The sequence below is a fragment of the Haemaphysalis longicornis genome, unplaced genomic scaffold (genome assembly GCF_048455015.1).
Source record: "Haemaphysalis longicornis isolate Haplotype H1 unplaced genomic scaffold, Haemaphysalis longicornis Haplotype H1 scaffold_2, whole genome shotgun sequence".
NCBI classification, from domain to species: Eukaryota; Metazoa; Arthropoda; class Arachnida; order Ixodida; family Ixodidae; genus Haemaphysalis; species Haemaphysalis longicornis.
The window spans coordinates 88,569,741-89,129,862 of NW_027526295.1; the positions used below are offsets into that span (position 1 = coordinate 88,569,741).

Sequence of the window (560,122 nt, forward strand, 5' to 3'; positions counted from 1 at the left end):
TCCGAGGCCGCAATCACATCTAAAATCGAGTTTGATTGTCCCGGCCGCGAGCTTCCACAGATCGGCAGCACTAGCGAAATCGCTTTCGGCGTGACGAAACATCGGCCGGCGAGTCTGGCCGGTTCAGGGTGACGTCATATAGTCATTTTTGGAACCGGAAACGATATCCTGCGCAGCTGTTGTCGGTGGTATTCGTTTGGGCAGGAGACGTGGGTGTAGCTGTGTGAGCAATGCTTGTAAACTTTGCGCACTTTGCGTGTTCGACGTCTTTGCTCTTCAGTTCGTGGCCGGCGCATGGTGTTGCCGAAAACTGCGCGGTGCCGGCACCGCGCGGTGCACGATGTCGACGCGCACCGCGGCGACGCGGCGGTGCGCGTCGCCGAGCTCGCCCAAGTTGTGCTATGGCAAGCTCGCGGAATGCGAAGTACTGCTCGTGGATTCCTCTCCGAGCAAATCGACGACGACGACAAGATGCATTATTTTCCGGTGAAGAGGTTTATTTGTCCATCGAAGCAGATACATAACATGCCTCGATGGAACTACGCATCGGGTAACAAATATACATTACAAAAAGGAAACACACAGATAAACAACCATCCAGAAGTGGCTGCCGCTGGCCTACACACAAGTTGTAACATTTTGTACCACGCAGGGTACAACATACACAGAGTAGAAAGTCGAGTTGTTGGCAAACGCGAACACTAGTTTCAGGGTCGAAACACCACGAATGTGGGTAGAAGTGCTACAGTCTTACATAGTTACAGATACACACATGGTAAAGTGAACACTGCAGATAACTATGTATCGTATTTAGTCTGGTTACAAGGCTAATATTCTAACTTGTTTTAGTATGGTTACAGGGCTAATATTCAACTATTCTTATTTCCAAACGTGCGTTGTTGACCTTGATGAAGCGGCACGGCCAACGCAGGAGGAACGCCCCTTCCCCCAGCGTGGCGAGCTCCGCTTCCAGGTGTTCGAACAGACGCGTGCGCATGCACAGCAACATGGGGAACATAGCTTTGTGAGGCCGGGACCGGAGTGCAGCGACACCACGACGCCTCCACACAACCAGGGCCCCCACACATAACAGAAAAGTTACTTGGGCATCGCGAGATTTTGTGCGCTCCCCTAGACGTACTTTAAACATCCTAGACATCAGCGTCCAAAACGTCCTCGCTACAGAACACTGAAAGATTGCGTGTCGCAAAGTTTCATTTTGTCCGCATTGAGGGCACCGCGCTGACGGAGTTACGCCCCACGCTGTCAAGCGGTCTCTAGTGGGCAGAACGCCCCAACCACGCTCCCACCCGAAATCTTTGACGTCCGCTGGGAGGACCGAAGAAGGCAGTTGCCTCCAGCGCGCCTTTTTAGAGCGCGCTTTCTGCTCCGCAGTGAGTTCCGCCACAGCAAGTTGCTCGCAAAGTTCGCTTGGGGCAATGTCTGAAATTTCCAAGTCGGGGATGTGTACTAACAGTTCTCGAAATGTTTTCGTGACATAGGTGTAGAACGACGGCGGTTCCTCTGCCAAATGGCCGATGTGAGGGTCACTGTAAAACACACCTCGTGATGTGCCCAGGAAGTAGTTTAGAAAGCTGCTTCCTATGTAGTCTGGGTTTCGCGTCAAATCTACAAACCTACGCAACGCCAGGACGCTGCACATTGTCGACATGCATGGAAGGCTGTATCCCCCCATGCTGGTTGGGGGCCGCATGAAAGCCCGAGCTACCCTCTCCGTCTTTCCTCCCCAAAAGAAAGAGAAGAACTTGCTCTCCAGTTTCCGCACTACATTTCGGGGTGGACGAGCTATGCGCGCAACGTAATAAAGAGCGGAAGAAACGCATGCTTTAATTACGAAGCTGCGCTCCGTAAAGGACAGTTTAAATTGCGCAGCCGCCGATAGGCGCTTTTTGTCCTTCTTCACAATTCCCGTCCATGTCTCACGCGCCACCTCCCCCGAGGCGTGGTACGTTACACCAAGGACTTTGACGGCGGCGATCCACTCCACTTCTCCCCAAAGGTCTGACGTGAATGCTCCGAATCGCAGTGCCTTACTCTTACCCCTGTTTATTTGCACGCCAGACAGCTCGCTGTAGATGGAATAGAGGCGCGAGAACGCGGTAAAGCTGCTGTCGTCCCGCAAAAACAGGGACACGTCATCTGCGTACGCTGACACTTTTACCTGGGCCGGTCCGGGAAGGGGAAAGCCGCGTATGCCAGGAGAGTTCGCCACGCGTCTAAGTAGAGGGTCGATTGCCAGGACAAAAAGTAGGGGGTAGAGTGGGCACCCCTGCCTGATCCCTTGCTCAACTGGGAAAGGGGCGCTAAGTTGTCCGTTTACGAGGAATCGGGAAGTGAGGCCACGGTACAAAAGGTTTAACCTCGTAATACGTTCCATTGGAAAGCCGAAGCTGCGAAGAACGGCCATCAAATAACGATGTTCCACTCGATCAAAGGCTTTGGCTTGATCCAGCGATACAAAGCAGCCTGGAATGGCTGTTCGAGTGGCGAATGCGAACAAGTCCCTGGTGAGAGACAGGGCCGAAAAAATCGAGCGCCCCGACACGCTACATGTCTGGGCAGGGCTCATTACGTGCGGCAACACTTTGGAGAGGCGCCTTGAAATTATGGTGGCTACGATCTTATAGTCAGTATTCAGCAAAGTAATAGGCCTATATGCTCGCGGGTCTGACGACTCCCCTCCAAGTTTCGTTATAAGCAATGTTGCCCTCTTTAAAAGAAAGTGGCCGCACACCATGGGTGAAAAAGGCGTTCACCATCTCTAACAACGGGTCCTTGAGGCACGAAAAGAAGGCTTTGTAAAAGCTCAATGGGATTCCGTCTGGCCCCGGGGCTGAGGACTGGTTCATGCTTCCGACTGCATCCCACAGCTTCTCGTAAGAGACAGGAGCGGTCAAAGTGTCAACTAAGGAACTGGGAACTTGTGGAAGCTCACCGCAAAAGTTGCGAACATTCTCCTCACATTCCGGGGCAGATTCGCGCTCTCCTGACGCCTTAAAAAATTCCCTGAAGTGGTGAGTGAACACTTCACTTATGTCGACTGGACGCGAACTGGCGGCGCCGTTCGGCAACACAACGTGGGGCACGTGCGCTCGACCGACGTCATCTACCGAACCTGCCCTAATATACCTTAGTGCCGACGGGTCTGACAAAGGCCTGCCTTGCACGAATGCGCGACCCGCTGCGCTAGAGAGAGAGAGAGAGAGAGAAAATACTTTATTGAACGAAACCGGCGTGCAGGGTTACACCGGCCACGCAGGGCTCGGTTTCACCCCTGTCGTAGACTTAGGTAAGAGTCCTAATGTCTTGGACGTAGACCTCGGAGGCTTGGGCCCGGCTTAGCTCCGGCTACTTGGGTTCCTCCGTCCTTCCCACCGTCCCTGGCATCGCTGCCGGGAGGGGTAGGCGGATTGGAGATCCCCTTTCGCCTTTGCTTCGCCAGGGCGTCTTCGAGCCGCTGGATCGCCCGTCGCTGTTCTTGGAGTTCCGTGGTACACACGCACACGCGCACTTCCGGAGGGTATGTGTCCGTCGGGCACAGCACATTGTCCCCCCCATCACGCACAGCACTGTTGCATCCCCACATTATATGGGCGAGCGTCGCTGTCTCCAGTTCACAGACGCTACACGTAGCACTCTCATAGAGTTCCGGGCACACGTGACGCGCAAGCGCCGGCGTGAGCACGGTCTCCGTTTGCAGTTGCCGGAACTTCGGTGCCTCGGCCCGGGATAATTCCCTATGCGGAGGTGGGAAAGTTCTTTGGTCGCGGTGCCAGCGGAGCACCCCGCCGTAGTCGACGAGGGGCTTCGCTTCTTCTTCTTTGTCTTCCTCACCGTCGTCGACGAGGTGTGGCGGACGATCGGCCGCGGCCCGGCACGTGGCGAGACCACGAGCCGCAGCGTCCGCCTCCTCGTTGCGGTTGCAGATGTTGGGTGCCAGCTCCCTACCCGCGTGGGCCGGGAACCACTTGATGACGATACTCTTGGCGCGGTCCTGTCGCGCAGCCCGCGAAGCCTCCAGGGACTCCGCCAGTCGCGCCGTACCGCTCCACACCACGACGCGCGCGAAGTTGCGCACCGCCGTCTTGGAATCGCTCAGCACCGTGCGGGTGCCCGGTATAGGCCCGCGGCCGCGGCGATCGCCATCTCCTCCGCCTGGCCGGCCGTCCGAGCTCGCACGCTGCTCGCCGTGATCAGCTCCCCGGTGCTCGCCCGAATCGCCACCGTCACGTACGCGTCGCGTCTTCCCCGGCACCTCGCGGCGTCCACGAAGACTGCGCCGTCGTCGTTCTCGTACTGCCGGGCGAGCGCGAGAGCGCGTGCCGCCCTTCTTCCGCCGTCCCGCTCCGGGTACGTGTTCTTGGGGAGCGGGTAGACCACTAGTCGTCTGACGAGGTCGTCCCGCAGGGGAACGAGCTCGTCCGTCGTCGATGTTGTCGTCGGCTCTTCGCCCGGAGGCAATAGGCCGGCTCTCGCCAGCAAGCGTCGGCCCACGGCAGTACTGCCCAGGCGCGCCAGCTGTGACGCTGCGCTAGACGACTGACGCAAAAGCCTCTCGTAGCGCGCCCTCAACAGACCCTCATAGTCGCGCATGGCAAATGTCATTTGCCCGCTCTTTATGATGCGCAACCTCCTCAAAGCCTCACCCAGTTCTCGTGAGATGCGCGCTTTACGTTTGCGTCCCGACTCCTTGCGCAAACGTGACTTTAAGTCTTCCCACTCGTTCCTCTGCGGCCCGGGTTTCAGCTGGTCCTTAAGAGAAGCAACGCTATCAGGATCCGCTAGCAGGCAGATGTCCATACGCCACATGTCATGGCTGGAGATGGTTCTGCGTTGCACCAGCTTTACGGAGACGGGAGAATGGTCAGAAATACGAGGTGTGCCAGACGGAAACACCAGCACCTCGCAGCTTTCAAGGCATCGACTGAGTTCTGGGGCAGATAGAATTTGTCCAGCCGACTGGCGGACGCTCTTCTCGCCCAAATTGCAGTGAAGGTGCCGCCGTGGGTCTGCACCCAAGTGTCACTCAGTCTAAATTGATCAACCAAGTTACCAAGAGCGCACGCGCCACGCCGCGGTCTTCCCTGACCCGGCCCCCGAAGGTCTCGAACAGGGTCTAAAACGCAGTTAAAATCACCCACTAAAAATGTGGGGTAACTGTCGAGTAAGTAAACATCCAGCGATGCAAAGAAATTTGTAGAAAGGTGACGCTGTGCCGGCGCGTACACGTTTACAGCACGTACTCGGCGAGAAAAAAATGTAAAAATCGACCGCGATCGTTCGGCCGTCAAACCCAAAGGTGACATGCGCTTTTTGGCGCAAACTGGGTCGCAAAAATATTACGCCAACTCCTGAGGCAGGTGAGTTCGACAATGTAAAAAAAAATCACGCCATATCCACGGAATGAATGATGATAAGTGGGGCGAAGCTCGAGAGGGGGAGATCATCGGTAACCGTAACTCTCCCGTGAAAGTTCGTCCATTACATCATTAAGAAAGACGTAAACTGTGTGCGTACATTGTACAAATCAACTTTTATTTTGTTCTTTTATTTTGTTCTTGTTCATTTGTTGTTTCGTTTCTTCGTTTGTTCTTTTCATTTCGTCGTTGTCATGACTGGATTGCGAGGGCCCTTCATTACGACGGCTTTATGATCTGTGAAATGAAGCGAGAGAGGTTCTTGTACTGGCTGCAATGGGAAGTTTGCAAACACTAAGTCTATTTAGGGCGAACTTGTGCCCGAACAAGACGAGCGGAAACGAGCAAAGGTCCTTGCGTCTCGTTCGATCTCCGAGAACGACTGCCTGCGTTCGTGGCGTGATCTCTTGCGTGATCTCCCCCTCGCAGTGCACGTGCGCTCGCGCCTCCGTTGGCGAACACGGACAAGCTCGCGCTCCCGGTGCCGAGTTTGCGCTGCCGGTTGCAGCCGGTTCTTGCGCGTGCAACGCGGCCCACTTTGCGACATCTCCGAAAGCATGCGGCGGTCACGTACCACGAGACACAAGGGATGGACAGACCCATGGCTTTAGGAGCTTCGCCCCTAAAAAGCGTCAACACAGAAGCGCTCTTTAAATAGGGAAACCTCTCGAGGCGTGCGAAAATTGCACTCCTGCAAGAAAAGAACATCAACGTTTCGCGCTCGAGCAAAGTGCATAACCTCCCTCTGCTTATCCTGGTTTCGAAAGCCTTGGGCGTTCAAGGAAAGAAAGTGCACTAGCATAAAAGGTTAAGGCGCTACTTAACGTTGATGCTCCTTTCTTTCTCCACTGAGCTCAGTGATCGAATCGCACGTCGAACATACCACGAGCTCCTTGGGCCTGGCGTAGCGAACGCACCTCGTGAGGCGCAAAATAGATCAAAACAAATGGCACGTGACATAAGCGGCACGCGAGCACGGAGCAACTATATAGGTGGTTCGATAGGGGCCGTGTGCGACGTGGAACGATGTCATGCGACCCCGGAACGGAGCAACAACCAGAAGGGACCCAATGATAGCCGCTGGGGCCAACAAAAAACAAAATAAGGAACGATGCTATGAAAGAGGCATCAATGAAATTTCGCGAAGGCTGTATACGCAATTTGTGTTCCCCTGCTCGCCAGCGAGAATCCATCGCCCTTGGGCACGAATAGCAAGGGCGCCGGTAGAAAAAGAAAAGAAAGAAAAAAGAAAGAAAAGAAAAAAAAAGAAAAAGAAAGTTAATAAAGGCTGCGAAACCCATTGATGCCCCTTCAATTACAAGTCTGGACTGGCGTTAGAAATAGGCAGACACAGCTTCTTATGTCTGCCGTGTGATCCGAGTAGGTTGCCGATGAAAGTTCGCGTTTGCTGTCCACACGAGAGCTGTCCAATAGGTCCGCAACCTGGCTAATCGGGTTAATCAGGCGCGGGTCCTTGTACTGTGTTGAGAGAGCCTGCTTGGTCAAGACAAGTGGGTCATCCGCAGGCAGCGAGGCGTCGTCCTGGTGTCGTGCGAGGCCAGCAGGGAGACTTGCCGCCGTCGCATCACGGTGGTAGGGCTTGGATGCTTCTCGGCGGGCGGGCTTGGCGTCGTCCTTGGTGAAGGGAACACGGAGTCCTCGGTTGCGGGCACCTCGGGCCTTGGCCGCTGGAACGTGTGTTTGATCCACAGGCTTGGACAACGATGGCTGCTTACGCTGATCCGCTGAGCTGCCTTCTTCTGTGTCGACTTCCGAAGAGCTGGCCGGGGAGAAGGAATCATCGGTGGATGAGCTGCCCGCTGTCGCTGCAGTGGGTTGGCTAGCAAGCTCGTTGGTTGATGACGTGTCCCTGTCAAGTGCGGGCAATGATTCAACGTCATCCATCGGCGTTTCTTCAACGCTTGTCGTGGTTTTCGAGGCGTCGTCATCGCTCGAAGGCACAGAACTGCAAGGAATGTCCTCGGGTGGGGTCTGTCGCGGGGAAGAAGTCGCCTGCGAAGCCTCGTTGGCGCCGCGAGAAAGCTCGGGAAATTCACTCGCTGCGTCTGCGTAAGACCGCGGCCGCAGGCAGTCCGCCGTGGCGTGGTCTCCCCGGCAGCGGTGACACGCGGCCGAGCATGAGTCGAACTCGTGTCCGAAGGCCTCGCACCGAGGACACTACGGCGTCTTGCAGTCGGAGCGGTTGTGGCCCTCGCGTTCACACCGAGAGCACACTCTCTTTACGCCCCAGTACTCGCACTGTACCTTGTATCCTCGCACAGACAGGAAATTTGGAATGGGTGACTTCATCTCAATACGAACGAGACGAACACCGTTCTCAATGCGCGGCCGACCATTGAAGTTCGGGTAGTGCACGCCGAGCACCCTGCCGTAGGGCGACAGGGCTGCTCCCAGATCTTGGTCGTTCATGTATACCATTGGAAACGGGAGATGGTGACGTACACGATCTGAGGACCAATAGATGTAACGGGGCACGAAGTGCAATTCACGACGATGGCACCACGCTCGTTGAGGGTCTTAGCTGCAGCAGCGGACGAAACCGCGGCACAAAACTTCATGCGTCCTTGGTGCTGGCGGCCCTTGAGGCCGTGGAGACCCACGACGTCTTCGATGGCATCAATGATGTCGTCAACGGAAGCATCCTTGGGGGCATCAAGCTTGAAGCATTGCGCCTTGGGGACTGGTGGCCGGTATTTCACGACAGCGGGTTGCATAGAGGTCATCTTGGACGGCCAGACGAAGGAGACGGGCAGCAAGGTGGCGGAGAGCGTCCAGAAGCACAGGGGGGGCTACCCTATGCAAAACGTAGGGTCGCCCCGCAGAAAACGAAAGAGAGCGCCAAGAACACGAACTGACGTGGCGTTCCCACGCGACGACATGCAGCGCTAAACGTGGACTGAGTTCGTGCGCGGCGGCGGTCGCAACAACTGTCGCCCAAGGCGGCTCGGCGTTGCTCGGTTCAGATTCGGTGTCGGGAACTTTAGGCTTAGTATCGTGGCGAATATTAGATGCAGAGCATCTGATTCACTCGCCTTGTCCCTCCAGCGTCGTCGTCGTCGTCGTCGGCGTTGTCCACTCCTCCCCCATTCTCCTCACCGCGCCAGCTGCGCTCTTCGCCGCTTACCCCCTCTTCTCTCCGATAGCGAACACTCTCTCGCGAGGGGCATTGGATTGGATTGGCTTGGATTGGCATGGCTTGGCTTGGATTGGATTTGGATTGGATTGGATTAAAGTGGATTGTGTTGCGTCATAGCCGCGGCAGACGCGCTGGGGCCGGCGCATGTGCAGTACTCTCTCTTCCGCGGTTTCCTCTCCTTCGGGCGCGCTGCGCATATAACCGGTGTGCCGTTCTCCGGCGAAGCAACATCCGCGGTTGGCTCAAACACCTAGAGTCCACGCCGCTTTACAAGTACGCCTTCGTCGTCATCGACTGGGGCCGGCTTACGCAGTCCCCTCAACGTTATGCGCGCTATAAAACGCGGTCCCTTCGCCGCTCAGCCTATGCGTCGCATCTACACAGGGGTTCCCGCGAGGGGAGGTGGGAGTTTTTTTGATCGCCGGTAGGTGTACAACTGCGAATGGCCATCCCTTACACAGCTTTTCAATCCACTATCATCCCCTTTTTCGCATATAGAGCTTTATTTTGGCGATAATTCCTGTTTCAGCGATCGGTGATCAAGACATCTGCCGTGGCCTATTTTGATTCTGGCGCGCAGGTGGCGGCATCTTTCGGCCGCTTGCCGCACCGCGGTGCCGGCAGTGCTGGGTCAGAGCGCCGAAACTCCGCTGCCGGTCAGTGTAGGCTTACCATCGCGGCATATATCTGAACGCCGCTTTTAAATTCAGCGCTGATAACAACCCCTAGCACAATTTTTCACCACACTAACATCTACTTTCTCGCACGTGGAACTTCTTTTTCGCGATCAGATTGATTATAAGAGTGGCGACAAGCTGTTGCTATCACGGTCTGCGCCGGTTCGAGCCGCAGTGATATTACAAAACGGACGACGGCGAAGACATCGCCGGCCTAATCGCCTAGCCAAATAAAGTTGTGCTGTTTGTCGGGTGGCAGCGACTCATCCGAGTCTGACGATTCAGATGACATGTCGACTGCGTGGGTGAGTGCGGACCATGTGCAATCGTAGCAGACGATGCGACGAACGTCTCTGACGTCACGGGTGAGACCGTGACGTAAGGCTGGCCCGCTTGTGTATTCCCAAACCATATCCCGTAGGGGCCCAGGCCGACCACACCCCCTAAGCAGGGGCGCAGCCAAAGAGGTTAAAAAAATTGCAATTTTTTAACCTCCTTGGACGCAGCACCGTGGCGACTCTACCTATAGCCCCGTGTACATGGACGCGACGGGGGCGGGGTGAGTTGAGTGGCGGGTTCAGCTTACCTCGACACGTCCGAGTTTTTATGAACCCCGTCCAAAGAATCGAGGTGAGGGGAGCGGCGGGGTTCACGGAAAAAGGGCTACCGTATTTTCACGATTCTAACGCGCACCCTCTTTTGCTAAAAAGTAGCCCAGTAATTGTGTGCGCGTTACAATCGGGCTCAAAACCGAAATAGGCTTTAAAGCGGCTAGCAGCATTGCCATGCGCAACGGACACGAAGTACCCGCAAAATCCAATTCAGTCCAATAAAAACAATCCGACAACACCACGTGAGTGAATTTAGGCGCACTGATTCCTCAATGGCATGCCGCATACCCTGGTCAGCTGTTGCACATTTTTTTGTGCTTCTGCTTAGCCCCTAACGCTTAGAATTATGAAGATCAAGGCACTTGAAATCGCAAGCAACTTCAGTGTTCCCCGCAATAACTTTATTTCCAGCAGCAGCTGGATAAGCAACCTTGTGAAGCACAATTCGTTTTTGGCTTCCAGAGCTGCATGCCAAAAAAAATCTCCCTCTTCCAGGTACGTGGTGTCATGTCTTTTCCATCTGCGCAGTACCATCAGCGTCACATTTTTTTTCGAATTTTCCTGCGTGAAGTTACCCGCGCGTTACGATTGGGGGCGCGTTAGAACCGCGCAAATACGGTATTCTGCTCCCCGCGGCCCGCCGACTCAGCCCGACGAGCGAGCTAACCCACCCCCTGCCTCCGAGTTGACTGGACTCGCCGCGACGGCTCTCTGACCCACCCCGTCCGCTTATACATGGGGGTGTCGAGTCCAAAAAACCTGTTTATTTCGACTCTACGCGCCCTCGTCGGGTCAATGTAAACGGGGCTTGTGCGCGACTTCATGCGAGGTGGATTTTTTCTTTTTTCCCCCTCCCCTCGTTTCGGCTGCTTGGTAAGCGGCCGATGGTTTCTCTCCGTGGGCGGGCTGGCCTGCGGCGCTGGGGAAACTGACGCACATGTGGTAGAAGCTAACCTTTTGTACCTGAGCCCCTGATCTCTCCGCGCTCTTCTTGCGCACCTGCAAGTTGACGCTGACCTCTGATTGTGTTCCTAGATAAGCGCTCGACTCGGTGCTCGAAGTGCGCGCGCGCGCATGGACGCTTTCACGCGCATGTGGCAATTATACACGTTCCGGAAAGCAAACACCCTCATTGAAAGCTCATTCTACAGCACACAGAAGGGTATACAATTGAGTTGGGTGCTCTTTCACTATATACACACCTCAGAACACGTTTCGGTGCTGCAGGTAAGGATTACAAGAAAGGCAGCCAATTACCCATGACTGCATTTACAAACTGTCCTACTCTTGCGAAATATTACAGCTGCATGAGCTGCTACATTTTGGCACTTTCATAAGCACTATTACATTGAATTTGGTCAACATTAACTTCATTGCATTATTCTTTATCTGGAACACTGCCACTAAGGAAAATATTGACATTTTGTTAACAGCACTGGAAGGTGTGAATCGTTCTTGAAAGGGTGATACATTGATAAGAAAGACACCAGCTCAAAGGTACACGTTTTACACTCGGTCATGAATTCTGCATAATTTTCACTGCTGGTCATAACAATTTAGGGAAACAATATCGAAAATATATACCAACCAAGGGCTAAGTAATAGTTGGATTGTACAGCAACTGAAGTACTCGAGGAGTTTGATATATGTCTTCTGTACAGGGCTATTGACCACAGTCTTTTCACTGAAGCCATCAGGCCGAGTTTGATATCAGTAATCATGCGTGCTACCACTCACACTGTTGCCAATGTCGATTAGTTATTTTTAATAATTTGTGCTTCATGCACACAGATATTTTGCTGCATAAGATACGTTATTTGTAAATAGACAGCTCCAGCAGCATCCGAATGGCGCTGATGCCCCCCCTGTAATCGGGAAGGCACACCAAATAGTTACCACTTAATCTGGCTCTGTCCATTATTCGACCGTAATCTCCACCAGCTTTTAACTCTAGGTCCCGCCCCTGCGACTGAACAGGAACATGTTAGTCGGGTCCGTGACGATCCCATCGCACAAGAAACAATTACCGAGTACGCCCTTGAAAACAGACTCTACAAATTGGTGTAGCAGCCTGGCCGACTTCCCCGTTCGGTATACAATGTGAACTGTCTGCAGCGTGCACTGTTTTCAGTGTGAACCGCATTGTCCACACTGTGAACTGTACATTTAAGTGTGAACTGTGCGTTTTGCTGCCACTGACTGACTTTAATGCGTTCATTTAGCGATTAGGACCCGAAGACTGCAACTGTGTTCATTGTGCGAGTTGTGACCTTCCCCTTTTCTCCTCATCCTTGCTCCCAAAGGGCCCCATGGCCTCTCATTTAATACAGTGTTACACTCACTCAGATACGTATATTCTTTTCGCTGGGACTAATGAGTAGTTGCCCGTGAGCTTGAAGTCACGGTAGTCGCAGCAGAGATAAAACTAAGTAAAAAAGTTATCTCCTTGGCGCACTATTTTTGCGATAGTGATCTCGGAGTTCAAATAGCGGCAAAAAATTGTCACTTTCAGAGATCCACTGATGGTTATAGATGAGCAGTTTGTGTCTGTTTCCTGCAACGCATTTTTAGCTACCACATATATATATTTCTGTAGTGTCCGGCCTTTTAATTCGCCAGCATTGTGTCACAGCTCGCGCCTCAACTGTAAGCCACACACACGAAAAAAGTATACAAATGTATAAGCAAGAAATAGCAGGAATAAAAATATAAATAGTACAACACAAGTTGCCAAATGCCGCCTCGCGTACTACAACGTTTCGTATCGAAAAACATACCCTTCGCCCCGTTTCTGGACCTTTTGGACAATCCAGGTGGTGTTGGTGCACCCGCTCTACGTGTCCATGAAGGCGTTGACTGCTACTTCGTCAGACAGGTTCGCGCGGAACACAGACTCATGATTTGTTGACGCGAGGTCATCTCTGACGACCTCGAGCGGCTGCTCGTGCTTATTCATGAAGCAGAAGTTATAAGCGTCGCGACCATCGCGTGAATGCGCGGGGGGACGCGCGTGGCTCACACAATTATGAGAACGGACCCTGTGATGGGCAGTTCTGCGCGAGTGCGAGGCACAGACGAGTATGGCGAATAAAACGCTCGCTGATGTTCGCAGCAGACGAGCGACCGACGTACGCGTGTGCTTTCGACCAAATGAGAGCAAACGTTCTGCGCTTCGGTAGGGAGTCTAAAGTACCACCCAAGGACAAAAAAAAACATTTTTGCCTTCACTTTATTGGGAGTGCTTGCCTTCGCGAACGTAGACAATAACTACATATGTACGTGCAAAAGCATCCATCCGCGCGCTCACTTTGAGCAACGCGCCGAGCGCTAGCTTAACTAGGAACAGCATGGGAGACGAGTGACTGACGGCGCACAAGAGAGCGCGGAGAGCGAGCTTCATCTTCCCAGCGCGTACGCCAGGCTTGTGCTAGGAGCGAAACCATCGGCCGCCGCGAAGCAGCACGATCACAAAAGATCAAAACAAATTTTTCTCTTCATTTTTATAAGAGTGTTTGGTTTCTTTCCGGGATTTTTATAATTGCCACATGTACCTGAAAGCGTCCATCCGCGCGCGCGCACTTCGAGCACTGAGCCAAGCGCTTATCTAGGAACACGATCGGAGGTCAGCGTCAACTTGCAGGTGCGCAAGAAGAGCGCCGAGAGATCGGGGGTTCAGGTACAAAAGGTTAACTTCTATCACATGTGCGTCAGCTTCCCCAGCGCCGCAGGCCAGCCCCGCCCACGGAGCGAAACCATCGGCCACCCGCAAAGCAGCCGAAACGAGGGGAGGGGAAAAAAAGAATCCACCTCGCATGAAGTCGCGCACATATAGGTAGAGACGTCACGGTGCTGCGTCCAAGGTGGTTAAAAAATTGCAATTTTTTAACCTCATTGGCTGCGCCCCTGCTTAGGGGGTGTGGTCGGCCCGGGCCCCTACGGGATATGGTTTGGCAATACGCGGCCCGCTTGCAGACTGGCCTTCGAACGGCCATTTTCCCGCGCGGCGACGAATTTGAAACTGGTTGCAATAAACGTGCTATAATTAATTCTATGCTGGCGGCTGATGGCTTTCGCTTCGATTTTCGTAATTACTGGGCCAATAGGTATTCTTTACAGCATAAAACCTGAAAGCGATAAATTTCGTGTCAGTACTTCTTTAACCCTTGCTGCCCGTCAGTCATGTCGAAAAATGACACCGTGGCGCAAGCCGCTGGTCTCCGCTGTCATTTTTACTCAAAAACAATGCTGCCTGACACAGTGTCTTCCTTCGCCGTAGACTTTCCCCAGACGTTGTAGGCGCAGGCCTGGAAGCAACCATCGTGGCCAGCCTGCTTTCACGGCGGCAGCCCGCAGCAGGCTTATTCACGTCATCGCTCCGCTACACCACCCGTTCACACTATGCATAACGATTACAGCAATTTTGCAGGCTCAGCGGATGTCAGGCAAATACCGTTAGGCAAACACCTGTACCCACTTCTTCGAGAAGACACGTTGAGACAAATTACACTTAGATTAAATGGCTACAGCCTTCTTCCTAAATCCACTGTGCTCACACTCTCATTTCAGGACGCGACATTGCTGTTTTCAAGAAGGAAAACGTCAAACCCACTCGATCACTGGGTCCCGTAAACTCTGGTCCCGTCAGCTCTGAAGTTCAGCATTGTTGCAAAAATGGGTTACAGTTGAAATAAAAAATACTGTGGTGTAACCCGGTTAAACAAAGTTCGTCGACTGACTCATACACAATTCCATCATACATGCGTACACAACTGCAGGGCAAGACAAAACACAGGCACAGCATTGGGAAGTCGCTTGGCTAGTCGGGAACGCACAGAGAACATTGACAAAGCCAGCGCTTCCTTGCATCATTTTTGATGGCACGAACCTTTGCTTATGCCCCTTATTTCCCTCTATACACTATTACTCTTGAAACGAACGAATGATTGCACGAGACCCTGGCGTGACCTTGGCTGAGTTTAAAGTCATGTGGACGCTAAGAGCCGTTTTCTGAGTTGGTACCTAGAGTACTTGAACTTTCGCTATAAAATATTTCAGGTCATTTTTTTTATATGATTCTTACTTCGACGGTGCCAATTTAATAAATATGCTACATTTGGGTTTTAACATTTATTAAGGTGGTACCGTGCGAATTGCTAATACCCAAATGTAGCATATTTATTAGGTAATATTCTTTTATGAAATTTATTTCCGCACGTGCGAAATAATAAAAAAAGAAAAATCTGAGCCAGTCACATCTTAAAAATGCCGGAATGCGAGGCGCTTCCGTGTTTGCTTGTAATGTCCTATTGTGAACTAAGAAAAAAAACCATACTTCCTACAAAAGTAACCCTTAGGAATTGGTTTTTCACTTGAGACTGTATATAGGGAGGTCGCCAAAACTTTTACTAAAAAAAGAGTAAAAGAAATTCCAAATAAAATATAAGCTTTTACACCTTTTCCGCTTTACATGTGCTGCATAAGGCAGTTGACGTGTTCGTGACATACAGTAGCATCGTATGTAGTGGGAGCACTGGTCCTATACACTCGGCATTTTATGTTCGTAAGTTCACCGCGCAATAAAACCAAAACGCCTTATCCTTGGTCAGTAATAACGTAGTTTTCGTGAAACGCAAACCCTACCCGGTAGTGATCGGCGACGCAAACTTCAAGCAGCTTCGACTACTACAGTGGCCTGCCCGTGGAAGGACCATATAAAGAGACCTTATATAAGCTCGTAGTCAGTTTATTTGATTAGCGAACCAAGTCTCAATCACATCCCCTTGTCCGGTACCTCCCTTACACGCAGATGGGAATGAGGGGCTACCCTAACAGCGTTGTACGAAGCATGGTTTACAATTCGGGCCACAGAATGTTTAAAGCGAAGCTTTCTCTGTCTGACCTAGGGCGTTCGATGCCGCGCGAGAACGCACTGCAGTAAAACCAACTTTACACAATGGCTGTCAGAAAACTGTGATGATAATTAGTGAAGCCCATCATGCGCTCACGGAAAAAAATCGCTTCTCGTGGTCGGAATCTAACCTCGGTCCCTGGCGTTAGGCAATCAAGATCTATCCGATCGCTCCATTCTGATACGGTCGAACCAGATTTGATCAAGGAATTTTACTTGTGCTCAGGTTACATGGTAGAAAGCATTGCGGTTTGACCATCTTTCTTCTAGTAAAGGGATTTTGTTTTCTGAGTGTCCATGCGTTATATATATTCAGCATGAGGGCGCTTGTAGATCGCCGGCTGTAAAATTTGAATAGTGGGACACAAAAGCGCTCGAAATTCCTAACTAATAGCCCAGAACTCAGACGCCAGATACGACGCGTGAACGTCGCCACCGAAAAACGCTAGCACCTACTGGTGTGTTTCACCTCCAGTCGTTTTTGATCAGCTAGAAAATAAGGGTAAAGGTTTCGGTGGACTAAAAGCACCACTCTCCGTGCCCAGCAATTCGTTTAGGTGTGTCATACTCGACAAAAAAGCAGGAAACATTGAAGAACCGAACTACCGCAATGTTCGACGGACCGAAATATGGATTTTCTGTTCGTTATGGGAAGTGTGCACGCGCCATCGTTGTCGCTTGCGGCGCCTCTTTAGCCTCCAAACAGAGTACGGTCGCATTGCCCTATATTCTGTCATTGCTAAGTCCCGAATAACAAAGAATAAGCAGCCTGCAGCAAATGGAACAATCTTGCGCTGCTCGTCTAAGTAGCCAACAGCGAAGCGACGACATAAAACAAGTTTGTTAAGAGAGAGGACCTTCCCCAACGAAATGACTCAAGATTTCGGAATGCTTCACCTCCTCAGTTTGTTTGAAATGTCGCCACTAATACATTTTTTGTAATGCCGTACGGACACCTGCAATTCACGGCAGCCACGTATGTTTTGAACACCATATGAGCACCTGGATTGGGAGGCGAAACATTATGTTTCCATTCCAGCTACCGTGCATCTTACTTTCTCTTCACGTTACGTCGGCCTGGTGTAATATTAGCTGCTTGTCCCTTGAAGTCTTCAAGGTCATCTGCAGGGCAGAATCGCACGTTGCTCTACTGTCCTTTTCTGCTTAAGCAAAGCTCCTTAAATCATTTTTGGAAAAATTCTCCCGTTACAGTGACTTCCTTGCTTAGGGCAGATGAATTGTTACCGCTCCTTTGCTGAATATCTGATCCAAGATCAGCCGTTTGGGAGACAGCGCTTGGGAGATACGTTTCTTGGCACAAAGATGTTCTTGGCAACTCAGGAAGCCACTCTTGTCAGGTTCTTACTGTGAACGAGCAAGAAATGAATGTTCCGTTTGACACATACAAATGTTGCAATAACCGCCGGTTGCTGAATACCGTTGATTGGCTTATGAAGGAAAAGATACCCGCGAGGGAAACTTATCCTAAGGGAAATAAATTTTGTATGCTAGATTGACAGGCCTGGAAATTTTTGTGAAACACCACTGCTTTACCACGAATATCCTTTGATGGAGGGCTTTATATATAAAGCCCTAAATGATTCAATGATCATGCGGTGTAGTAATGATAGCGACAGTGATTCGTTGCTCTTGGACCGAAAAGTAGACCTTATCATAACACACCACAATGTCAATTGTCGGTCTCATTGTTTCTACTATGTCTACGGAGCATTTCCACCGAGAAGTCTGTCTTTTTTTGTGTGCCGAGGTACTTTTGTTAAGCCATCTTTGGCTAACACTTGGATGTCGTTTTTCCTGGTATCGCTGGCATTGCTGCCCTTCGTTGCGGTGAATTTAATGATTCTCCGTTCAATTTGCTGCTTTGCGCCAAACGAAAAGTTCAGCATTGGCGTTGCCACCATTTCCCTAGTAAGCGCGTACTTCTCAGGCTGTCTTCATCCAGGATTGACGTTGGGTCAAGCAAGATCGCCATTTTCACAAGGATCATTGGAATCAGTTTTCTCTTCAACTGAAATCAAACTGAAATTACGGCATCTCTTACTTTCCCTGCCCGCACTCCTACTGTTAAGAACAAAGAGCAGCTGCAGGAGTTGCTGTATGTTCCTATCGCCACGGCTTCGCATTATGCTCCGCCTTTCAATCGCAGTTTGCAATCTTTTTAAATGCAGAGCATTTCAGTAACTCACGATGTCACCCGCGTTGACGTCCGTAGTCCGCACCGTCGTTGTCCGCACCGCTCCCTACTATATAAAAAAAATACTATCCGGCGCCCGGTTTCGATCCCTCGACCCTGCGGGCGGAACGCAATGTACATGGTGCTCTACCCACTGCGCCACAAAGCCGACACAGAATGGGACGCTACGAACGCGCCTTATATCGTTGACTCATTCAAATTACTGCTGACGAGCGCTCTCTCGTCAGCAGTTGCCACAAGTGCAACAACATTAAAGTAACGCAAACTACTTAACGTCGTGTGCCCCCGGAAATGCTCTGCATTTGATCGTGCCCCTCGCGAGGGGGATGTTTCACTGCGTCTTCTCTCGGTCGCGGGACCCGTGGCGCCATCTGGCGGAGGCACGGCACAACTCGTAGCACTTTGAAAAGATGCGGCGCCAGCCAGCTGTGTGTGTGTGTGCCGCACTTGCACAAATGGCGAGTGCATTGGCTGTCCACAGAGCAAAGCATTCGTGCAAGTAAGCCGTTGCAGTCAGTCAGTCAGTTAGTCAGTTAGTCAGTCAGTCAGTCAGTCAGTCAGTCAGTTAGTTAGTTAGTTAGTTAGTTAACAACTCCGCAAGCATTTGCGTTTCTTTTTTCTTGAACCTCACGTGTCCACAGTAAGTTGAGTCCATTCTTAACACACTAAAAGTAACAGGCCTTGGCTTAGATGGTATTCATGACAAAAATGTTGTTATCATTCGTAAACTTATATCGCACGTACTGAGCCACATTTTTAACTGTGTATTTAAAACCGGAATTTTTCCACAGCGACTAAAAGGGGCTAAGGTTGTTCCTGTATTTAAAAAAGGTGATCCTACAAACCCGGACAACAATAGGCCAATTTCCATTCTTTCTTTTTTCGGCAAGATTCTAGAAAAAGTGATAGAGGTAAGGTTGTCTAGGTATTTCAAAAGGTTCATTATTCTCACTTCCAACCAATTTGGATTCCGAAAAGGTTTCTCAACTGACATTGCCATTGCTACTTTTACTGATAAGGTTAAATCTTACATCGATGAAGGTAACATCTCGGGAGCGGTCGTAATAGATTTTTCGAAAGCTTTTGACACCATTGATCATAGCATTTTGTTTAAAAAATTGGAATATTATGGCATAACTGGTCCAGGTCTAACAATTATAAAAAAGTTTTCTTCAAGATAGGTATCAAATTGTTTCGATCAACAGTCACAATTCCGCTAGGGTAATAACAAACACGGGTGTTCCACAAGGGTGTATTCTAGGCCCCCTGTTATTTTTAACCTACATTAATGATCTTCCTCTGTGCCTCTCCTATTCCACTTGTATACTTTATGCCGATGACACCACTATTTTATCACACCATCAGGATATCGATTCCCTTATTTCTAATTTACAATCAGACCTCTTCTCCCTCGAGCAGTGGTGTCATGCAAATAAACTTTCCATCAACGTCTCGAAAACCTGTTTCGTACCCTTCTATTCCCCTCAAAGAAAATTGCCTGCCATTTCATCCTTGAATATCAATTCTCAACCGATTCCGTTACATGAAAAGGCTTCTTTCCTGAGTATTATTATAGACACGCACCTAAAATTCCATTTTCATGTTGCCGCTACCTGCAAAAAAATTGCTTATGGAGTAAGGGCACTTCTAAGGGCAAGGCATTTCTTTAACGTTCGAACTCTCTCTTGTCCATATTTTGCATTCATCCACAGTCACTTAAACTATTGCATTTCATCGTGGGGAGGCGCATACAATGTTCACATTAGCCCGTTAGAAAAGGTGCAAAAACAGGTCATGCGTATCATTACTTGCTCGCCTTGTCTATCACCGTCGTCGCCTTTATTTTCTCAATTGAATATTCTTCCCCTTTCTAAATTATATGCATATAGTCTTGCCATCATGTTATTTCGTGCAATAAATAATGACCTTGTACTAGACATGTTCCCTTCTCATTTAATGTCTAACCGTAATAATACACGTTTTGCATTTCAAAATAATCGGTTATTACGCAAAGTACGAACAAACTATACAAAACAAACTATCGCATTTTCCACAATAAGCATTTGGAACACTTTAAGCATTGACCTTAAAAGCTCTAAATCCTTGTTCTTCTTTAAAAAGTATTTACGCATGCATTTAATGGAATAAAAGGAATTAGGCTATGCCACTACTACCGGTTTCGGTTGCTGAGAACACTTCTGGCATCTTGTTTTTTTTTGTTGTTGTTTGCATGTAACCATGTATAAATTATTTCGAACAAAAATGTATTGTACTTTATTTTTCATTTTTTTCATTTTCTTGAATGGTTTGCTCTCATTTGGTCTGTGCAGTATACACAGTTGACCCATATTCTAGGTATACTTTGCTATTGTGTGCTTTTGAGGTGTTTCTGTATCGCCCACTATTTTTATTACCGTTACGTGCTAATGGATTGCTGAATTCCAACTACGTCTTTTTATATGCTCGCTCTTTATGGTGTAGAAGCATAGCAGGTCCCGCCCACGGTTTCTTACCTTGGGACCTTCTCTTGTATACTTACATTATGGAATCGCACATTATTGCATTTTTTGAAATAAACTTTGAAACTTTGAAACTTTGAGGCATTAAACAACGCTAGAGATCGTGACGGTTCGATTTACCGATGGAATACCGAAGCAGCAAGGCACCGCGCGTGCAAGCGCGGGTGCAGTCTCCGAGCTCGCCCGGAAGCGTCTCCTTGTGGCGCGTTCCCCAGGTCCGGACCAGCGTGCCGAAATGTCCGCACGTTACCGCATCCCCAAGAAAAGAGCCTGTCCCTTCATCATGCTACATTCTACCAGAGCCCGCCGAACGGTGGCGATAGTGCCGAGGAAGAACTGGTTCTCGGGTAAGGCAGAGGGGAAAAGGGTCCCTTTTACCCCGACGACAACAAACCCTCCGGTTGTGGCGCGCTCCCGTCGCACGAGCGAGGCGCGCTGCGCAACGCTAACCGTGATGGGAAGCTAGCCAGAAAGGGGGGTTCCATGATAGTCGCGATCCCCACAAGTTCACGCACAACGCGCAGACAGCATTTTGGGATCTTCGCCTCGATAATGGTTGTATTGGTGTATGAAGAGACAAGGTTATTCGTACCTCCGCGTGTCCCTGGGAGGCTCCTACTTTCTTCGATTAAGGGTACACTGATTTGACAGCGTCTTAATCTAGCGTATTTCATGCCATGTTTGGTCGTTCAAAAAATGAACGTTCTTTCCTGTCTCCATGTTTTAGACGCGTAGAATCTGTTGGTTTATGCCCCCAAATCACTGTTCATTCCTAAAAAACATATTAGCAAATTCCTCATCTTTGAGGTCTATTTAGGTGGTTTGTGGTGCGCCACGTCACAAAGATGCCACAAAATCATTTCTCTAGAAATGTGCATATCTGGAAGGTAGCGGCGCGTTGTAGCAGGCGAACGAACGTCGGAAATGACGACGTGGACAGTTATAGGGACTTCTCTTAGCACAATTGGCACACAAAAAATGATGCGTGATCTCGACCATACGCAACTGGATACCCAGCCTTACGTTTTAAAAACAAGTAGAACTACTGATCGGTGTGCGCAATGCTTCATTCCTGTATAGAGTGCGGCCATAACAAGCAAAAATGCAGTAATTTACTGTTTTTTTTGATGTCAGCATTAAACTACTGGTCTGTCTCGAGCCCTTCCCTGCCCTGCGAAGTGCTTATGGATGCAGGTATTGATGTATGTTTTTGATTCGCAGGGTTGGTGTATACTATGCAGACCAGACTTCAGTCAGTAGTTGCACCAATACATCCGCACAGTCTGGTCTGTGGCATCACTCACTGGGTGGAGCACCACAAGTCATGTGCTAGGTGTTCTGTAGCCGTTATTTTTGTCGTAGAGTGCGAGTTTTAGGGCTCTCGCGAAACAAAAAGTTGCGAGAAAATTGATCGCCAATAGAAATCTCCTGTACGCACTGTTTTCGTAGTATTGAACTCAGTGAATATTGGGACTTGAACGGAATAAAAATATCTGGAGGCGGAAATTAACCGTAGGAGTTATAGAGATGCGTTCTACATTGTGCGCATGTATGTATCTATGCATGATTAGAAGGATGCACAAGAAGCGCCAAACTCCGGAGGCAAGGTACGGCTATCAGGGGTTTCCAGGTGCGTTATTTATGTCATGTAAGTCACCAGATGTCCAGCTGCGTGAAGTTGTCAGATCGTTAGAGCTCTGTCATGTCTCGGCGCCGTCTACTGACAAAGTGGGTAGAAGTCAAGGAAGGGGCCCGGCGAAACATGATGCCTAGAAAAGCTTATCGCTCTAGCGCTAGAGACGTGAGAACGTGAACCCATGGTACACGGGACATAGCGTATGTAGCACCGCCCGAAAATAGCGGTATGCAGCAATCTGAAAACTAAAGTTTGGCCTTAAGAAAATTTCGTATGGAAATGTTTCGAACATGTAACAGTAGCACTATAGGAGAGTTTGCAAACGCACACCGACACCAAAAACCCAGACCCACTACAGGCTAACAGCTTTTAAGTAAAAATGGTACCGAGATAACGGTTAAAAGGAATATTTGCAAAACCGAGACCAACTACAGCCTAACAGCTTTTAAGTAAAATTGGTACCGAGATAACGGTTACAACTAACACTAGCCAAACCTGTCGGGTTTGGCCAAAGTATGATCAAGAACAGATGTCGAACGGGTACCCTTCGTAATTGTTTCCCGTGCCTCTGCTTTTCCCACCTGTAATAACTGGTGTTGGTCATACTGGGGCAATGTCGTTGGTATTCTGCGTCTTCCAGAGTCCAACGACAAGAGGAAGGACCTCCACGTGGAAGGACGCCCGTCACCTCATCCCGTCATTGAACCTTCTTTAACCCACTCACGTCTCATATACGGAGATTTGGAGCCCAACCGGTTCGCAACGAAGCCAAAGATTTTATTCTTTTCCCTGATAGGGGAGACCATGGAAAATCGCCTCCATGAGTATGTGCCTTTTACGGCACTCATCGTCATCGCCACATTGTTTTCTGCAGGCTGTGCTTCGTCCGGTTCGCAGCTTGCTTCACCGCGACCGTTTTTCGATGCACTTTCAACGGAACCCGTTTCTACCGGGAGGGGAGATGAACCAGCCCCTTTCCCGCCCAAGACTGAATTATGCAACGTCCGGTCTCTCTAATCCAATACGACCGCAGTGTGCCGCGCACCCGTGGACTGATATGGCGAATGCCAAGCCTCGTCGTGCCAGATGGTTCGCGCAACGGCCTCCGCTTACAGCTTCGCAGTTCCAAGCTTCGAACTGGTCCCCGTCACTAGCCTGTCGGAACAATCCACCGGTGTCGAACGCACCACCAAGTATCAGAAAGAGGTTCCGACTTCACCGCAAACGACGGCGGAAGCCACACTCTCCGATTCCGCACTTGCCGACTGATGGAATAACGGTGCACGATGACGTAGGTGGGGTGGACTCGAGAAATCACTTGCTTCAGGCGAAAAGAAGATGCTTGGCAGCAGCCAAGTCGCAGAGAACTTCGGGCAGCAAAGATGAGGTGCCAGCCTTCAGATTGGGGTGCCAACCACTAAATAAGAGACGCCAGCCTCCAAGAAACGTGAGAAGTGCTAGCCCAAACTCGTTGGCCGAGGTCAGAGATTCCCGTATGCGCAATGTGAGTGCTGTGGCTCCACCAACAAACCCAAAGTTAGCAGCTAAAGCACTTAACGCTGACGAGGTGCCAAATTCATCGAGTTTCAGGAAAAGCGGCGCTGCCAGTGATATGACTGACAGAGTAGTACTTGAGATGCAGCGAAGGTCCAGGTCCAGCGCAACGAACTGCGATCCTGCCGCGGCAGATCTTTGCTCCTCATGCCTGCCCTTTCTCACATCTCCGGCAGCTACACCAAACCAGAGCGTGCGAATGGACGCACTTGCCCGCACAACTAATGACAGTCGGGAACATAGCCGTCCTGGTGCCTCCGGATCCGAACTCTGGGAGCACCCCGAGTTCTGTGGGCCCTCTCACACCTCTAAACGAAGCAGGTACAGCGACACCTTGTTATTGGAACCTCAAGGTGGGGTAAACGCCACTTCTGTGCCTGGAACGAGCAACGTTACTGTCATCAATGTGTCAAACGAGGCAGCTGGCTCAAATACAGTGACTCGGAAAAAGTGCTTCGCCCTGTGCCTCGGCGCCGCTGCCCTGCTGTCGTTCCTGCTATGTTGCGCCGCTGCAGACATGGTCTTTGGAGGTCTCATTTTTGGAATGAATTTACTTGACGAGGACCCCTTAACAGTTCGACCTGAAGAAAGTGAATTCACTCCGCCGAAAACCCACCGCACGTACGTGTATGGCCCATACCTCAAGAATCTGAATGTTTCATCCGAGTACGACCAATTGTCGCATTCAGAAACGACTGTGATTACAAACGTTAGTACAGAAACAGCGTCAAGCACCTAGCTGTGGCGCATGGTTATATAGTGATAATATAATTCTGAGGGTCTGATGTTAACTTTGATTTGCAAGAAATACAAATATGTTCAAGGATGAATTATGAGTTACATTTAAATTAGTTACGTTATACGCTTCATCCATAGAAGACGGCTGTAAGGTGATGTGTAAAATGACTGACTTCGTCCTCTCGTCCGCACAGGGAAGTACATTGCCCTTCCTCTCTGTGCATACTTAGTTTCCCGTCGAAAGCCCGAATAGGTGAGTCCTTTTTGGATCACGGATCCGGGACCCACAGTTCATAAGTTGGGGAGAACCTTGAACTTCCGTATTGCTCCGTAACGGTTGTGGGGCCATCACATTCTTCGCCGAATACTCCTCCGTTGGTGCGAAGGTAGAGCATGCGCCCCTGTGGAGGTTCTCAAGAAGGAAAGAATGGAGGGGCTCTTGACAAGAGGCGTCCCCGTGTCCCGGGTAGGTGGAGCACGCCCATCGTAATTTCCGCTTCAGGTCACGAGATCATGAGTGCCCTGATGAATTCTTTAGGAAGATGCAACAACCCCTATGTGGATGCTGTGCGTAAGCGTGAATGGAAGACGCATGCGGGCGTAACATGTTCATTTTCCCTGTGTTTATCATTTTTAGTTTAAGAGAAACGCTCAAGCCATGCAGGGGTGTTGAGAGGAGGTGCTTAAAAGACAAGAGCTGGTACAGTGCACTGAAGCGTACTCTCCAATGCATAACTACCCCACAGTCTCTGTATAACAGCGCAATAATAATTGTTAGGAAGCGACAACGCGATCTTGTATACGGTATCGAGAAGATTCTATAGCAAGGCGGAGAATTTCCTGCTTCCGGTGCAGCCTCTACTGCGATAGACTGTGAATGTCCCCTGAGCGGCCGCTGTGAAACTTGGTCGCCCGTGGGCGTAGGCTTGGGAAATCGATATGAGGAAAGACGAGCATTCTGAACAGCGTGTAGATGGTCAGACGCTCGCTTCAAGTAAAGAATCCACGCGCGTATGGCGCCGAAATCGTTAGGCCTCATTGTATGCGAGCCAGATATGTTTCTGTGATCCATATTAACGATTTGTCATCGCTTGATGAGCGGTGTGTATGCTATGCAAGATACTATATGAAAAACATCTACCTTGTAGTAATGCGTGCACATAGCGTGAAACAGAAAGAATGTCCCCCTGTCTGAACCATTGGATTTTACACGTGAAGGAATGGTAACTGGCTACCGTGGAAATGAGCAGAGAGCAATTCGAGTCCTAATGGAAAGAACGCAAGGAAGGGGCGGTTACAGCGTCGTCGCAACCATAGTTGACTTCAGCGCGTAAGCAAAAAAAAAATATCAGGCGGAGTTAAAAAATTCAAACTGCAAAGAATCGCAGTGAAAATATTTAGGAAGCCACGATGGTATTTGATATTACCGTTGATTTAAAAAGAAGACTTCTGTCGCGATCATCATGATTCTATATTCGTCAGTGCGTTCCTTTTTTTCTTGGACGCATGGGGAGGCCTGGGCGGGACGGGTGGTGACAGCAAAAACGAATACCACAAAGAACACACAAATATAAATGGACATTGGGCTTCGGCAGTGGGCGTGATGACCTGCTGTGCAGGTATAAAAAAAAAAAACAGCGCACCGCAGGGACACATACCGTATTTGCACTGTTCTAGAACACATCCTTTTTTGCTAAAAGTATCTTGCAAATTCGTGTACGCATTACAATCGGGCTCAAAACCAAAATCTGCTCCAAAAATGGCGAGCAGCATTTCCGTGCACATGAACACCTCCTAAAATGCAACGCAATTCAATTCAAAACAATCGGTCAGCATCACGTGAGTAGATTTGGAGAAACAATTCCTCAATGGGCATGCCTCAGCCGGCTGTTGCAGATATTCCTGCTGCTGCAATTACCACCTCGTTTCAGTCCTAAAGGCTCAAGCGGGGTACTACCATGAAACATCCATCAAGAGCAACGTAATTTTACTTGTCCACAGCGAGGGCAATCGAGCATCATCATGCGCATCTATGTAAACAAAGCAGTGTAAGGCTTTGCAAGTCTTCACCGGCCCTAAGCACGAACGTTTTTAGGAACGTGAAGACTCTCAACGAAAATTCATGAATTACCTTGGAATAAATTCACGGCCCTTCACTTCTAAAATATGAAAGTCAAGGCACTTGACATTGCAAACACTTCCAATGTTCCGCGGTCCAGTTTTAATGCCAGCAGGCGCTAGATACGCAGTTCTATCAAGCACAAGGGATCTGTGCTACTGCAGTTGCATACAAAAAACAAAATGTCTTCTGCCCGGAGCGTGTATGCGTGTAGTCATGTATTTGATATTTGCGGGGGAGAATTATATAGCGTCGAATTATTCTCTCAAATTTTCCTGCGTAAACCCACTTCGGCGTAGCAATAGCGCAAATAAAATAATTACTGCAGTCTGATAATGGGTTTTTCAACTATGTAGTTCTTGCATGCCCTGATCAGTTTGCTCTTCATTACGTTGCCCTTAGTAAATACATACCCATTGAAAAATAAATCGCAGTGTTTACACCAGTTAATAGATATCGGCCAGTGGTGTAGTGTTCGCTTTCTGGATATTAACTAGATATGGCTCAACTGTGCCTCCTGTGTTTAAAAAATCATGAAAAAGAATTTCATGTTTTTTTATTGGGTCTTTCTCGGGTACACGTGAAGCCCAGTCATAACCATTGAATTTCAAACACAAAAGACGGTTTATTCAAGTAGTAATCTGTATCTCTTTTTTGAACTTCGGGGCCACTGACGCGCCTCAACGCACTAAAGATCTCATTCAATTGGTTTCTTCTTCAGCTAGCATTCTAGTACGCTCCCGTGCTGGTCACGGTTGCATTTCCAAATAATCTAGTGCCATAATCCCACCCGCAGAGGGTGCATTCTCGGTGGGAAGCCATGGGCCATACTGGTAGCATGACGACTCTGGGACGAAGCCGGAATCCCTGTCCTCCTGACCACTAACCGTCACAGCCTCCCTCGTCATGTACTCTTGGTTGAAGGCCAAAGCACGCTTTGGAAAACCGCAAAGTGGGTAAAGTACCCACACTGAGAGCAGCGCCAATGAGACAACGCCTAAAGTGAAGCATTCGTGTTTGGCAGTCTTCAAAGCAGGCACTTCTGTGGACATCATGGTGCTCCCTCCGCTCTCGGTGGTGCTGCTGCCATTCCTATTGATTGCCAGCTATCAACTGCTGTCCCAGGTGCTGCAGCCATCGTTTGCGTGTAAGATATAGTTGCGGAGTATGCACACTGGCTGCGCAACACTTGGCATTGCTGCTCCTCCTGCCAATGTTAATTGGATTAAATCACCTAGGCCTGCAGGATTGCTGTATTCGTTGCGCACAGAGTGAACAGGCGATACAGCGGAGCGACGAGGTAAATAAGAATGTTTCGTGATGCCGCCGTGCAAACAGGCTGGCCACAACTGTTGTTCCCAAGCCCGGGCCTCCAGCGTTTGGCGGGAGTCGACGGGAAAAGAAGATGTTGGGTCTGCCGCCTTTGTCTTTCAGTAAAAATCCCAGGGGAGACCAGTGGTTTGGGCCAGGGTGTCATTCAACCACATGACTCACGGGCTGCGAGGTTGAAGTGACGGCCAGCGCTGCTCACATGAAGCAGGGCCTGGAGACAGTGGACGGGGAGGGTGGACCGTAGGTGGAGAGCCTAACGGTCGCGAAGGGCTGTTGGTAGTGTGCCGGTAGAGGGCGTCTGTTTGATTTCGAAGCGTATAAAGTCGTGGAGATGAATTCCCTGTTTTCTGTATTAAGTGAAGCCCCTTTACTAGTGACAGCTGATCCACCGAAGCCATATTGGTGCTCTCACTGCGATGCCCTCTTCCAACTCAGAACACGCTCAATTCAGTGAATTGCATGCATCATATATATGGTGGCACCCACTTTATAGAAGGATGTACAACGTCCAACCAAAATGCTGACAACGTTGCTTGATGTTGTTGTTTTGTTGTTGTTGTTGTCGTCGCCGTCGTCGTAACTTTTATTTCAGCCAACAAATATCTTGTAAGCACTGCCTTTCAGTCTTTCAGGATATCACTGCCTGCATTGGGCAACATCACCACAACCTGCACCAGCCACGAACATTCCTATTCCTTGCTTCGTCTTTATTCCCACATCGTCCACCATCTTTATCTCGGCCACGGGCGCGTGCGATCGTCGTCTCTGCTTTGGCCGGCCTCAGACCAAGGTCGGTCGCACCGTTTTCTTTACAACCACTGACACACCTCTCTCAACATCAACTAAAAAAAAATTTCATGGCATCTTTGTTCAAAAAGCCGCGGGAAAACTCAGCCTTTCCGCCCCGAGAGGTCAGGAGTTCTTAAGCCTTGTGCTGAGAGCTGTTTCATTATTTTTTATAACACAGGCAGGTTACATGGCGCTGCCCTACCTACTCTCACCCATAACTGAGCACAGCTGAAATTTTAGAATTTTCTCGCGTTGCGTGCATGCAAATGATTGGTATATTATAAGTCGACTGATTATGGATATATATTCTAAATGAGCAAATGTAGTGCCTTCAGGCAAGTAGCACCTCTGACATGATATCTATTTGCCTAAATACAAATTTCCTGAGAAATGGTAGGGGGATATGCTGGACACAGCTAGCACTTGATAGACGTGGCTGGAGATCTTCTTAGAGGACCTTGAGCTGCAGCAGCCACTACCACGCTGAAGATGGTGATGGTGATGATAATAAAATACGATTCCACCCCACGTATTCACTTTAGTCATTTTCACCACAGTATTCTTAGTTGCAACCAAATACTTAAAACCATTGTGTTGTAGCACGTGGTTATGTATCCCAACTGATTGATATGGGGCGGCGTTTAATGCACCGAAGCTATACTACGGCCCGCCTCTTACATGGGCTAAAAGGCGCGCCGTAGTGGGGAGCTCCGTATTAATTTTTAACCACCTGGGGATATTTACATGCGCCAAAACCTCCGCACGGGAGTTTTCGCTTTTCGCCTTTATCACAAAAGCTACCACCGCGGCCGGGATTGAACCCGCATCCTTGGGCTCACCAGCACAACGCCTCAGCCCCTGCTCCACCGTGGGGGGTGTTTGTTTCCCAATACGCCAATGGGCCCGACTCTTGGGATCATGGGTAATTTATGTCCTAAATAGGAAGCAGTAACTATGACTCTCTTGTCGCTTGTCCTATGGGCTGGGGGTTGGTCGCGTGTCCCTGTATCCAAGCGAGAACGGAGCCAGGACTTGCCATAAGTTTACCCAAAGGCCGGGGTCTGTAACGGGGCCCTGTAATCCAGCGTGGGAGGCGGTCGGGGTGTCAATGTACAGCATATATGGCACACTTTAGGGTTACCTGTTAATCCATTCACTGGGGAAGCTGGCGTGTCCCTGTAATCAAGCTACTATAAGGTGTGAGTGTCAATATGCAGGTGTCTGGACCTCGACGCGGTCCCGCTGCGGAAACGCTGACGCATCGCCAGGTCTGTTTTGAAGATGCGTCAGTAGGCTAACTCAGACAATCACGGCCACGGGCTGAGTCTCCGGCACGCCAGAGGGTTCGAGGCTGGAGCAAAACGGGGGCAGGGTAAACTCTGTCCCTATGACATGGCTGGCTCGGACAAACCATAAATTGTGCAGAAAACAATTGCCGAAGGGTCGTTGCACCGGCCCTTGGCAGGATCGTGCCGATGCTATACTACGGCCCGCCTCTTACATGGGCTAACACACGCGCTGTAGTGGGGATCTCCGTATTAATTTTTGACCACCTGGGGATCTTTACATGCGCCAAAACCTCCCCACGGGACTTTTCGCTTTTCGCCTTGATCACTAAAGCTGCCACCGAGACCGGGACTGAACCCGTGTCCTTGGGCTGACCAGTACAACGCCTTAGGCACTGGAACACCGCGACGGGTGTTTGTCTCCCAATACGCTAATGGGCCCGACCCTTGGGATCGTGGGTACTTCTTCTACTAAATAGGCCTGAGATTATGAAGGTCATGTTAAATGACTTATGACTGTTGTAGAGAGCAACAGTGACCCACCGGCGATGACACGACCTGTTGTGAAACGAAATAAGAGAGGCTAATACAATTTAGCCTTTTGAGACATATAAACGCACATCCGTAGGCCGAGGACTCGTGGCACGGGCACATTGATAATGGGGAAAATGGAGTAAAAGGTATTCGGAGCTTAAAATGGCTAACAAATATAGTTCCTAACAATTATTATTCCGCTGTTATACAGAGACTGCAGGGTAGTTATGCATTGGATAGTACGCTTTAGCCCACTCTACCAGTTCTTGCCTTTTAACTCTTTCGCTACCGCAGAAAATAGACCAATTTTTAGGGGTCCAAGAAAACATTTTTTTTTCCTGCTAAAAAATTATTTAGACACTAATTGCAGGAGCACAAAATGCAGATTATTTAACGGCCTTTCCAATAACACCAGTTTTTTAAAGTTTTTCATATATCATAGTTGTGAAAAAAAATATCAAAATCAAAAGTTTCGTCAAGTTGTCGAAAAAAATGATAAAAAAGGAGTTGTGTATATCAAACCACCGGTAGTAGAAAAAAATTAGAATATACATTTTGTAGGGAAACATTTCAAAAACACACCCTAAAAAATGTCGACTTGCGCGGAACAGTTTTTCAGATATAAAAAAAAAAAAATGTTAGCACGCATGGTGCTTGTGTCATGCGGTGAAGCCCAACCTCTAATTCAAAATGTGCAATTTCTGGTGGTTCCCGGAATAAATCTGGCGGTTTGACGTTATCAGAGGCACCAATTTGCCCCCAAATAACGTAAAAACGTCAATGGCTGACTTTGCATTTACAGCGAGCACAATATTTGGGGCAAGCACGCGATGCGGAAAAAAACATGCATGAAGTTGAAAACGGAACGCCGTGGCTGATGCTTGTTGTCGTTCACGGTCAGTTATCTCTCAAAACATAAAGCTGAGCTTTATTATCATCTTCTTACTCGCAATTGTAGCCTTGCTCGCAAAAAATGAGGTACGATGAGCTAGAATCGGGCCCTGCGATCTTTGGCCGAGTAGCAGGAGCGCGATAAAAAAGATCAGCACAACGAGCCTCCTCTATTGCAGCGCCACCTAACATTTTTGAAATGAAACAGTACAAAAACTTATCAGAGACTCCGTCTGAATAGACAGTTCAACTAAGCAGCAACATTACACACCCGGATATACCCTCGCATGGAAACGAAACTGGAAGGCGCACAGCTGGCAGTGTAAGGCCGGTTTGAAGCGCTGTCCTCGGCGGAACAGATATCTGGCCACAGGGTGTGACCTTTTGACTTGCATCTGAAGTTCTTATCGCAGAAATCAGGTTAGGGTGGGGGGAAATCAGGAGCAGCGTGCTTTGTTCGAGGATCAGTCGCGGACGCTTCAGGCGCCATGGCAGGTAGCCTTGAAGTTGGGTAACTGCGTAGTGGCGCTAAATATGAATTTCGCGATGCAGAAACGAAACCGAAACTGTTGTAAACTGTTTGCGAATGGTCCTGGGGTAAGTAGAACTACCACAGTACCTAGAACAACTTGCGCAAAGTCAATAAAACTGCCTAAAATCATAAAGTAGCTTTGCAACCAGGCACTGCTTGACATTTTCAGCCGATTTCTGGGATTATTACTGTCAGAACGCGAACCTGACGATTGAAAATCGTTTGCTAGTTCCGCATTCACGCCCTGATAGCAAAAAACAAGCGCTGGTGCAGAGTAATTACGATTTGCACGCATTCTTCGTTGGTAGCCGTGACGCGCGATGACCACGCCCCTTTTCCACACCCAGGTGATTCAAAAGCGTGTCAAAAATCCCGTTTCCGTAGCAAAAATGAAAACAAAACTGATTTTGAAAGGCCATTTTCTGATCTAACTCCGAACAGCTTTACTTGTTCAAGAAACGCCTGGAACGCTATGAAAAGGCGCTCCCAAAAGTATCGATCAAATTGATCGATTTTGATAGGCGCGGTAGCGAAAGAGTTTTAAGCAGCTCTTCTCAACACCCCTGCATTTGTTCTGTGTTTCTGTTAAACTAAAAACGATAAACACAGGGAAAATGAACACGTTACGCCCCCATGCTCCTTCCATTCACGCTTACGTACGACATCTACATATGAGTTGTTGCATTTTTCTATAGTTTCATCAGGGCGCTCAATGTCGTGCCCTGAAGCCTCAATCATCGGCATCGCCGATGTTGCGGAGGACCACGCGGAAATTACGATGGGCGTGCTCACCTACCTGGGACTCGGGGATGCCTCGTGTCAATACCGCGTCCATGTTTTCACTCATCTGAACCTCCACACGAGAGCATGCTCTACCCTCGCAACCACGGAGGAGTGTTCGGCGGCGAGCGTGATGATCCCACGACCGTTACGGCGCCCTAGGGAAGTTTGAGGTTCACCCCAAGTTATGAACTGTGGGTCTCGGAGGCGTGATCCAGAAGAAGTCGCCTATTCGGGATTTCGAGGGGAAAATAAGTATGCAGGGAGAGGAAGGGCGATATACTTCCCTATGCGGGCGAGAGAAATAAGTCAGTCGTCTTACACATGCATAGCTTCTTCGGATGCAGCGTGTAACGGCACCAATTAAAATGTAACTCATAATTCAGCCTTGAAAATATTTCTATTTCTTACAAATATAAGTTTATATCAGACCCTCAGAATCACATTATTCCTATATAACCATGCGCCACATCTAGGCGCTTGACGCTGTTTCTATACTAATGTTTGCGATCACAGTCGTTTCTGAATGCGATAATTGGTCGTACTCGGATGACACATTCAGATTCTTGAGGTATGGGCCATACACGTACGTGCGGTGGGTTTGCGGCAGAGTGAATTCAATTTCTTCAGGTCGAACTGGTTAGGGGTCCTCGTCCTGTAAATCCATTCCGAAAATGAGACTTCCGAAGGCCATGTCTGCAGCGGCGCAACACACCAGGAACGACAGCAGGGCAGCGGCACCGAGGCACAGGGTCAAGCACTTTTTACGACCCACGGCATTTGAGCCAGCTGCCTCGCTTGACACATTGATGACAGTAACGTTGCTCGTTCCAGGCACGGAAGGGGCGCTTGCTCCACCTTGAGGCTCCAATAATAAGGTGTCGCTGATCATTCTTCGTTTAAAGGTGCGAGGGGACCGACCGAACTCGGGGTGCTCCGAGAGGTGGGATCCAAATGCACCAGGACGTCTATGTTCATGGCTGGCATCAGTTGTGCGTGCAGGTGCGTCCACTCGCACCCTCTGGTTCGGCATAGGTGCTGGAGATGTGAGAAAGGGCAGGCATGAGGAGCAAAGATCTAACGAGACATCATTCATCAAGGATGTGGGTAACGATGAGTGCCATCGAAGTCCCTCGATGTGTTTCGCCGCATCGGCAGGATTGCAGTTTGATGCGGTGGACCAGGACCTTCACTGTATCTCAAGTAATACTTTGTCAGTCATGTCACTGGCATCGCTGCTTTCCCAGAAACTCAAGGAATTTGGCACTTCGTCACCTTTAAGTGCTTGTGATCCTACCATTGGATTTGTTGGTGAAGACACAGCACCCACATTGTGCATACGCGGATCTCTGACGTCGGCCAACGTGTGTGGGCTAGCACCCGCCACGTTTTTTTGAGGCTGGCATCTCTTATTTAGTGGTTGGCAAACCAATCTGAAGGCTGGCACCTCAACTTTGCAGCCCGCCGTTCTCCGTGACTTGGTGGCTGCCAAGCATCTTCTTTTCGCCTGAAGCAAGTGATTTCTCGAGTCCACCCCGCCTACGCCATCGTGCAGCGTTATTCCATCACTCGGCAAGTTCGGAATCGGCGAATGTGGCTTCCGCCGCCGTTTGCGGAGAAGTCGGAACCTCTTCCTGATAGTCGGTGGTGCGTTCGACACCAGTGGATTGTTCCACCAGGCTAGTGACGGGGACCAGTTCGAAGCTTGGAACTGCGATGCTGTAAGCGGAGGCCGTTGCACTAACCATTTGGCACGACGAGGGTTAGCATTCGCCATGGCACACCACGGTCGTATTGAATTAGAGAGAGCGGACGTTGCATAATTCACTCTTGGCGGGAAAAGGGCTAGTTCATCTCCCGTCCCGGTAGAAACGGGTTCCGTTGAAAGAGCATCGAAAAACGGTCGCGGTGAAGCAAGCTGCGAACCGGACGAAGCACAGCCTGCAGAAAACAATGTGGCGATGACGATGAGTGCCGTAAAAGGCAGATACTCATGAAGGCGATTTTCCATGGTCTCCCCATGAGGAAAAAGAATAAAATCTATGTCTTCGTTGCGAACCGATTGGGCTCCAAATCTCCGTAAATAGGACGTGAGGGGCGTTGAATAAGGTTCTCTCTCTCTCTCTCTCTCTCTTTCTGTCTAACATTCTTTTCTGAAGTGGCTTAAAGGAAGCTAAATGATGGGATGAGGTGACGGGCGTCCTTCCACCTGGAGGTCTTTGCTCCTGTCGTTGGACTTCTGGAAGACGCAGAATACCAACGACATTGCCCCAGTATGACCAACACCAGTTATTTGAGATGTGCAAAGCAGAGGCATGGGAAAAAATTACGAAGGGTACCTGTTCGACGTCGTTCTTGATCATAATATGGCCAATGCCGACAGGTTTGGCAAGTGTTCCTTCTAACCGTTACCTCGGTAGTAATTTTACTTAGAAGCTGTTAGGCTGTAGTTGGTCAGGGTTTTGCAAAAATTGCTTTAACCGTTATCTCAGTGCCATTTGGGTTTTTGGTGTCGGTGTGTGTTTGCAAACTGTCTCTTAGTGGTACTGTTACATGTCCGAAACATTTCCATACGAAATGTTTTTAAGGCCGAACTTTAGCTTTCAGATTGCTGCATAGTGCCATTTTCAAGCGGTATGTGCTACATACCCTTTGTCCCGTCTACCATGGGTTCACGTTCTCACGTCCCTGGCGCGAGAGCGATAAGCTTTCCTAGACATCATGTTTCGCCGCGCCCCTCTTCTTGACTCCTACCCGCTTTGTCAGTGGATGACGCAGAGACATGACAGAGCTCTAACGACGGGACAGCTTCACGCAGTTGGACGTCCAGTGAGGTACATGACATAAATAACACACCTGGAAACCCCTGATAGCCGTACCTTGCCTCCGGAGTTTGGTGCTTCGTGTGCATCCTTCTAATCATGAATGAATACATACATGCGGACAATGTAGAACACATTTCTATAACTTCTACGGCTAATTTCTGCCTCCAGATATTTTTATTGAGTTCAAGTAGCAATATGCACTGAGTTCAATGCTGAGAAAGCAGTCCGTACAGCAGATCTGTAGTGTCAATCGCTTTTGTCGCAATTTTTCAGTTCGTGAGAGCCGCAAAACTCGCACTCTACGACAAAAATAACGGCTACAGAACATCTAGCGCATGACTTGGTGGTGCTCCAGCCGATGAGTGATGCCGGAGACCAGACTGTGCGGATGTATTGGTGCAACTACTGACTGAAGTCTGGTGTGCACAGTCTACACCAACCCTGCGAAATGAAAACATACATCAATACCTGCATCCATAAGCACTTTGCATGGCAGGGAAGGTCTCGAGACACACGAGTAGTTATCGTTGGCTAGTTAAATGCTGACGTCACCAAAACGGCAAGAAACTGCTTTTTTGCTTGTTATGGCCGCACTCTATACAGGAATGAAGCATTGCGCACACCGATCAGCAGGTCTAGTTGTTTTTAAAACGTAAAGCTGGGTATTCAGTTGCGTAGGGTCCGGATCACGCATCAATTTTTTTTGTGCCATTGTGCTAAGAGGAGTCCCTATAACTGTCCACGTCGTCACTCCCGATGTTCCTTCGCCTGCTACAACGCGCCGCTACCTTCCAGATATACACATTTCTAGGAAATGAATTTTGTGGCATCTTTGTGACTTGGCGTGCCTCAAACCGCCGAAATAAACCTGAAAGATGAGGAATTTGCTAATATGTCTTCCAGGGATGGATAGTGATTTGGTGGCATAAAGCGACAGATTCTACGCGTCTAAAACATGGAGACAGGAAAGTAAGTTCATTTTTTGAACAACCAAACATGGCATGACACACACAAGATTATGACGCCGTCACATCAGTGTACCCTTACTTGAAGAATGTAGGAACCTCCCAGGGACACGCGGAGGTACGAATAGCCTTGTCTCTTCATGCACCAATAGAACCACTATCGAGGCGAAAATCCCAAAATGCTGATTACGCGTTATGCGTGTACTTGTGGGGATCGCGACTCTCATGAAACCCCCCTTTGTTGCTAGCTTTCCATCGTGAACGGCGTTGCAAAGCGCGCCTTGCTCGGGCGGAGGGAGCGCGCCACAACCGGAGGGTTTGTTGTCGCCGCGATAGAGGGGATCCTTTTCCCCTCTGTCTTACCCGAGAACCAGTTCTTCCTCGGCACTAGCGCCACCGTTTGGCGAGGTCTGGAGGAATGTAGCATGACGAGGGGACAGGCTCTTGTCTTGGGGATGCGGTAGCGTGCGGACGTCTCTGCGCGCTGGTCCGGACCAGGGAAACGCGCCACAAAGAGACGCTTCCGGGCTAGCTAGGAGACTGCACCCGCGCTTGCACGCGCGGCGCCTCGCTGCTACGGTATTCCATCGGTGAGTCGAACCATCTCGATCTCCAGCGTTGTTTAATGCCTCACTCCTAATGTTACCCTTATGGCCTAAGATTAGTTTGTATGCAGTATACTTGATTTGCACTTTGCAATAAATGCTGCCGTTTGTGTTTTGCCCTTGTCGCCCCTGTATTTGTCTGACTGCGCAAACAACGGACCCGCCCGCAGCCGGCGCTCGCAAGGCATGTTTGTTGAGCGCGATGGCTGCGGGGTGTGGAGTAACTAGTCTGTGAAATGAACAACCCCACAAACTGCACTCGTTTTTCGGGGGCCTCAAACGTGGACGTCTTGTTCAGCAACGACACATTCCTGAGCTGCCACTGTTATTGTTCAATTCCCTTATGTAGATGCGTGAGTTTGGGCGTGTGCATACTGATGTCGCAGTCAAACAGTAACATGGCGAATCAGCTGTGAGTTTCTGCGTTAATCCAGCGGATACCGCTTTTGGAGTAAATGGGATGAGAATCATGGGTCAGTATGTCGACGTCCCATCCATTAAGAATTTCAGGACAATGGTAGCCTCCCCGACGTCCTCACGAAGCTGACGCCAGATTTTCTCAGAACGGTTCACGTTGAGCTATCACCTTGCAAGAACCAGAAGGTTTTGGACAAAGCCTGAATCTTTTTAGCGAAAAGCCTTAGGTAAAGCCTCAACAGATGCTGTTGTAGTTCAGTACGCCCTGCAAGAAAGCCAACTTTCTATGACGATGATGATGTATGATCGCGGGTGAAGTAAAATAAAATAATTAACTATCGCTTTGTTATAACGATATAAAAATGAGTAGGTTTAGTTGTGGAGTTTTTCGTTTAATCGCCGCGTTTAATCACTACTGTGGCTGAACGTCAACCTTTGTCAATAGATTCGTAGGATGGCCAATTCTAAACAAATTGGTGCCTACCTACAGAATATCCTCCTCGTCGCCGCCAGCGCAAAGAGCTCGCAGAACAATTGGAATATATTGAAACATATCTTTGTGGTTTTCCCCGACAGCAGCTTGCATGCCGGTCTCATCTTGTTGATCGGTCTTATAAAGCGCCCAGCAACTATGCGTTTTCTGTACGGCTTTTAACACGGCTGGAGTCACTCCAATGGCGCGAAATAACAGGAGAAAGAATTTCTAGTACCATAAATTACCCACCTTTAGTGGTAACTAAAAATATTAGAACATCTTTGAAACAATTACGAGTGAGGAAGATCTGAAGACAAGCGACGCGTCTGTGCACACAGACAGGTTTGCAAAGTTCGAGGCGAGCATATCAAGCCTGTGACAACTATTGGCGCGCAGCCACCAGCGTCATCTTCGTCTTTCATGCTTGATGATAATATCAGAGCGGCACAGCCCGCATAGAGTCCTCTTTGAACTGGAAGCAATAAATGGGCCGTCGCGATATTAAGTGCGAATGCACTTTATAAGCGACCCCGAACCTTCCGCCGTCCGCATAGCAACAGCTGCGGGTGCGCGCGCTTTTCGTCTTCCTTAGCAACGGGGGGAGATGGGCGCGCGCTGCCTGGCCGCTGACATGGCACATACCCACGTGGGAGATTGGCCAGGAATAAAACTCCCAGGCATTTCCCCGAGGGTGAACATGGTTAAGTGCGAATGCACGGGGTGATGCTATGAGGGGGGTAAAGTTAAAATCCGTTGGCATTCGCCAGTGAGTTAACGTAAACTCCCCCGTGTGATCACATTGCGATTCCCAGGAACCATTAGACTGTAAGGCACCATACTGTGAATTAATAAATAATTTAAGTGCGATGCACTTTATAAGCGACCCTGAATCCGCCGTCCGCATTGCTCCTCCTCCTCTCCCCTAGCAACGGCGCGAGGAGCGGAGAGGAGCGTCTGTAGCAACGGCGCAGCGACGTCACACCCCACGTGACCCGCGCGCGCTCCGCCTCCCGCGCCGTGGCTGCGCGCGCCCGCGCCGGCTCCCGCACCGCTCCTCGCGCCGTGACGTCACACTCCCACGTGACCGCGCGCTGCCGCCTTTGCGTCTGCTCCCCCTCTCCTCGCGCCGTGACGTCACATGCTCTGCAGCTGGCGCGCCTCTCCCCCCGTTATGTTTGCACTCACCCTCGGCGCGCGCCTCTCCCCTCGCCTGACAGCTCCCCCTCGCTGGTACTGCGCCTCTCAAGGCGATGGCACAATTACTACGCCGTGTACTCTGGGCGCAAGAAATGCATTCGCACTTCTTCACGATTCCCTTCGGGGAGGTGGGGGCAATTTTTTCTAGTCTTTGTGGCACTGTATATGTGATATATGTGATAAAGGAGCTCTAAAATTATTGCCAGCGCGGATATGGCGCATCCGGCCGAGAAAGCGAGAAGATATTCCCTGAAATCAATGTCGAAGTGAACGGTCTCTTCTTCGGCGTATCCGAAGTACACCTGGGAGACGTTCAGCCACTGCATGCCAGACTCCATCATTGCCAAGAGCAGTCGCCGGCGCTGGTACCTGCGTGTCAGAAGCATGCACAAGAGCGGCGGAAAACTCATCAAGATAAGCGAGATACACCTTTGACTGCGATGTTTTGCAGGCATTACAATTTTATTAATCCTAAAATGTGTCACCGATGATGTGGTGGACCCTTAGACGCCACGTTAAATATCACAAGCTTCGGCTACGTGACCTGCGGCATTTCTTATACAACCGTAAGATTGCTTTTAAGAGTTGGGTGGAGATTTAATAGGCACTCCTTAATTTTTCTCATGACACTGACCATAGATAAAAAGCTAATAAAGCTCCAAAAGTACTAGCCCAACGCCCATTCCACTGTCGCCGGGTTGCAGTTGAGTAGCGCAGCTAAGCGTATCTCGTGAAGAACAGTTATTGGATGGCGTAACGCCTTAGGCTAGTGAAGCTGACTTCAACCTGGCGTCCATACAGGGTGGTGTTTTTTTTAGAAGAGGCTACAAGCTCCAACTGCCAGCAATATTAGTAGCCAATAGGGTACCTTGGAACGAAAACGTCTCAAAGAAGGTTATTTTGGTACAAAATGTATTACTGGCACAACTGCGCTGTTTTGTAACGTGCTGTCCTGATCACTACTCGCTCATTACATCAGTGAATATTTAAGACCGAAGAAAATTAGCGCTTATTAGATTAGCGCATAACATTCCTACAGAAGGGAAGAAGATGCTAATGAGGCCAAATCAAAACTCATTGTGGTAAAAAGATTAATATTTTAATTGCTTACCTGAGGGGGAATTTGCCGTGTGTTGCCGATGTTGCAAGGTAGATAAGAAAACGGTCCTCTCCGGGCACCGGACCTTGTTTTTTCCAATACGCCACCAGCCACTTCCTACAGGTTGTTACGTAGGCGTGACTGCCGCTTTTCAACCATTCCATGCCTCTTTCCAAAGCACCGCAGTTATACAACCTCTCGCGCAAGCGCTAACGGAACAGTGCAAGGACTACAAGTATGTGACGTTCGACGCAGCTTCCGCAATCAGTTTAGCCATTGCGGTTGTTACACAAGGCAAAATCTTGCCGGCATCAAGCAACTCTTGCAGCTGCTCTTCGTTCTTAACGGTAGGAGTGTGGGCAGGGAAAGTACGAGATGCCGTAATTTTAGTTTGAATGCCGTTCAAAAAGAAACAGCTTCCAATCGTCCACGTGAACATGGCGAGCTTGCTTGATGGACTTCCCAAAGACAATCCTGGATGAAGACAGTCTGAGAAGTACGCGCTTATTAGGGAAATGGTGGCAACGCCAATGATGAACTTTTCGTTTGGCACAAAGCAGCGAATTGAACGGAGAATCATTAAAATATCGAGGGATACCAGGAAAAACGACATCCAAGTGTTAGCTATAGATGGCTTAAAAAAAGTACCTCGGCGCACAAGAATAAACACACACTGCTCCATGGAAATGTCCCGTAAACAAAGAAAAAACAACAAGACCAGCAATTGACATTGTTGTGTGTTATTATAAGGTCTACTTTTATGTGCAAGAGCAACGAATCACTGCCGCCATCATTATTACAACGCATGATCATTGAATTATTTAGTGCCTTATAGCCCTCCATCTAAGGATATTCGTGGTAAACCACTGTCGTTTCACAAAAATTTCCAGGCCCGTCAATCTTAGACTAGAAAATTTGATTTCTCTTAGGATAAGTTCCCCTCGCGGGTAACTTTTCCTTCATAAGCCAATCAACGGTATTCAACAACCGGCGGTTATTGTAAGATTTGTATGTGTCAAACGGAACATTCATTTGTCGCTCCGTCACAGAAACCACCTGACAAGAGTGGCTGCATGAGTTTCCAAAAACATGTTCGTACTTTTTCACTGAAAATATCCATCGCACGTTTGAGTGATATTTTTGGAAACGTATCAAATCTGATTTAGAAGCAGTTGGTAGAACACTGCGGGGATGAACGAATACGAAGCGTTTTCTCCCGAACGGCTGATCTTCGGTCAGATATTCAACAAAGGAGCGGTAAAAATTCATCTGCCCTAATCAAGGCCAGAAAGTCACTGTAACGGGAGAATTCCCCAAAAATGGTGTAAGAACTTTGCATCAGCAGAAAAGGACAGCAGAGCAACGTGCCATTCTGCCCTGCCGTTGACCTTGAAGGCTTCAAGAGGCAAGCAGCATATATTACACCAAGCCGACGTAACGTGAAGAGAAAGTAAGATGCATGCCGGCTGGCATGGAAACATAATGTTTAGCCTCCCAATCCAGGTGCTCATACGGTGTTCGAAACATACGTGGCTGCCGCGAATACCAGGTGTGCGCACGACATTAAAAAAAATATGTAAGTGGCGACATTTCAAACACACAGAGGAGGTGAAACCTCTAGAAATTTTGAGTCATTTCGTTGGGGAAGGTCATCTCTCTTAACAGACTTTTATTATGTCGTCGCTTCGCTGGTGGCTACTTAGACGAGCAGCGCAAGATTTTTCCATTTGCTGCAGACTGCTTGTTCTTCGTTATTCGGGCCTTAACAATGACGGAATATAGGGCAATTTGACCGTACTCTGTTTCGAGGCAGAAGAGGCGCCGTAAGCGACAACGATGGAACGTGCACACTTCCCATTAAGAACAGAAAATCCATATTTCGGTCCGCCAAACCTTGCGGTAGTTCGCTTTTTCAAAGTTTTCCGCTTTTTTGTCGGGTATGACACACCCAAAAAAAATGCTGGGCACGGAGTGAGATGCTTTTAGTCCGCTGAAACCTTTACCTTCATTTTATAGCTGATCAAAAACGACTGGAGGCGAAACACACCAGTAGGTGGTAGCGTTTTTCGGTGGCGACGTTCACGCGTCGGATCTGGCGTCTGAGTTCTGGGGTATTAGTTTGGAATGTCGAGCGCTTTCGCGTCCCACTATTCAAATTTTACAGCCAGCTGTCTACATGCGCCCCCATGCTGAATATATATACAGCATGGACACTCAAAAAACAAAATCCCTTCACCAGGAGAAAGGCGGTTAAAACACAATGCTTTCTACCATGTAACCTGAGCACAAGTAAAATTCCTTAACCAAAACTGGTTCGGCCGTGTCAGAATGGCACACCCGGATAGGGATTGACCTAATAACGCCAGAGACCCAGGATCGATCCTGACCACGGGAAGCGATTTTTTTCTTCAGCGTATGATGTGCCTTCACTTATTATAATCATCATTGTTTTGCGAAACACATTGTGTAAAGTTGGCTTTACTGCAGAGCGTTATCACGCGGCATCGAACGCCCTAGTTCAAAGATAGAAAGCTTCGCTTTAAACATTCAGCGGCCGGTATGCTAAACCACGCTTCATGGTATGGTTGCCCCTCATTCGCCTTTGCGTATAAGGGAAGTACAGAAGCGACGGATGTGATTGCGACTTGGTTCGTTAATCAAATAAACTAACTACGAGCTTACATAAGCTCTCTTTATATGGTCCTTCCACGGGCAGGCCGCAGTAATAGTCGAAGCTATACTTGAAGTTTTTGTCGTCGACCACTACCCAGTATTGTTTGCGTTTCATGAAAACAGCGCTGTTCGCGACTAAGGATATTTCGTTTTGGATTTAGTACGCAGTGAACTTGCGAACATGAAACGCCGAGTGCATAGGACCAGTGCTCCTACTACATACGATACTACTGGATGTCACGAAAACGTCAACTGCCATATGCAGCACATGTAAAGCGGAAAAGGTGTAAAAGCTTATATATAATATTTGGAATTTCTTTTATTCTTTTTTTTTGGAAAAGTTGCCGCGACATCCCTATATACAGTCTCAAGTGAAAAACCAATTCACAAGGCTTACTTTTATATAAAGCACGGTTTTTTTTTCTGTTTTAGTTCACAATAGAACGTTACAAGCAAAAACGGGAGCGCCTCACATTCCGGCGTTTTTAAGACCTGTCTGACTCAGATTTTTCTTTTTTTTTGAATTTCGCACGTGCGGAAATAAATGCAATAAGAGAATATTATCTAATAAATATGCTACATTTGGGTATTAGTAATTCGCACTGTGCCAACTTGATAAATGTTAATACCCAAATGTGGCATATTTATTAAGTTGGCACCATCAAAGCAAGAGTCATATAATAAAAATGACCTGAAATATTTTATAGCGAAAGCTCAAGTACTCTAAATACCAACTCAGAAAACGGCTCTTAGCGTCCACATGACTTTGAGCTCTGCGAAGGTCACTCCAGGGTCTCGTGCAATCGTTCGTTCGTTTCAAGAGGAAGGGTGTATAGGGGGAAATAAGGGGCATAAGCAAAGGTTCGTGCCATCAAAAATGATGCAAGGAAGCGCTGGCGTTGTCAATGTTCTCTGTGCGTTCCTGGCTAGCCAAGCGACTTCCCAATGCTGTGCCTGTGTTTTGTCTTGCCCTGCAATTGTGTGCGCATGTAGGATGAAATTGTGTATGAGTCAGTCGACGAAATTTTGTTTAACCGGGTTATAACGCAGTATTTTTTTATTTCAACTGTAACCCGTTTTTGCTACCATGCCGAACTTCAGAGCTGACGGGACCAGAGTTAACGGGACCCAGTGATCGAGTGGGTTTGAGGTTTTCCTTTTGGAAAACAGCAATGTCGCGTCCTGAACTGAGAGTGTGAGCAGAGTGGAGTTAGGAAGAAGTCTGTAGCCATTTTAATCGAACTGTAATTTGTCTCAACATGTCTTATGCTAGCATCTCAAACATTTGTGAAAATTTCACGCTAACGACACTTTCAAGACGAAAATTTTGCATAGACACTGCGAGGGCTGGAAAAGTCAAAGTGGCGAAATTCATTTAAATGTACGAAACTTATAGCGCACATTCTGGCGTATGGCCTTTATAGGACAATCACGAACCTCTCATAAACGTCTATCAAACAGCCTGGCAAGGTTGGTTATTTAGAATTTCGTGAGTCCTCAGAAATCGTCTCCTGTAAAGTTAGCATCACAGGCAAAACCTTGCGTTTTGTGTTTCATAATTTTGTGAAGCGGTGGCTCGCGTCGGTCCCAAGTATATTCAAACCATATGGGTAATTAAAACGAAGATACAAATGATGACCTTATGAATATCGGCTGTGTATAAAGTGCCGTCCGACGGTGCTATAGGCACTTCACAAAAGTTTTACACTTCATACCGGTGTTGAACCGTCCACTATATAATTCTTGCAGTAGTAATAAACAGCGTATTGTAATTTTTTTCCAGATTCGAACTATGTGTAGATTAGATCGTTCTCGACGAAAGGAAAAGCTGAGTCCTCACCACTGAACTTATGGCCGTAGTGGCAATTCAAAACACTAAAGATACCACCCCGATGCTTTTGTTTTGGCATACTCCTAGAACGTCCCGGTTGTGTTTACGCCTGCGTTTTCGAATTTCTCTTGCACCAAAATCCTGGAGGCCGGATATTCATCTTTGTTCGGAAGCCACGGGCCCTGCTGGTGGCGTGACGACTCAGGAACGAACCCGGAATCCCTGTCTTCCTGACTCCGAACCGTCACAGGGCCTTTCGCCATGTACTCGATGTTGAAGACCCCCGCCGGCTTTGTGACACCGCCACGGGGGTAAAGCGCCCAAACTGAGAGTACCTGAACAAAAGCTACGCCTAAAGTGAACCACACGCGTTTGGAAGTTTTCAAAGCAGGCCCTTCTCTGGACATCCCGGTGGTACTACTGCCGTTTCCTTTAAACGCCCTGTAGGAACTGCTGTTCTGCGTGCTGCAGCCATCGCTTGCACGAAAGACATAGTGGCGAAGTATGCCCACTGGCATCGTAAATGTTGGCATTGCTGCTCCCCTTGGCTAGTTGTTGGGTCTGGCCAGCGAGGCCTTGAAAGACGAGCGCCAGCTGATCGACAGGGCCTGAGCCGGGGCACAAGCTTCTGGGGCCCTTGAAAAGAGGATTCCACGCAAGTTGCTTCCTTTAATCCCACAAGTTTTACTTAACTGACCGGAACTGGTGCTCCTCTTCGTAACGGTATTTGCCTGACATCCACTGTGCCTGCAAAATTGCTGCATTCGTTGTGCATATTCTGAGCCGGTGATTTAGCGAAGCGATGAGGTGATTAAGCCTGCTGCGGGCTACCGCCATGAAAGCAGGCTGGCCAGGATGGTTGCCCCCAGGCCTGCGCCTCCAACGTCTGAAGAAAGTCGACGGAGAAGGAAACATTGTGTCAGGCAGCATTCTTTTTGAGTAAAAATGGCAGCGGACACCAGCGGCTTGCGCCACGGTGTCATTTTTCCACATGAGGCATGGGCTGCAAGGGTTAAGGGACGCCGAGCGTTGCTCGACTGAAGCAGGGCCTCGCGATAGCGGAAGGCGAGGGTGCAACATGAGTGAAGAGCCTAACGGTCGCGAAGGGCTGTCGGCAGTCTACCGGGAGTGGGTGTCTGTTTGATTTCGAGGCGGTATAATGTCGCGGAGACAAATTTTGCGTTTTACGGCTTTCGAAGATGTAGCGGCAGAGGTTTTCGTTGTTCTCACTGGTGCCAGCTGACCCACTCAAGCCGTCATGGTGCTGTCATCGTGATGCCGTCTTCCGGCTCTGTGAGCGGTGAGTCAACGCGACGAGACCCCGCTGCCTGATTTGCGGGAAAGCCGCGACTTCCGCTTCGGGTGCACTTTCACCTCGGCCGGTACTCTCTTGGCCTTCTGGGTGAGCTGCGGATATGGGCTTTCCAAACATTTTAAGGGTCAAACGCTGCTTTACCGTGCTTCCGCTGTTTCCTGCCTGACTCGGAGTTCATCTTGTTGGAGTTGTGTAAATGCTCAGGAGCTGGAGAAGCGTGTGAGTAGTGCAGCATCATACTTAAAAAAGGCTTAGAACTTGCGAACCAAAGTTGTCAGTCGTGCAACTCGGTCCTCGAGGTATTAGGCCTTCACGACGGGCAGAACGGCTTCTTCTCCACCCCGTCTCTACCGTGGCTCATTTCTTCTAGGAGATGTTGGCCTTAGTGTTGAAGGCCAATATCAACCTCCAACCGCAATTCACCCAAATTCTGGCCGTCCTGTATTATTATCTTCTTTCCTCAACGAAACATTAAATAAAGAAATCGCTATATTTTAAACAATAATCCGCATTCCCGTGCCTTGCCTATACTGATCGTGTTATTGAAGAAGACAGTGAGTAATATTGCCGCACTAATCCTGGGAACCGAAAGATAATACAGCGAATTATTTTATTGCGAAAGTACTACTTGTCCACAAAATTGGATTATGCTCTGCATGTGCGCAGTGTCTTTTGAACAAAAAAAAAAAAAAAACGCAGCTAGTGGAGGCGCCGAACCTTTACTTCTAGAATATTATGCCGATGCCTCACGGGCCATGGTATATTTGCCGGATGTTCTCGGCGAGCAAGGCGTTGGACACCGTTCCTGCATAGCGTGACTGCTACTGCCGTCTCGCCTTGTGCACAACGAAGCGTCTGCGCCTATATGTGAACTAAATGAATAGATATTTAAATAAATAAGTAAATAAGAATCATCTTGAGAAATCTATATTGAAATCCATTATGCCTGATCAATGACGACACATAGAATACATGTACATGCGAAATTGAGCGAAAGAGGGTACCAACTTTGTTCGGTGCTGCTTACCGCACTTCTGATGTTGCGAAGCCTGAGTGTAGAAGGAGTTGTGTATGCGCTACCCCTTCACCCACGCAACAAGCTTTACCGCGGCCAACGAGCCGGTGCCTATATGAAAGGGTACGCGAACACAGCAACATTTCAAACTCTACTAGTTACCATTTGGGCCCACATTGCCTTCGTTGCGGCAATGCAAGGCGCGTTTTGAACAACGCACGGTTACAGGGCGACACTGATATCGGACCACCCGAGAAATTGCAGAAGCGGCATTACTTCTTAGGTTAAGTGATCAGAATACAGGTGTTCAAACGGTATCCTTATCAACAAAAGAACTGTGATATCTATCCGCTCCTGGCTAACTGAAGTGTATGGCTTGATGTTCCAAGAGATAATCTGTATTTCAAGTCTATCTTGTAAGGCTCCCTGGTATCAGTAGAGAGTTTTAGCATAGCTGAAAACCGGCCCCGGTACGGTACCCGGTAGGCCACCGGCACCACTCCGCGCGCTCCGAGGCGAAGAAACTCGTTGTGCGTGTGCGCAGGCGTACCGCGTACCGTACCGGCACCGGTTCTCCGCTCTGCTATAACTCTCCTGTTTTGCAGTGACCATGGTGGTGTATGTAAGCGGTGTTGTTTCGAAATAAACATTCAGTTGATAGTAGCGCTTCGCGTTGTCTCCGTTTTCTTTTTTTGTCCTTGCCGTTATCACTTCCTACCACCATAATATATTACCAACTCGTCCAAGGTTCTTCTCCTGCCGGTTAAGCATTTTCGTGCATTCCGTATAGACAAGCGAATTATTGATATACAGTGAGAGCAAATATTTCAGTTATAAATTCCGAGCTGGAATATTTTGCTGTGCCTACTTAAGGCAAAGAGTTCCGCCTACATGGAATATATTTGCCTAAACACAATTCCACGCCTCGTATTAACAGCATGCATCCTCAGTATGGTGTGTTAGTTGCAATCAAATATTAAAAAGAATGGCGCGGCTGGCACTAGTGGTGCAAGGATGGAGAAAGTGCGGGGCTGATGGCGCCTCTTCCTTCGTCGTAGAGCCGGCTGTGGCAGCTTACATTGATTCCCCAACTTGCCACTGAAAGTTGCATGTAGTCCTGCCTTCCGAGGGTGTTCAGGCAACGAACAGCCTTTGCCGAAACACTACCGCACAAAACGTTACAAGAGGGAACAGGGACTTTACGTAAGCAACATAACCAAAACAAAGCGGCACAGGAGATGCATTTGCTAAAGCGCTTCAGTTATCGGAGGCATACGGCACGGCAGGACGAACGGCTGCTGCTATTCCCGCTGGGGAATCCCCCCTCCCCCCCAGGCTGACACCGACGGATGCGTTTATTTAATGTTCACCGAAAATTCCACACTCTCCTCCATCACCCAGTATTTCTACCGTTCTTTAATAAATTGCTGGAGAAGTGGCACGAAGTAGTTTAAGCGGAGCAACGGGACAGTTTACAGGGGAGAAGCCGTACAAAGTTCTCTATGACTGGCAGGCCCGGATCATTTTATCCGCAGGTTTTTACATCTCTCCTTAAGTGGACCGCATTGACATTCGCTAGAACCGGCGGCAACCGGCTTCGCAACCTTCGCGTCTGTGATCCTTACTTCAGGCGCGAACGCACGTGAGCTGGCGAGGAGAACACCACACGATATATCACGCCACGAATTCTGGGCAGAATGTTCTCGACGGTCGAGCAGGCCGACGCCGGGCGCTCCTTGCGAGGCTTACGCTCACGCGCGCTCAGCTGGGCTTAGTTTTCTGGTAACGTTGGACGACGGGACTAGAAGCTTAAAAAGCTCTTCTATTATACCAAAGGTGCTTGAGCACATGTTAACGTTCCGAAATGCGTAATGGGAGCGCCTAGCGTCACTAAATAAAGGCTTTTACAGTATCGGCACTCTTTTTCTCTCATTGTTATGTGCCGCCAGGATTTTCATGAGTCGGTCGGCACCACGTGATATTTGTGTATATAGGGCGCAGCCATTTTGTTTCTGGGCACCTCTCCTCTCTTTCTCTCTCTATCTCTCTCTCTTCTGCGTGGACGCTAGAGGGGCCGGTCACACTCTGCCCCTCACAACCGGCGACGGTTCCGTTGGAAGACATGGCAACACTGCAATCAAGAAACAAAATGGCCCCCAGTCGCTTCCGGGTGCATGAAGTGGCGGTACTCGTAATCGTAGCTTATTTAGTGACGGTAGACGCGCCTACCCCAGCATCACGATTCATTCTTTCCCTAATCAAGCGTGAGATTGTGGAAGGCATGTTAACTAGTTTTAAGTTGATTTTAGAAGGAAACAGTGCCCCACCGTCGACGACACGGCCTTCTGCGAAGATAAAAAACACGGGCGTATAGATCTTAGCCCTCGGAGACACATAAGAGAGTTTAACTGTTTTTCTTTTTTCTCTTTTTTTAAAGTACACTCTGCTCCGATAACCAGCGGGGGCGCTATTGCGCATGCGTGACGCGCGTGACCGAGAGCAGCATGAATGGGGCTCCTCCGACTTTCCGGTTCGTTCCCGGGGTTCGCTGAGTGGACCGTCGCGGCAATTTTCGCTCCCGCACTGAATTCCATGATGGCTGCCCCCAACGGGGTGAGCGTTACTGAGAACTCCGTTTCTTCGGGTGAAGCATCATCGGCAGAACCGCGAAAACGTTTCCGAATAGGCAAAGGTATCACGCACACCTTAACGAGGTTTAGAAGGCAAGCGAAAAACGTCGCTTGAAGCGCGAGCCCCTTGTATGCGGTCTCTAGAAAGCCAGGCTCGCCTTGGCTATTCGAAAGTTGAAAAGCTCCTTTTAAATAAGTGGGGCATTACTTAGTTTTTGCGATACATTTTGTGAAAGAAATAAAAATAGCAAAAATTGCGGTATTTTGCCTCATTTAAATCAATAAATATTCAATGATACTTACCCAGAGGGCACGACCAGCTTTGGGGGTGCTTCTTTTTTGGCGCCATTTTGCCACAGAGCATACAATCATGAATAGACTATGTACGAGATCAGAGATAGGGTTATCGGTTAGGCAAAGGCCTTTCTGCTGCCGACGCTCCGGGAGTGCTGAGCAGGTCTATTGGAGAGAAGACAACCGCCAGAAACGCTTAGATAAAACACTACGCATAATCTCATATCCGTAGACCAGGAACTGTCATTGTAGCGTTTGCATTGCTGGGCTTCATTGAAGTCAAACTCCGCAGGCACATTGGTGATGGAGAGAAGGCAGAAGAAAGTGTTTAGCGCGGAAAGTGTACAACAAATTTTACTACTTGCAAACTATAATTATTACAATGTCATTTAGCGGCTGGACTGCTTGGTAGCTATACATTGGATAGTGAGCTGGAGCGCACTGGACCAGTCCCTGATTTCATGCTGCTTCTGCATCCCCCTGCCGGCATTTGTTTCCCTTAAATGAAGAGAGAGAATGCTTTTTAATGTGAACTGGTGAGGTCAGCCCTGGTAGGGACAAGGCTTGCTACACCAGATGTGGGGTGACTACGTTGATGAGTGGTGGACATAGACATTAGTGTTACAGCAGGAAGAAGACAATGAAACGTTAAAAAAAAGGCAAGAAAAACAAGAGAATGCTGCCACATAAAAATACGGACATAAAAATACGGAGTCCGGAGTCCGGACATAAAAATACAATTGAAAACAAAATGGCAATGGAAACGCTGAAACAAAATGAAAAGTAAATGTCGGGAAAAAATGAGTAACAACACCAACCCAAGAAAAATAAATAGATGAACGCCACAGGGCGAAAGAGTAGATATCGTGACACACTTGCTCTGTCTGTGATCTAGAGAGATTTGTCCAGTTCAGTCTCTCGTAGGAACTGGAGCAGAACTTTTGTACCTAAGGTAGTGTCAGCAGTATTTGCCCAGGGCCCAAGAAAATAAAATAGTTCGAGACTGCCTCCATGACGTATACGAGAGAGGGAGCTCGCTGCAGTTTTTCGCGCAGCAGCGAATCGAGAGCAGACGCACAGCAAGTGATTTACAGTCTCACGCACAGCGCAAGTCCGGCACAGGGAGGAATCTTCCCAACCTATCTTAAACTTAAAACTCCGAGTAAACGCCACATTCTGGCGCAGTCGGTGCAAAACTCCTTCACACCGCTTGTTGAGGCCGGAAGTCACAGTGCCGGTCAATAGCGTGCAGTGGTAGATACCTGCGGTCAGGGTCCTGCGACTCCGGCATTTGTGAAACCCATCCACTTGCGAGCATAAGGACGTTGCTGTCCTCTCGGGAGAAAGGAAGCTGGGTCGTGTTGCTCATAAAGTGGCCTGCGCTGGAGTCTGCGTCAGATCTAATATTGCCTTGTATGTCCGAGTGACCAGGCAGCCACTGAAGAATGATTTCATGACCTTCGCGCACTGCTATTGAGTTGTAGTCGGCAATTTCACATACAAGCTGACTGCGGTTGTTGTGAAGCTTTCGGAGCGCTTGTAATGCGTTGCGCGAGTCGAGGAATATTACCCATTGCTAGGCAGGATGCCCGCTGATGTAAAGTGCAGTGCAGCCCTTACAGCTGCCAGCTCGGTAGCAGTCGAGGATGTTATGTGGCTAAGTTTTATTTGGATAGCCCACCGGGCTTATGGGATCCCCACGCCGATGGCGGATGAGCCCGGGCGAACCGAGCCATCCGCATAAACATGTGTGTAGCCTTTGTAAGTGCTGGAGATACACTGGAGTGTTAACACCTTGAACGCGGCCACAGGCATGGCAGACGTTTTGCTAATTCCGGGTATCGTCATGCAGATTTTCCATGGCGCCAATACCCACGGTGCTGCTTAAGAGACCGGCGAATTTTCAAAGACCTCAAAAGTTCCTTAAATGAAAAGAGAGCTAAGCCGGGAGCTAACCTGCATACAACCCAGTGCGGGAAAGAGGGAAGGAAGGGATGAAAGACTAGGGAGAACCGCCACAAAGGAATATGCCCTATGTATATCCTCGCACCCATGGAGGCGTTAGTGGCGGTGACCGCTAAGGTGGCCTGGAAAACTTCGAGCCTCCCCCCAACTTGTCAACTGTGGGTCCCGGCTGCGTGCATCAGAAGTAGAGGCGTATTCGGTCCTTCAGAGCGTAGCTAAGTACGCTCGGCCGGAGGAAGGTGATATGCTTGTCTCTGAGGGCGCGAGAAAGGAGTCAGCCTTCTTACACATGTTTCCTTTCTTTGAATTAAGCGTTTAACGGCAATAATGGGAGCCTAACTCGTAATTCACCTTTTAAAACCTTCGAAAATCCTTTTTTATTCTTGGCCAATCTAAATTACCATCATACCCTCAGAAATATATTATCACTAAATAAACCGCGAGTCACAACTACGTGCTTGACGTGGTTTCTATACTGTTTGTAATCACAGTCGTTTCTGGCTGCGATGATTGGTCGTACTGCGATGAAACATTTAGCTTATTCAAGTATCGGTCGTACATGCACGTGCGGTGGGTGTCCGAGATAGTGAATTCAATTTCTTCAAGTGGAACTGTTAAGGGGTCACCTTCCCGTAAACCTATTTCGAATATGCCACCTCCGAACGCGTGGTAAGGACATATTAGTAGAAATTAAGAAGAAGAAATGGGTGTGGGCAGGACATGTAGTGCGAAGGCAAGATAATTGTTGGTCATTAAGGGTAACAGAGTGGATCCCTAGAGAAGGCTAGCGTCGCAGGGGGCGGCAGAAAGTTACATGGGCAGATGAGATCAAGAAGTTCGCGAAGATAAATTGATCTCAGTTAGCACAGGACCGGGATAATTGGAGATCCATGGGAAAGGCCTTCGCCCTGCAGTGGGCATAGATAGGCTGCTGCTGCTGATGATGATGACGATGTTGAAAGTACCTCAGCCAAAAAATACCGCTCTATGCCTTTCAGATAAGTTGGACACGTGCTCAAGAGATTTTCTGATGTAACCAGACATAAAATGGAACCCGAGAAATCATCTCTAGGCGTCGTTTTGGGTTTTTGTTTTCATCTTCTGAGCCATTGTTATGCCTATATACATACGCCATACTATCGCAAACGTCTTTACGACTACTGTTCCAGCATGATATACAAACTCCTTAGGCCGCAGTATGCGCCTTTGACACACAGGTCCAAGGCCACCACGCAATTGGTCGGCCCACTGTTAGTCAGCTACGCCTAAAGAGCAGCGATTGTGTACGTTACGTGGGCTGGCCTACTCCTCAGGATTAAGAGTCTCATAAAAACATCCTCCGTTCTACTTTTATTCGCCTTGCGCTCTTAGCCATTTCAGGCGTCCCCCTCCCTCCCCCCTCCCCCCGTAAAGACTGCTAACGCGCAACTCTAGGATGCTGTTTGCGGAAGGTCTGCGATATTTTATGCACGAAGGTCGTTGCACATTACCCGGTCCATGTGGAGTGCTTCGTCAGGTAACCTTCATTGTGCTGCTATTTGGCTCAGAACTAAGGGGCGATTTCTGTCCAAAAGTGCAGTGTTTGCATGAGCCTGTGTGGTGGACCAACATTTATGGGCCTCCTTTACTATTCGTACACCTCGCTTCAGGTTTTCTGATACGAATATTGTGAAGTATTTTCCCACAAACATGGCTCCATGCTCCTGTTTTCCCGAACCACGAATAAGTTACACTTTCATTTTTTGGCAAAAATGGCCGGTTTACATGAATAATTACACGAAGTTCTTTTTTTTTTGCCAGCTAGATTTTACATCACAAATAAGGAAGATACCTTTCGCGGTATACTTGGAGTAAAGATCGTTTCCCCCGAAGTCCGGTGTCGATCAGGAACCCAATCGCCCGGGCTCCTGTTGATTTGGCAGGAGGCTGGCAGGGCGATGGTGTTGAAGTTCTTGGAGGCGGCGGTCCAATTGACGAACTCAAGGCGTTGGGGTTGACTAAATGAGACGAATGGTTTATATGCAGCTATTTACAGTGGGAAAACTGGGTACATGAATAATAAAGGAAAAACTGCAAACTTCAGCTAGACGCTAGCTCCGAGTGCGCACAAATCGCTCGAGCTCCTCAACTTCGTCTAACTCTCCTACTCTCGGAGCGTACACAAACCGCTCGAGAAACCACGGCCGAGACTCTGTCTCGCCGCAAGATCCGTCTAGTTGCCCGGTGCGGCGCTGCACCCTTAACCTCCGACGCGATCTTAACCTCGACTAGGGGGCTCACAAATCCCAACCTAGCGTTAACGGTCGAGACTCCTTGTCTCGCCGGGAACTGCCAGCTCAGCGCTCAGACAAGAACCTTTTCCAACCGCCAAGTTCGGCCTTTTAAAACCTCGAGATCACCCTCTCTCGGGAACGCCCCTGTGGCGTTCGTACACGCGTATGGGAGTGCCCGAATTCACGTCGACAGCTGTCACTCAGCACGTCACGGAATATTCAATGAGGCGCCGCTATCTCAGGTCAACGGACCGCCCGCGGGCCAGAAAACGCGTACGACCCCGAGGGATGAGCGCGAAAGACGCGCATGTGCGTCATGCTGACCAGGGCGTGACAATAGAGACACACCGGTAATCCCAGCGGGTCCGGCAGGCGTTCCTGGAATCCGGCGGCGCAGTCTGCCCTCTCAATGGGGGATTATCCTTGAGGAATGCGGAGGGCCAGACAATCCGTCTCCCGCGCACGCCGCGACGAATTAGCGGTGGTTGCAGCGCAGTGTCGGCAGTGCTACGTCGCCAGACAGAGCGGCGCGTTCTCACGCGCAGCCCGGGCACCTGGCCGCTAATCTCATAAGTGGACCTTACACTTGGTATATTCAACGCAGTGTCGAGATTGCCGTCGGATTTCACTCTAGCTCGGCGCTACAGCCATGGCTAAAGTGCCGTCCGAAGACATTCGAATTTTTATTACTGGGCTGAGACAGGCCAGAGTGTCTGCCGTTGTGGTATAGAAGTCCCGTCTTAGCTTCGTGTCACTAAGGGAGGTGGTTCGAGTCCGCCTCTCGCCTCCTTTCATTCTTTCGCTCCTTAAGTTTTAATTATAATTTTTATGGCTTAGGTTAGTGTTGGGTGTTTGAAATGATTTTTTTTCTGTTCGTGAGGCTGTGTTTGGTTGAAGTAGTGCCAGACGCAGCACTTTTACATCAAAACGCCGGCGGACGCCGCTTTAGTGGAGGGCCCATAGTACAGTCGGACGGCACTCTATGCACAGCCTATTTTAATTAGGTTGCCAATTGTATCTTCCTTTTAATTACCCTTATGGTTTGAAATTACTTGGGAACAGCGCGAGATATTTCTCCAGAAAATTATCAAATGCGAAACGCTAGGTTTTGCCTGTAATTCTAACTTTACAGGACAACATTTCTTGGGACTCACGAAGTTCTAAATAACCAGCCTTTCCAGGCTGGTTGTTTAGAAGTGCGTGAGAAGTTCGCGAATGTCTATAAAGGCCATAGGCCAGCATATGAGCTAAACGGTTTGCACTCTCAAACGAATTCCGCCTGTCTTGCTTTTCCAACGCTTTCAGTATCTATGAAAAATTTTTGCCTTTGTACGTATGGTTAGCGTGAACTTTTTATAGATTTCTGAGATGTTAACCAACTTCTTGGAAAAGAATTGCTTGGAAAACACGTCAGTTGCAGCGGGTAAACACAGTGGTCCCCGCCTGTTCGAGTAGATAGGTTGAGACAGATTGTACTTCGAATATTAGGCTACAGCCTTCTTGCTAACTCGTTTGTGTTCAAACTCTGAGTTCAGAACGCGACATTTCTGTTTTCCAAAAGGCAAACCTCAAACCTACTCGATCACGTGCGTGAGCTGGGTCCCTTTAACTGTGGTCCCGTTAACTATGAAGATCCACATTTTTTCAAAGACGTGTTACTGCTGAAATAAAAAAAAAATACGGTGGTGTAACCACGTTAAACCAAGTTTATCGACTGGCTCATACACACCTTCATCATATAACGTGCACACACTGCAGGGCAAGACAAAACACAGACTCTGCTTTGGCCAGTGGCTAGTCTAGCCGGAAACGCACAGTCAACTCGTATGCAGCCAGTGCTTCATTGTTTCATTTTGTTAAGGCAGACACCTTTACTTTCCTCCCTAATTTGGCCCCCTGCACCTTTCCCCTTTTAACGAACTAACAATTGCACGAGACTTTGGCTTGACCTCGGCTGAGCTTGGGGTCATGTGGACGGTAAGAGCAGTTTTCCGAGTTTGTACATAGAGTATAAATCTTTCACTATGAAAGTTTTGAGGCAATTGTTAAGATATGACTCTTGTTTGATGATGCCAACTTGATAAAGTCGACTACCCAAAAGTAGCATTTTTTGCGAGAATATTCTTGTATGCTATTTATTTCCCCACGTGTGAAATTACAACGAAAACACACACAAAAAAACCAACAAAACTGAGTAAGTCAGATCCTAAAATGCGGGAGTGCGAGGAGTTGCCGTTTTTGAATGTAACGTCCTACTCTGCACCGAGACAGAAAAAAAAGTGTGTTAATTACTAGAGTAATGTCTAGGCGTCAGGTTTTCACTGGAGACTATAAAGGGAAGTCACCGAACCGCTTACCCAAAATAAAGAAAAAAATTCCAATAAAATAGGTGCTTTCACACCTCTTTCGCTTTACATGTGCTGCATCAGACAGTTGAAGTGTTCGGGACATCCAGTGGGATCTTCTGTAAGAGCACTGGTTGTATTGACTCGGCGTTTTATGTTCGTAAGTTCACCGCGCAATAAAACCAAAACGCCTTATCCTTGGTCAGTAATAACGTCGTTTTCGTGAACCGCAAACCCTACCCGGTAGTGATCGACGACGCAAACTTCGAGCAGCTTCGACTATTACGGTGCCCTGCCCGTGGGAACACCACATGTATAAAGAGACCTTATATAAGCTCGTAGTCAGTTTATTTGATTAAAGAACCAAGTCGCAATCACATCCGTCTGTTCTGTGCTTCCCTTACACGCAGAGGGGAATGTGCGGCTACCATAACGGCGTTGTACAAAGCTTGGTTTACCATACGGGCTGCTGAATTTTTAAAGCGAAGATTTCTATGTTTTACCTGGGGCGTTCGATGCCACTCCAGAACGCACTGCAGTAAAACCAACTTTACACAATGGCTGTCAGAAAACTGTGATGATAATTAGTGAAGCCCATCATGCGCTCACGGAAAAAAATCGCTTCTCGTGGTCGGAATCGAACCTCGGTCCCTGGTGTTAGGCAGTCAAGATCTATCCGATCGCTCCATTCTGATACGGTTGAACCAGATTTGATTAAGGAATTTTGCTTGGACTCAGGTTACATGGTAAAAGGCTGCCCGTTTAACCGTCTTTCTAATAATGAAGGTGCTTGGAGTATATAAATTCAGCATGAGGGCGCATATGAATCACTAGCTTTAGACTTTAAATAATACAACGCAAAACCTTGCCAAATTCTAAACGAATTCTCGAGACATCAGACACCAGATACGACCCATGAACATCGCCACGAATAACCACTACCACATTGTGGCTTAAATGGGTCCTGAAATACCTTCCGCCGATGCGTGGATGTACATGTAACCAAATAAAGCAATGTATTAGCAATTTCCTCCCGCAAGAATTTGGTTAAAGCGATGAGTATTAGCTGAGAAATCGTAAATCAAAAACCGGGCATTATCGTCGCGCCGCGTATCCTCCTCCTTTCAACTTACTCTCCGCTGTTGACAGCGAGCGAGCCTGCCCTCCCATGATGCTGCGCTCCTCGGCGGTGACGTACTTCCGCTATTGCGTTGCTCACACTGCCGTCTGCTACGGGCAAGGGGGGTGGTGGTGATTTATTAACAAAGGAGGGAAGAGAAAAGGCCTGGGGATATTGTTGAACTCAACGGGGAGTTCACCCTCATACGACCCAGTCCAGGGAAGGGGATTGGGGCTTCAAAGGATAGGAAGAGAGAAGGGGGAAGAGAAGAGCGGTAGGAGAGTGGGAGATAGTCTATATCGCGTTCGTTTAGTCCATGACTCGATGGCTACAAACGCAGCGCTAGTCCTGTTGTAACCAGGAAGTTGACTACGTGCTGGAAGACCTCCCGTCGGATGGCGTCCGGACCAGTGGGGAACAGGAAGTCTTCTAGCTTGTGGCTTGGGGCACCGAGTCGCTGGAGTTCGGCCCGGAGTTTTGCTCTTGCGGTGTCGTGCTGCGGGCAAGAGCACAGCAAGTGCTCTAGCGTCTCAGTCACTGGGCAGTCGGCGCAGGTGGGGGATGCTCGGCGGTCTTGGTGGTGCAAGCGCGCTCCCACGTTGCAGCAATTGAGCCGCAGGCGAAGAAGGAGCGACCGGGCGTCTCTGCTAATGCGTCCGGGCAAGACCCGTGGGGCCTGGCCACTGACTACTCGTTGACACCATGAATCCGGCACCCCGCTCAAGGCTGGAAAAGCGAACGAAAAATCTGGCCGCATGTGTGCGGCGGCCTGGCCTTGCCCTTTCGCGGTGTACTTTGCTGCAGAACTTTGCTATCGGCGGCACGTGACTTTTTATCGGCGGCGAACTCGCAGCCGCACGGGGAGGATTGTGCGCTCGCTCCCTTGGATGTACAGCGCACTGTTTATTCAAAAAAAAAAATTCCCCACGCATTTCCCCGAGGGGGAGCATGTGAAAGTGCGAATGCACGAGTTGATTACGCAGGGGCGGTAAACGAGTGGAGTGGAGAGGGTACGCGTGGAGTGGAGAGGGTACGCGTGGAGAGGGAGAGGAGACGCGCCCTCACGCGGCGCAACCCGTTACTACACCCGCGCAGCAGCGAGCGCCCGCGCCCAACCCGCCGGGAGCGCCGATGAACGCGCCCTCACGTGGCGCAACCCGTTACTACGCCCGCGCAGCCGCGCGCGCCCGCGCCCAACCCGCCGGAGGGGTGTGCCTATTCGCACGCCCCGTGGGAACAATTTTTATTTTTAGTTCGCACGCCGCGTGGGAACAATTTTTATTTTTAGTTCGCACGCCGCGTGCCAACAATTTTTATTTCTTGTTCGCACGCAACTGAAAGGGAGAGGAGGAATACACGTCCAGCCAGTTCACTGTTCACTCAGCCGTCCAGCTGACGACTCTGTGGAAATGTGGGAGGCCTCGTGTTTGTGCTGCTACAGGTGCTACAGAGAGGAAAAGAAGAATTATTTGTAGTTGGCCCTCAACGTGTAAGTATTAGTTAATTGTATCGGCGCCTTTGTGACTGTATTGCAACGCTACTTGTGATACATTCAAGCAGTGGTCACAGTCTCAGTTTGGCGGGTGAATTTGTGACGATGGCGAACGGTACCGATGTTTGTTGTCCCGCGAAGGTTTGCGTCATTTTCTCCGCGCATGTGCCAGCTTGACGCGGTGGGCACATCGGCTGCCTACGCAAGTTATGTCAACGCCTCCTAAAAATGCGTCATTGGCATTGGAGGCAAGGGAGACAGTAAAAAAAAAAGGAAGTAAAAAAAAAACTTAAAATGGCCACTTTCGAGCGTTTCGAGCATGCTGATGTCTGGCCTAACGTTATAAACGTTGGTCTGGCCTTCATCATCCTTGTTGCACGTTCAAAAGTGCCTTTTCGGCGCCAAGAAGTAACCAAGTGGTCCTGTTGCCTGGCCTGTTTCTTAACTAATGTGAAATGTGATCGCATCGTGGTTGTTGTTATCTGAAATGTTATTGTTTTTGTGTCGTGTTTTTTATCCGGCGATATGCACCATCTAGTCCAACAGCGTATATTACTGAAATGTGGCATTAGTGCAAAATTTGTAAGATAATGGGAGTGGTTTTACTGAAAGCTTTTTTTTTTTCATGTGTGGTGCACCCCTTTCATGTATGTTGCAGGGTGTTGCAACATATAAACTGTTCTCTGCAACACTCTGTATATTTCTCATTAGAGAGCAGTATTATAACTGTAGATCGTTGCGTGAAAACAGACTTTTTGATAGCTCTGCAGGATGGGACCCTAGACAAGCGCCCTTCCCCTCTCCTCTCAAAACTGTACCTGCGGTCTGATCCGCAAATATGCGCATGAGCTCAGCACTGAATGCTGTTTGTACTGATTAGCGTCCTCTATTGTCACTTCTTTTAATTTTTGCTGTATCTAAATGTACTCAGACATACCCGCAAAATTGCTCAGCGATACAGCGGACGTATTGGCAAAATTTTTTAAATTTGTGTTGGCACACTGGACTGCTCTCGACCTCTTCGATTATCAACCACTAATTGTTTGCCACCTTAGCGAGCTGATCCAGGAGCTTTAAGCCACTTGAGACACCGGCCTGGTCATGATTGTTCTAATGCCACGTGATCATCTTGTACAGTTCGATGCTTTCCATACAGTTCTGTCCAGACAGAATGCCAGCTGTCAGTAAAGTTCTGTCTAGGGGAAACGCAACTCATGGTGGGAGCAGTCTTTCTTAAGCCCTTTCGGTGCAGTGACAAGCCATAATCACTGGTAATTATTATTCAATACTAATAATTACAGTCGAACCTCATTATAACAAAGTAGTTTCGTGGCAGTAAATTAGTTTATTGTACCTGATAGGCGTTGTTATGGTAGAGGTAAAACTTGGCTCTAACGAATCGGTAATCTGGCTAGTGGAAAAACCCTAGCCACAAAAACGCAATATTCTAGGCTTTGAACTTACTGTAAACGAGTTAATCCTTAGCTGTCTCCTTGTGGCATTTCAAACTAAATGGACCCAAACATGAGAACGTGAAATTCCACAGGTCAAAGATCATTTGAGAGAACAGGCCTGCATTATTATTTATTTGAAGAAGGACGTGATATTTGTACAGTGGCTTTTCATAGCACCGAACAGAATAAAGGTTTCCGCAGTGACCACGCACAAAACGGCCTTTTCTACTTCTACAGTTTTGGGCGTTGGGAGGTTTTTCTTCATTACAGCCGATATCGCGTGCAGCTCTTGCAGTTCCACTTTCTGACACTGAAATGATGCGTGACCAATCAACGTTTGTATTTAGTTTGTTATAGCCGATAATTTGCTATATCATTGTTCATTATAATGAGGTTCAACTGTACAAATGATTGGACTAACTCTAGCTCAGTTCAAATGGAACTCCAAACCGCTACCCCATGCCCACTTCACAACATGTAGCAACAGCAGTTTTTCTTGATATTCACTCAAACTGCCAAAATGCATCTCCTCAATGACTAGCCAGAATCCCTGTTAATTATTAATCATTGTTATTACTGATGATTGGACTAACTCTGGCTTAATTCGGGTGGAACCCCAAGCTGCTACCCTAAGCCCATTTCACAATACAAAACAAGAGCTGTCTGCCATGATTTTACCCAACCGGCCAAACCGCTTCCACTCACTGACTAGCCTGAGCCTCTGTTAATAATAAAAACAAATGATTGGGCTTAACTCTTGCGACAGCTACGTCAGCCTTCAGTGAGCAATAGCGGTTTGGCCAGTTGTGTAAAAATCAAGACCGACTGCTCTCACTACGTGAATTGTAAAGCGGGCATTAAGTATAGCTATTACAAAACGGTATCCACGGGCATGCACACACTAAAGGAAAGCTTGTGAAGATTTGAATACATCCGAGTTCAACCTAGTGCTCCAAACTACCTTTAAAAAATTTTGCGTGTAGCTTTCCTGCTCATGGCAGTCCTTTCAACAGTGATTACTAGTCGCGCAAATTGCACGACTAGGTTCCTGAGCCATGGAAACTATCCCATAGAAATGCATGGGGAGTGCGATTTGACAGCGAATTACACAAAAAATATTCAGAATCCTGGAAAATTATCTTACTGTTTTCATCTTCACGTTGACTTTTTGCTTTATGCCAAATATCACTTTCTTGAAGTGGTTTAGCTAGGTTCCTGAGAGGTCGGAATTTTGAGCGAGAAAGCTGGGTATGTCCGACGTATCCTTAATAAGAACTTTTGTGGGCATGTCTGCTGTACCTTTAAAAAGTGTTTAATTTTCTGCCCCTTCCACCTACTGACACAACGATCAACTCGCAAGAGCTTTTCCACTAGTTGACCTGCTCATTTTCTTCAATTAAATGCTCTTATTGTTGCTCTGCATGCATGCACATTTTAGGTGAAAGATCGGTGTTTCTGACCCTGTTGCTTGGACAGCTTAAGTGGTTTAGCTGAACATTTTGCATATGGGTGCTCATATTTTTTTCCCTTTACATATTTTCGTTTTCTTGTGTAAGGCATATATATAAATTAATTGGGCTGCTGTTCTTTGCCATGGTTGTATTTTCTTCACATGCAGGCTGTCCCTGTCAACGTTTGCTTCAGCGAAGGCACGAGGGCCATCGTTGTGGCTGGTTTTATGAAAAACAGCTCATTCGGCACCCTCAATTAATTCATTCACAAGAAGCTACTGAGTGTTTTAAAAATATCTTTGAGTTGAGATTTTTCAGCAGAGGTGGAATTTCGTCCTTGGGGCATTCCTTCCTCTCAACCGTGCATGCTGAAAAAGTGTGGTGTGCGTTATAAACAACTGGAGGGACCGAACAGTTGCTCAGAACAGGCTTCAGTTTCTCATTGCAGCATGGTGACCATCACTTTAGCTGGGACTTTAGAGATAAAGGGCAGCTATATATTTCTAGGGGCAAAGATTAGACATACAGACAGGGTGATGTAAACTTTTATTTAAGCAATAGAGGAATGTGGTGTGGGAGAAGAAGCTATGGGCAATGAGTGACCATCTTAGTCCAATTGACTGTACGCTGCAGTTGCCCGAGTTCAGGGCCCTCTGATCTTTGAGCGGGTAATTGGAGAGATTTTTTCAATTGGTGCATTTATGTTAAGCAGCTATCTTCCTCTGACTGTGGCTGAACTGACACTAGATTCTCTAAAATAATCGTCGTCATTTTGAAGTGATGCGGTATTGGTGCACAAATGCATGTGTGCCTTGGTTGGAAGTCCCGCAGAGGAGTGGAAGATTGTAGAAATCGCACAGTACGTCTTGCTACTGTGCACGTCTACTCGACCTGAAAACGACAGGCAGAACAATGCACCCTGATTCTCCTGCTCCTCCACAGGATTCCCTAACCAAGGAAAACGTGCACATTAATGCCACATTGCATAAAAATTACAGCTATAATTTTAGAGAATTCAGGCCCTGATGTCTGGTGTTCCATTGCTGTGCGCCATAAATGTGAAAGCACTGCTTGACTCGGTAGGCTGAAATCCGGCATCGCAACAGAGAAACGGTGGGCAAAATGGATGACAGCCTGGTCACACACACAATGCACCCATGATCTTTCACAGATCTCCAGATACTATATTGTACATCGGCTCGTACCGTCAGGCTCAATTCGTTATAACCAATAATAAGAATAAGTGTAATTAATAAGCGGTTTATTTTACCATACAACATATAGCGAAGTTGATGGTGCCGTGACTTTATTATGTCCAATAATGTTATGAGTGGGTTGGACTGTATATACATATAATGTTTCTCTGGGTTGTTTTTATTGCTTCGAAATAATCTTTGGCTGCTACAACTCCCTCATTTTTTCTCTCCAAAACAGACTTATTGCTGCTCCCAAACAGTCCAAAATGACTGGGGCCAACCACATCACTTCCAGTGGGTTCCGTGGGTTCCAGTTGCTTTGAGGCCTCTGGACAGTTCGGAAGGTACCCCAGAGCTTGCGACATGTGGGTAAACCTCCCAGCCAATGCGCGATCTAGCTCATCCCTGCCTGCCAGCCAGTTGGCATGGCATCTGCAGCCAGCGTGGTGTGCTGGTAGGCCATCTATTCAGCAATGGGACTTGGAGCACTTTTCCCTACTTTCCCCACTGCCACCTTCAGCTTGACATTGGTGGCGTCTCACAGTGGACGAGATCCTGGAACAGCTCTACCCCCTTCACCAGCTCCACCATGGCAAGGCACTTGGAGAACTGGACCCCGTAGGCGACATGGTGCTGTGTGGAACGCAGGGCTGGCTTCCCGAGTGGTGTAATGTGCAGTGGTTAATAAAGTCCTCAGAAACGTGAAGTCTCAGAAGCAGAAACTGACGACACACTGTGGATGAATTCTCTGAGGCGCTGCTCTGTAACCAACATGGGCTGGGCCTCATGCAATTTGCCCACAGTGAGGCAGCACATGTGACCTAACCCTTGTTGTAGCTATCTTGCAGCTGTCACTAGAAGCAGTTATAAGGAATAACTTTTAAAGAAGTCATGAAAGTTAATCGCGAGCCTCACTCGTTGCGGCCAATGCTGTGCTTCTCGGCACCAAAGGTGATTTTACGGTCCATAATCTGTTCTAGTACCAAGGGCCCTTCAGAACTTTGGAAAAAAACCTGTTTGGCAAATGTAACAAAAATGGTGTCAAACATGAGGAATGATGGTGGTGGCATTGTCTGTACAAAAAAAAACAGCTTTTTTGCAATACTTCGGGCAGCAACGTCTGCTTAACACCTCGAATTTGTCTCCAGTGAGTCCGACTTTCTCTGTGACTGCACAATGGCTTCAGACAATGACAAGAACGACAATGATCGTGATGATGCACTGGCTTGTGAGTAACTATGTATAAGTAATGCAAACCTACTGCTCCCTTTTTGTTTGGTGACTGGCAGGCATTGAGGCAGAGCTGCCCTTCATAGCAGTTTTTTCGTCACAGTGTAAGTTAATTCCAAGCTTAAACCCATATTTTTAAATCATAATGCAAAAAAATTCCGATTAGAGAAAATTTTGAGAATTGAATGTTTTTTTTAGAAACAATGTGGAGGTGCAAGGTGCAAACTTGGGAATGGGGAATAGAAAAGTGATTGGGCTATATACCTAAAAGCATGTTACGATAGAAAGGTGAAGCCTTCTGAGATTTGGGTGCACCCGTTGTGAAGGAGAAGGTAAGGCTTGGAAGAGTTCGGGTGATGCAGTTGTCCCTAGTTGACAAGGTAGTGACAGTGCAGTACAGCTGGTCAACGTCGTCAAGGAAGAATCATGAATATGAAGTTTGAGCAAGGGCCAAATCTTCACTGGTTTGATAGACACGTGGTAGTTGGGTCAACCACTAATGACAGGTGTAGACATTGGGTAGGACACCGCAATGAGATCTGGCTGCTGGTACCCTATGCCCCTGCCCTTCCACGGTGTCACCAAGAAGACACATGGAAGGTTGTGCGACCGGCAGCATCAGGTACAACACTGGGGCCTAACGTCGTAACTACACTGGATTTGTTGCAGCACTTCCTGCCTCACCATCTCGTCACAAATGTGCATGTAGCACAAAAAAATGCAGTGTAGTGCAGTATTCCATCAAAATTCTGCGCCAGGCACTTGCAATACATGCAAATTAGGTAAGAACACTAGAGAAACCAAACTTAACTGTGTGCCTGCCCCTCTCAATTTCAAACATTTCAACAAAGATGGAAAGATAAAATGCACGTCGCGAACCTGTTTGCTCTCTGCTGCTAAAGACAATATACCATTTATTGTCGGTATAATTAATAATGGTTACACTAGAATGTGTGCGGGTCCGCTCTCCCTTGCTGGTTTACAAGTTCCCCTATTCCTTTGTAGATATCCACAAATCTAATGGTCCTGTGCATAAAGTATTAGCTGTGCATAAATACATTAGCTCCAGTTGGTTCTACCATACTGAACGCAATGAGGTGACAGCGGTGCTTCCTTGGCGAAAACAACCTGCCAAATTCTAACTTCTATTACCAAAAATATTTCCTATCAACACAATGCATATTTGGATTCAGCAAGCTGACACCAAAACTACAAAATTTTGATACATCTTTCACATTCCAAAGTTTCTTAACTGTGGCTTTAAAACGTTGAGAAGTTCATGTTCTGCAAAAATTTCCGATATGGTAAACAAAACACTACTCAGAGAATGTAAAATCAATATGTACCACTGCTTTTCCTCACCACAGTATCTTGCATGTGCCTGCTTTACTCACATAAAGTATCAAGTGCTCTATTTCTAGAAATATGCATATTTGAATGAGCAGCACAACCGCTAAACACGGATGGTTCTCCGAGAACTGCTCATCGGTCGCATATGGTAGAGCCCAGAAAAACTACAGGGGTAGAGATTTTCCCGGTGGAGCAACATCAGAATGCCTACCGGAATTACAAAATAACATAATTAAACGGCGGAGATAAGTCAGCTTCAACACTGAACTCACCGAAACACAATTCAAGCATTCAACCAAGAACAACTCAACGTGTGGCTCCGCGGATCCAACATGTTTACCAACGTGTTTATCAAATTTCTTGCTGCAACTAACAAACTATTGAGCTGCTTACTAACACAGATTAGCCAACAGCTACGCGGGCAGCTTGACAATGCTAAGCTTGAGGTATGCCAACAGAGACGAGGACAGCGCAAGCCGCGCTGGTCGCGAAGCGGGCGAAGCAGGCAAAGGCTCAAAGGCGTGCGAACAATTTTTATTTTTTGTTGGCACGCGGCGTGCGAACTAAAAATAAAAATTGTTCCCACGCGGCGTGCGAACTAAAAATAAAAATTGTTCCCACGGGGCGTGCGAATAGGGACACCCCCGCCGGAGCGCCGTCGATGCGCGCGCCCTCACGCGGCGCCGCTCCGTTGCTACGCGCGCTCCGTTGCTAGGGGAGAGGAGGAGGAGCGCGGAGAGATAACACCTGCTGGCGGAGCGGGCTGCGGACGGCGCGCCGGACGGATGACAAGGGTCGGTTAAGAAGTGCATTCGCACTTAAAAACGCCGTATCAGATGTGGCCCCACTGGTGCCGGGTCTTATTTTGTCGCGTTGGTAATTCCTGCCGGCGGCATGCGAAAAAGACATTTTAAACCGATACAGAACCCGTGCACAAAACGCCAGTTCAGCTTGGGGCGACGCGTGGTGGAGAGCGGCAACGTTGGCAAAACATGCTCCGCCGCGGCCCAGAGCTTTCTAGCGCTGGAGCGAGCACCATTTCTTTGACAATATCAAACATCGGTTGCCCTGGCAACGAGGCACAAACCACTCTAGAAGTCAGTTACGGTTGCGTGATCCCGGTTCAGCTTGGGGCCCCACCTCGCGGCATATGGGCACTGCAGGCATACTTCTCACTCTCATTTGGAAGTGCGAGATGCGTTTGGCATTACATGAGGCGATGGTGTGTTTGTTGTGGACGCCTTTGTTTCGCGATGAAATCCGACGTTGTGCTTCTGCGGGTGGATAGTGCTTCCCATGGTCTGGATTATCTTTCTCGAGCGGCGTACGACTCAACCTCGCATGGGGTATGTGCAGTGTGCGTGGCTAAAAGCCATCTCGGCTTGTGCGCCAGAGTTGTGACTTACTGTTCGTCCCCGCAAACCGCGCGCGAGGTGAGTGCCGAATTTACAAGGGGCAGGAGGAGGCAATCCATCGTCTGTCAATCGCGGTTCGGACTTGCAACGCATGTTGTGACGTTGTGTTCGTTCGAAACGCATCGCTGGATTGTTTGGAAGTTGAATAAAATGTATGCGTCAAACCCGGGCATTCGGCTCAGGGCGTTCTCTGCGATTGCACGAAGGAAGTGCCACGGGGCTTTAACGCTTTCTTTATGGAACGTACTCAAGTAAGAGAATATCCATGTCGTGTTATGGCCCTGTTCATTGAATACAAACGGTTAAGCGTTTTTTTACACTTGTTTCGTTTGTCGTAAAATGTCCAAGCACTCCGGCACTCCGCTGGCAGATCAGCCGGCGAGCCGACGCCGAGCAGACGACTCATCTCTTTGCCGGACGTGCGTGAAAAAGCCGCCCAATAGCAAGATGTCTAGCTCATGACGAACATCTGGGAATCGATGACGTAGACATGTGAAGATGGCGGCGTCCAAAAACACGAAGGGAAGAGTGAGAAAAAAGCGACAAACTATGCAACAAAAGTGTGAGCTTTGCACTGCGCGTAAAAGAGTAATACTTGGCACAGATGATGTTGACGACCCAATCTAACGATTGCGCTAGTCAATTTAGTGTGCTCAAAACGCCTTTCAGGGCCAGTTTAACTGGTTTATTTATTGGAGACGTTGGAAACGAATGTGCGCCCGGCTACTGAATTTTATTTATAGAGGGTCATAGACCGAGGCATGGAAATCAACTGTTCACAACAATTTTCGTCAGTTCTAATAGTATTTTATAAAATGTCCTCCTGTGTTGGTGTTCATGGATTCACCCGAAAAAAATATTACGCCGCCTAATACTTTGAAGCTATTCCTTTTTAGGTAAAAAGCACATTCAGGGAACGAACAACAATATTTTAAAGACCCGGTGTGTTTAGTCTCGAGTCGTTATTGATCAGCTAGAAAATGGAGGTAAAGGTTTGACTGACTAAAAGTACTTCTTTTGTATCTGTTTGTTTTATGGCGCAAGGGCAACGATGGCCAAAGAGCGCCAATGCAATGGTTGATCATTTTGAATGATGTTTTAATAAAATGGTGCTGTAAATGTGACGATTTTAAAAGAGGTTAGTGTGGGGGTGTATACAGCCCCTCATTTAAAACAACAATAAAATTGGGGAAATGGGAATGGCAGGGTAAGAATGTAAAAAATAAATAAATAGACACTCATAGCTTCCTCCCACTCAGAGGGGCCCCGACGTTACACGTGGTAGGATATGCGGTTTAAAAAGCCAATGTCTCCCAGGTAAGCAAAAAGGCGTTTACTTGGAATTAAGGGTTCATCAGCTAAAAACATCGAGGGATGAAGAGGAATCATGTGAGTGTAGAGTTCCCGGAAGTGCTTTTTCCTTGCCTTGTGGAAGTACCCACACTCAACTAAGACATGGCTACGGATAGGCGATGTCCGCACCTGTCGCATTGTGGCGGTGGTTTGCCCTGCAGAAGGTGCGAGTGAGTGGCGTATGTATGACCTATTCGTAATCTGCACATGTATACTTCCATTGTTCTGTTGTGTTTTTCTGTGTAGTAGCTGCCTAATTGGGGTTTTATAGTGTGGAGTTTGTTATCTGTCTGAGTGTCCCAGTGTTGCTGCCAGCGTTGTCGGATTGCCTTTCGAATGAATGGTTTCCAGTCAAGATAGGGAAGCTGCTGAACGTCGACGCTGCAGCGAAGCGCTGCCGCAGCGGCGCTCTGGTCTGCGAGTTCATTACCAGGAATGCCACTGTGTCCAGGCACCCAACACACGACTATGACCTGTTTTAAAGCGTAGGCTGCCATTATCTCTTTAAATAACCTGTTCAGCACAATGTTCCTACTTGGTTTTCCATAATGCAGTGCTGTCACAACACTCAATGAGTCTGTGTATATAATGGATTGTTGTGTCTTTGCTTATATTATGTGTTCTAGCGTGATTATATAGCATGTGCCTCAGCCGTAAATATACTTGTGTTTCTGTTTAGTGTCCTTGTGCTGGCAAAGTTGGGACCGTGTGCAGCACATGCCACAGCAGTGGCAGTTTTGGAGGCATCTGAGTAAAAGGCAGTGTATGGGAATTTGTTTTGCAAGTGCAGGAAGTGTTGTCGGATGAGTTCTGCGGGTGAATGTTTTTTGTAAATTTCCTTGAACGACATGTCACAGGTGACAGGGCGCAGTTGCAAGGCGGCATGAACTCAACGAAGTCAGCTTTGTAAGATTCTGATAAAACAACCCCAAGTTCCTCCGCATCCACCTTCACTCGGATAGAGAAAGGCAGAGGAAGCGACGGACGGCTCAAAAACAGCCTTTCGGACGCTTTGTTTTCAAGAATAGCATTTAGCGGATGACTATTTAAGGATGTTGCCCTTACGCAGTACAAAAGTGCCATGTATGTACGCTGGTGCTCTAAGCACCACTGATCCGTTTCTGCATAGAGGCTTTCAATAGGACTCGTCCGGAAAGCCCCGGACGCCAGGCGGAGCCCCAAGTGCAGCACTGCGTCCAGCATTTTTAGAGCTGTTTTTGAGGCAGACTTATACACTACACTTCCATAGTCTATACGGGACCTGACAAGACTGTTAAAAACACGTAAAAGGCATGTTGTATCTGCACCGTATGACTGGCGGGAAAGGACTTTTAAGATGTTCATAGTCTTTATGCATTTCATTTTAAGTTGTTTAATGTGTGGGATGAATGTAAGTTTATCATCTAAAACTACTCCAAGAAACTTTTGTTCTCTTTTTACGGGTATGTCAACTCCCTTAAGTTGTATGGTTGGTTGCAGATGGATCCCACGCTTCCTGGAAAAGAGAACACAAGTGCTTTTCTGCGGATTTAGAATAAAACCATTTTTGTCTGCCCACTTGGCTAGTCTGTTCACAGCAACTTGGATCTGCCGTTCACAGATAGAGGAGTTGCATGTCCTGAAGCTGATGTGAACATCGTCTACATAGATTGAATAAAAAATGGTGGGTGGCAGTGCTCTCCCTAACGCATTCATTTTTACAATGAAAAGTGTGCAGCTAAGTACTCCACCCTGGGGAACGCCATTTTCTTGTGTATACATCCTGGATAATGCTGCACCAACTCGTACCCGGAATGTTCTATCTGATAAGTAGCTTTCCAGTGTGTTTAACATGTTTCCACAAATGCCTAAAGATTTAAGGTCATGCAGGATGCCATACCGCCAAGTGGTGTCATAGGCCTTTTCGATGTCAAAAAATACAGATATACAGTGTTGCTTATGGGCAAAAGCTTCTTTAACATAAGATTCAACAGCTATAAGATTGTCAGTTGTTGACCTGCCCAAGCGAAAGCCTGCCTGGCAGCTATCAAGGACACCATGATATTCCAAGAAATAGATAAGCCGTCTATTGATCATCTTTTCAAAGAGCTTGCTCAAGCAGCTTGTCAAAGCAATCGGGCGATAGCTTGTCACAGAAGAGGCATCTTTCCCCTCTTTCAATATAGCCAACACAATTGCCTCTTTCCAAGCATGAGGAAAGTACCCAGCACACCATATCTTGTTGTACAAGAAGAGAAGAGTATTGAGGCTATCTATGTGCAGGTGCTGAATCATTGTGTATGTTATTTTATCAGCTCCTGGCGCCGAAGCACGGCATGTGTTGAGGGCTACCATAAGTTCGTGCAGCGAAAAAGGAGAGTTATACCCATCATTAGATTTCTTGTGGTCACGAATAGGCTTTCTTTCAATAGGTTCTTTGTATCGCAGGAATGTCTCAGTGTAGTGGGAGGAACTGGAAATATGTTCAAAGTGCTGTCCCAGGGTGTTTGCTTGGTCTTCAAGTGTATCGCCAGTGGTGCTGGCAAGAGGTGTGACATATGTTTTCTGCCCCTGCACTTTCCGTATCCTGTTCCAAACTTTGCGCGCATCTGTATAGGAATTTATTGATGATAGAAAAGACCTCCAACTATCTGTTTTTGCCTGACGTCGGATTCGCCGTCCCATGGCTTTTGCGCGCTTGAAGGAAATTAGGTTTTCTGTAGTAGGATACCTGCGGAGGACCCCCCAGGCCTTATTCTGAGCATTTCTGGCCTTCTTGCAATCGTCATTCCACCAGGGCCTCTGAAGATTACGTGTGGTACCGGAGGTCTGGGGAATAGAAACGCTAGCAGCATCAAGTATATGTGCTGTGATGAAGAAGCACGCTTCATCAATACCTAAGTGTGTTATTGATGTGTAAGTAAGTTTCGACATCTCTTTAAACGTTGCCCAGTCCGCACCAGCTTCTTTAAACTTTTCATGTGAAGTGTAACTGTAGGGGCATTTTTCTAAATATCTGAGGGTGGCTGGGAAGTGGTCGCTCCCGTAGGGATTCGTACCCACTTCCCATTCGATGGATGGAAAAAGAACGGGGGAGCCTATAGCAAGATCAATGTGTGAATATGTGTGGTGTGCTATATTGTAGTATGTCGGCTGCTTTTTGTTAAAGAGACAAGCTCCGGATGACAAGAGAAAGTTTTCTATCAACCGGCCCCGCGAATCTGTGCGTTCCGATCCCCATAGTGGGCTGTGCGCATTAAGGTCACCAACTAGTAAAAACGGTTCTGGCAGTTGATCTATAAGGGACTCAAATTCGCAACTGGACAGACGATATTCAGGGGGAATCTACAGTGAGCAAATTGTTGTTAACTTATTTAAGATAATTGCCCGAACAGCAACCGCTTCTAGGCCGGTGCGCAAACGGATAGATTGACAAGGGACAGCTTTTTGTATAACTATTGCCACGCCACCAGATCAGTGCGAGCAGCTGTCTCTGTCTTTTCTAAATACTGAGTATTGGTTTAGGAAGTTGGTATGCTTAGAGTTCAAGTGAGTCTCTTGTAAACACAGGACAGTTGTTTGAGTTTTGTGTAGGATTACATATATATCATCTAGGTTTTTAATTAATGCTCTACAGTTCCACTGCGTAACTATTTGTGCTACCATAAATGTTTAAAGAAGATTTTGGCTGGTGAAGACTAGGGATGGATGTATCACCTACCACACTCAGGTATGATCTGGGCCAGTGACACGGGGGGCTGCTGGCTTTTTTCCCCGCCCCGCCATGGAGCGCTGTTCTTTCACCGCCTTTGGTGCTGGCCGAGACGGTGTCACGTCCATGTTCTCGTCTGAGTGCTGGGACAGCGACGAGATGGAGTCCTTGCGGCCTCCGACACGGAATATGTTCGAAGTGGTGGAAGGATTCCCTCCCACCATCGTTTGTTGCGTGTTGGACGCAGAGGCGGTCGAAGGACCCGCCACATCTACATCCATGGCCACCTGAGGTCTGGTAGCCGGAAGAAGGGGACCAACGGCAGAGCCGTCACTCCTGGCGTTCGTGGCCGACGCAACACTTGCGGGTGCCACAGGTGTTGTGTCAACTGGTTGGGCTGCCTTAGGCAGCACCTTGGGGGGCTGGGGCGGCACCAAGTCTGCTTCGCAGTACTGGGTGGCCGCAGTGACAAGACGCCGCTCCGCCCCCCGGCGAGCTGCGTCGGCATACTTCGCAGAAGCAAAGGCGCTGAGCCTTTTACGCGCTTCTAGGTAAGAGATGTACTCGCTGTCTTTAAGATTGAGTATTTTCTTCTCAAGTTTGAATGTTTCACACGTCCTTGAGTACGCTGTGTGCGGGCCACTGCAGTTCGGACACTTAATCAAAGTGCTGTTGCAATTCTCTTTGGGGTGGTCGTGCTCTGAGCACTTTGCACACGTCAAACGCCCACGGCAGTTGTTAGTACTGTGCCCATAACGTTGGCACTTAAAGCACCGACGCGGGTTGGGGATATATGGTCGGACGGTACATCGAAGAAAGCCTGCATTCACAAATTCGGGTAAGGTACTGCGGTCAAAGGTGAGGACAACATGTTTGGTTTTGATTTCCTGATTTTCTCGACGCATAGTGATCCTCCTTACTGCAATGACGCCCTGGTCGCGCAGGCCCTCGAGGATGTCAGAGTCAGTTTCATTGCAGAGATCAGATTCGGATATCACACCTTGGGATGTATTTAGCGTTCGGTGGGGAGTGACTTTGACTTTCAGGTCGCCAATGAGGGTTTGTTCAAGAAGCTTTTTTGATTGTACCGGGTTGTTTACTTCTACAAGAATCTCTCCAGAGGTCAGTTTCTTGGCTTTGTAGTGTTTTCCCACAACACGTTCAATGCACTTAGCTATTAAGAAAACGGATGTAGATGTCACTGGCTTTGTATTGTCTTCGGATGCAATGATCAAGAACCGGGGAAAGTTGTCAGGTATTTGTAACGATAGGGCAGGCAATGGGGGAAAGTTCGCTTCGGTGCGGCCCCTTTTGGGGGGCCGGGGTTTAGAAAATTTTGAAAGAACCATGCAGCATGGAAAAAAAGCAGGGAACGGGGGTACTTCCTTCGCTCGGTTTACCCTGATGCCGAAAGAGGTCCCGAAGCTCCCTGCCTGATAAACAGACAGGGAGCCCATCCGCCGGAGCTTGACCACGGCTCCGACAGCCACCGTTTGTGGTTTCTACCCTTCACCTTAAAACTCCTAGCCACGGTAGGATACAGCGTGAGTAGGGGGGCTCGGGGTCCGCGGTATCGCCAGTACCGTCACCAAGATTGCTCAAGGTGCCCCGTGCGGGGTAAAAGTACTTCACTGTGTGCCGAGCAGTTGCGGTAGGTACGTCATACTCGACAAAATAGGAGGAAACCTTGAAAAGACGAAGTGCTGCAAGGTTCGACAGACCAAAATATGGATTTTCTGTTCTTAATGGGAAGTGTGCACGCCACATCGTTGTCGCTTACGGCGCCCCTTTAGCCTCGAAACAGAGTACGGTCGCATTGCCCTATATTCCTTCTTTGCTAAGCCCCGAATAAAATGAAGAAAAAGCAGTCTGCAGCAAATGGAAGAATCTTGCGCTGCTCGTCTAAGTAGCCAACGGCAAAGCGACAACATAATGCAAGTTCTGAAGGCTTCACTTCCCGTTTCTTTGAAGTGTCGCCACTGAGAGTTTTTTTTTAATGCCGTACAGACGCCTGCCATTCACGGCAGCCACGTATGTTTCGAACACCACATGGGCACCGGGATTGGAAGACGAAACATGATGTTTCCATTCCAGACAACGTGCATGTTACTTTCTCTTCACGTTACGTCGGCCTGGTGTAATATGAGCTGCTTTCCTCTTGAAGTCTTCAAGCTCATCGGCAGAGCAGAATCGCACGTTGCGCTGCTCTCCTTTCCTGCTGATGCAAAGTTCCTTGCACCATTTTTGCGGAATTCTCCCGTTACAGTGACTTTCTGGCCTTGCTTAGGGCAGATGAATTTTTACCCCTCCTTTCTTGAATATTTGACCCAAGATCAGCCATTTGGGAGACAACGCTTCGTATTCGTTCATCTCCACAGGGTTCGGCCAGCTGCTTTTCAATCAGATTTGATACGTTTCCAAAAATATCACTCAAACGTGCAATGGATATTTTCAGTGAAAAAGCACGAAGATGTTCTTGGAAACTTAGGAAGCCACTCTTGTCAGGTTGTTACTGTGAACGAGCGAGAAATGAATGTTCCGTTTGACACATACAAATCTTGCAATAACCGCCGGTTGCTGAATACCGTTGATTGGCTTATGGAGGAACAGATACCCGCCAGGGGAACTTATCCCAAGGGAAATCAAATTTTGTACGCTATGATTGACAGGCCTGGAAATTTTTGTGAAACGCCACTGCTTTTCCACGAATATCCCTTGATGGAGGGCTATAAGGCACTAAATAATTCAATGATCATGCGGTGTAATAATGATGGCGACAGTGATTCGTTCCTCTTGGACCGAAAAGTAGACCTTATCATAACACACCGCAATGTCAATTGCCGGTCTCCTTGTTTTTACTACGCCTACGCGACATTTCCCCCGAGCAGTCTGTGTTTCTTTGTGCGCCGAGGTACCTTTGTTAAGCCATCTTTAGATAACACTTGGATGTCGTTTTTCATGGTATCACTCGCATTGCTGCCCTTCGCTGCTGTGATTTTAATGATTCCCCGTTCAGTTTGCTGCTTTGCGCCAAACGAAAAGTTCAGCATTCGCATTGCCTCCATTTCACTAATAAGCGCGTACTTCTCGGGCTCTCTTCATCCAGGATTGTCGTTGGGAAGTCCATCAAGCAAGCTCGCCATGTTCACGTGGATGATCGGAAGCTGTTTCCTCTTGAACTACATCCGAACTGAAATTACGGCATCTCGTACTTTCCCTGCCCACACTCCTACCGTTAAGAACAAAGAGCAGCTGCAAGAGTTGCTTGATGCCGGCAAGATTTTGCCATGCATAACGACTACAATGGCTAAATTGATTGAGCAAGCTGCTTCCAACGTCACATACTTGGAGTCCTTGCACCGTTCTGTTAGCGCTTGCGCGAGAGGTTGTATAACTGCGGTGCCTTGGAAGGACTGCACGGCACCGATGAAAAGGGGCAGTCACGCCTACGTAACAGCCTGTAGGAGGTGGCTGGTGGCTCATTTGAAAAAAGAAGGTCTGGTGCCCGGAGAAGACCGTTTTCTTATCTTCCTTGCAATATCGGCAACACACGGCAAATTCCCTCTCAGGTAAGTAATTCAAATGGGAATCTTTTAGATGCGGAGCATCTCCTTCTCGGGGCTGTGTCCCTCCCTCTCTTGTCGTTGTTGTCCGCCGTCAGCACACCCACTGCGCATGCCTGGCCAGGCACCGCTGATGATGATTGTGGCAGGATGCCCCTAGGGATTGGCCAACCAAAGAATCCATTACGAAATAGCTTCGCGTTCAACCACCGTCGTCACCTTCCCGTAGGGCAACCCTGAATATCACATCCCCACTTCGCATGCCTGGCCAGGCGCCGCTGATGATGATTGTGGCAGGATGCCCCTAGGGATTGGCCAACCAAAGAATCCACCACGAGATAGCTTCGCGTTCAACCACCGTAGTCATCTTCCCTTAGGGGAACCCTGCGTAGTATGCGAGGCATTCCTCCTCTCCTCTCCGACACTCCTCTCCTCTCCGAAGCTCCTCTCCTCTCCGGGATTGCGCAATGAATGGAAACACCTGCGGCTCTTTGCGCGTTAATGCGAAGCAGCTTAGGTTTAGAGACGGCACGGTAGCCACTGCATACTCCGCTGGGGGCGCCACTGTAGCTCCGCGTTATAAATGACGCGCGCGCGCGCTCCGCTCCCCACCTTCTCCACCCACAACGCCGCGATAGAGCTGAAAACTAATGGGAACTTGAGTCGGCCCCATGGCTGCTTCGCATACTACTCAGGGTTCCCCTATAGAAGATGGTGAAATTTTTCCCTACAATGAGTTTTGATTTTGCCTTATTGTCATGTTTTTCTCTTCTGTACGAATGTTATGCGCTAAAACATTAAGCGCTAATTTTTTTCGGTCTTAAATATTCACTCATGTAATTAGCGAGTACTGATCGCGACAGCACGTTACAAAACACCCCAGTTGTGACAGTAATAATTTTTGTACCAAAATAACCTTTTTTGAAACGTTCTTATTCCAAGGTACATTATTGGCTACTAATATTGCTGGCAGTTGGAGCTTCCCAGGCGGCACAGAAAGCGTGTCCCAAGACCGGCCCGTCTATGGCCGCTTTCTGGCATGTCCGGCCAGCATCCTGGTTTTGGCAGCCACTGGTCGTACGATGAGCCGCCAACATACGGCAACTCTCCGACCGCCCGTGTCCAGACGCACAACGGCAGCTACCCGGCTGCCAGATATTCAGTATACTTTCGGCTGCCGATGTTGAGAAAGAGAACGGCCGAAGTACGGCTTTAGGGCATCCGTTTTTCCTTCGGGAAGCGTTGTTCTGCCGAAGCACGGCAAGTGACCGGCCACCGAATATCCGTATTCTTGAGGCAGTTGGTGTACGAAAGGAGATCGGCCGGAGCGCGGCTGCCTCGCATTCGCTCTTTCAACGGTGAACCGCGCGTCCTGCGGCAGAATATTCGTTTTCTTCGGGCAATCGGTGCTATATAGGAGAACGGCCGACGCGCGGCCCCAGAATGTACATTTTTTATTCGGTGAGCGGTCCTCGGCCGCATTACGGAGAGCGAACGGCCGCAAAATTTTTGGTAACCGGTGTTCAAGAGGAGAGCAGCCCACGCAAGGTCTCAGGTTATACGTCATTCCTTCGGTAAGCGGCGTACAGCCGAACAACGGCACGGGTCTGGGCACTGAGAATTCATGCACAGAGGTGTTCGGAAGGAGACCCGCCGGTGTAGGACTAGTTTTTCCCTGAGTCAAGAAGGAGCCGTTAGGGTGCCGAATGGCGGAGACGCGTTTTTTATCCGCTCGGTGTTTCAACGTTTTAATTGAAGGAACTTCGTTTGTCAAACAGTAATGAGTGTTCTAGGTGAACGGGTAGGGTGCAAGAACTCACTGGACATTACGAGGGAACCTTTTAGGCCATAAGAATGCCATTTATTGCCACAAGTACACTGCGCCACACCGACGGGTGAGCTAAGCCTCGCCAGTCATAGCCACTACCACGCCTCGCCCGCCGGCTTTGTCGACGCATCAGCTCGAGGCCATTCGCCCCCTCAAGAAATGGAGACCATTGGAGACATCGACCCTGCAGAGTTGTTCGACACCTTTAAGGCCACAAAATAAGTGGCCTTAAAGGTGTCGAGCAAGCGGCCGCAACGAGCCAGGAGCTCAATCGGCGCCATGTCAAGGACTCTCCACCGAAGAAAGGCAAGGGCGTGCAAAAGCGCAAGTTTGCGGCCATTCTTCTTACAATAATACTACTAAAAACAATGTTGCACTATTTTGTTGGTGATAAATGTAGAAGAGGCTAAGCTTGTCCATTGGAAGGCTCAACTTCGTGCCCTGCTTCATGGGATTTTATGACTGTCTATTTAGAAACGCGTGTTATTTTAAATTTGCCATAACAACAGAGCCTTGTGAATGACGAAGCCTGGATTTTATTTTAATTGCGGTGTTTGAAGGTGAGCTTAGCTACACTTCGGAAATGACTCATTTGTTTAAACATAATTGCCAGCATCCTAGCAAACGCGAATTTCGTCGGGTTTTTCTTGCTCAACGCAGCTTGTTGAGTTCACGCACGATTCGGCTCTAGCAATAGATCAGCTTAAAGTAGTTGACTGTATTTTCTTGTACTGCAAAAAAAGGCATTTGGAGGTGTTCCATATCAGCTTCTTGTTAGTACATTGCGGGCTATAAACTGAATGAATCGGTTTTTGCATGGATAGCCGAGTATATCTCTCTAATACAGCAGTCGGTCGCTCTCAATGATTGTTCGTCCGGATATGTTCCCGAGACCTCAGGAATTCCCCAAGGGTCAGTTTCGGGCCCTCTTTTCTTTCTGTTATATATAAACGTTATTACTATTGGCCTAAATGTTTTGTTCAAAACGTTCGCAAATGTCTCTGTAGTTTACAGGACTATAGCGAATGAACGTGATTCCGAATACCTACAGCCTGATTCTGATTTAATAACATCCTGGTGTGCTGATTAGGAAAAGTCATTGAATGATAAAAAGTGTGTTAACGTCACCTTTAAAAGAAAACCTTCATTCCAATTGAATACGGATACCGTAAATTACACTGCTTTAAGAACGACCGGGGAATATCAATAACCAAGAGTGTATTTAACGAGAGGTTAGAGGTTAAATAGGCACGTTCACAACACAATAGTTACGGCTGCACGTGTTTTTGGCTTTCTGAGATAAAATTTTAGCGAACCTCCATCTACCTTAAAAGAACAACCGTATTTTACTCATGTGCGCTCAATGTTGTAGTACACATGCGTTTTCTGGGATCCCTACACCAAAGAGCTGGTTGATACGCTCGAAAACATGCAAAATAGGGCGGTGCGATTCGTATTAGGTAATTGGAACTGTCAACTTAGCATGAGGGAAAGGAAAAGTAAACTTGAATGGTAAGACGGGAAAGATCAGAGACGAAACCTCAGGTTGAAATTTTTTCGTACTATCTATCAATCGAAAACTGGAATAGAAGGGAACAAGTATATCCAAGCGCCATTCTACATATCCCAAAGTGGGATCGCTAGCTTGAAGCAAATTATTAACTTTCCTTCAAAGGTGACGTCTTGCACGATTCATTTTATCTTGGATCAATATGAGATCGTAATTATCTTCCACGTATGATTGTACCAACTGTTTATAATGACGATTTTCACCGCGCTTTGTGGAAATATTTTGTTATTTTTTGTTTGATGCTTAGTGTTATGTATCTCCCTGCTGTAATGCATGCAAAGGCACGCAGGCATCAAATAAATAAATAAATAAATAAATAAATAAATAAATAAATAAATAAATAAATAAATAAATAAATAAATAAGAAAATAAATAAATAAATAAATAAATAAATAAATAAATAAATAAATAAATAAATAAATAAATAAATAAATAAATAAACTTGCGGAGCCGCAAGTTCACCTCCGATGGGTTGAGAACCTTACGCATTCAAACTTGACCAATGAAATATTTATTGTTGTATTAGTTGCAGTATGCAAGGTTTGCTGTATGAATGTTATTGGTTTTAACAAATTATGAAACTCTAGTCTTACGCCTTTCTTTGCTTGAACACAGAGGGATACAACTGCAGCCACCTGAAACAAGGCGTCATTCGCAACGCGTCTAGAATTTTTTCACCGTAGTACGACATTAGAGGAAAATTAAGTTCTTTTGGGCTATTAAGTGGTGTGCACGTAACTCACGAAAACAACATAAAAAATAGATTGAAAATGAAAGCACTTGTTCGATCTCTTCTAGGATCAGCCTTGTGAAAGATCATCAGAAAAGTTGATCGAGTAGAAATTTTTTTTGCCACAAAAATGGGTAACTGGACATACTTTTTGTGTGAAGGAAATTATATTGAATGCCCCTCAGTTCTTGTGGAGCACAAAAAAGCTCCGTAAAGGCATTCCCGCCGGTTTTATATACAACAAAACTGGTCAAGCAACTGTTGTAAAAATAGTTGATTTAGTCAGAGCATGAAAGTGCTTAGGAAGACTGCCCTGAATGAAATTTTCTAGAAGCGGCACTTTCAGCTTTATGAAATTTAACAGCCTCCCCCCCTTCCCCGTTTATTGCAGGTAAGCCGCCCCACAGAAGATATCAGGACATGGACAATACATCTATTCTAGCTCTTCAAAGAACTGAATATTTTCTGTATTCGGCAGTAAAAGAGGCACAGCAATTAAAGGAACGACAATTTCTGATCACTGTTTAATAAATGAATTTTGGTGTCAACTGACGCTGATAATTCAGCAAGGCTGCGCTGAAGTCTGGACGGTTGGTGGTTGCGCGCGGGCTCATTTTGATGTGGCTGCATTGGATCCAAAATGCTGGGTTTGTGCTGCTGCACAGCGCGACTGAGTCATATGATTGCGTGACATGCAGGGACCGGCCTCAGTATAGTTAACGTACTGTGGCTGAACTCCAATGCCCGTAGCATAGCCGAACTTCCGGCAGCTTTAGTCGGCTGGAGACCGACGACCGCATCTCGGCTGTCCTCCAGTAGCCGTACTTCGGCCGTACAGGGGTGGCTTTGGAATAGCCGGAGCGCTACGGCTGGAATCTGGCCGTATGAACGTAAGCCGGTCGACTGGCCGACGGACACGGGCTGTTGAACAGCCATGGGAGTACGACCGTATACGGCCAAAAGGCCCACATTTGGACACGGGCCGAACGTGGCTGCCGGAAAAAGGCCGGACACAAAATCACCGGCCAAAGCACACCGGCTTGATTGAGGCCGAACAGTCCTGTGCTGCCTGGGTTGTTGCCTGTTCTAAAGGAAAACACCACCTTGTATGGGCGCCAGGTTGAAAGTCTGCTTCACTAGCCTAAGGCGTTACGCCATCCAATAACTGTTCTTCGCCAGATCTGCTTAGCTACCCTACCCAGCTACAACCCGACGACAGTGGAATGGGCGTTGGGTTTGTACTGTTGGACCTTAATTAGCCTTTTATGTATGCTCAGTGACATGAGAAAAATTAAGGAGTGCCCCTTACATCCAACCCAACGCCTAATATTTAATCTTTGGGTTGTATAAAAAAGACCGAAGGTCACGTAGTCGAAGCTTGCGATATTTAACGTCTCGTGTAAGGGTTCACCAAATCGTCGGTGACACATTTTACGAGTAATAAAATTGTAATGCCTGAAAAACATCGCAGTTGAAGGTGTATCTCGCCTATTTTGATGAGTTTTCCGACGCTCTTGTGCGTGCTTCTGACTCGCAGGTACCAGCACCGGCGATTGCTCTTGGCAATGATGGAGTCTGGCATCCAGTGGCTGAACGTCTCCCGGGAGTCCTTCGGATACGCCGAAGAAGAAACCGTGCGCTTTGACATTGACTTCAGCGAATATCTTCTTGCTTTCTCGGCAGGATGTGCCATCTCCGTTCTTGCAAATATTTTAGAGCTCCTTTATCACATGTACACCGCGCCACGAAGACTAAAATATTGCGGCGGTCCATTTATTGATTCCGGTGCAAACAGGACGTCATGCGGGCTGTGGCAGGCTGATATGATCATAAAGCATTAAAAAGGAAGGTGATGCTGTTGGCTGCGCGCCAATAGTTTAGTCACTTGCTTGATATGCTCGCCCCAAACTTTGCAAACGTGTCTGTGTTCACAGACGCGTCACTTGTCTACTTGCACTAGCCATAACGCAGGCCCAAGCCACGACCATCATTACGGACTCACAAGCGGCGTGTCGAACGTACACGGCTGGACGAATTTCTAAGGTAGCCGCACGAATTATAACCCAGAACCCCCCCAAGAGAACAGTCAAGATTATCTGGACACCTGCTCACTCGTCTCTTTGCGGTAATCAAGCGGCGCACGCTTACGCCCGAGAACTTGCTCGCCGGGCACCGCAAGAGGATGATGAGAGGACCCGTCACTCACTCATCACATACAGCGACATCACCCAACACTACATGCTCACACGACGCACCTTCCCGCCGCCGGCCGACCAGCTAACAAAGGAACAACAAGTCACCCTTCGACGGCTTCAAACCAACACATTTCCACACCCCACGCGGCTACACACCATCCACCCCACGTTATACTACCCCCTGTGCAAATACTGCGGCAGCCAAGCTACGCTATACCATATGGTTTGGGCCTGCCAGTCAAACCCAGACCTTGATCCAATCCCTGATGCAACTCGCGAGCAGTGGGAGAGTGAGCTTGCCAGCTCAGACCTGAGTAAGCAGCTTTGGCTCGCTGAAAGGGCGAAGACGGCAGGCCGCACCAACGGAGTCCTGGAATGAGGACCCCGACCACGATACCGCTCGACTTCACTGTTAATAAAGTTTGTTCCTCCTCCTCCTCCTCTCCAGGTGTGCCTCGCTTGTAATTGTTGCAGATATGTTCTATTATTTTTAGTTACCAATACAGGCGTGTAGTTTATGACCCTAAAATTTCTGGCTCCTATTATTTCGCGCCATTTAAGTGCCTCCAACAGTGTTAAAAGCCGTACAGAAAACACATCCTTGCTGGGCTCTTTAGAAGAACGATGAAGAAGATGAGAGCGGCATGGAAGCTGCTGGCAGGGAAAATCACAAAGATAAGTTTCAAAAACTATTCCAATTGTTCTCCCAGATCTTGCAGGTGGAGACGACGTGGAGGAGATTATAGAGGCACGCACCAATTTGGTAAAGATTGGGCCACCAACAAATCTAACACGACAAAGGTTCGCGTTCAGACACAGCAGCGATTAAACGCGACGATCAAACGACCAGCTCCACAACTAAACCTTCGCATTTTCATGTCGTTGTCATTAAGCAGAGGGGTAGTTGATTTTTTTTTTCTTTTACTTCACCCACGATCATTCACCATCATCGTCAGAGAAAGTTGGCTTTCATGCAGGGCGTATTGGAGTACAACGGCATCCCTGGAGGCAAGAAATCTTGTGTTTCTATAGCACCTATTTCGTGGTTACTTGCTGCAACCTGCGCACAAATATTTCTAGTGTGCCTACCCAAAAGAAACGTGCTTGTTTGCAAGCATCTTTTTTCTTATGATCTTTCGCGTTTCTATTTGTTACATATCCAGGGATTTCCTGCTTTACTCCCTTTTTCTGTTTGCTCTGTTTGCTTTACTTTGTTCCTGATCCAATTCAATTACAGGCTTTTCGGTTATCAGGCTTTCAGGCTTTGTCCAAAACCTTCTGGTTCTTGTAAGGCGATAGCTCTAAGTTAACCGTTCTGAGAAAATATGGAGTCAGCTTCGTGAGGACGGCGGGGAGGCTACGATTGTCCTTGAAATCTTAATGGTAGGGAGGTCGACATACTCACCCGCGATTCTCACCCCATTTACTCCAAATGCAGCACCCGCTGCATTAACGCAGAAACTCACAGCTGATTCGCCATGTTACTGTTTGACTGCGACATCAGTACGCCCACACAGAAACTCACACATCTACACAAGGGAATTGAACAATGACAGTGGCAGCTCATGAATGTGCCATTGCTGAACAAGACCTCCACGTTTGAGGCACAGCGAAAAACGAGTGCAGTTCGCGCATAACGCGCAGAGAGAATTTTGGGATTTTCGCCTCGATAATGGTTGTATAGGTGCATGAACAGACAAGGCTTTTCGTACATCTGCGTGTCCCTGGGAGGTTCCTACTTTCTTCAATTAAGGGTACACTGATCTGACGGCGTTCTAATCTTGTGTGTGTCATCCCATGTTCGGTTGCTGAAAAAACGAACGTTTTTTCCTGCCTCCATTTTTAGACGCGTGAAATCTGTCGCTTTATGCCACCAAATACGTATCCATGCCTGGATAACATACTAGCACATTCTTCATCTTTCAGCTATATTTCGGCGGGTTGAGGCGTGCCACTTCATAAAGAAGCCGCAAAATTCATTTCTCTAGGAAGGTGTATTTCTGGAAGGTGGCGGCGCGTTGTAGCAGGCGAATGAACTTCGTGACTGACGACGTGTGCAGTTATAGAGACTCCTTTTCGCACAATTGACCCAAAAAATTAATGCGTGATCCCGACCCTGCGCTACTGGATACCCAGCGAAACGTTTGGAAAACAACTAGACCTGCTGATGGCTGTGCGCAATGCTTCATTCCTGTGGAGTGCGGCCATAACAGGACAAAAAAAAACAGTGTTTTGTCGATTTTTGTGACGTCAGCATTAGACTAGCCAACAGTAACAACTGCCGTGTCTCGAGCCCTTCCCAGCCATGCGAAGTGCTTATGGATGCAGGTGTTGATGTATGTTTTTGATTTGGCAGGGTTGGTGTAAACTGCGTAGACCAGACTTCCATTAGTAGTTGCACCAATACATCCGCACAGTCCGTGGCATCACTCACCTCCTGGAACACCACCAAGTCATGCGCTAGGTGTTCTGCAGGTGTTATGTTTGTCACAGAATACGAGTTTTGGGGTGCTCTCAAAACAAGAAATCGCGAGAAAGGCCATCGGCAATACAGATCTCCTGTACGCACTGTTTCCTCAGTATTGAACTCAGTGGATGTTGGGACTTGAACTGAATGAAAACATCTGGAGGCGGAAATTAGCTCTAGGAGTTAAAGAGATATGTTCTACATCGTGTGTATGTGTCCATGCATGATTAGAAGGGCGCACACGAAGCGCCAAACTCCAGGGGCAAGCTACGGCTATCACAGGTTTCCAGGTGTGTCATTTGTGTCATGTAAGTGGCCGGACGTTCAGGTGTGTGAAGCTGTTGCGTCGTTAGAGCTCTTCAGTCTCTCTGTGCCGTTTACTGGCAAAGCGGGTCGGAGTAAAGACGAGGGGCGCGGAGAAACATGATGTCTAGAACAAGCTTTTCGCCCTCGCGCCAGGGACGTGAGCACGTGAACCCGTGGTAGACGGAACATAGCGCATTTAGCACCGCCCGAAAACGGCAGTATGCAGAATTCTGAAAGCTTAAAGTCCGACCTTAAGAAAATTTCGTGTGGAAATGTTCCGAACATGTAACAGTAACACTATGGGACATTTTGCAAACACACACATACACACCAAAAGCCCAGACCAACTACAGGATAACACCTTTTAAGTAAAAATGGCACCGAGATAACGGCGAAAAGAAATATTTGCAAAACCCAGACCAACTACAGCCTCACAGCTTTTAAGTAAAATTAGTAACGAGATAACGGTTAAGACTAATATTTGACAAACCTGTCAGGTTTGGCGAAAGTGAGATCAATAACAGACGTCGAACAGGTACCCTTCGTAATTTTTTCCCGTGCCTCTGCTTTTTACACCTGAAATAGCTGGTGTTAGTCATACTGGGGCAATGTTTTTGGTAGTCTGCGTCTTCCAGAAGTCCAACGACAACAGGAAGGACCTCCACGTGGAAGGACACCCGTCACCTCATCCCATCATTTAACCTCCTTTAACTCACTTCTGCAAAGAATGTTAGAGAGAGAGAGAGAGAGAGAGAGAGAGAGAGAGAAAGAGAGAGAGAGAGAGAGAGAGAGAGAGAGAGAGAGAGAGAGAGAGAGAGAGAGAGAGAGAGAGAGAGAGAGAGAGAGAGAGAGAGATAACCTTATTCAACGCCACTCACGTCCTATTTACGCAGATTTTGAGCCGAGCCGGTTCGCAACGAAAACAAAGATTTTATTCTTTTCCCTGATAGGGGAGACGGAGATCATGGACAATCACCTGCATGAGTATGCGCCTTTTACGGCACTGATCGTTATCGCCACATTGTTTTCTGCAGGCTGTGCTTCGTCCGGTTCCCAGCTTGCTTCATCGCAACCGTTTCCGATGCACTTTCAATGGAACCCGTTTCTACCGGGAGGGGAGATGAACCAGCCCTTTTCCCGCCCAAGACTGAATTATGCAACGTCCGGTCTCTCTAATCCAATACGGCCGCAGTGTGCCGCGCACCCGTGTACTGATATGGCGAATGCCAAGCCTCGTCGTGCAAGATGGTTCGCGCAACGGCCTCCGCTTAGAGCATCGCAGTTCCAAGCTTCGAACTGGTGGTCCCCGTCACTAGCCTGGCGGAACAATCCACCGGGGTCGAACGCACCACCAAGTATCAGGAAGAGGTTCCGACTTCACCGCAAACGACGGCGGAAGCCACAGTCTCCGATTCCGCACTTGCCGACTGATGGAATAACGCTGTACGATGGCGTAGGCGGGGTGGACTCGAGAAATCGCTTGCTTCAGGCGAAACGAAGATGCTTGGCAGCCGCCAAGTCACAGAGAACTGCGGGCAGCAAAGGTGAGGTGCCAGCTTTCAGATTGGGGTGCCAACCACTAAATAAGACACGCCAGCCTCCAAGAAACCTGAGAAGTGCTAGCCCAAACACTTTGGCAGAGGTCAGAGATTCCCGTATGCGCAATGTGAGTTTTGTGGCTCCACCAACAAACCCAAAGTTAGTAGCTCAAGCACTTAACGCTGACGAGGTGCCAAAATCATCGAGTTTCAGGGAAAGCGGCGCTGCCAGTGATATGAATGACAAAGTATTACTTGAGATGCAGCGAAGGTCTTGGTCCAGCCCAACGAACTGCGATCCTGCTGCGGCAGATCTTTGCTCCTCATGCCTGCCCTTTCTCACATCTCCAGCAGCTACACCAAACCAGAGCGTGCGAATGGACGCACTTGCCCGCACAACTAATGACAGTCGTGAACATAGCCGTCCTGGTGCCTTCGGATCCGAACTCTGGGAGCACCCCGAGTTCTGTCGGCCCTCTCACACCTCTAAACGAAGCAGGTACAGCGACAACTTCTTATTGGAACCTCAAGGAGGGGTAAACGCCACTTCCGTGCCTGGAACAAGCAACGTTACTGTCGTCAACGTGTCAAACCAGGCAGCTGGCTCAAATGCCGTGGGTCGTAAAAAGTGCTTGACCCTGTGCCTCGGTGCCGCTGCCCTGCTGTCGTTCCTGGTGTGTTGCGCCGCAGCAGACATGACCTTCGGAGGTCTCATTTTCGGAATGGATTTACAGGACGAGGACCCCTTAACAGTTCGACCTGAAGAAATTGAATTCACTCCGCCGCAAACCCATCGCCCGTACGTGTATGGCCCATACCTCAAGAATCTGAATGTTTCATCCGAGTACGACAAATCATCGCATTCAGAAACGACTGTGATTGCAAACATTAGTATAGAAACAGCGTCAAGCACCTAGATGTGGCGCACGGTTACATAGTAATCATATGAATCTGAGGGTCTGATGTTAAATTAAATTTGTAAGAAATACAAAGACTTTCAAGGCTAAATAACGAGTTACATTTAAATCATTGCCGTTACACGCTGCATCCAACGAAGCTGTACATGTGTAAGACGACTGACTTATTTCTGTCGCCCGCATAGGGAATCATATCTTCCTTCGTCTCCGTGCATACTTAGTTTCCCCTCGAAAGCCCCAATAGGCGAGTCCTTCTGAATCACGCCTCCGAGACCCACAGTTCATAACTTGAGGTGAACCTCAAACTTCCCTAGTGCGTACCGGTCGTGGGACCATCACATTCTTTGCCGAATACTCCTCCGTAGTTGGGAAGGTAGAGCATGCTCCCCTGTGGAGGTTTTCACGAGGGAAACAATGGAGGGGTTCTTGACAAGAGGCGTCTCCGATTCATGGGTAGGTGGAGCACGCCCATCGCAATTTCCGCGTGTTCCTCCGCAATGTCGGTGATGCCGATGATTCAGGCTTCAGGGCACGACATTCAGCGCCGTGACGAATTGTATGCGAAGATGTAATAACCCCTATGTGAATGCTTTACTGAAAGTGTGAGTGGAAGAAACACGCGGGCGTAACATGTTCGTTTCCCTGTATTTATCATTTTTTTGTTTAAGAGAAACTTGTAACCCATGCAGAGGTGTTCAGAGGAGCTGCTTAGAAGACAAGAACTGTTCCTGGTCACCGAAGCGCACTATCCAGTGCATAACTACACCGCAGTCTCTCTATAACAGGGGAATAATAATAGTTAAAAACTAGAAAATATCTGTTGAACATTTTGATCTCCAAAATACCTTTTACTCTCTTTTCTCTATTATCAATGTGCCTGTGCCACGAGTACCTGGCCTACGGATATGAGTTTGTGCCTCAATAGGCTAAATTCTATTAGCATGTCTTGTTTGGATTCACAAAAGGTCGTGCAATCGCCGGTGGGTCACTGTTGCCCTCTGCAACTAGCTTAAATCATTTAACATGCCTTCAATACGCTCACGCCTATTTAGAAAAAAAAATACCCATGATTCCAAGATTCGGGTTCATTAGCATATTGGGAAAGAAGCACCCGTCGCAGTGGCGCAGTGGCTAAGGCATTGTGCTGGTGAGCCCGAGGATGCTGGTTCTATCCCGGCCGCAGTGGCAGCTTTTGTGATCAAGCCGAAAAGCGAAATTTCGCGTGTGATGGTATCGGCGCATGTTAAAGATCCCCTAGTGGTCAAAAAGCAATACGGAGCTCTCCACGCCACGCCGTAGTACAGCTTCGCCGCATTAAACACCGGACTATATCAATCAGTCGGGAGACATACCCACGTGCTACAACACAATTGTTTTAAATATTTGGTGGCAACTAAAAATACTGCAGTGAAAAAGACTGATGGAACAGTATTTTATTATCAGGAACAGACAATGGAAAACTATTTTATTATCATCACCATCACCATCATCAGCCCGGTTGTGACTACTGCAGGACAAGGTCCTCTTCTGAAGATCTCTAGCCACGCCTACTACGTGTTAGCGGAGTCCAAGATATCCCCCGGCCATTTCTCTGCAAATTTGTGTTTAGGCAAATAGATTGCATGTCAGCGGCGCTACTTGCATAAAGGCACCACAGAATTTGTTTTTAGAATATATATCCAAAATGAGTGGCCTATAATTTACCAATCATTTGCATGTACACAACGCGAAGAAATTCTAAAATTTCAGCTGTGCTCTGTTATGGACAAGAGTAGGTAGCGCTGAGTCATGTAGACAAGTAACCTGCCTGCGTTATGAAAAATAACGGAAGCAGCTCTTAGCACAATACTTAGGAACTCCTGATCTCTCGGGGCGGAAAGGCTGAGTTTTCTCTTGGATTCTCGAATAAATAAGATGCCACCTATTTTTTTATTTCAATTTATATTGAGAGACGTGTACCAGGGGTTGTATTGAGGCGTTTATTTAAGGGAAATGGTACGACCGACCTTGGTGTGAGGCCAGCCAATGCGGAGACGACGATCGCACGTGGTCGTAGCCGAGAGCAAGATGGTGGGCGATGTGGGAATAAAGACGAAAGAAGGAATGGGAATGTTCGTGGCTCGTGGAGATTGTGGTGATATTGCCCAGTGCAGGAATTGATATCCGGAAAGACTGAAAGGCAGTGCTCACAAGATATTTGTTGTTTGGACGTTATACACCCTTCTGTATACGGTGGGAGACCCAATATGTATTACACATGCAATTCACTGAATTGAACGTGTTCAGAGCCGAGGCCGTACTTGTTGCCTGATATTCGATCTATTATAAGCTGCGAATGGACGCTTTATTCTTTAGTACAGGAAAATGGGTCCTACCAACGTTTCACATTTTCTAAATCGAGATGCATGCGCTGTCATTTGTTAATCAAGATGGCGGCCTTGAATGCAGACTAAATGTATGGTCGATGGTCAATGGCCGATGTTTACAAGCTGACAGTTCTTGTTTGGGCTCTCGTTTAGAAAACGAAGAACTCATACAGGGAGGCCAGTGTGTGCGCGAATTTCGCTTGAAGGCCAATTTTGGTATTCAACACTCAGACCAATATCTCCCAGAAGAAATGTGCAACCCTGGAGATGGGCTGGAGAAGAAGAAGCCGTGCTGCCCCAACTGAATCTCTATAGCTGCGTCGGCCCCAAATACGCGACGAGCAACATTGCTTTATAACGTCTAAGCCCCTCTTGAAGAGTGGCGCCGCATCACTCGGGTGTTTCGCAATCTCCTGTGTATTTCCCGACCGACAACCAGATGAAGACCGAGTCAGCCGAGAAAAAAAAAAAAAAACGGAGCAACGGCGAAGGAACGCTGATTCCAGAAGTGTATCTTCAGAAGCTAAAATTCTTTGAAGGCACTTTTGCGCAGCCCACCCAGCCCATAAAGACAGTACCGGCAGAGGGGAATGTGCACCCGTAGTGGAAGTCGCAGCTTTTTCGCTAATCAGGCCGAAGGGTCTCATCGCGTCGACTCCGAGCTCACAAGGTTGGAAGAGGGCATCACAGTGCGAGCACCATGACGGCTTCGGTGGGTAAGCTAGCGCCAGTGAAGGAGGATGAAAACTTCATTTGCGGCTTTACCCGATGCGGAAAACAGGAAATTCACCTCCACGACTTTACACCGCCTCGCAATGAAGCAGACGCCCTCTCCCGGCCCACTACCAGCAGCCCTTCGCGATCGTTAGGCTCTGCACCTACGGTCGACCCTCCCCGTCTACTGTCGCCATGCCCTGCTTCAGGCGAGAAATTGTGGCCGTCACTTAACCCTTGCAGCCCGTGCGTCATGTGGAAAAATGACACCCTGGCTCCGCTCGGATTTTTGTGTAACGACAATGGCGGCAGACCCAACATATTCTTTCCCCGTCCACTCTCACCAAATGCTGGAGGCCCGAGCTTGGGAACAACAGTCGTGGCTAGGCTGCTTGCACGGCGGCATCATGAAATATTCTTATTTATCTCGTCGCTCCACTGTATCAACTATTCACTTTGTGCGCAACGAATACAGCAATCCTGCAGGCATAGGTGATTTAATCCAATTACCATTGGCAAGAGGAGCAGCAATTCCAAGTGTTGCGAATCCAGTGGGCATACTCCGCCACTACATCTTACACGCAAACGATGGCTGCAGCACCTAGGTCAGCAGTTCATAGGTGGAAATCAATGGGAACGGCAGCAGCACCACCGAGACCACAGGGAGCACCATGATGTCCACAGAAGTGCCTGCTTTGAAGACTGCCAGGCGCGAATGCTTCACTTTAGGCATTGTCGCAATCGCCCAGCTCTCTCTGGGGCGTTTCAGAAATTTGGTGGTTTCCCAGAGCGAGCGGAGGCCTTCAGCCGTGAATGCAGGGCGACGGAACCTGTAACGGCTCTGGGTAGACAGGGTAGGAACTCCTCCGGCTTGGCCCCTGAGTCGTCACGCTTTCAGCTCAATCTGTGGTTTCCCACCGAGAATGCACCTCCTGTGACCGGGTTTATTGCGCTAGATAATTTCTAAAATGCAATTATCACCGACACGGGAGCGTTCTGGAATGCTTCCACTAAAGAAGCACTAGCTAAAGAAGAAACCAATTGAATGATATCTTTAGTTCGTTGAGTCGCATCAATGGCCCCTAGGTGCAAAAAAATGATACAGACTACCACTTGAATAAACCGTCTTCTATGTTTGAAATTCACTGATTATTACTTGGCTTCATATATACCCAAGGAAGACCCAATAAAAAGCAACAAATGCTTTTTCATGATTTGTGAAACATCTGAGGCACAGTTTAACCCTATATAGTTATTATCCAGGAAGCGAACACACCACTGACCGATATCTATCAACTGGTGTAAATACTACTATTTATTTTTAATGTGTATGTATTTACTAAGGGCAACGTATTGAAGAGCAAAGTGATCAGGCCAAGCAAGAACAAAACAGTTGAAAAACCCATATTCAGCCAGCGGCACTTCTTTTATTTGCGCTATTGCTACGCGGAAGTGGGTTTACGCAGGAAAATTTGAGAAAAAATAATTTGACGCTAACACCACCGCAAACATCAAATACATGACTACACGCATACACGCACCGGGCAGAAGGCAAACAAAATGTTTTATGTACGCAACTGCAGCAGCACAGATCCCTTGTGCTTGACAGACCTGCTTATCTAGGTCCTGCTGGCATAAAAACTGGAGCGGGGAACATTGAAAGTGATTGCAATTACAAGAGCCTTGGCTTTCAACGTGACGGGCCGTTGATTCATTCGAGGCGAATTCATTAATTCCACTTGGGAGTCTTCACTTTCCTGAAAACGTCCCTTCTCAGGGCCGGTAAAGCCTTGCAAGGCCTTGCTCTGCTTTGTTTACGTACGTGTGCATGATGCTGCTCGATTCCCCTCGCTGTGGACCTTGCGCTTGATGTACCTTTCATAGTAGTACCCCACCGAAGACGTTAGGACTGAAATGAGGTGCTTATTGCAGCAGCAGTAGTACGTGCAACAGCCGGCTGAGGTATGCCCATTAAGGAAGGGTTTCATCAAAATGTACCCACGTGATGCTGACCGATTGTTTTGAATTGAATAGGGTTAGATTTTGGGTGGCGTTCATGTGCATGGCAATGGTGCTGGCGGCTTTGCAGCGGATTTTGGTGTTTATCCCCATCGTAATCCACACACGAATTTGGAGGATACTTCTGGCAAAAAAAGGTGTGTCCTAGAAGAGTGCACATACGGTATGTATCCCTGCAGTGCGCTGTTTTTTATACCTGCAGAGCAGGTCACCACGCCCGTTGCCTAAGCCCAATGTATGTTTGCTATATATTTGCGCGTTCTTTGGGGTATTCGTTTATGCTCTCTCCACCCGTCCCGTACAGGCCTCGCCATGCGTCCCAGAAGAAAGGAACGCACTGAAGAATAGAGGAGGATGATGATCGTGACCGAAATCGTCGTTTGAATCAGCAATAATATCAAATACCATGTGGGTTGCCTAAATAATTTCACTGCGGTTGTTTATAGTTTGCGTTTTTCAACTCTGGATGATGTTTTTTTGCTTACGCGCTGAAGACAACATGGTTGCGACGACGCTTTAACCACTCCTTCCTTACGTCCTTGCTATTAAGGCTCCCATCTACCCTTCCCTCACGTGTAAAAGCCAGTGATTCAAAGAGGGGGCATTCTTTCCACTTCAGGCTATGTGCAAGCATTACTATGAGGTAGATGGTTTTCGTACAGTGTCTCGTCCAGCATGCACAGAACTCATCAAGTGACGAGAAATGGCTAATATAGATCACAGAAACATGTCTGGCTCGCATACAATCAGGCATAACGATTTCAGTGCCACACTCGCGTGGATTCTTTACTTGAAGCGAGTGTGTGGCCATTTACACGCTGTTCGCCATGTTTACCTTCCCTTATATCTATATTTTTCCCCAGCCGACGTCCACTGGCGACCAATGTTTACAGCTGCCGCTCAGGTGACATTCACAGTCCATAGCAGTAGAGGCAGCAACGGCAGCACGAGATTCTCCGCCTTTGTCTATAGAGTCTTCTCGTTACCGCATTCATGATCGCTTTAGGTGCATTCTTTCCGTGTTCCTTCAGTTACCACGAATAAGAAGCTTGGCCAATCACCCTTGTTAACAAAACGTAGAAGCTTTTGCCAGAAACATGTTTTGCTACCTTTGTAATTAACGCGATTAAATTAATTTTGCATGACCCTGTTGGTGCGATGGTTTTTACATTCTCATGATCTTCTTTCCCTCTGCGTTGTTTTCTCAACTCCTGTTTTCCTCTTCTGGGCCACTGTTAGCCCCACAATAACGCTTCTATCGTAAACGTCGTTTATTAGAAGGATCTAAAAATTCCGTAGGCCGCCTTTTTTTATTTAGAAGTCCAAGGTCAGAACGCATTTAGTCGGCCGCCTCTTAGCTAGACATAAAAATTAGGTATCGTGTAAGTGACGCCGGTTGACCTGGTAATCGATAGACACCAGGATAAAATCCCAGAAACCGATTCTCTGAATTTAGTTTATTATTATTCCCCTAGCGCGGTTAGCCATTTTTGTAACCATTGTTCCGTAACAACGACGCCGGATGCTTTTCAGGTCTTTTGCTTTCTTTTGCAGTAAAAGTTTAAATTAAACTGACCCCAGGTAATTGTGTTGCCTACGCGAAACGTGTGCAATACGGTCTAGTAATGACGGCACATTCGGCATTATTCACTCCCATAACCTGGTTTATCCAGTGTCATGCCGCCTGCTAATATAATCAAATTCTGCTTTCAGCCTCGGAAAATACTACGTGCTTGCAATCATGAAATTCTAACATGATCTAGCATTGACGACGTCTACGGAAGGGCAACATCCATTTCATCGAAGCGATTTCAAATAGCGCGCTCATAAGCAAGTCTGAAAGGCGTCCCAGCCACCGCGGCATTCAGATAAACGCGAGACATGCAGCCATCACAAAGCACTTTTTGCATACGAAACATAAATCCTGATTTCGGTTCCAGAGATATCATGGGGTTGACTGGCACTCAAAGCCAGTCTCTTTCCATTCGAGTCAATAAGGTGGTAGGCGCGTTGTTATGTGTACATCGCCCACTGTAGCGTACACAGAAGCCAACGATTTGCAGATATCCCCTAGCCAAGGCGTCTAGTTTCCCTAACCACGTGTAGTTATTCGTCGAGATTTCAAACTAGATTCCCGTCCCGAAGTGTGCAATTCTGTGTACTCAGGCAAGCAGGGCGTCCACTGCAACGCTCCACGTGAAAACATAACCACAAACTCTCTTTTCAAAAAACCGTGCACCGGGCATTCTCTTTTAGGTCTTACATTGTGACAGAAGTAAACATACAAGCTGCCCAAGGTCGATAGGTTAGGTCACCAAGAACACGAATATACCACTCCTACACGGAGCCTTTTTTAAAAAAAGTAGGGCAGAAAACAGGGAAAACGTGGAGACAGGTGCTGCCGACAATGGCTATACCGCGAAACGTGCACCTAAAGTGGTTACAATGTCTGGCGTGCGCAACGTCTCTCCTGGCTGCCGCTAAATGATTCTACTCGTCCGTGCTTGGAGCGGCGGTAGTACTTTTCGAGTAAGGGTGGGAGGTCCGCACGAGCGGTTGGTTCGACTCCAACATTCGCGGAACCTCAAAAAGACTGTTTTAACAGCAGGACTCCTTAGGACCACACAAATACGTCCAATGCACCAAAAAACCTCAAGACCTAAGGGAAAACAAATTTGTTTAGGTGCCGGGAATTGAACCCGGGACCTTAACGTCGTGAATCCGGCAACCTAACCACTGAGGTATCCCAAAGGCCCAAGGGGTAGGCGGGGTTAGCAGCGGCGCAGAACAATAACATGTTCAGCAATTGGAAAAGCGCTTCCTGTAATTGGAATTGAACCAGGGTCCCTCGGTTTATGACACGGGCGCCTATCCGATTGAGCTATCACCTCATTGCGGGCGCAAAATCATATCCTAAGTGTTCTTAGCGCGGGAATTGGATTTGGACTAGGCCGCGGGGTCTGGCGCGTGCTAACGCAGTCGACTTTGCGAGAGATGTCAAAGCCTGTGTACGAAACGAGCTGGGAATGCTAGTCATGGAGAACTTTCAGCGACAAGTAAGAAAATGAATGTGACGTGATGGCATATGGAGCGGAAACTTTGCGCCTTACTAAGCAGCTTGGAAGCAAACTTAGGTCGGCTCAACGGGACGTGGAACGAATAATGATCGGAGTAACACTTAGAGACAGGAACCATCTTCCTGCATCTGAGAACAAACTAGAGTAGGAGATATCATAGTCCAAATTAAGAAAAAGAAACTGACTTAGGCGGGACATGCAGTGAGCCGAAATGACAATCGGGGGACCACGAGGGCAACAGAGTAGATACATGAGATACGGGTTTGCGCCTCGAGCGCTGCCTTTAGGGGCGCCACTGAAATGCCTCTTGCGCCCCGTTTCGGAAGCAACCGCGGGGTGCTCCGGAGCGCTCCCCACTGTCGCCGCTGCTCTTGCAGCATGTTCACGACTTAGATTTACCCTTTGTATGTGTTGTAAATACATAATTATGTTCAGCAGTTCCTCTGTTCACATGTGTGGCGCATTTACGAGAGTGTAAATGTTTCTGACGCGATCTTAGTGTAGTAGATCCGGTCTGTGTAAGCGCCAGGTGTGTGTCACTGGCTGGAGTCGCGACACCTGATTATGCATGGAGCTTATTGTAATTCCACTGCTTTGAAATTTACTAATAGTGTCTCCATAAGTAGTGTTTTTTCAGACGGTAATGATACGGCTATATACTATGATGTCAATCGGTTTCGTGGGCTTACATAATATAGCGGAGGACTCATACCTGACAGCACTTCAGTTATGCTTGCCGACATCAAACCTGAGGTATTGATAACTACCCGGGATAAGCCAATGTGGCATAAATTTCACGAACATTCTACGAAAGAAGTGCTATGGGGGATGCAGCACACGACCAAAAATATAATGCTGGGTCGTCTCGTCGTGAGGTGAGTGCTCGCAAACCGTCATATATCCTCCGCGAGCAGCACCGAAGTGCGCTTATAGAGTAATCCCCATCTGCGACTAAACGCTCCTTCGAAAATCAAGTGACACAGGGAGCCTGCAGAATCTAGCACCAACTGAAATCTGATGTTCTTTTTAAATACCACATTCATCCAACGAAACTTTTTATCGCTTAGAACTGCCTACCCTGTATACGCCAAGAAATGCGCCCGCCTAGTGATCAGCGGCTCTTTGAAGTCGAAAAACAGAAGAAAAGTGAACGCGCAGCTTGTGCGCGTATTACTAAAACGTTCATTTCAAGATTATGGCGCGCATTTGTACACAAGGATAGTCGGCGTCCACCTTTCTCTCGCATGTCTTGCGAAGTAGAAGTGCATTTCGCATCTAGTTGTTCTGTAGAGCCTTACCAGGCGAACGAATTGACTATTTCTGTGGCTGCACTGGGTTTTTTCAGTTTCCTATGAGCTATTCTGTTTCTTCTGGGCTTGCAGAACATTTATTTTTGTATGGTTTCATAACTTTCTTTGATTCTGGCTATAAGGCGTGAGTGGGCACATATGTAACGACGCGCAGCCTTGGAATACACTTAACATTTTTGCGTGGCTTATATTCTCATAATAGGCCCAAGTTATTGTCAGGTATTGGGAAATTACATCCCCGGATCATATTTTTCTTCGACGTATATATTTGAAACAAAGCAGCATTCTTTGTCCGCGCTGGAAAACGAAACCAACTTCTCACTGTGCCGGTATCAGGTCTTAACGGAGCGACAACAGAATTCACTTGTGCTTGGTTAGTCAAAGCTGAAAATGGTGATATTTACCTGCCGTCGCCGACGTCCGTAAAAACGGCCAAGAAGCGTGCAGGACTATATCCCTGATATCTCTTGTTGGCGTTCAAACACTTTAACAAGACGCAGCTGTTTCCTTTTTGAAGTGTCATTAACGTACTATTTGCTTACAGGAGTCTCCATGAAAAGTTGTTGAGGGCGCCGAAAGGCATGAAGAAGCGAAAGAGAACCAAAGCATTGCATGAGTCCCTATCAGCCACGCACCGATTATCCCCTAAACGCCGCGGAGAAGCGGCGGCAGGTGGCGCAGCGATCACGAAGCTCGAGGCGCATATGAAAGGGAAGGCCATCAACTCAATCGTAGGACGAAGTAATAAATTTCGGAGGCAAAGATTGAATTCGGGAGCCTTAGGAAAGGAGGGGTTGAAGGTCAATGGGTGAGGCCTTCGCGCTGGAATGGACTTAAATTGGCTGCTGCTGCTGATGATGCTAGTGGTACCTCCCGCATGAAATGTTTCCAAGGATGTTATTCACTGTGGTTTGTTTGAAATAAAAAAAAACATAACATTGGAGCTTTCATGACTTTGAAGCAGTTGCGAAAACACAAAATACTTATAGAACACTATAAACAGGGTTTTTGTTCGTTTTCGGGGTTTATATATTTTTAAAATCGGGGAGTAAAAATCGGGTGCTATTCGTCGAACTGATAATCGGGGAGAAATCGGGGTGTGTTGTTTTGTGAAACCATTCCGAAACTCGGGTATGTTAGTGTAAATCTACAGATGTACCAAATAATGCCCTCAGTTTATTTTATGGGTATCACAAGCTTTTTAACTCCAACGCGTAAAATTGGCGTTTATTTCAATCTGGTAATCGGGGGGACACCAAGTTCTCGAGATTGGGCTCTCTGAAATTTCGCATTTGTTTTGAAATGAAACAGTAACGATTACAGTAAATAGCCTTGATGGCCTCCAAGAAATAAAACATTTTATTCACGAAATGCTAACCTCCGATTTGTCCCCCTTACTTGTTTGCATACATTATGATCTTCTTGCGCAACATGTCGGTCTTCATTCGAGACCTGTATGATCGCGTAATGTATCTCAACTGGGAAAAAGTTCCCTCGACAAAGCAGCTTCCATCAGCTAGGCAGAACCATGTCAATGCACCATTTGCCACCTGAGGTTGCGAGCGATAGAATCGTGGCAACACTCAATGAATTCAAAGCTGTGTTATAGGGCTTGCTTACACCAAGTACTGGTTAACAACGGCGGACCGTAAGCGCACGACTGTGCAGATCGCTACTTTGAAAAGGTCCATTCGGGGGTAAATCGAGTTTCACCCGAAAACGACCAAAGCTAACTACAGTACAGATGCATTCCAATAATTTTAGTGGCTCTCTTTGTTTAGAAGCTGAAAAACGCAGTGTCTAGAGTGCCGTCCGGCGGCACTCTAGCTGATCGCTCTAGGCACGGCTAGTGTGCCGTCCGACGACATCCAAATATTTAAGACTAAGCTAGCACTAGCTGCGAAAGAAAAAAAAAGTCGTTGTAGTATAGAGGATCCGTCTTAGCTTCCGGATCCCACGGACGGTGGTTTCGACGCCGGCTCTTGCCTCGTTTTTTTTTCATATTTAAATTGAAATATAATTCTTATGGCTCAGATTAGTTTTGGTGTTTTAGGTGATTTGTTTTTGTGTGTTAGGTCATGTTGTGTCATGTTTAGGTTAGGTTGCCTACCTTTACGTTATCTATGGCGATGTAGTGCCACACGCGGCAATTTTGACTCAAATCGCCGGTGGACGTCGATATAAAGGAATGCTTATAATACCCTCAGACGGCACTCTAAACAGGGCCGCTGAAAAACGTCCATTTAGGAGATTTAAACCATGATATGAAGCCCTCATACAAAGCCGTCACACAAGCCGTCACAAAGGGTGACGATTGGACACCGAGAGACGAGTCTAGAAAAATGAAAAGGCGGATTACTCGATGGAGGGACGAAATAAGCAAATTTGGAGGCAAGGAATGGACTCGAGCGGTGCGGTACAGGAGCGGCTAGAAGTCGATGGGAGAGGCGTTCGTCCCACAGTGGGCCTAGCGGGTTGTTGATGATGGTGGTTGGAAGTGTTGGATGTTTCCACCAACGTCGTGAGTGTTGCATGCCCAGGCGGACAACGGGGTAGCGGCTTCGCAGGCGTGGATGGCACCTCTTGCGTAGCGTGTTTGGGCGCTCAGTGCAACATGAAGGCAACCACGGGAGGCGTGCATCTCAGGTGGTGCGGGAGCTTCCAGGTGGATGACGCGCTTTTGTTGCGCGAAGTTGCACGCAGCGGCCGCAACGGGCGGGTGTGTCGAATGAAGCGCTAGACTGGAATGACGTGTGTGTTGCGCTTGTTTGCACGTAGGGGCCGCGACAGACAGGTTTGTGGGTGGCGCAGTTGGAACGAGCGCGGCCTCCTCGTCCAATTACGAGGTTTCTTCCATTGGAAGCTTGCCACGTTCGGGCAGTCTGTGTTGGGTCGTGGCTTGTCTCTGATGGGGTGCCACGGGCAAATAGCGACCAACGGGCTCACAGTATGTTCTTCATAAACACACCTAAAAAGTGTAAATACAGAAACTTTTATTTCAATCCAACGGGTCGTAGTCATCATCACAGATAGAGTGCTGCCCCAAAACGCGTCCCAGGGCAAGCAGGAACTCCAAGGAAAATCACCATCCACCGCGAAAGGAGGCGAACAGTAGAACAACGAATCATTACTATGGTGATGCAACGGCCGGGTCTCCGACGAAGGTAGAGATGATCCCGCCATTGCTGCTGTTTTTCCAGCAGAGATGGCGGAGCTTGCGCGCGTTCACTGCGCGCTTTTGGGGCAAAAATCGAGCTATCTGAAGAGAAATTCTGTTTAACCGCGTTGAACCACTGCGAAAGTTTATAAGCGAACCTTTCTTGCTTTGTTGATGGAATTCGATGTACACGCCAAAACACACTGTAAGTTATTGTCCTTGCTACACCCCCAGGGGGCAAACCGACGCTTCTTTTTCTGTTGGCTACAAGCCAAGCTCGGGTGCCATTCGCTCAACCCAATATTACTGTATCCCATACCTTTTTTCACTGCGTTTCACCAGCCCCTTCATTATCGGGGAAACTAACGCTCGCAAATATCTTTGGTGCTACTCCTCCACAAACCGTCGAGGCCGCCTTTTAGAGCAAACTCTGTAGTAGAGCCCCATGAAACTAAGAAACGAACATGGCATCCCTACCCGCATTGTCGTTAATTACGCACGAAGAGATACTACAACGGACCTTACTCTAGCTACTCTGGGGGTGGTGAATAGCTGACACAGGTTAAACAGCACCTGGAGTAGTCACCATTACCCCATTCTGCTTCAAATTAACAGCAAGGAATTCCGCGCTACACGTACTCATCGTTAGATAAGCAGGACGTAATATCGCTCGCAATTCACAATCTCTTCTCAACCTACGTCCGAGGAATTTATCGCCTTCACAGTACAAGCACAGTCGCTCCCAGATAAATAAGTCACCAGTACGGCAGATGTGGACTGTCTTGATTCCCACATGTTCCAACTTGTCCAGAAGGTAGAACGGCTAACCAAGCGATATCGCACACAAGGAACACGCCATCATCACCTGATGCAGGTGAAACGTCATTATCCTATTATAGGCGATCACGGATATATCGAACACGGATACATCGAATTGTTGTCTATATCGAACAGTCTCAACATCCCCTTGGAAATACCATACAGAAGAATAGAAGTGCCCCAGCAAGTGCGCTTCTCCTGGCGACACGAATGCGATGATGATGATGGCTTCTCGCGGGCGCTGCCGCGATCGATGAGCAGGAGGCGGTGTCGCGTCGCTTCGCTGGCCTTCAACACCTCTTACTCGCAAGCTAACATGGGGTGCAGCTGCATGGCAGGGAGAACGCGGGGAGTGTTTGGTTGCGGAAGTCAATAAAGGAGAAGGGGAAGCCTACCGGAAGCGCTGAATGTCTGGTATTTTTAAAGAAGATAGTTTTCCTTGGGCTACCTAAACACAGAAATTTTGTTCTGTCTGTCTGTCTGTCTGTCTGTCTGTCTGTCTGTCTGTGACTTGATTCAGCCTTCCCGACCAAGTGAAGCGAAGTCTGCGCAATAGTCTTATACTATACTCACTGCAAAATCTAAACGTCAAAGTCCGGTTGGTAGGTTCATACTTGTCAATATCGTTGAACAAGAACAAGACATTACACAAATGTGAGACAGAAAATTAATATACAAGAAATAATTAGTGTTCGTGCTGTCGCCCGGGCCCCACTGCAAACGCAAACTAGCCGGAAATGGAGTTTTAATCAAGTAATGTGCCCTGAAAAGTACTTATAGCAAAAAATGTACTCCCTAGGCATGGTCTAAAAAAGTGGACGAACCTTCATGGTAGTACCGTTGCCCATCCGTGTAGCAAAAGGGAGGATTTAGAACGACTGAACACCATTTGTGAGATGGCGTTCGGTTCCTTGTATACTACCACGTCCACAATAAACGCCCCGTCTGGGATAATCATCTGTCTTCTGTTGTTTCCATGTATCAGCACTTCAACCGTGGCCTAATGCTAATTACAACGAGTAAGCAGGACGCGACGGTTGCATGCAGCTACAAACCCGATACCGTACGTATACCCGTATAGATGCTTCAGCCAGCGCGATCACAGGCAGACAGCGCGGCCGTGTTGTTTTAATCTGTTTATTTTGGCGATAGGTGTTGTCAAACTCTGCTGATAACAAAGAGACAGTTCTCGCCGTTGCAAACAATTGCAATGCTCATCTGCTTCGCTTGCTTGCCCATATATAGACGATTGAAATTCTCGTGCCAGCGCGCCAACGCACCCGACTGCAGCGACTCAACTTGCCCTGGCGGCACGACTTGCTGCCCCTCGGCCTGCTGCCTTGGGCCATCGTTTTTTCTTATTTGAGAAGGACTAGTAGTGCCATTTGGTGGAAAGATTTTTATGTGCCCCTGTCACACGAGGAACGGCCGCTAACAGCATTTGGATACGGCGACAGCTGTGGACAGCTCGCTGGTAAGTGGTCTGTCATCAGTCGATGCGTTTGTCAAACGTTTGGATAGGGTTAAATGCGAAGTACCCGTGCCGCACACAGCACGTACACGCACGGGCAAAGAAAAAAGCGCACACTCGTTTTATTGTACTTGTTTGTGGCTTTTAGGGTATGCATTCGCATTCTTTTGTAGGCCGGTTTGTAACAGGGCATTCGAGATGAAATCGTTTGTCGCGCGCGGCGTCGTTTCAAAGCAACGTGACGGTTACTCAGGTAGCCGAATCGCCTCCGACAGCGGTGCATCGTCGGGCCCGGTCGGTGAATATTGTGGGACTCTGTCTCTCATATGCATCGAACTGCTCGTGTTATTTGTAGTTAACTGCTCTACTTTGTAATATCTATTTGTTAACGCTCCTGATTGCTTGCCTGTCCAAATATAAGTCTTTGTGTTGTTTTCGTTCAAGGCTCTGACTCATTCTTAGCGCTCTGGTCGGCGAAAGCCGCAGATCAGACGGCCACCCCTTTCGAAAACTGTGCCCTGTAGATTCGGTGGGGTTGTTTGCTCGCTTGAGTCGACTCTTCACATTTAACAGCGCACCCTATTAAGGAAACGGTGACATGCGTAAAAGATGCTATGAGCCTATCGAACGATTAACTGCATATAGTGTGGACCACGACGGCGACGTGGTTCGAAACCGAAATGTTTTTATTCCCTTTCGGATGATAATGTGGGGTCTGTATACAATCGGGGCCCGTCAGTCGCCAGCTAAGGCCACGCAATTAAAAACACAAATTCATGCCCTTATGGAAGAGAACCGAGTTTGCCGTAGCATGACACAAGTCTGCCGGGCATAAAAAAGGATATCATTTTTAGAAGAACAATGCACACACTCTTTTGTTGGTAATAACTTTGTCATAATCAATAGCAAGACCATACACAAAAATTACTCGATTCATCTGACACTCGATTTTGACACGGAGCTTGCAGCTCCAAAAAGTGCACTGTGGTTTTGCGTGACGGAAACTTCTACAATCACGGTAAATTAACTAAGGCAGGTGTGTGTGGCATGCAGCGTTGGTAAGTTTGCGAGAATAGCGTTTCCATTTCAGCTGTTTTTTGTTGTTGCCATGCAATCACAGGTAATTTGGTGCCATGAACGAGGTTTACGTTAGCTAACAAGGCTGTAGTAACGGTTGCGGCTACAAATGACCTTATGCACCAATCATGCTTGTCAGCTCGGTGACACAGAATATTAAGGTGTCAGAATACGGATGACTGAGTTGCCTAGTTTATCACTACTGTAAAAAAAGAAAGTGTTTTCTGACCCAGTGAAGGACTTTCCTGTATGACTAGCTGTGTTATGACAGATGAACGTACTTGATGAGACAAGCCGTAACAAATTAGCTTTGGATGTAACACCAGGAGGGGAATAGGTGGAGGTATCTGCAAGTATAACTGAAACAGTGGGTGCCTGTCCGGCATGAATTCACTATTTGCTGACGCGATTTTCTTCTGCAGATCTTGATAGATGATCGAGTTGAATGACTTCATAGATCTTAAGGCAGGATAGGCTGTGCTGTACAAGGCAAGGCTCCATTCGGAAACCAAGTTGGCCTCTTCAGCAGAAGTGAGTATTGCCACTGCTTGCAACAGCCGTCCAGCTCGCAAAAGCTGCACTTTTTCTATGAAAGTGAGCCACCATGGTAGGGGAGAGGCAGTGTAAGGGTTTGCATCTTTAACTGTGCGCCCACTCACTTGAATAGATGCAAGCTGGCATCTTAAAGCAAGAAACAGCAGTTAACAAAATCATGCATACCAAAGTGTTTTCAGTCAAAAACAAAAACTAATCTATCAACCTACAGAGACTTGCATTTTATCTTCACTGTCATTTAAAGTTGTGCTCGAGTATATTGTGCGGAAGTAATATCTTTTTTATTGCTGCAAAAGCCACGACGGTTAATGTACTGGCACTTGGTTTTATGAAGCCTTTGCATTCCTAATTTAGCTACTGGAATTCGGAGGGAACCTGGCCTTACAATTTTATTACTGTACCGAATTATTAAGTTCATTTAACCATAGTGTCTGTTTTGAATTTTACGTGTGGGGCATTTTTTTTCTTTTTTGCTTTTTCAGGCAGATGTTCCTCTGACTCCCTGCCTGCATTCCGTGAACGGGGAAGTTAGCCTCCACATCGATGGCCAGCGTGTCTTGACTGCATCATCTTTACTGGGAGGACTGTGTGGTCTGTTTGCATCGTTCTGGGTTTTCAACATTTAATATCCCAAGAAGGCACACAGAGCTCTAACGTTTGTGGAACATGTACCTTTTTGGACCTTGCCAGCACCAAACAACGTGTGAAGGATTTAGAACTAAGTAACTTTTATCGCATTAATATGGCTCACTAATATTTGTTTTCAATCCTGTAATCATTGGATAGTAGTCAAAAAGAATTCCGTATTATATTTCTGACTTTTTCTTTTTTCTTTTTTTAATGAAAAGGGGATATTTGATGGGTCGTTCTGTATGCTGATAATACAGCTATCTTTCAGTGAAGCAATAATATTAACAAACTAATTTAACTTGAAACAATTATCTAAATATTATTGGCAACTGGTGCGAAATGAATCAACTAAAAATTATCCGAAAAACACGAATTTCATGGCTTTTTGTTCTCACTCTAAAGAAGCTGTCGTGATACCATCCATTCTGTTCTATATCACTGCAATTAAACCGTCAGACTCGGTCACTTTTCTTGGCGCATTTGTGTCTTTATCAAAACGCACTGGTATTTTCCGCAGCATATTTTTCGTTCTTTATATTACTCATTTATCCATAGCCATCTCACTGCAGTCTGTCTCATACATCATTTATCTCTTGTGCCTTTACCACCTACAAAATGCCTGTTACCTTTCAATATAAAATCGTTGCACGGCTCTCGCTCATTTCACCACAAATTGAAAAATTGTTTTGTTGTTGTAAACCCCTGTAACCATTTTTTCTTCACTTTGTATACTTAGTACTGATGCGTACTGATAAGTTCTGATAAATACTGACGCTTTCTCGATCCTCTAGTATTATATAATGATTCCACTTACCATGCGGTTGTGTTTGTGCCTATCTGTTTTCAAGTATTTCCAGTTCTTGTATTATTATTTTTTCTACATTTCGTTCAACTAGCACACAGCTCTCGCTCATTTCACCACCTACTGAATTTTTTTTGTTGTTGTAAACCACTGCAACCATTTTTTTTCACTGTGTACTGAGCGCTGATGCGTACTGATAAGTTCTGATAAGTACTGACGCGTTCTCGATCCGCTAGTATTCTATAATGATTTCACTTACCATGCGGTTGTGTTTGTGCTTATGTTTGTTTTTCGCGTATTTCCAGTTCTTGTAGTAATATTGTTTCTACGGTTTGTTCAACTAGCATCGTATTGCTGTCTTCTATTCCTAACTGGCGTGTTATTTAGCAATGTACCATTTGTGATTTCCAATATGAGGTCGCCATAAGTATTTATTTCGGAACCTCCTTGTGTACACCATGTACCATGTAAACTTGTCTGCGAAAGTTCGTTTGAAATATATCTGAAATCGAGAAAAACCGTGTGAAATCAGTACTCCCGCAGGGAACTAGAAATTCTCCCTTGTGGCCTTGAAAACCTCCTTTCGGAAGGCCTACAAAACTCCCCAAGCTTTCGTCAAACTCCATTCAAAACAAGTAAATGCTTCACTTGAACCTCCTAAAAACGCCCCTAAACTAACATAAGTACTTCGAAAGGGAGCCATAATAGGCTCCTGTTCAACCGCCTAAAAATTCCATAAACATCACTTAAAAACGCCCTTCAGGAAGTAAAGAATACTCCATTTTGACCTCCCTAAATTCTCCCGAACATTTCTTAAGACTCCCTAAATACCTCCTTTCTATAACCTAAAAACGCCCTGTTTTGAGAAGGTAAACAAAACCGCCCTGTTCCATGTAGTAAAAAAACTCCTACAAGGAGGACCACTAGAGGACAGGCGAAAAAGAACATCTAGGGAGTATAGGGGAGGAAAAAAAGTTGAGTGCATCTGGCTGCATTTTAAGAATTCAAGCGGCAACAGTTACGAAAGGTTCCACTAGATAGGTCCCACGTTCTCCTCGGAACGCACGTGGAGTAGGGAAACCTGGTTCTACTGACGGTGGAGTAGGGTGCGTCGATTCCCGCACGTCTCCGCCCTACGGCAGCGCTGACATCGAGGTACCCAGCTTGGAGCAGAGGAATGCGGTAAATTTAAATTGACTTGAGCAAACCTTTACCGTGTTTACCTTGGGAGGAGCACGACGCAAGAGGGGCAACATGAGGTGAGTGGGAAAGCGAAGGGAGGGATTTACTTGGCAAAAGTGGACAAAGACTATCGTCTTTGTTCGGCATTTGCAAAGAAAGGAGCAGATACGCGGCGAATTTTTTTCTGCATGTTTGAGTGGTTAATAATGGTGGGCCGCGCAGGGGGACCAATGCGGCGTGGTGCGTGATTATTCTGTCCGCGGCCCTCGTTTCGGAGCCAAGGTCGGGAAAAAACGGAAGTAGTTGGATTTAGAAACGAAAGTGGGCATTAATCAACGGGTAGAGGCTGGTGAAAATATGTCGGCAACAGAGATATTCAGAATTTCTCGCAGCATTTCTCGGCGCGATACTGCGCATCAAACCTGAAATAAAGGCGAAGACAGCTCCGTCGGCTCGATCACGGCCCGGACGATCCGGAGCGTGTTGTGTGCAAGCGGCTTTGCTGCGCGGATCCAGGAGAGACGTGTTTGGGTCCCGAAGGCGACGGCGCTGAGAGCCTCGACAGTGAATTTTGAGAGCTGTCAGCATTCTAGTGCGCCATATTGAAGGGCACACCAGTACACCACTTCGTAAGTGCTGACGACGATCTATAGGTTGCGGCAGACATCACTGATGCCGAATAAGAGAACTATGACAACGTTCACAACTGCCTACTGCAGCGCAGCATGCGTCAATGTTCAGATTCGCCACTTTTGTGGCACAATATACAATGCCGGATTTTCTCATTCGGACGGCGTTCGTAAGCTTGAAGACACAGCATGGTGAACTATTTGACGCAGAAGAAGCAATCGAATCTCACGGACTGTTGTCATGCTAAGTTAAGTACAGTGGCCGTCGCACTGTCAGTCGAATTTTTCGTGCTCTAAGGAACTTCAAGTCGGTGCACCTTGCAGCGCACAAGAGGTCCGTGGTGTCTTCGTTAATGCAACGTTCCCGCACTATCTGCTCCACGGTTGCCGACCACTCTGCTGACGTCCAACGTGTACGTTGCGAGCTGTCTGCAAATGGCTACCTGGATTTCTTCGTGACTTTGGTGGAAAAGAAGTTGGATCGTGCCTCTGCAGCCTCACAAAGATGCTCAAAAAGATGCAGCATTCCGTACGTACCGGGAGTGAGTGAGACTTTGGCCCGAGTCCTGCGCACGTATGACGTGCACGTTGCCCACGTTCCTACCCAGAAGCTAAAGGACGCTCTTGTGAAAGTGAAAGATAGATTACCAAAAGAACGATTTCCCGGTGTTGTATGCGAAGTGCCATGCGCGAACTGTGATAGATTATACACAGGGGAATCTGGAAATTTCGAAAGACGGTTAAAAGAGCATTGTAATGACGTAAAGAAAGGAAAAGTGTCCACTAATGCCCTCGCGAAACATGCACAATCGTCTAACTATGAGATAGATTGGGGCAATGCACGTGTTGTCGCCACCGAGAACGACTTCGCTTCTAGGCTGTATCTTGAATCTATAATGATACAGACGAACAAAAACACTCTGAACCTCACTGACGGCAATCTTCCCCCCGCTCACGCAAGGTGTTTAGGTCACGTGCTTCATCCTACTTAAACTCTTAGCTTTCTATCTCTGCTTTTATTGTGAACAGGGCTCCCGTTCGGGGTGCCGAAACGTCATTGTTTTATTTTATCTTGTGGTCGGCGTATTCTCTATTATGTACTTCAAGAAACAAAATCGTCAAGCTACTGCTTGTCAAAATCTCGGAAAGCTCTCAGTGATGTCCAGAGTAATCGGATAATTTTCCTACAGACATATTGTATATTTACAATTATCGATATATCAAACTATTTTGCGATCCACATGGAGTTCAATAATCCGTGTTCGACTATGTTCACGAATAATTAGGTCACATTAGAGAATCAGAATCGGTAGAATTTCTGTCCAGATCTTGGACACGAGTCCGGTCTCTCTCGTCTTTGGGGCGGCTTCCGCACCATGAACGGCCGTGCGAAGGCGCGTCTCACGACCTGGATGTGATATGCCATCAAATGGGCTAAGTGGAAGATACCATCATTCAGGCGTTGTTGCCTCACGGAATTACGGATCCTTCAATCCTTCCACCTTTACCGATAATCAACATTGATCACCCCCTGCCCTGCTTCTTTTTCGTAATTCTCAATTACAGTTACGAAGCTGTGTAAGCAACCGGTTGCTGTGGCACAAGCAATCGTGGCTGAGTGATTCTGCTTCCGGCCGTGCTAGTGTGCGGACGAAGGCTGATTGGCTCCGCAGAAGCGGTGAATGCGACAATGTCTGTCCGCGGAAAGTGGTTTTTTGGACAGGAATCGGAAAATTACCCCGTGAGTTTTCCAATGCTGCCAACAGGTCGGGGTGTTTTAAACACCATTTTTCTTCATGCGGACGTTCATGCGAGGCCTGATCGCCTCGAGCATTTCAGGGACACTTTGGCTGGTTTGGAACTGCTCCCCAAGGTGCTTGCCTTGGGGGCGTATCAAATGAACTGATGAAGAAAGGAGTCCGAAGCCGTCATACAGAAAGAAAATCTCTATTTACATCAGACTGAATTGCTTAATTTCCTACAAACATGGCGTCCGCACGCTGCTCTCCTTCCTTGTCTTCTTTTCACTGAATTGCTTATTCTCCTGCAAACATGGCGTCTGCACGCTGCTCGACTTCCTTCTCTACCTTTCTGTCGACCCCTGAATCGTCCTCTTCTTTATTTTCATTCTTGCCCCAATGTCGCGCGCAAAAAATGCAACATCCTCCCTGCCCCGCACAAAAAATGAAGGTAGCCACTCTCCAACACAGCAAATCACAGGACCTCCGAACGTTGGTCTGTCAGGGAATAGACTGTACAGGTGTTGACCCCAAAGCACAATAACTCCGTTCCTGTCGATACCGCTAAGTCAGCCAGATGTCCATGCTGTCAGTAGGGCTCGCCTCTTGGGCACACGCCGAGAGTACCGCTGCCGTCGACGTATCCAGGAAGAAATTCGCAGCTTATCTTCCGCGGTCTCATATTCAGATGAAAATTCTTCAGCAGCTTGACAAGAGTTCTTTAGTGCATTTCGCTCCTTCCTCGCGCGTTGTGCTTTCGCAATTCTGCTGTCCATGTGTGAGGCATCCTTGCTCTCCCCACAACGCCCGCTGCGACCGGTCTCCATCAGCCTGCGACGTCCCTTACGGGCAATGCCAATCTTTGAATCTATGGTCAACCTCTGGCCGTTCACTACAAACATTTGCGTCCTATCTCGCCGATCGATTTCCGCGGGTGGCGCCCTCGTATTGTGATGATTGGTACATTTGCTGTCAGTGGCTTCTGAAGGAGTTACACGGCTGCTTGATATGCAGACTGTGTAGCTCCCGGTACTCTCCGAGGACTCTTGAAGTTGCGTAGAAAACAAAGCATCTTTAGCTTGGATATCAAGTGTAGAATACGAACGTGATGCAGTCCCTCCCTTTGCTTGCGGCGGGTGAAAATGTGATGGGAGCGCAGTTTCTGTCGAGTTAACGTCTTCAGGCGCGTATTCAAAATCGGATGGTTTGTAGCACGCTTTAGTTAGAGCAAAAAACTTTGAAGGTTACCGATCCATTCAATGCCCTAATTATCTTACACTGTTCACTGGTGTCAACCTTGGCATCTTTTATCGACGGTACAACCGGCTCATACTGTCAATTATCATGTCTTCATATTCAATGTTATCGGTGAATTCCTCATTCAGGTAGTTGTTGTCAATAAACTGTTCAATTGCATCATTTAAATGCCTTAGCACAACTTCAGCTCTTCGTATGTCGCGCAGAAAATTCTTTAACATGTCACACACATCTGTGGTTCTGACGGTCAAGCTTAATGTTGCCGTTGCATCGCTGCAATATCTCAGAGCGATTCCCCTTTCTCTGTCCCTTTGCGTCTTTAGCTTTTCAAGCGGCATCCTAGGCCGAGTGAAACTTCTTCCGTGCTGTTCATGTAGCGTGTCTTTCGTTGCGTGATTAGTTTCAGCATTATCCTCACTGGGTACGGAGTCGCTCCCAGGTCCCATCGAGGGCGATCGCTGGAGGTGAGGATGCTCTGTCGCCGCTGTCTTGTCTGTTCCTCGCGTTGGTCGTATTTGGACAGAACCACCGTGGCTCCGCCAATTGGAACAGTCCTTTATCCGCATAGTTGGATTTATTCTTCTAAAAAGCCGAAGGTAGGATGACTTCGATCATGAGAATGTTACCGAGATCTGGTCCACCTTGTGGACACCGTAGCCGCCGCTTTCAGTTTTGTTGGTACCCGTTACGCCAGCTTGGTGCCCCGACTTCTTCCTTCCCGGGTTCCCAGGCACCATTAAATGATGAAGAAAGGAGTCCGAAGCCGCCATACAGAAAGAAAATCTCTATTTACATCAGACTTAATTGCTTAATCTCCTACAAACATGGCGTCCACACGCTGCTCGCCTACCTTGTCTTCCGTTTACTGAATTGCTTAATCTCCGGCAAACATGGCAGATGTACCAAATAATGCCCTCAGTTTATTTTATGGGGTATCACAAGCTTTTTAACTCCAACGCGTAAAATTGGCGTTTATTTCAATCTGGTAATCGGGGGGACACCAAGTTCTTGAGATTGGGCTCTCTGAAATTTCGCATTTGTTTTGAAATGAAACAGTAACGATTACAGTAAATAGCCTTGATGGCCTCCAAGAAATAAAACATTTTATTCACGAAATGCTAACCTCCGATTTGTCCCCCTTACTTGTTTGCATACATTATGATCTTCTTGCGCAACATGTCGGTCTTCATTCGAGACCTGTATGATCGCGTAATGTATCTCAACTGGGAAAAAGTTCCCTCGACAAAGCAGCTTCCATCAGCTAGGCAGAACCATGTCAATGCACCATTTGCCACCTGAGGTTGCGAGCGATAGAATCGTGGCAACACTCAATGAATTCAAAGCTGTGTTATAGGGCTTGCTTACACCGAGTACTGGTTAACAACGGCGGACCGTAAGCGCACGACTGTGCAGATCGCTACTTTGAAAAGGTCCATTCGGGGGTAAATCGAGTTTCACCCGAAAACGACCAAAGCTAACTACAGTACAGATGCATTCCAATAATTTTAGTGGCTCTCTTTGTTTAGAAGCTGAAAAACGCAGTGTCTAGAGTGCCGTCCGGCGGCACTCTAGCTGATCGCTCTAGGCACGGCTAGTGTGCCGTCCGACGACATCCAAATATTTAAGACTAAGCTAGCACTAGCTGCGAAAGAAAAAAAAAGTCGTTGTAGTATAGAGGATCCGTCTTAGCTTTCGGATCCCACGGACGGTGGTTTCGACGCCGGCTCTTGCCTCGTTTTTTTTTCATATTTAAATTGAAATATAATTCTTATGGCTCAGATTAGTTTTGGTGTTTTAGGTGATTTGTTTTTGTGTGTTAGGTCATGTTGTGTCATGTTTAGGTTAGGTTGCCTACCTTTACGTTATCTATGGCGATGTAGTGCCACACGCGGCAATTTTGACTCAAATCGCCGGTGGACGTCGATACAAAGGAATGCTTATAATACCCTCAGACGGCACTCTAAACAGGGCCGCTGAAAAACGTCCATTTAGGAGATTTAAACCATGATATGAAGCCCTCATACAAAGCCGTCACACAAGCCGTCACAAAGGGTGACGATTGGACACCGAGAGACGAGTCTAGAAAAATGAAAAGGCGGATTACTCGATGGAGGGACGAAATAAGCAAATTTGGAGGCAAGGAATGGACTCGAGCGGTGCGGTACAGGAGCGGCTAGAAGTCGATGGGAGAGGCGTTCGTCCCACAGTGGGCCTAGCGGGTTGTTGATGATGGTGGTTGGAAGTGTTGGATGTTTCCACCAACGTCGTGAGTGTTGCATGCCCAGGCGGACAACGGGGTAGCGGCTTCGCAGGCGTGGATGGCACCTCTTGCGTAGCGTGTTTGGGCGCTCAGTGCAACATGAAGGCAACCACGGGAGGCGTGCATCTCAGGTGGTGCGGGAGCTTCCAGGTGGATGACGCGCTTTTGTTGCGCGAAGTTGCACGCAGCGGCCGCAACGGGCGGGTGTGTCGAATGAAGCGCTAGACTGGAATGACGTGTGTGTTGCGCTTGTTTGCACGTAGGGGCCGCGACAGACAGGTTTGTGGGTGGCGCAGTTGGAACGAGCGCGGCCTCCTCGTCCAATTACGAGGTTTCTTCCATTGGAAGCTTGCCACGTTCGGGCAGTCTGTGTTGGGTCGTGGCTTGTCTCTGATGGGGTGCCACGGGCAAATAGCGACCAACGGGCTCACAGTATGTTCTTCATAAACACACCTAAAAAGTGTAAATACAGAAACTTTTATTTCAATCCAACGGGTCGTAGTCATCATCACAGATAGAGTGCTGCCCCAAAACGCGTCCCAGGGCAAGCAGGAACTCCAAGGAAAATCACCATCCACCGCGAAAGGAGGCGAACAGTAGAACAACGAATCATTACTATGGTGATGCAACGGCCGGGTCTCCGACGAAGGTAGAGATGATCCCGCCATTGCTGCTGTTTTTCCAGCAGAGATGGCGGAGCTTGCGCGCGTTCACTGCGCGCTTTTGGGGCAAAAATCGAGCTATCTGAAGAGAAATTCTGTTTAACCGCGTTGAACCACTGCGAAAGTTTATAAGCGAACCTTTCTTGCTTTGTTGATGGAATTCGATGTACACGCCAAAACACACTGTAAGTTATTGTCCTTGCTACACCCCCAGGGGGCAAACCGACGCTTCTTTTTCTGTTGGCTACAAGCCAAGCTCGGGTGCCATTCGCTCAACCCAATATTACTGTATCCCATACCTTTTTTCACTGCGTTTCACCAGCCCCTTCATTATCGGGGAAACTAACGCTCGCAAATATCTTTGGTGCTACTCCTCCACAAACCGTCGAGGCCGCCTTTTAGAGCAAACTCTGTAGTAGAGCCCCATGAAACTAAGAAACGAACATGGCATCCCTACCCGCATTGTCGTTAATTACGCACGAAGAGATACTACAACGGACCTTACTCTAGCTACTCTGGGGGTGGTGAATAGCTGACACAGGTTAAACAGCACCTGGAGTAGTCACCATTACCCCATTCTGCTTCAAATTAACAGCAAGGAATTCCGCGCTACACGTACTCATCGTTAGATAAGCAGGACGTAATATCGCTCGCAATTCACAATCTCTTCTCAACCTACGTCCGAGGAATTTATCGCCTTCACAGTACAAGCACAGTCGCTCCCAGATAAATAAGTCACCAGTACGGCAGATGTGGACTGTCTTGATTCCCACATGTTCCAACTTGTCCAGAAGGTAGAACGGCTAACCAAGCGATATCGCACACAAGGAACACGCCATCATCACCTGATGCAGGTGAAACGTCATTATCCTATTATAGGCGATCACGGATATATCGAACACGGATACATCGAATTGTTATCTATATCGAACAGTCTCAACATCCCCTTGGAAATACCATACAGAAGAATAGCACTTTTGTACGTCTGCATCGAACTCCCGATCATGGGCACTTTCGATGTATCAACTCTGCGGCGCAAGTGCCCCAGCAAGTGCGCTTCTCCTGGCGACACGAATGCGATGATGATGATGGCTTCTCGCGGGCGCTGCCGCGATCGATGAGCAGGAGGCGGTGTCGCGTCGCTTCGCTGGCCTTCAACACCTCTTACTCGCAAGCTAACATGGGGTGCAGCTGCATGGCAGGGAGAACGCGGGGAGTGTTTGGTTGCGGAAGTCAATAAAGGAGAAGGGGAAGCCTACCGGAAGCGCTGAATGTCTGGTATTTTTAAAGAAGATAGTTTTCCTTGGGCTACCTAAACACAGAAATTTTGTTCTGTCTGTCTGTCTGTCTGTCTGTCTGTCTGTCTGTCTGTCTGTCTGTCTGTGACTTGATTCAGCCTTCCCGACCAAGTGAAGCGAAGTCTGCGCAATAGTCTTATACTATACTCACTGCAAAATCTAAACGTCAAAGTCCGGTTGGTAGGTTCATACTTGTCAATATCGTTGAACAAGAACAAGACATTACACAAATGTGAGACAGAAAATTAATATACAAGAAATAATTAGTGTTCGTGCTGTCGCCCGGGCCCCACTGCAAACGCAAACTAGCCGGAAATGGAGTTTTAATCAAGTAATGTGCCCTGAAAAGTACTTATAGCAAAAAATGTACTCCCTAGGCATGGTCTAAAAAAGTGGACGAACCTCCATGGTAGTACCGTTGCCCATCCGTGTAGCAAAAGGGAGGATTTAAAAACGACTGAACACCATTTGTGAGATGGCGTTCGGTTCCTTGTATACTACCACGTCCACAATAAACGCCCCGTCTGGGATAATCATCTGTCTTCTGTTGTTTCCATGTATCAGCACTTCAACCGTGGCCTAATGCTAATTACAACGAGTAAGCAGGACGCGACGGTTGCATGCAGCTACAAACCCGATACCGTACGTATACCCGTATAGATGCTTCAGCCAGCGCGATCACAGGCAGACAGCGCGGCCGTGTTGTTTTAATCTGTTTATTTTGGCGATAGGTGTTGTCAAACTCTGCTGATAACAAAGAGACAGTTCTCGCCGTTGCAAACAATTGCAATGCTCATCTGCTTCGCTTGCTTGCCCATATATAGACGATTGAAATTCTCGTGCCAGCGCGCCAACGCACCCGACTGCAGCGACTCAACTTGCCCTGGCGGCACGACTTGCTGCCCCTCGGCCTGCTGCCTTGGGCCATCGTTTTTTCTTATTTGAGAAGGACTAGTAGTGCCATTTGGTGGAAAGATTTTTATGTGCCCCTGTCACACGAGGAACGGCCGCTAACAGCATTTGGATACGGCGACAGCTGTGGACAGCTCGCTGGTAAGTGGTCTGTCATCAGTCGATGCGTTTGTCAAACGTTTGGATAGGGTTAAATGCGAAGTACCCGTGCCGCACACAGCACGTACACGCACGGGCAAAGAAAAAAGCGCACACTCGTTTTATTGTACTTGTTTGTGGCTTTTAGGGTATGCATTCGCATTCTTTTGTAGGCCGGTTTGTAACAGGGCATTCGAGATAAAATCGTTTGTCGCGCGCGGCGTCGTTTCAAAGCAACGTGACGGTTACTCAGGTAGCCGAATCGCCTCCGACAGCGGTGCATCGTCGGGCCCGGTCGGTGAATATTGTGGGACTCTGTCTCTCATATGCATCGAACTGCTCGTGTTATTTGTAGTTAACTGCTCTACTTTGTAATATCTATTTGTTAACGCTCCTGATTGCTTGCCTGTCCAAATATAAGTCTTTGTGTTGTTTTCGTTCAAGGCTCTGACTCATTCTTAGCGCTCTGGTCGGCGAAAGCCGCAGATCAGACGGCCACCCCTTTCGAAAACTGTGCCCTGTAGATTCGGTGGGGTTGTTTGCTCGCTTGAGTCGACTCTTCACATTTAACAGCGCACCCTATTAAGGAAACGGTGACATGCGTAAAAGATGCTATGAGCCTATCGAACGATTAACTGCATATAGTGTGGACCACGACGGCGACGTGGTTCGAAACCGAAATGTTTTTATTCCCTTTCGGATGATAATGTGGGGTCTGTATACAATCGGGGCCCGTCAGTCGCCAGCTAAGGCCACGCAATTAAAAACACAAATTCATGCCCTTATGGAAGAGAACCGAGTTTGCCGTAGCATGACACAAGTCTGCCGGGCATAAAAAAGGATATCATTTTTAGAAGAACAATGCACACACTCTTTTGTTGGTAATAACTTTGTCATAATCAATAGCAAGACCATACACAAAAATTACTCGATTCATCTGACACTCGATTTTGACACGGAGCTTGCAGCTCCAAAAAGTGCACTGTGGTTTTGCGTGACGGAAACTTCTACAATCACGGTAAATTAACTAAGGCAGGTGTGTGTGGCATGCAGCGTTGGTAAGTTTGCGAGAATAGCGTTTCCATTTCAGCTGTTTTTTGTTGTTGCCATGCAATCACAGGTAATTTGGTGCCATGAACGAGGTTTACGTTAGCTAACAAGGCTGTAGTAACGGTTGCGGCTACAAATGACCTTATGCACCAATCATGCTTGTCAGCTCGGTGACACAGAATATTAAGGTGTCAGAATACGGATGACTGAGTTGCCTAGTTTATCACTACTGTAAAAAAAGAAAGTGTTTTCTGACCCAGTGAAGGACTTTCCTGTATGACTAGCTGTGTTATGACAGATGAACGTACTTGATGAGACAAGCCGTAACAAATTAGCTTTGGATGTAACACCAGGAGGGGAATAGGTGGAGGTATCTGCAAGTATAACTGAAACAGTGGGTGCCTGTCCGGCATGAATTCACTATTTGCTGACGCGATTTTCTTCTGCAGATCTTGATAGATGATCGAGTTGAATGACTTCATAGATCTTAAGGCAGGATAGGCTGTGCTGTACAAGGCAAGGCTCCATTCGGAAACCAAGTTGGCCTCTTCAGCAGAAGTGAGTATTGCCACTGCTTGCAACAGCCGTCCAGCTCGCAAAAGCTGCACTTTTTCTATGAAAGTGAGCCACCATGGTAGGGGAGAGGCAGTGTAAGGGTTTGCATCTTTAACTGTGCGCCCACTCACTTGAATAGATGCAAGCTGGCATCTTAAAGCAAGAAACAGCAGTTAACAAAATCATGCATACCAAAGTGTTTTCAGTCAAAAACAAAAACTAATCTATCAACCTACAGAGACTTGCATTTTATCTTCACTGTCATTTAAAGTTGTGCTCGAGTATATTGTGCGGAAGTAATATCTTTTTTATTGCTGCAAAAGCCACGACGGTTAATGTACTGGCACTTGGTTTTATGAAGCCTTTGCATTCCTAATTTAGCTACTGGAATTCGGAGGGAACCTGGCCTTACAATTTTATTACTGTACCGAATTATTAAGTTCATTTAACCATAGTGTCTGTTTTGAATTTTACGTGTGGGGCATTTTTTTTCTTTTTTGCTTTTTCAGGCAGATGTTCCTCTGACTCCCTGCCTGCATTCCGTGAACGGGGAAGTTAGCCTCCACATCGATGGCCAGCGTGTCTTGACTGCATCATCTTTACTGGGAGGACTGTGTGGTCTGTTTGCATCGTTCTGGGTTTTCAACATTTAATATCCCAAGAAGGCACACAGAGCTCTAACGTTTGTGGAACATGCACCTTTTTGGACCTTGCCAGCACCAAACAACGTGTGAAGGATTTAGAACTAAGTAACTTTTATCGCATTAATATGGCTCACTAATATTTGTTTTCAATCCTGTAATCATTGGATAGTAGTCAAAAAGAATTCCGTATTATATTTCTGACTTTTTCTTTTTTCTTTTTTTAATGAAAAGGGGATATTTGATGGGTCGTTCTGTATGCTGATAATACAGCTATCTTTCAGTGAAGCAATAATATTAACAAACTAATTTAACTTGAAACAATTATCTAAATATTATTGGCAACTGGTGCGAAATGAATCAACTAAAAATTATCCGAAAAACACGAATTTCATGGCTTTTTGTTCTCACTCTAAAGAAGCTGTCGTGATACCATCCATTCTGTTCTATATCACTGCAATTAAACCGTCAGACTCGGTCACTTTTCTTGGCGCATTTGTGTCTTTATCAAAACGCACTGGTATTTTCCGCAGCATATTTTTCGTTCTTTATATTACTCATTTATCCATAGCCATCTCACTGCAGTCTGCCTCATACATCATTTATCTCTTGTGCCTTTACCACCTACAAAATGCCTGTTACCTTTCAATATAAAATCGTTGCACAGCTCTCGCTCATTTCACCACAAATTGAAAAATTGTTTTGTTGTTGTAAACCCCTGTAACCATTTTTTCTTCACTTTGTATACTTAGTACTGATGCGTACTGATAAGTTCTGATAAATACTGACGCTTTCTCGATCCTCTAGTATTATATAATGATTCCACTTACCATGCGGTTGTGTTTGTGCCTATCTGTTTTCAAGTATTTCCAGTTCTTGTATTATTATTTTTTCTACATTTCGTTCAACTAGCACACAGCTCTCGCTCATTTCACCACCTACTGAATTTTTTTTGTTGTTGTAAACCACTGCAACCATTTTTTTTCACTGTGTACTGAGCGCTGATGCGTACTGATAAGTTCTGATAAGTACTGACGCGTTCTCGATCCGCTAGTATTCTATAATGATTTCACTTACCATGCGGTTGTGTTTGTGCTTATGTTTGTTTTTCGCGTATTTCCAGTTCTTGTAGTAATATTGTTTCTACGGTTTGTTCAACTAGCATCGTATTGCTGTCTTCTATTCCTAACTGGCGTGTTATTTAGCAATGTACCATTTGTGATTTCCAATATGAGGTCGCCATAAGTATTTATTTCGGAACCTCCTTGTGTACACCATGTACCATGTAAACTTGTCTGCGAAAGTTCGTTTGAAATATATCTGAAATCGAGAAAAACCGTGTGAAATCAGTACTCCCGCAGGGAACTAGAAATTCTCCCTTGTGGCCTTGAAAACCTCCTTTCGGAAGGCCTACAAAACTCCCCAAGCTTTCGTCAAACTCCATTCAAAACAAGTAAATGCTTCACTTGAACCTCCTAAAAACGCCCCTAAACTAACATAAGTACTTCGAAAGGGAGCCATAATAGGCTCCTGTTCAACCGCCTAAAAATTCCATAAACATCACTTAAAAACGCCCTTCAGGAAGTAAAGAATACTCCATTTTGACCTCCCTAAATTCTCCCGAACATTTCTTAAGACTCCCTAAATACCTCCTTTCTATAACCTAAAAACGCCCTGTTTTGAGAAGGTAAACAAAACCGCCCTGTTCCATGTAGTAAAAAAACTCCTACAAGGAGGACCACTAGAGGACAGGCGAAAAAGAACATCTAGGGAGTATAGGGGAGGAAAAAAAGTTGAGTGCATCTGGCTGCATTTTAAGAATTCAAGCGGCAACAGTTACGAAAGGTTCCACTAGATAGGTCCCACGTTCTCCTCGGAACGCACGTGGAGTAGGGAAACCTGGTTCTACTGACGGTGGAGTAGGGTGCGTCGATTCCCGCACGTCTCCGCCCTACGGCAGCGCTGACATCGAGGTACCCAGCTTGGAGCAGAGGAATGCGGTAAATTTAAATTGACTTGAGCAAACCTTTACCGTGTTTACCTTGGGAGGAGCACGACGCAAGAGGGGCAACATGAGGTGAGTGGGAAAGCGAAGGGAGGGATTTACTTGGCAAAAGTGGACAAAGACTATCGTCTTTGTTCGGCATTTGCAAAGAAAGGAGCAGATACGCGGCGAATTTTTTTCTGCATGTTTGAGTGGTTAATAATGGTGGGCCGCGCAGGGGGACCAATGCGGCGTGGTGCGTGATTATTCTGTCCGCGGCCCTCGTATCGGAGCCAAGGTCGGGAAAAAACGGAAGTAGTTGGATTTAGAAACGAAAGTGGGCATTAATCAACGGGTAGAGGCTGGTGAAAATATGTCGGCAACAGAGATATTCAGAATTTCTCGCAGCATTTCTCGGCGCGATACTGCGCATCAAACCTGAAATAAAGGCGAAGACAGCTCCGTCGGCTCGATCACGGCCCGGACGATCCGGAGCGTGTTGTGTGCAAGCGGCTTTGCTGCGCGGCTCCAGGAGAGACGTGTTTGGGTCCCGAAGGCGACGGCGCTGAGAGCCTCGACAGTGAATTTTGAGAGCTGTCAGCATTCTAGTGCGCCATATTGAAGGGCACACCAGTACACCACTTCGTAAGTGCTGACGACGATCTATAGGTTGCGGCAGACATCACTGATGCCGAATAAGAGAACTATGACAACGTTCACAACTGCCTACTGCAGCGCAGCATGCGTCAATGTTCAGATTCGCCACTTTTGTGGCACAATATACAATGCCGGATTTTCTCATTCGGACGGCGTTCGTAAGCTTGAAGACACAGCATGGTGAACTATTTGACGCAGAAGAAGCAATCGAATCTCACGGACTGTTGTCATGCTAAGTTAAGTACAGTGGCCGTCGCACTGTCAGTCGAATTTTTCGTGCTCTAAGGAACTTCAAGTCGGTGCACCTTGCAGCGCACAAGAGGTCCGTGGTGTCTTCGTTAATGCAACGTTCCCGCACTATCTGCTCCACGGTTGCCGACCACTCTGCTGACGTCCAACGTGTACGTTGCGAGCTGTCTGCAAATGGCTACCTGGATTTCTTCGTGACTTTGGTGGAAAAGAAGTTGGATCGTGCCTCTGCAGCCTCACAAAGATGCTCAAAAAGATGCAGCATTCCGTACGTACCGGGAGTGAGTGAGACTTTGGCCCGAGTCCTGCGCACGTATGACGTGCACGTTGCCCACGTTCCTACCCAGAAGCTAAAGGACGCTCTTGTGAAAGTGAAAGATAGATTACCAAAAGAACGATTTCCCGGTGTTGTATGCGAAGTGCCATGCGCGAACTGTGATAGATTATACACAGGGGAATCTGGAAATTTCGAAAGACGGTTAAAAGAGCATTGTAATGACGTAAAGAAAGGAAAAGTGTCCACTAATGCCCTCGCGAAACATGCACAATCGTCTAACTATGAGATAGATTGGGGCAATGCACGTGTTGTCGCCACCGAGAACGACTTCGCTTCTAGGCTGTATCTTGAATCTATAATGATACAGACGAACAAAAACACTCTGAACCTCACTGACGGCAATCTTCCCCCCGCTCACGCAAGGTGTTTAGGTCACGTGCTTCATCCTACTTAAACTCTTAGCTTTCTATCTCTGCTTTTATTGTGAACAGGGCTCCCGTTCGGGGTGCCGAAACGTCATTGTTTTATTTTATCTTGTGGTCGGCGTATTCTCTATTATGTACTTCAAGAAACAAAATCGTCAAGCTACTGCTTGTCAAAATCTCGGAAAGCTCTCAGTGATGTCCAGAGTAATCGGATAATTTTCCTACAGACATATTGTATATTTACAATTATCGATATATCGAACTATTTTGCGATCCACATGGAGTTCAATAATCCGTGTTCGACTGTGTTCACGAATAATTAGGTCACATTAGAGAATCAGAATCGGTAGAATTTCTGTCCAGATCTTGGACACGAGTCCGGTCTCTCTCGTCTTTGGGGCGTCTTCCGCACCATGAACGGCCGTGCGAAGGCGCGTCTCACGACCTGGATGTGATATGCCATCAAATGGGCTAAGTGGAAGATGCCATCATTCAGGCGTTGTTGCCTCACGGAATTACGGATCCTTCAATCCTTCCACCTTTACCGATAATCAACATTGATCACCCCCTGCCCTGCTTCTTTTTCGTAATTCTCAATTACAGTTACGAAGCTGTGTAAGCAACCGGTTGCTGTGGCACAAGAAATCGTGGCTGAGTGATTCTGCTTCCGGCCGTGCTAGTGTGCGGACGAAGGCTGATTGGCTCCGCAGAAGCGGTGAATGCGACAATGTCTGTCCGCGGAAAGTGGTTTTTTGGACAGGAATCGGAAAATTACCCCGTGAGTTTGCCAATGCTGCCAACAGGTCGGGGTGTTTTAAACACCATTTTTCTTCATGCGGACGTTCGTGCGAGGCCTGATCGCGTCGAGCATTTCAGGGACGCTTTGGCTGGTTTGGAACTGCTCCCCAAGGTGCTTGCCTTGGGGGCGTATCAAATGAACTGATGAAGAAAGGAGTCCGAAGCCGTCATACAGAAAGAAAATCTCTATTTACATCAGACTGAATTGTTTAATTTCCTACAAACATGGCGTCCGCACGCTGCTCTCCTTCCTTGTCTTCTTTTCACTAAATTGCTTATTCTCCTGCAAACATGGCGTCTGCACGCTGCTCGTCTTCCTTCTCTACCTTTCTGTCGACCCCTGAATCGTCCTCTTCTTTATTTTCATTCTTGCCCCAATGTCGCGCGCAAAAAATGCAACATCCTCCCTGCCCCGCACAAGAAATGAAGGTAGCCACTCCCCAACACAGCAAATCACAGGTCCTCCGAACGTTGGTCTGTCACGGAATAGACTGTACAGGTATTGACCCCAAAGCACAATAACTCCGTTCCTGTCGATACCGCTAAGTCAGCCAGATGTCCATGCTGTCAGTAGGGCTCGCCTCTTGGGCACACGCCGAGAGTACCGCTGCCGTCGACGTATCCAGGAAGAAATTCGCAGCTTATCTTCCGCGGTCTCATATTCAGATGAAAATTCTTCAGCAGCTTGACAAGAGTTCTTTAGTGCATTTCGCTCCTTCCTCGCACGTTGTGCTTTCGCAATTCTGCTGTCCATGTGTCAGGCATCCTTGCTCTCCCCACAACGCCCGCTGCGACCGGTCTCCATCAGCCTGCGACGTCCCTTACGGGCAATGCCAATCTTTGAATCTATGGTCAACCTCTGGCCGTTCACTACAAACATTTGCGTCCTATCTCGCCGATCGATTTCCGCGGGTGGCGCCCTCGTATTGTGATGCTTGGTACATTTGCTGTCAGTAGCTTCTGAAGGAGTTACACGGCTGCTTGATATGCAGACTGTGTAGCTCCCGGTACTCTCCGAGGACTCGTGAAGTTGCGTAGAAAACAAAGCATCTTTAGCTTGGATATCAAGTGTAGACAACGAACGTGACGCAGTCCCTCCCTTTGCTTGCGGCGGTTGAAAATGTGATGGGAGCGCAGTTTCTGTCGAGTTAACGTCTTCAGGCGCGTATTCAAAATCGGATGGTTTGTAGCACGCTTTAGTTAGAGCAAAAAACTTTGAAGGTTACCGATCCATTCAATGCCCTAATTATCTTACACTGTTCACTGGTGTCAACCTTGGCATCTTTTATTCGATGGTACAACCGGCTCATACTGTCAATTATCATGTCTTCATATTCAATGTTATCGGTGAATTCCTCATTCAGGTAGTTGTTGTCAATAAACTGTTCAATTGCATCATTTAAATGCCTTAGCACAACTTCAGCTTTTCGTATGTCGCGCAGAAAATTCTTTAACATGTCACACACATCTGTGGTTCTGACGGTCAAGCTTAATGTTGCCGTTGCATCGCTGCACAATCTCCGAGCGATTCCCCTTTCTCTGTCCCTTTGCGTCTTTAGCTTTTCAAGCGGCATCCTAGGCCGAGTGAAACTTCTTCCGTGCTGTTCATGTAGCGTGTCTTTCGTTGCGCGATTAGTTTCAGCATTATCCTCACTGTGTACGGAGTCGCTCCCTGGTCCCATCGAGGGCGATCGCTGGAGGTGAGGATGCTCTGTCGCCGCTGTCTTGTTTGTTCCTCGCGTTGGTCGTATTTGGACAGAACCACCGTGGCTCCGCCAATTGGAACAGTCCTTTATCCGCATAGTTGGATTTATTCTTCTGAAAAGCCGAAGGTAGGATGACTTCGATCATGAGAATGTTACCGAGATCTGGTCCACATTGTGACACCGTAGCCGCCGCTTTCAGTTTCGTTGGTACCCGTTACGCCAGCTTGGTGGCCCCGACTTCTTCCTTCCCGGGTTCCCAGGCACCATTAGATGATGAAGAAAGGAGTCCGAAGCCGTCATACAGAAAGAAAATCTCTATTTACATCAGACTGAATTGCCTAATCTCCTACAAACATGGCGTCCACACGCTGCTCGCCTACCTTGTCTTCCGTTTACTGAATTGCTTAATCTCCGGCAAACATGGCCTCTACACGCTGGTCGTCTTCCTTCTCTTGATTTCTGTCGACCCCTGAATAGTCCTCTTCTTTAGTTTCATTCTTGCCTCAATGTCCCGCGCAAGAAATGCAATATGAACCACGTATGGGCCCTGACATTCAGGGACGAAGGCGGCGTAAAGCGCATGCTCGCGACCACTGACGTGAAGGTGAAGGAGCGCTGGTCCCTCGTGATCGATCCGGCGAACCAAGATGTGCGGATCAAACTGCACTGGATTCGAGACAACGAGGTGCGAGCGGTGCTGCTTTCCTGCGGGCGTGTCGTCGACATCGGACGCGAGAGGTGGCCTGTGAAGGGCATGAACGAGAAAGGTTCGACAACGTGGTCGGTGACCCTCAGGCTCAAAGCCGGCGTGAGGATCGACGGCCTGCCGCATGAGCTACGGGTTGCGGGCGGCCAGGCGGTCGTGCTCGTGCCAGGCAGGGCCCCGCCGTGCCTGCGCTGCTCGGCGACGGGGCACATGAGTCACGACTGCAAGGTGCCGCGCTGCACTATCTGCCGCAGCTTCGGTGACGAAGCGACAGAGTGCATGCGGACGTATGCACCTGTCACCGGACCTGCCGGCGACGCGGACGCAGCCGAAAACCGAATGGACGAGGAGTAGGCGGAGGTGGCGCCTGCCGGTGGAGGTGGTGCGTCCGCACCCGGGGACCCTTTGGCGGAACCAGGCTTGCAAACTGAGGACGTAAATGCTGCTCTCGCGGAGCAGCATTCGACCTCCCAAAACGCCCAGTGCCGGTGTCACCTGTGCTGGACGTGAAAAGTGAGGAGTGTGTTGGGACGAACACCGACTCAACTCGTGAAGTGCGTGACGCCGGCGACGGCGACGGAGACGACGCCAAAGCCACCGCCAAGCGGCCGCGTAAGGAGGACGACAAGCGCGAGGACGCTGGTGACTCCGGCAACGTCAAGGCAACGATGGGCGGGGTTATGCTGAGGCTCCCAAGCTTCCAGCCAAAGCCCAACACCACGCCTTACGACAGAGGACCTGCGGCGGGGAAGCCTCCGTAAGAGAAACGTTTGCTGGTTTTTTGGGGAGGTCTTTCAATGAGCGTTAGGGCACGGACAACACTTTCTTTTTTGAGTAACAGTGTGCAATAGTGTGCAACTTGCCTGCATCTTCTATTCATGCGGTGTTCATTTCATAATTTGCGTAGTGCCACCCTTATTGTAAGAGGTCTTTGTGAGCGCAAACTTCAGAGTCAATTGTACAGACTCATCAGTGAAAGAGAATTAGACGTTGTGGCCTTCCAGCAGACGAAAGTAGCGACCGAGCAAAACACGGAAAGGATGTTGGGAGTGTTCAGTTCAAGTTACGAAGTCTGTGTCAGCCATGCCATCGGCTTATCGTCTGGTTGTCTCATTTTAATACGTCGGAGCAGCGGCGAAGTATTGCAAAACGTGAAGTGAAGTTTATCTGGGCGCTTTGTTATTTGAGATTTTGTTTTAGCGTCAAAAGAGTGGCGTATTTTTGTGTGTACGCGCCCAGAAAAGCCGATGAAAGAAAAGTGTTTTTGATACAGAAATGGCTTGATACAAATCGGGTTGTCGTGTTAATGGGAGATTTTAATTGTGTGTGCTCGGCTCGCCGTAAATATAGTTATACTCCTTATAGAAACGGAAGCACGATTGCATTGAATGGTATCGCGGCAATTTTTGGTTTGGAAGATGGGGAGATGCGTTGGAATGTAAGCCGCAGATCAAGGTCCCCCACTTTCAAGGCAGGAGCCACGCAAGATTACACCGAGCATATATTCCGTTAGAAATCCTGCCGGAGTGCTCAGAGTATAGCGTGACACCTGTGTCGTTCAGCGACCATTGCCTAGTGTTTTTGTTGTTGGGAAAGCGCAAAGATAAAAAGGCGTTCAACTGGCATTTATGGAATATCAACAGCCTATTGTTGAAGAATGAAAAATTCGTAAAAGAAGTAGCGAATAAGATTAGGAACCTTGAACAGGATACAGGTGACTGTGCCTCTAAGTGGGAAAACTTCAAAGCAGAAATTAAGCTGACAGCATTGCAAAGGTCAACTGCCCTAAATTATGATAAAAGAAAAAAGGAAGACCTGTTTAGAGGAAACCTGGAGACTCTTTCTGCACTAGAGTGCAAGTCACCTGCACTGTTCAAGGATGACATTAAAACTTTGAAACATCAGTTAGAAGTTATAGAACAAGAGAAATATCATGGTGCGATAGTGTCAGCCCCTGCGGAAAAGTTCATGTTAGGGGAAGCCCTTACAAAGAGAGTACTTTGCTCTGAAAAGAGATACGGGACCCCCAACTCCATTGCGGAAATAAAGTATAAAGGGCAGGTTCTTGATGAACAACAAGGAATGAGCAATGCTTTTTGTGGGTTTTATGATGGTTTGTTTTCGTGCCAACCTTTAAACCTAGAAGGGTTTAAGGACATTTTTTTATTATTCTGGTCGACGATAGATGCCGAGGTAAAAAAAATGTAGGAGTACTCAATTACAGTGGAAGAGGTTAAGAAGGCAATCGACGAATTAAGTCCGAGAAAGTCTCCAGGCCCTGACGGGTTGTGCACGGTGTTCTACAAAGCTTTCCGCAATGACTTAAGTTCAGGGTTATGTGACCTGTACATAGAAGTCTACACACTGGAAAGACTGCCCCCCTCGTTCTCATAATCGCACACTGTTCTCATACCCAAAACAGATTCACAAGAAGAGCTCAGAAAAGTTACTGTGTATAGGTCGATATCTTTAACGACTGTAGATTATAATATAATAATGAAAGCATTTGGAAGGAGATTACAGAGTTTGATAATAGACATAGTAAGCGAACACCAAAAATTTCGTGGAATAAAAGAAAGGTCTATAACTAGTAATATACACATAGCACGGAGCATTCTAGAGTGTTGTGACGGCATGGATGATTTTGTAGCCATGCTACAAACAGTCCTTGAGAAGGCCTTTGATAACGTCTCTCATGAGCTTCTCTATACTATTTTGGAAAAAGTAAACCTAGGGAAGTAATAGCAGAGGGCGTAAGAATGGAGTATAAGGAGTGTTCGACAAGGCTGGTAATAAACAAGTCAGTGAACCGTCCAATATATGTCACTCGTTGAGTTCGGCAGCGATGCCCGCTGTCCCCTGTACTTTTTTGTTTGTACATCGAGTCGTTTTGTGCTAGCATAATAAACAGTAATATTATTCATAGTTTCCAGTTGCAGGCATTCGAGGTACGTGTATTGGCATACGCAGACGACATCGCTTTATTTTGTCGAGACAGAAAAAGTATTAGCAATGCAGTCGCGTTGCTTAAGACATTTTGTGAGTATACTGGGAGCTCTGTAAATTGGAGCAAGTGCATGGGATTCTGGCATGGCAAGTGGGACGAAACCCCAAGTGTCTTTGAAGGTATGAACTGGCAGGTTGTTCCGGTCAAATGCTAAGGTGTTCCGCTTGACAACTACAGAGATATCGAACCGTACTGGTGAAGCCAGACGACTGCGATTCATGATAAAGCGGAAAAGTGGGAACGGAAGGGGCCTGCGCTGTCGATGTTTGCGCGTGCAAGTGTGCAACATATTTTTGTTTGCGAAACTTTGGTACGTCTTGCAAGTAATCCACTGTTCTAGTGCCAATTTTTAGCGGCTGCATCGCGTTTCTGCGGTTTTTGCTTGGGGCTTTAGGTTCGAAGAGTACGCGAAGGTGTTTAGCGCTCTGGCATCTTTTTTTGAGACAAGGGGTGAATCATTTTTATTTCTTGCGCGAGGTAAAGGACCCCTTCCTGCGCACTGCTATTCAAGTCAAGTTAGCCAGACAATTGCTCCTTTTTTGTAATTATCAATAATAGCTATGGAGCAGTGTAAGGCAATCTGCAGCTGGGGAACGAGCAGTCGTGGCTGAGTGGTTAAAGCGATGGACTCGAAATCCATTGGGGTCTCCCAGCACATGTTCGGATCCTGTCGACTGCGCGCTGGTTGCGGCTCTTTTTTGTAATTATCAATTATAGCTACGGAGCAGTGTAAGGCAATCTGCGGCTGGGGAACGAGCAGTCGTGGCTGAGTATTTAAAGCGATGGACTAGAAATCCATTGGGGTCTCCCAGCACTGGTTGGGATCCTGTCGACTGCGCGCTGGTTGCGGCTCTTTTTTGTAATTATCAATTAAAGCTACGGAGCAGTGTAAGGCAATCTGCGGCTAAGGAACGAGCAGTCGTGGCTGAGGCGGGATTCCACTTCCGGCCACCGTACCGTGCGGACGCGGAATGGCAAGCTCCGTGCAAGGAGCGGTTTTAGCGGGCCCTTCGGCCCGCGGTAACAGGTCTGCTGTTCGTGATATCGATACCCAGGACTACCAAGTTATTCTGCCCCATCTACCATCAGGACCATCTGCCCTTAACACAATATTTTTGCACGCGGACGTCAAAGGAAGACCTTACAAGGTGGAAGATTTTCGTGATATTCTGGTTCGTCTGGCGCTGCTCCCCGAGGTTGTCGCCTTGGGGGCGTACCAGATGAACCATTTGTGGGCGGTGACTTTCAAGGACGCTGAAGGGGCTCGGAAACTTGTTGCCGCCGGAGAACTTCGAGTCAAGGAACGTCGGTGCCTCGTGATCGATCCTCGAAACCAGGATGTCCGTTTAAAGCTCCACTGGGTGCTCCACCACGTCCCCGACGACGACGTGCGAAGCGCCCTGGGGCTTTACGGAAAGGTCACTGAAGTGACCAGGGACCGATGGCGTGTGCCAGGCTGCTCTGCGCAGTCTTCGACGACGCGCCTGGTCACCCTCCGGCTGAAGACGGGTATCAGCGTGGATGACCTCCCTCACCAGGTACGAGTCGCCGGCGAGATGGCCTTGCTGGTGGTGCCCGGGAGGGTGCCCCTGTGTCTTCGCTGCCACCGGAGCGGCCACATTCGGCGCGAGTGCCGGGTGCCGCGCTGCGTTCTTTGTCGTCGCTTCGGCCACGACGAGAGCCAGTGCGTACGCACATATGCCAACGTTGCGGGATCAGGGGAGGACGACCAGCAGTCGGAGTTTATTATGGACGCGGCGGACGCCGAGGAGGCGGCGAAGGGAGGAGGCGACGGACTGCCGCGCGGGGCCACGCCTACCGAGAGGGCCTCGGAAGACGCGGCACAGCAGCCAGCGCCCAAGGAACCCGGAATTATCGATGAGGTGCCTGAAGTGCCGGAAGAAGCATCCACGTTTCAGTCCACAGGCAAAGAAGAAAAGGTGCAACTCGAGGGAGACCAGACTGGGTGCATGGAACTCGGGGACGACGCAGCCAGCTCCTCGGTTGGCAAGCGACCCCGAGCAGAGGTGAGCGACGAAGGCACCGAGGCGCTGAACACCGGGGAACCGCCGTCCAAGGCGGCTCCACAGGTTCGACGCGCATCCCTGAAACCGAAGCCCAACATACCTCCGGATCGTAACAAAGGTCGGCCGTCCGTCACCTGAGTCAGACCGTCGAAAAGGGTGGTGGGAGTGGGGGTACTGAGTGCAATGCTCACGCTACGGGACTTAAAGGAGCCATGAAGAGAAAACAAAAGTTTGTTTTATTCGAAAGATTAGGTGTTTCATAGTACCCCAAGCGCTTTCCCGGAAGCAAATGATGCTTTATTCACTGAGAAATAAGGCAATTTAAGCCAAAATTTTAAATCTCCCGCTAAAATTGCACATTTGGTGACGTGAGCAATGGTGTCACACGGGCCGGTCCATGAAACAGATACTTAGTATGTCGACTCCATATAGCACCCACACGCGGGAGTCGACCGAGACGGCGGCCATTTTAAAAATGTTAGTAAAACCTAGTGCACCCGCAGCCCTAGTCATGGAATCGCCTGATCCGGAGAACAAAACTCTCGCCGAGGACCTCGGGCTTGCATTTAACAACCTCACACCACTTGAACGCTCAACGCTTCTAAGTGCACGAGCGGCAAGAGTTGTGGGATACGCGGTGGACGGAAAAGCGACCATTCCGCGATAGCCACAACAGACGAACGCCCTGCCGTCGGCACCGCTGCCTCGTCAGCGCCGTCGCCACGGACGAATACAGACTGGTACGTATGTGCCGTATTTTTATTACGGTTAATAATAGTTCAACTTCAGTAGCAGTATCGCTTATGCCAGTTGGCCGGTGTCGTGTATGGAAAGCCGTTCGCGCGAGCTCTCTGCTTCGACCAGAAAGATACGAGCGTCAATGCGCGGTGTTTACGGCATTTTCCCTCCAAGGTCAGAGCGCCTCGAACCCGAAAATTCGTCTGCGCGACGGCGAGATGTCGAGCTCGGCCAGGCGGTTGTTTCGTACGCATTGGCGCACACGCTTGCGTGTTCGTTCGGAACTTCAACCGTTTACTCCACCGTTCTTTGTCATAAAAAGAATGTGCAGTATGTTTCACGGGCACTTAGCTCGCTATGCAAACTGTAAGCCCTGCCTAACATGCGTTTGCTTTTGCCGGCCTCCGCCAATCGCAGAGCTTAGCCCATGTGACGGCATAGGTTCTGTTGCGGGAAATGAGCTGGTGGGTCGCATGACCATTCCCGTTTTTCCTAATTATGTAGCTTATTTGAGCGAAGTTTGCGTTATAAGTGGTGTCGTTATGGTTCTAACGAGGCAATCTTTCGAATGAACCAAACTTGTGTTTTCTCTTCATGGCTCCTTTAAGCACGACGCCTGGATGGGACGTTACGCAACGATGGCAAGGTCAGGCCCTGGTAGAGCTGAGCAACCGCGCCACCCGGAAAAAGCACGGACAGCCGCACCCGAAAGGAGCGACACACCGACGGGAATACGAGGAGCATGTAAGCTGACGACACGAACAGTACTGTCTGCTTTGTGTCTTTCCCGTTCTTAAATGGCAGTACTTCAAAGGCCGCTACATATAGCCACGCTAAACGTGCGAGGCCTCGGAGAAAGGCGCAAACAATGTCAATTGCGTAGAATAATGTACGAAAAAGAAATCGATGTTCTGGCGATACAGGAGACGAAGATAGAAAGTGAAGAGAGTACTGAAAAAATGATAAAACCTTTGTCAAACAGCTTTAGTGCGTGTGTAAGCCATGCAGTGGGGTGTGCGGGGGGGTGTTGCATCTTCTTTAGAAACAATGTTGGTATTCAGATCGAGAGTGTTGTATCGTGTGTGTTTGGTAGGTTTATTGTATGCGATTTTGTTTATTTCGGCTATAGTTTTCGCGCTTTGTGTATTTATGCACCAACGGTGGGCCGAGAGAGAAATGTGTTTTTTGAATCTATCGAAGGGTTTTTGGATTGCGAAAGGCATGTCATTTTATTAGGTGATTTTAACTGTGTTTGCGAGAGGGTAGACCGATCTGGCGCCAGTAAGTGGCAAGATTCCAGTACTCAGCTGCTGACAGAACTGCTAGAAAAACACGAGTTAGTTGACGTCGCCCATTGCTCTGATAACGTGAACACGCTACGGTTCACGCATTTTCAGGGGGCTAGCCACGCCCGCTTAGATAGGATTTATTTGTCGGGCGATTTAGCTCCCAACTGCAAGGGCTATAACGTTGAGTATGTGTCTTTCAGCGATCACTGTCTCGTTTCTTTCTGGCTAGGGGGGAGGAGGAGCAACTTCAAGACGTTTAGCTGGGACCTATGGAAACTAAATACAAAACTTTTAAGTGATGAAAGGTACAACGATGATGTGGTGGAAGCTTTCAACAAACAAAAAAGTAACGAAAGCATGGCCTGGGGAGATAGATGGGAACGTATAAAAGAAGATAGTAAACTGTCCGCTGTAGAAAGGGCAGCGATCATTGCAAGGGCTGAAAGAAAGAATGAGAATGAGCTCAGGAGTAATCTTAAACGCATGCTCCAACTGGAATGTGAAATGCCGGGCGCTTTCAACGACGACATCTCACAAATAAAAAGCAAGTTGGAAGCCATCGATAAAGAGCGATACCGGGGAGCAACAATACGTGCGCGCGCAGAAAGTTTGCTAGCGGGGGAGATGCCCACGAAAAGGGCCTTAAGCGATGAAATGAGGTACGCAAAGCGGAATAAAATTGAAGAAATACTATGGCAGGGACGTTTGACTAAAGATGTAGAAAACATAAAAGCAGCTTTCATTGAACATTACACAAATCTTTTTAGCACAGCTCACCCTTGTAGCGAAAGATTTAGGCAAGATTATCTTAAATTCATGCCAAGACTGGAAGATGAGGTGAAAGTTCAACTGGAAGAACCAATAACATTGCAAGAAATTGAAGCAGCCATAGGCGACTTAAAAGTGGGCAAAGCGCCGGGGCCTGATGGTCTGTCAGCGGAATTTTATAAGAAGTTTATCGGTGTAGTGGCGCCATTCTTATTTCTCGTTTTCCTAGATGCTTTTGAAAAAAACGAACTACCAAAGTATTTTACAAGAACACACACGGTGTTGATTCCCAAATCAGACGATCCTGCTAAACTTCAAAATGTAACGGGTTACCGTCCAATCACCCTTGCTAACGTAGACTATAAGATTTTTATGAAAGTACTGGCAAAAAGATTGCAGAGAATTGTAACATCGCTTGTGGGACCACACCAAACATGTGGAATCCGGGGTCGGAGCATACAGACAAACACACACATTGCTCGCAGTGTGCTGCAGGGCTGCGATATGTTTCAGCAGAAAGTAGCGATGCTACAAATTGATTTCGAAAAAGCATTCGACCGCGTCTCTCATGAAATTTTGTTTTGCATTTTAGAACATGTCAATGTGGGTGACGTGCTTTTCAGGGGTGTCCGAATGGCTTACAAAAATTGCACCACACAGCTCATTATCAACAAGAATGTAACAAAAAATTCCCCCGCATTTCCCCGAGGGGGAGAATGTGAAAGTGCGAATGCACGGTTGTCGGCCCGCTTGCGGCGCTTGCGCTCGGCCCCCGCAGCCCACCGCCTTCTCTTCCATCTCTTCCATCGGGTTTGTAGTATCACGTGTACACCACGCAGTTATCAAGCCGCTATAACGCCGCTGAGTCGCCAACGCACGCCGCTGACGACGTAGTTTGAATGCGTTAAAGATATAAGGCGCGTTACTCACTCTGATATCAGCGTGGCTTCCGTGGCTTAGTCGGTAGCGCGTCGCGCTGCGGCCGCAAAGTCCTCGGATCGAAACCTGGCGCCGGATGCTGTTTCTTTTTTAAATGTAGAGGAGCACTACGGACGCCAACGCCGCCGACGCCGCCGCCGGCGGTGGATGGTTTGGGGTCGCTTATAAAGAGCATTCGCTCTTAAAAGTTTATCTGTAGAATCTTCGGTGAGGCAAGGGTGCCCAGCTTCACCTCTCCTGTTCTGTATTTTCTTAGAGCCTTTCTGTTTAAGAATAATTAATGACAATGACATTCATGGTTTTCGTTTGCACTCAAGTGAAGTGAAGCTATTAACCTACGCCGATGACGTCGCGGTATTTTGTGAGGATAAACAAAGTGTAGAAAAAGTAATAGTTGTCACTAAAGAGTTTTGCGGTGTCACCTGCAGTTCAGTGAACTGGAATAAATGTTGCGGTTTTTGGTACGGAGAGTGGGCAGCAACCCCAGAAGTGTTTCAGAACGTTAGCTGGTCGACAACGCCAGCACGTTACCTAGGAGTGCCTTTGGAATACCATCAGAATAGTGAAGAGTATTGGAGTGGGGAAGTGACGGGTCTACGCGAAAAAGCCAACAAATGGGGAGGCCGCGCATTATCCGTTTTCGCACGGGCCACCGTTTGTAACCTTTTCCTCTTGGCGAAACTGTGGTACGTTATGCAGATATTACATTGTTCAAGGACGCATGTCCAGAAGATTAACCGTGTCTTTGCTGTCTTCGTGTGGGGTTCGCTGTGGGAGCGTACAAGCAGAAGTAATCTGTTTCGAAGTGTGAAACACGGAGGAGTTGGTTTGTGCCATGTGTTTTTGAGGCAAATTGTGAACCGTTTTTTGTTCCTAAGGGATGCGGAGGATCCTTTTCTGCGCACGTTTTTGCAGATGACTCTTCCCAATGTACTACCTGAGTTTGTTGTGTCCTCCAGTAACAGAGGACCTATACGATGCAAGGGTTTTTTGAAAGAAGTTGTTGATGCTTTTCGGTTTCTGGCGGTACGTTTCTCTTTGGAATATCTGTCTACTGTGTCCAGGAAAATGCTAACAAAAGATTTGAAGGATATTCTTTTTCCGGTGCCCCGTTACAGGTCAATGTATTGTAAAGGACCTGGTCAAAATGTTTTGTCACGTGTAAAGAAGATGGTTATCCCAGCGTCCGTGAAAACGTTTTTCTTTAAGCTGCACACGAACACTCTTCCAGTAAAGACATGGATGCAGGAAAAGGGATTATACGAGGTTTGGTCCAACACGTGTTCTTTGTGCAATAAACCAGAGACTGTGGAGCATGTTTTCATGGAGTGCTGGGATGCCATCTTCTTTTGGGATGTCCTACAAAGAACCCTGAAGAAAGAATTGCCTGTAACACCACAGGGAATACGGTATCTCCCCGTTGAGTGTTCTGATGGTGTGCCGTACGACCTCATAATGGCTGTAGCATTGCATTCAATTTGGAGGTCGCGAATGGCTGTACGCCATGCGGACGTACACGCCCAAACCGTTAGCAAGTATTTTGCACAGAGCATGACTTCGATGTACGATATTGCTACAACCCAGGGTATAGAGCTGGAATGGTTACCAATTTTGGAAGATTTGTGTACTTTTGATGTTTATTTTAAATCTTTCCGCCAGCCAAAGCATGGTCGGCGGTTTTTAACCTATCATTGACGCATTTGTGTTCTGGTGTTCATACAGGCAATAAAGAAAAAAAAAACAGTCGTGGCTGAGTGGTTAAAGCGATGGACTAGAAATCCATTGTGGTCTCCCCGCACAGGTTCGAATCCTGTCGACTGCGCGCTGGTTGCGGCTCTTTTTTGTAATGATCAATTATAGCTACGGAGCAGTGAAAGGCAATCTGCGGCTGGGGAACGAGCAGTCGTGGCTAAGTGGTTAAAGCGATAGACTCGAAATCCATTGGGGTCTCCCCGCACAGGTTCGAATCCTGTCGACTGCGCGTGGTTGCGGTCTTTTTTGTAATTATCAAATATAGCTTCGGAGCAGTGTAAGGTAATCTGCGGCTAGGGAACGAACAGTCGTGGCTGAGTGGTTAAAGCGATGGACTAGAAATCCATTGGGGTCTCCCCGCACGGGTTCGAATCCTGTCGACCGCGCGCTGGTTGCGGCTCTTTTTAGTAATTATCAGCTATAGCTACGGAGCAGTATAAGGCAATCTGCGGCTGGGGAACGAGCAGTCGTGGCTGAGTGGTTAAAGCGATGGACTAGAAATCCGTTGGGGTCTCCCCGCACAGGTTCGAATCCTGTCGACTGCGCGCTGGTTGCGGCTCTTTTTTGTAATTATCAGCTATAGCTACGGAGCAGTATAAGGCAATCTGCGGCTGGGGAACGAGCAGTCGTGGCTGAGTGTTTAAAGCGATGGACTAGAAATCCGTTGGGGTCTCCCCGCACAGGTTCGAATCCTGTCGACTGCGCGCTGGTTTGCGGCTTTTTTTGTAATTATCAATTATAGCTACGGAGCAGTGTAAGGCAATCTGCGGCTAAGGAACGAGCAGTCGTGCCTGAGTGGTTAAAGCGATGGACTAGAAATTCATTGTGGTCTCCCCGCACAGGTTCGAATCCTGTGGACTGCGCGCCGGTTGCGGCCCTTTTTTGTAATTATCAATTATAGCTACGGAGCAGCGTAAGGCAATCTGCGGATGGGGAACGAGCAGTCGTGGCTGAGTGGTTAAAGCGATGAACTAGAAATTCATTGTGGTCTCCCCGCACAGGTTCGAATCCTGTGGACTGCGCGCCGGTTGCGGCCCTTTTTTGTAATTATCAATTATAGCTACGGAGCAGCGTAAGGCAATCTGCGGATGGGGAACGAGCAGTCGTGGCTGAGTGGTTAAAGCGATGAACTAGAAATTCATTGGGGTCTCCCTGCAAAAGGTTCGAATCTTGTCGACTGCGCGCCGGCTGCGGCTCTTTTTAGTAATTATCAGCTATAGCTACGTAGACATATAAGGCAATCTGCGGCTGGGGAACGAGCAGTCGTGGCTGAGTGGTTAAAGCGATAAACTAGAAATCCGTTGGGGTCTCCCCGCACAGGTTCGAATCCTGTAGACTGCGCGCTCGTTGCGGCTCTTTTTTGTAATTATCAATTATAGCTACGGAGCAGTGTAAGGCAATCTGCGGCTGGGGAACGAGCAGTCGTGGCTGAGTGGTTAAAGCGATGGACTAGAAATCCGTTGGGGTCTCCCCGCACAGGTTCGAATCCTGTAGACTGCGCGCTCGTTGCGGCTCTTTTTTGTAATTATCAATTATAGCTACGGAGCAGTGTAAGGCAATCTGCGGCTGGGGAACGAGCAGTCGTGGCTGAGTGGTTAAAGCGATGGACTAGAAATCCGTTGGGGTCTCCCCGCACAGGTTCGAATCCTGTAGACTGCGCGCTCGTTGCGGCTCTTTTTTGTAATTATCAATTATAGCTACGGAGCAGTGTAAGGCAATCTGCGGCTAAGGAACGAGCAGTCGTGGCTGAGTGGTTAAAGCGATGGACTAGAAATTCATTGTGGTCTCCCCGCACAGGTTCGAATCCTGTGGACTGCGCGCCGGTTGCGGCCCTTTTTTGTAATTATCAATTATAGCTACGGAGCAGCGTAAGGCAATCTGCGGATGGGGAACGAGCAGTCGTGGCTGAGTGGTTAAAGCGATGAACTAGAAATTCATTGGGGTCTCCCTGCAAAAGGTTCGAATCCTGTCGACTGCGCGCCGGCTGCGGCTCTTTTTAGTAATTATCAGCTATAGCTACGTAGACATATAAGGCAATCTGCGGCTGGGGAACGAGCAGTCGTGGCTGAGTGGTTAAAGCGATGGACTAGAAATCCGTTGGGGTCTCCCCGGACAGGTTCGAATCCTGTAGACTGCGCGCTCGTTGCGGCTCTTTTTTGTAATTATTAATTATAGCTACGGAGCAGTGTAAGGCAATCTGCGGCTGGGGAACGAGCAGTCGTGGCTGAGTGGTTAAAGCGATGGACTAGAAATCCATTGGGGTCTCCCCGCTCATGTTCGGATCCTGTCGACTGCGCGCTGGTTGCGGCTCTTTTTTGTAATTATCAATTATAGCTACGGAGCAGTATAAGGCAATCTGCGGCTAGGGAACGAACAGTCGTGGCTGAGTGGTTAAAGCGATGGACTAGAAATCCATTGGGGTCTCCCCGCACGGGTTTGAATCCTGTCGACCGCGCGCTGGTTGCGGCTCTTTTTTGTAATTATCAGCTATAGCTACGGACCAGTATAAGGCAATCTGCGGCTAGGGAACGAACAGTCGTGGCTGAGTGGATTCTGCTTCCGGCCACCACAGTGAACGGACGCAGGATGCAGGGCTCCTCAGGAGCGGTTAATGCGGCCGTTCCCGGCCGCGGTAACAGGTTTCTTGCTTAGGACGATTGTTATCAAGTTTCGTTGCCGACATTGCCTACAGGACGTATTGTTTTTAATACCGTTTTTTTGCACGGTGACATGCGTGCGCGCCCGTATCGCGTTGAAGATTTCCGCGATACTTTGGCTCGGCTGGAATTGCTCCCTGAGGTACTTGCCTTGGGGGCGTTCCAAATGAGTCACGTATGGGCGGTGACGTTCAAGTCGGAGCTAGGCGTCAAGAAGATCTTGGAAGCAAAGGAGCTTCACGTCAAAGGTCGACACTGCCTCGTCATTGACCCTGCCAACCAGGACCTGCGGCTGAAGCTCCACTGGCTGCTTTACAACGTGACCGAGGACGACGTACGAGTTGCGCTGGCTCCCTACGGGAGGGTCAGCGAAGTTTCACGGGAGCGCTGGCGTGTTCAAGGCGTCCACGACAAGGGCTCGACGACGCGGTCCGTGACCCTCAAGCTCAACGCGGGCGTGAGGGCTGAGGACCTGCCCCACCAGCTTCGTGTCGCAGGCGAGCAGGCGCTCGTGGTCGTGCCCGGCAGGGCCCCGCAGTGCCTTCGCTGCTCTGGCACGGGGCACATGAGGCGCGACTGCAAGGTGCCGCGCTGCACTCTCTGCCGCCGCTTCGGTCACGAAGCGAACGAGTGCGTGCGGACGTACGCGAAGGTGGCCGGACCGGTGGGGGATGTGGACCGAACGGAGAACATCATGGACGAGGAGGAGACGGAGGCGGCTGCAGCAGGGGGCGGAGGAGACTCGGTGACGGAGGACGCGCCACCTGAAAAGAGCGCTGAGGTGAAGGAGTCAGCCGCCGTCGTAGTGCTACCTGCGCAAAGTGTCAACGAAGGAGACCAGCTGACGTACGACGGCGACGGTGAGAGCCCGGTGAGCGTGGCGGGTCAGTTTGCGGCGTTGGAAACTCCCGTCCCCCAAGAGGGCGTCGACTTGAAAACTGGCGACCAGGACCAGTCTGTGGCCAAGCGGCCGCGTCAAGACAGTGTCGGACAACGCGGAGGGGGGGATGGCTCCGTAGCGGTGGGGTCGGTGAGTGTGGGACCCACGTCGCGGCGCTCGAGCTTCAAGCCGAAGCTTAACACGCCCTACGACAGAGGACCCACGGCAACAAAGAATTCGTAAGAACGCCATCCTTGCCTTCGTTTTCGGACTGCTAAAAGTATTTTTAAGTTTTCTTTGTGTGTCTTTGAAAAGCAAGAAAAGTGCAGGGCGTGTTCTAGTCATGGGTTTAAGCTCGTTAGTTGTATTACGTGGGTTTTTGGTTCTGTGTCGGGTGTCGAAGGGTTTTCCTTGCGGTCATTGCGCGGTTTTTTGGGGGGTGTGTTGGGCGTCGAAGAGTTCTTCCTTCGTTTCAGGGTGGGGGTTTGGGGTGTTTTGTATGTGCGAGCATCAAGTGAAGCTCTCTCAACGGGCTCAAGTTGGGTCCGTTTGTTTTTTTTCCATGGGGGGAGGGGGGGGTGTTTTCGTTTTTTTACGGTGTTGTGTTGTTTTTTTTTTCATTTGTCAAATGTATCAGCATAAATGCTTTCGGGTCTGTTTGTTTTCTCTCTTAACCTGGTGTATTTAAACACGCCAATCCGTATTGCCACGCTTAACGTCCGGGGGCTTGCTGACAGGAGACGGCGGAATCAGTTGTATCGTTTAGTGACCGAACAGGACCTGGATATAGTGGCGGTACAAGAAACGAAGGTTGAGAGAGAGGAGCAGACAGATCGTATGGTGCGCCCGTTTGCGTCGAGGTACGACGTGTGCGTTGCTCACGCGGTCGGGATGTCTGCGGGCGTTGCCCTGTTGGTTCGAAGGAGTTTGGGGGCAACCCTAGAGACCGTCACCGCGTCCAAGTGTGGGCGTTTTGTTGTGTGCGATTTTGTTTTATCGTCAAGCGAATGGCGCTTGATTTGTGTGTACGTGCCCACAAAGGCAGCGGAAAGGAAGGATTTTTTTTGAGGATGTTCGCGGGTTTTGCGATACGGAGAGGCTCGTTGTTTTACTTGGCGACTTTAATTGCGTATGTTCTGCGCAAGACAAAAGTAGCTCGACAAGGTTCCGCGATGCGAGTACGATAGTTTTAACTGATATCGTCGCTGACTTCGCGCTGGAAGATGTGGGCGATAGCCTTGGCAGTAGCGGTACCGTTCGCTATACACACTTCCAGGGCAACAGTCATGCGCGTCTCGACAGAGTGTATGTTTCGTCAGAGATTCTGCCGGAGTGTAATAGCTACCGAGTTTCCCCCGTTTCCTTCAGCGATCACTGTCTTGTGTCCGTAACCGTTGGTAGAATGGTAAAACCAGGCAACGCGTTCTGTTGGGGGCTTTGGAAGCTTAATAACAAGCTGCTGCAGGATGAACATTTCACTGAGGCCGTTAATGCATGCGCACGGACGTTTTTCGGTGGAGAAGAGAACGTTAACTTTACTCTCAATTGGGAGCTCTTCAAACAAGAAGTTAAGTTAAAGGCCCTTGAAAGATCATCCGCAATCAAATACGACGAGAAGCAAAGAGAAGCCTGGTTACGAAGTACCCTGGACGTTTACGTTAAGGAAGAATGTGAATCGCCCGGGGCGTTGAAGGATGACATTAGAGGATTAAAAGCGCAGCTCAAAGTAATAGATAAAGAGAAGTATGAGGGTGCGCTTGTGCGCGCACGATCTGAGAGATTTTTGCACGGGGAAGCGCTGACTAAAAGAGCGTTCAGCGCGGAAAAGAAGTATGCGCGCAGAAATGCGATAGTGGAAATTGAAGCCGAAGGTGTGGTTTATAGTGACCAGGCTAATATAGAGCGCTGTTTTTGTGACTTTTATAAAAATTTGTTCTCTTGTCATCCTGTCGATGCCGTCAAGTTTAGAGAAGAGTTTACGTCTTTGTTACCGTGCTTAGACGAGGAAGTTATGGCGCATCTCGAAAGAGATATTACAGTAGAAGAGATACGCGGCGCTATCGACGAGTTAAGCCCAGGGAAGACGCCGGGCCCTGATGGGCTGAGCGCTGCTTTCTACAAGGCGTTTAAGGGTGACATTAGCCCGGTCCTATGTAGAGTTTACTCTCAGGCGTACCACAAAGGTGTGCTGCCACCTTCTTTTCTCGTGTCGCACACTGTGTTTATACCGAAATCAGAGGAGGTTGCGAAACTCAGGCAGATCCCTGGGTATCGTCCTATTAGTCTGACAAATGTGGATTATAAGGTTTTAATCAAAATATTGGCAGGCCGCTTACAGACTGTCATAAAGGACCTGGTAGGGCCGCATCAAACGTGCGGGATCAAAGGGCGGTCGATAGTTACAAATATTCATACTGCCCGAAGTGTTCTGGAGTGTTTTGACGCCATGCAAGGGACTTTGGCAATGCTCCAGGTAGACATGGCTAAAGCCTTCGATCAGGTGTCGCACGAACTTTTGTTAAATATGTTGGAACACGTGAATGTTGGTTCTGTTATTCTCAATGGTGTGCGCATGGCGTACACTGGGTGTTCTACTAGGCTTGTTATTAACAAAACGATCGGCGCACCCGTTCCTGTTCAACGTGCCGTTCGTCAGGGTTGCCCATTGTCTCCGTTGCTTTTTTGTTTCTACATTGAAGCGTTTTGTTTAAGTGTAATCCGGAGCAAAGACGTCAAAGGGTTTAAACTTCAGTCGTGTGAAGTGCGGGTGTTAGCTTACGCTGACGACATTGCTCTATTTTGTTGATAGGAGAAGCATAAGCATTGCTGTAAACACCTTGAAATGTTTTTGTAAGTACAGTGCCAGTGGTGTTAATTGGCAGAAATGTGTTGGTTTCTGGCATGGCCAGTGGGACAGTATGCCTAGTGTTTTCGAGTGTATCAGCTGGCAGACGACGCCAGTGAAGTACTTAGGAGTGCCCCTCGAGAACTATGTAGACAGCGACCCTTATTGGCGCAGTCAAACAGTCGAATTGCGTGAAAAGGCCGAGAAATGGAAGGGAAGCGGACTTTCAATATTTGCTAGGGCATCAGTGTGTAATGTGTTTTTAATTAGCAAACTGTGGTACGTTCTACAGGTGTTGCATTGTTCGCGGGCACGTGTACAGGCCTTGCACCGAGTTTTTGCTATGTTCATTTGGGAGTCGTCATGGGAGAGAACAAGCCGTACGAACCTGTTTCGGCACGTGCGTCTTGGTGGCCTGTCATTATCGCATCTGTTTTTGCGGCAAGTGGTAAATCGTTTTTTGTTTCTTCGGGATGTGAAGGACTCCTTTTTGCGCACTGTGTGTCAGGTGAAGTTGGCCAGAGCGCTTCCTGATTTTGTTGTAACGTCAGCTTCTTTATCTTTTGGCGCAACGAAAGGCTACTTCCGTGAGGTGGTACAAGCCACCATGTTTTTGCGTGCACGCTTCACGCTAGAGTACTTATCTAGTGTGACGCGTAAAAGATTGTATAATGACCTCGTTGATTCCGTACTTCCCGTTCCATTGTATAGATCGCTGTACCGTGTAGGGCCAGGACAGGATGTGCTCAAGCGTGTGAAACGTATGGCGATTGGCCCATGGGTTAAGACGTTTTTCTTTAAACTTCACTCGGGCGTCCTTGATGTGAAAACGTGGCAGAAGTAAAAGGGAATGTTTTTGCCGGGTGGGGTGGACTGCTACCCGTGCAGAAAACCCGAGACTGTAGAACACGTGTTTTTGGACTGCTGGGACGGGGTCTTCTTTTGGGACGTGCTTCAGCGAACCCTCAAAAAAGATTTTCCCCTGGACGCTCACGGCATTAGGTTTTTACCTATTGAGAGTGACGAAGTACCTTACGACCTCGTGATGGTCCTGGCCCTACATGCAATTTGGAAATCCCGCATGGCCATACGCCATAGGGACGTTGACGCTAAATGGTCAAGAGAATATTTCGCTGATTCAATGCGTATGATTATTGAAGTGTGGAGGGCTCAGCCTGAGCCTCCAGAGTGGTTGCCTGTGATGGAAACACTGACCAACCTCAAACAATTTTAATCGTTTTTCTGCTGTCAAGGTGATGACTAGCAGTTTTATCGTTGCCGCTTTTTGTTTGATGGTGCTTGTTTTGTACTGAAATGTTGCAATAAAAAAAAAAAAGTCGTGGCTGAGTGGTTAAAGCGATGGACTAGAAATTCATTGGGGTCTCCCCGCACAGGTTCGAATCCTGTCGACTGCGCGCTGGTTGCGGCTCTTTTTTTAATTATCAATTATAGCTACGAAACACTGTAAGGCAATCTGCGGCAGGGGAACAAGCAGTCGTGGCTGAGTGGTTAAAGCGATGGACTAGAAATCCGTTGGGGTCTCCCCGCACAGGTTCGAATCCTGTCGACTGCGCGCTGGTTGCGGCTCTTTTTTTAATTATCAATTATAGCTACGGAACACTGTAAGGCAATCTGCGGCAGGGGAACAAGCAGTCGTGGCTGAGTGGTTAAAGCGATGGACTAGAAATTCATTTGGGTCTCCCCGCACAGGTTCGAATCCTGTCGACTGCGCGCTGGTTGCGGCTCTTTTTTTTAATTATCAATTATAGCTACGAAACACTGTAAGGCAATCTGCGGCAGGGGAACAAGCAGTCGTGGCTGAGTGGTTAAAGCGATGGACTAGAAATTCATTGGGGTCTCCCCGCACAGGTTCGAATCCTGTCGACTGCGCGCTGGTTGCGGCTCTTTTTTTTAATTATCAATTATAGCTACGAAACACTGTAAGGCAATCTGCGGCAGGGGAACAAGCAGTCGTGGCTGAGTGGTTAAAGCGATGGACTAGAAATCCGTTGGGGTCTCCCCGCACAGGTTCGAATCCTGTCGACTGCGCGCTGGTTGCGGCTCTTTTTTTAATTATCAATTATAGCTACGAAACACTGTAAGGCAATCTGCGGCAGGGGAACAAGCAGTCGTGGCTGAGTGGTTAAAGCGATGGACTAGAAATTCATTGGGGTCTCCCCGCACAGGTTCGAATCCTGTCGACTGCGCGCTGGTTGCGGCTCTTTTTTTTAATTATCAATTATAGCTACGAAACACTGTAAGGCAATCTGCGGCAGGGGAACAAGCAGTCGTGGCTGAGTGGTTAAAGCGATGGACTAGAAATTCATTGGGGTCTCCCCGCACAGGTTCGAATCCTGTCGACTGCGCGCTGGTTGCGGCTCTTTTTTTTAATTATCAATTATAGCTACGAAACACTATAAGGCAATCTGCGGCAGGGGAACAAGCAGTCGTGGCTGAGTGGTTAAAGCGATGGACTAGAAATCCGTTGGGGTCTCCCCGCACAGGTTCGAATCCTGTCGACTGCGCGCTGGTTGCGGCTCTTTTTTTAATTATCAATTATAGCTACGGAACACTGTAAGGCAATCTGCGGCAGGGGAACAAGCAGTCGTGGCTGAGTGGTTAAAGCGATGGACTAGAAATTCATTGGGGTCACCCCGCACAGGTTCGAATCCTGTCGACTGCGCGCTGGTTGCGGCTCTTTATTTTAATTATCAATTATAGCTACGAAACACTGTAAGGCAATCTGCGGCAGGGGAACAAGCAGTCGTGGCTGAGTGGTTAAAGCGATGGACTAGAAATTCATTGGGGTCTCCCCGCACAGGTTCGAATCCTGTCGACTGCGCGCTGGTTGCGGCTCTTTTTTTTAATTATCAATTATAGCTACGAAACACTATAAGGCAATCTGCGGCAGGGGAACAAGCAGTCGTGGCTGAGTGGTTAAAGCGATGGACTAGAAATCCGTTGGGGTCTCCCCGCACAGGTTCGAATCCTGTCGACTGCGCGCTGGTTGCGGCTCTTTTTTTAATTATCAATTATAGCTACGGAACACTGTAAGGCAATCTGCGGCAGGGGAACAAGCAGTCGTGGCTGAGTGGTTAAAGCGATGGACTAGAAATTCATTGGGGTCACCCCGCACAGGTTCGAATCCTGTCGACTGCGCGCTGGTTGCGGCTCTTTATTTTAATTATCAATTATAGCTACGAAACACTGTAAGGCAATCTGCGGCAGGGGAACAAGCAGTCGTGGCTGAGTGGTTAAAGCGATGGACTAGAAATTCATTGGGGTCTCCCCGCACAGGTTCGAATCCTGTCGACTGCGCGCTGGTTGCGGCTCTTTTTTTTAATTATCAATTATAGCTACGAAACACTGTAAGGCAATCTGCGGCAGGGGAACAAGCAGTCGTGGCTGAGTGGTTAAAGCGATGGACTAGAAATTCATTGGGGTTTCCCCGCACAGGTTCGAATCCTGTCGACTGCGCGCTGGTTGCGGCTCTTTTTTTTAATTATCAATTATAGCTACGAAACACTGTAAGGCAATCTGCGGCAGGGGAACAAGCAGTCGTGGCTGAGTGGTTAAAGCGATGGACTAGAAATTCATTGGGGTCTTCCCGCACAGGTTCGAATCCTGTCGACTGCGCGCTGGTTGCGGCTCTTTTTTTTAATTATCAATTATAGCTACGAAACACTGTAAGGCAATCTGCGGCAGGGGAACAAGCAGTCGTGGCTGAGTGGTTAAAGCGATGGACTAGAAATCCGTTGGGGTCTCCCCGCACAGGTTCGAATCCTGTCGACTGCGCGCTGGTTGCGGCTCTTTTTTTAATTATCAATTATAGCTACGAAACACTGTAAGGCAATCTGCGGCAGGGGAACAAGCAGTCGTGGCTGAGTGGTTAAAGCGATGGACTAGAAATTCATTGGGGTCTCCCCGCACAGGTTCGAACCCTGTCGACTGCGCGCTGGTTGCGGCTCTTTTTTTTAATTATCAATTATAGCTACGAAACACTGTAAGGCAATCTGCGGCAGGGGAACAAGCAGTCGTGGCTGAGTGGTTAAAGCGATGGACTAGAAATCCGTTGGGGTCTCCCCGCACAGGTTCGAATCCTGACGACTGCGCGCTGGTTGCGGCTCTTTTTTTAATTATCAATTATAGCTACGAAACACTGTAAGGCAATCTGCGGCAGGGGAACGAGCAGTCGTGGCTGAGTGGTTAAAGCGATGGACTAGAAATCCGTTGGGGTCTCCCCGCACAGGTTCGAATCCTGTCGACTGCGCGCTGGTTGCGGCTCTTTTTTTTAATTATCAATTATAGCTACGAAACACTGTAAGGCAATCTGCGGCCGGGGAACAAGCAGTCGTGGCTGAGTGGTTAAAGCGATGGACTCGAAATCCATTGGGGTCTCCCCGCACAGGTTCGAATCCTGTCGACTGCGCGCTGGTTGCGGTATTTTTTGTAATTATCAAATATAGCTACGGACCAGTATAAGGCAATCTGCGGCTAGGGAACGAACAGTCGTGGCTGAGTGGTTAAAGCGATGGACTAGAAATCCATTGGGGTCTCCCCGCTCAGGTTCGAATCCTGTCGACTGCGCGCTGGTTGCGGCTGTTTTTTGTAATTATCAATTATTGCTACGGAGCAGTATAAGGCAATCTGCGGCTAGGGAACGAACAGTCGTGGCTGAGTGGTTAAAGCGATGGACTAGAAATCCATTGGGGTCTCCCCGCACAGGTTCGAATCCTGTCGACTGCGCGCTGGTTGCGGCTCTTTTTTTAATTATCAATTATAGCTACGAAACACTGTAAGGCAATCTGCGGCAGGGGAACAAGCAGTCGTGGCTGAGTGGTTAAAGCGATGGACTAGAAATTCATTGGGGTCTCCCCGCACAGGTTCGAACCCTGTCGACTGCGCGCTGGTTGCGGCTCTTTTTTTTAATTATCAATTATAGCTACGAAACACTGTAAGGCAATCTGCGGCAGGGGAACAAGCAGTCGTGGCTGAGTGGTTAAAGCGATGGACTAGAAATCCGTTGGGGTCTCCCCGCACAGGTTCGAATCCTGACGACTGCGCGCTGGTTGCGGCTCTTTTTTTAATTATCAATTATAGCTACGAAACACTGTAAGGCAATCTGCGGCAGGGGAACGAGCAGTCGTGGCTGAGTGGTTAAAGCGATGGGATTCTGCTTCCGGTAGCGCTAGCGAGCGGTCGCAGAATGTCGAGCTCCGCCCAAGGAGCGGCTTCAGCGGGCCTTTCGGCCCGCGGTAACAGGATATATGCCCAGGATGCTGATGATTACCAAGTACTTTTGCCACAGTATCCTTCAGGTCAGTCGGTTTTAAACACGGTTTTTCTTCATGCCGACATGCGTGCCCGGCCTTACCGCGTTGAGGACTTTCGGGACGTTTTGGCTCGTCTGGAACTGCTCCCCGACGTCGTGGCGTTGGGGGCGTACCAGATGAGTCACGTTTGGGCAGTGACGTTCAAGTCGGCGGAGGGTGTAAAGAAAATTTCTGCACTCGCTGATATCAAGGTGAAGGATCGTCGGTGCCTTGTTATCGACCCGTCTAATCAAGAAGCCCGCCTCAAGCTTCACTGGCTGCTGCACAACGTGCCGGACGACGCCGTTCGCGCTGCGCTGGCGCCCTACGGGCGTGTCGGCGAGGTGCGCAGGGAGCGGTGGCGCGTCGAAGGCATCCAAGACAAGGGCTCGACACTTCGAACGGTGACCCTCAAGTTGAAGGCGGGCGTGACCATCGACGACCTGCCGCACGAACTTCGTGTGGCGGGTGACAAGGCCCTCGTCGTCGTCGCCGGAAGGGCCCCGCAGTGCTTACGTTGCAACCTCAAGGGGCACGTCAGGCGAGAATGCAAGGTTCCGAAGTGTTCTTCGTGCCGTCGCTTCGGGCATGATGCAAGCGCCTGCGTTAAGTCCTACGCCAGCGTCACCGGTCCAGCGAGGGAGGACGACCTCCGCGAAAACCTCATGGACGAGGCAGAAGCGGAGGAGACAGCTGCAGGAGTAGCCGACAAGGCGGTGAAGGAGTCGACGTCGGCGGGGCGGGTCGAGGCCGAGGCTGGCCAGCGCGTTCCTGAAAAGGAGCAGCCGGTCGAGCCGAAGACGCCTCCCCCTCACGTCTCGTCGAACGAGGACAACGGAACCGGAGCGGCCAGTCAGGGAACGACGGAGGTGTCGGCTCTAGCAGCCGAAGCCGTGCAAATGGACCTGAGTGGGGCCGTGGCAAAGCGACAACGAGAAAGCAACGACACAGAGCAGGGTGACGGACTCACCAGCAGCGAGGAGCCCCCGGCTAAGGCGGTTTCAGTGAGACGTCCGAGCTTCAAGCCGAAGCCCAACGTCCCACCAGACCGAACGAAAACTTCGGCTCCGCCCTCCTAGCCAGCACGTCACTACGAAAGGTAGTCGCCATCCTGTTCCTCAGTGTTTGTTGTTGCGCTGCTGTCTTGAATCGCCAACGAACTAAACGCAACAGTGTAGTTGGGTCAAGGCAGTATTTTTGGAGGGGGTATTGTGGTCCTGATGCTTATGCTTTGAGCTTTAGGTTTGGCTGGGGGGAGGGTGGCAGTGTGTATTGCAGCGGCCGTGAATCCCGCAGGCCATACGAATGTTTTATAAGTGCGGGATTTTGGAGCGTGTATGGGATGTTTGCAGTTGATGAAGCGTCGTTCTTTTTCGTGCTGCATGAATGTAAGTGTTGTGCGATAAGTCTAGCTCCCTCCTAAAACATGGTTTACTTGAGCAAACCAATGCGCATCGCCACGCTTAACGTCAGGGGATTTTCGGATCGGAGACGTCAAAATCAGGTGTACCGACTCGTAACAGATGAGGATTTGGACATCGTGGCCTTGCAAGAGACCAAAGTTGGGAGGGAGGACCAGACGGATCGTATGGTGCGGCCCTTTATTGCGCGCTATGATGTGTGCGTGTCGCATGCGGTCGGGTTTTCTGCGGGTTGCGCCCTTCTAATTCGGAGAAGCTTAGGGGCCGCTCTAAAGACTGTCACCGCCTCGGAAACGGGGCGGTATGTTGTGTGCGACTTGGAGTATTGTTCCAATGAATGGCGTGTAATGTGTGTCTACGGGCCCACCAATACAGCCGAAAGGAAGGCTTTCTTTGAAGAAATGCGTCCGTGGTGTGAGACGGAACGGCTCTTAATTTTAATGGGCGATTATAATTGTGTTTGCTCAGCGCGCGACAAAAGCAGCACGACCAATTTCAGAGACGCCAGTACGGTGGTACTGAATGAGATAGTAGCCGGATGCGCCCTGGAAGATGCAGGTGATAGCATGAGCAATGCAGGCACCGTTCGCTATACACACTTTCAGGGCAATAGTCATGCGCGGCTCGACAGGGTGTATCTTTCCGTAGAACTCGTACGTGAATGTGACAAATACGAAGTGACCCCTGTTTCTTTTAGCGACCATTGTCTGGTGTCGTTAACACTAGGCAGGGCCGCTAAACGTGGAAACGCGTTCTCCTGGGGTTTGTGGAAAATGAACAACAAACTTCTGCAAGATGATAAATTCGTCGAGGCCGTTGACGCATGCGCACGGACCTCGTTTAGCAGCTCAGACGTGACGAACTTCATTCGGAAGTGGGAGCTGTTCAAACAAGAAGTTAAGCTAAAAGGCCTCGAACGTTCTTCTGCAATGAAGAGCGACGAGAAAAAGAAAGAAGCCACGCTACGAAGTAATCTCGACGCTCTTATTGTAGCAGAATGTAGATCGCCGGGGACGTGCAGAGATGACATAAAGAATGTTAAAGCACAGCTCGAGGTCTTAGATCAGGGCAAATATCATGGCGCGCTTGTTCGCGCAAGAGCAGAAAAGATGCTGCTGGGAGAGGCGCCGACCAAAAGAGCCTTATGCTCCGAGAAAAAGTACGCTCGCAGAAATGCGATAGCGGAAATAGAAAGCGAAGGCGTCTTGTACAAAGATCAAGCCAGCATAGAACGCTGTTTTTGTAACTTTTACGACAAACTGTTTGCATGTCACGCTATTGATGTCGTGGCGTTTAAGGATGAATTTTTGAGATTGTTACCATGCCTAAACAAAGAGATGTCAGCACTGCTCGAAACAGACATAACGGAGAATGAAGTAAGAAAAGCTATAGAGGAGTTGAGCCCGGGAAAGACGCCTGGCCCCGATGGGCTAAGCGCTGCATTCTATAAAAAGTTTAAAGAGTGCCTAAGTCCAGTGTTGTGTACGTTATACGCTGAGGCGTATCAGAATGGTGTGCTGCCACCGTCTTTTCATGAGTCGCACACCATTTTTATTCCTAAGTCAGATGATGACGCCAAACTCCGAGCTGTATCTGGGTATCGCCCAATCAGTCTCACTAATGTAGACTATAAGATTTTAATGAAAATTCTGGCGAGTCGTTTGCAGACTGTTATTAGGGACATCGTTGGACCGCATCAAACATGCGGTATAAAGGGGCGGTCGATAGTAACGAACATTCATACTGCTCGAAGTGTTCTTGAGTGTTGCGACAGCACTCAAGGTTCTCTAGCAATGCTCCAGGTAGACCTGGAGAAGGCGTTCGATCAGGTATCACACGAGCTCCTTATAGCCATGTTAGAGCATATAAATGTAGGGGCTGTTATTCTTCAAGGAGTGCGCATGGCGTATAGTGGGTGTTCAACTAGCCTCGTTGTGAACAAGTCGCTCAGCAAAGCAGTGCAGGTTCAACGTGGCGTACGTCAGGGTTGCCCATTGTCGCCATTGCTTTTCTGTGTATATGTAGAAGCGTTTTGTTTGAGTGTTATTGGAAGCAAAACCATCAACGGCTTTCGACTACAGTCGTGTGAGGTGCGTGTGTTGGCCTATGCCGACGACATTGCACTTTTCTTTATTGATAAAAGCAGCATAAGCGAAGCTGTAAAGACACTAAAGGCCTTTTGTAAATACAGTGCCAGCAGTGTGAACTGGCAAAAATGTTTAGGTTTCTGGCACGGCCAATGGGAAGAAGCCCCGGAGGTTTTTGAAAGCATAAGCTGGCAGACGACGCCAACCAAATACTTAGGTGTGCCTCTCGAAAACTACGAGGACAGTGATCCCTATTGGCGCAGACAGACAGCTGAATTGCGCGATAGAGCAGAAAAATGGCAAGGCACTGGGCTCTCCATTTTTGCAAGAGGCTCAGTCTGCAATGTGTTCTTAATAAGTAAAATATGGTACGTGCTCCAGGTGTTACACTGTTCGCGTGCGCATGTGCAGGCGTTGCACCGCGTTTTCGCCGTGTTAATTTGGGAGTCCACGTGGGAAAAAACAAGTCGAACGAACTTGTTTCGGCGCGTGCGTAGCGGGGGCCTTTCCTTGTCTCATTTGTTTTTACGACAGGTTGTCAATCGTTTTCTCTTCCTTCGGGATGTACAAGACCCCTTTTTGCGTACTGTTTGCCAAATGAAGTTGTCTGTGGTGTTACCCGATTTTGTTATAGCGTCAGCACGTTTCCCTGTCTTGACAATGAAGGGATACTTCCGCGAAGTTGTTCAAGCGACCCAGTTTTTGCGTGCCCGCTTCACGATGGAATACCTATGTAGCGTAACGCGGAAAAAATTGTATAATGATCTCGTTGACTCTGTATTTCCAGTTCCACTGTACCGGTCAATGTACCGTGCAGGGCCAGGCCAGGATGTGCTTAAACGCGTGAAATCTATGGCGGTACCGCCATGGGTTAAAACGTTCTTTTTTAAGCTCCACGCGGGTGTCCTACCAGTCAAAACGTGGCAAAAAGAGAAAGGACTGTACGTTCCGTGGGGGGTTGACTGTTATCCGTGCAAAAAGCCGGAGACAGTAGAACACGTGTTTTTAGAATGTTGGGATGGGGTCTTTTTTTGGGACGTGCTTCAGAGGACTTTGAAGAAAGATTTCCCTCTAGACGCCTACGGAATCAGGTTTATACCCATCGACAATGACGGCGGGTTGCCGTATGATGTGGTGATGGTTTTGGCTCTGCACGGCATTTGGAAATCTCGCATGGCTATACGCCACCGCGATGTTGATGCTAAGCGTTCCAAGGAATACTTTGGAGAAACTGTTCGTTTGATTGTAGAGGTTTGGAAGACTCGGCCTGACCCCCCGGAATGGCTTCCAGTAATGGAGTCGCTGACAAACCTTAAGCAGTTTTAGCCATTTCCTGCTAGCAAAAGACTGTTAGCAGTTTTATCAGTGTATGTTACAGCTTTGTGTACCTGTTTTTCTTGCTTTGTGTGCTTGTTCTCTGTCAAAGTGTGGCAATAAAGAAAAAAAAAAAAGAGTGGTTAAAGCGATGGACTAGAAATCCGTTGGGGTCTCCCCGCACAGGTTCGAATCCTGTCGACTGCGCGCTGGTTGCGGCTCTTTTTTTTAATTATCAATTATAGCTACGAAACACTGTAAGGCAATCTGCGGCCGGGGAACAAGCAGTCGTGGCTGAGTGGTTAAAGCGATGGACTCGAAATCCATTGGGGTCTCCCCGCACAGGTTCGAATCCTGTCGACTGCGCGCTGGTTGCGGTATTTTTTGTAATTATCAAATATAGCTACGGACCAGTATAAGGCAATCTGCGGCTAGGGAACGAACAGTCGTGGCTGAGTGGTTAAAGCGATGGACTAGAAATCCATTGGGGTCTCCCCGCTCAGGTTCGAATCCTGTCGACTGTGCGCTGGTTGCGGCTGTTTTTTGTAATTATCAATTATTGCTACGGAGCAGTATAAGGCAATCTGCGGCTAGGGAACGAACAGTCGTGGCTGAGTGGTTAAAGCGATGGACTAGAAATCCATTGGGGTCTCCCCGCACAGGTTCGAATCCTGTCGACTGCGCGCTGGTTGCGGCTCTTTTTTTTAATTATCAATTATAGCTACGAAACACTGTAAGGCAATCTGCGGCAGGGGAACAAGCAGTCGTGGCTGAGTGGTTAAAGCGATGGACTAGAAATCCGTTGGGGTCTCCCCGCACAGGTTCGAATCCTGTCGACTGCGCTCTGGTTGCGGCTCTTTTTTTAATTATCAATTATAGCTACGGAGCAGTATAAGGCAATCTGCGGCTAGGGAACGAACAGTCGTGGCTGAGTGGTTAAAGCGATGGACTAGAATTCCATTGGGGTCTCCCCGCACAGGTTCGAATCCTGTCGACTGCGCGCTAGTTGTGGCTCTTTTTTGTAATTATCAATTATAGCTACGGAGCAGTGAAAGGCAATCTGCGGCTGCGGAACGAGCAGTCGTGGCTGAGTCCGAACTTGAATGGCTTCCTGTTTTGGAAGAGTTGTGTACTTTTGATGTTTATTTTAAGTCCTTCCGTCAGCCAAAGCTTGGCAGGCGGTTTTTAATTTATCCGTGACTTGTATTACGTGTCTGCAAAAGGTAATAAAAAAAAAAGCAGTCGTCGTGGCTGAGTGGTTAAAGCGATGGACTCGAAATCCATTGGGGTCTCCCTGCACAGGTTCGAATCCTGTCGACTGCGTGCTGGTTGCGGTATTTTTTGTAATTATCAAATATAGCTACGGAGCAGTATAAGGCAATCTGCGGCTGGGGAACGAGCAGTCGTGGCTGAGTGGTTAAAGCGATGGACTAGAGATTCGTTGGGGTCTCCCCGCACAGGTTCGAATACTGTCGACTGCGCTCTGGTTGCGGCTGTTTTTTGTAATTATCAATTATAGCTACGGAGCAGTGTAAGGCAATCTGCGGCTAAGGAACGAGCAGTCGTGGCTGAGTGGTTAAAGCGATGTACTAGAAATCCATTCTGGTCTCCCCGCACAGGTTCGAATCCTGTGGACTGCGCACCGGTGTCGGCTCTTTTTTGTAATTATCAATTATAGCTACGGAGCAGTGTAAGGCAATCTGCGGATAAGAAACAATCAGTCGTGGCTGAGCGGTTAAAGCGGTGGTCTGGAAATCCATTGGGGTCTCCCCGCACAGGTTCGAATCCTGTCGACTGCGCGCTGGTTGTGGCTCTTTTTTGTAATTATCAATTATAGCTACGGAGCAGTGAAAGGCAATCTGCGGCTGCGGAACGAGCAGTCGAGTCCGAACTTGAATGGCTTCCTGTTTTGGAAGAGTTGTGTACTTTTGATGTTTATTTTAAGTCCTTCCGTCAGCCAAAGTTTGGCAGGCGGTTTTTAATTTATCCGTGACTTGTATTACGTGTGTGCAAAAGGTAATAAAAAAAAAAGCAGTCGTGGCTGAGTGGTTAAAGCGATGGACTCGAAATCCATTGGGGTCTCCCCGCACAGGTTCGAATCCTGTCGACTGCGCGCTGGTTGCGGTCTTTTTTGTAATTATCAAATATAGCTACGGAGCAGTATACGGCAATCTGCGGCTGGGGAACGAGCAGTCGTGGCTGAGTGGTTAAAGCGATGGACTAGAAATACGTTGGGGTCTCCCCGCACAGGTTCGAATACTGTCGACTGCGCGCTGGTTGCGGCTGTTTTTTGTAATTATCAATTATAGCTACGGAGCAGTGTAAGGCAATCTGCGGCTTAGGGACGAGCAGTCGTGGCTGAGTGGTTAAAGCGATGTAGTAGAAATCCATTGTGGCCTCCCCGCACAGGTTCGAATCCTGTCGACTGCGCGCTGGTTGCGGCTCTTTTTTTTAATTATCAATTATAGCTACGAAACACTGTAAGGCAATCTGCGGCAGGGGAACAAGCAGTCGTGGCTGAGTGGTTAAAGCGATGTACTAGAAATCCGTTGGCGTCTCCCCGCACAGGTTCGAATCCTGTCGACTGCGCGCTGGTTGTGGCTCTTTTTTGTAATTATCAATTATAGCTACGGAGCAGTGAAAGGCAATCTGCGGCTGCGGAACGAGCAGTCGTGGCTGAGTCCGAACTTGAATGGCTTCCTGTTTTGGAACAGTTGTGTACTTTTGATGTTTATTTTAAGTCCTTCCGTCAGCCAAAGTTTGGCAGGCGGTTTTTAATTTATCCGTGACTTGTATTACGTGTGTGCAAAAGGTAATAAAAAAAAAGCAGTCGTGGCTGAGTGGTTAAAGCGATGGACTCGATATCCATTGGGGTCTCCCCGCACAGGTTCGAATCCTTTCGACTGCGCGCTGGTTGCGGTATTTTTTGTAATTATCAATTATCGCTACGAAACACTGTAAGGCAATCTGCGGCTGGGGAACAAGCAGTCGTGGCTGAGTGGTTAAAGCGATGGACTCGAAATCCATTGGGGTCTCCCCGCACAGGTTCGAATCCTGTCGACTGCGCGCTGGTTGCGGTATTTTTTGTAATTATCAAATATAGCTACGGAGCAGTATAAGGCAATCTGCGGCTAGGAACGAACAGTCGTGGCTGAGCATTCTACTTCCGGCCACGCTCGCGGGCGGACGTGCGAATCATGAGCTCCAGCGGAGCGGTGATAGCGGCTCAGCCGAGCCGCGGAAACAGGCCAACGGGAAGCGATAACGAGGAGTACCAGATTATTCTGCCGCAACTGCCTACCGGACGCATCGTAGTAAACACGTTGTTTTTGCATGGCGACGTGAAGGCCAGGCCGTTTAAGGTCGAAGATTTTCGCGATGCGCTCGCACGGACTGGTCTGCTCCCCGAGGTTGTCGCCTTGGGGGCTTACCAGGTAAACCACGTGTGGGCAATAACGTTCAACAGCGCCGAAGCAACGAAGAAGATGCTCGCAGTCCCGGAGTTTCAAGTAAAGGGCCGGCGGTGCGTCGTCATCGACCCGGAAGACCAACAGGTCAGACTGAAGCTGCACTGGCTACTACACGGCGTAGCCGACGACGACATCCGAGCTGCACTGGTGTCGTACGCCAAGGTGACCGAGGTGAACCGGGAGCGGTGGCGCGTCCAGGGAGTCACCGACAAGGGTTCCACGACGAGGACGGTGCTGCTGAAGTTGAAAAGAGGCCTCAAGATTGACGACCTGCCGCACCAGATAAAGGTTGCGGGTGAGCTCGCCCTCGTCGTGGTACCGGGACGTTCCATGCAGTGCCTTCGCTGCAACGGCCAGGGACATGTGCGGCGGGAGTGCAAGGTGCCCCGTTGTTCTAGGTGTCGGCGTTTTGGTCACGTCGATACGCAGTGCGTGCCCTCGTACGCATCAGTGACAGGGCCCGCTGACAACGAAGGTACTACTGAGCACCTTATGGACGTCGTCGAGGCAGAGGAAGCAGCTCAAGGCGCTGGTGGTGGCGAGCCCTCCGAAGCTACCACCGTGACCCCAAGGGAAAGCTGCCTTACCCAGGGAGTGAAAACCCCCGAGGCCACCCCACCAAAGACGGCAGTACCTGAGGAGAGCTCGGTTAAAAGCGACGAAAAGTGCTTGGCGGCCGAGCCCCCCGGTGCGCTGGCGGGGCAACACCCGGAAACGATGGACACCGATGGAGCAGCGACTCCGGCGGGGACCGTCAAACGCCCCCACTTAGACGTAGCAGACGGGGACGACAGCAGTGGTAACACGAACAGCGAGGAGCCGCCCGCGAAAACAACGCAGATACGGCGCCCGTCGTTCAGACCCAAGCCCACCATACCACCCGACAGGAAACCCCCGGAAACGCCCCCCCAACAGCGCAACGCAGGGGACAGCGCAGCGGCGGGCGGGAGCGCGTAGCTAGCTCAAGACGCGAAAGGTAAGCGCCATACTCTCAGCCTCTAATTGAACGATACTGTGTGACGACCTCGCACTGAACGTAGCTACACTCAACGTCAGGGGATTGGCTGGGAAAAGAAAACAGAGCCAAGTGTACCGGCTTTTAACCGAGCATGACGTTGATGTGTTGGCGGTTCAGGAAACCAAGGTGCAGGGGGAGGCAGAGACTGAGAGCATGGTGCGGCGTTTCACGTCGAGGTACTTCGCATGTGTTAGTCACACAGTCGGCACTTCGGCGGGTTGCGTGCTTTTCGTGCGAAAGCTACCGGGCTTAGCTGTCCAAACAGTTATGTCATGTTTGTCGGGGCGATTAGTGGTGTGCGATTTCTCTTTTCGCAGTGTCGAGTGGCGTGTGTTGTGCATTTATGCCCCCAATTCTGGGGACGAGCGTGCCGAATTTTTTAATAGTATCAGGCAGCACCTCACCACAGATAAGAAAATATTACTATTAGGAGATTTTAATTGCGTGTTAACTGCACGTGACAAGACAAGCAAAAGGCCGTTCAAGGATGTCAGCACTGATTTGTTGTATGAGCATATTGTGGAATTCGGTCTTGAGGATGTTGCCGAATGTTTGGAGGGCGCAAGAAGCGTGCAATACACGCATTTTCAAGGCGCTAGCCACGCCCGACTGGACCGGATTTACGTATCGTTGGAAATGGTCGCAAAGTGCAGCAACTACAGTGTTCTACCATTGTCTTTCAGCGATCATTGTCTTGTCGCGTGCAGAATAGGGCACAAAAAGCGTCGGAACAATTTTACATGGGAATTGTGGAAGCTAAATGAAAAGGTTTTAAAAGACGAAAATTTCAGCAACACAGTAAAGGACCAAATTAGCAAATTCGAACAGGGCAGCCAAAATAATATCTTGGAAATGTGGGAACTAACAAAAGAAGCGTCAAAAATTAAAGCAATCGAACGGGCCAGCTGCATAAGGTTCCAACAAAACGAAAAGGAAACGTCGCTCCGAGAATTACTAAAAACGCTGACAGAGCAGGAGGGCAAACAGCCGGGCGTGTACAAAGACGACATCAGGCAAACAAAACAAAAGCTAGAAATAATCGACGAAGAGCGCTATCACGGAGCGCTTGTACGAGCAAGACTGGTCCAGGCGATAGCGGGGGAAAGACCTACAAAGCGGGCCTTGGGGCTCGAGAAAGCGCATGCTCGTCGTAATCATATAACCGAGATTGACTGGAACGGCGAAACTTCTGGGGATAGCAAGCACATCGAGCGTGCCTTTTTTGAGCACTATCAGTCGCTTTTTGCATTTCGCTCTGCCGATATTGAAAGCTTCAGGAAAGAATTCCTCACCAACATGCCTAAGCTTGACGATGAAACAAAGGAGTGGCTGCAACAACCAATAGCATCCAAAGAAGTTGAAGACGCCATTGATAATTTAAACCCGGGGAAATCGCCAGGCCCGGATGGGTTGACTGCGGCGTTCTACAAAGAATTTAAGAGTGAACTATCACCGGTATTAGCGGTTGTTTTTAATGAATCGTTTAAGTTGAAATCACTGCCACCTTCTTACGGAACTGCTCACACGGTGTTAATTCCCAAAACAGAAGATGTTGGAAAACTTAAGCAGGTTACGTCTTATAGGCCCATTTCACTTACGAATGTGGACTATAAAATATTTATGAAGATACTAGCAAGTAGGCTCCAGGGAGTGATACATAAAATAGTCGGTCCTCATCAGACTTGCGGCATACGGGGAAGGTCTATTTGCACCAATATACATAAGGCAAGGTGTGTGCTGGAGTGTTCCGATGCCATGCATGTAGGCGTAGCTGTGCTTCAGCTAGACCTTGAAAAGGCCTTTGATTGTGTATCGCACCAAGTATTGTTTCTTATTTTGGACTATATCAACGTCGGTTCTGTTATCAAAGAGGGGGTAGCAATGGCGTACCGGAATTGCACCACGCGGTTAGTTGTGAACAAGGCATTGGGAGCGCCCATTAACGTGCAACGCTCTGTGCGCCAGGGCTGCCCCCTCAGCCCACTTTTGTTCTGCATTTATATTGAAACATTGTGTTTGCGTATCCTACAAGATGTCGAAATTCGAGGGTTCCGATTGCATGAGTCCGAGGTAAAAGTATTGGCTTACGCAGATGACATCGCGGTATTCTGTGAGAACAAAGAAAGTATTATTAAAGTAGTTGAGACAACAAAACAGTTTAGCACAATCACAGGTAGCCTTGTAAATTGGGGAAAGTGCCTGGGGTTCTAGCATGGAGAATGGCAATCAACCCCTGACACTTTTGCCAACGTAAGCTGGTTAACAACCCCCGTCAAGTACCTTGGAGCCCCACTCCAGTTTTATAAACATAGTGAGCCGTACTGGCACGAACAAACACAGGAGACTCGAGCAAAGGCAGACAAGTGGAGGGGGGCGTGTTTGTCAACCTTTGCTAGGGCAACAGTGTGCAACCTTTTTCGTTAGTAAACTGTGGTACGTGATGCAAGTGCTGCACTGTTCGCGTACAAATGTGCAAAAGCTGCATCGGGTCCTTGCTGTTTTCGTGTGGGCCTCGAATTGGGAGAGGTGCAGCCGCACCAACCTGTTCAGGCGAATCAGAGATGGGGGACTGGGACTGGCGCACTTATTTGTGCGACAGCTTGTAAATAGATTTCTGTTTTTAAGAGATGTAAGAGACCCCTTTCTGAGGACAGTGTGTCAGGTGAGGCTGGGCAGGCTTGTACCTGACGTTGTTGTAACCACTGGGTATATGCATGGAGGAATTTTTGGTTTTTTCAAAGAAGTAGTGGGAAGTGTTAATTTTTTGAATGCACGGTTTTCAAAAGAATACTTAAGTACGGTTAAAAGGAAAAATCTGTATTATGATATTGTGGATACTGTGTTCCCTCTGCCAATGTACAGAGCTATGTACTCTGGAGGCCCCGGCCAGGACGTACTTAAGAGGGTTAAAAGAATGCGAATTCAGCCAGGTGTCAAGTCCTTTTTCTTTAGGTTGCATACAGGTACATTATTAGTACGAACATATATGGAACAGAGGGGGCTATTTGTACCATGGGGGGACAGACTGTTTTAGATGTAAATTACCTGAGACAATTGACCACGTGTTTTTGCATTGTTGTGAGGGAGTGTACTTATGGGATGTACTGCAAAGGTCACTGCGAAAAGACTTCCCTTTAAACCCTCATGGTATACGGTTTCTTGCAGTGGATAATGAGGCTGGAGTGCCTTATGATTTAGTAATGGTACTGGGCCTCCATAGCATATGGCGCTCTCACACAGCAAGGCTGTATAACTATGTTGATGCACGTTTTGCACTACATTATTTCAAAGAGAGTGTTGGTCGCGTTGTCGAAATTATTAAATCTGAGGAGGTATTCCCGGTTTGGCTGCCAGAAATGGAGCAGCTGACAAAGCTGAGGCTATTTTAATGACAACGCCAGCCCTTTATTGGCTGGCAGCCTCACTTTTCCTGAGTTCAGTGTTTTATTGTGATGATCTGTAATGTTGTTTTGTGGGTTGTCAAAACCAGGCAATAAAGAAAAAAAAAACAGTCATGGCTGAGTGGTTAAAGCGATGGACTAGAAATCCATTGGGGTCTCCCCGCTCAGGTTCGGATCCTGTCGACTGCGCGCTGGTTGCGGCTGTTTTTTGTAATTATCAATTATAGCTACGGAGCAGTATAAGGCAATCTGCAGCTAGGGAACGAACAGTCGTGGCTGAGTGGTTAAAGCGATGGACTAGAAATCCATTGGGGTCTCCCCGCACGGGTTCGAATCCTGTCGACCGCGCGCTGGTTGCTGCTCTTTTTTGTAATTATCAATTATAGCTACGGAGCAGTGAAAGGCAATCTGCGGCTGCGGAACGAGCAGTCGTGGCTGAGTCCGAACTTGAATGGCTTCCTGTTTTGGAACAGTTGTGTACTTTTGATGTTTATTTTAAGTCCTTCCGTCAGCCAAAGTTTGGCAGGCGGTTTTTAATTTATCCGTGACTTGTATTACGTGTGTGCAAAAGGTAATAAAAAAAAGCAGTCGTGGCTGAGTGGTTAAAGCGATGGACTCGAAATCCATTGGGGTCTCCCCGCACAGGTTCGAATCCTGTCGACTGCGCGCTGGTTGCGGTCTTTTTTGTAATTATCAAATATAGCTACGGAGCAGTATAAGGCAATCTGCGGCTGGGGAACGAGCAGTCGTGGCTGAGTGGTTAAAGCGATGGACTAAAAATCCGTTGGGGTCTCCCCGCACAGGTTCGAATACTGTCGACTGCGCGCTGGTTGCGGCTGTTTTTTGTAATTATCAATTATAGCTACGGAGCAGTGTAAGGCAATCTGCGGCTAAGGAACGAGCAGTCGTGGCTGAGTGGTTAAAGCGATGTACTAGAAATCCATTGTGGTCTCCCCGCACAGGTTCGAATCCTGTGGACTGCGCACCGGTGTCGGCTCTTTTTTGTAATTATCAATTATAGCTACGGAGCAGTGTAAGGCAATCTGCGGATGGGGAACAAGCAGTCGTGGCCGAGTGGTTAAAGCGGTGGTCTAGAAATCCATTGGGGTCTCCCCGCACAGGTTCGAATCCTGTCGACTGCGCGCTGGTTGTGGCTCTTTTTTGTAATTATCAATTATAGCTACGGAGCAGTGAAAGGCAATCTGCGGCTGCGGAACGAGCAGTCGTGGCTGAGTCCGAACTTGAATGGCTTCCTGTTTTGGAAGAGTTGTGTACTTTTGATGTTTATTTTAAGTCCTTCCGTCAGCGAAAGTTTGGCAGGCGGTTTTTAATTTATCCGTGACTTGTATTACGTGTGTGCAAAAGGTAATAATAAAAAAAAGCAGTCATGGCTGAGTGGTTAAAGCGATGGACTCGAAATCCATTGGGGTCTCCCCGCACAGGTTCGAATCCTGTCGACTGCGCGCTGGTTGCGGCTTTTTTTGTAATTATCAATTATAGCTACGGAGCAGTGTAAGGCAATCTGCGGCTAAGGAATGAGCAGTCGTGGCTGAGTGGTTAAAGCGATGGACTAGAAATCCATTGTGGTCTCCCCGCACAGGTTCGAATCCTGTGGACTGCGCACCGGTGTCGGCTCTTTTTTGTAATTATCAATTATAGCTACGGAGCAGTGTAAGGCAATCTGCCACTGGGGAACGAGCAGTCGTGGCTGAGTGGTTAAAGCGATGGACTAGAAATCGATTGGGGCCTCCCTGCAAAAGGTTCGAATCCTGTTGACTGCGCGCCGGTTGCGGCTCTTTTTTTGTAATTATCAATTATAGCTACGGAGAAGTGTAAGGGAATCTGCGGGTGGGGAAGGATGAGTCGTGGCTGAGTGGTTAAAGCGATGGACTAGAAATCCATTGCGGTCTCCCCACAGAGGTTCGAATCCTGTGGACTGCGCGGCGGTTGCTGCTCTTTTTTTGTAATTATTAATTATAGCTACGGAGCAGTGTAAGGCAATCTGCGGATGGGGAACAAGCAGTCGTGGCTGAGTGGTTGAAGTGATGGACTAGAAATCCATTGTGGTCTCCCCGCACAGGTTCGAATCCGGTCGACTGCGCGCTGGTTGCGGCTCTTTTTTGTAATTATCAATTAAAGCTACGGAGCAGTGAAAGGATATCTGCGACTGGGGAACGAGCAGTCGTGGCTGAGTGGTCAAAGCGATGGACTCGAAATCCATTGGGGTCTCTCCGCAAAGATTCGAATCCTGTCGACTGCGCGTGGTTGCCGTCTTTTTTGTAATTATCAAATATAGCTTCGGAGCAGTGTAAGGCAATCTGCGGCTAAGGAACGAGCAGTCGTGGCTGAGTGGTTAAAGCGATGGACTAGAAATTCATTGTGGTCTCCCCGCACAGGTTCGAATCCTGTGGACTGCGCGCCGGTTGCGGCCCTTTTTTGTAATTATCAATTATAGCTACGGAGCAGTGTAAGGCAATCTGCGGATGGGGAACAAGCAGTCGTGGCTGATTGGTTAAAGCGATGAACTAGAAATTCATTGGGGTCTCCCTGCAAAAGGTTCGAATCCTGTCGACTTCGGGCCGGTTGCGGCTCTTTTTAATAATTATCAGCTATAGCTACGTAGCAATATAAGGCAATCTGCGGCTGGGGAACGAGCAGTCGTGGGTGAGTGGTTAAGGCGATGGACTAGAAATCCGTTGGGGTCTCCCCGCACAGGTTCGAATCCTGTCGACTGCGCGCTGGTTGCGGCTCTTTTTTGTAATTATCAATTATAGCTACGGAGCAGTGTAAGGCAATCTGCGGCTGGGGAACGAGCAGTCGTGGCTGAGTGGTTAAAGCGATGGACTCGAAATCCATTGGGGTCTCCCCGCACAGGTTCGAATCCTTTCGACTGCGCGCTGGTTGCGGTATTTTTTGTAATTATCAAATATAGCTACGGAGCAGTATAAGGCAATCTGCGACTAGGGAACGAACAGTCGTGGCTGAGTGGTTAAAGCGATGGACTAGAAATCCATTGCGGTCTCCCCGCACGGGTTTGAATCCTGTCGACCGCGCGCTGGTTGCGGCTCTTTTTTGTAATCATCAGCTATAGCTACGGAGCAGTATAAGGCAATCTGCGGCTGGGGAACGATCAGTCGTGGCTGAGGGGTTAGAGCGATGGACTAGAAATCCGTTGGGGTCTCCCCGCGCAGGTTCGAACCCTGTCGACTGCGTGCTGGTTGCGGCTTTTTTGTAATTATCAATTATAGCTACGGAGCAGTGTAAGGCAATCTTCGGCTAAGGAATGAGCAGTCGTGGCTGAGTGGTTAAAGCGATGGACTAGAAATCCATTGTGGTCTCCCCGCACAGGTTCGAATCCTGTGGACTGCGCACCGGTGTCGGCTCTTTTTTGTAATTATCAATTATAGCTACGGAGCAGTGTAAGGCAATCTGCGGATGGGGAACAAGCAGTCGTGGCTGAGTGGTTAAAGCGGTGGTCTAGAAATTCATTGGGGTCTCCCCGCACAGGTTCGAATCCTGTCGACTGCGCGCTGGTTGTGGCTCTTTTTTGTAATTATCAATTTTAGCTACGGAGCAGTGAAAGGCAATCTGCGGCTGCGGAACGAGCAGTCGTGGCTGAGTCCGAACTTGAATGGCTTCCTGTTTTGGAAGAGTTGTGTACTTTTGATGTTTATTTTAAGTCCTTCCGTCAGCTAAAGTTTGGCAGGCGGTTTTATTTTATCCGTGACTTGTATTACGTGTGTGCAAAAGGTAATAATAAAAAAAAAGCAGTCGTGGCTGAGTGGTTAAAGCGATGGACTCGAAATTCATTGGGGTCTCCCCGCACAGGTTCGAATCCTGTCGACTGCGCGCTGGTTGCGGCTGTTTTTTGTAATTATCAATTATAGCTACGGAGCAGTGTAAGGCAATCTGCGGCTAAGGAACGAGAAGTCGTGGCTGAGTGGTTAAAGCGATGGACTAGAAATTCATTGTGGTCTCCCCGCACAGGTTCGAATCCTGTGGACTGCGCGCCGGTTGCGGCCCTTTTTTGTAATTATCAATTATAGCTACGGAGCAGTGTTAGGCAATCTGCGGATGGGGAACGAGCAGTCGTGGCTGAGTGGTTAAAGCGATGAACTAGAAATTCATTGGGGTCTCCCTGCAAAAGGTTCGAATCCTGTCGACTGCGCGCCGGTTGCGGCTCTTTTTAGTAATTATGAATTATAGCTACGGAGCAGTGTAAGGCAATCTGCGGCTAAGGAATGAGCAGTCGTGGCTGAGTGGTTAAAGCGATGGACTCGAAATCCATTGGGGTCTCCCCGCACAGGTTCAAATCCTGTCGACTGCGCGCTGGTTGCGGTATTTTTTGTAATTATCAAATATAGCTACGGAGCAGTGTAAGGCAATATGCGGCTGGGGAACGAGCAGTCGTGGCTGAGTGGTTAAAGCGATGGACTAGAAATCCATTGGGGTCTCCCCCCACAGGTTCGAATCCTGTCGACTGCGCGCTGGTTGCGGCTCTTTTTTGTAATTATCAATTATAGCTACGGAGCAGTGTAAGGCAATCTGCGGCTGGGGAACAAGCAGTCGTGGCTGAGTGGTTAAAGCGATGGACTCGAAATCCATTGGGGTCTCCCCGCACAGGTTCAAATCCTGTCGACTGCGCGCTGGTTGCGGTATTTTTTGTAATTATCAAATATAGCTACGGAGCAGTGTAAGGCAATATGCGGCTGGGGAACGAGCAGTCGTGGCTGAGTGGTTAAAGCGATGGACTAGAAATCCATTGGGGTCTCCCCGCTCAGGTTCGGATACTGTCGACTGCGCGCTGGTTGCGGCTCTTTTTTGTAATTATCAATTATAGCTACGGAGCAGTGTAAGGCAATCTGCGGCTAAGGAATGAGCAGTCGTGGCTGAGTGGTTAAAGCGATGGACTAGAAATCCATTGTGGTCTCCCCGCACAGGTTCGAATCCTGTGGACTGCGCACTGGTGTCGGCTCTTTTTTGTAATTATCAATTATAGCTACGGAGCAGTGTAAGGCAATCTGCAACTGGGGAACGAGCAGTCGTGGCTGAGTGGTTAAAGCGATGGACTCGAAACCATTGGGGTCTTCCCGCACAGGTTCGAATCCTGTCGACTGCGCGTGGTTGCCGTCTTTTTTGTAATTATCAAATATAGCTTCGGAGCAGTGTAAGGCAATCTGCGGCCGGGGAACGAGCATTCGTGGCTGAGTGGTTAAAGCGATGGACTAGAAATCGATTGGGGCCTCCCTGCAAAAGGTTCGAATCCTGTTGACTGCGCGCCGGTTGCGGCTCTTTTTTTGTAATTATCAATTATAGCTACGGAGCAGTGTAAGGGAATCTGCGGCTGGGGAAGGATGAGTCGTGGCTGAGTGGTTAAAGCGGTGGACTAGAAATCCATTGGGGTCTCCCCACAGAGGTTCGAATCCTGTGGACTGCGCGGCGGTTGCTGCTCTTTTTTTGTAATTATTAATTATAGCTACGGAGCAGTGTAAGGCAATCTGCGGATGGGGAACGAGCAGTCGTGGCTGAGTGGTTAAAGTGATGGACGAGAAATCCATTGTGGTCTCCCCGCACGGGTTCGAATCCTGTCGATCGCGCGCTGGTTGCGGCTCTTTTAAATGCAGAGCATTTTAGTAACTCACGATGTCTCCCGCGTTGGCGTCCGTAGTCCGCATGACTACGTAGTCCGCACCCTACACTATATAAAGAAATAATGCCTTCCGGCGCCAGGAGTCGATCCCACGACTCTGCGGGCGGAACGCAAGGTACACGGCACTTTACCGACTGCTCCACGGAGCCGACACAGAATGGAAGGTTACGCACGCGCCTTATATCCTTGACTCATTCAACCGTCGGCCACAGGTGCGATCTCTCCCCCGCGCTCTCCTCGCCTTCTCTCCGCTCGCAACACCCCCTCTCGCCGCGTTCGGTTCGCGTTCATGTGGTGGCGCGATTTCGGCGCTATAACACTCTCTCGCGAAGGGCATTGTATTGGATTGGATTCGATTGGATTGGATTGGCTTGGCTTGGCTTGGCTTGGCTTGGATTTGGATTGGGTTGGATTAAAGTGGATTGTGTTGGATTGTGTTGCGTCATAGCCGCGCCACGTTGCGTCGTAGCCTCTCCACGTTGCGTAATAGCCGCGGCAGGGGGTTCACGGCACGTTTCACGTTTCACCATCGACTTCATCGACAATGTCTACGCTGGAAGACAACAATTACAACAACAACCAATAAGTAATCCATAAGACTTGCAGGCACGCCCCCCGCGGAAATGCTCTGCATTTGATCGTGCCCCTCGCGAGGGGGATGTTTTGATTTTTTTTTTAACGTGAAGGCGGCGCTCGGCGGCGAACGGTGGCGCTCGCTTCGGTAATTTTGGCGTGTAAACGGAAGGAAGGAAACAAATTTTTTGTAATTATCAGATAAAGCTACGGAGCAGTATAAGGCAATCTGCGGCTGGGGAACGAGCAGTCGTGGCTGAGTGGTTAAAGCGATGGACTAGAAATCCGTTGGGGTCTCCCCGCAAAGGTTCGAATTCTGTCGACTGCGCGCTGGTTGCCGCTTTTTTTGTAATTATCAATTATAGCTACGGAGCAGTGTAAGGCAATCTGCGGCTAAGGAATGAGCAGTCGTGGCTGAGTGGTTAAAGAGATGGACTAGAAATCCATTGTGGTCTCCCCGCACAGGTTCGACTCCTGTGGACTGCGCACCGGTGTCGGCTCTTTTTTGTCATTATCAATTATAGCTACGGAGCAGTGTAAGGCAATCTGCGGATGGGGAACAAGCAGTCGTGGCTGAGTGGTTGAAGCGATGGTCTAGAAATCCATTGGGGTCTCCCCGCACAGGTTCGAATCCTGTCGACTGCGCGCTGGTTGTGGCTCTTTTTTGTAATTATCAATTATAGCTACGGAGCAGTGAAAGGCAATCTGCGGTTGGGGAACGAGCAGTCGTGGCTGAGTGGTTAAAGCGATGGACTCGAAATCCATTGGGGTCTCCCCGCACAGGTTCGAATCCTGTCGACTGCGCGCTGGTTGAGGTCTTTTTTGTAATTATCAAATATAGCTACGGAGCCGTATAAGGCAATCTGCGGATGGGGAACGAGCAGTCGTGGCTGAGTGGTTAAAGCGATGGACTAGAAATCCGTTGGGGTCTCCCCGCACAGGTTCGAATTCTGTCGACTGCGCGCTGGTTGCCGCTTTTTTTGTAATTATCAATTATAGCTACGGAGCAGTGTAAGGCAATCTGCGGCTAAGGAATGAGCAGTCGTGGCTGAGTGGTTAAAGAGATGGACTAGAAATCCATTGTGGTCTCCCCGCACAGGTTCGACTCCTGTGGACTGCGCACCGGTGTCGGCTCTTTTTTGTCATTATCAATTATAGCTACGGAGCAGTGTAAGGCAATCTGCGGATGGGGAACAAGCAGTCGTGGCTGAGTGGTTGAAGCGATGGTCTAGAAATCCATTGGGGTCTCCCCGCACAGGTTCGAATCCTGTCGACTGCGCGCTGGTTGTGGCTCTTTTTTGTAATTATCAATTATAGCTACGGAGCAGTGAAAGGCAATCTGCGGTTGGGGAACGAGCAGTCGTGGCTGAGTGGTTAAAGCGATGGACTCGAAATCCATTGGGGTCTCCCCGCACAGGTTCGAATCCTGTCGACTGCGCGCTGGTTGAGGTCTTTTTTGTAATTATCAAATATAGCTACGGAGCCGTATAAGGCAATCTGCGGATGGGGAACGAGCAGTCGTGGCTGAGTGGTTAAAGCGATAGACTAGAAATCCGTTGGGGTCTCCCCGCACAGGTTCGAATCCTGTCGACTGCGCGCCGGTTGCGGCCCTTTTTTGTAATTATCAATCATAGCTACAGATCAGTGTAAGGCAATCTGCGGATGGGGAACGAGCAGTCGTGGCTGAGTGGTTAAAGCGATGAACTAGAAATCCATTGGGGTCTCCCTGCAAAAGGTTCGAATCCTGTCGACTGCGCGCCGGTTGCGGCTCTTTTTTTGTAATTATCAATTATAGCTACGGAGCAGTGTAAGGGAATCTGCGGCTGGGGAAGGATGAGTCGTGGCTGAGATTGTATCATCTACTCAGTGCATGGGATTGTCCGTAACAGGGTACTTGCGTGAAGTTATTTCGTCGTATCGTTTTTTAATAGTTCGATTTTCGAGAGAGTATCTGAGCACAATTACAAGAAAAAAGTTGTACAGTGATTTGGTGGACACATTGTTGCCTGTTCCCCTTTACCGTGCAAACTACATTGGCAGGGAAGGCCAGGATGTGTTGAAACGGGTGAAAAAATGCCAGTTAAACCATCAGTTAAGACTTTCTTTTTCAAGCTGCATACAAACACATTGTCAGTTAAAACGTGGTTGAATGAAAAGGGCCTTTTTGTTCCATGGAGCACGGACTGCCGCCTTTGCAAAACACCAGAAACTGTGGAACATGTATTCATTGATTGTTGGGACGCCATGTTTCACTGGGATGTCTTGAAGAGAACTCTAAAGAAAGACCTGCCTATCAGTGCACACGGTATCCGCTACTTACCGGTTGATAACACAGAAATTCCAGTCGACCTGATAATGCTATTGAGCCTCCACGGAATGTGGAAAACAAGAACAGAGGTAGATAATGCAGATTTGCATGCACGGCCGGTACGGCAAAACTTCATTGAAAGTGTGTGTTATATACGTGATGTTTTTCAAGCCCAAAATGACCCCCCTGAGTGGACAAAAGTTCTGGATGAATTGGCGTGCTTAAAAAAATTCTAGGCACTACATTCCGGCCAGTGTGTGGCTGATGTGTCTTGTGTGTCTGATGTGTATTTATTTTTTTTTCTGGAGAGTGAACAGGCAATAAAGAAAAAAAAAATGAGTCGTGGCTGAGTGGTTAAAGCGATGGACTAGAAATCCATTGGGGTCTCCCCACAGAGGTTCGAATCCTGTGGACTGCGCGGCGGTTGCTGCTCTTTTTTTGTAATTATCAATTATAGCTACGGAGCAGTGTAAGGCAATCTGCAGATGGGGAACGATCAGTCGTGGCTGAGTGGTTAAAGTGATGGACTAGAAATCCATTCTGGTCTCCCCGCACAGGTTCGAATCCTGTCGACTGCGCGCTGGTTGCGGCTCTTTTTTGTAATTATCAATTATAGCTACGGAGCAGTGAAAGGCAATCTGCGACTGGGGAACGAGCAGTCGTGGCTGAGTGGTTAAAGCGATGGACTCGAAATCCATTGGGGTCTCCCCGCACAGGTTCGAATCCTGTCGACTGCGCGTGGTTGCGGTCTTTTTTGTAATTATCAAATATAGCTTCGGAGCAGTGTAAAGCAATCTGCGGCTAGGGAACGAACAGTCGTGGCTGAGTGGTTAAAGCGATGGACGAGAAATCCATTGGGGGCTCCCCGCACGGGTTCGAATCCTGTCGACCGCGCGCTGGTTGCGGCTCTTTTTTGTAATTATCAGATAAAGCTACGGAGCAGTATAAGGCAATCTGCGGCTGGGGAACGAGCAGTAGTGGCTGAGTGGTTAAATGTGTTCCTCGAGTGCTGGGATGGGATATTTTTTTGGGACGTGCTTCAGCGGACTTTAAAAAAGGACTTCCTTCTGGACGCACATGGCATCAGGTTCCTGCCTATTGAGAGCGACAATGAGGTACCATACGACCTTGTCATGGTCCTCGCTTTGCAAGGCATTTGGAAGTCGCGTATGGCGATCCGTCATCGTGACGTTGATGCCAAACGCTCAAAAGAGTATTTTGCTGATACTATGCGATTGATGATTGAAGTGTGGATGGCTCAACCTGACCCTCCAGAGTGGCTGTCCGTGATGGAGTCGCTAAGGGACCTGAAGCAATTTTAACCGCTTTCTGCTAGCAAGGTTGTTGGCTAGCAGTTTTTATTGTTATCTTGTTTTTGGTTTGTTTGGTTCAAGTGCTGTGTCAAAATATGGCAATAAAGAAAAAAAAAGTGGCTGAGTGGTTAAAGCGATGGACTAGAAATCCGTTGGGGTCTCCCCGCACAGGTTCGAATCCTGTCGACTGCGCACCGGTGTCGGCTCTTTTTGTAATTATCAATTATAGCTACGGAGCAGTGTAAGGCAATCTGCGGATGGGGAACAAGCAGTCGTGGCTGAGTGGTTAAAGCGATGGACGAGAAATTCATTGGGGTCTCCCCGCACGGGTTCGAATCCTGTCGACCGCGCGCTGGTTGCGGCTCTTTTTTGTAATTATCAGATAAAGCTACGGTGCAGTATAAGGCAATCTGCGGCTGGGGAACGAGCAGTCGTGGCTGGGTGGTTAAATGTGTTCCTCGAGTGCTGGGATGGGATATTTTTTTGGGACTTGCTTCAGCGGACTTTAAAAAAGGACTTCCTTCTGGACGCACATGGCATCAGGTTCCTGCCTATTGAGAGCGACAATGAGGTACCATACGACCTTGTCATGGTCCTGGCTTTGCATGGCATTTGGAAGTCGCGTATGGCGATCCGTCATCGTGACGTTGATGCCAAACGCTCAAAAGAGTATTTTGCTGATACTATGCGATTGATGATTGAAGTGTGGAGGGCTCAACCTGACCCTCCAGAGTGGCTGTCCGTGATGGAGTCGCTAACGGACCTGAAGCAATTTTAACCGCTTTCTGCTAGCAAGGTTGTTGGCTAGCAGTTTTTATCGTTATCTTGTTTTTGGTTTGTTTGGTTCAAGTGCTGTGTCAAAATATGGCAATAAAGAAAAAAAAAAGTGGCTGAGTGGTTAAAGCGATGGACTAGAAATCCGTTGGGGTCTCCCCGCACAGGTTCGAATCCTGTCGACTGCGCGCTGGTTGCGGCTCTTATTTGTAATTATCAATTATAGCTACGGAGCAGTGTAAGGCATTCTGCGGCTGGTGAACAAGCAGTCGTGACTGAGTGATTCCACTTCCGGCCACCGTACCGTGCGGACGGGGAATGGCAAGCTCCGTGCAAGGAGCGGTTTTAGCGGGCCCTTCGGCCCGCGGTAACAGGTCTGCTGTTCGTGATATCGATACCCAGGACTACCAAGTTATTCTGCCCCATCTACCATCAGGACCATCTGCCCTTAACACAATATTTTTGCACGCGGACGTCAAAGGAAGACCTTACAAGGTGGAAGATTTTCGTGATATTCTGGTTCGTCTGGCGCTGCTCCCCGAGGTTGTCGCCTTGGGGGCGTACCAGATGAACCATTTGTGGGCGGTGACTTTCAAGGACGCTGAAGGGGCTCGGAAACTTGTTGCCGCCGGAGAACTTCGAGTCAAGGAACGTCGGTGCCTCGTGATCGATCCTCGAAACCAGGATGTCCGTTTAAAGCTCCACTGGGTGCTCCACCACGTCCCCGACGACGACGTGCGAAGCGCCCTGGGGCTTTACGGAAAGGTCACTGAAGTGACCAGGGACCGATGGCGTGTGCCAGGCTGCTCTGCGCAGTCTTCGACGACGCGCCTGGTCACCCTCCGGCTGAAGACGGGTATCAGCGTGGATGACCTCCCTCACCAGGTACGAGTCGCCGGCGAGATGGCCTTGCTGGTGGTGCCCGGGAGGGTGCCCCTGTGTCTTCGCTGCCACCGGAGCGGCCACATTCGGCGCGAGTGCCGGGTGCCGCGCTGCGTTCTTTGTCGTCGCTTCGGCCACGACGAGAGCCAGTGCGTACGCACATATGCCAACGTTGCGGGATCAGGGGAGGACGACCAGCACTCGGAGTTTATTATGGACGCGGCGGACGCCGAGGAGGCGGCGAAGGGAGGAGGCGACGGACTGCCGCGCGGGGCCACGCCCACCGAGAGGGCCTCGGAAGACGCGGCACAGCAGCCAGCGCCCAAGGAACCCGGAATTATCGATGAGGTGCCTGAAGTGCCGGAAGAAGCATCCACGTTTCAGTCCACAGGCAAAGAAGAAAAGGTGCAACTCGAGGGAGACCAGACTGGGTGCATGGAACTCGGGGACGACGCAGCCAGCTCCTCGGTTGGCAAGCGACCCCGAGCAGAGGTGAGCGACGAAGGCACCGAGGCGCTGAACACCGGGGAACCGCCGTCCAAGGCGGCTCCACAGGTTCGACGCGCATCCCTGAAACCGAAGCCCAACATACCTCCGGATCGTAACAAAGGTCGGCCGTCCGTCACCTGAGTCAGACCGTCGAAAAGGGTGGTGGGAGTGGGGGTACTGAGTGCAATGCTCACGCTACGGGACTTAAGCACGACGCCTGGATGGGACGTTACGCAACGATGGCAAGGTCAGGCCCTGGTAGAGCTGAGCAACCGCGCCACCCGGAAAAAGCACGGACAGCCGCACCCGAAAGGAGCGACACACCGACGGGAATACGAGGAGCATGTAAGCTGACGACACGAACAGTACTGTCTGCTTTGTTTCTTTCCCGTTCTTAAATGGCAGTTCTTCAAAGGCCGCTACATATAGCCACGCTAAACGTGCGAGGCCTCGGAGAAAGGCGCAAACAATGTCAATTGCGTAGAATAATGTACGAAAAAGAAATCGATGTTCTGGCGATACAGGAGACGAAGATAGAAAGTGAAGAGAGTACTGAAAAAATGATAAAACCTTTGTCAAACAGCTTTAGTGCGTGTGTAAGCCATGCAGTGGGGTGTGCGGGGGGGTGTTGCATCTTCTTTAGAAACAATGTTGGGATTCAGATTGAGAGTGTTGTATCGTGTGTGTTTGGTAGGTTTATTGTATGCGATTTTGTTTATTTCGGCTATAGTTTTCGCGCTTTGTGTATTTATGCACCAACGGTGTGCCGAGAGAGAAATGTGTTCTTTGAATCTATCGAAGGGTTTTTGGATTGCGAAAGGCATATCATTTTATTAGGTGATTTTAACTGTGTTTGCGAGAGGGTAGACCGATCTGGCGCCAGTAAGTGGCAAGATTCCAGTACTCAGCTGCTGACAGAACTGCTAGAAAAACACGAGTTAGTTGACGTCGCCCATTGCTCTGATAACGTGAACACGCTACGGTTCACGCATTTTCAGGGGGCTAGCCACGCCCGCTTAGATAGGATTTATTTGTCGGGCGATTTAGCTCCCAACTGCAAGGGCTATAACGTTGAGTATGTGTCTTTCAGCGATCACTGTCTCGTTTCTTTCTGGCTAGGGGGGAGGAGGAGCAACTTCAAGACGTTTAGCTGGGACCTATGGAAACTAAATACAAAACTTTTAAGTGATGAAAGGTACAACGATGATGTGATGGAAGCTTTCAACAAACAAAAAAGTAACGAAAGCATGGCCTGGGGAGATAGATGGGAACGTATAAAAGAAGATAGTAAACTGTCCGCTGTAGAAAGGGCAGCGATCATTGCAAGGGCTGAAAGAAAGAATGAGAATGAGCTCAGGAGTAATCTTAAACGCATGCTCCAACTGGAATGTGAAATGCCGGGCGCTTTCAACGACGACATCTCACAAATAAAAAGCAAGTTGGAAGCCATCGATAAAGAGCGATACCGGGGAGCAACAATACGTGCGCGCGCAGAAAGTTTGCTAGCGGGGGAGATGCCCACGAAAAGGGCCTTAAGCGATGAAATGAGGTACGCAAAGCGGAATAAAATTGAAGAAATACTATGGCAGGGACGTTTGACTAAAGATGTAGAAAACATAAAAGCAGCTTTCATTGAACATTACACAAATCTTTTTAGCACAGCTCACCCTTGTAGCGAAAGATTTAGGCAAGATTATCTTAAATTCATGCCAAGACTGGAAGATGAGGTGAAAGTTCAACTGGAAGAACCAATAACATTGCAAGAAATTGAAGCAGCCATAGGCGACTTAAAAGTGGGCAAAGCGCCGGGGCCTGATGGTCTGTCAGCGGAATTTTATAAGAAGTTTATCGGTGTAGTGGCGCCATTCTTATTTCTCGTTTTCCTAGATGCTTTTGAAAAAAAACGAACTACCAAAGTCATTTACAAGAACACACACGGTGTTGATTCCCAAATCAGACGATCCTGCTAAACTTCAAAATGTAACGGGTTACCGTCCAATCACCCTTGCTAACGTAGACTATAAGATTTTTATGAAAGTACTGGCAAAAAGATTGCAGAGAATTGTAACATCGCTTGTGGGACCACACCAAACATGTGGAATCCGGGGTCGGAGCATACAGACAAACACACACATTGCTCGCAGTGTGCTGCAGGGCTGCGATATGTTTCAGCAGAAAGTAGCGATGCTACAAATTGATTTCGAAAAAGCATTCGACCGCGTCTCTCATGAAATTTTGTTTTGCATTTTAGAACATGTCAATGTGGGTGACGTGCTTTTCAGGGGTGTCCGAATGGCTTACAAAAATTGCACCACACAGCTCATTATCAACAAGAATGTAACAAAAAGTTTATCTGTAGAATCTTCGGTGAGGCAAGGGTGCCCAGCTTCACCTCTCCTTTTCTGTATTTTCTTAGAGCCTTTCTGTTTAAGAATAATTAATGACAATGACATTCATGGTTTTCGTTTGCACTCAAGTGAAGTGAAGCTATTAACCTACGCCGATGACGTCGCGGTATTTTGTGAGGATAAACAAAGTGTAGAAAAAGTAATAGTTGTCACTAAAGAGTTTTGCGGTGTCACCTGCAGTTCAGTGAACTGGAATAAATGTTGCGGTTTTTGGTACGGAGAGTGGGCAGCAACCCCAGAAGTGTTTCAGAACGTTAGCTGGTCGACAACGCCAGCACGTTACCTAGGAGTGCCTTTGGAATACCATCAGAATAGTGAAGAGTATTGGAGTGGGGAAGTGACGGGTCTACGCGAAAAAGCCAACAAATGGGGAGGCCACGCATTATCCGTTTTCGCACGGGCCACCGTTTGTAACCTTTTCCTCTTGGCGAAACTGTGGTACGTTATGCAGATATTACATTGTTCAAGGACGCATGTCCAGAAGATTCACCGTGTCTTTGCTGTCTTCGTGTGGGGTTCGCTGTGGGAGCGTACAAGCAGAAGTAATCTGTTTCGAAGTGTGAAACACGGAGGAGTCGGTTTGTGCCATGTGTTTTTGAGGCAAATTGTGAACCGTTTTTTGTTCCTAAGGGATGCGGAGGATCCTTTTCTGCGCACGTTTTTGCAGATGACTCTTCCCAATGTACTACCTGAGTTTGTTGTGTCCTCCAGTAACAGAGGACCTATACGATGCAAGGGTTTTTTGAAAGAAGTTGTTGATGCTTTTCGGTTTCTGGCGGTACGTTTCTCTTTGGAATATCTGTCTACTGTGTCCAGGAAAATGCTAACAAAAGATTTGAAGGATATTCTTTTTCCGGTGCCCCGTTACAGGTCAATGTATTGTAAAGGACCTGGTCAAAATGTTTTGTCACGTGTAAAGAAGATGGTTATCCCAGCGTCCGTGAAAACGTTTTTCTTTAAGCTGCACACGAACACTCTTCCAGTAAAGACATGGATGCAGGAAAAGGGATTATACGAGGTTTGGTCCAGCACGTGTTCTTTGTGCAATAAACCAGAGACTGTGGAGCATGTTTTCATGGAGTGCTGGGATGCCATCTTCTTTTGGGATGTCCTGCAAAGAACCCTGAAGAAAGAATTGCCTGTAACACCACAGGGAATACGGTATCTCCCCGTTGAGTGTTCTGATGGTGTGCCGTACGACCTCATAATGGCTGTAGCATTGCATTCAATTTGGAGGTCGCGAATGGCTGTACGCCATGCGGACGTACACGCCCAAACCGTTAGCAAGTATTTTGCACAGAGCATGACTTCGATGTACGATATTGCTACAACCCAGGGTATAGAGCTGGAATGGTTACCAATTTTGGAAGATTTGTGTACTTTTGATGTTTATTTTAAATCTTTCCGCCAGCCAAAGCATGGTCGGCGGTTTTTAACCTATCATTGACGCATTTGTGTTCTGGTGTTCATACAGGCAATAAAGAAACTAAAAAAACAGTCGTGACTGAGTGGTTTAAGCGATGGACTCGAAATACATGGGGGTCTCCCCGCACAGGTTCGAATCCTGTCGACTGCCCGCTGGTTGCGGTATTTTTTGTAATTATCAAATATAGCTACGGAGCAGTGTAAGGCAATCTGCGGCTGGGGAACGAGCAGTCGTGGCTGAGTGGTTAAAGCGATGGACTAGAAATCCATTGGGGTCTCCCCGCTCAGGTTCGGATCCTGTCGACTGCGCGCTGGTTGCGGCTCTTTTTTTGTAATTACCAATTATAGCTACGGAGCAGTGTAAGGCAATCTGCGGCTGGGCAACAAGCAGTCGTGGCTGAGTGGTTAAAGCGATGGACTCGAAATCCATTGGGGTCTGCCCGCACAGGTTCGAATCCTGTCGACTGCGCGCTGGTTGCGGTATTTTTTGTAATTATCAAATATATCTACGGAGCAGTGTAAGGCAATCTGCGGCTGGGGAACGAGCAGTCGTGGCTGAGTGGTTAAAGCGATGGACTAGAAATCCATTGGGGTCTCCCCGCTCAGGTTCGGATCCTGTCGACTGCGCGCTGGTTGCGGCTCTTTTTTGTAATTATCAATTATAGCTACGGAGCAGTATAAGGCAATCTGCGGCTAGGGAACGAACAGTCGTGGCTGAGTGGTTAAAGCGATGGACTAGAAATCCATTGGGGTCTCCCCGCACGGGTTTTAATCCTGTCGACCGCGCTCTGGTTGCGGCTCTTTTTTGTAATTATCAGCTATAGCTACGGAGCAGTATAAGGCAATCTGCGGCTGGGGAACGAGCAGTCGTGGCTGAGTGGTTAGAGCGATGGACTAGAAATCCGTTGGGGTCTCCCCGCACAGTTTCGAATCCTGTCGACTGCGCGCTGGTTGCGGCTTTTTTTTGTAATTATCAATTATAGCTACGGAGCAGTGTAAGGCAATCTGCGGCTAAGGAATGAGCAGTCGTGGCTGAGTGGTTAAAGCGATGGACTAGAAATCCATTGTGGTCTCCCCGCACAGGTTCGAATCCTGTGGACTGCGCACCGGTGTCGGCTCTTTTTTGTAATTATCAATTATAGCTACGGAGCAGTGTAAGGCAATCTGCGGATGGGGAACAAGCAGTCTTGGCTGAGTGGTTAAAGCGATGGTCTAGAAATCCATTGGGGTCTCCCCGCACAGGTTCGAATCCTGTCGACTGCGCGCTGGTTGTGGCTCTTTTTTGTAATTATCAATTATAGCTACGGAGCAGTGAAAGGCAATCTGCGGCTGGGGAACAAGCAGTCGTGGCTGAGTGGTTAAAGCGATGGACTCGAAATCCATTGGCATCTCCCCGCACAGGTTCGAATCCTGTGGACTGCGCGCCGGTTGCGGCTCTTTTTTGTAATTATCAATCATAGCTACAGATCAGTGTAAGGGAATCTGCGGCTGGGGAAGGATGAGTCGTGGCTGAGTGGTCCATTCCACTTCCGGCTGCCAAGCTGTGAAGGTGAGGAAAGGATGAGCTCCGATAGCTCGTTATCGGCGGCCGCCGGGCGCGGTTTATCTGTTTCTTCGGACGAATACCGTGTTTTACTGCCTCCGCTGCCAACTGGAAATGCGGCGCTTAACACTGTGTTTTTGCACTGTGATGTGTCCGGGCGGCCATACCGCATCAACGACTTCGAAGACGAGATGGAACGACTGGGAGTGATCCAGGATGTGGCGTCGATTGGCGCCTATCAAATGAACCATGTGTGGGCTGTGTCGACGCACTCCGCGGCAGCCAAGCACCGCCTAGTTGCTGCGAAAGAACTTCGTATCAAGGGCAAGAAATGTCTCGTGCTCGACCCCAACGATGGCGAAATTCGCATCAAGATCCACTGGCTGCCGTACCAGCTTAGCGATGACGTCGTGCGGAAGGCCCTCGAACCTTTCGGAAAAGTTGACCGCATCACAAGAGAGACTTGATTGATTGTGGGGTTTAACGCGCCAACGCAACGCAGGCGATGAGGCGCGCCGTAGTGGAGGGCTCCGGATTAATTTTGACCACCTGGGGATCTTTATCGTGCGCCGAAATCTCGTACACACGGGCGTTTTTGCTTTTCGCCTCCATCAGAAAAGCGGCCGCCGCGGCCGGGAATCGAACCCCACAAGAGAGACTTGGCCAACAAGCAAGTTCAAGGGAGCCCAAACGTCGATAAGGTCAGTAACCATAACCTTGAAGAATGGGTACACGATAGAAACATTGCCGCATCAGCTGCGTATCCAGGGAGGCAATGCCCTTGTGATAGTGCCCGGACGATCGCCTTTGTGCCTGAGGTGCAAGAGGAATGGGCATATCAGAAAGAACTGCCGCATACCGCGGTGCTCCGAATGCCGGAGGTTCGGGCATGAGGCTCCGGATTGCCGGAAGACCTACGCGATGGTCACGGGAGGAAAGAGTGAGGAGGAAGACACAGAAGCCGTTATGGATGAGGAAGAAGCTGAGGAGGCAGCGGCCTCCCCCCCACTGCACGAAGACCAGCCGACGTTGGAGACAACGCAAAGCCCGCCTGTAGCTTCGCCACCTCCTGAGGTGTCAATGGAGGCGCCTCGGAAACCCGGAGAACACGGTGAGCCCGAAAAACTCCCGCAAAACGAACTTTCTGCCAGCATGCCGACAACGTCGACCACAAAAGACAGCGTGATAGGCGTAGAGCCTCAATATGAAGTCTCGCGAGAACAGGCGAAGGAAACTGCGCTGTCAGGAAGGGAAGCGGAGGAAGTGACTGAATTTCCAGCCTTGTCGCCGATTGAACCAGAAGCAGAAGATGAACTAAATGAGGCGTCAGGAAGGAAAACCGCTCATGTAAAGAATAAGTGGAACGCGCCCACTAAAAGAAGGGCTCGCTTTAACCCCGCGCCACGCCTACCCATAGAAATACGACGTCGAAAGCGTTCCGTTTAACCGGCCAACGTAACTAGGCGCCCCATTCGCAAATAGAAAGAAAAGAAAAAGAATCTTTATTTTTTGCAAATGCCCATCCTAAAACTCGCAACCTTCAACTGCCTAAGCCTTGTAGGCCGTATGCGCAAGCAGTGGCTCTTAAACCAGCTTTTGCAGGAAAGAATCGACATAGCATTCCTTCAAGAAACAAAATTAGCCTCAAACGAGCAGCTAGATAGCGCGGCTCGATTCTTTCACAATCGCTTTCACTGTCACTTGTCGCCCGCGTGCGGGCGCAGCGCAGGAAGTGCAATCATGATAAGGAAAAGGCCGGCTTTAACCGTGTATCCTGATTATGAAAGGGATCACAGCGGGCGTGTTTGCAGTGTCGACTTAATACTTCGTGGCGAGCAATACAGGCTTATCTCAATCCATGCACCAAATGACCCGCCGCAACGGACAGAATATTTCACGAAGCTCAGGCAGTATCTTGACACCCCATGCCGCACCGTTCTCGCGGGTGACTTCAACTGCGTACTGCAGGCGCGTGACTGCTCAAAAAGAAGGCCAGCTGACCCCAGTTTGAAGGAGTTGCAAAAGCTCTTACGCGATTTTGACTTGCAGGACGTAACAGATGGCACACCAGCCCTCGCCCCTGCATTCACACACTGGCAGGGGGACTGCCATGCGCGACTAGATCGCGTGTACGTATCGAGTGAGCTTATGTGCATGAACGTCTCCTCCCGAGTAACGCCAGTGGCGTTCTCTGACCACGGCTTTGTCACTGTCACGTTTGAGAACGGCGACCACCGAAGGACCAAGCAAACTGCCAAACCTTCTTGGCAATTATGGAAACTTAACGAAAGCCTTTTAGACGAGGAGGATGTGGTCTCAGGGATCAAAGCTATAATCACGCAGGTACGAGAGCGGGGCGAGGTAAACGCCATAGCGTGGGAAGAAGTGAAAGAAGAGTGCAAAATGTTTCTTGTGGCGAAAGGGCAGAAAAAAGCGGCTCTAAAAAGGGAAAGAAAAAACGTTTTAATGCGCACGCTTCGAAGTCTCATTGAAGCGGAAAATTCCGAACCGGGAAAGTTTATGACAGATATTAGAGAATGCAAAGGACAGCTCCTATCAATTTTGGAAGCCGACTATAAAGGCGCTATGATTCGTTGTCGACTCGAAGCACAACAGAGGGACGAGGAACCGATCAAGATTTTTAGAACGAAAGAAAGGCAACATGCTGCACGAAACAGAATAGAGGCGGTGCAAGATGGCGACGACATTCTTACCAGTCAAGACGACTTTGTAAGGGCGTTCACAGGGATGTACAAAAGTCTGTTCGAAGAGAAAGATGGCGTACACAGTCGGGGGTGCGCGTTTAAGTACGCTGATCTGTTGCCAAAGGTCAGCGATGATATTAGAGAGGAAACAAATGAAAGCATTTCCGAGTCTGAAGTTGAATGGGCCATTAAAAAGGTGAAGCCTAGGAAAACGCCCGGTATCGATGGCCTAGGAAGTGCATTCTACAAGAAGTTTGCATCGGATTTGGTGCCAATTCTTTGTTCCGTGTACGAAGACATACTGAAGCGGGATCTGATGCCTCCCTCCATGAGGCAAGGCCTGACGGTCCTAATCCCAAAAAAGCACTCCAACCGTGTCCCGACCCCGGGCGACTTTCGCCCCATCAGCCTTCTGACGACCGATTACAAATTGCTGGCAAAAATTATGGCGAAGCGACTCGACGTAGCGCTCAGTGAGGTTGTAGGGGGCCACCAAGCATATGGTATCGAAGGGCGGCGCATCTCGGATAATCTGCACACAATGCGCGTGCTGTGTGAAACAACATCGGTACACGGAGACAAGGCCGTGGTGCTAAAGGTGGATTTAAGTAAGGCCTTCGACCGTGTTGATCACGAATTTCTTTTTGGGCTGCTTAAAGCTTGCAACATCGGGGAACGTCTTCTGAAGTACATCGCCGTTTGCTATAGGGAGGTGTCAACGCGCCTTGTCATCAACGGACAAACAACGGACAAGATACTCGTCAACAGGTCGGTGCGACAAGGATGTCCGCTGTCACCGATACTTTTCGCACTTTACCTTGAACCTCTCTGTCGTTCCATTCTGAACGACAATACTGTCGGTGGCGTCAGCCTGGCAGACGAGACCGTGAAAGTGCTCGCCTATGCTGATGATCTGACCCTCGTGTGTGCTTCCAAAGAGGAGATGCGCAAAGCGGTGCAACATGTGTTGGAATTCTGCAATGTGTCTGGTGCAAAAGTGAATCGTGACAAGTGTTCGGGTGCATGGTTGGGTGATTGGGACGCCAAGCCAACGAGCTTCTTGGACATGCAGTGGTCTGACCAAGTCGGCATGTATCTCGGCGTTTGTTTTGATACCACCAATCTGCAAAATGGACAAAACACCATCAGTCTAAACGGACTAGCAGCAAAGGTGCGTGCGTGGCATGGGAGAACCATACCACTTGGAAATCGTGCGTTTGTGTGCAACACAGTTTTCTTTCCTGCTGTTTGGTATGCTGCTCAAGTGATGCCATGCCTACCAGCCGATGTGAATCGAGTGCATAGATTCTTTGCCACGTTTATTTGGGAGTCTCGCTTTGAACGAATGAGGAGGAGTAACCTGTTTCTATGTTTAGCCAAAGGTGGTCTGGGATTGGTCAATGTTGAGGTAAAGCTCAAAGTTCAGAGGTACCTTTTTTTTCGCAGGCAGAATAGGCCTCTAATGTTGAACTCATTTGCTAAGCTGGGCTGTGGGTTTTTGAGAGACTGGCTTGAAGATGCTGGTGTAAGACCAAGGTCACGAGTGCTAAAGTTTTACAGGGAGCTGGAACAGGCGGTCCGGTTTTTCGAAGAGAGCTTCTCACGGGACTACTTAATGGAAGTGAAAAGAAAATCACTGTACTGGGACACGATTGACATGCTTTTTCCAGCTCCGCTGTACCGGTCACGAATGGATAGTACATTAGTGTCAGACGTCTTGAAACGATTACCACGGCTTCCTGTTAAGGTCGCCGTCAAGGATTTTTTTATCAGGTTTCACGTGGAAGGTCTGCCGGTAAAGCCATGGCTGGCAAACAAAGGTTTCTTTGTTCCGTGGTCAACCAACTGTGATCTCTGCCCTTACCCAGAGTCCCTTCAGCACGTGTTCCTCTTTTGCACGAACGCAGCGCATTTCTGGCATGAGGTCAGATCAGCATTTGGAATTTCTCTGTATCCAACTTGGAAAGATGTGAAGTTTCTCACAAGTGAGGAATTCCGAAATGACAAATGTGTGGAAATTGTCCTGCTTTTGGGATTGTATGCAATTTGGTGGTCTCGCACGGATCACGTCCTTTGTTTGGAGGGAGCAAAGTCCGCGTGGATGCATTTTTGTGACGCGTTTGCCTACACCAGCTCTCTGTTAAAAAGTGCAGACGACGAGCTATCCAGCAAGTGGAAAGTAATGGAGGCGCAATTGCACAGACGCGTCCATCCGTGATTTCAAGATGAACCAGTGTATCTGTGTGTTGCACTTCGCTGAGTGTACTCTGTTATGTCAACGGTCTCTGATGTATAAAGGCAAAGACTGCCTTTTTACTATGTACATAACACCCGATTTTAAATAAAGCTTAAAAAAAAGAAAAAAAAAAGAGTCGTGGCTGAGTGGTTAAAGCGATGGACTAGAAATCCATTGGGGTCTCCCCACAGAGGATCGAATCCTGTGGACTGCGCGGCGGTTGCTGCTCTTTTTTTGTAATTATCAATTATAGCTACGGAGCAGTGTAAGGCAATCTGCGGATGGGGAACGAGTAGTCGTGGCTGAGTGGTTAAAGTGATGGACTAGAAATCCATTGTGGTCTCCCCGCACAGGTTCGAATCCTGTCGACTGCGCGCTGGTTGCGGCTCTTTTTTGTAATTATCAATTATAGCTACGGAGCAGTGAAAGGCAATCTGCGACTGGGGAACGAGCAGTCGTGGCTGAGTGGTTAAAGCGATGGACTCGAAATCCATTGGGGTCTCCCCGCACAGGTTCGAATCCTGTCGACTGCGCGTGGTTGCGGTCTTTTTTGTAATTATCAAATATAGCTTCGGAGCAGTCTAAGGCAATCTGCGGCTAGGGAACGAACAGTCGTGGCTGAGTGGTTAAAGCGACGGACTAGAAATCCATTGGGGTCTCCCCGCACGGGTTCGAATCCTGTGGACTGCGCGCCGCTGTCGGCTCTTTATTTTAATTATCAATTATAGCTACGGAGCAGTGTAAGGCAATCTGCGGATGGGGAACAAGCAGTCGTGGCTGAGTGGTTAAAGCGATGAACTAGATATTCATTGGGGTCTCCCTGCAAAAGGTTCGAATCCTGTCGACTGTGCGCCGGTTGCGGCTCTTTTTTTGTATTTATCAATTATAGCTACGGAGCAATGTAAGGGAATCTGCAGCTGGGGAAGGAGCAGTCGTGGCTGAGTGGTTAAAGCGATGGACTAGAAATCCATTGGGGTCTCCCCGCACAGGTTCGAATCCTGTCGACTGCGCGCTGGTTGCGGCTTTTTTTTGTAATTATCAATTATAGCTACGGAGCAGTGTAAGGCAATCTGCGGCTAAGGAACGAGCAGTCGTGGCTGAGTGATTCCACTTCCGGAAACCGTGGCGGACGGACGTGTGATGTCGAGCTCCCAAGTTGGAGCGGCCGTTGCGGCCTCGGGCCGCGGTAACAGGACAACGGATGCTGAAACCAGGGATTATCAGATAATTCTGCCTCAACTGCCAACAGGTCGGTTCGTTTTGAACACCGTATTTTTGCACGCCGATGTTAAAGCGAGACCTTATCGAGTAGAAGATTTCCGCGACACGCTCGCGCGTTTGGAACTGCTCCCCGACGTGATAGCGTTGGGGGCGTTCCAAATGAATCACGTGTGGGCGGTGACATTCAAGGACGCCGAGAGTGCCAAGAAATTGGTGGCTTTACGTGACGTGAAAGTGAAGGGCTTGCGCTGCATGGTCATCGACCCGGGTAACCAAGTGCTTCGGGTTAAGGTGCACTGGGTCCTTTACGGTGTTCCGGACGACCTTGTGCGTGCGGCTTTTGCCCCTTTTGGGGTGGTGACGGAAGTCGCAAGGGACCGCTGGCGGGTGTCCGGATGCAATGAGAAAGGCACGACGACGCGCCTTGTGTCGCTCAAACTCAAGGCTGGCATGACCCCGGAAGATGTGCCCCATCAGCTGCGCATCGCCGGTGACAACGGCCTCGTCGTCGTCCCGGGACGCCTGCCGCTCTGCCTGCGCTGTCACCGTTCGGGCCACGTACGGCGGGAGTGCCGTGTGCCGCGCTGCACGCGTTGTCGGCGTTTCGGCCACGACGACAGCCAGTGCGTGCAAACGTACGCCAGCGTCGCCGAACCCGTGGGGGGTGACGACAAGTCGGAACACCTCATGGACGAAGCAGAAGCGGAAGAGGTTGCCGCTGGAGGGGGAGGGGACGTGCCAGCGCCGACACCTGAAGCCCCCGTTCAAGTTACCGGCAAGGATCCTGGAATGCAACAAAACGAGGCGCAGAACCTTAACCAAGACGTTCCAGCCTTCACGGAAGTCGCCAAAGAAAGCGGCTCCGAAGACAACCCGGGGGGCGGTGCTAAGGACGACGACGACGACATCGTTACAATGGACACTAGCAAAGAACCAGCCGGCAGCACCTGCGGTAAACGGGTCCGCGAGAGCAACGCCTGCCCGACCGATGAAGGCAACGCGACTCCCGACGAGCCGCCTCCGAAAGCACCGCCTGGGCGGCGTTCGACGCTTCGGCCCAAGCCCAACGTTCCACCAGACAGGAGGGCACCTGAGACGACGCCGGCAGCAACGCCGACGTAGCTGCTACAATGCGGTGGATAGGCACTGACGGATTGGACTTACGTGGGCACCCTTTCGGACTCTGAGGTATGCGCTTTAGAGACACAATTGCTAAAAACGCCCTACGGCTTAAAATGGACTTCTCTTTTCTGTGCACCTGTGTTAGCATCAATCGGTCTGTTTGAACATTAGATGGCACACAAATTGAACAGAGCTTTGCGAATTGCCACGTTAAACGTACATGTGCGTGGCTTGGCCGCAAAAAGGCGGCAGTATCAGGTGAACCGCCTTTTCTTGTAAAACGACCTTGACATCATTGCGGTCCAAGAAACCAAAATAGAAAGCGAAGACCAAACAGACCGAATGGTGGATCCATTTAAAGCACGTTATTATGTATGTGTCTCTCATGCCGTAGGCTGATCGGGGGGATGTGCCTTATTCATTAGAAATTCAGTTGGTTTTGACGTGCAACCTATTTTCTCATGTGAAAGTGGCCGTCTGATATTGTGCGACATTAACTTGTCTACGACAAATTTTCGAATCATTTGTGTGTACGCGCCGAATATACAGCTGGAAAGAAAAGATTTCTTTCAACAATTCGAAAGATTTCTTGATACTGTAGGTTACGTCATACTGCTAGGCGATTTCAATTGTGTATGCAACGCAGACGATAGAGCGGGCAATGTGATGGTCCGTGACTCCAGTGCGCTATTGTTAAACACAATGGTCCACGAAAATAACTTGGAGGACATTGGCCGAACACTTACGGCGGGAATGGCAAGTCAGTACACACACTTCCAGAACGGTAGTCAAGCCAGACTGGATAGAATTTACGTTTCCACAGATCTAGTCCCCCATTGTAACAATTATCAGGTAAAGTGACCACAGCTTAGTGACACTAGATATTGGAACGAAAAAAAAAACCCAAGTTTAATTGGAAACTGTGGAAGTTTAATGCTAAGTTATTACACGACGAGGTGGTTTCGGATAGAGTAAAAGAGAAAATTAAACTACTGTTCAAAGAAAATGATGAGAACATAAGCATAAAGTGGGAAACTTTTAAACAAGAAGTGAAAATGGACGCCATAGAAAGGTCAGCAGAGTTACGGCGAAAAGACAAAGAGAAAGAAAATGATCTTACTAAACTCCAATTTCTCTTGAGTGTGCTGAATGTTCACTTGGAAAATAACGCTAGCCAAGTAAAACAAGTAAAGGCCGAGTTAGAGCACATAGACGCTGAAAAATATAAAGGGGCCATAATAAGAGCCTGCGCAGAGAAGTTACGGCTTGGGGAACGACCAACAAAACGTGCTTTGTGCGACGAAAAAAGATACTCAACTCGAAACGAGATAAAAGCGGTTGAATACGATGGCTGCATTGCGCGTGATAGTGAAACCATCCAGCGTGCTTTTTACGAGCATTATCGCGATCTGTTAGGGCGGAAGCGGGACTTTGAAGACAGTTTTCGGCATCATTTTCTGCAGCAAATGCCGAAGCTGGATTCGGAAATTAGAACAAAACTCGAAGAGCCGATAACCGTGGCTGAGATAGAGCAAGCCATTGACGATTTGAGCCCTGATAAGACCCCTGGTCCAGACGGCATAGGGGCCTGTTTTTATAAAGCCTTTAGGGAGGAGTTTGCAATCATACTTTACCGTGTTCTCGTGCAATCGTACAAGAGGAAGCAACTGCCACCATCCTTTTGTCAGTCCGACCTTGTGTTAATCCCGAAGTCTGATGATCCCGTCAAACTCTTATCGGTAAAGGGTTACAGGCCAATTAGTCTCACTAATGTGGACTATAAGGTCTATATGAAAGTATTGGCCAGAAGAGTACAGGGTATTATAACATCTATAGTCGGGCCCCACCAAACATGTGGAATAATGCGGCGCTCAATAATGACTAACATACACGTGTCCAGAAGCATTTTAGAATGTGTGGATGCTTTTGGAGGGCAAGTGGCTATTCTGCAGCTAGATTGGGAAAAAGCGTTCGATTGTGTCGCCCATGATATTCTTTTTGAAATACTGGAACATGTCAACATCGGTTCAGTTATACTAGAAGGTGTCAAAATGAGTTACTTCCAGAGTACAAAAAGTGTCATCGTTAACGAAACACTCACTGAACGGATCGCGATACGTTTCTCAATTAAGCAAGGCTGCCCGCTGGCACCGCTGCTTTTCGCGATATACCTTGAGCCTGTCTGTTTAACTGTCTTACACAGCGATGATGTGTGCGGATACCGGCTGTCTTCAAGTGGAGTTTTAAATATCGGCCTACGCCGATGATGTTGCCGTCATATGTCAGGACAAACCAAGCATTACCGCTGCTGTACAAAAAGCAAAACTCTTTGGAAAACATACCGGAAGCATGGTAAACTGGCGAAAATGCCTCGGATTTTGGCATGGTGAATGGGAAGCCCCGGAACATACATACGAAAACGTCCAGTGGACCATCACGCCCTCCAGGTACCTTGGTGTGCCACTAGATCACTACCGCGACACGGATACTTTCTGGGCAGAGCAAATCGAAGTCGTCCGGGAAAAGACGATGAAGTGGGGCGGACGCGATTTATCGATGTTTTCCCGAGCAACGGTATGTAATATTTTTCTAGTCGCCAAGGTGTGGTATGTGCTACAGGTTCTTTTCATGACGCGGTCAAACATACAACGGTTGCACAGAGTGTTTGCAATTTTTGTTTGGGGCTCCACGTGGGAGCGCATGAGCCGTTCCAATTTGTTTCTTCCTGTTAAGTCGGGGGGTCTGGGACTTGTGCATTTATTTTTGAGACAAGTGGTGTCACGGTTTTTGTTTCTAAGAGACCAAAGTGACAGCTTCCTGCGGACAATAATTGAGATAAGACTGCGAGAGGCACTACCTGATTTCATTGTTTCTACAAGCACTGTACCAAGGACCAGCCTGCGAGGATTTCTGCGTGAAGTTGTGTGGTCGTATAAATTTCTAAAGGCGCGGTTTTCACTGGAGTATCTCAGCGGTGTATCACGTAGAAAACTATATAAATATGTCATTGAAATATCCTTACCTATTCCCGTCTACAGACCCATAGGTATTAATTCCACTGCAATGAATATCTTAAAGCGGGTCAAAAAGATGCCGGTGAAGGCATCCGGCAAAAGTTCCTTTTTCCAGCTGCACACTGGAACACTGCCCGTGAAACCATGGTTGCAGGAAAGAGGTATTTTTGTTCCTTGGGACGTAAACGGTGTTTTTTGCCACAGGCCAGAAACAGTTGAGCACATATTCTTGGATTGTTCAGATGCCGTTTTTCATTGGGACATCCTCCAGAGAACACTTAAAAAGGCATTACCAATCACACCCTTTGGTATACGGTTCTTGCCGACCGATAATGAAGACGGTGTCCCTCTGGACATTTTCATGCTTCTGAGCCTACATAGTTTATGTAGGCCCCGTATGGATGTCAGGCATGCTAACCCAAACGGCCGGGCTTCTAAGGACTACTTCACTGAGAGTGTGACCTACATCCGAGATGTGTACAAACTCGCGGAGGCTATGCCAAACTGGATGCACTTATTGGATGACCTTGTAACCATGAGACGGTTTTAACTCAGCTGCACCGGCCACAGTGTATTGGTTGGTGTTATTTTACCTTGTACTGTTTGTAAGCATGTCCTTTTGTTTTGTTCTATTGTACCAAGCAGGAAATAAAGATAAAAAAAACGGAGTGGTTAAAGCGGTGGACTAGAAATCCGTTGGTTTCTCCCCGCGCAGGTTCGAATCCTGTCGACTGCACGCTGGTTGCGGCTCTTTTTTCTAATATATCAATTACAGCTACGGAGCAGTGTAAGGTAATCTGCGGCTGGGGAAAGAGCAGTCGTGGCTGAGTGGTTAAAGCAAGGGACTAGAAATCCATTGGGGTCTCCCCGCACAGGTTCGAATCCTGTCGACTGCGCGCCGGTTGCGGCTCTTTTTTGTAATTATCAATTATAGCTACGGAGCTGTTTAAGACAATCTGCGGCTAGGGAACGAGCAGTCGTGGCTTAGTGGTTAAAGCAAGGGACTAGAAATCCATTGGGGTCTCCCCGCACAGGTTCGAATCCTGTCGACTGCGCGCTGGTTGCGGCACTTTTTTGTAATTATCAATTATAGCTACGGAGCAGGATAAGCTAATGTGCGGCTGGCGAACCAGCAGTCATGGTTGAGTGGTTAAAGCGGTGGGCTAGAAATCCATTTGGGTCTCCCCGCACATGTTCGAATCCTGTTGACTGCGCGCTGGTTGCGGCTCTTTTTTGTAATTATCAATTACAGCTACGGAGCAGTGTAAGGTAATCTGCGGCTGGGGAACGAGCAGTCGTGGCTGAATGGTTAAAGCGATGGACTAGAAATCCATTAGGGTCTCCCCGCGCAGGTACGGATCCTGTCGACTGCGCGCTGGTTGCGGCTCTTTTTTGTAATCATCAGCTGTAGCTACGGAGCAGTGTAAGGCAATGTGCGGTTAGGGAACGAGCAGTCGTGGCTGTGTGGTTAAAGCGATGGGCTAGAAGTTCGTTGGGGTCTCCCCGCACAGGTTCGAATCCTGTCGACTGCGCGCCGGTTGCGGCTCTTTTTTGTAATTATCAATTATAGCTACGGAGCAGTGTAAGACAATCTGCGGCTGGGGAACTAGCAGTCCTGGCTGAGTGGTTAAAGCGGTGGACTAGAAATCCATTGGGGTCTCCCCGCACAGGTTCGAATCCTGTCGGCTGCGCGCTGGTTGCGGCTCTTTTTTGTAATTATCAATTATAGCTACGGAGCAGTGTAAGGCAATCTGCGGTTGGGGAACGAGCAGTCGTGGCTGTGTGTCTGCTTCCGGCCGCTGCGCAGTGCGGACGCAGGATGACGAGCTCCGTTCAAGGGGCGGCTTTGGCGGGCCCATCGGCTTGAGGTAAGTGGTCTTCTGTTTTTGACAACTCTGCAAACCAGGATTATCAAGTTATTCTGCCTCATTTGCCATCCGGACCATCTGTTCTCAACACCATTTTTCTGCACGCGTACGTGAAAGCCAGGCCATACAAGATGGAGGATTTCCGCGACCCGCTGGTGCGTCTGAATTTGCTGCCCGAGGTTGTGGCCTTGGGCGCATATCAGATGAACCACCTGTGGGCCGTGACGTTCAAGGACGCCGAGGCAGCTGCGAAGTTGGTTGCCGCCTCCGAACTTCAAGTGAAGGGGCGCAGGTGCCTGATCTTCGATCCTCGGAGCCAGGACGTACGCCTAAAGCTTCAATGGGTGCTCCACAACGTCCCCGACGACGAAGTGCGAGGCGCCCTGGCGCTTTACGGGAAGGTCACCGAAGTGGCCCGTGACCGCTGGCGTGTGCCGGGCTGCACTTCGCAGCTCTCGACGACAGGCCTGGTCACCCTACGACTCATGTCGGGCGTTACCGTAGACGACATCCCGCACCAGCTACGGATCGCCGGTGAGCAGGCCCTTGTCGTGGTGCCCGGACGGGTACCGCTTCGTTTGCGCTGCCACCGGAGTGGCCACATTCCTCGGGAGTGCCGCGTCCCACGGTGCGGGCGGTGCCGCCGCTACGGCCACAGTGATGGCGAGTGCGTCCGCACTTACGCGAACGTGGCCGGGCCAGGGGACGACGACCACAAGTCCGAGTACGTGATGGACGCCGAAGACGCGGAGAGCGCTTCGAAGGGCAAGGAAGAGGTCGAGGACGTCGTGAAGGAGGCAACGCCCCCTGAACCTGCAGCCGCCGTGGCACCGAGCGCCGAACCACCTGCCGTAGGAGAAACGCCCACCGAAGTCTCGGACGTTCAGGGCAACCAAATCGCCACGGATGGTGCGGGCGTGACCGAAGCACCACTCTTGGCGTCGGAGGGGGAGAAAAGCAAGGTAGAAGAAGAAGTTGAGATGACAGGTGTCCTTGCTGGCTCTTCAAAGCGTACAAGGGATTATGTCGAGGAAAAACAGGCCCGCACCGCCGAGCCGAGCGGTGACGAACCCCCGGCGAAGGCTCCGACGCATGCTCGACGGGCGTCGGTGAAAGTGAAACCCAACGTCAATGCGGAGCTGCCCAGGAAGCCACCGGACACATAACGTAACGTTTCGGCTCTGCAATGCGAACAATGCCCCTGATTCTCTCCGTGTAGTGCAACGCAGCGAACAGCCGTCTCCGGGGAGTCTACGGACAAGGGCACGGCAACGCACACGGAATATCCGCCGTCGCTACACTGGAGCCCAGGGTTCGTTGATCTGGCCGTTGTATTTTGCTCTCAGTGTGCTTTAATTCGATATTATGGCTATTTAGATAGGCCGCTTCGCATTTCTACTTTAAACGTAAGAGGGCTTGGGGCTAGGCGCAAGCAGTATCAGCTGCGAAGGATTATGGACGAAAAAGAAATAAATATAATGGCCATTCAAGAAACAAAAATCGAAAGCGAAAGCAGCACTGAGAGCATGATAAGGCCCTTTAGTGGCCGCTACAGCGTTTGCGTGAGTCATTCTGTGGGAACTTCGGGGGTGTGTTGTATTTTGGTTAGAAATTCAGTTGGTATTCGTGTACAAACAGTTACGTCGAGCGAAACTGGCAGGATTGTGTGTTGTGATTTCAACTACTGTGGATTAGAATTTCGTGCAGTGTGTATCTATGCACCAAATGTTACACGGGATAGGACGGTTTTTTTTGAAGGGTTATCTGATTATTTAAAGCTGCAAGAAAGAGTAATTTTATTGGGCGACTTTAATTGTGTGTGTGAACGAAGAGACAGAAATGTGCCGCCGCGGACAAACGATCAGAGTGCAAGCGTCCTCTCAGAAGTTCTTGAAGACTGCGAACTAGAAGATGTAGCGCACTGTGCAGGGAGCAGAAATGCTTTAAAGTTCACGCACTTTCAGGGCACAAGCCATGCGCGGCTGGACCGTGCATACGTATCTTTCGAGCTCGCTGCGGCGTGCAAGAACTACTCGGTCGATAGTGTCTCTTTTAGTGACCACTGCCTTGTTTCATTTGTGTTGGGGGAAAGGAGGGAGTAGTGTAAGAAGTTCAGCTGGGAACTTTGGAAATTTAATGTAAAATTATTACAAGACACCACATTCACGGATAGAGTACAGGAAATTGCAGAAAAACAAACAAACGACGAAATCAGCAGCTGGCGGGAAAGGTGGGAGGTATTCAAACAGGAATGCAAAATGGTAGCGAGGGAGAGGGGGACAGTGCTTAAAGGGCAAGAGAGGGAAGTGGAAAACAAACTCAGAAATAATCTGCCACACATGTTAAAACTCGAAAGCGAAATGCCTGGGGCATATAAAGAAGATATCAGAACCATTAAAAATAAGCTAGAAGCCATCGATATAGAAAGATATCGGGGAGCGACCGTGAGGGCGAGGGCCGAAGTGTTTTTGGCCGGTGAAGCGCCAACAAAGCGAGCGATAAAAGACGAAGCACGGTACGCGAGGGGCAATGGTATCGAGGAAATATATTGGCGAGGCGCGCTTACCAGTGACAAAGAGAACATAAAAAGTGCGTTTCAAGAACATTACACAGAGTTGTTTAGCCCCACAGTTCCAAAAACTGATGAGTTCAAGCGAGACTTTCTTACAGTCATGCCAAGGTTGGAAGATGAGGTGAGGGACGACTTAGAGCGACCGATATCGCTTGGCGAAATTCACACGGCCATATCGGAGTTAAAAGTAGGTAAGTCTCCAGGACCTGACGGTCTTGGTGCGGATTTTTATAAAAGGTTCTCAGATATAGTTACTCCGTTTTTATTTATGGTCTTTCGCGAGGCCTACGAGTCCAAGGTATTGCCGCGGTCTTTTGGTCGCACACACACCGTCCTCATACCCAAATCGGAAGACCGTGTTAAACTTCAGTCGGTTTCTGGCTACCAGCCGATTACATCGGCCAATGTAGATTACAAAATTCTTATGAAGATCTTAGCGCAACGATTGCAGAGTGTTATAAGAAGTGTAGTAGGGCCGCATCAGACCTGTGGCATAAAGGGGAGGAGTGTAGTTACAAATGTTCATGTCGCGCAGTGTGCTGGAGTGTTGTGATATGTTGTTTAAAAGGGTCGCTATGCTTCAAATTGATTTCGAGAAAGCGTTCGACCGAGTGTGCCATGAGATTCTTTTTTGTATTTTGGAGCATATAAATGTTGGGGATGTGATAATACAGGGAATGCGTATGGCGTACTCTCACTGCTGCACGCAACTGATAATCAACAAGAATGTCACGGGAAGTATTCCTGTACTGTCTTCTGTGCGACAAGGATGTCCAGCATCTCCTGTTCTGTTTGCAATTTATTTGGAACCTTTTTGTTTAAGAGTAATTAATGACAGTGGAGTACGTGGTTTTCATTTACACACAAGCGAAGTGAAGTTACTAACATACGCGGATGATGTGGCGGTTTTTTGTGAAGACGAGGAGAGTGTAAGCGCAGCCATATCGGTAACGAAGGATTTTGTAGACTTACTAACAGCTGTGTTAATTGGGCCACGTGTGCTGGTTTTTTTCACGGGGAGTGGGGGTCAACACCATCTGTATTTGAAAACGTGTCTTGGTCACGTACACCAGCGCGTTATCTCGGAGTTCCGCTGGATCGCTATCAGGATAGCGGCGAGTACTGGGAATTCGAGAAGGCGAAGCTGCGCGAAAAAAACAACGAAGTGGGGTGGTCGCGCATTGTCTGTTTTCGCACGAGCCACGGTATGCAACCTTTTTCTTTTGGCAAAGCTGTGGTATGTGCTGCAGGTGCTTCATTGTTCACGAGTCCACGTGCAGCGAATGCACAGAGTATTCTCAGTCTTTATCTGGTCATCGGTGTGGGAGCGTTCCAGTTGGAGTAACCTTTTTCGCCGAGTGAGGCATGGGGGTGTTGGCCTGTGTCATGTATTTCTTCGCCAGCTTGTGAAGCGGTTTATGTTTCTGCGTGATACATGTGATCCATTTCTTCGCACTTTAATAGATGCCTTGCCTATGTATATTGTTTCTTCTGTAAGTGTTAGATGTGGTGCCATGAAAGGCTATATGAAGGAAGTGGTTGAGTCCTTTCGTTTTCTTACTGTGAGATTTTCGGTAGAATATTTAGCCACTGTTTCGAGAAAAACCCTTACAAATAATTTCAGGGAGATGCTGTTCCCCGTACCACGTTATCGTGAAATGTTTAGTTCTGGTTCTGGGCAGGATGTGTTATCCCGTGTGAAAAAAATGGCAGTCCCAGCATCCGTGAAAACTTTCTTTTTCAAGTTACATACAGGAACGCTGCCAGTTAAAGCATGGATGGAGGAGAAGGGGCTGTTTATTGGTTGGTCAAACATCTGTACGCTGTGTGCGAAAGCCGAAATAGTGGAACATGTTTTCGTGGAGTGCTGGGACGCCGTATTTTTTTGGGACGTTTTACAGAGAACGTTAAAGAAAGACCTGCCCATTTCAGCGCATGGCATTCGGTTCCTTCCGGTTGAACGTGAAGATGAAGTCCCGTATGATTTGATCATGGCGCTAGGTTTGCACGCCATTTGGAGGTCCAGAATGGCTGTGCGATATGCGGCCCCAATGCGCTCACTGTAAGCAAGTATTTTGCTCAAAATGTCAGGTTGTTGTATGAAGTGTACATGTTACAGGACCCCGAACTTGAATGGCTTCCTGTTTTGGAAGAGCTATGTACTTTTGATGTTTAAGTCCTTCCGTCAGCGAAAGTTTGGCAGGCAGTTTTTAATTTATCCGTGACTTGTATTACGTGTGTGCAAAAGGTAATAAACAAAAAAAAAAGCTGTCGTGGCTGAGTGGTTGAAGCGATGGACTAGAAATCCGTTGGGGTCTCCCCGCAGGTGTTCGAATCCTGTCGAATGCGTGCTGGTTGCAGCTCTCTTTTGTAATTATCAATTATAGCAACGGAGCAGTGTAAGGCAATCTGTGGCTGGGGAACTAGCATTCGTGGCTGAGTGGTTAAAGCGATGGACTAGAAATCCATTGGGGTCTCCCCGCGCAGGTTCGAATCCTGTCGACCGCGCTCTGTGCGGCTCTTTTTTGTAATTATCAATTATAGCTACGAAGCAGTTTGAGGCAATCTGAGGCGAGGGAACCAGCAGTCTAGACTGAGTGGTTAAAGCGATGGACTAGAAAACCATTGGGGTTTCCCTGCACAGGTTCGAGTCCTGTCGGCTGCGCGCTGGTTGCGGCACTTTTTTGTAATTATCAATTATAGCTACATACCAGTGTAAGGCAAACTGCGGCGGGGAACGAACAGTCGTGGCTGAGTGGTTAAAGGAATGGACTAGAAATCCATTGGGGTCTCCCCACACGGGTTCGAATCCTGTCGACTGCGCGCTGGTTGCGGCCCTTTTTTGTAATTATCAATTATAGCTACGGAGCAGTGTAAGGCAATCTGCGGCTGGGGAACGAGCAGTCGTGAATGCGTGGTTGAAGCGATGGACTAGAAATCCCTTTTGGTCTCCACGCACAGGTTCGGATCCTGTGGACTGCGCGCTGGTTGGGGCTCTTTTTTGTAATTATCAATTATAGCTACGGAGCAGTGTAAGGCAATCTGCGGCTGGGGAACGAGCAGTCGTGAATGCGTGGTTGAAGCGATGGACTAGAAATCCATTTTGGTCTCCACGCACAGGTTCGGATCCTGTGGACTGCGCGCTGGTTGGGGCTCTTTTTTGTAATTATCAATTATAGCTACGGAGCAGTGTAAGGCAATCTGCGGATGGGGAACGAGCAGTCGTGAATGCGTGGTTGAAGCGATGGACTAGAAATCCATTTTGGGCTCCACGCACAGGTTCGGATCCTGTGGACTGCGCGCTGGTTGGGGCTCTTTTTTGTAATTATCAATTATAGCTACGGAGCAGTGTAAGGCAATCTGCGGATGGGGAACGAGCAGTCGTGAATGCGTGGTTGAAGCGATGGACTAGAAATCCATTTTGGTCTCCACGCACAGGTTCGGATCCTGTGGACTGCGCGCTGGTTGGGGCTCTTTTTTGTAATTATCAATTATAGCTACGGAGCAGTGTAAGGCAATCTGCGGCTGGGGAACGAGCAGTCGTGAATGCGTGGTTGAAGCGATGGACTAGAAATCCATTTTGGTCTCCATGCACAGGTTCGGATCCTGTGGACTGCGCGCTGGTTGGGGCTCTTTTTTGCAATTATCAATTATAGCTACGGAGCAGTGTAAGGCAATCTGCGGCTGGGGAACGAGCAGTCGTGAATGCGTGGTTGAAGCGATGGACTAGAAATCCATTTTGGTCTCCACGCACAGGTTCGGATCCTGTGGACTGCGCGCTGGTGTGGGCTCTTTTTTGTAATTATCAATTATAGCTACGGAGCAGTGTAAGACAATCTGCGGATGGGGAACGAGCAGTCGTGAATGCGTGGTTGAAGCGATGGACTAGAAATCCATTTTGGTCTCCACGCACAGGTTCGGATCCTGTGGACTGCGCGCTGGTTGGGGCTCTTTTTTGTAATTATCAATTATAGCTACGGAGCAGTGTAAGGCAATCTGCGGATGGGGAACGAGCAGTCGTGAATGCGTGGTTGAAGCGATGGACTAGAAATCCATTTTTGTCTCCACGCACAGGTTCGGATCCTGTGGACTGCGCGCTGGTTGCGGCCCTTTTTCGTAATTATCAATTATAGCTACGGAGCAGTGTAAGGCAATCTGCGGCTGGGGAACGAGCAGTCGTGAATGCGTGGTTGAAGCGATGGACTAGAAATCCATTTTGGTCTCCACGCACAGGTTCGGATCCTGTGGACTGCGCGCTGGTTGGTTCTCTTTTTTGTAATTATCAATTATAGCTACGGAGCAGTGTAAGGCAATCTGCGGCTGGGGAACGAGCAGTCGTGAATGCGTGGTTGAAGCGATGGACTAGAAATCCATTTTGGTCTCCACGCACAGGTTCGGATCCTGTGGACTGCGCGCTGGTTGGGGCTCTTTTTTGTAAATATCAATTATAGCTACGGAGCAGTGTAAGGCAATCTGCGGATGGGGAACGAGCAGTCGTGAATGCGTGGTTGAAGCGATGGACTAGAAATCCATTTTGGTCTCCACGCACAGGTTCGGATCCTGTGGACTGCGCGCTGGTTGGGGCTCTTTTTTGTAATTATCAATTATAGCTACGGAGCAGTGTAAGGCAATCTGCGGCTGGGGAACGAGCAGTCGTGAATGCGTGGTTGAAGCGATGGACTAGAAATCCATTTTGGTCTCCACGCACAGGTTCGGATCCTGTGGACTGCGCGCTGGTTGGGGCTCTTTTTTGTAATTATCAATTATAGCTACGGAGCAGTGTAAGGCAATCTGCGGATGGGGAACGAGCAGTCGTGAATGCGTGGTTGAAGCGGTGGACTAGAAATCCATTTTTGTCTCCACGCACAGGTTCGGATCCTGTGGACTGCGCGCTGGTTGCGGCCCTTTTTTGTAATTATCAATTATAGCTACGGAGCAGTGTAAGGCAATCTGCGGATGGGGAACGAGCAGTCGTGAATGCGTGGTTGAAGCGATGGACTAGAAATCCATTTTGGGCTCCACGCACAGGTTCGGATCCTGTGGACTGCGCGCTGGTTGGGGCTCTTTTTTGTAATTATCAATTATAGCTACGGAGCAGTGTAAGGCAATCTGCGGCTGGGGAACGAGCAGTCGTGAATGCGTGGTTGAAGCGATGGACTAGAAATCCATTTTGGTCTCCACGCACAGGTTCGGATCCTGTGGACTGCGCGCTGGTTGGGGCTCTTTTTTGTAATTATCAATTATAGCTACGGAGCAGTGTAAGGCAATCTGCGGATGGGGAACGAGCAGTCGTGAATGCGTGGTTGAAGCGATGGACTAGAAATCCATTTTGGTCTCCACGCACAGGTTCGGATCCTGTGGACTGCGCGCTGGTTGGGGCTCTTTTTTGTAATTATCAATTATAGCTACGGAGCAGTGTAAGGCAATCTGCGGCTGGGGAACGAGCAGTCGTGAATGCCTGGTTGAAGCGATGGACTAGAAATCCATTTTGGTCTCCACGCACAGGTTCGGATCCTGTGGACGGCGCGCTGGTTGGGGCTCTTTTTTGTAATTTTCAATTATAGCTACGGAGCAGTGTAAGGCAATCTGCGGCTGGGGAACGAGCAGTCGTGAATGCGTGGTTGAAGCGATGGACTAGAAATCCATTTTGGTCTCCACGCACAGGTTCGGATCCTGTGGACTGCGCGCTGGTTGGGGCTCTTTTTTGTAATTATCAATTATAGCTACGGAGCAGTGTAAGGCAATCTGCGGATGGGGAACGAGCAGTCGTGGCTGAGTTGTTAAAGCGATGGACTAGAAATCCATTGGGGTCTCCCCGCACAGGTTCGAATCCTGTCGACTGCGCGCCGGTTGTGGCTCTTTTTTTGTAATGATCAATTATAGCTACGGAGCAGCGTAAGGCAATCTGCGGCTAGGTAACGAGCTGTCGTGGCTGAGTGGTTAAAGCGACGGACTAGAAATCCGTTGGGGTCACCCTGCACAGGTTCGGATCCTGTCGACTGCGCGCTGGTTCTGGCACTTTTTTGTAAATATCAATTATAGCTACCGAGCAGTGTAAGGCAATCTGCGGCTGGGGAACGAGCAGTCGTGGCTGAGTGGTTAAAGCGATGGACTGGAAATCCATTAGGGTCTCCCCGCACGGGTTCGAATCCTGTCGACTGCGCGCTGGTTGCGGCTCTTTGATGTAATTATCAGCTATAGCTACTGAGCAGTATAAGGCAATCTGCGGCTGGGGAACGAGCAGTCGTGGCTGAGTGGTTAAAGCGATGGAGTAGAGATCCATTGGGGTCTCCCCCCACAGGTTCGAATCCTGTCGACCGCTGCGGTTGCGGATCTTTTTTGTAATGATCAATTATAGCTACGGAGCAGTGTAAGGCAATCTGCGGCTAGGGAACGAGCAGTCGTGGCTGAGTGGTTAAAGCGGTGGATTAGAAATCCATTGGGGTCTCCCTGCATAGGTTCGAATCTTGTCGACTGCGCGCTGGTTGCGGCTCTTTTTTGTAATTATCAATTATAGCTACGGAGCAGTGTAAGGCAATCTGCGGCTGGGGAACAAGCAGTCGTGGCTGAGCGGTTAAAGCGATGGACTAGAAATTTATTGTGGTCTCTCTGCATAGGTTCGAATCCTGTGGGGTGCGGACAGGTTGCGGCTCTTTTTTGTAATTATCAATGAAAGCTAGAGCGCAGTGTAATGCGATCTGTGGCTAGGGCGCGAGCAGTCGTGTCTGAGTGGTGACTCTGCTTCCGGCCACCACCGTGAGTGGAAGCAGGATGCATAGCTACTCAGGAGCAGTTAATACGGCCTATGCTGCTCGCGGAAACAGGTTATTTGCTTAAGAAGATAGGAATACCAAGTATCGCTGCCAACACTGCCTACAGGTGGGAGCGTTTTTAATAATGTTTTTTTCAACTGTGATATGCGTGCCCGCCCATATCGCGTCGAGGATTTCCGCTATACTTCGGCTGGTTTGGGATTGCTTGGCGAAGTGCTCGCCTTGGGGGCGTTCCAGATGAATCATGTATGGGCGATGGCATTCAATTCGGAGCAACGCGAGAAGAAAATTTTAGAAGCGACGGATGTCAAAGTGAAAAGTCGCCGGTGCCTCGTCATTGATCCCGCCAACCAAGACGTGCGCCTGAAGCTACACTGGCTGCTGTACAATGTGAGTGAAGAGGATGTGCGCGTCGCTCTGGCCCCTTCCGGGAGGGTCACCGACGTCTCCAGGCAACGTTGGCAAGTGCAGAGAGTGACGGACAATGGTTAGACGACGCGGTTCATGACCCTCAAGCTCAAAACCGTCGGGAGGTCTGAGTACCTGCCCCACCAGCTCCGCGTGGCAGGTGAGCAGGCGCTCGTGGTCGTGCCTGGCAGGCCCCCGCAGTGCCTTCGCTGCTCTGGCACGGGGCACATGAGGCCCGACTGCGAGGTGCCGCGCTGCACACTCTGCCGCCGCTTCGGTCACGAAGCGAACGAATGCGGGCGGACGTACGCGAAGGTGGCCGGACCGGTGGGGGATGTGGACCGAACGGAGCGCATCATGTACGAGGAGGAGGAGGACGACGCGGCTGCAGCAGTGGGCGGCGGAGACCCGGTGACGGAAAACGCGCCGCCTAAAAGAGCGCTGAGGTGAAGGAGTCGGACGCTGTCGAAGTGCAACCTGTGCAAAGTGCAACAAAGGAGACCAGCTGACGTACGACGGCGCCGGTGAGGGTCCGGTCAGCGTGGCGGGTCAGTTTGCGGCGTCGGGGGCCCCCGCCCCCAACAGTGCGTCTACTTGGAAACTGGCGAGCAGGACCAGTCTGTGGCCAAGCGGCCGCGTCAAGACAGTGTCGGGCAACGGGGAGGGGGGGACGGCTCCGCAACGGTGGGGTCGGTGAGTGTGGGACCTACATCGCGGCGCTCGAGCTTCAAACCGAAGCCTAATGATTCGCGCTTTTTGATACTGCAGTTAGCGGCGCTCTCGCCAGATGGCACGCGGATGGTACTACAGTGTGCGCCGCTCTCGATAGATGGCGTACAATGCTGTGCGCACGTCGAGCCCCTTGCGCACGGAAAACTGCAGACATCGCCACGGACATTGCGAGGTCTTAAAGGGTTTCGCCCAAAAAAACCAAGGTGTCCCTTGTCCCTAGGAGCTGTCTAGAATCAAGTGGCAAAAGCCACTTGATTCTAGGCAGTTCCTGGAGATCTTTATGATGAGACATGCCAGGCTCTGGCGCTCTTCAAACTGGATTAAGGAAGTCAGCCACTCTCTAGTGTGGTGTGCTTTTAGAGGTTCAGTACATGGGAAGTCCTATAGGATTTGAGCTTGATCCTGCGGTTCTGCGTGGCGCAGACTGCTTCGGAGGGAAGCCTGTTTGGAGGGAGCGCAATAGGTTTGGGAGGCCGTTATTTTTCTGTAGAGGTAAAGGGTATGGTGTGTGAGCAGCTTGTTTAACGTGCCGGCCGCAGGGTTATTTTTCCTGCGGAGTGAGGGTTAAAACTGCTTATCGGATAAATAGGTGTTGAATGTGGTGATGCTAAGATGAGGGTTGTGGATATGGTCAATGATATCGTACGCCTGTAGAAGAGCTTTGCTGGCGAGCATGCTGGCTCTTTTATTCTCTACCAGCGTGCCCACGAATACGGTGCACCCAACCTTGTCTTTCGATGGTAGAGAGAAAAGGGGTAATTCGGTTGGATATATGAATGGGTTTTAAGCACAAAAGAATGCATGTTTTTTCTAATGGGGGAAAATATTGGCGATTCTAGTAGGGTTCGAATATTCAGACACTGGTAAATGTTTGGCAAGACTTTCTGCTTCTTCAATGTGTGGCAGAGCTGAGCGAGGATTAGTGTTCTCTTCGTCTTTGGCGGCCACCTAAAAAATCGCACATGTGTTGCCTATCGTCATTTCGTCGTGAAAACATGCTTACTCTCAGATTCGCTTGCGAACTTATGCCATAATCGCTGGCTCGAACGTTTCTATGGGTGTGGCTTTTTTGCGTATCATGTGTCGTGGGATGGGGGCTACTTGTGAGGTGCCACAAAATTTGTTGGGCAATCGAAGTTTCGCCTTATGGGCTCCTCCGATCTCGATTGTAGCCTAATTCAGGCATGATGAGGCACCCCTCTTGCGTGGGTTTGAGCCGGCGAAACTAAGTATACTATGATGTGCAGTGAGTTCATCGACATCGCGCAATGTTCCCGTGGCGTCTAGCCCATTATTGTCGGTGTTGATGGGAAGGCTTAAGGCTGACTTCGTGGTTTACATATTAGCATATGACGACACATTTCAAAGGTTTTAGTGGAGAAACTTAGGGTATTCGTGCCATAAATTAGGGACGATGAATGCGTCTTGTAGCATCAGCAGATTTCATTCCTTCAAGCCCCAATCTTTTTAGTGACTCACCTCGTCACATGGAACGTTTTCTCCCTTTTTTTGAGCACGTGGTTGTGGTTGACCCCTTCGTGTCTGGATCCATCTGCTATTTGAAGCCCAAGAATTTTGATGGTACGCTGCAATTACACCTGTTCTTCGTGTTTCCTGAGTGATGTAGGGGATGGCATCTATCGTGGGTTATGTACTAGGAGGAGTTCCGCCTTCCTGACAAAGCATTGGAGTCCTACCGTGTTCGCACATTCTTCCACGCAACTGTTAACGCGAAACGCGATAAATCTAAGTGGCTTCCTTAGCATAGCATTATTATTCCGAGACACCACTACGCCTCTCAACCGAAGATAAGGCTCCAGGGGGTGACTGGATAGAAAGATGTCCCATCGCTCGACATGGCATAATATGGTGTAATTACGAGAGGAAGTGTCATAAATTGTGGGTGTTCTTGCCTCTAAATGCACTCCCTCACCTTATGACCAAGGATACCTGGCTGTATACATATTGGGCATTTCGTTTTACTAATTACAAAGCAGGCGGCTGAGTAAGTAGGATTCAGGGAGGGACCCTGATTGTATCCGGCGATAAAGTTTGCTCCAACCAGGGCAGTTTTGGCTACGGCTGGGGCAGGAAGTCTCCGACCATTCTCCCGATAGAGCGCCCCTGTCACCCCGTAGGGGATGGAAGGTGGAATTCTAGCCTCCTCCACAGTTTGTGCCGGGCACATCAACTCGCGGCCTTGTGGTTGGTAAAATCACGGCGTCCCAGCGAGGAGGAAGGAGGAACCCAGACTAATTCCTCCTGCCTCTTTAGAGGTGTTTTTACGCTGAGTACAAGAGGCACACGTCGGGACACCCAGCGCGACTGAAAGCTTCTTTGCGCCAGCAGGGACTCTGTAACCATTTTAGTATTTCCGGTTAGGGTAAGGGCTACGGCAATCGCCAATTCTTCCACGTCTTCCCAGTCCTTGGCTTGAAGGGACGCCTTTGTCTCTGTATCGCTCCTGCTTGTCGCCATCACCCTTCTCTGGTCATCCCATTGTTTCTCGAGGAATCCCCGAAAATGAAACAGTATTTACTCCTCAGCAGCCTGCTCAGAACAGAAGCCCTGAAACCACGGATCTGATTCACATTCATGAGACCAGTTTTGGTCGTGATTGCGTCTAGCCTTATGTCCTCCTCCAGCGTTTCGCGATCGGACAGCTCTGCCAAGTCTCAGCCGATTCTTCTCAGTACTCGTCTGCTCGCCCTTGTATCACTCAGCCTGTGTTTGGTGCCCTGGACCAGCTCGTCCACCGTACTGTGTAGTTCGTCGACAAACTCATGAATTATTCAATGGTTAGGTTAACCCCCTTGCGGATTATTATGTACCCAATTCTACAAACCCTGGTTCATCAGGAGATAGAGTGTAGTGCACTTTATTTTCGATACCACAGAGGCCTTATCTAGCATCACAGTGTCTTTCCTTTCCGCTTAGTTGCCACCGGCCGAAGTATGTGGAGGATCTGTTGGGATGTAAGCTTGAGCTTGCACGCGGATGTAGTTGCCTTGTTTTCCAGAGAATTGAGGTCCATAATCTTAACGCTGGTGCCCCGAACGATTCCTTCGGCCCATAGGATACATTGATATGTTTCTGATGTTTCTTGTGCAAGTGAGGGTGTACTACTACCCGTGGAGACTTTCGAGGCGAAATAAAAATGCGCAGTCCTTGGCGCATTTATGAACCACTTCTACAGCTGCCTACAGCGTGTCTTCAGTCGATTGTGTGGATATACCTGCATCATCTTGAAACAATGTCGTCGACACAGAGCGCCTACCCTAAGCTTTTTACAACCTCGAACCCCTTGGGCAGTCCCAGGAGTTCCATATTAACAGGAGGCACGATAGAAAGGATCCCTGGGTGTACCACAACTTCTAATAAATATTTCAACTTTGGGTGGTTCAATTTGTTGCATTATCACAAAAGACAGCGGGTATGTGATGGTGAAGAGAGGAATTAAAAAAAAATCAGGCCAATCCACCAAGTACATGTGGTTGGAAAGCAAAGCTGAAAGCGGCACCCACAACGATTACCCATGCGGCGTCACTTAAATTCTCTCACGTCGCTCTACAAATAGTGAAACCAGAGAGAAGGGAAATGCACTTACCCACATCCGTTGTTACTTCAAAGAGATATTCTTGGTAAGGATTATATCAATGAATGATGTAGGAAAGGTGGTTGGTTAAGTCGTATTGGTGTAGCACATGAGTAGAAACTCGAGTCTTTTTTCATAAAATTAAAGGAAGCGCAACCCCGGTGTTAGACGATCTCACTTCTCCGTTTCTGCCGCCGCGGACGAAGGCGAGGACATCGGCGGCAGAAAAGGAAGGAGAAGGAGGAGGGCAAGGAGAAGGAGGAAGAAAGAGAGGACGAAGAAGGAACCTGGATGGTGCCCTTCACGAAACTTAGAGGTGGTTATTACAGCCTTACGTTGTCGAGTACCCAAGTTAAATAGGTACTTACACAGGTCTCGCCTGGCGCGAACAGCTCTGTGCAGCTATTGCAACGAAGACGAGTCTGTCGAACACTACCTTTTGACATGCTGACGTTTTTCCCGACTGAGACGTCAGTTCCTGGAGGTGCCGCTTAACAGTTTGGGGATATCCTTAACAGTGCCGGCTATACTATCGTTCGGGGCATCCGAAACGGGGTTCTGCCGCCGGGATGTATGCTGTGCCCTCCTGCGCTACATTTAAAATTCAAAACGGTTCTCTTTATGATTTACGCTCGTTACCCTTAACGGTTCTCTTTAGAATTTACTCTTTTTACCCTCGCTTTGATTTTTCAGGACTTTTTTTTCTCAAAACTTTTTCCAACCGGTCTAAATTATCTTTCCTACGCGTCTCGTGATTAGATAAGAATTCCATTCATTTTAACCATCCTATGTTGATTGGCTGATGCCCTGATTGGGTATGTGCTATACCTAAAGACGCAACAACAACAACAACATCTTCTATTCAGATCTCTTAACGGGACCCAGAGTGTGGCCCAGGGGAGTGGTTCCTCCTTCCCTGGAGCCCGTATGCAGTGCGCGCCGCCTGTCGACCAGCTAAAGCTGGGTGTGTGGAGAGGGGTGGAAAGAAGCATCTCCCATTGCTTCTGTTGGGTAGTCGACGGAAAGGGACGAGGGTACTGAGGGCTAAAGTCGCACATCCAGGTTATGTGGCGGAGTGTTCCTACTTCTGAGCAAAACTGACATTCAGCGTCGTAGCGATTCGGGTGCATTGAGGGAACACACGTCGGGTGTGGGAAGGAGGCGGATGGCATGAGCCGTAGGGTAGTTTGTTGTTCTCTGGAAAGGTCAGGGTAAGGCGAAGGTAGGGTCTGTCTCTGAAGGCAATAATGCTGGATTATGTACCTGAACGAGACAAGCGGGTGACTGTCCTCGTGCAGCTCCATAGAAGGGGGGGGGGGCAAAAGCGCAGGCTTCTTGGTGGGCGTATTCGGTGCCCTCCATTGAAGCGTGAACGGGTGTCCAGATGAGCTGAGGGGAACCGTTTTTAGTGGGTTTTGTAGCGTAAGGTACACTGGTCAGGGTTGAGCAGTTTTGCGTGGACCTTGAAGGGCCGTGCTGCGCAAACGCGAGGACCATTGGATTGGCTTGGATTGGTTTGGTTTGGCTTGGCTTGCATTGGATTTGATTGAATTAAATTAAATGGTGTTGGATTGGATTGGAAATCCAATCCAATTGGAATATGGGTGTGTATAAAATTGGGTCTGCACATTGGCCAGTCATCGCATTCCAGTGAAGTGACGGCAGAGCCGCGGCAGACGCCCTGGCGCTGGCGCATGCCCAGCTGTGGGCTTCCGTTGCGCAGTAGCCAAGTCTGACGGCGCACCGGAGCCGTCGTTTTGCGTGGCTCCTGGAGAGCAGTAATGCGCCTGCTCGAGAAGCAGTGACTGGACTGGACTGAATTTGATTGGATGGGATTGAACTGGATTGGATTGGAAATAATTTTAACAGCGGTAAGCATGGTAATCAGCTAATCCTAGACAACCAGGGAACCAAAGCTCCCGCTACGTATGTCCTGGCACAGCTGAACTAAGCCACTGCTGATTTTTCTAGCACATGCAGTGCTGTTCGGGACACCCAACCTCACTGGTAATTGAAATATTGATACATTGAATGGCGTGCTTGGCTTTCAGTACATTCTTAGCATTCCTGGCGACAGGCCGCGCATACGGAAGAACAAGTTACCAGTGCTCATGACGAAGGTTGGCATAAAAAGACCACTGTCTTTCTATCATCCGTAAATCACTCTGAAAAAAAGAATACAGAAATACAGTTGCGCGCGCCGTTTCACTCAACGCAGCAACGAAGTTACACAATGGTGGCGTGGTTGGGTGCCGAGCGCGGCGCGAAGAGAAACCAAAATGCTCACACGCCGAACGATGCTCTTTATATAACGAGACTGGACACGAACTCACATAACTTGTTCGCACTACATAGGCTGTTCGTACTTCAAGCCACGCATCGTACAGGATGCGTGGCAAGTATTGAAAGCCACGCGCTCTGTTGCTCGTATTTCGATGTATTACAATAGTACAGATTTGAAAGTGGTGTTTGTCTAAAACAACAGCGAATTTTCCATCTCTTGCTGGTTATGTAGATTTTATAGGGAGGTAGAATTTTAAGCAATATAGGCAGCGCAACTCCTGTGGCGTGCATTGGTATTATGTTGGTTTTTCAGGCTTCAGCTCTTGGTCTCCCTATATGTTTTCGAACTTTAGCCACATCGAGTTTGGCAATCTCGTTGTTAGAAAGCCACTTTGGAGCTTGATGGGTTCCTGGAAAATACAACCATGATCAGTCATGCATAAATGCCACCAATTGCTCGCTACTTCCAGCTCTAAAAGCCTATGCTAATTTCGTGAAAGAGGTGTAGGCTTCTCATGTTCGGAAAGCCATCGACTGGTGCTCGGGTCAAAACTTCAAAAATGCTGTTACATCTAGTGAAATATTTATGCATGCTCGTAGGACATTCAGGCACTTGAACTTATAATGAATGGGGAACCCTCTGGGGAACAAAGCGTGTCAACATTACAAAATCCGACCCTCCGAAAGTGGATCTCAAGCGTTGTTGCAAACCACTACAAATGCTGGCTGGGGAGGGAATGAGATCTTTCTAGTGTCGTTGGACTTGTGCTTGCGTATGGTTTCTCTGGCGGCAATTGTTGGGTCCTGCATAGCCTGACGCATGCGCTTGGTGTCTTTAGCTACTGGTCTATTTTGTGATACTTGTCCTACCTATCCTTCAAACATAATAAGGAAACATATTCTTCACCAGGAACACTTGGGGGGGGGGTCCTAATGTTAACAGCAGCCTGATCACCATCATGCGGTTTCGATGCTTCTGTTGTGGTTTTCTAGAACGTATGCTGAAATCTATGCCGTATGCCTGATTAGTCTGGCGCATGCGGTCGGTGTCTTGGGCTACTGGTCTATTTGGTGACACTAGTCCTGCCTTCCCTTCAAACATAATAAGGAAACATTCTTCTCAGGAACACGTGGGGGGTCCTAATGTTCACAGACGCCTTATCACCTTCATGCGGTTTCGATGCCGCTTTTGTGGTTTTCTAAAACGTATGCTGGGCGATTCCACGAGAGAACGAACATGCGCGTGCACGACCATTTTTTGTTCATTCTTCTTTTTTTTATTATATATGCGCGCAATATGGAAACCCCCGAAGATCAAGTTTGTTTTCTTCTGAGGTGCGTAGTTCGGGGGAAAAAAATGTTTGAATGTGCCCAGAGCGCAGCGGTGGTTCCGGCAACTGCAAATTTTTTCAAGTTTGCGTCTCTTTCTGTGTACGTCAAGGAGTACAAGGGGTGTGTATAAAATGTTTCGGGCCATAAACTCGACCAGAGTGCTAATCAGTGTAACGCAAAATCAGCGTCCAGCAGCGAACAAAAAATAAAAAAAAATTGTGAAATCCGCCCAGACGATAATTTGTTACTGTTTTTGATGCCCCTATCTACATTTTTTCTTTTCTGAAAAACTTGTAAGTCAGCCATTTTGTTGCCCATACGTGTCTGAACGCATCAGCTAAAGATAGTGTTTGTAGAATATGTATAAGTACTAAAAAAAATTGAATAACTTCCGCTCTTTTTCAGAAATTGCGCAAATTAAAAACTCAATATTTAAAATCACCCGTACTCGATTTTCTTCAAAATTCCGGAAACAAGACTCCTTTACTTTGACAACAAAACTGTGGAAAAACATACTGCATCATTCTGTTCAGAACAAAGTTATAAGGGGCCAAACTTGGGGCTCGCGCGACGCGTCTTGGCGCACCGCGGTAAGTTCCGGCCGCTGTTGCCGGACGTTGCGCGGGTGTACACGGGCGGTAATTCACATTCCACCGCAACATGCTGGCGCGGTCAATCTCTTTCCAATATTCCCAAACGAAAAAAAACTATTCTGGAGATTCTTCTTTTTTTGCCCAACTCTGTTTCCCTAATGTGTTCTTTAACGTGCTAACTTTCTGGCCGATACCAGCTCGAAAGCGCTCCTTTGCGGCGCCAGTGTTTTGCGGGATGCAAAACAAAAAACAAAAGGTTCCTTCGATGCTCAGGCAACCGAAACAGATGGCGCACGGGCAGTTACAAAGGAGGGAATGGATTGACATTTAGTTTTATTCTTTGCGCCCGAAATGGGTCTTGCACTCACCCCAGCATGAAGTGTGTGTCTGCGTTTATTGTGGAAATGCGGACCTGTCTGTTTTGGCCCTGCAAAAGGTTACAGGGGTTGACCGAAGGAGCAACTTAAAGGAGCTTTGTCTTTGCACCTCACCATCGATGCAGTGTTTCTTGGGCGAGTGCCGGCAATGCCCAATGGCCGACAACCTTACCATGTCCGCTTTGGGCATTTCGGACGAAGAAGACGTAACGTACGCTGTATGGGAAAATGGTTCTGATAAAAAAGAGTGTACCGCCAGCTGCATTCGTGAAGGAGCTAGGCAAATGAGTCATCAAGTGGATTTCCCATGACTATATTAGGCAGACCCAGGCCATTGCCATAAACGAAGCGAAAAGATGCGAACGGCGATCAAGCATTGTACTGCGATTCGACTTCGTTGAAAATTGGACAGTTATTCGGCCAAATGAAGTCCAGTCGTACCACTGGCACAAAATAAAAGTTTCACTGTTTACATGCGTTGTAACTAGAAGAAAATCAGTTCAAAGCTTTGCAGTAGTAAGCGATCACATGCAACACGATACCGCACATGCATGCTGTGCGCTCCACAAGGTGCTCGAATGCCTGAAAGGAAGAGCCCCTGTGTACAGCCACGTTGTTTACGTTAGTGACGGTGCAGCCAGCCATTTCAAGAACAAATATAAGCTGTATGAACTTTCCAGAGCAAACTACACGTCTGCAAAGTGGCTGTTCTGTGCTACCGGAAACGGAAAAACTCGTGTTATAGAGTTGCTGGTTTTGTAAGACTTCACGCTTCGTTACATAACCTGGGGGCAGGCAGCCCCAACGTCATACGGACAGCAGCTGAAATGATTGCGGAGTTGCAGAGCAAGCTAAAGAAGGTGACCCTGATTCACGCATCTGCTGCAGCCATCGAAGAGTTTCGCATGGAAAAGCGCGAAGAATGGAAGCGTCTGCCACGCATCCGAGGCATCCAGTCCTAGCACGTCCGATCTGTCACAAAGGAATACCCAAACGAACAGCGTTTAACTGTCACCAGAACCTCTGAAAGTGACCCCATTGCCATTTGCCCGTTTTCAGTTTCCTGTGCTTGACTGTATGAGCGCCCGAGGAAGCTTTGGTGCAGATATTTTAAAGATTTTATTTGAGTTGTATTCCCACACGTATGCCTTTTGCTGAGTTCCTGACCGTAAATAATTAATCATTGTAGTCTGAGAGCCAATTTCCAAACTTGTGTCTTTTTACTTGAATAAATATTCTTGTGAAGAAAATCTGCAATTCCTTTAGTAAGTTACTCGTGCTGTCACCGAAGTGCCATAATAATAGAAAATTTCGACCACTCCTACCACTTTTACCCGGTATAACCACTGGAAAAACTTTTCGAATCCTTCTTTCCTTTCCCTATAAGAAGAGTGGCATTCGCGAAGGAGCCCTTTCGAGTTGGTATCGGCCAGAAAGTCAGCTCGTTAAAGAACACATTAGGGAAACAGAGGCGGGCAGAAAAAAGAATAATCTCCACAATAGTTTTTTTTCGTTTGGAAATATTGGAAGGAAATTGACCGTGCCGGCATGTAGCAGTGGAATGTGAATTACCGCCCGTGTACACAACGCGCAACGTCCGGCAACAGCGGCCGGAACTTACCGCGGTGTGCCAAGACGTGTCGCGCTAGCCCCAAGTTTGGCCCCTTATAACTTTGTTAAGAACAAAATGATGCAACCTGTTTTTCCACAGTTTTGTTGTCCAAGTAAAGGAGTCTTGTTTCCGAAATTTTGAAGAAAATCGAGTATGGGTTTTTTATATTGAGTTTTGAATATCTGCAATTTCTAAAAAAAGAGCCGAAATTGTTCAATTTTTTTACTACTTATAAATTTTCTACAAACACCATCTTTTGCTGATGCGTTCAGACACGTATGGCCAACCAAATGGCTGACTTACAAGGTTTTCAGAAAAGAAAAAATGTAGATAGGGGGCATCGAAAACAGTAACAAACTATTGTCTGGGCCGATTTCACGATTTAAAAAAAAAATTTTGTTCGCTGGTGGACGCTGACATTGCGTTACACTGGTTAGCATTCTAATCTAGTTTCTGGCGCGAAACATTTTATACACACCCCTTGTACTCCTTGACGTACACAGAGACGCAAACTTGAAAAAATCTGCAGTTGCCGGAACCACCGCTGCGCTCCGGGCACATTCAAACATTTTTTTCTCCCGAACTACGCACCTCAGGAGAAAACAAACTTGATCTTCAGGGGTTCCCATATTGCTCGAATATATAATAAAAAACAAGAATGAACAAAAAATGGTCGTGCACACGCATGTTCGTTCTCTTGTGGAATTGCCATGCTAAAATCTATGCTGTATGCCTGATTAGCCTGACAACTGCGCTCGGCGTCTTGGGCTACTGGCCTATTTGGTGACACTAGTCCTGCCTTCCCTTCAAACAAATAAGGAAACATATTCTTCACCAGGAACACGTGGGGGGTCCTGATGTTCACAGCAGCCTTATCACCATCATGCGGTGTCGATGTTTCTTTTGTGGTTTTCTAAAGCGTATGCTGAAATCGATGCTGTATGCCTGATTAGCCTGACGCATGCGGTCGGTGTCTTGGGCTACTGGTCTATTTGGTGACACTAGTCCTGCCTTCACTTCAAACATAATAACGAAACATATTCTTCACCAGGAACACGTAGGGGGTCCTAATGTTTACAGCAGCCTTATCACCATCATGCGGTGTCGATGCTTCTTTTGTGGTTTTCTAAAACGTATGCTGAAATCTATGCTGTATGCCTGATTAGCCTGGCGCATGCGCTCGGTGTCTTTGGCTACTGGTCTATTTGGTGACAATTGTCCTCCCTATCCCTCACACATAATAAGGAAACATATTCTTCACCAGGAACACGTGGGGGGTCCTAATGTTCACCGCAGCCTTATCACCATCATGCGGTTTCGATGCTTCTTTTGTGGTTTTCTAAAACGTATGAAATTTATGCTGTATGCATGATTACCTGACGCATGCGCTCGGCGTCTTGGGCTACTGGTCTAATTGATGACAGTTGTCCTGCCTTCCATTCAAACATAATAAGGAAACATATTCTTCACCAGGAACACATGGTGGGGTCCTAATGTTCACAGCAGCCTTATCACCATCATGCGGTTTCGATTCTGCTGTTGTGGTTTTCTAAAACGTATGCTGAAATCTATGCTGTATGCCTGATTAGCTTGACGCATGCTCTCGGCGTCTTTGGTGAGAACTGCTGTGACCTTCCTGCAGGTTTTGTGCTTACCACAGAAAATTTTTCCACCAACTAGACGCTAACACCTTCGCTATAAAAGATCAAATAAAAAACCATCATTGGGAAATCGACATTTCGACTATGAGAGACACGACAGAGCTTGCTGTCAACATGCATAACAAAACATACTGGCAGTCCACAGCTTTAGCTTATCAAAGAAAGACGTAGAACAGTGTTCTGGTTGAAAACTCTTCCACCAACAACGTTATGTAACACCCAAAGGGTAGATGGTCTTGCTACCTATTTCAACACACACTGAGAGCCTATGCCAGACAGATAATAAATATTGCAAAATATATTGGCTTAGTTTTAAATTCTAGGTAACATTGACCGTGGTTTGAGCCAACAGGAACTACACTTAGGCAATATGTGCTGTAGCAGAGACCTACTCGACCAGAATAGATCCCTCAAGAAACTGTGGAAGGGGGGAAACTATATTTGGCTTCCGCTCCACTAATTCCATTGAGAAAAAGAAACGGCTGTTTTGCTAGACGCCAGTGACATATGGATTCAATACAATTGCAATAAAATATACGCAGTTTTCTATTAGCCTGGACAAGCCATAACAATATCCCGACAAAAAAATGCGAAAAAATACGTCTTTTCACATATATGCTGCTCTAATACGTCAAACTAAATAAACAACAAACACCATCTGTTTTAACAAACACCTCTTAGGCGCAAGTGTGTTTCATTTTACAGACAGTCTACGGCGCGCAGTTTAATTGAACTTTAACTGTTGGCAGTAGCGGCCGCACTCGCAATGATAGTCTTTTACCACTGGGCGGTTTCAGTTTCCGCCGTAGGTTGCGATGGTGGAAGAAAATGTGGATGTCACGGGGGAAACTTGCGCCGTAGTCCGATGTACCAGGTTCGATAGGGACCCCAATGTGTTGGACGAATCACCATGTGAGTCTCACTGGCCGCAACTTCACGAAGACTGACCTTTCGCAATACACCGCTTTCCACACAGTGAGCGCGATACGAAGAGTGGGCGTCGCTGGATCGCCATTCTCGAATGGAAGAATTTTTCTCCAAGAAGATCACCTAGGGGGACTTTTTCAGACCGTGAATAAGGCTGCCGGCAAGCGTAGTGTTGGGCACAACAATCTGCATCGGCAAGCTTATTCTAAAGCGTGACTACTCATGTGTTTACGCGTTGCGTTCGTGTCGTCACAACGAAACAAATCGGCCTAGCTGTTTAAAGGGGCCATACCTACAAAACACAAGTTTGGTTCATTCGAAAGATTGCCTCGCCAGAATCATGCTGACACCGCTTTTAACGCACACTTCGCTCAAATAAGCTATACATTAGGAAAAAAGGAAATGGCCATACGAGCGGCTAGCTCATTTCTCGCAACAGAACCTATATCATATGCGAGCTGTGCGATTGGCTGAGGCCGGCAAAAGCAAACTCAAATTCCACAGATGTTATAAGCTTGCCGAACGCGCTTTTCGGCCTAAATGTAATGCACATTCATTTAACCGCAGTACAAATGGAGGGGGGGGAACAAGAAAACTTATGAAAATCCGCTTAAAAATAGAAATACTGATGCGCAGTGCTGTTGGTACTGAGCGCACTATGCTTGTTTTAGGTGCACAGCAGTTTGCCGCTTTTGAGTTGTTTTACACGACACTGGCCGATTGGCGTAACCGATATTTTATTGCGTGACTCAGCAAAGTATGTCGCTGGGCTAGTTGGTTCATATTCATGCTTAAAAATGCACTTTCAGACGGGACAAGGAAAAGAAGACACAGGACGGGCGCAGACGGACACAGGTCTGCGCCCGTCCTGTGTCTTCTTTTCCTTGTCCCGTCCGAATGCGGAGTTTTAAGTATGACTATTACGTGACTCTTTTTGTCGAGAATGCCCTATGTGTCAAAAAACGATTACTTTCTACCGTAACAAAAACCAGGCGGGTGCAAATACGGTCAAAAACGAAGTAACGGGGAAGAACGGTCCGCAACTCAGTCACTCAGCATGGCAGTGCCATCTGGGAGGACTGACGGTAAGCAAGGCTTCAGAGCCTAATGACGCTCTGAAAAATCGTTTGACTGCCCGCCCTTGTGAGTTCATGGCAGACGTCCCGAGAGAACACGATTTGGCGGGAGAGACAAAATTCTATCCTAAATTAATACATTTCTAGGTGAAGACGGCATCGTTTGCTGCCGGACGAGCATAGGAGGCACTATAAAACACGAAATGCATGAATAAAACAAACTTGTGTTTTGTCTGCATGGCCCCTTTAGGATAGCCAATCACAGCGGTGACTGCAAGATTTTTTTCTAGGTTTCAATAGCGCATATCAGCTTTGCCAACGCTTAGAATATCCAGTCTCGGGTTACTTACAGTGCACCAAACGCCTTTGATCACATTGCCGGCGTCCCCGAAGACCGGCCGTTCGGCGCTGCCACTAGCTCATCTTTCCTACTCGTGACGAGTGCAAAAACCTGTTACCTCGCTTCAGTAGGCATTGCATTTCCTTCGTTGCACTGCAGGGCGGTATCATGCAGGTTGACGCAACCAGGCTAAGACGTAGTGGCCGTACCGGCACCTGCCTTGTTCCAGAAGCTGCAGCTTCGACGTCACTTCCAACTCTGTTAATAATCCGTACATGCTCATCAGATAAACAGGGCAACCAGCGACTCAAACCCGTTTCATTTATATCAGGGGTCGGCGAACTTTTGATGCGGAGAACCGAGTTGCATGAAACGGACACGGCAAGGGCTGGACGGAAAATAGGGGCCGGGGAAGAGCGACACAATCGACACAAGGGCGGGGGCCTTTTTGAGCCGGTGCAAAGAAACGATGTGAAGACGTCATCTGGCTAATGGTTAAGATGGGGGCCAATGACAAACTGGCAGTGATCTCGCTTTGTTCCTGTGAAACGCCATTGGAAGTTAGAGCTGCCATGTTGCAACCATCGATATACGTGGTTGTTGTGCACGTATAAATAGAAACAAATGCCGTGAAATAGATATGAATCGCGCGAGCAGGAGCTTTGCAATGGGCTTCAGTCACAACAGCGCTTTCAGAAACTTTATGGACCATTTTTCGGGACTAAGTGGCCTGTCGAGGTTGGCACACAATATCTACGCGTCCGATAAGTCCAAATTCCATGCGACACTACCCAATACTTGCTCAATTTGTCCATAAAGCCGTTCCAGCACTCACTGATGCGCCCTACCCCATTGAACGCCGCGGCGAGAAACGCGTCCGAAGCGGGCAGCGATGCCGAGTAACGCCACGTCTTCTATTGTCGTTACGCCAAGGCCGCCGCTCTGTAAACCGTGTATAGCCTATATTCTCAGATCATTTTTCGTTTGCCGCCAGGATGCTCGTTGGCATTGTATTTTAGAGTATATTTTGAGAATTTCTACGTCTAGACTGCGTCTATCTTTCAGTTTTTTAACCTTAACGCTGCACATTTTAGCGGTTCATTTTTACACCAATTTGTGGGTTGTTTGGAAGTTAGAAAAATAAACGAGCGTACCTTGTGTCGCTCTTCGTCGACATGTATGTTGAACTTCGACACGAGCGTGGCTAGGGCAACCTTCACGTTGAGGAAAGCAAACGGGCGGCCTATGCAGGCGCGCGGCCCATTTCCAAATGGCAGGAAGCAGGCGGGGTGGATGTTGTTTTTGTTGTCTTCATTGAACCTGGTGGAAGGAACAGGGAACAGGCTTTTAACGCACCTACGGGTTTTGATGGTTTATTGCAAGAATAAAAAATTGCCTCCATCTCCCCGCGAGGGAACCTTGGTGTGATGCGGCGCATCTGGGGGTTCAATTGGCGTTTCCATTGGGTTGAAGGAGAGGAGACCGTGGAGGAGAGTCGCGCATGCACACACATGCGCACCGGAGCAGCTGTTAACGCAGCGTTAACGCAGCGAAGCGCGCGCCAACAAAGCGCGCCAGCTGTCGTTATGCTAATGCGCCGGAGTCAGAGTGTTGCACACAGCTGTGGGAGAGGCGAACGGAGGAGGGCTGCGGACTGACGCCGCCGCCGCTGACGACGACGCAGGAGGGACATGCCTCAGAGCAAGAGATGCGCCGTATCTGAAAACTGGGGGTGAGTTGCTAATGCGTCAAGGCCCGCTTTGTTTATTGCGGAAACAATATTTGGCTTAGCGAAGGTGGGGGCAATATATAGGAGCAAAATCATGGTCCCTTCTTCTCTATGAAAGCGAGTGAACGGCGAAGCATTTTAGAATGCAGGGAAGACATGCAGGGAAGACAAAGTGCAGGGGAATGGTATAAGCAAATCTTCTTTGCCTTGTGAACTTTGACGTAAGTCATTCCTAAGGCGCACACATGCAGGCACAAAATTTTATTTGTACTCTACAGATCTAAAAGAGGTGCCTCTTGATAACTAATGTACTCAGAATGCTTATCCAAGTGATGAGACGTGCAAGCGTGAGGTCCAAGTCGTGTTTAGATCTTGAAAATGATGCAACTTTCTAAACTTAAGGAAAATGCTTATCGAAGTTGTGAGATGTATAGTCTTCAGTTCCAAATCACCTTATAACAACGCGCTACATTGCACACGCCGACGTTTTTAGATGCGACTGCCTCTCATTCACTCGCTTTGTCCATGCAGCGGCGTCGGCGTTGTGGTCGTCTGTCCCTCCCCCGTTCTCCTCGCCGCGCGAGCTGCGCTGTCCGCCGCTCACCCCCTCTCCTCTCCGATGCCCCTCTCTCACGAGGGGCATTGGATTGGATTCGAATGGATTGGCCTGGCTTGGCTTGGATTGGATTGAATTGGATTTGTATTGGATTGTATTAAGTGGATTGTGTTGGACTGTGTTGCGTCATAGCCGCGGCAGACACACTGGCGCCGGCGCATGTGCAGTACTCTCTTCCGCGGTCTCCTCTCCTTCGGGCGCGCTGCGCATATAACCGGTGTGCCGCTCTCCGGTGGCCTTTCGGTTGACGGTTGCTCTCCGCATGCGCTTGAACCCCCCTCAGCATTGCATCACACCAGGGTTCCCGCGAGGGAAGGTGGGCGTAATTTTTTTCCCCAACACCTCGCGCTTCAAAGACATGTGGACCCTTAAATACCTGGTAACCTAGGTAGAGGAGGTTAGCTTAAAATAGTGCGTAGAGGTATAGGCTGCAGGAGAACGCCCAGATTGCTTTTTGTAATGTGTCGGGTAGAGCAGAAGAGGGAGCTAATTCAAAATATTTTTAGAATGGTATCAGGAAGGGTCTCAAGGGAACTGTGTGTTCTAGATCGAGTGCACGTCCAAGGATTGCTTTAAGTTGTTTTTAGGAGCCTTTTATTGAACGGTTATCATGAAAAGGACCAAATCTCGATGTGGACCTGAGAAAAACCGTAATCAAATTTCGATTGTTTGTGGTTGGGGTCACATCTGACGCTCAAAACGCTTTTTACAGATGGGCAGCCAGAGACAGGTACGTAATGTTTTATCTTCAAGATAATAGCATCCACTACCATTCGTTTACCGAGCATCGAAGGGTGTGAATGAATCCTCATATTTTCATAGGGAGCATGACTAGCCGGTTTCCGCGGTCGGCAACGTTGCAAACGCACGTCAGGAACACTGGTAGCAATTACCAAGAAACAGCAGCAAGGCAGCAGACAAGGCTTGCTGCTTCTCTCCTGCTTCTCTTCTCTATGTGAATTTGGTTTTCGTAGCGATCAACTTAAACAATTTCAGGCACAAATAATGCCTAAAATACTGCCCCTGGCTCTCCTGAAGATACAAAATAGACAATGAGCAGCGGCTTGCTCCGAGAAAAGTTAGGACACGACGAGAGAACCGCTGTCATGGCAAGAAGTTTCGCAAAACAACTCTTATACTAAGTGAAACTTATATTGAAACACGATTGATTATACATCTGAAATCCGTTATGGAAGTATGTAACAGCGTGGCAAAGTCAAAGCCATGCGTGCTTCAAATTACACCCCGCGTTTTTCTTCTTCGAGATTGTTAACACCATTGACCAGCTGAGCAAAGATTTCGTTGAAGAAGACGTAGATAATATCTGTAGAATGCAAGGAGACTAAGCCAAGTACGATCTCGGATGATTGAAAAAGGTGTGTGAAGCTACCAGACATATAAGCATATTGTCTTAAGCGTCAGCAGCATGACGGCATCGGACTCCATAACTGTTTAATCCTTCACATTTCCTCCCACGAAAGTCCGTGTGCTCGACAGAAGCGGCATATTTGACAGTGAAAACAGCACGGGCAAACGTTCATGTTCAGTGCCCTGTGCTAAAATTCGCGTTGCTCAAAACATGCGTGCCAGTTACGGTCCTTGGAGCTTGGCTTACAAGGCTCCTGTTGCATTCGTCCTTTATTGAAGTTTTCGAAGACTTCGTGAAATATGTAGCCACGGGTGGGACATTTTTCAGGTCAACTTCGGTGTATTTCCGGGAACGGCGGCATTCGTATGGGTCTCTGTGGCCACCTGGGCGGGTGGGGCTGAGCATCGCGGCCTCCCACTGTGCCTCGTTTGTAGTTCCGAATAAAATTGGGTGCTTCTTAAGAGTTTGTAGGGGTTTTTCTTCGCAACACGGGCCCTGTGGGAGACGAGGCTAGACGCGTGGGTTGCGACGTGCGGTGATTGTCTAGGTGCTCTCTGATGGCATTGTGGACGCTTAGGGCTAGAAGTCTGTCAACGGGGGTGTAGGGAAGAAGTAGGTTTTCCGCAAATGGGCATCAAGTGTGTTAAGTTGGGTGGGTGTGGGACGAAGGTAGGGGAAGTGATACATAAGACGGGTAATGAGAAAGCTGTGCACGAGCCGTAGACGATCCTGTTCATTGAGGCCGTGCTGTTTGTTGTAGATACGCCGGATTAGGTGTGTAGTCTGAGTGGTGTAGCTTTTAATGTATTGGAGGTGGGGCGCTGGGGAGTGGTTGTGGGTAAGAGTAAGCCCCAGGAGGCGAAGTTGCGAGACTTGGGGGGCTGGAGTGGAGCGGATGTAAGCTGTATAGGAGGGCTCGGTGGGGGTTTGGAATGGGGCGGGGTGAATGTGAGAAGCGGGGTTTTTTGGGGAGAGCAGCTAATAGTAAGAAGATTGATGTGGTGGAGAACTGTGTCGAGGCTAAGTTGCAGAATTGTCTCAATATGGTAGTGGGAGCCGGAGTGCACACAGAGGTTAATGCGTCTGCATAAAGCGTGGTGCGGAGAGTGGGAATGGTGAGGAGGATGCGGGCGAGGAGTCTGAACGTTAGATTAAAAAACATGGGGGATAGAACAGCACATTGCGCGGTGCCTCTGTTTGGAATGGTGAAAGGAGCTGATTGTGTGTGACAGGCGTATGGTGGCGCTGTGGGTAGAGAGGAAGTTGTATACATAGTGGTAGAAATAGGTGCCTAAGTTGTGGCGTGAGATGGCCTCTCAGATGCTTTGGTGTGACATGTTGTCGAAGGTCTTTTGGAGATCAAGGGAGAGGAGGGACGTGCGATCGCATTGGTATGGGTGAAGACAGAAGTCGTTGTGGAGTTTAAGGAGAGCGTCTTGGTTGGAGAGGTTCGTGTGAAAGCCAAGCATGTTAGGTGGTTAGGCCTGCGTACTCTCTAGGTATGAGTTCATTCTGGTTTGGAGAATGTATGAAGCTTGGCCAAGCAGGATGTAAGGGAAAAGGGGTGGAGGTTGTGGATGAAATGGCGTTTGCCAGGCTTAGGTATGTTTGCTATTGGAATGTTTCCAGAGAGTGAGTGCGAAATACGTGGTTTATTTGAGGCTTGTGTGAGAGCACTCTTGCTGTCTGCATCAGTGCTGGCCTGTGAGGGAGGTTGAGTCGACAGGGAAGGCGGGTGGGATGGTCGGAGTGTCTGTGATAGGTACCCAATACGCCTCTTGGACCCTCGTCGGCATAGACAAACGCGGCAAGAGAGTTCCATAACAAAGTGAGCGTTGTGATGTTTCGACGTTAGCATCCAGTGAAATTACGTCGTCGGGCGAATGTCCTCGGGGAGTGTATGGAGCGTGCCAGCATGGAAGAGAGCGTAACACTTAGAGTCCCACACCAAATGTTCGGCTGTTGCAGCCACGCAACACTGCAGACAGAGTCCTTCGCCGGGGTCATTGCCATAGAATTTGTGGTGGAGCGCAGGCGAGAATGCGGTGTTGGTGGCAAGGCGGCGAACCAACGTCTGTGTGGCCCGCGGTAACCTCTCCGGCATGGGAGGAACAGAGCGCTCATGCTCTTCGGTGCGGTCTTCCCTAACCTCACGAAGACACCGGAGTATCTGTCTGCGTCGCTGTTCGCTGTTGGGCGAGTGCTTTCCTGACAGTTACATCGGGCGGGCTTGCATTACTGATGGGCAATACTATCAGGGAGGTTCGCTGTCCAGCCGCAGCTCGCGCCTCGCTGCGAGCCCACTCATTGCCCTCAATACCCGAATGGGCGGGTACCCCAGCATTTGAGGCGGCTATGTTGAGGTTACAATGTAACTCCAGGAAAAGTGCGACCAAGTCGGCGAGGATTCCCGGATATGAATACGATGCTTCGCTCACTCGCGTGCAGATGTTGTATGCGCGAGCCGAATCCGTGAAGAGCGAAGCTTGTGGGGTACGTCCCTCGGTTCGAAAGTATTCCTCGCCCACTGTGCAGCATGGAGGAGGGCAAGTAACGCAAGGTACGTTGGGTCGGCGCTGGCGGTACTGGTTAGGAGACCCGCATTAGCGACGCAATGGGTGGTGTCAACCCAGGCCACTGCACAAACGTGCACTAGGCCACTTTCGTCCTCCTCACCAGTAACATTTCGTGGAGGCACCGAAGTCACTGCTATGCCGGTATATACGATGGTGTGAGTGACGGGCGATTTGTGCACCACGCTGAAATTGTGCGCCTTGGCAAATCGAAGCCGGCTTGCTAAATTTCGAGGCAGAGATCCCATGCCATGAGGAAGCGGCTTGCCATTCGTCAAGGGAATGCTGAAAGCCCATAGAGGGAGAGAGGAGGGTAGCCCAACAGCCATAGTGGGTAATATCTCAAGCTCGTCTAAGATGGAAAGTCCAGAGTTAGTGCGGCTAAGGTGGTCCCTCTGGGCTGAGAGGGCTTGCTCAGCTAATTCTGTCAGCAAATTCATCCCACCATGCGCATAAAGCTCACTTAGGGGTGTGTATTTCGGCAACCCGGTAACAACCCGTATGGCCTCCCGGGTAATCTTCTCTAGTTGCTCTTGCTGCCGGCGGGTAAGGACACGGTAGAGTCCTTACCCGCCGGCAGCAAGAGCAACTTGCTTGATCAACTTGAGCAACTTGCAAGAGCAACTATAATTGATTATAGCTCGTACGAGCTGCCGCGTCTCCTTCTGTCTCGTACCCCAATTTATACTTGTTACTCGGCGAACGAGATGCAGCAAAGACTTGCACTGCGTGGTGACTTTCTTTACCCATGTCGTGCTTTTACCATCTTGGTCAATGGTCAATATATGCTCCTAGAACCCTGATGGAGGGTTCCGAGTATCCGTTGGCTTGCCATGGAGAGGGAAAAATAGTTGCGGGTAGCCTCGGTTTTCATGAATGGGACATTGAGAACTACCACGTATTATGTTTTTTCAGCAGACGCAGTCATTCCCATTGTCTGAAAGTACGTGTTAATGACATCTAGGCCAAGCTGTAATGTTTGTTTCTGTTCACCAGGTGCTCGAGTTGTAGCCCAAATGGTGATGTCATCAGCGTATATGGCGAAATTTAATGACGGAATTTCCTCAAGGAATGGCGGGAGGCATGCCATTACGACAATAAAGAGAGTAGGCGAGAGGACTGCACCCTGGGGTACTCCAACCCTGTTGGGGCAGGATGGTCCGATGTATTCTCCTACTTGCACTCTGTACGTTCGATTGTACAGGAAATTTTTGATGAATGTAAGCATACCACCACATACTCCAGCTACTGCTGCGCTTTCTATCACAGCTCTGTGTGGTACGGAGTCGTAGGCTTTACGGACATCCACGCCACCACAGTCAGTGTCTGTACCGCTGACTGAGCACTGAGGACCTGGTGATGCAGCATGAGCAGGATATCCTGCGTGCTTAGGCCTTGACGGAAGGCTATTTGATGTGAGTGAAACGTAGAAGTTTTCTGAAGGTGCCAATTGAGGGGCTCTAGAACCATGCGTTCAACCAGTTTACAGAGGTTGCTCGTGAGGGATATGGGTCTGAGATTTGCAAGGTCGTTCGGTGATTTTCCGGGCTTTGGAATTGGTTTGACAAGGGAGTCACGCCAGGAATCTGGAAACGTGCTGGTCCTCCAAACCAAGTTAATCCCGTCTAGCAGAAGGTGTGAGGAAGATTCTGGAAGGTTCCGTAGTTCTGCGACGATGACGTTGTCCAGGCCTGGAGTGCTACGAAGATTCGCCCTTGCCAAAGCTGCGTGGAGTTCGGTCATAGAGAAAGGTTTATCTAAGTCTGCCAGGCTTGTAGAAAGGTAATGATCGATGTTCTGTGGTACTGAGTTCCGAGAATATATTTTCGGATAAGGCAAAGTCGCTGGCTCGGGGAAAAATACATCGCCTGCCTGGAGGGCCAACTGCGCTTCCGATATTTGCAGGCGAAAGGCTACTGCTTGGCCAGCGGTTGGTTTCTTCGATTTTCCTTGCCAGCTACGGAAAAGGCGCCATATTTGGGGCCACTCATATTTCCATTAAAACACGAGCAGAAGTCACGCCACCTTTCCGAGGCAAGCTTAGCGGCATAATCACGTGCTTCAGCCGATATACAGTTGAGGCGACGACGCAGCCGAGAGGGTTTTCCTTTCTTTCTGTATTCGCGCAGTGCATCGAGGCGTTGGCTCCATAAGTTGGCGAGGTGAACATCTGGCGCCGGGGAGCCCTCCGTAACATAAAACTGTCGTGTGGCCAACCGTTTGGTTTTGTTAGTCGTTTCTAGACGTTTTTCCAGGCGGGTTTTCTCTGGCTCGTCGTATATATTATCGATGAGTGTAGCCTCTAACGTTTCGTGAAACCTATCCTAATAGACGACGCTTGTAGCGTATTTTGCAGTTTGTCTGGCGTGGCAACGGAGTCGAAGAAAATTGGGAAAATGGTCACTCCCCCAAGTATCCGCACCTAATTCCCAAGCGATGGATTTGGGCTTATTCGTCCAAGTAAGGTCGGTTGTTGTATCGTCTTGACGATCATGTTGACTAATACGTCTGGGACAAACGATGTCGTTTATAAGCGTGAAGTTATTGTCCTCCATCGTACGAAGTAGGTTTGCGAAGTGAAATGTGTCAGCTCTGGCTCCCCAATGTGTGTGGTGCGCATTGAAATCACCGCCAGTCACAAAGAGAGCGCCAGGACGCGTCTTCCGGAGGTTTTCCAGCCAAGACCAGTCAACTTGAGCAGTTTTCCGTACCGAGGGGCGAATGTAGACGGACACTACCACAACCTCACGCTGATGAAGCTGCATAGTTACTCCAACAACTTCTTGATGAGATGTACACCAGCGCTGAAGATCAAGCTCGACATGTGGAAAACAGCTGTCGACTAAGGCCGCTGCGTTACTGTCGTAAGTGACAGGCTGCATCGACGCGATTCCCAATGGCTTGCGTGACATGCGCTGCCGCCGTGGTATTGTGGGTCGCAGATATGTAGCGGGGTACTGCAAGGTTGGAATTTCGCGTCTCTTGCAGGAGAAATACGGTGGGTCGTGACCATGTTCGATACCGGATGAGGAGTTCCACTTTCTTGCTAGCGAATGTTCTGCAATACCATCGAAGGATCCATGGTGCTTGCCCTTGATGTGGTTGAGGTGCTGTTGCGAACGACTGGCTATTATCTCAGATTGTAGTGGCAAAGATTTTTCTTCAGCCAAAGGAGCTGACTCTGTTGGTCAATAATGGCGTTGATAGTGGCCGTCAATTGCTTCTGGCTTTCCTCTATGCGCTCCATGTGATGAATGAGTATTTCGACCGGTTTAGTGTATGCAGGGTTTGGATTAGGACTTAACGACCTACCGGTGCCTTCAGAAGACTTGGAAGCGTTTGAAGCTTCCGAAGGAGATTCTCATGTGTTTACGTTCTTTGCTGAAAATGTGCAGCAATTAAAAGGACTGTACCTTGACCAAATTGTTTCCAAGCAGATGAAAGGGTGGGGTGTTCCCAATGCTGGTTGAATAGTTGTACGAGACGTTCGATCGCGTCTTCGGTAAGGTTGCGGAGAAGAGTGTTAGTTATTTATCAGGTCCCGGCGCAGTGTCACGTCTAAGTGATTGGACTGTGGTACGGAGTTCGGAATTATGTGATAGGGGCGTCGAGCTGTGAGTTGGGGGTTCCAGTGTAGATGGGGGACTCGGTTGAATGAGGGGACAGTGGTGCTATGTAGAGATCCTTGAGGGAGGCACAGTGGCCGTCGGGTCTAATTTGGATTCACGGATGATTTGAGTGGTGGGGTGGTGGGATTGGGTTTTGCTTGTAGTCGGGTCTAGTAGAGAGTGGAGTAAACCCCAAGCCTTCTTGGTACAGTGTTAGCCACGCGTGTCATCACAGGGTTTAGTCCAGTGATTTCGAGACAGTGTGGCCGCGTGCGCTTCGAGTTCGGTGCAAGGGGTGGTGAGCTTTATTTTGAGGTTTCGGCGTTGTTTGTTTTGCACCAACGACATTCAAGACTAGTGTAGGCTTTCCAGAGATTTCGGACGTGGGTGTCGACGTATTCAGAATTCAGAGGGGGGTCGGGAGTTTTCGTTGCCGTTTCTTTGGCAGTAAGGAGTTGGGTGGTCCAGTCCAATAATTCCTTGTCGGAGGCGTTGGTGGAAGGAAGGGGGCATGCCCCACGGAAGAGACCCCAATCAGTGTGTGTAGGGGGATGGTGGTTGTGGGTTTCTGGGGTGCCTTTGACAGGGAGTTTAGTTTCGATGAGGAAGTGATCGCTACCTAATGTGTGGGGGTGGAGGCAGCGGTGAATGTAGGAAGGTTGGCACTGAAGGTCAAGTCAGGGGTGATGTCGCGCTTGACGCTATTTCCTGTGCGAGTAGGGAGGGAGGGGTAGGTGCGGAGGGTAAAATGAAGGGTGTAGGCCAAGTGAGACACAAGGCGACCTTTGCGGGTGGAGATTGAATATCCCCATTCAGTGTGCGGGGCATTGAAATCACCCACGATGATTAGGGGGTTCTGTTTGGCTGCAAGGATAGCTTGGTGAAAGAGGTATTTTAGGGATTTGTGTTCTGTTTGGGGAGGGGGCTGTATATGTTGAGGACATAAAGAGTACTTGGAGCAGTCTTGGGGAGACCGAGGGTCGTGAGGAGGTGAGGAATGGGGGACGTAAAAGGGGTGTGCTGTGCTGCGAGGTTGCGTTGCACAAGTGTGGCGATTTGGGGGAATTTAGTGGGGGAGTGGGTGGCGTAATTTTTGAGTTTTGCAGGATGATTGGTTTCCTGGAGGGCAATTAGGGCAGGGGGTGTTCCGGGTTGGCAGTGTGGGCCTCTACGTGTGCCCGCTTGGTGCCGAAGCCTCGGCAATCCATTGCCAGATGTGAAGGAGGTTAGAGGTCTGGGTCATGTTCGGAAGAAGAGGATGGGGTGGGTGGGAGTGGGACCATGTGTGGTGCAGTCGTTTGCATCCATTGGAGAACTCTTCGGTGAAGGCAATGTACGCTGGTTTGCAGAGTTTGTATTTTGGCTTCGGTGTAGAGGCGGGGAGAGTTGGCGGCCGATTCGATTCCCGAGCGAAGGGAGGTGATGGCAGATGAAGAGGGTGAGTGCGAGTCGGGACGCGGGAGGAGTGCTCGTCTCTTTGCAGGGTATGGAATGGGGGTCTGGGTGTCTGAGGAAAGTGGTGGGGGTGGGGGATGGGGTGATGAAGTTGTTGTTTGAGCAGTCGATTTTCAGAGGCAAGACACTCGTTCTCAGCACGTAGGACAGTGACTGTTTGGCGGAGTTGTAGCATTTCCTGGTGCATTTGCCTCATCTCTGTCTTCCAGTCTATGTCGGGGGGACGTGGGGGCAGGGTGGAAAGCAGCACTGCGCTGACCCGACCCTGGATGACTTTACTGTAGGTCCGTCTGTTGGTAGTCTGGGATGTGAGTGGTTGGCATTGTCCGGTCTTGGGTAGGGTGGTGGTGAGGGCGGTGAGGGTCTTCAGCGGTGGCCGGCGAAATTGAAAGCGCTTAGGGCAGCCACTTTCTCCGGTGCGGTGGACCTCTCCACAGAGGATGCAGGTAGGGCAACCGGGGTTGTTGTGCTCCGTTCTGCGTGACGCGGTGTTTGATGCTGCTCGGGCGCTCCACAACCTACTGGCCACATACGGTTCTCCTTGAGCGAGTTGTGAGCGGGTGCAGGCAACAGCGGCAGCGCCGATCCCGTCTAGGGACGACCGAATTGGCGCGCGTTCGTCGACATATTTCTTTTGAGCTGGCAGTAACTCCTGCCGTATCGTCTCCGCCGAGCGAAGGGTATCAACGTAGAGCCGTGCTCGGCCCGTCCGCTGCCCGTAATGCCACGCCAAGCAGAACTTGGTTCCAGTGTTTCTACCGGAGGCGGCGGTCGCTGATACGAGCGGGCAGCCGCGACTGCTGCTTGCACACGGCGAGCTTCGGCCGCCAACTCGTTGAGATCTCTACAACTGCAGTTCCTTAAGTGCAAGGCAAAGGTGGGGTGGCATTGCCTGACGACTCGATCGACCCGCTCCGAGCTCGGGGCATGTGGTTCGGCGTACTCGTAAAGCTCCTGTATCGCATGGACGTTCTCGACCAGCGATTCATCCGAAGCTTGGGTGCGCATGTCCAACTCCCTACGCATTCTGGGTGGGTAGCCGACGGGCAGGAATTCTTCCCTGAACATCGTTCGAAAGGCGTTCATCGTGCACACCCTATGACCTATCACCCGATACGACCGGGCGGCCTGGTCGACTAGAGCTGGGGGCAGGATTCTGCGCAGCACGTCGCTCTCGCTGATGCGGGTCGCCTGCTGGTAATGGCTCAGAGCCAGTAGGAAGGCTTTGGAGCTCGAGTGATCACCGTAACCACTGTACGTCGGCACCAGTAGCTGCACCCTGGGATCAGGTGACTGCGCCACCTGCAGCGCCTGCTGCACAAAGCTTGCGAGAGCATTCGCGATAGAAGTTCCGTCGGCAGATATTCCTCCGCCTATGGGCGCTTGGGGGCCGACTGGCACGAGATCCGCGCTGTCTGGGGCTTCAGCATCTGCGTTGGCCCGGCAACTGGGGTATGAACGCTCCACGTCGCCTGACGTAGAACGCTATTGGAATCCGGAGCCTTCCGGAATTCCCGTTGCCACGGAATCCGCGGTTGCGGTTGCGTAGGGGCCGTGGAGAAGGGGTACCCGAGCCGCTGCTGCGGCTGCGGATGTATTCATGACTCTGTGTTCTTCACGATTGAACTTCGACTGTTGCATTGAGCAATCCACACTGAGTTTTAAGGTTGAGGCTGATAATCACTTTCAATTGAGTGGGTATGCCAAAAGTGGCCCTGTGGCACTTGGCGGTGATGTTCTTTTGTAGCTTGCACTCGCACAACAGGTGGCTGAATGGGGTGTGTTGTATATTTTTACACAAGGAAGACAGCAGGTTCTTTGATGGCGAAAAATAGACACGTTTAGAACCACTTAAAAAAATTCTGGTGGTGACTTGTTAAAGGGACACTGACGTGAGTTTCTCAAACTTCTGTTTGAATTTCATTGCATACGTCGGCTCAATTACAGCACTTTTAATCGTTTATCCCGCTAATAAAGCAGTATGTGATTGATGAAGCTTCAAAGAAGCAAGAATACCCTGCAACAATTGCGGTGGCCGCAACAACAAAAGCTGTGAGGCGAAATGACGCGTATTCGTCTCGCGATGCGATTGGATGGTGTCCAAGATCTTATTTAAAGTTCATGAATATGCAGTTAGGTGTGCGTCAATCTTGAATTTTTTCTGTAGAAAAGACTTTAGTACTTTTGGCAACAAGCATATGTACCAGAATGTAGTTATGGTTTGTTTTTCTAGAGTAGTTGAAAGCAGTGTCGGTTTTGTTTTAGAGCGACATGTCCAGGGCTGCTGGTGCTATCTGTGAACGCGCATTAGCCATACTTTAGGAATCGTCATTACCGCTATTGCGACGTTGCGACGCAGAAAGGGGCCCGAGAAATCAGCACCGATTCTTGCCAGCACGTCTCGTTCTACCGGAATGCAGTTATGGTTTGTTTTTCTAGAGTCGTTGAAAGCAGTTTAGGGTTTGTTTTGGAGCGACATGTCCAGGGCTGCCGGCGCTATCTGTAATCGCGTATTAGCGATACTTCAGGAATCGTCATTACCGCTATTGCGATGTTGTGACGCAGAAATTTGCCGGAGAAATCAGCACCAATTCTTGCTAGCACGTCTCATTCTATGCAGCCGCGAATGACTGGCCGAATGACCGCAATTCTGAGTTGAAACGTTATACGAAATTGGCAAGAAATATGCAGACAGATAGATAACACCTTCAAATTCATTTTCGCTTAAATAAATTTTCGTAAATGCACCAACAGTGGTAGAAACAAGGTTCAGTGACTAGATACGTTAATTTGCGGAAGTAATCTCACTTTACTTACAATTCACTTCAGTGTCCCTGTAAGTTGTGGTAATTGGCATAATGGCTGGAACTGGCTGGCTTTATTCGAGTTCATCCCCCATGGATCGAATAGCGCAGTATATGACAATGGCTGATGACTCGACAATGGTGTTCACGAAGACGCGGTTTTGATTCCCGGCCGCGGCGGCCACTTTTCTGATGGAGGCGAAAAGCTAAAACGCCTGTGTGTACAAGATTTCTGCGCGCGCTAAAGATTCCGAGGTGGTTAAAATTAATCCGGAGCCCTCGCCTACGGCGCGCGTCATGGCCTACGTTGAGTCGGCGCGTAAAGCTCAACAATGAAAAAATCAATCGACAATTGTATGAATTCAGTGGTTTAGCAGGAGGGTTCCCGATTATCATCTGGGTGGGAAGCAGGTCGTGCCATTTTGCGCGTTATACTGAGGTGGTCAATTTATTGTGCCTTCGTAGTAATCGCGAACAGGGCATGTGCTATCAGTAGTGGCTATCAGTAGCGCCTGTTCGCTTGGTTCGGATGGTGTAATATCAAACTGGTGGTTTTCGAGGGGTGGTAAACCACACGCCTAAAGCGTCCTGCTTTCGTCCGAGGTAATGTTCAACAGTTCCATCAATACATATGTGCGTCATTTTGAAGAGGCAGTATGTAATCATTCATGACAATTCGGCAGCCAGACAAATTGCAGTTGTCACCGAAGAATGAACAGTGTAAGGTAAAAATAATTTACGAATTCTTTATTTTATGTAAGTTGCTCTTCACATCGTACATGACACGATGCATCTCTGCGGAGATGTATTGTAGATGTGCGAGCCTATGTTATAGTACAGCTTGGAATACGTGGCTATGTATCTGATTGTTTGGTTATTTATTGCTGCACAATGAAGGTGGCCTGTTCCTTAATGGCGGCAACAAGGGAGGGTCTCAATATCGTAAAGAAGTACGAATTGAGACTGCGTTCTCTTGAATGGGCAGGATGGTTTCAGCTGGCTGACAGCCTCTGCGTTTATCACATATGGATACAACAATGGAAGCTGTTGATGGAGATGCCGCTTGGATCCACGATAGTGTGAATTCAGTGGTTGGAAAGGTAAGGCTTCAAAATAATATTTCGGGCATAGAGGCACCTCACGTGAAGCTTGCGGGTGCTGTTCTTGCCATTTATTTATTTTGTCTTGGACTTGCTTACGAGTCAGAAATGCTGGACTAGTAGCGAGGTTCACAGGTTTGCGGTTTGTGAGGGGTGCTTTAGTCGGATATTAGTGGTTACTATGGTGAGGAAACCATACCTGGGACTGTGGGTACTTGGTAATTTCGAGAAATGTGCTTTTTGTGCTCTAGGTGCTGCCAACAGCCGCATACCAGCGCCCGGTTCGATTACCGGCCACGGCGGCCGCTTTTGTAATGGAGGCGAAAAGCAAGAAATACAGTGTGTTCGTCGGTACACGTAAGGATTTCTAGGTTGTAAAAATCAATCCGGAGCCCTCCACTACGGCACGCCTCATCGCCTGCATTGCGTCGGCGCGTTAAACCCCACAATCCGATCAAATACCAGCGCCCGTTAGGGGGGGGGGGGTGGGGGGGGGGGCATCATTGTAACACCGCAAAGGACGGACCGTGCGCAGGAGCGATGGTGCACCAAACGTGACTAACCCTGAGTATTTCTTTCCAGCTGCCTTGAATAGTAATTTATTCCAGCTAACGGTGCATATCGCGTTCAGGTGATCACACCGAATTTACTGCATTGCCCGCATATAATGCATTTCTAGTTTAAAAGGCTGGCATCCGCTGAGTGTAAGCATACTTCTGTGGAATCGAACCGGTGAAATGCAGAGCAGCCTGGGATTGAGAAGGTGCTTTCGAGTGCTTTATTATGTGTTTAGTCAAAAGTACTTTTCAAAAATTATTTTGTCACGTGCGTACAGTTACCGAAGATAATATGTCAAGAAGAGCCATTATTTACAGCTACGTTAAAACTGGGGGAACGCCGGTGACCGTACGGAAAATCATCCCAAAGCCTATGCAACTGCAAAGCTGCGAAAGATACAATAAGACAATGTTTTGGAGATGTTTCTGTTTTTTAGCCTCATATTCGTTGTGGTATTGTGATTCAAGTGCTCTTACCTTTCAGGATCAAAAAGAGAGGGATTACTCCAAATTTCAGGATCATGGTTCATGCAGCTTGTTGCAGCCAAAATGCTAAGGCCCTTGGGAATTCGAATGCCATTATACTCGTAGTCCTCTACGGCACGCCTTGTTATAAAGCTGGAATAACGCCAAAAGAGACGTTTGCGTGAACAAAGACTGGACGAAGTTTAGCAGTGTCCCTGTGCATTCATGTATCCACCTGCGTTCGAAATAACAACTTTTTTCCATTTACAAGATTTCTAGACCATGAAAATCTCGAAGGCACTGGCGATCAGAGTTTCTTCTGTGCTGTTAAAGAAGCCTTGTACAACTATATCTTCCGTGGCAGAATGTGGAGACCTTTGCATGGTTAATGTCTTCTACTGTCTAAGCCAACCTTTTCCTAAAAAGCAGGTAAAATAAAAATATTTCCCCACAGAGTTGCGAACCTATTATTAGTTTAAAGGGTCAATACGACATTTTTATAAATAATGTTCCGTGATGTGTTCAGAAAAACATTCATAGAAAAGGCGGGCAAAATATTTTCTGGATGTTGTTGTAATTGCTCGGCCTACGAGTTTTATTTTACACTCATAGGATAGCAATTACAATACTAGACCAGGCTGTTTATTTTCTATGCAAGAATGGGCGCACAAAGTTTTAACTAGGCCTATCATCACAAACGTTCCTAACGAACTAGTATTAATGTCTACAAGTCTTATTTCTTAAACCGTGTATGCTGCTGCAACAGCCAATGCAGGCACATGGCCGCGTTTGGGTCGCCAAAAAAATTTATTATCTCATTACCATACTGCAACTTGGAAACAGGCTCACACTGTTCCTTTTACCTTTCCAAGCTTCCAGTCTACCACGTGCTTCCTAATTACCCATGGGTGGGGGGCTACGGTGCGAGAAGATTTGCAATCCAGCTCAGGTATTCCGCAAGGGAGCTTGGTCATGCACTGGCAGCTCAAGACGATGAGGGTAATTGCTAACATGTGCGGAGATTTAAAATCGGACATATGCTCAGAAACTGTACCATGACTCTGAGCTTTTGGATTGCACTGCTAAGGTAATTTCTGTAGGTACACCAGTATTCAGCGCGTTTTCTCGTAACAATTTTTATATGATGGCAGCAAGTGCGTTATTTTGTCCAGGAAAAATAGCACGTAAACGTTAAATATGTCTACCATGATCGGGAGCGATACAACTTAAGAGCTTTGCCATGAGCTCTTTAAAATTCTTTTTTTAGTAAACCACAAAAAATATTATTAGTTGATTGTTTGACCTGTAAGCCTGGAAAAAAGTTTTTGATTTTTAACAACTGATATTTTATCCAAAATTGTTCAAAATTACTCTCTCACCTAACGTTTTGATAATAAACCCGCATGGATTCTTTTAAAACCATGTCTAGATAATTCAGTTGTCCTGTGGCTTCAAAGCTGAGGTTTCCCTGAAAGCAAAAAGGTTTAAAATCAGCGAAATAACAATCTATGCGAAAGTGGTAGAGGCGATATTTTTATCTCACGTTTATTCCGCTGGTGGCACGAACATGCTCTCTGAGTCTCTTCTGGATATCTGGGTGCTCTGCCAGTAAATACAGAGCCGCTGAGATCGCGTGGGCAGTGCCGTCCAGCCTGCAGCCATTTATTATAAACAGTGAGAGATGACATAATATCAGAAAAATAATTCCTCATTTGGTTACGAAACTGCTGTACACAATAATGATCACAACTGCAGAAAGTACCAAGCGGTGCCTCTTCAAGATCAAAACGTCGTTGCTTTCTTTAAGCTTCGCTTGACTGACAGCTACAGAAAATAACTGATGGGCGTTTGCAATGATTCACTTATACTGTGTCGCAAAAACAATTTGAAGAAGTGTAGAAAAGATTGCCATCCGGCCAGAGTTTGGGGTCAATGTTCATTTCGGAGCATAAATTTAAAAGGAATATATGTCAAGTCCTGAAGTCACGTGGACTGCATATGCTCAAAGCAGCCCTATTCTAGACACTTTTTCCTGTTTTGTTCTGAGACATTTTATTGCCGAAATGTTTATTTTATTACTTTTTTGCGTCCAGTTCGCAGTTATTCATGGTTTAGACTATACTACTAAACTAAGGTTGAGAGGTTGACCAAATACCGTTCATGGCTGTCCGCCATGCGTTGCTCTGCGCTTTGCTGCAGTTTCTCTTTGTATTTCAAAAATTAAGGGTTGTGTGTGCGACTGCGTTTAGCAATGACTGAAATAAACAACTCACCCAGCGAATAAATAGACGCAGGCGTTGATCAGTACTTCTCTAGGGGAAAGCCGCACATCACCTTGTCGCTCTAGAGAAAAAAGTGACATTATTTTAGTGCACATTGATGGAGGCGTTTGAATACAATAACTAGAGCACCACCAGAATTTTTTTAAAAGGGGAGCTTTTTAAGGTTACGCCATACGTGCCTGGGGTCGCTAAAAACTCAAAAGCTCAGAAGTAAAAGCTCAAAAGAGGAGAGCACAGAAATGCTAAGCCAAGAAGTGCGATGGAAAGCGGTGACGATCAGGGAGCGACCAGCATGGGTGGGTTGTGCTCGCCTCAAGGAAACAAACGCTTCCCGTGGTCGGAATCGAACCTGAGACCCTCGGGCCATGAAACCGAGAGAGAGAGAGAGAGAGAGAGAGAGAGACAGAGAGAGAGGGAGAGAGAGACAGACAGAGAGAGAGAGAGAGAGAGAGAGAGAGAGAGAGAGAGAGAGAGAGAGAGAGAGAGAGAGAGAGAGAGAGAGAGAGAGAGAGAGAGAGAGACTTTTAATTGAGTATTACGTGCGGAGTGGTTCTTTATTTCGGTTCCACTGGCCCTCTCAACCCGCGGAAGTTGATCTTGAGGTAGGGAGCTGGACCGACATATCTCACACTGCCCAGATGATGGGGAAATGGGTGGCAGGGCTGGGTTATTATTGCACTCTTATTTAATGAGCTTGAGGGTTTCCTGATGGTTGCAGGATTTTCATTTGGCGACGAGTCGGGTTGGGAATAACGGATGCATCCTGAATGGATGTATTAGTATTAGTCTGAGTGTCGTTCTCTGAATCTGCGTCTATCCGATTGCGCTGTCATCGCATTTAAGGCCCTCAGCGTTCCCTTTGGGTACGTGCGGACGTGAAACCTCAGGAGAAGGAGGCGTTCCGGCGGTGATGGGCGCGTCGGGAATTGTCTACGCCTAGTGATTACGTAAGCTCTGACGTGCAGGTGTTGTGCAGTCTTTAGTTGAGAGAGACGGCATGCGCTCTGCGGTATCAGTGTCTGATCTACCGATAAGAAAGGCAGACATAAGAAAAACAAAGTTTAAGCTCGTGAAGCTCACTAGCTCCACTGTTTCCTGAGTATCTCATTTGTAAAGGTGCCAAATTTTTTGCGTTGAAGTTATTGCTGATGCTCTTGAAGGCTTTCCGAGGAATACGAAAAACGCTCATAAATTTAACATATACGTTTACAGAGCACGGCGGTCTATGGTGAAGGAGGATCGCACACATTGATATTTAAAGAGAAAGGGAGGCGACAAGTGCAGTTAATGTGTGCACCACACGTCCCCGGCGGAAATAATCAACGTTTAGGCGTCCCCTCGACGATTTTTAAAAGTGTACGAGGGCCGGGTATGCACGTATTTTTGTAAGCTCAACGCCGCAAAAATTGTCAATAGCTTTTGAAGATTGAACCGCTTTTGAACCGCTGTCTTCACTCGTTATATGTGGGGATTCAATTTTACTGCCCATTGTAATTCAGCTGTCTACGGCTGCCAGACTGCTCTGAAACAAGTGTATTACTGTAGTCGTTATTGTAGAGTATTACTGTAGGCTGTGCTTCTGTGTGTTACTGTAGCCTGTGAGAAATGCGCTTTAACACGATTGCAAGCAAAAAGGGCGACACTTTGACCACATTTGCACAGACACTCGCAGAAAAAGTGCCTAGCAGTATAAAAGAAGTAGTCAAGGTTTTGACAGACATGACTTCCAAAGTTGTGGAGGTGATGAATCAACTAAAAAATTAACTAAAACAGCTGCATTCATCTAACAGTTCTGTCCAGGCAGAACTTGCGTTAGTCAAAGAGGGAGTGAATTTCATGAATAGAAACTTTGAAGAGTTCAAAACGGAAGATATCACCCTCCGTAATGAACTAAAAGAGCAAAACACCTCGTCATCAAATTCCAGAAAGAGAACCGAACACTAAGTAAAGAACTTGATGAGAACAAATCGCAGTTAATTGAACTTAAGCAGTACAGCAGGAGGAGCAAACTCGAAGTGTGCGGCATACCTGTTACTGACAATGAGGGTATTTCTAAGGTCGTTCAAGCAATCGCTTCGCGTTTGTCTACACGACTGCCCAGTCACGACATTCCCATTGCACATCGAGTGCCTACAAAGGCTAGAGGGCCACCAAACATTGTTGTTCAGCTTGCCCCCCGAACTACCTGAGACACATTTTATCGGCAGCAAAGAAAACACATCTGAAAGCATCGATGCTTGGATTTCAAAGGGCGGATCCCATCTTTTTCAATGAACATCTATGCCTGGAAAATAGGATTCTTCTGGGGAAAGCAATCGCAACCATGGGCGCTAAAGGCTGGAAGTTTGCTTTGGTGTCAGAGGGGAAAATACTGATGAGAAATGCTGAAAAATCAAAAGTAGTCCACGTTACCTGTGAAACAGATCTACAAAAAATTAGTGGCAATTCTAGCATTCAGCCGCAAAACGAAGCAAGCCACACTAACTCTAGCCCATGATTGCTCGGAGAAAAAACAAACATATCTATTGTTCATAGTAACGGCCCCAGAATATAGAAAAACCTGAACCGCCTTCCTTCTTTTATCGTTAAACGAAACGAGTCGTTTGAAATCATAGCGACAATTGAAACATGACTCAGAAAACACGAAAATATGTTACATGACAATATCGTAGCCACGGGACTCTCAGTTCTGTGATGGTGGTGTGGCATTTAAAGATAGTTTCAATAGACTATCTTATCATCAGTTTCTTGTTGTTCGCCAGCATTGGAAGCGTTATTTTTGAAACTTTAATGTGGGCTTGTAGCGGGCGTTGTCTACCGACCTCCACTTCAAGCCTTGCCGGGTTTACGATGAAATGGAAATAATCATGTCTTCTTTAACAAAGAACAGCAAAACGCGCGTCATAATGGTCGGAGATATAAACATTGATACAGCTTTCAAGAATGTTCTGAATTACAAATACCTTCTTCGATCATACAACTTTCGCAACCTGATCGCCACCGCGATGCGTATAACCACGTGTTCGGCAACATCAATAGACTATGCGCTGGCACACATTGATACAGGTATAAACAGAGTCGTCTACCAAACGCCGATTTGGGACCACTTGGCAACCTTCGTAGTGGTTAACACCCTTCCTATGGTAAAAACTGTTATGCCGACACACAGAACCAATAAAAATTAATTATTCCGTAACAAGCAGTTGTTAACCGACCGGATCATATCTATCATGAAGACGTAAATAAATAGTTCTCGAACCTGATTACTGCCCCAAATGAGCTTATAGGCTGCAGTAGCCGAAATGTGCATCGTCGCAACGCTATCAACCGATTTGTCCCTGGATGACGGAAGAAATTCTAAGCTGACTGTTCAAAAAAGACTATTGGTATCATAAGTCGCTACATCATAAGGGAAACAGATATTATCTGTACCAGTTCAAATGCGCGCGTAACAAATCAGTGTCTTTAATGAGAGCCAGAAAAAAAATATTTTACTCGCCGCATTCAATATACCTCAGGGAATCCGAAAAAAAGGTGGGAAGTGGTTAATGAGGTCACGAGAAATAAAAAAAATGCTCCACCCTTCCCGCTGTCGTTACTGAAGACACCGTTACAAATTTAATACTTTTAGCACCAATTTTGGGCCTGAACTGGCTTCGAAGCTTCCCGTCGCAATTTCGGACAGTGTTTCTGTACCGCCAGGTGTTAACTGTTTCGCCCTTCAAAAATCGAAGTCAGCGAAGTATTTTGGGTTGTTGCGCAGTTGTCAAAAAAAAGCAGTAGGCTTGGAGAGCATTTATGCAGAACTAATCAAGGAAAACTGTGATATCATAGGACCAATTTTGTGCTGTCTGTTCAACCATTTCTAGCTTGAATACACATACCAGTCGTCCTTAAAGATAGCCAGAGTTGCACCGATATTTATGAATGGCTATACTTCTGACCTTCCAGCTACAGACCTATTTCTGTTCTAATCGCTATCATTAATATATTTGACAAAAAATCCTGCAAAAATGAATTCACAATTTCCTAAATAAATGTAATATTATTTGCTCACAGCAACATGGATTTCGTCCGAAGCATTCCAGTAGCTCAGCCGCGATTACACTCACCCAGTCTATCAACGGTGTGGTAGACACCAACAAACTAGCTGCTGTTATCTTTTTAGATATAAAAAAGTCCTTCGACATGTTTAACCATGACATCTTGGTGGAGAAATTAAAAATATACGGGTTTTTGCTAGCTATCTTACAAATGGTCAACAGGTTGTCTCAATAAAAAATGTGACGCCATCTATGCAGTACTTGCGAACAGGGGTACCGCAGGGCTCTACTCTTGGTCAGTTATTTTTTTCCCTTTACGTGAATGATTGCCTTCAATATTAACCTCAGCCAACTCTATCACGTACGCTGATGACACTGCCATTTTATTTCTGCCAATCATACTAGCGAACTAGAAAGCATCGCAACTGCTGAGCTGAGAAAAATTTCAGACTGGTATCTGAGGAACAAATTGACAGTCAACACACAGAAAAGTAGGTATGTACTTTTCCATTCACAAAACAAACCTCTCGGTTTGGCTGGTATCAGATTAGCTATTTGCCAAGCGCAGCTTGAATCAACCAAAGTTTTTACCTACCTTCGCGTGACCTTAGACAAGCATATACACTGGAAACATCACGTCGACGCCGTTTGAGGGAAGATTGCGTCTGGCTGCTCTGCTCTAATTCAGTTACGTGAATACTTCGACACCGATGTTCTGCGAGTCCTATACTTCACGTTAGTGCAAACTCATCTTATGTATTGCATCGAGTCGTGGGGCTGGACATACAATACTTACCTAGAGCTCCTGAGGCGAGAGCAAAAACGAGCTCTGGGAATATTTTCGCTTTCTGGCTACTCTGAACCCAGCAAGGTGCTGTTTACTGAATTACGCGTCTTACCATTTGATCTAATTCGTGATAAAAAAAAAGTGCTGAATGCATCCACAACATAATAACAAGCAACCTTCCTTTAAGCCACCTTCTTCACTTAATACTCTCACACGCGCGACATGGGGCCATACCTTTGGAAACTTTAACTTAGCCGTAAAAATAAATGTTTACGGTGCACGTATGTCGGACTTTACCGGCGTAAAGATTGAACAGCCTGCCGCATGACGTAAAAGTGGCTATGAATTTTTCTGTCCCAATAAAAACGCACTACCTTAAAATGAATGACGCTATTTCAGTTCATGCTTGCAGCCATTATCCGTACATTCTCCCACACTTATACTCCAGTATCGAATGACGTGATACTTGTTATACAATGTGATAACATACGGCATTTTAAGTGATTCTTGTGCTTTAATATGATGTATTCATTGTCAGCTGAGTGAGAAATGCAGTTGCCGTTGTTATTGCTGGTATGTATTCAGCGTGCTCTTGTTTATTTTACTGGCCTATGGAATTGTATTAGTTCAAAAACTCTGTGTTCTAACCAGTGTATAGAGTGCTTTTTAACAATTTTTAAGTTTAGTGCCGGCCATGTGTACTGACATGTGTTGTCTCCAATTCTTACACTCTTTTATTGGACCCCTGACTAGCCACAGGCTATGGGTTCAAACAGTTTTTGCGTACCACAAAGAACAATAAATTGAATTGAAAAATGGAAAAAACAGGACTCAGAGGTGCGAATAAAAAATTATGCTCACTGTCAGAGCCGCCGACGTCTTCTTTGTCCAGGAGGATTTGTAAGAGGTCAGCCTTCTTGCCCTTTTAGAGAATGAAGTAAAAAAAATATCTGAGCGCTCAGTATGATAAAATGAATGCGATAACATTAGTGCCGAATCACCGCATGACCTTTATGCCAGTGTCTGCGCCACCCCGTTGTATTGGGGATGACGTGGAGGGTTGTTTCATTCGTTTTGTATGAGGTACCGCTTGGGCGCGAAATGTCGAAATGTTTGAGCAGCGCCGTATGACCGCAGTTATTTCATAGTTGCTGTTGAGGCGGACGTTTCGTTGTCTGTTGCAATAGCTTCATGTGCTGCCCTATCTGGAGCTGGGCTCTCTGTTCTCTTCGTGGTAGGGAATTTCAATTACCTAGGCACTGGGTTGGCTACTGATTTGTCTGCCTTCGCCGGGTTTCCCCGCTCCCAGTCATCTTCAGCGTTGCGTTGCCTTGGCCAACTGATTTTTACACAAGCTGTTAACGTACACGGTTGATAGTCCATGGCCGTATACACCACACCAATAACTTAAAAAAAAACCAACGTCATACAGAAGGTAACGAATTCATTTTGAGGCAGTGCCTACGCTGGCAGTGTCATGAGGCAGCGCCTACGCTGGCTAAACCAACTCTATATCTGCTTGGACGTCATGTGTCCAGTGGAGGGCTTCTGTTCTGTCTCCTAATATTTACCGACATTCTTTACCCTGAAAATCTAAACCTTCCTTTTATCGTTACTGCCGCTAAGAGGCTTGGCCAGTCGCCTATCCTAGCGCCATTATCCGAAGCGCGCTCAACTACCCGCCAGATTCCTCCTGTTGTCCGCAGTGGATGTCTGTATTCTGTTTTGCCACTCGAAGGACAAAACCAATTTACTATGTTCACCATTAGTGAGGTAGTATTGTCTCTCTGCGGTTATCAAGGCGTCGCGTTCTCGTTTTGCATTCGGGATGCCCCTGGACGGAATCCCATCAAGAATTAAATTTGCCTTTCTTCTCCATTCAATTAGTTACTCTCTTCAAGGGAACGTCATTTAGAGAATTCGTTCAACTGTTTTTATTTTTTCAGCAACGGTCCATCTTGCGTAGCATTCATCGCCCAATTTGCGTTCCGGGAACGTGGATTGTGGAGTTGCGTAGTAACCAATGCCTTCGAACAGAAATGCTTTTTTTTTCACAGTATTTCAACAGAACGCTTCAGGACGAACGCTGTATGCCTCGGAACTTGACACCTCAAAATTGCGCACGGGTAGGTGCCGGGCTTGCAACGAGCAAAAAACCCCACTGCCTGCGAATTATCAACATACGTCGGAGTTCTACAGCAAGCACGACCATTAACGTGAAACTAATTTAGACCAGAAGCCGGTTTTACTCTTGAAGGCTTAGGAGGTGCCTATTACCTGTCGCGGTGGCTCAGTATCTGAGCCGCGCGGCTAAAGTGTCCCTGTGTGGAATTAGGGTGCGCAGTAATGATCTGTGGTGGTCAAATATAAACGGGAAACGTCCACTACGACGCCCGTCATAACCTAACGGCAGCTTGTGAGCGCTAAACCCCTCAAATAAATGAAATTCGGAAAGTGTAGTCCACTAATGTTTTAACAGGAAAGCTGTTTATTCCGAAAGAATTTTGTGCGGCGTAGACAGACAACCTTTACCACACATGAGCGCGCACTTCGCTGCGACCGCCCGGCGTCGTGCGGGCTTGCGCAGGGGCTTACGCCGCATGAGGAGCTCCCCCTCCTCCCCCCGTTATTCTCGCCGTCGTCGTGTAGTGACCGACGTGCCACGGATCCGCCGCACCGAATACGATGACGACGAATCTCTCAAGCCATTCCTTCATAATCCACACGTGGACACGGCCACCGGACCAGCTGACGAAGAAGTGCAGGTCTTGCGAGGCGAGAACGCGGTAGAAGAGGATTTACCCTACGCCCATGTGCCATGGGAAAACGATGGCGAAAAGGATGGCGACGATTCCTACTGAATGAAACACTGTAGATACTTCAATGGTATTTGCTTTACAGTGCCGTCGAATACGGCTTTGCACTGCTAGGGTCCGGCTGCTCCCCTGGGATCCGCTGCCAGTGCGGGGAGAAGGTAGGTCAAACGCGAGCTGCCTTGTCTCTCCAGCCTTGCGCGACTACTGCAAGCTGCGCCATTTTTTTGTAACATGTATGAGCTGCCTCTTATTACCTGCCCAGATAGCCCGGCCATTTCTAACCGCGCGAAAGGACAGGACGAGACATGGAAGACACAGGACCAGCGCTACTGGAAACGATGCATAACCAACTTGCCCAGGTTTTTCTTTTGTTTAAGCTAACCGAAGGTCATAAACGCATTAGAAGACGTAATGCGTGTGTGTTTTCTTGTTTCTAGGCCATAGTTCGCGCAGTACGTTTTTTCTTTGGATATATCAAGACTCATTATAATTAGTAATAATATGGTAATAATTTAAATTTAGCTTATTTTTTACTGAAGGCCATTATAGCAAAGCTCTGTTATTCTTTTATTCAACATCAACCATAAAATATCACAGCGCATTTGTACCTTCTTTTATACAGATGCAGGAGCGTGAAGTTAATGTGCATATTAACGGACTTATCACTTATTTATAGACGGAAAGATTCGTCGAAATGGTAAGGTACAAATAGTTTGGAGCTCACGAATTTCATTGCCTTTCTCCGGAGTGTCTTCATTTTTCAAATCGACCCAAAAAAAAACCCCACAATAACAAAAGGTCGATCGGCATGGCCGGCCACCACCTGAAGAAGCACATTTTTAATGCGCAAGGAAGAAATATGAACGTGCTTACTGAAATATTGTGTCTCCGTTGCTCGACAATTGGCTTCATTAAGGCTTGAAGCATTGCGACGAAAGAATCACTAAGCCACCCTGTCATATTTACAAGCCATAGCCATAGCCACTGAAGCTCTGGCAAACAGTCTGAAAAAAAAAACATGTAGAAATCATTACAGTTTCCCTATCTAATTTACCCATAAATGCATGAACTAAGCATTTTTGGGGCAGAAATGAAACTAGGTATTTTTTGTGCAGAGGCAGGAGCTGCGGCTGCGGCAGCAGCGGAATATTGCCCGAAAACAGTACACAGGGCTGTCTATAAACGGCAGTTTAATAATTCACTGTGCGTAGGCACGGCTCCAGATTTATTGTGGTCGAACCTGGAAGCGCCTACGCGCAAAGTTATAGATTGGTTAGTTCATTGATTGCGTCTTATATGCTGGGGCCCACAGCAACCTCAACAAGCACCATTTCAACAAGCAATGGGTATATGTGCTGCTACTTGGGTATGCACCACTTTGGTAGTACAATGAAAACTGTCGGGTATGCGCTTCGTGAGGTCTAAAGCTTTGCCTTAAGCATTACAATGTCAAGCGGTACCCGATGTTTGACCCACCCACAGAAAGTTTTCCAATATTCAGCTACTGACAGGACGTTATACGACAAAGTGTGACGTTATGCCGAACGGCCCATGTCTGGGCCTAATGTCACGTTACTTACAAGTTGCGTTTTACGCCTTAAACAACGTCATACACATTGCTGGTCGAAGTGTTGTACGATACTCAGCGCATTAACATTTGGGAACGCGGGATACTACCTGGAAAATACGGACAGCTTTACGAAAGAGGCTTCCCACAACAAGTTTTGTGAAACGAGCCTATGAATGAAGAATTGTTTTTTTCCTTTCTGCACCCCGCAATGCACTGACTTTTCGATATAGCGGGGCACTTGCTGCGTTAACAATAAATAAAAAAATAAAAAAACAGGCTGCAGAATTGTTGTGCGAAACCTGCAGAGGTACGCCAACAGTGCATGTGCTATAAAAACAGCTTATAAACCGTACTAGTTTTGACGGAAATAAAAAAATGGCGGTTAACACGAAACATTAAGTGCCCCGTGAAGCAAGAAATACTTCGTTGTGAGCAGCGAATGACTCCAATATTCTGCGCATCTGAAACTAAGGACAACTTACAGGGGATGCTTAGTACCGGGCACAGAGCAGCAATTTCTGGCCGAGTTACTTGGTGACCACCAAGTAATCGACCAAGTAATTCTAGTAATCGACGCGTTTGTTGAGTACGTTCTGGAAGCATTTAAGATTTATAAAAAAAATTCCCCCGCATTTCCCCGAGGGGGAGAATGTGAAAGTGCGAATGCACGGTTGTCGGCCCGCTTGGGGCGCTTGCGCTCGGCCCCCGCAGCCCACCGCCTCGCCGCCTTCTCTTCCATCTCTTCCATCGGGTTTGTAGTATCACGTGTACACCACGCAGTTATCAAGCCGCTATAACGCCGCTGAGTCGCCAACGCACGCCGCTGACGACGTAGTTTGAATGCGTTAAAGATATAAGGCGCGTCACTAACGCTGATATCACGTCGCGTCCGTGGCTTGGTCGGTAGAGCGTCGCGCTGCGGCCGCAAAGTCCGCGGATCGAAACCTGGTGCCGGATGCTGTTTCTTTTTTAAATATAGAGGAGCACTGCGGACGCCGCCGCCGCCGCCGACGCCGGCGGTGGATGGTTTGGGGTCGCTTATAAAGTGCATTCGCACTTAAAAAAGTTGACGAAGGTATTGCAGGCTGTCTTGACAGTGCCTTCCGAAGTCGTTCCGGCATTGCGCTGCTGAGCACGAGGTCGCGGGTTCGATTCCCGGCCACGGCGGCCGCTTTTCTGATGGAGGCTAAAAGAAAAAAACGCCCGTGTGTACGAGATTTCGGCGCAGGTTAAAGATCCCCAGGTGGTCAAAATTAATCCGGAGCACTCCACTACGGTGCGTCATCGCCTGCGTTGCGTCGGCGCGTTAAACCCTACAATCAATCAATCAAGTCGTTCCCCTCGTTGCCCATCACCAGGAGCAGCCTCTTCGCTCAGGTATGTACGTTCAGCTTTCAAGGGGGCTCCCAGTGCACGTGCGGTAGCGGCCTACCCTCCCTTTCAGCTGTTTCCTTTTTCCGGTGACACCCTTTCTCAAGGGTGACACATGGGACAATGCTTGTGCACTACTTCTTCCCGTCCCTGCCGCGATCACGGGCTCACGGTCCGCTGTGCCCTACGTTTCCTTCGGCGTAATTCTCGGCTTACGATTCTCGGATCGCCCAACAACAACCTTTTATGGACGATTTTGTGCACCTCTCAGCTATTTTTAGTACGTCACACGTTCCGTCATACATTGAACATTCTCCATAAAAAATGGCAGAAACCCTAATCAAGCTAAGCGCCGATACTCAGCGCCTTCGCTGCAAGCAGCGTGGCGGTCATCGTAAACTCAAGTCTGCTTACCTGCTTTGAATGCGGAGACATTATGGCTTCCTTTGCGTCTGCTACATCGGTGGGGGTGAGACTGATTCTATGAAGCTACCACAATACCGATTCGTGGTTCAGATTCGTGGTTCACAGTGGAAAGCTAAAATTTTCTTCTTACCGGTCACACACACTATCAAGAATGCCGACCAATGGCGAATGACGATGACAACTTGCGTCGAAATCTCACCTCCGATTCACTGACGGCCATTTGTCTGCGACGTCCACCTGCTTTCCAAAAATTCCCGCATACCTACTTATGGGAAATGGCCAGTGAGGGTGGTCGCTACCGCCAGCAGCTTGCCGCTGATTCAACAAATCGGAGCGCCATAACGCTTTCGCATTCAAAACACGTATATGGATTTTCGCGTCCCGAGTAATATTCCAATAAAATGTACTGAAAAAGCATTTGTAAGGCAATGGATTATCGATTGATTCGTAGGCTCAACGTGGCGACGCTACACAGGCGATGAGGCTCGCCGTAGTGAGTGCTCCAGACTACTTTTGGCCTCCTGGAGGTCTTTATCGTGCGCTAGAGACCTTTATTCTGGAGGTCTTTATTCTGAAGATCTGGAGATGTTTATTCCTACAGCTCCCGCGGGGTGAACATAAAGCAGGATAAAAAGCGCTGGGAAGTCGATATCAAGGATTGCACCCGCTCGCGTAACCTAATGCTGACAGAAATGTGGGCTAAAATAGGAGTTTGCAAAAAAAATACGCTATGTTCTGCTATAACTCAAACCTTGTTGCCTGAGTTCAATCGTAACACACTTGTACTTGGGCTCATGAAAACATGGGCAGGCTACTGATAGCCGCAAGTACACTTTGTAATTTCCTGCCAAACGTGAACATTGTCGTGGCTTTTTAAGCCCTTCAGTGATGGCACACGAGATTGCACTCCTTAGAAAAATGAAACACTTTGTTCCAACTTGAAATTTTCTTCAACATAAATGAGCCTATTTTCGGAGTACGTAAATTATGTAGTCTGATAAAAACTTAATAAAACATACTCGCCACAACCGCAATGCCATAAAGTCCCAGGCTTTGCAGCAAGCGCACAGCTGCTTCGGTAAGAAGGTCTAGGGGACCACCCGTTGGAGCAGTCAAAGCACCCATGTCGATGCCGAAGCCTGCCTTCATTGTAGCGTCCAACGCGTATCTTCTCATCATCAGCATGACGTTGACCGGTCTTCCTGAGGAACTTATTTTTGCGACGCAATCAGCCATTGTATCAGAGGAAGTCTGAAAAACACGAAACGCCTGGAAAGCGAAAATTGCATCAGAGAAACCGACAAACAGAGAAACCGACAAACAGAGAGGCATAAAAGAGAAACAGAGTGCTGGTGATCGGCCGGAATGTACAGTCGCGGCCACTGATACAGGGAACACGGAGCGGCTCGCCGCGCTCCATGGAGCGCCACGTCGGTCGCCACAGGAAGTATTGCGGCGCAAGCGCAATCAGGGCCAGCGGCTTAGTTAGATGTGCGTCGTCAGCGACAGCTCATCCCACTTCGCCGCGAGCGGGGAAAGCTAGATTGCTCGCGCGCTTTGGACTACGCAAACCACGCGTGCGGCGAATTGGGCGGAGCCGTAGCATACGACGCGCAGCCGGGCTCCGCTTCTGGCTTTGAATCCGCCTGCGCACGGCCGGGCTGGAGGAGCGGCGAACACGCACTTTGATATGAATGCGCGCCCGCCGCTCCTCCTGCCCGGCCGTGGCCTGCGCCGCATACTTCGCTAGGAGCCCGCTTGCTGGTCCCAGAAGAGCGGTCACGCGCGCCGTGTTCCCTGTATCAGTGGCCGCGGCTGTTAATACCCAGAAACCATAACTAAACTACGCACTACGGTACACACTACGCCTCATTAACCGTACCCCCAACTGGCATGCTGTCCTAAAAGAAGCTGGTCGTCTACGCCTCATACAGGCTTTCATCCTCAGCCGCATTACATCCGCACATAACTTCACGTAACTATCTCAGGCAGACACATAGACTGTCAACAGCAAGAGTGCACAAGCAGGCGATCGGTCTTCCGCTCAACACGTCTAGAGGCGCCTTTTTATACGGCAAGCTCTTAAGCGTCCCCAGTTTTGTTTTTGCGTCGCCGTAATCCCTCGATGTAACCTAGCAAGTGAAGACGACACGGCAGGTCGACGAGACCGAGCGAAAATAAAAGCGGTGGATTAAAGTATGGCGATACTATGAGTAGAAGGGAAGTATGCCGAGGTGGCGCAAAACTAGGCAGTAATAAAAAAACTAGCGTCTTGCTCTTTCATGTGTTTATGTGCATGTGCATGCGTGTATATGTGCCTGTGCGTGCATGTGTAGAAGTTCACAAAAAGCCACAGAAGCTCCGCACGCGCTGCGGGCTGCACGTAGTCGCTAAGAATTTGAAGGAGATCGCTCGAATGGCGAGGTAACAAGTAGAAGTGCCATGTTACGGGTTGTATCATGCTTGTATCATGCAAGAGACTACGGGGAAAGAAAGCAGCGCTATCTTTACCTCCACAGTTCTACCTATTGTCACGAAGACAAAGACGACGCAGTAGTCTTCAAGGGAGAGAGCGAGATATGACGCTTATTCGGAAAAAAAGGAGGTGTCGCGATTGTGTTAGGGGTGGTGCTGCCTTCCAGGGCCCCAGACTCTTCTGCTCCTCTCAGGGCTGGAAGAATTAAGTCCTTCTGAATCCTGAAGTTGGAGCTGGCCAGAGCTGTCGCCCATAGCGCGACCGTATTTGTGGTGTTCTTTCCTGAAGGCCAGATGATAGGGCAGGCCCATGTTGCATTAAATAAGTTGGAAGGGTTTCCACAGGAAAACACGTTTATTGGAGGGGACTTGTGCTTCCCTAAAACTCAAGAAATACACAAGCGGCGAAGCAGCAGTCAACAAAATGACGTGTGCAGGTGAGCGTCGGCGAGTCGAACGCTGGGGCATCTGTTCTGCGGGCATTTATCAATCGGCGTGAGGGTTTCTCGAATAGTCGAAATGTGTCCAGAGTACTGTGGATCAACAAAGATTATTCTTGGCTGGTGACGCAGTTCGAAGCACTCTCCCTATGAAAGGAGATAACACGTGAGGAATAAAGAATGGAACATCCGCTTCACTTGGCCCACGGATAACAGAGATAACATAGCCGTGTGCCGCCGGTCGGCAAAAACAAAACATTAAAAAACAAACCAAAAACATGGTTCGTGGCACTACGCCCCCAGCCTCTTAGAGAGCATCGCCCCGATGCTAAAATAAAGCCAGTCCGCACAAACAACAAAAAAAAAGCCCGTCGTCTTGTGTAGTAAGGTTTTAAGCGAATCACGTGGACGACTTCGGGCTGCATGCGTCGTCGTGATGTTCCGGAAGCACCATCGGGGATGAGCTCGTTGTTGAGTTCGACAACACGTTGTAGAATCCGATAGGGTCCGAAATACCGTCGCACAATCTTCTCACTGAGTCCACGTCGTCGGATGGGGGTCCAAACCCACCCACGATCCCCTGGGCGATGCTCGGCGTCTCGGCGTCGGAGGTTGTAGCGTCCGGCATCCACTAGCTGCTGGTCCGTTGTGTGAACTCGAGCGAGCTGGCGAGCCTCCTCCGCACGCTGAAGGTATCCTTGAACGTCTGCGTGACGTCGTCGTCTTGTACGTGCGGAAGCAGGGCGTAGCTTATCTTAGTCGGCCGTCTTCCGTTGCAAGCTGGAATGGTGTCATCTGCGTAGTTTTATGGATAGCCATGTTGTTCGCAAACGTGACATACGGAAGGACTTCGTCCCAGGTCTTATGTTCTACGTCGACGTACATATATAGCATATCCGCGATCGTGTTGTGCAGACGTTCCATAAGTCTGTTCGTTTGGGGGTGGTACGCCATCGTTCTTCGGTGATCCGTGTTGCTGCAGACAAAATTTCTTGTATTAGTTCCGCAGTCAAGGCCGCTCCGCAGTCCGTGATTAGGACTTCAGGGGCTCCATGTCGCTGCACAACTTGGCTTATCAAGAACTTTGCGACTTCTTGTGCAGTCCCCCTCGGAAGAGCGGCGGTCTCTGCATAGCGTGTCATGTAGTCTGTCGCTACGACAATCCACCTGTTCTCAAATTATGACGCGGAGAACGCGCCCAAAAGGTGCATTCTAATCTGTTGGAAGGGCCTCGATGGGACGGCGATCAGCTGCAGAAGTCCGGCGAGTTTCGTCGGCTGCGGATTTCGTCGTTCGCAGTCTGTGCAGCTCCGGACTTAGTGGGGCACATCGGTTGCAAGGCGGGACCAGTAGTACTTTGCTTTGATTTTTCCAATAGTGCGTGCCGTGTCGAGATGTCCGGACGACGGGTCGTCGTGCGACGCTTGCAAAGTTTCGTCACGAATGCCTGCAGGGATGACTAAAAGATAAGTCGTTCACGTTCCGGGGTTTAAATTTTTCTTCACGAGGATGGATGTTTTGAGGCTGAATGCTGATAAGTTGCGTTTGAAGGCCCGAGGTAGTCGATCATGACGCGCAACTCGTGGTCGGCAAGCTGCTGAGGGACTAGGTCGCGCTCCGCCACGACTCTGAAGAACGCGTTTTCTTCGGAGTCTTGATGTAGTGGGCCGACGGGGGTGTGGGACAGGCAGTTGGCGTCGGAGTGTTTCCTGCCGGATTTATAAACGATTGTAACGTCGAAGTCTTGTAGGCGGAAGCTCCATCGCCCAAGACGGCCAGAGGGGTCTTTCAAATAGGCGAGCCAACACAGCGCATGGTGGTCTGTCACAACTTTGAACGGTCTACCATACATGTATGGGCGAAATTTTGAAATGGCTCATATAATAACCAGACACTCTTTCTCGGAGGCAGAGTAGTTTTTCTACTCCTTTGACAGGCCACGGCTGGCACATGCGATTACGTTTTCGCAACCCCTTAGCTTTTGGACTAGGACGGCACCCAAGCCTATATCACTGGTGTCCGTGTGCATTTCCATTTGGGTGTTTTCGTCGAAATAAGCGAACACGGGCGGGATTGCAGGCGTTGTTGCAGCTCGCAAAATGCTTCCTCTTGGGCATTTTCCCAGCTGAAAGGGGTGCTATCTTTCGTCAAGTGCGTGAGTGGCTCTGCAATACGTGCGAAGTTTGCGACGAAGCGCCGGTAGTATGCGCACAGTCGGAGAAATCTTCGCCCGCCCTTCTTATCTTCCGGTCTTGGGAAGTTTGCTATGGCGGAAGTTTTCGCAGGATCAGGCCGGATTCCCGTGGCGTTGAAGACATGGCCCAAAAACTTTAGTTCCTCGTACGCGAAGCGGCACTTTTTAGGCTTCAGCATTAACGCCGAAGTACGGATGGCCTCGAGTACAGACTGCAACCTTGCAATGTGTTCGTCGAACGTCCGGGCGAATACCACAACATCGTCGAAGTATACAAGACAGGTGTTGCAATTCAGGCCAACTAGCACAGTGTCCATGACTCTTTGAAAAGTCGCTGGCGCCGCGCATAGCCCAAACGACATCACCTTGAACTCGTATAGGCCGTCCGGGGTTATGAATGGAGTCTCTCGATCTGTCTCATCCACTTCAATTTACCTGTAGCCTGTCTTCACATCCATCGATGACAAGTACTTCACATGGCACAGGTGGTCGAGGGCGTCGTCTATTCGTAGCAAGGGGTAAACGTCCTTTTTCGTGATTTTTTCAGTCGCCGGTAGTTAACGCAGAACCCTAATGTGCCACCCTTATTCTTTACGAGTATGAACGGAGCAGTCCAGGCGCTTTTCGATGGCTGTATAATGTCGTCACTGAGCATATCTTTTACTTGTGTCCGGATGGCTTTCCGCTCTTGCATCGCCTCCTGTATTCTTACCATGCCAAACGCATCAGCCCGGACCGGCCAACCAAGCCCTCTCCTACTCCGGCCACTCTCCCCCAATCGGTAGCCTTCGCAGCGCTTCAATCATGAGATCAGTTTAAGGTCCCTGAAAGAACTAAGGTAGCGCCAACTGCTCCCTCCTTCTCCGCCGCCCTCCTCTTTTTTCTCTCCCCTCACCCGCGGCGCCGCCGTCCCTTTAACTCCGCGGCGGGGCCGCCATATTTGTTGGCCACTTGAGAGCAGACGCCCTCGCTACGCTTCAGGGCGCTCGCTGCAGTTTGCTCTTGTTTTCGCGCCGAAATCGCTCTTTGGTAGCATTTATAGGATTTCTAGAGCCCCGTTAACTTCTAGAGGATTTCTAGAGCCCCGTCTAGAGTTAATTAATCATGCAATACGTTTTTTCACCGGGCGCGGTCGTTTACAGCCGTTATTAATGGAGGCGCCTGGACAGAATTGTTTTGTGCTGGGATATATTCTGGCAGATTTGTACATTGCACTAACACAGGGATACACCCGAAAGAAATTCGAAAGAGGACCAATGTCACGATGATTATCAAGAGAAAACAATAAATCACAAAAATGAATTGGTGCCAGCAAATAGATATTTTATTGGAACAAACGTCCGTAATGACGTCGTGCAGGTGGCTTGTGCTGCTGACGTGGCTTCCCGTGAGAAAAAATGTTGGGAGTGGCATTTGGGTTTCGTTTTTTTAACGCCAAGCTTCTCCAATATCCGTTGCTCGAATTGATCCGTGAAATAATCCTATTGAGAAGGGGGAAAAAAATGTCGCCACCGAGTTTGAGATGCGCCACAAACACTCCGCAAATATAGGCAATAATGCATTGCAGAAGGGAGTTAGTGACTGTTCTACCGTAGCATGGTCAAATTCGTGTTCGCGCATCTGCTCAGTGCCGCGTCCGCTCAACTCGCTACACTAAACCCGTTTAGCAAGCGCTTTGCTGGACAAAAATACGTCTGCTGAAAATAATATAGTCGCCCAGTGTGTTTTGGTTCAAATCGCAATGACTGAATACGCTGCGCCATTGACTACTAAGATGAAGTAAGCGCGCACACTGCAAATGTACGGCATCGCGTGTAATGCAAACGTAAGTCGTAATTAACGTTCCTCTGTGCATACACGGAAGAAAGGGCGTACAGCCGTTACGGTGCGAATATGCATTTGAAGTGCTCATTCAAACGTGCGCGAATTTAATAAAGCGATAATAGAAATTGCGCATCAAACGTACGTCAACGGCGCGGTCACTATATTAGCTGACCTTAAATTGTTTTACCTAGCCGCAATTTTTTTTTTCTCGCAACAGCCTCAATTTGCGCCGCACCGACCAAGCCCATATTACGCAGCAAATCACTCCGATGTCATAACAACGGGATTATAATACCACCCGGGTAGCTAACACACAAAACATGACTTCACGCCAAAAAGAGCGTACACGCACTCGGAACGCACACGATACATGGTCAGACGCAAGCTGCCGTCGGCCAAAACAAGCATGAATTCAGGTGAACAATTCTCGCGTCACGAAAACCTTACGACAACTGACTGAACATGCTACGCCGCTGATATGATGCTGGAAGTTAAGCGCGCACATGACAAATACACGGCCTCTTATACAAACCAAAGCTTACGACGGGACGAACTCGGCGCTGCGCGCAATGCCTACTCAGAACAAAGCGTGGACGACGGTCGCAAAGGGAATACGCATTTCTTCGTAAGTGACCGCTCAAGCTCGTGCAGAATTTAACAGAGCAAGAACAAGCATTCAGAAACTTACCTCGCAAAAGAGTGATGGTAGCGTCGGCCTGAAGTATGCCCGTTCAAATCTATGCAACCAAACTTTTCTCCTTTCTGCGTCGCGTTTCCCGGACGGAATAACGAAGTCTTGTGCCCTGCCTGACGATATTCGCGCTGCCTAAGGCACAACACATCGACACCGAGAAGCAACCTGAAACGACACCGGTGCGACATTTTTTCGAAACGAGCAGCTAATTCTTACTTTGCTATTAGCTGGCGCCTACGATAAAGCCGGTACTGAAGCACGGTGGCGACGGTGGCTCGGAAGCCAGCAATGGCGTCGCAGCGGCGGCGTTGCGCAATGTCCCAGCCGGCGAGGCATCGGCGAGGCGACCCGGCGGCGGAGCAAAAAAAAACAAAACCACGTGACTTTTCCCTTGGCCAATGGCGCGCGGCGTTCGCCGGCGAAAAAGAAAATGGCAAAAAACGAAGTAAGAGAGGAGCGCGGGCGAGGGCGAAAGGCGGCGAGATCTAAAGATGGCGCTACCTTAGTAATTTTAGGGACCTTAGATCAGTTCAGCTTGGGGCGGCGCGTCGTGGAGAGCGGCAACGTTGGCAAAACATGCTCCGCCGCGGCTCTCAGCTTTCTAGCGCTGGCGCGAGTACCATTTTCTTTGACAATGTCAAACATTGGTTGCTTTGGCAACCAGGCACAAGCCGTTCTCGAAGTCAGTTACGGTTGCGTAGTCCCGGTTGAGCTCGGGGCCCCACCTCGCGACTTGTGGGCACTGCAGGCGTACCGCTCACTCCCATTGGGAAACGCGCGATGTGTTTGGCATTGTAAAAATACCGGAGCGGTGGCTCTTGTAAAGACACGCGGTACGGTGACTGCGGTACGACGCAGTTGGGTTGAAGGAAACCGTGTTTATTGTAGCAAACTTGTGCTCCCCAAAGAATTCAATGAATACACAGGCGGCGAAGCACCAGTCAACAAAGGGACGTGTGCAGGCGAGCGACGGCGAATCGAAATGCGCGGCATCTACTTTGCGGGCATTTAACAGTCGGCGCGAGGGTTTCTCGAATAGTCGAATTGTATCCGGAACACTGTAGATCAACAAAACTTATTCTAGGCTGTTGACGCAGTTCGAAGCACTCGCCCTATGAAGGAGATAACACGTGCGGCACAAAGAATGGAATATGCGCTTCACTCGGCCTACGGATAACACAGATAACATAGCCCGGCGCAGCCGGTCGGCAGATACAAAACATAAACCAAGAAACGCAAAACATGGTTTGTGGCACTATGCAGCTCCAAAGGCCCCCCATTCGACGCTTCCGCGATCACCTTCAAATTGATCGTGACTGTACATAGGTCCTTCGTCGTTCTCGTTGCGTGGCTCATCGAAACCCCCTGACATTTGCGCGGCAGGTTCAAAAACTATTTACAACAACAGTCTTGGTGGCGGCGACGCACTACGGAATAACGCCAGAGCAATGTGCGCCGTCCTGGGTTCGCTTACCTCGCGATGACTTCCTGAGACTCAGCTGCTATGCACAGTGAGGGAGAAAAATGCATTTCGTGCTGTGCTGAAATTTGGCATTAGAGATTCTTGCAATCGTCCAACCATTGTTTTGAAACCGCCCAACTGAATACCTTAAATGAGCTGTGCGAGACCCATCTGCTTCCCCAGTACAATCACCGCGCTCGCACTGTGTGGAGCCCATATATTTCGCACAGGCTTCTAGAAACTCTTACTACGCTCTCCTGTGCAGTACCACCATCTCTGCTCACACACGAATACACTTACACATAACTGCTTTTGGACAAAAGTAGAGAACATTACAGACTCAGTGGTAGAGCACTTCCGTTGTCCCACCCCAAACGCAGACCCAAGAACACACTCAGACTTACCCAAATAAATACGTACTCCTCGCTACAGGAATTGGAATTGGTGTTCCGCTATCAACACAGGGGCCAATGAAAATTTTGCCCGCAGTCAGGTACACTCAGGCACAATATCGTCGAAAGACCGAGGAACACTGATTTGCCCCATCAATCCTTCCCACTTCCCATGACATGTGGGAGACGCTGCTGTACAGATCCCGCCTTAGCCGTCAGGCCTGATGGTGGAGCGAGCGCAGTACAGCAGTGAGGGACATTTAAAGCTACCGCCTGCAGGCATTTAATTTGCTTGGGAGCTCAAAACACAAGAGTTGGTCTTCTATTGGACCCAACGAATGGCCCTGGCAGCGCAAATTTACGGCCACGACCACTGAAAATCCCAAGGGCACATAATAAATAAAAATACGTTGGTTGAGAAATAAATTACAACACCTGCGACATCTTGCTCGCCGTAAACGCCGGGCCGACGGTTCGCCGTAGAGATTTGAAGCGGGACCCACGAGCTGTGAATAGCAGTGCGTCTGGGTGCACCGGCGCGGGCAGGACGCTTAGCACCGACTGCAAGGGAAATGGGAAGGGGTGAATGAACATATCTTTAAATATCTTTTTTTTTCTAGCCGAATAAAAATATTTATGCCGAATGTAGAGGATTCATTATGGAAGCAGGGCATTTTGCAGGCTTGTATTGCTAAGCTACCAGATACTAGAAAAATTGCATATCTTTTGGGCCTCTTTAATAGTTGACCCGCAACATTCTTCATATAAATGTCGCAAAGGGTTGTCGAACTAAGTAGTTCTAACTGAAGAGCATCCTCCTGCAAAACGTTAACCTTGCCTTCCGTGGCCAAAATCACTGAAACGACTGGCGTCGTGTTAAAAAAATTCGCAATAAAACCCGCTTTGCCTAGCGTGGAGGAACAGACAGCTGCTGTAATCAGGCACCGTGGTAACTTCCACTATCTTTCTTAAATTGTACTCAACGGCAGTTGATGTCTGTCTGACGCAATTGCATTACGACGCAACAGAAACAGATACAAATAATATACGCAAGAGAGACTACAATGCATCAGGACATTATTATGTTCTTTCATGACGGCTGTGAGGCACAACTGTATCAATTTTCTCAGATATAATAATTTTTCAATTGAAAAATCAAGGGGTCGCAACGCTGGAAAATACTCTTCCAGACACTTGAAAAGCGTTTTTCAACAGGTGTTTAGCAGCCGGGCAAATTTTTGATGAGAAAACGTATTTGAGAACCCATCGGCAGTGTGAATTTTAGGGCGCATGAAAATGTAGCTGCGCAGTCCTGTTTCGCCCTTGGCTGTTCCGTGTAACAGTGATCTGCTAACACAGGAGCGCTCGATGCTTAACTGTTGCAAAGAAAATACAGTTGTATTTGAGTATGCTTCTAGAAACGAGGATGCGGCTGCTCAGTTTTGAAGAAATCTCTTTATAGCGCACGCGAAATGTAGTCTAAGAATCACTGTAAGCATTTTGGAAACAATAGCAAACTACCGCCATCTCCAGATATTTTATTGAAAATTGGGCCTTTGTCATTGGGAATGAGCATTACTGGCGCTAGCGACTGTGTTCCCAGAGGTCGTTGAACGAGAGGAATACGTTAGACCTATAGAGCTCTGAACAGTCAATGCTCTCGAGTAACGTGAATAACATTCTCAAAGTGCACCCGAAAGTAAAGCTAAAGAATAACTGGTGTCCGTATAGCGCTGTTATTAAAAATTGGTATAAAAAAGGCATTATTAGGCCGTTTTATTTATTTAGGCACAGACACGCAAAATAGGCATTTATACGCACTACAAGACACCATAAAAGACCTTCTTAACCTCTCATTCTCCTCATATATAAAAACGGCGAGATAGGAGCGCCAGAAACAGAATAGGCATTTGCCTATACTCCGGTCCCTACTGATGATGCAGAAAACACACGCCGCTGATAACCCATTTGTCTTCATACAAAGCGGCGAACAAATGCTTGTATAAAGGGTTGAAAGTTCCCCTGGCAACCCAGAATTGTAGCAGCGTGGCAACGCTATAGCAGGCGTTAAGGCGAACGGTAGAACATGAAGATTGGCCTGCCGGATGCGGATTAGCCGACGCTCTCTCGCTATCTGTGATACATCTACTCATAGATCGCGCTCGCACGCAGTTTTCTTGAGTTTGGCCAGCGTTGGCGTGCTCCATTTAACTTTCGGATCACCTGTACATGGGCCCAATTATCGACTTCATAAATTCACCGTGAACCGGGAATTCGCCGAAAGGCTTGCCTGACTGGCTTTCAGTTTTGGTCACGTGCTTCCGGCTGAGAAAGCGGCCCTGTGTGTTTTTCTCATTGTGACGTTTCATGGCGTTTACTGATTGTTGATTGCAGGGTTTAACGCACCCACGCAACGCAGGCGATGAGTCGCGCCGTAGTGGAGGGCTCCGGATTAATTTTCACCACCTGGGGATCTTTATCGTGCCCCGAAATCTCGTATACACGGGCGTTTTTGCATTTCGCCGCCATCAGAAAAGCGGCGCCCGCAGCCGAAAATCGAACCCTCGACCTTCATCTCAGCAGCGCAACGCCTTAGCCACTGAGCCACCGCGGTGGGTCCATGGCGTTTACTAGCCCCAGTTTAAAAGTTCTTCTTGTTTCTCTTTACTGAAAGCGCATAATTCTTGGCTGGCAATGAAAACTAGACTAAATGAAGCGGGCATGACTATTCAACAGTAATATGACTTGTGAGTCATGCCGTGCCTATGGTTGGCTGACAAGACATGACGTAATATAAACAGTTGGTGGGAACGTTTACATCCCACCTCGGAAACTTCGACCTGCGTAAAAGGGACTTGAAAGAGTAAAACGTAAAACAGTTTAAAATTGGCGGCGGCCGTCGCCGGAGAATAGGGCAAAAACGTTCACTGATCTTCGGCACCGTGAAAATTCCGCGAATTTGCAGCAGGTGCAGTTTCGCACGATACGCGGTTTAAAACTGATTTCCAGCGAAAGAAGCAAGAGTTTTCCCTGTTTCCAAGTGAGCGATAACGTAGCCTAAAAAAACGTCTCGTAGTTTGTTTTTATGTGTGGAAATGAAATAGCACTTATTTGTTTGGTGTAGCAAGAACACAAGAGGGCGGTGCAAGCCTCTGCATTGCAAATATCCCAATGCATGGCATTTTTCTACACCCCTCTGAGTAAGCTAGTGTGTCACAAGATCGAATTCAAGATAAAAATAACAAATAAAATCGACTGTTTCGTTCATTGCTACGCTGATTGAGTTCGAGCTTGACGAATGGGTGAATGAGCAGCATCAGTACTCTGTGCCATTTTCCGGCGTTGCGTTTCAGTGCCCTTAGTGCGTCATACAACCGGTGGTGATGTCCTTTTTTTCTGTGGTCAAACCATAAACTTACAACATAGTAGCACGCGATAGCATGGCGGTGGTGACGGCCGGGAAGGTGACAACACAATAAAATTTGCATTGTAGCAGTGAGCTCAACTATGTTACTCAATCGTAAGGAAAGAAATAGATTCGTCAAAAAGATTGCGTGATGTTATTTATAGCGTTCTCGATAAACACGCACCCGGGTTGACCCCAAAAGCGGTGCAATGCAGGGCCCCACGACGGTGCGCATAAACACAGACCGTTGATCGAAGACAAACTGTGCGGTTCTACACTAGCGCCATTTCCTGTGCTATAAGAGCAACTCATGAAAGCTTCGACAAGTTTCAATAAAGCAGCTCGATATGCCAAAGCGCTGCTACAAACTCATGTTTATCGAAACTCAATATAGAACCGATATCCCTCACACATGAACGACAACGTATTCCTACTAAAAAGTCACCTGCTTTTCGTCTTCCGAGAACCACTCAAACCGTAGTGCCAGCAGTCACGGCCTGTTCCTCAGCTACGCAAAATAAGTAGACCCTTGACGGTCTAGGCACTCCATGGACCGTGCGTGATGGCCTCATTGGTACAAAACAAAAGCAAAGCTCCAATATTTACTCCTAGTGTTTAGCCATGCACCCTTGTTTTCAGTAAGCGAAATTACTACACGGCAGACAATGTTTGTGCTGTCAAATGCAATCTTCGGCCGTTATTAACACCCGTTCTGAGACCGTCTTATCGCTTTCCGATGAATTCGTAAGTGACCCGTTCTTGCCAGCAACAATTTACAGCCGATTCCATCATCACAAGAGTGTTTGACGTGTCGTCGCTGTAGCAGACGGCGGAGGAAGCCGCTTCCTCGACGTCCTGTGAGATACATCCTGTGAACGCACGCCGGCGGTACGTCGACTCTCCCGGTGCGCGAACTGGGCAAAATTGCCCCGCAACGGTGCGCCATGGTTTAGCGATGACAGACGACGCACAGCGGTGCTGTTTATCGAGAATGAAATGGCGCACTTGTGCGCCCCGGGGCACACCGGCATGCGGTTTATCGAGGATGCTGTTAGCTTAACAAGCGCCTTTCGCTCACTTTTGGATTAACGTTACTTGATGGCTTTGTGGTGTGGCGGCCATTTGTAACCCTGAAGGGTGTTTTTGTTGCCAACCTCAGCTGCTCATATTTTTTATTAACAATGTTTGATAGAGCTTGGTTGTGATCTTCATAAGCGAAGCGTAAAATTAGATTACATGTCATCATAGCTATACGTGCACACGTCATTGGTTTCTTACGTTTCGCTTACGCAAAAAAAAGATAGGGAATTCACTGTGAGTTTGTGAAGCCGAGAATAGGACCCCATATTAGGTCAAAATTTCCCTCAAGGAAAACTAGCTCAGCAAAGGTCCGCGGTTAACTGCGACATGACTAACGAGAAATTTTTTGTACCGGTGGCGTAACCTTACGTATGTTCTGATTGTTCAGACGTTAGCAGGCAATAATCCACTGATGACATCGCATTGCCACCTCTAGGAAACATCTTTTTTTTTAGTTTACCAGTTAAAATGAAAGGAATTCGGCTATGATATTATGATCTTTATGCTTGCGTTTGTAGCAATCAACTAAACAAAGGCCGGAATGACTAAGCGCATACGATAGCATGCAACCATCTTCACTCCCGTGGTGTGGATCAGGCACGCCACAAAATATAGGCGTCGAAAAAAAACACTCGGCCACAAGATATAACATCGAACGAAGCGAAAAATAAAAACTCGAGGATTAGAAGTACGGGAATACGGAAGACTCCGTCAATTAACGAGGCAATAAGAATGGAGAAAAGGAATGGATGACACCAGGAAGAATTGGTTAGACGGCTGTAGGAGAGGACTCTGAAAGTGCTTTGAAAGCGAATATTCATCCTGCTAGGTAGACAGCGTCTTCAACGTAACCAAGATGATAAACTGATTGATTGATTGTAGGTTTTAACGCGCCGACGCAAAGCAGGCGATGAGGCGCGCCGTAGTGGAGGGCTCCGGATTAATTTTGACCACTTGGTCATCTTTAACGTGTGCCGAAATCTCGTACACAAGGGCGTTTTTGCTTTTCGCCTCCATCAGAAAAGCGGCCGCCGCAGCCGGCAATAGAACCCGCGACCTCGTGCTCAGCAGCGCAACGCCTTAGCCACTGAGCGACCGTTTCGGGTCAAGGTGCAAAATGTTCGCAAGGTTAAGGCGAAAACATTCCATTATATGTGCATCTGAAGAACTGCACTTTTAGTATACCTCCAGAGCTACGCTTACAGCTGGCGACATGGGATTTATTTGTTTGTAGGTCGTAAACTAGGCTGATCAAATAATATTCTTGGCACCGGTAGAAGAATGTTTTGACTACGTTATCATGCCCTCACTACATCAACGCTCGAGTGTGTCAGTGCTTTTATTCAACTTGGGCTACATCATGAAGTTAGTTTCACAACACTGGACTGCTATTTTTGAGGTTGCAGTATGCTTACAGTTATTTCGGCTAGCACATCAACTAAGATTCTGTATAGGGACAGACTCGTACAGACTCTAACCTCGTCAAACTAGCATTATTACTGCAAGGTATTTTTCGAAGAATAAGTCCATTGCATTTAAGGTCGTCCCAATGCCTAGTTCCAAGATATAAAAACACCTGTGTTTACAGGGATTTAGAATAAGTTCCTGGTTTTTAGCTATTAACCATGAATACAAACCCCACGGTCCTGAAACACGTGAAAGTCTTCAATAAGTACTTTCTTCAATAGCTCCACGTCTTTGACCAAGAGGAATGGGGCCGCTCCATTAAAGAACCTGCAAGGAAACATTTTGAATATTGTACGGCATACTGTTTAGCAGACTTTCAATCGTTTATTCGTAGCTTAGCAACCAACCGTTCATACCCTATCGTACTGCGTATTCTTGACCGCACTTTACGTATTTACTTCCCCTAACACACCATCATAAAAACCAAGGGTCATCACGGCATAAAAACACAGTCAGCACCCTGGACCACCCTAGATATTGACGCGAGATTTTCACTAAGTTATATAAATGTTATATCTATGTTGTACTAGAAATACTGAGATTCACAGGGAGGTACAAAAATTTCATATATGGCGCTAACTTTTTGAAGCCGACCAATTTTGTTTCTAACAGGTTAGTTAGATCGGATTCTAAGACTGACAAATTCGTGGCTGACGTGACATCCAAAAGGCACTGGATACCCTTAAAGGGGCACTGAAGTGAATTTGCCAAGCTCCCGTTTTTGCTTGCACTGCGTATACTGGCTCAAATAAACACAATTTTTATCATTTATCCGGTTGATAGGTCGGTAATTATTTTACAAAGCACGAAAGGAGAAAAAATACCCTACGCGGTTTGCGGCGGCCTCACCAACTAACGGCTGTGACGACGGGAGGAGACGGGCCGTGATTGGACGATGTCCAAGGTTAGCATTCAAACAAGTTTCGGTTTTGGTTCTGTAAAACAACATGCTTGACATCCGACGGCATCGTTGGATGGGCATTCTCGATATCTCACTAATCGTCGTACCGCGCTTCTGCCGTGTTGTCGGCTGTAAAATGCCTAAGATAAGCCTCACAGGACGGCTTGGAATCGTACAAATCACTAGCCAATGCCTACGCAGTGGATGAACGCCCTCCGCGTCCCCGCAAACGCTCAAATTCCATGCGCTTTTCCCCCATATTTGGAGCTTGCCTCACTCATGCCAGCCTAGTAAAGAGCGTGTTTGCACCAGGCCAAGGGTCTGTTGATTGTGGCCTGTGCCGACTGCTCGCAAGCGATGCTTGTGGCAACAGCATGCGAACGAGAACTCGCTGCCGCGTCAGTGTCAGCCTGCGCGCGCTCTGTGAACTAGTTTGTGAAGCAGTTAACGTTACGTCCAAGAAATGGTGAACTCAGTGTAGAAAAGATCGGCCGAAGACAAAAAAGTCAACTTAAAAAATAAAGCAGAATACACCCTAGTGGATTCGAATTCGTTACTTGGAAAACACTTGGAATAATATACCTAGCGCTCCAGACGACTCAGCCACGGGCGGGCACTGCTGACCTTGGAAATATAAGGTATATAATGTATAAAGAGTTTACACTTTTATTTACTTTTAGCATGTCAAGCAGATTAGGTGAATATTTGTTGTATTGCGCTCGTAGAATAAGCGTCCTCCAAATTTCCACAATATCTCACGTCTAGCAATTGCATTTCTTAGACGGAAAAACGTCCGCAGATGTGTGGTCGTGCTGCTGACCGCTGTGCGGGTTCACCCATCGTAAAAATGTGCTTCCTGCTCCCTAGTTTTAGGCTGCACGGTAAACGTTTCAGTTGATTTTACTTTCTTAGTACCTATATTGACTTCGATGACTCATCTCCTGCCTTCCAATTGCCTTGGATGTTCTACGAGCATACCAGTCAGCGGAGCGTCGCATGTGCGCTTGTGCAGCGCTTGCGTGGAGTGACCTGAACTTGGACCTTGATACAGTGTACAGACTAACAAAGTGAAGAAAAGCACGTTCTTCCATTCACGCACGTGTCTTGGCCTAGTTTCAACTGAGTGAACGAATTGCGACGACTTGACGGTGGCCGGCAGACTAAACTCTGGGCCGACTGACTCTGTGTGAAGGTCTGTGGACCGTACAGTAGCGCAGCTAATTGCCAAGTCACCTCCTCCTGACGTCACACCAAAATGCCACAGAAAATGGACGAGGGTGAAGGGAGTAGGACAGAATTTTCTAATTGAACTTTCTACTAAATAAATTCGCGTAAACGCGCTCAGAGGGGTCGATACATGGCCCATAGACTCCGCACTACAATTTGCGCTGGTAATCCTGTAATGTTTACAAATCACTTCAGTGTCCCTTTAATCACCGAATTCTCTCAAGAAAATGCTGTGGCACTGGTGTCTTAATGTCATTAGAACCAAGTGCCATTCTACTCAAACGAGTGGCTTTGAATGACATTCATAATCCGTCGTGCTCCACTGCAATTGCAATGGCATTTGAAAGCTTTAACAGTCACTCGCCGTGCTACGTGCCACTGCCCCTGTCGAGTTCGTTTTTTACACAATAATGTAACAATCAAATTTAGCGGCAGTCTTTGGCAATAAAATGACATCATATTATGAATAACGTAAGCTGTACACGGTTCTTGCTCAATTCTGAATCGCTATCGAAGTTTCCTTTTGCTGTTTTGGGTTGTCTGGCCACACTGGTTTGTCGCTTGCTCGCACTGGGGCTGAGATATAAAAATATTGCATCGTGATGATATCATGATTTAAGTGAATGTGAGTTAAACAAAGCCCAAAAGTAAGAATAATTTGTTTGTTTTAAGTAACTCAGTAATGTATTTCTTTATTTTGACTTGTAACGCTGTGCGCGAGAGTGCGAGGAAACACATTCAAGAGCCCCAAATGTCTCTCTGGGTGCTTATTTGGCTCAAATGTCATTTTTGCCTAACGGCATTTCAAAACCCAGGGGAGCATTACAACTTCGCATTTAGGTCAAATGACGTTTGGTTTAAATGACATCCTAATGCTAGTGTACAACGCACATTAACAAAATCACGTCTTCCGCCTTGCAACGCGTTTCTGCTCCGACGACGACTGCGACAGGCACCACCTCACGTAAAGCTATCTGCCTACACGACGTATGTCCGCTCCGTACTTGAATACGCCAATATCGTCTGGGCCCCTTTTAATAAAGAATAAATAAATAAGTTGGAAAGTGTCCAAGGAAAAGCGGTAAGATTTTTCTATAACAGATATAAAATGAGCAACTCTCGGACAGAGCTAATAAAGCAAAACTGGCTATTCCCCCTCGATAATCGAGGCTCAATTTAGAGGCCTCCAACTATATATCCGTTGATCGAACAAGGCTACCCAGACTAAAACATCCACAAAGGCTAACGGAATACTGGTTCAACGTAGACTGTTTCAAGTATGCTTCCTTTCCATTAGCAAATAGGAAATTGAATTCTCTAGGGAATTCAATCACTTGTACCACGAATTTAACAGAGTTTTTAAGACTGGTAGAAAAGAAAATTAACACAATGTGACTATAACTTGTTATCACCATGTGAATGTGTGTATGAACACATTTTGTGTATCATCTTGTCCCAAAATCACGAATTTTTGAGGTTTGTAATGAAGAGTATTAGTCAGTAATCCCGTACGCAGAGGAAAGTTGTAACCTCTATTATCAAAGCCTGTAAGGTATGTTACTTTTGTAAAATGTGTTCATTCCTGGTTTAAATTTGTTGCATGTGGAATGTTTATTACTGAATGTCGAGTATAGTGTATAAGTTGTACTACAGTCCACCGATTGTGTAACCCAACAGTGCTCGAAAAACTCTGACATGTACTGTGTATATGCCCTTCCTGCGAGAATCCCGTGAGGAATTGGTAGTATGTTTAAGTAAATAGATAAATAAATGTTCACTTCAACCTCTGCAGAGAGGTGCACTCAAGAATCCGTTGTCGCACTTCTGCTTTTCTCTTTAAAATTACTTGTAGAACACTGGCTTCTCTTTGCACGTTATACAAATATTAAGGCATTTTGTTGGATGCTAACGACTCAACCATAAGAGTTACAAAATTAGGATTGAAGAAACTGATTTGAAATTGAACTCTGACTGGTCAAATGTCAAATGGATTGTAATGGTTTCAAGAGGGTAAGTTAATGTTGAACGTCAGCAAACCTACATGCACCATATTTCCTTCGCGTACTACGTTCACAAACGTCGATGCTATCCAAATAGGTGGATATAACCTCTTGCTTTTTCTTAGGCTCTCCTGATTTTCGATATCAGCTGTTTAAAAAACCATGTCCGAAGGCCATAAAAACTTTTCATAGGTATGTTTTGTCTCGCTAAAATCAATTGCCGCGATATGCTCACTTTTGGAAGACTCATATTTCATTTATTCGCTGCTACTTTGATATAAACTATGGGCTGAAACAGAAGGAATTCATATACGATTTCAAATACAAATTTCTTGTGCGAGCTCTGCAAAACTAGCACCATCCTTGAATCACCATGTACCGATAGGCAATCATTAAACTTTGATTTATTACATGTATAAGCGGGGCTCTCGGGAAACTATATTGTAAGGCACAATAGGCGTTCGAACTTGATTTGTCCGTCTTCTCAGTGTCCTGGGTGCATATCATCCACTAACATCATTCTTTCCCCATAAAAAACGTACACGGCAAACAGCGGCCACGTATCGTTGCAAAATGCGGAACAACTGATTATCCGACTTCGACAAAGCACCACCATTCCCCTTCTTGTTAGAAACATACTGTTCAAGTTGAAATGGAACAAACTCTCAGATATTCTTCATGTAACATGATAGGTTCCTGTTGTATTTTAATGGGACTTCGAAGGCTATACGCTATACTGTGTTTTTATTGAGTCAGGAAGCAAACTGTTAGTGAACAGGTGGACCTAGTCTCACTGAGTGTACAAGCAAAAGTCCCGCAAGAGGGGCACATTTTAAAACTATTACGCGCCAAATCACGTACAGTCTATTTCACTGATCGTGGGGTTCTGCATGTTGAATCTATATTTTGGCTATGAGGTCCGACGTAGTGTAGGGCTCCGGAATAATTTCGACCCTCTGGGGATCCATAACGTGCGCTTAAATCTTAACAAACTGGCATTTTGTCTTTTCGCCTCCGTCAGAAAAGCAACTAACAGGGCGGGGATCGAACCAGCCTCCTTGTGTTCAGCAGCACGACGCCTTAGCTGCCGAGTCACCACGGCGGGCAAATCACCAACAGTCACAGAGGATGCTTGTTTTGAAAACTCCAGGACAAGGCGCAATATTTCTTGCGTACGAAATTTGTGTGTGTTTAAGAGTAGCAATTATTAGAACGGTGAAAGCGGGGCAGCTCAACTTTTAAATTATTCAAAAGGCAAAGCTGAACGCTCAGTCGCATTCTCTGGGAAGGTATAAAGACAAAGTATCTCCCAACACCGTTCGTATTGTTTTGAACGCGCTTTGATCGCTTACAATGCCTAAGGGACAGTGAAGTCAAGATGAAAGTTGCTCTAGGTCGATAGAATCGCTCACCAAGAACACGAAATACCGCTCTTAGGTGTATCTTTTTTAATATGGTATAGAATAGCGAAAACGTGGACAGCTGCCGTCGCCACTGGCCTTACCACGCATCTTGCACCGAAAGTGCTGAAAACGTCTGGCTTCCGCAACGCCTTTCCTAGCTACTGCTGGATGGCGCTGGCTGTTCCTCTCTGAGCGGCGTTAGCGCCGCTTTTCAAGGAAGCGTGCTAACTACTCACGAGCGGTTGGCTCTACGCCAACATTTGCGAGGGCTTAAAAGGGCAATGTTTTTCTTCAACAAAGCGTCAATACGGATTACGGTTACAATGAACGAACGTTTTGCTTAGCGGTCTAGAGATGCATAGGTGGTGGGAGTTCGGCAAAGCACGATTGATTTGATCGGAACTTACTAAACCGGTCGGTACGCGGTACCATTGTATTCGGTTGCTTCTATGTCGCCGTAATATATCCGCTGCCTCACTCACTTCCGGTTTATCGTGACATAAGCAACGGCTGCATTCACGGTTGCGTCACGTTTGATCAGCGTTTGATTAGCGATTCTCAGGTATTAAACTTTTGGCGCCGAATCAACACTGAAACGGCTATTGAATAGATCAGATTTTGGTTTGAAGCCTACCCGCCGTTAGCCTTCAGTGTACGTTTAAGGACATTCTTGGAGTTGCTGGACACACTGACACTAAATTGTAATATTCCCCATATTTCTATCAAAAGCTATTCGTCTGGCTAGCATTCTGCAAGTCTCGTAGGTTAGTATTACAAATGAGTGGATTATGGCACTTGTGTTTGTGGGCCAAAATTACCCGACTGCTTCAAGTGGTCATAGTAGCGTACTTCATAATTTGTACTTTGGAATTTGACACACAAAAATTGTTGGAACTTTAGATATTCTGGTAATCGTCACAAATGACCTCTACAACAACACATTTTTCTCACGTACCGGTGATATTTTCTGTTTCCTACTTGTGGACAACCACTTGAGCCAGGAAGCGCATTTGAAAAAATAAAATTTCTTTGAATATGCCGCCATTGTGGCAGATGTTGAAGGAATTTTTCTTATGAAACCATCAATTCAGCCGCGGCATATATGCCATGCATAAAAAAGCAGCGTATATCTTTAGTTACCTCTGAACGTCTAAAGCAGCGAAGATATTAATGACACCTACAATGATTACCCATGCGACGAGACTTGAAGTTCCCACACGTGGCTCCACAAAGAGCAAAACCAGACACGAGCGAAATACATTTATTCATACGCTTTATTACATCAAAAGGATATTCTTTGCTAAGGTTAAATCAATGCAGTGGTTAGTTGAGTTGTAGTAGTGCAGCAGATGAGTGGAAAGTCTTTTTTTTATAAAATTAAAGGAAACTCGAACCCGGTGTTAGGGGATCTTACTTCTCCGTCTCTGCCGCCGCCGACGAATGTGGCGAGTATGGTGACAGAGTCGGGGAAGAAGTGAGAGACCATGCGTTGGCGTGAGCTTCCTTTAATTTTTACAAACTCCTAGCGCGTACCCAAGGCGCGCAGACGGCCGCTACACGTTCTGTAGGGAATCACAAAGCAGCGCGAGAGTAGCGTGACGCTATCACGTGACATTAGGAGAGAAGGCAGGGTGTAAATCCGCAGTTGTACTTGGTGAATGCACCGTCTTTCTCCCTCGTCTCCGCATTGGCCCGTAGCGCAATTGGTAACACAACGGGCTGTCACTCCGTTTCTCTATTCGTTCCAGGCTCTATTTCTGGTGGTGCCAGTAACTTCTTTTATTTGTTCGCAAGAGTTTCCTGTTGACAGCAACGGTCGCGAGAGAACCCTTGGGGGGTAGAGGTAAAAAGCTTCGTTTTAAGAGATACTGTCAACTTGCTTCGGTTAACAATAAAAATATTATTTTCATGACAGGTAGGAACCATAAATTTGTTTCAATCAAAGAGGGGAGGTGGTGTGAATTCAGACCGCTTGCAAATGCTGTGTGAAAGGGCAAATCTACGAAGACGTGTGGCCCATCCACTGGGCTCAGGACAGCACCAGGCATTATTTAAATGTACAAATTTAACTACAAACCACAAACCAAATTCCAGAAGAAGTAATAAATACGAAAAAGAAAATGGCAGTCTTGTACATACAAATGATAAATTTCATACGCAAGACTCATTCGCAAATTATTATGAGGTTTACTGAAATACTTACAATGAGTCGAAGCAGGTATTATAAATTTTTCTTAGTGTGCACATAAGGGCGTGGCGGCAACCTTTCACGTTAAAGAGTTTTTCATTGTGCGTTGCTTAAAGTTGCCTGTTTCCTTCGAGTAGAGATAATTCGCTGAAATATTCGGCTTCCCCATTTTGGCTTTATTCAACTTTGGTTATCATCAATTCAAATAAGACAAGGCGCTCTAAGCTAATTCCTACTGGTAACACAAATTCAAAGGGATTTGAGCTTACTTTTACGATGGTACGCAGATATATTTGTTGCCAGCATAAAAGGGAGCTAAGAAGATTCGAATACGCACTCTAGTGCAAAATATGATCCTGCGGCACTGCTGCGGGGTGTGCATTTAATTGTAGACCACACAAAACAGTAGCAAGTGTTTTGCGAGGCCTTGAATTGCGGTATGTTCGCGCTAACGTTTATTATTCGCAGACTTAGCGTCTGTTGAATAAATAATGTTTTCTTCTCTCTCTCTCTCTCTCGGTTCCCCCGCTCTGGGAAACTATGTGGCGAACACTCACCCAACAATATTGCCATATTGCTCGATCCAGTCACTGAACGCATGTGCGGCACCCTGGTTTTGTAAAGGCAAAAAAAAGGCAAGAATTACTTTAGTGCACTTGAACTAAAATGAAACAGCTCAGTCGAGGTGCTACTTGAGTGTTCTCCCTTAGAGAAACATAGTTATGAAGCTTCTGGCTAGGGGATTTTGAGCGTAGTAAGCTTAGTCTATAATGAGTTCATATATGTAAACAACCACATAATACCCAGTTTCTTCCAGAGTCGTCTGATGGGCAACATGTAAAAGATACAATTTTTACACAACGATTCGGAGTTTATATGGCAGACTTGTTTGTCTAAATCTGAATGCTGGGATGTTGTCTTACATACTAAACTAGCGAAGCTGGCAACCTAACAACGAAAATTCAACGAGCTAGTCTGCATCCCAACGGCTGGTATGTAAGTGGATTTCGATGCCCACATTTAGAAGTTTATCTCAACTGGAATGCCAGACTGCGCGGCAAATGTCGTTTCGCAAAGGTTTCTCGTTTCCCCTGTCCGCTGCCGTCCATCCGTGTTTTTTTCTGGAACTTGTAGTACGCTGTCTCTCTTCACCCATTCTAGCAAGATGTAGTATTTTATTTATTTATTTATTTATTTATTATACCCTGAAGGCCAAAGGCATTACAGGGGGAGTGGTACAAAAAGAGGCATAGAATGAGGTAGCAAGGTTACAAAAACGTGGTGGGGATAAAAAGGTAGCAAAGGTTTCGAAGACAACAAATAACTCAACTCCAACTCAAACCTTTCAATTTTTTGGTATCAGCAATGCGTCGCCATAGGTAACCTGAGGGTTTTTACTGTGCGCTTAAGACTTTGTGAAAGTGACCTGTACATGTGCAGATTTCATGGAGGTAGTGTAGAGATCTTATGTGCCTCAGGCGGCACCAGAAAACAATTTTAATTGCATAAAAGAGCTAACCATAGTTTTCTGAAATGAAGTATAAAACAAAGAATTGCAGTGTTTGCATTCTGTGAGGAAATGCAGAGAAACATAGGCCACACTTGGAATTTCCCGTTAAAATCCACGTCATTTATCACGCATTCAATCGAGTGAGAATACCCTGAAGCGAAGTTTTTAGGATAGTGGATGAAAAATTTGTTTTGTGAACTTTAGCGCAGCACCTTTCGGATGAGAAATCTGGTGCGTTTGCGTTAACTATATGAAACACGTGTGCTGAAACTTCTCATCACTGCATTACCACTCAAATTTGGTTGTCTTGGTTCTCTCCAGAGCAATGAAGTTTCAGAATAAAATCGCATAGTTACTTAATTCCACGTCTCACCACGTTCCTTTCGTATGTTTATTTTAACGAGGTCAGTCAGATTTCAAATAAAATAAGGGTGAGGGTGCAGATTTGCCTTGCCCTTTTCCAACACAATGCCAGCGATGCCGGTTGTGATCCTTGATCCCGATTTTGAGAGACTGTGGGTTCTAGCCGTCTCCCTGATTCAGCGAGTTGTCATATTCCTCGCACCGCAGCCACGCTGTATGCAAGCACGCACACAGGTACGCACGCACACTCACGCCCACGAACTCAAGCACGCACGTACATATGCTCATGTCCATACACACATATACAGACGCGCCGTTGTGTAACCATACACTGTCACTCTGGAGAAAAATTTATTCCGAATAAAATTTTCAGAGAACAGTGTATGGATGTATTGAATAGCCTTCCTTGGTATTCATTTGTACCCGTGCGACAAGTGTGAATGCACTGCGATATCGAGGTAATAGGTTAGAGCCTCCGTTTACACAAAAATTGACTCTAAAAATCTTAATATTTTATGTGTAGCCCCTTCGACTACACGAGGGGGCCCTCAACACTGAGAGATGTTCATCATTTAATAAAGAAATAAGATTATTATACATCTTGAGAGTACATCACGTTTTCTGGTATAGACACCATTGCCCGGGAGCCTTTAGGGATTCGTGCTGTTTAAATTTGGTTCCATGTGAATTGGGAGCTTTGATGGTTTTATTGGAAAAAGTTCGGTTTTCAAGTAATTGAATGGCTGTCCTTCATTCGGACTCAGCGGTGACAGGGTAAACATGCAACAGTTGAAGGAACCGAATCTGTTTCTGTAGTAAAGTTAGTTTTAAACGTATTTATCGAACTCTTTGTCATACCTAACGTCTGGATGATACCCTTAATTTTCAGCGATGCTTGTAGCAAACATAAGCTTATTTTGTTACAACAGCAAACAACTATTCAACACTAGGCATTGCTGGTTGTGATTGTTTGTACTGCACATTGACTTATTTTGCGTCCGGCATTTTGGGCCGTGACAATCATTTTAAATGAAAGCATAGATGGCTCATTGCGATGGGAAAAGGTATGTTAAAAATTAAAACGATCTCTGGGCATTTACGTCTGTGCGTGTTTTGATGGTCCATTTATATTACGCCATGTGTTTTTCGGTTTCTTCTTCTTCATTTCTTCGCATTGCCGTGCAGTTAAGTCAACGACAGGGTTTGTAGTTGGGCAAGTTGGTACATAACTTTAACACGACAGCGCGAAGCACAGGACAAAGCGTTTGTGTAGTCGTCTCTTCCCTTTGTCCCGTGCTCCGCGCTGTTTTGTTAAAGTTAAGTCAGCAAGCCGACTAGCACACGGCACAGCTTCTCTAGAATTATGTTTTTACAGGGTTGAAGTTTCGCACGTTCTACTCATGGTCCCTTACGTTTATGTGTCATGCGGAACACACTATTCTACAATGTTAACGTTTCGATTTCACAGTTTTTTGAATTCTATGACGCGGCTACAATATACCCTCGCAGCTACCGTTTCCAGGCTAGTACCCCGAGGGGGCATGTGCATAATGAAAAGAGTAACAACAATGACAAGCCTTACTCTACTGCTCTCAAGGTGCTCCCATGACTTTGAATAACTAGACGGAATTTTGACAAGTCTGAACATATTCGTAAAAAGTGAGCCAGAGCCCTACGTCGATGATCGTAGTAATGTTAAAGACTACAAGCAGCAGGACATCACAGATAAATACCGGTGGCCTTGAAGGCTATCGTGTACCCATCGATTTCATGAAATCAGCCAACAAAGAGTCTATTGAGTGGAGAGCGGAAATCTGCACTAGTGAAACAAATTCTGGAGATTGAATACAATGAAATATTTTTTATGATAATTAAAAATTATTCAGTTATTCTACGACGACTATTCAAACATTTTGGTTGCAGCAATAGTTTCAGTTTATCGTGATGATTTACCCCAGTTTAGCGGGGAGGAGAAGGCTTTTGTTGAACAGCCAATCAGGCTTCGAGTAATAGAGGCCGATATAAATGCGCTGCAAACTAATAGACCGCCAGGTCCACACGCTCCTTCCACGTGTTTTGCTGACAGTCTTTTGAAAAGACTGAAGTAAATGCCTACCTCTAATGTTTCACGTTGGTCATAATATAGTACTACCAAAGCCTTGGAGAGAAAACCATCTGAAAACTCTCCAAGGATATCATTTAATTTCTCTTTGTAATTATCATTAAAAATGTCAGCTAAACTTTTTTCACTTAGTGTGCAGCTTGTCATAAATAGCCTAATTGGAGCATATCAAACTAGTTAAATTTGAAGCCGAAGTGCCTAAAGAAACATACATATGTTCTTTCACTATTAAAGTGTTCCTAAGATAAATGAATCAAGTCGCACTAGTACAAAAGGGGAACAGCGCAAACGCAGGTAAAACACAAGAAGCAGGAGGTGACAAACACAAGCGTGTGTGCTTGTCACCTCCTTCTTCTTGTGTTTTGTCTGAGTTTGCGCTGTTCCCCTTTTGTAATCATGCAACAACTCACCCAAGCCTTAACCCTTGCCCACTAGTACAAACTAGACGACGCAGACGCGCTAGGCCAAGTGTGATGCGGTTTTTGTTTTCTCTACTTGAGCGCACAACATGGGATGTTTTACTTGAGGGAATGAGGTTGTGTTATAACAAGTGTACCACAAGGCTGAGCATTATTGGGGAGCTGTCGGCGCCGGCTCATCTTTTAATCTGCCGTTCGGCAAGGGCACCCACTGCCTCAATTATTATTCGACGTATACCTCCAACCATTATTTCTTAGTATAATTAGGAATACAAACGTTATGGGTGTCTTATTGAGTGTGACGTCAAGGTCCTACATTACGGTGACGACATTGCCTACGCTTCCAGCGACAAAAAAAGTGTTTTGAAAGTGCTATGTTTACCCAGCCAGTTTTGTGGAGTGGCTGGTGCTGCCATAAATCTGGAAATTTCAAAGAGATTTTGGCCCGTCGTGTGGGGTACTCGGCCAAGTATTTTTGGAAGAATTACGGGCGATTGTGGCGCGCCACAGTACCGAGGCTTCATCTTGGCTACTTTCGAAACAGTGGACGTCACTAGGAGCCAGCGCTTAAGAGAATTAGGCGTAAGACAGAGTCGTTGATGGGGCGAGAGATGTTTGTATTTGGCTTTTGTTAAGTGTACAACGTTTTTATTTTTGAAAGCTTTATTTCGTCTCTGGAAAGTATTACAGACCTGTATACGGTACTCGCTACCTTTGTGTGGAATTCATGCTTTGAACCCACGCGCGTAGATAATCTGTCACTCCCCTGAGAATCGGGAGGTATTGGACTTGTCAAGATATTTTGCAGCATCTGGTTTCTCGCTTTTAATTTCCTAGAAATAGAAAATTCCGTTCCTACGAGTGGTGCTACAACGTCTGTTGAGTGTACATTCACTGTATTTATTTGCTTCTGCCGTACTAAAGGTTCGAGGGCTCCCCTGGGGTTCCATAAAAAAGCGCAATGAAAGCTCGTCAATTCGAATCTCTGGGGAAGCAGAAAAACTACAAATTATCTGAATGTCGAATAATCGACCGACAAAAAAAACAGCACATTTATAATTTATTTATGCTTACCTATACATTGCGAAGGACTCGTTCATGCTAGTTTGTCTTTTAGCGGATTGCCAGGTGGAAAGAACAAGTTTTCGGACTTGCGACAATCCGTGCGCGGATAAAGTATTGCATAGACCAGCATAGCAGAATGTATCCAAAACAGCGAGTTTCCGCAGATCGTGTTGCTGTACGACCCGCTGCTGGTGTTTACAGTACAGCTCTTTACTGACCGCGATGTTCGCTCGCATCCTCATCACCGCAAAGGGGACAGAATGGGTGAGCGAAAGACATCGCGTTGAGGGCTCACGTTTCGGGAAGGCGTTGGTAGAATTTCCACGGTCAGCGCATAAATTTGTGCCGAAATAACGATGGTCCGCGGCATACAGCAATGACATTTTCCAACGGAGGGAGTAGGAACCCCGAATTATGTGAATTTGCGAATTAACGGCGCCGAATTAACGAGGGTTTATTCAAGTGGAGACTTCCATTTTTTAAGTCCGTTTCTACTTGTTTGATTCCTCCAGGAAGCAGACAACCCGTGTATTACTATGTATTATGAGCTATACTGAAATGTTAGGAATGACACTGTTCTATAACCTCTGAGGCGTATGCGTATTCAGCCTGCTGCGAAGACACGTTCTTTAAATTGCATAGGCCAACACTTTCTGTTAAAACGTGGCTACATTCTACGGGATGTTTTCGTACCATGGTGTGTGAACTGTCGGCTGGGTAATGAACATGAACTGTGGACCGTTTTTTTGTACTGTGTTCTTCTGAAACATTCCCGATTTTCTACTTGCCAACCTAACAACGACAGCCGCATCTCAACAAACAGCTATTGGCGAGGTTTTTCTGTACATCAAGCAAGAATCACCGCAAAAATTGGCTATCCTCTGCGGCTCTACAATGCTCTTCAGTGCTTGCGGTCTGCTCTCCGCCGTCCATACACACAGCTTGTGACCGAGATGCGTAAGAATTATAACCTCCTCGTCAGACATTGCGTAATATTATTTTTCAGTGGCTCCACGGCATATCTGGGAATGAAAGTGTAGATAAAAGGCTCATTATGACCATGAAAATGCCCAATTTGCCTGCATCCCTATACGGCACCCTGACGATACAAGGTCAGTGCCCCACCGCCCGCAAGCTCACGTTTCTAATTTAGAATACGCCAGAGTTTTGAAACTCTTGCTTGTACTTGCTCAACCCCGATCTGCAGTGACGCTTACCTATAACATGCCACGCTCGGACGCCGCCCTACTTTGCCGCATGTTGATACAAGTCGCTTTTATCCATGCTTACTCCGTCGCTATCGGCAGGGATGATAGCCCCGCTTGTGATGTGTGTGCGCCGAATGAATCAATAGAACATCTCTATTGTCATTTTGCCCGATTGACAAAGCAAAGGCAACAACTTTAAACCGCATTCCGGAAGGTCGAGAACCAGCCATTAACTGCGCGGAATGTTTTGTGTCACAGGTGTTGCCCATCGTACTCACAGAAGTCCACGAAAGCGTTACTTAGTTTTTAGAGGCTCAGGCTTGTCTGAAAGGCTGTAGGGACACAGTGCACCGTATAACAATCTCCCATTCGGCACGCTTACCTGTTCTGTTTTAGGCATTATTATCGATAGTTACCTTTACTGTTTCCTCAATATACACTCCCCATATTTATATACCCTTTCTTTAAACCCTTCTTTCCCAGTTTCAATGCTTACGGTAGACAACTGAACTCTTCTCTGGTTAACCTCCCTGCCTTTCATGTGCAGTAATATCCCTTTGTTTCTTTCTGCTACAACGTGAATTAGTAGAAATTAAGAAGAAGAAATGGACGAGGGCAGGGCATGTAAGGCGAAGGCAAGATAACCGTTGGTCATTAAGGATAACAGAGTGGATCCCTATTGAAGACAAGCGTAGCAGGGGCGGAAGAACGTTAGATGGGCAGATGAGATCAAGAAGTTTGCAGGGAAAATTGGCCGCAGTTAGCGCAGGACCGGGGTGATTGGAGATTAATGGGAGAGGGCTTTTCCCTGTAGTGGGCGTAGAGAGGCTGCTGCTGCTGATGACGATGATGATGATGACTACACACAATGAAGAAAGGCATTGACATCTTACCGTATGTTATGCGATTTCCTCCGCTGAACAGAGACAGTGCAGTTTCATGTGATATCTTTCTCCTCTTAGGGTTGTTCAGTTTGTGAAGTGCTGATCGACTGTCATGCGGACACTCCTTGTTCAACGGAATGGCTCTTTCGAGAGGAATGTGCGTGGGTGGGAAACGTGTTTGCTGCCCGTAGTGAGCCTCCACAATAGTTCTACCTTCTTGATGCGTCTGTTTGATACGACTTATGAATTCGATAAGAATCTCGAGTAGATTACGGGTAAGAGCAGGCAGAATTTGCGACGCCAAAGTTACAGACAATTCAAAGTATGATGCGGACCTCAAGCCTCTTTTGTGGACCTCAAGCTCGCAAGTCTCCTCCCTTGGATAGGCATATTCAGTCGATTAATTCATAACTGGCACTATTTTCAAGATAAAAACACTGCTGAACCCTTAGGCCTAATGTCTCCTTATTTTGATATGTATTTTGACTAGAGTTGGTATCAAAGGCGCCATTTTTAAGATCTTCAGATTTATAAAAAAAATGCATGCGTCTATGCATGTCTGTTCTTTTGGGATAACCACCCTTAGCGCTCAAGAAAAATGTAATTTGTTTACACCTCCCACATCAATTATTTATTACCTGTATGTCCTGTTCTAATAACCTCCACTGGGCATGTACTATTATCAGCTATATGAAAGGGAACACAGGAACGCGTAGAAAACACCCTCAGACCCAGCTATCAGTGATACGCAGCGGGCGTCATCAGAAATAAAGTGGAAAGGGAAATGCTGTTCTAACAACTGTTCCCATTCCCGCCGTGCGCCTTATCGGCTGTCGGACGATACCATATTATCGGCGAAATGACGTAAACTCCTGCTTTGTAGAAATGCCAGCGTGGTGGGAGTGCCGACAGTTAGTGGAACAGCTCCCTTCTTTCCCCTTTTGTTTTTCACAGCGCCATCCGCGTATCGCTCCGAGTCCGTTTCGAGGCTGTTCGCCACGCGTTCCTCTGTTCCCTTTTATATTGCTCATAATAGTACATCTACAGAGTTGAATGGCTTATTTTTTTGGCAATGGTTTTCCTCTCCAATAGTTTCTTTGGCGTGTTTGATGTATCTCCATTCCTGCTAAAACAATTCCGTTAACGTATGTGACACGATTTTGTACATTTAGCGCTCAATGGTTGATTTGCAGCGGAAACATCCTTTGTGCTTTGGGCGCAGGCATTTGAACTCACCTTCTTTTTGATCTCGTAGATGTTTCCAAATATAAAACTTGGTGTTGGCCCGGGAATTCCGAGTCTTTCAAAGAGAGAAAATCTTCTTCGACGCCAACTACAAAACGTTTTATGCAATAAGGCTTGAAACAGAGGACAGTTCATTGCTGCTAGTAAAATTGGTGAGCGCATTAATACGAAAATATGAGCTATGATTGAACAAATGAGGCAACAAAAGCAAAAAAGCAAGCCAGTAAGTAGGCAATCATGGCACTTTGGAGGCACATTTCATTTAGTCTCTCTCCGTTCCAAGCTCATGAACGTGGAATAAGTACCTCCCTCAACATCGGCCTTGGGCTCACGACACATATATGCCGAAAAATTCGCCTTGTCCTTCTAAACGGAGGCCCGCAATGTTATGTGTGGAGTGAGTATATGATTGTATGTTCATGGTGCAGTAAGAAGCGAATATCTGGATATACATCAGGGGCAGTAACGGCATATTTTGAACGCGTTGAAGTTTGTAGTTGTGAATTTTTTTAACTTTCCATTGAAGTTGTTAGGAATCTTTTTTACAACTTTCGGATCTTCGAGGCCGTACAAGTTTCAGAGAGAACACTCATCTTACACTTTCATTCGAAAACAAATCTAGGTGCCGAGGTTGTGGTTCCCTATCCAGAAAGCTTGGGCCTGTCTTGGGGGTTCAGAACTCATGAAGTGCCAGCTGCATTTTGTTTCTTAACTGAAATATAATGCACGAAAAAGTGCGCTCACGGATGCAGAGAAGTTGGAACCTGTCAGGGACCACTGTAATAAAAAAGTTTTGGCCATGCATGGAAATTTGCCCACACTTTCAGGGAAGCAAATTCATTGTAACGCGTCGTTATTTAAGTCCAAAAGGAAGAAAACTTGTGCAGAAACTTATCAACTCCCCTTTCTTAAGCTTTCGAAAAAGCTTTATTCGTTCTTCCACGCTTCAGAGGACTTCGCCCTTTCCGTTTTGTTGACCAGTTTTTCGTTTTCCGCTCAATACCTCAACCGCCGCAGTGCTTAGGAACGCGCACGTTCAGGTGGATTTCTTATACAAAAAAGACAGCAAGAATATGAAGTGCGTAACTGAAACATGGACATCAGTCACAGCATCCTGAAAAGTTTGTTGGTGAGTCATTACGTATGCATTCGGGATAGCCGGAAAACATACAAGCCTATATTAATTTCTACACCGTGACGTTCCGCAGACCTCATTGGCAGAAGTTCTCACAAAGGCTTTAGTGGGAGGTAAACAAGACATTTATTGTGTTCAGCTTTCCCGCACAGACAAAAAAAATTGTTACAACAAAAAAGGCCCAGAAGTTCACTCACGTGTACCACAGCGATAACAGAAGCGCCGATAGCAGCACCGTCAAGGAACCGATCATCCTGGTTGCCCTACTGAACGACTGGTCCTGGTTTCTTGTTATTCCGCAAACCCGGATCACGTACAGTAGAATCCCGCTGTTACGTTCCTCAGGGTTACGTTTTACCGGCTGCTACTTTGTTTTGACAAGTCCCGGCGCAGCTCACATAGAGCAGAATGTTTCCTCACTGTTGCGTTTTCCTGGTTGTCACGCTTTGTTTTCCCGGTCGGGTGAAAAACATCCCAACGGGGTTCCAGTGTATATGAGGTTTTAATCACGCCCGTAGCGGGCGCCGTGAGATAACACTTAGGTTTGACCGTGAAATGAGCACACTCGCTGCCACAAAAGCAGCTGCCTTGTCACTTTTGTTCGTTTACTGCTGTTTAAATTCAGTTTACTTCAAATATCATTTCCGCTCCAGATGCGGAATGTCCGTTAGCACCGTCCGCCACGAGGCTGTATATCGGATGTGAGAGCTTTGTAACGTAACAAATTGAATGAAAACGACGTAGAGATTTCGAGTTTAACTTAGATTAGACACCTCCGGGGCGAAGTTCACAAAGAGCAGCCCTCGAAATCTACTGAAAAGAATGAGTTTCCGTCAAGAGCACCTAATGCGCCTCCACGGCTTGTAGTTGCAAAACAGGGCTCTTGTCACTACTGTTGTTGTTTCCGACGGGTGGTTTGGACTAGCGCCCTAGAGCGATGTAGCGAGCTCGCTCGATATAGCGCGCTCGTCCAGAACACCTGTAGTGGCACGTTTCTGGGTAGCCCGACGTCACGCCCAAAACTGTTACATCATCACCAGGTGCTGCCGAGTGCCCACAGCAGCAACAGCAGCCAGTTCCTTCGGCATGCTATGGATGGCCTGGCTATGGCGCGGACCTGATGCCGCCAGTTTGGTACAAGGCGCCATGCTGGCGCTCTGTGCGCCGTGCTGATTCCGCTATCGACATGGCATCCGTTTTGAGATTTCCGCCTCGTGCGTGCAAAGATTAAAATTGATTTAAAATATGTTCAATAAACGCTAACGGTTGAAACTTCCTGGGAGATATTTCCATACAAAAAAAACAAGCTTTTTACACAGTTAAGTCAGCTTTGGCGTTATGTGACCTTGCTCTTTTAAGTTGGCCAGTGACGAATCCAGCTCGGCCCCAGTAAAAGAGAAGTCGGGGTCAGTGTTTCGGAGTCTGCTGTATCTGGGTTACGAAACTGCGGTAATTTGGTCTTGTCCACCGATGAGTTTTAATTAGGGTTTCGGAGTCTGCTGTATTTGGGGTACGAAACTGCGGTAATTTGGTCTTGTCCACCGACGAGTTTTAATTACATCGTCTTTAGTATCCAAGAAATTTTTATGAGGCACTTGATGTATAAGCCAGTAGCGGGTTTGAACTCAGCATCCGCGACGAGCGACCTCGAGTTGTTTCAGTTCTTTGAGCACTACGTGTCCTTTGTAAGCGATCGCATATTTGATTCCAATTTTGCCTGTCTGGTTGGTCTACGTATTCATCTGCTTGCTCGGTAAAATAAGCCATGAAATTCTGTAGTTTGCTGTTACTTTTGTTTCGTCCACTTCCACGTAAAGCTGCGGCGGGCCTCCCACATATGTAAGACATGAGGGTCTGCTTCTGGATGTATTGCCTATTTCGATTTCTTTACTCGCTCTGCTCGGACTTGCAACCTGTTCACACGTCCATTCTGCGAGGTCCATGCCTAATATTGATGGCCGTTTTCGTCTCGAAATTATTCCTGGCCTGTAGTTCAGACTTCCTTCAACGACCTGATACCTCGTACTCGAACCATGTATTTCTACCTATCCTATCCACACCAGATGTCGTCTTCCAAACTTACAGGGAAGTATTTGCTCCACACCGCGTCATTCTCCTACAGCGGTCGTTGGTTGATCTTGAAGGAAGGCTTCGATACCCTGAAACAATCTTACATTTGCCGAAAACCCCGCTGTATGAAAGTCAGCCCGCGTGCATAAAGCTACTGTAAAAAATTCCTGTCCTAACATCAAGCTCGGCGACTAGTTTCTGGACCCACACTCATGGGAGACTACGTCCCGTTCCAACGTTACGTTTCTGTCAGAAGCCATTTCTTGCTGCCTTCATAGGCATTATCTTCAGTGGCTCAACCCCTCCGTAGTCCTACCTAAAAAGAAAAGCTGGATACGTCCCTTTTTCGAAGCCTGCAAGCAGACGCTTGGCGTCCAAGAAACTCAGTGTTCCAACTGGCTGTTTGTGCGCGATATCTGTGACTCTCACCTCTGCCCCCAGCAATTACGCCTTTCGGCAGCTTCCAACTGTCTGACCGTGCTACACCTCCAGGGTCTTACCTCCTCCCTACAGCATCTGTTCACCAAGACCACATCTTTCAGCAATATTTTTAGAAGCGAAGCATCTCTTGCTCGGGGGGGTGTCCCGCGTCTGTGCCCTGTCCGCAGCGCCTCTGATGATGATTGCGGCAAGATGCCTTTAGGGATTAGCCAACCAATGAATCAATCACAAGGTTGCTTCAGATTCAACCACCGTCGTCATCTTCCTGTAGGGGAACCGCTGAAGAAGAAGGAGAAGAAGACAAAGCTGCGAAGAGCTGCGAAGACAAAGCTGCGAAGACAAGGGCAACCCAGTCTAGTGTTACTCGACGTATACACTGAGGTGTAGGAGCCTCCATCCTTTCCCTTTTTGCATCGAGTAATCATTCCAAAGACTCAAAATGCCCTGACACTCAGGAAGGTAACTGCATGTCCCATTTGTGTAACTAATGCAGATTACAAAATAATAAGGAAAATCCTCGCAGAACGCATGAAGTCAGCCATAGGAGATATAGTCGGGCCCCACCAAACGTGTGGCATTGAGGCTCGACCAATAGCAAATAACATACACATTGCACGAAGCATCCTATATTGTTCTGATAGCATGGCGTAAAATTTGGCAGTGATACAGAGAGACCTGAAAAGGCTTTCGACGAAGTCATACACAAAGGTTTGGTAATTATCCTTGAACACAGAAATGTTGGCAAAGTAGTTACTTAAGGCGGGCAAATGGCATACAGCGAATGTACCAGGCAACTCATTCAATAAGACATTAAGGCACCTGTTAAGCTTAACTCCTCTGTGCGTCAGGGCTAGCAGGGCTGTCCGTTATCGTCCTTGCTTTTCTGTATCTATATTGAATCGTTTTGCGCCAGAATAATTAAAAACTGCCGCATTTCAGCGTTACCCTTGCACGAGTTGGAAGAGCGTGAGCCTGCTCACGCCTACGACATAGCTTTGTTTTGTCAGGATAGAAGCAGCATAATCCATGGTATAAGCAGGTTAAAAAGGTTCTGCAAGTACAGTGGGAGCGGCGTCGACTGGGTGAAGTGTCTAGGCTTTTGGCACGGTATTTGGTAATTTACCCCAACGTATTTGCAGCAACAAACTGGCAAAGATAGCCAACAAAGTACTTAGGCGTTCCGGTGGAAAAATATCGGGACAGTGAGAGAGAGAGAGAGAGAGAGAGAGAGAGAGAGAGAGAGAGAGAGAGAGAGAGAGAGAGAGAGAGAGAGATCGTGGTAAGGAAGTGCGCTGGGGATATAATGGAGCCCATCTGGGTCTCACCTGCATAAAACCCAGTGCGGGGGGGGGGGGGGAGCAGGAGGAGGGGGATTAAAGATTAGGGAGGAAAAAGAGGTTGGAAAAACAGATAGGGACAGTGACCCTTACTGGCAGAGGCAAGTAGTTCAGGCGCGCGACGAAGAAGAAATGTGGGGAGGACGTGGGCCCTCTATTTTCGCGGACGCGACAGTTTCTAATTTATGTTTTGGAGCCAAGCTATTGTACGTCATGCAGGTTTTGCATTATGCGGGTGTTAATGAAGAAAGATTGAACCGTGTTTTTGGCGTCTACCCGCTATTTGAACCGTGCGGGATTGAACCGTGAACAGGATTGAACCGTGCAAATAGACATGCAGGCCAAATGCAAGTTTGTTTCATTCAAAAAATTGCCTCGTGAGAATCACGCTGACCCCACTTTTAGCGTAAACTTCCCTCGGATAAGCTACATAATTTTCAAGAAACGAAACGGCCATGCGACTCACTACCTCCTTTTCACACTAGAACCTATGATGTATTATGGGAAGCTGTGCAAGTGGCTGTGCTATTTGCTGTGCGATTGGCAAAAGCAAACGCAAGTTAGGCAGGCATTATAAGTTTGCAGAACGAGCGATTTGCGCTTAAAGTAATACATTGATTCCAGTAGGAACGGCGTGGTTAAGATTGACAGTTACGAAATGACATATAAACATGGAAGTACCAGTGCGTACTTCTGCTGGTACTGCTTGTTATAACTGCACAGTAGTTCGGCGTTTTGTCATTTTCTCACATGAGAATGGCCGATTGGCGTAAGTGACATTGTCTTACGTGAGCCTTTTTGTGGAGCATACATAATGATTCAGAAAACGATTATTACCTACTGTAACAAAAATGGGCCAGGTGCAAATACGGTCAGAAACAAAGCGAGGGCGGACATCAGTGCTTCGCAGTATGGCGGCGCCATCTACGAGCACTGACGGTAAACAAGACGTTCCCATTCCGCTGCAGACAAAACGGCACACCATCATTCGCTTGAAAACATGCCCTTCTCACGTCATCGGAAACGCCACGAAACACACAATTTTGCGGGAAAATCAAACGTTAAGGTAAATTGATTAATTTCTCAATGAATCAAGCATGGCTTGCTGGCAGACAACCGCTGGGGGCACTATAAAACACCAAATATTTCGAATAAAACAAGCTTATATTTTAGTCTGCTCGGCCCCTTTAAGCGTCCTCTCATTAGCCATTTTCGACTTCATCAGAAAAGCTGCCCCAGCGGCCGGGATTGAAGCCGCGTCCTTGAGCTCAACAGCACATCAAATCAGACTCCAAGCCCCTGCGACTGGTATAACATTTAGCTGACGTTTCCTTTAGAAGATAAAAAACGATCCCTTCCAGTAAGACGCGCCAACGCCAGGCAGCAAATTCTAACCAAATACCAGCCGCTTTTCTCATAAGCCGCTTCACGCCATGAACAATAGCGTTCGTCATCTCTACAGAAATTGCACTCCACTTCCTAAACGCAGTGCTAACAAGGAGCTTAGAATACTTGTAGGACGTCATTGACAACAACAACGTTTATTCAATAAAGCCGAATTTAAGGCTCCTTGGCCAACGGGAGAAGAGCCCGACTAAACTGATCTGCATCAACTCTATTATCTTCATTCAGGGATTAAATATACGCGAAGCGTCTTGTCGTTATTCTCTGTTCCAGTGCGCGTGGACGTTCGATAGTATAAGAGGCGCTAACCGGCCTCCTGAGAGCTGGCGACAACAGCGACGAATGGCAAGTGGGCTACCTACGCTGGAAGGGAAGAACGGGCGAAACGTGTACTGCCTCTCACGGGTTCCATCCACGCTACCAATGAGAACGCGGCAAACAGAAGGCGTGAACAGAAAGAAATAGTGAGTACAAAAGCGGGACACTTCCGAAGGAGGAAACAGCATATCTTCGTTAAAGCTTCGAGGGGAGGAAAGAAATTTGAGGGAAAGAAGAAGGTAGAGGGCACGAGCTTTCAATTATGTGCACTAGGGCGCCCATCCAACCACCAAAAAAGTCTGCTCCTGAATTATTCATGGCAAAAAAAAAAAGGAAAAAAGAAGGTTTTTCACCAACGCTTAGTTTTCCCCACTTTCCCCTTCTTTTTTGCTCCTTTCACACTCTATGGCAACGCTTTTCTCTTTCCGCCATTCCGTTGCCCGGCGACGATTAAGGCATCAAAAGATGCTCGCCGCTGCATGCATACCACCACGTCGTCCTCTTGCGTCTTGCTTATTCGTTTTAGGGATCAAAAAGGCTGTAAGGTGGAGGCGAGGGTGCTCGTTCGAGCCAGAGTGGAGGATGAAAGCGCCGAAGACAATTGGCGGCGACAAATCAGGGGCAGAAGTACAAAGCAAGCCGCCCTAGGCCTGGCGGCTGGAAGTGGGAAACGCGCTCATGCATAAAGGAGGCGCACTACTAAGCCGGCTGAACGCGATCGAAAAGAACGTGGTACACAGAAAAGGAGAGAAGACGTAATGGAAAAAATGTATGTATTCACCCCCTGTTGGTCCATCTTTTGGCATATACCCGTTCCAAAGAAATTCCTAACGGGAATGTGTATATATTGCTCGATTTACAAGAAGTATGCATTTTTAAAAGCAAAAACATAATAAAATTGGCGCCCAATTTGCCTAAAACAAGAAAATGCTGCTGCTGATGATTAGCGACGGCACATCAAGCACCTCAGCAAAAAAGACATCCCCCTCGCGAGGGGCACGATCAAATGCACAGCATTTCCGAGGGGGTGCGCCGGAAAGTCGTATCTCTCGATCGCGGGACCCGTGTCGCCATCTTTCGGAGGCGCGGGACAACTTGTGGCGCTTTCGAAACAAACCAGAAATGAGTGAAGGATATAAGGCGCGTTCGGTACATCGAAATCTGTGTCGGTTTCGTGGCTCGGTCGGCAGTGCGCCGGGCACCTTGCGTTCCGCCCGCGGCGTCATGTGTTCGAAACCGGGCGCCGAAAACTGTTATTTCTTTTATAGTGTAGTGGCCTGGCTGCGGACTACGACAAGGCGCGCCTGCGGACTACGACAAGGCACGCCAACGCCGCGTGACATTGTGAGTTAGTAAAATGCTATGCATTTAAAAGCAGGGACGGTGATCGTTGGAGCTACAGGTTTACAGGAACGGTTCATCAAGCGAAGGAGAGGGCGGAGCAGAGAACACTAAACGGAAAACGAAAAGAAATAGAAGACGGTTTAGTGGGAGTGAGTAAAACTAACAACTGCACGTGCCGGGCTGCCCGCCGTAACTGCATTACGCATAAACACAGGAAAAAAAGTAAGACAAAAGGCGTACCGGCAGCTCCTAGACGCGAGTGGAAGCGGGCCGCCGGATCAAACGTACAGTCGGGGACTTAATTTTGCAGACCACACGAGCGCGTGGCAAAAGCCACCGATGCGCGCTCTGGAGGCCCGGCGCCTGTTGTCGAGACCGCCGCGGCGCGCATGCGCGTCCTGTTTTACTTGCAGGCACGCCGATTTTCTCGCTTCCTGCAGGGGTGCTGCAATGGTCACTCAAGCACTACATAGCGACGCCTTTGTAGCATTCCTTTCTTCCCGATGGCACATTTGGGGCCTAACGTGACGATTGCGAGGACTTTGGCGCAAGTGCTGCTCGCGTCCTGATAAACACTTGCGCGTCATGTTTTATTTGTTTGTTTTGTGCTTTATCGTTTACAGACGATGAGACTAGCGGCTTGCGAACGGCGTCCCTGAATGAAGCGCGTACGAAGCACAGTCTCACGGTACCGCGCTACCGATGACGAAATGCCAGCTATATGAACAGCGAACGTTTATTCACCTTGTTTATTGTGTAATTTGGCCACTGAACATATATTCCAGCTCGATCTCCGCTGCCCATAAAGTAGGTGATTTGCAAGTTTGATAAAAGAAATTATTTCGATGTTTTTGCTTCCTACTTCATTACTTAAAAATGATAGAAATACGTACTCACATAAATTGTCTGTTCGCTCTGCCGGTAGCATCTGTAAAAATGGCACCTCGGGCTCATATTGAATGCCATAAAATTATTCACTACTTTTAAGAAGCTGTTTTTCAAAGGGACCTTTGCCGGCTTACTAATAGGCCAAGAGATGCTGTTAGCCGAGGAATTCATTCCTACGGGGATGGATTGCTTCAAGGCCGGAGCAATTCTTCAAGGTCGGCTTGCATTGATTGATTATTAGGTTATAAGGCTCCGATGCTACAAAGCCGATAATGCGCATCGTAGTTGAAAGCTCCAAATTAATTTTGATTACCTGGAATGTGTAACATGCGCCGAAATCCCGAACACACTTGAGCATTTTCTCTTTTCGCCTCCATCAGAAAAAAGCCACCTTGCAGATGCCCAGCGGAGCGGAAGGACAAGGTCAGCAAGAAAACAGGAGGACAAGCTGATTGTTTTTCAGTGGTTAAACACCCATTCATTAGTGACAAAACATTCGAAAGGCCCTAAGTACCAATTATATTCCGGCGAAAAGTAGCGAATAAGGTTATTGCGTTATTCGACGGGAACCAGAGGTGCCGTTTTGAATAATGCCGACGCGCCGAACGAGCAAACAATACACATGGGTATGTCTTACAATCATTTTTAAGTAAGGAAGTGGACATTAAAATACAACACAGGAATCTTTTTATCAAACTTGCAAATCGCCTACTTTATGGGCAGCGGAGATCGAGCTGGAATATATGTTCAGTGGCCAAATTACACAATAAACAAGGTGAATAAATGCTCGCTATTCATGTAGCTGGCATTTCGTTGTCGGTAGCGCGGTACCGTGAGGCTGTACTTCGTACGAGCTTCATTCGGGGACGCCGTTCGCAAGCCGCTAGTCTCATCGTCTATAAACGATAAAGCACAAAACAAACAAATAAAACATCACGCGCAAGTGTTTATCAGCACGCCAGCCGCACTTGCGCCAAAGCCCTCGCAATCGTCACGTCAGGCCCCAAATGTGCCATCTGGAAGAAAGGAATGCTACAAAGGCGTCGCTATGCGGTGCTTGAGTGACCGTTGCAGCACCCCTGCAGGAAGCGAGAAAATCGGCGTGCCTGCGAGTAAAACAGGACGCGCATGCGCGCCGCGGCGGTCTCGACAACAGGCGCCGGGCCTCCAGAGCGCGCATCGGTGGCTTTTGCCACGCGCTCGCGTGGTCTGCAAAATTAAGTCCCCGACTGTACCTACTATTGAATTTACAATTTCCATTTGCATATAGGGCGCATGCTCGATGCGGCCACCATTTTCTTCCTACCTTCTTCCGCCGAGCATTTTTTTCTTGCTGGCATGAGGCCCCGGTGCGTTATGCGGTTCCACTATTGCTGCTCCCTGCCTGCACCCCCGCGCTGGTCTTGAAGTTGTCCAGAGCCACCCCTCCGGCTTCAACACCCTCCCCCTCGGGTGCGTCTCCTGTCTCAGCACCCCTTCTATTCATATGTGATTCTATCTGCGTTTTCTTTGTCTGTGTATTTCCTACCGTGTAAATGCTAGTTAGTTCTTCAAATATGCTCGCCGTCGGTTAGTCATGTTCGACGGGCTTCTCGTAATCAACTGGCAACCCGCATGAGATTGACATCGGCTTCGTAGCGCGACGGGCCCATGACTGCGGTACCGACCAGACTAAGCGGTGATCTTTTAAAGCATCGGTTGGTTGGGTGAAGCCGCGTGACGGCGGTTGCTAGATACCGTGACACCGGATGAGCTACGACCACAAGCCGGGACTCTAGTTATTTAGAACGCATGAGCCCAGTCGTTCTTCCCTCCATAAGTTTAGACCAGGTCTGATGCGCATGATTTGCTCCGAACTTAGAAGGCCGCACCGAAACGTTTCTCCCACGTCCCTCGTACACCGAATCAAGTGTGTTTAGCGCTTACATCATCCCAGTAGCCACGTTCGCTTGATTTATAAGCGATATTGGTTCGCTATTGCTCACTTTTGTCCCCTCGCATCGGCATTTCGTCGCCATCCTTCCCATTCCTTCCTCTCTGGCGCCCTTCACTGGCTTTTCGCTCCAATTTACAATGAGAACAAGCGGTGAAGACACAGGCTAAAACTGACAAAAAGTATACGGGCACATCGCACAAGAAAGATCGCTTAATCGCTTATGTGAAGATACTTTTTATCTAGCTAAGTGATATTTTATGTAATGCGAACGATTGCGCACTGAAGCACGTTTAACTTTGTGTATCCATGAATACTCTGCAAGCTTGGTGAGTGAGTTTACCAGGAACACGTGAGTCATGAACTGCAGGAAAGCAAACAAACTATAAAAACATGACCTGCTATCTGCGTCTACCCGCACAGGTTCGAATCCTGTCGACTGCATGATGGTTGCGGCTCTATTTTGTAATTATCAATAAAAGCTATTGAGCAGTGTAAGGCAATATGCAGCTGGGGAACGAGCAGTCGTGGCTGAGTGGTTAAAGCGATGGACTTGAAATCCATTGGGGTCTCCCCGCAAAGGTTCGAATCCTGTCGACTGCACGATGGTTGCGGCTCTTTTTTGTAATTATCAATAAAAGCTATGGAGCAGTGTAAGGCAATCTGCGGCTGGGGAACGAGCAGTCGTGGCTGAGTGGTAAAGCGATGGACTCGAAATCGATTGGGGTCTCCCCGCACAGGTTCGAATCCTGTCGACTGCGCGCTGGTTGCGGCTCTCTTTTGTAATTATCAATGAAAACTACGGAGCAGTGTAAGGCAATTTGCGGCTGGGGAACGAGCAGTCATGTCTTAGTGGTTAAAGGGATGGACTAGAGATCCATTGGAGTCTCCCCTGACAGGTTCGAATGCTGTCGACGGCGCACTGGATGTGGCTCTTATTTGTAATTAGCAATGAAAGCTACGGAGCAGTGTCAGGCAATCTGCGGCTGGGGAACGAGCAGTCGTGGCTGAGTGGTTAAAGCGATGGACTAGAAATCCATTGGGCCTCCTCGCAAAGGTTCGAATCCTGTCGATGCGCGCTGGTTGTGGCTCTTACTTGTAATAATCAATGAAAGCTACGGAGCAGTCTAAGGCAATCTGCGGCTTGGGAACGAGCAGTCGTTGCTGAGTGGTTAAAGGGACGGACTAGAAATTTAATGGGGTCTCCCAGCACAGGTTCGAATGCTGTCGACTGCGCTCTAGTTGCTGCTCTTATTTATAATTATCAATGAAAGCTATGGAGCAATGTAAGGAAATCTGCGGTAGGGGAACGAGCAGTCGTTGCTAAGTGGTTAAAGTGATGGACTCGAAATTCATTGGGGTCTCCCCGCAAAGGTTCCAATCCTGTAGACTGCGCGCTGGTTGTGGCGCTTTTTTGTAATTATCAATGAAAGCTACGGAGCAGTGTAAGGCACTCTGCGGCTGGGAAAAGAGCAGTCCTGGCTGAGTTGTTAAAGCGATGGACTCGAAATCTATTGGGCCTCCTCGCACAGGTTCGAATTCTGTCGACTGCGCGCTGGTGGTGGGTCTTTTTTGTAATTATCAATGAAAGCTACGGAGCAGTGGAAGGCAATCTGCGGCTAGGGATCGGGCAGTCGTGGCTGAGTGGTTAAGGCGATGGACTTGAAATTCATTGGGGTCCCCCCATACAGGTTCGTATCCTGTCGACTGCGCGCTGGTTGCGGCTCTTTTTTGTAATTATCAATGAACGCTATGGAGCATTGTAATCCAATCTGCGTTAGGGGAACGAGCAGTCGTGGCTGAGTGGTTAAAGCGATGGACTAGAAATCCATTGGGCCTCCTGGCACAGGTTCGATGCCTGTCGACTGCGCGCTGGTTGCGGATCTTTTTGGTAATTAGCAATGAAAGCTACGGAGCAGTGTAAGCAAATCTGCGGTAGGGGAACGAGCAGACGTGGCTGAGTGGTTAAAGTGATGGAAGAGAAATCCATATCCGTCTACCCACACACGTTCGAATCCTGACGACTGCACGATGATTGGGGCTCTTTTCTGTAATTATCAATGAAAGCTATGGAGCAGTGTAAGGCAATCTGCGGTAGGGGAACGAGCAGTCGTGGCTGAGTGGTTAAAGCGATAGACTAGAAATCAAATGGGGTCTACCCGTGAGGTTCGAATCCTGTCGACTGCACGATGGTTGCGGCGGTTTTTTGTAATTATCAATGAAAGCTACGGAGCAGTGTAAGGCAATCTGCGGTAGGGGAACGAGCAGTCGTGGCTGAGTGGTTAAAGCGATAGACTTGAAATCAAATGGGGTCTACCCGTGAGGTTCGAATCCTGTCGACTGCACGATGGTTGCGGCGGTTTTTTGTAATTATCAATGAAAGCTACGGAGCAGTGTAAGACAATCTGCGGCTAGGGAACGAGCAGTCGTGGCAGAGTGGTAAAGCGATGTACTAGAAATCCATTGGGCCTCCTCGCACATGTTCGAATTCTGTCCACTGCGCGCTGGTTGTGGCTCTTTTTTGTAATTATCAATGAAAGCTACGGAGCAGTGGAACGCAATCTGCGGCTAGAGAACGGGCAGTCGTGGCTGAGTGGTTAAGTCGATGGACTTGAAATCCATTGGGGTTGACCCACACAGGTTCGAATGCGGTAGACTGCGCGCTGGTTGCGGCTCTTTTTTGTAATTATCAAAGAAAGCAATGGAGCAGTGTAAGGCAATCTGCGGTAGGGGAACGAGCAGTCGTGGCTGAGTGGTTAAAGCGATGGTCTCAAAATTCATTGGGGTTTCCCCGCACAGGTTCGAATCCTGTCGACTGCGCGCTGGTTGCGGATCTTTTTGGTAACTAAAAATGAAAGCTATGGAGCAGTGTAAGGCAATCTGCGCCGGGGAACGAGCCGTCGTGGCTGAGTGGTTAAAGCGGTGGACTTGAAATTCATTGTTGTATCCCCGCACAGGTTCGAATCCTTTCGACTGCGCGCTGGTTGCGGACCTTTTTTGTAATTATCAATGAAAGCTATGGAGCAGTGTAAGGCAATCTGCGATAGGGGAACGAGCAGTCGTGGCTGAGTGGTTAAAGCGATGGACTAGAAATCCATTGGGCCTCCTGGCACAGGTTCGATGCCTGTCGACTGCGCGCTGGTTGCGGATCTTTCTGGTAGTTATCAATGAAAGCTATGGAGCAATGTAAGGCATTCTGCGGCTGGGGAACGAGCAGTCGTGGCTGAGTGGTTAAAGCGATGGACTCGAAATGCATTAGGGTCTCCCCTCAGAGGTTCGCATCCTGTCGATTGCGCGCTGGTTGCGGCTCTTTTTTGTTATTATCAATGAAAGCTATGGAGCAGTGTAAGGCAATCTGCGATAGGGGAACGAGGAGTCGTGGCTGAGTGGTTAAAGCGATGGTCTCAAAATTCATTGGGGTCTACCCGAACACGTTCCAATCCTGTCGACTCCACGATGGTTGGGGCTCTTTTTTGTAATTATCAATGAAAGCTATGACGCAGTGTAAGGCAATCTGCAGCTGGGGAACGAGCACTCGTGGCTGAGTGGTGAAAGGGATGGACTAGAAATCGAATGGGGTCTCCCAGCACAGGTTCGAATGCTCTCGACTGCTCGCTAGTTGGGGCACTTTTTTGTAATTATCAATGAAAGCTATGGAGCAGTGTAAGGCAATCTGCGGCTGGGGAACGAGCAGTCATGGCTGAGTGGTTAAGGCGATGGACTTGAAATCCATTGGGGTCTCCCCCCACAGGTTCGAATCCTGTCGACTGCGCGCTGGTTGCGGCTCTTTTTTGTAATTATCAAAGAAAGCAATGGAGCAGTGTAAGGCAATCTGCGGTAGGGGAACGAGGAGTCGTGGCTGAGTGGTTAAAGCGATGGTCTCAAAATTCATTGGGGTCTACCCGAACACGTTCCAATCCTGTCGACTCCACGATGGTTGGGGCTCTTTTTTGTAATTATCAATGAAAGCTATGACGCAGTGTAAGGCAATCTGCAGCTGGGGAACGAGCACTCGTGGCTGAGTGGTGAAAGGGATGGACTAGAAATCGAATGGGGTCTCCCAGCACAGGTTCGAATGCTCTCGACTGCTCGCTAGTTGGGGCACTTTTTTGTAATTATCAATGAAAGCTATGGAGCAGTGTAAGGCAATCTGCAGCTGGGGAACGAGCAGTCGTGGCTGAGTGGTTAAAGTGATGGACTCGAAATCCATTGGGGTCTCCCCGCACAGGTTCCAATCCTGTAGACTGCGCGCTGGTTGCGGCTCTTTTTTCTAATTATCAATGAAAGCTACGGAGCAGTGTAAGGCACTCTGCGGCTGGGAAAAGAGCAGTCCTGGCTGAGTTGTTAAAGCGATGGACTCGAAATCTATTGGGGTCTTCCAGCACAGGTTAGAATCCTGTCGACTGTGCGCTGGTTGCGTCTCTTTTTTGTAATTATCAATGAAAGCTACGGAACAGTGTAAGGCAATCTGCGGCTGGGCAAAGAGCAGTCGTGGCTAAGTGGTTAAAGCGATGTACTCAAAATCCATTGGGGTCTCCCCACACAAATTCGAATCCTGCCGACTGCGCGATGGTTGCGGCTGTTTTTTGCAATTATCAATGAAAGCTACGGAGCAGTGTAAGGCAATCTGCGGCTGGGAAACAAGCAGTCGTGGCTCAGTCGTTAAAGCGATGGACTAGAAATCCATTGGGGTCTCTCCGCACAGGTTCGAATCCTGTCGACGGCGCGCTGGTTTCGGCTCTTTTTTGTAATTATCAATGAAAGCTAAGGAGCAGTGTATGCCAATCTGCGGCTGGGGAACCGGCAGTCGTGCATGAGTGGTTAAAGCGATGGACTCGAAATTCATTGGGGTCTCCCTACACAGGTTCGAATCCTGTCGACTGCGCGCTAGTTGCGGCTCTTTTTTGCAATTTCAATGAAAGCTACGGAGCAGTGTAAGGCAATCTGCGGCAGGGGAACAAGCAGTCGTGGCTGAGTGGTTAAAGTGTTGGACTAGAAATCCATTGGGTTGGGGTTTCCCCGGACAGGTTCGAATCCTGTCGACTGCGCGCTTGTTTCGGCTCTTTCTTGTAATTATCAATGAAAGCTACAGAGCAGTGTAAGGCAATCTGCGGCTGGGGGACGAGCAGTCGTGGCTGAGTGGTTAAAGCGATGGACTCGAAATCCATTGGGGTTTTCCCGCACAGGTTCGAATCATGTCGTCTGCGCGCTGGTTGCTGCTCTTTTTTGTGATTATCAATGAAAGCTAAGGAGCAGAGTAAGGAAATCTGCGGCTGGAGAACGGGCAGTCGTGCCTGGGTGGTTAAATCGATGGACTAGAAATCCATTGGGGTCTCCCCGCACAGGTTCGAATCCTGTTGACAGCGCGCTGGTTGTGGGTCTTACTTGTAATTATCAATGAAAGCTACGGAGCAGTGTAAGGCAATCTGCGGCTGGGGAACGAGCAGTCGTTGCTGAGTGGTTAAAGGGATGGACTAGAAATCTAATGGGGTCTCCGAGCAAAGGTTCGAATGCTGTCGACTGCGCGCTAGTTGCGGCTCTTATTTGTAATTATCAGTGAAAGCAATGGAGCAGTGTAAGGCAATCTGCGGCTGGGGAACGAGAAGTCGTGCCTGGGTGGTTAAATCGATGGACTAGAAATCCATTGGGGTCTCCCCGCACAGGTTCGAATCCTGTTGACAGCGCGCTGGTTGTGGGTCTTACTTGTAATTATCAATGAAAGCTACGGAGCAGTGTAAGGCAATCTGCGGCTGGGGAACGAGCAGTCGTTGCTGAGTGGTTAAAGGGATGGACTAGAAATCTAATGGGGTCTCCGAGCAAAGGTTCGAATGCTGTCGACTGCGCGCTAGTTGCGGCTCTTATTTGTAATTATCAGTGAAAGCAATGGAGCAGTGTAAGGAAATCTGCGGAAGGGGAACCAGCAGACGTGGCTGAGTGGTCAAAGCGATGGAATAGAAATCCATTGGCGTCTACCCACACACGTTTTAATCATGTCGACTGCGCGATGGTTGGGGCTCTTTTTTGTATTTATCAATGAAAGCTATGACGCAGTGTAAGGCAATCTGCAGCTGGGGAACGAGCACTCGTGGCTGAGTGGTGAAAGGGATGGACTAGAAATCGAATGGGGTCTCCCAGCACAGGTTCGAATGCCGTCTACTGCGCGCTAGTTGCGGCACTTTTTTGTAATTATCAATGAAAGCCATGGAGCAGTGTAAGGCAATCTGCGGCTGGGGAACGAGAAGTCGTGGCTGAGTGGTTAAAGCGATGGACTCGAAGTCCATTGGGGTCTCCCGGCACAGGTTCGAATCCTGTTGACTGCGCTCTGGTTGTGGCTCTTTTTTGTAATCATCAATGAAAGCTACGGAGCAGTGCAAGGCAATCTGCGGCTGGGCAAAAAGCAGTCGTGGCTGAGTGGTTAAAGCGATGGACTCGAAGTCCATTGGGGTCTCCCCACACAGATTCGAATCCTGCCGACTGCGCGATGGTTGCGGCTGTTTTTTGCAATTATCAATGAAAGCTACGGAGCAGTGTAAGGCAATCAGCGGCTGGGGAACAAGCAGTCGTGGCTGAGTCGTTAAAGCGATGGACTAGAAATTCATTGGGGTCTCTCCGCACAGGTTCGAATCCTGTCGACTGCGCGCTGGTTTCGGATCTTTTTTGTAATTATCAATGAAAGCTAAGGAGCAGTGTATGGCAATTTGCGGCTGTGGAACCGGCAGTCGTGGCTGAGTGGTTAAAGCGATGGACTCGAAATTTATTGGGGTCTCCCCACACAGGTTCGAATCCTGTCGACTGCGCGCTAGTTGCGGCTCTTTTTTGCAATTTCAATGAAAGCTACGGAGCAGTGTAAGGCAATCTGCGGCTGGGGAACAAGCAGTCGTGGCTGTGTGGTTAAAGTGTTGGACTAGAAATTCGTTGGGGTTTCCCCGGACAGGTTCGAATCCTGTCGATGGCGCGCTGGTTTCGACTCTTTTTTGTAATTATCAATGAAAGCTACGGAGCTGTGTAAGGCAATCTGCGGCTGGGGAACGAGCAGTCGTGGCTGAGTGGTTAAAGCGATGAACTCGAAATCCATTGGGGTTTTTCCGCACAGGTTCGAATCATGTCGTCTGCGCGCTGGTTGCTGCTCTTTTTTGTAATTATCAATGAAAGCTACGGAGCACAGTAAGAAAATCTGCGGCTGGGGAACGGGCAGTCGTGGCTGGGTGGTTAAAGCGATGGACTAGAAATCCGTTGGGGTCTCCCCGCACAGGTTCGTATCCTGTCGACTGCGCGCTGGTTGCGGCTCTTTTTTGTAAATTACCAATGAAAGGTACAGAGCAGTGTAAGGCAATCTGCGGCTGGGGAACGAGCAGTCGTGGCTGAGAGATTCCACTTCCGGCCACCGCAATGAGCGACCGTGCGATCATGTGCTCCCTGAGAGCGGTTTCAGCAGCCCGTCAGGGCTGCGGTAGCAGGAATGCTCCAATTGACGACCAGGAATACCAAGTTTCTCAGCCAGGTCTACCACCAGGACGTTCGGTGAATAACACTGTTTTTTTTGCACGCTTACCTCAGGGCTCGACCATATCGAGTGGAAGATTTCCCGGACACATTGGCTCATCTGAATATGCTCTCAGACGTGCTCGCGCTGGAGGCGTATCAGATGAATCACGTTTGGGCGATAACGTTTAACAGCGCCGACGCAACAAAGAAGATGATCCAGGCCACAGAAGTGAGTGTGAAAGGGCACCGCTGCGTTGTTATCGACCCCAGCAACCAGTACATTTGGCTGTAACTTCACTGGTTGTTGTATAAAGTGCCGGACGATGACGTGCGCGCCGCCCTCGCCGCCTACGGCAAGGTCGTCAGCGTGACGAGGGAGCGCTGGCTGGTTCACGGCGTCGTCGACAAAGGATCGACGACTCGCTGGGTGGCGGTCCAGCTCAAACCAGGGGTCCAGATTGACGACCTACCGCATCAGGTTCGAGTCGCCGGCGACACCGCTCTGCTTGTGATGCCCGGACGGGCACCCATGTGCCTGCGGTGTCACTGCTCTCGACACGTGAGGCGTGAGTGCCGCGTACCTCGCTGCAACATTTGTCGTCGTTTCGGCCACGACGAAACCAGCTGCGTGAAGACGTACGCGAAGGTGGCAGGTCCGTTGACGAAAGAGGGTGACACGTAGCTCGTCATGGACGAGGCGGAGGCGGAAGCCGCTGCGGCAGGTGGGGCGGGAACACCAGCCCCTAAACCACCGCTTTCCCAGGACAACCCCGTAACGCCGACTGCAACGAAGGTACCGCCCGTGCAAGAGGCTCCTGATGAGGGCGCCGCGGAAGCTGACGAAATTGAAGACAAGCGGATGCAAGAGGACGCGTCAGGAGCAGCGGCTAAGAAACAGCGCAAGCAGAACCTCAGTCACGACGAAAAGCCTTTAGCCGTCGTGGCTGCGGCAACGGCAAGGAGGCCGCCCGTCAGACGACCGTTCTTCAAGCCCAAACCCAACGTGACAACGGACCGAAAGGCGGCGGCAACGCCCCCTTCGTAGAGGCAGCATTGGCGTGTGTTGTGTGCTGAGATGCTGGACCGAACCTTGAACCTTTTTTTGACGGCGTAGGTGCTGTTGGTGAAGCGGCTGAACATGGCCTCCAACGGTACGGTGAGCTCACCCATGTTGCAGATATATGGAGCAGGGCAGCACAATAACCGGTGCAAAATTGTCTTGTTGCTCCTAACTTTTCGGAATGGCCGATAAATGTAACAATGCAGCTCTGTGTGCGGCTACGCTAAATGTTCGTGAATTATCGGCCAAACACAAGCAGTACCAGCTCAGCCGAATGGTTCTCGAGGACGGGTTAGACGTTGTCGCTGTCCAGGAGACAAAGGTTGAGAGCCAAGACGGCACTGATGGGATGGTCCAGCCATTTAGAGGCCGATATTATGTGTGTGGGAGTCACGCTACGGGTACGTATACGGGCTGAGCTGTTTTTCTTAGAAACAGCATCGGTATTGTAGTAGAGCAGGTTATAGTAAGTGATGTGGGCCGGTATGTCGTCGTTGGTTTTTCGTACAATGGATTCCTTTGGAGGGTTATTTGTGTTTATGCTCCTAACGTGGAGGCGAGCGGAGTGTTTTTTTTTAGTCGATAGAATCCTTTTTGCAGTGTGACAGACGCGTACTATTGCTAGGCGATTTTAACTGCGTCTGCTTTATGGAAGATCGCTCTAGGAACGCCGCTGTGTGCGATAAGAGTGCAAAGTTATTATGTGCACTGACGAGTACCCATTGTTCAGAAGATGTAGGACAAGCGTGTAGAAGCGGAAGCACCCCCCGGTACACGCATTTTCAACGCGAGTGCCATGCCCGACTTGATCGCGGGTATGTTTCATGAGAAGTAGTCCCTCTGCTCAGCGGATATGATGTAAGACACGTGTCATTTAGTGATCATAGCTTAGTGGTGTTCACGGTTGGGGACAAGCAAAAAACGTCACATTCAACTGGGAACTGTGAAAGTTCAATACAAAGCTACTCCAGGATGACAAATTCGTAGAGCTTGTGGAAAGAGAAGTCGAGAAGTTATTCTGACCTCAACCGACCTCTTTCAACGAGAAGTGGGAAGAATTGAAAAACAGCATAAAGCTCATGGCAATAGAAAGAGCGGGCACGCTGCGCTACAACGAAAGGAAAAAAGAAAATGAACTAAAAGCACAACTTGTCTACTTAACAGAGATAGAAAGCTCTCAACCTAGTACTTTCCTAAACGAAAAAAAATGCGTGAAAAACGAACTGGGGGCCACTGACTCGAAAACATTTCGCGCGGCAATGATTCGTGCTCGAAGCGAAAAATTGTGGGCGGGAGAAGCACCCAAAAAAGCGCGCTAAGTGTTAAAAAAAGATATGCAACAAAAAATGAGATTAAACGCATACAGTATAAGAACCAAATAACAGAGGATAAAGAAAAAATTGAAGCAGCATTTGTTGAGCACTATAGTGAACTGTTAGGAAAGAAAAGGCGAACCGAAACAGGGTTCATGAATGATTTTCTAATGCGCATGCCCAAGTTAGACGACGAGGTTAAACTGTGCTTGGAGCAGGCCATCAGTTTGGAAGAGATAAACGACGCCATTGACGCACTCTCCGGTGGGAAATCGCCTGGACCGGACGGTTTGGGGGCGGGATTTTACAAGGCGATTAAGCGCGTCGTTGCTCCAATATTGCATGCCGTTATTGGCGAGTCGTACTTAGTAAAGCGCGTGCCTCGATCATTCACTACAGCTAATATCGTATTAATCGCGAAAATGGCCGATCCGGAAAAATTGACATCGGTGGGGTCTTACCGCCCAATAAGCCACACGAACATTGATTATAAAATCTACATGAAGGTACTCGCAAAAAGAATGCAATCAGTGATAACACAAGTAGTCGGGCCTCATCAGACATGCGGTATCAAGGGACGCACAATTGCGACAAATGTGCACGTTGCGCGGATTGTGCTAGAATGTTGTGACGCTTTTGAGAGTCGCGTAGCTATGATGCAGATCGATTTAGCGAAAGCATTCGACCGGGTTTCGCTCGAAATAATATTGGATGTCTTGGAGCATGTGAATGTTGGAAACGTTATTTTGGAGGGGATTAAAATGGTGTATAGCGAATGCACAACGCGCATTGTTATAAACAGGTCTCTAACTGGAAGCATACCTGCTAGATCGTCTTTAAGGCAAGGTTGTCCATTAGGCCCGTTATTGTTTGCAATGTATCTGGAACCTTTCTGTTTGAGTGTCATAAATGATGACAGTATAAGGGGCTTTAATGTACACACCACAGGAGTCAAAATTCTGGCATATGCATACGTCATAGCGGTGTTTTGTACAGGTTGAAAAAACCGCCAGTCATTATTGCACCCAGACTGGGAGTGAAATAAACTGGGGGAAGAGCGCTGGGTTCTGCAGTAGAGCTGGCAGAACCCTCCCGAGTATTATAAAAACATGCAATGGACATCGCTGCCGGGCACATACCTGGCTGTTCCGCTGGGTTGTTATCAAGAAAGCGCAGAGTATTGGGCTGGGGAAACAAAAAAAATGAAGGAGGTGCAGGCATGGCAGTGTCGAGATTTTTCTATGTTTGCGCGTGCAATTGTGTGCAATGTGTTTTTAGTAGCCAAAGTCTGGTATGTATTGCAAGTCATCTTTAGGTGTCGCGTCAGTGTCCAAAATATACACAGAGTGTTCGCAATGTTCATCTGGGGATCGAGCTGGGAGCGAACCAGCCGAACCAACTTTTTCCGATCTGTGCGGTGTGGAGGGCTTGGCCTTGCCCACCTCTTCGTTCGACAACTTGTTTCACGCTTTATTTTTTTACGATACCAGATTGATTCTTTCTTGAGTACTGTAATTAATGTGTGACTTCAAAGGCACCCACCGGAATTTATTGTGTTGTGTACACAGAGCATGGGAAGGTCTGTAAGCGGGTATTTGCGTGAAGTTATCTTGTCTTTTCGGTTTTTAAGTGTTCGGTTCTCAAAAGAGCACGTAAGTACAGTTATGAGGAAAAGGTAAAAGGTTGTACGGCGATTTAGTGGAAACAATGATGCCTGTTCCGCTAAATCGGGCAAATTATATTGACACAGCGGGTAAAGACGTGCTGAGGAGGGTGAAAAAAATGCCAGTAAAACCATCAGTTAAGTCGTTCTTTTTTAAGCTACACACGAACACACTATCAGTAAAACGTGGCTGCATGGAAAAGGTCTGTTTGTACCGTGGGACAGTGATTGTCGTCTTTGCAAAACCCCAGAAACTGTAGAACATGTGTTTAATAATTGTTGGGACGCTGTGTTTTACTGGGATGTGCTGAAAAGAACCCTCAAAAAAGAACTGTCCATCAGCCACACACGGTATTCGCTACCCCCCCGTTGTAAATAATGGAGGAATACCGTACGACATGGTAATGTTGTTGAGCCTGCACGCATTGTGGAAAACTAGAAAATCTGTAGACAATGCAGATACCCATGCCCGGCCGGTAAGGGAAAATTTCATTGAAAGTGTGTGCTACATACGCGATGTGTATCAAGCCCAACATGACCCACGGGAGTGGACCAGCGTGCTTGATATTCTGGCATATTTAAAGAAATTCTAGGCACAGTAGATAACAAAGAGTTGGTGGGGTGTCTTGTGTGTTTGCGTGTGTGTTTTGTTCTGTATAGTTAACAGACAATAAATAAAAAAAAGGCAGTCGTATCTGAGTGGTTAAAGTGATGGACTCGAAATCCATTGGGGTCTCCCCGCACATGTTCGAATCCTGTCGACTGCGTGCTGGTTGTGGCTCTTTTTTGCAATAATCAATGAAAGCTATGGAGCAGTGTAAGGCAATCTGCGGCTGGGGAACGAGCAGTTGTGACTAAGTGGTGGCCACTTCCGGCCACCGTGGCGGACGGACGTGTGGTGTCGAGCTGCCAAGGTGGAGCGGCCGTTGCTGCCTCAGGCCGCGGTAACAGGACAACGGATGCTGAAACCAGGGACTATCAGATAATTCTGCCTCAACTGCCAACAGGTCCGTTCGTTTTGAACACCGTATTTTTGCACGCCGATGTTAAAGCGAGACCTTATCGAGTAGAAGATTTCCGCGACACGCTCGCACGTTTTGGAACTACTCCCCGATGTGATAGCGTTGGGGGCATTCCAAATGAATCACGTGTGGGCGGTGACGTTCAAGGACGCCGAGAGTGCCAAGAAATTGGTGGCTGTACGTGACGTGAAAGTGAAGGACTTGCGCTGCACGGTCATCGACCCGGGTTACCAAGTGCTTCGGGTAAAGGTGCACTGGGTCCTTTACGGTGTTCCGGACGACCTTGTGCGTGTGGCTTTTGCCCCTTTTGGGGTGGTGACGGAAGTCGCAAGGGAGCGCTGGCGGGTGTCTGAATGTAACGAGAAAGGCACGACGACGTGCCTTGTGTCGCTCAAGCTCAAGGCTGGCTTGACACCTGACGATGTGCCCCATCAGTTGCGCATCGCCGGTGACAACGCCCTCGTCGTCGTCCCGGGACGCCTACCGCTCTGCCTGCGCTGTCACCGTTCAGGCCACGGGCGGCGGGAGTGCCGTGTGCCGCGCTGCACACGTTGTCGGCGTTTCGTCCACGACGCCAGCCAGTACATGCAAACGTACGCCAGCGTCGCCGGACCCGCGGGGGGTGACGACAAGTCGGAACGCCTCATGGACGAAGCAGAAGCGGAAGAGGTTGCCGCTGGAGGGGGAGGGCGCGTGCCAGCGCCGACTCCTGAAGCCCCCGTTCAAGTTACCGGCAAAGATCCTGGAGTGCAACAAAACGAGGCGCAGAACCTTAGCCATGAAGTTCCAGCCTTCACGGAAGCCGCCAAAGAAAGCAGCTCCGAAGACAACCCGGGGGGCGGTGCTAAGGACGACGACGACGACATCGCCACAATGGACACCAGCAAAGAACCAGCCGGCAGCACCTGCGGTAAACGGGTCCGCGAGAGCAACGCCGGCCCGACCGATGAAGGCAAAGCGACTCCTGACGAGCCGCCTCCGAAAGCACCGACTGGGCGGCGTTCGACGCTTCGGCACAAGCCCAACGTTCCACCTGACACGAGGGCACCTGAGACGACGCCGGCAGCAACGCCGACGTATCTGCTAAAATGGTGTCGATAGGCACTGACGGATTGGACTTACGTGGGCACCCTTTCGGACTCTGAGGTATGCGCTTTAGAGACACAATTGCTTAAAAACGCCCTACGGCTTAAAGTTGACTTTTATTTTCTGTGCACCTGTGTTAGCATCAATCGGTCTGTTTGAACATTCGATGGCACACAAATTGAACAGACCTTTCCGAATTGCCACGTTAAACGTACGTGGCTTGGCCGTAAAAAGGCCGCAGTATCAGGTGAACCGCCTTTTCTTGGAAAACGACCTTGACATCATTGAGGTCCAAGGAACCAAAAAAGAAAGCTAAGACCAAACAGACCGAATGTTGGATACATTTAAAGCACGTTATTATGTACAGGCGTCCACAGAATAAACCGGACCAAGCGAGCGGCGCTCGATAGCTATCGGTGCGACACCTTCCGGCCCATGCGCCTGCTGTCGAGATAGCGGAGGGCGCATGCGTGTCCCTCCCTATAGTTTGTGCATGTCAGTTTCCTTGACTGCGGCTGCAGCACTCCGTTCCTCTCGAATGCGACGCGCGGCGGCGCCTTGCGCGGCTCGCCTACCGAGCGGGCGTGATGCTTGGCAGCAGCCGGCAGCGTGCGCCATGCGCTGATGCCGCGTAACTGTGCGTTCATCTGAGAATGTTTGTTCGGCGCTCTTTTTATCATTTTAATGACTGGAACGCAAACTGGCGTTGAAGAAAGGCTGCGATAGAGATTCACACATGACTAAAACAGTGCTGGTCGTTATGCGACGAACACAGTTGATAGCAAGAACTGAATACAACGAAGGTTTATTCGGTTCGGAACAAAAAAAAAAAAAACATCCGTGATTGTCCGAGTGGTTCCCCTTATTAATTGTGTGTGAAGTTTCCGTCGTTTTTGATAACTTCACGAATGCGTCGGGGGAGCGACTCATAAAGGGACTTTATGATTTCGGGACGGGGGCGCAGGCGTCCCCATTCATCTTCCACTGCCTGCCACAACTCGTCCGCCGTGCTACCGCAGTCATTTCGTTTGCCGAGATTCATCTTCATAATCCCCCACACATTTTCTATCGGATTTAGGTCTGCCCCGCACGGAGGCCACCGCAGCTGTCGCACCGCGTGGTCCTCGAGCAGTGCACATGAGCTCACGGCTCGTGCTGTGAAAACAGGGCTTCGGTCCTGTTGCAGGATGAAGCACCCGTCCAGGACGAAGGGGGGCAGACTTGTCGAAATGATGCTACAGTACTGGGAAGCATTGTTATGGCCCAGAAATTCTCACGAGGGGTCCCAGGCCGTCCGCACTCATTGCGCCCCATACGCTGACGGAACACCTCCCACTGGAAAGGACGCTTTGGATGTAGCCGGGCTGGTATCTAAATACCATCGGGCTAAATACAGAAATACATTCAGGAAAGATATCTCCGAGGAAAGATATCTCCGAAGATGTTCGGAGGGTATACTAGATAAATCAATGAAAGGACATTCGCCGTGTTTGATAGTTTACATCGATTGAAATTACTGGCACATTTTTTTAGCGGGAGGCTGCGCCCCCACTGCCACGTAGGCGAACAGTATCCTGTATAAAACTATGCATCAATTCATCCTATTTCCACATCGGGAATTACAAAAGCCCCGTTAGCCGATGCGGGTTACCTGAAGTGTTTCGTAAAAAGACAGCGACAAGAAACTCCTAACAAACAGTGCTTATAAAACTACGATTAAAACGTTTCAAATAACCCAGCTGAATAAAATTTACAGGGGCATTGTATATGGGTTGCTCCGAAATATAGTTATTAACAGGCAGTTATGCATTCCTAGCCTGCACAATTACGCTTAGCGTTGCACTCGGGACCCCCCAAGGAATGCTCAGCAATTCTCACATTATATCGTGCTCCCGATTTTACCTTTTACACTGTAGTAGTTTATATATCGTCTAGAATGCACATTACCAGCTACGTTTCACAGTTCAGTTTCGTACCTGCAGGTCATCGGACGCCAAATGCGCCGCTCTTGAATCCAGCGAGTGGGGAAACTCGATTCGTCTGTAAATATAACTTCCTTCCACTCGTCTGTTGGCCACTGCTCCACCGCCCGGGCGAACTCCAGCCTTTCCAGCCTATGGCGGTCCGTCATGCGCGGTTTCTGCGCTGCCACGCAACTCCACGAGTCCCGCCTCCTTCAGTCGTCTTCGAATTGTCTCGCAAGAGACATTCAATGACAGCTCCTGTCGAATTTCTTCTGCAGGCAGGAAGGGATCTGCCACAGCGGCTGCGACAAGCAGTAGTTCCTGCTCCTGACTGGTGACTTTAGGCCACCCGCTGCGCTCTGCGTCAATGCGTCTGCCCTGATCATCGCGGTAAGCTTGAATGATGCGGCTTACAGAAGTCCTAGACCTCCCGGTGAGGCGGCAAATTTCCGACTGAGTAGTCCTTTCGATGAAAAGTCGCACGATGTGCCGCCGTTGCTCGATGGGGACGCGGGACGGCATTCTTCACGAATATGGCCATGCAGGACGAGTTACGTGCTTTATACGCTTCATACCTATCACTGTACAATGGGTGACATGGAAGGAAACGCCTCATTGCTTTTCGATAGCAATTCACTCACACCGACAGTTGTGTATTGAGGTCTATTTTTCCAAAGCGAATAAACTCTTTCCTTCCTACTTTCTTCCCTACTCCCATCTTTAAACCGCCTCGCATATGCCGCACGGGAAAAACTCAAAATTAAAAAAAAAACATCGCTGTTTTTAGTTCTATCAACTGTGTGTTTGTCGCATAATGACCAGCACTGGTTCAGTCATGTGTGAATCTTTATCGCAGCCTTTCTTCAACCCCGGTTTGAGTTTCAGTCAATAAAATGATAAAAAGAGCGCCGAACGAACATTCTCAGATGAACGCCGTTATGCGGCATCAGCGCATGGCGCACGCTGCCGGCTGCTGCCAAGCATCACGCCCTTCGGTAGGCGCGCCGCGCAAGGCGACGCTGTGCGTCGCATTGGAGAGGATCAAAGTGCTGCAGCCGAAATCAAGGAAACTGACATGCACAAACTCTAGGGAGGGCCACGCATGCGCCCTCCGCTATCTCGACAGCAGACGCTGGGCCGGAAGGTGTCGCACCGATAGTTTTCGCGCACCACTCGCTTGGTCCGGTTTATTCTGTGACCGCCTGTATGTGTCTCTCATGCCGTAGGCCGATCGGGGGGATGTGCCTTATTCATTAGAAATTCAGTTGGGTTTGACGTGCAACCATTTTTTTCATGCGAAAGTGGCCGTCTGATAGTGTGCGACATTAACTTGTTTACGACAAATTTTTGAATCATTTGTGTGTACGCGCCGAATATACAGCTGGAAAGAAAAGATTTCTTTCAACAATTCGAAAGATTTCTTGATGCTGAAGGTTACGTCATACTGCTAGACGATTTCAATTGTGCATGCAACGCAGATGAGAGAGCAGCCAATGTGATGGTCCGTGACTCCAGTGCGCTATTGCTAAACACAATGGTCCACGAAAATAACTTGGAGGACATTGGCCGAACACTTACGGCGGCAATGGCAAGTCAGTACACACACGTCCAGAACGGTAGTCAAGCCATACTGGATAGAATTTACGTTTCCACAGATCTAGTCCCCCATTGTAACAATTATCAGGTAAAGTGACCACAGCTTAGTGACACTAGGTATTGGAACGAAAAAAAAACCCAAGTTTAATTAGAAACTGTGGAAGTTTCACGACGAGGTGTTTTCGGATAGAGTAAAAGAGAAAATTAAACTACTGTTCAAAGAAAATGATGAGAACATAAGCATAAAGTGGGAAACTTTTAAACAAGAAGTGAAAATGGACGCCATAGAAAGGTCGGCAGTGTTACGGCAAAAAGACAAAGAGAAAGAAAATGAACTGCTTACTGAACTCCAGTTTCTCTTGAGCGCGCAGAATGCGCACTTGGAAAATAACGCTAGCCAAGTAAAACAAGTAAAGGCCGAGTTAGAGCGCATAGACGCTGAAAAATATAAAGGGGCCATAATAAGAGTTCGCGCAGAGAAGTTATGGCTTGGGGAACGACCAACAAAACGTGCTTTGTGTGACGAAAAAAGATACGCAACTCGAAACGAGATAAAAGCGGTTGAATACGATGGCCTTATTGCGCGTGATAGTGAAACCATCCAGCGTGCTATTTAGGAGCATTATCGCGATCTGTTAGGGCGGAAGCGGGACTTTGAAGACGGTTTTCGGCATCATTTTCTGCAGCAAATTCTGAAGCTGGTTTCGGAAATTAGAACAAAACTGGAAGAGCCGATAACCCTACCTGAGATAGAGCAAGCCATTGACGATTTGAGCCTTGATAAGACCCCTGGTCCAGACGGCATAGGGGCGTATTTTTATAAAGCCTTTAGGGCGGAGTTGGCAATTATCCTTTACCGTGTTCTCGCGCAATCGGACGAGAGGAAGCAACTGCCATGTCCTTTTGTCAGTCCCACCTTGTGTTAATCCAGAAGTCTGATGATCCCGTCAAACTTTTATCGGTAAAGGGTTACCGGCCAATTAGTCTCACTAATGTGGACTATAAGGTCTATATGCAAGTATTGGCCAGGAGAGTACAGGGTATTAAAACATCTATAGTGGGGCCCCACCAAACATGTGGAATAATGGGGCGCTCAATAATGACTAACATACACGTGGCCAGAAGCATTTTAAAATGTGTGGATGCTTTTGGAGGGCAAGTGGCTATTCTGAAGGTAGATTGGGAAAGAGCGCTCGATTGTGTCGCCCATGATATTCTTTTTCAAATACTCGAACATGTCAACATCGGTTCAGTTATACTAGAAGGTGTCAAAATGAGTTACTTCCAGAGCACAACAAGTGTCATCGTTAACAAAACACTCACTGAACGGATTGCGATACGTTCCTCAATTAAGCAAGGCTGCCCACTGGCACCGCTGCTTTTCGCGATATACCTTGAGCCTTTCTGTTTAAGTGCCTGAAACAGCGATGATGTGAGCGGATACCGGCTGACTTCAACTGAAGTTAAAATATTGGCCTATGCCGATGATGTTGCCGTCATAAGTCAGGACCAACCAAGCATTACCGCTTCTGTACAAAAAGCAAAACACTTTGGCAAACATACCGGAAGCATAATAAACTGGGGCAAACGCCTCGGATTTTGGCATGGTGAATGGGAAGCCCGGGAACAAACATACGAAAACGTCCAGTGGACCATCACGCCCTCCAGGTACCTTGGTGTGCCACTAGATCACTACCGCGACACGGATACTTTCTGGGCAGAGCAAATCGAACTCGTCCAGGAAAAGACAATGAAGTGGGGCGGACGCGATTTATCGATGTTTGCCCGAGCAACGGTATGTAATATTTTTCTAGTTGCCAAGGTGTGGTATGTGCTACAGGTTCTTTTCATGACGCGGTCAAACATACAACGGTTGCACAGAGTGTTTGCAATTTTTGTTTGGGGCTCCACGTAGGAGCGCATGAGCCGTTCCAATTTGTTTTTTCCTGTTAAGTGGGGGGGGGTCTGGAACTTGTGCATTTATTTTTGAGACAAGTGGTGTCACGGTTTTTGTTTCTAGGAGACCAAAGTGACAGCTTCCTATGAACAATGATTCAGATAAGACTGCGAGAGGCACTACCTGATTTCATTGTTTCTACAAGCGCTGTGCCAAGGACCAGCCTGCGATGATTTCTGCGTGAAGTTGTGTGGTCGTATAAATTTCTAAAGGCGCGGTTTTCACTGGAGGATCTCAGCGGTGTATCACGTAGAAAACTGTATAAATATGTCATTGAAATATCCTTACCTATTCCCGTCTAGAGACACATAGGTATTAATTCAACTGCAATGAATGTGTTAAAGCGAGTGATAAAGATGCCGGTGAAGGCATCCGGCAAAAGTTTCTTTTTCCAGCTGCACACTGGAACACTGCCCGTGAAACCATGGTTGCAGGAAAGAGGTATTTTTGTTCTTTGGGACGTAAACTGTGTTTTTTGCCACAGGCCAGAAACAGTTGAGCACATATTCTTGGATTGTTCAGGTGCCGTTTTCCATTGGGACATCCTCCAGAGAACACTTAAAAAGGCATTACCAATCACACCCTTTGGTATACGGTTCTTGTCTTGCCTACCGATAAGGAAGACGGTGTCCCTCTGGACATCTTCATGCTTCTGTGCCTACATAGTTTATGTAGGCCCCGTATGGATGTCAGGCATGCTAAACCAAACGGGCGGGCTGCTAAGGACTACTTCACTGAGAGTGTGACCTACATTCGAGATGTGTACAAACTCGAGGAGTCTATGCCAAACTGGATGCACTTATTGGATGACCTTGTAACCATGAGACGGTTTTCACTGAGCTGCACTGGCCACAGTGTATTGGTTGGTGTTATTTTACCTTGTACTGTTTGTAAGCATGTCTTTTTGTTTCGTTCTACTGTACCAAGCAGGTAATAAAGAAAAAAAAAGTCGTGGCTGAGTGGTTAACGCGATGGACTCGAAATCCATTGGGGTCTCCCCGCACAGGTTCGAATCTTGTCGACTGCGCTGGTTATGGCTCTTTTTTGTAATTACCAATGAAAGCTACGGAGCAGTGTAAGGCAATCTGCGGCTGGGGAACCAGCGGTCATGGCTGAGTAGTTAAAGCGATGTACTCAAAATCCATTGGGGTCTCCCCGCAAAGGTTCGAATCCTGTCGACTGTTAGCTGGTTGCGGCTCTTTTTTGTAATTATCAATGAAAGCTATGGAGTAGTGCAAGGCAATCTGCGGCTAGGGAAAGAGCAGTCGTGGCTGAGCGGTTAAAGCGATGGACTTGAAATCCCTTGGGGTCTCCCCGCACAGGTTCGAGTCCTGTCGACTGCGCGCTGCTTCGGCTTTTTTTTTGTAATTATCAATGAAAGCTAGGCAGCAGTGTAAGGCCATCTGCGGCTGGGAAATGAGCAGTCGTGGCTGAGTGGTTAAAGCGATAGACTCGAAATTCATGTGGGTCTTCCCGCACAGGTTCGAATCCTGTTGACTGTGCGCTGGTTGCGGCTCTTTTTGGTAATTATCAATGAAAGCTACGGAGCAGTGTAAGGCAATCTGCGGATGGGGAACGAGCAGTCGTGGCTGAGTGGTTAAAGCGATGGACTAGAAATCCTTTGGGGTCTCCCCGCACAGGTTCGAATCCTGTCGACTGCGCTAGTTTCGGCTCTCTTTTGTAATTATCAATGAAAGCTACGGAGCAGTGTAAGGCAATCTGCGGCTGGGGAACGAGCAGTCGTGGCTGAGTGATTCTGCTTCCGGCCACCACAGTGGACAGACGCAGGATGCAGGGCTCCCCAGGAGCGGTTAATGCGGTCATTCCTGGCCGCGGTAGCATGTTTTTGGCATCGGACGAAGATTACCAAGTTTCATTGCCAACACTGCCGACAGGACGCATTGTTTTGAATACTGTGTTTTTGAACGGTGATATGAAAGCCCGGCCGTGTCGCGTGGACGATTTTCGTGATACGCTGACTCGTCTGCGATTGCTTCCAGAGGTGCTCGCCTTGGGGGCATTTCAGATGAGTCACGTATGGGCTATGACGTTCAACTCGGAGCAAGGCGTCAAGAAGATTTTGGAGGCCCCCGACGTGACAGTGAAGAGACGAAGGTGCGTCGTTATCGACCCGGAAAACCCTGACTTGAGATTGAAGCTGCACTGGCTTCTTCATAATGTGACCGAGGAGGACGTCTGCGCCGCTCTCACTCCTTACTGCAAGATGAGCGACGTCTCCAGAAGCGTTGTAGGGTGCAAGGCGTACAGGACAAGGGCTCGACCACGCGGTCCGTGACCCTCAAGCTCAACGTCGGCGTGAGGGCTGAGGACTTGCCGCACCAGTTCCGAGTGGCCGGCGAACAGGCGCTTATGGTCGTGCCTGGCAGGGCCCCGCAGTGTCTCCGTTGCCACGTTTCGGGGCACATTCGCCGTGATTGCAAAGTGCCGCGTTGCACTGTCTGCCGCCGCTTCGGCCACGAAGCGACACAGTGCACGCGGACGTATGCTTCGGTCACCGGACCCGGAGAAGGCGACGACCCAAACGAACTCGTGATGGATGTCGCAGAAGCGGAAGAACTTGCGGCGGGAGAGAGCTCCAGTAAGTTCGAGACACCCGACCAGGCCAAACAGGCGTCCGAGGCAACGGCAGCTGGCAATGCGGTGGAGGGTGTTAGTGACAAGCTGTCTGGGGCCCATGACTCGGCAGACGACACTAAGCAAGCAACTCAGTCAAACGTCCCCGTCGTGAGGGAAGGTAAGGAGTTGGGTACGGAAAACATCGAGACCGAGGATGGGAGCCCTGTGAGGGACCACGAGCACGAGGAAGAAATCAGTGTAACGAAGCGTCAACGCCACTCCCCCCCTGCTGACAACGCTGAGCGAAGTGCATTGCGAACAAAACGCGTCGTCAAAAGGAACTGTGAGTCGTCGTTCAAGCTTCAAGCCGAAGCCGAACGTCGGCCCGTACGATCGCTGGCCCACTGGCACGAAGCCCCCGTGAAGTCCTGTCGGTGCTCAAAGGTACTGGTCTTTGTACGTGCACTCCGCTTTGAGTTACTCCTCCTGAAACGTTCTGTTTAACGTCTACCTTTGTTAATGCGGCAGTTAAAACACATTCAATGGGCTTGTTAGGTATGTGCCGAAATTTTTTTTTGCCTCTTTTCCAGGGCGGGGGAGGGGGTGATGTTGTCCGGTTCACACGTTGCCTTACTTTGTATATTTATATTTCGTGCTGGTAAAGAGCGATTTGTTTTACTTTGTGGTCCCAAGCACAGTACTAATTTTTTATTGTAAGCGCCGTGCATTGAGTCTGAATCCGAACAGAAATGATTGAGATTATTAACCCTCTGCGTGTCGCTACGCTGAATGTGCGATGACTTGCTGATAGAAGACGACAAAGTCAAGTCTGCCGTCTAATCCTCGAAAAAGAACTGAATATTGTAGCCGTACAGGAAACAAAAGTTGAGGGCGAGGAGCAGACTCGGTGCAAGGTACGGCAGTTTACTGCGCACCACAACGTTTGTATCTGTCATGCAGTGGACCTATCCGGTGGCTGCATGCTATTAATCAAGCAGAGTTTTGGTGCAGTCATTCAAAATGTGGTGGTGTGCTTGAAGGGACGGCTGATTGTTTGCGATTTTGCTATGATGTCGCGCGATTGGCGAGCAGTAGTCGTATATACCCCAACAAGGGCTGAGGAAAGAAAGGTGTTTTTTGAAGGTTTACGAGTCTGGTTAGACACGGAGCGTCTTGTTCTTCTTCTTGGTGATTTTATTGTGTATGCTCGGCCAGAGATAAATCAAGCGAAACACGTTTCCGGGAAGCCAGCACTTCAGTTCTCCAAGAAACGGTCGAAGAATTTTGTTTGGAAGATGTTGGCGATGTAATGGTCGGGTCGCAAGCCGTGCAGTTTACTCAATTTCAGGGCAGAAATCATGCCCGTTTAGACCGAGCGTATGTGTCACTTGAGCTTTTTTCGAAGTGTTACGATTACTGTGTAACGCCCTTGTCGTTTAGCGACCACTGCCTTGTTTCGTTCTCCATCGGGGGGCGGAAACGGAAAGTTAACCGATTGAATTGAGATTTGTGGAAAATGAATAACAAACTACTGCAGGATAAGGAATTTAGGAGTGCAGTAACTGAAAAAATTAAGAAACTAGAATTGGAGAGGTCCAGCTGCTCCTTCAAGTGGGAAATATTTAGGCAAGAAACAAAAATGACTGCTTTAGAAAGGTCGAGCGCACATAAAGGAGCCATGAAGAGAAAATACAACTTCGTTTATTTTAAAGAACGAGGATTCAGTATCTCACTCAGTTCCATTAGAGCCACAAAAGATGTTTTTTTAACAAAAAAAGCAAGAAGTATTTAAAAACTTTCAAATTTTGCGCCACAGTGACATGTTATGAGCAAGAATGACGTCACACGGGCCAACAATAAAGCATAATTTTCAGTGCGTTAACTGCACGTTAGCATTCAAGTGATGCGGTCAAATAAAACTAGAGGCCCCATTACAGACGTCCAGTCATGTGTCGTCGCGACAGGTCTCTTAGGCGGCCGCCAGTCGCACAAACAAGGTTCCGTGACGTCATAGAAAAGTTGCGGGAAATTGGCTAAGGGGTCGCGACTGCTTCAAACGTTTTCTTTAATATCTCTGTTATTTGTTCGATTATTGCGATGATATTGGTATCATTGTTATCGGGACTAAGCAGTCTTTCTAATAAACTCAACTTGTATTTTGTCTTCATGGCTCCTATAAGTACATTGAGCGAGAAAAAGAAAGACTGCTTCGAAGCAACCTTGCTTCGCTTATTAGAGAAGAATGCCAGTCAGCAGGGGCATGTAAACAAGAGATTAGAACCTTGAAGTCGCAGCTTGAAGTAATTGATAAAGAAAAATATCATGGTGCCCTAATAAGAGCGCGAGCTGAAAAGATGCTCTTTGACGAATCGCCTACCAAGCGAGTGCTTGGATTAGAAAAACGACACGCTTGCAAGAAAAAGATAGCTGAGATTGAAAATGATAGGGGGATATGGAGTGATCAGGCCGATATCGAGCATGCGTTAAGGGAATTTTATGAAACTTTATTTTCTGTTCATCCCACAGACATAAATAAATTTAAAGAAGAATTCTGAATGCGATGCCTCATTTAGGAGATGATATAAGAGCCTACCTTGAAGCCCCTATAACCATAAACGAGGTAAAGAAAACAATTGATGATGTCAGCCCAGGAAAAACACCAGGTTCCGATGGTATTGGAGCAGCGTTTTTAAGCACGAACTTTGTCCAGTCCTGTGTGATGTGTACGCCGAAGCATACGAGAATAATTTACTGCCGCCCTCCTTCCGACAATCACACACTATTCTTATACCCAAAACCGAAGATGTAGTAAAACTCAGGAGCATGGGAGCCTATCGTCCAATAAGCCTTTCAAACGTGGGTTATAAAATACTAATGAAGATCTTGGCAGGGCGTCTGCCATCAGTAGTACAGTATATAGTGGGGCCACATCAGATGTGTGGCATCAAAGGTAGGTGTATATTAACTAATCTCATATAGCCCGAAGTATTCTTGATTGTTGTGACAGCACAGGACAAGTTGTAGCCATGCTACAAATAGATCTAGAGAAAGCTTTTGATAAGGTCTCGCATAAATTGTTGATTTTAATTCTCCAACAAATTAACGCAGGAAAAGTGATTACTCAGGGATTGCAAATGGCGTACAGTGAAGGCAAGATGAGCCTAGTGATTAATAACAACGTCAGTTCTCCCATTTCAGTTAAGAGCTCCGTACGCCAAGGCTGCCTTATATCGTCATTACTTTTCTGTATTTACATTGTGACTTTTTGTTTGAGCATTACAAGAAACTGTCGCTTCTAGGTTTTGCACTGCAAGCGGGTGAAGTGGGCATACTTGCGTATGCCGATTACATCGCTTTGTTTTGCCGTGATAGGCAAAGCATATTAGAAGGCATAGATAGCCTCAAAAAGTTCGGCCGGTAAAGCGGAAGTGCTGTGAATTGGGGCAAGGGTATTGGCTTTTGGCACGGCGATTTGGATTGTAAACCAAGCGCATTTGGCGGGATCAGATGGGACGACACGGCGACGAAGTATTTGGGAGTTCCGCTCGAAAACTACCGAGACAGTGACCCGTACTGGAGAAGGCAGGCGAACGAAATGCGAGAAAAGGCAGAAAAATCGGGTGGAAAACAGCTATCGATGTTTGCGCGCGCAACCGTTTGCAATATATTTTGTATGTCCAAACTTTGGTACGTAATGCAGGTTTTGCATTGTTCGCGAGCCAATGTGCAAAGGTTCCACCAAGTGTGCGCAGTGTTTATATGGTGCTCCACGTGGGAGCGAACCAGTCGAACTAATATGTTCCGAAGAGTTCGCAACGGTGGTTTATCTCTGGCGCATCATTTTTTGCGGCAGATTGTGAACCGCTTTCTTTTTTTGCGTGACATACGTGATCCTTTTTTGCGCACAGTCTGTCAAATGCGTCTGGGCAGAGCTTTGCCACCATTTGTTGTTTCAAGTGATGGCTTTGTTTCTGGAATTCATGGATATGTTCGTGAGGTTGTGGATACGACAAAGTTTTTGAGTGCGCGTTTCTCAATGAAATATTTGGCGAATGTGACAAGAAAAAAGCTGTACGGAGACCTTCCACTGTACTGATCCATATACATTGCAGGGGCACGGCAGGATGTGCTGAAAAGAGTGAAAAGGATGTCAGTACCGCCTTATCTTAAACCTTTTTTCTTTAGGCTGCACGCTGGGGTGCTTCCGGTGAAGACTTGGATGGTAGAAAAAAGATTTTTTGTGCCATGGGGGGAAGACTGTATAGTATGCGAACAGGCCGAGACAGTTGAGCATGTATTCCTAGATTGCTGGGATGGGGTGTTCTTCTGGGATGTTTTACAGCGCACGCTGAAGAAAGATTTTCCGTTTAACAGCCACGTTATTTGATACTTGGCTGTGGAAAATAAAGGAGCACCATACGATCTCATAACGCTGCTGGCCCTGCCCGGTATTTGGAGGTTTCGACTGGCAGTTCGCTATAGCGATGTGGACGCGAGACCCGGAAGAGAGCACTTCGCGAAAACGTTTGTCAAATTGTAGAAATTTTGTAAGAACAACCTTCTCCAGCTGACTGGATGCCTGTACTAGAAAGTGTAACTAAGCTTCAGAGTTTTTAAATTTTGATACTAGCAAATGACATGCTAGTGTTTTTACTCCTGCTGTAAGGTTGTGTTTGTTTTTGTTTTTTTGAAACCATGACCAGGCAATAAAAATTAAAAAACAGTCGTGGCTGAGTGGTTAAAGCGATGGAGTAGAAATCCAGTGGGGTCTCCCCGCACAGGTTCGAATCCTGTCGACTGCGCGCTCGTTGAGGGTCTTTTTTGTAATTATCAGTTATAGCTACAGAGCAGTATAAGGCAATCTGCAGCCGGGGGACGAGCAGTCGTGGCGGAGGGGTTAAAGCGATGGACTAGAAATCCACTGTGGTCTCCCCGCACAGGTTCGAAATCTGTCGACTGCGCGGTGGTTGCGGCTCTTTGTTGTAATTATCAATTATAGCTACGGAGCAGTGTAAGGCAATCTGCGCCTCTGGAACGAGCAATCGTGGCTGAGTGGTTAAAGCGATGGACTCGAAATTCATTTGGGTCTCCCCGCACAGGTTCGAATCTTGTTGACTGCGCGCAGGTTGCGGCTCTTTTTTGTAAATATCAATTATAGCTACGGAGCAGTGTAAGGCAATCTGCGGCTGGGGAGTGAGCAGTCGTGGCTGAGTGGTTAAAGCGATGGATTGGGGTCTCTCCGCTCAGGTTCGAATCCTGTGGACTGCGTGCAGGTTGCGGCTCTTTTTTGTAATTATCAATGAAAGCTAGGATGCAGTGTAAGGCAGTCTGTGGCTAGGGCACGAGCAGTCGTGTCTGAGTGGTGACTCTGCTTCCGGCCACCACCGTGAATGGAAGCAGGATGCAGGGCTACTCAGGAGAGGTTAATACGGCCAATGCTGCCCGCGGAAAGAGGTTATTTGCTGAAGACGATAAGGCATACCAAGTATCGCTACCAACACTGCCTACAGGTGGGATCGTTTTTAATAATGTTTTTTTCCACTGTGATATGCGTGCCCGCCCATATCGTGTCGAGGATTTCCGCTATACTTTGGCTGGTTTGGGATTGCTTCGCGAAGTGCTCGCCTTGGGGGCGTTTCAGATGAATCATGTATGGGTGCTGACATTCAATTCGGAGCAAGGCGGGAAGAAAATTTTAGAAGCGAAGGATGTCAAAGTGAAAAGTCGCCGGTGCCTCGTCATTGATCCCGCCAACCAAGACGTGCGCCTGAAGCTACACTGGCTGCTGTACAATGTGACTGAAGAGGATGTGCGCGTCGCCCTGGCTCCATCAGGTAGGGTCACCGACGTCTCCAGGCAACGTTGGCAAGTGCAGAGAGTGACGGAAAATGGTTAGACGACGCGCTTCATGACCCTCAAGCTCAAAACCGTCGGGAGGTCTGAGTACCTGCCCCACCAGCTCCGTGTCGCAGGCGAGCAGGCGCTCGTGGTCGTGCCCGGCAGGCCCACACAGTGCCTTCGCTGCTCTGGCACGGGGCACATGAGGCGCGACTGCGAGGTGCTGCGCTGCACACTCTGCCGCCGCTTCGGTCACGAAGCGAACGAATGCCGGCGGACGTACGCGAAGGTGGCCGGACCGGTGGGGGATGTGGACCGAACGGAGCGCATCATGGACGATGAGGAGGAGCGGGAGGCGGCTTAGCAGGGGGCGGCGGAGACCCGGTGAAGGAAAACGCGCCGCCTGAAAAGAGCGCTGAAGTGAAGGAGTCGGACGTTGTCGAAGTGCAACCTGCGCAAAGTGCAAGGACTTAGACCAGCTGACGTACGACGGCGTCGGTGAAGGCCCGGTGAGCGTGGCGGGTCAGTATGCGGCGTCGGGAGCACCCGCCCTCCAACAGTGCGTCTACTTGGAAACTGGTGATCAAGACCAGTCTGTGGCCAAGCGGCCGCGTTAAGACAGTGTCGGGCAACGGGGAGGGGGGGACGGCTCCGCAACGGTGGGGTCGGTGACTGTGGGACCTACGTCGCGGCGCTCGAGCTTCAATCCGAAGCCTAACGATTCGCGCTCTTTGATACTGCAGTTAGCGGCGCTCTCGCCAGATGGCACGCGGATGGTACTACAGTGTGCGCCGCTCTCGATAGATGGCGTACAATGCTGTGCGCACGTCGAGCCCCTTGAGCACGGACAACTGCAGACATCGCCACGGACATTGCGAGGTCTTAAAGGGTTTCGCCCTAAAAAAACCAAGGGACAAGGGTGTCCCTTGTCCCTAGGAGCTGTCTAGAATGAAGTTGCAAAAACCACTTGATTCTAGGCAGTTCCTGGAGATCTTTATGATGAGACATGCCAGGCTCTGGCGCTCTTCCAACTGGATTACGGTAGTCAGCCACTCTCTAGTGTGGTGTGCTCTTAGAGGTTCAGTACATGGGAAGTCCCATAGGATTTGAGTTTGATCCTGCGGTTCTGCGTGGCGCAGACTGCTTCGGGGGGAATCCTGTTTGGAGGGAGCGCAATAGGTTTGGGAGGCCGTTATTTTTCTATAGAGGTAAAGGGTATGGTGTGTGAGCAGCTTGTTTAACGTGCCTGCCGCAGGGTTACTTTTCCTGCGGAGTGAGGGTTGAAGCTGCTTATCAGATAAATAGGTGTTTAATGTGGTGATGGTAAGATGAGGGTTGTGGATTTGGTCAATGATATCGTACGCCTGTAGAAGAGCTTTGCTGGCGAGCATGCTGGCTCTTTTATTCTCTACCAGCGTGCCCACGAATACGGTGCACCCAAACTTGTCTTTCGATGGTCGAGAGAAAAGGGGTAATTCGCTTGGATATATGAATGGGTTTTAAGCACGAAACAATGCACATTTTTTCTAATGGGGGAAAATATTGGCGATTCTAGTAGGGTTGAAATATTCAGCCACTGTTAAATCTTTGGCAGGACTTTCTACCTCTTAAAGGTGTGGCAGGCGTGAGCGAGGATTAGTGTCGTCTTCGCCTTTGGCGGCCACCTAAAAAATCGCACATGTGTTGCCTATCGTCATTGCTTCGGCGAAAACATGCCTACTATCATATTCGCTGGCGAACTTATGCCGTAATCGCTGGCTGGAACGTTTCTATGGGTGTGGATTTTTTGCGTATCATGTGTCGTGGGATGGGGGCTACTTGTGAGGTGCCACAAAATGTGTTGGGGAATCGAAGGTTCGCCTCATGGGCTTTTCCGATCTCGATTGTAGGCACCCCTCTTGCGTGGTTTCGAGCCGGCGAAACTAAGTATACTATGATGTGCAGTGAGTTCATCGACATTCCGCAATGTTCCTGTGGCGTCTAGCTCATTATTGTCGGTGTTGATGGGAAGGCTTAAGGCTGACTTCGTCGTTTACAGATTAGCATATGACGACACATTTCAAACGTTTTATTGGAGGAACTTAAGGTATTCGGTGCCATAAATTAGAGACGATCAATGCGTCTTGTAGCATCAGCAGATCTCATTCCTTGAAGGCCCAATCTTTTTAGTGACTCGCCTCGTCACATGGAACGTTTTCTCCCCTTTTTTGAGCCCGTGGTTGTGGTTGACCACTTCGTGTCTGGATCCATCTGCTATTTGAAGCCCAAGAATTTTGATGGTACGCTGCAATTACACCTGTTCTTCGTGTTTTCTGAGCGATGTAGGGGATGGCATCTATCGTGGGTTATGTACTAGGAGGAGTTCCGTCTTTCTGACGAAGCATTGGAGTCCTACCGTGTTCGCACATTCTTCCACGCCACTGTTAACCTGAAACGCAATAAATCTAAGGGGTGTCCTTAGCATATCATTATTATTCCGAGACACCACTACGCCTCTTGTGTTCAACCGAAGATTATGCTCCAGGGGGTGACTGGATAGAAAGATGTCCCATCGCTCGTCATGGCATAATATGGTGTAATTACGAGAGGAAGTGTCATAAATTGTGGGTGTTCTTGCCTCTAAATGCACTCCCTCACCTTTTGACCAAGGATACCTGGCTGTATACATATTGGGCATTTCGTTTTACTAATTACAAAGAAGGCGGCTGAGTAAGCAGGATTCAGGGAGGGACCCTGATTGTATCCGCCGATAAAGTTTGCTCCAACCAGGGCAGTTTTGGCTACGGCGGGGGCAGGAAGTCTCCGACCATTCTCCCGATAGAGCGCCCCTGTCACCCCGTAGGGGAGGGCAGGTTGAATTCTAGCCTCCTCCACAGTTGGTGCTGGGCACATCAACTCGCGGCCTTGTGGTTGGTAAAATCACGGCGTCCCAGCACGGAGGAAGGAGGAACCCAGACTAATTCCCCCTGCCTCTCTAGAGGTGTTTTTACGCTGAGTACAAGAGGCACACGTCGGGACACCCAGCGCGACTGAAAGCTTCTTTGCGCCAGCAGGGACTCTGTAACCATTTTAGTAATGCCGGTTAGGGTAAAGGCTACTGCAATCGCCAATTCTTCCACGTCTTCCCAGTCCTTGGCTTGAAGGGACGCGTTTGTCTCTATCGCTCCCGCTTGTCTCCGTCATCTTTTCTCGTAATCCAATTCTTTCTCCAGGCATCCCCGAAAACGAAACCGTATTGACTTCCCAGCAGCCTGTTCAGAACACAAGCCCTGAAACCACGGATCTGATTCATTCATGAGACGAGTTTTGGTCGTGATTGCGTCTAGCCTTGTGTCCTCCAGCGTTTCGCGATCGGACAGCTCTGCCAAGGCTCAGCCGATTCTTCTCAGTACACGTCTGCTCGCCCTTGTATGACTCAGCCTGTAATTGGTTGGATAGGTGCCCTGGACCAGCTCGTCCACCGTACTGTGTAGTTCGTCGACGAACTCATGAATTATTCGATGGCTAGGTTAACCCACTAGCGTATTATTGTCTATCCGATTCTACAAACCCTGGGTAATCAGGAGATATGGTGTAGTGCACTTTATTTTCGATACCACAGAGGCCTTGTCTAGCCTCACAGTGTCTTTCCTTTCCGCCTAGTTGCCACCGGCCGAAGTGTGTGGAGGATCTGTTGGGATGTAAGCTTGAGCTTGCGCGCGGATGTAGTTGCCTTGTTTTCCAGAGAGTTAAGGTTCATAATCTTAACGCTGGTGCCCGGAACGATTCCTTCGCCCCATGGGATACATTGACATGTTTCTGATGTTTCTTGTGCAAGTGAGGTCGTACTACTACCCGTGGAGACTTTCGAGGCGAAATAAAAATGCGCAGTCCTTGGCGCATTTATTAACCACTTCTGCAGCTGCCTACAGCGTGTCTTCAGTCGATTGTGTGGATATACCTGCGTCATCTTGAAACAATGTCGTCGACACAGAGCACGTTCCCTAAGCTTTTTACCACCTCGAGCCCCTTGGGCAGGTCCAGGAGTTCCATATTAACAGGAGGCACGATAGAACAGACCTCTGGGTGTAACTCAGCTTCTAATAAATATTTCAACTTTAGGCGGTTCAATTTGTTGCATTATCACAAAAGACAGCGGGTATGTGATGGTGGAGAGAGGAATTAAAAAAAATTCAGGCCAATCCACCATGTGAATGCAGTTGGAAAGCAAAGCTGTAAGCGGCACCCACAACGATTACCCATGCGGCGTCACTTTAATTCTCTCACGTCGCTCTACAAATAGTGAAACCAGAGAGAAGTGAAATGCACTTACCCACATCTGTTGTTACTTCAAAGAGATATTCTTGGTAAGGATTATATCAATGCATGATGTAAGAAAGGTGGTTGGTTAAGCTGTATTGCTGTAGCACATGAGTGGAAACTCGAGTCTTTTTTCATGAAATTAAAGGAAGCTCAACCCCGGTGTTAGACGATCTCACTTCTCCGTTTCTGCCGCCGCGGACGAAGGCGACGACATCGGCGGCAGAGAAGGAAGGAGAAGGAAGAGGACAAGGAGAAGGAGGAAGAAGGAGAGGACGAAGAAGGAACCTGAATGGTGCCCTTCACGCAACTTAGAGGTGGTTATTACAGCCTTACGTTGTCGAGTACCCAAGGTAAATAGGTACTTACACAGGTCTTGCCTGGCGCCAACAGCTCTGTGCAGCTATTGCAACAAAGACGAGTCGGTCGAACACTACCTTTTGACATGCCGACATTTTTCCCGACTGAGACATCAGTTCCTGGAGGTGCCGCTTAACAGTTTGGGGATATCCCTAACAGTGCCAGCTATACTATCGTTCGGGGCATCCGAAACGGGGTTCTGCCGCCGGGATGTATGCTGTGTGCCCTCCTGCGCTACATTTAAAATTCAAAACGGTTCTTTTTATAATTTATCCTCATTACCTGTAACGGTTCTATTTAGAATTTACTCTCTTTACCCTCGCTTTGATTTTTCAAGACTTTTTTTTCTCAAAACTTTTTCCAACCTGTCTAAATTAGCTTTCCTATGCGTCTCGTGATTAGATAAGAATTCAATTCATTTTAACCATCCTATGTTGATTGGCCGATACCCTGATTGGGTATGTGCAATACCTAAAGGCGCAACAACAGCAACAACATCTTCTATTGAGACCTGTTAACGGGGCCCAGAGTGTGGCCCAGGGGAGTGGTTCCTCCTTTCCTGGAGCCCATATGCAGTGCGCGCCGCCTGTCCACCAGGTGAAGCTGGGTGTGCGGAGAGGGGTGGGTAGAAGCATCTCCCATTGCTTTTGTTGGGTAGTCCATGGAAAGGGACGAGGATACGGAGGGCTAAAGTCGCACATCCAGGTTATGTGGCAGAGTGTTCCTACTTCTGAGCAAAACTGACATTCAGCGTCGTAGCGATTCGGGTGCATTGAGGGAAGACACGTCGGGTGTGGGAAGGAGCCGGATGGCATGAGCCGTAGAGTAGTTTGTTGTTCTCTGGAAAGGTCAGGGTAAGGCGAAGGTAGGGTCTGTATCTGAAGGCGATAATGCTGGATTATGTACCTGAACGAGACAAGCGGGTGACTGTCCTCGTGCAGCTTCATAGAAGGGGGGTGGCAAAAGTGTAGGCTTCTTGGTGGGCGTATTAGGTTCCCTCCATTGAAGCGTGAACGGGTGTCCAGATGAGCTGAGGGGAACCGTTTTTAGCGGGTTTTGTAGCGTAAGGTACACTGGTCGGGGTTGAGCAGTTTTGAGTGGACCTTGAAGGGCCGTGCTGCGCAAGCGCGAGGATCATTGGATTGGCTTGGATTGGTTTGGTTTGGCTTGGCTTGGATTGGATTTGATTGAATTAAATTAAATTGTGTGGATTGAATTGGAAATCCTATGCAATTGGAGTATGGGTGTGTATAGAATTGGGTCTGCACATTGACCAGTCAGTGCATTCCAGAGAAGTGACGTCATAGCCGCGGCAAACGCCCTGGCGCTGGCGCATGTCCAGCTGTGGGCCTCCGTTGTGCAGTAGCCAAGTCTGACGGCACACCGGAGCCGTCGTTTCGCGTGGCTCCTGGAGAGCAGTTCTGTGCGTGCTCGAGAAGCAGTGACTGCACTGGACTGAATTTGATTAGATGGGATTGAACTGGATTGGATTGGATTGGAAATTGTTTTAGCAGCAGTAAGCATGGTAATCAGCTAATCCTAGACAACCAGGAAACCTAAGAATAACCAGCTGAATTTTAGCTCCCGCTACGTATGTCCTGGCAGAGCTGAACTAAGCCACTGCTGATTTTTATAGCACATGCAGTGCAGGTCGGGACACCCAACCTCACTGGTAATTTCGGTAGGCTTTGGGAAGCGGTGAGTACTTTCCGAACCCCTGGTTAAGTCAAGTATTGAAGCATTGAAGTATTAAATGCCACACGCGGCAAGTATTGAAAGCCACACGCTCTGTTGCTCATATTTGGATGTATTACAATAGTACAGATTTGAAACTGGTGTTTGTCTAAAACCACAGCGAATTTTTTATCTCTTGCTGGTTATATAGATTTTATAGGGAGGTAGAATTTTAAGCAATATAGGCAGCGCAACATCTGTGACGTGCGTTGGTATCACGTTGTTTTTTCAGGCTTCAGCTCTTGGTCTCCCGAAATGTTTTTGAACTTTAGCCACATCGAATTCGGCAATCCGTTTGTTAGAAAGCCACTCTGGAGCTTGATGGGTTCCTGGAAAATACAACGATGATCAGTCATGCATAAATGCAACCAATTGCTCAATACTTCCAGCTCTACAAACCTATGGTAATTTCGTGAAAGAGGTTTAGGCTTCTCATATTCGCAAAGACATCGACTGGTGCTCGGGTCCAAACTTCAAAAATGCTGTTACATCGAGTGAAATATTTAGGCATGCTTGTAGGACATTCAGGCGCTTGAAGTTATAATGAATGCGGAATACCTTTGGGGAACAAAGCGTGTCAACTTTACAAAATCCGACCCTCCGAAAGTGGATCTCAAGGGTTGTTGTAAACCACTACAAATGCTGGCTGGGGAGGGAATGAGATGTTTTTAGTGTCGTTGGACTTGTCGCTTGCATACGGTTTCTCGGGCAGATTGTTGGGTCCTGCCAAGCCTGACGCATGCGCTCGGCGTCTTTGGCTACTGGTATATTTGGGGACACTTGTCCTCCCTATCCTTCAAACATAATAAGGAAACATATTTTCACCAGGAACACGTGGTGGGGTCCAATGTTCACAGCACCCTTATCACCACCATGCGGTCTCGATAATGCTTTTGTGGTTTTCTAAAACGTATGCTAAAATATATGCTGTATGCCTGATTAGCCTGACGCATGTGCTCGGCGTCATGGGCTACTGTTCAATTTGGTGACACCGGACTTGCCTTCCCTTCAAATATAATAAGGCAACATATTCTTCACCAGGAAAAATTGGGGGGTCCTAATGTTAAGAGCAGCCTCATCACCATCATGCGATTTCGATGCTTATTTTGCGGTTTTCTAAAACGTATGCTGAAATCTCTGCGTATGCCTGATTTCCCTGAGCCATGCGCTCAGCGTCTTGGGCTACTGGCCTATTTGGTGACAGTCCTGCCTTCCCTTCAAACATAATAACGAAACATATTCGTCACCCAGAACACGTGGGGGGGTCCTAATGTTCCCAGCAGCCTTATCATTATCATGCGGTTTCAATGATTCTTTTGTGGTTTTCTGAAATGTATGCTGAAACCTATGTTGTATGCCTGATTAGCCTGACGCGTGCGCTTGGCATCTCGGACTACTGGTCTATTTGGTGACTAGACCTGCTTCCCTTCAAATATAATAAGGAAACATGCTCTTCACCAGGAACACGTGGGGGGTCCTAATGTTCACATCAGCCTTATCTATATCATTCGCTTTCGATGCTTCTTTGGTGTTTTCTAAAACGAATGAGAAATCTATGCTGTATGCTTGATTAGCTTGATGCATATGCTCAGCATCTTGGGCTACTAGTCTATTTGCTGACACTTGTCCTCCCTATCCTTAAAACGTATTAAGGAAACATATTCTTCACGAGAAACACTTGGGGGGTCCTAATGTTCACAGCAGCCTTATCACCGTCATGCGGTTTCGATGCTTTTGTGGTTTGTGGTTTTCTAAAACGTATGCTAAAATCTATGCTGTATGCTTGATTAGCCTGACGCATACGCTCGGCATCTTGGGCTACTGGTCTATTTGGTGACACTAGTCCAGCCTTCCCTTCAAACATACTAAGGAAACATATTCTTCACCAGGAACACATTGGGGGTCCTAATGTTCACAGCAGGCTTATCACCGTAATGCGGTTTCGATGCTTCTTTTGTGGTTTTCAAGAATGTATGCTGAAATCTATGCTGTATGCCAGATTAGCTTGACGCATGCGCTCGACGTCTTGGGCTACTGGTCTATTTGGTGACACTAGGCCTGCCTTCCCTTCAAACATATAAGGAAACATATCCGTAGCCAGGAGAACGTTGGGAGGTCCTAATGTTCACAGCAGCCTTATCACCATCATGTGTTTCGATGCTTCTTTTGTGGTTTTTTAAAACGTACACTGAAATTTATGCTGTATGCCTGATAAGCCTGACACATGCGCTCGGCATCTTGGGCTACTGGCCTATTTGGTGACACTAGTCCTGCCTTCCCTTCAAACAATAAGGAAGCATATTCTTCACCCAGAACACGTGGGGGGTCGTAAGCTTCACAGCAGCCTTATCACCATCATGCGGTTTCGATGCTTCTTTTGTTTTTTTCTGAAACGTATGCTGAAACCTATGTTGTATGCCTGATTAGCCTGACGCGTGCGCTCGGCAGTTTGGGCTACTGGTCTATTTGGTGAGTAGACCTGCTTCCCTTCAAACATAATAAGGAAACATATTCTTCACCAGAAACACGTGGGAGGTCCTAATGTTCACAGCAGCCTTATCTACATCATGCGGTTTCGATGCTTCTTCGGCGGTTTTCTAAAACGTATGCTGAAATCTATGCTGTATGCTTTAGCCTGAAGCCTACGCTCGGCATCTTGGGCTACTGGTCTATTTGGTGACACTAGTCCTGACTTCCCTTCAAACATAATAAGGAAACATATTCGTCACCAGGAACACGTTGGGGGTCCTAATGTTCACAGCAGCCTTATCACCGACATGCGGTTTCGATGCTTCTTTTGTGGTTTTCAAGAACGTATGCTGAAATCTATGCTGTATGTTGGATTAGCTTGACGTATGCGCTCGACGTCTTGGGCTTCTGGTCTATTTGGTGACACTAGTCCTGCCTTCCCTTCAAACATATAAGGAAACATATTCGTCACCAGGAAAACGTTGGGGGGTCCTAATGTTCACAGCAGCCTTATCACCATCATGCGTTTCGATGCTTCTTTTGTGGTTTTTTAAAACGTACACTGAAATCTATGCTATATGCCTCATAAGCCTGACGCATGCGCTCGGCATCTTGGGCTACTGGTCTATTTGGTGACACTAGTCCTGCGTTCCCTTCAAACATAATAAGGAACAGGTTGGGGGTCCTTATTTCACAGCAGCCTTATCACCATCATGCAGTGTCGATGCTTCTTTTGTGGTTTTTAAAACGTATGTTGAAACCTGTGCTATATGCCTGATTAGCCTCACGCATGCGCTTGGCGTCTTGAGCTATTGGTCTATTTGGTGACACTTGTCCTCCGCATCCTTAAAACATATCAAGGAAACATTCTTCACCAGGAACACGTGGGGGGTCCTAATGATCACAGCAGCCTTATCACCGTCATGCGGTTTCGATGCTTCTTTTGTTGATTTCTAGAACCGTATGCTGAAATCTATGCTGTATGCCTGATTACCTGACGCAAGCGCACGGCGTCTTGGGCTACTGGTTTATTTGGTGACACAAGTCCTGCCTTCCCTTCAAACATAATAAGGAAACATATTCTTCACCAGGAACACGTTGGGGGGTCCTAATGTTCACAGCAGCCTTATCACCATCATGCAGTGTCGATGCTTCTTTTGTGGTTTTTTAAAACGTACGCTGAAATCTAGGCTCTATGCCTGATTAGCCTGGCGCATGCGGTCAGTGTCTTGGGCTACTGCTCTATTTGGTGCCACTAGTCCTGCCTTCCCTTCAAACCTAATAAGGAAACATTTCTTCACCAGGAACACGTGGGGGCCCTAATGTTCACAGCAGCCTTATCACCATCATGCGGTGTCGATGTTTCTTTTGTGGTTTTTAAAACGTATGCTGAAATTTATGCTGTATGCTTGATTAGCCTGACGCATACGCTCGGCATCTTGGGCTACTGGTCTATTTGGTGACACTAGTCCAGCCTTCCCTTCAAACATACTAAGGAAACATATTCTTCACCAGGAACACTTTGGGGGGTCCTAATGTATACAACAGCCTTATCACCGTCATGTGGTTTCGATGCTTCTTTTGTGGTTTTCAAGAACGTATGCTGAAATCTATGCTGTATGCCAGATTAGCTTGACGCATGCGCTCAATGTCTTGGTCTACTGGTCTATTTGGTGACAATAGTCCTGCCTTCCCTTCAAACATATAAGGAAACATATTCGTCACCAGGAAAACGTTGGGAGGTCCTAATGTTCACAGCAGCCTTATCACCATCATGCGTTTCGATGCTTCTTTTGTGGATTTTAAAATGTACACTGAAATCTATGCTGTATGCCTGATAAGCCTCACGCATGCGCTCGGCCTCTTGGGCTACTGGTCTATTTGGTGACACTAGTCCTGCCTTACCTTCAAACATAATAGGGAAACATTCTTCACCTAGAACACGTTGGGGGGGTCTTAATGTTCACAGCAGCCTTATCACCATCATGCGGTTTCGATGCTTTGTGGTTTTCTGAAACGTATGCTGAAACCTGTGTTGTATGCCTGATTAGCCTGACGCGTGCTCTCGGCATTTTGGGCTACTGGTCTATTTGGTGACTAGACCTGCTTCCCTTCAAACATAATAAGGAAACATATTCTTCAACAGAAACACGTGGGGGGGTCCTAATGTTCACAGCAGCCTTATCTACATCATGCGGTTTCGATGCTTGTTTGGTGGTTTTCTAAAACATATGCTGAAATCTATGCTGTATACTTGATTAGCCTGACGCATACGCTCGGCATCTTGGGCTACTGGTCTATTTGGTGACACTAGTCCTGCCTTCCCTTCAAACATAATAATGAAACATTCTTCACCAGGAACACTTTCGTGGTCCTAATGTTCAGAGCAGCCTTATCACCATTATGCGGTTTCGATGCTTCTTTTGTGGTTTTCTACGAAATATGCTGAAATCTATGCTGTATGCTGGATTAGCCTGACGTATGCGCTTGGCTTGAGCTACTGGTCTATTTGGTGACACTTGTCCTCCCTATCCTTAAAACATATTAAGGAAACATATTCTTCACCAGGAACACTTGGGGGGTCCTAATGTTCACAGCAGCCTTATCACCGTCATGCGGTTTCGATGCTTCGTTTGTGGTTTTCAAGAACGTATGCTGAAATATATTCGGTATGCCGGATTAGCAGGACGCATGCGCTCGACGTCTTGGGCTACTGGTCAATTTGGTGACACTAAACCTGCCTTCCCTTGAAAGATATAAGGAAACATTCGTCCCCAGGAAAACGTTGGGGGGTACTAATGTTCACAGCAGCCTTATCACCATCATGTGGTGTTGATGCTTCTTTTGTGGTTTTTAAAACATACACTGAAATCTATGCTGTATGCCTGATAAGCCTGACGCATGTGCTTGGCGTCTTCAGCTACTGGTCTATTTGGTGACACTTGTCCTCCCCATCCTTTAAACATATAAAGGAAACATTCTTCACCAGGAACACAGGGGGGTCCTAGTGTTCACAGCAGCCTTATCACCGTCATGCGGTTTCAATGCTTCTTTTGTGGATTTCTAGAACCGTATGCTGAAATCTATGCTGTATGCCTGATTAGCCTGACGAGCGCACGGCGTCTTGGGCTACTGGTCTATTTGGTGACACTAGTCCTGCCTTCCCTTCAAACATAATAAGGAAACATATTCTTCACCAGGAACACGTTGGGGGGTCCTAATGTTCACAGCAGACTTATCACCATCATGTGGTGTCGATGCTTCTTTTGTGGTTTTTATAAACGTATGCTGAAATTTATGCTGTATGCCTGATTAGCCTGACGCATGCACTTGGCGACTTGAGCTACTGGTCTATTTGCTGACACTTGTCCTCCCTATCCTAAAAACTTATAAGGAAACATATTCTTCACGAGGAACACTTGGGGGGTCCTAATATCCACAGCAGCCTTATCACCGTCATGCGGTTTCGATGCTTTTGTGGTTTTTTAGAATGTATGCTGAAATCTATGCTGTATGCCTGATTAGCCTGACGCATGTGCTCGGCGTCTTGGGCTACTGGTCAATTTGGTGGCACAGGACTTGCCTTCCCTTCAAATATAATAAGGCAACATAATAACTAGGAAAAATTGGGGGGTCCGAATGTTCAGAGCAGCCTTATTTCGATGCTTCTTTGGTGGTTTTCTAAAACGTATGCTGAAATCTATGCTGCATGCTTGATTAGCCTGACGCATACGCTCGGCATCTTGGGGTACTGGTCTATTTGGTGACACTAGTCCTGCCTTCCCTTCAAACATAATAAGGAAACATTCTTCACCAGGAACACTTTGGGGGTCCTAATGTTCAGAGCAGCCTTATCACCATTATGGGGTTTCGACGCTACTTTTGTGGTTTTCTACGAAATATGCCGAAATCTATGCTGTATGTCGGATTAGCCTGACGTATGAGCTTGGCTTGAGCTACTGGTCTATTTGGTGAAACCTGTCCTCCCTATCCCTAAAACATATTAAGGAAACATATTTTTCACGAGGAACACTTGGGGGGGCCCTAATGTTCACAGCAGCCTTACCACCGTCTTGCGGTTTTGATGCTTTTGTGGTTATCTGAACGTATGCTGAAATCTATGCTGTATGCCTGATTAGCCTGACGCAAGTGCTCGGTGTCTTGGGCTACTGGTCATTTTGGTGACACAGAACTTGCCTTCCCTTCAAATATAATAAGGCAACATATTCTTCACCAGGAAAAATTGGGGGGTCCTAATTAATGTTCAGAGCAGCCTCATCACCATCACGCGATTTCGATGCTCATTTTGCGGTTTTCTAAAACGGTTGCTGAAATCTCTGCTGTATGCCTGATTATCTGAGGCATGCGCTCGGCGTTTTGGGCTACTGGTCTATTTGGTTACAGTCCTGCCTTCCCTTCAAACATAATAACGAAACATATTCGTCACCCAGAACACGTGGGGGGGGGTCCTAATGTTCACAGCAGCCTTATCACCATCATGCGGTTTCAATGCTTCTTTTGTGGTTTTCTGAAACGTATGCTGAAACCTATGTTGTATGCCTGATTAGCCTGACGCGTGAGCTCGGCATTTTGGGCGACTGGTCTATTTGGTGACTAGACCTGCTTCCCTTCAAACATAATAAGGAAACATACTCTTCAACAGAAACACGTGGGGAAGGTCCTAATGTTCACAGCAGCCTTATCTACATCATGCGGTTTCGATGCTTGTTTGGTGGTTTTCTAAAACATATGCTGAAATCTATGCTGTATACTTGATTAGCCTGACGCATACGCTCGGCATCTTGGGCTACTGGTCTATTTGGTGACACTAGTCCTGCCTTCCCTTCAAACATAATAATGAAACATTCTTCACCAGAAACACTTTCGTGGTCCTAATGTTCAGAGCAGCCTTATCACCATTATGCGGTTTCGATGCTTCTTTTGTGGTTTTGTACGAAATATGCTGAAATCTATGCTGTATGCTGGATTAGCCTGACGTATGCGCTTGGCTTGAGCTACTGGTCTATTTGGTGACACTTGTCCTCCCTATCCTTAAAACATATTAAGGAAACATATTCTTCACCAGGAACACTTGGGGGGTCCTAATGTTCACAGCAGCCTTATCACCGTCATGCGGTTTCGATGCTTCGTTTGTGGTTTTCAAGAACGTATGCTGAAATATATTCGGTATGCCGGATTAGCAGGACGCATGCGCTCGACGTCTTGGGCTACTGGTCAATTTGGTGACACTAAACCTGCCTTACCTTGAAAGATATAAGGAAACATTCGTCCCCAGGAAAACGTTGGGGGGTACTAATGTTCACAGCAGCCTTATCACCATCATGTGGTGTTGATGCTTCTTTTGTGGTTTTTAAAACATACACTGAAATCTATGCTGTATGCCTGATAAGCCTGACGCATGTGCTTGGCGTCTTCAGCTACTGGTCTATTTGGTGACACTTGTCCTCCCCATCCTTAAAACATATAAAGGAAACATTATTCACCAGGAACACGTGGGGGGTCCTAGTGTTCACAGCAGCCTTATCACCGTCATGCGGTTTCGATGCTTCTTTTGTGGATTTCTAGAACCGTATGCTGAAATCTATGCTGTATGCCTGATTAGCCTGACGAGCGCACGGCGTCTTGGGCTACTGGTCTATTTGGTGACACTAGTCTTGCCTTCCCTTCAAACATAATAAGGAAACATATTCTTCACCAGGAACACGTTGGGGGGTCCTAATGTTCACAGCAGCCTTATCACCATCATGTGGTGTCGATGCTTCTTTTGTGGTTTTTATAAACGTATGCTGAAATTTATGCTGTATGCCTGATTAGCCTGACGCATGCACTTGGCGACTTGAGCTACTGGTCTATTTGCTGACACTTGTCCTCCCTATCCTTAAAACTTATAAGGAAACATATTCTTCACGAGGAACACTTGGGGGGTCCTAATATCCACAGCAGCCTTATCACCGTCATGCGGTTTCGATGCTTTTGTGGTTTTTTAGAATGTATGCTGAAATCTATGCTGTATGCCTGATTAGCCTGACGCATGTGCTCGGCGTCTTGGGCTACTGGTCAATTTGGTGGCACAGGACTTGCCTTCCCTTCAAATATAATAAGGCAACATTATAACTAGGAAAAATTGGGGGGTCCTAATGTTCAGAGCAGCCTTATTTCGATGCTTCTTTGGTGGTTTTCTAAAACGTATGCTGAAATCTATGCTGTATGCTTGATTAGCCTGACGCATACGCTCGGCATCTTGGGCTACTGGTCTATTTGGTGACACTAGTCCTGCCTTCCCTTCAAACATAATAAGGAAACATTCTTCACCAGGAACACTTTGGGGGTCCTAATGTTCAGAGCAGCCTTATCACCATTATGGGGTTTCGAGCTACTTTTGTGGTTTTCTACAAAATATGCCGAAATCTATGCTGTATGGCGGATTAGCCTGACGTATGAGCTTGGCTTGAGCTACTGGTCTATTTGGTGAAACTTGTCCTCCCAATCCCTCAAACATATTAAGGAAACATATTCTTCACGAGGAACACTTGGGGGGCCCTAATGTTCACAGCAGCCTTATCACCGTCTTGCGGTTTCGATGCTTTTGTGGTTATCTGAACGTATGCTGAAATCTATGCTGTATGCCTGATTAGCCTGACGCAAGTGCTCGGCGTCTTGGGCTACTGGTCATTTTGGTGACACAGAACTTGCCTTCCCTTCAAATATAATAAGGCAACATATTCTTCACCAGGAAAAATTGGGGGGTCCTAATTAATGTTCAGAGCAGCCTCATCACCATCACGCGATTTCGATGCTCATTTTGCGGTTTTCTAAAATGGTTGCTGAAATCTCTGCTGTATGCCTGATTATCTGAGGCATGCGCTCGGCGTTTTGGGCTACTGGTCTATTTGGTTACAGTCCTGCCTTCCCTTCAAACATAATAACGAAACATATTCGTCACCCAGAACACGTGGGGGGGGTCCTAATGTTCACAGCAGCCTTATCACCATCATGCGGTTTCAATGCTTCTTTTGTGGTTTTCTGAAACGTATGCTGAAACCTATGTTGTATGCCTGATTAGCCTGACGCGTGCGCCCGGCATCTCGGGCCACTGGTCTATTTGGTGACTAGACCTGCTTCCCTTCAAACATAATAAGGAAACATGCTCTTCACCAGGAACACGTGAGGGGTCCTAATGTTCACAGCAGCCTTATCTATATCATGCGGTTTCGATACTTCTTTGGTGTTTTCTAAAACGTATGAGAAATCTATGTTGTATGCTTGATTAGCCTGACGCATACGCTCGGCATCTTGGGCTACTGGTCAATTTGGTGACACTAGTCCTGCCTTCTTTTCAAATATAATAAGGAAACATTCTTCACCAGGAACACTTTGGGGGTCGTAATGTTCAGAGCAGCCTTATCACCATTATGTGATTTCAATGCTTCTTTTGTGGTTTTCTACGACGTATGCTGAAATCTATGCTGTATGCCGGATTAGCCTGACGTATACGCTTGGCTTGAGCTACTGGTCTATTTGGTGACACTTGCCCTCCCTATCCTTAAACATATTAAGGAAACATATTCTTCACCAGGAACACGTGGGGGGTCCTAATGTTCACAGCAGCCTTATCACCGTCATGCGGTTTCGATGCTTCTTTTGTGGTTTTCAAGAACGTATGCTGAAATATATTCTGTATGCCAGATTAGCTTGACGCATGCGCTCGACATCTTGGTCTACTGGTCTATTTGGTTACACTAGTCCTGCCTTCCCTTCAAGCATATAAGGAAACATATTCGTCACCAGGAAAACGTTAGGGGGTCCTAATGTTCACAGCAGCCTTATCTATATCATGCGGTTTCGATGCTTCTTTGGTATTTTTAAAACGTATGAGAAATCTATGCTGTATGCTTGATTAGCCTGATGCATACTCGGCATCTTGGGCTACAGGTCTATTTGGTGACACTAGTCCTGCCTTCCCTTAAACATAATAAGGAAACATATTCTTCACGAGGAACACTTTGGGAGTCTTAATGTTCAGAGCAGCCTTATCACCATTATGCGGTTTCGATGCTTCCTTTGTGGTTTTCTACGACGTATGATGAAATCTATGCTGTATGCCAGATTAGCCTGACGTATGTGCTTGGCTTGAGCTACTGGTCTATTTGGTGACACTTGTCCTCCCTTCCTTAAAACATATTAAGGAAACATATTCTTTACCAAGAACACGTGGGGGGTCCCAATGTTCACAGTACCCTTATCACCACCATGCGGTTTCGATGATGCTTTTGTGGTTTGTGGTTTTCTAAAGCGTATGCTAAAATCTATGCGTATGCCTGAATAGCCTGACACATGGGCTCAGTGTCTTGGGCTACTGGTTTATTTGGTGACACTAGTCCTGCCTTACCTTCAAACATAATAAGGAAACATATTCTTCACCTAGAACACGTGGGGGTCGTAATGTTCACAGCAGCCTTATCACCATCATGCGGTTTCGATGCTTCTTTTGTGGTTTTCTGAAACGTATGCTGAAACCTATGTTGTATGCCTGATTAGCCTGACGCGTGCGCTCGGCGTTTTGGGCAACTGGTCTATTTGGTGACTAGACCGCTACCCTTTAAACATAATAAGGAAACATATTCTTCACCAGAAACACGGGGGGGGATCCTAATGTTCACAGCAGCCTTATCTACATCATGCGGTTTCGATGCTTCTTAGGTGGTTTTGTGAAACGTATGCTGAAACCTATGTTGTATGCTTGATTAGCCTGATGCATACGCTCGGCATCTTGGGCTACTGGTCTATCTGGTTACACTAGTCCTGCCTTCCCTTCAAATATAATAAGGAAACATATTCTTCACCAGGAACACTTTGGGGGTCGTAATGTTCAGAGCAGCCTTATCACCATTATGCGGTTTCGATGCTTCTTTTGTGGTTTTCTACGACGTATGCTGAAATCTATGCTGTGTGCCAGATTAGCCGGACGTATGCGCTTGGCTTGAGCTACTGGTCTTTTTGGTGACACTTGTCCTCCCTATCCTTAAGACATATTAAGGAAACATATTCTTCACCTGGAACACGTGGGGGTCCTAATGTTCACAGCAGCCTTATCACCGTCATGCGGTTTCGATGCTTCTTTTGTGGTTTTCAAGAACGTATGCTTAAATATATGCTGTATGCCGGATTAGCTTGACGCATCGCTCGACGTCTTGGGCTACTGGTCTATTTGGGGACACTAGTCCTGCCTTCCCTTCAAACATATAAGGAACATATTCGTCACCAGGAAAACGTTGGGGGGTCCTAATGTTCACAGCAGCCTTATCACCATCATGCGTTTCGATGCTTCTTTTGTGTTTTTTAAAACGTACACTGAAATCTATGCTGTATGCCTGATAAGCCTGACGCATGTGCTTGGCGTCTTGAGCTACTTGTCTATTTGGTGACACTTGTCCTCCCTATCCTTAAAACATATAAAGGAAACATATTCTTCACGAGGAACACTTGGGGGGTCCTAATGTTCACAGCAGCCTTATCACCGTCATGCGGTTTCGATGCTTTTGTGGTTATCTAGAACGTATGCTGAAATGAATGCTGTATGCCTGATTAGCCTGACGCATGTGCTCGGCGTCTAGAGTAACTGGTCAATTTGGTGACAGGATTTGCCTTTCCTTCAAATATAAAAGGCAACATATTCTTAACCAGGAAAAATTGGGGGTCCTAATGTTCAGAGCAGCCTTATCACCATCATGCGATTTCGATGCTTACTTTGCGGTTTTCTAAAACGTATGCTGAAATCTCTGCTGTATGCCTGATTTCCCTGAGTCATGTGCTCGGCGTCTTGGGCTACTGGCCTATTTGGTGACAGTCCTGCCTTCCCTTCAAACATAATAAGGAAACATTCGTCACCCAGAACACGTGGGGGGTCTTAATGTTCACGGCAGCCTTATCACCATCATGCGGTTTCAATGCTTCTTTTGTGGTTTTCTGAAATGTATGCTGAAACCTATGTTGTATGCCTGATTAGCCTGACGCCTGCGGTCGGCATCTTAGGCAACTGGTCTATTTAAATAGGTGACACTTGTCCACCCTATCCTTCAAACATAATAAGGAAACATATTTTCACCAGGAACACGTGGGGGTCCTAATGTTCACTGCACCCTTATCACCACCATGCGGTTTCGATGATGCTTTTGTGGTTTATGGTTTTCTAAAACGTATGCTAAAATCTATGCTGTATGCCTGATTAGCCTGACACATGCACTCAGTGTCTTGGGCAACTGGTTTATTTGGTGACACTAGTCCTGCCTTCCCTTCAAACATAATAAGGAAACATATTCTTCACCTAGAACACGTGGGAGGGGGGGTCGTAACATTCACAGCAGCGTTATCACTATCATGCGGTTTCGATGCTTCTTTTGTGGTTTTCTGAAACGTATGCTGAAACCTATGTTGTATGCCTGATTAGCCTGACGCGTGCGCTCGGCTTTTTGGGCTACTGGTCTATTTGGTGACACTAGTCCTGCCTTCCCTTCAAACATAATAAGGAAACATATTCTTCACCGGGAACACTTTAGGGGTCCTAATGTTCAGAGCAGCCTTATCACCATTATGCGGTTTCGATGCTTCTTTTGTGGTTTTCTACGACGTATGCTGAAATCTATGATGTATGCCGGATTAGCCTGACGTATGCGCTTGGCTTGAGCTACTGGTCTATTTGGTGACACTAGTCCTCCCTATCCTTAAAACATATTGCCGCGAACCATGCATTGGGTTTGTTTATTTGTGTTTTGCTTTTACCGACCGGCTGCACCGGTCTGTGTTATCTATGTGCCAAGGGAAGCGCGTGTTCCATTCTTTCTTTCCGCACGACGAGTGTGAAGGTCTTATTCAACTCGCTTTTCAACTGAGCCCAGTTTGTCAAGGAGCTCTCGTGGTTCTCGAACCAAGTGCGAGCCGAATCTTCCAAGTAAAAGAAAACATGCCGGAACGTTTCTGCGTCGTCCCACCTGTTGAATTTCCGGACGCGCTCCAGTTTCTCCAACCATTCCTCTGGGTCTTCTGTGGGGGCTCCTCGGAATGATAGCGGTTCCCGTGGCTGCTGCAGAACGACAGGAGGATTGGCGTGGTTGAGCATGGTGCTGGTTGCGACGTCTTTCTTCTTCGTCTTCTCTGGTAGTAGACCGAACTCGGGTGGTAAATCTTGCACGCGGAGGCTGGCTCTTGTTGGACTGGCTTGGTGGCTTCCAGAGGTTGTAGTGGGCATGAAGGGTGCGTACCCCGCACCTCCACGAGATGTCACGAAGCCAAGGACGACGCAGTTGTTTGGGAAAGAAACAAGTTTATTGGAGCGAACTTGTGCTCCCCTAACAACTGAAAAGAATACAGAGGCGGCGAAGCAGCGGTCAACAAAGTGACGTACGTGCGTCGGCGAGCGTCGCAGAATCGAAAGCCCCGGCGTCTGCTCTACAGGCTTTTTATCTTTCTGCGCGCGTGGTTCTCGAACCATAGATTCGCATGGAGAACATTGTAGATCCAAGAAGATTATTCCAGGCTGTTCACGTTAGATCGGAAAGCTCTCCCTATCAGAACAGATAACACATGCGGCAAAGAAAGAAAGAATAGAACACGCGCTTCCCTTGGCACAGAGATAACACAGACGGGCGCAGCCGGGCGGTAAAAGCAAAACACAATTAAACAAACCCAATGCATGGTTCGCGGCAATATTAAGGAAACATATTCTTCACCAGGAACACGTGGGGGGTCCTAATGTTCACAGCAGCCTTATCACCGTCATGCGGTTTCAATGCATCTTTTGTGGTTTTCAAGAACGTATGCTGAAATCTATGCTGTATGCCTGATTAGCCTGACGCATGTGCTCGGCGTCTTGGGCTACTGGTCAATTTGGTGACACTAGTCCTGCCTTCCCTTCAAACATATAAGGAAACATATTCGTCTCCAGGAAAACGTTGGGGGGTCCTAATGTTCACAGCAGCCTTATCACCATCATGCGGTGTCGATGCTTCTTTTGTGGTTTTTTAAAACGTACACTGAAATCTATGCTGTATGCCTGATAAGCCTGGCGCATGCGCTTGGCGACTTGAGGTACATGGTCTATTTGGTGACACTAGTCCTGCCTTCCCTTCAAACATAATAAGGAAACATTCTTCACGCAGAACACGTGGGGGGGGGGGTCGTGATGTTCACAGCAGCCTTATCACCATTATGCGGTTTCGAAGCTTCTTTTGTGGTTTTCTGAAACGTGTGCTGAAACCTATGTTGTATGCCTGATTAGCCTGACGCGTGCGCTCGGCATTTTGGGATACTGGTCTATTTGGTGACTAGACCTGCTTACCTTCAAACATAATAAGGAAACATATTCTTCACCAGAAACACGTGGGGGGTCCTAATGTTCACACCAGACTTATCTACATCATGCGGTTTCGATGCTTTTTTGGTGGTTTTCTAAAACATATGCTGAAATCTATGCTGTATGCTTGATTAGCCTGACGCATACGCTCGGCATCTTGGGCTACTGGTCTTTTTGGTAAAACTAGTCCTGCCTTCCCTTCAAACATAATAAGTAAACATTCTTCACCAGGAAAACTTTGGGGGTCCTAATGTTCAGAGCAGCCTTATCACCATTATCCGGTTTGGATGCTTCTTTTGTGGGTTTCTACGACGTATGCTGAAATCTATGATGTATGCCGGATTAGCCTGACGTATGTGCTTGGCTTGAGCTACTGGTCTATTTGGTGACACTAGTCCTCCCTATCCTTAAAACATATTAAGGAAACATATTCTTCACCAGGAACACATGGGGGGTCCTAATGTTCACAGCAGCCTTATCACCATCATGCGTTTCGATGCTTCTTTTGTGGTTTTGAAGAACATATGCTGAAATCGATGCTGTATGCCAGATTAGCCTGACGCATGCGCTCGACGTCTTGGGCTACTGGTCTATTTGATGACCTAGTCCTGCCTTCCCTTCAACATATAAGGAAATATATTCGTCTCCAGGAAAACGTTGGGGGGTCCTAATGTTCACAGCAGCCTTATCACCGTCATGCAGTGTCAATGTTTCTTTTGTGGTTTTTAAAAACGTATGCTGAAATTTATGCTGTATGCCTGATTAGCCTGACGCATGCACCTGGCAAGTTGAGGTACTGGTCTATTTGGTGACACTTGTCCTCCATATCCTTAAAACATATTAAGGAAACATATTCTACACGAGAAACACTTGGGGGGTCCTAATGTTCACAGCAGCCTTATCACCGTCATGCGGTTTCGATGCTTTTGTGGTTATCTAGAGCGTATGCTGAAATCTGTGCTGTATGCCTGATTAGCCTGACGCATGTGCTCGGCTTCTTGGGCTACTGGTCAATTTGGTGACACAGGACTTGCCTTCCCTTCAAATATAATAAGGCAACATATTCTTCACCAGGAATAATTGGGGGGTCCTAATGTTCAGAGCAGCCTTATCACCATCATACGATTTCGATGCTTATTTTGCGGTTTTCTAAAACATGCTGAAATCTCTGCTGTATGCCCGGTTTCCCTGAGGCATGCGCTCGGCGTCTTGGGCTACTGATCTATTTGGTGACACTAGTCCTGCCTTCCCTTCAAACATAATAAGGAAACGTATTCTTCACCAGGAACACTTTGGGGGTCCTATGTTCACAGCAGCCTTAACACCATCATGCAGTTTCGATGCTTCTTTTTTGTTTTCTAGAACGTATGCTGAAATCTATGCTGTATGCCTATTAGAATGACGCATGCGCTCGGTGTCTTTGGGAGCTAGTCTATTTGGTGACACTTGTCCTCCATACCCTTCAAACTTAATAAGGAAACATATTCATCACCATGAACACGGGGGGGTCCTTATGTTCACAGCAGCCTTATCACCATCATGCGGTGTCGATGCTTCTTTTGTGCTTTTTTAAAACGTATGCTGAAATCTATGCTGTATGCCAGATTAGCCTGACGCATGCGCTTTGCGTCTTGAGCTACTGGTCTATTTGGTGACACTTGTCCTCCCTATCCTTAAAACATATTAAAGGGACACTGAAGGGAATTTGTCAAGCTCCCTTTTTTGCTTGCACTGCGTAGACTGGCTGAAATTAGCACACTTTTCATCGTTTATTCGGTTGATAAATCGGTAATTATTTTACAAAGCACGAAAGAAGAAAAACTACCATGCGCGGTTTGCGGCGGCCGCACCAACTAAAGCTGTGACGTTAGGAGGAGCGGGCACCGTGATTGGACGATGCCCTAGGTGGGCAACCAAACAAGTTTTGGTTTCGGTTTTGGTTCTGTAAAACACAACTGCTGGTGTTGTTGGATGGGCATTCTCAATAACTCAGTAATCATCGTACCGCGCTTCTGCCATGTTTTCAGCTGTAAAAATGCATAAAGATAAGCATCCTAGGACGAATTGGAATCGTAGCATTCACTAGCCGAAACCTACGCAGTGCATGAACGCCCTCCGTGTACCCGCAGACGCCCAAATGTGATGCGCTTTTCCCCCATATTTGGAGCTTGCCTCCCTCATGCCTGTGTCGTAAAAAGCGTGTTCGCACCAGGCCAAGGGTCTGTTCATTCTGGCCTGTGCCCACTGCCTGCAAGCAGTCGGTGCTTATGGCAACAGCACGCCAACGAGAACTCGCTAGCGCGCCAGGGCCAGCCTGCACGCGTTTTGTGAACTAGTTCGTGGAGCCATGAACGTTGCGGGCCAAAAAAAGGTGAACTCTATATAGAAAACATCGGTGGAAAACGAAAAAGTTAACTTATAAAAAAAAGCACGTACCCGCGCGGATTCGAACTCGTGACTCTCAAAACACTTCCGTTTGCGCACCTAGCAACCCAGACCGCTCGGCCACAGAGCGGACTCCACTGGCATTGGTAATATAGGGTATTAATTGTACAATCAGTTTACACTTTTATTTAGTTTTGGCATTTCAAGCAGCTTAGGTGACTATTTGTTGTATTGCGCTCGTGCAGTAAGCGTCGCCCGAGTTTCCACAATAGCTCACGTCTAGAAATTGCATTTCGTAGACGGAAAAGCGTTCGCAGATGCGTAGTCGTGCTGCTGACCGCTGTGCTTGTTCGCCCAGCGCAAAAAAGTGCTTCCCGCACCCTAGTTTTCCGCTCTACGGAAAAATATCAGTTGGTTTTATTTCCTTAGTACCTATATTGACTTCGCTGACTCTTCTCCCGCCTTCAAGATTCCTTATATTTTCCTACTTGCATACCAGTCAGCAAAGCGTCGCATGTGCGCTTGTACAAGCTTGTGTGAAGCGACCTTGACTTGGAGCTAGATACAGTGTACAAACTAACTAAGTAAAGAAAGACAAATTCTACCATCACAAACGTGTCCTGGCTTCGTTTCAACTGAGCGAACGAATTGCGACGACCCGTCGGCGGCCGGCGGACGAAACGCTGGGCCGACTGACTCCGTCTGAAGGCCGGGGAGCCGTGCAGTAGCGCAGCCAATTGCCTGCTTATCCCCTCCTGACGTCACACGAAAACGCCGCAGAAAATGGGCGAGCGTAAAGAGAAGAGGACAGCATTTTCGAATTAATTTTTCTACAAAATAAATTCTCGTAAACGCGCCCAGGGTAGTCGAAACATGGCCTGGGGACTCCGGACTACAATTTGCGCAAGTAATCCCGCAATGTTTACATATCACTTCAGTGTCCCTTTAAGGAAACATTCTTCACCAGGAACACGTGGGAGGTCCTAATGTTCACAGCAGCCTTATCACCGTAATGCGGTTTGGATGCTTTTGTGGTTTTCCAGAACCGTATGCTGAAATCTATGCTGTATGCCTGTTTAGCCTGGCGCATGCGCATGGCGTCTTGGGGGTCTGGTCTATTTGATGACACTAGTCCTGCCTTCCCTTCAAACATATCATAACGAAACATTCTTCACCAGGAACACGTTGGGGTCCTAATGTTCACAGCAGCCTTATCACCATCATGCGGTGTCGATGCTTCTTTTGTGTTTTTTTAAAACGTACGCTGAAATCTAGGCTGTATGCCTGACTAGCCTGACGCATGCGCTCAGCGTTTTGGGCTAGTGTTCTATTTGGTGCCACTAGTCCTGCCTTCCCTTCAAACATAATAAGGAAACATTCTTCACCAGGAACACGTGGGGGGTCCTAATGTTCACAGCAGCCTTATCACCATCATGCGGTAGCGATGTTTCTTTTGTGGTTTTTAAAAACGTATGCTGAAATTTATGCTGTATGCCTGATTAGCCTGACGCATGCACTTGGCAACTTGAGCTACTGGTCTATTTGGTGACATTAGTCCTCCATACCCTTAAAACATATTAGGAAACATATTCTGCACGAGGAACACTTGGGGGGTCCTAATGTTCACAGCAGCCTTATCAACGTCATGCGGTTTCGATGCTTTTGTGGTTATCTAGAACGTATGCTGAAATCTGTGCTGTATGCCTGATGAGCCTGACGCATGTGCTCGGCGTGTTGGGCTACTGGTCAATTTGGTGACACTGGACTTGCCTTCCCTTCAAATATAATAAGGCAACATATTCTTCACCAGGAATAATTGGGGGTCCTAATGTTCAGAGCAGCCTTATCACCATCATGTGATTTCGATGCTTATTTTGCGGTTTTCTAAAACGTATGCTGAAATCTCTGCTGTATGCCTGATTTACCTGACGCATGCGCTCGGTGTATTTGGGAGCTGGTCTATTTGGTGACACTTGTCCTCCCTACCCTTCAAACATATTAAGGAAACATATTCATCACCAAGAACACGTGGGGGAGTCCTTATGTTCACAGCAGCCTTATCACCATGATGCAGTTTCAATGCTTCTTATTGTGGTTTTCTAAAACGTATGCTGAAATCTATGCTGTATGCCTGATTAGCTTGACGCATGCGCTCGGCGTCTTGGGCTACTGGTTTATTTGGTGACACTTATTCTGAGTTCCCTTCAAACATAATAAGGAAACATATTCTTCACCAGGAACACATGGGGGGGTCGTAATGTTCAAAGCAGCCTTATCACCGTCATGCGGTTTTGTTGCTTTTGTGGTTTTTTAGAACGTATGCTGAAAACGATGCCGTATGCCTGATTAGCCTGACGCATGCGCTCTGCATCTTGGGCCACTGGTCTATTTTGTGACACTAGACCTCCGTTCCCTTCAAACATAATAAGGAAACATTCTTCACCAGGAACACGTGGGGGGTCCTAAAGTTCACAGCAGCCTTATCATCATCATGCAATTCTGATGCTTCTTTTGTGGTTTTCTAAAACGTATGCTGAAATTATGTTGTATGCCTCATTTGACTGACGCATGCGCTCGGCATCTTGGGCTACTGGTTTATTTGGGTCAATTACCGCCTTCCCTTCAAACACAATAAGGAAACGTATTCTTCAACAGGAACATGTGAGGGGGTCCTATGTTCACAGCAGACTTATCACCATCATGCGGTTTCTTTGCTTCTTTTTTGGTTTTCTAAAACGTATGTAGAAATCTATGCTGTATGCCTGATTAGCCTGACGCATGCGCTCGGTGTCTTCGGGTGCTGGTCTATTTGGTGACAGTTGTCCTCCCTACCCTTCAAACATAAGGAAACATATTCTTCACTAGGAACACGTGCGGGGGTGCTAATGTTCACAGCAGCCTTATCACCATCATGACGTTTCGATGCTTCTTTTGTGGTTTTCTAAAACGTATGCTGAAATCTAGGCTATATGCCTGATTAGCCTGACGCATGCGCTCGGCGTCTTGGGCTACTGGTCTATTTGGGTACAATAGTCCTGTCTTCCCTGCAAAAATAATAAGGAAATATATTCTTCAGCAGGAACACGAGGGGGTCCTAATGTTCACAGCAGCCTTATCACGTTAATGCGGTTTCGACGCTGATTTTGTGGTTTTCTAAAACGTATGCTGAAATCTATGCTGTATTCCTGATTAGCCTGACGCATGCGCGCGGCATCTTCGGTTACATGTCTATTTTGTGACACTAGTCCTACCTTCCCTTCAAATATAATAAGGAGACATATTCTTCACCGGGAACACGTGGGGGTCTTAACGTTTACAGCAGCCTTATCACCATCATGCGGTGTAGATGCTTCTTTTGTGGTTTTATAAAACGGATGTTGAAATCTATCTGTATGCCTGATTAGCCTTACGCATGCGCTCGGCGTATTTGGCTACTGGTCTATTTGGAGACACTTCTCCCTATTCTTCAAACATAATAAGGAAACATATTCCTCTCCAGGAATAATTGGGGGTCCTAATGTTCAGAGCAGCCTTATCACCATCATGCGATTTCGATGCTTCTTTTGTGGTTTTCTAAAACGTATGCTGAAATCTAGGCTCTATGCCTGATTAGCTTTACGCATGCGCTCGGTGTCTTGGGCTACTGGTTTATTTGGTGACACTTATTCTGAGTTCCCTTCAAACATAATAAGGAAACATATTCTTCACCAGGAACATGTGGTTGGGTCGTAACGTTCAAAGCAGCCTTATCACCGTCATGCGGTTTCGTTGCTTCTTTTGTGGTTTTTTAGAACGTATGCTGAAACCGATGCTGTATGCCTGATTAGCCTGACGCATGCGCTCGGCATCTTGGGCCACTGGTCTCTTTGGTGCCACTAGACCTGCGTTCCCTTCAAACATAATAAGGAAACATTCTTCAGCCGGAACACGGGGGGGGGGGTCCTAAAGTTCACAGCAGCCTTATCATCATCATGCAATTCGGATGCTTCTTTTGTGGTTTTCTAAAACGTATGCTGAAATCTATGTTGTATGCCTGATTAGACTGACGCATGCGCTCGGCATCTTGGGCTACTCGTCTATTTGTCACAATTACCACCTTCCCTTCAAAGATGATAAGGAAACGTATTCTTCACCAGGAACATGTGAGGGGGTCCTATGTTCACAGCAGCCTTATCACCATCATGCGGTTTCTTTGCTTCTTTTTTGGTTTTCTAAAACGTATATAGAAATCTATGCTGTATGCCTGATTAGCCTGACGCATGCGCTCGGTGTCTTTGGGTGCTGGTCTATTTGGTGACAGTTGTCCTCCCTACCCTTCAAACATAAGGAAACATATTTTTCACCAGTAACGCGTGGGGGGTCCTAATGTTCACAGCAGCCTTATCATCATCATGCGATTTCGATGCTTCTTTTGTGGTTTTCTAAAACGTATGCTGAAATCTATGTTGTATGCCTGATTTGACTGACGCATGCGCTTGGTATCTTGGGGTACTGGTCTATTTGTGACAATGTCCCGGACGCCTTCCCTTCAAACAGTCAGGAAGCATATTCTTTACCAGGAATAATTGGGGGGTCCTAATGTTCAGAGCAGCCTTATCACCATCATGCGATTTCGATGCTTCTTTTGTGGTTTTCTAATACGTATGCTGAAATCTAAGCTGTATGCCTGATTAGCCTGATGCCTGCACTCAGTGTCTTACGCTACTGGTCTTTTTGGAGACACTAGTCCTGCCTGCCCTTCAAACATAATAAGGAAACATATTCTTCAACAGGAACACGTGCGGGGGATGCTAATGTTCACAGCAGCCGTATCACCATCATGAGGTTTCGATGCTTTTGTGGTTTTCTAAAACGTATGCTGAAATCTATGTTGTATGCCTGATTAGACTGACGCATGCGCTCGGCATCTTGGGCTACTGGTCTATTTGGGTACAATAGTCCTGTCTTCCCTGCAAAAATAATAAGGAAATATAATCTTCACCAGCAACACGGGGGGGTCCAATTTTTACAGCAGCCTTATCACCATCATGCAGTTTGTTTGCTTCTTTTTTGGTTTCTTAAACGTATGTAGAAATCTATGCTGTATGCCTGATTAGCCTGACGCATGCGCTCAGTGTCTTTGGGTGCTGGTCTATTTGGTGACAGTTGTCCTCCCTACCCTTCAAACATAAGGAAACATATTCTTCACTAGGAACACGTGCGGGGGTGCTAATGTTCACAGCAGCCTTATCACCATCATGACGTTTCGATTGTTCTTTTGTGATTTTCTAAAACGTATGCTAAAATTTAGGCTATATGCCTGATTAGCCTGACGCATGCACTCGGCATCTTGGGCTACTCATCTATTTGGGTACAATAGTCCTGTCTTCCCTGCAAAAATAATAAGGAAATATATTCTTCACCAGGAACACGGGGGGGTCCAATGTTCACAGCAGCCTTATCACCTTAACGCGGTTTCGATGCTTATTTTGTGGTTTTCTAAAACGTATGCTGAAATCTATGCTGTATTCCTGATTAGCCTGACGCATGCGCGCGGCATCTTGGGCTACATGTCTATTTTGTGACACTAGTCCGACCTTCCCTTCAAATATAATAAGGAGACATATTCTTCACCGGGAACACGTGGGGGTCCTAACGTTTACAGCAGTCTTATGACCATCATGCGGTGTCGATGCTTCTTTCGTGGTTTTTTAAAGCGTGTGCTTAAATTTATGCTGTATGCCTTATTAGCCTGACGCATGCACTTGGCGTCGTGAGCTACTGGTCTATTTGGTGACACTTGTCCTCCCTATCCTTAAAACATATTAAGGAAACATATTCTTCACGAGGAACACGTGGGGGTCCTAATGTTCACAGCAGCCTTATAACCGTCATGCGGTTTCGAAGCTTTTGTGGTTTTCTAGAACGAGTGCTGAAATCCAAGCTGTATGCCTGATTAGCCTGACGCATGCGCTCGGCGTCTTTGGCTACTGGTCTATTTGGTGACACTAGTCTTGCATTCCCTTCAAAAATAATAAGGAAACATATTCGTCACTAGGAACATGTGGGAGGTCCTAATGTTCACAGCAGCCTTATCACCATCATGCGGTGTAGATGCTTCTTTTGTGGTTTTCTAAAAGGGATGTTGAAATCTATCTGTATGCCTGATTAGCCTTACACATGCGCTCGGCATATTTGGCTACTGGTCTATTTGGAGACACTTCTCCCTATCCTTCAAACATAATAAGGAAACATATTCCTCTCCAGGAATAATTGGGAGTCCTAATGTTCAGAGCAGCCTTATCACCATCGTGCGATTTCGATGCTTCTTTTGTGGTTTTCTAAAACGTATGCTGAAATCTAGGCTCTATGCCTCATAAGCTTGACGCATGCGCTCGGCGTCTTGGGCTACTGGTTTATTTGGTGACACTTATTCTGAGTTCCCTTCAAACATAAGGACACATATTCTTCACCAGGAACACGTGGTTGGGTCGTAATGTTCAAAGCAGCCTTATCACCGTCATGCGGTTTCGTTGCTTCTTTTGTGGTTTTTTAGAACGTATGCTGAAACCGATGCTGTATGCCTGATTAGCCTGACGCATGCGCTCGGCATCTTGGGCCACTGGTCTACTTGGTGACACTAGACCTGCGTTCCCTTCAAACATAATAAGGAAACAGTCTTCACCCAGAACACGGGGGGGGTCCTAAAGTTCGCAGCAGCCTTATCCTCATCATGCAATTCGGATGCTTCTTTTTTGGTTTTCTAAAACGTATGCTGAAATCTATGTTGTATGCCTGATTAGACTGACGCATGCGCTCGGCATCTTGGGCTACTCGTCTATTTGTGACAATTACCGCCTTCCCTTCAAACATGATGAGGAAACGTATTCTTCACCAGGAACATGTGAGGGGGTCCTATGTTCACAGCAGCCTTATCACCATCATGCGGTTTGTTTGCTTCTTTTTTGGTTTTCTAAAACGTATGTAGAAATGTATGCTGTATGCCTGATTTGCCTGACGCATGCGCTCGGTGTCTTTGGGTGCTGGTCTATTTGGTGACAGTTGTCCTCCCTACCCTTCAAACATAAGGAAACATATTCTTCACTAGGAACACGTGCGGGGGTGCTAATGTTCACAGCAGCCTTATCACCATCATGACGTTTTGATGCTTCTTTTGTGGTTTTCTAAAACGTATGCTGAAATCTAGGCTATATGCCTGATTAGTCTGACGCATGCGCTCGGCGTCTTGGGCTACTGGTCTATTTGGTTACAATAGTCCTGTCTTCCCTTCAAAAATCATAATGAAACATATTCTTCACCAGGACCACAGGGGGGTCTTAATGTTCACAGCAGCCTTATCACCTTAATGCGGTTTCGATGCTTCTTTTGTGGTTTTTTAAAGCGTATGCGTAAATTTATGCTGTATGCCTTATCAGCCTGACGCATGCACTTGGCGTCTTGAGCTACTGGTCTATTTGGTGACACTTGTCCTCTCTATCCTTAAAACATATTAAGGAAACATTCTTCACGAGGAACACGTGGGGGGTCCTAATGTTCACATCAGCCTTATAACCGTCATGCGGTTTCGAAGCTTTTGTGGTTTTCTAGAACGAATGCTGAAATCTAAGCTGTATGCCTGATTAGCCTGACGCATGCGCTCGGCGTCTTTGGCTACTGGTCTATTTGGTGACACTAATCCTGCATTCCCTTCAAAAATAATAAGGAAACATATTCGTCACCAGGAACATGTGGGAGGTTCTAATGTTCACAGCAGCCTTATCACCATCATGCGGTGTAGATGCTTCTTTTGTGGTCTTCTAAAACGTATGTTGAAATCTATCTGTATGCCTGATTAGCCTTACGCATGCGCTCAGCGTATTTGGCTGCTGGTCTATTTGGTGACACTTGTCCTCCCTATCCTTCAAACATAAGGAAACATATTCCTCTCCAGGAATAATTGGGGGTCCTAATGTTCAGAGCAGCCTTATCACCATCATGCGATTTCGATGCTTCTTTTGTGGTTTTCTAAAACATATGCTGAAATCTAGGCTGTATGCCTGATTAGCCTTACGCATGCGCTAGGCGTTTTGGGCTACTCCCGTTTTTGGCGACACCAGACCTGCCTTCCCTTCAAACATAATAGGGAAACACATTCTTCACCAGGAACACGTGGGGGTCCTAATGTTTGCAGCAGCCTTATCACCTTAATGCGGTTTCGATGCTTATTTTGCGGTTTTCTAAAACGTATGCTGAAATATATGCTGCATGCCTGATTTCCCTGACGCATGCGCTCGGTGTCTTGGGATACTGGTCTTTTTGGTGACAGTAGGTGTGCCTTCTCTTCAAACATAATAGGGAAACGTATTCGTCACCAGGACCCCGTGGGGGGGTCCTATGTTCACAGCAGCCTTATCACCATCATGCGGTTTCTTTGCTTCTTTTTTGGTTTTCTAAAACGTATGCTGTAATCTATGCTGTATTCCTGATTAGCCTGACGCATGCGCTCGGTGTCTTGGGTGCTTGTCTATTTGGTGACCCTTGTCCTCCCTACCCTTCAAACATAATAAGGAAACATATTCTTCACCAGGAACACGTGGGGGCTCCTAATGTTCATAGCAGCCTTATCATCATTATGCGATTTCGATGCTTCTTTTGTGGTTTCCTAAAACGTATGCTGAAATCTATGTTGTATGCCTGATTAGACTGACGCATGCGCTCAGCTTCTTGGGGTCTAGTCTTTTTGTGACAATGTCCGCCTTCCCTTCAAACATAATAAGGAAACATATTCTTTACCAGGAATGATTGGGGGTCCTAATGTTAGGAGCAGCCTTATCACCATCATGCGATTTCGTTGCTTCTTTTGTGGTTTTCTAAAACGTATGCTGAAATCTAAGCTGTATGCCTGATTAGCCTGAAGCCTGCACTTGGTGTCTTACGCTACTGGTCTATTTGGTGACACTAGTCCTGCCTTCCCTTCAAACATAATAAGGAAAGATATTCTTCAACAGGAACACGTGCGGGGGTGCTAATGTTCACAGCAGCCTTATCACCATCATGAGGTTTCGATGCTTCTTTTGTGGTTTTCTAAAACGTATGCTGAAATCTAGGCTATATGCCTGATTAGCCTGACGCATGCGCTCGGCGTCGTGTGTTACTGGTCTTTTTGCGTACAATAGTCCTGTCTTCGCTGCAAAAATAATAAGGAAATATATTCTTCACCAGGAACACGGGGGGGGGGGGGTCCTAATGTTCACAGCAGCCTTATCACCTTAATGCGGTTTCGATGCTTATTTTGTGGTTTTCTAAAACGTATGCTTAAGTCTATGCTGTATTCCTGATTAGCCTGACGCATGCGTGCGGCATCTTGGGCTACTGGTCTATTTTGTGACACTAGTCCTACCTTCCCTTCAAATAAAATAAGGAGACATATTCTCCACCGGGAACACATGGGAGTCCTAACGTTTACAGCAGTCTTATCACCATCATGCGGTGTCGATGCTTCTTTCGTGGTTTTTTAAAGCGTATGCTTAAATTTATGCTGTATGCCTGATTAGCTTGACGCATGCACTTGGCGTCCTAGCTACTGGTCTATTTGGTGACACTTGTCCTCCCTATCCTTAAAACATATTAAGGAAACATATTCTTTACGAGGTACACGTGGGGGGTCCTGATGTTCACAGCAGCCTTATCACCGTCATGCGGTTTCGATGCTTTTGTGGTTTTCTAGAACGTATGCTGAAATCTAAGCTGTATGCCTGATTAGCCTGACGCATGCGCTCGGTGTCTTGGGCTACTGATCTACTTGGTGACACTAGTCCTGCATTTCCTTCAAACATAATAAGGAAACATATTCTTCAACAGGAACACGTGCGGGGGGTCCTAATGTTCACAGCAGCCTTATCACCACAATAAGGTTTTGATGCTTCTTTTGTGGTTTTATAAAACGTATGCTGAAATCTAGGCTGTATGCCTGATGAGCCTGACGCATGCGCTTGGCGTTTTGGGCTACTGGTCTATTTGGCGACACCAGACCTGCCTTCCCTTCAAACAAAATAGGGAAACATATTCTTCACCAGGAACACGTGGGGGGTCCTAATGTTCGCAGCAGCCTTATCACCTTAATGCGGTTTCGATGCTTATTTTGCGGTTTTCTAAAACGTATGCTGAAATCATGCTGTATGCCTGATTTCCTTGACGCATGCGCTCGGCGTCTTGGGCTACTGGTCTTTTTGTTGACACTAGGCCGGCCTTCTTTTTAAACATAATAGGAAAACATATTCTTCACCAGGAACACGTGGGCGGTCTTAATGTTCGCAGCAGCCTTATCACCTTATTGCGGTTTCGATGCTTATTTTGCTGTTTTTTAAAACGTATGCTGAAATCTATGCTGTATGCCTGATTTCCCTGACGCATCCGCTCGGTGTCTTGGGCTACTGGTCTTTTTGGTGACACTAGGCCTGGCTTCCCTTCAAACAGAATAGAAATGTATTCTTCACCAGGAACATGTGGGGGGGTCCTATGTTCACAGCAGCCTTATCACCATCATACGGTTTCGATGCTTCTTTTGTGGTTTTCTAAGACGTATGCTGAAATCTATGCTGTATGCCTGATTAGCCTGACGCCTGAGCTCGGTGTCTTTGGTGAGAACTGCTGTGACCTGCCTGCAGGTTTGGTGCTTACGACAGGAAATTTTCTGACCAACTAGACGCTAACACCTTCGCTATAAAAGACGAAATAAAAAGCCATCGGTGGGAAATCGACATTTCGAATATGAGAGACACGACAGAGCTTGCTGTCAACATGCATAACAAAACATACTGGTAGTCCACAGCTTTAGCTTATCAAAGAAAGGCGTAGAACAGTGTTCTGGTTGAAAACTCTTCTACCAACAATGTCATGTAATGCCCAAAGGGTAGTTGTTCTTGCTACCTATTTCAACACACACCGAGAGCCTATGCCAGACGGATAATAAATAATGCAAAATATCTTGGCTTAGTTTTAAATTCTAGGTAACATTGACCGTGGTTTTAGCCAACATGAACTAAACTTAGGCAATATGCGCTGTAGCAGAGACCTACGGACCACAATAGATCCCTCAAGAAACTGTGGAAGAGGGGAAACTATATTTGGCTTCCGCTCCACTAATTCCATTGAGAAAAGGAAGGGTTGGTTTGCTAGACGCCAGCGATATATGGATTCAATACAATTGCAATAAAATATACGCAGTTTTCTATTAGCCTGGACAAGCCATAACAATATCCCGACAAAAAAATGCGAAAAAATACATCTTTTAACGTATATGCTGCTCTATTACGTCAAACGAAATAAACAACAAATACCGTCTGTTTTAACCAACACCTCTTTGGCGCAAGTGTGTTTCATTTTACAGACAGTCTACGGCGCGCATTTTAACTGTTGGCGGTAGCGGCCGCACTCGCAATGGCAGTCTTTTACCACTGGGCGGTTTCAGTTTCCGCCGTAGGTTGCGATGGTGGAAGAAAATGTGGATGTTACGGGGGAAACTTGCGCCGTAGTCCAATGTACCAGGTGCGATAGGCACCCCAATGTGTTGGACGAATAACCATGTGAGTCTCACTGGCCGCAACTTCACGAAGACTGACCTTTCACAATACACCGTTTTCCACACAGTGAGCGCGATACGAACAGCGGGCGTGGCTGGATCGCCATTCTCGAATAGAAGAATTTTTCTCCAAGATGATCGCCTAGGGCGACTTTTTCAGACCGGAACAAAGGCTGCCGGCAAGCGTAGTGTTGTGCACAACAATCTGCATCGGTAAGCTTATTCTGAAGCATGCCTCCTGATGTGTTTACAAAACAAATAGGCCTGGCTGTTTAAAGGGGCCATGCCTACAAAACACAAGTTGGTTAATTCGAAAGATTGCCTCGCCAGAATCATGCTGACACCGCTTTTAACGCACACCTCACTAAAATAAGCTATACATTAGGAAAAAAGAAAATGGCCATGCTACCGGCTAGCTCATTTCTCGCAAAAGAACCTAAATCATATGCATAGCTGTGCGATTGGCTGAGGCCGGCAAAAGCAAACTCAAATGCGACAGATGTTATGAGCTTGCCGAATGAGCGTTTGAGCTTAAATGTAATGCACATTCATTTAACAGCAGTACAAATGGGGGGAACAATAAACGTTATAAAAATCCGCTTAAAAATAGAAATACCGATGCGTAGTGCGGTTGGTACTGAGCGCACTATGCTTGTTTTAGGTGCACAGCAGTTTGCCGCTTTTGAGTTGTTTTACATGACACTGGCCGATTGGCGTAACCGACGTTTTATTACGTGACTCAGCAAAGTATGTCGCTGGGCTAGTTGGTTCATATTCATGCTTAAAACTGCGCTTTCAGACAGGACAAGGAAAAGAAGACACGGGACGGGCGCAGACGGACACAGGTCGGCGTCCGTCCTGTGTCTTCTTTTCCTTGTCCCGCCCAAATGCGGAGTTTTAAGTATACTATCACGTGACCCTTTTTGTCGAGAATGCCCCATGTGTCACAAAACGATTACTTTCTGTCGTAACAAAAACCAGGTGGGTGCAAATACGGTCAAAAACGAAGTAACGGTGAAGAACGGTCCGCAACTCAGTCACTCAGCATGGCAGTGCCATCTGGAAGGACTGACGGTAAGCAAGGCTACAGAGCCTATAGACGCTCTGAAAGATCGTTTGAATACCCACCCTTGTGAGTTCATGGGAGACGTCCGGAGAGAACACGATTTGGCGGAAGAGACAAAATTCTATCCTAAATTAATACATTTCTCGGTGAAGACGTCGTTTGCTGCCGCACGAGCGCAGGATGCACTATAAAACACGAAATGCATGAATAAAACCAACTTGTGTTTTGTCTGCATGGCCCCTTTAAGCTAGCCGATCAGAGCGGTGACTGCAAGATTTTTTTCTAGGTTTGGCTAGCGCATATCAGCTTTGCCAACGCTTAGAATATCTGGTCTCGGGTTACTTAGAGTGCACCGAACACCTTTCATCGCATTGCCGGCGTCCCCGAAGCCCCGCCGTTCCGCGCTGCCGATAGCCCATCTTATCTACTCGTGACGAGCGCAGAAACCTGTTACCTCGCTTCAGTAGGCATCTCATTCCCTTCGTTGCACTGCAGGGCGGTATCATGCAGGTTGGCGCAACCAGGCTTAGCCGTAGTAGCCGTAGCGGTACCTGCCTTGTTCGAGAAGCTGCAGCTTCGACGTTACTTTTAACTCTGTTAATAATCCGTATGCGAACGAATCCGTACATGCTCATCAGATAAACGTGGCAACCAGCGGCTAAAACCCGTTTCATTTATATCAGGGGTCGGCGAAGTTTTGATGCGGAGAACTGAGCTGCTTAAAACTGGCACGGCAAGGGCCGGAAGGAAGATAGGGACCGGGGAAGAGCGACAAAAGCGACACACGGGCGGGGTGCTTTTTGAACCGGGGCAAAGTAAAGAAGTGAAGATGTTATCTGGCTAATGGTTAAGATGGGGGCAATGCCAACTGGCAGTGATCTCGCTTTGTTCCTGTGTAAGCCCATTGGAGGTTAGGACTGCCATGTAAGCCTTTAAAGTGGCAAGGGGAGCGTGACTCTGACGTCGTGCGGGGGGCCGTATAATACATCCCCGGGTTCGGGCCACGGGCCGCAGGTTGCAACCCTTGATATACGTGGTTGTTGTGTACGTATAAATAGACCAATGTCGTGAAACAGCTATTAATCGCGTGAGCAGGAGCTTTGCAATGGGCGCCAGTTACAACAGCGCTTTCAGAAGCTTTATGAATCATTTTTCGGGCCTAAGTGGCCTGTCGAGGTTGGCACACAATGTCTACGCGTCCGATAAGTCCCAATTAAATGCGAGAATACCCAATACTTGCCCAATTCGTCCATCAGGCCGTTCCGGCGCTCGCTGATGCGCCCCGGCCGATTGAACGCCGCGGCGAGAAGCGCGTCTGAAGAGGGCAGCGATGCCGAGTAACGGCACGTCTTATACCATCGTTACGCCCAGATCACCTTTCCGCAAACCGTGTATAGCCCATATTCTACGATCATTTTCCGTTTGCCACCAGGATGCTCGTTGGCATTGTATTTTAGAGTATATTTTGAGAATTGCTACTGTCTAGACTGCGTCTTTCTTTCAGTTTGTTAACCTTAACGCTCCACTTTTTACGGGTTCATTTTTAAAACAAATTGTGAGTTGTTTGGAAATTAGGGAAATAAACGAGCGTACCTTGTGTCGCTCTTCGTCGACATGTATGGTGAACTTCGACACGAGCGTGGCTAGGGCAACCTTCACTTTGAGGAAAGCAAACGGGCGGCCTACGCAGGCGCGCGGCCCATTTCCAAATGGCAGGAAACAGGCGGGATGGATGTTGTTTTTGTTGTCTTCATTGAACCTGGTGGAGGGTACAGTGAACACGCTTTTAAAGTACCCACGGGTTTTGATGGTTTATTTCAATAATAAAAAAAGCTGGGGGTGAGTTGATAACGCGTCACGGCACCCTTTTTTTAATGCAGAGAGAATATGTGGCTTAGGGAAAGTATGGGATATATAGCAGCAAAATCGTGGTCCCTCCTTCTCTATGACGGAGAGTGAACGGCGGAGCGTTTTAGAACACGATATACAGGTAAGACGAAGTGCAGGAAGTGGTATAAGCAACCTTGAACATTGACGTAAGTCATTTCTAAGGCGCACACATTCACGCAAAAATTGTTTTTGTACTCTACAGGTCTGAAAAGAGGTGCCTCTTGATAACTAATGTACTCAGAATGCATATCCAAGTGATGAGACGTGCAAGCGTGAGGTCCAAGTCGTGTTTAGATCTGGAAATCATGCATCTTTCTAAACAGAATAAAAATGCTTATCAAAGTTTTGAGACATAGTCTTGAGTTCCAAATCACCTTCTAACAGCGCGCTAGATTGCACACGCTGACATTTGTTTCCCAACACGTCGCGTTTCAAAGACACTTTAGCCTGGTCGGTTTTTTATCGGAAGTCAAAAATACCTGGTAACCTAGGCACAGAAGGTTAGCTGTGCGGAGATATAGGCTGTAGGAGAACGCCCAGATTGCTTTTGGTAATGTGTCGGGTGGAGCAGAAGAAGGAGCTAATTCAAAATATTTTGTGGAATGGTATCGGGGAGGGTCTCAAGGGGACGATCTTTTCTAGATCGAGTGCACGACCAAGGATTGCTTTTAGTTGTGTTTAGGAGACTTTTTCTTGAACAGTTACCATGAAAAAGACCAAATCTCAATGCGGAACTGATAAGAATCATAAAAAAATTTCGATCGTTTGTGGTTTGGGTCACTTCTGGCGCTGAAAAGGCTTTTTACAGATGGGCAGCCAGAGACAGGACCACTCGTTTACCGTGCATGGAAGTGTGTGAATGACTCCTCGTGTTTCCATAGGGAGCATGACTAGCAGGTTTACGCGGTCGGCAACGTTGCAAACGCACGTCAGGAACACTGGTAGCATTTACCAAGAAACAGCAGCAAGGCAACAGACAAGCCTTGCTGCTTCTCTCCTGTTTTTCTCTTCTCTGTGTGAATTTGGTTTTCGTAGCGGCCAACTTAAACAATTTCAGGCACAAATAATGCCCAAAATACTGCCCCTGGTTCGCCTGAAGATACAAAATAGACAATGAGCAGCGGCTTGCTTCGAGAAAAGTTTGGACACAACGACAGAACCGCTGTCGTGGCAAGAAGTTTCGCAACACAACTCTTATACTAAGTGAAACGTATATTGGAACACGATTGACTATACATCTGAAACCCGTTAAGGAAGTACTTAACAGCGGGGCAAAGTCAAAGCCATGCGTGCTTCAAATTACACCCCGCGTTTTTCTTCTTAGGAATTGTTAACACCATTGACCTGTTGAGCAAAGATTTCGTTCAAGAAGACATAGATAATATCTGTAGAACGCAAGGAGACTAAGCTAAGTAGGATCTTGGATGATTGAAAAAGGTGTGTGAAGCTACGAGACATATAAGCATATTGTCTTACGCGTCAGCAGCTTGACGACATCAGACTCCATAACTGTTTATTCCTTCACATTTCCTCCTACGAAAGTCCGTGTGCTCGACAGAAGCGGCATATTTGAGAGTGAAAACAGCACCGGAAAACGTTCATGTTCAGTGCCTTGTGCTAAAGTTCGCGTTGCTCAAAATATGCGCGCCAGTTACCATCATGACATCCTAGCTACGGTCCTCGGAGCTTGGCTTACAAGACTCCAGTTGCATTCGTCCTTTATTGACGTTTTCGAAGACTTCGTGAAATCTGTAGCCACGGGTGGGACATTTTTTAGGTCGACTTCGGTGTATTTCCAGCGACGGCGGCATTCGTGTGGGTCTTTGTGGCCACCTGGGCTGGTGGGGCTGAGCATCGCGGCCTCCCACTGTGCCTCGTTCGTAGTTCCGAATAATATTGGGTGCTTCTTGAGAGTTTGTAGGTGTTTTTCTTCGCAACACGAAATATGTGGGAGACGAGGCTAGACACGTGAGTTGCAACATGTGGTGAGTGTCTAGGTGCTCTCTGATGGTGTTGTGGACACCTAGGGCTAGACGGCTGTCATCGGGGGTGTAGGGAAGAAGTAGGTTTTCCGCAAAAGGACATCAAGTGTGCTAAGTTGGGTGGGTGTTAGACGAAGGTAGGGTAGGTGATACGTAAGACGGGTAATGAGAAAGCTGTGCACGAGCCGTAGACGATCCTGTGCATTGAGGCCGTTCTGTTTGTTGGCGATACGCCGGATGAGGTGTGTAGTCTGAGTGGTGTAGCGTTTAATGTATTGGATGTGGGGCGCTGGGGAGTGGTTGCGGGTAAGAGTAAGCCCCAGGAGGCGAAGTTGCGAGACTTGGGGGGCTGGGGTGGAGCGGATGTAAGCTGTATAAGTGGGCTCGGTAGTGGTTTGGAGTGGGGCGGGGTGAATATGAGAAGCGAGATTTTTTGGGGACTAACCCTGGCTAACCCTGAGTATTTCTTTCCAGCTGCCTGTTTATAGTAATTTCTTCCAGCTAACGGTGCATATCTAATCAAGATGATTACACCGAATTTACTGTATTGCATGCATATTATGCATTTCTGGTTTAAAAGGCTCACATCCGCTATTGTAAGCATACTTGTTTGCAATCAAACTGGTGAAATGCAGGGCTGCCTGAAATTGAGAAGGTGCTTTAGTGTGCTTTGTTATGTGTTTAGTCAAAAGTACTTCATAAAATATTTTGCCACGTGCGTACAGTTACCGAAGATAATATGGCAAGAAGAGGCATTTACAGCTACGTTAAAACTGGCGGAACGCCGGTGACGGTACGGAAAACCGTCCCAAGGCCTTGCAACGCAAAGCTGCGAAATATACAATAAAACAATGTTTTGGAGACGTTTCTGTTTTTTCAGCCTCATATTCATTGTGGTATTGTGATTCAAGTGCTCTCACCTTTCAGGATCAAAAAGAGAGGGATTACTCCAAATTTCAGGATCATGGTTCATGCAGCTTGTAGCAGCCAAAATGCTTAGGCCCTTAGGAATTCGAATGCCGTTATACTCGTAGTCCTCTACGGCACGCCTTGTTATAAAGCTGGAATAACGTCAAAAGAGACGTTTGCGTGAGCAAAGACTTGGCGAAGTTTAGCAGTCTCCCTGTGCATCCATGCACCCAGTTTGGTCGAAATGACTTTTTTTTCTATTTACAACATTTCTAGACTATGAAAATAATGTAGGCAATGGCGATTGTGAGTTTCTTGTGTTCCAAATAAGAAGCCTTGTACAACTATATCTTCAGTGGCAGAATGTGGAGACCTTTGCATGGTTAATGTCTTTTACGATCTAAGCCAACCTTTTCCTAAAAAGCAGGTAAAATAAAATTATTTCCCCACAGAGTTGCGAACCTATTATTAGTTTAAAGGGCCAATATGAGATTTTTATTAAATAATGTTCCCTGATGTGTTCAGAAAAACATTCATAGAAAAGGTGGGCAAAATATGTTTTGGATGTTGTTGTAATTGCTCGGCCTACGAGTTTTATTTTACACTCATAGGATAGCAATTAGAATACTAGACAAGACTGTTTAGTTTCTATGCAAGAATGGACGCGCAACGTTTAAACTAGGCCTATCATCGCAAACGTTCCAAACGAAACAGGCTCACACTGTTCCTTTCATCTTTCCACTCTTCCAGTTTACCACGTGATTCCTAATTACCCATGGGTAGGGGTACTAGTGACGGGCGCTACGGTGCCAGAAGATTCGCAATCCAGCTCGGGTATTCCGCAAGGGAGCTGGGTCATGCACTGGCAGCTGAAGACGATGAGGGTAATTGCTAACATGTGCGGAGATTTAAAATCGGACATATGCTCAGAAACTGTACCATGACTCTGAGCTTTTGGATTGCACTGCTAAGGTAATTTCTGTGAGTACACCAGTATTCAGCGCGGTTTCTCGTAGCAATATTTATACGATGGCAGCAAGTGCGTTATTTTGTCCAGGAATAATAGCACGTAAACGTTAATTATGTCTACCATGATCGGGAGCGATACAACTTAAGAGCTTTGCTCTGAGCTCTTTAAATTTCTTTTTTTAATAAACCACAAAAAATATTATCAGTTGCTTGTTTGACCTGTAAGCCTAGAAAAAAGTTTTTGATTTTTAACAACCGATATTTTATACAAAATTGTTAAAAATTACTCTCTCACCTAACGTTTTGATAATAAACCCGCATAGATTCTTTTAAAACCATGTCTAGATAATTCAGTTGTCCTGTGGCTTCAAAGCTGAGGTTTCCCTGAAAGCAAAAAGGTTTCAAATCAGCGAAATAACAATCTATGCGAAAGTGGTAGGGGCGATATTTTCATCTCACGTTTATTCCGCTGGTGGCACGAACATGCTCTCTGAGTCTCTCCTGGATATCTGGGTGCTTTGCCAGTAAATACAGAGCCGCTGAGATCGCATGGGGAGTACCGTACAGCCTGCAGCCGTTTATTATAAACAGTGAGACATGACATATTGTCAGAAAAATAATTCCTAATTTGGTTACAAAACCACTGTACATTATATTGATAAGAACCGCACAAAATACCAATCTCTTAATCTTAAAGATCAAAACGTTGTTGCTTTCTTTTAGCTTCGCTTGACTGACTTCTACACAAAATTTGTGATCGGCGTCTCCTATGAATCACTTATAAGTGTCGAGAAAACAATTTGAAAAAGTGTAGAAAAGATTGCCATCCAACCAGAGTTTCGGGCCAATGTTCATTTCAGAGCATAAATTTAAAAGGAATATATGTCAAGTCCAAAAGTCATGTGCACTGCATATGCTTAACGGAGCCCTATTCTAGACACTTCTTCCTTTTTTTGCCCTGAGTCATTTTATTGCGAAACTGGTTACTTTATTACTCTCTGCGTCCAGTTCGCAGTTATTTATGGTTTAGACTATACTACTGAACTAAGGTTGAGAGGTTGACCAAATACGATTCATGGCTGTCCGCCATGCGTTGCTCTGTGCTTTGCTGCAGTTGCTCTTGGTATTTCAAATGTGAGAGGTGTGTGTGCGACTGCTTTTAGCAATAACTCAATAAACAACTCACCCAGTGAATACATACACGCAGGCGTTGATCAGTACTTCTCTAGGGGAAAGCCGCACATCACCTTGTCGCTCTAAAGAAAAAAGTGACATCAGTTCAGCGCACTTCGATGGAGGCGTTTGAGTCCAATAACTAGAGCAGCAGCATAATTCTTTTTGAAAGGGCAGTTTCTAATGTTGTGCCATACGTGCCTGGCCCCGCTAAAAACTCAAAAGCTGAGAAGTAACGCTCAAAAGAGGAGAGCACAGAAATAGCCAAGAAGTGCGTTGGAAAGCGGTGACGAGCAGGGAGCGACCAGCATGGGTGGGTAGTGCGCGCATCAAGAAAACAAACCCTTCCCGTGGTGGGAATAAAACCTGAGCCCCTCGGGCCATGAAACCGAGAGAGAGAGAGAGAGAGAGAGAGAGAGATAGAGAGAGAGAGAGAGAAAGAGTGAGAGAGAGAGAGAAAGAGTGAGAGAGAGAGAGAGAGAGAGAGAGAGAGAGAGAGAGAGAGAGAGAGAGAGAGAGAGAGAGAGACTTGTAATTGAGTATTAGGTGCGGAGTGGTTCCTTACTTTGGTTCCACTGGCCCTCTCAACCCGCGGAAGTTGATCTTCAGGTAGGGAGCTGGACAGACGTATCTCACACTGCCCAGATGATGGGAAAATGGGTGGCAGGGCTGGGTTATTATTGCGCTCTAAAGCAATGCCCTCAAGGGTTTCCTGCTGGTTGCAGGATTTTCATTTGACGACGAATTGTGGTGGGATTAACGAATGCATCCTGAATCGATGTATTAGTATTAGTCTGAATGTCTTAAAATCAGTCTCTGAATCTGCGTCTATCCGATTTCCCTATCACCGCATTTAAGGCCCTCAGCGTTCCCTTTGGGGTTCGTGCGGACGTAAAACTAGGAAAGCGCTTCTCGGCGGAGCCGTTCCGGTGAGGGCGGCAGGTCGGGAATTGTGTGCGCCTAGTGATGACGTAAGGTCTGACGTTCAGGTGTTCTGCAGTCTTTAGTTGAGAGAGACGGCGTGCGCTCGGCGTCATCAGTGTCTGATCTACCGATAAGAAGGACTGACATAAGAAAAGCAAAGTTTAAGCTCGAGAAGCTCAGCAGCTCCGCTGTTTCGCGAGTCTGTGTATCTAAATTGCGATGGTGCCAATTTTTTTGCGTTGAAGTTATGGCTAATGCTCTTGAAGACTTTCATAGCAATACGAAATTTGACATATACATTTACAGAGCACGGTGGTGTATGGGGAAGGAAGATCGCACATTTTGAAATTTAAGAAGACAGGCAGGCGGCAAGTGTAGTTAATGTGTGCACCACACGTACCTGGCGGAAATAATAAACGTTTAAGAGTCCCCTCTACGATTGTTAAAAGTGTACGTGGGCCGATGATGCACGTATTTTTGTACGCTCAACGCCGCAAAAATTGTCAATAGCTTTTTAAGATGGTACTGATTTAAACGTTGTCTTCACTCCTTGCAGTTGGGGATTCAATTTTACTGCGCATTGTGGTTCAGCTGTCAACGGCTGCCGGACTGCTCTGAAAATAGTTTGTTACTGTAGTCGTTATTGTAGCGTGTTACTGTAGCCTGTGCTTCTCTGTGTTACTGTAACCTGTGTGATATACGCCTTAACGCGATGGCAAGTAAAAAGGGTGACACTTTGACCACATTTGCCCAGCCACTCGCTGAAAAAGCGCCTAGCAGTATAAAAGAAGTAGCCAAGGTTTTGACAGACATGACTTCCAAATTTCTGGACGTGATGAATAAACTAAAAAATGAAGTAAAAGAGCTGCATTCTTCGAACACTTCTGTGCAGGCAGAACTTGGGTTAGTCAAAGAGGGGGTGAATTTCATGAACGGAAACTTCGAAGAATTCAAAACCGAAGTTATCACTCTCCGTAATGAACTGAAAGAGGCAAAACATCTTGTCCTTGAATGCCAGAAAGAGAACCGAACACTAAGCAAAGAACTCGATGAGACGAAACAACAGCTAATTGAACTGAAGCAGTACAGCAGGAGGAGCAACCTCGAAGTGAAGGGCATAGCTTTTACTGAGAATGAGGATATTCTTAAGGTCGTTGAAGGAATCGCTTCGCGTTTGTCTACACGACTGTCCAGTCACGACATTGAGATTGCACATCAATTGTCTACAAAGGCTAAAGGACCACCAAACATTGTTGTTCAGCTTGGCTCCCGAACTACCTGAGACATATTTTTGTCGGCAGCAAAGAAAACATGTCTGAACGTATCGATGCTTGGATTTCAAGGGGCGGGTCCCATCTTTGTCAATGAACATCTATGCCCGGAAAATAAGCTTCTTCTGCGGAAAGCAATCGAAAAAAAGCGCGCGAAAGCCTGGAAGTTTGCCTGGGTCTCAGACCGGAAAATACTGATGAGGAAAGCTAAAAAATCAAAAGTAGTCCACGTTACCTGTGAAGCAGACGTACAAATATTACTGGCAATTCTAGCATACAGCCGCAAAACGAAGCAAGCGACACAAACTCTAGCCCATGATTGCTCCCAGAAAAAAAATATACGTGTGCTTCACAGTAACGTCCTCAGCATAAATAAAAACCTCAACTCCCTTCTTTCTTTTATCGTTAAGCAAGAAGAGTCGTTTGAAACCATGGCGACACCTGAAACATTTCTCAGAAAACACGAAAATATAACTATTCCTGGTTGCATGACAATATCGCAGCCACCAGCCTCTCAGTTCCGTGGGGGTGGTGTGGCATTGTCCGTTAAAGATAGTTTACAATACACCATCTTATCATCAGTTTCTTGTTGTTCGCCGGCACTTGAAGCATTATTTATAAAACTCGAATGTGGGCTCATAGTGGGTGTTGTCTACCGACCTCCGCATTCAAGCCTTGCCGGGTTTATGGATGAAATCGGAATAATCATGTCTTCTTTAACGTAGAACAGCAAACGTCGCGTCATAATTGCCGGAGACATGAACACTGATACAGCTTTAAACAATTTCATGGATTACACACAGTTTCCTCGATCATACAACTTTCACAACCTGATCACCACCCCGACGCGTATAACCACGTCTACGGCAACATCAATCGACCATGCGCTGACAAACAGTGATACAGGTATAAATGGAGGCGTCTACGAAAAACCAATTCTGGACCACTTGCCAACTTTCATACAGATTAACACCCTTCCTATGGTAAAAACTGTTATGCCGACACACAGAACCAATATGAATTATGAAATATTCCTTAACAAGCAGTTGCTTATCAGACCGAATCATATCTATCATGAAGACGTAAATACAGAGTTCTCGAACCTGATTACTAGCCTAAATGAGCGTATAGGCTGCAGTAGCCGAAATGTAGGATCGTCGCAACTCTATAAACCAATTTGTCCATGGATGACCCAAGAAATTCTAAGCATACATAGTAAAAAGGACTATCGGTATCATAAGTGGCGACATCACAAAGGAAACGAATATTACCTCACCAGTCCAAATGGGCGCATCAAAAATCAGTGTATTTAATGAGAGCCGGAAAAAAAGAATGTTTTACTCGCCGCATTCAAGATGCCTCAGGGAACCCTAAAAAAATGTGGGAAGTGGTTGACGAGGTCACGAGAAATTAAAAAGTATGCTCCACCCTCCCCTAGCGTTACAAAAGACACCCTTAAAAATTTAATACTTTTTAAAACCATTTTAGGTCCTGAAATGGATTCGAAGCTTCCCGTTTGGACAGTGTTCCTCTACCGCCAGTTGCTATCTCTTTCGCCCTTCAGGAAATCGAAGTCAACGAAGTATTGTCGGTTGTTGCGCAGTTGACAACAAAGAAAGCAGTAAGCGCAGACCGTATTTCTGCAAAACTAATCAAGAAAATCAGTGATATCATAGGACCAACCTTGTGCCGCCTGTTCAACCATTCGTTACTTGAATACACATACCCGTCGTCCTTAAACATAGCCAGAGTTACACCGATATATAAGGATAGCGATACTTCTGACTCTTAAGGCACATTCACACTTGCGACGAAAGCGAGCGAAAGTGACGAAAGCGACGAAAGCTACGGACATTTCTGTCACTTTCATCGCGCGACGAGAGCGATCGCTCTCGACCAATTTTTTCGCCTCTGTCGCGCCGTCGCTTTTGAAGCGGAAGCAGGAGGCGAGACTTCCTGACGTCATATCCTGCCAAAGCACCCGGATACTGTGTCTCCACAAGCGGCGAAGCTCCCGTGAAGTCTCACTCTGAGCACGAGACAATAACAAGAGCAGCAAAAAATGGTCGTCGCCCGTCGCTCGATGTCGCGTGCAAGTGTGAACAGCAAGGGTGGCGATGGCTTTCGCCTTCGTCCCTTTTCGCTTCGCTTCGTCGCAAGTGTGAACGGGTCTTTACAGCTACAGACCTATTTCTTTTCTAAGCGTTATTATAACATATTTAAAAAAAATTCTCCTTAACGCATTTACAATTTTCTAGATAAATATTATATTATTTTTCCACAGCAGCATAGATTTCGTTCGAAGCATTCAACTAGCTTGGCCGTGGTTACAGTCAGCCAGTCGGTCAACAGTGCGCTAGACACCAACAAACTAACTGCTGTTATCTTTCGAGATATGAAGAAGGCCTTCGACATGGTCAACCATGACATCTTGCTAAACAAATTAAAATATGCGGGTTTTGTGATAGGGTGCTTGAATTTTTTTCTAGCTATCTTACAAATCGTCAACAAGTTGTCTCAATAAAAAATGTGACGTCATTTATGCAGTACTTGCGAACAGGGGTAACGCAGGCCTATACTCTTGGTCCTTAATTTTTTTCCCTTAACGTGAATGACCTGCCTCAGATATTAACCTCAGCCAACTCTGTTATGTACGCTGATGAAACGGCAGTTATAATCACTGCCAATCCTACTACCGAACTCGAAAGCATCTCAAGCGCTGAGCGGAAAAATTCTCAGACTGGTATCTGAGGAACAAATTGACAGTCAACACAAAGAATAATAACTATGTACTTTTCTATTCACGAAACAGATCACTCGGTTTGGCTGATATCAGATTAGCTTTTTGCCAAGCGCAGCTTGAATCAACCAACCTTTTTACGTACCTTGGTGTGATCTTAGACAAGCATATACAGTGGAAACATCACGTCGACGCAGTTTGCGGGAAGATTGCGTCTGGCTGCTTTGCTCTAATTAAGTTACGTGAATACTTCGACGCCGATGTTCTGCGAGTCCTATACTTCACGTTAGTGCACACTCATCTTACGTTTTGCATCGAGTCGTGGGGCTGGACATACAATACTTACCTAGAGCTCCTGAGGCGAGATCAAAAACGAGCTCTTAGAATAATTACGCTTTCTGGCTACTCTCAACCCAGCAAGGCGCTGCTGTCTGACTTACGCCTATTACCATTTGATCTACTTCACGAGAAAAAAATACTGCTGATTGCTTTCACAACATAATAACAAACAACCTTCCTTTTGACGTGTCTACACTTAATAACCCCGCACGCGCTAAACAGGGCCATACCATTGGAAACTTTAACTTAGCCGTAAAAAGATATGTTTACGGTGCACGTATGTTGGGATTTACTGGTGTCAAGATCTAGGACAGCCTTCCACATGACGTAAAAGTTGCTAAGAATTCTTCTGTCGCAATAAAAACGCACTACCTTAAAGCAAATGCACTTTCAGATCATGCTTGCAGATGTTATTTGCACATTCTCCGACACTTATACCCCATTATCGAATTACGGGATACTTGTTATACAATGTGATAACATACTTCATTTTAAGTGATTATTGTGCTTTAATATGATGTATTCATTGTAACCTGAGTGAGAAATGCAATTGCCGTTGTTATTGATGGTAAGTATTCAACGTGCTTTTGTTTATTTCACTGGCGTATAGAATTGTATTCATTCAAGAAATATGTGCTCTAATGTGGATCTAGAGTGCCTTTTAACAATATTTAAGTTTTCTGTCGACCATGTGTACTGACAAGTGTTGTCTGCAATTCTTGCACTTTTTTATTGAACCCCGTACTAGCCGCTGTCTATGGGCCAAACAGTGTTCGCGTATGTTTTGTAGCGCCACAAAGAACAATAAATTGAATTGAAAAATTGAGTTGATGTTAACCAGGCTTTGGATTCTTCTTTCATAGGCGCCTGTATAAAAGTCAATATCTATAAAAACGACTTATTGTTTGGCAAATATTAAGTTGGCTACGGGGCAGAAGTCAGAGGTGCGAATAAAAAAAGTATGCTTACTGTCAGAGCCAACGAGGTCTTCTTTGTCCAGGAGGAGTTGTAAGAGGTCAGCTTTCTTGCCCTTTTAGAGAATGAAGTGAAAAAAAAAGGATAACTGACCGCTCATTATGATGAACTGAATGCGATAACATTAGTGTCGAATCACCGAATGACCTTTACGCCAGTGTCTGCGCCACTCCGTTGTATTCGGGGTGACGTGGAGGGTTGTTTCATTCGTTTTGTATGAGGTACCGCTTGCGTTGAAATGTCAAAATGTTGGAGCAGCGCCGTATGACCGCAGTTATTTCATAGTTGCTGTTGAGGCGGACGTTTCGCTGTCTGTTGCAATAGCTTCATGTGCTGCCCTATCTGGAACTGGGCTCTGTTTTCTCTTCGTGGTGGGGAATTTCAATTGCATAGGCACTTGGTTGGCTGCTGATTTGTCTGCCTTCGCCAGGTTTCCCCACTTCCAGTCATCTTCAGCGTTGCGTTGCCTCGGCCAACTGATTTTTACACAAGCTCTTAATGTACACGGTCGATATTCCATGGACGCATACACCACACCGACAACTTCAAAATAACTGACGCCGTATAGAAGGTAACGAACTCAATTTTACGTTCAGTCACGAGGCAGTGCCTACGCTGGCGCAACCATCTCTATATCTGCTTGGACGTCATGTGTCCAGTGGCGGGATTCCGTTGTGTTTCCTAATTTTTACCAACATTCTTTGCCCTCAACATCTAAACCTTCCTTTTATCGTTTTTGCCGGTAAGAGGCTTGGCCAGTCGCCTATCCTAGCGCCATTATCGAAAGCGTGCTCAACTACCCGCCAGATTTCTCCTGTTGTCTTCAGTGGATGTCTATACTCTGTTTTGCCACTCGAAGGCCACAACCAATTTACTATGTTCACCATTAGTGAGGTAGTATTGTCTAGCTGCGGTTATCCAGGTGCCGCTGAGAGGCCTGGCCAGTCGCCTATCCTAGCGCCATTATCGGAAGCGAGCTCAACTACCCGCCAGATTCCTCCTGTTGTCCGCAGTGGATGTCTATACTCTTTTGTCACTCGAAGGCCACAACCAATTTAATATGTTCACCATTAGTGAGGTAGTATTGTCTCGCTGCGGTTATCCAGGCGTCGCGTTCTCGTTTTGCATTCCCGATGCCCCTGCACGGAATCCCATGAAGAATTAAATTTACCTTTCTTCTCCATTCAATTAGTTACTCTGTTCAAGGGAACGTCATTTAGAGAATTCGTTCAACTGTTTTTACTTTTTCAACTGTTTTTATTTTATTTTATTTTATTATCGCCCAATTTGCGTTGCGGGAACGCGGATTGGGGAGTTGCGTAGTAACCAATGCCTTCGAACAGAAATGCTTTCTTTTCACAGTATTTCAACAGAACGCTTCAGGACGAACGCTGTATGCCTCGGAACTTGACGCCTCAAAATTGCGCACGGGTAGGTGCCGGGCTTGCAATGAGCAAAAAACCCCCACTGCCTGCGAAGTATCAACATACGTCGGAATTCTACAGCAGGCCCGACCATTAGCGTGAAAATAATTTTGTTCAGTAGCCGGTTTTACTCTTAAAGGCGTAGGAGGTGTCTACAGCACCTGCCGCGGTGGCTCAGTATCTGAGCCGCCCGGCTAAAGTGTACCTGTGTGGAATTAGGGTACGCAGAAATGATCTGTGGTGGTCGCATTTTATCCGGAACCGTCCACTACGACGCGCCTCATAACCTAACGGCAGCTTGTGAACGCTAAACCCCTCAAATAAATGAAATTCGGAACGTGTAGTCCTCTAACGTTTTAACAGGAAAGCTGTTTATTCCGAAATAAATTTGTGCGGCGTAGACAGACAACTTTTAACGCATGTGAGCGCGCACCTCGCTGCGACCTCCCGGCGTCGTCCGGGCTTGCGCAGGGGCTTACGCCGCATGAGGAGCTCCCCCCCTCCCCCCGTTATTGTCGTCGTCGTCGTGTAGTGACCGGCGGGCCACGGGTCCGGCGCAACGAATACGATGACGACCAATCTGTCAAGCCATCCCTTCATAATCCACACGTAGACACGGCCACCGGACCAGCTGACGAAGAAGTGCAGGTCTTGCGAGACGAAAACGCGGTACAAGAGGATTTACGCTACGCCCAGATGCCGTGGGGAAGACGACGGCGAAAAGGATGGCGACGATTTCTATTGAATAAAACGCTGTAGATACTTCAATGGACATTGCTTTACAGTGCCGTCGAAAACGGCCTTGCACTGCTAGGGTCCGGCTGCTCCCTCTCTCCTGGGATCCCCTGCCAGTGTGAGGAGAAGGTAGGTCGAACGCGAGCTCTCTTGTCTCTCCAGCCTTGCGCGACTACTGCAAAATGCGCCATTTTTTTGTAAGATGTATGAGCTGCATCTTAATACCTGCCCAGATACTCCGGCCATTTCTAACCAAGCAAGAGGACACGACGAGACAGGGCAGACACAGGACCAGCGCTATTACAAATTATGCAGAACCAACTTGCCCAGATTTTTCTCTTGTTTTAGCTACCCCAAGGTCATTAAAGGAATGAGAAGACGTAATGCGTCTATGTTTTCTTGTTTCTGGGTCAAAGTTTGCGTAGTACGTTTTTTCTTTGAGTATATCAAGATTCATAAAATTAGTACTATTACGGTAATAATTTTGTACTGAAGGCCGTTATAATAAAGCACTATCATTCTTTTATTCAACATCAACTCTGAAATATTACAGCGCATTCGTACCTTCTTTTCTACAGGTGCAAAGTCGTGATGTTCGAGTGCAAATTAACGCGCTTATCCCTTACTATAGAAGCAAAGATCCGTCAAATTGGAAAGGGAACAAATGGTTTGGAGCTCACAAATTTCTTTGCCTTTCTCCGGAGTATCTTCATTTTTTCACATCTACCCGAAAAACACCCACAATAACAAAAGGTCCATCGGCAAGGTCGGCCACCACCTGTGAGCACCACATTTTAAATGCGCAAGAAAGGAATGAACGTGCTTACTGAAATATTGTGTCGCCGTTGCTCGACAATTGGCTTCATGAAGGGTTGAAGCATTACGACGAAAGAATCACTAAGCCACCCTGTCATATTTACAAGCCATAGCCATAGCCAGCGAAGCTCTGGCACACAATCTGAAAAAAAAGCAGAAATCATTACAGTTTGCTTATGCAAATTACCCATAAATGCAAGAACTAGGCCTTTTTAGGGTTGAAATGGAACTAGGCATTTTGTTTTGCAGAAACAGGCACTGCTGCTGTGCTAGTAGCGGAATACTGCCCGAAAACAGTGCACAGGGCTGAATATAGAGGACAGTTTATTAATTCACTGTACGTACGCACGGCTCCAGATTTATTGTGCCCGAACCTAGAAGCACCTACGCGCAAAGTAATAGACTGGTTAGTTTATTGATTGCATCTTATATGCTGGGGCCCACAGCAACCTTAACTAGCACCATTTCAACAAGCAATGGGAATATGTGCTACTATGTAGGTATGTACCACTTTGGTAGTACAACGCAAACTTACGGTTATGCGCTTCGTGAGGTCTAAAGCTTTGCCTTGAGGCATTACAATGTCAAGCGGTACCCGATGCTTGACCCACCCACAGTAAGTTTCCCAATAATCAGCTACTGACACGACGTTATACGACAAATTCTGACGTTATGCCGAACGGCCCATCTCTAGGCCGAATGTCACGTAACTTACAAGTTAGGTTTTACGCCTTAAACAACGTCATACACATTGGAGGTCGAACTGTTGTACTATCGTCAGCGCATTAACATTTCGGAACACGGGATATAACGTGGAAAATACGGACAGCTTTACGAAAGAGGCTTTCCACAACAATTTTCGCGAAACAAGCGTATGAATTAAGAATTGTTTTATTCAGGCCTGCACCCCGCACTGCACTGCCTTTTCGATAAAGCTGGGCACTCAGTGCGTAAACGATAAATAAAACAGCTTCAAGAAACAGGGTGCAGAATAGTGCGAAACCTGCGGAGGTAAGCCAACAGTGCACGTGCTATAAAAACAGCTTATCAACCGTACTAGTTTGGATGGAAATAAATAAATGGCGGTTAACACAAAACAGTAAGTGCCCCGTTAGGCAAAAAATCCTTTGTTGTGATCAGCAAATGACTCCAATATTCTGCGCGTCTGAAACTAAGGAAAATTTACAGCGGATGCTTAGTACCGGGCACAGAGCAGCAATTTCTGGCCGAGGTACTTGGTGATCACCTATTCTAGTAATCGACGTGTTTGTTGAGTACATTCTAGAAGCATTTAAGATTTATGAAAAACATTGACAAGAGTATTGCAGGCTCTCTTGAGAGTGACTTCCGAAGTCGTTCCGCTCGTTGCCCAGGAGCAGCCTCTTCGCCCAGGTATGTACATTCAGCTTTCAAGGGGGCTCACAGTGCACGTGCGGTAGCGGCCTACCCTCCATTAGAACAGCCGTATCTTTTTTCCCGTGTCACCCTTTCTCAAAGGGTGACACATAAGGTAATGCTTCAGCACTACTTCTTCCCTTTCCTGCCGCGATCACGGGCTCACGGTCCGCGGCGCCCTACGTTTGCTGCGGCGTAATTCCCGGCTTATGATTCTCGGCTCGCCAAACTAAACCCTTTTATGGACGATTTTTAGCACCTCACAGCTATTTTAGTACCTCACACGTTCCTTCATACATAGAGCATTCTCCATAAAAAATGGCAGAAACGCGAATCAAGCTAAGCACTAATACTCAGCGCCTTCGCCATAACTAGCGTCGTGGTCATCGTAAACTCAAGTCTGCTTACCTGCTTTGAATGCGGAGACATTATGGCTTCCTTTGTTATTGCTACATCGGTGGGGGTGAGACTGATTTTATGAAGCTACCATAATACCGATTCGTGGTTCACAGTGGGAAGCTAGAGTTTCCTTCTTACCGGTCACACACTCTCTCAAGAATGCCGACCAATGGCGAATGGCGATGACAACTTGCGTCCCAATCTGACCTCCGATTCACAGACGGCCATTTGTCTGCGACGTCTACATGCTTCCCGAAAATTCCCGCATACCTACTTATGGGAAATGGCCAGTGAGGGTGATCGCAACCGCCAGCAGCTTGCCGCAGATTCACCAAATCGGAGCGCCACAACGCTTTCGCATTCAAAGCACGTATACGGATTTTCACGTCCCGAGTAATATTCCAATAAAATGTACTGAAAGAGGACTTGTAAGGCTTATCGATGGATTATCGATTGGATCGATAATCCATCGAATGGATTATCGATTGATTCGTAGGCTCAACGTGGCGACGCTACACAGGCGATGAGGCTCGCCGTAGTGAGTGCTCCAGACTACTTTTGGCCCCCTGGAGGTCTTTATCGTGCGCTAGAGACCTTTATTTTGGATGTGTTTATTCTGAAGTACTGGAAATTTTTATTCCTACAGCTCGCGCGGGATAAACATAAAGCAGGATAAAAAGCGCTGGGAAGTCGTTATCAAGGATTTCACCCGCTCGCGTAACCTAATGCTGACAGAAATGTGGGCTAAAATAAAAGTTTGCAAAAAAAAATACACGCTATCTTCTGCTATAACTCAACCCTTGTTGCCTGAGTTCAATCGTTCACACACTTGTACTAGGGCTCACGAAAACATGGGCAGGCTACTGATAGCCGCAAGTACACTTTGTAATTTGCTGCTAAACGGAAGGCGTGCGTGTGCAAAGCTTAAAAAGCCGCGACAATGTTCACATTGTCGCGGCTTTTTAAGCACTTCAGTGATGGCACACGAGGTGTATCTCCTTAGAAAAATGAAACACTTTGTTCCAACTTAAATTTTTTCTCAACATAGATGAGCCTACCTTCGGTGTACGTAAATTATGTAGTGTGATAAAAATTTAATAGAACATACTCGCCACAACCGCAATGCCATCAAGTCCGAGGCTTTGCAGCAACCGCACAGCTGCTTCGGTAAGAAGGTCTAGGGGACCACCCGTTGGAGCAGTCAAAGCACCCATGTCAATGCCGAAGCCTGCCTTCATTGTAGCGTCCAATGCGTATCTTCTCATCATCAGCATGACGTTGACCGGTCTTCCTGAGGAACTTCTTTTTGCGATGCAATCAGCCATTGTATCAGAGGAAGTTCGAAAAACACGAAACGCCTGGAAAGCACAAATTGCTTTAGAGAAACCGACAAACACAGAGGCATTAAAGAGAAACAGAGTGCTGGTGATGGGCCTGTATGTACAGTCGCGACCACTGATACAGGGAACACGGACCGGCTGGCCGCGTTCCACGGAGCGCCATGTTGGTCGTCACGGAAGTATTGCGGCGCAAGCGCAATCAGGGTCAGCGGCGAAGTTAGATGAACGTCGTCTGCTACGGCTCATCCCACTTCACCGCCAGCTGCGAAACCTAGATTGCTCGCACGCTTTCGACTACACAAACCACGCGTGCGGCGAAGTGGGAGGAGCCGTAGGAGAGAGCGCGCAGCCGCGCTCCGCCTCTGGCTTTGAATCCGCCTGCGCTGCAATAGAAGCGCTGTTCCAGAAGCGCGGTCACGCGTGCCGTGTTCCCTGTATCAGTGTCCGGGACTGTTTTTCTCCAGAAACCATAACTAAACTACGCACTACAGTACACACTACGCCTCATTAACCGCACCCCCAACAGGAATGCTTTCATAAAAGAAGCTGGTTTTCTACGCTTCATGCAGGCTTTCATCCTCAGCAGCATTATATCCGCACATAACTTCACGTAACTATCTTAGGCAGACGCATACACTGTCAACAGCAAGAGTGCACAAGCAGGCCATCGGTCTTCCCCTCAACACGTCTAGGAGGAGCCTTTTTAAAGGGCAAGCTCTTAAGCGTCCCCACTTGTGTTTTTTTGTGGCCGTCATCCCTCGATGTCACCGAGCAAATGAAGACACCTTAGGTCGACGAGACAGAGCGAACATAAAAGCGGAGGATGCAAGTATGTCGATAGTGTGAGTAGAAAGGAAGTATGCCGAGGCGGCGCAGAACTAGGGAATAATAAAAACTAGCGACTTGTTCTTTCATGTCTGTATCTGCATGTGCATGCGTGTGTGTGTGTGTGTGTGTGCGTGTGCGTGCGCGTGTTCAAGATCACAAAAAGCACAGCAGCTCCGCACGCGCTCTGGGCTGTACGTAATCGCTATCAGTTTGAAGGAGATCGCTCGAATGGCGAGGAAACAAGCAGAAGTGCCATGTTAAGGGTTGTATCATATTTTTATAATGCAAGAGACTACGGGGGAAAAGAAGCAGCGCTATCCTTACCTCCACAATTCTACCTATTGTCACGAAGCCAAAGACGACGCAGTAGTCTTGAAGAGAGGGAGCGGGAGATAAACGCTTATTAGAAAAAAAGGAGATGTCACGATTGTCTTAGGGGTGGTGCCATCCTTCCAGTGCCCCAGACTCTTCTGCTCCTCTCCGGGCTCGAAGAATTACGTCCTTCTGAATCCCAAAATCGGAGCTGGCCAGAGCTGCCTCCCATAGCGCGACCGTATTTGTGGTGTTGTTTCCTGAAGGCCAGATGATAGGGCAGGCCCATGTTGCATGAAATAGGTTGAAAGGGTTTCTGCAGAAAAAACACGCTTATTAGAGCGAACTTGTGCTTCCCTAACAACTCAAAGAACACAGGCGACGAAGCAGCAGTCAACAAAATGACGTGTGCAGGCGAGCTTCGGCGAGTCGAAAGCTGCGGCATCTGCTCTGCGTCCATTTATCAGTCGGCGGGAGGGTTTCCCGAATAGTCGAATTGTATCTAGAATACTGTAGATCAACAAAGATTATTCTTGGCTGGTGATGCAGTTCGAAGCACTCTCCCTATGAAAGGAGATAACACGTACGTCCGCTTTACTTGGCCTACGGATAACACAGATAACATAGCCGAGCGCCGCCTGTCGGCAAAAACAAAACATAAACAAACAAACCAAAAACATGGTTTGTGGCACTACCCCAAGCCTCTAAGAGAGCATCGACCCGATGCTAAAATAAAAGACAGTCCACACAAACAACAAAAAAGCCTGTCATCTTGCGTTGTAAGGTTTTAAGTGAACCACGTGGACGACTTCGGGCCGCATGCGTCGTCTTGATATTCCGGAACCATCATCGGGGATCACCTCGTTGTTGAGTTCGCCAACACGTTTTAGAATCCGATAGGGTCCGAAATATCGTCGCAGAATCTTGTCACTGAGTCCACGTCGTCGGATGGGTGTCCAAACCCACCACTATCTCCTGGGCGGTACTCGGCGTCTCGGCGTGGGAGGTTGTAGCGTCCGGTATCCACCAGCTGCTGGTCCGTTGTGCGAACTCGAGCGAGCTGGCGGGCCTCCTGCGCACGGTGAAGGTATCCTTGAACGTCTGTGTTGAGGTTGTCGTCTTCTACGTGAGGAAGCGTGGCGTCGAGCATCGTAGTCAGCCGTCTTCCGTAGACAAGCTCGAGCGGTGTAATCTGCGTAGTTTTATGAATAGCCGTTTTGTACGCCAACGTGGCATACGGAAGGCCTTCGTCCCAGGTCTTATGCTTTACTTCGACCTGCATAAATAGCATGTCCGCGATAGTTTTGTTCCGATGTTCCGTTAGTCCGTTCGTTTGGGGGTGGTACGCCGTCGTTCTTCGGTGATCAGTGTTGCTGTAGAGAAAATTCCTTGCATGAGTTCCGCAGTGAAGGCTGTTCCGCGGTCCGTGGTTAGGATTTCAGGGGCTCCATGTCGCAGCACAACTTGGCTTATCAAGAAATTTGCGACTTCTTGTGCAGCCTTCCTCAGAAGAGCGGTGGTCTCTGCATAGCGCGTCATGTAGTCTGTCGCTACGACAATCCACTTCTTCTGGAATAATGAAATATGGAACGGGCCCAAAAGGTCCATTCGAATCTATTGGAAGTGCCTCGGTGAGACGGCGATCGGCTGCAGATGTCCGGCGGGTTTGGTCGGTGGAAGATTTCGTCGCTTGTAGTCTCTGCAGCTCCGGGCGTAGTGGGACACATCGGTTGTAAGGGGGGGCCAGTAGTACTTTGCCTTGATTTTTCCAATAGTGCGTGCCATGCCGAGATGTCCGGACGACGAGGCGTCGGGTTACGCTTCCAAAGGTTCGTCACAAAGGTCTGCAGGAATGACTAAAAGATAAGTCGTTCTCGGTGCGGGTTGAAATTTTTCTTCACGAAGGCGGTGTTTTTGAGGCTGAATGCTGGTATGTTGCGTTTGAAGGCCCTAGGCACGGCGGCGTTGCATCTTTCGAGGTAGTCGATCATGCAGCGGAAATCGTTGTCGGCAAGCTGCTGGGCAACTAGGTAGCGCTCCGTAACGACTCCGAAGAACGCACTTTCTTCGGAGTCTTGAGGTTGCTGGTCGACGGGGGCGCGGGACAGGCAGTTGGCGTCGGAGCTTTGCCTGCAGGATTTATAAACCATTCTAAAGTCGACTTCAGTAAAATATGCTGTTAGGCTAGTTGGTTTATTGCTTAAGGAAAAACTAGCGCTACAAACGAGGACGGAAAAAGCGAAGAACGTTCGAAAAGGGAAGAGCGAAAAAGCCATCTTCGCATCTTATGTCCTCGTTTGTAGCGCTCGTTTTTCCTTAAGTAACGGCGACTTCTTGTAGGCGCAAGCTCCATCGCACAAGATGGCCAGAGGGGTCTTTCAAATAGGCGAGCCAACACAGCGCATGGTGGTCTGTGATAACTCTGAGCCGTCTACCATACACGTATGGGCGAGATTTTGAAATGGCCCATATAATAGCGAGGCACTCTTTCTCGGTGGCAAAGTAGTTTTTCTCCTCCTTTGACTGACGACGGCTGGCACATGCGATTACTTCTCGCAACCCCTTTGCTTTTGGACGAGGACGGCACCCAAGCCTATATCACAGGCGTCCGTGTGAATTTCCGTTTCGGCATTTTCGTCGACATAATCGACCAAGGGCGGGCTTTGCAGGCATCGTTGTAGCGCGCGAAATGCTTCCTCGTGGGCATTTTCCCAGCTTAAAGGGGTGCTATCTTTCGTCATGTGCGTGAGCGGCTCTGCAATGCGTGTGAAGTTTTCGACGAAGCGGCGGTAGTATGCGCACAGTCGGACAAATCTTCGCCCGCTCTTATCTTTCGGTATTTGTAAGTTCGCAATGCCTGAATTTTTGGCGGGGCAAGCAGGACTCCCGCGTCGTCGATGACGTGGCCCAAAAACTTGAGTTCCTCGTATGCGAAGCGGCTCATCCAATGCTTCAGCGTCAACCCAGAGGTACGGACGTCCTCGAGTACAGACTCCAACCTTGCAAGGTGTTCTTCGAAAGTCCGGGAGAATACCACAACGTCGTCGAAGTATACAAGGCAGGTGTGCCGATTCACGCCAGCTAGCACAGTGTCCATGTATCTTTATAACGTTGCTGGCGCCGCGCATAGCCGAAACGGCATCACCTTGAACTCGTATAGGCCGTCCGTGGTTATGAATTCGGTCTTCTCTCGATCTCTGTCGTCCACTTCAATTTACCTCTAGCCTGTCTTCAGATCAATCGATGAGAAGTACTTCACGTGGCACAGGTGGTCGATGGCGTCGTCAATTTGTTGCAAGGGGTAAAAGCCCCTTTTCGCGATTTTGTTCAGTCGCCGGTAGTTAACGCACAACCTTAATGTGCCATCCTTTTCCTTTACGAGTACGAACGATCAGTCCAGGGGCTTTTCGATGGCTGTATAATGTCGTCGCTGAGTATGCCTTCGACTTGCTTCCGGATGGCTTCCCGCTCTTGTAAAGACACACGATATGGTTACTGCGGTACGGCGCAGTTGTCTTGAAGGAAAACGCGTTTATTAGAGTGAACTTGTGCTCCCCTAAGAATTCAATGAATAGATAGGTGGCGAAGCAGCAGTCAACAAAGTGATGTGTGCAGGTGAGCGTCGGCGAATCGAAAGCCGCGCCATCTGCTCTGCGGGCATTTATCAGTCGGCGCGAGGGTTTCTCGAGTAGTCGAATTGTATCCGGAACACTGTAGATCAACGAAGAATATTCTAGGCTGGTGAAGCAGCTCGAAGCACTCTCCCTGTGAAAGGAGAGAACACGTGAGGCATAAAGAATGATTGCTTGATGGTTTTTAGGTTTTAAGGCGCCAACGCAGCGCATGCGGTGAGGCGCGCCGTAGTGGAGGGCTCCGGATTAATTTTGACCACCTGGGGATCTTTAACGTGCGCCGAAATCTCGTACACATCTGCATAAAGAATAGAATATGCGCATCGCTCCTCCCACGGATAACACAGCCCGGAACAGCCCGGCGCAGCCGGGCGCAGCCGGGCTGTGTTGTCCGTGGCCCGGCGCAGCCCGGCGCAGCAGGTCGCAACCGTGCCCAGCGCACCCGTGACCGGCGCATCCGTGCCCGGCGCAGCCGGTCGGCAAAAACAAACAAAAACAAACAAACCTAAAGCGTGGTTTGTGGCACTATGCAGCTCCAAAGGCCCGCCATTCGACGCTTCCGCGATCACCTTCAAATTGATCGTGACTGTACATACGTCTTTCGTCGTTTTTGTTGGGTGGCTCTTCGGAACCCCGTGACATTTGCGCGGCAGGTTCAAAAACTATTTACAACAACATGCTTGGTGGCGTCGGCGCGCTGCGAGATCACGCCAGAGCAATGTGCGCCGTCATGCATTCGCTGACTTCGCGATGACTTCCTGAGACTCAGCTGCTCTGCGCCATGACCGAGAAAAATGCATTTCGTGCTGTGTGAAATTTCGCTTGAGGGATTCTTGTAATCGTCAAACAATTGTTTTGAAACTGGCAAACTGAATACCTTAAATGAGCGGTGCGAGACCCACCTGCTTCACCAGTACAATCACCGCGGTCGCACTGTGACGAGCCCCGATTATTAGCACAGGCTTCTAGAAACCCTTACCACGCTCTCCGGCGCAGTAGCACCATCTCTGGGCTCACACGAAAACACTTACACATAACTGCTTGCGAGAAAAGTAGAGAACATTACAGACTTAGTCCTAGACCACTTCCGTCTTCCCACCCCGAACCCAGACCCAAGAACACACTCAGACTCACAAAAATAAATACGTACACCTCGCAAGAGGAATTGCAATTGGTGTTCCGCTATCAACACAGGGACCAATGAAAATTTCGCCCGCAGTTAGGTAAACTCAGGCACAATATCCTCGAAAGACCGAAGAACACTGATTTACCCCATCAATTCTTCCCACTTCCCATGAAATGCGGGAGACGCTGCTGTACAGATCCCGCCTTAGCCATCACTCCTCATGGTGGAGCGAGCACAGTACAGCAATGGGGGGCCATTAAAGCTACCACTTGCAGGCATTTAATTTGCCTGGGAGCTCGAAGCACAAGCGTTGGTCTTCCAATGGACCGAATGAATGGCCAGGGCAGCGCACATTTAAGGCCACGACCACTGAAAAATACAAGGGCACATATTCAAGGAAAATGCGTTGGGTTACAAAGCTATTACAACACCTGCGACAGCTTGCTCGCCGTAAACGCCGGGCCGACGGTTCGCCGTAGAGATTTAAAGCGGGACCCAGGTGCTGTGAATAGCAGTGTGTCCGGGTGTACCGGCGCGGGCAGGACGCTTAGCACCGACTGCAAGGAAAATGGGAAGGGGTGAATGAACACATCTTCAAATATCTTTTTTTAGCCGAATAAAAATATTTATGCCGATTGTACAGGATTCATTATGAAAGTAGGGCATTTTGCAGGTTTGTATCGCTAAGCTACCAGATACTTGAAAAATTGCATATCTTTTTGGCCTCTTTAATAGTTGACCCTCAATATTCTTCATATAAATGTCGCAAAGGGCTGTCAGACTAAGTAGTTTTACTGAAAAGCATTCTCCTGCAAAACGTTACCCTTGCCTTCCATGCAAAAATCACTGAAACGACTAGCGTCATGTTTAAAATGCTCGCAATAAGACGCGCTTTGCGTAGCGCGGAGGAACAGACAGCTGCGGTAATCAGGCACCGTGGCTACGTCCGTTGTCTTTCTTAAATTGTACGCAACTGCAGTTGATGTCTGCCTGACGCAAGTTCATTACGATGCAACCGAAACAGATGCAAATAATATACGCAAGAGAGACTACAATTCATCAGGACATTATTATGTTCTTTCATGACGGCTGGGGGGCACAACTGTATCAATTTTCTCAGATGCAATAATTTCCCGATTGAACAATCAAGGGGTCGCAACGCTGGAAAATACTCTTCCAGACACTTGAAGAGCGTTTTTTCAACAGGTGTTTAGTAGCCGGACAAATATTTGATGGGAAAGCGTGTTTGAGAACTCATCGGCAGTTTGTGAATTTTAGGGCGCCAGAAAATGCAGCTGCGCAGTCCTGTTTCGCCCTTGGCTTTTCCGTGTAGGAGTGATCTGCTAACAAAGGAGCTTTCGATGCTCAACTGTTGCGAAGAAAATACAGTTGGATTTGAGTGTGCTTCTAGAAACGAGAATGCCACTGCTCATGTTTAAAGAAATATCTTAAGAGCGCACGCGAACTCTAGTCTAAGAATTATTGTAAACATTTTGGAAACAATAGCAAACTACCGCCATCTCCAGATATTTTATTGAAAATTGGGCCTTTGTCATTGGGAATGAGCATTACTGGCGCTAGCGACTGTTTTCCCAGAGGTCGTTGAACGAGAGGAACACGTTAGACCTATAGAGCTCTGAACAGTCAATGCTCTCGAGTAACGTGAATAACATTCTCAAAGTGCACCCGAAAGTAAAGCTAAAGAATAACTGGTGCCCGTATAGCGCTGTTATTAAAAATTGGCATAAAAAAGGCATTATTAGGCCGTTTTATTCATGTAGGCACAGACACGCAAAATAGGCATTTATACGCACTACAAGACACCATAAAAGACCTTCTTAACCTCTCATTAGCCTCATATATAAAAACGGCGAGATAGGAGCGCCAGAAACAGAATAGGCATTTGCCTATACTCCGGTCCCTACTGATGATGCAGAAAACACACGCCGCTGATAACCCATTTGTCTTCATACAAAGCGGCGAACAAATGCTTGTATAAAGGGTTGAAAGTTCCCCTGGCAACCCCGAATTGTAGCAGCGTGTCTACGCTATAGCAGGCGCTAAGGCGAACGGCAGAACAGGAAGATGGGCCTGCCGGATGCGGATTAGCCGACGCTCTTTCGCTATCTGCGATACATCTGCTCATTGATCGCGCTCGCACGCAGTTTTCTCGAGTTTGGCCAGCGCTGACGTGCTCCGTTTAACTTTGGGATCGCCTGTATATGGGCCTTATTATCGACTTCGTAAATTCACCGTGAACTGGGAATTCGCCGGAAGCCTTGCCGGATTGGCTTTCAGTTTCGATCACGTGCTTCCGGCTGAGAAAGCGGCCCTGTGTGTATTTCTTATTGTGACGTTTCATGGCGTTTACTAGCCCCAGTTTGAAAGTCCGCTTAGTTTTTTTTTGCTGAAAGCGCATAATTCTTGGCAGGCAATGAAAACTAGTATAAATGAAGCGGGCATGACTATTCAACAGTAATATGACTTGTGAGTCATGCCGTGCCTATGGTTGGCTGACAAGACATGACGTGATATAAACAGTTGGTGGGAACATTTACATCCCACCTCGGAAACTTCGGCGTGCGTAAAAGGAACTTGAAAGAGTAAAACGTAAAACAGCCTGAAATTGGTGGCTGCCGTCGCCGTCAAATAGGGCAAAAATATTCACTGATCTTTGGCGCCGTGAAAATTCCGTTAATTTGCAGCAGGCGCAGTTTCGCACGATGCGCTGTTGAAAACTGTTTTATAGCGAAAGAAACAACAGTTTTCCCTGTTTCCAACTGAGCGATAACGTAGCATAAAAATAACGTCTCGAAGTTTGTTTTTTATGTTTGGAAATAAAATAGCACCTATTTGTTTCGTGTAGCAACAACACAAGAGGGCGGTGCAAGCCTGTACATTGCAAAGAGCCCAACGCGTGGCATCTGTCCACACCCCTCGTAGTAAGCTAGTGTGTCACACGATCGAATTCAAGATAAAAATAACAAATAAAATCGACTGTTTTATTCATTGCTACGCTGCTTGAGTTCGAGCTTGATGAATGAGTGAATGAGCAGCATCAGTACTAAGTGCCAGTTTCCGGCGTTGCATTTCACTGCCCTTACTGCGTCATACAACCGGTGGGGATGTCCATTTTTTTCTATGCTCATGCCATAAACTTGCAACATAGTAGCAGGTGATAGCATGGCGGTGGTGACGGCCGGGAAGGGGATAATGCAATAAAATTTGCATTGTAGCAGTGAGCTTAACTATGTTACTCAAACAGATTGAAAGAAATAGATTCGCCAAAAAGATTGTGTGATTGTAATTATAGTGTTCTCCATATACATGCACCCGGGTTGCCCCCAAAACCGGTGCAATTAACAGTGGCCCACGACGATGCACAACAACACAGAGCGTTGATCGAGGACAAACTGTGCGGATCTGCACTAGCGCCATTTCCTGGGCTATGAGAGACACTCATTAAAGCGTTGACAAGTTTCAATAAAGCAGGTCGATATGACAAAGCGCTGCTACAAACTACAAAACTCAGTTATCGAAACTCATTATAGAACCGATATCCCTCATACATGCACGACAACGTATTCCTACTAAAAAGCCACCTGCTTTTCGTCTTCCGAGAACCACACAAACCGTAGTGCCAACAGTCACGGCATGTTCCTGAGCTACGCAAAATATGTAGACCCTTGACGGTCTTGGCACTCCAAGGACGGTGCGTGATGCCTCATTCGTACAAAACCAATGCAACGCTCCAATAGGTACTCCTACTGGTTAGCCATGCACCCTTGTTTGCATTAAGTGAAATTACTACATGACACACAATGTTTGTGCTCTCAAATGCAACCTCCGGCCGTTATTAGCACCCGTTCTGAGTCCGTCTTATCTCTATCCGATGAAATCGTATGTGACCCATTCTTTCGAGCAACAATATACAGCCGATTCCATCATCACAAGAGTGTTTGACGTGTCTTCGCTGCAGCAGACGGCGGAGGAAGCCGCTTCCTCGACGTCCTGTGAGATGCATCCTGGGATTGCACGCAGGCGCTCCGTCGACTATCGAGGTGCGCGAACGGGGAAAAATTGCCCCGCAACGGTGCGCCACTGTTTAGCGATGACAGATGGCACACAGCGCTGCTGTTTATCGAAAATGGAAAGGCAGGCATGCAGTTTATCGAGGATGCTATTAGCTTAACAAGCGCCTTTCGCTCGCTTTTGGATTAACTTTACTTGATCGCAACGTGGTTTTGCCGCCAAATATAACCGTAAAGGGTGTTTTTGTTGCCAGCCTCAGCTGCTAACATTTCTTATGCCCAATATTTGATAGATTGGTTGTGATCTTCATAAGCGAAGCGTAAAATTAGATTACATGTCGTCATAGCTATACGCGCACACGTCATTGGTTGCTTACGTTTTGCTTACGCATGAAAAGATAGGAAATTCACTGCGAATTTGTGAAGCCGAGAATAGGACCCTATATTAGGTCAAAATTGCCCTAAAAAAAAACTAGCTCAGCAAAGGTCCGCGGTTAACTGCGGCATGACTAACGTAAAATTTCTTATACCGGTGGCGTAACCTTACGTACGTTCTGAACGCTCAGACATTAGCAGGCAAAAATCCACTGATGACTTCGCAATGCCACCATTGGGAAACATCTTGCTATTCAGTTTACCAGTTAAAATGAAAGAAGGAATTCGGCTGTGATATTCTGACCTTTACGCTTGCGTTTGTAGCAATAAACTAAACAAAGGCCCGAATGACTAATCGCATACGATAACATGCCACTATCTTCACTCCCGTGGTGTGAATCAGGCACGCCACACAATATAGACGTCGAACAAAAAACACTCGGCCGCAAGATATAACATCGAACAAAGCGAAAAATAAAAACACGAGGGTTAGAAGTACGGGAATACGGAAGACTCCGTGAAATAACGAGGCAATAAGAATGGAGAAAAGGAATGTATGACACCGGGAAGAATTGTTAAGACGGCTGTGGGAGAGGACTTTGAAAACGCTTTGAAAGCGAGTATTCATCCTGCTAGGTAAACCGCGTTTTCAACGTCACCAAGATGCAAAATTTTCACAAGGTTAAGGTGAAAACATTCCAATAATATAGCGCATTTTTATGTAGCGCACTTTTAGTATACCTCTAGAGGTACGCTTACAGATGGCGACATGGGATTTATTTTTTTGTAATTCGTAAACTAGGCTGATCAAATAATATTCTTGGCACCGGTAGATGAATCTTTTGATCACGTTATCATGCCCTCACTACATCAACGCTCGCGTGCGTCAGTGCTTTTATTCAACTTGGGCTATACCATGAAGTTAGTTTCAAACCAGTAGACTGCTATATTTGAGAATGCACTATGCTTACAGTTATTTCGGCTTGCACATCAACTAAGATTATGTCTAGGGACAGACTCTGAAGGCGGAACTTCAAACCTCGTAAACTAACATTATTATTGCAAGGTATGTTTCCAAGAATAAGTTCATTGCATTTAAGGTCGTCACACTGCGTAGTTCCAAGATGTGAGAACACCTGTGTTTATGGGGGTTTAAAATTAGTTTCTGGTTTTTAGTTATTTACCATGAATACGTACCCCACGGTCCTGAAACACGTGAAAGTCTTCAATAAGTACTTTCTTCAATAGCTCCACGTCTTTGACCAAGAGGAATGGTGCCGCTCCATTAAAGAACCTGCAAGGGAACATTTTGAATATTGTACGGCATACTGTTTTAGCAGACTTTCAATCGTTTATTCATAGCTTAGCAACCAACCTTTCATACTCTATCGTACTGCGTATTCTTGAACGCACTTTACGTATTTACTTCGCCGTATACACCATATAAAAAGCAAGGGTCATCAGGGCATAAAAACACAGTCAGGACCCTAGACCGACCTAGATATTCCCATATGATTTTCAGTAAGTTAAATAAATATTACATCTATGTTGTACTACAAATCGCGAAATTCACAGGGAAGTACAAAAAACTTCGTATACGGCACTAACTTTTTGAAGCCGACCAGTTTTGTTCCTAACAGATTAGTTAGATCTGCTTTTAGAGTGCCAAATTCGTGGGTGACGCGACATCCAAAAGGCACTGGATACCCTTAATCACCGAATTATCTCAAAGAAATGATGTGGCTTTCGGAAGAAATTTTTCACGGCTTCTTAAATACCCCTGCTACACTGGCGTCCTAATGACATTCGAAGCAAGTGCCATTCGACTCAAACGAGCGGCTTTGAATGCCATTAAAAATCCGCCGTGCTCCACTGGAATTTGAATGGCATTTGAGAGCTTTAACAATCACTCGCCGTGCTACGTGGTACCGCGCTTGTCGAGTTCGTTTTTACGCAATAATGGAACAATCAAATTTAGCGGCAGTCTTTGGCAATAAAATGACCTGATATTATGAATAACGTATGCTGTGACACGGTTCTTGCTTAATTCTGAATGGCAATCGGGGTTTCGTTTTGCCGGTTTGGGCTGTCTGGCCTCACTGGTTTGTCGCTTGCTCGCCTGGTGCTGAGATATAAAAATATTGCATCGTGATGACATCATAATTTAAGTAAATGTGAGGTAAACAAAGCCCAAAATTAAGAATAATTTGTTTGTTTTAATTACGCCAGTGATCTATTTGGTTATGTTGGCTCGGAACGCTGTGCGCGAGAGTGCGAGAAATGGCGTTCGAGATCCCCAAATGTCTCTCTGGGTGCTTTTTGGCTCAAATGTCATTTTTTGCCTAATGGCATTTGTCTGTCTGCAACCGTCTGTCTGCAAGTCTCGCCAAGAACTCCGAATTTGGGTCAAATGACATTTGGTTCAAATGACATCCGGATGCTAGTGTATCAGGGATATAAGACTTGTCAAATACAACTCACATTAACAACATCACGTCTTCCGCCTTAAAACGCCTGTTTAAGATCCGACGACGACTGCGACAGGCACCACCCCACGTAAAGCTATTGGCCTGCACGACGTATGTCCGAGCAGTACTTGAATACGCCAATATTGTCTGGGCCCCTTTTACTAAAGAATTAATCAATAAGGTGGAAGGTGTTCAAAGAAAACAGGTAAGGTTTATGTATAACAGATATGAAATGAGCGACTCTCTGACAGAGCTATTAAAACAAGCTGGCCTATTCACCCTCGATAAGCGAGGCTCAATTTAGAGGCATCAAACAATATATCTTTTGATCAAACAGGGCTAACCAGACTAAAACATCCCCAAAGGATAACGGAATACCGGTTCAACGTGGACTGTTTAGAGTATGCTGCCTTTCCATTAGCAATAAGGGAATGGAATTCTCTAGGCAACTCAATCATTGATACCACGAGTTTAACAGGGTATATAAGACTGGCAAAAAAGAGAATGAACACGATGTGACCATAACTTGTTTTCACCATGTGAATGTGTTTATGAACTCATTTTGTGTATCATCTTGTCACAAAATCATGAATTTCTATAAAGGTTTGTAATGAAGAGTATTAATCAGTAATCCCGTACGCAGAGGAATGTTGTAACCTGTATTATCCAAGCCTGTACGGTATATTACTTTTGTAAAATGTGTTCATTCCTTGTTTAAATTTGTTCCATGTGCAATGTTTCCTACTAAATGTCAAGTAGAGTGTATAAGTTGTACTACAGTCCACCGATCGTGTAACCCCACAGTGCTCGAAAAACTCTGATATGTACTGTGTATATGCCCTTCCATCGAGAATCCCTTGAGGGATTGGCAGTATGTGTAAATAAATAAATAAATGTTCACTTCAGCCTCTGCACGGAGGCGTACCTTAAGAATCCGTTGTCGCACTTCTGCTCTTCTCTTTAAAATTAGTCGTAGAACACTGGTTTCTCTTTGCACGTTATACAAATATTAAGGTATTTTGGTGGATGCTAACGACTCAACCATAACAGTCACGAAATTAGCATTGAAGAAATTGATTTTAAATTGAACTCTGACTTGTCAAATGTCAAATGTTTTGTAATGGTTTATGATGGTAAGTTAGTGTTGAACATCAGCAAACCTACATGCACCATATTTCGTTCACGTACTACGTTCAGAAACGTGGATGCTATCCAAATAGGTGGAAATAACCTCTTGCTTCTCCTTAGGCTCTCCTGATAACACTCAGGCATTATTTTCGCAACCTGCTGTTTATGAAACCATGTAACCGAAGGCTATAAAACCTTTCGTAGGTATATTATGTCTCGCTAGAACCAATTGCTGTGACAGGCTCAGTTTTCGAAGACTCATATTTCATTTATTCGCTGCTAGTTTCATACAAACTATGGGCTGAAACACAAGGAATCCATATACAATTTGAAATACAAATTTCTGGTGCGAGCTCTACAAAACTAGCACCATCCTTCAATCATCATGTACCGATAGGCAATCATTAAACTTTAATTTATTACAACTATAAGCGGAAATTATATCGTAAGGCACAATAGGCGTTTGAACTTGTTGTTGATTTGTCAGTCTTCTCAGTGTCCTGGGTGCATATCATCTACTAACATCATTCTTTCCCCACAGAAAAAATACGTACACGGCAAACAGCGGCCACGTATCGTTGCAAAATGCGGAACAACTTATTATCCGACGTCGACAAAGCACCACCATCCCCTTCTTGCTAGAAACATACTGTCCAAGTTGAAATGAAACAAATTCTCAAAATATTCTTCATGTAACATGACACGATCGTTTTGTGCTTTAATGGGACTTCGAAGGCTATACGCTACTGCGTTTTCATTGAGTCAAGAAGCAACTCTTAGCGAACAGGTGGGCCTAGCCTCACTGGGTGTACCAGCAAATGTTCCGCAAGAGGAGCACATTTAAAAAATATTACGCGCCAAATCACGTACAGTCTATTTCATCGATCATGGGGTTCTACACGTTGAATATATATCTTGGCTATGAGGTCCGCCGTAGTGGAGGGCTCCGGAATAATTTCGACCCTCTGGGGATCCACAATGTGCGCTGAAATCTCGACAAACGGGCATTTTGTCTTTTCACCTCCGTCAGAAATGCAGCTAACACGGCGGGGATCAAACCAGCCTCCTTAAATTCAGCAGCACAACGCCTTAACTGCCGAGCCACCACGGCGGGCAAATCACCAACAGTCACAGAGGGCGCTTGTTTTGAAAACTCCAGGACAAGGCGCAATATGTGTTGCCAACGAAATCAGTGTCTGTTTAAGAGTAGCAATTATTAGAACGGTGAAAGTGGGGCGGCTCTCCTTTTAAAATATTCAATAAGCAAAGCTGAACGCTCGGTCGCATTCTGTGGGAAGGTATAATGACAAAGTATCTGACATCACCATTCGTATTGTTTTGAACGTGCTCTGATCGCTTACAATCTCAAAGGGACTGTGAATTCAAGATGAAAGTTGCTCTAGGTCCATAGATTCGCTCACCAAGAACACAAATATACCGGTCTTAGGCGCATCATTCTTAATATGGTTTAGAATAGCGAAAACGTGGACAGCTGCCGTCGCCACTGGCCTTACCGCGCATCTTGCACCGGAAGGGCTGAAAACGTCTGGCGTGCGCAACGCCCTTCCTGGATACGGCTGGGTGGCGCTAGTTGTTCCTATCTCAAGCGGCGTTTGCGCCGCTTTTCAAGGATGCGTGCTAACTACTCACGAGCGGTTGGCTCTATGCCAAAATTTGCGAGGTCATATAAGGGCAATGATTTTCTTTAACAATATGTCAATACGGATTATGGTTACCATGAAGGAAAATTTTGCTTAGCCGTCTGGAGCTGCGAAGGAGGTGGCAGTTTGGGAAAGCACGATTGATTTGACCGAAACTTACTAAACCGGTCGGTACGCGGTAGCATTGTATTCGGTTGCTTCTATATCGCAGTAATATATTTGCTGCCTCATTTACTTCCAGTTTATTGTGACGCAAGCAGTGGCTGCAGTCGCTGTTGTGTCACGTTTGATCAGCGTTTGATTAGCGATTCTCGGCAATTAACCTTTTGGCACCAAAAAAAACACTGACACGGCAATTGAATAGATCAAAATTTTGTTTGAAACCAACCTGTAGCCTTCAGTGTACGTCAAGTACATTCTTAAAGTTGCTGGACACACTGACACTAAATTGTAATATTCCCCATATTTCTATCAAAAGGTATTCGTCTGGCTAGTACTCTGCAAGTCTCGTAGGTTTGTATGACAGATGAGTGCATTATGCAACTTTTGTTTCTGTGCCATAGTTACCCTACTGCTTGAAGTGGTAATAGTGGCGCACTTTAAAATTTGTACTTTGGAATTTGAAAAACAAAAGCTGTTGGATATTTAGATATTTCGGTAATCGTCACAAATGCCCGATACAACACATATTTCTCACGTACCGGTGATAGTTTCTGTTTCCTACTTGTGGACGACCACTTCAGCCAGGCAGCGCAATTTAATAACGAAATATCTTTGAATATGCCGCCATTGTTGCGGATCATGCAGAAATTTTCCTAATGAAAACGTGAATTCAGCTACCGCATATATGCCATCCATAAAAAAGCAGCTTATATATTTATATACCTCTAATACTGTAAAGCTGCTTCTAAACGAAAACATTGTGCGCTAATCGACCCTATGAAGGTGGTTGGAAAGCGAAGCTAATAATGACACCTACAAAGATTATCCATGTGACGTCACTTGAATTCACACATGTGGCTCCACAAAGAGCGAAACCAGAGACAGGTGAAATACACTTAATCATACCCTTTATTACATCAAAAAAATATTTTTTGTTTGGTAGTTAGTATAGTTGTAGTGGTGCAGCACATGAGAGGAAAGTCTTTTTTTATATAAAATTACAGGAAGTTCAAACCCGGTGTTATGCGATCCTACGTTTCCGTCTCTGTCGCCCCCAACGGAGGCGACGAGTTTGGCGGCAGAGACGGGGGAGAAGTGAGAGGCCATTCGTTGGTGTGAGCTTCCGTTAATTTTTACTAACTCCTAGCGCGTACGCAAGGCGCGCACATGGTCGCTACACGTGCCGTAGTGGAGCCCGAAGCAGCGCAAGAGGTAACGTGACGCTATCACGTGACATTAGGTGAGAAGGCAGGGTGGAAACCCGCAGTTGTTCTTGGTGAATGCACCGTCTGTCTCACTCGTCTCCGCATTGGCTAGTAGCGCAATCGGTAAGACAGCGGGCTCTCGTTCCGTTTCTCTATTCGTTCCAGATTTGATTCCTGGTGGTGCCAGTAACTTCTTTAATTTGTTCGCAGGAGTTTTCTGTTGACACCAACGGTCGTGACAGAACCCTTGACGGGGTAGAGGTAAAAAGCTTCGCTTTAAAAAGACTGTCAACTTGCTTCGGTTAACAATAATAATATTATTTTCATGACAGGTAGGAACCATAAATTTGTTTCAATCAAAAAGGGGAGGGGCTGCGGATTGAGACCGCGTGTAAATGCTGTATAAAAGGGCAAATCTACAAAAGCATGTGGCACATTTACTGGGCTCAGGAAAGCAGCAGGTATTATTTAAATATACAAATTTAAGTACAAACCACAAACCAAATTCCAGAAAAAATAATAAATAAGAAAAAGAAAATGGCAGTGTTGTACATACTAATAATAAATTTCAGAAGGAAAACTTATTCGCAAATAATTGAGTTTTCTGGAATACTTAAAATGAGTCGAAGTGCGTATTATAAATTTTTCTGAGTTTGCACATAAAGGCGTGGCGGCTACCTTCACGTTAAAGAGTTCTTCATTGTGCGCTGCTTAAAGTTGCCTGTTTCCTTTGAGTTGAGATAATTCGCTCAAATAATCGAGTGCCCCTTTTTGCTTAATTCAACTTTGGTCATCCCTAAATTCAAATAAGACAGGGCGCTCTAAGCTGATTCCTACAGGTAACACAAATTCAATGCGATTTGAGCTTACTTTTACAATGGTACGCAGATATATTGGTAGTCAGCATAAAAGGGAGCTAAGAAGATTCGAATACGCACTCTATGTGCAAAATATGATCCCGCAGCTCTGGTGCGGGGTGTGCATTTATTGTAGACCACACAAAACAGTAGAAACTGTTTCGAGAGGCATTGAATTTGCGCTATTTTCGCGGTCACGTTTATCATTTGCAGTATTAGCCTCTGCTGGATAAATAATGTTTTATTATCTCTCTCTCTCTCTCTCTGTCTCTCCACTCTGAGAAACTGTGTAGCGAACACTCACCCAACAATATTGCCATATTGCTCGATCCAGTCACTGAACGCACGTGCGGCACCCTGGTTTTGTGAAGGCAAAAAAGGCGAGAATTACATTAGTGCACTTGAACTAAAATGAAACAGCTCAGTCAAGGTGCTACTTGAGTGTTCGCCCTTTAGAGAAACATAGTTATGAGGCTTCTGGCTCGGGTATTTCTTGTGTAGTAAGCTTAGTCTATAATGAGTTCACATGTGTAAACAAGCACAGAATACCCAGTTTCTTGCAGAGACGTTTGATGAACAACATGTAAAAGATACAATTTTTACGCAACGAGTAGGTGTTTATATAGCAGACTTGTTTGCCTGAATGCAGGGATATTGTCTTACATACCAAACTAGCGAAGCTGGCAACCTAACAACAAAAAATTCAACGAGCTAGCTTGCAGCCCAAGGGCTGGTATGTAAGTGTGGATGCATCAGGCGCGTCTAACTGGATTTCGACACCCACATTTAAAAGCTTATCTCCACTGGAACGCCAGACTGCGAGGCAAATGTCGTTTCGCATAGGTTTCTCGTTTCGCCTGTCCGCTGCAGTTAATCCGTGTTTTTTTCTTGAACTTGTACTACGCTGTCTTTCGTCAGCCATCCTAGCAAGATGTAGTATGTTATTTATTTATTTATTTATTTATTTATTTATTTATTTATTTATTTATTTATTTATTTATTTATTTATTATACCCTCAGGGCAAAAGGCATTACAGAGGGGAGTGGTACAAAAAAAGCATAGAATGAGGTAGCATGGTTACAAGTACTTGGTGTGGATAAAGAGGTAGCAAAGGTTTTCAAGAAAACAAAACACTCAATTCCAGCTCAAACCCTTCAATTGTTTGGTATCAGCAATGCGCCGCCATATGTAACCTGCGGGTTTTTACTGTGCGCTTAACCACCTTGTGAAAGTGGCCTGTACATGTGCAGACTTCATGGAGGTAGTGTAGAGAACCTATGTGCCCCAGGCGACACCAGAAAACAATTTTACTGCATAAAAGAGCTAACTGTAGTTTTCTGAAATGAAGTATAAAACAAAGCATTGCAGTGTTTGCTTTCTGTGGGCAAATGCAGAGAAACATAGGCCACACTTGGAGTTCCACCTTAAAATACCCACGTCATTTATCACGCATTCAATCGAGTGAGAATACCCTCACGCGAAGTTTTTAGGATTGTAGATTGAAAATTTATTTCGTGAACTTTAGCGCAGCACCTTTTACATGGGAAATCTGGCGCGTTTGTGTTAACTCTAAGGAACACATGGGCTGAAAATTGTTATCACTGCACTACTGCTGAAACTTGGTTGTCTTGGTTCTCTCCAGAGCAATGAAGTTTCAGAATACAATCGCATAGTTACTTAATTTTACGTCACACCAGGTCCCTTTCGTATGTTTATGTTAATGAGGTATGTCAGATTTAAAATAACATGAGGGTTAGAGTGCAGATTTGCCTTGCCTTTTTGCAACAGAACGCCAGCGATGCCGGTTCTGATCCTTGATTTCTATTTTGAGAGGCTGTGCGTTCTAGCCGTCTCCCGGTTCCAGCGAGTTGTCGTATTCCTCGCACTGCAGCCACGCTACATGCACGCACGAACACAGGTACGCGCGCACACTCACGCCCACGAACGCCCGCACGCACGCAGATATGCACACGTCCGCACACGCATATATAGACACGCCGTTGTGTCATCACACATTCTCACTGTAGAGAAAAATTATTCGGAATGAAATTTTCAGGGAACAGTGTATGGGCGTATTGAATAGCCTTCCTTGCTATTCATTTGTACCCTCACGACAAGTGTTATCGCAATGCGATATCGAGATAATAGGTTAGAGCCCCCGTTTACACAAAAATTGATTCTACACATCTTAATATTTTGTGTGTAGCCCCTTCGACTACACGAGAGGGCCCTGAACACTCATAGATGTTCATCAGTTAAAAAAGAAATACCATTATTATACAGCTTGGCAGTACATCACGTTTTCTGGTATATAGGCCATTGCCCCGTGCGCCTTTATTGATTCGTACTGTTTAAATTTGGTTCCACGTGAATTGGCCATCATTTTACTAACTGGATTTATCCGTTGTGATTTCGTAGGTGCATTCAATATAGGTTTTGATGGTTTCATTGGAAAAAGTTCGGTTTTAAAGTAAGTGAATGGCTGTCCTTTATTCAGACTCAGCTGTGAGAGGCTAAACATGAAACAGTTGAAGGACCCGAATCTGTTTCTGTAGTAAAGTTAGTTTTAGATGTATTTATCAAACTCTTTGACATACCTAACTTCTGTATGATACCCTTAATTTTCAGCGATGCTTTAAGCCCACATAAGCTCATTTTCTTAGAACAGCACACAACTGTTCAATACTAGGCATTGCTGGTTTTGAATGGTTGTGCTGCGCAATGACTTATTTTTAGTCCGGTATAGTTACTTGGCCGTGATCCCTGGGCATTTACGTGATCCCTGGGCATTTACGGTGTGTGTGTTTTGACGGTCGATTTATTATACGCCATGTGTTTTTCTGTTTCTTCTTTTTCATTTCTTCGCATTGCCGCGTGAATTAGGTCAGCAACAGGGTTTGTAGTTGGGGAAGTTGCTACATAACTTCAACAGACCGCGCAAAGCACGGGACAAAGCGCGTGTAGTCTTCTATTCCCTTTGTCCCGTGCTTTCGGCTGTTTTGTTAAAGGTAAGTCAGCAAGCCGACTGGTACACGGCACATCTTTCCTAGAATTATGTTTCTAGAGGGCCGAAGTTGTGCATGTTCTACTCATGGGCTCTCACATTCTTGTGTCATGCGGAACACACTATCTACAATGTTTACGTTTTGACTTCACAGTTTTCTGAATTCTATGAAATGTCCACATTATACACTCGCAGCTACCGTTTCCAGGCTAGTACCCCAAGGGGGCATGTGCATAACTAAAAGAGTAACAACAATGACAACTCTTACTCTATTGCTCTGAATGTGCCCCCGTTACTTTGAATACTTGACAGAACATTGGCAAGTCTGAACATATTCGTAAAAACTAAGCCGGAGCCGTACGTCGATGATCATAGTAATGCTAAAGACTACAAGCAGAAGTACATCACATATATATACCGGTCGCCTTGATGGCGCTCGTGCACCCAACTATTTTATGAAATAAGCCAAAAAAGAGTCTGCTGAGTGAAAAGCGGCAATCTGCACTACTGAAAGAAATTCTGGAGATTGAATACAATGGAATATATTTAATGATAGTTAAAAATTCTTCAGGTATTCCATGACGACTATTCAAAACTTTTGATTGCCGCAATGGTTTCAGTTTTTCGTGATCATTTACCCCAGTTTAGCTGGGAGGAGAAGGCTCTCGTTGAACAGCCAATCACGCTTAGTAAAGTAGAGGCCGCTATAAAGGCGCTGCAAACTAATAGACCGCCAGGTCCAGACGGCCGCATTGGTGAATTCTATCAAACTTTTGTACGCTCCTTCCACGTGTTTTGCTGACAGTCTTTTCAAAAGCCCATGAAGTGGATGCCCTACCTCCTATGTTTCACGTTGCTCATAATATAGTACTACCAAAGCCTTGGACAGAAAAACATTTGGAAACTGTCCAAGGATATCATCTAATTTCTCTATGTAATGATCATTAAAAATGTCTGCTAAACTTTTTTTACTTAGTGGGCAGCTTGTCATAAATAGCCTAATTGGAGCCTATCAAACTAGTGGAATTTGAAACCGAAGTGCCTAAAAAAACATACATGTTGTTCTTTCACTATAAAGTGTATTTAAGATGCAGCAGGATGGAAAGTTGGGCGAGTTGGTGTTGCGACATGGTGACTAAACAGCGCAGAAGACGCTGTATTTAAGATACAGCGCAGTATTTAAGATAATTGAATCAAGTCGCACTAGTATAAACTAGATGTCACAGATGCGCTAGGCGAAGTGTGGTGCGGTTTTTGGTTTTCTGTACTTGAGCACACAACATTGGGGATGTTTTACTTGAGAGAATGAGGTTGTGTTGTAACAAGTGTACCACAAGGCAGAGCATTAATAGGGAGCTGTCTGCTCCGGATTATATTTTAATCTGTTTTCAGCAAGGGTGCCCAATGTCTCCATTATTATTCGACGTATACCTCCAACATCTATGTCTTAGTATAATTCGGAATACAAATGTTACGGTTTTCTCATTGAGTTTGACGTCAATGTCCTAGATTACGCTGACGACATTGGCTACGCTTCCAGCGACAAAAAAAGTGTTTTGAAAGTGCTAAGTTTACCCAGCCAGTTTTGTGGAGTGGCGAGTGCTGCCATAAATCTCGAAAAAGTCAAAGAGATTTTGACCCGGCGTGTGGGGTACTCGGCCAAGAAGTTTCCAGGGAAAAATTGGTCGTTTCCTCCGCTGAACAGAGACAGTGCAGTTTTATACGATATCTTCCTGCCTGTAGGGTTGTTTAGTTTGTGAAGTACTGATCGACTGTCATGCGGACACTCCTCGTTCGACGAAATGGCTATTTCGGGAGGAATGTGCGTGGGTGTGAAAAGGGTTTGCTGCCCGTAGTGAGCCTCTACAATAGCTCTACCTTCTTGAAGCGTGTGCTTGATACGACTTATGAATTGGATAAGAATCTCGAGTAAATTACGGGTAAGAACAGGCACAATTTGCGGGGCCAATGTCACAGAATATTTAAAATATGATGCGGACCTCAAGCCTTATTTGTGGAACTCATGCTCGCAAGTTTCCTCCCTTGGACAGGCATATTCAGTAGATTAAGTCCAACAGGCACCATTCTGAAGATAAAAACTCCACTGAAACCTTGGGCTTAACGTATACTTACTTTGACATGTATTTTGACGAGATTTATTATCAAACGGCGCCATTTTCAAGACCTGTAGATTTATAATGAAAATTTATGCATCTATGCACGTCTGTTCTTTTGGGATGACCATCCTTAGGGCTCAAGAAAAATGTAATTTGTTTAAACCTTCCACATCAATTCTTTATTACCTGTATGTCGTGTTTTAATAACCCCTACTCGACATACACATCCACAGAGTTGAATGGCTCATTTTTTTGGCCATTGTGTTCCTCTCCAATAGTTGCTTTGGCGTGTTTAGTGTATCTCCCTTCCTGCTATAAAGAATTCCGTTAACGTATGTGATATGATTTCGTACAAATTAGTGCTCAATCGGTGATTTCCAGCGGAAACATCCTTTGTACTTTGGGCACAGGCATTTGTACTCACCTTCTTTTTGATCTCGTAGATGTTTCCAAGTATAAAACTTGGCGTTGGCCCAGGAATTCCGAGTCTCTCAAAGAGAGAAAATCTTCTTCGACGCCAACTACAAAACGTTTTATGCAATATTACGGCTTGAAACAGACTGGCCACTGTGTATACCACTGTGTATACCACTGGCCACTGTGGTATAGCCGGGAACGAAGCAGCGGACCGAATGGCTGCTGCTGCTACACTCGTGAATACAGTAGACATAAACACATTACCCCTACACCGACGTGAAACCACACATCAGACAACAACTTCGCAAAACATGGCAAACACACTGGAGTGAACAAACAGACAAGTTAGACGTAATAAAACCTCACTTGCGACCATACACCACAGACATACGCAATAGATATTCTGAAGTCGCCTTGGCCAGATTACGGATAGGGCACACACATGCAACGCACTCGCACCTTCTCACTGCATCTCCAAGACCTCTGTGCAGCAGGTGCGGAGAGGCCCTATCCGTGATCCACATCCTCATACAATGTAAGGCACTTCACACAACACGACGCAAACACTTCAGAGAACTCTACAGACAACATATCCCACTACATCCATCGTTTTTCCTTGGTGACGATGCAATTGTTTCCGTTAAACGTGTGTTTGAGTACTTGTCAGATGTGAATTTTTTTAACCTCATTTCCTTTCACGCATAATCATATCTGGCCCTATACACCAGCCATCACCATTGCCGTTAATTGATTTTATTGTTGTTTTGGCTATAGTAGCCACGATTTTTTTAGATACTTTAGTTTGGCGCTCTTTGCCCCAGCTGGCCTTGCGCCAAAAAACTCTAACCATCAAGGCTTGAAACAAAGGACAGTTCATTGCTGCTAGTAAAAGTGGTGAGCGAATAATACGAAAATATAAGCTATGAGTGAACAAATGAGGCAATAAAAAAGCAAGTCAGGAAGTTGGCATTCATGGCACCTAGAAGATACCTTTCATTTATTCTCTCTCCGTTCCAAGCTCGTGAACGTGGAATAAGTGCCTCTCTCAACATGGGCCTTGGGAACATGGCATTGCATGTATGCCGAAAAAGTCGCCTTGTCATTCTAAACGAAGGTCCACAATGGCATGTGTGGAGTTAGTATATGATTGCATGTTCATGATGAAGTAAGAAGGGAATACGTGGTTATATGTCAGGGCAGCAACGGCATATTTTGAACGCGGTGCACTTTGTAGTTGTGGATTTTTTTAACTTTCTATTGAAGTTGTTCGGAATCTTCTTTACAACTTTCGCATCTTCGAGGTTATACACGTTTCACAAAGAACACTGATCTTACACTTTCATTCGAAAACAAATCTAGGTTCCGAGGTTGTGGTTCCCTCTCCGGAAAGATCGGGCCTGTCTTGGGGGTTCAGAACTCATGAAGCGCCAGCGGCTTTTATTAAAAATATAGTAAACGAAAAAGTGCGCCTAAGGATGCAGAGAAGTTCGAACCTGTTTTTCAGACTACTAACGACACTGCATAATTAAAAAAAGGTCAGGGACTACCGCAATAAAAATATTTTTGGCCATGCATGGGAATTTGTGCACCCTTTCAGGGAAGCAAATTTATTAAAACTCGACGTTTTTTAAGTCGAAAAGGAAAAAAAAATTGCACAGAAGCTTATCAAGTCCGCTTTCTTAAGCTTTTAAAAAATTATTCCGTGAATCCTTCTTCCACGTCTCAGAGGACTTCGCCCTTTCCGTTTTGTTGACCAGTTTTTCGTTTTCCGCTCAATACCTCAACCGCCACAGTGCGTAGGAACGTTCACGTTCAGGTGGATTTGTTATACAAAAAGACATCAAAAATATGAAGTTCGCAACTGAAACACGGACATCAGTCACCGCATCCTGAAAAGTTTGTTGGTGAGTCATTATGTATGCATTCGGGATAGCTGGAAAACTTACAAGCCTATATTAATTTCTACACCGCGACGTTCCGCAGACCTCATTGGCAGAAGTTCTCACAAAGGCTTTAGTGGGAGGTAAACAAGGCATTTAGTGCGTTTACACTTCCCGCGCAGACAAAAAAATTGTTACAACAAAAAAGGCCCAGTAGTTCACTCACGTGTACCACAGCGATAACAGAAGCGCCGATAGCAGCAACGTCAAGGAACCGATCATCATGTTTGCCCTCCTGAACGACTGATTCTGGTTTCCTGTTATTCGGCAAACCCGGATCACATATATATGATGTTTTAATCACGTCCGTAGTGGGCGCCGTGAGATAAACGTCAGGTTCGACCGTGAAATGAGTACACTCGCTGCCACAAAAGCAGCTGGCTTGTCGGTTTTCTTTGTTTATTGCAGTTTAAATTTGGTTTACTTCCCGCTACAGATGTGGAATGTCCGTTAGGACCGTCCGCCACGAGTGTATATCGAATGTGAGGAGGTTCGTAACGGTAACGAATTTAATAAAAACGATGTAGAGATTTCTAGTTTAACTTAGATTAGACACCTCCGGGGCGAAGTTCACAAAGAGCAGCCCTCAAAGTCAACTGAAAATAATTACTTTCCGTAGAGATAACCTAACGCGCATTCACGGCCTTTAGTGGCAAAACAGGGCACTTGACGTCACTGTTGTTGTCGCCGACGGGTGGTTTGGAATACCGCCCTTGAGCGAGGGAGCGGACTCGCTCGATATAGCGCGCTCGTTCAGACCACCTGTAGTAGCGCGTTCCCAGGCAGCCCGAAGTCACGCCCAAAACTGTTACGTCGTCACCAGGCGCTGCCGCGCGCCAACAGCAGCAACAGCAGCCAGTTCTTTGGGCATGCTATGGAAGGCCTGGCTATGGCGCAGGCCTGATTTCGCCAGTTTGGTACAAGGCGCCATGCTAGGCGCTCTACGCGCCGTGCTGATTCTGATGCCGACATGATATCCGTTTTGAGCTGTTAAAATTTCAGCCGTTTTGAAAGATTAAAATTGATTTAAAATATGTTCAGCAAACGCTTACGGTTGAAACTTCGTGGGAGACATTTCCATACAAAAAACAAGCTTTTTACACTTTGGTCTTTTGGGCTTGGCCAGTGACGCATCCAGCTCGGCCCTAGTAAAAGCGAAGTCGGGGTCAAGGTTTCGAAGTCTGCTGTATTTGGGGTACGAAACTGCGGTAATTTTGTCTTGTCCACCAACGAGGTTTAAGGACATCGTCTTCAGTATCCATGATATTTTTATGAGGCACTCTATGTATCAGCCAGTCGCGGATTTGAACTCAGCATGCGCGCCAAGCGACCTTGAGTTGTTCCAGTTCATTGAGTACTAGGTGTTCTTTGTAAGCGATCGCATATTCGGTTCCAGTTTTGCCTGTCTGGTTGGTCTACGTATTCATCTCCTTGCTCGGTAAAGTAAGCCATGGGATCCTGTAGTTTTTGGTTACACTTTTGTTTCGTCCACCTCTGTGTAAAGCTGTGGAGCGCCTCCCACATGTGCAAGATATGAGGGTCTGCTTCTGGATTTTTTGACTATTTCGATTTCTATATTTGCCCTGTTCGACATGCAACCAGTTCATACGTCCATTGTGCGAGGTCCATGCCTATTGTTGATGGCCGTTTTCGTCTCGAAATTATTTCAGACCTGTAGTTCAGATTTCCTTAAAGGGCCTGATACCTCATACACAGACTATGTATCTCTACCTATCCTGTCCACGCAAGATGGCGTCTTCAAAATTTAAAGGGAAGTCTTGGCTCCAGACCACGTCATTCTATAAAAGCGGTCGTTGGTTGTCTTCAAGGAAAGCTTCGATAACCTGAAACAATCTGACATTTGCCGCAATCTCAGCTGTATGTAATGTGGCCTCCGTGCATTAAGCTAGTGTAAATAATTGCTGTCCTAACATCAAGCCCGGGGACTAGTTGCTGGACCCACACCCATCGGAAACTACGTCGCAGGAAAGGGCGCGGTACTCAACCTGTTCCTATGTTACGTTTCTCTCAGAAGCCTTTTCTTGCTGCCTTCATAGGCATTATCCTCAGTGGCCCAACCCCAGCGCACTCCTACGTAAAAGAAGAGCGTGATACGTGTCTTTTGCGAAGCCTACAAGCCGTCGCTTGGCGGCCCACCAACTCACTACTCCAACTGGCTCATTGTGTGCGATATCTGTGACTCTCACCTCAGCCACCAGCCATTACGCCATTCGGCAGCTTCCAACTGTCTGACCCTTGTACACCTCCCGGGTCTTACCTACCCCCAACAGCATCTGTTCACCAAGACCAAATTATATAGCAATCTTTTTTTGCATATCCGGAATACGGACAACTGTTGCCCCACCCATTTTGGTCACCCATTTTGGTCACATATAAGGACGCTATTACAACACGGGAGGCAGGCATTTATGTGCACATCTCCCGAAATCAGGTAACTACTGTAACTATGTATAGCAAAATAATCAAGAGGTTTTCGAAAATTGCGATGTCGGAGGTGGCAGTGAAATTAGTGGTAGAGCCTGAAGTTTTATTGGTGTATGTTTGCTACACTGCAGGGTCACGGAAAGTGTTCTTTTAATGTGAACCACTGCCACGTTTTGCGGGACGTCTAGACCAGCTCAGAAGATTGGACACAGGAGAATCATTGGCAAATTTACCACAGTACACATTTATTATGCACAAGTCCAACCCCTAAGCAAAATAAACAACAAAGCAAACAAAGAACCCAACCAAAGAAATTTCTAGATACTAATCCCTAACAAAAAACCAAACAAAAAAATTCCCGCGCCTTCCCGCGATGGGAACACGAGTAAATGCAGAGCATTGGGGTCTCAGTTCGGCGGCGTAAGCGCGCCGCTTCGCGGCTTTCTCTTCTGCAGTCGATGACGTTGCCTCTCCTGCATGAAGCGCGGCGTCGGCGGCACGCTTCAATCGCTTGCGTTCGGCGTTGTACACGCGCCGTTTCGCGGCCTTGTCTTCCGCATTTGACGACGACGACGGTTCCGATGTGGAGGAGGTAACGGGGTCTTCAACGTGTGCTTGGACGCTGATGTTGGCGCGTGCCTCAGTACTGGTTGAAGGCAGTGTTGCTTCCATCGCTTCTTCCGTGATGCTGGAGTAGCAGACACGAGTAAACGTGGGAGCGGGCGTCAACCAAGGAAGGAAGGAGCAACGCAGTGACAAGCAGCGCGCGTCCTTCCACGCCCCACCGCGCTGCTATCACGCACCTGTTACGCCGAGATCGCGACGGAGCGAACGGGCTGACTACGACGCATGCGCGCGCCAGTTGCTGTTGAGAGATAGGAGGGAAGGAGAGGCGCACCTGCTGCGGACGCGAAACTGTTGACACCGTCCGACGCAGGAACAAGCGAGGCTAAGAAATGCTCTGCATTTAAAAGTCACTACAATGAAGTCCTTTAATAAACAACCCGTCCTAGTTCCAGTCTATAAAACGTCCATGTTAACAGTCCTAACAACAATGGTCATATAATACCAAGTCGCTAGCGTACGAGCCTACCGCTGCCTTCGGCGCTGATGTGTCGTACCCATAGCGTGGCCGTGACACAATGGTAGTCGTAGTTGTCTGCTGCAGTGGTGCCGGTGGTGGTCGTACCGATGTAGTTGTGCGCGGTATTCACAGGGTGGGCCTCTTTTCAGCTAACGCTAGTGGTAGCCCTCGTAGCAGGAAGCAACCCCCGGCCTCGGGGCCGTCGCCATGGAAGCAGGTAGCACCGGGGAGCTCCGGGAACGTCGCCGCGTGGGGACCGCCAAGGCGTTAGTTGACGGTGCGCGCTCGCTGTACGCAGGCGCCCGACCGCCACCGCTGGGGCCACCAAAGCGCAGGTTGGTGGTACGACGCAGAAGTAGGAGACGATGCCACGTTGGTCTACTTCGGCCCAGGCTGATGTGGCTCTGGTAGATGGCGTGGCCTCATACCAACGGCTTGTTCCTCGGACTCGTGCCACTCGACCTTCAAGCTGTGGCATTCTTCTAATATCTCTCTCTCCCAGCCTGTGCCCCAGGATTAAATAGCCTTTGCCAGGGCGTTCCGGCACTGTTCCATTCGCTGTGCCCGTGTCCGCCGCACGGGTCATCACCACATTGGTTATTTCTCCACTTGCCTCTATCGCGTCACCTCGTCAATATTCCGCCCTCTTCGCGGGAAATGTGCATTCTCTTTCCTCGCCTTCATCTTCGTCGGCCTCTGGCTCCGCTATGACACGTCATCTTTATTCCCAAGGGGGGATTGCCCCCTTAATCGTGACAATGGGGACCCTCTTCAAGAGTTCTTTCCCAAAAAACACTAAATTTTCGCCGATGTATCTTCTGATCACCACCACGGTTTCCTTCATTGTTCGTACTTTTCACTTCACACTTCACTTCACCTTCACTTTTTCCACACTTGTCTGTAGTTCACTCAAGTCTACACAACACGCACAGTTGGTTCACACCATGTTCCCGTTCTATTAACAATACATCACTTTCTCAAACACCGAAATACTCAAACTCTTCTCTAACACATCACTGTAATCAATGACTTCAATTATTTCTTATTTGACAACACACTTTCCTAATCCAAACCTAATAACGTCTTTTATTCCTGCTACTCCTCCATCGGCATTTTTCAATGGTTTTTATACCTACACTTCATGCACTTACACCACTCTACTCATACAATCTGTTCGATCACATCAGCAAATCAAACCCATGCATTTTTAAATATTCCACATCCTATTTCTCATTTGGAACTTTGTCACTCACTCATTCATATTTCCAACCTTGCCTTTTCACCATACTCACAACTTATTCGTCACCGTTATAGGTTCTATTACTGTCCACGTCAACTCTATGATTTCACCCAGTTTTTTTTACTTCATCCTCACTCTTCCCCAAACACACCACTCTGCCATATCGCCTTTACAATTGTTAAGTGGTTGAACACGCGTTCTGTTTCCCTTATGCCCACGCCAACTACCTGTGCACGATGTCTCATTCCGGTGGTGGTTTAGGATAGTCTGCCTTTGCATCTCACCAGCAATTCTCCCTTTATCGACGCCCCTCCGACATGCTCCGAATGATCTCACCTATTCCCGCACGTCACTGTGTAGACGCGGCCAAAAGAATTCTTCAGTAATTTTGGCAATTGTCCGCTGGACTCCTTGATGTCCCGCCATAATGCTGTCATTGCCTAGGCTTAACACGGAATCTCGAAGACCTTTTGGGACTACAATCTGCCTTACTTCCCTGCCGGAGCTGAAAACGCATCGGCGAAACAAGACGCCCTTCACTAGCAGAAATTTACACCGTACGACACCACTTTTACCGAAATTTCTCTCCCACTTTTTCGAAGCACTCTTTCAGCGAAACATCTTTTGTTTGCTGCTCCGCCAGCTCATCTGGTGTCACAGTCAACACTCGCGAAACGGGAGACTGGAGTGCTCTCGTTCGTTTCTTTTTAAATTTAGCTCCAGTTTGCACTGCCGATATTATCTCCCCCATTTCGTCCTTTTCCACTTCAGGCTCCTTATTAGGCTGTTCTTATCTCTACTGTTTGAACTTCCTCTGAGGCTTCCAATTGAAATCTGGGTCGTACACCTTCGTTACCCCTGCGATGTTTCCCAATATAAGATCGTACGAGGGATCATCCATGCACTTGGCCTTCAATTTTAGGAGTGCAGACTTCAATCTCCGCCTCTGGAAGCCATTTCTCCGTATGGTCTACCATGATGATAATGGACTTATCTCCAGTTGAGTGCTCATCCCTCAACAAGCTTCTCCGTACAATTACCGTATTAGAGCCACTGTCGCTCGACACCGACACCCGCTGCCCCATTATTTCTCCGTACACGACCGGCATTTGCAGATCTGTGTCCGTCGCTGGGTTTTCATTATGCTCTGCCACCACCTCTAGCTGGACCTCCTTGTCTTCCTGCTTAGGAAGCGCTGTAGGCCTATCTCTGGGGCACAACATGCAGGCAACTTAGTTTTGGCTGCGCGACCGACAGTCCTTTGTGCAGTGTCCTTCTTATTACATACCTTGGAGACTGCATATTAAATAGCACCCTGGATGAATCCCACCCGACGATCGGCTGCCTTATGCCCTGCGCGCTTGCATAGAAAACATGTCGATGGGGCCCGTTACCGTGCACCTTGTCCATTTTGTTTCTGGTTGTCTCGCAACTGCATCGGGTCTTTCATTTTACTCAAGTTCTTCGTGCCTTGCGCATCGAAAAACCTGTCTGCTAGCTCAATGGTTTCGGCGAGCGATTTCGGTTTTCTTTCCCTAAGTAACACAGTCAATTTGGGGTTACAACAATCCAAAAATAGCTCAGCAATCATATGCTTCCTGAGGGCCTCGAAGGAATTTAATGTCCCCGACCGCTCTACCCACCGGTTCAAATAATTTGCCAATCGTGCAGCAAACTGGCTCGCTCGCTCTGAGTCTTCCGGTTTCGAACTTCGGAAGTTTTTACGAAAACCTTCGGTCGTTAGCCGAAACCTCTGTAGCAAAGCTACTTTGACCTCGTCATAGTCTCTGGATTCGTCCGCGGGCACCCTACCAAACACACTGAGTGCTTCACCCACCAAGCACATGCTTAGGGTCGTTGCCCACTCGCTCCGATTCCACCCTTGCCCTACAGCAACCCTTTCAAAGCGATGAAAATATTTGCCCAAATCATCACGCTTATCATCGAAAGGGGCCATCAGTTTCCTAGGACATATGCCTTTTGCACGCGGTGTAGCCACCCCTGACAAAGTATACTCCAAGTGCCCGCGGGAATCCTGTTCACTTGTAGTCTCCGACAAGCATAATTTCATTTCTAGAGCTCCTTTTCCCTAGCAGCCTTTTTCTCATCTTCCTGTGCTATTCTGTAGATCATAACCATGCCCTCTTCTTTTGTCAAACTTAACATGTTACACGGCGTCAACAACATTTCCAAATCCATTTTCCAAGCTGGTCAGACACGTGACTGGGCCCGATAGCAATACCCTTGATGCGGATAAATGAATCCTGGCAGGCTCGCCAAATATTTGTCACGTTTTGTGGCACGTCTCGACCAGCTCAGAAGAATGGACACGGGAGAATCGTTGCCACATTTACCACAGAACATATTTATTATGCACAACTCCTACCCTTAAGCAAAATAAACAACAAAGCAGAGAGAGAACTCAACCAACAAAATTCCTAATTACCAATGCCTAACAAAAAATCAAACTCAAAGTCACTAAAATGAAGTCCCTTAATAAAGCAACCCGTCCTAGTTACAGTCTATACAACTTCCATGTTAACAATCCTAACAACAATGGTCATATAATACCAAGTCCCTTGCGTACAGGCCTACCGCTGCCTCCGGCGCTGATGTGTCGTACCCATAGCGTGGCCATGACACAACGGTAGTCGTAGTTGTCTGCTGCAGCGGTGCCGGTGGTGGTAATACCGATGTAGTTGTGCGCGGTAGTCACACGGTGGGCCCGTTTTCAGCTACTCCTCGTGGTAGCCCTCGTAGCAGGAAGCATCCCCTGGCCTCGGGGCCGTCGCCGTGGAAGCAGGTAGCACGGAGAGCTCCGGGAACGTCGCCGCTGGGGCCACCAAAGCGCAGGTTGGTGGTATGACGCAGAAGTAGGAGCCGATGCCAGGTTGGTCCACTTCGGCCCAGCCTTACGTGGCTCTGGTCGATGGAGTGGCCTCGGCTTGTTCCTCGGACTCGTGCCACCTGAGCTTCCTGCTGTGGCGTTCTTCTGATCTCTCTCTCTCCCGGTCTGTGCCCCGAGATTAAATAACCTTTGCCCGGCCGTCACGGCACTTTTGCATTGCTGTGCCCGTGTCCACCGCACGGGTCGCCACCACATTGGTAATTTCTTCACGCGCTTCCATCGCGTCACCTCGCAATTAGTCAACTCTCTTCGCCGGAAATTTGCATTTTCTTTCTTCTGGCGAACCTGTGGAAGAGAGCTCAAACTCTTACCACCCGGTACCTTGCTAGCGGGAAACATCACCGTGATCTACTCAAGATGAGAAAACAATACAAGCTAATTCGGGAATACCAACGCTCGCTCGCCAACGAACAATGGCACAGCCTCTGCGCAAGACTCGGCAATGAACGCGGCCTCTCCAAGTTATGGCAGGTGTACCGTGGGATGTCCGGCAAGCGCAAGCATAAGTCTACGCTGTTCTCCACACTCACTCTAAAGGACACCCCTGAAGCTGTGGAACAGCAGCTCATAACTACCCAACATACCAGTATCGGAGCCTGTTGAGGAGCTAGATCTCCCCTTACCTTTGCGGAGCTCCAGGCTGCCCTCCACCAAGGGAAACCACGTTCGGTGCCGGGCCATGATGGGCTCACTTGGCAGCACCTTTGCAACGTGGATGAAGCTACCCATGTAGTGCTTCTGGACGTTATCAATGAACTTCGGGCTACAGGGACCATACCGGACAACCTCAAGCTCACGCTCGTCCATCCCATTCCAAGCCTAACATAGACCCCTCCAACATGACTAACCTTCGGCCCATTTTCTTCACGCCAAGAATCTGCAAACTCATAGAGCGTGTTATAAATAATCGCATGAAACACTATATGGAATACGTCCAGCCATGGCTCCACCCATCACAAACTGGCTTCCGACCACACCTGGGTACCCACGACTGTTTATGGTTGCTGCGACGAGTGATCATTCGTACTTCCACAGCAGGCAACCCCGACTATGTCCTTGCCATTGACATGCGTAAAGCGTTTGATCGCGTGAGCCAAACTGCAATCCTTACAGAATTGGCACAAGCATTCCCTAGCCAGCGAGCCCAAAACTGCATCCGGTCCTTTCTAGACAACCACCTCATACGTCTGAGCGCCACGCACCTGGGATGGAGCCCCAAGACCTATTACATGGACAGAAGCATGCCTCAAGGCTCTATCCTTGGATTTGCGCTTTTCAATTTGGCAATGGCCCGTGTAGTACGGCAAATAGAAAAGGATTCTGCTGCACGCTTCGCGATCTATGCTGGTGATCTTACTGTATGGACCGAAGCTGCAGATTACACATCAACTGAAGACATGATCACTGAGCTGCAGGCCACAACTCACAGCCTCACGTTGAACCTTCCAACGTTAGGGCTAGACTTGGCTCCTGAAAAAACCGTTGTTTTGGTGTTGCACGGACGGCATAAGATACCTCCTGATATGCACCACACCATCTATCTGTCTCACACACCAATTAGATCTATGTGCGGCAAAATCAGACTGTTGGGTATCCCATTGGCCAGTCACAACAGCGCACAGTGCTGGATAAAGCAACTTCGATGTACCTGAAAGCCAATGCTTCATATAATCTCTAGAATTTCAAATAAGTACGGAGGGGCCCAACAAGCGGCTTGCATTAACCTAGCACGAGCAGTGGCTCTAGGCCACCTTCTCTACGGCGCCCCTGTATATACCCTCTCAAACTGTCACAAGAAGCAATTAGCAGTACTACACAGGGCCACGTTCCGAACAATAACTGGTTTGCCGCGACATACCCGCATAGATGCCCTCGAAAAGGCCGCTCCTCTGCCTCCTGTGGAAGCCCTGCTTTCCGAAGCTGCCCTCCAACACGAATAACGTCGATCTCTCACGGGTCAGGGAGCGGCGCTCGCAGCGTGGGATGCTCGAACCATGTTGCCACTGTTAAGAAAGGGGCGGGCGAAGAGAAGCAGAGAGGCAGGAGGCCACCGTTCCGAGCAGTTTCTTCTTCTTCACTTTATTCCTCTACCTCTTTTTCTACATTCTCCCCCCACCAGAAGATGGAGGTCCCATCCTGCGTCTTCAAGCTACAGGCCCGAGTGAGCCCGTCTCGTCCAGGAAAAACTTCTGTAACACGGCCCAGCAACCAAAGGCTCCTGGGGGTGCCAGTTGCCTCCACCAAGACCACGTCCCCAACTTGTAAACTTCGGTTGGACGCACTTGGATGATGATGAAAGGACCTCAGCTCAAGGATATACTCTCTTCTCCAGCAATTCCACAAGTGGTCCAAAAGCTTCTGCCGGTACCGAAGCTTGCTAATTGTGGTTTCACGTGTCACCTGGTTGATGTAGGAGTCGTCCTCATTGCCTGGGCCAGGTATGCTCAGCAAGGAAGTTCCAATGAGAAAGTGCGCAGGGCATATAGGCGAGGGCTCCTCCGCACTGGTGTACGTATAAGTAAGAGGCCTTGAATTGATGACAGCTTCTACTTCTGTAAGAAGCGTGGTCAGCTCCTCTGCGCTCAGGCTCGTCTTTCCAAGCACCTTCCGCAAGGCTGACTTTACGGAGCGACTCAGCCTCTCCCACCAACCTCCCCACCACGGCGCTGCTGGGACTATGAATTTCCACTTAATCCGGTTGGTGGCGAGAAATGAGGATAATGGAGAGGTGCCCATTATCCTCCGTGCCTCTTTGATATCTTTTGAAGCTCTTCTGAATGCGAGCGCGTTGTCGGAGTACAAAGTGCACGGTACCCCTCGGCGCGCCAGGAACCGACGAAAAGCGAGAAGGAAAGCGTCCGAAGAGAGTCCGGTTGTTAACTCCAGGTGCACAGCTCTTGTGGTAGAGCACGTGAACAGCAATACATAAGTCTTTGAAGTAGTTGCGCCCGGGGTGTTTTTCACGTAAAGTGGACCGGCGAAGTCGAGTCCAGTTACCTCAAATGGTTTGGAAGCCAGTAGTCTGTCCTCAGGCAGCGGAGCATGTTGTACGTTAACAGGTCTGCTGCTGAATCGTTTACAGAGGAAGCAAGCACGAATCACCTTCTTCGCCTCCTGCCGAGCATGAATAACCCAAAAACGTTGACGTAACTGGGCCATAGTGCTCGCTACGCCACCATGAAATACACGACAGTGGGCTTCAACAACCATTAACCTTGTGAAGGCATGCCGCTTGGGTAGTACGACCGGATGCTTTTCCTCGTAGGCAGCTTTCATTCCCTGAAGACGACCACTTAGACGAAGAACTCGGTTGTTGTCGAAAAATGGGTGGAGGTTATGCAGGACAGACTGTTTGTCGACACAATGGCCACATCGAAGTTGCCCGATCTCTCGGTCGAAAACTTCATTTTGGGTATGCCGTATCCAGAAAATCTCGGCCCTGTCCATCTCCTCGGCGGTGATCGACGCAGGAAACGACCTTTGCGTACGTCGACAACGTTCCATGAACCTGAAGACCTGTGCTGTGATACGCAGCAGCTTTTGCAGACTGCTAAATCTCTCGAGGCATAAAATTGGCTCTGAATTTCCCTGTGTCTGAAGAAGCACCCCTGCAAACTGAGAGACCTTATCACCCGGCTGTGGGGGCACCATCTGCTCCCCGCAAGCGTCTTTCAATCTGCTTGGGTCAGTAGGCCAGTCAGAACGCGGTTTCGGCAGCCATTCTGGGCCTCTCCACCATATTCGACTCTCACGTAGAGTAGTCGCCGACACACCTCTCGTCAACAAATCTGCAGGGTTATCTTCACCTGGGCAATATATCCAGTCCTCTGGTTTGGTTACAGTTGTAATTTCAAGTATTCGGTTCCGGACAAACTGGTTTTGTTTGTTCAGATGCCCTCGGATCCAGTTGAGTACGGTTGTAGAATCCGTCCACATGACAACGCTCAGCGACAACGTATCCCATGATGTTCGCAGGTATTTCACCATTCTCGTTCCTACCACTGCGCCCATCAGTTCCAGTTTCGGAAGAGTCAAGGCTTTCATCGGTGCCACTCGAGATTTGGCCATAATCAAGGAAGTGACAACATGATCATTGATGTCTGAAGCCTTGAGGTATGCGCACGCTCCATATGCTTTCAAGCTGGCGTCTACGAAAACATGAATGTCAGCAGCTTTCACTACTGTGTCAAGCCCATGTCTCACGCACCGTGGGATCCTAATCGAAACCAGCTGGAGTAAATCGGCGCACCAGGCTTTCCACAACATAGCTACATCGGTGGGTAGCTCAGCATCCCATGACACCTGCCTCATCCACAATTTTTGAAACAGGATCTTAGCTGTGACAGTAAATGGCGCGAGAACTCCAAGTGGATCGAAGATCCTGGCCGCCGTCTTCAGCAAAGAACGCTTCGAGCTAGATGTGACCGAAGCCAAGTACTGGGTTACTGCTTTGGGCGATAAGTCAAAACAATCATGCTCTGTATTCCAAAGCATTCCCAGCACGGTCCCAGAAGTTGATGCTCCGTCAACGTTTTCCTCTTTCTGGTCAAAAACCTTCTGAAGCTGCTTGTTATTAGTTTTCCATTTACGAAGATTCATAGCAGCTTTACTCATTATAGATTTCGATCTCTCGTAAACGTCCAATCCTTCGTTGTATGTGTCCGCTCCTATGAGTAAGTCATCCACGTAAAACTACTTCTTCAGTTTTCTGGCGAAGTCATGGTCGTCCTCGCTCACCGTATCCAGATGATGGTGGATAGTGGCCATGAGCAGAAAGGGACTTGAGGTTGAGCCGAATGGCACTCTCGTCATTCTCCATTCGACCATCTTTTCCGTGGAACTGGTGGGAATGTTCTCAAACCAGAGAAATCTGAAAGCGTCCCGATCCGTTTCTTGCACTTCGATTTGAAGGAATGCCTTTTCTATGTCCGAGTTTATAGCTATGGGATACCACCTGAACCGCAGCAGAATTTGAAGTAACTCTGGGTTGAGGTTCGTTCCTTTGTCGAGACAGTCATTGAGGGATGGTACACCTTGTGAATGCGAGGACGCGTCAAAAACAACTCGCAGCTTGGTTGTCAGTGACTCCTCGCGCACGACCTCGCGATGCGGCATGTAGTAAACCACCCGATCGTCAGGAACTACTTTGGGTACGAGTTCAGCATGGTTGAGCAACAAGTACTGCCTGATCACTGTGTCGTACCTCTGTAGCAGCCCTTCTTGGTGAGAAAGTCGCTTTACTAATCTCTGCAGCCGGTTCAGTGCGATGTCACGATTGTCCGTCAAGGAATTCTTCCAGCCTTCTTTCCAGGGGAGTGCAACAGTGTACCTTCCGTTGTTCTTCTGAATTGTTTGTTTAAACTGTACCAGGCAATCAGTAGATTGTTCGCTCGAGTCCGCTATGCCCATTGATTCCAGTTGCCAGAAAGCCTGCAAGAGCTCTGACGCGGATTCGTCCTCCGTGACGCTGCACACCCTCAGAACGCAGACCATGAGGTGAGTTCCCCCATCTTGGAATGCCTTCTGCCGAGACGGGCCTTGAAGCGTCCACCCAAAAATAGTGTTTATCGCCGCCAGGCCTTCGATATCCGGGCTCCGAATAACTTCTCCCGTTAGCAAACGCCAAAGGTAGTCGGATCCAATGAGCAGACCGAGGCCGGGCTCTGAATCTACTCCTATGAACATCTGCTGGTCAGCAAAGACCTTGCCCTGCCTTCGCAGATCTTCTACGAAAGAGATATCAGCTGATGGTGCTGATACATCTTGGCAGATGACAGAGCCCCTTTCTTAACATTTGGTGCCGAAAACCCCGTGCGGCAACGATTGACTTCAACGCACGACCTCAAGGGCCCGTCTTTCATCTGCTACGCCCCTTCGCGCTGCGAGTGGGGGAGGAATCGTTTAACGAAGTGGTCCTGGAACGTCACGGCTGGGGGGACGATTAGGTGCAGCCTACCGCGTAATGGAGCGACTGAAGAGCAAGATTTCTCCGCGAAGAGCCAAGAATACGAGGCTTATAAAGGAAGCTCGCTCGTTGCTCGACGCTGGATGTCAAGACATCGCCAAGCTCACGGGCTTGCAAGATCGACTCATGGCCAACCACGCCGAGCTCTTGAAGATCAGCGAGGAGCTCGAGGCCTTCCTTACGGCGGAGGAACAAGACATCGAGTATCAAGCGGCCGAGGAATACAATGATAGGACCCTCGACACGTTGGCGGAAATTCGATGCAAGATCGACTTTCTTGAACGAGCCGCTCAGAACGCCCCACATTCGCCGGCTGTTAACGAAATGGTCCCGTTCAGACAGGAAAGTGCGGCCACGACCTCGGGACCTCGGCTTCCGCCGCTGGACGTACCGGTCTTTCGAGGTGAGCTTCAGCTTTGGACGGGTTTCTGGGAGCAGTTCGAGCAAACCATCCACAACAACAACGCTCTGTCGCCCACGTCGAAGTTTTATTATCTGCGCCGTTACGTGATGGGGGAGGCGGCTGCAGCAATCGCAGGCTTACCGACCACAGACGCCTGTTATGCGGATGCTATAGAAATCCTCAAGCAGCGATACGGGAACAAGCGAAGGATTCAGCAGCATCATCTTTCCGCACTGAGGAATCTGTCGCCTGTAAAATCGTCTGCTGACATACGGGGGCTCAGGCAGCTCTACGATGCGGTGCAGCTGCATAGCCGCTGCTTGAACTCTCTGAAGGTGCCCACCTGCAGCTTCTCTGCCATGCTCGTAGATATATTGCAGCACGTGCTCCCACACGATATTGTGCTGAATTTTACTAAAGAGAAGCAGCATCGAGAGCTGACCTCCTCCCCAGGGTACGGCCCTCCTCCAGCCAATTCATCGGGAGAGCTGAACCCTTCCCCAGCAGACGAGGCACTCCCAGCCCGCTCATTGGCAGTGACAGCTGAAGCGGACGATGAATTGAAAGAGCTGCTCACCTTTGTGAGGATGGAGCTAGAGAGCCGCGAGCAGTGCTGCGAGTTGCCCCAGCGACAAGTTGCTGGCAACCGACCAGAGAAGCAGCGAAGTTGCCCCTTCACGGCGTCGGCATTACACGTCACTGCCCGCAAAGACCGAAAGGAGGAGTGCTTCTTTTGCCATTCCCAGAAGCACAGCACGCGTTCATGCACCGCCGACCTCTCGCTGGCTACTAAGAAAGAGCATCTCGCAAGGGACAGAAGATGTTTTAGGTGCACGACCAAGGGTCACCAAGCGAGAAACTGCAGGGCCAGATTGAGTTGCGCGTCGTGCCACGGGAGGCATGCAACCACCATGTGCGACCCTTCGTTCAAAGGCAATAATGCAACCGAGGGTGCACCGGGAACAACGGTCTGCGTATCGGCCCCGGTTCAAGCGTCTGGAGAGAGCAGCAACGAACAGTCGAACGATCGTTCTAAAGACTATGGGGTGTACCTTCAGACGTTCCGAGCATGGTTGAGCCACGACGGGAGGAGCCGACTCGTTCGAGGTATACTCGACGGCGGAAGCCAGAGGTCGTTCATCACCGAAGACCTCGCAACCAAGCTGCGTTTGAAGGTTGTGAGCGAGACGACGGTCGCATTCAACACGTTCGGCAATGCTTCTACTCCGTGTGCGCAGAAGCGAAGAGTCGTTCAAGTTCCCCTTCGGAGCCAACACGCTACAGATGTCCACTCCATCGAAGCGATAGTGGTACCTGTCATCTGCCAAGATGTATCAGCACCATCAGCTGATATCTCTTTCGTAGAAGATCTGCGAAGGCAGGGCAAGGTCTTTGCTGACCAGCAGATGTTCATAGGAGTAGATTCAGAGCCCGGCCTCGGTCTGCTCATTGGATCCGACTACCTTTGGCGTTTGCTAACGGGAGAAGTTATTCGGAGCCCGGATATCGAAGGCCTGGCGGCGATAAACACTATTTTTGGGTGGACGCTTCAAGGTCCGTCTCGGCAGAAGGCACTCCTAGGTGGGGGAACTCACCTCATGGTCTGCGTTCTGAGGGTGAGCAGCGTCACGGAGGACGAATCCGCGTCAGAGCTCTTGCAGGCTTTCTGGCAACTGGAATCAATGGGCATAGCGGACTCGAGCGAACAATCTACTGATTGCCTGGTACAGTTTAAACAAACAATTCAGAAGAACAACGGAAGGTACACTGTTGCACTCCCCTGGAAAGAAGGCTGGAAGAATTCCTTGACGGACAATCGTGACATCGCACTGAACCGGCTGCAGAGATTAGTAAAGCGACTTTGTTACCAAGAAGGGCTGCTACAGAGGTACGACACAGTGATCAGGCAGTACTTGTTGCTCAACCATGCTGAAGTCGTACCCAAAGTAGTTCCTGACGATCAGGTGGTTTACTACATGCCGCATCGCGAGGTCGTGCGCGAGGAGTCACTGACAACCAAGCTGCGAGTTGTTTTTGACGCGTCCTCGCATTCACAAGGTGTACCATCCCTCAATGACTGTCTCGACAAAGGAACGAACCTCAACCCAGAGTTACTTCAGGTTCTGCTGCGGTTCAGGTGGTATCCCATAGCTATAAACCCGGGTTTCGGCACCAAATGTTAAGAAAGGGGCTCCTGCCTCTCTGCTTCTCTTCGCCCGCCCCTTTCTTAACATTTGTCTTCTGGTGGGGGGAGAATGTAGAAAAAGAGGTAGAGGAATAAAGAGATGAAGAAGAAACTGCTCGGAACGGTGGCGTCCTGCCTCTCTGCTTCTCTTCGCCCGTCCCTTTCTTAAAAATTAGGAGACCGGTGCAGACACTTCATTTCCTAGAAATGGGACCTCCATCTTCTGGGGGGGGGGGGGATGTAGAAAAAGAGGTAGAGGAATAAAGAGAAGAAGAAGAGACTGCTCGGAACGGTGGGCTCCCGCCTCTCTGCTTCTCTTCGCCCGCCCCTTTCTTAACATTTGGTGCCGGGCCAGATTGAGTTGCGCGTCGTGCCACGGGAGGCATGCAACCACCATGTGCGACCCTTCTTTCAAAGGCAATAATGCAACCGAGGGTGCACCGGGAACAACGGTCTGCGTATCGGCGCCGGTTCAAGCGTCTGGAGAGAGCAGCAACGGACAGTCGAACGATCGTTCTAAAGACAATGGGGTGTACCTTCAGACGTTGCGAGCATGGTTGAGCCACGACGGGAGGAGCCCACTCGTTCGAGGTATACTCGACGGCGGAAGCCAGAGGTCATTCATCACCGAAGACCTCGCAACCAAGCTGCGTTTGAAGGTTGTGAACGAGACGACGGTCGCATTCAACACGTTCGGCAATGCTTCTACTCCGTGTGCGCAGAAGCGAAAAGTCGTTCAAGTTCCCCTTCGGAGCCAACACGCTACAGATGTCCACTCCATCGAAGCGATAGTGGTACCTGTCATCTGCGGCAGATGACAGGTACCACTATCGCTTCGATGGAGTGGACATCTGTAGCGTGTTGGCTCCGAAGGGGAACTTGAACGACTTTTCGCTTCTGCGCACACGGAGTAGAAGCATTGCCGAACGTGTTGAATGCGACCGTCGTCTCGTTCACAACCTTCAAACGCAGCTTGGTTGCGAGGTCTTCGGTGATGAACGACCTCTGGATTCCGCCGTCGAGTATACCTCGAACGAGTCGGCTCCTCCCGTCGTGGCTCAACCATGCTCGGAAAATCTGAAGGTACACCCCATTGTCTTTAGAACGATCGTTGGACTGTTCGTTGCTGCTCTCTCCAGACGCTTGAACCGGGGCCGATACGCAGACCGTTGTTCCCGGTGCACCCTCGGTTGCATTATTGCCTTTGAAAGAAGGGTCGCACATGGTGGTTGCATGCCTCCCGTGGCACGACGCGCAACTCAATCTGGCCCTGCAGTTTCTCGCTTGATGACCCTTGGTCGTGCACCTAAAACATCTTCTGTCCCTTGCGAGATGCTCTTTCTTAGTAGCCAGCGAGAGGTCGGCGGTGCATGAACGCGTGCTGTGCTTCTGGGAGTGGCAAAAGAAGCACTCCTCCTTTCGGTCTTTGCGGGCAGTGACGTGTAATGCCGACGCCGTGAAGGGGCAACTTCGCTGCTTCTCTGGTCGGTTGCCAGCAACTTGTCGCTGGGGCAACTCGCAGCACTGCTCGCGGCTCTCTAGCTCCATCCTCACAAAGGTGAGCAGCTCTTTCAGTTCATCGTCCGCTTCAGCTGTCACTGCCAATGAGCGGCTGGGAGTGCCTCGTCTGCTGGGGAAGGGTTCAGCTCTCCCGATGAATTGGCTGGAGGAGGGCCGTACCCTGGGGAGGAGGTCAGCTCTCGATGCTGCTTCTCTTTAGTAAAATTCAGCACAATATCGTGTGGGAGCGCGTGCTGCAATATATCTACGAGCATGGCAGAGAAGCTGCAGGTGGGCACCTTCAGAGAGTTGAAGCAGCGGCTATGCAGCTGCACTGCATCGTAGAGCTGCCTGAGACCCCGTATGTCAGCAGACGATTTCACAGGCGACAGATTCCTCAGTGCGGAAAGATGATGCTGCTGAATCCTTCGCTTGTTCCCGTATCGCTGCTTGAGGATTTCTATAGCATCCGCATAACAGGCGTCTGTGGTCGGTAAGCCTGCGATTGCTGCAGCCGCCTCCCCCATCACGTAACGGCGCAGATAATAAAACTTCGACGTGGGCGTCAGAGCGTTGTTGTTGTGGATGGTTTGCTCGAACTGCTCCCAGAAACCCGTCCAAAGCTGAAGCTTACCTCGAAAGACCGGTACGTCCAGCGGCGGAAGCCGAGGTCCCGAGGTCGTGGCCGCACTTTCCTGTCTGAACGGGACCATTTCGTTAACAGCCGGCGAATGTGGGGCGTTCTGAGCGGCTCGTTCAAGAAAGTCGATCTTGTATCGAATTTCCGCCAACGTGTCGAGGGTCCTATCATTGTATTCCTCGGCCGCTTGATACTCGATGTCTTGTTCCTCCGCCGTAAGGAAGGCCTCGAGCTCCTCGCTGATCTTCAAGAGCTCGGCGTGGTTGGCCATGAGTCGATCTTGCAAGCCCGTGAGCTTGGCGATGTCTTGACATCCAGCGTCGAGCAACGAGCGAGCTTCCTTTATAAGCCTCGTATTCTTGGCTCTTCGCGGAGAAATCTTGCTCGTCAGTCGCTCCATTACGCGGTAGGCTGCACCTAATCGTCCCCCCAGCCGTGACGTTCCAGGACCACTTCGTTAAACGATTCCTCCCCCACTCGCAGCGCGAAGGGGCGGAGCAGATGAAAGACGGGCCCTTGAGGTCGTGCGTTGAAGTCAATCGTTGCCGCACGGGGTTTTCGGCACCAAATGTTAAGAAAGGGGCGGGCGAAGAGAAGCAGAGAGGCAGGAGGCCACCGTTCCGAGCAGTTTCTTCTTCTTCACTTTATTCCTCTACCTCTTTTTCTACAGCCACCACCACTGAGTCCGGCACCACCTGCCCCCTGGGAAAGGCCACTCCTGACATCGCCACATCAGCGACCTGGCATTCCCAAATCAAGGAGGTGTCCTCGCCAAAAAGTCCTTTGTCGCATCCCGGGGGCGAAGCTCCCAGATGAAACTGACATCTTTACTGATGCCAGCCTGGACCACCACCGAATGGGCCTCGCGTGGCATTGTCCAGCACGACACGAATTGGATGGTTCCATTAGGAAACATATACTTTATCCGTCTCCCACTGAAGCCGAACTGCGTGGCACTCTCCATTCCCTGGACCATCTTGCCTACAACGTCTCTGCCCCACTACCTGCCCGCATTCGTATTCCCACTGACTCCAAATATGCTATTGACGAGTTCAACAAGGCTTTCTCTGACCATCCTACTGTCCACCAGATTCAAGCTATGGTCAACATAGTCGCTCAGAATGGCACTAAAACTCGCCTGTCATGGATACCGGGACACATGATGCAGGGACATGGCAACCAGACCACGCACTCTGCGGCTAGGGAGAGCTTTCTCGTAACCCCTCCGCTGGATGACCAATCCCCTGCTGCTGTCTCGCCCACCTCGTTTCGCCTGCAGCTGGACCACGGTCGCTACGCGCCCCGATGCCACCTAGAATAAAGCACTCCGCTTGGCTACCTACACGGCGTCCCTTCCCTACCACGCCCAGCCGAAATTTTCATTAATAAGACTCTTACGAACGCTGCTGTCAGTCCTCACATAATATGCAAATGGATTCACCCCTGGACGTCACTACCCCCACGTTGTCCGCACTGTTCAGCGACTTCAATCGGGGACCTGAACGATTTAATCTGGCACTGCACTGCATCCTCAGACCATCGATATATTATCGAAAATGCACTTTCAAATGGTTCTTCACCAGCTAATCCCCCATACCATGACCCCCAATTTCTTGGCACGCTAGGCACTTTTTCCGTTGAGAGCGGTCTGGCTCGAGTAGTGTGAGCCGGGGCCTACAACCCATTTGCTCCCTCAAACTGGACAAGCAGATCCTCAATGGACAATTAGATTATCTACGGCCCTTGAAGATTCGAGTAGTGTTAATCCTCCCTCCCTGCTATTCCCATTTCCCCCCTCTGGCCAACCGGCCCTCCATCCCAGTAAAGGACTTTACTACTTCTACTCTTTCTTCGTCTTCATCTTCGTCGGCCTCTGGCTCCGCTACGACACCTCATCTTTATTCCCAACGGGGATCGCCCCTTAATCATGACAACCACACAGAAGAAATCCTGGGCCATCTCCACTAACATACACACTATGGTGTAAGAATCTTGTCCCATGGCGAACACCTTTACAAGGTGTTTTGGCGAAAAGAAGGAGTACGGTGAAGAAAGAATGTTCGTGTGAACACCCTAAAAAGGGTGTAAGGTTGCTCAAAACCCTAAAATAAGGGTGTGGCCAGGGCAGAAGCTACGCATGGCAACGTGAATCGGCTGAGCGCGCAGCATTCAACACCTACAGTCAATACGCACAAGCTACACTTGGAACACAAATGAATTGAGCAACAAAACCAACGGGATGCACGCAGTACATGAAGAGCATACTTACTGTGCAATACATGTGCATTCTTGCTTTTATATTCGGCAGAAAAAAGCCCTTCGATCCTGTCTGTGGGCTTGTCGAAAAACCAGATATATTTGCGGTAATTTTGGAACTATGGATTTTACTATGAGAATATACAAATCATCACGCGAATTTGCAAAAACTTCTTAATGACGAGGTAGGTTTTGTGTTCCATAACTCATAGAATTCTATAAATACCAAACAAATTTTCCGCAACCTCAACACCTTTCACAAAGGGTCTTCATTATTTCAACACCCTTTTTCCCAGAAGGGTGTAAAGCTACAAATTAGGGTGTTCGAAACTAAAAAAAAGGGCATAAAGAAAAAGGGTGTAAGAAAAAAGGGTGTAAGAAAAGACCGCCAAATCAGAAAAAAGGTGAAGGGACCTCAAACTTTGGAGGCATTTTGTACCTGTTGACACTGGTGGACTGAACATTTTCTACAAACAGGGGGTGTTTTGTACCGCACGACGTTTAAAGCAATATGAATTGGCATAATTTGTTACCAGTGGAGCTGTTTAAGCTTCCGCTACTTTCGGTGGCGTTGGCAAAAAAATACAAAGAAAAACAACTGCGGCAACTGTAAAGAATGCACCACCGCAGATAGGGTATTACAACAGTGAAGTCGCCTTTCGAGCTTGCTAGACTGTGAGCACAAGGGCGTATGCGTATGCGCACCTCTTACGATGCCACTTGAAAGGTACTAGTTTTTTTTGGATTCTTAAAGGCAAAAAATTGGTGCAGCTTGTAATGGTGGTGCACGGCTGGAGAAACACCATAGGGGGGGGTCTACCTAGCTTGTTTCCCCCTTGGATCCCGTGTCAGGGGGGGCAACACAGGAACAGCCGTGTAAAATTCGGTTAAAGTTGGCCTCACCTCTCAGCGGTCATACTAGCTCAGGAAAAACATTGTAAAGCTTAGCAAACATAAAAAAACTTAGCAACACAGAAAGAAACTACGTCGACCCTCAGCTCCGCTCTTGTTTTTTGCAACTGAACACCTTTTTCACACCGTTTCAATACCCTACAGAAAGCCAAGCGTGTTGCAGTTGGTAAACACCCTTTTCGCCACACGACTAGTCTTTTTAATTTTGAAGGTTCAAATTGGTTTTTCACGTGCCAATGCTACACTTGAGGCATGAGGTGCACCGCATATGGAAAAGAGCGGTGATTGCATACGAACAATTATTTTTTGCGTTTGAACATTTTTTGGCGAGTAGAGAAGTGCATGAGGGGATATCTTGTTCTTTAAAGTGCTAATATGCAGCCAAGCATGGCCTCATTCAATGAACAGCTGAACAGCTTTCCCGAACTCTTTTAGCACCCTAAGAAAAACCAAGGGTGGTGAAGTTGATAACACCCATTTATCACACAAAAAGAGAGTAGAGCTAGGAAAAGGGTGTTAAAATTCAAGAAGAAGAGTATAAATGCCTTCCAACACCCTTTTTTTTCACTTATGCTACACCTTTTTTGGCTAAAAGGGTGCAAAAACGTTTAGTCTGTAAAACCTAGGGAGGGGAGGATCACGCAATGTGTAAGTGCATTCATGGTGCCTTGGCGTTTTTTGAAAACGGAGGTGAAACCGTTGGGGGTAGAGGTATACAGCTTTGCTGTAAAGGTCTCGTGTCTTTGGAGCACAAAGTGCTCTAGAGCGAGGCGTGCACGAGTGTGCTGGTATTTTTAGTACGCGTTACATTATAGCGGGAGGCGTAAACGAGTTTGCGTTGTTTAAGTACGGTGACTACATAAGACGACGATTACGAAGACGACAGGAGCCGCCAACACCCCAGCCCTTAATGGGTTTTGCCCCTTAAAAATTGGCGCAGATTGAACTAGTGAAGCAAGCGTGAAGAAATAGCAGAGCTGAAGGCCCGTCTTACTTCTTTGGAGACCCGGCTATTGCACCTGATATCTATTTCCGAACTTGCCGCTGAAAGTTCCGCATGACTAGCAGGCGCGGATCCGTTCGTCCTCATGCTTTCACATCTCTGCCAAAGAGGACCGTATACGCGCGCGGTAGAACCTGAGGACAAATGTGACACCAATACATGCGCTACGAACCGAACGGAAATGCTGTGCGCCCGAACTCCGATGAAAGCTCTATTAGATAGAGGCCGGTTTCATAAAGCGAGAAACCCAGGTTCGATTCCGGCCACCAGAAGCGCTTTCCTCAATTGGCTGCGCATGTTATTGCTCGCCACCTACACTCAATGTGCGGCCCTCGGCTCTTTCGGGTGGCCCAGCGGTTCAGTTGGTGGGGGTGCGGGACAAGGACTTGACGACGTGGTCCATGACCCTCAAGATCAACCAGGGGGCGATGGCTGAGGACCTGCCCCATAAAATCCCAGTGGTGGGCGAATGGTAGTTCACAGGGGAGGTCTCCGGATTGGCTAGGCTGCCACGGTTCGGCGCACATGCGAAGAGAATGCAAGTTACCACGCAGTGCTGTCTGCCGCTGCTTAGGTCACGAAGCAACGCAGTGCGGGCGGTCGTACGGTTCTCGCACCGCGCCTGGTACAGGCGCCAACCCGTCAGAGCTCGCCGTGGTCGTAGCCGAGACAAATGGACTCGCAGCAGGGCGGAACCCACCTCTCGTCGCTAATCTGGAGCAGACGGACAAGGGAAATCCAAAGACCCTGCCATTCAGCACGACGTGGAAACCGCTCCGGAAGAGCCGGCGCCTCTCTGGAGCACAGAAATGAGCCATGACGGTAAACCTTGGGTGGAGCCGCAACTCCAGCGAAGTGGGTGCGAGAACGCAGAAAACGCCGGTGTCAGTGTGACGGACATCCCAGCAGTCGACGATAACGTGTGAGATAACGACAGCACTGTATCTAAGCGACTTCAACACGACGACAGCACTGCGCACAGGGTACGTAAGGTCGTGTCGTGCAAAGGGAAAGCGACGTCAAAAGGTCTCCTGGATCGAGGACCCAGTTTCAGGCCACAAATAAACACCTACCCGTACGACAAAGGACCACCAGGTACAAATCCCCCGTAAAACCGGGGTTATTTTCAGGACAAACGTTTCGGCTGGGATAGTATGGCAACGTCGAAGTTTGTGACCACTCTGATCCCCTCTTTTTTAACGAAGTTTGTATATCGGCAGTTGTTCGCTGAGTCTACTTCTGCTATGAATGGCAATTTTGTAACCCTGTTCGCGTTTCCACCATGAATGTGAGCGTACTTGACGACAGAACAATAGAAAACCAAGTGTATCGACCACCTGCAGATAAAGAGTCAGACATAGCGCCGGTACAGGATACTAAGATTGACGAAATCGAACAAACACGGAAAACGGTTGGACTCTTATTGCCCACAGTCAGGGTTGAGTTAACGACGCAGTGGGCGTGACTGGTGAGGTCATGGATTCAATTCAGCAAGGGTTGTGGATGGTCATTCAAACAGCTACAATTTGCCTAAACGGTCACTTTGTTGTCGGTGATTTAACTTTTTGCGCTTTGAGTGGTGCTTGCTTTTGCCTATGGACCGACAAAGATGGCAGAAATAAAGTGTTTTTGAGGATGTTAGAGCTTTGTTTGACACGGATTGGTACGTCACTTTTCTTGGTGAGTTCAACTGCGTGTATTTGCGACAGGTAGAGTGTGACACTCTTCTGTGATGGAAGCACTTTGGTATTTACAGATGCAATAGCACAATTTTTGTGTGAAGATGTGGGTTATACGCTGGTTTGCACAGGAAAAGTGCAATTTATGCATTTTCAGGTGACGCAATTTACGGAATTTACACATTTTTACTACGCTTCGTTGGGTCTTTTGTCCGAGTGTCACGATTATTGTGTATCACCAGTGTGTTTGAGTAATCTCTGTCTAGTTTCCTGGTCTTTCTTTAGGGCCAAGCACAAGATTAACTAGTGTATTTTATACCTATGAGAATTGAATGGTACATTATTAGAAGACGCAGAAATACACTTAAACCTAAATATAACTAGGTTTACAAAAATTGCAGTTTTTCGTTGCATGCCGGTTGTCGTTACATGCAGGATTGCAGTTAAAGCTCGCGCGAAGTAGTAGAAGGGAAACCAAAGTGCTGGACATCAGCCTCGGTAAACCCACCCTTTAAGGATTTATTTCACAGTGAAAACCTGCTGGATTTCGGAGTGCTGTTTTCCAACGAGCTCAGCCACTACCCGGCTCTTCGTAGAAGGAAGGTCACTTACCCCCTCATTTACAAACGTAACACAAGTATCAATTTTTATTTTGACATTTTTGGGTGCGCTAACACGTTTCAGGGACGAAACTTATGCTTAAAAAATGCCTTTTAGCGTATTTCATGCTTTTTTCCGCACTTAAATTTGGTTAAGAGGTGCTATCTGGGACACTGTACAAGGTGGCGAAGTTGTTTCTCGCTGGGGGAGACGGCATTTAAAGTTGCAAGCTTGTCCTCGAAAGAAAACCGTTTTCTTTTCTGGCAGCAAAAATCATCACCGGCAATCGTTACTAGAGATAACAGTAGAGGCGCGAGACTACACAGTTACAGGCGGGCCTAGCAGCTAACCGACACCGCTACCACACGTGGAGAGACACGGTAGTTTGCGGTGCGGGCAAAATTTGTTAAATCAGTGCATTTCGCTAATACTTTTCCTAGAAAACGTGCAAAAACAATAAAAAAAACAGCGTAGCCAATTCGTTACATCAAAATTAATCGTCGCGACACCTTCGGTACGTAGAGGTCGTAAAGACATGGGTTTCAACGGGGCTGCTAACAGGAATACAAATACTTCGTTAAATGCAGGAATTCATTACATAGAGGTTTATTACATCCAGGTTTAACTGTATTAGCCCCTGTAAGTGAAACAATAACAAGGTTAGGTGGAGAACAACGAAGCTACGCTTATAAGTGGGGAATGTTGCAACAACAACAAAAACCTACCGCGCTGAAAAGATATAGCGCTACAAAGCGTGTAGAACGGGAAAGACAGTAATTGTTCCGAGCCTCGATCAGCGCGCTCACTAATGAAAAGTGTCAGACGACAGGATTTCCCACATCCGAAATCAGAAAAGTCAAGTCGCATCTAGAAGTAATCGATCAGGACAGGCACCATGGGGCCAATATAAGAGCGCCTGATGAGAACTTACTCGTAGGAGACGCACCCACCCAGTGAGCGCTTCCATCCGAAAAACGGTGGGCTCGTAGAAAGAACACCGCTAAAATCAAAAGGGATGGAGTGGTTCTCAGAGACCAAACTGTAATAGAACTGGCTTTTAATGAACATTACGAACATCCTTTTCTTTTGTAGCAAATTGACCTGGGTAACTGTAGAAATGAATTCTTTTATTTATTGCCTCACTTACATGACCGAATAAAAACTAGCCCTGAGGCGCTACTAACTCCCACCGTGGTGAAAACGCCATTGAGTAATTACGTAATTCGAGAACGCCTGGCCCGGGTGGATTGGGCGCAGCTTTTTATGAAGCTTTCGAGCACAACGCAGTCCAGTGTTACCCGACGTGTGCACCGAGGCGTAGAAAAACAAATTGCCCCCTCCGTTATTTCCCCTTTTGCACCGAGTGATCATTCCAAAGATTGAAGACGCGCTGATAGTCAGGAAGGTAACTGCATACCGTCCCCTGCGTGTAACTAGTGTAGATTACAAAATAAGAACGAAAATCCTCCCAGAACTGAAGAAGTCAGTCATAACAGGGATAGTCGAGCCACACCAAACGTGTGGCATTGAGGGCCGATCAATAGAAAATGACATACACATTGCAAGAAGCATCCTCGAATGTTCTGATAATATGACAAAAAGTGGCAGTGATACAGAGACCTAGAAAAGTCTTCCGACGAAGTCTCACACGAACTCTTGGTAGTTTTTCTTGAACACAGAAATGTGGGCTAAGCAGTTACTCAAGGCGTGCAAATGGCATACAGCGAATGTACCACGCAACTCATTCAATAAGAAAATAAACGCACCTGCTAAGCTCAGCCGCTCTGTGCGTCAAAGCTATACGGCTGCCCGTAATCGTCCTTGCTTTTCTGCATCTATACTGAATTTTTTTTTGCGCCAGAATAATTCAAAACTGCCGCATTCGGCCGTTTGCCTTGCTTGAGGGCGAAGAGCGAGAGCGTGCTCACGGCTATGACATGGCTTTGCTTTTTCAGTATAGAAGCAGCCTAATCGAAGGTATAAGCACGTTGAAAAGTTTCGGCAGGTATGGACCTTTTTAACTTCTTCGTCCTGGGCGCTGCCATTTTATCAGTGGGCTGTGGTACCGGCCCGATAACTGGTGCAGCCGGCAGGAAGATGTCACTGCGCATGCGCAACACAGCCGAGAACATGTCCTGATCGTAATAAAGATTAACGGAGGACAAGGTGCATAGTGGGAGTAGCGTCAACTGGGTCAAGTGTTTAGGCTTTTGACATGATAATTCGGAATGGAAGGCGAACGTATTTGCAGGAACAAATTGGGAAAGCTCACCAGCAAAGTCATACGCGTCCTGGTAGAAAAATATCGGGACAGCGACTTTACTGGCAGATGCAAGTAGTTGAGACGGGCGACAAAGCAGAAATGTTGAGAAGACGTGGGGTGTCTATTTTCGCGTGTGCCATGGTTTCTAATTAATGTTTTGTATCCAAGCTATGGTACGTGACGCAGGTCTTGCATTCTGCGCGCGTCAATGGAGGAAGATTAAACCGTGTTTTTGCTCTGTTTTCGGTGTTAAACCTTTTAGAAGTGCGCTGAGTATTCTGAACCCCTGTATATAGTCTTCATAGATTAGGAGAAAGCATTTGACTCGGTCGAAACCATAGCAGTTATTCAGGCATTACGGAACCAGGGGGTAGATGAGCATTATGTAAAAATACTAGAGAATATCCACAATCGGTTCACAGGTACCATCATCCTCCATAAAGGGAGCAGTAAAATACCTTTAAGGAAGGGCATCAGACAAGGAGACACGATCTCTTCGATATTATTCACAGCATGTTTTCAAGAAGTATTCAGAACATTGGATTGGGAACAGACGGGATTAAGGATTAATGGCGAATACCTCAGTAACATATTGCCGCGAACCATACATTGGGTTTGTTTATTTGTGTTTTGCTTTTACCGCCCGGCTGCGCCGGTCTGTGTTATCTCTGCGCCAAGGGAAGCGCGTGTTCCATTCTTTCTTTCTGTGCCGCATGTGTTATCTGTTGTGATAGGGAGAGCATTCCGATCTAACGTGAACAGCCCAGAATAATCTTCTTGGATCTACTATGTTCTCGATGCGAATCGACGTTTCGAGAACCACGCGCGCCAAAAAGATAAAAAGCCTGCAGTGCGGACGCCGGGGCATTCGATTCGACGACACTCGCCTGTGCAAGTCACTTTGTTGACCGCTGCTTCGCCGCCTCTGTATTCTTTTGAGTTGTTAGGGGAGCACAAGTTCGCTCCAATAAACGTGTTTCTCATTCAACACCACTGCATCGTCCTTGTCTTCGTGACATCTGGTGGAGGTGCTGGGTACGCACCCTTCATGCCCACTACAACCTCGAAAAGCCGCCAAGCCAGTCCAACAAGAGCCAGCCCCCACCTGCAAGATTTACCGCCCGAGTTCGGTCTTCTGCCAGAAGGGCCCAAGAGAAGGAACGCTGCAACCAACACCATGGTGCAAGAAACAACGTCGCCAATCATCCTGCAGCAGCCCCGAGAACCGCCATCGTTCCGGGGAGCCCCCGCTGAAGACCCCGAAGAATGGTTGGAGAAGTTGGAGCGCGTCCGCATCTTCAACAGGTGGGACGATGAAGAAACGTTCCGGCATGTCTTCTTTTACTTAGAAGATGCTGCTCGAACTTGGTTCGAGAACCATGAGAGCTCTTTGACCGACTGGACTCAATTCAAGAGGGAGTTCCTTAAGACCTTCACTACCGTGGTGAGAAAAGAGCGAGCTGCGCTTTTGCTTGAAACTCGAACGAAGCACCCCAACGAAGGAGTCGTGATTTTCGTTGAGGAGATGAAGCGACTTTTTCGTCGTGCGGACCCTGAAATGACCGAGGAAAAGAAGCTCAGGTTTCTAATGCGAGGAGTGAAGCAAGAGCTTTTTGCTTGTCTAGTCCGTAACCCTCCGAAGACAGTGGCCGAATTCGCGTCTGAGGCGGCCGCGATGGAGAAGACGCTAGAAATTCGAACGAGGCAGTACGACCGCCCTGTCAACGCGCTGTTCTCGGAGACCATCGGTGCTGCAAATGGAAGCTCCGATACATTGCGAGAGACCATCCGAGCAGTGGTCAGGGAGGAGCTTCGGAAGCTTTTTCCAACGACGCCGCAACCTCAAGTGGCTTCCCTGACCGACGTAATCCGAGAAGAAGTCCAAAACGCACTGGGAACTTCTACGCCGTCGGAAGCACCCCGCGAACCACAAGCCATGACCTACTCCTCGGCTGTTCGTCAACCCCGCCCTGCTCCAACCCATCGTCAAGAGGCTGAGCCATACCGCCGTCCAACGCCGCCCGCCCGACGCCCTGTAGACCAATACCAGACGCCAAGGAAGACCGACGTGTGGCGAACGCCCGATAATCGCCCGCTGTGCTACCACTGCGGAGAGGCCGACCACATCTACCGTCGCTGTCCCTACAAGAGGCTCGGTTTGCGAGGGTTCTTCGTCGACGCCCCACGCCCCCGATACGGCCAGCGCCCTGCTGAGATCGAAGAATACCTCTCCAACACCAACCGAGGACCAGCCCGCTTCAACCGTTCACCGTCGCCCTACCCGTCTCAGTCACCAAACCGCCGCAGCACTGCTGACTTCTCACGTGGAAGGTCCCCCAGCCCACGCGGGGGAAACTAAAAGCAGCAACTTCGGGAGGTAAAGTTGCACAACGGCGAAAAAATGAAAACCCTCCAACGACGCAGCGACTCGCTGAAGACCATCATTCACGACATGCCCTCATCCCGACGACCCGACCTAGCCCTAACGAGACTCCTGAACACGACGACAGCTACACGGCGCGACGCGTACCCGACCTGACCAAGACGTCCGTTGAGAAGACGACGACAAAGACGATGCACAGTGCCCGACCATCAACACGTACAAGCAGAGATACGACGCCCCGACGAACCCGCAACTCGAGGACGACTGCATCTGACGTCAAGGTGTCCATCGACGGCTTTGACGTAGTCGCCCTCGTAGACACGGGAGCTGACTATTCGGTAATGAGCGGACCATTTGCGTCTAAACTGAAGAAAGTTATGACCAGATGGGACGGTCCGCACATACGCACAGCAGGAGGCCACCTCGTGACGCCAAGTGGAACGTGCACATCGCGCGTCACCATAGACGGCACAACGTACCCTGCGGCGTTCGTCGTTCTGCCTAACTGCTCCCGCGACGTGATTCTCGGAATGGACTTTTTGACGGACAACGGCGCAATAATTGATCTGCAGACCAAGTCGATAACATTTTCCTCCAATCACTCCACGACGCCGCAGCCGAACCCCGATCACCGTGCTGCTGTCAGGATCGCCGACGATCACATCACCCTGCCACCCCGCGCAAGCTTGATGATCGCCGTCTACTGTGAGGATGCTGCTTCTGACATCGACGCTATCGTAGAGAGTGATCGAAGGTTGCTTCTCGACCGCGGTGTCTCCGTCGCAAGAGGCATTGCGCACTTTAAGCAACGCCAATCTCACGTTTTGGTCACTAATTTCACCGAAGAGTACCAGCATTTAAACAAGGGAGCTGCAATTGCGTTCCTCGAAGAAACGCAAGAAGCAAGTGATGTGATCGCAGTCGCCGACTTTGAACGCACACCCGTAGAAACATTCAAGCTCCCGCAGCCATTCGACGTGAATCCGGCGCTACCGCAAGAACAACGGAAAAAATTATTGGCTTTGCTGCGTCGCTATAGCGAATGTTTTTCGTCGAGCGCAAAACTACGTCAGACCCCTCTAGCGAAGCACCGAATAATAACCGAAGATGGAGCCCGACCTACCCGACAGTCACCGTACCGCGTCTCTTCACACGAACGGGAAGCCATCCGGACTCAAGTCGACGACATGCTGAGCGATGACATTATACAGCCATCGAAAAGCCCCTGGGCAGCGCCCGTCGTACTCGTAAAGAAAAAAGACGGCACATTAAGGTTTTGCGTTGACTACCGGCGACTGAACAAAATCACGAAAAAGGACGTGTACCCCCTCCCCCGAATCGACGACGCCCTCGACCACCTCTGCCACGCGAAGTACTTCTCATCGATGGACCTGAAGACCGGCTACTGGCAAATTGAAGTGGACGAGAGAGACCGAGAGAAGACTGCATTTATAACCCCAGACGGCCTATACGAGTTCAAGGTGATGCCGTTTGGGCTGTGCACAGCACCAGCGACGTTTCAAAGAGTCATGGACACTGTGCTAGCTGGCCTTAAGTGGCACACCTGCCTCGTATACCTCGACGACGTAGTGGTATTCGCCCGGACTTTCGACGAACACCTTGCAAGGTTGGAGTCTGTACTCGAGGCCATTCGTACGTCGGGGTTGACGCTGAAGCCTGAAAAGTGCCGTTTCGCATACGGGGAACTCAAGTTCTTGGGCCACGTCGTCAACGCCGCGGGAGTCCTACCTGACCCGGCAAAAACGTCAGCCATTGCGAACTTCCCAAGGCCAAAAGACAAGAAGGGCGTGCGGAGATTTCTCGGGCTGTGCGCATACTACCGGCGGTTCGTCGCAAACTTCGCACGGATTGCAGAGCCACTCACGCGCTTGACGAAAGATAGCACCCCTTTCAGCTGGGAAAACGACCAAGAAAAAGCATTCGGCGAGCTGCAAAAACGCCTGCAAAGCCCGCCCGTGCTCGCTCATTTCGACGGAAATGCCGAAACGGAAATGCATACGGACGCCAGTGATATAGGCTTGGGTGCCGTCCTTGTCCAAAAGCAAAGCGGCTGCGAAAGGGTAATCGCCTATGCTAGCCGTGGTCTGTCGAAGGAGGAGAAAAACTATTCTGCCTCTGAGAAAGAGTGCCTGGCTAATATATGGGCGATTTCAAAATTTCGCCCATACGTGTATGGAAGGCCATTCAAGGTTGTAACAGACCACCATGCGCTGTGTTGGCTCGCCAATTTGAAGGACCCCTCTGGCCGTCTTGGGCGGTGGAGCTTGCGCCTGCAGGAGTTCGACGTTACAGTCGTTTATAAATCCGGCAGGAAACACTCCGACGCCGACTGCCTGTCCCGCGCCCCCGTCGACCCACCACCACAAGACTCTGATGAAGACAGCGCGTTCTTCGGGATCGTGACGGAGAGCGACCTAGCCGCCCATCAGCGTGCCGACCCCGACTTACGCGTCATAATCGAGTACCTCGAGGGATGCAACGTTGCCGTTCCTAGGACCTTCAAACGCAGTTTACCAGCATTCAGCCTGAGAAACTCCGTCCTTGTGAAGAAGAATTTCAGCCCCGGAACAAGAGCGAATTACCTTCTCGTCATCCCCGCGGACCTTCGTGACGAAATTTTGGAAGCGTGCCACGACGACCCGTCTTCCGGACATCTGGGCACAGCCCGCACTATCGGAAAAATCAAGGCGAGGTACTACTGGCCCGGCCTTACCTCTGACGTGACCCACTACGTCCGGAGCTGCCGTGACTGCCAGCGACGAAAAACGCCGCCGACAAGACCCGCCGGACTTCTGCAACCGATCGCCGTCCCATCGAGACCATTTCAACAGATTGGAATGGACCTTTTAGGCCCGTTCCCTACGTCACGATCACAGAACAAGTGGATTGTCGTAGCGACAGACTACATGACGCGCTACGCAGAGACCGCCGCTCTTCCGAGGGGGACTGCACAAGAAGTGGCGAAGTTCTTTATAAGCCAGGTTGTGCTGCGACATGGAGCCCCGGAAGTCCTAATCACAGACCGCGGAACGGCATTTACTGCGGAGCTGATGCAAGGAGTATTACGCTACAGCAACACGGATCACCGAAGAACGACGGCGTACCACCCCCAAACGAACGGACTAACAGAACGTCTGAACAAGACAATCGCAGATATGCTGTCAATGTACGTTGACGTTGAACATAAGACTTGGGACGAAGTGCTCCCGTATGTCACGTTTGCGTACAACACGGCTATCCAGGAGACGACACAGCTGACGCCGTTCGAGCTTGTCTACGGTAGAAGGCCGACTACGATGCTCGACGCCATGCTTCCGCACGTAGAAGACGACGACCTCAACGCCGACGTCCACGGATATCTTCAACGTGCGGAGGAGGCCCGCCAGCTCGCTCGAGTTCGTATAACGGACCAGCAGCTGGTGGATGCGGGCCGCTACAACCTCCGACGCCGAGACGCCGAGTACCAACCAGGGGATCGTGTGTGGGTTTAGACTCCCATCCGACGACGCGGACTCAGTGAGAAGCTCCTGCGAAGGTATTTCGGACCCTACCAGATTCTACGACGTGTTGGCCAACTTACCTACGAAGTGATCCCCGATGGTGACTCCGGCACATCACGACGACGCACGCGGCCTGAAGTCGTCCACGTGGTTCGCTTAAAACCTTTCTACGGACGATGACGAACTTTTATTTTCATTTGTTCGGACTGTCGCTTATGTTAGCATCGGGTCGATGCACTCTTAGAGGGGGGGGGTAATGCCGCGAACCATACATTGGGTTTGTTTATTTGTGTTTTGCTTTTACCGCCCGGCTGCGCCGGTCTGTGTTATCTCTGCGCCAAGGGAAGCGCGTGTTCCATTCTTTCTTTCTGTGCCGCATGTGTTATCTGTTGTGATAGGGAGAGCATTCCGATCTAACGTGAACAGCCCAGAATAATCTTCTTGGATCTACTATGTTCTCGATGCGAATCGACGTTTCGAGAACCACGCGCGCCAAAAGATAAAAAGCCTGCAGTGCGGACGCCGGGGCATTCGATTCGACGACACTCGCCTGTGCAAGTCACTTTGTTGACCGCTGCTTCGCCGCCTCTGTATTCTTTTGAGTTGTTAGGGGAGCACAAGTTCGCTCCAATAAACGTGTTTCTCATTCAACACCACTGCATCGTCCTTGTCTTCGTGACAATATGATTTGCTTATGACGTTTGCTTATGACGTTTGCTTAAACGTTTATGACGTTTGCCTGGACAGATTAGTACCGTCGGCCTGAAAATTAATATGCAGAAAACTAAAGTAATGATTATTAACCTCGGGACAGCACAGCGGTTTGAGATAGGTGGCGAGGCCATGGAAGTGGAAAGCGAATATATCTACTTAGGCCATGTTGTGACCCCGAATCCAAACCTTGAGGCAGAGATAATACGAAGGATGAGAATGGGGCGGAGTGCATACGGCAGACATTCTTAGATAATGAATAGCGGCCTACCATTGTCCCTGAAGAAGAAAGTGTATAACAGCTGCGTATTACCGGTACTCACGTACGGGGCAGAAACATGGAGGCTCACTAACAGGGTTCAACTTAAATTGAGGATGACTCAGCGCGCAATGGAACGGAAGATGATAGGTGTAAAAGTAAGGGAAAAGAAGAGAGCGAAGTGGGTCAGAGAACAAATGCTGGCTAAGGGCATATTGGTAGAAATTAAGAAGACATGGACGTGGGCAGGGCATGTAATGCGAAGGCAAGATAACCGTTGGTCATTAAGGGTAACAAAGTGGATCCCTAGAGAAGACAAGCGTAGCACGGGGTGGCAGAAAGTTAGATGGGCGGATGAGATCAAGAAGTTTGCGGGGACAAATTAGTCGCACTTAGCGCAGGACCGGGGTAATTTGAGAATAATGGGAGAGGCCTTTCCCCTGCAGTGGGCGTAGATAGGCTGGTAATGATGATGATTCGCTGTCAGCATGGTAGCCAATTGCTTTTTACTGCACCTGGAATACTGCTCCAACAAAGCGCTTCTAATAATGCTTCTTCAAATAAAAACGTGCAGCCCCTGTTTCGGACTTGTGGTGCAAGCTAAAAAGCTGCAAAAACGGTTACACAGACGTAAGCTTTTGTAGTGCTTGACGCCCGTTTTTTTTAAATACTGGATAAAGACGTCAGATGCAGAGACTTACAACTGCTGTTGCTAATAAACTAGAGTTCAGTTTTATTCTGACCATGGTTTAATGCGTGGAGTGCGAAATTTCAGGCGACGTAGGCTGCGCCATTCCTCCTTTTTGGTTTGGTGTCATGTGGCTTCTTGAGGTTTGAGTCACGTGCCCGCAGAAATGTTTTCGAATCTTAGCCACACAAAGTTTGGCAACCTTGTGGTTAGGAAGCCGCTTTGAAGCTCGATGGGATCCTGCAATATAAAACCACATGAGCTATTCGTATATGTCGGTGTGCTGAGTATTTTCTACACTGCAAGTCAACACCCGTAGTCTGAAAACATCGTGCCTTATCAGACTCGGTGCGCGGTGCGCGGGAGCTCAGGTTTGAAGATTGAACAACTCAGACAACCCTTTGCCAAAATTTTCTAGGCCACATGTAAACCTTCTGGCCCACAAAGTATTCGAAGAATAAGCTTTGAATTTAAACTTGACAAACTTATTTTATGACAGCATGAAAGAAATGTGTTTTCATAGGCTTCCGGCATAAAACGTGTCAAACTGGATCGGGTTTTCAGCATGTACATTGAATTTTTTTGCGAACTGCGCACGTTCGGCATGGCGTAGAAAATTTTCACAAAGACTGTACATGCGGTGGAATATTCAGGCCTGGTCGTGGGATGTACAAGCGGCAAATTTAAAAACAAAATGCCAGAGCGTTTGAGCAAAAAAAAACATGGCCACTTGGACAGAATGAAGAAAATAAAAAATGTTTCCGCCAGGCAACCGATATTGCGAATGTCAAGGAGGATAGTAAACTTCTTTTCAACGCGCATAACTGAAAGGTATTGGAGTCAAAAGATCAGTTTCCCGAAGACAGGTATACAGCACAATTCTTGTTGACAACTACTCCACCATCAATGTTATCTTAAATTCCAAAGGGTGAAGTTTTATACAACCTTTCTAATTACCCGCTAGGGCTTATGCCTGCGATATGTAAACAAATTATGCGAATACGTGTGGATTAGTTTTAAATTTTATGTCGATCAAAGCTTCGGTCAGGCCCACAAAAACACACATAGGCATTGGTATTTGCCATTTGCTTGCGCCATTGCATGGAATGCCGTTCGCATCATTGTTATACCGCTTGTCTGCAGTGCGAGCTCTTTACGGCCAAAGTTTGTGGATATCTAAATCCTGTTCAACCAACTATCTCATTTACGCTATTATTACAATTGCTCGAGAAAATTCCGCAAAATCTGCTTATTCTGGAAATGGTGGGCGGTACACGGTTTGCCATTTTCCGTAATTTTTTTATATTTTTTCTATTTTCTTAGTTTTTCAAAATTTACTTCCACCAATTATCCCCATTTGTGCTATTTTAATGATTAAAGGCAGAGCGTTCGCGAAAGTTGCATTAGTATGGATACGCAGGGCGTTACACGGTTCGGAGCTTTTCGTATGTTTTATATTTTTCTAATTCTTTAGTTCTTCAAAATTTTATTCACCCAAATATCTTCATTTACGCTATTAAAACGATTAAAGGTGCAACCTTCCCGAAATCCGCATTATTGTGGTCATGCAGGGTTATAGGTTTTTACATTTTCGGTAGTTTTTTTATTTCTTAGTTTTCGAAAATTTTGTTCGATCAATTAGCTCCATTTGCGCTAATGTAAGAATTTCATGTAAAACTTTTTGCGAAATCAGCAAAATTGTGGACATCCATGGCGTTACCCGGTTCGCCATTTTCAGTAACTTTTCTTTTTGCTACCTTTTTTTCAAAATTCTGTTCTACCAATTACCTCTATTAGTCCATTCTAAGGATTCCTGGAGAGGCCTGTGCCCAGCAGTTGGCGTAGATAAACTAGATATGATGATGATGATGAGGGATTACAGGTGGAAGTTTCGCAAAATGTGCACTATCGTGGAAATGCAGGGCGTTTCACGGTCTGCCATTTTCCTTAATATTTTTTACATTTTTTTAATTTTTGAGTTTTTCCAAATTGCGTTTGACCAACTACCCCATTTACGCTGATATGACGATTACAGGTGGAACTTTCACGAAATCATCATTATGTAAATATGCAGGGTCCACCAGCTTCCACCATCTTCCGCAATTTTTTTATATTTTAGCGTGAGCTACACTGGGCGAGGTTAAGCAGTTCCGTGGGGCTCCTGGAGAGCCCCGCTGCGCATGCGCGAGGAGCAGTGACGTCACACGGCGCTCAGTACGTTGCTCGCTGCCCGGTGTCTCTCACATATCCCACGCGCCCAGTCTTCTCCGGCCTCCGCTCCGCACGTGGCGGCCCAGTCCACGTGATGACCATGCGATGGGTGGCCGGGTGTGGAACCAATGGCTAATGCGTAGCAGCAACACCGGCGTGCGCCTGTGGAACGAGCTTAGCTGAGGGGCGATTGGTGACGCTGCGCCAGAGACGCTTGATAAGTATACATGTATCACTTAAGGCACATGCCGTGTGTGTGCCATTGAAGCAGCCGTAAGCATGATAAGCAAATCTTAGACAAGCACGAAAACTAAGAATAACAAGCTGAAGCTTAGCTCATGCTACTTATATCCTGGCGTAGCCGAGCTAAAGCACTGCAAATTTTTTTTTCATAAATTTTAGCTTTTCAAGATATTTCACCTAGAAAGAACTATGTTGAAACGCGCGTTACATATCGTGAGATAGAAGAGAACTTCGAGGAAACCGAAACACGCCGCACAATAACGTTGATGTTAATGCAGTAGTCCTGAATTGTTAACAAATATGGAGGTGTCTTGTGTGCACCGCCATGTTGTACAGGGGATCACACGGTGACGACTTCCAGAGGCTCGTGGTGACGGAAATTCTGGTGTAGAGACTTGGCTATTTTCCGACGACTTTGAGGGCTGGTGATAACGTGTACATTGGCAGGCTCTCCCGACACCTTAAATTCAAGAAAAAAAGCCATATTTGGTCATTCAATGCTTTTCAAGAGTTCAGATTAAACTGCAAGCCAACAAAAACAAGGGAATGGGGACGATATGCTAACGTCGAGAATAGGGCCCAAGGAGTCGCTGTCACTTAAAACACAGTAACTGACACCGCTACTTACTGTCCAATTCGCGACTTTTCGTGTTACGTTTAAATATTCGTTACCTGCCTTAATATGCAAATGCAACACTTTAAGCGGTACTGCCAGTTTAACGTGTGTTTATGCAGTTCACCGGCACAAGGATTTCCTCGCGGGTGTGATGGGGAATAGGACGAACCGTGTCGACATGATGAAATTCAGCGTCCTGTGGAGCAACCGAGTCATAGCCACCCGTTCGTGCGCACCGACAGAAGAAGCATTAGTTGTTCCCAGCTCCATAGCCGCCACGGAAGAAGGCGTCGTCATACACAGCGACGGTCGGGTTGCGGAGGGGTGGCGAGCATGCATGATGGTTTATAATACGCTCAGGATTGTGGCGGTGAAGGGGATGAAAAACTGTGTGCAAAAACACACGTTCTATGATCATTCATATTCTTTGAATCCTTTACTAAAACTTACCTAATGTAACTTGCCAAGTGGACAATGGGGAACAACTGCTGTTTTTATGAACCATGGCAACTTAATAATATTTGTCGTGCAGTTTGGCTACTTCTCACAGTTTAAGCTTTTCGTTTTCTACGCAGGCGATTGAAAAGAAATTACGAGCATCGGTTTGCTCAAAATAATTTTTATGGCTCCTTTCCAAACGGTGAGTTCCAGGCGGTGACTTTTCTGGCTACTTTCGCCATTTTCCCGTCGACGTTTTGTTCTTAGGACCTGGCAACCCTGTCGCCGAGGGCTTCTTCTGACTTGTACGTGGTACTGCTAGCCCGCCATCTGTTGAGACAACCCCCTACTATCCAGTTTTAGATGCGAAGCATCTCATGGTCGGGGCTGTGTCCCTTCCTCCCTCTTTGTTACGCCATCCGCACTCTATTGCGCATGCGCATATCTTCAGCCTCGTCAGCGTTTGGCCTGACGTCAGCGCAGTCCACTACAATAAGAAATACTTAGCCGTCGCCCGGTTTTGATCCCTCACTCTCTGGCGGCAACGGGAGGTACGTGACGCTCTTCCCACTGCGCTAACCGAGACGGGAGCATGTGCTACGAATGCGCCTTATATCCTTTACTCATTCAAACTACGTCAAGGAGCTACTGCTACAACGAAGGCACGCGAAGCTGAACGTCAACGGAAACGACGAACTGAAAACTTTTGAGGAGGATGTTAAATTTCCCACAAGAAAGTTGTGGAGGGAAGCGCCACGCACCTTGCAGCTCAACCAAAGAGGACGAAGAGAGTGGGCAGCGGGGTAGGAGCGTGAGCAAGCAATAAAGACGAAAACTAGGACGTGTTCCATCAGGTAACGCGGGTGTCGGTGTCTTCGCTGTCTCTACATTTCTTTACATTTGTCTGTCTCTACATTCGGGTTCACACTAAGTTCCTATTCGTACTCCGATAAATGAAACAACATAACGGCAACAGAATGGAACCTACAGGGAACCCCCATGATGCTTCGCATCCTCCTCATGGTTCCCCACGGGAAGATGGTGTAATTTATTTTCACGGCTGCTGTTGAGGCAGACGCCGTGTAGGGCATAGAAAGGACATAGTAGTAGGACACAGTAAGGCAATTCCAGGTACCTTGGCGCTGAGTTCACCCCTGGTTTGGCTCTCTTTTCCGCGTTCTGAAGCAACCGCTCCCCGGCAGTGCCACATTTCGGCGGGTGACAATGTTTCATGCCTCCGCTTGGCGCAGGCGGGCAACAATGAGCGATTCCCTCATGAGATTGGACTTCGATTCGACTCGGTTTGCGGCAGAAAAAAGCTTCGAGTTTTAGCCATTGTTGTTGTTAAACGAGAGGTCTTTGAATCTCTCTCTCTCTCTCTGTCTCTCTCTCTGTCTCTCATCAGCTCTGTTTGGTGATAAAAAACGATCCATAAAATAAAAGCGGCGCAAAGCAGTTTGTGCACGTCTGCCCGTATATTTTTTTTGGAACACCGCCTTTTTCGAACAGCATGCCTGTAGGCGCACCTGCGTCCGATTTTAAAGCGTATATTCTCAGTTTGTTGTACGTTGCTGCCAGGGTTATCATTATCACTCTAGTTTAGGGTACACTTCCCGAATTTGCAGCGTCTAGAGTGCGTGTATATGTTTCCTTAAGGGCTCCGCAGCACTTCCGATAAGCACTTTAACTGTTTCTTTCGCGTCTGGAAGCACTGCGAAAACTGTACTTATCGCCTGCGCGAAGAGAATTGTGCAATTTCCTGATCGTAGCAGTTACAACTTGTGTCTGCTTTGATTTTGTGGCTTTCTTTCTAATGTAGCTATCGGATGCGTTACTTGCTGCAGCTGAAGGAAAGACAGCCAATAGCAGCTACACCACTGTAATGACGTAATTTCAGTGGTCGAACATCGCTTAGACCAGGCAAGAGAAAAAAATTTGAGCTAGTGCCCAAGTTATCTTTCGCTGATGTACTTTGCAACCCCCTCATGCAAGTACTGCATGTGTTAGCTCACAACTTTCTCCGAGCATTTAAAATTTCGAAAAAAAGATGAAGAAAGTGTTGCAGCTTCCGAACAATCTGAGCCCTCTGCCATTTCCTGGCCTATTGTAAAACTGAAAGCTCTGGGTTTTTTTATCGTATTCAGAGTGCTTAGAGGAAAAATAAACGAGCGTGCCTTGTGGCGCTGTTTGTCGACGTGTATGCTGAACCTTGACACGAGCGTGGCTACGGAAACTTTCACATTGAGGAAGGCAAATGCACGGCCTACACAGGTGCGCGGCCCATTTCCAAACGGCAGCAAACAAGCGGGATGGATGTTGTTTTTGTTGTACTCATTGAACCTGGTGAAAGAGAGAGGGGGACGTGCGGTTATGACGCTTTTCGTTTTAAAGTGTTCACTCTTTTTAAATGTTTATTCTCAGAATTAGAAAGCCGAGGGTCCTTTGCTCATGCATCACACCCCCTAAATGTGGAAACAATCTGTGGCTTACTGTAGCTATAACCGGTGAAGCGTTTTATCACGGGACATAAAGGTGGATCACAATTTAAGTTTAAGGTATCAGCAATTTCCGTCTTTTGTCGCCTGACTGCAGAAATGGCTATGAGGACACGAACATATACGCATAAAACTTTATTCGTACTTAACTAGTGTTAAAATATGCCTAATTGATAATTATTCTAGCAATACTGCATATGCAAGAATGAGGCGTATAAGCTTAATGTCGAAGACATGCCTTGACCTTGCAAATGATGCCCTTTAATAACCAATATGTGATGAAGATGCATATCGTAGTGATGAGGCGTACACGTTTGACGATAAAATCCTGTTTTTAACGGAGTGCCACTTTGGTGATGACCTCGTGTTATTGCAAATTCACCGGAGCGGTCGTTTTTCAACACCTTGCGCTTCAAAAAGACGTGGAACATAGGGAGGTTTTGTTCTGGGACTTAAAAAATACATGAAACCCTAGCCATTGAAGCTTCATTTAAAATAATGTGTTTGATATAAAATGCAGAACGGCGTCCAAGAAGACGCACATCTATGGAATTTGGCGGCATGCAATTGGAAATGTTGTAAAGAAGAATTTATCTCTCTGACTAATCCAGGGAATTCCAAATACTGTGTGCAATATTTTTTGGAGTGTCTTTCATAAACAGACACCTATAAAAATGACTAAATCTTAATAGGGCCCATTGAAAGTATTGATGTATTTTGGACTCTTCCTGATGGGAATGATAGGTGACGATTAAAAAGTGTTTAACAGATTGGCAGCAAAGACGTAGATGCGTTATTTTCCCTGTGGGTCAAGGACATGCCATCTACCACCGCACCTTTACAAATAATTCAAGTGATGTGAACGAATCGCACTCACCGGAGCGTGAGTTATGCATTTTGCTTGTGAGCACTTTTGCAACTGAACTTGCGTAATGTCGGTAGATATTACCATAAAACAGTAGTATTGAAGCAGAAAAACTATGTGAATGATTTCGTTGTTCTAACTTACGAGTCAGAGACGTGGTGATAACGTCCATATTCTGTTGAAACATGCCTTGGATAGGTTAAATCTTTTTTACTGGAGGGCATGCCACAACTTTATCAAAGTTAGGAAAAAATGTGGGTAAGTTCTGTTTTTTAAGTAGAAAGGAGAGTATGCTATGAAAAAATAAAATTCTGTGTGATGATAACTTTTTCGACATATGTTCCTTTAATCGAGTATCCCATAGCAATGACCGAATGTCAATAGAGTTAGATGCCAGAGCGTCCCACACAGCTGTCCTGCATTGCTCCTTTTACTATTCGTCAGTGTAGATCATGAGTGCACCTTCGCAGCAAGGACGTTTAGTATGTTTTGTTGCAGTTTTCCACTTGTTTTCTGATTAAGAATGTGGTCTAGGGTCAGCTGAGGAAAGAGCGGTCCATAGTACTGATAGGGTGTATCATGAAGCAGTGACGTATTGTGGTGAATGTTTTTGGGGTCTTGTTGTTCGTCTGGTGACGTGAAACGTCATTAAAAGTGTAAATTGTGCATTTAGTTTGCCTTTTAGGCGTAAAAGGCCCTGTTACAGTATTTGCGCTCGACTGATGAATTGAAATGGGTAGACCAGTTATGAATCTCAGATATTACCTACAGCATTTATGCCCTGTTCGTGAGGTGTGATACTGAATTGTAAGTCTCCGCTGTAGTGCAGCTTTCGAACTTAACATAAAATAAATTTATGAAGGGTCGCACTTGACGCCTCACAGTTATTTTCTTAACTTAGCATATAAATCTGTAGCGTCACACGCACACCATTTATTCATGATTTTAAGTTACGTTTATAGTGCGGGTGATTCGAACTTTTTGTATACGGTTTACTAAACAAAGGCGGGAATTCTAGAGGTTCAGCCCACGTTAATCACAACATCTGTTCTTAGGATCACAGGCGGTTTTTGGAACGAGATTCTTTTTCGTCATGTGAGTTTATTTGATTCAAAGATGTGTTCATGTGTGCCAAACGGTAGCTGTCCTAATTTAATGATTCTACCTAACTGTATTTAGTGCTTCTTTATAATACAGGGTAAGACCAATACAGATATAGTCGCTGCGCTATTTATGAGCCATCAGGGTCTACGGACGCTTAAATTTATGTCACCAAGAAGGAAGTCTGAAAAATATTTGCAATGGTATTGATCTAATGTAGTCGGCATGTAGATATGATTAAAAAGATAATTTCGCGGCTTTCTTATTAGGGAAAGCAAGTAACATCTCCGATGGCTAGTGCCTCGGTGATCTTTATGACCTGAGGTATTCTCCTCCAAATAAAAAAAGCTTAAATGCGATCTTTTTATAAAAAAAGAGAGGTCCCACTCAAGTGTTTGCATAGAGTAGGTGGGGGTTCGGGGCTGACGTATGCAGTGACAATAATTTATGTACGATGATGAAAAAGTGCACCAAGTGGAATGACTCCTTGTGAGATGGTACAGTATTTGATGGTGTCTAACTGTTTATATGAAGGATGTACTTGTCGATGTGGATTTAAGCTTGAGCAAGTTTGATAAATACCCCATGCGCGTGGTTTTCTTATAGGGGATGTGGTAGCCCATGACAATAGATAATTTTCTGAGGGAATTGTTGCCTTCCTGAAAAAGTGAGAGTATGAAGCGAGTGCATTGCGGGTGTGCACACAGCTCTTATTTCTTCAGAGGTAAATATCGACAGTTGCATTGAGCAATCCACTGGGGCCACTGATTATCACTCAATACTTCGGCAGAGGGCGGAAACTGCAGTTGACACCAAAAAATGGTACTGATGATGTCAGTTAAGGCGGTGGTTACGTCTCAAAAGGCTGGGTAGCGTCGGTGTCGATATACTGTGGTAACTGTGCGAGAACATGCTTTCGCAGCACGTGCGCAAAATCTTCCTGTTTTGGGTGCGTCAATTTCTTTGGTACAACGAAGTAAACTTTTTTGTTGATACAAGCAAATAGTGACTTTCAATTTCACGTAAAAAAAAAGTCGTTCCACACAATGTGAAAGGCAGTAGCAGTAAATAGCCATAATGGGCTATTTACTGCTACTCAATGCAACTCACCATTTCGCCTACGCAGTGCTCGCGCGACTCCTGCCTGAAACTGTGCCAGCGGGAGTTCTGTTCTTTTTGTGGTTGGTTTTCCTCCCGCACGTGCCGGCATGGTACTGCCACGTTTTTTCGCTTAATCGTAAAACCCTCCCAACGAGCGTTCCTAACTAAATGAACGGGCATGAATAAACTTTACCTGAAATCTATCTACCGTTTTTATGCGCTACAACATGTGCAGACCTGGCTACTGTCAGAGGTAAGAGTGCCGAGTAGTCCCACGAATTGTGCCATGAGTATAGCCACGCATAGCGCCACGGGATTGTTGCTGCCGTGCGCAATCATGGGCACACGTGTGTTTAACTGCGCTAAGGTTACGCAGTCCTTCGCGTTGCACCGGTGGTGGCGAACTACAGATCTCTCCACGCGCTGCCGTGTTACTTCTAACAGTGACTGCGACGTACAGTTTTCGCACGCTGTTTATGCCATTTATTCATTTTGTCTTGGAGTTGCTTACGAGCCAGGCTTGTCGGATGAGTAGCGAGGTGCACGTTTGCAGTTGGTGCATGGTTCTGTAAAACACACGCTAGTGATTTTTTATGGCGACGATAGCGAACCTGGGACTGTGGGTGCTTTTTACTTTGAGAAAAATGCCCTAATGTAACAGTGCTGAAGGAAGAACAGTGCATTGAAGTGATGGTGCTTTAGTATTGATTCCGTAGTTGCCAAGCAATAACAATTTCCGTCTGCAAGCGCTACCGATGTATTCGCAGTCACAAGGCAGAATATACTGTATTCTGTGCATAATGCTTCTGATATTCCGTGCTCAAAACGCCTCAAATACGCTGTGGTAATTAAATTTCTTTGCACTTGAATTGCGTTCGATTTCGCAGGTGGTTTGCAATGTGTTTTGTTACATGTTTAGTTCAAAAGTATTTTTATAAAGTGCTTTGTCTCTGGCTGAGAGTCACAGGAGATCATGTGGCAAGAAGAGCCGGTTACAGCTAGATGCAACATGCGGTACGCCGGTGATGGCCCGAGGAACCATTTAAAGGCTAAGTCCAACAAAACTGCAAAAGAATAAATAGCGCAACTTTTCGGAGATATTGCTGCTATTGTTGTCCTCATATTCTGTGTGGTATTGTGACTGAGAAGTCCTTACCTCTGTGGGTCAAAAAGGTAGGGATCACTCCAAATTTCAGAATCTTGGTACATGCAGCTTGTTGCAGTCAAAATGCTTAAGCCTTTGGGAATTCAAATCCCGTTGTACTCGTAGTCCTGTACGCTACGCCTTGTCACAAAGGTGGAAAAACGTTAAAAGAGATGCATGCCTAAGCAAAGAGCGCGCTTGGTCTGGCACTGTCCTTGAATTTATCGGTAACCATATACTCGCGGAGTAACTATTTATTTAAACAACGGAGCTGTTGTAGGTCGAGCCCTTTAGTCCGTCTGGTGTAGGTCCTGCGTCATGCAGGGGCACGGAGCAAGACTATATATACAGGAGGCAAAACGTCCACTGTGGCAAGCGCGGGCGAGCAGCCAGATAATGCCACAATGAAAGCCAACATCGACTACAAAGCTTCGTAGCTGCGATGGCGAAGGAGATGGTAGCAGCGCCTGATAGACGAAATGATAGCGCCCACAATTCATTCCAGGGCTGCGGAGGAAGATGAATATCGAGGCGGCTAGGCAGTTTGTCTTCCAAGGACAGATGCCGCTAGCTTAGCTTAAGCACAGCGCTTGTGACGTTATCTCGCCGCTTTAGGAAGGGCCGCTTCTCCTTCCTTCTTCTTCTTCCTACGTGCACAAAGGTAGGAACAGCTTCCCAGACCTTCTTGGGATGTCGCACTAAATGGTTCCCAGACCAACCGATAGAAGGCGTAGTAATGTCGTAGGAGTGGGTGCTTCCCCCTCCCACTAAGGGAGCGAGCCTCCAGCCACTGACGTTTAGACGCCGATCCCTTGGCGCGAACCGTAGAATTTGCGAGGCGACTGCGCTGGCGTTCCCGGGCGACCGCCCATTGACGCTCTAGCGGGTACAAGAGAACGTCCGCTCAGCTGTTTCAGCAGATTTCGCACTGGGTGGAACTGGGTTTACGTTTTTTTCTCGACTATATTTTAGGTCTATGGCAGCACAGGCGGTTGTAAGTTTCTCCTGTCCAGCGGCCATTAAAAAACCAACAAACGATTATACGTCCGTGGCGAAATGAGGATACTTTTGCACAGTTACTGTATGTGTTTATTGAAGCTATCCTGTTCTAAAGAAACTGAGAAAATAAAATATAATTTCTTCACATCGTTGTGCACCTGTTATGGGTAAAGGTGGACAATACTAGCTTTTTATCAACAAATGTTTGCAGAAAAAACATAAAAAAGCGTGCGGAATATTTTTTAGTTGTTGTAATTTTGCGGCCTATTAATTATTTTAGTTAGGTGGGATAGCAATTATTATCTCGAAAAGGGTTTTTAATACTTCTGTAGGAATGGGCGCACAAGGTTTAAACTCGGAGCATGTTTGCAAAACGTTTCAAGATGAACTAGTAATGTTTAGATGTCTCATTTTTAATTTGATTGTAGCGCTGTAATACGCAATGCAGGTGCAAGGCCACATATTCGTTACGGAAACGATTTTTCGTTACGGAAACGATTTTCTACGTAATTTCCAAATTGTTACTTGGAAACAGGCTCACTACTGCTTCTTTTACGTTACCATTACACCAGCCCACCAGGTACTTCCTAATCAGCACGGTGGTGGGGTTCTAGTGACAGAGGACTGGTATTTCGAGGTAATTCACTATGCAGCTTGGCTATGCAGCATGGCAGCTGGGTCATGCACTGGCAACTGTGGATGATTAGGAAAATTCTCAACATGTCCGATGATTCTCAACCGAACAGTAGCTACGAGATAATATTCAACGCCCGTTAAACGTGTGGTGTACTTGTCGACGTCAGATAATTTTCCATGAAGTGCCCTGCGCATGCAATAGAGCACTCTGCTTTATTTAAAAACTTCGAAGAAGACCCGCCCCACATTCCCCCTCCGGAGAGTACCTTTCCCAAAAGGTCATCGTATCGATTGAACGGACATATGATACGCGTCGTTCTGAACGTTTTCGAGCACACTAACCCCTGTGACTTTTGGTGATTGGCTTCAAATACTTTTGAAAGGTGCTCGCCTAGGGCACAGAAATTGCCGGCACGCCTCGCAAACCTAGGTCTGGATGTTCGCTCACTCACTCACTCACTCGCTCACTCACTCACTCACTCACTCACTCACTCACTCACTCACTCACTCACTCACTCACTCACTCACTCACTCACTCACTCACTCACTCACTCACTCACTCACTCACTCACTCACTCACTCACTCACTCACTCACTCACTCACTCACTCACTCACTCACTCACTTACACACACGCACGCACACACACACAGACGCGCACGCACACGCCCAACCCAACCAAGAGGAAGATAATGCTCAGAACCTGAATGATGATCGCGACCTTTCGAATTTCAACGCTAACGAGATTCCTGTAAGCACACCGGAAATGAGGCTGCTTCTTTGTAACAATATTTACATGATGGTGACAAGTGCCTTTTTTGTACAAAAATATTCTCATACAAATGATACTTACCACTACCATGTTCGTGAGTCATAAAGAGCTATGCTCGGTTGCTGTTCCATGTCGTAGTCGCTGGCCACGTATATACAATTTCTCATTTTTAAACCACAAAAATAATATCAACTGCTTGGGCCGGCCATAAACCGCAGAAAAATCCTTGATATTTAACAATTAGTTGCTTTTACGAAGGTAGGGTGAAAAATCACTCCCACCTAACATTTTGATAATAGACCCGCTTTGATTCTTTTAACACCATCTCTAGGTACTTCAGTTGTCCTGTGGCCTCATAGGAGAGGTTCCCCTGAAAACAAAAAAGGGCAAGAATGAACATACAGAAGGCATGGATTCTGCGGTATGCGCAGTATTTTTATCTCACCTTCGTTCCGGTTGTGGCACGAAGATGCTCTCTCAGTCTGTCGTGGATATCTGGGTGCATCGCAGTAAATAGAGAGCTGCTGCAATCGAATGGGCAGTGCCGTCTCACCTGCAGGCAATACGATTTAGAAACTGAAATGCGACTAATCTGAGAAGAAATGATTATTCTTCTTCGGTACAAAATGCGGACGCGCTATGGGTTTTCAAGCTGTGCCTCTTAAAGATGAAAATGGTGTTGCTTTTGTAATCTTCCACTTGTCTGATAACCACAAAAATTCTTCGTGTGGTTGCCTTTTCTCTGAATCGCTTACACATATATCAAAAACAGTTTGAAGGGGTGTAGAAAATTTAGTCATTGAAGCAGTTTTGGATTGATTATGGGGCTTAACGTGCCGAAGCTACATCTAGGCTGTAAGGTGCGATACAGTGGAAGGCTCCAGATTAAATATGTCCAACTGGTTACTTATAACGCGCGCCGAAAGCTCGACGCACGGGCATTTTTGCTTCCATCTGAAAAGCAGCCACCACAGCCGAGATCTAACCTGCGTGCTTGGCTACGCAGGAGAACGCCTTAATATTCATTTGGCGGTGGCTCAGTGGCTAACTTTGAATAAATATTAGAGCTCACTGAAGATTTAGCGGTGGCTCAGTGGCTAACTTCGAATAAATATTATACCTCACTAAAGGAAAGCTAACACTCACGAATGAAGGTTAACTTCGATTGAATGTGTAATAACAGTGAATGTCAGTTTCGGGTGAATGTTAACTTAATTTCACGGGATACATTTCACCCGCCGATGTGGTGGAGTGGCTGAGTTGTTGTGCTGCTGAGCCCAAAGACGCGGGTTCGAATCGCGGTGGCGGCTGCTTTCCTGATGGAGGTGAAAAGCGAATACGCCGATGTGATGAAGATTTGCGTGCACGTTCAGGATCCCCAGGTGGTCAAAATTAATACAGAGCGTTTCACTACGCCTCGCCTAAAAGCGTGTGTAGCGTCGCCAAGTTATACCCCACAATGAATCAATAATCAACAGAATACATTCCATAGCAACAGATGAATTGCCCGGAACTACTGTTTAATGAATACGCTCAAAGTACCCCTTTCAATACGCTGTTTGGTTTTTTTTACCGCTTTCTAGACACTGTTTTAGTCTTTTTCCCAGGCCTGTTAGTATGAAAATATTTTTCCTATACCAAGCGTGATACAAACAGCTACCGCTGAACGCACTAATGCTAACGAGTGTTACCGAGAACAATACATGAAATACACCGAACTTCGTTCACTACCGTCCGCCATGTCTTGCTTTACGTATTGCAGAAATTGCACCTGGTACTTACCAAACAATTTAATAGATATCTATGTGACTACTTTGGCAAATAACTCGGTTAAACAACTCACCCTGCGAACATGTACACGCAGGTGTTGATCCGTACTTCAATGTGGGAAACTCGCTGATCGCCTTGGTTCTCTGAAGAAGAATGTCATTAACGTTTTAGCATTTATTGTTGGAGGCACATGAATCAAAATGCCTAGAGTTACAGGAGAATTATATCTCCGTTGGAGTATTTATAATGCTTTCGAAGGCTTTCATAGTAATGCAGAAGCGGGTCGCAAATTAAACATGTACGTTGAAAGAGCAGGGCGATCTCCGCTGAAGGAAGGCTGAACACTGAGGTTTTAAAGGGAGTTGGGAAGTGTACTGGATATTTGCACTGATAAATGTTCCGGCGGCCCCCTACAACTTTTTTCATGGTTGCGTGGTTTTTCTTTCTGCCCAAAATTTACTTTTTGCCGAAATCTTTAGTTTAATATTTGAAACAGTACGAAGGTCGAATATGCCCGCCTTTACGTTAGCCCAATGCCACCATTTTTTTAAAAGCTTATAAACGATACAGACATCCAGATCTCATGATCTGTACAAGCACATGTAGAAAAGTCCATATTTTGTGAAAACAGCTTATTGTTTCGCATGTATTCAGCTGCCTACTGGGAAAGAAGTAGAAGTGCGAAAGCAAAATAGTACGCTCAAGGTCACAGTGAATGGCGTCTTCTTTGTCTAGGAGGAATTGTAGGAGGTCGCCACTCTTGCTCCTCTGGAGCTTCTCTTTTTTAAAATAATTAATGAGAGCTACGAAGCAGTGTAGGCAATCTGCGGCTGGGGATCGAGCTGTCGTGGCTGAGTAGTTAAAGCGATGGAGTAGAAATCCATTGGGGTCTCCCGGGACAGGTACGAATCCTGTCGACTGCGGGCTGGTTGCGGCTCTTTTTTGGAATTATCAATGACAGCTACAGAGCAGTGTAAGGCAATTTGCGGCTGGGCACGGCCGCGGGCTGGGGAACGAGTAGTCGTGGCTCAGTGGTTAAAGCGATGATTCTGCTACCGGTTGCGCTAGCGTGCGGTCGCAGAATATCGAGCTCCACCCAAGGAGCGGCTTCAGCAGGCCTTTCGGCCCGCGGTAACAGGTTTCTTGCCCAGGGTGCCGAGGAATATCAAGTACTTTTGCCACAGTTTCCCTCAGGTCAGTCAGTTTTAAACACGGTTTTTCTTCATGCCGGCATCCGTGCCCGGCGTTACCGTGTTTAGGACTTTCTGGACGTTTTGGCTTTTCTGGAACTGATCCCCGACGTTGTAGCATGGGGGCCGTACCAGTTGTGTCACGCCTGGGCAGTGACGTTCAAGTCGGGGGAGAGTGTGAAGAAGATTTCGGCACTCACTGATATCAAGGTGAAGGATCGTCGGTGCCTTGTTATCGACCCTTCTAATCAAGAAGCCCGCCTGAAGCTACACTGGCTGCTGCACAATGTGCCGGACGACGCCGTTCGCGCTGCGCTGGCACCCTACGGATTTGTCGGCGAGGTGCGCAGGGAGCGGTGGCGCGTCGAAGGCATCCAGGACAAGGGCTTGACGCTTCGTACGGTTATCAAGTTGAAGGCGGGCGTGAGTGCCGACGACCTGCTGCGTGAACTTCCTGTGCGGGGGACAAGGCCCTCGTCGTCGTCGCCGGAAGGGCTCCGCAGTGCTTGCGTTGCAACCACAAGGGGCACGTTAGGCGTGAACGCAAGGTGCCGAAGTGTTCTTCGTGCCGTCGCTTCGGGCATGACGCAAGCACCTGCGTTAAGTCGTACGCCAGCGTCACAGGACCAGCGAGGGACGACGACCTCCTCGAAAACCTCATGGACGATGTAGACGCGGAGGAGACCGCAGCAGAGGCCACCGACAAGGCGGTGAAGGAGCCGACATCGGCGGGGCGGGTCGAAGCCGAGGCTGGCCAGCGCGTTCCTGAAGAGGAGCAGCAGGTCCAGCCGAAGGCGCCTCCCCCTCACGTCACGTCGAACGAGGCCAACGGCACGGGACAGTCATGTCACGAGACGACGGAGGCGGCGGCTACCGCAGCGGAAGCCGTGCAATTGGACCTTAGTGGTGCCGCCGCAAAGCGACAGCGCGAAGGTAATGACACCGGGCAAGATGACGGACTCACCAGCAACGAGGAGCCTCCGGCTAATGCGTTTTCAGGGAGACGACCGAGCTTTAAGCCGAAGCCCAACGCCCCCCCAGACCCAACAAAAATTCCGGCTCCGCCCACATAGCAGGCACGTCTCTGCGAAAGGTAGTCGCGATCCTTTTAACATGGTTTACTTGAGCAAACCAATGCGCATCGCCATGCTTAATGTCAGGGGATTTTCGGATTGGAGACGACAAAATCATGTGTATCGACTCGTAACAGATGAGGATTTGGACATTGTGGCCTTGCAAGAGAAAAAGGTAGGGAGGGAGGACCAGACGGATGGAATGGTGCGGCCCGTTATTGCGCGCTGTGATGTGCGCGTGTCGCATGCGGTCGGGTTATCTGCGGGTTGCCCCCTTTTAATTCGGAGAAGCGTAGGGGCGGCTATAAAGAACATCCCCGCCTCGGGAAACGGGCGGTATGTTGTGTGCGACTTCGAGTGTTGTTCCAATGAATGGCCTGTAATATGTGTCTACGGGCCCACCAATACAGCCGAAAGGAAGGCTTTCTCTGAAGAAATGCGTCCATGGTGTGAGGCGGAACAGCTTTTAATTTTAGTGGTCGATTATAATTGTCTTTGCTCAGCGCGCGACAAAAGCAGCACGACCAATTTCAGAAACGCCAGTACGGTGGTACTGATTGAGATAGTAGCCGGCTGCGCCTTGGAAGATGCAGGTGATAGCATGAGCAATGCAGACACCGTTCGCTATACGCACTTTCAGGAAAATAGTCATGCGCGGCTCGACAGGGTGTAACTTTCTGTAGAACTCGTACCTGAATGTGACAATTACGAATTGACCCAAGTTTCTTTTAGCGATCATTGTCTGGTGTCGTTAACACTAGGCAGGGCCACTAAACGTGGAAACGCGTTCTCGTGGGGTTTGTGGAAAATGAACAACAAACTTCTACAAGATGATCAACTCGTCGAGGCCGTTGACGCATGCGCACGGGCCTCATTTAGCAGCGCAGTTGTGACGAGCTTCATTCTGAAGTGGTAGTTGTTGAAACAAGAGGTTAAACAAACTAAAAGCCATTGAACGTCATTCTGCAATAAAGAACGACGAGAAAAAGAAAGAAGCCACGCTACGAAGTCATCTCGACGCTCTATTGTAGAAGAATGTAAATCGCCGGAGACGTGCAGAGATGACATACAGAATGTAAAGAACAGCTCGAGGTCTTAGATAAGGGCAAATATCATGGCGCGCTTGTTCGTGCAAGAGCAGAAAAGGTGCTGCTAGGAGAGGCGCCGACCAACAGAGCCTCATGCTCTGAGAAAAAGTACGCTCGCAGAAATGCGATAGCGGAAATAGAAAGCGAAGGCGTCTTGTACAAGGACCAAGCCAGCATAGAACGCTGTTTTTGTAACTTTTATGACAATCTGTTTGCACGTCACGCTATTGATTTGATTGATTGATTTGATTGATTGATTGATTGTGGGGTTTAACGCGCCGACGCAACGCAGGCGATGAGGCGCGCCGTAGTGGAGGCCTCCGGATTAATTTTGACCACCTGGGGATCTATAACGTGCGCCGAAATCCCGAACACACGGGCGTTTTTGCTTTTCGCCTCCATCAGAGAAGCGAACGCCGCGGCCGGGAATCGAACCCGCGACCTCGTGCTCAGCAGCGCAACGCCTTAGCCACTGAGCGACCGCAGCGGGTGTCACGCTATTGATATCATGGCGTTTAAGGATGAATTTGAGATTGTTGCCATGCCTAAACAAAGAGATGTCAGCACTGCTCGAAACAGACACAACAGAGAATGAAGTAAGAAAAGGTATAGAGGAGTTGAGCCCAGGAAAGACGCCTGGCCCCGATCGGCTAAGCGCTGCATTCTAGAAAAAGTTTTAAGAGTGCCTAAGTCGGGTGTTATGTACTTTATGCGCTGGGGATTATCATAATGGTGTTTTCCCACCGCCTTTTCTTGTGTCGCACACCATTTTTATTCCTAAGTCAGATGATGACGCCAAACTCTGAGCTATATCTGGGTATCGAACAATCAGTCTAACTAATGTAGACTACAAGATATTATTGGAAATTGGCTAGCCGCTTGCAGTCTGTCATTAAGGCCATCGTTGGACCACATCAAACATGCGGTATAAAGGGGCGGTCAATAGTTACGATCATTCATACTGCTCGAAGTGTTCTTGAGTGTTGCGACAGCACTCAAGGTTCTCTAGCAATGCTCCAGGTAGACCTGGAGAAGGCGTTCGATCAGGTATCACACGAGCTCCTTATAGCGATGTTAGAGCACATAAATGTAGCGGCTGTTATTCTTCAGGAAGTCCGTATGGCGTATAGTGGGTGTTAAACTAGCCTTGTTGTGAACAAGTCGCTCAGCAAATCAGTGCAGGTTCAACGTGGCGTACGTCAGGGTTGCCCGTTGTCCCCATTGCTTTTGTTAGTATATGTAGAAGCGTTTTGTTTGAGTATTAATGGAAGCAAAACCATCAACGGCTTTCAACTACAGTCGTGTGAGGTGCGTATGTTGGCCTATGCTGACGACATTGCTCTTTTCTTTGTTGATTAAAGCAAGATAAGCGGCGCTGTAAAGAACCTAGAGGCCTTTTGTAAATGCAGTGCTACCAGCGTGAACTGGCAAAAATGTTTAGGTTTCTGGCACGGCCAATGGGAAGATGCCCCAGAGGTGTTTGAAAGTATAAGCTGGCAGACGACGCCAACCAGATACCTAGGTGTGCCTCTCGAAAACTACGAGGACAGTGATCCCTATTGGCGCAGACAGACAGCTGAATTGCGCGATAAAGCAGAAAAATGGCAAGGCACTGGGCTCTCCATTTTTGCAAGAGGCTCTGTCTGCAATGTGTTCTTGATAAGCAAAATATGGTACGTGCTCCAGGTGTTACACTGTTCGCGTGCGCATGTGCAGGCGTTGCACCGCGTTTTCGCCGTGTTGATTTGGGAGTCCACGTGGGAAAAAACAAGTCGAACAAACTTGTTTTGGCGCGTGCGTCGCGGGGGCCTTTCCTTGTCTCATTTGTTTTTGCGACAGGTTGTCAATCGTTTTCTCTTCCTTCGGGATGTAAAAGACCCCTTTTTGCGTACTGTTTGCCAAATGAAATTGTCTGTGGTGTTACCCGATTTTGTTATAGCGTCAGCACGTTTCCCTGTCTTGACAATGAAAGGATACTTCCGGGAAGTTGTTCACGTGACCCAGTTTTTACGTGCCCGCTTCACGCTGGAATACCTATCTAGCGTTACGCGGAAAATATTGTATAATGATCGCGTTGACTGTGTATTTCCAGTTCCACTGTACCGGTCAATGCATCGTGCAGGACCAGGCCCGGATGTGCTTAAACGCGTGAAATGTATCGTGGTACTGCCATGGATTAAAACGTTCTTTATTAAGCTCCACGCGGGTGTCCTACCAGTCAAAAAATGGCGAAAAGAGAAAGGACTGCACGTTCCCTGGGGGATCGACTGTTATCCGTGCAAAAAACCGGAGACAGTAGAACACGTGTTTGTCGAAAGTTGGGATGGGGTCTTTTTTTGGGACGTGCTTCAGCGGACTTTAAAGAAAGATTTCCCTCTAGACGCCTACGGAATCAGGTTTATACCCATCGAGAATGATTGCGGGTTGCCGTACAATTTGGTGATGGTTTTGGCCCTGCACGGCATTTGGATATCTCGCTTGGCTATATGCCACCGCGATGTTGATGCTAAGCGTTCCAAGGAATACTTTGGAGAAACTGTTCGTTTGATTGTAGAGCTTTGGAAGATTCAGCCTGACCGCCCGGAATTGTTTCCAGTAATGGAGTCGCTGAGAAACCTTACGCAGTTTTAGCCATTTTCTGCTAACAAAAGGCTGTTAGCAGTTTTATCAATCTATGTTACAGCTTTGTGTACCTGTTTTTCTTGCTTTGCGTGCTTGTTGTCTGTCAAATATGGAAATAAAAACAGAGTGGTTAAAGCGATGGACTACAAATTCTTTGGGGTCTCCCTGCACAGGTTGGAATCATGTCGACTGCGCGCTGGTTACGGCTCTTTTTTGGAATTATCAATGACAGCTACGGAGCAGTGTAAGGCCATCTGCGGCTGGGGGACGAGCAGTCGTGGCTGAGTGGTCAAAGCGATGGACGAGAAATCCATTGGGGTCTCCCCGCACGGATTCTGATCCTGTCGACTGCGCGCTGGCTGCGACACTTTTTTGGAACTAGCCATGACAGCTACGGAGCAGTGTAAGATAATCTGCGGCTGGGGATCGAGCAGTCATGGCTGAGTGTTGAAGCGATGGACTAGAAATCAATTGGTGTCTCCCGGCACAGGTGGGAATCCTGGCGACTGCGCGCTGGTTGCGGTTATTTTTGTGGTATTATCAATGACAGCTACGGAGAAGTAAGGCAATCTCCGGCTGGGGTACCAGCAGTGGTGGCTGGTGTTGAAGCGATGGACTAGAAATCCATTCGGGTCTCCCTGCCCAGGTGGGAATACTGTCGACTGCGTGCTGGTTGCGTCTATTTTTGTGGTAATATCAATGACAGCTACGGAGCAGTCTAAAGCAATCTCCGGCTGGGGAACCAGCAGTCGTGGCTGAGTGTTAAAGCGATGGACTAGAAATCCATTGTGGTCTCCCCGCACAGGTTGGAATCCCGTTGACTGCGGGCTGGTTGCGGCTATTTTTGTGGTATTATTAGTGACAGGTACGGAGCAGTGTAAGGCAATCTCCTGCTGGGGAACCAGCAGTCGTGGATGAGTGTTAAAGCGATGGACTAGAAATACATTGGGGTCTCCCCGCACAGGTGGGAATCCTCGCGTAGCGGGCGCTCCGCATTCCGATGCGTGAGGGCGCTCGCGTAGCCCTCGCCGTAACGGCGGGCGCTACTCTCCTCCTCCTCTCTCCGCTCAGTGACTGCGGGTGTTGGGCGCCTCCTCTCCACTCCAAGATCACGATATCCACCGTAATCGCGCAATCAACAACCGTGCATTCGCACTTACACCCTCTCCCCCTCGGGGAAGTGCGAGGGAATTTTTTTGGTAGTATCAATGACAGCTACGGAGAAGTGTAAGGCAATCTGCGGCTGGGGAACCAGCAGTCGTGGCTGAGTGTTAAACTGATGGGCTAGAAATCCATTGGGGTCTCCGCACTGAGTTGGGAATCCTGTCGACTGCGTGCTGGTTGCGGCCATTTTTGTGGTATTATCAATGACCGCTACGGAGCAGTGTAAGGCAATCTGCGGCTGTGGAACCAGCAGTCGTGGCTGAGTGGCTAAAGCGATGTACTAGAAATCTATTGGAGTCCCCCCGCACAGGTGGGAATCCTGTCGACTGCGTGCTGGTAACGGCTCTTTTTTGGAATGATCAATCACAGCTACGGAGCAGTGTAAGGCAATCTGCGACTGGGGAACCAGCAGTCGTGGATGAGTGTAAAAGCGATGGACTAGGAATCCATTGGGGTCTCCCCGCACAGGTTCAAACCCTCTCGACTGCGTGCTGGGTGCGGCTCTTGTTTGGAATTATCAATGACGGTTACTGAGCAGTGTCAGGCAATCTGCGGCTGGGGAACTAGCAGTTGTGGCTTTGTGTTAAAGCGATGGACTAGAAATTCATTGGGTCCTCCCCGCACAGGTGGGAATCCTGTCGACTGTGTGCTGGTTGCAGCTATTTTTGTGGTATTATCAATGACAGTTACGGAGCAGTGTAAGGAAATCTCCGGCTGGGAAACGAGCAGTCGTGGCTTTGTGTTAAAGGGATGGACTAGAAATTCATTAGGGTCTCCCCGCAAAGGTGGGAATCCGGACGACTGCGTGCTGTTGCGGCTATTTCTGTGGTACTATCAATGACAGCTACGAAGCAGTGTAAGGCAATCTGCGGCTGGGGAACCAGCAGTCGTTGCTGAGTGTTAAAGCGATGACTAGAAATCCATTTGGGTCTGCCCGCAGAGCGCGGGAATCCTGTCGACTGCGTGCTGGTTACGGCTATTTTTGTGGTATTATCAATGACAGCTAGGGAGCAGCGTAAGGCAATCTTCGGCTGGGGGACGAGCAGTTGTGGCTGAGTGGTTAAAGCGATGGACTAGAAGTCCATTTGGGTCTCCCCGCACAGGTGGGAAACCTGTCGACTACGTGCTGGTTGCGGCTCTTTTTTGGAAAAATCAAGTGAAAGCTACGGAGCAGTGTAAGACAATCTGCGGTTAGGGAAGCAGCAGGCGTGGCTGATTGTTGAGGCAATGGACTAGAAATTCATTGGGGTCTCCCCGCACAGGCGGGAATCCTGTCGACTGCGGGCTGGTTGCGGCTATTTTTTGGTATTATCAATGACAGCTACGGAGCAGTGTAAGGCAATATGCGGCTGGGGAACGAGCAGTCGTGTCTGATAGGTAAAACGATAGACTAGAATTCCATTGCCGTCTCCCCGCACAGGTGGGAATCCTGTCGACAGCGTCCTGGTTGCGGCTATTTTTGTGGTATTATCCATGAGAGCTACTGAGAAGTGTAAGGCAATCTGCGGCTGGGGAACCAGCTGTCGTGGCTGAGTGGTTAAAGCGATGGACTAGAAATCCATTGGGGTCTCCCCGCACAGGTGGGAGTCCTGTCGACTGCGTGATGGTTGCGGATCTTTTTTGGAATTATCAATGACAGCTACGGAGCAGTGTAAGGCAATCCGCGGCTGGGGAACCAGCAGTCGTGGCTGAGTGTAAAGCGATGGACTAGAAATTTATTGGGGTCTCTCCGCATAGGGTTTGAATCCTGTCGACTGCGTGCTGGTGCGGCTATTTTAAATGCAGAGCATTTGTATAACTCACGATGTCACCAGTGCGTCGGCGTCCTCAGCAGGCAGCCTCCCCCTACACTATAAAAAGAAAAAGAAATAACAGTTACCCGCGCCTGGTTTCGATCCCACGTCCCTGCGGGCGGAACGCAATGTACATGCTGCTCTACCAACTGCGCCACAAAACGACACCGAATCAAAGGCCACGAACGCGCCTTATATCCTTGACTCATTCAGACTGGGTCGTCAGCGGCGTGCGTTGGCGACTCAGCGGCGTGATAACGGCGTGATAGCTGCGTGGTGTACACATGATAGCACCAACCCCCCAAACACAAACGTTACCGCAACACGACCACCCTCTATAAGGCGGGTTGGCACGGGCTCCACTTCAGTCAACTCCTGGGCTCTCTTCTCTTGCGTTCGTCGGTGGTCGCAGTTGATAAGCGATGGAAGCAAGAACTTCAACTAGTACCTTAAACTAGGCAGCGCGCTGCCGACGCCGAACGCAAGCGTCGTAAGCGTGCCGCCTACGCCGACCTTCGTGAATGAGAAGCCGCGGCCAAGCGTCAACGTCGATCAGCGGATCCAGGCCTTCGTCAGGGAGAAGCAGCGTCTGCTTGTCAGCGTCGGGCCACGGACCCTTCGATTCGTGCGCGACACGCGGCCGCTACACGTCAGCGTTGGGCCGCGGATCCCGCGGTTCGCGCACGAGAAGCGGCCGCCGAGCGTCGTCATCGAGACGCCGCCCTGGAGGCCGTCCGCGAACGCCAGCGGGCTCCGCAGGCACGTCACTGGGAGAGTTGGGGTGGCGACGCCCACTTCAAGCGCGAGTTCCTGGACCGGAGCTTCGGGCACAGCTGCGACGTGTGCGACCGGCTCTGGTTCGACAACAACTTGACCACGGTCGGGAACATGCGTAAACTACCACCACCAAGAACTACAACCAACAACTGCCACCACCACCACCACCAACCCTACGCCACGTAAACGACCCCAATGCTCTGCATTTACTCGTGTCCCTCGCGCGGGGGCATGCGATGGAGAATTTTTGTGGTATTATCAATGACAGCTACGGAGCAGTGGAAGGCAATCTGCGGCTGGGGAACGAGCAGTCGTGGCTGAGTGGTTAAAGCGATGGACTAGAAATCCATTGGGGTCTCCGCGTGCAGGTGGGAATCCTGTCGACTGCGCGCTGGTTGCGAGTCTTTTTTGGAATTATCAATGACAGCTACGGAGCAGTGTAAGGCAATCTGCGGCTGCGGAACGAGCAGTTGTGGCTGAGTGGTTAAAGCGATGGACTAGAAATCTATTGGGGTCTCTCCGCACAGGTGGGAATCCTGTCGACTGCGCTCTGGTTGCGACTTTTTTTTGGAATTATCAATGACAGCTACGGAGCAGTGTAAAGCAATCTGCCGCTTGGGAACGAGCAGTTGTGGCTGAGTGTTAAAGCGATGGACTAGAAATCCATTGGTGTCTACCAGCACATGTTCGAATCCTATCGACTGCGTGCTGGCTGCGGCTCTTTTGGGGAATTATCAATGATAGCTGCGGAGCAGTGCAATGCAGTCTGCAACTGGGGCACCTGCAGTCGTTGCTGAGTGGGATTCTGCTTCTGGCCGCGCTAGTCTGCGGACGCATGGTGCTTGGCTCCTCAGGAGTGGTGAATGCGGCCGTATCTGGCTGCGGAAACAGGTTTTTTGGCCAGGAATCTAGAGATTACCCCGTCAGTTTTCCAGTTCTGCCAACAGGTCGGTGTGGTTTAAACGCCATTTTTTCCATGCGGACGTTCGTGCGAGACCTTAGCGCGCCGAGGACAAGGTTGGAATCCTGTCAACTACGTTCTGCTGCGTTTCTTTTATATAATTTTCAATTATAGCTACGGAGCAGTGTAAGTGAACCTGGTGCTGTGGGTGTGGCTGTATAGCTTGTGGAAGTGCCGCGTGACGGACAGGCACGCTTAACGCCTTAGCCCAATGAAGTCCATTTTTCGTGAGCAAACTGCGTTGGTGCGCAGCATTTATGCGGCGCAGTGACCCACCAGAATGGCTGCATCTGTTGGACGGGTGCGTCTGCTTGCCGGGGTTTTGGCGGGCGGTTTATTTTGGCCGCAGTGATGTCTTGGATGACTCATAACTTTTGTAGTCTGTTATAAGTGCAGTTTTCCACGGAGTAAAAAAAAACTAGTCGAGGCTGAGAGGTTAAAGCGATGGACTAGAAATTCATTGTAGTCTCCCCTCGCAGGTTCGAATCCTGTCGACTGCATACTGCTGCGTTTCTTTTTTTTAATTTTGAATTATAGCTAGGGAGAACTGTAAGGCAACCTGGTGCAGTGGTGCGAGAAGTCGTGGCTGAGTGACAGACGGCCGTCCTTTGTTGCGATCGGGATTCACCTGAGTCAGACTGCAGAAAATGGTGGTGGGAAGGGGGGTACTGAGTGCGACGCTCACGCTACGGGACTTAAGCACGACGCCTGGATAGGATGTTAAGCAGCGATGGCCGGGGCAGGCCCTGGTAGAGCTTAGCAACCCCGCCAAACAAAAAAAGCACACACAGCCGCACCCCAAAGGAGCGACCCAATTACAGGAATACGAGCAGCATGTAAGCTGACGAGACGAACAGTACTGTCTGCTTTCTTTCTTTCCCGTTCCCGTTCATTTCTTTCTTTCCCGTTCCCGTTCCCGTCCTTTGAAGTACTTCAGTACTTCAAAGGCCGCTACATATGGCCACACTACACGTGCCATGCCAAGGAGAAAGGCACAAACAATGTCAATTGCGTAGAATAATGTACGAAGAAGAAATCGATGTTCTGGCGATACAGGCGAAGGAAATAGAAAGGGAAGAGAGGACTGAAAAACTGATAAAACCTTTGTCAAACAGCTTTATTGCGTGTGTAAGCCATGCAGTGGGATGTGCGGTTGGGTGTTGCATCTTCTTTATAAATAATGTTGGTATTCAGATCGATAGTGTTGTATCGTGTGTGTTTGGTAGGTTTATTGTGTGCAATTTTGTTTATTTCGGGTATAGTTTTCGCGCATTGTGTATTTATGCACCGACGGTGTGCCGAGAGAGAAATGTGTTCTTTGAATCTACCCAACGTTTTTGGGATTGCGAAAGGCATGTCATTTTATATGGTGATTTTAACTGCTCCACACGCGCACTTATTCCACCGTGTGGATCAAACCTCCCTCGTGGGCTCACCCGCCGTCAGCAGGTGGCGCTACGAAGGATTCGCGTCGGGGCTGCTCTTACACCAGCTGTCACCCACACCTGGCCCCCGGGTTAACGGGCTCCGTTTGGCCGGACATGTCCATTTTGCACCACGTCGGCATTGACCGCAGACATTCACCATCTTCTGTGGACTTCCGGTGGCCTCCAACGTTCCCGACAGCAGGTACTACATAGTGTGGGACTCAACCCAGGCTGGCCTCGCGACTACAGACGCTGGCTCTTTGGGCCGTATCACCGGAGCCTTTTAGATTTTCTTAGTGAAAACTACCTGTTTACGTGCATTTAAACACACCCGCCTCCACCGTTTTATGCTGCAGAGCAAGCTTTCGCAGTTAAAAAAACTGCGTTTGCGAGAGGGTAGACCGATGTGGCGCGAGTAAGTGGCTAGATTCCAGTACTCAGCAGCTGACAGAACTGCTAGAAAAACCCGAGTTGACGTCACCCATTGCTCTGATAAGGAGAACATGCTACGGTTCACGCATTTTCAGAGGGCTAGCCACGCCCACGTAGGTGGGATTTATTTGTCGGGTGATTTAGCTCCCAACTGTACGGGCTATAGCGTTGAGTAAGTGTCTTTCAGCGATCACTGTTTTGTTTTGTTCTTGCTCAGGGGGAGGAGAAGCAACTTCAAGAAGTTTAGCTGAGTCCTATGGAAACTAAATGCAAAACTTTTAAGTGATGAAATATACAACGAGGACGTGATGGAAGATTTCAAAAAACAAAAAAGTAACGAAAGCATGGCCTGGGGAGATAGATGGGAACGTATAAAAGAATTTAGTAAACTGTCCGCTAAAGGGTAGAGATTATTGCAAGGGCTGAAATAAAGAGTGAGAACGTACTCAGGAGTAGTCTAAACGCATGCTCCAACTGGAATGTGAAGTGCCGGGCGCGTTCACCGACGACATCTCACAAATAAAAAGCAAGTTGGAAGCAATCGATAAAGAGCGTTACCGGGGAGCAACAATACGTGTGTGCGCAGAAGGTTTACTAGCGGGGGAGATGCCCACGAAAAGGGCCTTAAGTGAGGAAGTGAAGTACGCAAAGCGCAATAATATTGAAGAAATACTATGGTAGGGACGTTTGACTAACGATGTGGAAAACATAAACGATGTGGACATGTTGCGAGTGGAGAGGTAGTCAGTGATTTCGGTCGGCCGCTGGACAAGACAGTGAGGAGGAGCATCCGGAGAGAGCTGTGTCCACCAGTGTTGCATCTTAGTAGACAGAGGTGTAGACAGCAGGAAGGCGATGTCCTTATTTATTAGACGTAGCGCTACCCCGAAGAATACAAGCAGCATGGCGAGTCTGAGCGAAGATGGCTGAATCAGTCTGGCCCGGGAGCGGTGGGCCCACACAGTTACGTAGTCGTCTTCGAACACCTGGCTGACCAAGAAGCAGAGAAGATGTCAGTCACTGGGGATTGAATACTGCACGGCGATCACACATACCGCAAGCAGGGGCGATCGCACGCAGTACAAGCAGGGGATCACGGCTTGACAAATATCAGCGTGACAATATGAACCTATTTTATATATCTCGATCGTTGACGGCGGTCATCATTAAGAAAGAATTTTGAATCTTCGGCACGATACGGACGGGCAAGCGTAGCTGTAAATGTTGCCGTAGTACAGCGCAGTGAAGCCACGTTTGTCTTAGGAAAAATATGATTTCGGGGAGAGCGTACAGTGAACGCCCATGCAATTGATCGGACATTGCTTGTGCCGGAAGCACTAGAAGCGGCAGAAAACACAGAGGCCGCTCGGCGCAGTGACCTTTGGTGGCTCTAGTGCCTCCTTGTATTTTTTTATTGCACGCGCTATTGCGTTTTACGAATAAACGAGCGATTAGACAGTTTCGCTGAGTGAGCGTACGAAGAGCCGGCTCGGCCTTGAGAGGGGGTGGTCGGTAGCACTTCCGTTGGCGCCGCAAAACCGCACGGGGCGTTCCCTTCATCTTGGCTGAACGTGGAGGTCAGAAGAATGTTGTCAGGCGTTTCTCGGGTATGTGCGTGTGGTAGTAAGCGTTAATTCAAAGGCAAAATGAAAGGGCTAGGACGAGCAACACTACTCAAGTATGCAAAGGATGAGAACAAAATAATACAGAGTCACTTGAAGCACATGAACGTACAGTTAAACCTGGATATAGGGAAGTTGGCCAAAATTCGCAATTTTTTCGTTACATCCAGGTTTTTTTTACATGCAGGTTTTGAGTTGAGGCTTGAGTAAATGAAGTAGAAATGAAATCAAAATTCTAGAAATCGGTGAAGGTGAACTCACACGCCATGGATTTATTTCACAGTGAAAAGCTGCGTGAGTTGCGCCTCCTGCTTTCCCACGAGTTTAGGCACTACGCGGCACTCCAAAGGAGCAAGGTCACTCACCTCCGTATTCACAAACTTAACTTAAGTATCGATTTTGACACTTTTCGGTGCATTAGCCCATTTCAAGGACCAAATTGATGCTCAAATGGCGCATTTTCGCGATCTTCGTACTCTTTTGTGCACTCACAATTGTTGAAAGTGTGCTAGCTAAGATACTGTACCGGTCGGCGACGTCCTTCTTTCCCGCGGCAGTGACGCCATTTAAAGGAGCCATGAAGACAACATACAAGTTGGGTTTATTAGAAAGACTGCTTAGTCCCAATAACAATGATACCAATATCATCGCAATCTTCGAAAAAATAACGGTGATATTAAAGAAAACGTGGGAAGCAGCCGCGACCCCTAGCCAATTTTCCGCATCTTTTCTATGACGTCACGAAACCTTGTTTGTGGGATTGGTGGCCGCCTAACTGACCTGTCGCGACGACACATGACTGGACGTCTGTAACGGGGCCTCTAGTTCCATTTCACCGCATCACTTGAATGCTAACGTGCAGTTAACGCACTGAAAATTGTTTTATTGTTGGCCCGTATGACGTCATTCTTGCTCATAACACGTCACTGTGGCGAAAAATTTGATCGTTTTTAAATACTTCTTTCTTTTCGTAAAAAAAAATATTTTGTGGCTGTAATGGCACTGAGTAAGATACTGAATACTAGTTTTTTGAAATTAAACGAAGTTCTATTTTCTCTTCATGGCTCCCTTAAAATTGCGAGCTTGTTTTCAAATGACACGACTTTTTGTTTTGGGGCAGCACGAACCGTTTCATTTTGTGGCATATCCCACAAACCGCAACACCAACAATAGAAGTTGAGACGCGCGGCTACACGCTGACAGGTAGGGCTAACACTTAACGGACACCGCATTCACACGCGGAAACGCACGGTAGTTTGCGGTGCGGACGAAGTTCGATAAATTAGTGTGTTCATTAAGCCAGTTTTCATTAGTGTAGGGAATTCGTTACATCGAGGTTAACCGTCACGACGCCTTCGTTACATAGAGGTCGCGAACACATGGGTTTCATTGGGGTTGGCAATGTGGAATTGAAAAACGTCGTTAAATAAAGGAATTCGTAACATACAGGTTCGTTGCATCCAGGTTAACTTGTACGTGGCTGGCAGCATTTAAAGACGGCATTTGTTTGCTCAACAGGCACTACAAGCGGTAGAAACGTAACGTTCCCGTGGGGAGCCCCTATCAAGAGCTCAACAATTTGTCGTGGAGTGCAGCCAGCAAGTCGTGCCTTCAGAGCAGGAAGAACTGAAGCAGGCCGCCGTGATATAGACCGAATACAAAGCAAGAAAACTTTGGTAAAAGAATTCAGACGCGTTCGGCCTGCCAGTACATCTTTGTGCTAAACATAGTTAACGCAGAAAAGTGCAAAAACAAGGCCCTTCTTTTAAGGCCACCATGTGATGCAGATACCGTAGGTGACCAGATCATCCCATCACAGTTAACGAGGCTGAAAAAGCTGTGGTGGACTCGAACCCTCGTAAGTCAAATGGCGCGGGGTTTTTGACAGTGGCGTTTTCGAGGAAGTTGATCAGCTTGACGCTTTTCAGCCATTATTTCTAACTTATCATACTTTACTTCTACCGAAAACAGAAGACGTGAACAAATTTAAACAGGTAACAAGTTATCGCGACATACGCTTAGAAAACGTTGATCATAAATGGTTACAAATATATTATGGAGGCTGCAGACACTATTCCCGCTTTGATAGGACACCACCAAAACATGTAGAAGGAACGAAATAACGGTATTTTATAACACATACACAAGTACTAAACTATTGTGATGGTACAAAGGCCTTTCCGTGGTCTTGTTGGATTTATAAAGCGCGTGGGATCATGGTCTACACAAGCTTCTATTCCTTGTTGTGGAATTTATTATAGTTGGTTTTCGAGTTTTTGAAGTCGCAGAAATGGCTTAGAATCATTGTATGGCACGTTTGATAACGGAGTACGTTGGTAAACAGATCCTAGTGGAAGGATATGTATGCAGGGATGCCCTATACACCGTCTTTGTTTTGTACATATTGTCGTGGGAAGATGTATGTTGATAACATACTGTCAATATATATTGTCACGGGTAGCCAGAGGGACGATGAAGAAGTGGTTAGGTTTCGACGGTCCGGCAATTGTGTGTGCTAGTTGCTCGCTGCGAAGCTTGGGCAACACCTGTAGATACCTAATTATTCGGTATCTACTCTGAATATACTACGTTAACCACTTAAACATATGTTAAGACTTTGTGTTTAAGTAGAATCATACTTTATCATACTTTACTTATACTTTACTTCTACGGAAAACAGAAGACGTGAACAAATTTGAACAGGTAACATGTTATCGTGACATACGCTTAGAAAACGTTGATCATAAATGGTTACGAATATATTATGGAGGCTGCAGACACTATTCCAGCTTTGATAGGACACCACCAAAACATGTAGAAGGAACGAAAGAACGGTATTTTATAACACATACACAAGTACTAAACTATTGTGTTGGTACAAAGGTGTTTCCGTGGTCTTGTTGGATTTATAAAGCGCGTGGGATTATGGTCTCCACAAGCTTCTATTTCTTGTTGTGGAATTTATTAATGTTGGTTTTTGAGTTTTTGAAGTCGCAGAAATGGCTTCGAATCATTGTATCGCACGCTTGATAACGGAGTACGTTGGAAAACAGATCCTAGTGGAAGGGTATGTATGCAAGGATGCCCCATACACCGTCTTTGTTTTGTACATATTGTCGTGGGAAGATGTATGTTGATAAAATACTGTCACTATAAATTGTCACGGGTAGCCAGAGGGACGATGAAGAAGTGGTTAGGTTTCGACGGTCCAGCAATTGTGTGTGCTAGTTGCTCGCTGCGAAGCTTGGGCAACACCTGTAGATACCTGAATATTCGGTATCTACTCTGAATATACTACGTTAACCACTTAAACATATGTTGAGACTTTGTGTTTAAGTGGAATCAAAAGTAACGACCTTGAAGATTTTCAACGTCACGCTGCTAAAATTACACTACTGGCGTACGCATACGCCAGACAACCTTCCCAACAAATTACGAAGGGTGAGAAGGAGGAGCTTTTATTCTGTAGAATAATAAATACTTTTCTGCGATTTGGTGTGTGAGCTTGTAGGGGTTGCCTTACATTGTGTACAGGATTCTTACTAGTAAGTTAATATTACTGCCGTTTTGTTTGCTGGTAGCGATGGTGAACGCGATGCTGTCTCTTCCCCCTGAATGGCGATTTTTTCTTTAGTGTAGCCGTGTTTACATCTCTTCATGTGGTGTTTTGACTGCCGCTACCATATGTCCCTTTTGAAGTCCGGTGGCGTCCACGTATACGGTGTTTCAATTGTTGCCCTATATTCTCACCAGGGATTCGGCCCTGACCCTCCCCCATTTGCCAATATTAAGATGTTGCAGATTTGTAGATATTGGACTGATTGTTTTTTCCGCTCTCATGAGATAAGATCTTCTAGTGGATCTGGCTTATCACCTTGACAGCTCGACCCACGGGTCAAAGGGAACGAAGCCAGCGATGCCACAGCCTGAAGTCTTCTTGTTGTGGCACCTGTATACCAATCCCCTTGCCTTAAAATGGCGATCCTAACCTTCGCCGAATATCTAAACATACTGAAACTCAATGGAAGGATGTAGCCACTACTGCCAAAAAAGCCTCACTAAGGAAGAAGTGTACGATGTTTGGAGGCTGCAGACACACACACTATCTACACTGGCTAAACTACACTCTTGGTGCCCACAATACCTTTCCTTTTTACCCGGCCTGCCGGGCGAGGACGGACGCGTGCCACACGGTACGAAGATGCCAGTACACACGCACTATACACCCAATAACAAAACATGTCAGAAAGAGAGTGGGAAGCCACCTTGCGCAACTTTGATACTGCCCCGTGTTTCCAAACGGTTCTTCGCACAGCGCGGGAACTATTCTATTGAGCTCACGCTAAACGAGCTCACCGGTTTAGCTGTCTAGCCTCGATATAGAGTTCTTGGTACTGGGGCTGACGTGCTTCGTTCTAGCTCCAGCGGGTCTATTTTCTCATTTTTTTATTGCGAAAACGTTTTCTTTAACTCAATTACACCGTGTTGTTTTTGTCAATAATGGCGATTTGATATGTTTAATGTCGCTCTAGAGGCCTGGGGCGCAGCCATTGACCCCGTTTACTTAACGTTCTACATTGTGCGAAGTGAGGAGTCACGTGGGGCGCTTTGCAGCGAAGCGCTAGGAAACATGAAGGCCAGTAGGATCGTGCATTTAAAATTGCCAGCTTACTCCTATTTCTTTTTAGAGTGAACATACTTTAATTACGCAATCCAGCAATTCAGATTAAAAAATTACACATCTCCGCGCCGTGAACGATGCCGAGGGTGCGAAGCACTGGGACGCAAGTTGTGCATTGCCTGTGCGACGAGCGTCATCGTCCGTGCGTGCTGATCCACTCCGAGTTTTAAATGATTTTGATGTGCAGTACACGCACTGTAAATGACAAGCGCCACACGAAATAGAATATGCGACCCAGTACTTCGCACCCTGGGCATCGTTCAAGGTGTGTTTTGCCGCGAATTATCGTTATAGAGTTTATGGTTTTTGCTGTATTTTTGCCTTTTGTGCCGTTTAAAATTCGCGCTCTTGGCTACTGCAGTTACCGGGGCTTTCCCCAGATGGCGCGCGGATGGTACTACAGTGGGCGCTGCTCTCGATAGATGGCGTAAAATGCTATGCGCACCTAGAGCCCCTTGCGCACGGACAATTCCAGACATCGGCAAAGACATTGCGAGGTACTAAAGGGTTTCGCCCTTACAAAACAAAGGGACAGGGGTGTCCCTAGGAGCTGTCTAGAATCAAGTGGCAAAAGCCACTTGATTGTAGGCAGTTCCTGGAGATCTTCATGATAAAACATGCCAGGCTCTGGCGCTCTCCCAACTGGATTACGGTAGTCAGCCACTCTCTAGTGTAGTGTGCTCTAAGAGGTTCAGTACATGGGAAGACCTTTAGGATTTGAGTTTGATCCTGCGGTTTTGCGCGGCGCAGACTGCTTGGGAGGGAAGGTTGTTTGGAGGGAGCGCAATAGGTTTGGGAGGCCGTTAGTGTTCTGTAGAGGTAAAGTGTAGGGTGTGCGGGCAGCTTGTTTGCACGTGCCTGCCGTAGGGTAACGTTTTCCTACGGACTGATGGTAAAAGCTGCTTGTCGGAAAAATAGGTGTTGAGTGTGGTGATGGTAAGATGAGGCTTGTGGATTTGGTCAATGATATCGTACGCCTGTCGAACAGCTTTTCTGGCGAGCAGGCGGGCTCTTTTATTCTCTACCATCGTGCCCACGAATACAGTGCACCGAAACTTGTCTTTCGATGGCCGAGAGAAATGGGGCAATGCGCTTGGGTATATGAATGGGATTTTAGCGCGAAAGAATGCGCGTTTTTTTAATCGGTGAAAATATTGGCGATTCTAGTAGGGTTCGAATATTGAGCCACTGTTAAATCTTTGGCAAGCCTTTCTGCCTCTTCAATGTGTGGCAGGTGTGATCGAGGATTAGTGTTCCCTTCGCCTTTGGTGGTCACCTAAGAAATCGCACATGTGTTGCCTATCGTCGTTGCGTCGGTGAAAACATGCTTACTATCAGATTCCCTTGCGAACTTATGCCATAATCGCTGGCTCGAACGTTTCGATGGCTGTGGCTCTTTTGCGTATCATATGTCGTGGGATGGGGGCTACTTGTAGGTGCCACAAAAAGTGTTGGGCAATTGAAGTTTCGCCGCATGGGCTCTTCCTATCTCGATTGTAGCCTAATTCAGGCATGATGAGGCACCCCTCTTGCGTGAATTCGAGCCGGCGAAAAAAAGCACAATAGGATGTGCAGTGAGTTCGTCAACATTGTGCAATGTTTCCATGGCGTCTAGCTCATTATTGTCGGTGTTGATTGCAAGGCTTAATGCTGATTTCGGGAGTTTACAGATTAGCATATGACGATACATTTCAAAAGTTTTAGCGAGATTAACTTAGGGTATTCGGTGCCATAAAATAGGGACGATGAATGCGTCTTGTAGCATGAGAAGATCTCCTTCCTTCAAGCCACAATCATTTTAGTGACTCGTCTCATCCCATGGAACGCTTTCTCCTCTTTCTTGAGCCCGTGGTTGTGGTTGACCGCTTCGTATCTGGATCCATCTGCTATTTAGGTCCAGGAATTTTGATGGTACGCTGCAATAGCACCCTTTTTTGTGTTGTCTGAGCCATGTAGGGGATGGCATCTATCGTGGGTTATGTACTAAGAGGAGTTCCGTCTTTCTGACGAAGCATTGGAGTCCTACCATTTTCGCACATTCCTATACGCCACTGTTAAGGCTAAACGCGATAAATCGAAGGAACTTCCTTATCATAGCATTATTATTCCGAGACACCATTACGCCTGTTGTGATCAACCGATGATGATGCTCCAGGGGGTGACTGGATAGAAAGATGTCCCATCGCTCATCATGGCTTAAGATAGTATAATTACGAGAGGAAATGTGATAAATTGTGTGTGTTCTTGCCTTCAAGAGCACTCCCTCACCTTGTGGCCAAGGATACCTAGCTGTATACGTATTGGGAATTTCATTGTGCCGATTATAAAGCAGGCGGCTGAGTAAGCGGGATTCAGGGAGGAACCCTGATTTTATCCACGGATAAACTTTGCTGCAGCCATGGCAGTTTTGGGTACGGCTGGGGCAGGAAGTCTCAGACCATTCTCCCGATAGAGCGCCACTGTCGCCCCGTAGGGGATGGCAGGTTGAATTCTAGCCTCCTCCACTGTTAGTGCCCGGCACATCAACTCGCGGCCTTGTGGGTTGGTAAAATCACGGCGTCCCAGCGAGGAGGGGGGAGGAACAAGAGGAACACGTTGGGACAACCAGCGCGACTGAATGCTTCTTTGCGCCAGCAGGGCGGTTAGGGTAAAGGCTAGGGCAATCGCCAATTATTCCACGTCTTCCCAGTCTTTGGCTTGAAGGAACGCGTTTGTCTCTGTATCGCTCCTGCTTCTCTCCATCACCCTTCTCTCGTCATCCCATTCTTTCTCGAGGCATCCGCGAAAATGAAGCCGTATTTACTCCCTAGCAGCCTGTTCAGAACACAAGCCCTGGGACAGCGGATCTGATTCACATTCATGAGGCGAGTTTTTGTGGTGATTGCGTCTAGCCTTATGGTCTCCAGCGTTTCGGGATCGGATAGCTCTGCCACGGCTCACCCTATTCTTCTCAGTACACGTATGCGCTCCCTCGTATCACTCATCCTGTATTTGGTTGGATAGGTGCCCTGGGCCAGCTCGTCCACCATACTGTGCAGTTCGGCGATGAACTCACGAATTAGTCGATAGCTAGGTTAACCCCCTTGCGTATTATTATCTACCCGATTCTACAAACCCTGGTTCATCAGGAGATAGGGTGTAGTGCACTTTATTTTCTATACCACAGAGGCGTTGTCTAGCCTCAATGTGTCTTTACTCTCCGCTTAGTTGCCACCCACCGAAGTATGTGGAGGATCTGTTGCGATGTGAGCTTGAGCTTGCGCGGGGATGTAGGTGCCTGGTTTGTCAGAGAATTGAGGCCCATAATCCTAACTCTCGTGCCTGGAACGATTCCTTCGCCCCATGGGATACATTGATATGTTTGTGATGTTTCTTGTGCAAGTGAGGTCGTACTACTACCAGTGGAGACTTTTGAGGCGAAATAAAAATGCACTGTCCTTGGCGTATTTATGAACCACTTCTGCAGCTGCCTACAGCGTGTCTTCAGTCGATTATAGGGAAATACCTTCGTCATCCTGAAAAACTTTTGTTAACACACAGCGCCTGTTCTAAGCTTTTGACCACCCCGAGCCCCTTGGGCAGGGCCAGGAGTTTCATATTAACAGGAGGCACGATAAAACGGATCCCTGGGGGTACCTCAGCTTCTAGCAAATATTTCAACTTTGGGTGCTTGATTCAGTTGCATTATCACAAAAGACAGCGGGTATGTGATGGTGAAGCAAGGAATTAAAAACCACAAGCGCTCAGTCTTTGCATTCCGTCATTTATCCTCGCCAACGCGCTGTTTTTCGTCATAATACTCCTTTTCGATTATGTCAGTTGAGGGACCTCTTCCCATGCACTTATTCGAGCCCTGTATTCGGTTCCAAATGGTTTTATAAACTTGGGCTTGTTGTAATACTAAAACAAAAGTGTGGGCTTCATAAAAATCCAGTGAAATTGATACTGTAGCAACTATGGGGATATGCAGTAGCTATTTGACATGTTAAAAAGGGCGCTCCTAACACAAATTTCCCATTGTCCACTTGATATTCGCTCCGAGCCTGGCAGCCAAATTGTTGGCCACTGCAGCCGGAATTCCGCACTCAAACGAGCGCCTATACCAAAGCTTCTTAAAGCAAGCATTGCAACCAGTGTTTCAGACGGGCGTAAAACGTTAAAAATCTACCAACAGGTTTCAAAGAAGTTGTAATTTTTTCAAATGTTTGTCGGTCATTTTTCTAAATGAATTGACAAAGACACAACATTCAACTACTTTACATAGGTACTCTCGTGATACATTGAAATACGAACAACCGAGAGCTTGGCTTTCAGTACATTCTGAGCATTCCTGGCGACTGGCCGCGCATGCGGAAGAACAAGTGACCAGAGCGCATGACGAACGTTGGTATATAAAGATCACCGTCTTTCTATCGCCCGTAAATCACTCTGAAACAATTAAAAATACAGAATTACTGCTGCGCGCGCTGTTTTCAGTCAACTCAGCGACGAAGTTACACAATGCTCGCGTGACTGGGTGCCGAGCGCGGTGCGAAGAGAAACAAAAATGCTCACACGAAGAACGATGCTCTTTACATGCCCAGATTGGACACGAACTCTTGTAACTTGTTCGCACTGCAGATACGTAGTTTGTACTGAAAGCCGCGCATTGTACAGGATGCGCGGCAAGTACTGAAATCCATGCGGTCCGTTGTTCGTATTTCGATGTATTACGATAGTACAGATTTGAAACTGGTGTTTGTCTCAAACAACAGCGAATTTTCAATCTCCTGCTGGTTATATACAATTTTATAGGAAGGTAGAGTTTTAAGCAATATAGGCAGCGCAATTCCTGCGATGTGCATTGGTATCATGTTGGTTTTTCAGCCTTCAGCTCTTGGTCTCCAAAAATGTTTTCGAACTTTAGCCACATCGAGTTTGGCAATCTTGTTGTTAGAAAGCCACTCTGGAGCTTGATGGGTTCCTGCAAAATACAACCATGATCAGTCATGATTAAATGCCACCGGTTGCTGGCTACGTCCAGCTCTACAAGCCTATGCTAATTTCGTGAAAGAGGTTTAGGCTTCTCATGTTCGGAAAGCCGTCCACTGGTGCTCGGGTCAAAACTTGAGCAATGCTGTTACATCCAGACAAATATTTGAGCATGCTCGTACCACGTGAAGGCAGTTGAAGTTATAACGAATGCGGAATAACTTTTAGGGAACAAAGCGTGCCCACTTTACAAAATCCGGCCCTCTGAAAGTGGATCTCAAGCGAAGCTGTTGTAAACCACCACAAATGCTGCTGAATCAGGGCATGAGATGTTTCTAGTGCCGTTGGCTTTATCGCTCGCACACGGTTTCTCTGGCGGCAATTGTTGGGCCCTGCCTAGCGTGACGCATGCACTCGGCGTCTTGGGCTACTGGTCTATTTGGTGACACTAGTCCTAACTATCCTTCAAACATTATGAGCAAACATATTCTTCACCAGGAACACGTGGGGGGGGTCCTATTATTCACAGCAGCCTTATCTCCATCATGCAGTTTCAATGCTTGTTTTGTTGTTTTCTAAAACGTATGCTGAAACCTATGCTGTATGCCTGATTCGCCTGACGCATGTGCTCGGCGTCTTAGGTGCGAACAGCTGTAACCTGCGTGTGGGTTTTTTGCTTACTAAAGGAAAGTTTTCGACCAACTAGACGCTAACACCTTCGGTGTAAAAGAAGGAAAAAAAAGCCATCGGTACGAAATCGACATTTTGAATATGAGAGACACGACAGCGCTTGCTGTCAACATGCATAACAAAACATAATGGAAGTCCACAGCTTCAGCCTATCGAAGCATGACGTAAAACAGTGTTCTGGGTGAAAACTCTTCTACCAACAACGTTATGTTAACGCCCAAAGGGTAGATGTTCTTGCTACCTATTTCAACACACATTGAGAGCCTATGCCAGAGACAGATAATGAATAATGCAAAATATCTCGGCTTAGTTTTAAATTATAGGTAACATTGACCGTGGTTTGTATCCACAGGAACTACACTTAGGCAATATGCGCTGTACCAGAGACCTACGGACCAGAATAGATCCCTCAAGAAACTGGGGAAGAGGGGGAAATATATTTGGTTTCCGCTCCACTAATACCTAATGAAATTAAAGCTGGCGTGCTGAAGGAGTGTCGGGGCGTGAAGGTTGGTTTTGAACGGCAGTGTTTGGCATTGTTTACGCTTGTGTGGCATTGTCGGGCGCTGACTAGGTTTCATGAGTGGAAATTGTATTTTTTTTTATGAGAAAATGTCAAACGACCTCTCTACAGAATTTAGGGCTCATTGCCTATACGATGGGGTGAATGACACAAACAATACAACGTTAGTATTTTGAAGATAGACAGTTTGAACGCCGTAAGGGTAATGAAAATTGCCGTGATTTTGTAGTAACTGCACTGAAATCAAATTCCCCCATCTAACGACGACAATGACTAAAGCGCGAAGTTCTTGCGTGCAAATGTCAAATGCCAAAGTGCCAAAATCAAAGCTGCTGCAATCTATGGAAAGGCGTCAACGATCAATGTTCAGCCCCTCGCCAGTCAAAGTAGAAACTCAGAGGACAGAAAACGAATCCCTCAAGACAAAAGAGAGCCCCCTCCCGCACCCCCATCACCGTCGTAACACTTACAGGATTTGAATTTTGTTTGAACGGGAGCGCCTAAAGGTGTAGGGTGTGGTTTTGTTTGAATTAAGGGTCGGCACGTAATAAAGGGCTTGCATTTTCTTCTTCAACTCTGCCGAAGTCTAAAGTCAACGCCCCCGGAACGAACCCAAAAGAAATCCTGAAGGTGGAGAATACGATAATGTCGCAATCAGGCAGACGTCGGCTTCATAACGCACACTAAACATTTTTACACCCCTTTTGGGCGAAGATGGTGTAGTATATTTTTCAATGGCAGCATACCTATAAAAGCGTTCTGGCTAAAAGGGTGTAAAGATGAAAAAAGTGTGTTCTTGAGAACATTATTGTACAATCTTTTGAAGACCTAAGCAGCTCCATCGCCATCGACTGCGGTAAGCCTGCTGCTGTGAACCATCTTTTACTAACACCTAAATAATGATGTATTGTTGCTTAACACCATAAAATAAGGGTGTGGACAGCACAGCTACTCGTGACAATGTGGATCGGCTGAGCGCGGGGCGTAACATAGAGACACATTCTACACGCCCAAGTCGCATTTGGACCACAGATGAATTGAGCAAAATAACCAACGGGATGAATGGGGAGAAGCGTAGATATTTACTTAATTTATTAATACCTCTGTTCTTGCATTTATATCCAGGAGAGGAAAGTCATCTGATAGAGTCGGTGTGGTTGTCGCAGAAATCAGCTAATTTTTCACTCATACCTTTATGTGAGCATCTACAAGTCAGCATGCAAATTTACAAACGTTTTTATCGTGAGGTGGCTATTACGTTCAATAAGTAATGGAAATACCAGACGCCTATACTTCAGCCCTTTTAGCACCTACCAAGAAGGGTGTTCTTTACATCAACAACCTTTTTGCCACGTGGGTGTAGAGCTACAAATTAGGGTGTTGGAAACTAAAGAAAGGTGTAAAAGAGCTACAACTAAAAAAAGGGGTAAAGACCTCTAATTAAGAAAAAGGGCGTAAGAGAATTCAAACTTTGGAGGTTTGTTCTACCTATTCCCAGAAGTGGGCTTGCACCTTTTCTACGAGCGGGGGGTTGTTTTGTACCTCACGTTGTTTAAAATAATATGAATTTGCAGAATTTTTCACCAGCGGAGCTGTTTTTGCTTGAGCTGGTTTGGTGGCGTTAGACAGAAAATACAAAAAAGCGCCGCCTGTAAAAGGTGCACCACCACCGATATGGTATTTTAACACTAAAGCCGGCTTTTCCGCCTGCTTCAGTGTGAGCTCAAGGGGCGCTGCGCATGCGCCCCCCTAACAATACCATTTAGTGGTGATAGTCTTTCTGGCTCAGTATAATTGACGAAGCGTGCTTTAGTCGTGCAAGGCTGGAGAAACATCGGAGCTGGGGGTCGACCGAGCTTGTTTCCCCCTTGGATCCGCGTTCAGTGTATGGCACATATTGAAACAACCTTACAAAATTCGCCTAAACTTCGCTTCAACACTCAGAACTTAGCCTAGTCTAGCCAGAACATCGCAAAATGTAACGAAACTTAGCAACACCAGAAGGAGTTAGGTCGACCCCAGCTCCTCTGTCTTTCTCCTTTTGCAGCTCAGAATTTATTTCCCGCCCTTTGAACACCCTACACAATGCTGAGGATTTTGAAGGCGGTCAGCACCCCTTTTGCCACACAAAAGGAGTGTAGAGGTACAAATTAGGCGGTTTGAACCTAAAGAAAAGCGTAATAACGTTCGAACACCCTTATTACACTGATATTACACCTCTTTGAGGTGATAAGGGTGTAAAATGTTCAGTGAGCGCGATGCACCAGGTGGTTCGCTTTCGACAGCAGAGCTGTTTAAGCTTTTATTGCTGCTGCATTATGTTACCAGAGAGCAATAGCAAGAAAAAAGACCGAGCGCACATGAGCGTGCACCTAGTGAGGAGCACCCGGCGTCGGCCAGTTTTGTGCGTGGGCTTGCGCACGTAAGGAGCTCGCAAAAAAAAAAAAACAAAAAAATACCGAGCGTACGTGTGCGTGCGCATTGTAAGGAGCGCCCTGCGTCGGCCAGCTCGAGTTTCGAGAACACCCTGCCAAGCGTTCGCGGCGTGATCTCTCGCGTGCTCATCTATCGCCTGTTTAGGCGAGTTCACGACAGAACTTCGGAGCACAGACGCCGAGGGTGGTGGTGATTTATTAATAAAGAAGGGAAGAGAAAAGAGCTGGGGATATTGTTGAACTCAGTCGGGGAGTTCGCATTCATACAACCCAGTCCAGGGAAGGGAGGGGGGCGGTCCAAAGGATAGGAAGAGAGAAAGAGGAAAAAAGGAAGAAGGGGCACAGTCTATGTAGCGTTCGTTTCGTCCAAGGCGCGACGGCTACAAACTCTGCACTAGTCCTGTCACCACTAGGAAGTTGAGGAGGTGCTTCAAGACCTACCGTCGTAAAGCGTCCGATCCTGTGGGGAACAGGAAGTCTTCCAGCTTGTGGCTTGGTACACGGTGTCGCTGGTATGTGGTCCGGAGTTTCTAGCTCGCGGTGTCATGCTGGCGGCAAGAGCACAGCAAGTGCTCGAGTGTCTCGGGCTCTGGGCAGTCGGCGCAGGCGGGGGACGCCCGGTGGCCCTGGCGATGCAGGCGGGCTCCCACGATGCAGCAATTAGGCCGCAGCCGAAGCAGGGGCGACCGGGCGTCTCTACTGATGCGGCCGGGCAGGAGCCGTGGGGCCTGACCACTGACCACTCGAGCATATGAATGTAGACCCTCCACCACTCGGGCCAGGATAGTCCTTGCAGCGTCGAATGGCCCCACCTCCCAAGAGGCTGGTACCCCTGCCTCGCGAGCAGCACCCTTGGCCAGGGCGCCTGCAACCTCGTTGCCCGTGATTCCCACGTGCAATGGTAGCCAGTGAAGTTGCAGTGGACACCCCTGAGACTCCACTGCATGAAGCTTTGCCGCCAGCGACCGCTCCACATAGCCGCTGGAGGTTAGCTGGCTGGTCGGCAGCTCTTAGACGGAGGAGGGCAGACAGAGCGTCAGTCAGGATGATGGCCCCTCGGTCATGGGCCCCCTGCTCTAGAAGAAGATCCACGGCCAAGTGGAGTCCAGCCAGCTCTGCGTCGGTGGATGAGGCCGGGAAGGGGAGGCTGCACACCTGTCTGGTGCCAAGATTCAGGGCCGTGCAGGCAGCTCGGGCTCTGCCCGTCGACTGTTGCACAGAGCCATCCGTGTACACCTGCAGACGTCCGGCAGCGTCGTCCTGAAGCAGGGCGACCACCTCTTGGTAGGTGGACTGGGGTGGAGTGGACCGCTTGCCACGGACCCCCGGCAATGTGAAGGCGATTCGTAGATCCTGCCCCGTGGCTGGTGGTGGTGGCTTCAGGCGGGGCCGATGAGGAAGCGCGACATGGGTCTCGTAGGTACTAAGCAGCCTGCCCATGCGAGAGGTGGGCCGGCTGCGGTAGCACTGGAGGAGTGCCGAGCCGTCCAGTGGGCCCTGCAGGCGGTGGATGTAGTGGAACCCCACTTGCAGGGCCCCCGCATCTGGATAGGCCAGGAACCTGCCTCCGTGTACGTCGCCGCCACCGGGGATGTGCTCCGAAGGCCCAGACAAAGGCGGATAGCCCGGCGCTGGTCCACCTCCAGCTCCTTCCACCGGCGCGGCTTGAGTTGCACCAGAGGCAGAGCGTAGAGGACAGCGGACGACGCCATCCCGTGGAACACCCGCAGGTTCACGGTGTGTGTGTAGCCCTGACCACGCGCCAACAACCTCCGCACGCCCTGGTGGACCATCATTGTGCGTTGCCCGAGCGCCTTCACCGCAGGTATCGAGGACAACTGGCAGTCGACCAGGAGCCCCAGATACTTGGCCGTGGTGTACCACAGAAGGGACTGGCCATTCAAGGTGAGCGGTGGTGTCGACTTGCGTGCCCTGCTGCCCCTCGGGTGGAAGACCAAGGCCTGCGTTTTCGACTCGGACAGCTGCAGTCCACGGCTTGTCAGGAAGGTGGCGTCTGCCCACAGCACCCCCTGGAGGCACGCCTTCACCTTGGAGAGTAGTCTCGTTTGTCCGTGTGCCCAGATGGCGATGTTGTCGGCATAGACTGCCATCGCCACTGAAAACGCAAGCCCAGCCGAGATGCAGTCTGGGAGAGGAGCCAGGACGAGGTTGAAGAGGAATGACCTCAGCACACTCCCCTGGGGAACCCCAGAGCTGACGTCTCGTGGGCTGCTGGTTGCTCGTCCAACGGACCCTTGACTCGAAGGGTCCGGTTGGCTTGGAACACCTTCACGTAACTCCAGAGGTGCCCCTCAACGCCCATGCTGTCGAGGGCATCAAGGATGGCCGTGTGGGGGATGGAGTCGAAGGCCGACTTCATGTCCAGCAGGAGCAAGAAGGCCACCTTCTTGTTATGGCGGGCCTGCTCCAGCATAGACATCACATCCCCCAGGGAGTCCGCAGTGCAGCGGTGGCGCCTGAAGCCGCTTTGCTGCTCCTGGAAGACGCCCCTACGATCAGCTACACACTAGAGGCTGGCCAGGACAGTGCTCTCCATCATCGTCCCCGCTCCGAACGTCAGATAAACCGGCCGGTACGATGCAGGCTCGGTGGGTTGCTTACAGACCTTCAGCATCGACCTGACAAGTGCAACCCGACAAGAAGGTGGAAGGCTTCCCTCCCTCCACACCCGGTTGATGAGATGCGGCTCCAGCTGGGTGACCTCCAGGTTCTGGAGCATCTGATACGTCACCCCATCAATGCCAGGGGAGCTCCGCCGCTTGGGGCATCGATCCAGGGCTGCCCGCAGCTCTCGGAATATGATGTCGGCACCGCAAATGGCCACCACTTGCGGGTCCTGGGGGAACTCCGGCCGCAGGTGTAGCTGGGCCGCAGTGGCAGGTGAAGCTGGGGTGAACTGGTCGGCTAGCCGTTCCGCCAAGGCCTCCTCAGTGATGCCCAAGGTAATGGCGGAGGCCAGCAGAAGGTGCCGGTTGGTGACAGCAGGCTGAAGCAAGTCCTGGAAGACTCTCCAGCCTTTGGCTGGATCCCTACGCGGGTCCATGGAGGAGCAGAGCGACTCCCAGCTCTGCCTCCGCCGCTGCTTGGCTCTCGTTCTGCACTGTGCATCCACCTGCCTGTACGCCGTCCACTCTTCCGGACGCCTGCTCCGGATGGCCCACCGTTGCAGCTGGTTGCGCCTGGCCCGGAGTCTCAGGAGCTCCAGGTCAGCTAGTGCCGTACAGAGGGGTACATCCCCCCGTACCGTGGCCTTGTTGGCGCACCGCACGACAGCTGTCTGGAAATCAGCCTCTGGGTCCTCCACATACTTTGCCACCTCCTTGCGGTAGTTGACCCAGTTGGTGACGGTGTAAACCCTGGTGTCTGCTCGCCTGCGGTCGCTTCTGGAAGTGACCAGGACGGGGTAGTGGTCCGACCCCCAGGTGCTCATGGCGGTTTCCCAGGTGCAGGCACACCGCTGGGACACCATTGTAACGTCAATACGGGACAGTTGAACCGTGCCATCGGGGCCGGGGCGGGTGAAGGTGGGGCTGCCTGTTTTAGCCACGAGCAGGACGCAGAATCAAGCAGCTCTCGTCCCCTGCGGGTGGTGCGGGGCCTGCCCCAGGCCGGGTTGTGCGCGTTAAAATCCCCGCACACGACAACGTCCAGGCCCAGGCGGGCCCGCAGCCGCCCCTGTGCTGTGGCATCCCATGGCCGTGTTGGACGAATGTAGACGCTGGCCACAGTTGTGTCCGCGGGACCCATGCGCACCGTGATGGCGGCGCATTCCATGGGGCCATGCACGACCGAGGTCAGGTCCACTGGAACACTGTTGAACGCGGCCCTCACGTAGACAGCTGCCTGGGACTTGCCTGGTGGGTGGCTGGCGTCTTGGCACGGATGGCTGGTGCAGGAGTGCAGGGTGCAGCTGGTTGTGCTGGCGTGGCACACGTACCCCGGCAGGCGCAAGGAGCTGCCACAGACGTTGGTCTCGTGCAGCGCCAGCACATCGTAGCGCTCCCGCAGCAGCTGCTCTGCCAGCTCCGCATGGCGTGGACCCATTTGGTTGCAGTTCCACTGCATGATGCGTGGCCGCTGGCCTGTCCTGCAGGGTCTGTTATCCATGCTTGGGGGCGGGGGGGCTCAGGTGTGCCAGAGCGGCAGTGGCCGCCTGGCATGTGGGGTCATCAGCAGGAAGGCGACCCACCAGGCTGTGCACCAAGGCCAGCAGGACGGGCCGCGGGTTCTAGCGCGTGCTAATGCGGCCCACTTTAGAAGAGGTGTGAAAGGCTGCAGACAAAACGATCCAGGCCTGCCAGTCATGGGGCACTTTCAGACGGAAGTTCCAAAATCGATGCGACGTGCACCAGCCGGGTATCCGACGAAGAGAGGGGCCGTAAGCTCTGCTGTTTCTCCAGCCTTAGACCAGTAGTACGACCAGGCCATTCTTTTGTTTCGTCGTCGTAATCATCATCATCATCATCACGTGCCCTCACAGTGTGTAAAGCTGGCTTTTCTGGAGACACCGCCATCAGTGAGAAAAAGAAAGCGCTGGTTTGCTAGATGCCAGCGATATATGGATGCAATACAATTGCAATAAAATATACGCAGTTTGCTATTAGCCTGGACAAGCCATGACAATATCCCGACGAACGAAGGCAGTTCAAGCAGCTTCTACATCTTTTAGGGTTGTATTGTTCTAGTATATCAAACTAAATAAACACCGAACACCGTCTGCTTTAACAACCGCCTCTTTGGCGCAAGTGTGTCCCATTTTACAGACAGTTTACAGCGCGCAGTTTAACCTTCAACTGATGAAGGAAGCGGCCGCACTCGCAATGACGGTCTTTTAGCACTGGGCGGTTTCAGTTTCCGCCGTAGGCTGCGATGGTGGGAGAAAATGTGGATGTCATGGGGAAACCTGCGCCGTAGTCGGGTGTACCAGGTGCGATATGGACCCCAATGTGTGGGACGAATCGCCATGTGAGTCTCACTGGCCGCAACTTCACGAAGACTGACCTTTCGCAGTACACCACTTTCTACACAGTGAGCGCGATACGAAGAGCGGGCGTCGCTGGATCGCCATTCTCGAACGGAAGAACTTTTCTCCAAGAAGATGGCCTAGGGGGACTTTTTCAGACTGTGACAGAAGGCTGCCAGCAAGCGTAGTGTTGTGCACAACAATCTCCCTCCACAACCTTATTCTAAAATGACTCCTGATGTGTTTACGCGTGGCGTGCGTGTCTTCACGACGAAACAAATCGGCCTGGCTGTTTAAAGGGGCCAGGCATACAAAACACAAGTTTGGTTTATTCGAAAGATTGCCTCGCCAGAATCTAGCTGACACCGCTTTTAATGCACACTTCTCTCAAATAAGCTATAAATTAGGAAAAAAGAAAATGACCATGCGACCCACTAGCTCATTTTTCGCCACAGAACCCATGATTTATTATGCCCAGCTGTGCGATTGGCTGAGGCCGGCAAAAGCACACGCAAATCGGACAGGAGTTATAAGCTTGCCGAACGAGCTTTTGCACATAAATGTAATGCACATTCATTTAGCAGCAGTACATATAGGGGGGGTAAACAATGAAACTTACGAAAATCCGGTTAAAAATACAAGTACCAAAGCACAGTGGTGTTGGTACTGAGCGCACTATGCTTGTTTTAGGTGCACAGAGGTCCGCTGCTTTTGAGTTGTTTTACATGACACTGGCCGATTGGCGTAACCGACGTTCTATTACATGACTCAGCAAAGCTAGTTGTTGGGCTAGTTGGTTCACATTCATACTTAAACTGCGCATTCGGACGGGACAAGGAAGAGAAGACCCAGGACGGGCGCTGACGGACACAGGACGCCGCCCGTCTTGTCTCTTCTTTTCCTTGTCTCGTCCTAATGCGCAGTTTTAAGTATAACTATTACGTGACCGTTTTTGTCGAGAATGCCCAATGTGTTACGAAACGATTACTTTCTACCTTTAACAAAACAGCGCGAAGCACGGGACAAAGGGAAGACGAAGACTACACAAGCGCTGACTAACAACTGCTTGTGTAGTCTTCGTCTTCCCTCTGTCCCGTGGTTCGCGCTGTTTTGTTAAAGTTATGTACCAACTTGCCCAACTACAAACCCTGCTGTACTTTCTACCGTAACAAAAACCAGGCGGGTGCAAATACGGCAAAGAAAATTACACCATCTTCCCGAGGGGAACAACTGGGTGATGCGGAGCGAGTACTGCTGCTCGCTCATGTACTGCTGCTCGACGTTGTCGTTTCGAAGCGGCTTCTCGTCGTCGTAGTTCAGGTTCCGCTCCTCGACGTTCACGAATCGCCGCTGCTTCTCGTTGTCGTAGTTCAGGGTCTGCCGTTCGCTTCAAACGTTTACGTTCAGTGTCGCGTGCCCTTCGCTTTGCAGCTTTGTCTTGATTGGAAGTGACATTGCTGTGTGCGTTTGTGCTGATGCTAGTATGAGTTTGCGTAAGCCCACTCGCAGACGGGGCTGTTGCTTCCATCACATCGCATCTGAAGTCAACGGAGTGAAGCGGAGTCAACTGACGTCAACCGAAGCAAGCGCTGCACTGACGGGCGCAGCGCGCTACTGCTGTTTATCTTCACACTTGAAGGACAGGAGACTAGAAGAGGACAGATGCGCAAGCGTAGAAGCGAACCCACGCGAAGCGCACGCAGCTGGTAAAGAGAGAGAGAGAGATTCGGAAAGAGTAACGCGCAGCTGTTGGAGAGAGGGAAGGAGGAGAGTTGCGCATGCGCAGTGTGAAAGCGGACACCGACGATGCCGACGCCGACGCGGGACAGGCCACCGCTGTAAGATACTCCGCATGTAAAACGAAGTAACGGTGAAGAACGGTGCGCGACTCAGTGACAGCATGGGACTGACGGTAAGCAAGGCTAGAGAGCCTAATGACGCTCTGTAAGATCGTTTGAATGCCCGCCCTTGTGAGTTCATCGCAGACGTCACGAGAGCACACGATTTGGCAGGAGAGTCAAAATTATATCCTAAATTAATACAAAGAAACACAAAATGCTTGAGTAAAACAAACTTGTATTTTGTCTGCATGGTCCCTTTAAGCTAGCCGATCAGAGCGGTGACTGCAAGATTCTTTTCTAGTTTTCGCTAGCGCATATCAGCCTTGCCAACGCTTAGAATATCTGGTCTCTGGTGACTTAGAGTGCACCAAACGCCTTTCATCGCATTTCCGGCGTCCCCGAAGCCCCGCCGTTCCGCGCGGCCGCTTGCCTATGTTTCATACTCGTGACGAGCGCAGAAACCTGTTACCTCGCTTCAGAACGCATCGCATTTCGTTCGTTGCACAACAGTACGGTATCATGCAGGTTAAGCAACCCGTAGTTAGAGTAGCGGTAGCTGCATTGTTCCAGAAGCTGCAGCTTCGACGTTACTTCCAACTCTGTTAATAATCCGTACGCGAACGAATCCGTACGTGCTCATCAGGTAAACGTGGCAACCAGCAGCTCAGATCCGTTTCATTTATATCAGGGGTCGGCGAACATTTATGCCGAAAACCAAGTTGCATGAAACTGACACGGCAAGGGCCGGACGGAAATTAGGGGCCGGGGAAGAGCGACACAAGCGACCAAAGGGCGGGGGGCTTTTTGAGCCGGTGCAAAGATAAGAAGTGAATACGGTACCTTGCTAATGGTTAAGATGGGGTTAATGCCAACTGGCAGTGATCTCGCTTTGTTCTTGTGTAACCCCATTGGAGGTTAGAACTGCCACGTCAGCCTTTTGAAGTGACAAGTGTAGCGGGACTCTGACGTCGTGTGGGGGGCGGCATAATACATGCCCGCGTTCGGGCCGCGGGCCGCAGGTTGTAACCCTTGATATACGTGGTTTTTGTGTGCTTATACATAGAAAAAAAGCCGCGAAACAGCTATGAATCGCCTGAACAGAAGCTTTGCAATGGGCGCCAGTCACAACAGCGCTTTCAGTATCTTTATGAACCATTTTTCGTGACTAAGTGGCCTGCCGAGGTCGGCACACAATATCTACGCGTCCGATAAGTCCAAAGTTAATGCGACACTACCCAATATTCACCCAATTCCTCCATAAAGCCGTTCCGGCGCTCGATGATGCGACACGGCCCATTGAACGCCACGGCGAGAAACGCGTCCGAAAAGGGCAGCGATGCCGAGTAACGCCACGTCGTCTAACGTCGTTCCGCCCAGGCCGCTGCTCTGTAAACCGTGTATCGGCCATATTCTGAGATAATTTTGTTTGCCGCCAGGATGCTCGTTGGCATTGTAGTTTAGATTATATTTTCAGAATTCGTACTGCCTATACTGAGTCTTTCTTTCAGGTGGTTAACCTTAACGCTCCGCTTTTTCCTGGTTCATTTTTAAAAGAAGTTGTGGGTTGTTTGGAAGTTAGAAAAATAAACGACCGTACCTTGTGTCGCTCTTCGTCGACATGTATGGTGAACATCGACACGAGCGTAGCTAGGGCAACCTTCACGTTGAGGAAAGCAAACGGACGGCCTACGCAGGCGCGTGGCCCATTTCCAAATGGCAGGAAACAGGCGGGATGGATGTTGTTTCTGTTGTCTTCATTGAACCTGGTGGAAGGAACAGGGAACAGGCTTTTAAAATACCTACGGGTTTTGATGGTTTATTCCAAGAATAAAAAAACGTGGGGGTGAGTTGCTAATGCGTCAAGCCCCCCATTTTTTGATGCAGAAAGAATATGTTACTTAGGGAAGCTATCGGCAATATATAGGAGAAAAATCATGGTCCCTTCTTCTGTATGAAGGGGAGGGAATGGCGAAGCGTTTTAGAACACGACATACAGGTGAGACAAAGTAGAGGGGAATGGTATAAGCAACTCGTTGTCTTGAAAGCTGATGTAAGTCACTTCTAAGGCGCACACATGGACGCACAAAATTTTATTTGTACTCTACAGGTCTGAAAAGAGGTACCGCTTGAGAGAAGTGATGTGCTCAATATGCATATCCAAGTGATGAGACGTGGAAGCGTGAGGTCCAAGTCGTGTTTAGATCTCGAAAATGATGCATCTTTCTAAACAGAGTGAAAATGCTTATGAAAGTTGTGAGACGTTTAGTCTTGAGTTCCAAATCACCTTCTAACAACGCGCTGCATTGCACACGCCGACATTTTTTTCCCAACACCTCGCCCTTCAAAGACACGAGGAGCCTGGTCGGGTTTTGTCGCATGACAAAATGCCTGGTAGCCTAGGTACAGAAGGTAAGCTCAAAATAGTGCGTGGGGATATAGGGTGTAGAAGAACGGCCACATTGCTTTTGGTAATATGTCTGGTAGAACAGAAGAGGGAGCTAATTCTAAATATTTTGTGGAATGGTATCGGGAAAGGTCTCAAGGGGACTGTCTTTTCTAAATCAAGTGCACATCCAATGATTGTTTTAGTTGTTTTTAGGACCCTTTTTTTGAACGGTTACCATAAAAAGGAGGAAATCTCAACGCAGACCTGGGAAGAATCATAATCAAATTTTGATCGTTTGTGGTTTGGGTTCCATCTGACGCTCAAAAGGCTTTTTACAGATAGACAGCCAAGAAGAAGAAGACAGAAGAAGAAAGTTTCATAATGTTCAAGAAAATTGTATCCACTACCACGCCTTTACCCAAAAGAGAAGGAATTTGAATGACTCGTGTTCCCACAGGGAGCATGACTAGCCGTTTTCTGCGGCCGGGAACGTTGCAACCGCACATCAGTTACGCCGGTAGCAAATACCAAGAAACAGCAGGACGGCAGCAGACAAGCCTTGCTGCTTCTCTGCTGCTTCTCGTCTCTATGTGGACGGTTTGGTTCTTGTAGCTGCCAACTTACACAATTTCTGGCACAAATAATGCCCAAAGTAATGCGCCTGGCTCGCGTGAAGATAGAAAAATAGAAAAAGAACAGCCGCCTGCTTCGTAAAACTTAGGTCATGTTGAGGGATCCGCTGTCACGGCAAGACGTTTCACAACACAACTTCTTATAATAAATTGGAAAACTATTGACTGTGCTTTTGGTGTACACCTGAAATACGTGAAGGAAGCACTTAACATCACGGGAAAGACAAAGCCATGCGTACTTCAAATCACACTTCGCGTTTTTCTTCTTCGGGATTGTTAACACCATTGACCACCAGAGCGAAGACTTTTTTCCAGAAGACATAGACAAAATGTGTAGAATGAAAGCAGATCAAGACAAGTAGAATCTCGGAAGATTGAAAAAGGTGTGTGAGGCTACCATACATTAAAGCACATTGTTTTTTTCGCGTCAGCAGGTTGGCGATATCAGACTCGATAACTGTTAATCCTTCACATTTTCTCCTACGAACGTCCGTGGACTCGTCAGAAGCGGCATATTTGAGACCCGAAAAAAGCACTGGCAAACGTTCATGTTCAGTGACATGTGCTAGAATTCGCCTTGCTCAAATTACGCGAACCAGTGTACCCAATGAAATTCTAGCTACGGTCGTTGGAGCTTGGCTTACAAGACTGCTTTTGCATCCGTCCTCTATTGACGTTTTCGAGACTTCGTGAAATCTGTTGCCATGGGTGAGAACTTTTTCAGGTCGATTTCAGTGTCCTTCCGGCGATGGTGGCATTCGTATGGGTCACTGCGGCCACCTGGGCTAGTAGGGCCTGGGTAAGAGGGTCTGTGCTGAGCATCGCGGCCTCCCACTAAGCTTGGGTCGGAGTTCCGAGTAAAACTGGGTGCTTCTTAAGAGTTCGCAGGGGTTTTCCTTCGCAACATAAAACAACATGTGACAGGTGTGCGCATTGATGACATAGAGGACAAACATAGAGGACAATTGAAGACATAGAGGACAAGCACCAATAGAAATAACAATGCTCGTCTACACCCTGATTCCGAAATGCCTGAATAACTGCTGCGCTTTCGACCGAGTCTAATGATTTCTCATAATATAGGCATACTTTCCTATCAAAATTCCCGAGATTGAGAAGGTGCTTTCATGTTCCTTTTTAAGTGTTTATTCAAACTTACTTTTCATAAATTGCTTTGTCACGTACTTAGTGTTACCCAAGATAATATGAAAAGAAGAGCCGTTTACAGCTACATGCCACTGGCGTACCGCGGGGGACGGCCCGGGAAACCATGCCAAGGCTTATGGCGAGCAAAGCTGCGAAAGAAACACTAAGGCGATTTTTCTGATACGTTAGCTAGCCTCATATTCGTTTTGGTATTCTTACTCAGAAGTTCTTACCTTTCAGGGTCAAAAAGAGAGGGGTTACTCCAAATTTCAGGATCTTGGTTCATGCAGCTTGTTGCAGCCAGAACGCTTACGCCCTTGGGAATTCGAATGCCGTTATACTCGTAGTCTACTACGGCACGCCTTGTTATAAAGCTGGAATAGCGTCGAAAAAGATGAACGGGTTAACAAAGACAGGACTAAGTTTATCAGTGTCCTCGCGCATTCTTGTATCCACGTGCGTGCGAAATATTTTCTTTTCTATTTACAACATTTCTAGATAAAGGCAATCATGAAAGCACAGGCGATCGTGAGTTCATCCTGTCCTCGAGACATTAAGGCACGTAAAACTATATGCCACGTGGTAGAAAGGGGAGACCTTTGTTTAGTTAATGTCTGCTACTACCTACGCCAACCTGTTCCTAAAAATCAGTTAAAACAAAATATTACTTCTTCACAGAGTGGTGCAGCTATTGTCAGTTTAAATGGCGAATACAAGATTTTTGTTCACTAATGTTCTTTCAAGTGTTCAGAAAAACATACACTTGAGAAGGCGTGCAACATATCTTATTGATGCTGTAGTAACTGTGCGGCCTACAAGTTTTATATTACACTCATAACATAGCAAATATAAAACTCGAAGAAGCTGTTTACTTCTTGTATAGGAATGGGCGCACAATGTTTAGTCTTAGCATATCCTTGCAAACCTTCCAAGCTGAACTACTATTAATGTTTAGAAGTGCTATTTCTTAAAACGTGTATGCTGCTGTAACACCCAATGCAGGCATATGGCCAGTTTATGTTACGAAAACAATTTAATATATAATTCCCATATTCTAAATGGCAAACAGCCCCACTACTGGTCCTTTTACCTTTCAACTCTTCCAGCCTACCACGTGCTTCTTAGTAGCCCCTGGGTCTGTGAACTAGTGACGGGGTCTACGGTACGAGGAGATTTGCGATAGAGCTCGGTATGCCCCAAACACCGGCAGCTCAAGATTGTGAGCGGAATGCCCAACACGTGCGGAGATTTCTAGTCGGACGTATAGGAATACGACGCACAGAAACTGACTGGTGATTGTAAGCATGCCAATTGCACGGCAAACGTAATTTCCGTAGGTACACCCATCCAATTTTTTTCCCAACATAAAGGGAACGTTCACCGTTCGGTTGATCAGCGCCATATGACGGAGTGAAACGGCAAACACGACGAGAGTTGCCGCATGCAGGCTATGCACTGATTGCGGCAGCCCCCATGTGGTAGGCTCTTCCAGGAGCTGAGGCAGCCCCGAATAGTTTCGCTCGCTCATCACAGGCCTTTGTATAGTGGCCGTCTTTGTTCTCGAGAAGGCCCGTTGGGCTAATACTTCGTAAATCACCAATAACACAGATTTCTAGATTTGCTCGTGGTATGCTTAGACTGCTTCTATCAGTTACCTTCACTTGCCCTCTTTGCATAGTTAGCGGCTGCTCTGGAGGCACTGTGATAAGTCAAGGAAAAAAAGACATCCCCCTCGCGAGGGGCACGATCAAATGCACAGCATTTCCGAGGGGGTGCGCCGGCAAGTCGTATCTCTTGATCGCGGGACCCGTGTCGCCATCTTTTGGAAGCGCGGGACAACTTGTGGCGCTTTCGAAACAAACGAGAAATGAGTGAAGGATATAAGGCGCGTTCGGTGCATCGAAATCTGTGTCGGTTTCGTGGCTCGGTCGGTTGTGCGCCGGGCACCTTGCGTTCCGCCCGCGGCGTCATGGGTTCGAAACCGGGCGCCGGAAACTGTTAAACATTTCTTCCTGGCTGCGGACTACGACAAGGCGCGCCTGCGGACTACGACAGGGCGCGCATGCGGACTACGACAAGGCGCGCATGCGGACTACGACAGCGCACGCCAACGCCGCGTGACATTGTGAGTTACTAAAATGCTATGCATTTAAAAATCGCAGCCAGTGTTCTGCTCTTGGAACAGCCTCTCAGACGACGGCTGGCGCAGCCATTGCTTAGTGCGCAGCGGCTATTCTCGCCGAGTTCACCGGGTCGATCCGTCATATGGCGCGGATCAACAGCACGATCAACGCCACCGTGATATTAGAGAATTTTAGCTGATCGTTTCTGACGCTCCACTCCGCTGCCGGCGGCTCACTCAACGCGACCGCAGCGTCAGCAGCAGAAACACTTTTAGCTAACAGATAACTGTATTTCCCTCGGCAGGGAATTATTTGCGTCAGTGCTCGTGCCCTGTGCGCGTGTAAACCAGGACGTCATCCAAAGGAAATATAAGAAATTGTAGTTTAGGCAGTCAAATAAAGCAAAATGCCGTGTTTATTATTCGCCGACGCGACAGAATGGTACTAAATATTAATAAAAGAAGCCGTTGAACCTTCGAATAGCCAAGTGAGTCTGTCGCTCTCGGAGGTGCATAAACATACCCAGCTTCCTCGCTCAAAATTCGACCTCTCAGGAACCTAGCAAAAGCAGTTGAGAAAAGTTATATTTCGCATAAAGCAGGAAGTCAACGTGAAGATGAAAACACTAAAAGGAATATCCAGGTTTCAGAATATTTTGTGTGTAATTCGCTGTCAAATCTTACTCCCTGTGCATTTCTATAGGATAGTTTGCATGGCTCAGGAACCTAGTCGCGGAAAGTGCGAGTCCTAAAACTGTGCACAAAGCACGTTTTCACCCCCAATATTAACTGTGAAAAATTACTTTCATTTCACTAAACAACTACAGACTAATCCCTTTTGAAAGGACTGCCATGAGCGGGAAACCTGCACATGGGAATGCTAAAAGTAGGCCCGCGCTTCGGTCGACGTTTTTCACTTGCGTACTATACGTCGTTAAGAGGTGTGGCACCTTTGCCTGTACGGAAGCGCTTTCGCGGTTTCGTGGCTCGTGTTTAAACCGAAGAAATGGAGTTCGCAGTAGCTCACTCGCCTTACAGGGTGCAGCCACCTTTAAATTCCGCGTGGTAGCGTGAGCTGCCGCGACGGTCCGCTAAGAGTCTAGCGGAGGGGTGCCCCCTCCGGTATCGCCGCTAGCGCCCTACTGCGCCCCGCATGCGCAATGGATTTCCCGCTGGCTATAGGAGCAGAGCAGGATCTCAGAAACGGTCTGCTAAAAGTCTCTCTTGATAAAAAATTGGACGCGTGTCCACCAGCATCCAGCGCGTTTTCTCATAGCAATATTTATATGATAGTAACGAGTGCGTTATTTTGTCCAGGAATAATAGCACATAAACAATAATTATGACTACCAAGATCGGGAGGGATAAAAAGTAAGAGCAATGCTCGGAGCTTTCCACTTTAGTGGTGGGTGGGCCCTATCACAATTTATTCTTTTATAAACCACAAAAATATTATCAATTGCTTCTTCCACCTGTAAGCCTGCAGCAAAAATTTTGATTTTTAAGAAAATATCTTTTGTACAAGATTGTTAAAAAATACTCTCTCACCTAACGTTTTGATAATACACCCGCATAGATTCTTTTAAAACCATGTCTAGGTACTTCAGTTGTCCTATGGCGTCGAAGCTGAGGTTTCCCTGAAATCAAAAAGTTCTAAAATCAGCACACAGAAAGCATACATTGCGGGCTATGGGCAATATTTTCATCTCACGGTTGTTCCGCTGGTGGCGCGAACATGCTCTCTGAGTCTCTTCTGGATATCAGGGTGCTGTGCCAGTAAATACAGAGCCGCAGCGATCGCATGGGCAGTGCCGTCCAGCCTGCAGTCGTTTATTATTATGAGTGAGACACGACATTATGCGGGCAAAATAATTCCTGCTTTGGTTACTAAATCGCTTTACGCTATATTGATAACAACTGCAGAAAATACCAATGTGGGCCTTGTAAAGAATAAAACCTTCTTTAAGGTCCGCTTGACTGACAACTACAGAAAATTTCTGATCGGCTTTTGCACTGCATCACTCATTCCTGTCGCAAAAACAATTTGAAGAATTGTACATAAAATTTTCATTTAAGCACAGTCTCGGGTAAATGTTCATTTCGCAGCGTAAATTTAGGAGGAATATATTTTAACTCCCGAAGTCACGTAGACTGCATATTCTCAAGAAATCCATATTCTAGCCACTCCCGTTTTTGGCCTCAAACTTTTTATTGTAAAAATATCTACTTCATTCCCCTTTGTAGTTATTCAGCGTCCAGTTGGCAGTTGTTCAAGATTCAGGCTTAAGCACTAAACTAAGGTTGAGAGGTTTACCAAATATCGTTCAGGGCGGTCCGGCAGGCGTTGCTCTGCGCGTTGCAGCAGTTGCTCTTTGTATTTCCTAATTTAGGAGGTCTTTTTGACTATTTTTAGGAATAGCTCAAACAAACAACTCACCCAGCAAACAAATACACGCAGGCGTTGATCAGTACTTCTCTAGGAGAAAGCCGCAGATCACCTTGTCGCTCTAAAGAAAAAAATGTCATTACTGCAGCGCACATTGATGTTGGCATTTGAATGCAATAACTAGAGCAGCAGCAGAATTCTTTTTAAAAGGGCAGCTTTTTAAGCTTGCTCCATGCATTCCAGGCGTCGCTAAAAACTCAAAAGCTCAGAAGTAAAAGCTCAAAAGAGGAAAACACAGAAATGCTAAGCCAAGAAGTGCGATGGGAAGCAATGAGGAGCTGGGAGCGACCAGCATGGGTGGTAGAGCGCGCCTCAAGAAAAAAAACGCTTCCCGTGGTCGGAATCCAACCTGAGACCATCATGACACGAAACAGAGAGAGATAGAGAGAGAGAGAGAGAGAGAGAGAGAGAGAGAGAGAGAGAGAGAGAGAGAGAGAGAGAGAGGAGAGAAGGTGGGGGGAGAGAGAGAGGCGAGAGAGAGGGAGGGGAGAGAGAGAGACTTTTTCATTGAGCATTAAGTGCGGAGTCGTTCCCTATTTTCGGAATCCATGTGCTGTATTGGTTCCACTGGCCCTTGCAGTAGGGAGCTGGACAGACGTATCTCACACTACCCAGATGATGGGGAAATGGGTGGCAGGGCTGGGTTATTATTAAACTCTTATTTAATGCTCTTGAGGGTTTCCTGCTGGTTGCAGGATTTTCATTTGCAAACGAGTTGTGTTGGGAATAACGGATGCATCCTGAATGGATGTATTAGTATTGACGGACTCTGGTATTGGTCTGGGTGTCCTACTCTGATTCAACGTCTATTCGATTGCGCTATCATCGCATTCAGGGCCCTCAGCGTTCCCTTTGGATTCGTGCTGACTTGAAATATGTAGAGCGCTTCGCGGCGGAGGTGTCCAGACGAGAACGGACGCGTCAGGGATTGGCTGCGCCTAGCGATGACGTAAGCTCTGAAGTGCATTTGTTCTGCAGTCTTTAGTTGAGAGAGACGGCGTGCGTTCGGCGGCATCAGTGTCTGATCTACCGATAAGAAGGGCAGACATCAGAAAAGCAATGTTTAAGCTCGTGAAGGTAACTAGCTCCGCTGTTTACTGAGTCCGTGTATCTCCATTGTGAAGGTGCCAAATTTTTTGCCTTGAAGTTATTGCTAATGCTCTTGAAGGCGTTCATACCAATACGAAAAACGCTCCTAAATTTAACATGTACATTTACAGAGCACGGCGTTCTATGCTGAAGGAAGATCGCACACATTGAAATTTAAAGAGACAGGGCTGCAAGAGGCTGCAAGTCTAGTTAATGTGTGCACTGGCGGAAATAATAGACGTTTAGGTGTCCCCTCTACGATTTTTAAAAGTGTACGAGGGCCGAGTATGCACGTAATTTTGTAAGCTCAACGCCGCAAAAACTGTCAATAGATTTTGAAGATTGAACCGCTTTTGAACCGCTGTCTTCACTCGTTGCAGGTGGGGATTCAATTTTTTACTGCCCGTTGTAATTCGGCTGTCTACGGCTTCCGGGACTGCTCTGAAGCAGGTGTGTTACTGTAGTCGTTATTGTAGCGTGTTACTGTAGCCTGTGCTTCTCTGTGTTACTGTAACCTGTGTGATATACGCCTTAACACGATGGCAAGTAAAAAGGGCGACACTTTGACCACATTTGCACAGACACTCGCTGAAAAAGCGCATAGCAGTATAAAAGAAGTAATCAAGGTTTTGACAGACATGACTTCCAAATTTCTGGAGGTGATGAATGAACTAAAAAATGAAGTAAAAGAGCTGCATTCATTTAACAGTTCCGTCCAGGCAGAACTTGCGTTAGTCAAAGAGGGAGTGAATTGCATGAACTGAAACTTCGCAGAATTCAAAACCGATGTTATCACCCTCCTTATTGAACTGAAACTGGCAAAACACCTTGTCCTCGAATGCCAGAAAGAGAACCGAAAACTAAGCAAAGAACTTGATGAGAAGAAACAACAGCTAATTGAGCTCAAGCAGTACAGCAGGAGGAGCAACCTCGAAGTGAAGGGCATACGTGTTACTGACGTAGAGGATACTCCAAAAATAGTTGAAGCAACTGCTTCGCGTTTGTCTACACGACTGCCCAGTCACGACATTCCCATAGCACATCGAGTGCCTACAAAGGCAAGATGACAACCAAACATTGTTGTTCAGTTTGCCTCCCAAAGTAGCCTAGACAGATTTTTGTCGGGAGCAAAGAAAACACGTCTGAACGCATCGATGCTTCGATTTCAAGGAGCGGATCCCGTCTTTGTTAATGAACATCTACGCCCGGAAAATAACAATCTTCAGGGGAAGGCAATCGCAACCAAGCGCGCTCAAGGCTAGAAGTTTGCTTGGTCTCAGACGGGAAAATACTGATGGGGAACGCTGAAAAATCAAAAAATAGTCCACGTTACCTGTGAAAAAGATCTACAAAAAGTGTAGCCGCAAAACGAAGCAAGCCACACTAACTCTAGCCCATGATTGCTCCCAGAAAAAAAACATACCCGTTCTTCCCAGTAACGTCCGCAGCATAAATAAAAACCTGAACTCCCATCTTTCTTTTATCGTCAAACAAGACGAGTCGTTTGAAATCGTAGCGACAACTGAAACATGGCTCAGAAAACACGAAAATATACCAATTCCACGGGACTCTCAATTCTGTGGTGGTGGTGTGGCATTGTCCGTTAAAGATAGTTTACATTACACTATCTTATCATCAGTTTCTTGTTGTTCACCGGCACTTGAAGCGTTATTTTTGAAACTTGAATGTGGGCTCGTAGTGGGTGTTGCATATAAACCTCCGCATTCAAGCTTCGCCAGGTTTATCGATGAAATGGAAATAACCATGTTTTCTTTAACCAAGAACGGCAAAACACGCGTCGTAATCGTCGGAGATATGAACATTGATACAGCGTTCAACAATTTCATGGATTACACACAGTTTCTTCGATCATACAACTTTCGCAAACTGATCACCACCCCGACGCGTATAACCACGTCTTCGGCAACATCAATCGACCATGCGATCACAAACATTGACACAGGTATAAACGGAGGCGTCTACCAAAAACCAATTTCGGACCACTTCCCAACCTTTGTAGAGGTGAACACCCTTCCTATGGTAAAAACGGGTATGCCGACACACAGAACCAATATAAATTATGAATTATTCCGTAACAAGTAGTTGTTAATCAGACCGGATCATATCTATTATGAAGACGTAAATACAGAGTTCTCGAACCTAATTACTACCCTAAATGAGCTTATAGGCTGCAGTAGCCGAAATGTAGCATAATCGCAATGCTATAAACCAATTTCTCCCTGAATGACCGAAGAAATCTGAAGCATACTGAGGAAAAATTCTATCGGTATCATAAGTGGCTACATCACAATCGAAATGAGTATTAGCTTTACCAGTTCAAATGCGTGCGTAACAAATCAGTGTCTTTAATGGGAGCCAGAAAAAAAAGAATATTTTACTCGCCGCATTCAAGATGCCTCAGGGAATCCGAAAAAAATGTGGGAAGTGGTTGACGAGGTCATGAGAAATTAAAAAGAATGCTCCACCTTAACCCTAGCGTTACAAAAGACAACGTTAACCAATTTATTACTTTTTTAAACCAATTTCGGTCCTAAACTGGCTTCGACGCTTCCCGTCGCAAGTTTGGACAGTATTCCTCTACCGCCAGTTGCTAACTCTTCCGCCCTTCAAGATACCGAAGTCAACGAAGAATTGTCGGTTGTTGCGCAGTTGTGTACAAAGAAAGCAGTAGGCTTGGACAGCATTTCTGCAAAACTAATAAAGAAAATCAGTGAAGTCATAGGACCAACCTTGTGCCGTCTGTTCAACCATTTGTTGCTTGAATACACATACCAGTCGTCCTTGTAGATATCCAGAGTTACAGCGATGCCGATGGTGATACTTCTTACTCTTAGAGCTACAGACCTACTTCTGTTCTAAGCGTTATTAAAACTATATTTGAAAAACTTCTCTCTAAACGCATTTAAAATTTCCTAGATAAATATAATAATATTTGCCCACAGCAATATGAATTTCGTTTGAAGCATTCAACTAGCTTAGACGTGATTGCACGTACCCAGTCTATCAACAGTGCGCTAGACACCAACAAACTAGCTGCTGTTATCTTTCGAGATATAAAAAAGGCCTTCGACACGAATAACCATGACATCTTGCTAAACAAATTAAAAATATACGGGTTTCGTGATAGGGTGCTTGAAGTTTTTCTAGCTATCTTGAAATCGTCAACAAGTTGTCTCAATGAAAAATGTGACGTCATCCATGCAGTGGTACTTGCGCACAAGGGTACCGCAGGCCTATACTCTTGGTGCGTAATTTTTTTCCCGTTACGTGAAGGACTTGCCTCAGATATTAACCTCAGCGAACTCTATCATGTACGCTGAAGACACCGCCAATATAATTACTGCCAATCATACTACCGAACTCGAGAGCATCGCAAGCGCTGAGCTGAAAAAAATGTCATACTGGTATCTGAGGAACAAATTAACAGTCAATACAAAGAAAACGAAGTACGTACTTTTCCAGTCGCGAAACAGATCTCTCGGTTTTCTGATATCAGATTAGCTATTTGCCAAGCGCAGCTTGAATCAACTAACCTTTTTACGTACCGCGGTGTGACCTTATATAAGCATATACATTGGGAAGATTGCGTCTGGCTGCTCTGCTCTAATCTAGTTACGTGAATACTTCGACACCGATGTTGTGCGAGTATTAAACTTCACGTTAGTGCACACTCATCTTACGTATTGCATCGAGTAGTGGGGCTGGACACACAATACTTACCTAGAGCGCCTGAGGCGAGCTCAAAAACGAGCTCCTAGAATACTTACGCTTTCTGGCTATTCTCAACCCAGCAAGGCGCTGCTTACTGACTTACGCGTATTACCATTTGATCTAATTCATGAGAAAAAAAAAACGCTGGTTGCATTCACAACATAATAACAAACAGCCTTCCTTTTGACGTGTCTGCACGTAATACTCCCGCACGCGCAACTCGGGGCCATACCTTTGGAAAATTTAACTTAGCCTCAAAAGAAACGTTTACGGCGCACGTATGTTGGAATTTGCTGGCGTAAAGATCTGGACGAGCCTGTCGCAAGACGTTAAAGTTGGTAACAATTTTTCTGTTGCAATAAAGACGCACTACCTTAAAATAAATGACGCTATTTCAGTTCAAGCTTGCAGCTATTATTTGTACATTCTGCAACATTTATACCCCATTATCGAATGACGTGATACTTCTTATACAATGTGATAATATACTGCATTTTAACTAATTCTTGTGCTTTAATATGATGTATTCATTGTAACCTGAGAGAGAAATGCAATTGACGTAGTTATTGCTGGTAAAAATTTAACGTGCTTTTGTTTATTTCATTGGCTTATAGAATTGTATTCATTCAAGAAATCTGTGCTCTAACGAGTGTCGAGATTGCCTTTTAACGATTTTTAAGTTTAGTGCCCAAAATGTGTACTCACATGTGTTGCCTGCGTTTTTTCAACTCTTTCATTGGACCCTTTACTAGCCGCTTGGCTATGGGTCCAAACAGTTTTGGCGTATGTTTTATAGCGCCACAAAGAACAATAAATTGACTTGACAAATTGAATTGACGCTACCCAAGCTTTGGATTCTTCTTTCATAGGCACCGGTATAAAAGTCAATGTCTATGAAAACGACTTATTGTTTCGAAAATATTAGGTTAGCTACGGGACAGAACTCAGAGGTCCGAATAAAAAAGTATGCTTACTGTTAGAGCCACCGACGTCTTCTTTGTCCAGGAGGAGTTGTAAGAGGTCAGCCTGCTTGCCCTTTTAGAGAATAAAGTGAAAAAATGGATATCCAAGCACTCATTATGATGAACTGACGGCGATAACATTAGTGTCGAATCACCGAACGACCTTTATGCCAGTGTGTGCGCCACCACGTTGTATTGGGGCTGACGTGGACGGTTGTTTCATTCGTTTTGTACGTGGTACCGCTACGGCGCGAAATGTCGAAATATTGGAGCAACGCCGTATGACCGCAGTTGTTTCATAGTTGCTGTTGAGGGGAACGTTTCGTTGTCTGTTGCAATAGCTTCATGTGCTGCCCCATCTAGAGCTGGGCTCTCTGTTCTCTTCGTGGTGGGGAATTTCAATTCCATAGGCACTGGGTTGGCTGCTGATTTGTCTGCCTTCACCGGGTTCTCCCGCTCCCAGTCATCTTCAGCGTTGCGTTGCCTCGGCCAACTGATTTTTACACAAGCTCCTAATGTACACTGTTGATAGTCCGTGGCCGTATACACCACACCAATAACTCCAAAAAACCAACGTCATATAGAACGTAACGAACTAATTTTACGTTCAGTCATGAGGCAGTGCCTACGCTGGTGGAACCATCACTCTATCTGCTTGGACGTCATGTGTACAGTGGCGGGCTTCTCTTCTGTCTCCTAATAATTACCAACATTCTTTTCCCTACACATCTAAACCTTCCTTTTATCGTTACTGCCGCTTAGAGGCTTGACCAGTCGCCTATCGTAGCGCCATTATCCGAAACGTGCTCAACTACCCGCCAGATTCCACCTGTTGTCCGCAGTGGATGTCTATATACTGTTATGCCACTCGAAGGCCACAACCAATTTACTATGTTCACCATTAGTGAGGTAGTATTGTCTCGCTGCGGTTATCCAGGCGTCGCGTTCTCGTTTTGCATTCCGGATGCCCCTGGACGGAATCCCATCAAGAAATAAATTTACCTTTCTTCTCCATTCAATTAGTTACTCTGTTCAAAAGAACGTCATTTACAGAATTCGTTCAACTTTTTTTATATTTTGAGCAATCGGCCATTTTGCGTAGCATTCGTCGCCCAATTTGCGCTCCGGGAAGGCGAATTTGGGAGTTCTGTAGTAACCAATACCATTGCACAGAAATTCTTTCTTTTCACAGTAATCCAACAGAACGCTTCAAGATGGACGCTGTATGCCTCGGAACTTGACACATCAAAATTGCGCATGGGTAGGTTCCAGGCTTGTAACGAACAAAAATTCCCACTGCTTGCGAATTCTCAACTTACATCGGACTTCTACAGCAGGCCCGACCATTACCGTGAAAATAATTTTGTTCAGAAGGCGGTTTTACTCTTAAAGGCTTAGGAGGTGTCTATAGTACCTGTCGTGGTGGCTGAGTATATGAGCTGCAAGGCTAAAGTGCCCCTGTGTGGAATTAGGGTGCGCAGTTATGATCTGCGGTGGTCAAATTTAAACCGGAATCGTCCACTACGACGCGGCTCATGACGTAACGGTAGCTTGTGAGCGCTAAACCCCGCAAATAAATTAAATTAGGAATGTGTAGTACACTAAAATTTTAAAAGGGGACCTGTTTAGTCGGAAGGAAATTTGTGCGGCGTAGACAGACAACCATTAGCGCACGTGAGCGCGCGCCTCGCTCCGACCACGCGGTGTCGTCCGGGCTTGCGCAGGGGCTTACGCCGCATGAGGAGCTCCCTCCCTTTATTGTCGTCGTCGTCGTCGTGTAGTGACCGGCGTGCCACGGGTCCGCCGCACCGAATACGATGACGACGAATCTGTGAAGCCATCCCTTCATAATCCACACGTGGACACGGCCACCGGACTATCTGACGAAGATGTGCAGGTCTTGGGAGAGCAGAACGCGGTACAAGAGGATTTACACTAAGCCCCTGTGCCGTGGGAAGACGATGGCAAAAAGAATGGCGCCGATTCCTACTGTATAAAACACTGTTTATACTTCAATGGTCTTTGCTTTACAGTGCCGTCGAAAACGGCTTTGCACTGCTAAGGTCCGCCTTATCCCTCTCTCATGGGATCTGCTGCCACTGTGGGGAGAAAGTAGGTCGAACGCGAGCTCTCTTGTTTCTCCAGCCTTGCGCCACAACTGCAAGGTGCGCCATTTTTTGTAAGATATATGAGCTGCATCTTACTACCTGCCCAGATACCCCGGCCATTTATAACCGCGCGAAAGGACACGACGAGACGGGGAAGACACAGGATCAGCGCTATTACAAATGATGCACAACCAACTTGCCCAGGTTTTCCTCTTGTTTAAGCTACCCCAAGGTCATTACAGACATGAGAAGACGTAATGCATGTATGTTTCCTTGTTTCTGTGTCAAAGTTTGCGCAATACGTATTTTTGTTGAATATTGATTGATTGTAGGGTTTAACGCGCCGACGCAACGCAGGCGATGAGGCACGCCGTAGTGGAGGGCTCCGGATTAATTTTGACCAGCTGGGGATCTTTAACGTGCGCCGAAATCTCGTGCACACGGGCGTTTTTGCTTTTCGCCTCCATCAGAAAAGCGGCCGCCGCGGCCGGGAATCCAACCCGCGACCTAGTGCTTATCAGCGCAACGCCTTAGCTACTGAGCCACTGCGGCGGGTTTGTTGAATATATCATGACTCATTATAATTAGTAGTGGTATGGTATTATTATAAAAAAATGTAGATTATTTTTCACTGCAGACCGTTATAGTGCAGCTTTATTATTCTTTTATTCAACATAAAACCTAAAATATCACAGCGCATTCGTAACGTCTTTTCTACAGATGCAAGGGTGTGAAGTTGAAGTGCATATTAACGCACTTATCACTTAACTATAGACGGAAACATCCGCAGAAATGAAAAGGTAATAAATGGATTGGAGCTCGCAAATTCCCTTGCCTTTCTCCAGAGTGTCTTCATTTTCCAAATCCACCCGAAAAACACCCGCAACAACCAAAGGTCGATCGGCAAGGTCGGCCACCACCCGAAGCAGCTGATTTTAAATGCGCAAGGAAGAAATGAACCTGCTTACTGAAATATTGTGTCGCCGTTGCTCGACAATTGGCTTCATGAAGGCTTGAAGCATTACGACGAAAGAATCACTAAGCCACCCTGTCATAGTTACAAGCCATAGCCATAGCCACTGAAGCTCTGGCACACAGTCTGAAAAAAAAATGCATTGCTTATACAATGTACCAATAAATGCAAGTAGGTCTTTTTAGGGCAGAAATGGAACTAGGGATTTTTTGTGCAGAGACAGGTGCTGCAGCTGCGCCAGTAGCGTATACTGCCCGAAAGCAGAACGCAGGGCTGTCTGTAGAGGGCAGTTTATTAATTGACTGTACGTATCCACGGCTCCAGATTTATTGTGGTCGAACCTGGAAGCGCCTGCACTCAAAGTAATAGATTGGGTAATTTATAGATTGCGTCTCATATGCTGCGGCCCACACCAACCTTACGAAGCACCATTTCAACAAGCAAGGGGAATATGTGCTACTACTTAGGTATGTACCACTTTGCTAGTGTAACGCAAACTGTAGGGAATGCGCTCTGTGAGGTTTAATGCTTTGCCTTGAGGCATTGCAATGTCGAGCGGTACCCGATGCTTGACCCACCCACAGTAAGTTTCCCAATAATCATCTACTGACACGACGTTATACGACAAAGTCTGACGTTATGCTGAACGGCCCATGTCTAGGCCAAATGTCACGTAACTTACAAGTTGAGTTTTACGCCTTAAACAACGTCATACACATTGCAGGTCGAACTGTTGTACTATCGTCAGCGCATTAACATTTGGGAACGCGGGATATAACCTGGGAAATACGGATAGCTTTACGAAACATGCTTCCCACAACAAGTTTCGAGAAACAAGCTTATGAATGAAGAATTGTTTTATTCATGTCTGCACCCCGCACTGCATTGCCTTTTCGAAAAATCGGGGCACTCAGTGCGTAAACGATAAATAAAACAGCTTCAAGAAAGAGGGTGCAGAATTGTTGTGTGAAACCTGCGGAGGTAAGCCGACAGTGCACGTGCTATAAAAACAGCATATCAACCGTACTAGTTTGGATGGAAATAAATAAATGGTGGTTAACACGAAACAGTAAGTGCCCCGTGCCCCGTAAGGCAAGAAATCTTTCGTTGTGATCAGCAAATGACTCCAATATTCTGAGCGTCTGAAACTAAGGAAAATTTACAGGGGATGCTTCGTACCGGGCCCAGAGCAACAATTTCTGGCCGAGGTAGTTGGTGATCACCTATTCTAGTAATCGACGTGTTTGTTGAGTACGTTCTAGAAGCATTTAAGATTGATGAAAAACGTTGACAAGAGCTTTGCAGGCTCTCTTTAATTTAGCACTTGACCAGCCTCTTGACAGTGCCTTCCGAAGTCGTTCCGCTCATTGCCCATCACCAGGAGCAGCCTCTTCGCCCAGGTATGTACGCTCAGCTTTCAATGGGGCTCACAGTGCACGTGCGGTAGCGGCCTACGCTCCCTTAGAACAGCCGTTTCCATTTTCCCGTGTAAGCCTTTCTCAAAGGGTGACACATAAGGTAATGCTTCTGCAATACTTCTTCCCTTTCCTGCCGCGATCACGGGCTCACGGTCCGTGGCCCTTTACGTTTCCTGCGGCGTAATTCCCGGCTTATGATTCTCGGCTCGCCAAGCTACAACCTTTTATAAACGATTTTCAGCACCTCACAGCTATTTTCAGTACCTCACACGTTCCTTCATACATAGAGCATTCTCCATAAAAAATGGCTTAACGCTAATCATGCTAAGCACCAATACTCAGCGGCTTCGCCGCAAGCAGCGTGGCGGTGATCGTAAACTCAGGTCTGCTTACCTGCTTTGAATGCGGAGACATTATGGCTTCCTTTGTTACTGCTACATCGGTGGGGGTGAGACTGATTCTATGAAGCTACCATAATACCGATTCGTGGTTCAAAGTGGGAAGCTAGAATTTCCTTCTTACCGGTCACACACCCTATCAAGAAGGCCGACCAATGGCGAATGGCGATGAAAACTTGCGTCCCAATCTCACCTCCGTTCCACTGACGGCCATTTGTCTGCGACGTCCACATGCTTCCCGAAAATTCCCGCATACCTAGTTATGGGAAGTGCCAGTGAAGGTGACAGCTACCGCCAGCAGCTTGCCGTTGAATCACCAAATGAATAACGCTTTCGCATTCAAAGCACCTATACGAATTTTCGTGCCCCGAGTAATATTTCAATAAAATGTACTGGAATAGCATTTGTAAGGCAATGGATTATCGATTGAATATTAGGCTCTACGTGGCAATGGTACACAGGCGATGAGGCTCGCCGTAGTGAGTGCTCCAGACTAATTTTGACCTCCTGGACGCCTTTATCGTGCGCTGGAGACCTTCATTCTGTAGGTCTTTATTCTGAAGATCTGGAGATCTTTATTCCTACAGCTGGCGCGGGGTAAACATAAAGCAGGATAAAAAGTGCTGGGAAGCCGTTATCAAGGGCTGCACCCGCTCGGCTAACCTAATGCTGACAGAAATTTGGGCGAGAATAGCAGTTTGCAAAAAAAAAAAACGCTATGTTCTGCTATAACTCAAACCTGGTTTGCTTAGTTCAATTGTTAACACATTTTAATAGGGCTCACGATAACCTGGGCACCCTACTCTTTAAGCACTTCAGTGATGGCATACGAGTTTGCACTCCTCAGAAAAATGAAACACTTTGTTCCAACTTGAAATTTTCCTCAACATAAATGAGCCTACTTTCGCAGTACGTATATGATGTAGTCTGATAAAAATTTAATAGAACATACTCGCCACAAGCGCAATGCCATCAAGTCCGAGGCTTTGCAGCAAGCACACAGCTGCTTCGGTAAGAAGGTCTAGGGGACCACCCGTTGGAGCAGTCAAAACACCCATGTCGATGCCGAAGCCTGCCTTCATTGTAGCTTCCAACGCGTATCTTCTCATCATCAGCATGACGTTGACCGGTCTTCCTGATGAACTTATTTTGGCGATGGAATCAGCCATTGTATCAGAGGAAGTTTGAAAAACACGATACGCCTGGAAAGCACAAATTGCTTTAGACAAACAGAGTGCTCGTGATCGGCCTGAAGGTACAGTTGCGGCCACTGATACAGGGAACACGGAGCGGCTGGCCGGGCTCCACGGAGCGTCACATCGGTCGCCACGGAAGTATTGCGGCGCAAGCGCAATCAGGGCTAGCGGCGTAGTTAGATGTGCGTCGTCTGCTACGGCTCATCCCACTTCACCGCGAGCTGCGAAACCTAGATTGCTCGCGCGCTTTGGACTACACAAACCACGCGTGGGGCGAAGTGGGAGGAGCCGTAGCAGACGACGCGCTGCCGGGCTCCGCCTATGGCTTTGTAACCACCTGCGCCGCAATACATCGCGCGGAGCCCGCTCGGTGGTCCCAGAAGCGCGGCTATGCGTGCCGTATTCCCTGTATCATTGGCCGTGACACTTAATCCCAAGAAACCATAACTATACTACGCACTACGGTGCACACTACGCCTCCTTACCGTACCCCAACTGCATGCTGTCCTAAAAGAAGCTGGTCGTCTACGCCTCATACAGGCTTTCATCCTCAGCCGCATTACATCCGCACATAACTTCACGTAACTATCTCAGGCAGACGCATACACTGTCAGCAGCAAGAGTGCACAAGCAGGCCATCGGTATTCCGCTCAACACGTCTAGGAGGCGCCTTTTTAAAGGGCAAGCTCTTAAGCGTCCCCACTTGTGTTTTTGCGTCGCTGTCATCCCTCGATGTCACCGAGCAAGTGAAGTCACCGTAGGTCGACGAGACAGAGCGAACATAAAAGCGGATGATGAACGTATGGCCATACTGTGACTAGAAGGGAAATATGCCGAGGCGGCGCAGAACTAGGCATTAATAAAAACTAGCGTTTGTTCTTTCATGTCTGTATGTGCATGTGCATGCGTGTGTGTGTGTGTGTGCGTGTGCGTGCGTGTGTTCAAGTTCACAAAAAGCGCAGAAGCTCCGCACGCGCAGCGGGCTTCACGTAATCGCTATCAATTTGAAGGAGGTCGCTCGAATGGCGAGGAAACAAGCAGGAGTGCCATGTTACGGGTTGTATCATGTTTGTATCATGCAAGAGACTACGGGGGAAAGAAGCAGCGCTATCCTTACCTCCACAGTTCTACCTATTGTCACGAAGCCAAAGACGACGCCGTATTCTTGAAGAGAGGGAGCGAGAGATAAACGCTTATACGAAAAAAAAGGAGGTGTCGCGATTCTCTTAGGGGTAGTGCCCTCCTTCCAGGGCCCCAGACTCTTCTGCTCCTCTCCGGGCTCGAAGAATTAAGTCCTTCTGAATCCTGAAGTTGGACCTGGCCAGAGCTGCCTCCCATAGCGCAGCCGTATTTGTGGTGTTGTTTCCTGAAGGCCAGATGAGAGGGCAGGCCCATGTTGCATGAAATAAGTTGAAAGGGTTTCCGCAGAAAAACACGTTTATTGGAGCGAACTTGTGCTTCCCTAACAACTCAAAGAACACAGGCGGCGAAGTAGCAGTCAACAAAATGACGTGTGCTGGCGAGCGTCGGGGAGTCGAAAGCTGCGGCATCTGCTCTGCGGGCATTTATGAGTCGGCGCGAGGGTTTCCCGAATAGTTGAATTGTATCCAGAATACTGTAGATCAACAAAGATTATTCTTCGCTGGTGACGCAGTTCGAAGCACTCTCCTTATGAAAGGGGATAACACGTACGTCCACTTCACTTGGCCCACGGATAACACAGATAACATAGCGGGGCGCCGCCGGTCGGCAAAAACATAAACAAACCAAAAACATGGTTCGTGGCACTACCCCCCAACCTCTAAGACAGCATCGATCCGATGCTAAAATAACAGATCCACACAAGCGACAAAAAAAAAAACCCGCCTGCATCTTCCCACGGGGGGAACTCGAGTAAATGCGTCGCAGAGTGGGTGGGGGGGAGTGTAGCGCGTGAATGTTGCGTAATTGGGTATGGTTTGGGAATGCTTAATTGTTATTTTGTCTTTATTATTATTATTTATTGAATGAAGGAGAAGCGAAGGCAAGGAGTGTAAAGTTAAAGTCTGTCTTTATTGCTTGGTGCCGTCGTTGTATTGGACGGAGAGGATGACTGCTTTGTGATCGCTAAAGTGCACTGTCAAGGGGTCTTTGAGGAGCGGTCGTGCCATTGCGTACTGGTGAAGACGTTGCTTCCATCGCATCTACTCGAGTCAAGCAAAGCGTCAAGTCAAGCGAAAGCCAAGCAAAGACGCCCTTTACTGAATTCCGAACGCGCTTCGCCGCTTATGTACACACCGCCCCCATTCGAGGGAGAGGAGTACGGGGGAGAGACGCGCATGCGCACACTTCCGTACAGAAGCGCCCGAACTTTCCACTCAGCCACCACGCCGTTATCACGTGTACACGCCCTGCCGCCGTTACTGTTGAGCGCGACGCAGCGCACGGGTAGCTACGACGCATGCGAGCACAGACGCGCTCCCCCCGCATCGCCGCAGCTGTTGTTGAGAGCGACGGAGCGCACGGGGTACACGCGCTCCTCCCGCACCACCGCTCCACCGCACCTGTTGTTGAGAGCGAGGAGGGTACGGGGGAGAGACGCGCACCTGCGCCTCGACGCGACGCGCATGCGGAGTGAGCGTGTGGACGGCGCCGCCATCAACGACGGAGGACCAGGCGAGCCTAAGAAATGCTCCGCATTTAAAAAGCCTGTCATCTTGCGTAGTAAGGTTTTAAGCGAACCACGTGGACGACTTCGGGCCGCATGCGTCGTCTTGATATTCCGAAGTCAACATTGGGGATCACCTCGTTGTTCAGTTCGCCAACACGTTGTAGAATCCGATAGGGTACGAAATATCGTCGCAGAATCTTCTCACCGAGTACACGTCGTCGGATGGGTGTCCAAACCCACCACTATCCCCTGGGCGGTACTCGGCGTCTCGGCGCCGGAGGTTGTAGTGTCCGGCATCCACCAGCTGCTGGTCGGTTGTGCGAACTCGAGCGAGCTGGCGGGCCTCCTCCGCACGCTGAAGGTATCCTTGCACGGCTGCGTTGAGGTCGTCGTCTTGTACGTGCAGAAGCAGGGCTTCAATCATCGTAGTCGGCCGTCTTCCATTTACAAGCTCGAACGGTGTCATCTGCGTAGTTTCCTGGATAGCCGTGTTGTACGCAAACGTGACATACGGGAGCACGGCGAACGAGTTGTGGCAGGCAGTGGAAGATGAATGGGGACACCTGCGCTCCCTTCCCGAAATCATCAAGTCGCTTTATGACTCGCTCCCCCGACGCATTCGTGAAGTTATCGAAAACGACGGAAACTTCACGCACAATTAATAAGGAGAACCACTCGTACAATCACCGATGTCTTTTTTTTTCTTCCTAACCGAATAAACCTTCGCAGTATTCAGTTCTTGCTATCAACTCTGTTCGTCGCATAACGACCAGCACTAGTTCGGTCATGCGTGAATTTTTATCGCAGCCTTTCTTCAACGCCAGTTTGCGCTCCAATGAATAAAATGATAAAAAGAGTGCCGAACAAACATTCTCAAATGAACGCACAGTTACGCGCAATCAGCACATGGGGCACGCTGCCGGCTGCTGCCAAGCATCACGCCCGCTCGGTAGGCGCGCCGCGCAAGGCGCCGCCGCGCGTCGCATTCGAGAGGAACGATGTGCTGCAGCCGAAATCAAGGAAACTGACATGCACGAACTATAGGGAGGGACAGGCATGCGCCCTCCGCTATTTCGACAGCAGGCGCTGCGCCGGAAGGTGTCCCACCGATAGTTATCGCGCACCGCTTGGTCGGGTTTATTCTGTGGACGCCTGTACGCCGTGAGCTGAAGTAAACGAACCACGGGAGCGGTGGTCAAAACTAATCGCTGTGCCGTCTGGTCGCGCGCCACCTGCTGTCGAGACCGCGCACAGCACAGGCGAGGCCTATCAGTACAGCATACACGCCGCTATCGCTCGCTTCTTCGTTACTGCTTCTTGCTTCGATAAATCCGCGCCAGGAGAATCACGGCGCGCAATTCGAAGAGCACTTCCGGGCACCGCCCTATCATTGAAAACGATGCGACTCACCTGATATGCGACAATGGTGCAACGCTGCCACACATAGCGTAGCTGAGTTGGGCCCGTAGCCTTTTTTTTTACTTTTCGGTATCACAAGGTCGAAGCGGGAAAGCATTGCAGTAAATACATCCGAAAAAAGTGACCAACCAATGTGGGTGCTTTCTCTTAGCTCAAGATAGTGTACGGGCTATATTGCTTGCTTTGATATGTTTGCGCCTCATGCACGGAAAACTTGTACCCTACTGAAACAGGCTTCCGCCAATAAATCTAATTGAAACATGTAGTTTGCATGCATTTCGATAGTCATTGGGCATTCCAGGCATGATTCAAGGGTATCTCTTTTTTTATTCACTAACAACTTGTACAAAATACATAACACAAACTGTTGGGCCAATAGTCGAAGTTAGTTTAGGCCCATTACATAAATACACAATGCAGCAGCAAACATTCTACAGGTGATATCGCAATATGGTTTTTGAACATTCAATGTATGTGTCGATGCCTCGAACTTGAAAAAATTGCGAAACTTGATTTTCCCGAGCAATTGCGAAATGGCACATATGCTGCATACGACAAACGAAGTTTAATGAAGCAATTAAGTACAGACTTAAACGCAGCAGTATTTCTCAAAACCTTAGCATGTAAGCTTAGCATCAATAATTTTTCGAGTTCGCTGATATTCTCGGGAGGATATAATTTAGCATCTATCAGCAAAACCAACAAAGATAGTGTTTTGTCTTATTTTCTTTCACTGCACAGGGATTTTTTCGGTTTCATTTTCTGCTTCAATATAGGACGTGGGGGGGGGTAGAGGGAGGCGGGGGGGGGGGGCAAAAAAAACTACAAGCACGAGGTAATCACCAGTGCACCAACTCTGCCAGCAGACCCGCGTTGTCGCCGATTGCGGGAGCATGATGTTTCCACAGGTATGTTGACCAACAGACAGCAAAAGGGCAGCGCGGTTCCCCTCGCTTCAATTTATCGGAGCGTGAGACAATCGCGAAGAAGCGAGCGATAGCGGCATGTGTGTTATAGGGACCGGGCGGCCGTTGTATGGCCCCACCGTCGTTTCAGCGAACAGCGCCGCCCGTGGCGAACCGCTCGTCAGTGGAATGCCGGTGGCGGTCAGCGCAGCGTAGTTGTGCATGGCTTTCTGTCGTTTTTTTGCGGTGCGGCTTGCAAAGCGAACGTAACCCCACGTGCATTTTTCAGATCGGTAAATCTTGAGTGTGGATGTGACGTTTACGAGGCACGCCATGTGTGTTATTTACTCCCATACTCAGTATTTACAAATAGCAGACGACGCTCAATGCGCCAAGCGGGAAGTCAAGCTGGAAGTGAAAGTTCGTTGTTCATGCAGTTTTTTCATGCCTGCATGCAGTTTCGCGAATCGAGGAGTATATTGCCGCTAAATGCTCCCACAAAGCCGGTGTGGGCAACCGATCTAGGAATGCTGCGGCGCTGGCTTTTGGCAGTCGATGACGAAACGGCGCCGACGTCGTGCACAAGCGAAAGACAGAGTTGGAGGGTGTCTTCGAAGATTTACCTCAAAACAGAAATTGTGACGGACGACGCTTCCGTACCTTCATTACTTACGGCTGAAACGTGTTTAATTTCACAGAAATGTTCTTACTACAGTCATCGGGAATCATGTATAGAATAAATACTCCATGATAGTAGAATGTTATTGCTTGTCGTGGAGAAGCATTTCTTTACAAGAACTGCAATGGTTGCTGGCTAGTTGGTAAATGGTTTTTCAAAAACCAATTCCTGCGTGGCTGAAGGACGCAAGACAGAAGGGTGCCCGAAACCTGTACTCAGCTTCACAACCGAATGCTGCATGCGGTCGGGTTACAAGCTGCCACCTACGCTTGAAAAATCATGCACACCTCCGTCTAACGACGATGATAGTTTATCGCAAAGCTCTATCGTATGGGTTTCCTTGGTTGTCTTCTGGATTTAAACTCTGACTAGTTAAGCGTCGAATTTGACCAGCACGCAGTTTGGTCTTTTGATCGCAGCGACTTTGACCATTTCCCATTCGATTTCGCACGAAGAAAGATTTGTGTTCAACCATCATAATCATTAGACGGAGGGCTAGATGATTTTGCTGTTTAATTTTGAACTTCCATGCCCCCTCTCCGAATCTAAACTTTTTCCAGCGTGTCGGAAATGTGTCTCTTGTGGAGGACTCGGGCTCATGCACCCATATTTGAGGCAACTAATCGCGCGTTTTTGGCGTCTTCACCAGGCATTACACAATTTTTATAGGTACTCTGTAAAGAATACTTAAGCATTAAAAAACACCGTCTGACGTTAACACTGCCACATGTTTTAACTATCGGTGCCAGCCTTTATTCTGCGCAGGTGGAAAAACGGGAAGGGGAGGAGGGATGGGTTGTAGCTTGGGCTGTTGGGTCGGTGAATAACTTTGGCTCTTCATAAAATGGCCACCACAAACGTGGGATTTCCACTTCGGCTTTCAGGCTCCCATGCTGTCACACTGTCGCTCACCAAAACCGAAGGTACAAAGCTCACGGTTACAGAAAGTGTAAACTACCGCAATATTTCTACGGCTACACGGTAATCCATCTCGTATGCAGGTTCCTTTCTATTTAAAGCACATGTATCGAGGTGTCCCAGCGCTAAGGCTGGCGTGGAAACCGTAGTCATTGAAACCAGTGAAGATAATTTAAAATGGTAGAAATGAACTCCATTATTGCTAATAGTTTTATTCCTACTCAGATCGCGCGGAGCCAGGCGCAGAGCGCGGCAAAAAGCGCTCGTGTCAATGTAGCCCTTCCCCAACCTTACAAGCATCCAATAAATTTGCGTAGCCGTGAGTGCATTTAAGAAGAAAATAATAATAATAATAGTAGTTTTATTCGTAACTCATATCGGATGGAGCCAAGTGCAGGTCGCTGCAAAAAGCGCTCATGCTATATATTGCAGCCGATACCCAACTTTAGACGCGTCCGACAAGTTTACGTAGTCATTACTGCATCTAAGAACCCAACACATCTGTTTAGACTTCTTTTTATCTCACATGTCTGCTCTCAACGCCACCAAAACATACAAAGCACCGAAGCAAACACGACAAAAACAACGGGACGCTGTGTAGTCCAATGCACCGGCTCATTCCACTGACGAGGGGAGCGCCGAGTGGTGGCGCCACCCGTCCAGCTGCCCGGTCCCTATACTGCTAGGCCGCGCCTGCGCTGCGCGCGGTCTCGACAGCAGGCGCCGCGCAACCAGACGGCGCAGCGATTAGTTTCGGCAAAGCATTGAAGGACTCTGGTTTCGGCCACCTCTCCCGTGGTCTGTTTACTTCAGTTCACGGTTGTACATAGATAGAATATTCGCGATCGTTTTGTTCAGACGTTCTGTTAGTCCGTTCGTTTGGGGGTGGTACGCCGTCGTAATTCGCTGATCCGTGTTGCTGTAGAGAAAATTCCTTGTATGAGTTCCGCAGTGAAGGCCGTTCCGCAGTCCATGATTACGATTTCAGGGGCTCCATGTCGCAGCACAACTCTGCTTATCCAGAAATTTGCGACTTGTTGTGCAGTCTTCCTCGGAAGAGCGGCGGTCTCTGCATAGCGCGTCATGTAGTCTGTCGCTACGACAATCCACTTCTCGAATAATGACGTAGGGAACGGGCCCAAAAGGTCCATTCCAATCAGTTGGAAGGGCCTCGGTGGGACGGCGATCGGCTGCAGATTTCCGGCGGGTTTCGTCGGCGGCGGATTTCGCCGCTTGTTGTCTCTGCAGCTCCGGACGTAGTGGGACACATATGTTGTAAGGGGGGACCAGTAGCACTTTGCCTTGATTTTTCCAATAGTGCGTGCCGTGCCGAGATGACCGGACGACGGGTCGTCGTGCGACGCTTCCAAAGTTTCCTCACGAAGGTCGGCAGGAATGACTAAAGGATAAGCCGTTCTCGTTCAGGGGTTGAAATTTTTCTTCACGAGGGGGAGTTTTTGAGTCTGAATGCTGGTATGTTGCGTCTGAAGGCACTAGGCACGGCGACATTGCAAACTTCGAGGTAGTCGATCATGACGCGCAACTGGTGGTCGGCAAGCTGCTGGGCAACTAGGTCGCGCTCCGTCACGACTCCGAAGAACGCGCTTTCTTCGGAGTCTTGAGGTGGCGGGTCGACGGGGGCGCGGGACAGGCAGTTGGCGTCGGAATATTTTCTGCCGGATTTATAAACGACTCTAACGTCCACTTCTTGTAGGCGCAAGCTCCATCGCCCAAGACGGGGAGAGGGGTCTTTCAAATAGGCGAGCCAACACAGCGCATGGTGGTCTGTCACAACTCTGAACGGTCTACCATACACGTATGGGCGAGATTTTGAAATGGCCCATATAATAACGAGGCACTCTTTTTCGGAGGAAGAGTAGTTTTTCTCCCCCTTTGACAGACCACGGCTGGCACATGCGATTACTTTTCGCAACCCCTTTGCTTTTGGACGAGGACGGCACCCAAACTTATATCACTGGTGTCCCTGTGCATTTCCGTTTTGGTGTTTTCGTCGAAATAAGCGAGCAGGGGCGGGCTTTGCGGGCGTTGTTGCAGCTCGCAAAATGCTTCCTCTTGGGCATTTTCCCAGCTTAAAGGGATGCTATCTTTCGTAAAGCGCGTGAGTGGTTCTGCAATGCGTGCGAAGTTTGCGATGAAGCGGCGGTATTATGAGCACCGTCGGGGAAATCTTCTCCCGCTGTTCTTATCTTTCCGTATTTGGAAGTTCGCTATGGCTGAATTTTTGGCGGGGCAAGCAGGACTCTTGCGTTGTTCATGACGTGGCCCAAAAACTTGAGTTCCTCTTACGCGAAGCGGTACTTTTCATGCTTCAGCGTCAACCCCGAAGTACGGATGTCCACGAGTACAGACTCCAACCTTGCAAGGTGTTCGTCGAACGTCCGGGCGAATACCACAACGTCGTCGAAGTATACAAGACAGGTGTACCAAGTCAGGCCAGCTAGCACAGTGTCCATGAATCTTTATAACGTTGCTGGCGTCGCGCAGAGCCCCAACGGCATCACATTGAATTCGTATTCCATCCGGTTTAATCAATGCAGTCTTCCCTCATCTCTCTCGTCCACTTCAATTTACCTGTAGGCTGTCTTCAGATCCATCAAGGAGAAGTACTTCACGTGGCACAGGTGGTCGATGGCGTCGTCGATTCGTTGCAAGGGTTAAACGCCCTTTATCGTGATTTTGTTCAGTCGCCGGAAGTTAACGCAGAACCATAAGGTGCCATCCTTTTTTTTACGAGTAACAACGGAGCAGCCGAGGGGCTTTTCGATGGCTGTATAATGTCGTCGCTGAGCATGTCTTCGACTTGCGTCCGGATGGCTCCCCGCTCTTGTGAAGACACGCGGTACGGTGACTGCGTTACGACCAGTTGCCTTGAAGGAAAACGCATTCATTAGAGCGAACTTGTGCTCCCCAAAGAATTCAATGAATACATAGGGGGCGAAGCAGCAGTCAACAAAGTGACGAAAGCCGCGCCATCTGCTCTGCGGGCATTTATCAGTCGGCGCGAGGGTTTCTCGAACAGTCGAATTGTATCCGGAACACTTTAAACCAACGTAGATTATTCTAGGCTGGTGACGCAGTTCGAAGCACTCTCCCTATGAAAGCAGATAACACATGAGGCATAAAGAATAATTGATTGATTGTTTGATTGTTTGTAGGGTTTAAGGCGCCGACGCAGCGCAAGTGAGGAGGCGCGCCGTAGTGGAGGGCTCCGGATTAATTTTGACCACCTGAGGATCTTTAACGTGCGCCGAAATCTCGTACACGCGGGCATAAAGAATGGAATATGAGCTTCACTCGGCCCACGGATAACACAGATAACATAGCCCGACGCAGCCGGTCGGCAAAAACAAAAAATAAACACACACACCTAAAACGTGGTTTGTGGCATTATGAAGCTCCAAAGGCCCGCCATTCGACGCTTCCGCGATCACCTTCAAATTGATCATGACTGTACATAGGTCCTTCGTCGTTTTTGTTGTGTGGCTCATCGTAACCCCGTGATATTTGCGCGGGAGGTTCAAAAACTATTTACAACAACATGCTTGGTGGCGGCGGTGCGCTGCGAGATCACTTCAGAGCAATGTGCGCCGTCATGCGGTCGCTGACATCGCGATGACTTCCTCAGACTCAGCTGCTATGCGCCGTGACCGAGAAAAATGCATTTCGTGCTGTGCTGAAATTTCGCATTGGGGATTCTTGTAATCGTTGAAACCGGCAAACTGAATACCTTAAATGAGCTGTGCGAGACCCATCTGCTTCACCAATACAATCACCGCGCTCGCACTGTGACGAGCCCCGATAATTCGCACAGGCTTCTAGAAACTCTTACCACGCTCTCCGGCGCAGTAGCACCATCTCTGCGCACACACAAAAACACTTAGACATAACTGCTTGCCAGAAACGTAGACAACATTACAGACTCAGTCGTAGAGCACTTCCGTTGTCCCACCCCAATCCCAGACCCAAGACCACACTCAGACTCACCCAAATAAATACGTACCCCTCGCAACAGGACTTGTAATTGGTGTTCCCCTATCAACACAGTGACCAATGAAAATGTTGCCCGCAGTCAGGTACACTCAGGCACAATATCCTCGAAAGACGGAAGAACCCTGATTTACTCCATCAATTCTTCCCACTGCCGATGACATGTGGGAGACGCTGCTGTACAGATCCCGCCTTAGCCATCAGACCTGATGGTAGAGCGAGCACATTACAGCAGTGGGGGGCCATTAAAGCTGCCGCCTGCAGCCATATAATTTGCCTGGGAGCTGGAAAGACAAGCGTTGGTCTTCCGATGGACCGAACGAGTGGCCACGGAAGTGCAAATTTAAGGCCACGACCACTGAAAATTCCAAGGGCACATATTAAAGGAAAATACGTTGGGTGACAAAGCTATTACAACACCTGTGACAGCTTGCTCGCCGTAAACGCCGGGCCGACGGTTCGCCGTAGAGATTTGAAACGGGACCCAGGTGCTGTGAATAGCAGTGCGTCCGGGTGCACCGGCGCGGGCAGGACGCTTAGCACCGACTGCAAGGGAAATGGGAAGGGGTGAATGAACATGTCTTCAAATATCTCTTTTTTCTAGCCGAATAAACATATTTAATCCGAATGCACAGGATTTATTATGAAAGCAGGGCATTTTGCAGGTTTGTATCGTTAAGCTACCAGATACTAGAAAAATTGCATACCTTTTCGGCCTCTTTAATAGTTGACCCTCCGCTGCTCATGTTTCTTGTGCCTAATATTTGATAGCTTGGTTGTGATCTTCAAGCGAAGCGTAAAATTAGATTACATGTCTTCATAGACATACGTGCACACGTCATTGGTTGCTTACGTTTTGCTTACGCAAGAAAAGATAGGGAATTCACTGTGAATTTGGGAAGCCGTGAATAGGACCCCATATTAGGTCAAAATTGCCCTCAAGAAAAACTAGCTCAGCAAATGTCCGCGGTTAACTGCGACATGACTAACGTGAAATTTCTTGTACCGGTGGCGTAACCTTACGTACGTTCTGAACGCTCAGACGTTATCAGGCAATAATCCACTTATGACTTCACAATGCCACCACTGGGAAACATCTTTCTATTCAGTTTACCAGTTAAAATGAAAGAAGGAATTCGGCTGTGATATACTGACCTTTACGCTTGCGTTTGTAGCAATAAACTAAACAACGGCCCGAATAACTAAGTGCATACGATAGCATGCAACCATCGCCACGAAATATACACGTCGAACAAAAAACATTCGGCCACCATCAAATACCATCGAAGGTATACCATCAAATGGAGCGAAAAACAAAAACACGTGGATTAAAAGTACGGGAATACGGAAGACTCCGTGAGTTACCCAGGCAATAAGAATGGAGAAAATGAATGAATGACACCGGGAAGAATTGGTTAGACGCCTGAGGGAGAGGTCTTTGAAAGCGGTTTAAAAGCGAATATTTATCCTGCTAGGTAGAACATGTTTACAACGTCACCAAGATGTTCGCAAGGTTAAGGCGAACACATTCCAATAATATATGTGCATTTGAGGAACTGCCCTTTTAGTATGCCTCCCGAGGTACGCTTACAGCTGGCGGCACGGGATTTATTTGTTTGTAATCGTAAACTAGGCTGATCAAATGATATTCTTGGAACCGGTAGAAGAATTTTTTGATCACGTTATCATGCCCTCACTACATCAACGCTCGTGTGCGTCAGTGCTTTTATTCAACTTGGGCTATATCATGAAGTTAGTTTCACACCAATGGACTGCTATTTTTGAGGATGCAGTATGCTTACAGTTATTTCGGCCAGCACATCAACTAAGATTCTGTCTGGGACAGACTCTGATGGCGGAACTTCTTTGGTTGTAGGGTTTAACGCGCCGACGCAACGCAGGCGATGAGGCGCGCCGTAGTGGAGGGCTCCGGATTAATTTTGACCACCTGGGGATCTTTATCGTGCGCCGAAATCTCGTACACACGGGCGTTTTTGCTTTTCGCCTCCATCAGAAAAACGGCCGCCGCGGCCGGGAATCGAACCCGCGACCTCGTGCTCAGCAGCGCAACGCCTTAGCCACTGAGCCACCGCGGCGGGTGATGGCGGAACTTCTAACCTCGTTAAACTAACATAATATTGCAAAGTTTTTTTACAAGAATAAGACCATTGCATTTAAGGTCGTCACACTGCCTAGTTCCGAGATGTAAGAACACCTGTGTTTACGGAGAAATAAACTAAGCTTCTGGTTTTGAGTTATTAACCATGAATACAAACCCCACGGTCCTGAAACACGTGAAAGTCTTCAATAAGTACTTTCTTCAATAGCTCCACGTCTTTGACCAAGAGAAATGGTGCCGCTCCATTAAAGAACCTGCAAGGGAATATTTTGAATCTTGTACGGAATAATGTTTTAGCAGAATTTCAATCGTTTATTCGTAGCTTAGCAACCAACCATTCATACTCTATCGTACTGCGTATTCTTGACCGCACTTTACCTATTTTCTTCGCTGTATACGCCATCATAAAAAGCAAGTGTCATCACGGCATAAGAACACAGTCAGCACCCTGGACCGCCCTAGATATTGACGCAAGATTTTCACTAAGGTAAATAAGTATTGCATCTATGTTGTACTACAAATCCCCAAATTCACAGGGAAGTAAAAAACTTTGTGTACGGCACTAACTTTCTGAAGCCGACCAGTTGTCTTTCTAACAGGTTAGTTAAATCTCCTTTTAAGGGTGCCAAATTCGTGGCTGACGTGACATCCAAAAGGCACTGGATACCCTTATTCACCGAATTCTCTCAAGGAAATGCTCTGGCTTTCGGAAAAAAAATCTTTCATGGCTTCTTTAATACGCCTGCTATACTGGCGTCTTATTGTCATTCGAACAAAGTGCTATTCGACTCAAACGAGTGGCTTTGAATGCCATTCATAATCCGCCATGCTCCACTGCAACTTGAAGGGCATTCGAAAGCTTTAACAATCACTCGCCGTGCTACGTGGCGATGCGCCTGTCTAGTTCGTTTTTTACACAATAATGCAACAATCAAATGTAGCGGCAGTCATTGGCTATAAAATGACATCTTTATGAATAACGTAAGCTGTGACACGGTTCTTGCTTAATTCTGAATGGCAAGCGAGGTTTCTTGTTGCTGTTGCGGGCTGTCTGGCCACAATGGTTTGTCGCTTGCTCGCACTGGTGCTAAGATATAAAAATATTGCATTGTGATGATATCATGATTTAAGTGAATGTGAGTTAACAAAGCCCAAAATTAAGAATAATTTGTTTTAATACGCCAGTAATGTATTTGTTTATGTTGACTTGAAACGCTGTTCGCGAGAGGGCGAGAAATGGCATTCGAGAGACCGAAATGTCTCTTTGGGTACTTATTTTGCTCAAATGTCATTTTTGTCTAATGGCATTTTAAAACCCAGAGGAGCATCAGAACTTCGCATTTGGGTCAAATGACATTTGGTTCAAATGACATCCGGATGCTAGTGTAGCAGAGCTATAAGACTTGTCAAATATAACTCACAATAACAAATTCAAGTCGTCCGCCTTGAAACGTCTGTTTATGCTCCGACGGCGACTGCAACAGGTACCACGTCTCGTAATGCTATTGGCCTACACGACTTATGTCCGGTCCGTACTTGAATACCCCAATGTCGTCTGGACCCCTTTAACCAAAGGATTAAGCAATAAGTTGGAAGGTGTCCAAAGAAAAGGGGTAAGGTTTATCTATAACAGATATAAAATGCGCTACTCTCCGACAGATCTATTAAAACAAGCTGGCCTATTCACCCTCAATAATCGAGGCTCAATTTAGAGGCCTCAAACTATATGTCCATTGATCAAACAAGGCTAACCAGACTAAAACATCCCCAAAGGCTAACGGAATACCGGTTCAATGTAGGCTGTTTCAAGTATGCTTCCTTTCCCTTAGCAATAAGGGAATGGAATTCTCAAGGCAACTCAATCACTGGTACCACAAGTTTATTAGAGTTTTTAAGGCTGGTAGAAAAGAAAATTAACACGATGTGACTATAAATTGTTATCACCAAGTGAATGTGTGTATGAACTCATTTTGTGTATCTTCTTGTCAAGAAATCATGAATTTTTGAGAAGGTTTGTACTGAAGAGTATTATTCAGTAATCCCGTACGCAGAGGAATGTTGTAACCTGAATTATCAAAGCCTGTACGGTTTGTTACTTTTGTAAAATGTGTTCGTTCCTTGTTCAAAATCGTTCCATGTGCAATGTAGAGTATATAATTTGTACTACAGTCCACCGATTGTGTAACCCCACGTGCTCAAAAAACTGACAAGTACCATGTATATGACCTTCCTGCGAGTATCCCGTGAGGGATTGGCAGTATATTTAAATAAATAAATAAATGTTCACTTCAGCCCCTGCACGGAGGCGTATCTCAAGAATCCGTTCTCGCACTTCTGCTCTTCTCTTTAAAATTAATTGTAGAACACTGGGTTCTCTTTGCACGCATATACAGAAATTAAGGCATTTTGGTGGATGCTAACAGCTCAACCATAATAGTTTGGAAATTAGCGTTGAAGAAGGTGCTTTTAATTTGAACTCTGACTTGTCAAATTTTAAATGTTTTGTAATGGTTTTAAGATGGTGTGGTAATGTTGAACGTCAGCAAACCTACATGCACCTTATTTCGTTCGCGTACTAGGTTCACAAACGTGGATGCTATCCAAATAGGTAGAAATAACCTCTTGCTTCTCCTTAGGCTCTCCTGATAACACTCTGGCGTTATTTTCGCTATCTGCTGTTTAAAAAACCATGTAACCAAAGGCTATGAAAACCTTTCATAGGTATAATTTGTCTCGCTACAATCAATTGCAGCGATATGCTCACTTTTCGAAGACTCATATTTCATTTATTCGCAGCTAGTTTCATATAAACTATGGGCTGAAACAGAAGGAATTCATATACGATTTCAAATACAGATTTCTAGTGCGAGCTCTACAAAAACTAGCCCCTCCAGTCAATCATCATGTACCGATAGGCAATCAATAAACTTGGATTTATTACAAGTTTAAGCGAGACTCTCCGGAAACTATATTGTAAGGCACAATAGGCGTTTGAACTTGTTGATTTGTCCTTCTTCTTAGTGTCCTGGGTACATATCATCTACAAACATCATTTTTTCCCCACAAAAAACGTACACGGCAAACAGCGGCCACGTATCGTTGAAATATGCGGAACGACTTATTATCCGACGTCGACAAAGGACCACCCCTCCTCTTCTTATTAGAAACATATGTCTAAGTTGAAATGGAACAAATTATCAAGATATTCTTCATGTAACATGACAGGTTCTTTTTTGTATTTTAATGGGACCTCGAAGGCTATACGCAATACTGCGTTTTCATTGAGTCAGGAAGCCAACTGTTATTGAACAGGTGGACCTAGCCTCACTGGGTGTACCAGCAAAAGTTCCGCAAGAGGAGCACATTTAAAAATATTACCCTCCAAATCACGTACGGTCTATTTCATTGATCATGGGGTTCTACACGTTGAATATATTTTGGCTATGAGGTCCGCCGTAGTGGAGGTCTCCGGAATAATTTCGGCCCTCTGGGGATGTATAACGTGCGCTGAAATCTCGACAAAGGGGCGTTTTGTCTTTTCGCGTCCATCACAAAAGCAGCTAACACGGCGGGGATCGAACCAGCGTCTTTGAGTTCAGCAGCGCAATGCCTTAGCTGCCGAGCCACCAAGGCGGGCAAATCACCAACAGTCACAGAGGGCTCTTCCTTTCAAAACTCCACGACAAGGCGAATATGTGTTGCCTACGAAATTGGTGTCTTTTTAGGACTAGGAATTGTTAGAACGGTAAAAGCGAGTCGGCTCTCCTTTTAAATTATTCAATAAGCAAAGATGAACGCTCGGTCGCATTCTGGGGGAAATATAATGACAAAGTATCTGATATCACCATTCGTATTGTTTTGAACGTGCTCTGATCGCTTACAATCTCAAACGGACAGTGAAATCAAGATGAAAGCTGCTCTAGGTCGTTAGATTCGCTCACCAAGAACACAAATATACCGCTCTTACGCGTATCCTTCTTAATATAGTATAGCATAGCGAAAACGTGGACAGGTGCCGTCGCCACTGGCCTTACCGCGCATCTTGCACCAGAATTGTGAAAACGTCTGGCGTGCGGAACGCCTTTCCTGGCTACCGCTGCATGGCGCTAGTTGTTCCTATCTGAACTGACGTTAGCGCCCTTTTCAAGGAAGCGTGCTAGCTACTCACGAGCGGTTGGCTCTGCGCCAACAATCGCGAGGTCTTAAAAGGGCAATGTTTTCCTTCAACAAAGCGTCAATACGGATTACGGTTACCATGAACGAACGTTTTTCTTAGCGGTCTGGAGCTGCAAAGAGGTGGGAGTTCGGGAAAGCACGAATGATTTGACCGAAACTTACTAAACCGGTCGGTACGTGGTAGCGTGTTATTAGGTTGCTTCTGTATCGCTGTAATTTATCCGCTGCCTCAGTCACTTCCAGTGTATCGGGGCGCAAGCAGCGGCTGCAGTCGCGGTTGCGTCACGTTTGATCAGCGTTTATTAGCGATTTTTAGCAATTAATCTTTTAGCACCGAATCAACACTGCAAGGGCTATTGAATAGATCAGATTTTTGCTTTAAACCAACCTACCGTTAGCCTTCAGTGTACGTTTAAGGACATTCTTGAAGTTGCTGGACACACTGACACTATTCCCCATATTTCAATCAAAAGCTATTCGTCTGGCTAGTACTCTGCAAGTTTCGTAGGTTTGTATGACATATGAGTGTATTATGGCACTTGTCTTTCTGTGCCAGAATTACCTAACTCCTTGAAGTGGTAATAGTGGCGTACTTCATAATTTGTACTGTGGAATTTGACAAACAAAAAATCTATGGAAATTTAGATATTGTGGTAATCGTCAAAAATGCCCACTACAACAACACATATTTCTCACGTACCGGTAATAGTTTCTGTTTCCTACTTGTGGAAAACCACTTGAGCCATACAGCGCATTTTAAATAATGTAATTTTTTTGAATGTGCCGTCATTCTAGCAGATCTTCCAGGAATTTTCCTAATGAAAACATGAATTTGGCCGCGACTATATGCCATGCCTAAAAAGCAGCGTATATCTTTAGTTACCTCTAAACGTCTAAAGATGGTTCTAAACAAAAACATTGTACGCCAATCTACCCTATGAAGGTGGTTAGAAAGCGAAGCTATTCAGGACACCTACAACGATTAGCCATGCGATGTCACTTGAATTCACACACGTGGCTCCACAAAGAGCGAAAAAAGAGACAAGTGAAATACACTTAATCATACCCTTTATTACATCAAAAAGATATTCTTTGCTAAGGTAAATCAATGCCGTGGTTAGTTGAGTTGTACTGGTGGAGCACATGAGTGGAAACTCTTTTTTTATAAAATAAAGTAAGCTGAAACCCGTTGTTAGGCGATCTCACTTCTCCGTCTCTGCCACCGCCGCCGACGAAGGCGAAGAGTTTGGCGGCAGAGACGGGGGCGAAGTGAGAGGCCATGCGTTGGTGTGAGCTTCCTTTAATTTTTACTAACTCCTAGCGCACAATAAAGTTCATTGTCTGTACAATAAAGTTCATTGTCTGTACAATAAAGTTCATTGTCTGTCCTAGCGCATACGCAAGGTGCGCACACGGCCGCTTCACGTGCCGTAGGGGAGCACAATGCAGCGCGAGAGGTAGCGTGACGCTATCACGTGACATTAGGTGAGAAGGCAGGGAGTAAACCCGCAGTTGTGCTTAGTGAATGCACCGTCTCTCTCCCTCGTCTCCGCATTGGCTCGTAGCGCAATCGGTAAGACAACGGGCTGCCGCTCCGTTTCTCTATTCGTTCCAGGCTTGATTCCTAGCGGTTCCAGTAACTTCTTTTATTTGTTCGCAGAAGTTTTTTGTTGACACCAGCCGTCGCGACAGAACTCTTGGGGGGTAGATGTAAAAAGCTTCGCTTTAAAAAAGACTGTCAACTTGCTTCGGTTGAGAATCATATTATTATTTTCATAACAGGTACGAACCATAAATTTGTTTCAATCAAAGAAGGGAGGGGGTGCGGATTGAGAACGCAAATAAATGCTGTATAAAAGGGCAAAACTACGAAGGCGTGTAGCCCATCCACTGGGCTCAGGACAGCAACAGGCGGTATTTAAATGTACAAAATAAATACTAACCACAAACGAAATTCTATAAGAAATATTGAAAAGAAAAAGGAAAATGGCAGTGTTGTGCATACAAATAATCAATTTCATAAGCAAAACTCATTCAGAAATTATATAAGGTTTACTGTAATACTTAATATGAGTCTAGGAAGGTATTATAAAGTTTACTTAGAGTGCACATAAAGGCGTGGCGGCTACCTTCACGTTAAAGAATACTTCATCGTGCGTTGCTTCAAGTTACCTGTTTACTTCGAGTTGAGTTAATTCGCTGAAATATTTGGGTTCCCATTTTTGCTTTATTCTACTTTGGTTATGCATAAATTCAAATAGGACGAGGCGCTCTCAGCTAATTCCTACACGTAAAACAAATTCAATCCAATGTGAGCTTACTTTTACGATGGTACGCAGATATATTTGTTGTCAGCATAAAAGGGAGCTAAGAAGATTCGAATACGCACTCTATGTGGAAAATATGATCCTGCGGCACTGGTGCGGGGTGTACATTTAATTGTAGACCACACAAAACATTAGCAACTGTTTTGCGGGGCCTTGAGATTGCGCTACGTTCGCGCTCACGTTTATCATTGCACAATTAGCCTCTGCTGGATAAATAATGTTTTCTTTTGTCTCTCTCGGTTCCCCAGTTCTGGGACACTATGTGGTGAACACTCACCCAACGATATTGCCATATTGCTCGATCCAGTCACTGAAGGCACGTGCGGCACCCTGGTTTTGTGAAGGCAAAAAAAGGCGAGAATCACTTTAGTGCATTTGAACTAAAATGAAACAGCTCAGTCAAGGCGCTACTTGAGTGTTCGCCCTTTAGAGAAACATAGTTATGAAGCTTCTGGCTCGAGGATTTTTTGCGTAGTAAGCTTAGTCTATAATGAGTTCGCGTGTGTAAAGAAGCGGAGAATACCCAGTGTCTTGCAGAGGCGTTTCATAGACAACATGTAAAAGATACAATTTTTACACAACGAGTCGGTGGCTATATCGCAGACTTGTTCGTTTGAATGCAGGGATGTTGTCTTACATACCAAACTAGCGAGGCTGACAACCTAACAACAACAAATTCAACGAGCTAGCTTGCAGCCCAACAGCTGGAATGTAAGTATGGAGGCATGGGGTGCGTTAACTGGATTTCAATGCCCACATTTTAAAGCTCATCTCAGCTGGCATGCCAGACTGCGAGGCAAATGTCGTTTCGCATAGCTTTGTCGTTTCGCCTGCCCGCTGCCGTCCATCCGTGTTTTTTTCTAGAACTTGTACTACGTTGTCTTTCGTCAGCCATCCTAACAAGATGTAGTAGAAAAGGTTTCGAAGACAACAAAACACTCAACTCCAGTTGAAACCTTTCAATTTTTTAGGATCAGCAATGCGTCGCCCTATGTAACCTGCGGGTTTTTACTGTGCGCTTAACCACCTTGTAAAAGTGGCCTGTACATGTGCAGATTTCATGGAGGTAGTGTAGAGAACTTATTTGCCCCAGGCGGTACCAGAAAACAATTTTCACTGCATAAAAGAGCTAACCATAATTTTCTGAAATGAAGTATAAAACAAAGCATTGCAGTCTTTGCTTTCTGTGGGGAAATGCAGGGAAACATAGGCCACACTTGGAATTTCGCGTTAAAACCCACGTCATTTATCGCGCATTGAATCGAGATTGAATACCCTGAAGCGAAGTTTTTAGGATAGTGGATTAAAAATTTGGTTTATGAATTTTAGCACAGCACCTTTCAGATGGGAAACCTGGCGCGTTTGCGTTAACTATATGAAACATACGTGCTGAAACTTCTCATCACTGCACTACCACTCAAATTTCGTTGTCTTGCTTCTCTCCAAAGCAATGAAGTTTCAGAATACAATCGCATAGATACCTAATTTCACGTCTCACCAGGGCCCTTTCGTATGTTTAATTTAACGAGGTCAGTCAGACTGAAACTAAAATGAATGTAAGAGTGCAGATTTGCTTTGCCCTTTTCCAATACAATGCCAGCGATGCCAGTTGTGATCCTTCATCCCGATTTTGAGAGACTGTCGGTTCTAGCCGTATACCTGATCCAGCGAGTTGTCATATTCCTCGCACCGCAGCCACGCTGCATGCACGCACGCACGCAGCTACGCACGCACACTCACGCCCACGAACGCACGCACGCACATATGCACACGTCCGCCCACACATATACAGACGCGCAGTTGTGCCACCACACACTATCACTCTAGAGAAAAATTTCTTCGGAATGAAATTTTCAGGGAACAGTGTATGGATGTATTGAATAGCCTTTCTTGGTATTCATTTGTACCCGCGCGACAAGTGTTAATGCACTGCGATATCGAGATAATAGGCCAGAGCCTCCGTTTACATAAACATTGATTCGAAACATCTTAATATTTTATGTGTAGCCTCTTCGACTACACGAGAGGGTCCTCAACACTCAGAGATGTTCATCACTTAATAAAGAAATAAGATTATTATACATCTCGGGAGTACATCACGTTTTCTGGTATAGACGCGATTGCCCCGTAGCCTTTAAGGATTCGCACTGTTTAAATTTGGTTCCCCGTGAATTCGCAGGTTTGATGGTTTTATTGGAAAAAGTTCGGTTTTCACGTAATTGCATGGCTGTCCATTATTCCGACTCAGCGGTGACAGGGTAAACATGCAACAGTTGAAGGAACCGAATATGCTTCTGTAGTAAAGTTACTTTTACACGTATTTATCGAACTCTTTGACATACCTAACTTCTGGATGATACCCTTAATTTTCGGCGATGCTTGTAGCCCACATAAGCTTATTTTGTTACAACAGCAAACAACTGTTAAACACTAGGCATTGCTGGTTGCCAATGGTTGTGCTACACACTGACGTATTTTGCATCCGGTATAGTTACTGGGCCGTGACAATCATTTTTAAATGAAGGCATTGATGGGTTATTGCGAGGGGAAACGTTTTCTTAAAAATTGAAACGATCCCTGGACATATGCGTCTGTGGGTGTATTGAAGGTCCATTTATAAAACGCCATGTGTTTTTCTGTTTCTTCTTCTTAATTTCTTCGCATTTCAGCGCGAATTAAGTCAGGAAGCCTACTGGCACACGGCACAGATTTCCTAGAATTATGTTTCTGCAGCGGCGATGTTGCGCATGTTCTACTCATGGGCTCTCACGTTCATGTGTCATGCGGAACACACCATTCTACAATGTTTACGTTTCGATTTCACAGTTTTCTGAATTCTATGAGGCGGCCACATTATGCCCTCGGAGCTACCGTTTCCATGCTAGTACCCCAAGGAGCATGTGCATAATGAAAATAGTAACAACTATGACAACTCTTACTATACTGCTCTCAATGTGCTCCCATGACTTTCAATAACTGGGCAGAATTTTGACAAGATGTACATATTCATAAAAAGTGAGCCAGATCCGTACGTCGATGACCGTAGTAATGCTAAAGACTACAAGCAGCAGTACCTAACAGATAAATACCGGTCGCCTTGAAGGCGGTCGTGCACCCAACGATTCAATGAAATCGGCCAAAAAAGTGCCTATTGAGTGAAGAGCGGCAATCTGCACTAGTGAAAGAAATTCTGATGATTGAATACAATGAAATATATTTAATAATTGAAAATTCTTCAGCTATTCTCTGACGACTATTCAAAACTTTTGGTTGCAGCAATGATTTCAGCTTTTCGTGATCATTTATACCAGTTTAGCGGGGAGGAGAAGGCTCTTATTGAACAGCCAATCACGCTTAGTGAATTTGAGGCCCATATAAATGCGCTGCAAGCTAATAGACCGCAAGGTCCAGACGGCCGCATTGGTAAATTCTATCAAACAATTTGCACGCTCCTTCAACGTGTTTTGCTGACAGTCTTTTCAAAAGATTATAAAGCGGAAGCCCTACCTCCTATGTTTCACGTTGCTCATAATATAGTACTACCAAAGTCTTGGGGAGAAAACCATTTCAAAACTGTCCAAGGATATCATCTAATTTCTCTGTGTAATGATCATTAGAAAACGTCTGTCAAACGTTTTACACTTAGGGTGCAGCTTGTCATAAATGGCCTAATTGGAGCATATCAAACTAGTGAAATTTGAAACCGAAGTCCCTAAAGAAACATAAATATTGTTCTTTCACTATTAAAGTGTATTTAATATAAATGAATCAAGTCGCACTAGTACAAACTAGACGTCGCAGACGCGCTAGGCCAAGTGTGATGCGGTTTTTCGTTTTGTCTACTTGAGCACACAACATTGGGGATGTTTTACTTGAGAGAATGAGGTTGTGTTATCACCAGTGTACCACAAGGCTGAGCATTAATAGAGAGCTGTCTGCTCCGGCTCATATTTTAATCTGCCGTTCGGCAAGGGTGCCCACTGTCTCCATTATTATTCGACGTATACCTCTAACCACTATGTCTTAGTATATTTCGGAATACAAATGTTACGGGTTTGTCATTGAGTGGGACGTCAAGGTCCTAGATTACGCTGACGACATTGCCTACGCTTCCAGCGACAAAAAATAGTGTTTTGAAAGTGTTAAGTTTACCCAGCCAGTTTTGTGGAGTGGCTGGTGCTCCCATAAATATCGAAAAGACAAAGAGATTTTGACCCGGCGTGTGGGGTACTCGGCAAGGATTTTTGGAAGAATCACGCGCGGTTGTGGCAAACCACAGTACCGAGGGGTCATCTTGGCTACTTTCGAAACAGTGGACGTCACAGGGAGCCAGCGCTTAAGAGAATTAACCATAAGGTAGAGTCATGAATGGTGGCGAAAAATGTTTTTTTTTGCGTTTTAATAAGTGTGAAACGTTTTTATTTTTTAGAGCTTCATTTCGTCTCTGGAAAAGTATTCAAGACCCGTGTACGGTACTCGCTACCTTTGTGTGGACTTCATGTTTTGAACCCATGCGCGTAGATAATCTGTCACTTCTCTGAGAATCTGGAGAAATTCGACTTGTCAATGTATTTTGCACCATCTGGTTTCTCCCTTTTTATTCCCTAAAAATTGAAAACACCCGTTCCTACGAGTGGTTCTTCAACGTCAGTTGAGTGCACATATGCTGTACTTATTGGCTACTGCAGTACTAAGTATTATAGGGCTCCCCTGGGGTTTCTTAAAGAAGCGCAATGAAAGGTCGTCAATTCGAATCTCTGGGGAAGCAGAAAAACTACATATTATCCGAATGTCGAATTCTCGCCTCAACAACAACAACAACAAATAAACAGCACAATTATAATCTATTTATGCTTGCCTATAGATTGCGAAGGACTTGTTGATGCTAGTTTGTCTTTTAGTGGATTGCTAGGTGGAAAGAACAAGTTTTGAGACCTGCGACAATCCGTGTGCAGATAGAGTATTGCGCAGACCAGCATTGAAGAATGTATTCAAAACATTGAGTTTTACAGTTTACTGCTGTTTACAGTACAGCTATTTCCTGACCACGATGTACGCTCGCATTCTAACCATCGCAAATGGGAGAGAACGGGTGAGCGAAAGACGGCGCGTTGCGGAAGCGTTGGTACAATTTCCAAGGTCAGCGCATAAATTTGCGCTGAAATAACGAATGTCCGCGGCATACAGCAATCTACATTTTCCAAGGGAGGAAGTAGGAACCCGGAATTATCCGAATTTGCGAATTAACGGGGCAGATTTAACGAGGTTTCACTCTAGTGGAGACTTCCATTTTTAAGTCTGTTTCTACTTGTTTGATTCCTCCAGGAAGCAGACAACCCGTGTATTACTATGTATTGTCAGCTATACTTGAATGTTAGGGACGACACTATTCTATAGCCTCTCAGACGTTTGTGCATTCAGTCTGCTGCGAAGACATCGTTCTTTACATTGCATAGGCCAAAACTTTGTGTTAAAACGCGGCTACCTTCTACGAGATTTTTTTGTACCATGGTGTGTAAACTGTCGGCTGGGTAATGAACATGAACTGTGGACCGTTTTTTTTATACTGTGTAGAGACGCAGTGTTCTTCTCAAACATTCTACATTTTCTACTGTCCAATATAACGACGTCAGCCGCATCTCCACAAACAGCTATTGGTGAGGATTTTATGTACATCAAGCAAGAATCACCGCAAAAATTGGCTATCCTCTGCGACTCTACAATGCTCTGCGGTGGTTGCGGTCTGCTCTCTGCCGTTCATACACACAACTTGTGACCGAAATGCGTAAGAATTATAACCACCTCGTCAGACATTGATAATAATATTTTTCAATGGCTCCACGGCGTATCTGTGAATGAACGTGTCAATAAAAGGTTCATTATAACTATGAAAGTGCCCAATTTGCCTGCATCCCTATACGGCACCCTGACGCTACAAGGTCACTGCCCCCACCACCCGCAATTTCACGCTTGTAATTTAGAATACGCCAGAGTTTTCAAACTCTTGCTTGTACTTACTCGACTCCGATCTGCAGTGCCGCTTACAAATAACATGCCATGCTCGGACACCATCCTACTTTGTCGCATGTCGATACGAGTCGGTTTCACCGATGCTTACTCCTTCGCTATCGGCATGGATGATAGCCCCGCTTGTGATGTCTGTACCCCGGATGAATCAATAGAACACCTCTTGTGTCAATGTGACCGATTGGCAAAGCAGAGGCAACAACTGCAAACCGCACTCCGAAAGGTCGACAACCAGCCGTTACCTGCGCGGACTGTTTTGTGCCATAGGCATTGCCCATCGCACTCACAAAAGACCGCGAAAGAGTTACTTCGTTTTTAAAGGTTGAGGCTTGTCTGAACGGCTGTAGGGACCCGGTGTATCGTATATCATTCACCCATTCTACACGCTTACCTGTTTGCTTTTAGGAATTATTATTGATAGTTACCTTTACTGTTTCCTCAATATCCACTCCCCATTTTTATATACCCTTTCTTTTCTTTAAATCCTCCTTTCCAAGTTTCAATGCTTACGGTAGCCAACTGAACTCTTCTGTGGTTAATCTCCCTGACCTTCATGTGCAGTAATATCCTTTCTTCGTACCTACCACAACGGAAACTAGTAGAAATTAAGAAGAAATGGACGTAGGTAGGGCATATAAGGCGAAGGCAAGATAACCGTTGGTCATTAAGGGTAACAGAGTGGATCCCTAGAGAAAACAAGGGCGGCATTGGCGGCAGAAAGTTAAATGGGCAGAGGAGATCAAGAAGTTTACAGGGAAAAATTGGTCGCAGTTAGCGCAGGACCGGGGTAGTTGGAGATTAATGGGAGAGGCCTTTACCCTGCAGTGGGCGTAGATAGGCTGGTGATGATGATGATGACTACAACGGACAACGAAGAAAGGCATTAACATCATACCGTTTGTTATTCGATTTCCTAGGCTGAACAGAGACAGTGCAGTTTCATATGATATCTTCCCCCTTTTAGGGTTGTTCATTTTGTCAAGTGCTGATCGACTGTCATGCGGACACTCCTCGATCAATGAAATGGCTCTTTCGGGAGGAATGTGCGTGGGTGCGAAACGTGTTTGGTGCCCGTAGTGAGCCTCCACAAGATCTCTACCTTCTTGATGCGTGTGTTTGATACGACTTATGAATTGGGTAAGAGATAGAATAGATTACAGGTAAGAACAGGCACAATTCGCGAGGTCAAAGTCACAGACAATTTAAAGTATGATGCGGGTCTCAAGCCATGTTTTCGGACCTTAATCTCGCAAGTCTCCTCCCTTGGATAGGCATATTCAGTAGATTCATTTATGACAGTCGCCATTTTTAAGATAAAAACACTGCAGAACCCTTAGGCTTGACGACTCCTTAGTTTGATATGTATTTTGACTAGAGGTCTTATCAAACGGCGCTTTTTCAAGATCTGTAGATTTATAATAAAAAGACATGCATCTATGCATGTCTGTTCTTTTGGTATGACCACCCTTAGCGCTAAACAAAAATGTAATTATTTACACCTTTTTTATTTATTACATGTATGTCGTCTTCTAATAACCTTCATTGGACATATACATCTACAGAGTTGAATGGGTCATATTTTCGGCAATTGTTTTCCTCTCCAAATGTTTCTTTGGCGTGTTTAATGTATCTCCCTTCCTGCTATAAAGAATTCCATTAGAGTATGTGACATGATTTTGTACAAATTAGCGCATAATCGGTGATTTGCAGCGGGAACATCCTTTGTACTTTGGGCGCAGGCATTTGTACTCACCTTCTTTTTGATCTCGTAGATGTTTCCAAGTATAAAACTTGGCGTTGGCCCAGGAATTCCGAGTCTCTCAAAGAGAGAAAATCTTCTTCGACGCCAACTACAAAACGTTTTATGCAATAAGAAGGCATGAAACAAAGGACAGTTTATTGCTGCTAGTAAAAGTGGTGAGCGCATTAATACGAAAATATAAGCTATGAGTGAACAAATGAGGCAATAAAAAAGCAAGTCACTAAGTAGGCATTCATGGCACCTCGAAGGCACATTTCATTTATTCTCTCTCCGTTCCAAGCTCATGCACGTCGAATAAGTGCCTCTCTCAACATGGCCCTTGGGCACACGGCATTGCATGTATATCTGCCGAAAAATTCGCCTTGTCATTCTAAACGGAGGCCCACAATGGTAAGTGTCGAGTGAGTATATGATTGTATATTCATGATGCAGTAAGAAGCGAGTATGTGGTTATACGCCAGGGGCAGCAACTGCATATTTTGAACACGTTGCAGTTTGTAGTTGTTAGTTTGTTAAAACTTTCTATTGAAGTTGGTTGCAATCTTCTTTTCAATATTCGGATCTTCGGGGCCATGCAAGTTTCACAGAGAACACTGATCTTACGCTTTCATTAAATAAAATCTAGTGGCCGAGGTTGTGGTTCCTTCTCCGGAAAGACTGGGCCTGGCTTAGGGGTTTAGAACTCATGAAATGCGAGCGGCATTTAGTTAGTAATTAAAAATATAATACAAGAAAAAGTGCACCCAAGGATGCAGAGATGTTTGAACCTGTTTTCAAGACTACTAACGACACTGCATAATTAAAAAAAGTCAGGGACTACGGTAATAAAAATATTTTTGGCCATGCATGGGAATTTATGCAGGCTTTCATGGAAGAAAATTTAGTGAACTCGACGTTATTTAGGTCGAAAAGGAAGAAAACGTGTGCAGAAACGTATCAACTCCGCTTTCTTAAGTTTTCAAAAAAAGCTTTATTCCTTGAATCGTTCTTCCACATTTCAGAGGACTTCGCCCTTTCCGTTTTGTTGACCAGTTTTTCGTTTTCCGCTAATTGCCTCTACCGCTGCAGTGGGTAGGAACGCGCACGTTCAGGTGGATTTCTCATACAAAAACACAGCAAACATATCATGTTCGTAATTGAAACATGGGCATCAGTCACAGTATCCTGAAAAGTGTGTTGGTGAGTCATTACATATGCATTCGGGATAGCAGGAAAACTTACACGCCTATATTATTTTCTACAACACGACGTTCCGCAGACCTCATTGGCAGAAGTTCTCACAAAGGCTTTAGTGGGAGGTAAACAAGACATTTAGTGTGTTCAGCCTTCCCGCACAGACAAAAAAAAATGTTACAACGAAAAAGGCCCAGTAGTTCACTCACGTGTACCACAGCGATAACAGAAGCGCCGATAGCAGCACCGTCAAGGAACCGATCATCCTGGTTGCCCTCCTGAACGACTGGTTCTGGTTTCTTGTTATTCCGCAAACCCGGATCACGTACAGTAGAATCCAGCTGTTACGTTCCTCAGGGTTACGTTTTACCGGCTGCTACTCTGTTTTGACAAGTCCCGGCGCAGCTCACATAGAGCAGAAGGTTTCCTCACTGTTGCGTTTTCCTGCTTGTTACGTATTGTTTCCCCTGTCCGGTGAAAAACATCTCAACGAGGTTCCAGTGTATACAAGATTTTAAACATTCCCGTAGCAGGCGCCGTGAGATAACCGTCAGGTTCGACCGTGAAATGAGCACACTAGCTGCCAGAAAAGCAGCTGCCTTGTCGCTTTTGCTCGTTTACTGCAGTTTAAATTTAGTTTACTTCAAATATCGTTTCCGCTCCAGATGTGGAATGTCCCGTTGGGACCGGCTGCCACGAGGCACTATATCGGATGTGAGGAGCTTTGTAACGGATGGAATGAAACGATGTACAGATTTCGAGTTTAACTTAGGTTAGATACCTCCGTGGCGAAGTTCTCAAAGAGCTGTCCTCGAAGTCAACTGAAAAGAATTAGTTTCCGTCAAAAGCGCCTAATGTGCGTCCACGGTCCTTACTATTACCATGACAAAACGGGGCTCTTGACGTCACTGTTGTTGTCGCAGACGGGTCGTTTAGACTAGCGCGCTAGAGCGAGGGAGCGGGCTCGCTCGATATAGCACGCTCGTCCAAACCACCTGTAGTGGTACGTTGCTGGGCAGCCCGACGTCACGCCCAAAACCGTTACGTCATCACAAAGTGCCGCCATGCCTTCTGATGACCCCAGCAAACCACGTTACGTCGTGCAGATATCCCGGAGACGTCAGCAATCGACATTGCAAATGTCCAGGAGACGTACCGTAGGGGTCGGAGTTACATATATTCAACGTTGCTACAATCGCAAAAAACCCATCCAAATCACACGAAGGATAACGTCCAATGGACGTCTCATGGTACTACGCAATGCCTAATGACCGCAATGGTACCGGAATCTTGGAAGAACGCGAACATCATCCTAATCCATAAGAAAGGCGATATGAAGGACTTGAAAAATTACAGGCCGATCAGCTTACTGGCAGTCGTCTACAAGGTATTTACCAAGGTAATCGCTAACCGAATCTCTGCAACCTTAGATTTCAGTCAACCTAAAGAACAAGCAGGGTTCCGTAAAGGTTATTCAACAATGGACCATATTCACACGATCAATCAGGTGATAGAGAAGTGCGCTGAGTATACTGAACCCCTATATATAGCCTCCATAGATTATGAGAAAGCATTTGACTCGGTCGAAACCCTAGCAGTTATTCAGGCATTACGGAACCAGGGGGTAGATGAGCATTATGTAAGAATACTAGAGGATATCTACAATGGGTCTAGAGCTACCATCATCCTCCATAGGGACAGCAGTAAAATACCTATAAGGAAGGGTGTTAGACAAGGAGACACAATCTCTCCATTGTTATTCACAGCATGCTTACAAGAAGTATTCAGAACGTTGGATTGGGAACAGGTGGGAGTAAGGGTTAATGGAGAATACCTCAGTAACCTCAGATTTGCTGATGACGTTGCCTTGCTAAGTAACTCGGGTGACGAATTGCAAAGCATGCTTTCCGCACTGAGCGAACAGAGTAGAACCGTGGGCCTGAAAATTAATATGCAGAAAACTAAAGTAATGATCAATAACCTCGGGACAGCACAGTAGTTTGAGATAGGTGGCGAGGCAGTGGAAGTGGTAAGCGAATATATCTACTTAGGCCAAGTTGTGACCCAAGATCCCAACCATGAGGCAGAGATAATTAGAAGGATCAGAATGGGGTGGGGTGCATATGGCAGACATTCTCAGATGATGAATAGCAGCCTACCATTGTCGCTGAAGAAGAAAGTGTCATACAGCTGCATCTTACCGGTACTCACCTACGGGGCAGAAACTTGAAGGCTCACTATGAGGGTTCAACTAAAATTGAGAACGACTCAGCGGGCGATGGAGTTGAAAATGATAGGTGTAACATTAAGGGACAAGAAGAGAGCGGAGTGGGTCAGGGAGCAAACTGGTGTTAAAGACATATTAGTAGAAATTAAGAAGAAGAAATGGACGTGGGCAGAGCATGTAATGCGAAGGCAAGATAACCGCTGGTCATTAAGGGTAACAGAGTGGATCCCTAGAGAAGGCAAGCGTTGCAGGGGGCGGCAGAAAGTTAGATGGGCAGATGAGATCAAGACGTTTGCGGGGATAAATTGGTCACAGTTGGCTCAGGACCGAGGTAATTGGAGAATACTGGGAGAGGCCTTTGCCCTGCAGTGGGCGTAGATAGGCTGGTGATGATGATGATGATGATGACCTTAGTGGTACGTCTTATGAATATTGCAGTGGTACGCATGCAAGACGTATATACATGTCTGTTCTACATTGGTTTTCTGTCTTTGGAACAAGCATTAGTTTGTTATATTCATGACTTGTGTACGTTAGTATGACACTGTTGATATGAACCGGTATGCCTGGAAATTACATTCTTAATACAATATTTCTAAGTTTGGCCAGCCCCCTTTCCAAGGTTGCCGACGTGTTGTGGGCTTTTATACTTCAAATACATGTCTTACTAGCTATTCAGCACTGCTTGCTGTTCCTTGTCACCTGGTTTCTAGATTATTATGTTTCCACTTTTGAAGTGCTGCATACTGCATGAAGTCTCATATGTGAAGTGCCAACCTGACCACACACTCTCGAAGAAGCACACGAAGCACAGCTCTAAACAAGAAATCTCGCATCGAAAACAAGAGGCAGTAAGTAACAGCAAACCAGTACTGATCAGCACAAGCGCCCTGGACACTAAGGCAACCACATTAGCGTCATCTAATTGTACGATACAGACGGTTGTACAGGCCTTCGGCACATAAACTATCACAGAAACAATTAATAAATTAACCTAATAAAGTGACAGTCTCCCATCCTATCTGTAAGTACCTGCAGCTGGGTAGTACTAACGCTTTCAAAGTACACATAAAACACAAAGAGTTCAGGTAAAACAGTTTATCTTGACTTCCAAATTCTTTAATATGCTTTCGCAACACACAACCACTTTAATTTTCATTCCTATCTGCCATGGCCCACAGGGTACACAGTGTACAATGACTAGAATAGTACAAATATTCATGACTATAAATAAGTCACACACAGCAGAAAGGTTGACAAAAAATAGGAAGGAAAGCACACATGCAAACCCAGGGTACAAGCACAAGATAGTTATGCAACTTGAAATATCGCACATTAAAATAGTTGGGTGAAAAATAACGCAAGAAAAATCTGAAAACAAAATAATGATTGAATGGTGGTTATAAAAACACACCAAATTTGCGAAACTAAATAAAGTTTGTGGAACAATAAAACAAAAGCACCTAGGAAACACAGAAGTGGTGTTGAGGGGTGGTTGTGAGTGCCATACAAATTTAAGCTACCATAAACAAACCAACATCTTAGGAAATGGTTATGATCTTTAGAAAAGGTGTGTATAAAGAAATGGCTGTACGACGCTTACAAGAGCAATAGAAATTTACGTGATGAAATGATGCACACTTAGTGAAATGGCAGGACCACAATAAAACAGAAAACTTTAAAAACAACTTATTGAATTCTGGTTAGGAAAACAAAAATTATACTATTTCAATATTTCACACAAAGTGATATTTGGTAACAAACGAAAAAACGGGGAATACGGAAATGATTGAATATTAGTTACAAGAAGACAGATTTACATGACTACGTGATTCACACCAAGTGATACGCTGAAAGAACAATAGCACAAAATAAAAACGCATGGAAGCACGGAAATGATTCAATGGTGGTTCAATGGTGCATGCCTCCATCATCAGTTAGGGTAGGGAATTGCTGAACAGTCTGCGTTCAACGTTGTGGTGCCACAAACTGCCAAAATAGTTGCAGACCGGATTGGTTATAAAGAGAGTAAAAATTTCATGGTCCAAAGGCTGAAATAAATTTAATACCGCTTCTAGCAATAAAAACTAAGAAGCCACAGGTTGTCGACAAAGCTGATATTTGCACAGGATGTGACTGACAATAAAAATCTGGGCCCTATACATTGTCTGGTGAAAGCGTTTGATGTCTGTAACTACACGAACATATATTGTTACACACAATGCAGGAAGCCACTCGCAGGTGGAAAAAAGCGTGTTTCCTGTTTCCCAAACAAGGAGAAGTCCTGCGCCAAGTTGACTGTCAACAGTAGCTTGAGCAGGCGCCTTGTGCAGACTGTTGCAGTAGCACCTCATTGCAAGCCAGTTCATCAATCTAGGCATGGATACAGGAAATCCTGTGTTGTTAATGCAGCTTTTTAAGACTGGTATAATACAGAATGGCCGCCTACCATTGTCCCTGAAAAGGACAGTGTATGACAGCTGCATCCTACCGGTACTCGCCTACGGGGCAGAAACTTCTGGGCTAACTAAAAGGGCCTAACTCAAATTAAGGACGACTTATCAGGCAATAGAACGCTAGAAGATGGGTGTAACATTAAGGGACAGGAGGAGAGTGGAGTGGATATAATTTAATGTTAGCACTGGCACTACTAAGGCAACCTTAACACGAACTATTAAAGCTAACGTGAGGTACCAGGGACTCCCAGGATATTTTATCCCAGCTACAGGTCCCATCTGAACTTGTAAAATATTTTTCTGTGTCTATCCTAACCGCTTGGTGGATTGAAGTGACAATATATACACGGATGAAGCCATGTCCACAAAATGTGGCAAGGAAACATGCACAAACCCGGACAGCGTCACTGCCATAGACGTATACTTCCTCAAGCAGAATGGCGAGGTGGGCTAGTTGGTATATATGCATAACTAAACCTTCAAAAAGGACATCACTGAAAAACTCGTCATGTTGTCCTGTTCGCTTGCCCTGCTAAGCCTACATTTTTAGTTGAAGTATCCGTTGTACAGCAGGAAGCATCAAAGTAGTTCAAGAAATTTTTACAGCACAATCACATTCACACATAGTCTAAGTTGCACCAGTCAGCAGCCTGCAACATGTAAGTTATTAGCAAACGACAGGCCAGACACCAGAATCATAATCTGCCTTAAACCAGCGAAATCCCAAATTTTGTGTTACTCTGATCACCAAGGTGTTTTACAAACTAAATTCATTAGGCTGAAAATTCCATAAGTCACAGAAATTTTACAGCCATTTTTGAATATTTTTACTAGGTTCTGAAAGGTTAATTTACGTTTGCGATGCTGCAGTAGGAGTACGAAGCACAACCAGCGCTGCTCATACTACTGTGCCAGTTACGACATGCGTGTAGTTCTGATGTTACAAATAAATTCGGGTTGCATACACGTTGTTCATTCCAACATTTCACGACCAAACTGAGCGTTCGAAAAGATTGAACACTCAATCGAAACGCGAGAAAAGCATCCAGATGGCATTTTATTCTAATGCTGTACTCTCGGAATTCACGCGATTTATTATTTTATTTTAATGCTACACGCACGGAAATCATTCAATTTATTGTGCACGTTTTTTAACCGAAAACTGTTATGACGAAAAAACGGAATCTGCAGAAACAAAACAAAAACCAATATCACACTAAAAGTACACGATGTGCGTGTAACGCATACACGCCTATATTCGCACACGCGCTTATATTCGCACACGCACTTAAATTCGCACTCTCCAGCTTCCCTTGTTTCATTTCATATCAAAACATTCGCCTAGCAAAACAGGACACAAAACAAAAAATTCACCAAACACAGGGCTAGAAATTGCGCGAGAATTGATTCTCTTTACAAACGCAGCAGCCAGGTACAAAGGTCTACCGACAAATCTCCGCAACCCACAAAGCGAGTCCCTCAAATCGTTAGGGCTAACCGCTTACGCGTACCGAAGTACGAAAGCAACTCGGCTACGTTAAATACATATGACAAGAAAACAAGGTTCACTAGTACTCACTTACCTCCGCTACTTGGCAGTATTTCTTTGTCCGGTAGATAAATCCATGGTAGTCAAATCACCCAAATAACGAAAGTTGAAGGCGTGCACAACGTGCCGTCACCGGCCTGTAGCACACGTATCGATACGGAGTGCAGTTAATAACGCACGATCGGACTCTCCGCGCAGCGAGTTCCTGTCTCGTGTTCGTCCGACAGGGAAAAACTAGTTCCTGAAAGACACCCACCTTGATAAAACGCGTTGCGAAATAGATGCCCAAATTATTGGTAAATACAGATATTAGTTGCCAATTATATACAAGATAAGCTTGAGCTTGGGTATTTTTATAGAAAACAGTAATTTTACCGACAATCTAGATTACGGCATTTAAGGCAATTTCAGTGTCTGAGGTGGAAAAACAGCGGCCGTGGGGTTGTGGGCGCCGTAATTGTGCGGTTTGTTCTGAGGCCGCAACCACTAGCAGCGTATTTTCCGCGCTTTCGCGCATCGACATCGCCCAGCATTGACGGCGTCGGCAAAATGCACGGCGACGTGAGCTGACGCGGGAGGAGGAGGAGAAAACTTTATTGAACAGGTAGATCGAGCTTCGTATTGGGCGGGGTCCTCAGTCCAGGACACCGTTGGTGCGGCCTGCCGTCTTCGCCCTTTCAGTGAGCCAAAGCTGCTTACTTAGGTCCGAGCTTCCAAGTTCACTCTCCCACTGCTCCTTTGTAGCTACGCCGATGTCTATGGTGCTCGCCAGATATCACCATCGACGCAGCGCCAGAAAGCATCCGAAAGCAGGCGGCATCATCCGGATGCTATGTCCATCTCCTGGTTTGGGGTCATTACGCTCGCAGAAAATAATCATTTTTTTAACATGCGGTAATTTGGTGCCTTGAGGCAAATAACAAGCTACTTTTGTTCGAAAGTGCGCATTCCTCCGTGGCTAGCTTGGCTTTCATCGGGGAGATCCGGGGTTTGGGAGAGCTTTTTTGCTAGTTAAATACGCGAGCTCTGGTTACATCGCTTGTAGTGTTAGCATGATGGGGTTGTCTGCCAGATCGGTGCGTAACGAACTAAGTTTATCAACGCCAGAAATCTAGCGGCGAATTCAATTTCATTCGCGGCTACCGTAGCTTGCACAGGGGGAACAATGAAGCCCGATAGCTTTTCTGGGCTTACATAAGGGAACTTTGGTAACATCACTTACAGTATTAGCATAATTGACGTCGCCTCCAAAACCGGTGCGGAAGAAACAAGCGGTAGCACTGCCGAAATTTGTCAAATACGACCAAAACAAATCACCCGACAATATTCGCTGGCAGCCTCTGTTAGGGTACCAAATTCTTGGGTCCACGCATTGTTTTCCGGCGTGCTCGAGTGGATTGGAGCTTAGGTGCTGATGTTGTGTTTTGAAAGTCTATGGTTCGAATCTTGGCAAAACATCACGGATTTTTTTAGTCTTTTTTGCAATTAGGGTGTCATCGGCTTTTTTTTTTAAGGCAAAAAAGGCAGACTACCATGCCGTTTAATCTACAAGTGACGTTTGAAGGTAACCTCAGTATCAAGGCATCCCCGAAATTTGCTTTGCTCACAATTTGAATTCATGAAGCTGCAGTCGGTACGTAACATCAAGGTTAAATCAAGTAGCAAGTAAAGTTGTGCTAGTTGTGCTAATTGCGTCTTCGTTCATCATCCTATCTTATTTTGTGCAGATTTGACGGCACTGACCCCCGCCCGCTCCCCCCAACAAAAAAAAAACCTTACAAGACTCGTTGGCAACGTCGCTTGTTAACGAAATCTGCACTAAGTCCCTGCCTCTTTCGGTGAGGTTCGGTATTGGGCTACTGTTTTGAAGGTCAAAGGTTTATAGCAATAGTGGTGAATTGGAATACTTGCGCAAAACCACTCGGTACAAAACTCTTACAAAACACATACAAAACCCCTCGGTAACTTATATACAGTACGCCTGCGGAGAGTTTGAAAATAAAGTATAGCAGATATAGCTAAAATAAATGTAACTACGATATACATGTTCGAAGTAAAAAACGGACATACCAGTAACATCTGAACAACGTCAGCAAAATATGTCTAAATACCGTCCCCAAATGAAGCAGCAGCAACATCGAGGGTACGTCTTTAGCAAAGTTGAAAGAAAATCCGACATTAAGGTACCATCAACGTTATCTCAACATCCAAAAATTTTCATTAAAATATTGCACGTTGTGCGGATTTCCAATAGAGATACTGCTGGGACATGGACGTTCGGATCTTTTTGGGGCGTCGCAGAGATTTTAGTGGTTTGCTGGGACGTAACTCTTACCTCTGCCCCAGAAATCGGTCACTCTCACCTCAGCCCCCAGCAATTACGCCTTTCGGCAGCTTCCAACTGTGTGACCCTGCTACACCTCCCGGGTCTTATCTCCTCCCTACAGCATCTGTTCACCAAGACCACATCTTTCAGCAATATTTTTAGATGCGAAGCATCTCTTGCTCGGGGGGATGTCCCGCGTCCGTGCCCCGTCCGCAGCGCCTCATATGATGACTGTGGCAGGATGCCCCTAGGGATTGGCCAACCAAAAAATCCATCGCACGATAGCTTCACGTTCAACCACCGTCGTCATCTTCCCGTAGGGGAACCGCTGAAGAATAAGAAGGACAAGACAAAGCTGCGAAGAGGAGGGCGTGTACGTTGCTCTCAGCCGGTGCACCAACGACAACCTTTACCTCACCAACGCTTATGGAGATTACCGATTCTATCACAGAGACGAATGCCCCTAGGGATTGGCCAACCAAAGAATTCATCACGAGATAGCCTCGCGTTTAACCACCGTCGTCATCTTCCCGTAGGGAAACCGCTGAAGAAGAAGAAGGAGAAGAAGACAAAGCTGCAAAGAGGAGGGCTGTACGTTGTTCTCAGCCGGTGTACCAACGTCAACAACCTTTACCTCGCCAACGCTGACGGAGACTACCTATTCTACCACAGAGAGGACAACATCGACAAGAACATGAAGGACGGGGAGCTTCCGGTTTGAATCCATTCCCATTTAAACCTTCCCTCTTGTTCCCTCCCGTTTCCACCCAGCCCAAAACGACCTTCCTGTTTCAGCCTTTTCCACTTGGCTCGTTCCCGTTTGAACCCATTCCCGTTTCAACCTTCCCGTTTGTTCCTTCTCATTTCAACCCGTGGTGAAAGAACCTTCCCCTTTCGTATTTTCCATTTAGCCCCTTCCTTGAATAACGTACCGAGTTTATGAAACGTTATAAAAAACATTTTCACGTTTTTTTTTCATTTACTTCAGTTTGTTCACAGCCGCTGCGATAGAACGATCAGTACATCCAGAGTCCTTGACTGCTTTTCAATCCTGGGCTTTACTTTTTGAATCTAGAGACGACGTCATTTGGTTACAGTTCAAGTCATACCAATTAACAAATCTTTTAATCTTTTAAATTAACAAAGCCTAACAAACAAATTACAATGAACAAATTGAAAATCTTTTAAATTAACAAACAAATCGTTTAAATTAACAAAATTACAAATTAACAACAAATTAACAAATTCACAAACACGTCGCTTATAAAAACGAAAACAGCGAGATACCTAAATGCAATTCACTAAATGTATTTAGGTCGCAAGGGTCGCCCCTGCGTCTGCCCTCGTTTGCTCTTGTTCAGTCGACTATATCTCGTCTCTAGCTTCTTTATTATTTTTAGCATATATAAATGATCTTCCGAATTTTCTTAAGCTTACAAGCGCCGTAATATATGCTGATGACACTACCATATTTGCTCACAAAAAATCCCTAACTGAAGTCTTATCCCTGTTAAATTCAGACCTAGATAATTTGGTATCCTGGTGCAAACTCAATCAACTCTACATCAACCCTGCGAAAACCCATTTTATGCTTTTTCACAGTCCTATGCGCAATATTGATCCCACACCATCAATAACGTTACAAAACGTTGTCATTCATGTATCATCTGCCGTCCTATTCCTGGGTGTACTGCTAGACACTAATCTCAAATTTCATCAACATATTAATAGGGTATCGAAAAAAATTGGTTTTGGGTTACGAGTAATAATAAAAACACGACGATACTTTCCGCGCCCCATTATACTGTCCTTATATTACTCGTTCATACATAGCCACCTACAGTATTGCCTTTCATCATGGGGAAATACTTACTTAACCCACTTGTCCCACTTACAGCATCTACAGAGACAGGCTGTAAGACTAATTACCTTTAACAGTCATTTTTCAGAAGCAAATGCAATTTTCAGGACCTCAATGTACTACCATTACACAACCTTTTCCAGCAAAAAATGACAACAATTATTTACCGCGTAGTTAACAACAAAATATCTATTGGTACCTTAACACAATCTAACCTGCTTAACCTAAACACCACGAGATTCTCTGAAAATAACAATCTGCTATTACCCAAAGTTAAAACTAACTATGGAAAATTTACGGTGTATTTTATGGGAATTACGTTCTGAAATCAACTACCTACTAACATCAAAACCTCTACTTCATCTTATTCATTCATAAAACATGTCAAACACCACCTAGTTACCACAATGAATTCATCAATGGCATGAAGGCTGCCTAAATCAATAAGTACCTATTGCTTATGTCGCTGTTGTTTATATTAATGATGTAAATAATAGCAGTGTGTTGTGATGATCCTTTGCGTTGCACAATTTTCTTTTTTTTGCAGTACATTTATTTAGTCGATTTCTTTTTTCGTGTCTTTTATTCTCACTCATGTCGTGTAAGTCATGCTTTCAGACTTGAATTTACTTTGATGTACTAATGCATTATAACCACTGCCTGTAAATTTGTACTTTTCATCTGTTTTATGTATTAATAGGAGGTCCCCCTGACAGTTTTGTTACTTTGGGACTTCCTTCTGTATTAAATGTTGTTGCAATGTTGTTGTTGCAATAAAGAGAGTAAATGGTTAAACAAAAATGGTTAAATGGTTAGATCCACCCCCAAAACACCAGGCACTTATTTAAGTTTTATTACATTAAAACGGCGCTATCATGGCCGCGTCCCGAAAGAGTGTCAGGAGGAACTACTAACACACACGATCAACCAAAGGTTTATACACAAACATATATTTTATCCACACTCTAGAGCTAACTTTAACTCAAGCTTCAAGATATTGCTCAAGGGACGATTAAATAGGACGAGCCCATAAAGTATTGGTAAATAAATACAAAAATCTGCCAAGGGCATCAGTAGCCAATTCTCATATTTGTGCACATGTTTTTGCCCTTTTTAAAGTCTCTCCTACTGACATCTTTCATCTTGAGATCTCTCGAACCTGAAGACAAAGATACGCTCTAAACAATAAGCATAAGAGCGGCTGATAAATAAATTTCAGCCGCACGTGCGAACACCAACTGCAGAAAAATCCAATGCGTGCATTACTCAAGATATTGGGTATATTTCTAGAACACTTTCGCCACTACAAATTTTGTGTCAACAGGGCAGTATCGGCCTAAGGCAATCGGAAACTTTTATCGGCCAGAAATATCGGTCGATTCCGGAAAATTTGGTGCCTACAAGTTTTTAGTGCATGACCCGTTGCTTGTAAGCACATTTTTGGGAACAGTTTCGAAGATGGTAGCGCATACTTTCAGAAATTCAAATGGGTTAGAACGATGCTGGTTAAAATGAGAAGGGCGCTTTGGAACGGGTTGTAACGGGCAGGGCGTTTTGGGAATGGGCTGAAACAGAAAGCGCCCAAACGGGAAGGTCGTTTCGGGAACGGGCGCACACGGGACGGGTCAAGCGGGAAGGGCGTTTCGGGAATGGGTTCAAACGGGAAGGGGCCAAACGGGAATGGGTTCTATCGGGCTACACCCGACGGACGAGTTTCGGTGCCTCGAGAACCACCGAATACTCACCGTTACACAACAGTACTTGCGTGCCTTGGCCACCGGTTATAACAGGTGGTTATAACGGCAACACAATGGAACCACACGGAACCCCCATGATGCTTCCCATCCTCATCAGGGTTCCCCACGGGAAGATGGTATAATTTTTTTCAGTTCCGGAATATGGGCAAGTGTGACCCCACCCTAACCTCTTACCCGCAAATACGGCGACCCACTCTCGTCCCATATAAGGACACTACTTAAAATAAGGGAGGCAGGCGTTCATGTGCACATCTCCCGAAATTCCCAAACTGCTGTAACAGTTCCGCCTTGAACTTTCACTAACACGAAATATGGGATGAAAGCCCTGACCTCGTTTGTCGCTGGTATTGTATTACGACATCGCACGCACCGTTGGCTAAATCAACGAACCGCCCTTCCCTCTTTTTATTCCATGTCTCTTCTGCAACTATGTTTGGGCTATGAACCAAGCAACTCTAGCAACTAGTACTACCTTTTCTTCCCGTACCCCTCATCAATGTATCATCTGGTGGGTGGATGACCTATGTTCACTTATTTCCACCGCTAACAAGTTTCGATCGCGTCAGTTTTTGCTACGTGCAGTCTACAGCTTTTCCCGCGCTGGCCAGCAGCATCTGGTAAAGAAGACTGTCTGAGCAGTGACGACAAATAGAGTAGTCGAATACAGGCCACCCCGAAGGCCCCCGTTTAAAGTTATACCCAATACGAATGTTTCCTCTCTCGCCTATTAGTAGACAGCAGCAGAATCAGCATACATCGTCCCTCTTCCTTCTCAGAAATGGCGAAGGACAGCGAGAACAGGCGATTGTTGTTTGTTTCTTTTTAATCAAAACTATGCAAATTATGATAAGCATCTGAGACCCCATATATTATTTGGCTATGCGGGGTATTTGCGTTTCATACAGGGGAAAATAATGAAATAAAGGATTTCGCATGTGGCTTATAGCAGCAAGAACTACATGCTAAGTATAGCAATATATTCAAGACGTTTTCGAAAATTGCGATGTCGGAGGTGGCACCGAAATTAGTGGCACAGCCCGAAGTTTTATTGCTGTATGTTTGCTACACTGCAATGTCACGGAAACTGTCCTTTTAATGTGAACCACACAGAAGGAATCCCGGGCCATCTCTACTAACGTACACACTAAACTTTCTTGCACCCTTTTTGGCCGAAAAGGGTGTAGAAATCTCGTCCCACGGCGAACACCTTTAAAAGGTGTTTTTGCAAAAAAAGGTGTACGGATGAAAAAAAGAGTGTTTTTGTAAACATCCTAAAAAGGGTGTAATATTGCTCAACACCCTAAAATAAGGGTGTGGCCAGGGCAGGAGCTACGCGTGGCAATGTGAATCGGCGGACCGCGCAGCATTCAAAACAAACAGTTAATACGCACAAGTTACACTTCGAACCCAAATGAATTGAGCAAGAAAACCAACGTGATGCAAACGGTACAAGGAGTGTATACTTACTTAGTAATACATGTGCTCTTCTTGCTTTTATATCCAGAAGAGGAAAGCCCTTCGATCGAGTCGGTTGGCTTGTCGCAAAAACCAGATATTTTAGCACTAATTTTGGAACTACAGATTTTGCTATGAGAATATACAAATTAACACACGGACTTGCAAAAACATTTTATGACGAGGTAGTTTTTATGTGCCATGACTTACAGAATTTTATTAAATACCAAACAAATTTTCCTCGCCACCTCAAACCCTTAAAAAGGAAGTTCATTAATTCAACACTCTTTTTCCCAGAAGGGTGTAAAGCTACAAATTAGGGTGTTAGAAACTAAGAAAAAGGCCGTAAAGAAAAACGGGTGTAAGAAAAAGGGTGTAAGAAAAGACCGGCAACTAAAAAAAAGGTGAAGAGACCTCCTTATTTGGTGGCAATTTGTACCTGTTTACACAGTTGGTTGAACATTTTCTACAAGCGGGGGATGTTTTGTACCTTACGACAATTAAAGGGACACTGAAGTGATATGTAAACATTGCGGGATTAATTGCGCAAATTGTAGTCCGGGGTCCCCAGGCCATGTTTCGACCACCCTGGGCGCGTTTACGCGATTTTATTTAGTAGAAAAATTAATTCGAAAATGCTGTCCTCTCTTTACGCTCGCCCATTTTCTGCGGCGTTTTCGTGTGACGTCAGGAGGGGATAAGCTGGAAATTGGCCGCGCTACTGCACGGCTCCCCGGCCTTCAGACAGAGTCAGGCGGCCCAGCGTTTCGTCCGCCGGCCGCCGACGGGTCGTCGCAATTCGTTCGCTCAGTTGAAACGAAGCCAGGGCACGTTTGTGAATGGTAGAATTTGCCTTTCTTTACTTGTTGGTTTGTACACTGTATCTAGCTCCAAGTCAAGGTCGCTTTACACAAGCGCTGGACAAGCGCACATGCGACGCTTCGCTGACTGGTATGCCAGTAGGAAAATATAAGGCCTCTTGAAGGCGGGAGAAGAGTCAGCGAAGTCAATATAGGTACTAAGGAAATAAAATCAACTGATATTTTTACCGTACAGCGTAAAACTAGGGTGCGGGAAGCACTTTTTTGCGCTGGGCGAACAAGCACAGAGGCCAGCAGCACGACTACACATCTGCGAACGCTTTTCCGTCTACGAAATGCAATTGCTAGACGTGAGCTATTGTGGAAACTCGGGCGACGCTTACTGCACGAGCGCAATACAACAAATAGTCACCTAAGCTGCTTGAAATGTCAAAACTAAAGAAAAGTGTAAACTGGTTATACAATATATACCTTATATTACCAGTGCCAGCCGAGCCCGCTTCGTGGCCGAGCGGTCTGGGTTGCTAGGTGTGCCACCGCAAGTATTTTGCAAGTCACGAGTTCGAATCCCCGCGGGTACGTGCTTTTTTTTTTGTAAGTTAACTTTTTCGTTTTCCGACGATGTTTTCTATATTGAGTTCACCTTTTTTTGGGCCGCAACGTTCATGGCTCCACGAACTAGTTCACAAAACGCGCGCAGGCTGGCACTGGCGCGCTAGCGAGTTCTCGTTGGCGTGCTGTTGCCATAAGCACCGACTGCTTGCAGGCAGTGGGCACAGGCCAGAATGAACAGACCCTTGGCCTTGTGCGAACACGCTTTTTACGACACAGGCATAAGGGAGGCAAGCCCCAAATATGGGAGAAAAGCGCATGACATTTGGGCGTCTGCGGGTACGCGGAGGGCGTTCATGCACTGCGTAGGTTTCGGCTAGTAAATGCTACGATTCCAATCCGTCCCAGGAGGCTTATCTTTATGCATTTTTACAACTGACAACATGGCAGAAGCGCGGTACGATGATTACTGAGTTATTGAGAATGCCCATACAACAACGCCAACGGTTGTGTTTTACAGAACCGAAACCGAAACCGAAACTTGTTTTCTTGCTCACCTTGGGCATCGTCCAATCACGGTGCGGCTCCTCCTAACGTCACAGCTTTAGTTGGTGCGGCCGCCGCAAACCGCGCATGGTAGTTTTTCTTTTTTCGCGCTTTGTAAAACAATTACCGATTTGTCAACCGAATAAACGATGAAAAGTGTGCTAATTTGAGCCAGTCTACGCAGTGCAAGCAAAAACGGGAGCTTGACAAATTCACTTCAGTGTCCCTTTAAAGCAAGGAGAATTGGCATAACTTATTACCAGTGGAGCTATTTAAGCTTGAGCTAGTTTCGGTGGCGTTAGCAAAAAAAAATACAAAAAAGAACTGCGGCACCTGTAAAGGGTGCACCACCACAGATTGCTATTATAGCAGTGAAGTCGGCTTTCGAGCTTGTTCGACGGTGAGCACAACAGGCGTACGCGTATGCGCACCTCTTACTACACCATTTCAAAGTTACTAGTCTTTTTTGGATTCTAAAAGGCAAAGAAATTGGCGCAGCTTGTAATAATGGTGCAAGGCTGGAGAAACAGCATAGCTTGTGGTCGACCTAGCTTGTTCCCTGGCAGTGGGGGTGGGAGGGGCACACTGGAACAGCCCTGTAAAATCCGGTTAAACATGGCCTCACCCCTCAGAGGTCATACTAGCTCAGCAAGAACATTGCAAAGCTTAGCAAACATAACAAAACTTAGCAACACCGGAATAAACTAGGTGTACCCATTGATCCGCTATTCTTTTTTTGCAACTGAGCACCTATTTCACACCGTTTCAACACCCTACCGAAAGCCAATCGTGTCGCAGTCGGTAAACACTCTTTTCGCCACACGACTCGAGTCGTTTTTTAATTTTGAAGGTTAAAACTGGTTTTTAACGTGCCAAAGCTAAACTTGGGGCATGAGGTGCACCGCATACGACAACAAGCGGTCATTGCATACGAGCAATTATTTTGTGCCGTTTGAAAGTTTCTTGCGAGCAGAGAAGTATATGAGGGGATGTCGTGTTCTTTACAGTGCTATTATGAATTCCAAGCATGGCCTTAACACCATTTCCGCACCCTTTCAACACCCTAAGGAAAACCAAGGGTGGTGAAGTTGATCGACACCCTTTTTCTCACACAAAAAGTGTGTTGAGTTTCAAGAAAAGGGGTTTAAAGGCCTCCCAACACCCTTTTCCCGTTTATGCTACACCCTTTTTGGCTAAAACGGTGTAAAAAACGTTTGTGTGTAAAACCTGGGGAGGGGCGAAGCACTCAATGTGTAAGTGCATTCATGGTGCTTTGGTGTTTTTTGAAAATGGAGGAGAAACCGTTGCAGGTAAAGGCATACAGCTTGGCTGTAAAAGTCACGTGTCTTTGAAGCACGAAGCGTTCTAGCGCGAGGCGTAAACGAGTGTCCTGGTATTTTTAGTACGCGTTACGTTCCAGCGCGAGGCGTAAACGAGTTTTTTGTTGTCAAAGTACGGTGACTACATAAGACGACAATTACGACGACGACAGGAGACGTCAACACCCCAGCCCCGAAGGGGTTTTGCCCCTTAAAAATTGGTACAGCTTTAACTAGTGAAGCAAGGGTGGAGAAACAACAGAGATGGCGGCCCCTCTTACTTCGCCGGAGACCCGGCTGTTGCACCTGACATTTATTTCCAAACTTGCCGCTGAAAGTTCCCAATGAATGGCAGGCGCAGATCCGTTCGTCCGCATGCTTTCACATCTCTGCCAAAGGGGACCGTGTAAGCACGCGCTACATCCCGAGCACAACTCTGTCACGAACATTCGCGCCACGAACCCCCAGGAAAAGCTAGGCGCACGAAATCCAATGATAACTCAATTGGATAGGCGCCGGATTCATGAAGCGAGGAACTTTGGTTCGATTCCGACCACAGGAAGCATTATTCCCAATTGGCTGCGCATTTTATTGCTCCCCGTCACGGAGCAAGAATAAAAAAGGGCCCATCTCCCCGCGAGGGGGACTCGAGTAAATGTGTCGCATAGGGGGTGGGTGTATTGCGTTAACGTTTAGTGTTTGGGGAGTTGGTGGTAGTGAATGCGTCGTATCAGCAGCTTCTTGGCGTAGTTTGAATGAGTCAAGGTTATAAGGCGCGTTCGTAGCCTTCCATTCTGTGTCGGCTTTGTGGCGTAGTGGGTAGAGCACCATGTACCTTGGGTTCCACCCGCAGGGTCGTGGGATCGAAACCAGGCGCCGGTAAGTATTATTTATATGCTGTAGGGGGAGGGGTGCGGACCTGTTGTTGAGAGCGTGGAGGGTAGCGTGATGCGGGAGAGAGGGAGTGGGGGAGAGGGCGCACCTGAAACGGATGTTGCGGACGCCGAGGCACGCCGACAACGCCGGGTGACATCGTGAGTTAAAGAAATGCTCTGCATTTAATAGGAGGGGAAACAGCTTTCTGGGGCAGCCTAATAACGTCACATGCGCTTGGCGAACGTCAAGTTTCCGGCATCTGGCGACAAGCGAAGGAAGTGCGAGGTCATCGCCACGCCCGGCGCACGTTCTGTTCGCGCTCGCCCATTCCAACCGGGCCGCGGCATCGCGTTGGCATTTCGCCGGGCCGCCGAAAAATTCCGCTGCCGAAGCGAAAGTTTGTGCGCTCTTCTGCGCTTCCGTTGGCTGAAGAGCCCGCCTTCGCGATTAATTTTCTGTCAAATTTAATCCGGCCGGTACGAGCGAATAAAAGGGACATTTCCATTTAAAGCGCAAGCAATCTCGCGCGAGCACAAAGCCCAATATACAAACCTGTAAATGCAAACAAATGTGAAGCCTGTAAACACGCGGTCTTATCTCGCGTACGATGCGCTCGAAGCGAGTTGAGTGCATCGGACAAGTTATGACGCGCGCACGGGCGCGCGCGCGCTACGTCCGAGATAAACGCGCGTTCCGTCCACGCGTCGCGCAGCAGCTCGAGCGCATAGCGAGTCACGCGTTGTGGCGAATGCTGCAGACAACAGTATTGCTTTTAATACATTCAACCAGGTGCCGCTGTCAAATTGTTCGCCGTCGCAGCTGCGGAGCTCCGTAGGTCGCCGTAGTTATCATTGTGATATTATCTGGTCGCTCGATCGCGCTGGCCGCAATGGGCGTTTTCTCTGCTATATATTCTTGCTCCGTGCTCCCCGCCGATGCTAAGCTCGTACCCCCCATTTCTTTCGGGTGGCCCAGTGGTTTAGTTGGCTGGACTGTAGGACAAGCACTCGACGACGCGGTTCATCACTCTTAAAAAAACGGTCGGGGTCGGTTAGTACTAATAGAGTACTAACAAGTTACTTGTCCCAGTATACACTAGGTACTCAGTAACTGGAAGTAGTAAATGTACCACTTGTCAGAATTGTACCACTTGTCAGAAGCACCACTACCCGCACTAGTAAAGTCCCAGGGATAGCACTCTTCTGAATTACATGCGTTTACTAACTGGCCATGCACAACCTAGTCATAAGCACGACCCTAATGTAGTGCTACTACTTCCTACACTCAGGTAATTTACTAACCTTGCAGTTGTTAGTGGCAGAGCCTACGTACAAAACCGCGGGGTAGTAAGGGTGGGAAGGAGTTAGTAAATGCGGCCGTTACTACCTTTTTACGACCTTTTTATTAAGAGTGATGACCGTCAAGATCAGCCAGGGAGCAATGGCCGAGGATCTGCCGCATAAGATCCCAGTGGCGGGCGAACGGCAGTTCACAGGGGAGGTCTCCGAATTGGCTACGCTGCAGCGGTTCAGGGCACATGCGAAGAGAATGCAAGGTCCCGCGCAGTGCTGTCTGCCGCAACTTAGGTCACAAAGCGACGCGGTGAGGGCGGTCGTACTGTTCTCGCACCGGGCCTGGTACAGGCGCGGACCCGTGGGAGCTCGCCATGGTCGTAGCCGAGACAGCGGGACTCGCAGCAGGTGGGAACCCACCGCTCGTCGCTAATCTGGAGCAGACGGACAAGGGAAATCAAAAGAGCCTGGCACTCAGCACGACTTGGAAACCGCTCCGTTAGAGCCGGCGCCTCTCTGGAGCCAGGAAAGGAGTCACGACGGTAAACCTAGAGTGAAGCCGCAACTCCAGCGGAGTGGGTCCGAGAACACAGAAAACGCCGGTGTGGGTGTGACGGACATCCCAGCAGTCGACGATAACGTGCGAGATGACAACAGCACCGTATCTAAGCGACTTCGACACGACGACAGCGCTGTGCACACGGTACGTAAGGCTGGGTCGTGTGAAGGGAAAGCGATGTCAAAAGGTCTCCTGGATCGTGGACCCAGTTTCCAGCTACAAATAAACATGGACACGTACAAAAAAGGACCACCAGTTACAAAGCCCTTCTAAAAATAGGTGTTATGTTCAGCACAAACGTTTTGGCTCGAATCGTATGGCAACGTCGAAGTTTGTGACCACTCTGATCCCCCCTTTTTCTTACGCAGCTCGTTTATCGGCAGTTGTCCGCTGAGCCTGCTCCTGCTATAAATGGCAATTTTTTAACTGTTTTCACGTTGCCACAATGAATGTAAGTGCACTTGACGACAGAAGAATGGAAAACCAAGTATATCGACCACTTGCAGATAAAGAGTCAGACATAGCGCCGGTACAGGAGACTGATTGAAGGAAAGGAACAAACTCGGAAAACGGTGGGATTCTTCATTTCGCACAGTCACGGTTCAGTCAGCGACCCAGTGGGCGTTTCTGGTTAATGCATTCTTTTAATTCAGGAAGGGTTGTGGACGGTCATTCAAACAGCTATGACTTGCCTAAACGGTCACTTTGTTGTCGGTGATTTAACTTCTTGCGCTTTGAGTGGTGCGTGCTTTTGCCTATGAACCGACAAAGATGGCAGAAATAAAGTGTTTTTTGAGGATGTCAGAGTTTCGTTTGACACGGATTGGTACGTTACTTTTCTTGGTAACTTGAACTGCGTGTATACTGCTTGCAATAGGTTGAGTGTGACACTCTTCCGTTACTCAAGCACTATTCCGTGATGGAAGATACAATAGCAGAAGTTTCTTGTGAAGATGGGGGTTAAACGCTGGCTTGCGCTGGAAAAGTGCGATTTACGCATTTTCAGGTGACGCAATTAACGGAATTTACGCGTTTTGCCTACGCTTCATTGGGTCTTTTGTCCGAGTGTCACGATTATTGTGTATCACCAGTGTGTTTTAGTAATCTATGTCTAGTTTCCTTTTCTTTCTTTAGGGCCAAGACAAAGATTCACCAGTTTAATTTAGACGTATGGAAATTGAATGCTACATTATTAGAAGAAGCAGAAATACACTTAAACCTAAATATAACGGGGTCGACGAAAATCGCAGTTTTTCGTTACATGCACGTTGTCGTTACATGTAGGATTAGAGTTAAAAGTTCACGTGAATGTAGTAGAAACGAAACCAAAGTGCTGGACATCAGCCTCGGCGAACTCACCCTTTAAGGATATATTTCACAGTGAAAAACTGCTGGATTTTCGAGTGCTGTGTTCCCACGAGCTCAGCCACTACACGGCTCGTCATAGAAGGAAGGTCACTTACCCCCATATTTACAAACGTACCTTAAGTATCAATTTTGCTTTTGACATTTCTCGGTGCGCAAACGCGTTTCAGGGACTAAACGTATGCTGAAAGAATGCCTTTTCGCCTATTTCGAGCTTTTTTCCGCACTTAAAATTGAAGAGGTTCTAGCCGGGATACTGTACAAGGTGGCGAAGTTGTTTCTCGCAGGGGGAGACGGCATTTGAAGTTGCAAGGTTGTCCCCGAAAGAAAACATTTTTTCTTTTCTGGCAGCAGAAATTATCACCGGCTCACCGATACCACAGATAGCAGTGGAGGCGCGCTACACGCTGACAGGCGGCCCCACGAGCTAACCGACACCGCTACGACACGTGGAGAGACAGGGTAGTTTGCTGTGTTGGCAAAATTCGCTAAATTAGTGCATTTCGCTAATTTATTTCTAGAAAAAGTGCAAAAAACAATGAAAAACAGCGGAGCGAATTCGTTACATCAAGGTTAACCGTCGCAATGCCTTCGTTACACAGAGGTCGTAAAAGCATGTGTTTCAACGGGGTGGGCAGATAGGATTAGAAATACTTCGATAAATCCAGGAATTCATTACATATAGGTTCATTACATCTAGTTTTAACTGCATCAGCCTTTTTAAGTGAAAAAATAACACGGTTGGGCGGAGAACAACGAAGCTACGCTTAAAAGTGGGAAATGTTGCAACAACTAAAACCGACCGCGCTGAAATGATATAGCGCTGCAAAGCGTGTACAACGGAAAAGACAGTAATTGCTCCGAGACGCGATCAGAGCGATCACTAATGAAGAGTGTCAGACGACAGGATCGTCCACAGGCGAAATCAGAAAATTCAAGTCGCAGCTCGAAGTAATAGATCAGGACAGACATCACAGAGCCCTGCTAAGAGCGCGTGCTGAGAAGTTACTCGTAGGAGAAGCACCCACCAAGAGAGCGCGTCGATCAGAAAAACGGTACGCTCGTAGAAAGAACATCGCTAAAATCGAAAAGGACGGAGTGGTTCACATGGACCAAATTGTAATAGAACTGACTATCAATGAACATTACAAAGCTCTTTTCCTTTTGTAGCAAATTGACGTGGGTACATTTGAACATACATTTTTTTATTTGTTGTTTCACTTTAATAACCGAATAAAAACTAACCCTTACGCGCTACTAACTGTCAGCGAGGTAAAAAGGCAATTCAGAAATTACGTAATAGGAAAACTCCTGACCCGGATGGATTGGGCGTAGCTTTTTATAAAGCTTTCAAGAGCAACCCAGTCCAGTGTTACTCGACGTATACACTGAGGTGTAGGAGAACAAAATACTGCCTCCGTCCTTTCCCTTTTTGCACCGAGTAATCATTCCAAAGTCTCAAAACGCCCTGACACTAAGGAAGGTAACTGCATATCGTCCCATACGTGTAACTAATGCAAATTACAAAATAATAATGAAAATTCCCGCAGAACGCATAAAGTCAGTCATAGGGGATATAGTCGGGCCCAACCAAACGTGTGGAATTGAGGGCCGATCAATAGCAAATAACATACACATTGCAAGAAGCATCCTATATTGTTCCGATAGCATGGCGTAAAAAGGGGCAGTGATACAGAGAGACCTAAAGAAGGCTTTCGACGAAGTCTCACACAAACTTTTGGTGATTATCCTTGAACGCAAAAATGTGGGCAAAGTAGTTACTTAAGGCGGGCAAATGGCATACAGCGAATGTACCAGGCAACTCATTCAATAACCCATTAAAGCACGTTAAGCTTAGCCGCTCTGTGTGTCAGGGCTAACAGGGCCGTCCGTTATCGTCCTTGGTTTTCTGTATCTATATTGAATCGTTTTGTGCCAGAATAATTAAAAACTGCCGCATTCCGGCGTTCGCCTTGCACGAGTGGAAGAGCGTGAGCCTACTCACGCCTACGGCATAGCTTTGTTTTGTCAGGATAGAAGCAGCATATTCAATGGTTTAAGCACGTTAAAAAGGTTCTGCATGTACAGCGGGATCAGCGTCGACTGGGTCATGTGTCTAGGCTTTTGGCACAGTAATTGAGAATTGAAGCCGAACGTATTTGTAGGAACAAACTGGCAAAGCTCACAAACGAAGTACTTAGGTGTCTCGGTAGAAAAATATCGGGACAGTGACCCTTACTGGCAGAGGCAAGTAGTTGAGGCGGTCGACAAAGCAGAAATGTGGGGATGACGTGGGCTCTCTATTTTCGCGCACGCGACCGTTTCTAATTTACGTTTTGGAACCATGCTGTGGTACGTGATGCGGGTGTTGCATTGTGCGCGTGTCAATGGAGAAAGATTGAACCGTATTTTTGCTCTGTGTGTGGTGTTCAACCTTTTTATTATCATTAACACTTATATTATTCTCTTTCCTCTACTTACAAGTAACAACATTACAGGATTCCGACTTCGCCCCGCTCAAGTTGGAGTGCTAGCTTAGGAAGACGACGTAGCCGGTGTCGTTATAAATATTCAGTGCCATTCCACCGTGTGTATGCGACCAGCGGAGCTGTTTTGGGTTACCGTGATAATGAGACTGAGGTCCCTGGGAAACCACGAACAGAAACGCCTCACAAGCGACTACAAATTTGTTGGCCACAAACTCGCACTAAAACCACGCCTTTTCACCGGGGAAGCGTTCAGCAGGATTGTAGCCACTCCGACGTTTTCGTATCCCGCCTCGCGGTATTAGGAGTCACGACGGCATCGCGCTTCCGCTTGGTGTCCACTGCAGAATCGCCGTCAATGATTTCTGTCCGCCACTTCCGTTCCGTCTGATCGTGCCGGCGCTGAGAAAAGGCACGTTATTCTCTCTCGCTGAGCAAAGCACGTGATAATATCGCAAGACGGTGTATGACGGCACAGGAAAGAGACAGGCATGGCGATGATGGGACGGCTAGAGAGAGAGAGAGAGAGAGAGAGAGAAATTTGAGTTTGTCAGCTCCGATGATTAGCCGTTGGCCGTAAGCCATTTGGCTCGGTCAGCGACCTGAGCCAGCTGTTGGCCTGAGGGAAAGGGTGTGCAAAAGTAAAAAAGAGGGCGGGGATTGGCTTTTAGCTTCTCAGCTAACATTAGGCGTAAACATACAGCGCGAGAGAAGGACACGGACAGGTCAGCTATCGCACGGGCTGGGGACACACAGCGTGGGAAAGCTGTCTTAGCAAGCGTGGTAGAGGCGCGAAAAAATGGTGTAGGTATCTAATTAAAGCTCCGCTATAAATTACGAAAACATACTTTAAGTCATCCTAGTTTTCAAACGGTTCAGTGAACCTGGAGGTAGTTCTCGTGAAGGTTTGAATTTCCAATGACACAACAATGTCTTCTGAAACACTTTTCTCATAATGAATTTAGCATACCTCTTCTCCTACAAAATAAATTCTGTTACACAGTGCGCGTAAGATGAACGTTTCAGAGCATGGCCCTGCCACGTATACCGCCCGTCTCCTGCGACTACGCGGTGGTATTTCCTGGTACATTCGATCCACAATCTTCATTAGAACCTTGCAGTCTGTATAGGGCAAGATAACTGAACCTAAGGCAGTGGCAGACTCGTGCGCCATCCGGGAATAGATTTTAGAACAAACGGTGTGGTATGGGAGAAACAAAAGAGACAGTACATTTGTTTGATACGCCTGTCCGAAACTGCAAACAAAAGCGGTTTCATAATGTCGGATAACGCCGTATAAAACTCAGCACTGAAACCACAATGGCCTTCAGATCAGCCTTTCTTTGCAGCCCCTATGGCTGTCTTCATTCCCTGCTGGAGTTGTCGGTGCTTGTAACTTCTTTTTTAGCTAAATTGAACCAGAACGTAAATCGACGCCTGTATTGAAATCAACGTCGTTTGGAACAGCAGAGCACAAAATCTCATTTGAATGATTCACGAGAGCAGATGGAACATGATTCCATGGTTCATGGTAGGCTAAAGTAACCATATAAACATGCTTACGTAGAACCTGGCATTTCATAACACTAAAACAAAACTTTGGGCTTTATACAGAGCCGGTAAAATTGATGATGTGCGTACTGCTGGGATACCAGCGGATATCAAGTAGCATTAATGTGTGTCAATACGTACGATCCAAAACAGCTTCCCAATTGTCACTTCGTATTCGCTGTCAGCCTGGTAGCCAAATGGCTTTTTACTGCAGCCGGCATGCTGCTGCAAAGGAGCGCTTCTAATAATGCTTCTTCAAACGAGAGCATGCAGCCTCTGTTTGCGACGTGTGGTACAAGCTAAAATGCTGCCAAAACGGTTACACAGACGTAGTCATTTTTTGTAGTGCTTGCCACCCATTTTTCTAAAATATTGGATAAAGACGTCAGAGGCAGAGACTTACAACTGCTGTTGCTAATAAACCATAGTTCAGTTTTAATCTGATCGTGGTTTCATTCATGGAGTGCGAAATTCCAGGCAACGTAGGCAGCGCAATTCCTCCTCCGTGGTTTGGTGTCATGTGGCTTCTTGAGGTTTGAGTTAAGTGCCCGCAGAAATGTTTTCGAATCTTAGACACACCGAGTTTGGTAACCTTGTGGTTAGGAAGCCGCTTTGAAGTTTGATGGGATCCTGCAATATAAAACCACATGAGCTATTCATATATTTCTGGGTGCTGAGTATTTTCCACACTGCAAGTCTACCCCCGTAACCTAACAACACCGAGCCTTATCAGACTCGGTACGGGGTGCACGGGTGGTCGGGTCTCAAGATTGAACAATGCAGACACACCCTTCGTGAAAATTTTCTAGGCCACACGTAAGCCTTCTGGACCACGAAGAAGTACAAGCATAAGCTTTACATTTAAACTTGACAAACTCATTTTATGACAGCATGAAAGAAATCTGTTTTCTCTAGCTTTCCGGCATAAAACGTTCCAGCCTCGATCGGGGTGTAAGCATGTACATCGAATTTTTTTTTGCGACCTGCGCACTTTTGGCTTGGCCTGGAGAATTTTGAAAAAAACTGTGCTTGCAGTGAAATATTCAGGCCTGGTCGTAGGATGTACAAGCGGCCAAAGTTAAGAACCAAATGCGCACAGCATTTTAGCAAACAAAGCATGGCCAGGTTAAAATAGACAAAATAAAAAATGCTTCCCCAGGCAGCCGACATTGCGAATATCAGTGAGGAGAGGAAGCGTCTTGTCAACACGCATAACCGAAAGTAATGGAAGTCAAGAGATTAGTTTTCCGAAGACAGGTGTACAGCACAATTCTGGTTGATAACCACTCCACCATCAATGTTATCTTAAAGCCAAAACGGTGAAGCTTTATACAAACTTTCTAATTACCCACTGAGGGCGTATGCCTGTGATAAGCAAACAAATTATGCGCATATGTGTGGCTTAGTTTTGAATTTCATGTATAATCGAAGCTTTGGTTAGACCCAGAAAAAAGAGCACACATAGGCGTTGGTATGTGCCATTGGTATGCGCCGTTGCATGGAATGCTTTCGAAGCATTCTTATGGCGCTCGTCTTGAGTGCGAGCTTTTTACAGCCAAAATTTTTGCTTTTCTGAATCCGGTCCAACCAATTATCTCCATTTACGCTATTACAACAATTGCCGGAGAACATTCCGCAAAATCTGCCTTATTGTTGAAATGCAGGGCGTTACACAGTTTGCCATTTTCCGCAATTTCTTTTATATTTTTTCTATTTTCTTAGTTCTTCAAACTTTCGTTCGACCAATTTATCCACATTTACACTATTATAATTATTACAGGTACAACTTTTGCGAAAGCTGCATTATTATCGATACGCAGGGCGTTACACGCTTGTCAACTTTCCGTGTGTTTTATATTTTTATGATTTCTTTAGTTTTTGAAAATTTCGTTCGGCCAATTATCTTCATTTACGCTATTATAACTGTTACATCTGGAACCTTCGCGAAATTTGCATTATTGTAGACATGTAGGGTTATAGGGATTTACAGTTTCCGTAATTTTTTTTCTTATTCCTTAGTTTTAAGCTCTGTTCGATCAATTATCTCCATTTGCGCTATTATAACAATTTTATTTATAATTTTTGCGAAATCAGCATTATTGTGGACATGCACCGCGTTATCCGGTACACCATTTTCTGTATTTTTTCATCTTGTTACCTTTTTAGTTTTTCAAAATTCCGTTCTGCAATTATCCATATTTACGCCAATATAACGATTACTAGTGGAACTTTCGTGAAATCTGTACTATAGTGGAAATGCAGGGTGTTTTACGGTCTGCCATTTTCGGTAATATTTTTATATATTTTTATTTTTTAGTTTTTCAAAATTACGTTCGACGAACTATCCCCAATTACGCTGATATAAGCATTACAGGTGGAACTTTCGCGAAATCAGCATTATTATAGCAATCCAAGGCGTTATACGGTCCGCCATTTTCGTTAATTTTTTCACACTTTTATCAATTTTTTAGTTTTTCGAAATATTTTCACGTAGAAAGAATTTACTGTGTTCCAACGCGCGTTACATATCGTGACACAGAAGAGAAATTCTCGGACACCGAAGCACTCCGCACGATGGAGTCCTGAATTGTTAACAGATATGGAGGTAACTTCAGTGCACTGCTACGTTGTACAGGGGATGACATAGTGGCGTGCTTGTTTTGACTTGTGCATGGTACGGGTAGCCCCCCATCTGTTGGAACAACCCCCTATCATCCAGTTTTTTCACGGCTGCTGTTCAGGCAGACGCCGTGCAGGGCATAGAAGTAGGTTCAGCTCTTCCCTATCGCACTTCCTGGTTCTCCCTTCCCGCTATCTCTGCTGTTCTTCCCTAAGATTTGCAATTCCAGGTACCGTACCGCTGAGTTCGCTCCTGGTTTGGCTCTCTTTTCCGCGTTCCGAAGCACCCGCTCCCCGGCCGCGCCGCATTTCGGTGGCTGGCAACGTTTCATGCCTCCTGTTGACGCAGACGGGCAACCATAAATCATTCCCTCACGAGATTGGACTTGGATTTGACTCGGGTTGCGGCAGAAGAAAGCTTTGAGTTTCAACCATCTTTGTCGTTAGACGACAAGGATCGGAATTTCCCGCTCTCTGTCTCTCTCTCTCTTTGTATCTCATCAGCTGTGTTTGGTGTTAAAGAAAGATCCATAAAATAAAAGCGGCGCCAAGCAGTTCGTGTACGTTTGCCCATATATTTTTTTTGCAACACCACCTTTTTTTGCAACAGCATGCCCGTAGGCGCCACTGTGTCCGATTTTAGAGCCCATATTCTTTCCTTAGGGACTCCGCAGCACTTCTGATAAGCACTTTAACTGTTTCCTTCGCATCTGGAAGCACTGAGAAAACTGTACTCATCGCCCGCGCGGAGAGGCATTGTGTGATTTTCTGATCGCAGCAGTTACGCCTTCCGTATCTCCTTTGATTTTATGGCTTCCTCATTATTGTGGCTATCGGGTGCGTTCATTGATGCAACTGAAGGAAAGCCGGGCAGTAGCCGCTACAACACTGTGATGATGTAATTCCGGCGGTGGAACAACGCGAAGACAGGAAAAGATAGAAAAACATTTTGAGCTAGTTTCTGAGTTATCTCTCGCTGATGTGCTTTGCGCCCCCTAATCTATGTACTTGATGTGTTAGCTCACTATGGTCTGCGAGCATTTAAAATTTCGAAAAAAAAATGAAGAAAGTGTGGAAGCTTGATTTTAATCTTAGCTATTCGTCTTTTGCTGGTGTGTTGTAAAACCGAGGGTTTGGGTTTTGTTACCGAAGTTAGAGTTCTTAGTGAAAAATAAACGAGCGTACCTTGTGGCGCTGTTTGTCGACGTGTATGCTGAACCTTGACACGAGCGTGGCTACGGCAACCTTCACGTTGAGGAAGGCAAATGCACGGCCTACACAGGCGCGTGGCCCATTTCCAAATGGCAGGAAACAAGTGGGGTGGATGTTGTTTTTGTTGTCCTCATTGAACCTTTTGAAAGGAACAGGGGAGAAGTCCGGTTATGACGCTTTTCTTTTTAAAGCGTCCACTCGTTTGCGAACGTTTATTCTCAGAATTAAAAACCCCAGGTTCCCTTGCTCATGCATCACACACCCTTAATGTAGAAACAGTATGTTGCTTACTGCAGCTAGACCAGCTACGCGGTTTACCACGGGGTATACCACGGGATGAATAGGGAAGTGTTTTACCACGTGACATAAAGGTAGAACCGAAATTAGGTTTAAGGCATCAGTAATTTTGGTCTTTTAGCGCCTGACGGCAGTAATTGCTGCGAGAACTCGAACATACACACATTAAATTTTATTCGTACTCTACTGGTGTCGAAAATAGGTCTACTCATACTGCATATGCAAAAGATGAGGCATATAAGCTTAATGTCTAAGACATGCTGTGACCTTGAAAATGATGGGCACTATTACCCAGTCTGCTCAAGATGCATATCGAAGTGATGAGAGGTACACGTTTTACGATCCAATCATGTTTTTAACAGCGTGCGACTTTGGTGGTGACCGCGTGCAATGTGCACATTCACCGTGTCAATCGTTTCTCAACACCTTGCGCTTCAAAAGCACGTGGAACCTCGAGAGGTTTTGCTCAGGGACATAACAAATACATGAAACCCTACCCATAAGAGTTTCACTTAAATTAATGCGTTTTTTATAAAATGCAGAATGACGTCCAAGAAAAAGCACATTTAAGAAATTTGGTGGCATGTAACCGGAAAGGTTGTAAAGAAGAATCTGTGGTTGTAAAGAAGAATCTGTCTTTCTAACCCAGGGAATGTCCAAATACGGTGTGCAATACTTGTTGAAGCGTCTTTCATCTAGTCACCTAGAAAGAGGAATAAATCTTAATGGGGCCCGTTGAGAATATTGATGTATTTTTGACTGTTAGTGATTGGAGTGATAGGTGATGATTAAAAAGTGTTTTACAGATTGGCAGCAAAGATGGTAGATGCGTTATTAACCCTGCGAGTCAAGGAAATGCCATCTACCATCACACCTTTACCGAGAATTCAAGTGATATAAATGAATTACGCTCACTTCGAAATCATGACTCATCTATTTCGGTTGTGAGCACCTTTGCAACCGACGTTCAGTAACGTCGGTAGCAATTACCATGAAACAGCAGTAATGCAGCACAGAAACGTTTACTTGAATGATTTGGTTTTTGTAGCTTACGAGTCACAGACGTGGTGATAACGTGCGTATTCCGCTGAAACTTGCTTTGGATTGCTTCAATATTTTTTACTGGAGAGTATGCCAACAATGTATGAAAGCTTGCAATAAATCTGGGTAATCTCTGTTTTTTGAGTGCAAAGGAGGGTATGCTATGAACAATGAAATTCTGCGCGAGGATAAATCTTTCGACCTATGTTCCTGTAATCGGGTTATCACACAGCAATAACCGAATGTTAATAGAGTTAGATGCGAGAACGTACCACACAGCTGTTGTGCTAGGTTCTGTTTACTATTCGTCAGTGTAGATCACGAGTGCACCATCGCAGGAAGAACGTTTTGTATGTTTTGTAGCAGTTCTCCCTTGTTATGGGGTTGAGGATGTGGTCTAGGGTCAGCTAGGTACAGAGCGGTCCATAGTACTGATAGTTGGGGTGTATCATGAAGCCGTGACATATCCTGGTGAATGTCTTTGGGGTCCTGTTGTTCGTCTGTTGACGTGAACCATCGTTGAAAGTGTAAATAGGGCATTAAGTTCACCTTTTCGGCGTAAACGGCAATGTTACCATATTTTCGCACAAGTGATGAATTTGAATTTCTGTGGGCAGACCGGTTATAAGTCTTAGGTACTTCCTACGGTATTTATGCCCTGTTCGTGAGGTGTGATACTGAAGTGTAAGGCAGTAGTCCAGTAGTCGAACTCCGCAGTAGTCCAGCTTTCAAACTTAACAAACAATGAATTTATGAACTGCACCGCTGAATGCCTCAAAGTTATTTTTTTAACTTAGCATGGAAATCTCTAGCGTTACATGCACACCATCTAATAATAGTTTTAAGTTCCCTTTAACGCGTGGGTGATTTTACCGCTTTATATACACTTTACTAAACAAACGCGGGAATTCTAGACGTTTAGCCCACGTTAATCCCGACATCTGTTCTTAGGATGAGAGCCGGTTCCTGGAGAGAGGTTATTTCTGGTGACTTGAGTTGATTTGATTCTAAATTGGGGTTCATATAGGTGCTGTGCTTAACTGTATTTAGTATTTATTTATAATGCAGGGTAAAAACCAATATAGAGATGGTCGCTGCGCTATTTATGAGCCATCTGGTCTAGGGACGCCTACATTTTGGACTATCAAGAAGAAGTCTGAAAAATATTTGCAATGGTATTGAGGTATTGTAGTTGGTAGGTAGATATGATAAAAATATAACTTCACGGCTGTCTTAATTAAAAAAGCAACATTTTTTATGGCTATTGTCTCGGTGATCCTAATCTTTATGACCTGAGTTATTCTCCTCCAAATATGAAAAATTTACATGCGACATTTTCCAAAAAAGACGTCCCACAAATTTATAAGCCTGGAGTAGGTGGGGGTTCGGGGCTGACGTATTCAGTAACAATAATGTAAGTGCGATGATGTAAAAGGGCGCCAAGTGGAATGACTTTTTGCGAGGTGGTATAGTTTTGGATGGTGTCCAACTATTTATATGAAGGATGTACTTGTCGATGTGGATTGAAGCTTGAGCGAGTTGGAGGAGTACCCTGTGCGCGTGTTTTTGTTATAGGCGTTGTGGTAGCCCATGAAGCTGGATAATTTGCTAATGGAGTCGTTGCTTTGCTGAACAAGTTATGGTATGGAGCGAGTTCATTGCGGATGCATACGTAGCTCTGATTTCTTCAGGGGTAAAAATCTACAGTACCATTGAGCAATCCACAGGGGCCGCTGATTATCACTTAATAGTTCGGTGGAGGGAGGAATGTGGAGTTGAGCGAAAAGGGGTAGTGATGATGTCAGTTAGGACGGTGGTTACGTCGAAACAGGGCTGGGTAGCGTTGTCGCTGATGTACTGTGGTAGCTGTGCGAGCACATGTTGTCGCAATACTTCCGCGACATCTTCGTGTATTGGGTGCGTCATTTTCTTATGCACAACGAAGTAAACATTTTCGTTGATGGGGGCAAATAGTGACTTTCGATATCATCTAAAAAATTAAAGCCGTTCCACTCAATGTCAACGACGTCGCAAGTGCAGGGGAGTGATTCGCCATAATGGGCTGTAGCGCCGTTACCTGCTCACTGCTACAACCCAATGCAATTCATATTTCCCACTTACGCAGTGCTCGCGAGACCCCTACCTGGAACTGCGCCAGCGGGGTGCTGTTCTTTTTGTGCTTGCTTTTCCTCCAGCACGTGCCGGCGTTGCGCTGCCACTTTTTTTCGCTTACTACCGTAGAAAACAAATAAACGAGCGTTCCTTACAAAATGAACGAGGGCGCTGCCGGTTAATTACGTATGTTTTGCCTGTACTGTACCGACCTCTTTTTTTGCTGCACAACGGGGTGATATATGACAAGCGCCAGTGGTTCACGAGTTTCGAACGCTTATTGCTATATAAATCACTTGGCTTTCAAAGCCTCTGGGTTACGCCGCGTTGACAGCCGCTACGCCGAAACGCCGTGCGTGGGGCTTCTACTTGGGTCCAGCGAGCGAGCTGCGACGACAAGGCGAGGCCCTTAATCTGCACTTACAAGTGCCTGCTTGAGACTTGAATTTGGGCAGGTGGCAGAATGGCTGGTACTGGCTGGCTTTACTAGAGTTCATGTCCCATAGGTAGAACAGCGCCTCCTATGGCAATGTCTGCTTACTAGACAAACGTTTGCAAGGACGGCCCTGAGCTGTCGCGTGGGGGTGGAAGCAATTCAGGTCCACTCTGCACGTTATACTGCTGTTGCTCATTTATTTTGTTTAAGAATTGTTCACGGGGTGGAAATGCCGGATAATTAGCGAAACGTGCAATTTTGCAGTCGGCGCATGATGGTGTAGTCACAAACTGGTGTAAACCGGCATAGTAGCAAACTGGTGGTTTTCCATTGTGGTCAAACCACACGCGCGTCCTCCTTTCGTCAGAGGCAGCGTTCAACAGTTTCGCTGAGGAATCTGCGCGAAGTTCGATGATGCAGCTGGCAATAATTTATGATAGTATGACAAACGGTAAAATTTGCAGTTATCTCCGAAGAATGGTACGAATGAGGTATGTTATGTACGAGATGGTCCAATGCATCTCAGCGGAGATGCATTGTAGCTGCGCGATCATGTGTTGTTGCAGAGCTTGAGAAGTAGGCTTCTGTGTCTGGTTGGTTATTTATTGTTGCACAACAGAGGCGGTCTGTTCTTATATGACAGTAACAAGTGACAGTTGCAACGATGTAAAAATGTACGAACTGAGTCGAAGTTCCCCAAAATCGCACGGGGGGGGGGGGGGAACTGGCCGGCTGTCCTTAACTTTATCACTTATAGATAAAACATTGGAGCCTGTTGATTGAAGCCCCTCTTGGATAAGTGTTAGTCTTGAGGCATGGTATGAACACGAGGGCTCCAAAAAATGTTGTCGGCAGAGGGGCATATCATATGCAGACCCGGCCACTGTTAGAGGTAGCAGTGCCGAGTAGTCCCGCGAATCGTGCCGCGAGTATAGCGACGAATAGCGCCAGGGGTTTTTGTTGCGGCATTGTGCAATCATGGGCAGACGTGGGGTTAACCGCTCTACGGTTACACAGTGCTTCGCGTTGCGCGGTGGTGGCGAACTGCGGGTCTCTCCACGCTCTGCCATGTTACTTCTAACAGAGGCTGCGCCAGTACAGTTTTCGGACTCTGCTTATGCCATTTATTGGTCTTGAAGTTGCTTACGAGCCAGGCTTGTCGGAGGAGTAGCGAGGTGCACACGTTTGCAGTTGGTTCAAGGT

At 47.5% G+C, this 560,122-nt stretch overlaps 10 protein-coding genes, 159 non-coding genes and 1 pseudogene across 172 annotated transcripts in view; 166 read left to right on the forward strand and 4 right to left on the reverse strand.

Annotated features, from left to right (window-relative positions):
• The first annotated feature begins 128,232 nt into the window (after positions 1-128,232).
• On the forward strand, positions 128,233-128,314 carry Trnas-cga (transfer RNA serine (anticodon CGA)). Its single transcript has one exon. It is a non-coding gene; the product is annotated as a tRNA-Ser (tRNA).
• A 402-nt stretch (positions 128,315-128,716) lies between these two features.
• On the forward strand, positions 128,717-129,855 carry LOC144167236 (uncharacterized). The gene has a single exon (XM_077696575.1). It carries the CDS (start codon positions 128,856-128,858, stop codon positions 129,798-129,800), a length of 945 nt encoding a protein of 314 aa, XP_077552701.1. The 5' UTR covers positions 128,717-128,855; the 3' UTR covers positions 129,801-129,855.
• A 5,281-nt stretch (positions 129,856-135,136) lies between these two features.
• Trnas-aga (transfer RNA serine (anticodon AGA)) lies at positions 135,137-135,218 on the forward strand. Its single transcript has one exon. It is a non-coding gene; the product is annotated as a tRNA-Ser (tRNA).
• A 77-nt stretch (positions 135,219-135,295) lies between these two features.
• Trnas-cga (transfer RNA serine (anticodon CGA)) lies at positions 135,296-135,377 on the forward strand. Its single transcript has one exon. It is a non-coding gene; the product is annotated as a tRNA-Ser (tRNA).
• A 75-nt stretch (positions 135,378-135,452) lies between these two features.
• Trnas-aga (transfer RNA serine (anticodon AGA)) lies at positions 135,453-135,534 on the forward strand. Its single transcript has one exon. It is a non-coding gene; the product is annotated as a tRNA-Ser (tRNA).
• A 77-nt stretch (positions 135,535-135,611) lies between these two features.
• Positions 135,612-135,693, forward strand: Trnas-aga (transfer RNA serine (anticodon AGA)). The gene has a single exon. It is a non-coding gene; the product is annotated as a tRNA-Ser (tRNA).
• A 77-nt stretch (positions 135,694-135,770) lies between these two features.
• Positions 135,771-135,852, forward strand: Trnas-aga (transfer RNA serine (anticodon AGA)). The gene has a single exon. It is a non-coding gene; the product is annotated as a tRNA-Ser (tRNA).
• A 77-nt stretch (positions 135,853-135,929) lies between these two features.
• Trnas-aga (transfer RNA serine (anticodon AGA)) lies at positions 135,930-136,011 on the forward strand. The gene has a single exon. It is a non-coding gene; the product is annotated as a tRNA-Ser (tRNA).
• Positions 136,012-136,088: 77 nt separating this feature from the next.
• Trnas-aga (transfer RNA serine (anticodon AGA)) lies at positions 136,089-136,170 on the forward strand. Its single transcript has one exon. It is a non-coding gene; the product is annotated as a tRNA-Ser (tRNA).
• A 77-nt stretch (positions 136,171-136,247) lies between these two features.
• Trnas-aga (transfer RNA serine (anticodon AGA)) lies at positions 136,248-136,330 on the forward strand. The gene has a single exon. It is a non-coding gene; the product is annotated as a tRNA-Ser (tRNA).
• A 77-nt stretch (positions 136,331-136,407) lies between these two features.
• On the forward strand, positions 136,408-136,489 carry Trnas-aga (transfer RNA serine (anticodon AGA)). The gene has a single exon. It is a non-coding gene; the product is annotated as a tRNA-Ser (tRNA).
• A 77-nt stretch (positions 136,490-136,566) lies between these two features.
• Positions 136,567-136,648, forward strand: Trnas-aga (transfer RNA serine (anticodon AGA)). Its single transcript has one exon. It is a non-coding gene; the product is annotated as a tRNA-Ser (tRNA).
• A 77-nt stretch (positions 136,649-136,725) lies between these two features.
• On the forward strand, positions 136,726-136,807 carry Trnas-aga (transfer RNA serine (anticodon AGA)). The gene has a single exon. It is a non-coding gene; the product is annotated as a tRNA-Ser (tRNA).
• A 77-nt stretch (positions 136,808-136,884) lies between these two features.
• On the forward strand, positions 136,885-136,966 carry Trnas-aga (transfer RNA serine (anticodon AGA)). The gene has a single exon. It is a non-coding gene; the product is annotated as a tRNA-Ser (tRNA).
• Positions 136,967-137,043: 77 nt separating this feature from the next.
• Positions 137,044-137,126, forward strand: Trnas-aga (transfer RNA serine (anticodon AGA)). The gene has a single exon. It is a non-coding gene; the product is annotated as a tRNA-Ser (tRNA).
• A 77-nt stretch (positions 137,127-137,203) lies between these two features.
• Positions 137,204-137,285, forward strand: Trnas-aga (transfer RNA serine (anticodon AGA)). The gene has a single exon. It is a non-coding gene; the product is annotated as a tRNA-Ser (tRNA).
• Positions 137,286-137,362: 77 nt separating this feature from the next.
• Trnas-aga (transfer RNA serine (anticodon AGA)) lies at positions 137,363-137,444 on the forward strand. Its single transcript has one exon. It is a non-coding gene; the product is annotated as a tRNA-Ser (tRNA).
• Positions 137,445-137,521: 77 nt separating this feature from the next.
• Positions 137,522-137,603, forward strand: Trnas-aga (transfer RNA serine (anticodon AGA)). Its single transcript has one exon. It is a non-coding gene; the product is annotated as a tRNA-Ser (tRNA).
• Positions 137,604-137,713: 110 nt separating this feature from the next.
• On the forward strand, positions 137,714-138,928 carry LOC144168151 (uncharacterized). Its single transcript, XM_077697197.1, has one exon. The coding sequence runs from the start codon at positions 137,879-137,881 to the stop codon at positions 138,926-138,928; it is 1,050 nt and encodes a 349-aa protein (XP_077553323.1). The 5' UTR covers positions 137,714-137,878.
• A 3,935-nt stretch (positions 138,929-142,863) lies between these two features.
• On the forward strand, positions 142,864-142,945 carry Trnas-aga (transfer RNA serine (anticodon AGA)). Its single transcript has one exon. It is a non-coding gene; the product is annotated as a tRNA-Ser (tRNA).
• A 76-nt stretch (positions 142,946-143,021) lies between these two features.
• Trnas-aga (transfer RNA serine (anticodon AGA)) lies at positions 143,022-143,103 on the forward strand. The gene has a single exon. It is a non-coding gene; the product is annotated as a tRNA-Ser (tRNA).
• A 76-nt stretch (positions 143,104-143,179) lies between these two features.
• Trnas-aga (transfer RNA serine (anticodon AGA)) lies at positions 143,180-143,261 on the forward strand. The gene has a single exon. It is a non-coding gene; the product is annotated as a tRNA-Ser (tRNA).
• A 77-nt stretch (positions 143,262-143,338) lies between these two features.
• Positions 143,339-143,420, forward strand: Trnas-aga (transfer RNA serine (anticodon AGA)). Its single transcript has one exon. It is a non-coding gene; the product is annotated as a tRNA-Ser (tRNA).
• A 77-nt stretch (positions 143,421-143,497) lies between these two features.
• Trnas-aga (transfer RNA serine (anticodon AGA)) lies at positions 143,498-143,579 on the forward strand. Its single transcript has one exon. It is a non-coding gene; the product is annotated as a tRNA-Ser (tRNA).
• Positions 143,580-143,655: 76 nt separating this feature from the next.
• Trnas-aga (transfer RNA serine (anticodon AGA)) lies at positions 143,656-143,737 on the forward strand. Its single transcript has one exon. It is a non-coding gene; the product is annotated as a tRNA-Ser (tRNA).
• A 77-nt stretch (positions 143,738-143,814) lies between these two features.
• Trnas-aga (transfer RNA serine (anticodon AGA)) lies at positions 143,815-143,896 on the forward strand. The gene has a single exon. It is a non-coding gene; the product is annotated as a tRNA-Ser (tRNA).
• Positions 143,897-143,973: 77 nt separating this feature from the next.
• On the forward strand, positions 143,974-144,055 carry Trnas-aga (transfer RNA serine (anticodon AGA)). Its single transcript has one exon. It is a non-coding gene; the product is annotated as a tRNA-Ser (tRNA).
• A 76-nt stretch (positions 144,056-144,131) lies between these two features.
• Positions 144,132-144,213, forward strand: Trnas-aga (transfer RNA serine (anticodon AGA)). Its single transcript has one exon. It is a non-coding gene; the product is annotated as a tRNA-Ser (tRNA).
• Positions 144,214-144,290: 77 nt separating this feature from the next.
• Trnas-aga (transfer RNA serine (anticodon AGA)) lies at positions 144,291-144,372 on the forward strand. The gene has a single exon. It is a non-coding gene; the product is annotated as a tRNA-Ser (tRNA).
• A 77-nt stretch (positions 144,373-144,449) lies between these two features.
• Positions 144,450-144,531, forward strand: Trnas-aga (transfer RNA serine (anticodon AGA)). The gene has a single exon. It is a non-coding gene; the product is annotated as a tRNA-Ser (tRNA).
• A 76-nt stretch (positions 144,532-144,607) lies between these two features.
• On the forward strand, positions 144,608-144,689 carry Trnas-aga (transfer RNA serine (anticodon AGA)). Its single transcript has one exon. It is a non-coding gene; the product is annotated as a tRNA-Ser (tRNA).
• Positions 144,690-144,766: 77 nt separating this feature from the next.
• On the forward strand, positions 144,767-144,848 carry Trnas-aga (transfer RNA serine (anticodon AGA)). The gene has a single exon. It is a non-coding gene; the product is annotated as a tRNA-Ser (tRNA).
• A 77-nt stretch (positions 144,849-144,925) lies between these two features.
• Positions 144,926-145,007, forward strand: Trnas-aga (transfer RNA serine (anticodon AGA)). Its single transcript has one exon. It is a non-coding gene; the product is annotated as a tRNA-Ser (tRNA).
• Positions 145,008-145,084: 77 nt separating this feature from the next.
• Positions 145,085-145,166, forward strand: Trnas-aga (transfer RNA serine (anticodon AGA)). The gene has a single exon. It is a non-coding gene; the product is annotated as a tRNA-Ser (tRNA).
• Positions 145,167-145,243: 77 nt separating this feature from the next.
• Trnas-aga (transfer RNA serine (anticodon AGA)) lies at positions 145,244-145,325 on the forward strand. Its single transcript has one exon. It is a non-coding gene; the product is annotated as a tRNA-Ser (tRNA).
• Positions 145,326-145,401: 76 nt separating this feature from the next.
• Positions 145,402-145,483, forward strand: Trnas-aga (transfer RNA serine (anticodon AGA)). Its single transcript has one exon. It is a non-coding gene; the product is annotated as a tRNA-Ser (tRNA).
• Positions 145,484-145,560: 77 nt separating this feature from the next.
• Positions 145,561-145,642, forward strand: Trnas-aga (transfer RNA serine (anticodon AGA)). Its single transcript has one exon. It is a non-coding gene; the product is annotated as a tRNA-Ser (tRNA).
• Positions 145,643-145,718: 76 nt separating this feature from the next.
• Positions 145,719-145,800, forward strand: Trnas-aga (transfer RNA serine (anticodon AGA)). The gene has a single exon. It is a non-coding gene; the product is annotated as a tRNA-Ser (tRNA).
• Positions 145,801-145,877: 77 nt separating this feature from the next.
• On the forward strand, positions 145,878-145,959 carry Trnas-cga (transfer RNA serine (anticodon CGA)). Its single transcript has one exon. It is a non-coding gene; the product is annotated as a tRNA-Ser (tRNA).
• A 76-nt stretch (positions 145,960-146,035) lies between these two features.
• Positions 146,036-146,117, forward strand: Trnas-aga (transfer RNA serine (anticodon AGA)). The gene has a single exon. It is a non-coding gene; the product is annotated as a tRNA-Ser (tRNA).
• Positions 146,118-146,194: 77 nt separating this feature from the next.
• On the forward strand, positions 146,195-146,276 carry Trnas-aga (transfer RNA serine (anticodon AGA)). The gene has a single exon. It is a non-coding gene; the product is annotated as a tRNA-Ser (tRNA).
• Positions 146,277-146,352: 76 nt separating this feature from the next.
• Positions 146,353-146,434, forward strand: Trnas-aga (transfer RNA serine (anticodon AGA)). The gene has a single exon. It is a non-coding gene; the product is annotated as a tRNA-Ser (tRNA).
• Positions 146,435-146,511: 77 nt separating this feature from the next.
• On the forward strand, positions 146,512-146,593 carry Trnas-aga (transfer RNA serine (anticodon AGA)). The gene has a single exon. It is a non-coding gene; the product is annotated as a tRNA-Ser (tRNA).
• Positions 146,594-146,735: 142 nt separating this feature from the next.
• LOC144169033 (uncharacterized) lies at positions 146,736-151,778 on the forward strand. Its single transcript, XM_077698026.1, has one exon. It carries the CDS (start codon positions 146,737-146,739, stop codon positions 147,919-147,921), a length of 1,185 nt encoding a protein of 394 aa, XP_077554152.1. The 5' UTR covers position 146,736; the 3' UTR covers positions 147,922-151,778.
• Positions 151,779-151,948: 170 nt separating this feature from the next.
• Positions 151,949-152,030, forward strand: Trnas-cga (transfer RNA serine (anticodon CGA)). Its single transcript has one exon. It is a non-coding gene; the product is annotated as a tRNA-Ser (tRNA).
• Positions 152,031-152,106: 76 nt separating this feature from the next.
• On the forward strand, positions 152,107-152,188 carry Trnas-aga (transfer RNA serine (anticodon AGA)). The gene has a single exon. It is a non-coding gene; the product is annotated as a tRNA-Ser (tRNA).
• A 77-nt stretch (positions 152,189-152,265) lies between these two features.
• On the forward strand, positions 152,266-152,347 carry Trnas-aga (transfer RNA serine (anticodon AGA)). Its single transcript has one exon. It is a non-coding gene; the product is annotated as a tRNA-Ser (tRNA).
• A 77-nt stretch (positions 152,348-152,424) lies between these two features.
• Positions 152,425-152,506, forward strand: Trnas-aga (transfer RNA serine (anticodon AGA)). Its single transcript has one exon. It is a non-coding gene; the product is annotated as a tRNA-Ser (tRNA).
• A 76-nt stretch (positions 152,507-152,582) lies between these two features.
• Positions 152,583-152,664, forward strand: Trnas-aga (transfer RNA serine (anticodon AGA)). The gene has a single exon. It is a non-coding gene; the product is annotated as a tRNA-Ser (tRNA).
• A 238-nt stretch (positions 152,665-152,902) lies between these two features.
• Positions 152,903-152,987, forward strand: Trnas-cga (transfer RNA serine (anticodon CGA)). The gene has a single exon. It is a non-coding gene; the product is annotated as a tRNA-Ser (tRNA).
• A 76-nt stretch (positions 152,988-153,063) lies between these two features.
• On the forward strand, positions 153,064-153,145 carry Trnas-aga (transfer RNA serine (anticodon AGA)). Its single transcript has one exon. It is a non-coding gene; the product is annotated as a tRNA-Ser (tRNA).
• Positions 153,146-153,222: 77 nt separating this feature from the next.
• On the forward strand, positions 153,223-153,304 carry Trnas-aga (transfer RNA serine (anticodon AGA)). Its single transcript has one exon. It is a non-coding gene; the product is annotated as a tRNA-Ser (tRNA).
• Positions 153,305-153,381: 77 nt separating this feature from the next.
• Positions 153,382-153,463, forward strand: Trnas-gga (transfer RNA serine (anticodon GGA)). Its single transcript has one exon. It is a non-coding gene; the product is annotated as a tRNA-Ser (tRNA).
• Positions 153,464-153,695: 232 nt separating this feature from the next.
• Trnas-cga (transfer RNA serine (anticodon CGA)) lies at positions 153,696-153,777 on the forward strand. The gene has a single exon. It is a non-coding gene; the product is annotated as a tRNA-Ser (tRNA).
• A 76-nt stretch (positions 153,778-153,853) lies between these two features.
• Positions 153,854-153,935, forward strand: Trnas-aga (transfer RNA serine (anticodon AGA)). Its single transcript has one exon. It is a non-coding gene; the product is annotated as a tRNA-Ser (tRNA).
• A 77-nt stretch (positions 153,936-154,012) lies between these two features.
• On the forward strand, positions 154,013-154,094 carry Trnas-aga (transfer RNA serine (anticodon AGA)). The gene has a single exon. It is a non-coding gene; the product is annotated as a tRNA-Ser (tRNA).
• A 77-nt stretch (positions 154,095-154,171) lies between these two features.
• Positions 154,172-154,253, forward strand: Trnas-aga (transfer RNA serine (anticodon AGA)). Its single transcript has one exon. It is a non-coding gene; the product is annotated as a tRNA-Ser (tRNA).
• Positions 154,254-154,490: 237 nt separating this feature from the next.
• Positions 154,491-154,572, forward strand: Trnas-cga (transfer RNA serine (anticodon CGA)). Its single transcript has one exon. It is a non-coding gene; the product is annotated as a tRNA-Ser (tRNA).
• Positions 154,573-154,648: 76 nt separating this feature from the next.
• On the forward strand, positions 154,649-154,730 carry Trnas-cga (transfer RNA serine (anticodon CGA)). The gene has a single exon. It is a non-coding gene; the product is annotated as a tRNA-Ser (tRNA).
• Positions 154,731-154,861: 131 nt separating this feature from the next.
• On the forward strand, positions 154,862-156,091 carry LOC144168152 (uncharacterized). The gene has a single exon (XM_077697198.1). The coding sequence runs from the start codon at positions 154,862-154,864 to the stop codon at positions 156,089-156,091; it is 1,230 nt and encodes a 409-aa protein (XP_077553324.1).
• A 3,569-nt stretch (positions 156,092-159,660) lies between these two features.
• Trnas-aga (transfer RNA serine (anticodon AGA)) lies at positions 159,661-159,742 on the forward strand. The gene has a single exon. It is a non-coding gene; the product is annotated as a tRNA-Ser (tRNA).
• Positions 159,743-159,819: 77 nt separating this feature from the next.
• On the forward strand, positions 159,820-159,901 carry Trnas-aga (transfer RNA serine (anticodon AGA)). The gene has a single exon. It is a non-coding gene; the product is annotated as a tRNA-Ser (tRNA).
• Positions 159,902-160,137: 236 nt separating this feature from the next.
• Positions 160,138-160,219, forward strand: Trnas-cga (transfer RNA serine (anticodon CGA)). Its single transcript has one exon. It is a non-coding gene; the product is annotated as a tRNA-Ser (tRNA).
• Positions 160,220-160,295: 76 nt separating this feature from the next.
• Positions 160,296-160,377, forward strand: Trnaf-aaa (transfer RNA phenylalanine (anticodon AAA)). The gene has a single exon. It is a non-coding gene; the product is annotated as a tRNA-Phe (tRNA).
• A 77-nt stretch (positions 160,378-160,454) lies between these two features.
• On the forward strand, positions 160,455-160,536 carry Trnas-aga (transfer RNA serine (anticodon AGA)). Its single transcript has one exon. It is a non-coding gene; the product is annotated as a tRNA-Ser (tRNA).
• A 77-nt stretch (positions 160,537-160,613) lies between these two features.
• Positions 160,614-160,695, forward strand: Trnas-aga (transfer RNA serine (anticodon AGA)). The gene has a single exon. It is a non-coding gene; the product is annotated as a tRNA-Ser (tRNA).
• A 239-nt stretch (positions 160,696-160,934) lies between these two features.
• Positions 160,935-161,016, forward strand: Trnas-cga (transfer RNA serine (anticodon CGA)). The gene has a single exon. It is a non-coding gene; the product is annotated as a tRNA-Ser (tRNA).
• A 76-nt stretch (positions 161,017-161,092) lies between these two features.
• Positions 161,093-161,174, forward strand: Trnas-aga (transfer RNA serine (anticodon AGA)). Its single transcript has one exon. It is a non-coding gene; the product is annotated as a tRNA-Ser (tRNA).
• Positions 161,175-161,251: 77 nt separating this feature from the next.
• On the forward strand, positions 161,252-161,334 carry Trnas-aga (transfer RNA serine (anticodon AGA)). Its single transcript has one exon. It is a non-coding gene; the product is annotated as a tRNA-Ser (tRNA).
• Positions 161,335-161,572: 238 nt separating this feature from the next.
• Positions 161,573-161,654, forward strand: Trnas-aga (transfer RNA serine (anticodon AGA)). Its single transcript has one exon. It is a non-coding gene; the product is annotated as a tRNA-Ser (tRNA).
• Positions 161,655-161,731: 77 nt separating this feature from the next.
• Positions 161,732-161,813, forward strand: Trnas-cga (transfer RNA serine (anticodon CGA)). Its single transcript has one exon. It is a non-coding gene; the product is annotated as a tRNA-Ser (tRNA).
• Positions 161,814-161,888: 75 nt separating this feature from the next.
• On the forward strand, positions 161,889-161,970 carry Trnas-aga (transfer RNA serine (anticodon AGA)). Its single transcript has one exon. It is a non-coding gene; the product is annotated as a tRNA-Ser (tRNA).
• A 237-nt stretch (positions 161,971-162,207) lies between these two features.
• On the forward strand, positions 162,208-162,289 carry Trnas-aga (transfer RNA serine (anticodon AGA)). The gene has a single exon. It is a non-coding gene; the product is annotated as a tRNA-Ser (tRNA).
• A 77-nt stretch (positions 162,290-162,366) lies between these two features.
• Positions 162,367-162,448, forward strand: Trnas-cga (transfer RNA serine (anticodon CGA)). Its single transcript has one exon. It is a non-coding gene; the product is annotated as a tRNA-Ser (tRNA).
• A 76-nt stretch (positions 162,449-162,524) lies between these two features.
• Positions 162,525-162,606, forward strand: Trnas-aga (transfer RNA serine (anticodon AGA)). Its single transcript has one exon. It is a non-coding gene; the product is annotated as a tRNA-Ser (tRNA).
• A 77-nt stretch (positions 162,607-162,683) lies between these two features.
• On the forward strand, positions 162,684-162,765 carry Trnas-aga (transfer RNA serine (anticodon AGA)). The gene has a single exon. It is a non-coding gene; the product is annotated as a tRNA-Ser (tRNA).
• Positions 162,766-162,840: 75 nt separating this feature from the next.
• Trnas-aga (transfer RNA serine (anticodon AGA)) lies at positions 162,841-162,922 on the forward strand. The gene has a single exon. It is a non-coding gene; the product is annotated as a tRNA-Ser (tRNA).
• Positions 162,923-162,999: 77 nt separating this feature from the next.
• Positions 163,000-163,081, forward strand: Trnas-aga (transfer RNA serine (anticodon AGA)). The gene has a single exon. It is a non-coding gene; the product is annotated as a tRNA-Ser (tRNA).
• Positions 163,082-163,320: 239 nt separating this feature from the next.
• On the forward strand, positions 163,321-163,402 carry Trnas-cga (transfer RNA serine (anticodon CGA)). The gene has a single exon. It is a non-coding gene; the product is annotated as a tRNA-Ser (tRNA).
• A 77-nt stretch (positions 163,403-163,479) lies between these two features.
• Positions 163,480-163,561, forward strand: Trnas-aga (transfer RNA serine (anticodon AGA)). The gene has a single exon. It is a non-coding gene; the product is annotated as a tRNA-Ser (tRNA).
• A 77-nt stretch (positions 163,562-163,638) lies between these two features.
• Trnas-aga (transfer RNA serine (anticodon AGA)) lies at positions 163,639-163,721 on the forward strand. The gene has a single exon. It is a non-coding gene; the product is annotated as a tRNA-Ser (tRNA).
• A 77-nt stretch (positions 163,722-163,798) lies between these two features.
• On the forward strand, positions 163,799-163,880 carry Trnas-cga (transfer RNA serine (anticodon CGA)). The gene has a single exon. It is a non-coding gene; the product is annotated as a tRNA-Ser (tRNA).
• Positions 163,881-163,956: 76 nt separating this feature from the next.
• Trnas-aga (transfer RNA serine (anticodon AGA)) lies at positions 163,957-164,038 on the forward strand. The gene has a single exon. It is a non-coding gene; the product is annotated as a tRNA-Ser (tRNA).
• Positions 164,039-164,115: 77 nt separating this feature from the next.
• On the forward strand, positions 164,116-164,197 carry Trnas-cga (transfer RNA serine (anticodon CGA)). Its single transcript has one exon. It is a non-coding gene; the product is annotated as a tRNA-Ser (tRNA).
• Positions 164,198-164,273: 76 nt separating this feature from the next.
• Positions 164,274-164,355, forward strand: Trnas-aga (transfer RNA serine (anticodon AGA)). Its single transcript has one exon. It is a non-coding gene; the product is annotated as a tRNA-Ser (tRNA).
• A 77-nt stretch (positions 164,356-164,432) lies between these two features.
• Trnas-aga (transfer RNA serine (anticodon AGA)) lies at positions 164,433-164,514 on the forward strand. Its single transcript has one exon. It is a non-coding gene; the product is annotated as a tRNA-Ser (tRNA).
• A 233-nt stretch (positions 164,515-164,747) lies between these two features.
• On the forward strand, positions 164,748-164,830 carry Trnas-aga (transfer RNA serine (anticodon AGA)). Its single transcript has one exon. It is a non-coding gene; the product is annotated as a tRNA-Ser (tRNA).
• Positions 164,831-164,909: 79 nt separating this feature from the next.
• Positions 164,910-164,990, forward strand: Trnas-aga (transfer RNA serine (anticodon AGA)). The gene has a single exon. It is a non-coding gene; the product is annotated as a tRNA-Ser (tRNA).
• A 78-nt stretch (positions 164,991-165,068) lies between these two features.
• Positions 165,069-165,150, forward strand: Trnas-aga (transfer RNA serine (anticodon AGA)). The gene has a single exon. It is a non-coding gene; the product is annotated as a tRNA-Ser (tRNA).
• An 872-nt stretch (positions 165,151-166,022) lies between these two features.
• Trnas-aga (transfer RNA serine (anticodon AGA)) lies at positions 166,023-166,104 on the forward strand. The gene has a single exon. It is a non-coding gene; the product is annotated as a tRNA-Ser (tRNA).
• Positions 166,105-166,180: 76 nt separating this feature from the next.
• Trnas-aga (transfer RNA serine (anticodon AGA)) lies at positions 166,181-166,262 on the forward strand. Its single transcript has one exon. It is a non-coding gene; the product is annotated as a tRNA-Ser (tRNA).
• Positions 166,263-166,339: 77 nt separating this feature from the next.
• On the forward strand, positions 166,340-166,421 carry Trnas-aga (transfer RNA serine (anticodon AGA)). The gene has a single exon. It is a non-coding gene; the product is annotated as a tRNA-Ser (tRNA).
• A 77-nt stretch (positions 166,422-166,498) lies between these two features.
• On the forward strand, positions 166,499-166,580 carry Trnas-cga (transfer RNA serine (anticodon CGA)). Its single transcript has one exon. It is a non-coding gene; the product is annotated as a tRNA-Ser (tRNA).
• A 76-nt stretch (positions 166,581-166,656) lies between these two features.
• Trnas-aga (transfer RNA serine (anticodon AGA)) lies at positions 166,657-166,738 on the forward strand. The gene has a single exon. It is a non-coding gene; the product is annotated as a tRNA-Ser (tRNA).
• A 76-nt stretch (positions 166,739-166,814) lies between these two features.
• Positions 166,815-166,896, forward strand: Trnas-aga (transfer RNA serine (anticodon AGA)). Its single transcript has one exon. It is a non-coding gene; the product is annotated as a tRNA-Ser (tRNA).
• A 77-nt stretch (positions 166,897-166,973) lies between these two features.
• Trnas-aga (transfer RNA serine (anticodon AGA)) lies at positions 166,974-167,055 on the forward strand. Its single transcript has one exon. It is a non-coding gene; the product is annotated as a tRNA-Ser (tRNA).
• Positions 167,056-167,132: 77 nt separating this feature from the next.
• On the forward strand, positions 167,133-167,214 carry Trnas-cga (transfer RNA serine (anticodon CGA)). The gene has a single exon. It is a non-coding gene; the product is annotated as a tRNA-Ser (tRNA).
• A 76-nt stretch (positions 167,215-167,290) lies between these two features.
• Trnas-aga (transfer RNA serine (anticodon AGA)) lies at positions 167,291-167,372 on the forward strand. Its single transcript has one exon. It is a non-coding gene; the product is annotated as a tRNA-Ser (tRNA).
• Positions 167,373-167,449: 77 nt separating this feature from the next.
• Positions 167,450-167,532, forward strand: Trnas-aga (transfer RNA serine (anticodon AGA)). The gene has a single exon. It is a non-coding gene; the product is annotated as a tRNA-Ser (tRNA).
• An 889-nt stretch (positions 167,533-168,421) lies between these two features.
• On the forward strand, positions 168,422-168,502 carry Trnas-aga (transfer RNA serine (anticodon AGA)). The gene has a single exon. It is a non-coding gene; the product is annotated as a tRNA-Ser (tRNA).
• A 78-nt stretch (positions 168,503-168,580) lies between these two features.
• Trnas-aga (transfer RNA serine (anticodon AGA)) lies at positions 168,581-168,662 on the forward strand. The gene has a single exon. It is a non-coding gene; the product is annotated as a tRNA-Ser (tRNA).
• Positions 168,663-168,739: 77 nt separating this feature from the next.
• Positions 168,740-168,821, forward strand: Trnas-cga (transfer RNA serine (anticodon CGA)). Its single transcript has one exon. It is a non-coding gene; the product is annotated as a tRNA-Ser (tRNA).
• Positions 168,822-168,896: 75 nt separating this feature from the next.
• Trnas-aga (transfer RNA serine (anticodon AGA)) lies at positions 168,897-168,978 on the forward strand. The gene has a single exon. It is a non-coding gene; the product is annotated as a tRNA-Ser (tRNA).
• A 687-nt stretch (positions 168,979-169,665) lies between these two features.
• Trnas-aga (transfer RNA serine (anticodon AGA)) lies at positions 169,666-169,747 on the forward strand. Its single transcript has one exon. It is a non-coding gene; the product is annotated as a tRNA-Ser (tRNA).
• A 712-nt stretch (positions 169,748-170,459) lies between these two features.
• On the forward strand, positions 170,460-171,941 carry LOC144169035 (uncharacterized). Its single transcript, XM_077698027.1, has one exon. The coding sequence runs from the start codon at positions 170,490-170,492 to the stop codon at positions 171,681-171,683; it is 1,194 nt and encodes a 397-aa protein (XP_077554153.1). The 5' UTR covers positions 170,460-170,489; the 3' UTR covers positions 171,684-171,941.
• Positions 171,942-175,444: 3,503 nt separating this feature from the next.
• Trnas-cga (transfer RNA serine (anticodon CGA)) lies at positions 175,445-175,526 on the forward strand. Its single transcript has one exon. It is a non-coding gene; the product is annotated as a tRNA-Ser (tRNA).
• A 76-nt stretch (positions 175,527-175,602) lies between these two features.
• Trnas-aga (transfer RNA serine (anticodon AGA)) lies at positions 175,603-175,684 on the forward strand. Its single transcript has one exon. It is a non-coding gene; the product is annotated as a tRNA-Ser (tRNA).
• A 78-nt stretch (positions 175,685-175,762) lies between these two features.
• On the forward strand, positions 175,763-175,844 carry Trnas-cga (transfer RNA serine (anticodon CGA)). Its single transcript has one exon. It is a non-coding gene; the product is annotated as a tRNA-Ser (tRNA).
• Positions 175,845-175,920: 76 nt separating this feature from the next.
• Trnas-aga (transfer RNA serine (anticodon AGA)) lies at positions 175,921-176,002 on the forward strand. The gene has a single exon. It is a non-coding gene; the product is annotated as a tRNA-Ser (tRNA).
• A 77-nt stretch (positions 176,003-176,079) lies between these two features.
• Trnas-aga (transfer RNA serine (anticodon AGA)) lies at positions 176,080-176,161 on the forward strand. Its single transcript has one exon. It is a non-coding gene; the product is annotated as a tRNA-Ser (tRNA).
• Positions 176,162-176,238: 77 nt separating this feature from the next.
• Trnas-aga (transfer RNA serine (anticodon AGA)) lies at positions 176,239-176,320 on the forward strand. The gene has a single exon. It is a non-coding gene; the product is annotated as a tRNA-Ser (tRNA).
• Positions 176,321-176,397: 77 nt separating this feature from the next.
• On the forward strand, positions 176,398-176,479 carry Trnas-aga (transfer RNA serine (anticodon AGA)). Its single transcript has one exon. It is a non-coding gene; the product is annotated as a tRNA-Ser (tRNA).
• A 77-nt stretch (positions 176,480-176,556) lies between these two features.
• On the forward strand, positions 176,557-176,638 carry Trnas-aga (transfer RNA serine (anticodon AGA)). The gene has a single exon. It is a non-coding gene; the product is annotated as a tRNA-Ser (tRNA).
• A 77-nt stretch (positions 176,639-176,715) lies between these two features.
• Positions 176,716-176,797, forward strand: Trnas-cga (transfer RNA serine (anticodon CGA)). The gene has a single exon. It is a non-coding gene; the product is annotated as a tRNA-Ser (tRNA).
• Positions 176,798-176,935: 138 nt separating this feature from the next.
• LOC144168153 (uncharacterized) lies at positions 176,936-178,409 on the forward strand (annotated as a pseudogene).
• Positions 178,410-182,151: 3,742 nt separating this feature from the next.
• On the forward strand, positions 182,152-182,233 carry Trnas-aga (transfer RNA serine (anticodon AGA)). The gene has a single exon. It is a non-coding gene; the product is annotated as a tRNA-Ser (tRNA).
• Positions 182,234-182,310: 77 nt separating this feature from the next.
• Trnas-cga (transfer RNA serine (anticodon CGA)) lies at positions 182,311-182,392 on the forward strand. Its single transcript has one exon. It is a non-coding gene; the product is annotated as a tRNA-Ser (tRNA).
• Positions 182,393-182,467: 75 nt separating this feature from the next.
• On the forward strand, positions 182,468-182,549 carry Trnas-aga (transfer RNA serine (anticodon AGA)). The gene has a single exon. It is a non-coding gene; the product is annotated as a tRNA-Ser (tRNA).
• A 77-nt stretch (positions 182,550-182,626) lies between these two features.
• Trnas-aga (transfer RNA serine (anticodon AGA)) lies at positions 182,627-182,709 on the forward strand. Its single transcript has one exon. It is a non-coding gene; the product is annotated as a tRNA-Ser (tRNA).
• Positions 182,710-182,787: 78 nt separating this feature from the next.
• On the forward strand, positions 182,788-182,869 carry Trnas-aga (transfer RNA serine (anticodon AGA)). Its single transcript has one exon. It is a non-coding gene; the product is annotated as a tRNA-Ser (tRNA).
• Positions 182,870-182,999: 130 nt separating this feature from the next.
• LOC144167237 (uncharacterized) lies at positions 183,000-184,541 on the forward strand. Its single transcript, XM_077696576.1, has one exon. The coding sequence runs from the start codon at positions 183,000-183,002 to the stop codon at positions 184,200-184,202; it is 1,203 nt and encodes a 400-aa protein (XP_077552702.1). The 3' UTR covers positions 184,203-184,541.
• Positions 184,542-188,030: 3,489 nt separating this feature from the next.
• Positions 188,031-188,112, forward strand: Trnas-aga (transfer RNA serine (anticodon AGA)). Its single transcript has one exon. It is a non-coding gene; the product is annotated as a tRNA-Ser (tRNA).
• Positions 188,113-188,189: 77 nt separating this feature from the next.
• Trnas-aga (transfer RNA serine (anticodon AGA)) lies at positions 188,190-188,271 on the forward strand. Its single transcript has one exon. It is a non-coding gene; the product is annotated as a tRNA-Ser (tRNA).
• Positions 188,272-188,348: 77 nt separating this feature from the next.
• Positions 188,349-188,430, forward strand: Trnas-aga (transfer RNA serine (anticodon AGA)). Its single transcript has one exon. It is a non-coding gene; the product is annotated as a tRNA-Ser (tRNA).
• Positions 188,431-188,507: 77 nt separating this feature from the next.
• Trnas-aga (transfer RNA serine (anticodon AGA)) lies at positions 188,508-188,589 on the forward strand. The gene has a single exon. It is a non-coding gene; the product is annotated as a tRNA-Ser (tRNA).
• A 77-nt stretch (positions 188,590-188,666) lies between these two features.
• Positions 188,667-188,748, forward strand: Trnas-aga (transfer RNA serine (anticodon AGA)). Its single transcript has one exon. It is a non-coding gene; the product is annotated as a tRNA-Ser (tRNA).
• A 77-nt stretch (positions 188,749-188,825) lies between these two features.
• On the forward strand, positions 188,826-188,907 carry Trnas-aga (transfer RNA serine (anticodon AGA)). Its single transcript has one exon. It is a non-coding gene; the product is annotated as a tRNA-Ser (tRNA).
• Positions 188,908-194,082: 5,175 nt separating this feature from the next.
• Trnas-aga (transfer RNA serine (anticodon AGA)) lies at positions 194,083-194,164 on the forward strand. Its single transcript has one exon. It is a non-coding gene; the product is annotated as a tRNA-Ser (tRNA).
• Positions 194,165-194,397: 233 nt separating this feature from the next.
• Trnas-aga (transfer RNA serine (anticodon AGA)) lies at positions 194,398-194,479 on the forward strand. Its single transcript has one exon. It is a non-coding gene; the product is annotated as a tRNA-Ser (tRNA).
• A 2,939-nt stretch (positions 194,480-197,418) lies between these two features.
• Positions 197,419-197,500, forward strand: Trnas-aga (transfer RNA serine (anticodon AGA)). Its single transcript has one exon. It is a non-coding gene; the product is annotated as a tRNA-Ser (tRNA).
• A 78-nt stretch (positions 197,501-197,578) lies between these two features.
• Trnas-aga (transfer RNA serine (anticodon AGA)) lies at positions 197,579-197,660 on the forward strand. Its single transcript has one exon. It is a non-coding gene; the product is annotated as a tRNA-Ser (tRNA).
• A 77-nt stretch (positions 197,661-197,737) lies between these two features.
• Trnas-gga (transfer RNA serine (anticodon GGA)) lies at positions 197,738-197,819 on the forward strand. The gene has a single exon. It is a non-coding gene; the product is annotated as a tRNA-Ser (tRNA).
• A 77-nt stretch (positions 197,820-197,896) lies between these two features.
• Trnas-aga (transfer RNA serine (anticodon AGA)) lies at positions 197,897-197,978 on the forward strand. The gene has a single exon. It is a non-coding gene; the product is annotated as a tRNA-Ser (tRNA).
• Positions 197,979-198,053: 75 nt separating this feature from the next.
• On the forward strand, positions 198,054-198,135 carry Trnas-aga (transfer RNA serine (anticodon AGA)). Its single transcript has one exon. It is a non-coding gene; the product is annotated as a tRNA-Ser (tRNA).
• A 7,420-nt stretch (positions 198,136-205,555) lies between these two features.
• LOC144169037 (cytochrome P450 3A24-like) lies at positions 205,556-276,601 on the reverse strand. The gene is made up of 14 exons (XM_077698032.1): positions 276,238-276,601; positions 274,897-274,993; positions 266,647-266,699; positions 258,541-258,637; positions 252,853-252,978; positions 243,956-244,205; positions 240,443-240,573; positions 237,615-237,675; positions 231,915-231,984; positions 231,185-231,293; positions 231,021-231,109; positions 229,654-229,794; positions 214,520-214,685; positions 205,556-205,857 (listed from the first exon to the last, which is right to left on the reverse strand). The coding sequence occupies exons 1-14, from the start codon at positions 276,291-276,293 to the stop codon at positions 205,780-205,782; spliced, it is 1,524 nt and encodes a 507-aa protein (XP_077554158.1). The 5' UTR covers positions 276,294-276,601; the 3' UTR covers positions 205,556-205,779.
• Positions 276,602-286,296: 9,695 nt separating this feature from the next.
• Positions 286,297-286,378, forward strand: Trnas-uga (transfer RNA serine (anticodon UGA)). Its single transcript has one exon. It is a non-coding gene; the product is annotated as a tRNA-Ser (tRNA).
• A 77-nt stretch (positions 286,379-286,455) lies between these two features.
• Trnas-cga (transfer RNA serine (anticodon CGA)) lies at positions 286,456-286,536 on the forward strand. Its single transcript has one exon. It is a non-coding gene; the product is annotated as a tRNA-Ser (tRNA).
• A 236-nt stretch (positions 286,537-286,772) lies between these two features.
• Trnas-aga (transfer RNA serine (anticodon AGA)) lies at positions 286,773-286,854 on the forward strand. The gene has a single exon. It is a non-coding gene; the product is annotated as a tRNA-Ser (tRNA).
• Positions 286,855-287,405: 551 nt separating this feature from the next.
• On the forward strand, positions 287,406-287,487 carry Trnas-uga (transfer RNA serine (anticodon UGA)). Its single transcript has one exon. It is a non-coding gene; the product is annotated as a tRNA-Ser (tRNA).
• Positions 287,488-287,564: 77 nt separating this feature from the next.
• Positions 287,565-287,645, forward strand: Trnas-aga (transfer RNA serine (anticodon AGA)). The gene has a single exon. It is a non-coding gene; the product is annotated as a tRNA-Ser (tRNA).
• An 868-nt stretch (positions 287,646-288,513) lies between these two features.
• Positions 288,514-288,595, forward strand: Trnal-caa (transfer RNA leucine (anticodon CAA)). Its single transcript has one exon. It is a non-coding gene; the product is annotated as a tRNA-Leu (tRNA).
• Positions 288,596-288,671: 76 nt separating this feature from the next.
• Trnas-uga (transfer RNA serine (anticodon UGA)) lies at positions 288,672-288,753 on the forward strand. The gene has a single exon. It is a non-coding gene; the product is annotated as a tRNA-Ser (tRNA).
• A 77-nt stretch (positions 288,754-288,830) lies between these two features.
• On the forward strand, positions 288,831-288,911 carry Trnas-aga (transfer RNA serine (anticodon AGA)). The gene has a single exon. It is a non-coding gene; the product is annotated as a tRNA-Ser (tRNA).
• Positions 288,912-289,465: 554 nt separating this feature from the next.
• Positions 289,466-289,547, forward strand: Trnas-uga (transfer RNA serine (anticodon UGA)). The gene has a single exon. It is a non-coding gene; the product is annotated as a tRNA-Ser (tRNA).
• A 395-nt stretch (positions 289,548-289,942) lies between these two features.
• On the forward strand, positions 289,943-290,024 carry Trnas-cga (transfer RNA serine (anticodon CGA)). The gene has a single exon. It is a non-coding gene; the product is annotated as a tRNA-Ser (tRNA).
• Positions 290,025-290,419: 395 nt separating this feature from the next.
• Trnas-aga (transfer RNA serine (anticodon AGA)) lies at positions 290,420-290,501 on the forward strand. Its single transcript has one exon. It is a non-coding gene; the product is annotated as a tRNA-Ser (tRNA).
• A 77-nt stretch (positions 290,502-290,578) lies between these two features.
• Positions 290,579-290,660, forward strand: Trnas-cga (transfer RNA serine (anticodon CGA)). The gene has a single exon. It is a non-coding gene; the product is annotated as a tRNA-Ser (tRNA).
• A 76-nt stretch (positions 290,661-290,736) lies between these two features.
• On the forward strand, positions 290,737-290,823 carry Trnas-aga (transfer RNA serine (anticodon AGA)). Its single transcript has one exon. It is a non-coding gene; the product is annotated as a tRNA-Ser (tRNA).
• Positions 290,824-290,900: 77 nt separating this feature from the next.
• Positions 290,901-290,982, forward strand: Trnas-cga (transfer RNA serine (anticodon CGA)). The gene has a single exon. It is a non-coding gene; the product is annotated as a tRNA-Ser (tRNA).
• A 1,031-nt stretch (positions 290,983-292,013) lies between these two features.
• Positions 292,014-292,095, forward strand: Trnas-cga (transfer RNA serine (anticodon CGA)). The gene has a single exon. It is a non-coding gene; the product is annotated as a tRNA-Ser (tRNA).
• A 77-nt stretch (positions 292,096-292,172) lies between these two features.
• Positions 292,173-292,254, forward strand: Trnas-cga (transfer RNA serine (anticodon CGA)). The gene has a single exon. It is a non-coding gene; the product is annotated as a tRNA-Ser (tRNA).
• Positions 292,255-292,331: 77 nt separating this feature from the next.
• Positions 292,332-292,413, forward strand: Trnas-aga (transfer RNA serine (anticodon AGA)). The gene has a single exon. It is a non-coding gene; the product is annotated as a tRNA-Ser (tRNA).
• A 77-nt stretch (positions 292,414-292,490) lies between these two features.
• On the forward strand, positions 292,491-292,572 carry Trnas-cga (transfer RNA serine (anticodon CGA)). Its single transcript has one exon. It is a non-coding gene; the product is annotated as a tRNA-Ser (tRNA).
• Positions 292,573-292,807: 235 nt separating this feature from the next.
• Trnas-cga (transfer RNA serine (anticodon CGA)) lies at positions 292,808-292,889 on the forward strand. The gene has a single exon. It is a non-coding gene; the product is annotated as a tRNA-Ser (tRNA).
• A 77-nt stretch (positions 292,890-292,966) lies between these two features.
• Positions 292,967-293,048, forward strand: Trnas-aga (transfer RNA serine (anticodon AGA)). Its single transcript has one exon. It is a non-coding gene; the product is annotated as a tRNA-Ser (tRNA).
• Positions 293,049-297,981: 4,933 nt separating this feature from the next.
• Trnas-cga (transfer RNA serine (anticodon CGA)) lies at positions 297,982-298,063 on the forward strand. Its single transcript has one exon. It is a non-coding gene; the product is annotated as a tRNA-Ser (tRNA).
• Positions 298,064-305,866: 7,803 nt separating this feature from the next.
• Positions 305,867-305,948, forward strand: Trnas-cga (transfer RNA serine (anticodon CGA)). Its single transcript has one exon. It is a non-coding gene; the product is annotated as a tRNA-Ser (tRNA).
• Positions 305,949-306,182: 234 nt separating this feature from the next.
• On the forward strand, positions 306,183-306,264 carry Trnas-uga (transfer RNA serine (anticodon UGA)). The gene has a single exon. It is a non-coding gene; the product is annotated as a tRNA-Ser (tRNA).
• A 77-nt stretch (positions 306,265-306,341) lies between these two features.
• On the forward strand, positions 306,342-306,423 carry Trnas-cga (transfer RNA serine (anticodon CGA)). The gene has a single exon. It is a non-coding gene; the product is annotated as a tRNA-Ser (tRNA).
• Positions 306,424-306,500: 77 nt separating this feature from the next.
• Positions 306,501-306,582, forward strand: Trnas-aga (transfer RNA serine (anticodon AGA)). Its single transcript has one exon. It is a non-coding gene; the product is annotated as a tRNA-Ser (tRNA).
• Positions 306,583-312,218: 5,636 nt separating this feature from the next.
• On the forward strand, positions 312,219-312,300 carry Trnas-aga (transfer RNA serine (anticodon AGA)). Its single transcript has one exon. It is a non-coding gene; the product is annotated as a tRNA-Ser (tRNA).
• Positions 312,301-312,536: 236 nt separating this feature from the next.
• Positions 312,537-312,618, forward strand: Trnas-cga (transfer RNA serine (anticodon CGA)). The gene has a single exon. It is a non-coding gene; the product is annotated as a tRNA-Ser (tRNA).
• Positions 312,619-319,786: 7,168 nt separating this feature from the next.
• LOC144169036 (cytochrome P450 3A24-like) lies at positions 319,787-394,448 on the reverse strand. 3 transcript variants are annotated; one of them, XM_077698028.1, is made up of 14 exons: positions 394,291-394,448; positions 392,192-392,288; positions 386,950-387,002; positions 380,362-380,458; positions 375,190-375,315; positions 368,629-368,878; positions 365,738-365,868; positions 362,746-362,806; positions 356,516-356,585; positions 355,789-355,897; positions 355,625-355,713; positions 354,372-354,512; positions 351,173-351,338; positions 319,787-320,058 (listed from the first exon to the last, which is right to left on the reverse strand). In XM_077698028.1, the coding sequence occupies exons 1-14, from the start codon at positions 394,347-394,349 to the stop codon at positions 319,945-319,947; spliced, it is 1,563 nt and encodes a 520-aa protein (XP_077554154.1). In that variant the 5' UTR covers positions 394,350-394,448; the 3' UTR covers positions 319,787-319,944. The 3 variants fall into 3 exon arrangements, with proteins under 3 accessions (XP_077554154.1, XP_077554155.1, XP_077554157.1); XM_077698029.1 differs by lacking the exon at positions 354,372-354,512; XM_077698031.1 differs by lacking the exons at positions 355,625-355,713; positions 355,789-355,897.
• A 49,552-nt stretch (positions 394,449-444,000) lies between these two features.
• On the forward strand, positions 444,001-444,082 carry Trnas-aga (transfer RNA serine (anticodon AGA)). Its single transcript has one exon. It is a non-coding gene; the product is annotated as a tRNA-Ser (tRNA).
• A 6,622-nt stretch (positions 444,083-450,704) lies between these two features.
• On the forward strand, positions 450,705-450,785 carry Trnap-agg (transfer RNA proline (anticodon AGG)). Its single transcript has one exon. It is a non-coding gene; the product is annotated as a tRNA-Pro (tRNA).
• Positions 450,786-451,815: 1,030 nt separating this feature from the next.
• Positions 451,816-451,897, forward strand: Trnas-aga (transfer RNA serine (anticodon AGA)). Its single transcript has one exon. It is a non-coding gene; the product is annotated as a tRNA-Ser (tRNA).
• Positions 451,898-453,173: 1,276 nt separating this feature from the next.
• Trnas-aga (transfer RNA serine (anticodon AGA)) lies at positions 453,174-453,255 on the forward strand. Its single transcript has one exon. It is a non-coding gene; the product is annotated as a tRNA-Ser (tRNA).
• A 77-nt stretch (positions 453,256-453,332) lies between these two features.
• Trnas-aga (transfer RNA serine (anticodon AGA)) lies at positions 453,333-453,414 on the forward strand. Its single transcript has one exon. It is a non-coding gene; the product is annotated as a tRNA-Ser (tRNA).
• A 13,335-nt stretch (positions 453,415-466,749) lies between these two features.
• On the reverse strand, positions 466,750-526,757 carry LOC144167238 (cytochrome P450 3A24-like). Of its 2 annotated transcripts, XM_077696577.1 has the most exons (14): positions 526,414-526,757; positions 525,023-525,119; positions 517,520-517,572; positions 510,897-510,993; positions 509,041-509,166; positions 497,798-498,047; positions 495,025-495,155; positions 491,961-492,021; positions 486,157-486,226; positions 485,431-485,539; positions 485,268-485,356; positions 481,831-481,971; positions 479,031-479,196; positions 466,750-466,952 (listed from the first exon to the last, which is right to left on the reverse strand). In XM_077696577.1, exons 1-14 carry the CDS (start codon positions 526,467-526,469, stop codon positions 466,839-466,841), a joined length of 1,560 nt encoding a protein of 519 aa, XP_077552703.1. In that variant the 5' UTR covers positions 526,470-526,757; the 3' UTR covers positions 466,750-466,838. The 2 variants fall into 2 exon arrangements, with proteins under 2 accessions (XP_077552703.1, XP_077552704.1); XM_077696578.1 differs by lacking the exons at positions 466,750-466,952; positions 479,031-479,196 and adding an exon at positions 481,633-481,746.
• A 24,854-nt stretch (positions 526,758-551,611) lies between these two features.
• The window catches only part of LOC144167240 (cytochrome P450 3A24-like), a 53,889-nt gene continuing 45,378 nt past the window's right edge, over positions 551,612-560,122 (reverse strand). Inside the window, exons 13-14 of the mRNA XM_077696579.1 lie at positions 555,007-555,172; positions 551,612-551,832 (exon numbers count right to left, since the gene is read on the reverse strand). Coding sequence (XP_077552705.1) covers positions 551,743-551,832; positions 555,007-555,172 — 256 coding nt within the window. The 3' untranslated portion in view covers positions 551,612-551,742. The remainder of the gene's footprint in view (positions 551,833-555,006; positions 555,173-560,122) is intronic.

Excerpts from the sequence above, each read along its gene's own strand:
- LOC144167236 (XM_077696575.1), top strand. The coding sequence starts at position 128,856 with ATGAACCATTTGTGGGCGGTGACTTTCAAGGACGCTGAAGGGGCTCGG.
- LOC144168151 (XM_077697197.1), top strand. The coding sequence starts at position 137,879 with ATGCGTGCGCGCCCGTATCGCGTTGAAGATTTCCGCGATACTTTGGCT.
- LOC144169033 (XM_077698026.1), top strand. The coding sequence starts at position 146,737 with ATGTCGAGCTCCGCCCAAGGAGCGGCTTCAGCGGGCCTTTCGGCCCGC.
- LOC144168152 (XM_077697198.1), top strand. The coding sequence starts at position 154,862 with ATGAGCTCCAGCGGAGCGGTGATAGCGGCTCAGCCGAGCCGCGGAAAC.
- LOC144169035 (XM_077698027.1), top strand. The coding sequence starts at position 170,490 with ATGGCAAGCTCCGTGCAAGGAGCGGTTTTAGCGGGCCCTTCGGCCCGC.
- LOC144167237 (XM_077696576.1), top strand. The coding sequence starts at position 183,000 with ATGTCGAGCTCCCAAGTTGGAGCGGCCGTTGCGGCCTCGGGCCGCGGT.
- LOC144169037 (XM_077698032.1), bottom strand. The coding sequence starts at position 276,293 with ATGATCGGTTCCTTGACGGTGCTGCTATCGGCGCTTCTGTTATCGCTG. Across the intron at positions 231,294-231,914 it reads TGCGTCTATTTATTCGCTGG|GCTGGACGGCACTGCCCACG; the intron begins GTGAGTTGTTTA and ends AAATGGCTGCAG. Across the intron at positions 229,795-231,020 it reads GTTTATTATCAAAACGTTAG|CTTTATAACAAGGCGTGCCG; the intron begins GTGAGAGAGTAA and ends GCGTTATTCCAG.
- LOC144169036 (XM_077698028.1), bottom strand. The coding sequence starts at position 394,349 with ATGATGATCGGTTCCTTGACGTTGCTGCTATCGGCGCTTCTGTTATCG. Across the intron at positions 365,869-368,628 it reads TGGCATTGCGGTTGTGGCGA|ATTGTGTGCCAGAGCTTCGC; the intron begins GTATGTTCTATT and ends CTTTTTTTTCAG. Across the intron at positions 354,513-355,624 it reads GTTTATTATCAAAACGTTAG|CTTTATAACAAGGCGTGCCG; the intron begins GTGAGAGAGTAA and ends ACGTTATTCCAG.
- LOC144167238 (XM_077696577.1), bottom strand. The coding sequence starts at position 526,469 with ATGATCGGTTCCTTGACGGTGCTGCTATCGGCGCTTCTGTTATCGCTG. Across the intron at positions 492,022-495,024 it reads AACGGCGACACAATATTTCA|GGCAAGCAGGCTGACCTCTT; the intron begins GTAAGCAGGTTC and ends ATTCTCTAAAAG. Across the intron at positions 466,953-479,030 it reads TCGACGAAGAGCGACACAAG|GAACCCATCAAGCTCCAGAG; the intron begins GTACGGTCGTTT and ends TGTATTTTGCAG.